The sequence below is a fragment of the Capricornis sumatraensis genome, chromosome 3 (genome assembly GCF_032405125.1).
Source record: "Capricornis sumatraensis isolate serow.1 chromosome 3, serow.2, whole genome shotgun sequence".
Lineage (NCBI taxonomy): Eukaryota > Metazoa > Chordata > Mammalia > Artiodactyla > Bovidae > Capricornis > Capricornis sumatraensis.
Genome location: NC_091071.1, coordinates 81,324,116 through 81,900,831, shown reverse-complemented (window position 1 = coordinate 81,900,831; position 576,716 = coordinate 81,324,116). Strand labels below are relative to the sequence as shown.

At 39.7% G+C, this 576,716-nt stretch overlaps 3 protein-coding genes and 1 non-coding gene across 11 annotated transcripts; 1 reads left to right on the top strand and 3 right to left on the bottom strand.

The window, feature by feature from the left end:
- Positions 1 to 114,747: 114,747 nt before the first annotated feature.
- On the top strand, positions 114,748 to 275,475 carry TANC1 (tetratricopeptide repeat, ankyrin repeat and coiled-coil containing 1). The gene is made up of 25 exons (XM_068969153.1): positions 114,748 to 114,816; positions 143,240 to 143,440; positions 184,100 to 184,204; positions 200,282 to 200,412; positions 201,437 to 201,623; positions 214,999 to 215,262; positions 221,014 to 221,115; positions 222,245 to 222,526; positions 223,267 to 223,421; positions 226,128 to 226,359; positions 227,687 to 227,853; positions 229,550 to 230,157; positions 234,010 to 234,118; positions 235,386 to 235,508; positions 244,437 to 244,673; positions 246,318 to 246,503; positions 248,905 to 248,983; positions 261,849 to 261,982; positions 263,580 to 263,703; positions 264,024 to 264,199; positions 267,028 to 267,160; positions 268,480 to 268,571; positions 270,253 to 270,399; positions 271,281 to 271,381; positions 272,000 to 275,475. The coding sequence occupies exons 1-25, from the start codon at positions 114,756 to 114,758 to the stop codon at positions 273,393 to 273,395; spliced, it is 5,532 nt and encodes a 1,843-aa protein (XP_068825254.1). The 5' UTR covers positions 114,748 to 114,755; the 3' UTR covers positions 273,396 to 275,475.
- A 986-nt stretch (positions 275,476 to 276,461) lies between these two features.
- WDSUB1 (WD repeat, sterile alpha motif and U-box domain containing 1) lies at positions 276,462 to 356,385 on the bottom strand. 5 transcript variants are annotated; one of them, XM_068967699.1, is made up of 13 exons: positions 356,354 to 356,385; positions 347,547 to 347,823; positions 347,016 to 347,185; positions 345,041 to 345,488; positions 343,301 to 343,485; positions 335,093 to 335,185; positions 330,774 to 330,867; positions 319,272 to 319,305; positions 317,935 to 317,975; positions 317,748 to 317,854; positions 316,630 to 316,806; positions 306,679 to 306,819; positions 276,462 to 277,489 (listed from the first exon to the last, which is right to left on the bottom strand). In XM_068967699.1, exons 4-13 carry the CDS (start codon positions 345,436 to 345,438, stop codon positions 277,329 to 277,331), a joined length of 1,431 nt encoding a protein of 476 aa, XP_068823800.1. In that variant the 5' UTR covers positions 345,439 to 345,488; positions 347,016 to 347,185; positions 347,547 to 347,823; positions 356,354 to 356,385; the 3' UTR covers positions 276,462 to 277,328. The 5 variants fall into 5 exon arrangements, with proteins under 5 accessions (XP_068823800.1, XP_068823801.1, XP_068823798.1 ...); XM_068967700.1 differs by lacking the exon at positions 347,016 to 347,185 and having other exon boundaries at positions 335,093 to 335,180; positions 343,299 to 343,485; XM_068967697.1 differs by lacking the exon at positions 347,016 to 347,185.
- A 6,602-nt stretch (positions 356,386 to 362,987) lies between these two features.
- On the bottom strand, positions 362,988 to 517,263 carry BAZ2B (bromodomain adjacent to zinc finger domain 2B). 4 transcript variants are annotated; one of them, XM_068967110.1, is made up of 35 exons: positions 517,119 to 517,263; positions 494,387 to 494,575; positions 489,960 to 490,127; positions 488,632 to 488,825; positions 476,195 to 476,395; positions 475,487 to 475,882; positions 469,529 to 470,132; positions 467,655 to 467,948; positions 466,389 to 466,449; positions 465,506 to 465,614; positions 465,137 to 465,238; positions 453,215 to 453,425; positions 447,171 to 447,263; positions 446,994 to 447,055; positions 443,219 to 443,284; positions 441,114 to 441,179; positions 438,029 to 438,073; positions 436,484 to 436,549; positions 413,317 to 413,457; positions 409,426 to 409,680; positions 408,254 to 408,468; positions 407,325 to 407,399; positions 406,283 to 406,526; positions 398,323 to 398,385; positions 397,166 to 397,310; positions 390,334 to 390,986; positions 389,656 to 389,929; positions 389,337 to 389,492; positions 388,680 to 388,840; positions 382,378 to 382,583; positions 381,749 to 381,884; positions 378,421 to 378,567; positions 369,429 to 369,691; positions 369,044 to 369,187; positions 362,988 to 365,851 (listed from the first exon to the last, which is right to left on the bottom strand). In XM_068967110.1, the coding sequence occupies exons 1-35, from the start codon at positions 517,261 to 517,263 to the stop codon at positions 365,698 to 365,700; spliced, it is 6,504 nt and encodes a 2,167-aa protein (XP_068823211.1). In that variant the 3' UTR covers positions 362,988 to 365,697. The 4 variants fall into 4 exon arrangements, with proteins under 4 accessions (XP_068823211.1, XP_068823215.1, XP_068823212.1 ...); XM_068967114.1 differs by lacking the exon at positions 465,137 to 465,238 and adding an exon at positions 437,783 to 437,809; XM_068967111.1 differs by lacking the exon at positions 494,387 to 494,575 and adding an exon at positions 437,783 to 437,809 and having other exon boundaries at positions 382,273 to 382,583.
- A 30,939-nt stretch (positions 517,264 to 548,202) lies between these two features.
- TRNAC-ACA (transfer RNA cysteine (anticodon ACA)) lies at positions 548,203 to 548,274 on the bottom strand. The gene has a single exon. It is a non-coding gene; the product is annotated as a tRNA-Cys (tRNA).
- Between the last annotated feature and the right edge of the window lie 28,442 nt (positions 548,275 to 576,716).

The following is a 576,716-nucleotide window of genomic DNA, read 5'->3' as shown; positions in this document are numbered from 1 at the left end:
TCTCCAATTTTCTTAAAGAAATCTCTAGTCTTTCCAATTCTATAGTTTTCTTCTATTTCTTGGCACTTTTCATTTAAGAAGAACTTCTCATCTCTCTTTGCTATTGTCTGAAACCCTGCATTCACTTGGGTATATCTTTCCCTTTCTCCCTTGCCTTTCACTTCTCTTCTTTTCTCTGTTATTTATAAAGACTCCTCAGACAACCACTTTGCCTTCTTGCACTTCTTTTCTTTGGGATGTTTTTGGTCCCTGCTTCCTGTACAATGTTACGAACCTCTGTCCATAGTTCTTCAGATACCAGATCTAACCTCTTGAATCTATTCGTCCATCACCTCCACTGTATAATCATAAGAGATTTGATTTAGGTCATACCTGAATGGCCTACTGGTTTTTCCTATTTCTTCAAGTTAAGCCTGAATTTTGTAATAAGGAGCTCATGATTTGAGCCACAGTCAGCTCCAGTTTTTGTTTTTACTGACTGTATAGAGTTTCTCCATCTTTGGTTGCAAAGAACATAATAATTTGATTTCGTTCTTGACCATCTGGTAAAGTTCATGTGTAAACTCATCTCTTGGGTTGTTGAAAAAGGGTGTTTGCTATGACCAGTGTGTTCTCTTGACAAAGCTCTGCCTCAACCACTGATTCCGAAAAAGCTGAAGTTGCCCAATTCTATGAGGTTGGATTAATACCTTAATTATCATATTTTCACATAAAAGTAATCTGATATATGCAAATGTTGGGGATTATTTTTTAAAGGATTGGCAACTTACCAAGTAAGTAACAGCTATGAGAACACTAAAAATCCTAGCACTTTGAAAAGTTTGGGAATCCGGAAGCCTACAGAGCCATTATGTCGGTCAGCTGTGCTCCGTTCTCTGCAGTCCTGTGTGATACAGTCGAGTGGATGGTTGACCAGCATCCTGAGAACACGCAGCAAATGGCTGAGGAAAGGAGCACCGTGGGAGATGCACACCAGGTTGCCTTGGTGACAGGAAATGGAAGAAGGCACGAAGTGCACCTCCCCACATTCGGGTAACACTTGGGTAATATGATATCACAGAACTTAGGATGAGTAAACCAACCACAGACATCCACAGGAGCTGGCTGGGGGTGGTGGGTTTTTGGTTTCTCTAAGAATCATGTCCATAGGGGAATTTGCAATAGCAAGATGCACTACCAGATTTGTAGCTTCAGGAAAAGAGTTCACCAAATAGCTGGACTAGTAATCAGATTATCCCAACTCTTGCCCAGGCTGAGGGACTGCAAGGAACAGAGGAGTACATGGCTTCTAAAGGAATGTTTGCTGTGACATAGATGAGTAGTATCAGACATGTGAGTGGTTGTTCTGATATAGAGTGATATAGGGAGATATAAAAGGAAGGAAGCCAAATACGGGAAAGAGAAACAGATTGTCTGCTGCCTGCCTTTCTCATCAAAGTCTTCTAATACTCACCAGTTCTGTTACGTCTAGGAAAACTGTTATGCACATCATCAACCAAGTGACAGGTCTTTATTTTTAGTTCATCACAGAAACCCTGCTACCCAAATGATGCCTGACAGAAAAATCTCCTGTTGGTAAGGACCTTTTCTCAAGCCAAGGGAAACCTCAGAATTCCTTAGTTATCCCCCGGCTTGTACAGCAGGTCAGTTTTCTTTAATTCCATAAACTCCTATGACTCCTGGTTATATACCAACCACTGTTGTTCAGACAGGAAACTAGTGTCTATACCAGTAAGAGCCTAGATTCTGGAGTTAGACTGGCTGTGTTCAGATCATGGCTTCCTCACTCAGTTGGCCTATATCATCTAGGACAAGTCATCCTTTGTGCCTCAGTTTCCTTGCCAGTAAAATGGGGTTAACAATATGATAGTAGTATCTCCTCATAGAGATGTGACAAGTACTAATTGAATACGTGCGTGTGTGCATAGAGAGAGTTTAGAACAGTGTCTAACACACAGTAACCCCTTTATAATTTTTTGATATTATTATTATATAGACAAAATCGCATTTCTCTGTATGAAACTTCCTCAAATCTTCATCACTATACACAGATCTCATTAGATACGTCTCATTAATGAGAACTATTTGTGGATCAAATGTTGTTAACTGGCTTAAGCCACTTTGGTGTACAACTGTCAGTGTTTTGGTGGGGCCTCTGCCAATTTGTCCCCTTAGAGTCTGGTGTCCATGAGCTCAAACCTCCTGACCAGAACCCCTTGGGAAAACTGAACCAGATGTCATGATGTCATAGAGCCAGATCCAGCCATGCTTCTCATCTGGTCAGGCAACAGAATCCTACACTAAGTAGCAAGCATGGGACTAAACAAACAGCCAGGCCTAGAGCACCATTCTGGGCTCACACAAAACTGATGCCCCATTCTTTTAAGGGTAAGATGCCCGTGCATCACACATCCCTCATTAATCATCCATGTCACCAGTAAATTGTTAAGCTATTTCTAGCACCTCTTATGCTGAAGAATAAGGGAAACCATTAAAGCACTTCAAAGTGTTCATTAACATCTTATACTTCCTAGGTGGTGCAGCGGTAAAGAATACACCTGCCAAGGCAGCAGACACAGAAAACAAGGTTTGGATCCCTGGTTCAGAAAGATCCCCTGGAGCAGGAAATGGTAACCCACTCCAGCACTGCTGCCTGGGAATCCCATGGACAGAAGAGCCTGGAGGGCTACAGTCCATGGGGTCGCAGAGATACGACTGAGCACGCTTGCACAGGGTGAATATTAAAGCTATTTTTTAAAGCACACTTATCTTGCTATGCTGAAGTATTTCAATTATGACAATAATCACCTAATGTCAGTAGAACTCTCAGACAAAAAAAACATGTTTTTTTTGGTTAGGTGACAGCCTACCTGATTTTTGAAGATGTTCATAGATTCCTCATTAAAAAGGAATAATTAAAATAACATCAGCTGATAAACGCTCTTTGCAAGGAAGCTTCATAGCTCCTGACTTGATAATCACCAAAAAATGTGTTTTCAGCTACGTGGGTGGGTTGGAAGTGATTCTTCATGTGACTCAGGCAGTAACTAGATCTCCTTAATTCCAGGATTATCAATGGGAAATGGTTTTCAAAGAAATAGATTTTTGATGAAGCAAATGGAATTTCAGAACTTAAATATCAATGTATTGACATAGAACATCTTTTTAACTCTTGCAATCTGTAGAAAACAACTTTGATTTACAGTACAAAAGTCATGCAGTCAATATGGTGGGACAGAATTCACTGACATGTTTATTTAGGGCACACCTCACCCCTTTGCTTTTGACACTGAACCAAAAGTAGGTCACGATAGGTAAAATATTAAAAGAAAATAAAGATATTTTTAGTGTCTTTGATGGTACATATATTTGTCTCTCACTAATTGCACAGAGGGCAGCAGGAGGGCGCAGATTTTCTGCAGAATAAGGGAGAGAAGGAAGAAGGAAGGAAGATTAAGAAGGCCAATTGCTGAAGACAAGCTTCGTCTAATTGGAAGTGTCTGGTATATCACTAAAACCCTGAACCAAAAATGTTTTGCTTTCTGTTGTTGTGTTAGGGGAAATGAGGGAAACTTATGATTATTCAGTCAGTTCAGTCGCTCAGTCATGTCTGACTCTTTGCGACTCCATGGACTGCAGCAAGCCAGGCTTCCCTGTCCTTCACGAACTCCTGGAGCTTGCTCAAACTCATGTCTATCTAGTCGGTGATGCCATCCAATCATTTCATCCTCTGTAGTCCCCTTCTCCTCCTGCCTTCAATCTTTCCCAGCATCAAGTTCTTTCAAATGAATCAGTTCTTTGCATCAGGTGGCCAAAGTATTGGAGCTTCAGCTTCAGCATCAGTCCTTCCAATGAATATTTAGGACTGATTTCCTTTAGGATTGACTGGTTTGATCTCCTTGCAGTTCAAGGGACTCTCAAGAGTCTTCTCCAACACCACAGTTCAAAAGCATCAATTTTTCCATGCTCAGCTTTCTTTTTATGGTCCAACCCTCACATCCATATATGACTACTGGAAAAACCATAGCTTTGACTAGACAGACCTTTGTCAACAAAATAATGTCTCTGTTTTTTAATATGCTGTCTAGCCATAGCCATAGTGAAGTCACTCAGTTGTGTCTCACTCTGCGACCCCATGGACTGTAGCCTACCAAGCTCCTCTGTCCATGGGATTTTCCAGGCAATAGTACTGGAGTGGATTGCCATTTCCTTCTCCAGGGGATCTTCCTGACCCAAGGATTGAACCCAGGTTTCCCGCATTGTAGACAGATGCTTTACCATCTGAGCCACCAGGGAAGTTCAGCCAATTCATGGGGCTGTAAAAACGAAACTGTTTAACTGTCCCCAGCCTCGTCTGGTATAATCCCTCTTTTCTCAGGTCAGTGAACCCTCTTATCTTTACGATGCCTCCATCTAATTCCATAACCTCCCAGTCTCATCTCTAATGCTCAGCCCTATTCATTTCCAAACTTCAATCTGAAAACCGAAACAATATAAAACTTCAATGTCCACGTAGTGGGAGTGGGGATGGGAGATGTGTCTACTGTCATACCCACATCTTCTCCTTCTTTCCCAGACAAGAGCACCCTAGGTCTGGAGAATGGAATGAGAATCTCCTTCCCTGGCTCCTTTGGATGGGGGTGGGGGTAGGGAGTGTGGAAGGTGGTGGTGGGGAAGGTGCTACCACTGAGGCTGCTGCTGCTTCTCCAACGCCAACAGATTTTCTTTCCCCTCTTGAGTTGCCAGTGTCGGCTTTTCCTGAGTCACATGTCCCAGCCCACAGCCTCCTGACAGAGAATCTGGCTCAAGCTCAGCCTCTTCTCTCCCTCAGCCCAAGTGGTCCTCTTGTTTCACATGCTCTTGAATGTGAAACTGACAAGATGGCTCAAGCTCAGCTACTTTGTCTGCTCCACTTACAGGAAATCCTATCCTTGCAGTACAAATTGTGGAAATGCAGTCTGGAGCCTCATTAAGAGTGAATTAGAAAAAAAAAAAAATGAAGAGTGAATTAGAGCACTTTGTAGAAGACCAGGGGAACAATAGAAAACAATCTGTCATTAACTTAAAGGCAAGGCAGTGTTCCTGGAAGTAATGCGATTCCAAGTTGAGTGGAGCCGATAGAGTAAGCCACCAATCCATCTCCTAGCTCCAAACATTACTTTAATGCCCAGAACACAAATAAAGAATACATCAGGTGCTTTAATTGGTAAGACAGATATGAAGTTTGATTTTAGATAATAGAGAAGAGATAACAGCTCTATTTAAGCCACACCCGTTTCCTCTCACACTTGTGGTGGAAGCTAATACCTTCAGAGCCCCTACCGGTCCCAGTACTCTAAATCTTACCCTAATAGTGCTTTCATCCTACCCATCCTAAGTCACTTTCAGTTCAGTTCAGTTCAGTTCAGTTGCTCAGTCATGTCTGACTCTTTGCAACCCCATGAATCGCAGCACGCCAGGCCTCCCTGTCCATCACCAGCTCCCAGAGTTCACTCAGACTCACGTCCATCGAGTCAGTGATGCCATCCAGCCACTTTAGTCGTGTCTAACTCTCTGGGACCCTATGGACTATAGCTCACCAGGCTCTTATGTCCACGGGATTCTCCAGGCAAGAACACTGGAGTGGGTTGCCATTTCCTTCTCCAGGAGATCTTCCCCACCCAGGGATTGAACCCAAGTCTCTTACGTAGCTCCTGCATTGACAGGTGGATTCTTTACCACTAGTGCCACCTGGGAAGTGCTTTCACCTGATATAATGTGGTCACTGAAAATCAGTTTTGATGTCTTCTTCCTGAAAGAAGTGAAAAAAGAAAGTGAAGTTGTTCAATCGTGTCCAGCTCTTTGCAACCCCATGGACTGCAGCCTGACAGGCTTCTCCATCCGTGAGATTTTCCAGGCAAGAATACTGGAGTGGGTTGCCATTTCCTTCTCCTGGGGATCTTCCCAACCCAGGGATTGAACCCTGGTCTCTGACACTGCAGGTAGACCCACTCCAAACACCTTCCTTATTTTCTTACTCACTAAACTTAATTGATGAGCTCTATCTTCTCAACACCCATATTTTCTATACTCTTTGGGGAGCCAAGGGACAATTCTGGGACTCAAATCCATAATTATTTTTTTAACTTTTTATTATGGAAATTTCTAAACATTAATTAAAGTAGAAATAATATGATAAACACATATACTCACCACCCAGTTCAATTATCAACTCATGACTAAGCTGTACCCCCACCTACCCTCTCTTCCTTCTGGACTGTGTGTCCCAAAGAAAAGAACTCTTTTCTTGTTTTAAACATAACTGTAGTATTATCAACACACCTAAAAAATAAACATAAAAAATAAAAATTTTAAAACATTAAAAAATAAATAATTCTTAATTATCATTAAGTATCTAGTCTATACTCAAATTTCTACAGTGGGGTCATAAACTGGAATCCTAACAAGTTTTATCTTTTAGGTTTATTTGATGGAAACATTTCTTGCATAAATCATATTACATTAAGGTTACGCTATGGTGGCAAACAACTCGAAAATCACAATGGCTTATGACAGGTTGGGTTTCTTTCCTGCTCACGTGAATTTCCGTTGTTAGTCAGCTCTGCATCCTCTTCACTCTTGGCCAGAAGCTGAAGAAACAGTCCCTATTTGGGATACACCCACTTCCTGGCAGATGGAAATGAGAAATGGTCGAAACACGATGACTTTTAAAACTTCTGCTCAGAAGTAGCAACCATCACATCTGCTCACATTTCATTTGTCAAAGAAAATCACATGGCCAAAGCTGATGTCAGAGGGGGAGAAGGGAAGAATAACTCTCTCACAGGAGAGGGCAGCAAATACTGGGAGTAATACAATCTATCAAAGCTTATAAGTCTCTCTTAATTTATAGACTCTCTCTCTCTCATGTTTTTACTTTCTATTTCTTTTTCAACTTACTAACTGAAGAAATGGGGTCATTTATGCTGTAGAATTTCCTGTTTTCTGGATTTTGCTAGTTGCATCCCTTTGCACGCTTATTCAGCATAGTGCTTTGCCACGTCTCCTTCTTCTAAACTTGTGTTTAAATACACAGGCATTATCAGATGCAGGTCTTCGGCCAAGGATACTTTCTAGATGGTCATGGGTGTTCTGCTAATTATCTCTTTTCTAACAAATCATCCCCAAATCTGGTGACTTAAAACAATAATCTTGTATTATCTCATGGTTTCTGTGGATCAGGGATTCAGACAGGGCACAGAGGAATGGTTTGTCTCTAGTTTATGATTTTTGGGGTCTAGCTGGAAAGTGGAAACATGGGAGGGCTAAATCATCTGAAGGCTTGACTGAGACAGAAGTTTGTTCAAGGTGGCTTATTTACTTGTTCAGCAAGTTGGCATTGGTAAATTGGTCTTTTCTCTGCTGAGGTGCTGGCCTGTCCACAGAGCTGCTTGAGCATCCTCACAACATGGTGACTGACTTCCCCCAAGAGTGATTGATCCAAAGGACCAATGCTGAAGCTGCAATATCTTTTTTGACCTAGCTTATTATTAAAAATTAGTTACTTCCATTAGTTACAAAATCAGCCCTCATTCATTGTAGAATGTCTACACAAAGGCATGAGTACCAAGAAAGAAGGTTCACTGGGGGCCATCATGGGGTCTGGCTACTATATGTATCAAGTGGTTTTCATGTTAAAACAATAAGTAGGGACAATCTATATCATGTTGTGTGAGACAATGGTCTCTAGCGTTTGTGATGTCATGGTCCAGTAGGATTTCAGAGGGAAAAATAGGGCCTAAGTGAAATTATTTAATCTTTATTTCACAATGTAAAGCTACTTAAAAGATGTATCCTGGTAAAGCTACCATTATCATTGTTATCATTTTTTTTTAAAGCCTTTATTACCAAAAAGTACACTATCTCAAAATAAAGAATAATCATTTTATTTTATTATTCATTTATTTATCTAATTTTGTTTGCACCATGTGGCTTGTGAGATCTTAGTTCCCCAACCAAAGACTGAACCTTGGGCCACAGCAGTGAAAGTGCTGATTTCTAAGCACTAGACCACCAGGGAATTCCCAAGAATGATCATTTTAGGTGTGGAGCATGGAGAACTCTCCTAAACTGTGGTGGGAATGGACATTGGAAATCCACTTGGAAAACACTCTGTAGTCTAGTTGAGAATCCACATACTCTATCCTAGGTACATTCCTAGGTACATGCCTTAAAGAAATGTTGTACACACACACCAGGAATCATGTACAAGAATGGTTATAGCAGCACATTAATAATAGCTGGAAACAAAATTAATAATAGCTGAAAACAAACAGCCCATCAACAGTATAGATAGATAAATTGATATATATTCATACTGTATTATTCTACTTATATCAATTTCCCAAAAAAGCAATATTGAAGTATAGTGCTTTGGGATGCATGCTTAGTTGAAAAAAAATTTTTTTAAAAAGGACCAAGAGTATGATTATTATAAAGGCCAAGTCATGGTTACCTTTTAGGGGAGAGAGGGTTTTCTGATTTTGAAGAGTCACAGTTGGAGACTGTTAGGGTGCTGGTAATGTTTTATTTATTGATCTGAGTGATAGTTACACAGATATTGCCTTGATAATAAGTGGCACATTCAATGTTTTTTCTTCTGTTTGTTTCCTATATTTTACCATAAAAGGGAGTTTTAAGAAGGAAAAATAATAGTCTTTTTAATTAAAAATTTTAGCTTTAGGAGAAACTTAAAAAAAAAAAAGACCATCTGTTCTTTCTCAGCTCCATCATCCCTTTCTCACCCCTTTTTCCATACAGGGTGTCAGCAGGATCTCTGCTGGTTTCAGTACTGGCAGCTTCATGAGAGACACTCTCACATGTCCCTGACTCAGTGGAGCAGGAATGGATGTGGTTACACACACACACATACACACACCCAGGAAACTTCCCTCCCTGTGCTTCAGAAAGAGGAAGCACCTCTGCTCCTCTTCCCAGGTTGGTGGGAAGAGAGAATAGCCTCCCCTCAAGAACTCTGAAGCCCCCACCCCTGGCCCAAAGTCCCCCATTTCTTGCTCCCAGGCCCTCTGGGCGGGCCTGACAGTTGACTTGTTGGCTCTTCTGCCATGCACTGTCAGCATGTCCTGCCAGCAGCCGCAGAGCCAGGCAGTGCCCTGGACTAAGGCTGAGTGGTGCTTCGTGCTGCGGTTCTAAGCAGTGGGCCTGAGCAGACCATTTTAGTATTGGGCACTTAACAGCATCCTGTTCCATCCCTGTTGATGGAGCATCTAGAATACGCTAGAGTGTTTGCTGGTTGTTCTACTTCATGCAGTGCTTTATAATTTACAATATTTTATTTCATTCTGATAACAGTCCTAGGTAACAGATGGAAGATATCTAATTATTTCTGCTTTTCAGATTGGTCATTGAGTCTCTCAGGTTTGAGCGTCTTAGCCAAAATCATTATAAAAGGCTAGTCATACCTTTGAATACTTGCCATACCCACAGCCTCATGGTAGAAAAGTAGGCCTGGGTGCTTTCTCAGACCACCCTGTTTAATGGCATCTCCTGACCCATTCCCACCCCTAGCCCACAGCCAGTTTTGCCAGAAGCGACTGCTTCATTCAAGGGCAGTCAAGCTATAGGGCCAAGTTATATAGGATGGCCTAGAGAAACAAATCTGCCCAAACAAGAATAATAATGATTAGACAGATAATTAGATAATCTCAGAAATTTAGTAAGAAAGACAAATTAGATATTAGAAAAGCTAAAAGATACCAGAGATGAGAAAGTTTTGCACAGATACCATAAGCAGTAGGAATCATCAATAAACAGAGAGTGTGAGTAATGTAACTGTGCACAGAAAAGATACTTTTGAAGGGCAGTTTGATAGTACCTATCATAATAGTAAAAGCAAAAATGTTTTGATACAACAATTTCATTTATAAGAAAGTAACTTACATAAATACTTAAATAAGCAGGCAAGGTTTTAGGTACCAGGATATTTACTGTAAATATTCATAGTAGCAAAAAAATGTAGGCAACCTAAGTGTATATCTTTGGGGAAATGATTAAATAAATTATGTTTTTAGTATCTAATGAAATGCTATGCAGCTATTAAAAAGAACAAACTATGTGTTACAGGAGAAGTGGTGTCCTTAACATATTATTTAATGACTAAGAGTTTGCAAAATAATGTTCATAGCATTTTCTAAGAATTTTGTAAACAACTATAAATATATGTAAAACATGTATATGGAATAGATATATATTCATATTACCTCATATGTATTTGTATTTGCATAGAAAAAGGTCCAGAAAGTTTTGAACCAATATATTAATAGTGATGATCCTTTAAAGAATAGGATCACTACGGTGGTTTTAAAGTATGCCTACAAGTATTTCAGTACTCTTCTCTCCAAAAAGTGAGGCCCAATTTCCCTCCCCTTGACTGTGGGCCTGCTTAATGTGTATCTGTGTGTGACTTTTGAGATTAGGACATATAAGATTTTCAGTTGCCTCCTTGCTCTGTCTTTCGGATCATTCACGCTGGGCATAACTAGCTTCCACCTTGTGAAAACACCTAGCAACCCTGTGGTGAGGTCTGTGTGGTAAAGAACTGAGACCTCTTGCCAACAACCAGTGCTAACTTGCCAGGCATGTGGGTGGATCCTACCTTGTTAGTAGATCTTTCAGCCCCAATCAAGCTTTCAGATGAGTGCAATCCCTGTTGGCACCATGACTGCAACTTGTGACCCACCCAGCTAAGCTACTTTAGATTACTGACCCACAGAAGCTGTGTGAGATAATAGATGTTAATTGTTTTGGGCCACGATATTTTGGGGATAATTTTTTATATGGCAACAGACAACTAAAATGAGTATGAAGAAGAGAAGGATAAAGTTTTTAGAACAATTTACTCTAAAAACTTAAAAAAATTTATACTCCATTGTTTACATTTTTATAATGATTTTTATTTTATCTTTTTTTTTGTGAAATTTGAACAAAATCTGTACTTTAGTTAATAAAACTGCCTCACTTGTTAATTTTCTGTTTGTTTGTTTTTCTTTTTACAACATGGTATTTCATTCTATTCTCAGAATTGGATTAGAATTTTCAAGTCTCATTCAAATGTTTTGAAATCACTAAGGGAAGAAGTTTTCTAGACTTTCAGCAATAATACTAGACATTTATGATTTATAAATTAAAAAATTTTATGTTGAAAAGGACAATCTTTAAGAAAAAGTAATAGCTCATTTGGAAGGTCTAGCTCATCACTAAACCTAGAAGAAATAATACATATTTCAAAAAACATGTGAGAAACTCAGTGACTAGTAGTGGTGACTATATACAGAGAAACAAGCCAGAAACATAAAGTTTCTGCTCCCAGTGATATAAAACATAAGACATTGCCGGTCATCGATCATTATGCTTTTCTGACTAAATATTACCCAGTCATCCCTCACTTGCAAAGGAGAAAACCACAGAAGGGCATTTCTCTCTGTTGAACAAATATTTATGTTTGTGTTAACAAAGAACAAAGAACCCCTTTCTGATTTTTTTTTCCTTTAAAGAACCAGTACTTAAATTTGCAGTTTTGATTAATGGTAATGTCACTAGTTAAGACACCAGTTAAAGAAGTTAAGTGTTTAACATGTTTCTTTCTCGTCAACTCCACAGCATTCATTGGGTTGTACCCATTAGAATTTCAGTTTTTGTCTTTTATTCACATTCTTTCTTCTCTTCTACCCAATTATTTTATCTCTGCGGTCCTTGGACAAAGCCAGAAAATCAGTCTAGCCAGGTTACAAAGTAAGAACTTCCTAAAAAAAATACCATTGACTTCACAGCTTCCCCTGTTCATAGTTACATTTAATCTTTTTGAGCTAATGGTACCAGAGGACTGATGTCTGCATCCTGAGTGAATATTCTTTTTTTTTTTTTCTGAGTGAATATTCTAATCATTTCTTCCTTTCCATCTAAAAACATTCCTTAGCTCTTTCAAAAGTTAAAGGCCTCTGAGTTTTTTATGGAAGTATTGTATGCGCTGTTATATGGATTTTATTCATGTTCCAGATTTTTTTTAAGTAAATATTAATCTTGCCTGTTATATAAATGAAACATCTGCAATTTTCCATATGTAATGATACCATCAAGGGAGGAAGGAATTGAAGAGAAGGGGAAAAGTCATTAAAAACAGAATGTTAGGCTAAGACAAAGGAATCTAGCTAGACCTGGACCACCAGTCTCTGAAAAGTTAAAGTAATTGTTTAACTTGAATTACATCATCAACCCAATGTTGAGGTGTTCAGGGCCATTCCAGTTATGGCCATTTTGGCTAACCACCCACATAGTATAAAATCTACCCTCAACCTGTTCTTATTCATTTTTAGTATCCAGGCTTAACTGGTGTTCAGACAGGAACTTGACACTTACTTGACTCATTTAAAATATATTAGTAAAATAACTGTCCAAACATCCTTTGCCAGTCACCATTGCTAATGCAACCAAAGCAGCCACTGAGGCATTCCCCAGAGAGTCCAGATCCATACTGTTTTGACTATGGATGGCAGGTCTTTTGGGTACCATTTTATGGTCTCATTTGGATTGTGGTGGGCAAATAAGAGTGAGATAAAGTCCAAATAAACTGGCTCTCAAATTCCCATGTTTGTGTGGATTTATTTGGTTCTTTGATGTCTTTTTTGTTTCTCTGTTGGAATGTTTCAAATATGCACTTAAGTCACCCATAGAAAAGGCTGCTAATGTAAATGGACGTGTGTTTAGAATGGGCTGTCATCTTAACCCTCCCAGAGATGCAAAACCCATAAAACACAAGGGGTCAATTGGAATTACCTCTTCTGTTTCTTCTTTTAAATATGAGAGGTTGCAGAGTTCAGTTTGCCCTTTCCTTCTTGTCTCTCTGTTTATTCAGGTGACTTAAATTTTGGCTGTTATAAGGAGGGGTTGACCTTCAACGCTAGGACATTCCTGTTAAAATTGAGTTTTGACTTCCATGCATTACTGATTATTTTAAGAGTACTGTTTGAGTCTTTGATATGCTATCTTCACAGTAATTTCCATTTTAAAAAATAGTAATACAGAATTGTGTTATCTTCAGTATTTGAACTCTTATTGTAAATGCTCTTTTCAAGTTTAAAATATATTTTGTCCTAAAAGTGTTATAAAAGTAATATTAAAGAAAACTGAGAAGCAGGAGGTGGGAAATAACCTCTGATCTATAACTGACACACATATTGCTAAAATAGACCTGATCAGAGGGGAGGTGGGCACTGACCCATGCATGCACCTCCAGGTTGGTATATTGAAGTTGGTGAGACTTGGCTGCCCAGCAGTCTAGAACCAGTGGTGCCATAAACGTGTAAGGACTGCCTTTTACATGTAACATTACATCACAAGCATTTTTAAAGTATAAGTCTTCACAAGAGAAGAAATTATATGGCTCCAAGTTTAGATTTTTTTTTTTAGTGTGTACTTAGAGAAATCAAAATCTAGCTATATTACATCCACATTTTTAACTTTAAAAACATTTTAAAAAATTTATCTATTTTTTGCTGCACTGGGTCTTTGTTGCTGCACAGCTTTCTCTAGTTGCAGAGAGCAAGGACTCCTCTTTGTTGCCGTGTGCAGGCTTCTCCTTGCACTGGCTTCTCTTGTTCCAGAGCACAGGCTCTAGAGCACAGGCTCAGTGGTTGTGGCGCTTGGGTTTAGTTGTCCTGAGACATGCGGAATCTTCCCAGACCAAGGATTGAACCTGTGTCCCCTGCATTGGCAGGCAGATTCACAACCACTGGGCCACCAGAGAAGTCCCACGTCTTCAACTTGGTTGACTACTGGTCTTGCCATTACGTAGTAGAAATGAGACCCAGTGAAGAAAACTATTCTAAAAGCTTAAAGTATCATTCTCTCTGTACTGAAAATTACATCCCTTTTTGAGGCAAGTCAATAGTATACAACTGTGCTCTGCTTGAGAATTCTAGATAGAAACCTTCTCGCTGGCATCCTTGAGTACACTCTTCAAGTCAAAATGTGAATCCCTGTCAGAACTTGTATATTCAGAGCAATAATATAAAATATATACATAATGCTTTTAATGAACTTCCCAAAATTGTAAATAATCTTATGGATTAAGGGTGAGAATAATGGAACAACCAAGAGAGCTCTTGAAAGCAATGGGGCTTCACCCTGGGTAATAGGCACTCTGAAGGGATCACTCGAAGACTTCTAAGAAACAGAAACAGCATAATGCTGCCTCTCAATTTGATAACACTGTCTGTCTGGCCCATTTGGCAGGCTCAGTATCTGCTTAGCATAGTCTCATTTCAGTCACTTTTTGTTTCTGTTCTGTAGGGTTAAGTTTTGGATTCTTGGTTAGGTTAGTTTGGTTGGTCCCCTCGTGATACTAATGAGGCCACAGAAATATGGACCCTTAGGTTTTGTAGAGAAAATCATTTCTTAATAAACCCTTCTTTCCATTCCCTACCCCGTCTTTCACTTGATCACCCCAAGATTGTGAGGCTGTGTGCAGCTGAATGTTGTACCTGGAGGCTTCAGGAAATAATGGGAACAGCACAGATTTTGGAATCAGATGAAAATGAAATGAGATCTACATATTAGCTGGAACTCTTGAACAAATTACTTGACGTAGGCCTCAGATCTCTCACTTGAAAATTAAAGTTGACATCAAAAATTGTTATGAGAATTAGATAACACAAGTGCTGTGACACAGAGCGGGTCTATAACAGGCACTCAGTGATGCTACTTCTCTAATAGTGCAATTTGCCAACTCTTTCTGGGGCTCCCCTTCCCAGTGCACAGTAGGATCACCTCTCATGGCCCATTTTTGGTTGCTGGAGTCAAGGGACTGGTTCTAGCTGTTGAGTTGTGAGCAAAAGTGATACGTATTTGAAACTGCCAGTCCAAGTTTCTTTCTTTTGACATGGTGGCTGGCAGCATTCAAGGTGGTGGCTTCTCTCAGCTTGGGCTCAACAACTGTAATGAGGAACATGTCCTGCTGACCCATGGAGGCTGGAGAGAAAAAACAAGGAACACATTTTGGTATCTTTAGCCACTGAGGTTTTAGTATTGTGACTATAGCATGACCCAACCTACTCTCTTGCTCTCCTCTACTTTTTATAACAAGAAAGTATAAAAATGGAGGAAATAGAACCGTGATTGAATTAGTGGATTGCGGAGACATCTGAGAGCTTCTGCAGGTTCACCCTGGTCAGTGTGGTGAAGTTACATTCCCAGATGGGAGCAATTAATAGAAATAGCTTTTCTGATGTTGAGGATGAATCCAAGTAGTTGCAGTCCAAGTAGAGGAGCAAGGGGAAACAGAGATATGAGGGCAAGCTATATATAGTGTCATTCTCACTAACCCTTGAGAAAGTCTTGACAAATCTCCTAGGGCTTTTAAGTAAATTTCAGACCAACTCTCGAATGAATCAACAACATTCTTCCTACCCCCACCACCAGTCTTACTTAGAAAGTGTTAAAATGTTCTTGAGTTCCAAAGAAGCTAATCTACTATATTCATAAATGAAAATAAAGAAAACGTCTCTTAGAAATGAACATTTCTTTCCACCAAACTAGATAAACATTCATCAACATATTTCAACGTCTCATTCTCTTCCCCCTCAGGTGTTTTCTAGACTTATCAGTAAATAATCTCCTTAGAGGACTCGTTGAATATAACCTAGCAGCATTTTTAAAGAATGACAATACAATGTCAAATTCTATTTAAACAAATATTATTACAACTAGTGTCTCTAATGAGAATGTTTACCAGCTGTAGTTGACAATGGATTACTTTATGCACTATTTACCGTAACTAAATTCCAGAACAATAATTGTGAATCTCCTATAGTGCTCATTGCAATGACAGCTGACTTATAATCATGATGCGTTATAGAAAAATAAAAAGTAACCTTTATTATTACTATTGGCTGGCAGTATGCTGAGTGCTTAGGTCAGGATTTCATTCAGCTGCATTTAACAGAAACCTGACCCCAGCAGCTTAGCCAAATGAAGTTCATTTTTCTCATCTAACAAGAAGTTAGAAGGTAGGTAGCCCAGTCCTGGTACAGCTGCTTGAGAAAGTCATCAAGGCAGGTTCCTTCTAACTATCTGATCTACCATTCTTAGCACAGAGCTTGTGTTGTCTTAGTTGCAAGATAGCTGCTTTTCTTCCAGGTAGCCCCATTCTATACAGAATGAAACAGAAAGGGCAAAGAGCAAAATACACATGCCAACTGGCTCTGTCCCCCTTTTTTAATCAGAAACCATTGCTTTCTTGGAAGCGCCTCCCTGTAGAACAGAATCAGATGGTCATCATAGCTATACAGGAGTCTGGGGATGGAGCACTTTAGCTGGGCACATTGCCACCTCAAACAAAATTGTGTTTCTGTAATAAAAAAGAAAGTAGGATGTGGATCTTGGGTAGATAACTAGCAATATCCTCCATTAGGCCTTGAGGGCATTATCCCTGATCTTTGCAACAAAACTATGAAGCAACTACTGCCATTTCCTGTTATTTCCCTGTATTATACATTAGGAAACCGAGGCATGGAGGCTGAAATAACTTATCTAGCGTCACATAGATGGTAGGTGGAGAAAATGGAACAAAGTTAGACACCCTTTGAAATGTAATTCTCAAGCAATCACAAAAGGCAAAAATGACAAGCTGATCAAGCTGGGAACTTGGTTCTCCTGGAAGGCCTCTGACTGCTTAATCAATCACACAGAAAGCCAACCCAGGGCACGGCCAAGGTCTCTTGGGCAATCTGCCAGCAGGTCCCTATGGGAGGCAGTTACGCTGTCATTCTTTCCCTGCTGTAACCACACACTCTCAGACTCCAAAGAGTCTTGAGGCAGCTGTGACAAGCATCTGCACGAGCCTGTTAATGAGGCAGAGTTCATGAGTGCAAAATACATGGAACATCAAGTTTCTGGGAAGCAACATGGGTTGGGGGAGGGGTGAATCCAAGGTGTGGCCTTTCAGCTCTCTGGGTTTAGGGAATTTTGTTTCAGGCAGGGTATAAGGCACTTCAGGCTCCAGGGGTATGGGGATGGAGGAAAGAGAACAGACCATTTTGAGTCATTAACATGCTAATAGCTAATGATTCTTTGGGGGAGGGGTATTTGTTTTTTACTCAACCTGTTATCTTTATTCATTGCTTTAGTTAACTTTAACAGCTTCTGGCCTGTAGCAAAATACATGAAATATTTTATAGCAACAAGAAGAAAGGCTCAGCTTGGGGCAGGAGAGCAGACGCACTCAGAGCCAGCCAGTGTTCTCAGGTTGTAAAATAAAATCTCTAGACCAATTGGACACTGGCCTCGGGCCATGGCAGTGATTAATGCCAGAGTTGTAAAAAGTGCTATGGTGGGAATGGTTAGCCAGGTTGTATTTTGTGTGTGTGCCTGTGTGTTGGTTTTTTTTCTTCAAAGCAGCTTAACATGAAACATACTTTTCAGTTAGTTTGGAATCTAAAAATACAATTAAAGGCATTTACATTTCTTTTTTAATTAAGACTTTAAGCAACTTTATAGAAGAAAGGAAGCCTAAGAAACATGAAGCTCTAGACTAGCTCCATTTCTTCAAGTTTCCCCTGACCTTTGTTAATCTACTTTTGTACATTTTTACACAATTATAATTGTTATAGTACACTTACAATTCTATTCTACTTTTTTCTTTAACTTTCTTTTCTGTGAACATTTTCCTACTTATTTGAAATACAGGGTGTGTTTTTTAACCTTTAAGAGTATTTTATTACATCCCTTTGCCATAATTTGCTCAATTGTCTCCCTACTGTTGAGGGTATGGGCTATTTCTCTGGTTTTGCCATTATAAACGAGGCTACTTTCAACAACTTGGTACACATTTTTTATTTCTCTTTTGCCTTTATTTCTTTCAATTATGTTCCTCTCAGTGGCACTGTTTAGTCAATGAGTATGAAGAGTTTCTTATCAGTAGCTGTGCTCTGACTCAGTGTTATCAGCAATGTAGAAGTACACCTGCTTCTCTAAGTCACTGGGTGTGTTGATTGTTTACCTGCTGTCTCTGAGCTCCACATCAACCCTTCTACAATCTGCTTTGAAATGTTGGGGCTAAGAGCCCGGAAACCGCATTTCCCAGGCTTCCTTCCTAGCTGGCTTCCTCTTAAGTTCTGCTAGTAGAAGGTGCCAGCAGAGAATTAGAAGGCATTAGAGGAACAGAGGGGAGAAGTCATAATTCTCTTGTGTGTGTGTGTGTGTGTGTGTGTGTGATTCTGGCAGTATCTTCAGAAGTGGCTGTGTCTCTGATGCCCTGTGGCCGGTGTTCCCAGCGTCCCGAGTAGCGCTCCCGGGGACACAGTAAGAGGCGCAGTCCTGAGCTAGCCTAGTGCTGTCTCCTCCTGTTTGTTTTCCCACCTAATTTCTTTCTGTCCTCCTGGAGAAAGGGATGCAACCAACTCGAGTATCCTTGCCTGGGTAATCCCATGTACAGAGGAGCCTGTCCATGGGAATTCTCCTTTGAGATTCAGGTGGTTGCAAAGAGCCAGACACGACTGAATGACCAACACTCTCTGTCCTACTAATCTCAGGGTTACCTACCTCTCCCTTGGTGACCTTTCAACTCTCCCAGCAATATAGTTTCCTGTATGAAAGGCTCGCTCTGAAATACCTAGTTTGCTTTCTATTTTCCTGATTAGACCCTGACTTATAAACTGAGTTTTATAATTTAAATATATATTTTATTAAGGTAATGTATGTATGATGGCTCCCCAAAGCTTTATTTTGCATTAAAAAATACTACTGGAAATGGATTTTACCCATTTGTCATCAACCTAAATGCTCTGTGGATTTTTAAGTATAATGATAGACATTTCTAGATGATAACATATATGTGCATTCATTTAACATAAAAATTATTTGTATTAAAAAGAAAAAATAAAAATAAACACTTCATTAGCAAATGTAATTGATTTGTAAATTTAAATCTAGTATTAGGTTCCTTATATAATTTAGTTAGCTTAGTTTTCTTTTTTAACAAATACTTAAGTAGGTTGAATGGCTGCCTGATGAAAAGATATGTCCATGTCCAAATAGGGCTTCCCAGGTGGCGCTAGTGGTGAGGGATCCGTCTGCCAATGCAGGACACATAAGAGGTACAGGTTCGATACCTGGTTTGGGAAGATCCCCTGGAATAGAAAATGGCACCCCACTCCAGTATTCTCGCTTGGAAAATACCATGGACAGGTGAGCCTGCTGGGGTACAGTCCATGGGGTTGCAAACAGTCAGACATGACTGAGCATCTGAGCACAGCACAGCATCCAAATGCCTAGAACCTGTGAATGTCACCTTATTGGGAAAAAAGGTCTCTGTGGATGTAATTAAATTAAGGATATTGAGATTAGCTCATCCTGGACTATCTAGGTAGAAGCCCTAAGTCCAATGCCAGGCATATTTATGAGAAAAACGCAGAGAAAGATTTGAGACAGAAGAGAAGAGGCAGACACAGAGAAGGCCATCAGAGGTGGAGGCAGACACTGGAGTTATACAGCCACGGCCAGCAAATGCTTGAGGCCCCTGGGGACTAGAAGTCAGTTAGGATTCTCCCCCAGAGCCTGCAGACGGAGCGGAGAGCATTTTCCTATTGCTGATACCTGGCCTCCAGAACTGGGAGAAAGTGAATTTCTGTTGTTTGAAGCCCCCAAGTTTGTGGGTAGTTTGTGGCTACAGCCACAGGAAACTAATATAAATATCATACAATTTCAATATTTGTTAACTTTTTTAAATTCCATTTGTAGTATTCAAAACATTTATACATTAAAAAGGGAACAGATCACATACATATTGTCATTAGATAATTGGGTTTCAGTGCTTCTTCACTTGCAGCCAGCCCTATTTAGTATTGTTCCCACCTTTTTTGGGTGAGATTTATTACAAGTTGTTCTGTTCTTTTCTGTTCCATTTTGCTGATGACTCTAATAAACCTTATAATTAGGCCTCTGTGTCATTTGTGTTAAAAAAAAATCCTATTAGCTTCTTCTTGAGCTAAAATTCTTACAATTAAGTTATCTTTGCCTAAAACCACTACAATACTATAATTAGCCTCCAATTAAAATAAATAAATTAATTTTAAATTTATCTTTGCTTATATTTTTTTCTGTCCAATCCTTCTGTTTTCATATTTAATCCATGTATTATCTTTTTCTCTTCTCTTTCCTGTTTTTTCTTGTTATATTTGTGCTTCCCAACTTGTTTTTCTTTTTAATTGTGTTAAAAAAATATAACTTTTTTTAAATCACCATAGTTTCCCTTATTTCCCCTCATAGTAGTGATACTTTCAAAGAAGGCAATGGCAACTCACCCCAGTACTCTTGCCTGGAAAATCGCATGGACAGAGGAGGCTGGTAGGCTGAAGTCCATGGGGTCGCTAAGAGTCGGACTCGACTGACTGATTTCACTTTCACTTTTCACTTTTCACTTTCATGCACTGGAGATGGAAATGGCAACCCACTCCAGTGTTCTTGCCTGAAGAATCCCAGGGACGGGGGCGGCTGGTGGGCTGCCGTCTATGGAGTCGCGCAGAGTCAGACACGACTGAAGTGGCTTAGCAGCAGCAGCAGCAGAGGTGATAATTTGAAGGATTTTTGTCTGTTACCCATGTTTGTTATCCAATGTCTGTTATCCAATTAGAGTGGGTGTTGTTGGTTTCCTTCTTCTTTATGTGATATTCTCTAGGGAATTTACCTTTTCCTGGTAGTGCCTACATGCTTCAAGGCAAACTAACAATCTCCTCTTCTAACACCAGAGAGATCACACCAGAGATAGACTGTGATTGACTCAGGCCAATCAGCACATTTCCACCTCTGTCCACTGACACTGATTTAGAAGTGGACATTGGACCTCAGATGATTCAATAAAGGTGGCTTTCCGTACTCTTGCTTATAACATTGGGACAAGAATATGCATTTTCTCCTACTGGACACAAACAGGGAAACATAGCCCATTTGCAGTTGGCACCCACATTCCATTGTCAAGGGGAATCGGTTTCAAGATGAAGGATGAAGCTCACATGGTACATAACTGAGCAGAGGGTGGAAAGAAAATCAATCTCTGATGACCTTGTTGAATTGCTCGATCATCCAGTTTTGAAGCTTACTCTACCTGTGACTTTGCCACTTAAGTGAGCCTGAAACACACTATTATTGGTTAAGCCCTTTAAAACTGAGTTTTCTCTGATGTCCTTAACTGGTATATCAAGAATAATTAGTCATTTTTATTAAGACATATAACAGTTGGATTTTTAAAAATAATTGTATTTATTTTTTAGCTCTGCTGGATCTTCAGTGCTGCTCTGATTTTTCTCCAGGTGTGGAGAGTGGGGGTTACTCTCTCTTTGAATTGTGAGGTCTTCTCAATATGGTGGCTTCTCTTGCGGTGGAACACTGGCTCTAGGGCTCGTGGGCGTCAGTAGCTGTACCTGTGGGCTTAGTAGTTGCAGCTCCCAAGCCCTAGAGCACAGGCTTAATAGCTGTGCATGGGCTTAGCTGCTCCACGGCATGTGAAATCCTCCCGGACCATGTCTCCTGCATTGGCAGGCAGGCTCTCTACCACTGAGTCCCAGTGGGGACCAAAATTTGAATTTTTGATCAATAACTACTACTATTTATTGAATATCTACTTGATGCCATTACATTGAAAACTGATTGTAATCATTGTCGTTAAAGTATAATTTGTGTGTCAGCTACGGAGGGAGAGAGAATGGCACAGAAGGACACACAGAAGCAATGTTACCATAAACAACTTTCTATTTAAAAATAGGCATTCTATCATTATTAAAATGTTCTTTAGCCACTCCATTGAAGGGACCTTCCCAGGGCAGTTGAGTCTGGGGGTGGCTACTCATACACATCGCTTTGTACCTTTGGCTATCTTACAGTTTCTTCTTACCTCCCCCCTCAGAAACAGACACAAACTCCTCTCCTTGTCACACTCAGAGCTGTCTGGCCCTTGTCTATGATGCCTTGCCACTCAACTTACACTCAGGTTCAAAGGTCTCACCTCTGACCCAACAAATATTTTCCTAATAAATACCTTCAAAAAGGTGAATTCTGATGCCAGTTATTAAGATAACAGTTTCACCTTGGGTTGCAGAGAAGGGGGAACTGGACTGTGAAATGCAAGTCTGCATGTCTCTGAAGCCCAAGACCTTTTTATTACACCACAGCCACTCCCAACAAGAGCAATAAAGGTTATTGTGTGACTGTTCTGTCTGGGTTAGAAAGGGCCACGCACCTTCCACAGTTGCTCTTGGGGACACAGCTGTGAACCCTCAGCTGCCCATGTGAGAGGCTGACTATGCTGGGCCACCAAGTGGAGACAGATAGAGATGCCTAAGGAATCTCAGCTCTTCTGTATCTTCTCAGTCCAGTACCAGACATAATTTGACTGCAAGCTGGGTGGGAATTGCCTAAATGAGCCCAGTGAAATCCTAAATCACTATCCTACAAAGACCGAGTTTAGGATGGGTTAGTACACAACAATAGATAACTGGGGAAAATCCACAATTTATATTAGTTCAATCATGAAACATATTCCTTGTCCTTATGGAGCTCACATTCTAGTTGGGAAAAGCTGTCAGATTCACTATGAGCAGGCTTTAAACTGCTTTGCCATTTGAACATCAGCGTTATTGATTGTGATGCAGTGGTGAAGAGTCCACCTACCAGTGCAGGAGACCCAGGAGACATGGGTTTGATCCCCGGGTCAGGAAGATCCCTTGAAGTAGGAAATGGCAAGCCAATCCAGTATCTTACCTGGAAAATTCAGAGGAGCCTGGCTGGTAGGCTACTGTCTGTGGTGTCACCAAGAGTTGGAAGCAAATGAGCATGTACACACATTACTTATTGTACGTATCACTGTTCTCAAGGGCCTCTGGATGTTATGTTTTAATCAACATGTGGAGACAGTCTTTGCTTTTGATATGTTTGTCATTCTCAGTGATGATACACAGGACCTTTTGTTTAATGATAATTTTTTTCTATTAATATTTTGGTTTTCATCTTCTTGAGTATTTTTTGCCATCTGACTTTTAAAAATTAAACTTTTTGTCTTGAGATGACTATTTATAACACATGGAGTTATAAGAACTAATGTAGAGCTCTCCTGTCCCCTTTATCAGTTTATCACAAACAGTGCAAAACTATAGAATGTCATCACAAGGATACTGACATCGACATAGTAAAGAAATAGAACATTTCTATCACTACAAAGATCTCTTCTGTTGTCCTTTTAAGCCCTCCTCTCCCTTGCACCAGAGCTTCCCTGATGGCTCAGATGGTAAAGAATCTGCATACAATGCAGGAGACGCAGGTTCAGTCCCTGGGTCAGGAAGATTCTTGGAGAGGGAATGGCTACCCATTCTAGTACTCTTGCCTGGAGAATTCCCTGGACGGAGGAGCCTGGCTGGCTACAGTCCATGCGGGTCACAAAGAGTCGGACACGACTGAGTGACTAACACTTTTACTTTTCTCCCTTGTACCTGTGTTGACTCCTGGCAACCAATCTCTTTCATTTCATAATTTTGTCATTTCAAGCATTTTTCTATAAATGGATCATGCAGTATGTAACCTTTTAGAATTAGCTTTTTTTTTTCATTCAGCATAATCCCCTGGAGATTCATCCAAGTTGTGTGCAACAATAGTTTATTCCTTTTAACTGCTGTGTAAGTATTCCAGGACATGGATAGACCAGTTTAATGATCTATCTGTTGCAGGATGTCTGGGTTGTTTCTACTTTTTGTTATTACAAATAAAACTGCTATGAACATTTGTATATAGGTTTTCATGTGAAATGCAAGTCTTCATTTCTCTGGGATAAATATCCAGGAGTGCAATTTCTGGGTCATGTGGCAGTTACATATTTAATTTTAATTTTTTTAATTAAAATAATTTTTATGTAGGTATGTATTTGTTTATTTATTTTTGGCTGCCCTGGGTCTTTGTTGCTGCATGCAGGCATTCTCTAGCTGTAGCGAGAGGGGCTATCTTCATTGCGGTGCGCAGGCTTCTCATTGTGGTGGCTTGTTGTGGAGCACAGGCCCAGGAGTTCACCAGCTTCGGTAGTTGTGGTGCACGGTCTTAATTACTCTGTGGCATGTGGGATCTTCCTCAACCAGGGATCAGACCCGTATCCCCTGCACTGGCAAGCCAATTCTTAACCACTGGAACACGAGGGAACGTTTCCCAGAGTGGCTGTATCATTTTATATTTCCACCAGTGATGTATGAGTGATCCAGTTTCTCCGCATGCCACCTGATTTTGGGACGCTAAATATAGCTTCCCAGATAAATATTAGGACAGTTTTTTTTTTTTTTAATTTTTAGTACTAATTCTTTGTCAACAAGATTTAGGCCTCTAGCATTCTGGTTGGCTCCTGGGGGTAGGGTGAGGGTATGGAGAATTAGAAAGAGGATGAAGAGCCTAAGAGGACATCATCTAATTTTAACCCCCAGTGATCGCTGTCTTATTTTGGGCTTCTGATGTTTTGTTTTAACCTGTTTCTATTGTAATTGTATCAGTAATCTCTTTCCCTTCAGGTGGTCTTTTCAAAGGCACAGAAAATCTTGAAGACTGAGAGGAATTAGATTAACTGTAAAAGCTAGAAGAGCTTTGAATTCACTGAAAGATAACAGGGCTTTAGCTACAACTCACTAGGTAGTCAAATCAGTCTTAACTAAGTAGCTGGTTTTTAAAGCAAATTCTCTAGGTAAGGAAAGTGAAAGTGAAGTCGCTCAGTCGTGTCCGACTCTTTGCAACCCGTGGACTATGGCCCACCAAGCTCCTCCATCCATGGGATTCTCCAGGCAAGAATACTGGAGTGGGTTGCCATTTCCTTCTCTAGGTAAGGAGTGACTCCTCTAATGAAGCCCAGAGATAATTACATCATGCCCTATTTTCTCTCAGGCAGATGTGATTCCTGTTAAAGCCGCTGAAACATTTAGACATGACATACACCAAGATCTAGAGTGTAAAAGTACAGATTGAAAGGTTTCTGCCCCAACTCTAAAGATTTTTAATAGACTGTTTTAGACAAAACTTCTAATTATTTTTAAAAATTATTTATTTATTTTTCAATCTATTTATTTATGGCTGTGCTGGGTCTTCATTGCTACACATAGATTTTCTCTAATCATCATGAGCTGGGATTACTCATTATGATGTGTGAGTTTCTCATTGTGGTGGCTTCCCTTGTTGTGGAGTGCAGGCTCTAGATTGCACAGGCTTCAGTTGTTGTGGTGCTCAGAGCTTTGCTGCCCCAAGGCATGTGGGATCTTCCGGGACCAGGGATCAAACCCATGGCTGCTGCACTGGCAGGCAGATTCTTAACCACTGGACCATCAGGGAAGTCCTAGAACTTCTAATTATTGTATTAAATCCCAAGACTGGTTTAAAAAAAAAAGTTTTTTAAATGGCGGAATTCTGCTATATGCACATTCTGGCTTGGAAGTTGCCTCTGTCTATTCTGCATTGCCCTTTAGTAGAGAAATCACTCTCTGTTCTAGGAAATCAATTATCATAATCATCAATGGTAACCATATTCCCCATCCTTCTGGATTAGATTGTTTGATCATCAAAGCGGAAACAGCAAACTGATTTTTAAACAAAACCAAACTTTCTGTTTGGGCTAGACTCCCCATATTTATGCCTCCTGCTCCCTGCCCTTTGAACCAAATGTTGTGGTAGGTGCTGGTCTATGATTTATATTTCTTCAAGTAAATATGCAAGTGCAAAGGAGTTTGACTAGTGCCTGGTGTTACAAAAAAATGTTTATATGGGTTCAAGCTCATAATCTCCTTAGTGCATCAGTACTGTTTCACAGGATTGACAGGATGATTATTAGTCATTAATAATGTAAATAAGATGGTAGTGGCACTGGCAAAGAATCTCAGCAAGAATTTTTTAAAAGGAAACATTTCGTTGTAATCAATATGTTGTGTAATCAAGGGTTTCCATGTTGATTTGCATAAAGTGAGGTCCACCTGTATTGTATGCATACTACATTTTTTCCTCCTTAACATTAACACACAAGAAAAACATAAATGGCTCCTGTAAAAATATAATGGTAAATGTCTCCTGACTGCTACTGTTTGAGACAAGAAGTGCCAATTTAGCCCCAGATGAGCCTCTGAGAGTTTGATTTGTGTTATTATCTACTACTAAACCATCGTTCAGGCTCTCTCCTTCTCACATTGGGCAAACGTGGGCCCTCTGGGCTGCTCTGATCAAGTTTCTAGGTTGTTACTCCAATCAAGTGGACCCAGGTAATAGGGAGGAAAAACATAGCTTATTGTATATTAAATAAAAATTAACAATTGTAAAGCATTTTCTAATTTATTAAATGCTTTTTACCTTATTTCATTTAATCTTCTCAACAAAACTGGGAAGCAGAAATTCCAGGCTATCTTCCTTATTTCAAAGATGAGGGATCGGAGGTTCAAAAAAACTAAGTGAATTGCCGGGAATCACAAACAATAACTGCCAAAGTCAGAACTCTAGAGTCTAAATATTATTCCTGTAATGTCCAGACTTTTTGTGCAACTTACTGAGAAGGAAGGCACCCCTCCCATGGTGGGGAACATTAAAATGCATCTGTTACACTGAAACTTCGCAACACATTTCTCCTTTCTTTTTAAGCCATCTTAACCAGACTCAACATTTATTGGAGGGATTATTACCTGATTTCATTACCTCATTCTTCCTGAACAAAGAAATTTCTATTTCCCCCGACAGACCATTTCACCATCACAAGATAGGGCTAAATCTATATTTAAAATATTTGTCAGATGGCATGCCATCTTAAAGCAGATTCTTCCAGGATTTTAGTTACTACTATATTGTCATTAAGGAAATGTGAATCCCTGAATCTACCTCCCTACTTTCTTCCCTCAGTGGATTCCTTATCAGTTTAAATAATTCACTGCATGGCCCCTATTGGATGAGTTTCTACAATATTGGCAGGTGCTTGATCTGCAGAGGGGTTCATATGTCACTTTAAATGACTCTTTTAATTTAACTGCCTAAATAACTGTGCACAGGTATGGCTTCTGATACCCCTGGATGGGTATCTGCCATTATCCCACATCTGACCATGTGTTGGTATATATACATGACCATGGATTATTACACATGCGGTAAGGGTACGTAATTTCTGTTTTTCCCAATTGATTTCTAACTACAACCCAATTTATTTCATCACTCCCCAGGTTTTATTTTTTTTCCCCCAGGTTTAAAAATTTTGTTTCCTCTCCCCGGAGTTAAAAGGGAAAGGAAGAATGAATGAATCAAAGGAGAATGAATTCTGTAAACATTGAAAAAATACTCCAAAGTAGGCAAAAAATGTTTGTGGGCTCAATTATTTTGAGTCTGGATTGCCTACCTTACCTTTTTTTTTTAAGTCCTGTCTCACTTTTTGCATTTAATTACTATACTGTTTTAAACATTTCACTTTTCACTATGTCTTCTATACTACACACATCATAATAAACACTGGCTATGATCCTAACTTAGGCTTGCTTTAAAATAGATGTACTTAAGAATCTGAGCAAGGGAAAAAACCCTGCTAACACTCACAAGGCACATTCTTTTCTCACGCCTTCCTCAGCATATTGCCCAGGGCAGTAAATTGCAGGGTAAAATAACTGGTTTATTATTTGCTGTTTTCTTTCACTCTGTTGAGAAAAGCTACATTGCTGGCAAACTGACAGAAACTTTAAAAATAGAATCCAGTATATTGTATGCATGCTTGATGCACGTGCTCAATGTATAATATTCATGTGAGCTATATTTAATTTTTTTTATACTGGAATCTACAAAAATGTAATGAGTGAGTTTTTTTAACTGGGTGGGATAAGCAGAAAGACCATAAGAAAAGCAGGCAATGATTTTTGCCTTCCCCTCCTCCTAAAAACACAAATAAGTCCTCACCTAACAACTAACCAAAAACATTTTTACTTTTTTGAGGGAAAAGCAGATTTTTAAAAAGCATTGATTTTTTTTGGAATCTGTGTTCCACTAATACCAGTGTTATTTAGCTGGTTAGAAAATGCTCAAAATTTTTCTTACAGTCTAGCTCTTAATGAATCTTCCTGTTTTCTCAACCATGAATTTTCAATACTCTCTGCTTTTGGCCTTGTCTTCTATAAAATGTACCATTTTCACTCACAGTTTAAGACAGGTTTTGATGTTCTTAGTATGACATACTGTATATAATATTAGCTGTTTAAAGCTGGAGATCAGATTGTGCATAATAACATATGTAGTTTGGATTATATAAACACTACAGGAAGAACAGGAGACAGGGCCCTTCTGTGTACAAATTTCAGATTGCTAGCTGTATGCCTGTTTAGAATGTTAAACACTCCTAACTAGGCAGTGATGAAGTTATTTCTTTAATGACTGTGACTTCTGAAGCTATAAAGACAAAAATTTTCAGCTAAAAATAAAGATGATGCTGGTAATTAATATATTTACGTTATGTGATCTTCTGCTTGCTACTTAGGGAGCTTTGAGGAGCGGGGAAAATGAATTTTGTTGTCTTCAAAGCTCAATCCAACTGAGCAATTTCTTAGAAAACTTGGAGAACATAGCTTAGAAGAGCCAGAGACAGAGAGCAATGGAAATTGTACATTTCACCCATTATAAAGAAGCTGGAGTCAGGGAACTCCACTAGTCTATTTCCCTAGCATTGTTTCTTTTGTATCTTAACATTTCAGGTTGGTTAGACTAACTAGCCTGTGTGTGGATATTTTTTTTTCTATTGTGTCATTCTTTCATTATTAACGTTGTTGTCCTGCTTTCTCATATGTTGTTGAAAGACTGGTAACTTTCATGCATTTAAACAAAATTAAAACATTACCATATTTTTCAGCAATGGGACATTTCAGAGTGAAGAAATAAGTCACAGTTCTTCTGGTTTAGTAAGTTTACATTTTATTTTAAATATTCATATCCTGCTTTATTTCAGGAAAACTTCAAGGTCGCTGGTATGTTTACTGCTCAAGTATCAACATAGTAATAATCAGGCCTTTGAAACTGTGGGTGAAAAATCCAGCAAATTTCAGTCATCTTGTATTTATGTAAGGAGATGTGTGGCATCTTACTTCCTGTCCCTTTTCACAGGAACTTTAAACATGGACGCTCCTCTCTCCGGGTATCTTTATATTGAGAAGCTCTGAGTGAGGTCGAAGTTTTTATGGGGGAACTTGTTTAAAAGACAGTTGTCTTTAAAGGCGTATTTGGCTCAGCAAGGTTAGGGGTTGCCAATAAATCCATTTATAGCAACTTCTGTATTCCCTGCTCTAAGACACATGATTGGGGTGACCCGTGTATGATTCCCGCAGGCCATGCAAGGCAGCGACGGTCCTATGTAGATCGCTCTTAGACCAAGGCTGGTCTAACAGGCTTCGGGTGTGGAGTGGGTTGCGCCCTGCGGGCTGAACTGCCTGCCTGGGAACCCAGGGTTCCCGAATCCATAGGCCCTACCCCAGCTTTCACTCTGCTGTGGAATAACAAAACATTTTGGGAACATGGGAACTTAATTTACTGCGCTGACGGAAACAATAATAGCATCTTTGTGTATCTCCTACCTCCATACCTCCCTCCTCCCAAGATACAAGCATGACGTTGGCACTCCGTGTGTGTGTGTGCAGACAACACGGGGCCACCCGTGTGTGTGTGTGTGTGTGTGTATGTGTGTGCGTGCGTGCAGACAACACAGGGTCAGCCTGGAGCGGAGGGAGGAGGCTGCAGGGACACGGCCCCGGGGACGTCCGAGGCAATCACCCGTCCCTGAACCTCCCTAATTCGAGTTCGGGAAAGAAAAAGACACAGCAGGCGAGATGCCCTTTACACCTCCCATCTGCTTTAGCTCATTCTTGCCCTAGAAAGTGAGTGTGTGTGGTTAAGTGAGGCAGAGAAAATTCAAGAAAGCCACACAAGTCACCCTAAAGCATCCACCAAAACTTCAGCTTGGTTAATTGCTCCCAGATGTCCTCCTCGGCTGTTTTCAACAAGCAGCAAGGAGGGAAGGCCAGGCCACTTCACTGAATTTTAGAGGTTGAAAAAAAAAAATACAATCACCCATTTTGATCCAATCCTGGAAGGGCCCAAACGCAGTCGCGGGGACTAGGCCCCCTGAGCGAAGCTGGGGTCCCTGCAGAAAGTTCGCGCGCCGCGTCCCACTGGTTCCGGGAGCCGCCGCAGCCCGGGGCGGGAAGGGACGCGGGAGGCGCGGCCCGGGCGGGCGCGCGAGAGGAAGGTGCCTTCGGGAACACGCGCAAGGGCGGGGATTCACGCTGCCAATGAGGTCCTGGTGTGGGCTGTGCGAGGCGGGGGGACGGGCCGGAGCGCAGCCTTAGCAGTGGCTGCTGCAGGAGCAGCGGCCGCCTTGGGAGCCGGAGGAGAGGCAGCCGCGGAGCGCTGAGCTGGCCGCGCCCCGAGGCCCGGCCCTGGGGGTGGGTAACCGCGCTAAGGAGCTGGAAACTTTCCCGCAGGTAACTCCCGCCGCCCTGGCGCCGCCGCCGGCCTCCGCGAGTCCCGAGCCGCGCCAGCTGCTGCGGTGCAGAGGGGAGCAGGGGTCTGGGGAGAGGAGAGGGTGATGGGGAGAGTGGAAAGGCATGTGGGAAAGTTTCTGGAGCTTCCCTGCCCCCCTTCGTTGGGCACACCCGGGAGCTTTCCGGAGATAGGCACGGACATGTTGTGCGCTCCGGGCCTTGGTCCTGGCGGCTCCGGAGGGTCGGTGCCTTCCCTTCGCCTACCCTCCGCGCCGGACCAATCTGGCCCCGGGCAGAGCTGAGGTTCGGGGGCACCGGGATCTTGCGGCCTCACGCTTGAGTTTCGGGACCACCCCGCCCGGCGCGCCTCCGCGCTCCCCTTTCCCCTCCTCTGTGGCATTCGGGCTTGGCAAGGGCCTGGGCTGCGCCTGGTACCTGGGGCGGGGGAGGCGGGAGAGAGACGCGCCTGGCACGGCGGGGTCCAGAGTGCCCCCGAAGTGTAGAAGAGCGCGGGTCGCGAAGTTGGCCGGTTGAACTTAAGCCTCGGGGGGAGTATAGTGCCCCACTCTGGGTCGAAAGTATTGTTCGCTTCCGAGAACACTGCGATGAGCATATCCACGTTCTTTTGGGGGTGGGGTGAGGGGGGTGAGCAAGGATTAGACATTGAGGGAGGGTTCGAGATCAGGATTGTGTTCTTGGAGAATGAAGGTGCTCACTTCTTTTGGGGGACTTATGTCAGGGCGCACGTTCTTTCTGGGGGACTTTGGGGGTGCGGGCACGCTGCTCTGGGGGTGTGAGGGGCTCCCGGCTTTGGCGCGGCAGCTTTCCGGAACGGCTGGCGAGGAAGGAAGCCCCAAGGCATTATGCGCCTTGTTTGCAGACAGAAACGTCTCTGAACCGGCGTTTTCAAAACTTAGTTCACTTATTGTGTAAGGCTCCAGGAGGAAATGCGGCGATGGTCAGGTAGAATCCCGGCGCCGCGGCCAGGGTTTCAGAGGACAACGGGCTCGGCGACAGTCTTCCCCTCCCAGCCCTCTCCGGCCCACTGCTGACAGCCCCAGATCCCCGTGCCTCGAAGGATGGGACTCGTCTAGGGAGCTCTGTTCCCTGCAGTGGAGTCGGCTCCTGGAGGTTAGGAGGGTACCTTCATCTTGAACTTGACCCCAGGAGCATCGCCGTCTGGGCGAGATACAAGGAAAAAGGAAGCTGAATTTTCCCGTGGGATGGACCTCGAACTCTGGCAAGGAAAGGAAGAGCTTGGTTTAGAATCTTTGAGGACTGGGCTTAGGACTGCTGAGGTCATTAACTCCAAATACCAGGCCATCAGACTGCAGAAGTTAATGTGTTTGGAGGGGGTGGGGATGGGAGAAGAAAGGAGACACCTGGTTAGTTGGTGCGGAGTTGGTATTTCTCTGTAGTGGAAATGAAGGGAGTCTGCCTCTCTGCTTACACCAGAGCCGCTACTCACTCACTTTTTTTTTTTCCTTTCCTGGGTCTTTTTTTCCCTTCCCTTATTCCTGCCAGCTTGGCACTCCTGGGGAGAGGCTGGGGGAGGGAGAGGAGAAGAAAGCAGTTGGGAACCTTCCCTGGCCAACTTGGAGGTATTTAAGATCTGCTACTAGGAAGATTCCAGGATTTTAACAGCTGCTTCTTGATTGCTGGGAATGAAAGAATTTATGAGCCCCCGAGAGCTGTTCATTATAGTGGTAGTCTGAATGTTTTACTCATCTAAGCTACTTAAAGACCTCACAAGGGACCTTCCCTAGGGATGCCAGTTTCTGCAAAATTTGTGTCAGCCAGAATGCTTGGTGGGTGTCAGTGAGAACTCATTGTAAGTATATCTTGGTGGTATGTGGGAGTAAAGGAAATATGGTATCTGACATCCTCAGGACTTCCTCCTAGGGTTGCTCCTGTTACCTGCCAAGTGAATTAGTTCCAGGCTTCCGGATTGTTGTGATTTGACAATAAGAGGTGGGAAATAGTGTCATCGATTTTAGTGGAGGCAGGAAGGTCCAGAAATAAATTTAAGGTCACTTTTCATGACCCTGTCTTTCAGCTGTGAGGCTGCAAACTTAAGTTTTGCTGGGATGTGGGAGCCATGGTTTTCCTGCTTTTTGGGTTTAGCCACCAGAATGTCTAAATTATCATAATTTATGTCCAGCGTGGAACTAAAACATAACTGACTCATAGTCAGCCTTTTTCTACTTCCCATAACAGCTTGTAGAAAAGAACATTTTGTCTCTTTAACCACACACAATTTATTTGGTGCCATAGTGGGTTTTTGATAGTGGGTGATTGAGGGCACAAATTTAAAGACAGTGGAATTTTCTCGATTAAATTGTTCATTTTTAGGCAACATCCCTTCTGAGTTGCTGATTAATTCTTTATCTCCCAGGAACATTAAAATCAGTATCCCTGGGCTGGTAGAATTGTAATCCATATTATAACGATGCCTGCCAGCATAGCTGGACGTTTGTGTTATGTCGATGTTTCCATTAGACGTTTCTAACCCAGTTGTAAAGGTTTCTGTCTGGGTTAGGTTGCAAGTAGGCTGAGAGTCTCATAGTCAGAGAGATGGCTTTGTTTTTTTACCTTTCTGATGAAAAGTTTAACTTGTGACAGGAGTAAAGTTTACACAAGCAAAATAAAGCAGAAGAAATATATGTATTGCTGGGGAAGGATTTGTATTAGTTCGCAGGATAGCTTTGTTTTGAGCCATCTTTTAAAATGCATATTTCAATAGTGGAAAAACTAGAACCTCTTCCTAACCCCCGACCAGTTTACAGATGTTGTCAGTATACTAGGTTCTTTAGCCTTTCTGGGCCTTAGTTTTCTCATCATTCCTAAAATGAGATTATCTTTCAACCGTAAAGTTCTGTGACTGTCCAATAGTTGGAGAAATGTAGGCATTCTGGAGCTAGTGCTGTAATATTAGAGTAGTACTTTGGCATTTATAAAGGGCTTTACTTAAATATTTTTTTCTTAAACCCTCAGTTAAGTAAACTGAGGCTGGGCATGTTAGATCAGTTTGCTTGATATCATTTGTAAACAGTGGAGGTGAGCTTGAACCTAGGTCTTTTGATTCTTTCTATTCCAACCCCCATATCTCTCCTTATTTATGAAGTCACAAGTGATTGGCTAAAACTTGGCAGACAGACTTAAGTTACAATGTGACATTTTCTCATAATATTTCATTTATGAGTTACTTGGGTTTCAGAATCCCAGGGTTAACATCTATGCTTTGATGTCAGAGATTAAAAACAGTTCAGTAATAATGGTAATAGAACATTCTCCCCAAGAGAGTTTCAGAAATTCATATACCTTAAACTAATCATTTGTTCATTTCCAACTTATTTTTTTATTAAGTAGACTTCAGGATCTGGTGTGATTTATAATCCCCACTAGTAACCCAGACAGCATTCTTAAGGAAATCATTTCTCAAATCTGTGCATCTTTTTAAAAATAAGTAATGAATATATCGTTTACTGTTCATCTTGGTATCTCTTAGCTGAATTACAAAGGCTGGATAAATGCCCCATTTTTGGTAAAATTGTTCTTGGGCTCTTTCTACTATTGTCTGGATAAGTCTGATTTTGCACCACTTGCTGTCCAAAAAAGAAAAGAAATTCTTCTGTTATGCTACTGGTTTAATGGTAAAGAAGTGGTAGGCTGCAGGTGACCCATTTTCACGGACTCTAAATGTTTATACTGTGCCCTGCTTGCCTATTTAAGAGTACTGAGTGCAACTTGACACTCATTTGGAAGCTGGTATGGATTTTCTTTAAAGGATTCTAAAATAAATTATGTGCTATTACAGACTCTTTTATGTCTGAGCAACTTGTCCTTCTTCAGCTTCTTAAACTTATTCTCAGAAGACCGTCTTTTCAAAATAACTAAGCAATTAATGAGTACCTGTTGTTGTTCAGTTGCTAAGTCATGCCCCAACCCGTGGACTGCAGCATGCCATGCTTCCCTGTCCTTCACTATCTTCTGAAGTTTGCTCAAACTCATGTCCCTTGAGTCAGTGATACTGTGTAACCATCTCATCCCCTTTCTCCTCCTGCCTTCAGTCTTTCCCAGAATCAGGGTCTTTTCTAATGAGTCAGATCTTCACATCAGGTAGCCAAAGTATTGGAGCTTCAGCATCAGTCCTTCCGATGAATATTCAGAGTTGATTTTCTTTAGGATTGACTGGTTTGATCTCCTTGAAGTCCAAGGGACTCTCAAGAGTCTTCTCTAGCATCACAACTCTAAAGCATCAATTCTTTGGTGCTCAGCCTTCCTTATGGTCCAGTGGCCATTCTGACTGGTGTGAGGTGATCGTAGTTTTGATTTGTGTTTCTCTAATAATGAGTGATGTTGAACATCTTTTCAGGTGTTTATTAGCTATCTGTATATGTTCTTTGGATAAGTGTTTGTTAGGTCTTCTGCCTACTTTTTGATTGGGTTGCTTGTTTTTATGGTATTGAGCTGCATGAGCTGCTTGAGTATTTTGGAGATTAATCTTTTGTTTCATTTGCTGTTATTTTCTCCCACTCTGAGGGACCTATTCCCTGGTGCCTCAGACAGTAAAGAATCTGCCTGCAATGCAGGTGATCAGGGTTTGATCCCTGGGTTGGGGATCCCTGCCATTGAGAAGAGAATGGCAACCCACTCCAGTATTTTTGCCTGGGAAATCCCATGGACAGAAGAGCCTGGTGGGCTATAGACCATGGGGTCGAAGGACACTACTGAGTGACTAACAACTTTCACATCCATATATGACTACTGGAAAAACCATAGCTTTGACTGTACTGGCCTTTGGCTGACTGTAAAAAGGCTGCCATTTCCAGGTGTGTGTGGAGAGAGAGAGTTATGAAGCAGTAATAAAGTTGGGAGAAGAGTTATCAGTGTGCTAGAAGGGGACAAGAGCAGCAAAGCAGAAGAATGGCTTCTGGTTTTTATTATAGGGGAATAGATTTCGAAGGATAGGAGAGGACTTTAGATAAAGAAGGCTCTCGGGAAACATCTTGTACAGCATAGAACGGGTTCTCATTTGGGTTGGCCATGTTACTGATGGAAGTAACCCTCCTAGGATAGATGTCCTCTTTAGGGGTTCCCAAAGGTGTGTGTGATCAAGGAGAAAATTCTGGAAAGAAGAGTCACATAGGTAGAAATGTCAAGGACAAGAAAGCATTGCAAAGGGATGGCATAGTCCCTGGATTTTAGTCCCCACAGATTTCGCCACTACCAGGAGGAAATTTATTAGTAGAAATCTTCCAGTCACAACTCTATGTAAATGTGAACCCAAGATGTTCAGCTGTATAGCCCAGAGCCACTGGTGACTCACCACCCTCCCTTCTATACCCAGAAGAGACTTAATACCTCTGTGAGTTGGGGTTGGATTTGGGGAAGTCTCTAAGCAGCACTTGGGTGTGATCTTTTCACGCATATGCTGCTGCTGCTGCTAAGTCGATTCAGTCGTGTCCGACTCTGTGCGACCCCATAGACGGCAGCCCACCAGGCTCCCCTGTCCCTGGGATTCTCCAGGCAAGAACACTGGAATGGGTTGCCATTGTCTTCTCCAATGCATGAAAGTGAAAAGTGAAAGGGAAGTCGTTCAGTCGTGTCCGACTCTTAGTGACCCCATGGACTGTGGCCCACCAGGCTCCTCCGTCCATGGGATTTTCCAGGCAAAAGTACTGGAGTGGGTGCCATTGCCTTCTCCTTTTCATGCATATATACTCATGCAAAAGTAGGATTGTATATTACATGGACTTTTAAAGAAATATGAAAAAGATTTGACATACAAAGGTGCATGTAATGTATTTGCACAGTTTAGAGTCCAGTGTATGCTTGTGTGATATGCTCCCCCTGCCCCACCCCTATTATATCAATACATTCTTTGGCACAGCTTTAATGGCTGTTTTGTAAATTTATTACATACATTACTATAATTTGTTTAACCAACCCATTTTGACATTTAGGTGTTTGGGAAAAAAATCTCTTAGGCTATTAGAGCCCTTTGTCTCAGGATGTGAATTACTCATCATTAAATCAAAGGACCTAATTAAAAAAAAAGTCAGAGAGCCCAGCACATAGGGATACCTGGACGCTGGTAGCTTCAGAACCTCACATCATCAAGAAACTGACTCTGAGGACTGGGGATGGGGAGTGGGGGGGGAAGTGGGGGAGCAGTGGGAAGGGATGGATATGTACACATTGCTATATTTAAAAGGGATAACCAGCAAGGACCTACTGTAGAGTACAGGGAACTCTGCTGAATGTTTTGTGGCACCCTGGATGGGAAGGGAGTTAGGGAGAGAGTGGATTCATACATATGTATGGCTGAGTCCCTTTGCTGTCTACCTGAAACTATCACAGCATTATTAATCAGCTATATTCCCAATGTAAAATAAAAATATAAAAACACCCCAAAAACAAAACTGAATCTTTGTTCTCAGTTCCAATTTGGGAAAACCCTGGAGAGAGCTCAGATTGGCTTGATGCCAGCCACCAGAGTTACAGTTGGCAAGTCTTGTTAGGTCCACAAGATGGGACTGTTGGGAGACAAAAGTATCCCACACAGAAGCAGGTTATTAATGGAAAAGGGAGTGAAAGTGGCTCAGTCCTGTCCAACTCTGTGACCCCATGGACTGTATAGTCCATGGGATTCTCTAGGCCAGAATACTGGAGTGGGTAGCCTTTTCTAAGTTTGGGAGATCTTCCCAAACTTGGGATTGAACCCAGGTCTCCCACATTGAGGGAGCTGGGTAAACAAAAAGGGCTCATTGCCTAATGCAGGATAGGTTTCCAGAAGTGGTATTGCTGGTCATAACTCCATACCAATATGCAGAAGAATATGAACCTTTTTAATGCTCCTGTGATATATACACTATAGTCTTGGGAGTAGTAGACTTTTCCACATTCTGTGGGGATCTGAATGGTTGCACGCTGAGGCACTTGGGTAACAGGGTATTGAATTACTGCAAAAAAAAAAAAAGAGAGAGTGTGTTGGTCATTATTCCCATGTAACCCATTATACTCCCTTCTGTCTGCCATGCTTTATTCTAAATTACTGGGGATTAGTAACATCAATTATTAATGTTTATTGAGTGCTTGTTGACTCTGAGCTAGATGACTGAATTTAAAAAATTACGTGGGAATGAAACAGTGGTGTTCTTTCTTCATCCATTGTCCTGCATACACAAAGCGCTGTGGCAGAGGTAGTCTCTTGCCCATACCGCAGCATTCCCCTTCCTGGTCCTGCCTTCCTTCTTGTGGCTTAAACCAGCAACCCTTTATTTGCTTGGAATTCAGAAACTGGAGCTGAGTTCTGCTGGGTGGTTTTTCTGCCTGGGTCTGGGCTCACTCAGGCTCTGGTGGTTGCATGATTCATTGCAGGGGCCACTGCTGTAATAATTTACCACATTGCTTGATAATATAACCCTGCTTTTGGTTAGTTTTCCATTGCCCATGTGTTTCAGGGTAAGTAGGGTATATTTTCTGCCCCAGGTGGTGAATCTTGATTAAGCCAAGTCAACTTTAGTAATACTATACCTGTTGCTAGTGACTGGTTAATGAGTAAGTGTGTGACCAACTATATTTCCTACCATACTGGGAGCCCAATATTGTCAGCAAAATAGGTTGAAACTCTGAAAATCACAAAAATGTAAGGGCCTAAGACCACAGTGACTTTTTTTTTTTTTTTAGCTGCAGAATTAACCAACCCTGAAACCACTGTGACTCAGAACTTCTTATGTGGGGAATTTTTTTTTATTATTGTTTGAAGCAGTGATTTCCCAAGTAGAGTGTGCCAGACCATCCAACATGGGAAGAAGTAAAATATTAGAAGTTTGTCTAGAAAAAAGCTTTACTAATATTTGATAGATGAGTTGACACTAGTTGGTATATCTGAGAGTCTGCTGTCACTTAGGCTGTATAAGGTCACCTGAGGGCAGAGGAGGCATTTTATAACCTGCTGGAATTGACAATGGCACCCTCAGTCTTATTCTTGCCTTTGGTGAACTCTATCCATGTAAATAGATTTATGGGTTATATCATCTAGTTTTAAGTAAATTGGCTCCTACAAAATAGGCAAGTGATTTAAAAAAGATTCTTACAAAGAAAGTTAAATGATACGATATAAATCTAAAATCCATAGGAATAATAAAATGTCTTATTTGAGATTAGGAAATGACTTTTAAATCAAATTTAATGAGTTGGCACCAACATTGTGTATAGAGGTATATTAACAAATACAAATAAACTTGGGAATGCTGTTTGAATCATTCTCATCCTTTAAAGAGTTTTTAATGGATGTTTTATCACGTACAGGCTTCCCTGGTAATTGATAACTCTGGGGCTTCCCTTGTGGCTCAGCTGGTAAAGAATTTACGTGCAATGCAGGAGACCTAGGTTCAGTCCCTGGGTTGGGAATGTTCCCTGGAGAAGGGAAAGGCTACCCACTCCAGTATTCTGGCCTGGAGAATTCCATGGACTGGATAGTGTATGGGGTCGCAAAGAGTCGGACATGACTGAGCGACTTGAAGAAGAAGTGTTGTAATTACATATAAATTATTGGGGGTACAGGTTTACTTTTTTATTTTTATTTTTTACTGTTAGGGCTACATGATCAAAAGGTTTTGAGACCACAGTTTAAGTCACTAATTGTCCCTTATTTTCATGTACTTTCGTTACTTAAAGCCAAAAACAGCACAGCTAATGTAAGGACAGGTAAGACCCCTGGCAGTTCCCATCTAGGTTTCAAGATTCTCTGTGATATGATTTGTGACTTTCTTTACCAGACCCAGTTGTCCTCTCTGTTTGTCTGCCACTGAGCCCTTGCTGGGTCCATTGCTAACCTACATCTTCTCAATTTGCCTTGGAGGACCTGTTCTCCCCTCCTCCTGCCACTGAAATTTTCATTGTCCTTAAAGGCTTAGCTCAAGTAAATAGTGCTTTCTCATTCACATTTTTCTGATTTCCCCCTTCTGCCTCTGAATGGTTCCTTCTCTTTCACCTCCCTAGCACATTGCTTGTACATTGATTATGTTTTTCTCTGTTTGCCTTTTTATTGAAAAGTCATTTGCTTGCTTGCTTTGCCTATGGGTCGTAGGCATCTTGGTGGTTGGGGTCCGGCTTGCCTTAGTCGTTTTATAAAATCCCTCTGAGAGAAAGGGAGGCAGGCAGAGAACTCACAGTTGTTAAATCCCCTTCTGTGCTGATTATGATGGGGAGGGCGTCTTTCCTCCAGCTCCCTGCAACCTTAGGAGGTAGAAAGTGCCATATACCTGTGAGGGATCTGAGAGCAGGAAGCACACACAGTCAAGACAGGAGGATCTGGGATCCAAACCACGGTCACTTTATTTCAGAACTGTCTTGTCTGCCCTCATACATGTTGCCTGCAGTTACATGTTGTCCTTCTTTCACGTGGGAACACTGGCATGAGTGAAAATGGAAAACTCCATGGGATGTTGCTACAGAAATATTCCTGGACCACCCTGGGCAGGTATAGTGAGTTCAAAGGAGAGTCTGCTCTCCTTGTGCAATAACAGGAAAGGCCTGGAGCATTTTATGTGTGAAGATGTAAATGCCTGTGGACAGTTAGCTGTCTGCAAGTACCCCCAAGCAAAATCATGGGCAATAAAATATGTCCCTACAATAGTCTGGCCTAAGAGTCCCCGTTGAGAGACAAGTGGTGAGGGTCTCTACTCTGCTTAGCTGAATCAAATTGTTTATGCCTATATTCTCTCTGGTGAGGATAATTGAGGGTTGACAGGTTGTCAGCTTTCAAGTTGAACCATGTTAGATATATGCTATCATGATGGAAAACAGGCGTCTCTCCAGGGTTTTGAGGGTCAGATGACGGAATGTATATGAAAGGGTTTTGAATGTTGTAAATTGCCTCCTACGTGCAAAGGAGACATCAAATTTGATTCTTTCCTTGTCGTAGTGACTTCTAGCTTAGATTTCTTTGTTAGTCATTTTTGTTCTCTTTTAAGTGAGTTACCAAAGGATGTTTTTTAAAGTGTTGGGGTTCTTAAATGGAATAGGATGCATTTTTTTTCTAAACAAACAAACACCTAAAAACAAACTACAGATATTAGTTCACAGGTTGCTATAAAACTTTTAGCTGTGGAGTAAGTAGAGTTTGTGGTAAAGTGAATTTATCTTGAGATTTAGTTGTTCAGATATCCATAGAATCCATTTATAAGAATGGAACCACTTCTGGTACATAAAGATGGGGGTCTTTGAGGTGAGTTCCTGGGAATCCTTAAGCACCATCAGCGGTTGAAGAGGTTTGACTTGGGGTTATATTTTGTTTTGTGTTTTGTTTCTGGGAAGCCAGTAACTTATTTTGAGGAGTCATTGCAGAGGATTTGGGGAGGAACCCTTCGAAATATCTCTAGGTAGTTTTGAAAGTGAAAACTCGGTACGGTTTGAAATTTAAGAATTTGAAATCTATTCCATTAAAGATTTCCAAGAAAGTGGATGTGAATAACTAAAATTTTGCAGTGGCTATTTTCATATTACAGAGTGTGACATAAATTAAAACATGTTAATTTAACAAGTAAGTTACCAGAGAAGGAAGTGGTGATCCACACCAGTATTCTTGCCTGAGAAATCCCATGGGCAGAGGAGCCTGGTGGGCTACAGTCCATAGGGTTGCAGAGAGTCGGACATGACTTAGTGACTAAACCGCCACCACCACCGTGATAATAACTTACAGACTCAAAAGACAGAAAAAGTGCTGGTTCCTACATTGCGAATAGATGCAGTTGTGAGTATTTGATATTTCAGGGTTCTTGAAGCACGCATGTGACTTAAGAGAACCTTACCTCAGAGTGGTGTATCTCCATAAGGCAGCACTTCCCAAGATGGGATCCAGAGAAACTGATTCTCAGAAAGTTAATGGATATTACGCAGGGAAACCAGGTTTATGGTTAAGTGGGAAAATCAGGGTTAATCAAAGTAAAACAGGTATTTAACTAAAGAATTTTTGACCATCCTTATTTCTAATATTCATTCTCAATCTCCTTGAAGGGAAACAGAGGATTTAGTATTTCCCAAATGCATTAAATTGTAGAAACATTTGCTAAGCATCTTTTAACCAACAGACAATGTTGGATTGCTTAATTTGCTTAAACTGTTTTAAAGCAAATCCCAGAAATTTTATAATTCACCTGACGAACTTTAGTATGCATTTCTAACTAAGGACTTAAGGACAAAAATCACCACCTCTTTATCACTTTAAAGAAAATGAGCTGATTTCTTACTGTTATCTGATTGTTCCCAAAATGTCATCGGTCACCATTTCTCATTTTGGGAATCAGGATTCGGTCGAGGTTTACGTACTGCACTGTGGGTTGTTGCTTTTGTCCCCGTCGCTTTTTTAAATGTGGAGAAAGACTATCTGGCCACCTCCTCCCTCCCTCTCCTGATCTTCAGAAGAGAGCTTGTAGGATGTGCATATCTGGATTTGTCTCCTTGTGGTGGTGTTTACCTTGTTCCGCTGTGCCCTATATTTCCTCTAAACTAGAAGTTTTCCTTTAATCTCAAGGCAAGTTTAGATTCAGGTGAAATATTTTTTGCAAGAATATGTCCTAGACTATGCTTATGATTTGAGACTAGGCAATTTAATTTATAATTCTTAAGTTACTTTTAAAAATATTAAGTATGACTTACATTTTGTTTGGAAATTTATGAGTATATCAGGGGAGGGATGCAAGTTTGATTTATTCCAGTTGTGGTTGAAAACACGGTGGTATTCTGAGTAGCTGGCCTGGTTAAATGGGTATACGTTTTTAGTGTATCTTAAGATTATAAACCATGTGACTCGGGTAAAATGGCTTGAGTGTGAAATGTTGCTGGTGGTGGAATTTTATTCAGATGACAAGTTATCTGAGTTATAATGGTAAAACATGGTTCTATAAAGATTTATTTCTAAACACATTAATTTAGAAATATACATTAATTCTACCTACAGTCAGTAAATTTTAACAGTATTTTTCTGATAAATGCTTATGCTAATTTGAAGTACAGCCGTAAATCTACATACACCCTCAGGGTGATAATTTTATATGTACATTGTCTTAGAAATTCAGACATGTAAATAAAAATTCATATTATAACTGACTTTGCTAACTTAATTTTATATTTAAGTTTTTTCCCTTGATAGCTTTCCAAGTGCTTGTTTTATGTCTGGGAAAAATTAAAGGAGCTTTGTGTGTATTAATGAGGACTAGTATGGTATATATAAAGTAGCTTTGATGGATGGATGAAAGCTATCATTGGCAAATTCCAGCATAGTCTTATGTTTAACCCCTTAGTGGGCAGCAATACTATTTCATATATTACAGTTTGCCTTTTGTGAATAATAAGGTGCCTTGGATAGAGCAGTGCTTTGTAACTAAACAACACAGCTTTTTTCTCCTCCTTAAAAAAAAAACAAAAACCAGTCTGTAGGAGGATGGGGCTTTCCTGGTGGCTCAGTGGTAAAGAATCTGCCTGCAATGCAGGAGACGTGGGTTTGATCCCTGGGTGGGGAAGATGCCCTGGAGTAGGAAATGACAATCCACTCCAGTATTCTTGCCTGGAAAATCCCATGGACAGAGAAGCCTGGCGAGCTACAGTCCATGAGGTTGCAGAAGAGTCAGACATGACTTAGCAACTGAAGAACAACAACAAATACATAGGAGGTCGTGAAAAAAGCATGATCTTTGAAGCTAGATGAACCTTAGGTGGTTTACTGGATTGCTGTCTCTTTGTAAAATGGGATAGTAATTCCTGTGTCGTAGGGTTCATGCCAAGACTAAAGGTGAGAACCTATACAAAATAATTAGCACTGTGCTTGCCTAATAGGTGCCCAAAACAGGTCCTCTTCTTCCTTCTTCTCTTAACCCTATTTTTAAATTCAACTTTCTGGAGCAGTAAATGAATGAAAATTTTCATTTGTTCTGAGTGTTTTAGAAATTGCTAATTTTAAAACATTTGTTACAGAAGTCCAGATAAGACTTTGATTTCTTTTTTTTAATTTTTATTTTTAATTGGAGGATAATTGCTTTACCCTATTGCCTTAGTTTCTGCCATACATCAACACGGACTAGCCATAGGTATACAAGAACTTGATTTCAAGATAACTTTTATGAGTGGTTTGTCAGTCACTTGTATTAAAACACCTAGACAGATGTCTGTATGAAATATTTTGAACAAACAAATGAGACATTTTTAGATGGTAATATATACAGGAGAAGGAACCAGAGAATCAAACGGATATTCTATTATTGCCATGAGGTTATTGCTAACAAACCGCCTGGTTTTAATGAAAGTCAGTATGTTAAAAAGTCCATTTATTTACTAAGTCTGTGAGACCATGAGCTACTTCGAAGACTTTCAGTTGAGTTTTGCTGGAGTGCGGTTTACAATAATAAACTTTATTTTATTCAGATGGTGTAAGTCTGCAGTGCCACTCTCCAGTCATAGGTGTTTGTTTATGAACAGGGTTGTTGCCAACCAAGAATGCAGGCTTCCTGCAGAGGAGAGGCATCAGTGCTACTCCAGTGGGCCCCGGATCCTCATCAGTGGGGAGGACTCTCTTTACTGGCTTGCACCCTATTAATGACTCACGGAAAGGGAGAATTAATATGTCCATGGTGCTAGTGATAAAGAGCCCGCCTGCCGATGCAGGAGACTTAAGAGAAGCAGGTTTGATTCCTGGGTTGGGAAGATCCCTTGGAAGAGGGCATGGCAACCCACTCCAGTTTTCTTGCCTGGAAAATCCCGTGGACAGAGAAGCCTGGTGGGCTACACAGTCCATGGGGTTGCAAAGAGTCACATACAAATGAGCGACTTAGCATGGACGCATGCATGTTTTGAACAGCAGAAGTCAAGGAACAGTTTGGAGGCTACTTAAGTTGGCATATATGGGTGAAGAAAGACATGTTTTCTTCTACCAGCTGTTTCTAAGTCTTGGGGCATTTGGCTTTGTTAATGATGGAGTCTTTAATACGGTACCTGTTTCCTGTGAATGACCTTGATTCCTTAAGGGTACTCAAGTCCAGCTGCTCTGGAGTATTTTTACACTTTTTTTTTTTTTTTCCTACCATGAAGTCACAGTTTGTTTATCCCTTCCTTTCTGAAATGTTCTGTTTAAGCAAGGACTCTTTAGACTGTCCTGCTTTACCTACCAAAGTCAAGCCAGGAGGACTCAAAAGAGCATGATTTCCTCCTCCCATCATGGAAAGCGTGAGGAGGCACCATTTCTAGAGGGCTAGTTCTAAGCTGACGGGATTTAAAGACATTTGACCCTGACATGGCTTCTTTTTTTGCTTTCTTCACAGCAGTCTTAGCTGGCTCAACTGAATATAATATCCTTAAGAGTTTTAGAAGTAAAAAGTTACCATGAAGGTGCTAACTGTTTGACAAATTAGAAACTGTTTCCACTTGTCAAAGGGTGGTGGAAGCCTTACATTAATTTCCCCAAGAGTATTTATTGAGGGCTGTCACTGTGCCCTTCTGAGTTTGAGGCCCAGCTCTGTGTCTCAGTCTGAGGAGATAAGTGCTTGCAGAGTACAAGTGTGTGCAGCAGGAGAGAAGAGGAGGAAGGAAGGAAGGAAGGAGGAGGGGGAGGCAGGAGAGGTGGGGCTGGTAGCTGGCGTGGGGGTGGGCTTCAGAGAGGAGATGGAAGATAACCTAGCACTTGGCCAGGTGGGAGAGAGGGTGAGGGGCTTTCTCTAACGAGAGCACGCTCAGCAGAGGCTGGGAGGCATGAAAATACAAGTCGTGTTTGGGGTGCTGTTACTAGAACAGATGGTGCCTGGCATTTGGGTGCAGTGGCAGGGAGGGGAAGAGCCAGATTGCAAAAGGTCTTGCTTGCCAGGCTAAGAAGTATAGACTTGATCCTGTAAAGCAAGTGATAGCTGTCAGAGCTTTTAAAGCAGATGATGTAATCAGAGCCCCACTTTGGAGGAAAGCTTTGGTGGCTGTGATGTGGAGGGGAGGCTGGCATGGGGACAGATGGATGGCAGTGTTCACTGCGATGAGGCTTTTGAAGTAGGTCAGGTGAGAGCTGATGTTTGAGGTCCGAGTAAGTGGGAGGAAGAGAATGAGAGTCAGTTGAACACCTTTTATCATGGATTTAGGGTGCATTAGCTCCTATCACGTTCACAGAAACTTTGCAGACTGCTGATGTTCTTATCCTCATTTTGCAGAGAAGGAAACGGTCTCAGCCAAGCTTTGAACGCAAGTTGCCAGTCCTGTGTCACCAGGCTTTTATTTTTATTTATTTATGTAATTGTTTGTTTATTTTTGGCTGTGCTGGGTCTTTGATGCTGCTCCGGCTTTTCTCTAGTTGTGACGGGAGAGGGTTACTCTCTAGTGCAGTGCATAGCCTTCTCATTGCAGTGGCTTCCCAGTGCAGAGCACATGTTCTAGGGTGTGTGGGTTCAGTTCAGTTCAGTCGCTCAGTCGTGTCCGACTCTTTGCGACCCCATGAATAGCAGCACGCCAGGCCTCCCTGTCCATCACCATCTCCCGGAGTTCACTCAGACTCACGTCCATCGAGTCCGTGATGCCATCCAGCCATCTCATCCTCTGTCGTCCCCTTCTCCTCCTGCCCCCAATCCCTCCCAGCATCAGAGTCTTTTCCAATGAGCCAACTCTTCGCATGAGGTGGCCAAAGTACTGGAGCTTCAGCTTTAGCATCATTCCTTCCAAAGAAATCCCAGGGCTGATCTCCTTCAGAATGGACTGGTTGGATCTCCTTGCAGTCCAAGGGCCTCTCAAGAGTCTTCTCCAACACCACAGTTCAAAGGCATCAGTTCTTCGGCACTCAGCCTTCTTCACAGTCCAACTCTCACATCCATACATGACCACAGGAAAAACCAGAGCCTTGACTAGACGGACCTTAGTCGGCAAAGTAATGTCTCTGCTTTTGAATATGCTATCTAGGTTGGTCATAACTTTTCTTCCAAGGAGTAAGCATCTTTTAATTTCATGGCTGCAATCACCATCTGCAGTGATTTTGGAGCCCCCCAAAATAAAGTCTGACACTGTTTCCACTGTTTCCCCATCTATTTGCCATGAAGTGATGGGACCAGATGCCATGATCTTTGTTTTCTGAATGTTGAGCTTTAAGCCCACTTTTTCACTCTCCTCTTTCACTTTCATTAAGAGGCTTTTTAGCTCCTCTTCACTTTCTGCCATAAGGGTGGTGTCATCTGCATATCTGAGGTGATTGATATTTCTCCTGGCAATCTTGATTCCAGCTTGTGTTTCTTCCAGTCCAGCGTTTCTCATGATGTACTCTGCATATAAGTTAAATAAGCAGGGTGACAATATACAGCCTTGACGTAGTTTGAGGCAAATAGGCTAAGGAGTTGCAGCTCCTGGGTTCCAGAGTGCAAGCTCAGTAGTTGTGGCGCAGGGGCTTAGTTGCTCCAGGGCATGTGGGATCTTCCTGGATCAGAGATTAAACTGGCATCTCCTGCGTTGGCAGTCAGATTCTTTACCACTGAGCCACCTGGGAAGCCCTCACCAGGCTTTCGGAACAGAGGGATGAAAATACCAGAAGGTGTGTATGAGAAGATGAGTTTTGCAGTGGAGTAGATGCTGCTTCCAGAAAGGAAAAGGGATACTTGGCAGCAGACTGAAGGCAGAGAGCAAGGCTGCTTCCAGGCTGGGCAGCAAGCGAGGGATGGTAAATGTTACCAGGAACCGAAAACTCTCAGGACAGGAAGGGCAGTTCGAGGCCCCCCTGGGATACCCAGCTGGGAATGCTCAGGGGGCAGGAGGAAATTGGGTTTCTCAAGCAGCATCCCCTCTTCCCTGTAGAAACTCCTTCACGTCCTCTGGATGGGCTTGGAATAGAACTTCCGTAGGAGGGGATGGATAGCAGCCCTTGCTCCTGTAGCCTCTAGTTCCAGAGCAGAATTGTGGTGCGTGCAGGAATCACCTGGACCCTTACTCTGCTTGCACATTTCCAGGCCTGCCTGAAGGTGGTGTTTCAGTTGGTCTGGAGTGGGGTTTGGCAGCTATGTTTGTATCAGGATCTTGGGGTGAGTGAGGAAGGGTGCAGCCAGATCCTGTTTTTGAGGATGTTTGACTCTGAATGGCCTAACTTGACCTTTCATTTTACTTCTGTCATGGAGCTTTTGAGAGCTCCTTGAACAACATGGCTTTGATCTCTGGTGAAAAGGAACACCTAGGAGAATAGCTTGTTTTTTTTTTTTTTTTTAGGAACTTACTATGTACATTCATATTTAGTTCTGCCAAGGATGCTTTTTAGTTATTTGGATTCATACACAAAAGTAGCAAGCCCTCAAAATTAGGTTTGGTTTTTTTGGCCTTTTAAACGGACCTTTGGCAAGAAGTTTCTAGTGAAATTAGATTCTGAGTATTTTTCTTGTCTATGAAAAAGAGGTTGGAGGAGGGAACCTGGGATGTGGAGAGTGAGGAATAATATCATAGGGTTCTTGGTTTGCCTGGGAGTTGCCTAGGTGGTCACAGGTGAAAAAGGCACCCAATGGGGATCTGATGTACAGCTTGGTGACTATCATTAATGATGCTGTATTATAGATTTGATTGTTAATGAAGCTGTATTATAGATCTCAAAGCTGTTGAGAAAGTTGGTCTTCAAATGTTATCACCACACAGAGACACAAGTGGTAATATTGTAAGGGATGGAGGTATGAACTAGCCTTAAAGTGGTAGTTGTTCTACACTATGTATCTGTGTCAAACCATCATGTCTTATGCCTTAAACTTAAACATATGTCAACAGTATCTCAGTAAATCCTGGGAAAAAAGATACCGAAAAGGATTCAACTCTTTGAAGTCTAGGTTTTAAACCCAGTCAGCCTACTGGTTATTACACCATTTGTTTGGTATTAGTCTTGAACCGAGCCTAGGTTCCTCTCCCCTTCCTCTCTGTCCGTTGGGTCTTTTTCTTTCTATTGAGATAGAATTGACATGTAACATTTTATTAGTTTCAGGCTTGCAATGTAATGATCCAGCATTTGTAGATACTGTGAAATGACCACCACAGTAAGTCTCATTAACATCCATCATCACACATGGCTACAATTTTTTTCCCTTGAAATGAGAACTTCTAAGCTCTGTTCTCTTGGCAACTTTCAAGTATACAATGCAGTATCATTGGGATTTCCCTGTTGATCCAGTGGTGAAGACTCTCTGCTTCTAATTTAGGGGATGTGGGTGTGATTCCTGGTTGGGGAACTAAGATCCCACAGGCCTCAAGGCATGACCAAACCAAAGCAAAACAAAAAATAAGCCCCCGCCCAGCTGGTAAAGAATGTGCCTGCAGGGTGGGAGACCTGGGTTTAATCCCTGGGTGGAAGATGCCCTGGAGAAGAGAAAGGCTAACCACTCCAGTATTTTGGCCTGGAGAAGTCCATGGACTGTATAGCAACTTTTACTTTTACCAAATAGTACAGTATCATTGACTAGTCACCATGATGTACCTGACATAGCCAGGAACTATTATTTCATAACTAGAAGTTTTACCTCTTGAGACCTTCACCCACTTCACCCTCCCCCCCGCCACCCCACCCCAGCCATGTCTTTTGTTGGTACAGGAGACTTTGAAGCCAGATGGACTCGATTCAGGTCACAGCTCAGCGCCTCCACATCACTGTGACCCTGGGAGGTTTACCCGGCCTTCTTGAGCTGGTTTTCTGTGACTCTGGAATGCTGGTACTTTTGAAGGCTGTTTTGGGAGCTGAGTGACATAACACCTGCAGCTAAACCCAGCCTCACTCCTCATCACGGCAGGAAGGGCGGCTCCTGGAGCTGTGCCTGATTCTGCACACCTCCAGTGCCTCCTCACTCCACTGGGCTAACTGCCCGGTGCCTTTCTTCACAGCCCTTATTCCACTTTTTTCCTCCGGAGTTTGGGAGGCTTTCTTGTCTCCGTGGCGGGTAATAGGGGAGAAAGGGTTTTTGGTTTTGTTCTCAGCCTGTGCATCTTTTCTCCTGGTATCTGGTTACTCTTGGGCCAAGCTTTGCTGCTTTGTCCCCTCTCCTGAACAGGTTTGGGCTCATTGGCTGCTGCTGATTGGTTCATATTTCTTCTGTGTGGGAGGGAGGAGCCGCCTCCTCTGGTTTTCCCACCTTTGCTAAATGCCATTTACTACTTCCTGTGTTAATTATGGGGCTTCCCAGCTGCCTTTCCTTGGTCTCCATCCTGGTGGAGAGAACAGGAGGGGTCCGCCTGCCCTCTGGTTGGTTAGCTCAGTCACTGGAGAGAGGCCAGTGAGCCCTCACTTGGTGCCAGCTCTGTGCTAAGTGCTACTTAAATTACCTGCTTGCATTCTCTTTAAGCCCCTAAAAGGAAGTAGGTATTCTTCCTAGGCCCAGTTTGTGGATGAGTTGCGGGGGCTGTCTGTGTCCAGCCCTGGGTCTCAGAGAAGGTCCACAGACCCGGGTACCAACTTATGCAATGCTGCCCTTCTGTCCCACCTCTCGCCTGTGATGGGCGTAGCTATCTGCCAGAGCAGAACCAGTGAAATTTAAAATCCTTTAGGAGGGCCGGTGCAAATGTCAGTTTCAGTGAGTGGCCTGGGTACTGCAGAAGGTGCAGAGTTGGGGGGCTGGGGAGGGAAACTTGGGACATAACTAGCTGTGCTCACAGGGGCAGCAAGGAGTTAGTCAGTGGGGTTGCAAAGATTCAGACACGACTGAGCGACTAACACACACACCCACCCACACCCACCCACACACACACCCACCCACACACACACCCCGCCTTCTTACCTCTGCTTGTTCTCATTTTGAATGGCTCCTGAAAGACTCTGCCTTCCAGTGTGCTAATTAAGTGCATATTTGTGGATGCTATAGACAAGATTTACTTCTCATAACCTTTTTGTTCTTTCCCATTTTAGTCCTACATTACAGATTGCTTTTGGCTGACTTTTTTTGGGGAGGAGGACTACAGTGCCCTTAGGTTATCCACAGTGTTAATGAACACATCTTAACCTTTCAGGACCCTTTGTTTCACCTCCTCACTTAACTCCCAGCATCCAGATATGTAGAAGAAAAGCATAATGGCGAGATCAAAGATTTTGGAGTAAAGTAGACTTGGTTTCAAATCTCAGCTCTTCTTTATGCCCTTGGACAGGTTTCTTAACATCAGGGCCCTCAGTTTCTTCATCTGTAAAATGGGAATCATTGTACCTGGGGAGAAATACTATTTGTCCAGCACCTCTTCCTAGGGCTTTGCACCTAAGAGGTGTTCAGAAGTTTCATTATTCATTTCAAGCTTGATTCAGTGGATATTAAATACAGTTAGTGTGCTAGACTTTGTGCTGAATTTCGGCAGTTACAAAGATTACTTAGAGATGGTTTCTGTCCTGGGGAGCTTAAATTCTGGTGGTCAGGGCTGACACATACACATTCATCATGAGGAGGTGAGGAGGTGCCAAGACCCAAGCTGTGGCAGGAACCACGAACAAAGCATTTCTTGTGCCCTCAGGGCTGGGAGATCTTTCCTTCCTGAAGGAGGTTATGCCCAAACCTCGTGTTAAAGCACTGAGTGAGAATTAACCAAGGAAAGGAAGGTAGGAGGGGTGGCTGCCCTATAAGCAGCACGAGCTATGGATGGACGGTCAGTCCGGGAGAAGTGTGTGCAGCCTGGCTTTGGCTGGAAGCTGAAACAGGGAAAGGAACCCCGAATCCTGGTATCTATGAAGGTGTTGGTAGGCCTGGAATGCTGGCCGAAGAGCTTAGAAGATGTAATATTTTTCTAGGATGGAGGATCAAAATGTAAGGGAAAAGACTTACGTAAGTAGTGCTTAATAGTTTTGTCAGGCATTTTCTTAGTGCAGAGTCTGATTAAATAAATTCTGGTGCGTCCATGCAAGAGAGTGATCTGCAGATGTTAAGAGAACGAGGTAGGTTTATTTGTGCTCTTCAGGAAAAACTTCCAAGAATATTTTTAAATGAAAAAAATATTCGTAGGGTATCTTTGGGAGTATGTATATACAAGAGACTACATAGCAATTGCCTTTGTAGGGGGGCTGGGATAGATGCTAGTCTTCCATTTTACTGCAAACCGTTTTGTGCTGTTTGGCCATTTTTCCATATGCACGCATTTCTTTTAAAACAAGAAAATACTGTAAAGAAATGACTAATGTTGTACATTATCAGGTGAGCCGGAAACCAAGTGACGGAATATAAAAATAACTTGTGTTAGCGCACTGTAACGCCATTATGCGGAATGCTAGATTATTTCATCCTCTGACAATAATACCATTCATGGGGGGTTTTAGAGTTTCCCACTTTCACATACATTATTTCAGTCAGAATTAATCACTTCCATCTGTGCTCTCATAGCAATTAAAATATTTTAAGAATTATAAATGTTAAATGATGCTCTGTAAAGTTTGGGAAAGGGGAGAAAAGAATGATATTACATGTTTAATGCAACATCCATGAATTTATCCCCTTGCTTTCTTTGCACATGGCTTTGTAAAAAATGTAATTGTGACTAAAATATACATTTACTTAGAGGCTTTTCTGTTCAGTGTGATTTCATCCGTCTTTCCAGGTGTTGCGTCTGTGTTCTTGTCTTTTTGGATGGCTGCTGTTTTGTGAAACCCAGCGACCCCTTCACCAGGGGCCCCTTGAATCACTCACACTCCTGTGTACTCTCTTAGCCATGCTGGTTGTCTGGATTGATGTTCACTCTTTCCTGGACCCTTGGAACTGGGATGGATGGCCTGTGTGTCACTGAAGCACAGGGCACAGAGAAAGGGCTATTGTTGAAGGAACAGAGGTTCCTTTGGGGCTTTGCAGCAACATTTTAAGATAGAAATGGTACATACCGGTAGCTTACAGCCAAGGAAAGAGACTAAGGGTAAGCAGTCACACAGTAGCTACCCGTAAGTGGCTGAATTCAACCCTGAATTCTGTTCTCCTAACCCCAGCCCAGCAGTCTTCCTAACTGTTAATGAAATCAGACTTTTCAGTAGGCTTTGCTGGGGAAAGAAATGGTTGGGTTCCACTGAGAGTGAGTGAACAGGTTTTTGACCTTCCTGAGAAATTTCCTACTGTGTGTTCTGGTGATGAGTGAAGTGGGTTCAAACCCCAGTAGCATCTTTGACACAACTGTGTGGCCTTAGGTAAGTTACTTAGCATACTCGAGCAGTAGTTTCCCATCAGTTAGAGTGGTGTGTGTGGGACCTGCCTCCACAAGGCTGTCCTAATACACGTAAGGCATATGGCACGTGGTGGGAACTCACTATATGCTAATGTAACTTTTTTCCCTGATGGTTTGATGAAAAAGAATGATACCAGTGTTGGTAAGGGTGATGGTAACTGAGTACTCACGCAGTGTTGAGAGAATGAATGGGCACAACCCTTCTAGGGGGGTAACCTGTCAGTGTGCTAATTTAAAGCATGACAGCTCTTAGACCCAGAAATTCCAGCTCTAGAAATTTATAGTAAGGAAATAATTGTACAAACACATAAAATTGTTTTTATTGCAGCATTGCTTAATAGCCAAAAAGTGGGAAAATCAAATGTTTACCTCAAAAGGAGCTTGGTGAAAAACTTGGTCACCCATACAATGGAGTAACGAGCCCTTTTGTTCTCGGTGGGGGAGAGCTAAGTGGAGTGGTGTGGAAAGACGTCTTCAGTCTACTGTTGAAAAGTAGGCTACAGAAGAGTATGATGTATGCTCTAATCACATTTGTGCTATTTTCCCCTTCAAAGTTTGTATTAGGTAGCTTGGAAACATTTAAGGGTCTACCATGTAGAAGTTCCAAGCTCAGGTTTGGCAGTGACACTCCAGACATCTACAGTGTGTATTTGACAGTATCACTCCAAAGCATCTAAAGAGCGGTTAAGAAATTAAATCAGTGTAATACAGAAAGCTTTTTAAGATGGTTTGGGCAAAGTAACTCTCGTATTCCTGATATACTTGGTTTTAACTTTCTAGGGGGATTTCTGTCTCAGGACCATGGAGATTCAACTATCAGTGGGTCCTAACCTTTATATTTCATGGTTTATAGGTCACAGAATAGAATTTTGGTTTTGCAGTTAATGGTAGAAAGAGAACTTCTCTTTGTGGGGAGGGGAGAGTGAGTGGAAGGGGAGAAGAAGAGATATAGAGAGGAAGAGGGTGGTGTATTTTAGAATACACACTTGATTAGTCTTCACTGAGAATGAAAAAGGTCAGTCTGGATGATCCTATCTCAGTTTGAGAAGTATTCATATTGCGAAAAAGTTGAGTTTTTAATATTTTAGACTTGCAATCATTTAAAAAAAACTGGTTATAATATTTGTTAAGTTTATAATGCTTTGCAAAATCATAAGTGTTTATTGCATTGGGGCTTGAAAATATGCTTTAGATTTTAAAATTGAATTCTTGGCATCATATATGAATTATAAAATAACTGTTTTGAGAAAAAACTGATTAGATACCTCTTTTTTTTTTTTTAAACCAGTGATACTAAAGATATGTTTAAGTCTGCTTTTGAAGTTTGTTGAAACACATGATATCACTCCAAGTGAAAGATAGCAGGCTTAAAACTGGATGGAGCTGAGTGTGAACTAAAGTTTTGCCATTTCCAAACTGAGTGGCCATTTACAAGACTAATCCTTGTCTTGCTGGTTGGGAAGACTAAGAGATAACTTGCGTAAAACATCTGCTGCCTTGTCTAGTTAAATGTTAACAAACACTTGTTCCTCCTGAGCTCTTAGTGTTGAGAAGTGGATTCTCTAGGGGTGTTGCCCCTGTGTTTGTAGACCGTTGTCCTGTAGCTGCCTTTGTATTTACACCTGTGTGTGATCTGGCCCTGGGGGTAGCTGGCTGGTGTGCTTGGATAAGTTGTGACAAGCTGAAAGTTGGGCATTGTTGCCACTGACCTTTTCAGTCTAATGGATGGTTACCAGGTGTTTGTTTGTGTTCTACCATAACAAGCACTTTTTATAGGGATGGGCTTCCCTGGTGGCTCAGATGACAAAGAATCTGTCTGCAAATGTGGGAGACCCAGGTTCAAGCACTGGGTTGCGAAGATCCCCTGGAGAAGGGAATGGCTACCCACTCCAGTGTTCTTGCCTGGACAATTACATGGACAGAGGAGCCTAGCGAGCTCAGTTCATGGGGTCACAAAGAGTCAAATGTGACTGAGCACCTCACAGTTTTATAGGGATACAGTATAAATTCCAATGCAAAAATGTTAATCTTTGAAAACCAGAGCTAGTCCAGTTATTGGCCAGTTGAGTTTATCCAGTCTGCTACAGGCTAACCAGATCCTATTAGGTAATCCTGCCCCAATCCCCACAAGCCCTTTGTCGAGAGGGCGGGACACTTTAAACTGAAGCTCTCCTTGTGGCTGTCATTGCTTAAAATCTTCCTTGGGTTTTTATGGAATGGGATGAAAAAACTTCCAGGTGGACTACTTACTGCCTGTCTCCATTCGTGCTGCCTCCTTCCTTTGAGATCTCTCCTGTCCTTCAAGGCTCTGTCCAAGCCCCGCATCTCTCAGATGCTTCCCAGACAGCTCTCCATTCTGCTCCTGTATTTCCCTCTGTAATGGATGTATTATCACAGGCACCACATCCTCACCTTTTTCATGTTAGTCTCGGATTATAGCCGACCTGAGGGCACTCCCCAGCCGTGCCTTTTGCTTGCTTTTCTTTGGTCCTTACCTAGATGTGGAGGTCCTTACCTAGATGTGGAGCTCCAGTACGTAACTTGTGATTCTGTTTCTTCCTCTTTCCCTGGTCCAACACCTTATGAGGTCTTGAAAGAAGACACAGAAAACAGTCTTCTGTCTTTTAGTTTTAATTAAAATAGAAGATGGGAGCTTTAAAAAATAATTTTTTGGTGTGTTTCCTTCCTTCAGTGTTTTCTTTCACAGGTGTACATATATATGATATATATGTTAAGTGATATGGTGTACTTTTTGTATAGTTTGCTTTTTTTACGTACACACATAAAGTGCATATTGTCTCATATTAATGTGTTTTACAAATAAGTTCTAATGACTCCATGTAATTCAAATTCCAGCCTATTGGTATAATTTTTAAGCTGTCTACTTATTATGAACATTTAAGTAACCCTGCAATGAACATTCTCCCTCAATAGTTTTATTGAAAGATCTCCAGCAATTAAACTGTTATAATCAACTTAACATAGTAGTTAAAAATTTAATTTGTATAATCTGTTCATTTTTTAGTATCTAGGTAATCACTCTGGTTCAGAACTATTCTAGGTGTTCTGAGTACTCAGAAATAAGTACTAAAGTACTAAGGATAAAATAAAACATGTATACCAATAGAAAGTGATGTCAAGTATTTAAATAGATTGTTAGATAACATAGGTACTAAATAACTTAGGCAAACCACTTATTTTCATCAGAGGATGATGGACTTAAAAAGTTGATTGTATATGTACAATAGAATAATATTCAGCCTTAAGAAAGAAGGAAATTTTCTTACTTGTGGGAACATAGTTGACCCTGGAAGGCATTATGCTAAGTGAAATAAGCCAGATACAGAAAGACAAACACTGCATGGTATCATTTATTTGTGGAATCATTAAAAAACAAAAAACCCTGAGTTGGTAGAAACAGAGTAGAAAAGCGGTTGCTGGGAGATGAGGGAAATAGAGTTTTGTAGAGGAGTACAAACTTTGAGTTATAAGATGAATAAAGTCTGAGGATCCAATATATAACATGGGGACTATAGTTGATAACACCGTATTGTATAATTGAAATCACTGAGAGAGTAGAACTTACACATATTCTCAAGGGGTGAGTGGGGGAGGCAAAGATGTGTTAATTTGGAGGGGGAAAATTCTTTCACCAAGTATGTGCCCATCAAAACATCACCTTGTGCACTTTAGCTTATAATTGTATTTGTCGATTATGCCCCAGTAAAACCGCAAAAGAAAAAGAACTTTATGTAAGAAATGTATACAAATTAAAACCAAAAAACTAGCGTGTATGTGGGTGTGTATTCCTGGGTGAATAAAGACCTTGACATGAGATTTTGTATCACAGTTATTTCGCATAACCTTACTGAAAGGGTTGAGGACACAAAGGCATGAGGCCAAGTAACTTTGGAAAATGGTAGACACTGTAAGGCTAAATACAAAAGGAACTGTACATTAACGATGTACTCTAGTTGGTAAGGTTGTTTCTCATGGGAGTACAGGTTAACAATTCTTAAACATGTATTCAGAGGTCCAACAAATACATGGGTGGTGGATGGTGGGAGACAGCTTTCCCACTGTTGGAGAGAGAATTTAAGGTTAAGCAAGGGCAGAAGACTGCAGCGAATCACATGGTACTGGATTAGAGTTGGAGACATCCTTGTTTAGCTTAATACAGATAGGTGAGTGTGCATATCTGGGTTGGTGTACATATATGAATTTTCTAGATCTGTCCATTGAGAGAGCTTGGAAGCAGTGACACCCTAGTAGCAACAGCATCCCTGGGTCTTGGTTTCTAAATATCGTTCTTCAATAAAAGTAATCTGGGCTTTTGGAGAAATGGATAATTACAGGTCTAGAGCATCTCATATTACCAGAAAATAAGGAAATGCTCAAAAAACAAAGGAAGGGGGCTTGCCAAAGGACATAGGGGCCAGCCTCAATGAGCTCCTAATAGCCAAAGCCAGAACACTTTGAGTGAAAAAAAAAAGAGTGGTACTGCTTTGTAGCCCAGATTAAAATAAATGTGTATGAGCTTAGTAGGCAAAAGAGATGTCCTTCTTGTAGAGGAATTCCAAATGGCTTATGTAGATACTTACCCCTTCAGGAATGGGAGGCTTAATTTCCCCCAGCTCTGAGTGTGGACTGAATTTGGTGACTTGCTTCTAAAAAAAGGGATTATAGAAAGTGTGACAAGGTACACTTACAGTAGAGAAGACCCATAAACACTGACCTTAACCAGATGATCAAGGTTGTCATCACCAGTGGTCATGCCGTGAGCTTGTCCTCTTAATATGATGTGATGAGGACACCTCACCTCCATGGTTCCCCTTCAGAACCAGTCATCCCAGATTAACTGTGAGAAAAATGTCAGACAGGTCCCACCTGAGGGCTGTAATACAGAGTACCTGCCCAGCAGTCTTCAGAATTGTCAAGGTCATGAGAGACAGAGATGGAGAAAGGGTGACAGACCGGAGGCGTCTAGGGAGATAAGACAGGTAATTTGCAAAGTGGGATCCTGGATATGGATCCTGAAGTGGGAAGAGAACACTAGTGGGAGCTGATGAAACCCAAATATAGTCTGGAATTTAGTAACGTTTTCTAAATGGTACTGAAAGCATTTCCCCTGTACGTTTAATTCAGAAAATACTCAAACACAAAGAGAAGCTGAAAGAAATGTATAGTGAATGTACCCACCATGTAGATTCTACAATTAGGAATTTGTGGTCTTTGCTCTATTACATACCTAACTGTTAGTCCTTTTTATTCTTTAAAATATTTCAAAGTAAATTGTAAAGATCAGTATGTGAAACCTCCTCTCCCTCAACAACAATGAAAAAAACAAAACAAAACCTGTTTAAAGTGTAATTTCTTTCAAGGTTATGGCCCAGTGCCTGCCGGGCACTCACAGTTGGTATTATGTCTGTGGTTGTGCCCTGTGGAGAATGAGACTGATGGAAAGTTGGGAGGTCGTAGGTTTCTAGTATTCACTTTAAGAGGTGATCACAGATGTGGGTGATTAGGGGACCATGCTTGACTGAAGTAGATCTGTGCTGGTGGGCACTGGGGTGTTGGGGGAGTGGTCTGTGAACATCCAGGAAATAGCAGTTGGTTTCCTGCCGTGAGTTTCCAGTACTTCAAATGGTATTGGCCAGTGTGGGCAGCTTTTGGGATGGATGGAGGGATGGCGGGTCTGGACTGGGACAGTGGAATGTGTGATGCCTGAGCATTCATTTCTGTGGGGGCAGCCCAAGGCTGCCCTCCCCATGCCATTCTCTCCTCCCTGATGGTCCCTGGGAAAATAAATAGAGTGGGGAAGAGCGAGGTTTCAGCTCTGGCTGGGGGTGGGAGGATTGATCAGCTCATCAATCAGGAGAGTGTGTAATTACGCGGAAAGGACAGAAATCACTCCCTGAAGACCACGGACTTGGGGATGTGCCCAGAAAAGGACCTTACAGCTGCTAACAGTAGCCCTATTCAGCTCGGGTGCATAATGATTTTAAAACTAATCAGGAACCGAGGCCAGAGCTGGGGACAAACACAAATATCTTGTTGACAGAGCAAACATCTAGATTTTGTTGGATAGGAAGTTGCAGAGGAAGGTCAGAGTGATGTAATGGTGTGCGCCAAGCTTTCCCCCTCAAACAGATGGGCCCCGGAGGAACCATCTGCAGCGTCCCCGGGGCCTTCAAAATCACTCCCTATAAATTAAATCGTCAGAAGTGTTGAGAAATTAGTATGGAAGCCCTACCTGAAGTGAAACTAGACGAAGGAAATTTCCACTGGAGTTCCTGCTTCCTTTTCCTCCCTTGCGCTGTAATAGAGCTGAGGCTTATTTCAGGCAACTCTCGCGTTTAGTACTTGAGTCTCATTGCCTCGCCCAAATAGCGGCCGAGAATAAACTTTCGAGAATAAACTTCCCTTGCTCTTCTTAAGCTTGGACAACTGCACTTATTCCTACCTAAGCCAGCATCAACTGGATACTTTTCATAAACTGCCTTGCTATTTTGGGTTTTCTGTTTTGGTTGAGAAGGAAGTAGTGTTTTGCTTCTGGTCTTTCATCAAAGGAATATTTGTTCTGGTCCGGCGGGGGGAGGGAGCGCTTCTCAGTTTAGATCAGAGACAGAAAATATATGGCATCATATGTAAGTGGCTGATTACAGATCTTAATTGGTGATGTTTCTAATAAAACATTCAATAAAGCACTTAAGAGCAAAAGCAGATTTGTTGCCCCTATCCTTTGGTTTCTTCAGCAGTTATTGCAACCCCTGTGTGCCAGCCACTGAGGGTTTGCAGTGGACCATGTAGCCTCTGTGTTGGGGAGAGACACAGAAGAAATGGCAAAGTGAGGTTTGTTGAGGTGTGTGTGTGTGGAATATTCAGCTGTTTCCTAGTGGCTCAGTGGTAAAGCACCCACCTGCCAGTACAGGAGATAGCAGGTTCCCTGGGTTGGGAAGATCCCCTGGAGAAGGAAATGACAACCCACTCCAGTACTCTTGCTTGGGAAATCCCAAGGACAGAGGAGCCTGGCAGGCTACAGTCCGTAGGGTTGAAAACAGTCAGATGTAACTTAGCGACTGAGCGTGCACCCAGGTCAAGGGAGCAGCCAGTTGAAGTAGGGTTGAGTGTAGGGGACAGGAGCTGACCTGTGGAAGGTAAACTGTGATGTAGAGGGGAGCAAAGGGGGTGAGTGTGAGGTAGGTGGCGTGCAGGAGTGCGTGTGTAGGAGAGGCCAGGGGAAATAGGAGTGAAGGGGAAAGGCTGGGGAGGTGCGTGTGGATACGTCGGTGAGTGGAGAACCGGGGCAGGAATTTGGAGTGTTAGCATAGCCAGCCTGCTGGCTTCGGGCTTCTGGGTGAAGTGGGAGGAAGGCTAGAGTGGGGTCAAGGAGAATGGTGATAAAAGTTTGAGATAGCCGTGAGGGGACTGGCAGGGGCTTTTCTTTGGGGACCGTCAGGCATGGGGCATAAGGATGGGCTTTTTTAGGACATTGGGGGCCTTTTGGGGTGGAGCTATTTAAGTGGAGCGGCACGTCTTCGTGGGGACTCTTAGCTCAGGGCATAGGTGTGGGGAAGCTGAGTGGTGGTGTGGATTCCCATGGGAGCAGCCAAAGAAGAGAGGTGCAGATCATCCAGGGCGCTGGTGAAGGGGGTGGGTCAAAGGATCGCCCTCAGTGAAGAAAGGGGCATGCCCAGGGGCATTGGAGAGCAAGTCCTGTGAGGGTGAGGGGGAGGCAGGTAAGAGCTGGAGGCACAGAAGTTGTGGTCACCAGCAAGAGCAAGGAATTGTGCCCTCTGACTCTAGGGTGTGGCCCTGGGAATGGCATGGACTAGAGTCCAGAGCCAAGGATCGGAGGCCCCAGTGCAGTGATCATGACAGGAAGTGCTGTCACTTCCTAATGCTGTGTGCTGGGCACTGCTCGAAGTGCCATGAGCTAATTCAACAATCTCATGATGAGGAGTATGTATAGACGAGCAACTAAAAGCCCATAGAGGTTAAGCAGTGACTCAAGGTCACACAGTTAATAAATAGCAAAATGAAGTTCGAGAAGTGTGTGGACTATCAGAGGAGTTGGAAGAAGAGGAGTGCAGGGGGACTTCCTGGAGGAGGTGATTTTTGAGCTACATGGCAAGGTAGTAGCTTGGCGAGGTGGGGACAGGGTTTATGTGGAAGGTAAGCTGTGTGGTGTTTGCGGGGGGTAACAAAGTGGGTAAATGTGAAGTAGGTGAATCCAATCCAGTTGTAAAAGCACCTCCTCCACCTCCAACACTTCTGCTCCCGTTCATTCCTTTGGGAACTGACTGCTGAAGAGAAAATTGTGAACTAAGCCCCTTCCCCTCTTTCCTGGTGAAGGAGGAGAAGTTACCAAAAATAGATAGGTGACAGCTGAGAATTGGAGTGGAGGGTGGTATAGCTGTGAGTGCCCAGAGTCTCAAAGGAGGATGGATATTTTACACGGGGTTGGAAGAGAAGGGCTCAGCCAATGCCTCCCTGTGGAGATAGCTTGTCCAAGGTGGGGAGGAGGGAATGGGGAGTGAGTGTCTAATGGATACAGAGTTTTAGTTTGGGAAGCAGAGATTCTAGAGATGGATGGTCGTGAAGGCTGCCCAGCAGCATGAATGTACTTAGTGTCATTGAAGTGTACACTTAAAAGTAGCTGAAATAGCAAATTTCATGTTGTGCATATTTTACCACCATAAAAAAAATTTAAAAGATGGTAGAGGGAGAAAATTGATCATCTCTACCATTTATGATTTTCCAGTTACAAAATGGGCTCTTATTTCATATTTGAAAGTATATGGGTATTTTGCTAAACGCTTTATGTGTAGTGAATTGTTTAATCCTCACTTTCAGAAATAGGTAAACCCTGCTGTACCGATGAGAAGTCTCGGGTTTGAATAGATTCCAGAAAATGGCAGAGGCTGGGCACTGCCAAATCTATAACCCTTGCCAGTAACCCCTGGGGAATTTACCAAGGGAAAGAAGGTTGTAGAGACTGGGTGAAGAGGGAGAAGGAAGGGGTTGTAGGAAACTCAATAGGGAAAAAGCTGGATGAGGAAAGGAGGCTGGTGGGGGATGGGAGAGAGGACCACAGGGATGAGAGGTCAGATGGAAGGATGCAAGGACTCGCGTGTCCATGTCTAGATCAGGCGTGAGCTGTGATGGAACTGACGGGAAGTCCAGGTAGAACTGACGTGGTCTCAGAAGGGGGTTGAGGACTACAGAGAGGCATAAGGGCCCAGTGTCGGGGGAGGAGCCTGCCATCTACGGTATTGTAGGCAGAAGATGCTTCCCAGATTGAGACCTGCTGTGGGAGGGGCTGGAGATACGGACGGTATAGATTGTGGCTCAGCCTGTACCTCTGTTCTTGTTTCCTCCCTCCCTCCCTCCCTACGGTGTTGTCTCTTGAGTCTAAGTTCTACAACCTGATGTTGAATTTTGGTGCATGAATTTGGGGAAGAGGGGGCGGCGGGGTGAGGAGGGTTGTCTGTGTTCTGATGCTGACAGAGCAGATACCAAGTGTGAGGTCAAATCATAGCCAACTACCTGACTCTGTAGCTAACCAGGAGACTGCAAACGTGCTGCAGACTTCTTCTTTTTAATAGAATGGGCTGGAACGTATATACTGATAGACTGTATGGGACTCCTCAGGAAGTCTTTTGAGGTTGTAACCTAACCCCCCTAAGGCATATCCTGCCTTCAGTGGTGGCCGATGACATTTGTGACACCAGATGGAGATGGGGGGCCTGCTTCAGATATTTGCATTTAGCAAGGTGTTTGTGAAGTGATCTAAGCTGTTTATAAGGGAAGTGCTCTCCGGAGAGTTCCTGTTATCATTTTACTTCACGTATTTACTTTGGATTGAGCAGAACTCTTTTATTCTCCTGCCGGTGGTTTTTGATTCTGTGCTGAAAGACAGGCTGCTTTCTGTGTATGGTGACTGTGGTGAGCATGGCCTGTGATTATATAATAATTCTGAACAAATAAAGAGATGTTCTCATGGCAGGCCTTGTAAGGGCAGCTTGGAAGCCGGCATCATTAGGGATTAAATTTCTCTGTAGTTAAAATTTGCAGCTTGTCAGAGGTGCAGCAGCACGTCAGCTGTAACCTCCAGGTGTAAATAGACCTTCATCAGCATCATTGCAAAGTCCTGGGAGGAGCCAAATCGCAGCGGGATGCTATCCATCAAAAGTTGTTTGCAGAATCTTTGTTCCTGGCAGCAGTCTGTTGTATCCCCAGCAGCCGGTGGTATCTGTAGCACTTTACAACAGTTCTTTCCCAGGAAATGTAGAGTTTATATGCTCGGTGGTGCCAGATTCTGATGAATCATTTTACTGTCCCCCTTTCCGCCCTTTTTCTCTCGCTAAGAAGCGTTTGGGCCTAGGTAAAATAAGGCAAATAGGATTTTATTTTAACATGAAAATAGGACTAAGATAATGATTACTAAGGTGACCCTTAATTTTGAGAGCTAATGATGGCTAACATGATGTACAGTTATCTTCTGGGCCAGGGGCCATCTAAGTATTACCTAATAAGCTCCTTGAGAACACAATCTTGTCTTTTGTTCGCAGATGTATCCCCCAGCCCAGAACAGTGTCTGGCACAGAGTAGGCGCTGCAGTGAATGAACTTAATGCAGAAAAAGGTTCTGCATCACAGAGTAATTGTTGCCTGCCCAAAGCCACACCACTAATAACTGGGGTTCCTTGACAGTACGTCAGTGAAGAGAGTGAAAGGCACAGGGAATAATGATTGGTCTTCAGAACTGTTTCACTGAAAATATTACTAACTAGAGGTGTCTTGAGTTTTCTAAAAGATGATTTCTCCATCTCTTATAGTAGTTTTTGTAATTTTATTAAAAATATATGTGACATAATTTTGTAATTCTAATAATGTTATTAGGGCTTCCCTTGTGGCTCAGCTGGTAAAGAATCTGCCTGTAGTGTGGGAGACCTGGGTTCAATCCCTGGGTTGAAAAGATCCCCTGGAGAAGGGAAAGGCTACCCACTCCAGTATTCTGGCTTGGAGAACTCTTGGACTGTATAGTCCATGGGGTTGCATAAGAGTAGGACACAACTGAGCGACTTTCACTCACTATGAGGATTAAATGAGAAAGAACTTAGAACAGTGCCTGTACTTTATAAAGCACCATCTGGGTGAAAATTTGCATTGAATGTTATTTATCTTTTAAAGGATGTTTGCTCATTTACTTGGTTTTAATTTTTTTAACTAATTTATTTTTAAATTGAAGGATAGTTGCTTTACAGAATCGTGTTTGTTTCTGCCAAATATCAACATGAATCAGCCATAGACAGACATGTGTCCCCTCCCTCTTGAGCCTCCGTCCCACTTCCCTCCCCATCCCACCCCTCTAGGTTGTTACAAAGCCCCAGTTTGAGTTCCCTGAATCATACAGCAAATTCCTCTTTGTTATCTATTTTACATGTGGTAATGTAAGTTTCCATGTTACTCTCTCCATAGGTCCCAGCCTGTCCTTCCTTCCCTGACTCTGTGTCCATAAGTCTGTCCTCTATGTCTGTGTCTCCATTGCTACCCTGCAAATAATTTCATCAATACCATCTTTCTAGATTTCACATATGTTAGTATACGATATTTGTTTTTCTCTTTCTGACTTACTTCGCTCTGTATAATAGGCTCTAGGTTCATCCACTTCATTAGAACTGACTCAAATGTGTTCCTTTTTATGGCTGAGTAATAGGGCATTGTCTCTATGTACCACAGCTTCTTTATCCATTCATCTCTTTATTTTATTTTTTTTATTTTTATTTTTACTTTATTTTACTTTACAATACTGTATTGGTTTTGCCATACATTGACATGAATCCACCACGGGTGTACATGCGTTCCCAAACACGAACCCCCCTCCCACCTCCCTCCCCATAACATCTCTCTGGGTCATCACCGTGCACCAGCCCCAAGCATGCTGTATCCTGCGTCAGACTTAGACTGGCGATTCGATTCTTACATGATAGTATACATGTTACAATGCCATTCTCCCAAATCATCCCACCCTCTCCCTCTCCCTCTGAGTCTAAAAGTCCGTTATACACATCTGTGTCTTTTTTGCTGTCTTGCATACAGGGTCATCATTGCCATCTTTCTAAATTCCATATATATGTGTTAGTATACTGTATTGGTGTTTTTCTTTCTGGCTTCCTTCACTCTGTATAATCGGCTCCAGTTTCATCCATCTCATCAGAACTGATTCAAATGTGTTCTTTTTAACGGCTGAGTAATACTCCATTGTGTATATGTACCACAGCTTTCTTATCCATTCATCTCCATTCATCTCTTGATGGACATCTAGGTTGCTTCCATGTTCTAGCTGCAGTGAACATTGGGGTACATGTGTCTTTTTCAATTTTGGTTTCCTCAGGATATATGCCTAATAATGGGCTTGCTGGGTCATATAGTGGTTTTATTAAGGAATTTTTAGTTAAAAATTTCTAGTTTTTTTAAAGGAATCTCCATACTGTTCTCCACAGTGAGAGAATGTATCAATTTACATCCCCATCAACAGTGCAAAAGGATGTATCAATTTACATTCCTACCAACAATGCAAGAGGGTTCCCTTTTCTCCACACTCTCTCCAGCATTTATTGTTTGTAGACTTTTTGTTGATGTCCATTCTGACTGGTATGAGGTGATATCTCATAATACTTTTGATTTGCCTTTCTCTGATAATGAGTGATGTTGAGCATCTTTTCATGTGTTTGTTAGCCATCTGAGTGTCTTCTTTGGAGAAATGTCTGTTTAGGTCTTTTTTCCACTTTTTAATTGCGTTGTTTGTTTTTCTGGTATTGACTTGTATGAGCTGCTTGTATATTTTTGAAATTAATCCTTTGTCAGTTGTTTCATTTGCTATTATTTTCTCCCATTCTGAGGGTTGTCTTTTCATATTGTTTATAGTTCCTCTGCTGTGCAAAAGGTTTTAAGTTTAATTAGGTCCCACTTGTTTATTTTTATGTTTATTTCCATTACTCTAGACACGACTGAGCGACTTCCCTTTCACTTTTCACTTTCATGCATTGGAGAAGGAAATGGCAACCCACTCCAGTGTTCTTGCCTTGAGAATCCCAGGGACGGGGGAGCCTGGTGGGCTGCTGTCTGTGGGGTCATGCAGTCGGGCATGACTGAAGCGCTTAGCAGCAGCAGCAGCAGGAAGTGGATCTTAGAGGATCTTGCTGTGATGAATATCATCAAGTGTTCTACCTGTGTTTTCCTCTAAGAGTTCTACAGTTTCTGGTCTTACATTTAGGTCATCAGTGCATTTTGAGTTTATCTTTGTGTATGGTGTTAGGAACTGTTCTAATTTCATTCTTTTACACATAGCTGTCCAGTTTTCCCAGCACCACTTATTGAAGAGCCTGTCTTTGCCCCATTGTATATTCTTGCCTCCTTTGTCAAAAATAAAGTACCTATAGGTGTATGGGTTTATCTCTGGGCCTTCTATCTGGTTCCATTTGTCTATATTTCTGTTTTTGTGCCAGTACCATACTGTCTTGATGACTGTAGCTCTGTAATATACTCTGAAGTCAGGAAGGTTGATTCCTCCGCCTCCATTATTTCTCAAGATTTCTTTGGCTATTTGGGGTCTTTCATGTTTCCATGTGAATTGTGAAATTTTTTGTTCTAGTTCTGTGCAAAATGCCATTGGTAATTTGAAAGGGATCTTAGAAAGAACTTAGAACAGTGCCTGTAGTTTTTAAAGCACCCTCTCTGTGAAAAGTTGCCTTGAGTATTGTTTGTCTTTTACAGGATGTTTGCTTATTTACTTAGTTTTAATTTTTAAGTAGAGATAAATATTTTCTTTAACTATGGATACTGTCTTTAAGAGTACGACTGAATGAGAAAATATGATTCAGAGATTTAATAGGAAAACCAAGAGTGAGGTCTGATTTTAGTAATGAGAATATTGTTACCATATGAATACTACATGAATACAAAATGTTTTATTAGATAACTAGAATAAAACATTTTTGGAGGAGTTGTTCTTAGAGCACCAAGACATGTATCATAAAAAAGTGTTATTCTTTAGCCCAGTAGTCAAAACATCTTTGACATAGCAGTTTTATCAATAAAATACTTCTCATACCTGCAACATTTGTATATTTCTGAATTAAAATCATGATTAAATCCACAAAAAAAGAAATAAAGGAATGAGATAAGTAAATGTGGTTAGATATTCTAGTATCTTTTTTCTATATCCAGGCAATCACCTTGCACCCTCTACTTTTGATCTGGTTGAGAAGGAGTGAAAGTCATCTAGAAAAGAGAAAGCACGTAGTGTGTTTTGAAGGAGGGGTTGCTAGATTTTTGGAGTGGTAGGTGGATGAGAAATTGACAGAGAGGTACACTGTCAGGCAGATTGCGTGTAGGATGTTTTGGGGAGTAAACCAGAAAGCTATCCTTGGCCATCTGCTTGAAAATGTTGGTGAGATGGTCACAAACCAAACTCCTAAGGATGACAGTGTTCCCATTAGGATGGTCACATCACTTCCTCATAATGGATTATGCTGGGCATGCTGGACCAGAGGTGAATAATACAGTTCATACACAAGAATTTGTGCATATGAGAGCCTTATACACAATATTTGCAGAATTGCTTGCAAATTTGAAAAGTATTTCATCTATTTGAGGGGAACAGACTTGAATGGGGTGGTAAAAAAGGCAGCTAATCATTTGGAAGTGAGAAAGTGGAAATAATGTTGCTGAACCACAAGTTCTTACACCCGAGGCACAGAGAGGCCCAACATACCACGAGTCAGAGTTTGGAGCAGAGGAAGGTGTTTTGGGGGCCGATCAAGGAGAATGGGTGGCTCATGGTCAAAGCCCCCAAACTCTCGGGGGGTTTCTGGGGAAGAGCTTTTATGGACAACGTTTGGGATGAGGAGACTGTTTCTTGGCTCCTCCTCCTCTGTTTCTGCATTTCCTCTCTTCCCTGATTAGCAGCTGTTTTGAATCTGCCTCTTGGAACTCAGGCAAGGTCAAGGAGGATGAATGAAGCCCATTTCCTATACACAAGAACTGGGGGGGCGGGCATGGAGAGGGTTTATTCTGGGGAGGGCCCCGCAGGATCCTGCTCCATTTCAGTCAGATGAAATCATTGGGTTTGATTTTGGCAGGAGGGCTGGGTGAGTAGAGAGGTAGTGAGGGGGTGCGGGGGTGACATGCTGGTCAGCCCCTAGGAGAGACGAGCCAGGAGGCTGCTGTCATTTCTGGAAGCGCAGGAGCGGAGCTAGAGTGGGACCCTTCTTGTCCTTGTTATGGAATATTTGTAGGTAAATTAGTCTTAGTTTACTTACAAATACTTCCTAAGATTGTCAAATCTTAGAAACCTATTTCTGAACTTAAAAGATGATGGGAAGGGAGACTGTCAAGTTCAAGACTACTGTTTGCTTACCTGAGCAGTGTGCTGTAGTATAGCTCCAAGGTAGAGCTCCTCAGCAACCAACAGGTGGTAATGGATATGAATTTGTTGGGATGATGGTTGGGGTAGACTGGTCATCTACGATTTTCTATTGATCTCTTGCACTGGCTTTAACTACTATGATAAGTTGGGAATTTCAGGCAGATTTAGAATTCAAACGATTATTTGTTGAAGAACTAAAAGCAGGCTGAAGAAATAACTGATAGATTGCCCAAAGCTTCGTTTCCATTCGAGGATGCACGAAACTGGGTACTTAGTACTGAATGGAAAGTTGAATTTAATATCGTTTCAACAGGGATGCAGTTTATTGATTACCCACAAATTAAATACTTGAGTGCTATTGGAGTATTTTTAGTGGAAGTGTTTCGCAAGAGAGAGAAAAAGGTCTCTTCTGGAAATAGATGGAGCAGATGTTAAAGAACCAGAAGAAAAAGGAAATATGGGCCATTGGTAGGTACTCCCCTTTCCTTCAAAACTTCCTTGAAAAATGGGATAGATAAAGGGACCCAGTCTTTGGCAGCATTCATATCTGAAGAAGTTTTCTTAAATGGTAGTCATAATATCATTCAGAAGACACTAGCAGTAAGTATTCCTGTCCTTAATTTTATATAAAAAAGCCTTAGTCACTCTCATAAATTATTGGTTGATGTGTTTGTGGCTTGATGGGAAATTTGAGAAACTGTGATAGTTGGCAAATGCTTAGAAATGACAGGAATAGACTGAGAAACTGATAAAATAAGGATTTTGGGTTCCTGAGAGCCCTTGAGAACAGTGACCTCACTCAAAGAATGAAGAGTTATGCTGATTCCAGAAACATGACTCATTAGGGGAATGCAGCCGTGCCCTTCCCTGCTCTTTCAATGAAAAGGCGTGGGAGCATCCGGTGAAGGGCCTGGCCTAAGGGCCAGCCTGCCCATAAACCCTGCAGTCTTCCTCTTGGCCCTCTTTGTACAGTAAAAAAAGATCCGATACTAACACGTGGCTCTAGTGTACAGATTCAGTTCAGTTCATTTCTGTCGCTCAGTCGTGTCCGACTCTTTGGAACCCCATGGACTGCAGCACACCAGGCTTCCCTGTCCATCATCAACTCCTGGAGCCTACTCAAACTCATGTCCATCGCGTCGGTGATGCCATCCAACCATGTCATCCTCTGTCGACCCCTTCTTCTCCTGCCTTCAATCTTTCCCAGCATCAGGATCTTTTCCAGCGAGTCGGTCCTTCACATCAGGTGGCCAGAGTATTGGAGTTTCAGCTTCAGCATCAGTCCTTCCAATGAATATTCAGGACTGATTTCCTTTAGGATTGACTGTTTGGATCTCCTTACTGTCCAAGGGACTCTCAAGAGTCCTCTCCAACACCACAGTTCAAGAGCATCAATTCTTCGGTGCTCAGCTTTCTTCACAGTCCAACTCTCACATCCATACATGACTACTGGAAAAACCATAGCTTTGACTATACGGACCTTTGCTGGTAAAGTAATGTCTCTGCTTTTTAATATGCTGTCTAGGTTGGTTTTCTTTTCTTCCAGGTTATAATCTGCCAAATCCTATTTCAAGAACGTGGGAAGTGGATAACATTGAGAAATAAGTGTTTAGAGAAGTGAATGAAGAGCTTTAGAAATTTTTCTCTGGTCTCAATTTCCTCATCTAAAAATAAAAGAAAGGTTTATTAGAATAATTTTATAAAGCCCTTTCTGGTTTTCAGTGAGTATGTCTATTTTGAAGAGATGAAGCAGGGAGGTGATATGTAATACTACCAACTTTGTTCTGGGTGCTTTATGTACAATAATTCTTTTTATCCTCATTATTTCATTCACTGTAGGCAGGGATATCACTATTCTCATTTTATAAACAAGTGTGAGTGACATGGATAAGTACGCTCAGCTACCACTACTCACTGGCTGAACTGGAATACAGAGAGATGGTCATAATAATAGTAACAGTGATTCATCGTCAGTTTTGAATGAAATGGAAAAGACTCAGTGTTTGGGGTGTGAGACTTGTTCTATTTTTTCACAGGTTACTAGAAGTAAAATAAACTTTAGAAAGAGAGTCAAATCTCAAATTTTATCCCTCAAACAGGGAAACTCATTCTTTAGATTGTTGGGATTTGAGAGAGGGGCGCTGAAAGGACACTCCACTTTTTCCTGTCAATCTGAGTTCGGAACCAGTTCTCAGGGAGACAGGAGAAAGACAGTATCAGGAATTCAAATGGTACTTTTTTTTTTTAACTGATGGAACTAATGTTGGAGAGTGTGATGTAAATGTTTGTCAACAGTGAGCTTCCTAATTGACTTGCACAGTCATTAGGCTTGTCTGGCTGCTCACGTGGTGCCGTCCTCATAGAGCCAAGATGTTTAAGAAGGCTTAATTTTTTATTTTTATTTTAAATTGTTTTAAATTTTTTGGCCACACCACATGGCGTGTGGGATCCTAGTTCCCTAACCAGGGATTGAACTTATGCCTCCTGCTTGGCAAGTGTCCAGTCTTAACCACTGGACTGCCAGGGAAGTCTAAGAAGACTTCAATATGTGCCTCCAGAGAGTAGCTTGGCATCTAGGAAGAAGAAGGTGGGGGGGGGGGCTTCTTCCCCTATCAACCCCCCACCCCAGTTTCTGTTCCCAACCTGCAAGGATGAGCTCTGTCACCAGGGCCTCTAGGAAGGGGTGAGTGTGGGGCCAGGATTGTAAGCTAGAGGCCTGCTCTCCACCTAAAAGGAGACAAGAGCCTCACGTATACCCTGCTTCCCAGTTCCACCCAGTAATAAATGCTATTCTGTTTCCCATGGCCAACAGCATTCTGGATATAAGTTTCATTCTACTCTAGATACTTTGTGAAAGTGAAGGTGAATTTAAAAACAAAACCAAACCATATCGGATGCTGAGGCCAATACTGCTGCTGTTTCCATTTTAGTAGATATCAAAGTAGAATCTTCTGGCTTATAATATTGCATTTGATGTTCTAAGAAAGTCACTCTTATTGTGCTAATAGTAATGTCTTTCAGAAACTGAATTCAAACATATGCCTTTGGAACTTTGAAGTACCTTGGTCTTCGCTTTTTTCCACCCACTTTGGTGAGGTGGGGTGTGAATAGCTGGAAAACTTCAGATAAACAAAACTACCCCTTTCCATATGGCTGTTAATGTCCATGCTGTGCTGGAGACTGAGTTTTAAAGTTGCTCTCTCCTGTCCCAGGCTATTTTTTCCTAAGAGTAATGGAAGATGTTCAAACTGAAAATTATTGTGGGCAACTGGCTTGTCATTTTCTAAAGTAACATTTTTATTCAACAAGTAAAACAAATTTGCTCAACTAAATTATTCATAGGAATTACAAAACTTGTCATTTAGACTGGATGTTGGGATATTCAGGTCATTTAGAAGACTGTGGTTAAAAATAAAATGACCTAAATATATAGCTCTACTTTTTTTTTTTTTTTTTAAGGAAAGTTGAAGCTTTTAATTTTTTTTGACATTGGTCCTGATTCTGCTTCTTTTGGGACTGTAAGCTAGCTGCTCATTCAGTGTTCTAAATAAAGACAATTCCTTCTTCTCTTCTTGTTGGTGGCTTTTCATAGCATGTATGGCTCTGTTTTTAGTCAGGTTGTAAAGGTTCTGTATCCTTTCTCATGCATGAGGGTATATATGTGAGTGGCAGAGAAAATGGAGAAGGTGGCAAGCAAACAACTCCTCCAAGAAAAATTGAAGAGACTTTGTTAATTGTTCTGATCACTCCTTTTGTCCTTGGAAGGAAGGAGCATTTGAAACGTGAACTTGTCCCAATCTGCTTTGGGGCAGTAACTGGAGCATAAAATGTTGAAAATCAATTATGTATTTAGGGAGATAAACCAGGCTGACATATTGAAGGCATATTGTATTCTGTTTGGTGGCCGAAAGCAGGCCAGTCACGTCATATTCCTGCAGTAAAATTGTGTCCCAAAGGGGTGAAACCCAGAGGATAATATCTTTATGTATCTAAACTTCACAGAATGTGAGAGTGTTTATGCAGTCTTTGCCATTTGTCCTGAGAAAAACAATCCTATCTTAAAAGGGACTCTGCTTTTTGGATTGTTGGCTGCTAAGTATAGAGTTTGATTTTTTTAAAAAATACATTCCTGGCCCTGATTTATAGTGGTGTGGTCAATTTGCAACGCATTGTACATTCCCTATGCCAATTAGGTGGTTAAGATCTTTGCAGGAGAGGGTAGAAAGAGTTTTAGATTTCTCCTGTAACCCACTGTGCCTTATAGTGCTGACTGCTATACAGCCGTTTGTAGATTTGCAGGATATTTGCATAGGTATTGTTTTATGTTCACCTGATAGGAAAGGTCCCCAAGGACTGGGTTGTGTTGTATCTGAGGTTGTTTGGTTGGTGAACAGCGGTGTTAGTCTGTTAAGGCTGCCAGAACGGTCCCACAGATGAGGTGGCTTAAACAACAGAGATGTATTGTCTCAGGGTTCTGGAGGCTGGAGGTCCAAGATCAAGGTGTTGGCAGGGCTGGTTCCATCTGAAACCTGAGAGGGAAAGATGTGTATTAGACTCTTTTCCTTGGGAGTTATTAGATAACTGTCTTCACATCATCCTCTCTCTATGCATGTCTGGCTCTGTGTTCAAATTTCCCCTTTTTATAAGGACACTCTGGTCATATTGGATGAGGGCCCCCAAATATAAAGACTGTCTCCAAATACTGTCACATTTTGAGGTCTGGGAGTTAGGTCTTCAACAAGAAGCTTTTTGAGTAAGGGTGGGGAGGGGGTGGACAGTTCAGGCCATAACAGCAGTGAAACTGAGGTCACATTCTCTTTTTGTCTCCTAATTCAGCAACTTTCCCAGCCCTGTTTAATAAAGATTTGTTACTTGGTTTATATGCAGCTTGGACAGAGAAGGCCACACTTTCTACTCACAAAAATACCAACTCCTCTGCTCACTGATTCCTGGCTGGTAAATTGAAGCCATTTCTTATATGGAGACAGTTTTGTTTGAGGCTGTTTTTTAGGGAGTTTTTAAAACATTTGTCTTCTCCCCTTTAATCCCTGGAGTATAAAAATACTCATCATTTGATGCACACATTGGTTTTGAAGAGATAGATAGTGTGCACTTTGCCTGTGATTTTTTTTTTCCCCTTTTTGTCTTTTTGGTCCTTGCAGGGGAAAATGATCATCAGTGTTAGAGGGTTTATATATAGGGCATACAGCCGCCCGGGTAGTTAGTCTCTTAACTCTCAGGCAGCTTTAGAAATCAGAACCAGCCGTAGAACCAGGTAGTTCTCCCAATCCAAGTTTAAAATGTAGTATTTAAAAGATGAAATATATTCTATCACTTTGATTTTTCAGTAATATATATAGAGATCTTTCCTGCCAAACAACTTGGTACCCAAAATGCAACCATTTATTTAAGAAATTTCCAAGTGCAGTACAGTTTCTTCTTAGAGCGAGGTGCAGTTTGTTTGGCTCAGGATTGTAAATTTGTAGGGGGTGGCCCTGTATATGTTAGGGAATAAATATTTGTAGTGGTTCTGATGGCTTAGACAATAAAGAATCTGCCAGCAATGCAGGAGACTTGAGTTCTATACCTGCGTCGGGAAGATCCCCTGGAGAAGGGAATGGCTAACCACTCTAGTGTTCTTGCCTGGTGAATCCCATGGACAGAGGAGCCTGGTGGGCTACATTTCATAGTGTCGCTAATAATCGGACACGTCTGAGCAACTAATACTGAGTTGGGAGACTGCAGATAATACTGGATATAACGTGTAATTCTCAGGCTAAATGCAGTTTTCAGGGTTTTACATTTGCTTATATTTTACATCCTTTCTTTCTTTCTTTCTTTTTTTTTTAATGAAGGACAGACACAACAACATATGGAAATTTAAAAGTCAGACCTTGGTTGAAGTGGTTTGGGACAGTGCCTTATATGTGTTGGTTCGTAGCCTGGCAGGACTCTTGTTATGTTGGATGCTGTTGTGAAACAGGAATGGAAATGAAAACCTCTTGTTGCTGTTGCCCAGCATCTCCCAGTTCAAAGGCAGCCAGTTACATAGTGCTTGGCAGGAAGCTGCCCATTTTGTCTCTTTTTGAGAGAAAAGAGAGAATGAGGTGTCTGTGTGGAGCATTTGATAATTAAGGAAGAACAGCCCAGCCTCTGTAGATGGATATTAAAAGGCAAGCCCCCTGGCCTCGTAACTGTATCTGCTGAAGTCTCATCCCCACAAGCCTCCAGATGGGGAGAAAGCCATGCTGCACGGCTGTTAGATAGTTAACACAGTTCTTCCTAAACTATTAGGGGAAATGCAGTAGTTGGCTTTTGAGAACATGAATGTGTACTGTATTTGGGGTCTTAGGGTTCATTAACCACTTAATTCTAGCAAACAGCAGCAGGCCAAATTATGTCAGCTCTAGTCATTCATTTTTCAAAAATGGTTTTAAAGTATCAGTTCAGTCTCTCAGTTGTGTTCGACTCTTTGCGACCCCATGGACTGCAGCACGCCAGGCTTCCCTGTCCTTCACCATCTCCCGGAGCTTGCTCAAACTCGTATCCATTCAGTCGCTGATGCCAACCAACCATCTCATCCTCTGTCATGCCCTTCTCCTCCTGCCCTCAATCTTTCCTGGCATCAGGGTCTTTTCCAGTGAGGCAGCTCTTCGCATGAGGTGGCCAGAGAATTGGAGCTTCTTCAACATCAGTCCTTCCTTTAAAGTATACATAAACAAAATTTACATTTTAACCATTTTTAAGTGTGTAGTTTAATGGCGCTAATTACATTCCAGTGGTTGTGCAGTCAGCGTACATCCATTCCCAGTACTTTTTCATCTTGACCCCAGGAGAAACTCTATACCCATTAGATACTAACTGCCCATTCTCCACTTCTCCCTGCCCCTCTAACCTCTATTCTACTTTCTGTCTCAGTGATTTTGCCTCTTCTAGGTAACTCATATTGGAGAAGGCAGTGGCACCCCACTCCAGTACTCTTGCCTGGAAAATCCCATGGACGGAGGAGCCTGGTGGGCTGCAGTCCATGGGGTCGCTAAGAGTTGGGCACTACTGAGCGATGTCACTTTCACTTTTCACTTTCATGCATTGGAGAAGGAAATGGCAACCCACTCCAGTGTTCTTGCCTGGAGCATCCCAGGGAAGGAGGAGCCTTGTGGGCTGCCGTCTATGGGGGTCACACAGAGTCGGATACGACTGAAGCGACTTAGCAGCAGCAGCAGGTACCTCATATATGTGAAATCATTTAATATTTGTCCTTTGTAAGTGGGGGGTGTCATAATTCTTTACTTTTATTTTTTGGCCACACTTTGTGGCTTGTGGGATTTTAGTTCCCCAGGCAGGGATCGAACCTGTGCCCCCTGCAGTGGAAGCATGGAATCTTTTCTGGACTGCCAGTAAAGTCCCTCATAATTCTGAAGTTGTGTCTGAACAGCTTTCACCATATGCCTTTTTCTTTTTGATCATAATTTAGTAAGTAACTTTAGAATATTTAAGCTCTAGGACAGAAGTTTGAAACTAACATGCCCTCAGGGGCCAGAGAATAGTAACATCTAATATTTATAGAGCAGTTGCTGTGCATGAGGCACTTTGCAGGTAACGACACATTTCCCCTCACACCAGCCCATGAGGTAAACACTATTAATATCCGAGTTTGCAGATGGGAAGCTAAGAGATGAATTACTTGCCTGAGATAATGACATGACTGGTATGTGGCAGAGTGGAGATGCCAGCTTGGGAGGTCTCTGCTCCAGAGCTTGAGCTCTGGCGAAGCTCCGTGCTTATGCACAGGTAGAGGGGGCAAAGGCAGATGGGACCAGGAGCCAGCGAGGGAGTGAGCCGCTGGCGAAGGCTGCGCCCCACTGCTGGGGTTAATTAGGGGGAGTAGTGGAGGCGGAGGGGCTGCACCGCTGTGGGGGTGGGGGTGTCACAGAGCGGGAACTCGGGCTCAGTGCTGCTGGCACTTGCGAACTTCCGAGAGGCCGGACTGTTATTTAGGGATGACCTTTTGATTTCTAATTGAGTTAGGTTGAGAGTTGGCAACGCAACTCAATTAGAAACTGCAACAAAGCATGTGGGCCAGACAGCATAGCTATGCCACACTGCTTTCAAGACATTTTTTCTGGAGGGTTCAGGATAGCCTTATTCTGATATATCCAAGACCCTTCGCCTCTTTGTACCCCTGGGATTCTGGTCACTTGCTGTTTTTTGGATCCGGAGGCAGGGTCTTGCCGATCTTCGCTTCCCCAGCTGCAATTTTGATACAGCGATTTTCAGTAAATGTCTGCTGAGCCAGTGATCTTGACAGCACTCATGATTTCCTCCCTCTCACTGCCAAGAGTTCACTGAAAGTCTAATTCAAAACAAAACAAAGCCAGTCGATTTTGAGAGGCTCATATCCTTTCATGTAGAGCTTCATAATTTATTGTTTAATTTGGGGCTCCTTTGATTTAACAACGCTGATTAAAATAGGACTTTAAAGTGTGTGTGTTTTTTCATTTAGAAAATCCCACCAAAGAAATTCAAATATATGCTATGTTCAACACATACAGACCTGAGCCGCCTTATTTTAATAACAGCCAACAGAAGTGTGTGGGCGTTCTAGCCACTGTGTTAAGGTTTTTACATGCCTTATTTCTTTTAATTTGGAGTTACTTAATCAAGCGTTTGTGGATTTAAACTGAATTGTAGTATGGGAAGGGTTTCCCTGATGTCTCAGATGGTGATGAATCCTCCGGCAATGCAGGAGACCCAGGTTTGATCCGTGGGTCGGGAAGATTCCCTGGAGAAGGAAATGGCTACATTCCAGTATTCTTGTCTGGAGAATTCCATGGACAGAGGAACCTGGTGGGCTGCAGTCCATGGAATTGGAAAGAGTCAGACACAACTGAGCGACTAACACTTTCACTAGTATCAGAAAGGCTTGAACACAACTAATTCAGCTTGCTGACTTTGCATATGAAGCTATTTAGGGCCAGCAAATTTAAGAGACTCATCCAGTGTCATACATCTGTTGTATGTATCTGTTGGCCAGAACCCTTTGGACAAACACATCTGTTGAGTGGTATAGATGTAACCTTCTCCGATATGTAACTGTTGTGTGGTGTAGCCAACACAGCTCCCCGTCCCTGCCCCCACCCCGCCCACACCCGCTTCCTGTCCAGCAGTCCTTTTCTAGACACCACAGTGCTTCTTTTTATCTTTTTACCAACTGTGGGAACACACTGGGCTTATTAGGTTAAATGGTAATAATTTGTTACTCCTATAGATAGCTTCTGAGCTATGGATCATTACCAGGGTATTTGGAATTGTTTGCTAGTACAGGTGTGGTTTTAGAGTATCTATTGTGCCTTTGTTGAACCAGCCTTAGTCTGGAGTTACAGGAAGCTAAGAAACCAAGTCCTTACTTCATTAGCCCGGGACTCCAAACTAAAAGATCTGATCATCTTACAGATAAATACTGTAAATGAGAATGTAAGGTTAATGGTTTACTTAAAACAGGTAATTTACCTATGAATGACATAGTAATCACTGTATTTCTCTAATATTTGACCCTTTGCCTACATTTTGGTAGATGCCAGTGGTTTTCAAATCCAATTTAAGACATAGGGCAGGGTTGGGGCCCTTTTCTCATTCAACTGAAACTAATCAAGGCTTTTTTTAAAAAAAAGTTATTTTCCCATTAACAGAAGTAATCTTGCTTTGGTAACGAATTCTTTAAAAGTACTGAGAAGTAATTTTACCATTCAGAAATTTACTACCATTTAAAATAAAATAGTAAGTTTTATTTAAATTGAACAGACTGTAACAGAAATTAAAACTGAAGGAATGGCTGAAATTAAGATTTTTCCCCCCTCAAAAGTTAATGTCTCCCCACACACACCTGAAGAAGATTGCTGTAAAATTCGAAAAAGATCTGAAAAATACTGACAAGCTAGCACAAGAATCCAGATTACTTTCAGATTTCCTATCTTTTCTACTTTACCATTTTGTCCACACACTTGAGAAGGAGGAACAATATAGAATGGCATATAATTAAGGGTTACAGTGTGAGATGTAGGCTAATACTGTAAGTTTAAGGGCTGGAGAGTCGATTTGGAAACTCCCATTTAAACAATTTAAAAACTAAAGGCAGCTGAGGACTTCCCCGGTAGTCCAGTGGTAAAGAATTTGCCTGCCACTGCAGGGGACATGGGTTCAATCCCTGGTTTGAGAAGATTCTGGACAACTAAGGGGGGACAGCTAAACCCATGCTCCACAGCTACTGAGCCCGGGGTGCCCTAGAACCTGTGCCCTGCAGCAAGAGAGTCACGGCAATGAGAAGTCTGTAAACCGCAGCTAGAGAAAGCCCACACACAGCAGTGAAGACCCAGTGCAGCCAAACATTACGACATCATAATAAATAAAAAACATTAAAAAAAAGACAGCTGAAAAATTTTCCTAGGGAAAGCACTAGAGAGATCTGTATCTTTTTCATCATTTTGAAATTGTACAAGAAAAGTTTTGCTTTTAAACATAGGTTTTAAAGCCCTGGATATACATTTGTTTTGCTTCCTCACATCAGCCTGTGGTGGGTGGTGTTCCTATTCTGATCATCGAAGTCTTGAAGGCTGATGGAGGAGAAGTGACTTGATTTCCGTGAGGTGATGCTGCTAGCCAGGGGGAGTGGCCAGGACGCCAGTCTTTCGCAGCTGGTGCTCCTTCCAGTGTGTTATTAGGCAGGAGATGGAGGTGTTACACAGGCACAGTTCTGTATCACCAGACAGTCTTACCTCGAACAGCTTTGGAATCAAGCAGGCAAGCCCGCTGGGCAGTCCAGAATAAATGGCACACGTGTGCGCTGTGTACCTTTCTTCAGAGCGTGTGCCTGGGGGGTCTCTATTTTCTTTCATCTGGAGGCCATTTGACCTGTGAACATTGGTGTATGTTCAGGGGTTCTGTCCATAAGAAATGACAGTTTGGAAGTTAGAAGTGGAGGCAGGCTGTAGAAGTGAGCTTGCTTGACTGTGCAAGGACGTCAGCTGGGGAAGAACACAGGCTGTGCAGCCTGACAGACCTTTCTGAGATTCTTTGCTGCAGGACAACAGCTGGGTTTTTGTGATGACTGCAGGTTAGGTCTTGTTAAATTCCTCCGTATTTATCAGTACTTACTGTTCCCATATCATCATATGATGATAAACAAACTTAGGTTCTTTTCCTAATTTCTAGGGGGGCTGATGGTTGCATATGTAAATACATGACAGTGTAAGGGGCGCGCTGCAGAGATGAATGGGATATAGTGGGAGCACGGGGGAATTGAAGACTGTAAATGTACTGTACTCTGTACTGAGTGAAAGGAAGAGGGTGGGGTCTGGGGAAGTGAATCGGAGGTGTCTACGTGAAATAAAAGGACATTCTGGATAGAGAACCTGTGTATGACAATGAGGTAGCTGGACTCTAGTAAATAAATGTTGGAATGTTACTCCAAATGGGTAATGTAGGGCTTTAAAAAGTCACCTTAGAAATTGTCAAAGACATGCAAGTAGTGAGGTAATATGTGCCACTGTATACCCATCAACAGTCTGCACAAATATCAAATCTGCCAGTCTTGTTTGATTAATCACGATTGTTTTTAAATGTGGTTAGAATATTTTGAAGCAATTTCCAGGCTTTATGTGTTGCTGATAAAGACAAGTGTACGTCTTCAATTGATTAAGATCCACCCCCCAGGCCATTTCACACAATAAAATACAGATAATTCCCTAATACTCATTCAGTACAAAGTCCATAGGCAGGTTTCCTCTATTAACCCAGGTTTGATACTTACAGGGAGCTATTTCATTGTCTAAAAGATTTATTGATATTTGCTCAGCCCACTTTTTTAGGAATGTTGTGTAATTGGGGCATTACTCTAAAGCCACGTTTTTATTCTTTTGTTTAGTAGTGTTGTATACCTTGTCTTATTTTTGATTGTTTTAACTCATACTGAACCTAGTGGAGGGCCGTGCCCTATAACTGTTTATAATACTTGTCAATGTTTTTCAGTCGCTAAGTTGTATCCGACTCTGACCCCATGAACTGCAACACACCAGGCTTCCCTGTTCTTCACTATTTTCCTGAGTTTGCTCAGACTCATGTTCATTCAGTCAGTGATGCCATCCAACCACCTTATCCTGTTGCTCGCTTCTCCTATAGCAAGGCCTTTTCCAGGATTTGGCAAGCACTCCAAACTGGGAAGGCTAGATTATAAATGGCATAAGGTCCTCTGACCAGTTCCTTTGGTTTTGCTTCAGTTTTTAGCTCTTTGTGTTTGTTCATGAGTTGGAAGTGTGAAGTTTGTTCTGTATATTGCTACCCTTGTAGCCATTGAAAGCAGTTTTCTCACATGCCTTCTTGCTCGGACCAGCCCAATGTCTGTACTCAGACGTCAGGCTGGTTGCAGTCCCCATGGGCTCAGCTTCACTTTCAGGGGTCGGCCTAGGTTGCCCTTTACTTTGAGGCTTTCCTCAGTGACTTCAGCCTTTTTTGCTTCCCTGTCCCCTCTCCTTTCCTGCTACCCTGCACTTTAGCCCATAATTATATGCTTATCTACATTGTTTATACTTTGCCTGCAAGTAGGCTGTATGAAGCAGTAGAAGGGATGGGAACTTTCAAGCCAGCATAATCTGAATTCCTGAGCCTGTTTCCTCACTGTTAAAAAATTGTGGTTTAAAAAAAAGACTTAAAAGTTAAATTTTAAGTGCGCAGTACACTATTGTTAGCTCTAAGCATAATGTATAGCAGATCCGTATAACTTTTTCGCCTTTAATCACTGAGACTTGAACCGCAGTGCTCCATTTCCCTTCTCCTCTCCCTGTCCCCTCACGATGCTTGCCCCAGCCCCTGGCAACCACCATATTCTCCTTTCTGCTTCTAGGACCCTGACTGCTTTAGCCACCTCATGTGAGTTAGAATCATGCAGTATTTGTTCTCCTGAGGTTGGCTTATTTCATCAAGCAAGCTTAATGTCCTCAAGTTTCATCTGTGTGGTAGCATATGACAGGATTTTCTTTTTCTAAGGCTGAATAATACTCTATTGTATGGATATGTCGCATTTTCTTTGTCTGTTCATCTGCTGATGGGCATTTAGGGTGCTTCCAGTCTTAGTTATTGTGAATCAGGCTATAGTGGACGTGGGAGTGCAGATAGCTCTCTGAGATCCTGATTTCAATTCTTTCAGATAAAAACTCAGAAGTGGGCTTGCTGGATCACATGCCTCTTTTTTTCTTTAAAGGTTTGTAATACTTTGAAGAACTTGTGTGGCAGGTAATGCCTGGCACACAGAGTGGGTTCTCTCCTGTCTGGAGTCCTTGAGAAACCTTTCTTTTTGTTCATGTATATTTTCTGTTCTTTATTACAGAACTTTATCATAGTACTTTTAGCTTTACGCTAATGCCATACTGTTTCTGACCACGTGCTTAATAACTCTGAGAATTATTTTGAGAGAAGTCATTATGCCCCCTCCCCGGCCCCCAGCTCCCCCCCTCCCCCCCTAGTAAAAGCAAACCAAGAAACCCAACAACAGAAAAACTCAGACTTTTATTCACTGGTCTCTCACAGCAGCTATGTCATTGAGGAAGTGTTGACACTGCTTTTGGTTTTTAAATGACTGTGTGTTTTTCCTTCCCAGGACTGAAAAAATTGCAAGGTTGGAATTTTCAGGATTGTTAACAAGATCAAAAAGCAAAGATACAAAGCCAAGAGGGAAAAGTCTTTCTGCAAAATAGTGGTAGAAAGCAGAAAATGGTAGAATTCTGTAGAAAATGATAGGTGTTGCAAAAATAAGCTTTGACCAGAAAATGAAGGTTGCTGTTTTTCAAGTTATTTTGAAGTGAAAGAGTTTAGCCAGCCAGTTTTTAATGTCTGATTTTTTTTTTAAGGCTATGGATAAAAATGTACTTATAAACTTAGCTTTGTTAATGAGATATTAGAAGATTTCTAATCTTCTAATTAGATATTTGATTTCTAGCAGAGAATAATTATCTAGTTATTCTCATATTTTATATTCAGTAGGTGGCTTTCTCCATGGCTCAGCTAGTAAAGAACCTGCCTGTCAATGCAGGAGACACAAGATACCTGGGTTTGATCCCTGGGTCAGGAAGATCCCCTTGAGAAGGAAATGGCACGCCCCTCCAGTATTCTTGCCTGGGAAATTCCATGGACAGAGCAGCCTGGTGGGCTACAATCCTTGGGGTTGCAAAGAGTTGGACACGACTGGGTGTGCACGCTTGCACATTCAGTAGCCATGGGTGTTAGCTTTGAAGTGGTTTATAAGAAGTCCTCTGACTTCAGCACCCACAGCGTGGGGGTGTTGAATGCTCAAGGAAAAGATTTATCCCACATTTTCTCTTGCTTTGTTGATGTTTTAGTTTCTGAGGTTTTCATTTCTGATATGTTGAGATTCAGATAGGTTAGGTAGCTGCAGCCCAGTGGGTTCAGCTTAGACCGCCAGTACCCTGGAAGATGATCAAGTACTATGCAGCATCTCAGAGCCCAGGGACCTACAGGTTATCTGGCTAGGGGCTCAGGCTGTTATCAGAACTGAACGAGAGGGTGACCCAGGCCTGTGGAATGCAGGAGAGAGAAGCCCTGTTGTTAGACACAGCAAGGTCAGGGTTGGTTAAGCAGCAAGAACAACTTGGCTCAAGCTGTTTGAATCTGTTCTAGAAATTCCTATTGGATGGAGCCAGGGAGGGGCGGGTGGGGGCATGGGTCAAGAGGCTTCAGCTGTGGGGAAGGAAGGACGGGCTGTGGAAGCTAGAAGCACAGGCCTGGCCTGGAAGGCCTGCACAGTTCAGACGTGATGAGATAAGGTTTCAGTACCTGGTGACTCATGGTAGCCTGCTTGTAAATGGACAGGTCTTGGAGTGTAAGTGGCATATTAAACCATGAACTTGAAACAATACTGAGAGTTACTTTTGTGAATGTGGAAAAAGAGTTTCTAACTCAGTTTATAGAAAAAAAATCCTTGAGCCAAGTGTAAATCATAACCTTATGATTATAGAACTACCAGTTAGATTCATTACTCTCTTTACTAAAGCAAATTGTTACTTGAATGCTGCTACTTATCAAGATATAAATATGAAATTATCCAACAATTAGTTCCAAATAGATGTACGATTGAAGCCACTGGAGGTTAGCTTTCCTTTAGGTCAAGGATAAACTCACCCTAACCTTTGCAGTTTCAGATGGTTGCATGCAGTTTGGCCCAGAATTTATGCCTGGGCTCTAAATGGCAACCCACTCCAGTATTCTTGCCTGAAGAATTCCATGGACAGAGGGCTTACATGGACAGCTGGCTACAGTCCATAGGGTCGCACAAAGTTGGACACAACTGAGGTGACTTAGCACTCTGTCCCGTACAGACTAGATTGGAAGATAAATTGAGGCTTGTCTCACTGATCACAGGACCCTAAGGTAAACCTGTGTTTTTAAAAATGCTATCAGAAAGCATGAAAATCAGTATCTTTAAAGACTATAGAAATCTTCAGGCTACTTTAAAACACTCATTTAAATACCTCCTTCCTTAAGATCAGCTGGCTACAGGGCTTCTGGATAGGGTTAGTAGATATCAGCTGTGAGATGCAGAGATGAGGGGGCATGGTGTTCATACAAAGGTGCAGTCCCTCTGCTCAAGGAAGTTTATGATCCAGAGAGCAGCTTTACTCATAAATAGCATAAGAAAAGATAGATGGAAAGCGATGAGCATATGGCAGGTGTGGGCGTAGCCAGAAGAAAGGTTCCCCATCAGAACGGCCACGCTGAGGGTTGTGTGCTTGCCTTTGAAAGTCTGTCTGGGTGGTCGCTGGTTTGGGACAGACATAGGGACATCACATTGCAGTAGGACACAGTGCCCATTGCTGTTTCTGATAACACTTGATTCTTAGCCCCTGAGGTCACTCACTATGGGCATCTTCTCTCCTGAAGGTAGTGACTGGGGACACCATCCCCCAGAAGGAAATAACCCTTACTTTGTGCCTGGGGTGATCTCTCAGAGCCGCTACTGGTGCTGTACTGAAACACTTTGTTTAGGTGTTCTTGGACTTTTTGAGGGACTGAGAGCCAATTTCATCTGTAACTGCCTGTAATCATTTCTCAGGACTGTTCGCTATGCCTTGATCTAGCAGTCACCCTCCAGTTTCTTAATTTATGGTGACCGGGGAAAACAAATATTTCCCTCCTGTTAGTATTTTATCTAAAAAAGGAGTAAACCTAACTCTCAGGGAGTGCCTGGGAAAAGAGGTGTTGCATAAAAATGAGGAGAAATTGGGAAGTTCTCTTCTAAATTGTACATGAATTTAGTTAGTGATTTTGGCAGCTTCAAAGACTAAATAGATCTTGGTTTCTAGCTGTTGGCTGGAGAGTTGAGGTTGCTGGCTTATTTCTTTTGCCCCTCCTCACTCTTTCCCCAGTAGCATGTTAATTTTTCTCCCACCCTTGCGTGAAACAATCGTTATGGAAAGGAGAGATCAAAAAGTTTTCTCAGGGAGAAAAGAAGAAGGTGAATGGAGGAAAACCTGAGGCTGAAGCAGGAGCTTGGTCTGTTAGTCAACCACTGCTCTGGAAACCCAGGATATACTCTGCCCTGTGGAAGACTGAGAGGGATGATGTGAACCCTCCCTTCAAGAAGCTTGAGGTTTAGTTGAGAGGAAGAGAGCTAACAGATCGGAACTCTACAGCTGAAAATGCTGGAGAGTTTTGCGTCTGATGTGAGTTCAGAGAGGCGTGACATGAGTCAGGAGCTTGGAGCCAGCAGTGCTGAGGGCCAAGAGGTATTTGAATGAAAGGCCATGTAGTGTACTTTGAGGAGACCAGATACCTTGAGAGACCAAGAGGGAGGGTGAGTTAATGAAAGCCCAGGTAGGAAGTAGCAGAGGTTATGGAGGGGTTTAGCAGCACATCTGATAAACCCATTTCCAAGGAGGAGTTGGTGAGTTTATGATGGGTCCACAGGCTGTTGTGTCTGTATGGTTGATTAAAAAGCAGACTCGTGGGCTGCACTCCAGGTATTTTGATTGCCTTCTTATGTTGTCTGGGGGTGTCTAGAAATGGCCCAGCGTATCTGGTACAGGTGGCCTGCACCATAATTTACTTTGGGCAGCACTGGTAAAGGATGGATAAAGTAAAACTGATTAATTCCTCCATGAGAGACTGAAATTGGGAAGGAGGCACCCAGCTGAACAGCCTGCTTTTCGTCCCTCTTTTACAGGACAGGTAGAGAGCAGGTAGCCCTGTGAACTAAGGAACATGGAAGTGAGGATGGAATTAGCTCTCAGCTGGACTGCTCTTGCAGTCCTCACCTTCCTAGGTACCAGCTTCTCTCTCTTATCCACATGCTGTCACATCTGAGAACATCATGATGGTAATTGAAATCAGGTTTGGAGTCAGCTCTCATATGAGCCTAGGAAAGCTTTGATCTTTGGACATTGTAACTCCAGACAGTTAGCCTATAATGAGTGTGTGCTTGTCAGATTTAGTGAGCAAGAAAATATGGGTTATCAGTTAAAAAAATCTGTTAGTACTATTACTAGAAGAACCAAGAGAAATCACAATGATAAATACAGTTCTTCACATCTGAAAACCATTGTTATAATAATCGCTTCTCACATAGCAAACACTTGACACCAGGATGTTCTTTACAGATGAGCTTTGAATTGTTCTTTTATCAACTCCATGACAAGGGCCATCCAGGCCTTACTTAGGGAATGACCTGGGTTTTCCCCACCCCTGTCCTTCCTCTGGGAGTGTGCACCCCCAGGCCCCACGTTGCACCCACCCTAGCGATCAGCCCCTGCGCAGTGTCACTCACTCCAGCTCCCTTCGGCTCTCTACCTGTTAATTTGTGTCTCTCCTCCCACTCCCTTTGTTTTGGGTGTGAATATTTGCTGCTCCCCAACTGCCAAGACAGAAAAAAAAGACCCTGAGGATAGGTTAGCGCAGAAGTTCCAAGTCCTGGCTTTGCATTAGAATCAGCTGGTCAGCTTTAAAAAGTAACCACATTTGGGTCCCTAGAGGTTCTGTTCTAAATCTTCTGGGCATTAGAATTTTTAAAGCTCCTCAGGAGATTCTGATGGGTGGTGAAGGATCTAAATCGCCTCAGTGGACAGTTTAACGGTACTAGTAGTAAACCTGTGTTAAGGAAAATGGAAACTGCAAGATTTGAAATGGAAGCAAGTAGTTTTATGTAATGCCTGTTGCAGCTCAGGTCCCAGATGCATGCTGAGTCTCCAGAGTTTTCCTTCTTCTTATTTTCTTGCCTTTGTTTAAGCCTGCTTTCTATTAAGCACCAGCATCCAAAATGAAGCAAAACAAAAACAAGAGCTTTCTTTCACTGGCTTCATGATTTCTGTGGTGGTGTTTTCCAGTGTGCTGCATGAGCTCTCAGATACAGTGGGGTGTGACCCGGTGAAGGTTGCGGGCTTCATCTCGCTGGTCGCCCTCTCTGGGCCTCACACTCTGAGGAGCAGTATTCAGTGCAGCGGGACCCAGTGTCACCGGAGGCCGTGGACTGCTACACGGGATCACTGGCCACACACTGTGGATGGCAAACATTCCCTCACCTTTGTTTTGTGGTCTGAGGATGCCCGGTGCTGGGTTTTGGGAAGGATGCTTAAGAGAAAAAAAGCTTATTTCTGTTGGATAAACTACTTTAAAGTCTCTCTGTTCATCTTTGAAACAGAATGAGGGCCAGGAGGTAAACCCTAATAATTCCTTTCAAAAGGCTTTTTAAAATTTTACTTTTAGGAGCCAATTGGAAATTAGATCCATGAAAATAAAAAGCTAGTGATTTGGCAGTTGAATGTCATCACCCACCTGGTCTCTAAACTGCTGTATTTTAGGTTGCATAAAAAGTTCCTTCAATAAGTTTACTTTGTCTCCTTTTGCAGTTTACATGAGAATATTATATAGCAAAATGCTTGTTTTTCAAAACTTGCTTGGGCCCAAATATTGGACTGCATGCTGAAAATGAATGGAGCCGTTGCAGTGGTCGTGCTAAGTTGCTTCAGTCGTGTCCGACTCTTTGTGACCCCATGGACTGTGACCTGCCAGGCTCCTCTGACCATAGGATTTTCCAGGCAAGAATACTGGAGTGGGTTGCCATTTCCTTCTCCAGGGGATCTTCCTGACCCGGGGACTGAACCCACATCTCTCATGTCTCCTGCATTGGCAGGCGGTTTCTTTAGCATTAGTGCCGCCTGGGAAGTTTTAGTGGAGGAATGCTAAAACAAGAAAATATAAAAAGTAAAAAGGTCCACTTTTTCCTTGACTAACATAGATTTTTAAAGGACAATTGAAAACTCGAGACATAGTTTCTCTTCTGAGTCTGGTGGATGAGTGATCTAACCGTACTTGTAAGTAACTCCTCAAACACCACTCAGAGTTCCTCTGGTCTCCACCTCCCTTTTTCCTTTCTGTAATTACTGAATGTGGCCCTTAAAACCCATGTAGGACCGAATGCAGAATCTAGACTCTGTGATCGCATCACCACAAATCAGGCTGTAGGGACAGTCCTTCCTGCAGAAGGTTGCCTCCCCTTTGGGACCTCTGTAATTTACAGTGCTCTGTTTGTCATCTTAAACTCAGAAAGGACTGCCCGCCCCCTGCCATCACAGAAGTAGTAAACGGGTTGCTGTGAGTGGCGAAGAGGCCAGAGAGAGAGCACGAGGTGTATCACCACCTGTTAGTGGTGAGAGTGCGCACTTGTCCGTGGTTGCTCTGGGCGGAGGGTCTGTGCGACAGTGGGCAGCTGCGGTGGGTATTCTTTTATGCTTGTCTGGCAGTTGTGGTTGGGACTGTTGAGATGCCTGCCTCTGCTGCTGAGGTGTTTTGTGCGAAGAGGTTGGCTGAAGTCCTCGCAGCGGGTGTGAGATGGACTCCTTCCCTGGTTGCCAGACTCTCGGCAAAGAGGCAGGTGATTCCCTTACGGGTGAACCCTAGGAGGATGCCTCGGACATTTGAGCTGTGGTTCACCAGCTGGTGCTCTGCTACAGTGAATGCGTCAGTGCTCCCAGTGAGGTCAGCAACCGAGGGAAGCAGAACCCGGGGGTCGCTCAGAAGTCTGGGCAGCTTTGGGGGCTGTTGCTGAATGTGAGGTGAGATTTGATGTCAAGGGACCACCTGGACCGGGTAGGTTTCTCCTCCATGTTCTGCTTGAATGAGATCTCAGCTCTCTGAGGTGGAGGTGGGGAGCATCGGGCTTGTCCCCTGCCTCCGTCCCTGGTTTCCTCCCAGAAAGAGCTCCCATGCTCCATTTTCATCTCTGAAGTTCAAGTGGGTTGTGATGGGGGGGTGTGGAGGCGTGGCATGTCTTATAGAGCTCCTCATCAAACAGACTTAACGGGGAAAAGAGGCCTCTGCCCCGCCTTTGCATGCACAAACCTATTACTCTCCAGGGCCCTGCCAAGGTGGTTTCGTCGGCCCCAGCGTGACTACGCATGATCCATCCTCTTTGGCAATGAAGCCCGGCAGCCTTGCTGCGAGGGGACTGACTTGGGCAAGAGCCCGGTTGTCGATGTGTTGGAGCTTGGATAGCACTCTTGAAAAAGAAATCTTCCGGGACCAGAGTAGCAGTAAGAAAAATATTTCCCAGGGAAATGGAGTCCGAGTCAGTCACAGAGAACCTCTTGTTGGAAATCCTTCAAGGAACAAACACGCCTTGGCATGTGCCTCTCCTTGTGAGAACAGGAGGGTGGTGGAGGGGCCAGCTGGGGAGGAGGGGTGGCGGTCAAGGCAGAGGCAAGCAAGCGCTAGGACGCAGGTGCCTGCAAGGGGCTTTGTGTGCAGAGGCGAGGGGCTGTGGGGGTAGGCCGGGCATGCAGCGGGTACTTGAGCTGTGTTTGGAGGATGACTAATCTCCGGAGTGGGGGCAGTGTCTCCGGATGAGGGAACACGGAGAGCAAAGGTGTGAGATTGGGTGGTGTGTTGGGAAACGGTGAGTCGTGTAGAGAGCCGGGACCTGTGAGGAGCGAGGCGGGAAGTATGGGAAGAAAATATTCTGGAGAACTTCAGCACCCTGAGTGCCTTGGCAAGGCTCTGGGCTCATTGTCTGAAACCTTTGACACGCTTGTGTTGGGCTACAGACTCATTAGTATCAGCCGAAGAGAAAACCCAAGCTAGAGAAGGTAGTTTGGATACTGCAGTACCTTGCTCAGGACAAGGCTTTCAGTGACAGTCCCTGGTCAGCCTGGGCAGAGGTTGTCAGGAGGAGGAACGCGTTTTCTTGGTTTGCCAGCCCGTCACCCTGGTTCTCCTGTTTAAAGTGTGTATATACTGATGGCTTTTCCCATCCATCATGGCTTTTTCTGAATTCCTGGTTGTAGCTGGTTTTATAAACTCTGTGCTTCTGGTGTCATAGGATGAGTGTACTGACTGGTTTTTCTTTTTTCAGTTCTCGTCCCATCTTGGTGTAGTCGCCTGATCCAGAGGAACTTTTGGGGTGCCCCCTGAGTGAGACAGCTGCTCTCTGTTGCCAGCAAGTGGAGTCTGGGGTGAGGCAAGGTGAGTGAGACCCAGGGAAAAGCTGTACTTCTACAGGCCAAGTTTTCCACAATATGTTATTTTCTGAAAAATTCTGTGACTTTTGAAGGTAAATTTGTTTTTTATTCAAAGAAATTTAAGAAGAATTGAAAAAAGAAATCCATGACTTAATTACTATGTCAAAGAACTCTTAGTAATAGGGATGTGTTGATAACATTCTTTAAAAATCTTTCTGACCTTTTTTAGTGCCCATTTCAGGGTCTGGTGGGGGGGGCACCAAAAATATTGTATCAGCAGAACTGATAAAAATCTTTAGATCTTTAATGGTGTCAGCCTGCTGTCTGTTTTTGATGTATTTTTTAAATTGAGATGTAGTTGACATGTAGCATTAGTTTCGGGTGTACGACAGAATGATTCGGTAGATGAATATATTGTGTTGTTTATTCTTTATCATGTTTCTTTTCCCCAATTCTTGTGAAAAGCTTTTGAAGTTTAATAATTAATATAAACTTCCCCATAGTTACCAGGAGACAAATAAAGGGACGTTTACACCTACCTTACCCAGACGTCTTCCCAGGCTGCCTTTTTAGGGCCATGCCAGTTACAATAGCTTGGGTTCCATCTCTCATCTGCTCTACATGCTGTCTTGTTAACCTGTTTGGAGTTACTCCCCTCCTGGGTTTCAGGGAGGCTTCTTGTGACCTTCAGAACTTTAAACACGTTGCTAAACATCTCCTGGACTGTGGTTTTCCTGTACTGCCATCTTACATGTAAATCGTGAAGCAAAAGTACCTAATGCAAGGTGTTTGGTGAGACTGGAGGTTCCTGATGGGTAAGATTTTTGTTCTGTACATCTTTTCATTTGTATTTGCTGTCTCCAGTGTGTAGCATGTAGTAGGACTCAAATATTCCCTCTTTCCTTTAAGGAGAGAGAATTGGCTGAGAACGGAGTCTCCAGTCCCATCGTGAGTGGGCACAGCTTGGAGGACTGTTGTCATTCATGCTCTGATGCTCTCAGTTGAGGCTGTGGAGCAGAAGTCCCCAGGAGGCCCAGGACAGAACTGTTGACTCGGGGAATGAAGGCTCTGCCCTGGATCTCTTCTCTGTGGGTGCTGGAAATGCTCTTCCCTAGGAGGCGAGGTCAAGGTTAAAGCTGCCTCCGGCCTCGGCGTGTTCTTGAGACGTCCGTGTGATGTGCAGGTGCACTCTGCCATCTGTCCAGCGTGGCTTGCTCGCAGGACTTCATATTCTGCAGTCACTTTCCAGCCATGTCTTGCTCGTCCATGAAGCAGTGGACGGTTGCCATCCCCCCTGCCCGCCCCCCTTGCTTTGGCGGATCCTGCCAAAACATAAAAGCTTCTCAACAGGAGCATGTCAGGGGAGGACACATTATAATTTCCCTTGAGGTTTTAGAAATTAAGATACTAGGACTCCCCCTAGGCCTACTGAACTGGAAATAGGGGGATGGAGAGAGTGTCCCTGCTGTGTGTATACCTACCTACGTACCTACTTCTCTAGACTTCCCTGGTGGCTCAGTTATAAAGAATCCACCTGTCAATGCAGGAGATGTCGCTTCGATTCCTGGGTTGGGATGATCCTCTGGAAGAGGAAATGGCAACCCACTCCAGTATTCTTGCCTGGAAAATCCCATGGACAGAGCAGTCTGGTGGGCTGTAGCCCATGGGGCCGCAAGAGTTGGACACAACTTAGATTTGTTGTTGTTCAATTGCTATCTGTGTGTGTGTGTGTGTGTGTGTGTGTGTGTGCGCACGCGTGCGCGTGTTTTAAGCTTCTCAAGAGGTGATGGTGTATAAATTCTTGTATGTGGAGTAGACTTAAAAAAAACAGAAACCTCTTTCTAGCCTGAGCAGATGTTTTGGGGGAATAATTTTTGAAGTCTGCTAACTAGTTTTACCAGTTTCTACTGCCAAGCCAAACAGTCCCTTGTAGTGCTATAATTTGCATCATAGAACCATTTTATAACTTTTATTTAAAATTGCCTAGGAAAGCGCTTTCTACAGTTATAAGTATACAAAGAACGAGGAAAATGATGTTGAGGAACAATCTACTACATTTAACAAGAGCTCAGGCTTATTTATTTATTTATTTTTTTTTTTTTTTTAATTTATTTATTTATTTATTTATTTTTCTTATTAAATTTTAAAGTCTTTAATTCTCAGGCTTATTTAGAAATCCAGGTGGGACTCTGCTTAAATGGCATTTTACCCAAGTATGCAGGGATTTGCATATTGAAACCGAAGTCTCTCCCGACTTGTGGCAACAGATTTCTCAAGGTGATGTTGAAACAGCAGTTTATATGCATTGCCCTTAGAGTTATTGGACAGGAAATTTATCTAGTAAGTTAGACCCTTTTTTCCCTCCTCCAGTTTTTGGGTGGTAGAGAATTAAGCTAATTTTTCTTTTCTCTCTCTGAGGACCAACTTCAAGGAAATAGATAGGAGCTTAATAGCAAAGATCATGTTAAATGGCTTTTGTGGTTTTTAACTGGGTCTCTTTTGCGAATTTCCTTCTCTGGTGGGAAAAAGAAAAAACACCTTGTAATCTGTTGTTTGAGGTTTTAATATTTTGGTGGGTTTGGAGAACAGTGAGTTTCTATTTTGAAATCAAAGAATTTCACCATTTAGGCAGAGATCTTACCGATGACCTGTCATCTGGTTTCCATCGCCTCACCGTCACAGAACCTGCTGCTAAGGTTACAGATGGCCTCTAAGAGGACTTGTGACATGACTTTTCTGTAGCTCTTGACCTACTGATCACTCCCATTCCTCGTTCGAAACTTTCTCCTTTGGATTCCTTTGCATTTTTCCTACTTTTCTCCTTTCGTTTCTTCCTAGGTCCTACTGTGCCTGCCGGTGAGTGTGCACATTCCCTGGGCTTGCATCCTTGGTGGTTTGCTTCCAGTCTGCTAAGCCTCTTTGGGTGACTTCTATATTTCCATGGCTTTAGCCACCACCCACATGCTAATGACCCCCAGGTCTTTCTCCAAGTTCACCCTTGTCTCGAACAATCTTTTGGACATATCTACTGGGATGACTCATATGTACTTTTGAGAGATCCAGACTGAACTCATTTCCCTCCTAATTGTTGCCTGCTCTCCACTCTCCACCTCCCCAGGTCCCCTCACCCCCAGGCTTCTGTCTGCTTTTCCCGCTGTGTCATTGGCACTATTCAAGGCAGAAATGTGTGACTCATCCTTCACCCTCCCTCAGTCAGCTGCGAATTGTTATTGGTGATAAAGCCCTATCATTTTAATATCCTAAACAGAGAAAAGGAAAGCCCATTCCACTGACATTTAATTGGGCTTTACAAGTTGTAGTTGGGCCGATATAAGCAGATGGAATAACATGAGAGCGTCACAGCCATCTATGTAATATGTATCTCTTAGTTCTAGTTCTAGGCACTTGGCACGTTGTGTTTAGTTCTTACAGTTACTTTGTGGTATGCTATCTCTGTTACAAATGAGGATTCTAAGATTTAGAGAGTTTAAGTTTCAGGCCCAGGATCACAGGGAAGGTGACGCATAGTAGAGTTAGGGTTTGGGGATTTTAAACCTATGGATTGGTCTCCGTGGCTCCAAAACCTTCATCATCGTGCTGCTCTGACTTGTTCTGTTCCCATGATGCCACACATTTAGATTTCTGTCTGGTGAGTAGGTTGGCTGTGTTCAGGGCAGGAACTGGGTTTTACTCAAAATTGTGTTGTTGTTGTTCAGTTGCTAAGTCATGTTTGAGTCTTTGTGACCCCGTGGGCGGCACCACGCCAGGCTCCCCCATCCTGCACTATAACCTGGAGTTTGCTCAAACTTATGTCCTTTGAGTCAGTGATGCCATCCAGCCATCAAATCCTGTTGCCCTCTTCTTCTGCCCTCAGTCTTTCCCAGCATCAGAGACTTTTCCAAATTTGTGTATCACCATATATGTATGTGTGTGTATTTTTTTTTAACATAGTAGGTGATAAAGACAAGACCCTTAAATGGAAAAACCATGGTCTGTGGCTTTATCTGGGTTCAACCCCTGATTTTTTTTATTAGCTGCATATTGGCTAGGTAGCCCGAGCTTAGAACGGTGGGGTCATGCTCCTTACCCTCAAAGGGTTTTTATGGGAAGGTGCTTTAAAATTCAGTGACATTTTTAAGAAACTCTGGAAGAATTGAAGAAGTTGTGGAAGTTGATAACTGGCTAGCTCAGAGGAGCCTTTCCTTTTTAGGTTATAAATAACAACATGTGAAAATATAAACTCTTCTGGACCTCTGATCATGTTGATTGGATCATTCATGTGCTTAAAGTAGTAAAGGCAGAAAAGACCCAAGTAAAAGCCTTGATAATGAGGATAGTATCTGTAGATCTGATTTTTGCTATTATTAATAGTTCTAAATGTAACTGTTTTGGAGTAGATGAAGATATCACCTATGAAACCTACATATTTAAGACTAGGCAGGTGAATTAAAGCAGAGTTCTAATGAGGTTTATTGTTCTGTTTAACTGATCTTGCGAGGATGGACTTGGACGCAGTCCTGGCACAGACAGTTCTGTATTTTGTTTCCCTATAGGTCTCTCCTTTTGCCCTGTTCCAAGAAGGAAATGTTCTTTCTTTTCCATCATAGTTCTCCTTTTTGGTAACAAGTTTCTCTAAGGGGAGGGTCTGCTTTAGTGAAAGTTGAATGGTTTCTAAATTCCACAGAAACAATTAGTTTTATATGTCCTATCTTTAGGCCCCATGCTGTGCAACAGAGGCTGGTTTCATGCATCGCTTAATCTTGGGATCCAAGGCTCAGGGTACCAAAAGTGAGGGTCTAGTGTTCTTTCCTCCAAGGAGTGCTGTGTTGAGAAGGAAAGTGTGGGATGAATTGAGAGAGTAGCATTGAAATATATACATTAATATATGTAAAATAGATAAGCGGAAATTGGCTGTATGACGCAGGGAGCTCAAATCCAGTGCTCTGTGACAACCTAGAGGGGCGGGATGGGCCTTGAGGTGGGAGGGAGGCTCACGAGGGAGGGGACATATGTAAACCTGTGGCCAATTCATGTTTATGTATGGCAGAAACCAAGACAATATTGTAAAGCAATTATCCTCCAATTAAAAATAAAATTTTTTTTAAAAAGAGGGAAAGTGTGGCTTGGGGCAGGCTGTGAAGTTTCTTTGACTCTTAGTTTCTTTATCTGTCAGAGAGCACAGTTACAGTTCCAACCTCCTCCTTGTCGTGAGGACTAAGCCAGATATCTTCATAGTGAAAGGCGTAAGCGTACTTACTATGGGGTGCATTTGTGTCCCCACCTTGGCTGTTATTTTTATGGTGGTCTGTTGGATTTGTGGAGTAAAGGCCTTTTGTTTGTTACAGATTTACAGTATTGATAAGAAGAGATAATTGCAAAAAAAGTCATAACCTAAGTCTGAGTTGGAGATGAATAGCTTTGAGGTTTTCAGTGAATTATCAGTACATTGAAATATGGGCTTTATTAGGTTTCTGAGGAGGCAGAAGGGAGTCAGCTTGGGAAGTTGGATTACATAAAGACAAGGGACAGATATTTATTATTTTATATCCAGCTCTGTTGCAGACTCATATTTTGCTGTGGCAGAAAGATGTTTTAGTAAGACCATGACAGCTTAAAACATCTGTGCAACATCTTTGTTTTATCTAAAACAGTTTCATATCCACTGTCTTTAATTCAGAGTCATTCAAGAAAATTGTTCCTGTTTTCCACCAGGTTCTAATGAGGATGTTTTTCCTTAAAGAAGGCATTGGGACCACACACTTATAGTCAGAAAGTAATTTGATAGCTGTGTTCATGTGCTGTGTCTAAGGAACCTTTTCAGTTTGGAAGCTGTAGTTTCTGCAACTCATTTCCCTGTGCCCGCCCCCCTGCCCCCCGACTTGAAAGGAGCATGATCTCTGTGCATATGTATGTGTGGTGTACACGCCACTTCACAATACTGATTTTGTTCCTTAGGTCTGAGATATGTTTCATACTGTCTGTGTGTGTTGAGAGGTGGTGACAGAACCTATGATCAAAGGCTTCCCTGCAGAGTTAAGGGCTTTAATTGAACCTTTCACTGTGTTTTAGAGAAAAAAAATCTGATGTTCATATATGGCATGTCACATAACTTCAAGTGTGCTTGAACTTTATAGGTTTGATTAAAGTTTTATCTGACTCCTAAAAATAATGTTTGTAATCTCCATGCATAGGAATTATCCTGTAATTCAGAACTTAGTTAATGTATCTTTTGCTGTTGGGTTCGGTTTGAATGCCTCCGGTTTAGCTCAGAGCTCCCATCCCAGATCTTCTGGAATCTCTACAGGGCTTGCATCTTTCTGGGAAGTTTGGCTGCTGCCACAGCTGAAACAGTGAGCCAGATTTAGGTAATTTTATTAGTCTAGAAAAAGTATTACACTTTTGCAGCTGTTGTTTGTAGGTCCTAACTATGAAAACAAAAACCGTCTCAGTTACCCAGGGTCCGTGAGAAACTGGCAGTGGCCCAATGTGAGTCCGTGTATTTTGGACTCTGGATGATATTTATCTTCCTAGGGCATCCCCCATGAAGGCATGCATCTGGTGAGTGGCCTGGTTGTGTGAGGCAGTGGGGGCGGAAGAGGCCAAGCCTTGGGTACCAGTCTCTCTTGGAAGCCTGGTCCAATTCATGGGAAGGCCATACATATTAGACCTTAAATACTTTCTAAAAGGATAAGAAGAGGGTCATCCCATGCACCAGCCCCAAGCATGGGGAGGGAGGTGGGAGGGGGGTTCATGTTTGGGAACGCATGTAAGAATTAAAGATTTTAAAATTTAAAATAAAATAAAATAAAATAAAAGGATAAGAAGAGAATTCAAGAAAATAAAACTAACATAAAACACACTTGTCCCTAGTATTCACCCTGACTTTCATGCTTTTGTATATTGTCTCATACTAAGTTTCCATAGGTGTCTCTCTTGTGATGCCAGGCTAGCTGTTGTTAGTAATTTGGTGGTGATGGACTTTCTTGTTAAACAGAACTTTTACAGACTACTGTGAAAATTAACCATGGAACTTGGCATATAATTGTTAGGGGTGATGTCTTTGTGGAGTTCCCAATCCTGCTAATGTGTGCCAGTCAGCAAATTGCCGTTTAATGTCCTGTATTTCAGTGGTTCCAGGAGTGGGATAAAAGTGAGCTACTGTTTCTCTAGCAACTCCTGGGCTATTTGCAGAGCTTTTGGCAAGTCAGAGTAATTGTTCTGTTGGGTCTGACCCTGGTTCTCTGGATAAGAGTCCCAAACTCTTAGGGTCATTGGATGCACTGCAGAGCATCTCTGAACTTTGATGGGTGGAGAAAAATGCAAATTTTGCTATACTGTAGCCAAAACATAGTTTTTCCTTCAATCATGAAAGGGAGAATAAACTGTGGAATAACAGTAGCACCTGTGGCTTTGGCACACAGAAATTATAGACTTTTGTATCATGTTGAGGGAGGTAGTTTAACCTATCAGTTATGCCTATCACCACTCAGGAAACTACAGTAGCTCTTAGACCTGCTGCTGTGTCGTGTTATTTATGCGTTAAGAAGCACACATTACTATTATCACAGATTTGCTTTTTAAATATTTTGATGTCTGCTTCAGTATAATTGATTTTCTCTGTAATTGCATTTTCTGTGTCAAAATCACTCAGAAACATTCTGATTAGAGGGTCTAGATTGCTGAGGCAGCCCATGGCACTTAAAAGGTCAGATAGTCCATAGGGTCATAAAGAACCTGACTGGAGCGGCTGAGCACACATTCCCACGTGACCTTTCTGATAGGCCCTGTGGCAGTCGCAGTTTGAGACTGTGTACTGCAACCAGTATTCATTGGAAGGACTGATGCTGAAGCTGAAACTCCAATACTTGGGCCACCTGATGCGAAGAACTGACTTATTGGAAATAACCCTGATGTTGGGAAAGACTGAAGGCAGGAGGAGAAGTTGACGACAGGATGAGACGGTTGGATGGCATCACCGACTCAATAAACGTGAGTCTGAGGACGCTCCAGGAGTTGGTGATGGACAGGGAAGCCTGGCATGCTGCAGTCCATGGTGTCGCAAAGAGTCGGACACGACTGAGTGACTGAACTGAACTGAATTGCATCCAAATGTTTATGGCCCAGAATGGTTTTCCTTACAAATTTCAGATAAGAGCCCCATGATCCATGTGTTGATATACTTGCCTTAGCTGTGGGAAGAGAGGATGCTCATATGATGCACGAGTGTGACACTTGTGAATTTGGTTTGGCTCTCCACTGCGTTATTACTGCTGCTGCTAAGTCACTTCAGTCGTGTCTGGCTGTGCATTATTACTGGCATCACCTAATTTATTTTAGAACTTTGATGTCCAAGGTTAAGACCATGTTACATTAACTGGACTGTGTAAAACTGTCCAGAGGAGAACTTGGGCAAAAGGCCATTCCTTGCCCCAGCCGATCGCTTTTTAACAAGCTTCATTCAATTCATTCTAGTGAGAATGGGGAAATGTTTTTTGAGTTCCTCTTGAATAGCATAGTTTCTTATTTCTGGGTAAGTGTTTGGAATGGGGGAAGCATTGCCTATGTGACACGGAGGTCTCTGCCCCAAAGTATCTTCTTCGTCAACAGTATGACCCATCTCCCAGTATTTTCCACCTGTGAGCTCATGACTTGAGTGTGCTCATCTTTTTGCATGTATCTTGTGTGATACCTCCAGATCATACATATTGACAACACGGTAGTTTGAAATAACTCTGATTGGGTGCCTAGCAGAACTTGAGGGAGTGGACAGTAGGTGTCTTTTTCAAGATAAGAGATATAGATAGGTTTTCTTTTCCAAGAAAGATTTGAGGCATGGGATGCTACAGTCGGGGTGGCAGGTGTGTGTGTGTCCAAAGATGATTTGTCCCCCCTGTTTGACAGTTTTGACTGTTTCACCACCTCACCAGGCCCCTGGGAGCTACTCTCTTGCTTTTATCCAAAAGGAGGCATGGGATAGGACTACATGGTCAGGCTCTAGAGCCCGGATGCCTGGATGGGACCTCGTGAGCTTCATGACTCTGGGCAAGTTCCAGCTTCTCTGTGCCCCAATAGAATGGAGATACTGATAGAACCTTCTGTAGAGGGCTGGTGTGAGGATTAAATGACTATATAAAGTGCTTAGAGCAGGGCCTGAAATATACTTAGTCCTAAATGTGTGTTGCTGGCTGTACATCAGAATCACCTGGGGGAGTCTTAAAAAAAAAAAAAAAAAAGCAAACTACATGGGTATTGAGAACGCCCAACCTAATGAAATTGGGTCCTGGGGAGGTTATAACCTTGTTCAGAGCATCATAGCAAGCACTGACAGAAGCAGAGGAGGGATTTTGACGTCTTATATTCTATTCTGAAGCTTTAAGTGAAAGATCCGTCTGTCAGCGCCGTAAGCAAGGGATCTTGGCGTAATGAATAGCCGCCTTTCACAGAGCATCTTTGAAGTTGTCTGACCTTTTTCACTTTGAGGCCAGATGCAGTGCAATTTAAAATTTTTAATTTCTTTAGATTTATAATACCAGGCTTCATTCAGCTGGCACTGATTGATTGAGTGCCTTTTAACACTTTTTGGAAAAAAATGGACTTTCTGACATGTCTTCAGGATCGCTTCTCCTTTCATACTAAAGACTTACCATCAGCCCATGCCATAGACTCCTTAGAGGAGTTCCTTTTTCATCTGTGGTGATGGTTTATCAGCTGCTCTGATTACAGTGGCCCTATGAACAAGAAATAAAGCTTCCCCTTTGCAATGATAGCACCTAGAGGTGGAAGAGACGATATTACCCTGTCAAACGGGAAGGGAAGCAGTGTTCCTGTTAGACGGATGAGCCAGTGAAAGGCGAAATAACTTGCCCAAGGTCATTTAGTTAATAACGTGATGCCTCCTACCTTTACTCAGGGAGCTGTCGTTGTCACACATCAAGAAGGTGGCCCATGTGAGTTGTGGCTCATCACTCTGTTGTATGATATAAGTAGAAAACTTCACAGGAAGGAGAAGGGAAGAGAGAAGGAGGTGTAATCAGGGGCGGCTGTTAAGGAGCTAATCGCCTTTGTGAGGATTGGGACTGGGGTCTCTAGTTGCTGTAAACCTTACACAGGACAGTGTTCTGTGGTCTGGTCACACCCGTGGAGCTGTGTGAGAAAGGGTGTGACCACATGCAGAGACTGAGCTTCATAGCCACACCCTAGGTGGTGCTGCACCGGCTTCGGCCTCATGGCTACTGTGGCCTGGCATTGGCTTTTTCCCCAGCTATCCTCAGCTGGATCCATAACAACTGTGCTTTGTCACCCTCATGCAAAAGCCACTTTGTCCTTGAGACTTGTATTCTGTGTTTTCATAGTCACCTTCCTAGCTCCCCTCTCCCTGGTTCATTGAGGACTTGGGAGGTAGCAATTCAGAGCCTGAGCTTTCAAGTCAGAGCTGGGTTCAAGTCCCAGCTTCACCTTTATGAATTGTGTAATCTTGGGCAAGTTGTTCATCTCTCTAAGCCTTTGCGTTCTTATTTATAAAAAGGAGTCATAGATGACTTTTTAAAGATTTTAAAAATGAGGCTGCTGAAGAATATAAAACTCTTCCACTTAACTGATGTACAGTAAAGAAAGGAAAGTGAAAGGCACTCAGTCGTGTCTGATTCTTTGCAACCCCATGGGCTGTAGCTTGCCAGGCTCCTCTGTCCATGGAGTTCTCCAGGCCAGAATACTGGAGTGGGTAGCCATTCCCTTCTCCAGGGGATCTTCCTAACTCAGAAATCGAACTGGGGTCTCCCGCATTACAGGAGGATTCTTTACCAGCTAAGCTACCAGGAAAACCTGATATATAGTAAAGACTTTGGTAAATACTGGCTGTTAGGGTGGTGGTTGATATCCTTAACCTTGCTTCCCTTACTGCAGGGAGCATCTGAATGGCCCTTTCCCAGGCCAAGAATCAAGTCCCTTCACTTCCTTGCTTCCGATCCTCACTTGAGGATGTTCCACTTCAGTGAACCGTGCTGCTGGCAGTCATGAGGGCTTTAACAGTGTCTGGAATTGTTCCATATCCAAGACTTTAAAATTAAGGGGATCAGACAGCCTCTGCTTAGCTTCTTCATTCACTTAGTCCCTCTGTATTTGCTCTTTGATCTCTCTGAAACACCATCCCTGTTCTCTCTGGCTGTCCTGCTCGGGGCTCCACTCGCTTCCTGTCCAGCCTCACCACTCTGGGCACTCTTGTATGAGCACCCCGACCACTCGGGGTGCTGCCAACACCCGATGGCCGATCAAGCCTCTTGTCCTCTGGATGGTTCTTCCTCGGGGCTGAGCATCAGAGGATGGAATTGCACACTTTTCTTGTGTCTTGCTCTTGGTTGGCCAATCAGAACTGTTGAGCTGTCCTTTCAGTCTTGTGCTTGCCTTCCTCTTCTCTACAGGGGCTATTCTGAACCATCTCTGCTCCTCTCAGACTTCAGTTTCACTTTACAGAGAAAAGGGAGGCCTGGACTTGTGGCTTCCTGCCCATGTTTGCTGACGATGTTGTCTTCCTCCTCCCACATATTATACTTTGCACCCCTCTTTGACTGGCACAGAGTGGAGACTCAGGAATGTGTGCAGAATGAAACATCTAGCCTAGTGCTTATTCTGTAATTGGAAAATCTAACCCTATCTTAGGAGAGTCAGGACAAGTTCCTCTGATGCCCAGGGTCTTGCATTTTAAACAAGGAGGTTACATTTACTTAAATTTATTAGGCTGGCAGTGTGTTTTGAGGTACAGTTTTTCCCTTTGAGAATTAGAGATGGATTAAGATTGTGTTCCTCTCTGATATATCCGTTGATATTGAAGTGAGAAAACTGTGCTGGTGAAGCTTGGCAGGGTCTGACCATTCAGAGGCCCACAGCCTGGTGGAGGAGGCAGGTGGGTAAGCAATTAAAGGAAGACCAGGAAGGCTTCTAAGAGGAAGCTTTTGAAATAGATTTTTGAAGTGGGCTTGTGAAATGCCTTTTCTTTCTCTAATAAATTAAATATCTATGGCCATCTGGATGGTGGTGGTGATGATAATAATGTCACAGTTATTTTGTTCTCTAGTTAGGTAGTGTCATGCTCTTAGGTTGGGAGGCAGGTGCCTGGTTGGGGAGCACCTGGGTGAAGCTTCTAGAGAAGCAGGGGCTTTCTGCAAGACTAGTGCTCCATCCTCCATGAGAACCATTGGCCTGGGAGGCATAATGATAATTGCCAGAAACTCTGCACTTGGTTCAGGGAAGGCAAGGGCAACCTACTCTGGTACTCTTCCCTGGAAAATCCCATGGATGGAGGAGCCTGGTAGGCTGCAGTCCATGGGATCATGAAGAGTTGGACACGACTGAGTGACTTCACTTTCACTTTTCACTTTCATGCATTGGAGAAGGAAATGGCAACCCACTGCAGAGTTCTTGCCTGGAGAATCCCGGGGATGGCAGAGCCTGGTGAGCTACCGTCTATGGGCTCACACAGAGTTGGACACAACTGAAGTGACTTAGCAGCAGCAGCAGCAGCTGCACTTGGTTATTTCCCTATCTGAACCGTTCCTGGTTTGAGGCAGAATGTATTGATTTCAGGCTTTGGCTTATCTGCTGTACTAATCCTTTCTGTGTGTATATTTAAAATCCCAAAATGAAACCTACCTGAGCTGGTACTTCTGAAAGCCTGATAACAGAGCAGATCCTGCCATGGGAATGTGCTGTAAGTCAAATAACTTTGTCCATAAACTTGGAAATTAGTACTTGGTAACAAAAGAATTCTCAAATTATTAGCCCAAATCTGTTGTGGGAGAAAATTGCTATTGATTTTGATTTTCCCTCCATAACAACCTCGCTATTCAGCAGTATTGCATAGGAACCTGCAATGTCAGGTCCATGAATCAAGGCAAATTGAAAGTGGTCAATCAGGAGATGGCAAGAGTGAACGTCAACATTCTAGGAATCAGCAAACTAAAATGGACTGGAATGGGTGAATTTAACTCAGATGACCATTATATCTACTACTGCGGGCAGGAATCCCTCAGAAGAAATGGAGTAGCCATCATGTCAACAAAAGAGTCTGAATTGCAGTACTTGGATGCAATCTCAAAAATGACAGAATGATCTCTGTTCGTCTCCAAGGCAAACCATTCAATATCACAGTTATCCAAGTCTATGCCCCAACCAGTAACACTGAAGTAGCTGAAGTTGAACGGTTCTATGAAGACCTACAAGACCTTTTAGAACTAACACCCAAAAAAGATGTCCTTTTAATTATAGGGGACTGGAATGCAAACATAGGAAGTCAAGAAACACCTGGAGTAACAGGCAAATTTAGCCTTGGAATGTGGAATGAAGCAGGGCAAAGACTAATAGAGTTTTGCCAAGAAAATGCACTGGTCATAGCAAACACCCTCTTCCAACAACACAAGAAAAGACTCTACACATGGACATCACCAGATGGTCAACACCAAAATCAGATTGATTATATTCTTTGCAGCCAAAGATGGAGAAGCTCTGTACAGTCAACAACAACAAGACCAGGAGCTGACTGTGGCTCAGATCATGAACTCCTTATTACCAAATTCAGACTTAAATTGAAGAAAGCAGGGAAAACACTAGACCATTCAGGTATGACCTAAATCAAATCCCTTAAGATTATACAGTGGAAGTGATAAATAGATTTAAGGGCCTAGATCTGATACACAGAGTGCCTGATGAACTATGGACGGAGGTTCGTGACACTGCACAGGAGACAGGGATCAAGACCATCCCCATAGAAAAGAAATGCAAAAAAGCAAAATGGCTGTCTAGGGAAGCCTTACAAATAGCTGTGAAAAGAAGAGAAGTGAAAAGCAAAGGAGAAAAGGAAAGATATAAGCGTCTGAATACAGAGTTCCAAAGAATAGCAAGGAGAGATAAGAAACCCTTCCTCAGTGATCAATGCAAAGAAATAGAGGAAAAGAACAGAATGGGAAAGACTAGAGATCTCTTCAAGAAAATTAGAGATACCAAGGGAACATTTCATGCAAAGATGGGCTCAATAAAAGGACAGAAATGGTATGGACCTAACAGAAGCAGAAGATATTAAGAAGAGATGGCAAGAATACACGGAAGAACTGTACAAAAAAGATCTTCACGACCCGGATAATCATGATGATGTGATCACTCATCTAGAGCCAGACATCCTGGAATGTGAAGTCAAGTGGGCCTTAGAAAGCATCACTACGAACAAAGCTAGTGGAGGTGATGGTATTCCAGTTGAGCTATTTCAAATCCTGAAAGATGATGCTGTGAAAGTGCTGCACTTAATATGCCAGCAAATTTGGAAAACTCAGCAGTGGCCACAGGACTGGAAAAGGTCAGTTTTCTTTCCAATCCCAAAGAAAAGCAATGCCAAAGAATGCTCAAACTACTGCACAATTGCACTCATCTCACACGCTAGCAAAGTAATGCTTAAAATTCTCCAAGCCAGGCTTCAGCAATACGTGAACCATGAACTTCCTGATGTTCAGGCTGGTTTTAGAGAAGGCAGAGGAACCAGAGATCAAATTGCCAACATCCGCTGGATCATTGAAAAAGGAAGAGAGTTCCAGAAAAACATCTATTTCTGCTTTCTTGACTATGCCAAAGACTTTGACTGTGTGGATCACAATAAACTGTGGAAAATTCTGAAAGAGATGGGAATACCAGACCACCTGACCTGCCTCCTGAGAAATCTGTATGCAGGCCAGGAAGCAACAATTAGAACTGGACGTGGAACAACAGATTGGTTCCAAATAGGAAAAGGAGTACGTCCAGGCTGTATATTGTCACCCTGCTTATTTAAATTCTATGCAGAGTACATCATGAGAAACGCTGGGCTGGAAGAAACACAAGCTGGAATCAAGATTGCTGGGAGAGATCTCAATAACCTAAGATATGCAGATGACACCACTCTTATGGCAGAAAGTGAAGAGGAACTAAAAAGCCTCTTGATGAAAGTGAAAGTGGAGAGTGAAAAAGTTGGCTTAAAGCTCAACATTCAGAAAATGAAGATCATGGCATCTGGTCCCATCAATTCATGGGAAATAGATGGGGAAACAGTGGAAACAATGCCAGACTTTACTTTTTTGGGCTCCAAAATCACTGCAGATGGTGACTGCAGCCATGAGATTAAAAGACACTTACTCCTTGGAAGAAAAGTTATGACCAACCTAGATAGCATATTCAAAAGCAGAGACATTACTTTGCCGACTAAGGTCTGTCTAGTCAAGGTTATGGTTTTTCCAGTAGTCATGTATGGATGTGAGAGTTGGACTGTGAAGAAAGCTGAGCACCGAAGAATTGATGCTTTTGAACTGTGGTGTTGGAGAAGACTCTTGAGAGGCCCTTGGACTGCAAGGAGATCCAACCAGTCCATTCTGAAGATCAACCCTGGGATTTCTTTGGAAGGACTGAGGTTAAAGCTAAAATTCCAGTACTTTGGCCACCTCATGTGAAGAGTTGACTCATTGGAAAAGACCCTGATGCTGGGAGGGATTGGGGGCAGGAGGAGAAGGGGACGACAGAGGATGAGATGGCTGCATGGCATCACTGACTCGATGGATGCAAGTCTGAGTGAACTCTAGGAGTTGGTGATGGACAGGGAGGCCTGGCGTGCTGTGACTCATGGGGTCTCAAAGAGTTGGACACGACTGAGCGACTGAACTGAACTGATTCTTTCATTTAAGGAGACTTGGTGTTTGTTACAAGTAAGGGACCTTTTTAGGTACTGTGGGAGATTGTAGAGTTCAATAGTTTTCACTGTGATTTTGATTGATAGTACAAAGTGAGGTGTGGAATTAAACGTACCTTTTGACTACCATGGCCTGGGAAGGTTTTATGAAGGGCATGGTATTCAAAGTTGAATGAAACAAATCTCTTCACATTATAGGAAAATGGATCTTGTAGCCAGAAGCAGGTAACTTCTTAATATTTTCTTCCAAAAGTAAAATTTCTCTTCTGCCATGTGTTATCAAAATGAAAACTTCTTTAAACAAACTTATATGTAGTAATTTTTTAGCAACATGAAATACTAGCTTTGGAGACTCAGATTTTTAAAGACATGTTTCTCGAAACAACTTGTATATCTTTCTACAGAGTATTTTAAATAGAGGTTGAAAATGACTTCGATCTAATAGGGAATTTGCACTGAATTTGGGGCATCAGAACTTAAGCATCTGATTTCAAACTTCATGCCCAGAACTCTGTTTTTTTCCCTCCAGAACTCTTTTAAATTCACATTACTTGTGACTGTAAATGTACTTTCCTGTTATTAACTCGTAGTCAAACTTGACATCTTTTTGCCTAAGACAAACCTAGCTTTAAAGAACAGCAGAATTAGACGTAGAGTTTGTAGAATGAGTTCAAATAAAGAGGACCAAATGGTTAGGTCTGTTGTGTCCTAGGGCATCATTCCCCTGTGCTTCATCTCCTTTTCCCCAGCTCTGCATGTTAAGCCATATGAAAGGCCACTATTTTAACTTATCATCACAATTGCTTTCTGATTTCTTGATCAATAACCCCTTCTCTTTTCCTGCTACTTTCCTGGACGAAGCATCTGCATCCCAGAGACGTTTAGTGGCCTGTTTCCTGTCACAATGCCAGGGTCAGGTCTCCTGATTCCTAGGTTTTCTCTACTAGCCAGGGTGGGGAAAAATGTGAGAGAGACCGCCTGGAATTTCAAGTATGCAACAAGGGTTGGTTTTTCTCCCCAGCCTCCTGGGAACTCTAAAAGAATGTCGTCAAGATATGGCTCTTGCTTTCAGGAAGCTTCTATCAACAATACAGTTTTCCATGAGTTTCCAGCAGCAGCCAGCGCCTCCCCAGCAGAGCTCTTTGTTTCCTTTTGTGGTCTCTATTCGACTTTGTTTTCTCTAGCTTGCTCTCTTCCGTATTATTTATCCTATAGGCTGCTTTAGACACCATCACCCCCATTACCACTGTCACCCGTTTCCTTTCTTTCGATAAATAGTAAAAGTTGCCAATGCAAAGGAAGGTTCTAAAGGCAGCCCTACAAATGTCATCACTGTTGTGTTAGGTGAGTCTTAAATCTTATTACTTTGAAAACATTTTGAGTCCCTAAAATTGAGGATATTTTTGATGTCTCTCTTCTCTGAAATTAAAAAAAAATTTTTTTTCTTAATGAGTATGTGTGTCTTACTTTCCAGTGTTTTTCACTTGTAAATATTGCTACTCTGGCTTTATTTATTTGTTTATTTTACAAATTAAGTAGGTTATTTTTATTTTTTTATTTTTGAAGTGTAATTGACATACAATACTATATTTGTTTTGCTGTAAGATACAATGATTTGACAAATTTATACACTGTGAAATGATCACATGAAATTCAGTTACCATTTTTCATCATACACAGTTGCTATCACCTTTCTTTTGATGAGAACTTTCAATATTAACTTAGCAACTTTCCAACTTACAATACAATGCTATTGATTATTATCCCGTGCTATACATTACATCCCCTTTTTAAAATTTTTATTTTATTTTTATTTATTTGTTAGAGGCTAATTACTTTACAATATTGTATTGGTTTTGCCATACATTGACATAAATCCGCCATGGATGTACATGTGTTCCCCATCCTGAACTCCCCTCCCACCTCCCTCCCCATCCCATCCCTCTGGGTCATCCCAGTGCACCAGCCCCAAGCACCCTCTCTCATGCATCGAACCTGGACTGGCGATCCATTTCACATATGATAATATACATGTTTCAACGACTAAAGAATGAAGTCATCTTCTGAGACTGCTTTGCTGTGAGGTCAGGTAGATGGTTTGATGCAAGAAGTCCCTTTCCATGGCATGAGCAAATAGCGTATGTTTAGGTGTCCAGGATAACTGGATAAGGTTTTATTATCTTGAGATTTTAAGGCTGACTCAGGTGTGGACATGAAAGGGTATTGTAAAATGCAGCATTTTCCTCCCAAGTATCTCATGGACTTAACTGAGTTTTTTTGCATTCTTTGCAAGTGAAAATATATAGGAATGTTCTTTATAATTTATAAACTGCTGTAAATGTTGTTTAATTGCTTGATTTGGAGGAGATAGCTCATCTGTGTTCACTGCAGCCTAGTTAAATCTGTCAACAAATACTGAAAACAGAGTGGGTGCGAAGACTGTGTTCCGGCTTCTGTTTGTATCTGTTCAAGAATAAACGAAGTCCCCGCCCTCAGCTCATGGATTCGACTTGAAATAATGTAAATCGGCAGTATGGCACTCCGGAAGAGGAAGGCTTGAAGGCTGGTATTACTTTATGATTTCACACAAAGTGGTCATGTTTATGATACTGCCATTGGGATTGCAGACTGAAATAGGTTTTTGTCTTGTTTTGAAGTCATCTCACTGTTTAATCTAGGATAACTTTTGTTATTTTTTATATACCATTGTAATCACTGTGTAGAATGCTTATTTAACATATAACATGGAGACATTATGCCTATCTCCAAAGAGTTTATGTGTTAAAGGAGAAATCTGAGCAGTAAAAGTAAACTAAATCGTTGATGTAACTTCCTGAGTTTTAAAAGGAAGATTCTGTGGCATTTGGGAAACTTAGATGTTGAATGATAGTAGAAAAACAAGAAAATCTGGGTGACTGCAGATCATTGAAGATAATGTCATATGCTCATTTTATTTTCTTTTAAATAAACATTATAGGAAATTTTCTCTCAGATAATTTCAGTTGTTGTGACCTAGAGGCTGGTCTTTTCTCTCTTCCTCAAAAATACATAAAGAAATGAGAACCAAAGTTCTCCACTTTTTCCAATATTTATTTTTAAATATTTATATCCAACCATATGTTTATACTACTTGTGTGGTAGAAGCTAAGGTTTTTATGGGGCAGAAATTGAGGGATTCTGTTTGGCCAGTATTTATTTTTGTTATACCTGTGAGTCTTGATCTGTAATACGGTAAAGTGAAAAAGGACAGTATTTCTCATTTTATCCTATCATGCTTGTTTTTAAGTACACCGTTACATGTATGATTTTTTAATTTATCAGGAACTTGATAACTTTTTTGTACAGTTCTTCTGTGTATTCTAGCCACCTCTTCTTAATATCTTCTGCTTCGGTTAGGTGCATACCATTTCTGTCCTTTATCGAGCCCATCTTTGCATGAAATGTTCCCTTGGTATCTCTAATTTTCTTGAAGAGATCTCTAGGCTTTCCCATTCTGTTGTTTTCCTCTGATTCTTTGCATTGATCACTGAGGAAGGGTTTCTTATCTCTCCTTGCTATTCTTTGGAACTCTGTATTCAGATGCTTATATCTTTCCTTTTCTCCTTTGCTTTTCACTTCTCTTCTTTTCAAAGCTATTTGTAAGGCCTCCCCAGACAACGATTTTGCTTTTTTGCATTTCTTTTCTATGGGGATGGTCTTGATCCCTGTCTCCTGTACAGTGTCACGAACCTCCGTCCATAGTTCATCAGGCACTCTGTGTATCAGATCTAGGCCCTTCAATCTATTTATCACTTCCACTGTATAATCTTAAGGGATTTGATTTAGGTCATACCTGAGTGGTCTAGTGTTTTCCCTGCTTTCTTCAATTTAAGTCTGAATTTGGTAATAAGGAGTTCATGATCTGAGCCACAGTCAGCTCCTGGTCTTGTTGTTGTTGACTGTACAGAGCTTCTCCATCTTTGGCTGCAAAGAATATAATCAATCTGATTTTGGTGTTGACCATCTGGTGATGTCCATGTGTAGAGTCTTCTCTTGTGTTGTTGGAAGAGGGTGTTTGCTATGACCAGTGCATTTTCTTGGCAAAACTCTATTAGTCTTTGCCCTGCTTCATTCCACATTCCAAGGCTAAATTTGCCTGTTACTCCAGGTGTTTCTTGACTTCCTACATTAGCATTCCAATCCCCTATAATGAAAAGGACGCCCTTTTTGGGTGTTAGTTCTAAAAGGTCTTGTAGGTCTTCATAGAACCATTCAACTTCAGCTTCTTCAGTGTTACTGGTTGGGGCATAGGCTTGGATTACCGTGATATTGAATGGTTTGCCTTGGAGACGAACAGAGATCATTCTGTTGTTTTTGAGATTGCATCCAAGTACTGCAATTCGGACTCTTTTGTTGACATGATGGCTACTCCATTTCTTCTGAGGGATTCCTGCCCGCAGTAGTAGATATAATGGTCATCTGAGTTAAATTCACCCATTCCAGTCCATTTTAGTTCATGACCCAGATAATTATGATGGTGTGATCACTCACCTAGAGCCAGACATCTTGGAATGTGAAGTCAAGTGGGCGTTAGAAAGCATCACTATGAACAAAGCTAGTGGAGGTGATGGAATTCCAGTTGAGCTATTTCAAATCCTGAAAGATGATGCTGTGAAATTACTGCACTCAATATGCCAGCAAATTTGGAAAACTCAGCAGTGGCCACAGGACTGAAAAGGTCAGTTTTCATTCCAATGCCAAAGAATGTTCAAACTACCACACAATTGCACTCATCTCACACTCTAGTAAAGTAATGCTCAAAATTCTCCAAGCCAGGCCTCAGCAGTATGTGAACTGTGAACTTCCAGATGTTCAAGCTGGTTTTAGAAAAGGCAGAGGAACCAGAGATCAAATTGCCAACATCTGCTGGATCATGGAAAAAGCAAGAGAGTTCCAGAAAAACATCTCTTTCTGCTTTATTGACTATGCCAAAGCCTTTGATTATGTGGATCACAATAAACTCTGGAAAATTCCGAAAGAGGTGGGAATACCAGACCACCTGATCTTGAGAAACCTATATGCAGGTCAGGTAGCAACAGAACTGGACATGGAACAACAGACTCGTTCTGAATAGGAAAAGGAGTACGTCAAGGCTGTATATTGTCACCCTGCTTATTTAAATTCTATGCAGAGTACATCATGAGAAACGCTGGACTGGAAGAAGCACAAGCTGGAATCAAGATTGCTGGGAGAAATATCAATAACCTCAGATACGCAGATGACACCACTCATATGGCAGAAAGTCAAGAGGAACTAAAAAGCCTCTTGATGAAAGTGAAAGAGGAGAGTGAAAACGTTGGCCTAAAGCTCAACATTCAGAAAACGAAGATCATGGCATCTGGTTCCATCACTTCATGGCAAATAGATGGGGAAACAGTGGAAACAGTGTCAGACTTTATTTTTCTGGGCTCCAAAATCACTGCAGATGGTGATTGTAGCCATGAGATTAAAAGACGCCTTCTCCTTGGAAGGAAAGTTATGATCAACCTAGATAGCATATTGAAAAGCAGAGACATTACTTTGCCGACTAAGGTCTGTCTAGTCAAGGCTATGGTTTTTCCAGTGGTCATGTATGGATGTGAGAGTTGGACTGTGAAGAAAGCTGAGTGCCGAAGAATTGATGCTTTTGAACTGTGGTGTTGGAGAAGACTCTTGAGAGTCCCTTAAACTGCAAGGAGATTCATCCAGTCCATTCTAAAGGAGATCAGTCCTGGGTGTTCATTGGAAGGACTGATGCTAAAGCTGAAACTCCAATACTTTGGCCACCTCATGTGAAGAGTTGACTCATTGGAAAAGACCCTGATGCTGGGAGGGCTTGGGGGCAGGAGGAGAAGGGGATGACAGAGGATGAGATGCCTGGATGGCATCAGCAACACGATGGACATCAGTTTGAGTGAACTCCGGGAGTTGGTGATAGACAGGGAGGCCTGGCTTGCTGCGATTCATGGGGTCACAAAGAGTCAGACATGACTGAGCAACTGAACTGAACTGATAACTTCTGGCAGTTTCTTTTTTTTTCTGGCAATTTCTTTTCTGGGTTTTGGGCTTATTATTTAATCACTTGGATCTGAATTACTGTGCCTGAAAGGCTCGTTTGCATAATTTCTATGTGATTCACTTCTGTAGCAGGCAGTGCTCACCCTTTTTAGATGAACAGTGACAGTAGTTGAAGTTGCTACAGGAAGGGAGGTGATGCAGAAGGTGTCATTCAGGAAGGGTCCTGCAGCTGCTCTCATAAGACTGCTTCACGGTGGCATTTGCATTCGAGAATGGAATTGGAAACAATATTCTTTATGTCTTACATAGATGGTACTTGGCAAAGTGACTCCCTTTGGCAGAACTCTTTCTCATGAGAGCTTTTGTTTCAAGCCAGAACACCGGTTTATTAATTTATTCCGAGTCATATCTGCCAACAAGCTAGGCAATTGTGTTGGGTTGACCAGAGCCAGCACACTCTCCTCCACCGTTGTTAGGTTAAAAAGTCAGATTATGAGACCCTGCTCAGTGAGAACAGAATCAGAAGAAGGGAAAGTAGTTACGATGCCAGTGTTAAATAGCACTGGGTACCGTAGCCTACAGGGTCTGTTTCTGGATGTGGGGGGTATGTACTTATGAATTCATAGGTAGTATCAGGTGTGCAGAGAATCTTCTCTGGATGATACTGCTAATGTGGGCCCCACCAGCCTATTACTGCTCTTGCCATTTCTGACCACCTTGCTTCAGATGGGCTCAGTGTTTAAATGGTCTGTTGATGTATGTCAAATTCCAGTTAGATCTTTTGAGCCATGACTAAGTGGGACTTTGCATAGCTCTACTCTGATCTGTGTTAATTTCAGAATTTAGCCCACAGGGAGCAGTCTTCCTTTTTTCCTTTCCAGCTTATGTGTGTATGGGGGCTGGGAGGGGTCCTTAATTTTTCACTCAGATACAATCATTTAAGGGGGGCCTCCCAGATGGCACAGTAGTCAAGAATCTGCTTGCCAATGCAGGAGACATGGTTTCGTTCCCTGGGTTGGGAAGATCTCCTGGAGTAGGAAATGTCAATCCATTCCAGTATTCTTGCTTGGAAATTTTTCTTGGACAGAAGAGTCTGGCGGGCTACAGTCCATGGGGTTGCAAAGAGTTGGACACAGCAGAGCGACTGAGCATGCACACACACATAATCTAAATTTCTCCATGTTGCAGTCTGAATATCATTTAGAATATAAATGTAGGCTCTTTCCATTGAGTTACTATTTGGGGTTGGCGGGGGGAAGCAAGAACTGGGAGAAAAACTTATAGCAGATATTTGATAGCCTCTTCATTGGAGACCACTGACATGGAAGATGTGACTTTCCTGAAAACAGCTGAGCTCCCTGAAATAGGTATCTAAGGTACCTGAGATGTAGATCTGTTGTGGATTGGTGGAGACCTGGGTGGTTAATCAGGGGCAGCTTCACCACCATGATGGGGCCTGAGCTGTTCAGTGATCCAGGAAAACACAGGGAAAAGTTTCATGAGGACCTTGGCCAAGCTCTGCTGACAAGGCTCCATCGATAATTGTCTTTATCTTATTTCTTTAGTATGTAGTCTTTGCTAAATGACAAACCTTGAAGTTTGGTTGATTGGTTTTTTAATTTGGAAAAGAAAATGTCTGTGCTTACCAGGCATGTATTTATTATCTAATTTTGCCTACCCCCCCCCCCCTTTTTGTAAATGCCACAACATTTTGCATTGTTTCCTTCAAGCATGACTGTCAAGAGAAATCTGTGCTTCCACAGTTCGCCTATGGAAGCACACTGTGGCCCACTTCCAAATTCAGAGCTTGCGTGTCATGAAACCCATGTCTTTTCACAAGGGTCCATTCAAGTAGCTTTTTAAAAAAGAATTAGGCTCTGAGCCATGCCCCTTTCGTGTGTAAAGACTTTTTTTCTGTAAGATGATTTAATGCTCAATAAGTTTCACTGTGGCTTTCTCCAAATTCTGCTTATTTTCTTCCTAGTATCTTTCAGGTTGGTTGGTTGGTTGTTAATTTTTTTTGGCTGGTTTGATTGCTGTTGTCCGAAGCTTTCATTGCATGGAGCAGAGAGGCCAGCACGTTGGAAGGAGGGGGACCCTTGCTGGGAGTCTGCTGTTTAGATTCTGGCCCTACTATTAATTAGCTGTGTGACCCCTGGGCGAGTTGGCCTCCCAGGGTCTCTGGTTCTTCATCAGGAAAACAAAAGGCTTGGAAAGATAAATACAGGCCCAGACCCAGTGATAAGAGAGGTCACCCTGTGTGCCTATGTTGTACATGGGACACTTCCTGCCTCTCAGTGGAAAACCTCGAATCAACTCTGGGTTGGTGTGTGCTTGTGTGGGGTGTTATCCCGAGGCCTTTGGAAGCATTGGTGCTCACGAGGCAGGTTTTTCTGCGGAAGAGTTGTCTGTCCCCTCTCTGCTTTCTTCTACCTGCCTCTCCTTAGCGTGTTAACAAGGGTGTGATCGTAACACAACCCATTCAGATTTGTTACTGTTTGGGGTTGTCTGGCCAGCTCATCTGAGTTAGTGGAGGGAAGAGAGCTAAAGAAGCCTAACTGGCAAAATAATGGTCCTTTTGTCTGTCTCTTGCTGGAGGGGTGGTTTTATGTTACATCTTAGGCCTGGACCATTGTGTTGTTTTTATGTGCTCAATATAACCCTGCTTAAAAAAATACAGCTCATTATTTAAGGGATTCAGCCACAGGCTTGTTCTCCTTACCTCCTCACCCGCACCTCCAGAGTCCTAAGTATATGTGGTAAAAACCCACTGCAGTGCGTGCTCTTTGATCAGATCCCCTGACATCAGGGTTGAAAAGTGTTCCCCCTGTATTTATTTTCCAAAAGTTTTTCAGTAATGTTTTGTTCTGATTAGCCTTCCAAAATGTTTTCCTTATGGTTGTATAATCAGTAGCACCTGTAAACCATGCCGTTAACCATGTAGCTTCCTTCTTAACCGTTATCTTTTTGATTCTGTCTTAATGTTTTCTTTTCATGAACCGGGGGAGACCCACATTCCTATGCCAGACATCTTACAGTAATGTGTCCACATTTAGCCTCATAACCTTAATTAGATGTGGAATGCTGAGAACGCACCATTGTGGGGTTTTTGTTTCTACTTTTATAAAAAGACAGTGACCTTCTGATGACTTCATTAAGGGTTATAAAACACCGTGTCTTTAGCCTTTAGTTCGCCATGTTAGTTTATTCACAGAAAATTAAACTAAAACTCAAGTTACCTTTATCTTATCCTAAGTGATCTGTTTGTTTGAAGACAAGTTGCCGTTTGTGTCAGTATGCAAGTTCAGTTCCAATTTATAATCCTTAATTCCTCTTCCTTCCCCTCCTCTTCTCCTTAGAAGCAAAGGAGTGTTGAAAATGTTAAAGGCTGTGCTGAAGAAGAGCCGAGAGGGAGGAAAGGGAAGCAAGAAGGAAACAGGTATGTGTCCAAGATGGAGTTGAGCTGAGCAAGCACGGTCGTTGTGAGTCCGAAAGGCCCTGCTTCATCCAGGCTGCTCTTGTCTTGGGAATGGATCAGAGAAGTGATACGGGTTGGAACAAACAGCATCCAGGAGACCATGAGAAGCTGAATGTGTTTCTGTGCTTTCTTCTGGGAGGGGACTTTGAAAATTGAGTTTGGGTTCTGATCCAAATCCTTCCCCTGAAGACTTGTAAGGGTCCTAATTTTACCATTTCATTCAGATCCAGAGGCAGAGTTATCGACACTGAGGGAGAGCAGGTGTGCCTAGGAATTTGTTTTCTAGAAAGCCCTTTCTCTTTTCCCACACACGCTTGCATTTTATATGTTTGACCAACTGTTGGCTGACTGTTCCTCATCTTTTGAGTATCAGATTTTCCCCCTAACAGGTGTAGCCCCACTGATTGCCAGGCTGCTAGTTTTCATTGTGATGAGAGCTATTTAATTTGGCTTGGATTTCTCTCCTGTTGGTAGAGTTCTGGTGCGTATGCGGTCATTGTATGATTCTACACTGCATTCTGTGTGGTAAAGTCCTCTAAGCTTATTTTGGCGACCACTCACCAGAAAAACTTCGTTATCTGCCTGTGTTGCACAGTAAAAATCTGTTAGCATGTATCGATTACCCTGAAATGTGCCATTTCACTCTGTAAACTCATGTTAATCTAGAGTCAGAGAATGGCTGGTTTTCTGAGTTACTGTATACTGAATAACAGTTCAGTTTTAATTTCTATTAAGATATAAATAAGTTGAATTATAGTTAACTCTAATTCGAAAGATCTTGTAATGCCTTCTGGTAATATTGTTATGTTGTTTCTGTAAAAGAATAAGTGAACTTATAAAATTTTGTTTATATGGAACCTAGATGGATTTTCTGTTATTAATTTCCCTTTAACCAAGTAGAGACTTTGTTGTGAAGTTGCTGAAAAATTCCATTAAAAGCTTCTCATTAATGCCTGGCTAAGCAGATGCAAAGAAGAGACCAGTCTTTGATAATGGAAACAGGAGACCATAGTTAGCTCTTAACTTTAGAAAATCAACTTCCAGCTTTGAATAATTAATTAGGATTGTTACTATGGAGAATTTTCAGTTCACATAATTTCTATGGGGCGGGGGGGTGGTTCTTCATCCTCTTCTGGGTCAAGACCAAACCACCTCCTCTCGAGTTTTCCAAAAGCTGTCTAAGACAAAAAAATTTTAAACCAGTTCCAGCTCAGCTGACACTCATCCTAGGAACTGTGTTATTTGCTTCTTTAGATGCCTTTGTAATTTCCAGGATAAAGTTAGATCCTAAAGCTGTCTGTTAGGCTAGAGCTGCCAACCAGTGGTTTATTTTTCTCAGAGCCAGGGTCTCCAAGCCAGAACTCCCTATGAAGTAATGGAGTCCTTCACAACAGGCCATACCATCCTCTGTGACCCATGCCAGGCTCATGTGAAATTACAGTATATTAATAATTTTCAGCACCCTGCCTTTCAGATGGGCCAGACAGTGAACATTGTTTGTGTCTGAAACTTTTCCAATTGTAGAGCATATGATTTGGGGTTTATTTTCCCCTTTGGTCTTTAAAGAACAACTACTGTGTTTTCTGAATCATTTCTTCATAATAATTCCCACATTTTGGTTTTTCACTAATGCAAACCAACTTGAAAAAGCAATGGGAACTTTTCTCATAAAACATCTGTATGGTGTATGCCTTTTTCCTCCTAACTAGAACCTGGTTGTATTCCATTGGGGAACAAAGCAGATGGAATTTTAAATCTTGATGGTTATGTCACAAGATGATTGGGGAAAATACTTGGAATTTGACCATTCCTATGTTGAACTCTGTGCCAACTCTCATTATAGAAGTAAATCACAGCTAAGTTTCCCTGTAAATTAAAGCTGGCTAATCTATTGAGACTGCTCTGAAATTTGGGAAATAATATCTGCTGCAATATGGAAAATTTTTGCTCTACTGTTTTCAATTAAACCAGTCTTTGTTGCACACACAAAATAAAATTCATTTTTGTGTGCTTGAACTCACAATCACAGAAATTTAGAAAATATTTGTCTAAAATACTGAGTTCAGCTTTTCATATCCTTTGTAGTTTTTTTTTTGTTAACAATCTTGAATCTTTTATGTTGAACCTGTTTTTAAAATTTGGAAAATCTCTTGGTTAAATTTAGTATTCTTCAAAAGAAAACAAATATGTTTTCAGAGGTATTGAAAAGTCCTTAAACTATTGGTAAAATTTTGGCAGGTGTTGAAATTTAGGTTATATGTATATAAGGATATTTCAGGTATTACGTATGGTGAGATATGAAGTTATTAAAAGTCATTGAGTCAGCTCTAAAAATAGCAAAATTCTTTTTAAAATGTTTTCTTTTAAACCTAGGAAAAGTTTATAGCTGAGCAAAAAGTATTTTCTGTAGGCTATAGAATTACTTTGGAGAATGCAGTATTAAAAAACTTTAAAATGCTTTTTGGGAAGGAACATTTACCTTGTCTCCACTAGGGCACCAGTGCAAAGGAACACCATGAGTTTCTCTTGACCTTGAGTCAGGCCTACGGGAGCAAAAATCAATATGCAACCATAATGTGGAGAGGGCCAGATGAAGACATCTGTTTTTTCTTTCCCTGCTCTTATGTTAGAACCTTGCTCTAAAACAAGCAAATAAGGTGTTATCTTTATTTTGAAGCTCTCTAGAGACAGGTCTGCAGCCTCTCACCTCACGCCTAAGTGACCTTTACTAAATCTATCATGTCACTGTCATTAATGTTTCTTAGTTTAAGAATAATTACTGAACTCTTAAGATTTAAGAGTGTTGGTATCAAGCCTGGACCTAATAGTTTAGAGAGGATATGAGAGCAGGATTCCCTAGTGGCTCAGAGGATAAAGAGTTTGCCCACAACACAGGAGGCCCAAGTTCAATCCCCCGGTCTGGAAGATCCCCTGGAGAAGGAAATGGTAACCCACTCCAGTGTTCTTGCCTGGAGAATTCCATGGACAGAGGAGCCTGGCGGGCTACAGTCCATGGGATCACAGGAGTCAGGAGATCATAAGAGACTGAGTGACTATACTTTCACTTTTTCTTTCCAGACCAGGATAGGAAATTAATATCTTTTATGTACAGCAGAACTGATAATGAATAGGAAAAGAGGCCCATTTTATAATAGAAACAAACTTATAATATCAACCTAAGAGCAAATGTACAGGTTTTATATTGAAGAAAATACTAAAGCTTTGTTGGCGGACTTAAAAGAAGATCTGAATAAATGGCAAGAAATACTGTATTCCCTAATGGGCAGATTTCTTACTATTACTGATATTGCTACCACTGCTATTATTTGGCTGCACTGCATGGCATGTGGGATCTTAGTTCCCTGACCAGGGACTGAACCCATGCCCCCTGCATTGGAAGGGCGGAGTCTTAACCACTGGACTACCAGGGAAGTCCCCAGATTTATTGTTTTAAACTGACTTGCTTGTACAAAATTATACCTATGATTTAATCCCTAATGAAATCCCATCTATTTTCTTTTTAAAGACGTACGTATTTTTTAGAGCCAGTTTTAGGTTCACAGCAAAATTGAGAGGAAGGCACAGAGATTTTCTGTATACCCACGCCTCCACTCATTCTTAGCTCCCCATTGTCCGTGTTCTCCCATTAGGGAGGTACATTTGTTACAACTGATGAATCTCCGACGATACATCATCATCACCCGAAGTCCATAGTTTACATTAGGGGTCACTCTTGGTGTTGGGCATCCTGTGGATTTGGCCAAGTACATAATAACATGTACCCACCATTATTTTGGTTTTGACACATTGATTTGAAAACTCATCTAGAAGTGAAAATGCTTGAGAATAGTCAAGGAGAAATTGCAAGTGTGGGGAAGATAGGGAGAATGGATATATATATTAATAAACGCATGGCTGAGTCCCTTCGCTGTTCACCTGAAGCTATCACAATGTTGTTAATCAGCTATTTCCCAATACAAAATAAAAAGTTAAAAAAATACAGTATGAAAACAGTGCAATAACAGACTCTCTCCAGACCTGTGTTTTTCAGTGAGCAAGAAAAAGATTGTCACTAAAAAGAGTCAGAGGCTGAACCTGGTTCCCATGCCTGTGTTCTAGCTGTAGGGGAGACTAAACAGGTGTATATTTGGACTTTTTAGCTTCTCTAGGGCAAGGTGGACTTCCTTCCACCAAGACGTACGTTGGGGAGGATTCTCGGTCATAGACATTTGCAGGCCCCCTCCACTTCAAAAGCTAACTAACATGGATATCTAGTGCAGCTCACTATAACATAAAAAAACATATGTTACTTGAGAAACATAGTCTCAAGTCTCAACAGAAACATAGGCTTCTGTTTCCACAGACTAAGTACATGGCATGGCTAGTTTTTTGGACTTTTTCCCACTGGTCTCCAAGTTAGGAAACCTAATTTTTAAAAAATGATTTGTCTATGTATTTGGGGCTGTGCTGGGTCTTCACTGCTGTGTAGGCTTTTCTCTAGTAGCAGTGAGCAGGGACTACTCTCTAGCTGTGGCGTGTGGCCTTCTCATCACGGAGGTTTCTTGGTGCAGAGCACGGCCTCTAGGGCCCATGGGCTTCCGTAGCTGTGGCACGTGGACTCAGGAGTTGTGGCTCCTGGGATTGAGAGCACCAGCTCAATAGTCGTGGAGCATGGGCTTAGTTTCTCCACGGCATGTGGGATCTTCCCGGATCAGGGATCGAATCTATGCCTCTTGCATTGGTAGGTGGATTCTTTACCACTGAGCCACCAGGGAAGCCCTCTGAAACTTAATTTTAATGAACATCTATAATGTAATCTAATCTCACTGTTGATAGTGGTTCCCTCCACCCCCCCCCCACTTTTTAATGCTGGAGATAATGGCATCAGTCTAGAAGCATTAGATGGGGAAGGCCTCCTGCCCTCTGAGAAACAGCTAATCCCTCTCCCTGTCTGTCCCTTCTGACCTCTGCCAGACTTGAAACCATAGTCTCTTGCCCTATCCAACTTCCTAACTTTCTCTGTATTGGTGTGGAAGTAGTTCCAAGTTGAGGCAGAAGAGCAGTGTGGTGAACTTTTAATTGTAGTGCTGCCTCTATTAAAATATAGACTGATGAAGGAAAAGTTGCTTAATATGCCAAAAGAATCATTTATTAGGCTTTTCCTTTCTGTTTGATTATTAGTGGGTTTTTTCAGCAGGGGGTCTTAGTTTGAAATAATTTATTTAAAAATTTTGACCTTCACCTCTTCATCATTAAAACCCCAGCTAAATACACTTGTAATTAATAGAGTTAGTTAAGGCATTGGATAGTCCCTAAGTTTGTATGTGTGCTCAATCTGTGAGCTTTGCCTCTAATCCTTCACTTTGAATTTGTAGTAAAAGAAAGCCGTTTGCCTCTAAAGTTTAAAAGTCATTGATGTGATTGTTAAATGTGGTATTTTAAGCCACTCCAGGCTGCAGTCTGGTTTTCAGTGGTACCTTCTAAAAATGCCTGAGTACAAACGATGCTTTGTTTTATCCGGAAAATATGAAGCTGCTTTTGATTATTCTCTGCTGCATTGCCCATTTTTTTGTGGTTGTGGACAATTATTTAGGAATTTAGTTCAGTGACTGTCTTGCTGAGCTATGGATATTTGGTATCTTGTTGTTAAGTGACTCTAAAAATGTTTCCCAAGCAAAAAAATAAGCAGAAATAATTCAGTTCTAAAGGTACTATATTTCTGTTTACCAGAGTGTTTAAATAAATTTGTTTTAAAATGTTTGGACAGGACTGAAACATAGACTGGAACAGGCTGGTTATTAGTAGGAGTGGGACTGCGGTTCCGTCTGGTTTGATGGGTTCCTTCATCAGGTTTTCTGTTTGTTGTCCTTCATCTGTCAACAGGGTCTAGAAAAAGCAGACTTTGGAACCCGAAGATGCAAATTCAAATCCTAGCTTGTTTACTTCCCTGTTAACTTGACCTTGGACAAATTTCTTTGTTAAGTTATTTCTAGTTAAGTTAACTTGCAGGCATGTTGTCCAGGTTAAATAAGATAACCTGTCTACAAAAGTGCCTTGCTTGACATCTGGTTTCTGCTAGATGTTCAGTACATCTTTTCTTTGTAGAGACACTGGGTAGTACTTTAAAGAACAAACAAAACCCTTCTAAAACATCATGTTCCTTCCTGCTTGATCTCAGGCAAGAAAATGATGTTCAAGAAGCTTCTCTCCATGATTTCCTCTCTGCAAATAAGGATTCTACCATTGACTTTGAATACTAAAGGCTCTTCTGCCATCTTTAGTTAGTTAGTTAGTTCAGTCACTCAGTCGTGTCCGACTCTTTGAGACCCCATGAATCGCAGCACGCCAGGCCTCCCTGTCCATCACCAACTCCCGGAGTTCACTCAGACTTGCGTCCATCGAGTCAGTGATGCCATCCAGCCATCTCATCCTCTGTTGTCCCCTTCTCCTTCTGCCCCCAATCCCTCCCAGCATCAAGGTCTTTTCCAATGAGTCAGCTTGCATGAGGTGGCCAAAGTACTGGAGTTTCAGCTTTAGCATCATTCCTTCCAATGAACACCAGGACTGATCTCCTTCAGAATGGACTGGTTGGATCTCCTTGCAGTCCAAGGGACTCTCAAGAGTCTTCTCCAACACCACAGTTCAAAAGCATCAATTCTTCAGCACTCAGCTTTCTTCACAGTCCAACTCTCACATCCATACATGACTACTGGAAAAACCATAACCTTGACTAGATGGACCTTTGTTGGCAAAGTAATGTCTCTGCTTTTGAATATGCTATCTAGGTTGATCATAACTTTCCTTCCAAGGACTAACCATCTTTTAATTTCATGGCTGCAGTCAACATCTGCAGTGATTTTGGAGCCCAGAAAAATAAAGTCTGACATTGTTTCCACTGTTTCCCCATCTATTTGCCATGAAGTGATGGAACCAGATGCCATGATCTTCGTTTTCTGAATGTTGAGCTTTAGGCCAACGTTTTCACTCTCCTCTTTCACTTTCATCAAGAGGCTCTTTAGTTCCTCTTCACTTTTTGCCATAAGGGTGGTGTCATCTGCATATCTGAGGTTATTGATATTTTTCCCAGCAATCATGATTCCAGCTTGTGCTTCTTCCAGTCCAGCGTTTCTCATGATGTACTCTGCATAGAAGTTGAATAAGCAGGGTGACAATATACAGCCTTGACGTACTCCTTTTCCTATTTGGAACCAGTCTGTTGTTCCATGTCCAGTTCTAACTGTTGCTTCCTGACCTGCATATAGGTTTCTCAAGAGGCAGGTCAGGTGGTCTGGTATTCCCATCTCTTTCAGAATTTTCCAGAGTTTATTGTGATCCACATAGTCAAAGGCTTTGGCATAGTCAATAAAGCAGAAATAGATGTTTTTCTGGAACTCTCTTGCTTTTTTGATGATCCAGGGAATGTTGGCAATTTGATCTCTGGTTCCTCTGCCTTTTCTAAAACCAGCTTGAACATCTGGAAGTTCATGGTTCATGTAATGGTAAAGCCTGGCTTGGAGAATTTTGAGCATTACTTTATTAGCGTGTGAGATGAGTGCAATTGTGCGGTAGTTTGAGCATTCTTTGACATTGCCTTTCTTTGGGATTGGGATTTTCATTCCAGTCCATCTAGTCAAGGCTATGGTTTTTCCATTGGTCATATATGGATGTGAGAGTTGGAGTATAAAGAAAGCTGAGCGCTGAAGAATCGATGCTGTTGAACTGTGGTGTTGGAGAAGACTCTTGAGAGTCCCTTGGACTGCAAGGAGATCCAGTCCATCCTAAAGGAGATCAGTCCTTGGTGTTCATTGGAAGGACCTTTTAGCCTTCCCCTTTTGATAAGGCTGGGGCTGCTCTGTGTCATTTGTCTATTGTATGGTGATTTATACTTTGGAAATAACTCATTTTACTTTTTAGCCTATATCATGTCACTTGCATTTTATGCTTTTTCTTTGTGAAGTTAAACTGAGAGGCTTTCCCTCTTGCTAAAGAAATTTCGTGAGTTAACAGGCAGCTTAAAGAATAGATTTATATATTTTTTCTTAAAGATATTTATTTAATTGGCTGTGCCAGGTCTTAGTTATGGCATGTGAACTCTTAGCTGTAGCTTGTGAGATCTGGTTCCCTGACCAGGGATGAACCCAACTTCTACATTGGAGCTCAGAGTCTTGGCCATTCGACCACTAGGCAAGTCCCAGGAATAGATTTCAAAGTACAGTTTTTGTCAGTTTGCTGAGATATTTCACTTCAGCATATCCTTAATTAGTGAAAGTCTTATATCTGGAAGGCTCTATATGTTTCCCTGTATGTAGCTTCCCTGTATGTTTTAGGGTTAGGGTTATCAATAACCTCAGATATGCAAGTGACACCACCCTTATGGCAGAAGAACCTCTTGATGAAAGTGAAAGAGGAGAGTGAAAAAGTTGGCTTAAAGCTCTGCCTTCGGAAAACAAAGATCAAGGCAGCCAGTCCTATCACTTCATGGCAAATAGATGAGGAAACAGTGGAAACAGTGGCTGACTTTATTTTGGGGCTCCAAAATCACTGCAGATGGTGACTGCAGCTGTGAAATTAAAAGATGTTTGCTCCTTGAAAGGAAAGTTATGACCAACCTAGACAGCATATTAAAAAAGAGAGACTTTACTTTGCCAACAAAGGTCCATCTAGTAAAGGCTATCGTTTTTCCAGTAGTCATATATGGATGTGAGAGTTGGAGTATAAAGAAAGCTGAACGCTGAAGAATTGACGCTTTTGAACTGTGGAGTTGGAGGAGATTGAGGGCAGGAGGAGAAGGGGACGACAAAGGATGAGATGGTTTGATGGCATCACTGACTCAATGGACATGAGTTTGGGTTAGCTCTGGGAGTTTGTGATGGACAGGGAGGCTTCTTGTGCTGTGGTCCATGGGGTTGCAAAGAGTCGGACAGGACGGAGTGACTGAACTGACTGACTGACTGACTGACACTAATTTTTTCTCTTAGGGAATTAGGCCTTGGACCTTACACTTGTCTTGCAGGTTTTGGATGGCAGTGAGGGTAAGCAGTTGGGTTGCCCTAGCGCAGGTATAGAGCATTAAACTGAGAAGCCCTTATTCATATCTGAAATCACTGAGTTGGAAAGTAGGATCTGGGTCTGTCTCTCACCTCCCCTTCGCCCTTTCGTGGCAGACTGGTTACAACACATCAGCCGTCTGTAGTGCCAGTGTAGAATCAGAGATTCCTGTCTGTGTTCTGATGACCACAGCACTGTCAAGCAGGTCAAGATGAAACAAGACTTTAGAGATGATTTTTATTTCTTCGCTTTCAAAAGTTTGTGTCAGAGAATTGCCCATTTTTTAAGGGAGTTAGGAGGGCTTTCCTTGTGGCTCAGATGGTAAAGAGTTCACCTGCAGTGCAGGAGACCTGGATTTGATCCCTGGGTAGGGAGATCCCCTGAAGGAGCCCATGGCAACCCACTCCAATATTCTTGCCTGGAGAATCCAATGGACAGAGGAGCCTGGTGGGCTACAGTTAGAGGGGTTGCAAAGAGTCGGACCTGCTTGAATGACTGAGAACAATGGAGTTTGGAAGCATCATTCTGCTACATTTGGTACATGATGACATTCTTTGTGCCCAGAGGCTCCCCCAGAGCACAGACTACTCAGTAATAATAATGGCTCTAGATACAGACATGCACATAGGTGCCTATAATGGTTTGGACAGTTGTGTGGAGTTTTTATAGACCATGGAACTGGCTGGTAGCAGAGGTTAAGAGGATGCACACTTCTGGCTGAGGATGGAGGAGAGCCACCTGTGTACTGCTGAGTTCCTGATGATCTTACTCTTATTCAGTTCTCAAAATCAGGCAGTTTTTATGTTAATGCTTCGTAGCTTTGTGAGGGCTTGTTTGTCCCCCACCTCACCGGCCCTCTCCAAGCAAGGTTTCTCGATAACTTTAAAGTTACGTATAAAACTTTTTTCCAAGTACCAGATTTTAAAAGTACTTTGACTTCTGATGTTAAATTTTTTTGTTGTCTTAGTTTGGGCAGCCATAGCATAATACCTTTTATACAGTTCATAAGGTCCTCATGCCAAGTATACTGGGGTGGTTTGCCATTCCCTCCTCCAGTGGGCCATGTTTTGTCAGAACTCTCTGCATTGACCCATCCGTCTTGGGTGCCCCTACATGGAATGGTTCATAGCTTCACTGAGTTACACAAGCTTCTTTGCCATGGCAAGGCAGTGATCCATGAAGGGATGACAGATTTCCTCTTCTTGGGCTCAAAAATCACTGCAGATGGTGACTGCAGCCATGAAGTCAGAAGATAGTGGGTTCTTGGCAAGAAAGTTATGACAAACCTAGACAATATGTTGAAAAGCAGAGACATCACCAACAAAGGTCCGTAAGTCAAGGCTATGGTCTTCCCAGTGATCATGTACAGTTGTGAGAGCTTAACTGTGAAGAAGGCAGAGTGGCAGTGAAATTGATGCCTTAGAACTCTGGCGCTGGAAAAGACTCCTGAGAGTCCCGGGGACAACAGGAGATCAAACCAGTCAATCTTAAGGGAGATCAACCCTGAATGCTCATTGGAAGGACTTACGCTGAAGCTGAAGCTTCAGTATTTTGGTTTTCTGATGTGAAGAGCCATCTCTTTGGAAAAGTCCCTATGCTGGGAAGGATTGAGGGCAGGAGGAGAAGAGGGCATCAGAGGATGAGATGGCTGGATGGCATCACCGATGCAATGGACATGAACTTGGGCATACTTCAGGAGACGGTGAGGGACAGGGAGCCCTGGTGCACTGCAGTCCATGGTGTCACAGAGTCAGACGCAACTGGGTGACTGAACAACCACAACATAACACCAAAGACTGTGTGGCTTAAACAACAATTTTTTTTTCCTCACAATTCTAGAGGCTAAAAATCTGAGCTCAAGGTACCAGCATCATCAGGTTCTGGTTGAAGGTCCTCTTTCTGGCTTGCAGATGCTGCCTTATATGTGCATCCTCATGCTGTTAAAGACAAAGCTCTCTAGTGTCCCCTCTTATAAGGATGTAACTTTCATTATAAGGGCCCCACATCATGACCTCATTTAAACCTAATTTATCTTGCTCAGGCCTTTTCTCTAAATGCCATCAATGCTGGGGGCTAGGGCTTCAACATGTGCATTTGGGATAACACTCTTCAGCCCATAACGCTTGTCTTTATCGTTCTGATTATCAGTGTAAACCCAGTACTTCATTTATTATAAAACACACTATTATTTTGGGTACTACTAAGGAAGAAAGAACTGCTATAAATTTAATTGACATACTTTATTACTTAAAATGTTATACTTGAGATTTCCTTTCCTTAGAAAGATACTTTACGTATATCAATCTTTTTTATACAATGAGAGGAGAATGAGATAAATTGGTTAAGGTATTTCAAATTTATATTCAGAACCTGATTCTTCTAAATCATTTTTTTCACCTAGTTGTCAGTATTCATTTTTCTCCATATGACATCATCATCTCCACAAGAGCATTGATGTTGCAGCATATTTTGAGTCTTTTTTACTGTTTTTTTTCCAAGATTTTCTTCCCAGTTGCAGACATTCATTCTACAAGTTTGATTTCATTCTTTCATGATCTCAAAAGGAGGTTTTAATGGAAGGCTTTCAGATAGAATCCAGGGTTCTTATTCCTTCCACAGTGGACTTTAAATAGTCTGTTGACTGAAACCTGGAGGAGGGTATAATTGTCCAGTCACTCTACCAGATGTAATGACGTAGGTTTGCACAGTCAGGGCCTACCATGTTATAGCCATTCTCTGGCTGATAGCAATTTTAAGATGCTATTACATCCATTTTGGTTTTGGAAAAGTTAAAGTGAGAATAAACTTGGGCCTTTAAATCAATGTCCAGTATCGCATATGCTCATTGTAGAAAATTTGGAAAATACTAATGAAAAATACCCTGTTTTTTCCCATTATTCTTGTGTTTTGCTCTATTCTTTTAAATGTCACCAGTCTTGGAAAATGTCTAATATTTTATTATACCAATATCCCATGGTTTTGTTTGGGTGCATTTTGTTTACATATTTCTTTCATTCATTAAAAACCCCTCTGGAATAATGCATATCTTGGTACAAATCTCTGATTATTTTAGTAGAATGTTTCTAAACAAGGATTAATAGTGAAAAGAAATGAACTTTTCAGAGGCTCATGGTTCAGTTCAGTTCAGTCGCTCAGTCGTGTCCAACTCTTTACTACCCAATGGACTACAGCACACCAGGCCTACCTGTCCATCAGCAACTCTCGGAGTTTACTCAAACTCATGTCCGTTGAGTCGGTGATGCCGTCCAACCATCTCGTCCTCTGTTGTCCCCTTCTCCTCTAGCCTTCAATCTTTCCCAGCATCAGGGTCTTTTCCAGTGAGTCAGCTCTTCACATCAGGTGGCCAAAGTTATTGGAGCTTCAGCTTCAACATCAGTCCTTCCAATGACCGTTCAGGACTGATCTCCTTTAGGATGGATTGGTTGGATCTCCTTGGAGTCCAAGGGACTCTCAAGAGTCTTCTCCAACACCACAGTTCAAAAGCATCAATTCTTCTCTGCTCAGCTTTCTTCACAGTCCAACTCTCCCATCCATACATGACTACTGGAAAAACCATACCCTTGACTAGATGGACCTTTGCTGGCAAAGTAATGTCTCTGCTTTTTAATATGCTGTCTAGGTTGGTCATAACTTTTCTTCCAAGGAGTAAGTGTCATGGGCTCATAGTATCTCTTGTAAATTGTTCTTCAAAAAGAAGCACTGTTTTGCTCACCACCTGTGTAAGCAGTGTGTGTGTGTGCCTGCTTGCATGGCTCTTTCTAGTACTGGGTATTTGCTTTTTATTTCCTAGTACATGTTTTCTGTTGGGAATGTGAGAGACTCTTGAGTTTGGTTCTCTCCTTTTCCAAATGTGGCCCATGATATGTAGTAGTGGGATTTCCTTATGAAGTTACTTGTAGGGGAAATTTCCTTGAAGTTGGTGAAAGTCGCATTGCTTGTCTTCGATGGATAAAAGTGTCTCCTCCATTATTAAAAATTTCTTGTTTGTGCTGAGGCTAGAGATCTGCTAGTCTGATTGACTTATATTTAAGAAATTTATAGAGAAACCAAAATAAAGACATAAAACCAACACAAATGAGTCATCAGGGTTTTCCATGGTACCTGATAACATTCTGCCTGTGTACACAGTCAGCATGTCTGAGTGCTTCCTGTTCCCTGGATGTGCCGGGAGCCCAAGTCCTGTGAGTTCCTGAAAGCAGGCAGAGATAGTTGCAGATAGGTGAGCATCTCCTTAATAAGACTTTGTCCATGGCTCATATTCTTGGCTTATTATGTACAAGGATTCTTATTTATTTGGTTGTGCTGGGTCTCAGTTGTGGCACACGGGATCTTTAGTTGTGGCATGCGAACTCTCAGTTGTGGCTTATGGGATCTGACCAGGAGTCGGGTCCAGTCCCCCTGCGCTGGGGACACTGAGTTTTAGCCGCTGGACCACCAGGGAAGTCCCCAGAGATTCTTTTTTAAACCAAGGTAATGAAGTGGAAGGTTTTAAATATAGGAGGATCTTAGAAATTGAATTCAGTGTCTTCAGTTTTTGAGAAATAAATTGGAAAACTTTGAGCAGCTGTCCAAGGTCACTTAGCTAGTTAAAGCAAAGATGGGCTCCAGGTATAGTTTTTGACTCCAGACTAGTTCAGTTTCTGCTATGTCTCTGGCTAGTTCCCTTATTTGTATCTCTGGTGCTGAGTAAATATAAAGAAAAACATATCCTCAAAATAGACGGTGGTAAATTATAATTTCTCTCTCCAGGGGTATTTCCCCCCTTCTTGAAGTGTTTCCCCTTCCTCCCCCAGGTTTATTTCAGATTCTTACATGGTCTTAATCTAGATTTAATAGCACTGTGATATCTTTCTTTTTCTATATCTGAAAGTCCATTTCTGCTTAATGTCCTTGAGATGGTTATAACTTCACCTTTTTTTGGTAAAGTCACTCAAACACCATGAATGTAATATTTAATATACAATCATTAAAAAAACTATGCAATGGTTTTAAAAGTAAAGATACCTGCCAGTTGTTTTCTGCTTCCCTTTTTGTTCCCAAAAAGGAATGTTAACAGTTTTTTAAATCTTTCTAGATATTTTCTATGCATGTATGTGTGTAGGCATGCATATACGTGCATATACGTCTTTAAGAAAACCTACACAGACTTCACAATGTGTTTTATTCTGTAAATTACGATGTTGACTGAATTTTTAGACACATTTTCATATTAGCACACACTAATATGTAGACTTTTAAAAAGTTGCTCAGTATTACATTGGACAAATATTCTGTAACTTGTTTTATTATTCTCCTATTGATGGTTTCATCTTTTTTTGTTGTCATTACAATCAGTGCTAGAATAAATCTCCTTGTGCCTCACTCCCTGTCCTCTCATAAAAATAGTTGTAAGAAAAATTGTTGATTGACAAGTTCATTCATTTATAATTTTTCTAAATTTTGTCAAATTGCCCTTCAAAAATGTGACATTAAATTTACAGTTCTGCCTTCAATATGTGAGAATGGTTATAACCTCTGCTGATAAGCATGTGACTAAACAAATGACTGACTTAATTTTTCCAGTAAGCTTTAATTTTGCAGTTCTTTAGAATGAATCCAAACACATTTAAATATGTTGTTAGCCATTTGAAACCATATTGCCTGGATTTGGTAGCCTGGCTCCATAGTTTACCAGCTATGTGAACTTGAGCAAATTAACTAAACTTTCTGTGCCTCATGGGTTACTTATGAGGATTACATGAGTTAATGTTTATAAACTACTTGAATCCACGCTTGGCAGATAGTATATAACTATTTGACAACAAAATTTGCATTTCTTTCTCTTTCCTGCCTGTTTATTTACCTGATTTTCTGTTGAGTTCAATAGGTGTTTTAATATTTTGGTAAGTGGTGTTAACCATTGACGGTTTAGTAGTCAGAGTTCTCAGCAAGTGAAACATGTCATGTTTAATTTTGAATTATAAAACTTAAAAAAAAAAGATTCATCTAACTCAGACTCCATTTTTGACAGGATTAAGGGAAGGATTTTGTTTTAATTCTGTAAGTTCAGTATTGAAAACTGACTGAGGTTATAAGTCATTATTTCAGGGAGATCGGCTTTCTTTCCCTGCTTCATGTGAGAGTTTTGATGCTGCTAATCTGATTAAATCTCTTAGAGCTATATCCTTAGCTCTAAGAGTCTGAAGATTAGAAATTCTGGTTTCCACCCCCACCCCCTGCCCCCACTATCCATTAAATGGTTACCATGGCTGTTGGGCTCCCAAACAGTACTTCAGATCTCTTCTGATTTATGGAAGCAGCATCTTAAAGATGGATAAGCGCAGGTTTGGCTTCAGGAAGCTTAGGTAAGCGTTCCAGTTTGAATGTATCTACTAGTTCTCTTTGAACAAATTGCTTCATTTTTCTGAACCTCAGTTTTCTTGCCTATAAAATGAAGGTAACAATCTCTATCGGTGTCATAGAATAATTATGAAAGTCAAATGAAATGAAGATTTTTCTTTTAAACAGGCATCATGATGATGAAGGACATTTGTTTAGCTTTCACATTTGTTTCTGGTTTTGGAAAATGCCTATTAAGGAAATAAAATACACAGATATGTAAATTTATATAATGAATTTTTTGATACTCAGATGTTGTGAGGGAGTAGTGAGATATTTTTCATCTTCAATATTGAAAAAAACTAGGAAGTGAAACCCCTGGGGCAAAATATGGCAGTACTAATAAAGGTTGCTTTTTGAATGTTTAACTGTGTATTAGACAGTGTGACAAACTTGTATAAACAGTAACTTATCAGTAGAGATAAAATAACTAGGTTAAGACTGCACAGTTGCTAAGTGAAGGAGCTAGAATTTGAATCCAGTTTGTCTTCAAAACTTTATGTTCAGTACAGTATAGGAACCGATTGCATAGGTTCAGCTCCCAGGTCAAGTTGCCTAACCTCACTGTTTACATTTTTGCATCTGTAAAATGGGCATGTTTACAGCATCTGCCTCAGAGGGTTGTTGATCATCCTGAGGATTCGGTGAGTTAAGTACTTAGAACAGTGTCTGGACCACTGTAAGCATTTTATAAATGGTAGTTCTTATTATAATTTATGGTAATTTCTATACACTTCTGGCTTCTTTGTTTCTGCCCCTTGACTCTCTCCTTTTGGCATTAGTAAACAGTGGCATCTCAGATTATTTTTGTCTTCTCCGTTCCCTTATCTGTGTGGCAGACGTGGCTCTGGCCATTCCATCTGGTGCAGGAGGAGAGAGCTGTGTAGCAGGCCTGGCCCTCGTGGAGTGCTCTGGGTCAGTTGCTGCAAACGTCTGGGATGGCATGTGTTTGCAAGGAGGGAGAAGGGGGAGGAATGTGAGATCTGAACAGCAAGGATCTGCCACCAGCATTCTGCGAAGATAATCTGTGTGCTTTCGAAGGGTTCTACCTACGAGATTGTGTGTTCTCCTCAGATTTGGCAGAGAAGGCCCTAGTGTGGGGATTTCTAAACCTGGCGAATTCATTGAGGGCACTTGTGATTCAAATTCCCACCAGACCTAGTCACTCACTCACCAGCAGTGGGACCCAAGCTCCTGTACTGGTTTTAAAATGGCTTTTGAATGGTCAGCCAGGCATGGGAGCCACTGGCATGCCATTTGTTCCTGTCTCTCTGCAGAGCCAGCCCCAGCCAGCCATGACAAGAAGTGTGTGTTTGTGACTTTGAAAATTCCTAGGAAAAGGAGTGCCTCCATTATCTAGTAAACCGGTCCTGGCAGCCCTATAAAAATGAATTTGAAATATAGATGTACAAACAGATGAGTGAAGGCATTCCATTACAGAAATAACAAGGGATGGGATTTGATCAAAGTAGTTTGTCAGTATGGTCCTTGTGTTTATGCCAGTTGCTCATCAACACTTGCTTATTCTCATACTTGCAGGTTAGATACACAAAACTGAATAGCATTGAATATAATTTTGATGTTGAATTATTTTTAATCGAAGTATGGTTGATTTATAATGTGTTAATTTCTGCTGTACATACAAATATATATATATGCATTCTTTTTTATATTCTTTTCCATTATGGTTTATCCCAGGATAGACAGACATTTATTTGAATTGATTGTTATAGTTGATCTACAATGTTGTGTTCATTTTTCATGCAGCTTTATCAAAATTGTTGGAAAACTGTCCCCCCACTCCCCGACTGATACTCAGAGAATGAATGAAGTGAATAATGCAAGTTTGATTTTATATTTGAGAAATCATGATTAGAGTGGAATGTTAATATGGTTAGTTCTGGTGAGACAATACTGACATTGTTGCTAAGATATTTTACCAGACATGTCATTGAAGCTGCTGCTTCAAAAACTGAGCAATGCTTTTTTCTGTTTCTTTCTTTCTTTCTTTTTTGTCGTGGTTTTGGTGATGGTGCTAATGATGCCGCAGGAAGACAGCAAATGAAATGACAGAGGCAGAGAGTGAAAAGTCATCTCATCCTTTCCCCCATTCCCTGTGGCCCAATACAGGCCTGAAAGGGATCTTGATAAATACCCACACGTACGCAATTGATTTATTTTTCTGCTTTCTAGAAGTTGTACTGAGTTGGTTGCATTGCATTTTTAATCTGTTTGTGGGGGAGAAAGTTTAAATGCTGCCTGGAAACTTTGAGGCATTTTCCCCCAAATGTTTATAGATCCCACTTTCCTTGTAAGGAGTTGAAGCAGGATGCATGGTACTGCGCTCTCTACTCGCCCTTGCTCTTGTAACGAGGGCTGTTGGCAGATAGCTCTGCTGCCAGGGGACTGCCAGGGTTTGGATTTGAGTAGTCAGTGAGGGGGTGGTGTACTGGTTATGGTATTGTTCTAAAAGTCTTTTCTCCTCCACTTATTTTTCCACCCCCAAAATGTCAGCATGTCCAATCTGACAGAATGTTCCTGATGATTATCATTCAGAGGAACATGACTTGCTAAACTGTCAGTGAATGATAGTCAGAATCTCTTAAGCGCCCAACAGCGCTCCACGCTTCATCTGCAGCTTGGTCAGGGTATCTGCAGGGGTTGGGGAGGCAGGCCAGGGCAGTGCTGTGCCTGAGGATTCTGTGTGTTCACATCTGGACCTGCCACTTATAGACAACCTGCTTAGCCTCCCTAAGCCTTAGTTTCCTCATCTGTAACTGGGGATAATGACAGCATTTACTTCCAATGGAATAGGTTGAATAAATTAGCTAATGGGTATAAAATGCTTAGCAGGGGGTCTGGTACATCAAGTAATGTCTTAATAATAGCTAGCTTAATCATCTTCATCATTAGAGCAGATACCAGTGAACACCGACACAGAATTAAAACAGAAAACTTACATATACTGATGTGTTACCTGGGTACTGAATACGGCGCTTTAGGGTAAGTGAGTTCCAGTAGTTACCGCAGTACAAGGTGTGTGACTGAGGTAGAGAATGGCTTTAGGAGCTGCTCCAGTGTGCCAGGGCAGTCCCCAGGGCTGCCTTCTGGCACAGTTCCGGGGTGCTGTCACACAGATGTGGGACGTGGAGGTGGTGGTCTTACCCTCATCATTCTTCGGTCACAGCCCCCCGACCCCCTCAAGAAAGTTCTGTGTATAAAGCAGAGTTCTCCCTGTCATTACAAATAAGAGGGTATATTCAGGTTGCAGTTTTATGTGAAGGGAAGGATTCATTGGTTGGAACTTGGGAGTTAAAAGCAGAGAAAGATATAAACAGAGCCAGCACCTTGAAGTTCCTTGTGACTACTTTATACAGTTGACCTCTGAACAGCCTGGAAAGGTGCTGTCATGACCCTCTTTGATGTTGAAATTCTGCATGTAGCTTATAGTTATCCCTCCGTCTACATGGTTCCTCTGAATATGCAATTTCTCATCCATGCATTCAAGCAACCACAGATTGCATAATACTGAGATTATCCTGCTGAAAAAAAAAATCTGTAAGTGGACCCGTTCAGTTCAACCAACCTTATTTAAGGGTCAACTGTATAGGGTCAGGAACTGGCTCTTGGACGACATGAGGTCTGTTATAGGAAGCCAGTCCAGAACTTCACTGTGGGAACAAGGAGGTCAACGAGGAGGACTATCCCCATCAGTAAGACCTGGGGGAATGCTGACTGTGGGTAGTTGGGACAGGTCAGCCTGGTGGGTTAAGTAAAACCAGTGGACATGGTTAGAAGAGGCTGGATAAAGGAAAAATGAGCCCTCCTTCTTGAAGAAGGGAACTCATGAGGACAGAGGCTTGACAGGTATCCAGTGGAGGGGCTTTTCGCTGGGAAACCTCTGTAAGTAAAAGAAGATAGATACAAATTTATGTTTCACATAAATGTTTACTGGAAAAGTGTGTTTTATCTTACAAAGCATTCTAATTATAAAAGTGTCAGAACATACATCAACCGTAAAATGTAAAGGGGGAAAAACATCGATACTTCTCACTCTCTTAGGAGTAACCACCATCAACATTTTATTAAATTTACTTCTCATTTTTGGTGGTGTGTATATTTTCCTATTGTCATCATATGACTTGTACAAAATTGTGTACACTAGTCTAAATGTTTATCCCAGGTGTTTGAAAAAATGATCACGTGGTAAACTTGTATTTTTCTTTTTTTGTAATCTCAGTTCCTTGGCAACGAAAGTGATCGTGGTGGTGTTCTGTGATACTCTTCTTGTTTGGGGTAGGGTGTTGGTGGGGAGCAGTAAAGAGAGCTTTCTCTGCCCAGTGTCACTATCATGTAAAAAATGCTGGCCATTTTTAGCCAGTTCTGGCACAAGGCACTATTGTTTTAAGAGGTCACCAGATAAAGTAAGAGATTCTTTCTGCACCATGGGATGAAGGATATGGTTCGAGAAACACATTTCCTGAATGAAAAGGGAATGGAAGCTGAAGAGGGATGGTTGAGTGAAGCGTCTGAAGGCTGGGCTTGAGTTATAGTTTATTGCTCTTTTCCTTCCAGTCATAGTGTCCCCACTGTTGAGTAGCTGATTTTGATTTTTAAGTTAACTTCTTCCTCAAAAAGGATAAATGGGCTATGCGTTTCCTGAGCCTTTGACAGGTATCTGAAAATTTGTTTGTTTGGTACTACACCCACTCCAGTATTCTTGCCTGGAGAATCCCATGGACAGAGGAGCCTGGCGGGCTGCAGTCCACGGGGTCGCAAAGAGTCGGACATGACTGAGTGACTTCACACACACACTCACACCCACTTAATAGAAAAGTTGGTTTGGCTTTATGAGGTTTGGTCATGCTCTTTGCTCCCTCAGGATTAAAAGATACTGCTTTTTTGGCTTATTGGGTCTTGGTATGGGAGAAGAGAATTGGAATTGTGTCCCTTTGAAAAGCAAGTGTTGAAGTCCTAGTACTTGATAGCTGTGAAAGTGGCCTTATTTGGAAGTAGGGTCTTGGTAGATGCAGTCAAATTAAACTGAGGTCACACTAGGTCAGGGCTTCCCCGGTGTCCCAGTTGTAGAAAATCTGCCTGTGGTGCTGGAGGCCCAGGTTTCATCCCTGGCTCTGGAAGATCCCTGGAGAAGGAATTCGTGCTTTTCCTGCCTGTGTTCCGCCTCCACCCAACTCCGCTATGGGCTGCCCCCTCTTCCTTTTACCTCTGGGCTCTTTGGTCCTGTCCTGCCTCATTCCTTTCCTTTTTTAGCCTCTGCTTATTCCCCTACCCTGCACCTAACAGACCCCCCAGCCTTCCTTCCTCTCATCCTGCCCTGTCCCTGGCAGACCTCCTGTTTCCCTGTTGTTATTTAGTCACTCAGTTGTTTCTGACTCTCTGCAACCCCGTGGACTGTAGCCCTCCAGGCTCCTCTGTTCATGGGATTCTCCAGGCAAGAATACTGGAGTGGGTTGCCATTTCCTTCTCCAGGGGATCGTCCCGGACCAGGGGTCAAACCTGCGGTTCTTGCATTTGCAGGCGGGTTCTTTACCACTGAGCCACCTGGGAAGACCAGTGTTTCCCTAGGGCTTTGGATTATCCTGTGAGCTGCATCCACAAGTGTGCCCACACTCCACCCCCAGCAGTGGAGATGACTAGGGCATGGAGTAGCCAGGGTGGAGCATGAGAGAGAGGAGACATGTGCTACACGATGGGAGCTGCCAAGAATCCGACTCCCTTCGGGGCAGGGCATAGGGCTCTCCTTACTCCCCTGTCCTGCATCCACCTGTGAAGCACATCCACTGTCACTTTGAGCAGTCTTTGTGGGATGAAACTTCATCTCTCCCACTTGCCAAGTTAAGCTGTGGTGCGTGGCCCTGTTAGACTTAAGATCTTCATATCCACCCCTGTCTCAATCCTAAGAATGCAAATTTAAAATATTTAGAGGAAGCATATGCACATAGGAAAAAAATATAAACCAGTTAAAAGTGTATTTACCTCCCATCCAGGCTCCCAGCTGGGCAGTTCCTGTTCCCAGAGCATCCACTGCACGTGGTTCCTGTGTGTCCTTCTTGGAGACCTTCCATGCAAGTACAAGTATGTATGTTTACATGATATACACATGTATATCATGTAAACATACACTGTGTGCATGCACATGTGTATATACACACGCATACACACACACTGAAGGATACACATTGTGAATAATGGGAACCTTTATTTAATCATCCGCATGATGGAGTATTCCCTCGAGTTTGTTTTCCTTTTCATTTCCCGCCAACACCCCACCATCTCGTAATAGGAGCACGAACTTTTCAGATCTTTCTGTCTCCTTTCTTGTGGTCTCTCCGTCTTCAGTGGTTCTCCCTCCTGCGTGCACCTGAGAATCACGTGGGGAGCTTTTGCTGGCCGGTGCGTTGCTGAGCCCCTGACTGCTCCCTGTGGCATCCTTCATGAGGGCCTGGGCTCCCTTCTGTGAGGCAGCGAGGAGAGCTGGGAACTGCTGCTCCGGGTGTGTGCAGTGGGCCTGGCAAATCTCAGAATGCAAGTGTGGAGTTTTAGACAGGACCCGTGGGGAATGCTGGAGATGTAGAATAATGAATCCATGCAGATTTAAGATGAACCTAGAAGCCAGGTTGCTTTTGGCTACAACTGCCCCACTGCCCCCCCCCTTCATCACCCAGCCTGGCAGAGTGGCAGGATTCTGTGTCCTGTGTGGTGGGAAAGGCAGTCAGTGCCTCCATCCTGGGCAGAGACTACAGGCCCAGAGGCTACAAGATTTAATGCATTTACAGTACAAAATGAAATGAGAAGAAACTATTTAGGGTGCCTGATGACTAAACATCTCTCTCGGATCCACTTTGCCTGTATGGTGACAGCATAAAGTGTGACAGAAAGGAAATTAATGATGCCTGGGCCTGGGTGCCTCCCAAATGGAGTGTTCCAGGAGTGCTGGAGCTAATTAAACAGCCAGCACGAAGAGTGAAAATAGATGAAGGGACGGATTTCTTCTCACCATGGCCCGGCACTGCGTGTAGACCTACATAGACTATTTTTGGCTTTTCCCGTTAAGTACACTAAACAACACATGGTGGAAGGGCTTATCTCAATAGCCTTTTCTTAGGGGAACAGGAAAAAGAGAATGGACTCTGGATTGGACTGCCTGGCTTCGGACCTGATTCTGCCGTTTGTTGGTGTCCTTGATCGAGATTCTTGATTCTTTCTGAGCCTCAGTTTCCTTGTTGCAGGATGGACGTAACACTAGCAACTCCTTTCTGCTGGAGATGGTTTAGTCGCCAAGTCGTGTCCAACTCTTTCGCAACCCCATGGACTGTAGCACGCCTGGCTCCTCTGTGTGATTTTCCAGGCAAACATAGTGGAGTGGGTTGCCATCCCCTCCTCTAGGGAATCTTTGTGACCCAGGGATTGAACCTGGGTCTCCTGCATTGCAGGCGGATTCTTTACCACTGAGCCACCAGGGCAGCCTGCACCTGCTTCCTGAGGTGGTTACAGTGATATAAAGTGCCTGAAACCTTGTCCTAGCATGTAGTATAACTAAAAAAGTACTTATTCTGTTACAGTGCACCCCTCTGGGGCTTGGGAGTGGAAGTGTTCCTGAGGTCATATACATATTCTTAGAAGTTCAGACTCCCTTGCAGGGTGACATGCCTGCCTTGAAGGAAAACTTTGACAATTCGAGAGGAAATACTAGTGTGTTACTCATCTGTCTCTGGATAAAGTACATTTGGTTCTGTAACCCTCGAGTATTAGAATAAAGCTGTGAGGATAGTCCTCACTAAGCTCTCTTCAGAACCCTCTGGAGTTTTGAAGACAAAAGGGTGAACTTGTCCTATTGACCAGATTTTTCTGTGTTCTGGGGTTAGCGGCTTTGTTGCCTTTTAGCGGTATTGTTTGAGAATTAGTCATGACTGTGTGAAGAATGTTTTGGAAAATTGCTTTCTTGAATACATTAATCTTTCTTTTTGAAAATGCACATTAACAGTCAGCTCTGGCTCGATGCTTGGGAGATCCTATAAGATGTAAAATGGTTTAAAGAGCTTTCAGAGAGAGACTTCTCAAGGTTCCAAAAATGATATTGGATCTTGTGGGAGGAAATCTTTTCCAATTTTCTAGGTTTCTGTAAATATACATGAGTTATATGAATACAAAGCTTTATGATGGAAGATACGGTTAAGAAACATGAGCGCACTCCTGGGCAGGCACTGCACAAAAGATGCCCTAACACATTTAATGCCCTAGTTAAGCGTATTGCACCAGTCCTGTGTTCTGGAACTGGATAAACAGAACATCTTTTCTGTTTTCTATTCTAAGCTTCCATTCCCCCCTCCTCCAGCTTGCCACTTCAATGGCACAATAAATGGAAATCTGATTTCCTGCATCTGCAGACCTATTTACCTGAATGTCGAAGCTCACTCTTGCCTCTCTCAGGTCTTCTCTTTTCAGAAATGCACTTTTACTTTCATCTCCCTGGCTTTGTTGCCCTCGTTTTTTAAAATCCTTCCCTAATCCTGCACTCCATGTACTTTAATCTCTAGTGCTGGACATGGCCATTCTGCACAGCTGTCTTAAAACATTCATCATCTCCCAGGTTTGCATTTTCTTCCATTATGAGTTTAAATCCTTTTTCACAGTCTGTAATAGTGGAAAAAAATTAAAGAACTATTATCAAAAGCTATTTCTGCCAATTAAGAAAGCCTTATTGGATGACTTTATCCCCTTTGCTAATTCTATTATCTTTGCAAACTATTACTTGGATTTAGTTTTCTTGTGTGAAAGAATATATGTATGTGTATTTGTTTTTATTTACTACATATATATATATGGATATTTGCTTATATGAATTACAAACAGGAAGAACCTTATACCCTTATGCCCTTTCTGGTCTTTTATTTTTGAAACTCAGAGTTGGTGATTTTAAAATAAGAAAAGGTGTGTGTGTGTGTGTGTGTGTGTGTGGTGTGTTGTTAGAGCATGAGACGGCCACTTGGGGGGCCTTTGAGAGTTCTAGGAGTCAAGATTGCTGGGAGAAATATCAATAACCTCAGATATGCAGATGACAGCACCCTTATGGCAGAAAGTGAAGAATTAAAGAGCCTCTTGATGAAAGTGAAAGAGGAGAGTAAAAAAGTTGGCTTAGAGCTCAGCATTCAGAAAACTAAGATCATGGCAAACGGTCCCATCACTTCATGGGAAATAGATGGGAAAACAGTGGAAACTGGCTGACTTATTTTTTGGGGCTTCAAAATCACTGCAGATGGTGACTGCAGCCATGAAATTAAAAGACGCTTACTCCTTGGAAGGAAAGTTATGACCAACCTAGATAGTATGTTGAAAAGCAGAGATATTACTTTGCCAACAAAGGTCCATCTAGTCAAGGCTATGGTTTTTCCAGTGGTCATGTATGGATGGGAGAGTTGGAGTATAAAGAAAGCTGAGCACCGAAGAATTGATGCGTTTGAACTGTGGTGTTGGAGAAGACTCTTAAGAGTCCCTTGGACTGCAAGGAGATCCAACCAGTCCATCCTAAAGGAGACCAGTCCTGGGTGTTCATTGGAAGGACTGATGCTGAAGCTGAAACTCCAGTCCTTTGGCCACTTGGTGCAAAGAGCTGACTCATTTGAAAAGACCCTGATGCTGGGAAAGATTGAGGGCAGGAGGAGAAGGGGACGACAGAGGATAAGATGGCTGGATGGCATCACTGACTCAGTGGACATGGGTTTGAGTGAACTCCGGAAGTTGGTGATAGACAGGGAGGCCTGGCGTGCTACGGTTCATGGAGTCACAAAGAGTCGGACACAGCTGAGCGACTGAACTGAACTGAGCCTTGACCTTGGTTTTTACGGTTAGCCCCCATGCCCTGGTGTCTTGTCTGTGAATTCATGTGATCGGATTAGATGGTCTCTGAGAGTGAAAGCATGTTGGGGTGGATGTGAGTGTCCATAGTGAATAAATGGGAAACACCTGCCAGGGGAACTGGAGGAGGGCTGGTAAGTCACGGGTGGTTGATAATGTGGTTTTCCTGCCCTGGAGAGGATGCATCAAACTACCTGGCCTGGGCATTCTTGTTTCAGCAACAGGAAGGGGGATTGAGGTGTGCTTCCTGTCACTTAATTGAGGTATGGAATAAAATAGGTCACAGGTAAAAGAAAAACATCTTTTCAAGGCTAAAAAGAAATGTGCCTGCCGTACTGGTTGTTGCAGTGAAATGTTTTTAATTCCTCTTAAACCTCTTTAAACATCTGCTGGGGAATGTTAAATCAACCGAAGAATTTCTGGTGTCATGTTGCCTAGAACCAGTATTGTATAGTCCTGTAGATGCCCCTAAGAGACTTTCTCTTTCTGGCACTGGCGTCGGCATCCTTCTGATGCTCTTGGACTGACTTTGACCTGAACCCCTTGTCTGATGCAGTTAAAGCACCAGACTCCCAAGTGCTGTCTCCAGCCTCTTAGCCAATGGATCTTTGTGCCTCCTGTTCATACATAAAGCTGCTTTCTCTGCTCTGTGCTTTTGTGATGAAAGGAAGCTGGAAGTTAGGGATCTTTAATTGTGTCTTAAAAACAAATCAACAGAACAGCATGTTTGGGACTGATGTTATGGTGAGATGTCAAAGTAAACTTGAAATAGAAACCTTCCCTCCCCCAGCCCTGTTTTATTGCAGACCACATAAAATCAAAGTACTGGAGCACAGCTGCTCTGAAGGCCGAAGGTCCTCATGGTTATGGCTTTCTTTGGAAACCCATCCCCACCAGACTTGCAGTTAATGAAAATATTTGCTTTGCTTGATATAAACAAAGTTTATGGGCAGAATTTGTAATTAGGAAACACTTTAATTCTCTTTTACCCCTCAATCTCCAATTTCTTCATGTATCACATTGAAAAATTCTAAGTATTAAAGAAAATAAATGCTTTCTTGGTAATCAGCTTGCAGTTTTATTTCTGGTGTTGTTGTAATAGATGCATTTCTCCCTCATTTGTGTCCTCATCCAGATGAGGTGACTTGAAATCTGGGGCTTGTTTGTTTTCAGTCAGAGATACTTGTGTGTGAGTAGGAAGGGACAGTGCCTGTTCCCATCAGGCCACCCCATAGCCATTTGAGTATCCAGGCTGGTGGCCTTGGCAGTGCAAGGGCAGTCCCAGGGCAGGGTAGCTCTCTTCAAACCTCATGGAAAACCAGTGTTGCCTCTTCAAGCCCTCCACATCCTATGTATGTAACTCCCTGGGCTCTGTGTGGCCTTGGTGCTTTCCATGTTCTTGTCTGTCTTCGGGGGTTTCTGGCCAAACCAGGAATCAGGTGACCAGGTATCATTCTTGAAGGCACAGCACCTGTTTGTATTCCTAAGATGAGACCAATGTGGTGAGGGGACTGATCATGCGAGCCTGATATTGAACCAGAGCAAACAGCTGTCCCTTCAAGTCTCAGCATGGTGAACCAGCCCCAGGGGGAGCTGGTGTTATGGTGTATCTCCTGTTCTGCCTTAAGACCTGTTTCATCACCAGACTGTTGAAGGGGAGACAACTGGGAAGCTTCATGCCCTGGCTTAAAACGTCAAGGAGGTGGTTTTTGAAAGATTTCTTGCAGGTCTGTGTTGGTGTGAGACTAGCTCCTGGGTCATGGGAACTGGTGCTGGTGGTATCTTACAGTGCAGACTCCGGAAGCAGGGTGGGCAGAGCTTGCAAGAAGGGGGGTTATTGGCCTTCACTGGGACTTAGGAGGTAAGGATCTCCATTAACTCCGGCCCGCATGCTTACCTTCCTCATGGACAAGAATGTTATTTGTCTTACATGTTTGCATAATGTTCTTATTTTTGAAAATTCTTGTGAGAGGGTCCTGGTCACTCTCATCATTTCTTCAAATATAGGTTGTTTGGATATTTAGTTCCCCAACTTTATTAAAACCCTTTCGAGCATAGCTAGTCCAGCTGAGACTGAAATTACTTTCTGATGGTGCCAACTTACGCCTTGTGGAACCTGTGGCTTTTCTGTTCTCAGCTCTGCTGGTTTTGAGTTGCCTTTGAAAGCAGTGCTTGAGCATGTTCGCCCTTTTTAAACTCTTCCCCTCCCTACTCCCTCCTGGTCTGTGGAGGGAGTGACTCTACTTCACCATGCCTCCTAATGTGAAAAACAAGTACAGTGAAGCCTTTGGGGACTTGACAGTTAGGATCGCATCCTTTTTGAGTGTTGTGTGTAAAGATCTGCAAAAATTGAGTTCCCACCTGGCTAAATAAATGGTGTAAGTTCAAATCCAGGCTTTGGTTTTTGGAGTCAGGAAGGCATGGTAAGGACCAGTTGGATAACTTCTGTCAGAGACACAAGGTAGCTTGTGGAAAACTTTCTGTACCTTTCTAGTTTTGCTGTATATAATTCAAAGCTTGAAGATGCTCTTTTAATCATCAGGAAAATAATTTATCTCTTCTTCTTGCACCGTCTCAGTTGCTTCTTTGTATATGCCTGGTGTCGAGGAGGAAAGCATAACAGCTGTGTACTTGAGGACTGGTTGTATTTTTTTCAGAGGTTCTGGTTCTAGCCAACATATTCCCTTCCCTGTGTTCTCTTTTTAATTGCATTCTCTGCATTTAAAAAAATATATGTGCCTTAAAATGTTTAATTTCTTAATAGTAAGCTTGTCTGTCCTTAAGTTCATTAAGGGGCTGAATATTGAGGAGAGCCTGCTTCATCAATGAGCCACGGTTCCAGTTTCATGACTAAGGGTTTGGGCTGGTTGAGTTTTAGGATGGTGGACTCCGCCCTGGGGAGTGTGAAGTGGATGGGATGAGAGGAGAATCCTTTTAAAAAAAATCATTAAAAAAAAAACCTCAACACACACATATGGCATATTGGAATTCTAAGAATGTAGTTCTTAGGAATTAACCTTGCATCTGTGGCTTAACCTAAGGTTTTCTCTCTCCACTCCAGGAGGCGACTTTGGTCCAGAGACTTCCCCTCCAGTCCTGCCGCCTGGCCATGGCGGTGAGTTTCCTGTGAGCAGCCTTCCAGTGGCAGAGGATGCCTACAGGGTGAGCTTGGCTAAAGGCGTCTCCATGTCTCTGCCTTCATCACCTCTGCTGCCCCGACAGTCTCACTCTGTGCCGTCAAGGTCAACCAAAAAGTCCCCAGGTAAACGAGTCCCCTAATGGCTTCTTGGTTATGTGAATAGTGAATATGTTGGAATTAGGCAAAGCTAGTGCCTACAAGAAATCTTCCAGCAGAACGTTTTTATTCTTTGTTATGGTAACTTCTGGAAGGAGATCTTAAAAAAAAAAAAAAAAAGATTATTTGGATAGATTGATTTCCTTAGTTCAACCTATCTGTAAACCATATTGATTGCCCAGACTAGACTTTTACAAATATTCATGTTATCAATATTAACATTAACCAACAGTTTTGTTTTCTTGTTCACAAATTAGAGAAACGCTATAATCTAAACTTGCTGTGCTATGTTTACAAGGTTATGGATTTTGGCAAGTGTAATCTGACAACAGTCTGTTTATTACTGCTTAGCATTATATACTGATGTATTTTCCTTGATTACATCATCCAGCATTTGAACAGCTATAAAATTTAATTGTTGGTGAAAATTCAGACTTTGAAGTGGTAGGACAAGGGACTTATAGATTATTTGAAGTATTTTGGCTTCACTTTTTATTAGTAACTTTTTGCATTTTACTTTACCAGTAAAAACCCAAATGTTACCTAACTTTAATCAGATGTGAGGAAAGCCTTGCCAAGATGCTGATACCTGGAGTTATAAAAGTTCTTTGATCTTCTTTTAGGTTTTCTGAGTATTAGTTTACTGAGGGCAAGATAAACTGGGGCCTTATTGACCACATGCCAGTGTAAGAATTGTTTACATTTACACAATAGACGTGTTTGGAGTTGATCTAAACTATGCCCTGGGACTGTGAAGTTGGCTTCTGTTTTTCTAATTTCAATATGTTATATGCGTTATTTCTAAATCATGTAGTGGATATTTGCAGTTTGAAGGAGGGTGTAAAATTAAGGTAAACTGTAAGCTCTGAATGTTAGCATTGGTGCTGTGAGTTGGTGATTGTCCAAAAATCTTTTGTTGTTATAGAACTTTCTTATTTTGGACAACATTGTTTACAATCCAGTCATTAGCTGGAACTTGGAAACCTTTTGGTATGAAGTGATTTCCTGTGCCAAGGAATTTGACCTGTTTATCAGTATTTGGGGAAATTCCTGGAATGTCCTTTCTTGCTTCTCTTTGCCCTCCCCCCACTGCTGTATCTCTTTGTCAGATTTCTTCGCTTGTTTCAAATCCCAGTTCCCACACTGTCCCTTTCATCAGTTACTCCATTGGAATTACTGCTTTTTACAAATTGTGCACAGGATTTTGCCTTTATTCTTATTAGCTTCATCATTTGTCCTTTTTCCTTGAATTAGTGTATGTACACTTCTTATGTCTGATAATTGAAAGCAGGCATGATGTCTTCTCCAAGTGTACCTCATTTATAGAAGCCGGGTTCTAGAGGTTTCCCTCCTGTAGTCTGTGCTGCTGCAAATGAATTGATGCCTCTTGAGCCCTAAGATTGGTGAACACCTGAGCAACTCTGGGGCATACTATATTTCAGAAATATTGTTATTGATTAAAAAATCAAGGTTAGTTTTAATGGGACTTTAAAATGTTTTTTTTCCCAGCTTTTTTGAAATATAATTGACCCATAACATTATAACTTTAAGGTATATAGTGTAGTGATTTGATATATATATTACAAAATTATTACCACAATAAGGTTAGCGAGCACATTCATCACTTCACAATTACTGTTTACTTACCTTGTGGCATTTTCGTGGGACATCAGGTAACAATGCATGGCATGACAAGCTTGGGCAAGTGTGGCAAGAACGGTCAGACCCAGAAGGGTCTCACTGAGGCTGCAGGCAAACTTGCAGAGAAATCCCTGACAAGACTTTGTCTCTTGTGTCCTCACCAAATTAGCTGTCTTTGGCTTTGAGAAAATATCTCAAAATTTGTTTTTTCTCTATAGGAATAAATTTATTTATGCTAATATGTTCTCTGCAAGGCCTTACAAATGGAAGGGAATACCTAATTCTGCAAAATTCAATCTTTTAATGGAATGAAGGAAATAGTCTCCATGTTAGATGCTTTTGGTTCAAATGATAATTACATACACTAAGCGCATCCTTCTCTGGTGGGGCGGTGTTTGATGATTGCCTAAATGTGAACAGCAAACTTATGTCTCACAGTGGTCATTTGGTTTCATTATCTTGGTCATTTTAATTCCAAAAGGAAAGTCAAGGGCAGAGATGCTTGCTTCAAAGTGGCAGTGACTCAGAATACATCAGACAGTAAACAACATTTTTTCCAGTGTTAAACACACACACAGACTTCTGTTTAAACCATATTGTTGGAAAATTATCCAGAGCCCTAATGTTCTACCTGCCTATAAAAATAGTTGACATATGGTCGTGAACGTGCACTGGATTTTAAAATAGCCATCTATTTGAGAAGTTAGCACTGTAGTTGCTAATGATAGAGCAGATGCAGTGTGTGAGCAGAGCCCATAGGTGGAGAACCACTGCCCTCCCCCCACCTACTCTATCCCCCGTTTCCCCTTCCCAGCTGCGCTTCAAGAGCACATAGTCTTTCAGACCCAGCTGTGAACTTACCTCCATGACTTCTCTTCTCATTTGTAAGATTAGCTGCCCTTCTCTTTCTTCTGTTTAAGGCAAAACCAAAACAAAAATACCCAACCAAAACCCAAACCTGTTTTACTTGTTTAGACAGAAAAGCTTCACTAATTGATGCTAATCAAGAAACTACTGGACTGGACTATTATTCCAGCAAAAGTCAAATGCTAGAAACTCCTGTCACAGGCACTCCACACAGCCTGTATCAATAATGAAGGTGTGTATACGAGTACATTTGGTGCTCACCTCCTAGGTCATGAGAACCCTGGAGCTGAGAAAATGTCGTTAACTTTGAAGTCATGGGACCCTGCACTTCATGTGGTCGAGTCTATGTCCCAATTCTCTTGCCAGTTATATTTACTCTTGTTTCATGTTGCTCTACAGTATTTATATTTTTTCACTGCTAGTTGGAAGATTCAGTTTCCCGAGTACTGTTTAAAAGTTTTTGTTTTTGCTAAATGAGAAGTAAATTTTCTGGTGATGAAAACAAGGATCAGTATCCATTAAAGTAGTTCGGTGGTGTTGCAAGCCTTTTTGGATTAAGAATTCATTAATATTTGTAACGCATCCTTTTGTCTCTCAGAGAAGAGCAAAGCCCGTTTCCTGTGGATTGTTTATTAGTAATATCTTTTGTGACTTTATATTTGGATTACATTTTCCCAGATCACTTTGGGCCCATTATGAATAAATAGTCAGAAGGAGGCAGGAAGGGACCTTTAAAGCTGCTGTGAATGGGGTGAAACAGCAGATCGTGAAAAGTGGGTGATATTGCTTTTCTAATCCTCACATATATGAGGAGACTGGGTAGTGCTGATTATAGTCATTGCCCCTTATTTGTGGCTTCTTTTTCTGTGGTTTCAGTTATTTCGTGGTCATTTGGCGTCCAAAGATATTAAACGGAAAATTCCAAAAGTAAACAATTCATAATTTTTAAATTGTGCACCATCACATCATGAAATCTTGCTCTGTCCTGTCGGGGACGTGAATTGACGCTCTGTTCTGTGTGTCCCGCCCATTAGTCGCTGCATAGTCCCCTTGGTCATCAGATCTACTGTTTTGATATTGCAGTACTTGGGTTCAAGCAGTTCTTATTTTACTTAAGAATGGACCTGAAGCTCAAGAGTAGTGATGCTGACTGTTCAGACACGCTGCAGAGAAGCTGTGCAGGGTTTCCTTTAAGTGCAAAGGTTCTCAGCTTAATAAGAGAAGAAAAAAAATCATTTGCCGAAGTAGCTAAGATCTACAGTAAGAATGAATTTTCTGTATGTGAAATTGTGAGGAAGGAAAAAAAACTTGTGCTGGTGTTGCTCTCACACATCAAACTACACAAGTTACAACCACAGCATGTGATGAGTGCTTTAGGTAAGAGGGGAAATACATTAAATTTTTGCAATAAAATACTGAGAGAGACCTCATTCTATTTGTTATTGTCATTGATCTTGTATTTTACCTCATTTGTAAATTAAACTTTATCACAGATATATGTGCATGGGAGAAAACACAGTGTATATATAGGGTTCGGTACTCTGTGATTTCAGGCATCCACTGGGGGTCCTGGAACATATGGGGGTATGGCTGCACTTGCGCCTCTGCTGTCTCCAGTCCCAGTTCTGTCTCAGTTGGCAGAGCTGATGTAGCAGTTCTGAAAACCCCTCAGGCTGTCTGTTTCTTTAAGGGAAAACCTCAAAGCTGACGGGCTGTAAAGTGGAAGTCATTCTGCCCTTTGATTCTTGGACCATGAGTTAATGTCTACCAAGGCCCTCCTTCTCTCACCCTGCTGGAGTGTTTATTGTAGAAAATTTGGAAATTCCAGTGGAGAGACAGGATCATTCTTAGGGTTTTGATTTTCTAGGTTTTTTTTTTAAAATTAATTCTTTCTAAACCCAGTACCACATGTTCTCTGTCATTTTCCTGAATATTATATCATGAGCATGTTCCAGTGTGCCTGAAAAACTTGATATTTGATGTTCATTGTTTCAATATTCTATAATTGATTTTTAACTAATTTCTTACTGTTAGATATTTATATCATTTTCCAGTTTTTTTTTAAATTGAGTCAAAATGTTTTATTTTGTTTTTGTTATTAAATGCCTATAGATCTTTAATTGTGATAAAATACACATTACAAGTTCCCATCTTAACCGTTTTTAAGTGCACAAGTTGGTCATACACTGACAGTGTTGTGCATCCAGTCTCCAGAACTTCCAATGTGAATATTTCTGTTAAGTGATTTTTATATACATTTGATTTCTCAAGAGCGACAGGTTCCCAGAAGTGAAAGTATTAAACTAAATGGACTGCATTTTTAAAAATTCTTGGTCCATACTGCCCAGTCACTTTACAAAACGCTATATTGACTTCACATTGCCTCTAGCATTCTTTGAGAGGCTTCCTTCTGAAGTCAGCATCTTCTGAAAACAGTCTTGAGTGGATGGTGCGAGTCATTGCTTTGTCAGGCCCACTGTGGACCACTAATTAGCAAGAGGAGGCTGAGAGAAGCCATTCCATAACCCTCCTCTTTTCAGCTTCCCTTGTGTCTGCACTTCTCAGTTTCCATTTTCTTTCCTTCTATGGTACTGTGACAGAGGAATTATCACAGCTGAGTCAGATCAAGGTCACAGGCAGAGCTAACACTCTACTGGCTTACAGGTTCGTCGACAGCCGTGGTCTGTGTTGTGTGCGTGGACCATGGGGGATGGCAGGGAGGTGAGGGCTGGCAAGGGCTCTTTGCAGATGCAGCCGCAGAGGCTCTTCAGCAGGGAACTTACCCCAGTGTGCGAGTTGCTGGTAGGGGTTGGGCCCAGTCCAGCTCCCACCCCAGCATATTCTCCCATGCTGGTGCCAGTCTGCATTGTTCTGTCTGTGCCTTGTTGACACATGAGCTGCCGATGACGTGGCTCTGTGCTCTGGTGGCAGGCACGGGGGAAGCGGCAGGCTGGAGGTTGTGCACACGTGCGTCTGAGAGGCCCCTTCCCAGGGAGGTGGAGGGTGGCACAGGGATAACACAGTCTGCGCGCAGAACCAGCTAGTGGAAGCCCTGCCAGCACCTCTGAGTGGTCGGGCCACAGTCAGGGCTCTGACCCACAGCGCGATGTTCCCTCCCGCAGGCTTGTTCTATGATCACCTCCTCCAGGGAGCAGGCGGCCTGCCTGTGTCTTACTGCCGCACGTAGCCATGACTAGAACACACACAAACTTTGTTCTGTGCTCACACACACACCTGTGTGTGTTTGGTTTGTTCTGCTGTGAACTTAAGGACCTTTGAGTGTTGTTTATTCTCCTGCCCGTGAGTCCTGGTCCACCCATACACAGTCGGACTGTACCACTCAATCATACCCAGGGATTTTAAAGAAGACCGCTGACTGAGTCCTGCTTTCAGAAATTCTGATTTAATGTCTATGAGGTATTGGGATTTTAAAATACCTCCCCAGGTGGTTTTAATATGTAGCAAAGTTAGAGAACCACTGGTAAAGAATACGTGATCATCTTATAAAATTCCTTTTCAAAGAAGGTAAATACAGAAGTAACTTGTTTATTTTCTGAATTTTGGAAAGAATAGTTGTGGACGAAAATTCATTACAAAAGTATACAATATAAATATTGTATATTTATACAATAGACAATAAATTTTGGTACTCCCACCCCACCCCTAGAAAGACAACCACTTCTGAAAATTGGTCGAATGTCTTTCCTGCCCTGTTTTCTATAGTAAATAAACGATAGTGATGTATTTGCCCACTCCCCCAGCTTTGTATGTGTAAGACAATCCCAGTTTCCTAATAAACAACAGTGGAAGAACATTCTTGTTTATTAATATTTAAAGGTATCTCTGATATTTTCATTGGATAGACTATAAAAGTGTGACTACTTGGTGAAAAGTTTTTTATTAATGTTATGAATGGATTATTATATATTATTGGTCATTTGCACTTTTTTCTTTGAGAATTCTTGTGGTATCTGTCTTCTGTTCAACTAGGGCAATACAGTTCTTACTGAATTATCACAACTTTTTGTTGTTAAAGACCATCAGTCATGTACGTAATTCAAAAATGTTCCCAGTTCATGGTTTTCCATTTAATTAGGTTTACAGTGCTTTATGATTCACAAAATTTTGTTTTCTCAATTCAGATTTACATATTTTTACATTATAATCTATCCCATTGCATTTTTTTAGAAAATAACTTTATTGGGATGCTTTGCATATTGTATAATTCATCCATCTAAAGTTCAGTGTTTTTTAGCATTTTCACAGGGTTGTGCAACCGTTGCCACAATCTAATTTTAGAACATTTTAATCTCCCTTAAAAAAAATCCATTTGCATTAGCAGTTACTCCACATCCTTCCCTCTCCAAGTCCCCTCCAGCCCCACACCCTACAGCCCTAAGCAAACACCACTCTGCTTTTTTTCCTCAATGGATCTGCCTGTTTGGGGGATTTTGTCTAAATGGAATTATACAATATGGGTTCTTTTGTGCCTGGCTTTTTTATATACATGCATATGCTGCATGTTTTAGTCCATTTTTAAGTTGATGGACGTCTGAGTTATTTCCACTTTTTGGCTATTACGAATAATGCTGCTCTGAACATGTGTATCCTCTTTTGTGGGGATGTGTCTTTTGCTTTTTTGAGGGGTACATACCAGGGAGTGAAATTGCTGAAATTATATGATTTAAATTTAAATAATCTGTTTAACCTTTTGAAGTACTGCCAAATTGTTTTCCAACATGACTGCACCATTTTGGATTCCTAGTTTCAGAGTATAAGGTTTCCAGTTTCTCCAAATCCTTGGTAACTCTTGTTATTATCTATCTATTACCTGTTATCTTGGCTATAATCAAAAAGATAGATAACTTTGTAGTACATGTGAATTAGTATCTTATTATAGTTTTATTAAGTTTTAAGAATTCTTTGTACATTCTAAATACAAATTATGCAATATGAAAATATTTTCTTCCATTTTGTGCTCTTGATACTTTTGTTTTAAGCACAGAAGTTTCAAATTTTAATGTAGACCAGTTAAATTATTATTTTGCCACTACTCTTTTGATGTCGTATCCAGGAAACTATTGCCTACTCAAAGGTCACAAAGATTAATGCCCATGTTTCCTCTTATATTTAAGTTTTAACTCTTATATTGAAGTCTAGGCTCCTTTTTGAGTCCAGTTTTTGTGAATGGTGTGAGGTAGGGGTCGTCTTCATTTTTTCACATGATAAAGGATATCCAGTTGCCCCAGCACCGTTTATTGATAAGTGAATCCGTTTCCCACTGAATGAATTTTGAGTCCAAGCCACTGTTGTGCCCAAACCAGCCCTTCTGTTCCACTTCCCCTTTGCTTGCTCTTTTCCCTGAGTCCTAGGTCACAACTTTCTCTTTTCCAGTTGATCCCAGCTGTGGCTCACCTCTGTTGCTTCATCCAGTCTTCCTTTATGTCCTCCTCTTCCCTATGTAAGAAGAAGCTTCTTTCCAAAAACCTGGTAGCAATGTGCTTCCTCCTTTCTCTGCACCACCTTTGATGGCATTTCTCCGCCCTGACGTCTTTTGAACTCCTGGTCTTTGTTTCCCCTTGGAAGCCTTGGAAACAGGATCTAATCACTTCCTTCAGTCACCCGGCTGATGGGTGCTGGTATGTACCTATTAAAATGAATTAAATTGAAGTAGTCTACTTTCATAAGCTCCATGTGATTGACTGAAAATACTAATGGACATATAAGCAATTTAAATGTCATAGTACCTTACATTTGTAAAGCCGGGAACATACCTTTCCCCATATCTGAGAGAACTACTACTTAATTGAGGTCCTGCCTCGCTCAGGATTTTGCTATCAGGAGCATGCTTTAAGCTGGGTTGTCCGCAGCCTCCTCTTCCCTCCTTTCCTGTGCTCCTGTCACGCTCCTATTTTTCAGACTTCCGGCGTTTTTGTTTTTGTTTTCCTTCGCTGTGTGTTTTCTACCACCTTCAGTTAATGATGACTGGAGGTTTTATCCAGTCACACTGTACGGCAACGTCAGAGGGCAGCTAGAACAAACCCGGCGCCATACTCTGAAATGAGGGTTTTTACCTCAAGAAAATAGAGTTGGGGCGGTGGTGGTGGGAATCTCTTCTTTTTGGTCATTTTTGATTCACAGAGAAACTCAGATGTCACAGAAGCTATTACACCCATATCTAACATTAATGAATGTTAGTGTGAGGTTGAAACCGACAGGAAGGAAGCTCTGACGTTCCAGCCTGAGTCCTCAGATTTGTAGTGAAGCAAGCCTGTGGTTGGGTCAGCAGGAGTGGCTGCTGGGGTTCCAGGCAGAGGCATAAAGGTGCACAGATCCTGGAGTTCAGAAGAGAAAGTGGACACAGGATAGTAATCTCTAGAAGAGCAGTCAGCAAGAGCTGGAGTGTCCTACAAAAGGAAAACCGGGACCATTGGGAAAATTTTTACTATTTGGGCCTGGAGCGTTGAAACCAATAAGTTTTGTCTCTGTGGGGTTATCTAGAGTCACTAGCTAACAGTTACAAATGGACCCCTTCTTTGAGCACAGGTTCTGAGAAATCAAATTTAGGAAACTCTTCCAGGGAGATGTGATTTTCTGGTCACTTCTGTCACCAACCAAAAGCTCCTTTATTGGCCAGAGGTCCTAAGCAGCAGTTAAGGAGCCCACCTTTTTTTAAAAAATGAATTTAATAAGAGGAGTTTTAGATTCACTTCCAAACTGAATGGAAGGCACAGAGAATCCCCGTTTACCCCTGTCCCCAAATGTTCATAGCCTCCCTGGCGTCGGCATCACCTACTAGAGGGTGCATCTGTTAAGGTTGATGCTTCTGCATTGACTCATCTTTATCACGCAGAGTCCAAAGTTTACGTTACAGTGTTAGATGCTCTCTTAGTTTGGACAAATGTATAATGACATGTATCCATCATTGTAGTATCATACAGAGTATTTTCACTGCCTTAAAAACCCTCTGTGGTTTTTACCTAGTTGTCCCTCCCTCCCCCATCCCATCTCAAATCCCTGATCTTTTTACTGTTTCTATAGGTTTGCTTTTCCCAGAATGTCATGTAGTTGAAATTATACAGTGTATAGCCTTTTCAGATTCAGTTCAGTTACTCAGTTGTGTCTGACTCTTTGCAACCCCATGGACTGCAGCACACCAGGGTTCCCTGTCCATCACCAACTCCTGGAGCTTACTCAAAGCTATGTCCATTGAGTTGGTGATGCCATCCAACCATCTCATCCTCTGTCGTCCCCTTCTCCTCCTGCCTTCAGTCTTTGCCAGCAGCAGGGTCTTTTCCAATGAGTCAGTTCATCGCATCACGTGGCCAACGTATTGGAGATTCAGCTTCAGCATCAGTCCTTCCAATGAATATTCATGATTGACTTCCTTTAGGATGGACTGGCTGGATCTTCTTGCAATTCAAGGGACTCTCAAGAGTCTTCTCCAACACCACGGTTCAAAAGCATCAATTCTTCGGTGCTCAGCTTTCTTTATAGTCCAACTCTCACATCCATACATGACTACTGGAAAAACCATAGCTTTAACTAGATGGACCTTTGTTGGCAAAGGAATATCTCTGCTTTTTAATATGCTGTCTAGGTCGGTCATAGCTTTTCATCCATATTTTCCAGATTGGCTTTTTCATTTAGTAATAGGGATTTTAGTTTCCTTCACATCTTTTCATGTTTTGATAGCTTTTTAAAGCTGAATAATTCTCCATTGTCTGGACTGTACCATGGTTATTTATTCATTCATCTATTGAAGTACATCTTAGTTGCTTTGAGGTTTTGGCAGTTATGAATAAAGCTGCTGTAAACATCTGTGTGCAGGGTTTTGTGTGGACATGTTTTCAAGTCCTTTAAGTAATACCAAGAAGCACGATTGCTGAATTGTATGGTAAGAATGTTTGTTTCATAAGAAACCCGCTATCTTCTGAAGCTGCTGTACCCATTTTGTATTCCCACAAGCAATGGATGAGAGTTCTTGTGGCTCCACAACTTGCTAGCATTTGGTGTTGTGTTTTGGATTTTGACCTTTCTAGTAGCTGTTGGGTGATGCCTTATTTTAATTGGCATTTCCTTGATGACATATGTTGTGGAGCATCTTTTTGTATGTTTATTTGCCATCCATATATCTTTTCTGGTGAGTTATCTGTTAAGATTTGGTCCATTTTAAAAATCGAGTTTTCTTATTGTCAAGTTTTAAGAGTTCTTTGAGTTTTGAGAGTTCTTCTGGGTAACAGTCCTTTATCAGATATATCTTTTGCAAATATTTTCTCACTGTCTGTGGCTAATCCTCTCATTCTTTTGACATTGTCTTTCTCAGAGCAGAAGTTTTTAGTTTTAACGAAGTCTAGCCTGTCAGTAATTTCTCCCATGAATTGTGCCTTTGGTATCATATCTGAAATGTCCTTGCTATACTCAAGATCAAATAGATTTTCTTTTATTTTGTCTTCTGGAAGTTTTATAGTTTTGTTTTAGGTCTGTGATCCATTTTTGGTTAAATTTGGTGAAAGGCATAGGTTTGTGTCTAGACTCATTTTTTTGCATGTGAATGTCCAGTCATTCCAATACCATTTGTTGAAAAGAGACTGCTCCATTGTATTGCCTTTGTTCCTTTGTTAAAGATCAGTTGATTGTATTTACATGGATCTATTTCTGGAGTGTCTGTTATGTTCCATTGATCTATTTGTCTATTCTTTGCCAATACCACACTGTCTTGATTACTTTAGCTTTATAATAAGTGTTGAAGTCCAGTAGAATAACTTTGTTCTACTCTTTCAATTTTATATTGAGTAGTCCGGGTATTTTTTGCCTTTCCATATAGACTTTAGAATCAGTTTGTCAGTAATCACAGAATAACTTGCTAGGACATTGATTGAGATTATACTGAATTTATGGATCAAGTTGGGAAGAGCTGACATCTTGACAATATTCACTCTTCCCATCCATGAACATGGAACATCTCTGCATTTTGTTAGTTCTTTGACTTCTTTCTTCTGCCTTTTGTAGCTTTCTTCACATAGATCCTGTATGTATTTTGTTATTTATACCGAAATATTTCATTTTGAAAGGAATGCTAATGTAAATGGTATCCTATTTTAAATTTCAAATTCCACTTGTTTATTGCTGGCGTATAGAAAATTGATTGACTTATGTATGTTAATCTTGTATCTTAGAACTTTGCTATAATCCCTTGTGTTCATGAGTTTTTGATCAGTTCTTTCAGAATTCCTCCATAGATAGTCATGTCATTTGCAAAAAGAGACGGTTTTATTTCTTCCTTCCCAATCTGTAGACCTGTTTTCTTTTTCTGCCTAATTGCATTAGCTTGGACTTCTAGTACAATATTGAAAAGGAGTAGAGATATTCTTATCTTGTTCCTGATCTTGATGGGAAAGGTTTTTGTTTCCACCATTAAGTGTTGATATTAGCTTTAAAGTTTCTACAGACATTCTTTGGCAAGTTGAGGAAGTTCCCCACTATTCCTAGTTTTCTGAGTTTTTATCAAGAATAGGTGTTAGACATTGTCATATATGTATTCTGTATCTTTTGATATGACCATGTGATTTTTCTTTTTAGCCAATTAATGTGATAGATTACATTAATTGATTTCCTAATATTAAACCAGCCTTGCAGACCTGGGGTAAGTCCCACTTGCTCATGATGCATAATTTGTTTTATACGTTCTTAGATTCAGTTTGCTAGTATTTTGTCAAGAATTTTTCCATCTATGCTCATGAGAGATACTGTTCTGTAGACTTCTTGTAATGTTTTTGTTTGGTTTTGGTATTAGAGTTATGTTGGCTTCACAGAATATGTTAGGAAGTATTCTTTCTGCTTCTGTCTTCTGAAAGAGAATTAGTCTAATTTCTTCCTTGCATGTCTAGTAGAATCTACCAGTGAACCTGTGTGGTCTTGGTGCTTTCAGTTTTGGAAAGTTATCGATGTTAATTATTTATTCAGTTTCTTTAATAGATACAGGCCTACTCAGATTGAGTTCACTTTCGGAAAAGCCTGGGAGAATAAGTTATCCACCGTAAGTTAGGGACTTGGAAGTCTCTGGTTTTACCTGAGTTGTTAATGATCCTAATAGGTGCAAGTCTCCATCCACCCCAGTCTTGGGCAGGCTGAGACTGTGTTCATCTCCCACTCGCTGTGTTTGGTTAAATTATAGGTGTTTCTTCATAGGCGATGGGCGTAATAATGGTGTTTCTCTTACAGAGTAAATGTAATTGCGAGGTAGACTGTAAAGTGTAGGGCCTGATACACAATCTCTCCTTTGGTGCTTGCTATTTCACTGTGACTGTCTGCCTTAAAGCCCATCTTCAGCTTCCTTCGTCTAACTCAGTGGCCTATTCTCACACAGCCATGTGCTTTCCACTGGAATTTCACCCTCAGGTCTCTATGCTTTCTGGCAAGCATATGTCTTCCTGATGTGCAGCAGGCTTTGTTCCCTGTGAGTAGGCCATGAGAACAGCATAACACAGTGACTGACTGACGGTCTGGATTCCAGTTCCAGCTTTGCCATCGTCTCCTTGTGTTATTCATCATCTTTTGATTTGCACATGATTCGTGTGAAGTAATTAAGATTATGTCTGTAAAATTACACTATAAAGGAAGCCAGCTCTTAGAACTAGTGATAAAAGTGCAAAGGTTTAAGAAAGCATTAGTTCTTAACAGAAAAGACAGATAAAGAAAAAAGATCAGATTCTTGGTGGTGCCCTGCCTCTGTGAAGTTCCTATGAACTCTTCATGAAAGTGAGGAGTAGTGATTAGTGAAGCTGATAGAGAGTAAGTGCTCCAGATGGTTCAGTGTGTTCACCAGACAGTGAGATCAAAACTCCAATGAAAGTTGAGCAGAAAATGAGTTATTGTCTGAAGCTGAGTGTGGAAACAGGTTACAAAGTTGCTCTTTACACAGGTAAATGAAAAAGTCAGAATGTAAGGCAGAAACCTTTGCATCAGGTTGCCTTTAAGCATCCCTTAAATTGCTCATAAATTCCACGTGCAGACACAACATCTTTGGATGGTACCACCATTTTTCTTCTGTCATTGGCAGATTGTTACAGCGTTTTTTGGGGGATAAGCACCAGGTGAAGTAGAAAGTTTGAACTTGGGACTGCATTATACCAGAAATACCTACACCAGAATCCCACTATGTGAGAAGCCCATATGGGCTGAGGGAGCAGCAGATGTGTGTCTTTTCCTCCAGAACCACATCCCTCATCTTGCAGAGCACATGTAGTTGAAGGCAAGTGAGGTGACTGTGCCCAGGTCACGACTCTGCTGTAACTCGGAGGAGAGTGGCATCTGAGAATGAAGGGAGTGCATGGACACTTCTGTCTTGTGCGTTTTGTTGGTTTACAAGGTCTCTGGATGTTGGCAGTCTTCAGTAATCAAAAGAAAATATATGCCTGTTGTACACATCCTAGAGTCTAGTGTTAATATTTTATATGGAAGTTAGAGGTCTTGAGGTGAGGCGTACAGGCTAGGAATCTCCTGCTGTGTCAGCCAAAGAATGATTGTCAACTTTGAGCTCTTTAGTAAAAACTCAATAGAGGTTTCCTATATTAAAGATAATTTATTTTTCTAAAATAATTTACTACCTCCCCCACCATTTCTATAGTTCCTATTAGAGCCAGATGTGTGTGCTCCTAAGATTTGAATGAATGTGTGTGTATTTATGCATGTACACATATATACACACATTAAAATATGAGTGTATGCATGTGAAAGATTTGCAGAGTCCATGATTTGTTTGTTTGGTTTTTTGCTTGTTTTAGAAGTTGTGTGGTTTAAGCAGGTCTTATCTGCATTAGATAAGTTGGAGCCTTTGTGCACACCCCCATTTCCCTCACTGCCTTCTAGATGGAGGAATTCTACCCAGGCCATGCAGTATTGTGCGAAATCTCTGGCCCTGAGACAGACAGCTGTGAGTTCCAGTCCTGAGTCCCTGTTCTCAGTAGCTCTGTGTCCTTGGAAATTACTTCACAACTTCTCTCTTCTGGGAATGAGAGTAAATTACCTACTGTATTGATCTTTGAGAGGATAGAGGGAATGTTTGGCAAGTACCTGGCTCCTGAAATGCCCACAGGAAAGGCTGCTGCCGCTCCTGACCTCCAGGAGCAGGTGGTCTGCCCCCCTCTCCCACTTCCTCTTCGGTGACTTTAGTCTGGGTCTCTGGCATGGGCCACCAGGGAAGGGCCTGCTGCTTCCGCACAGGGAGCTCTGAGGTCTGGTTGTCGGTATCCAGATTTGGGCTCACTAGCTCTGGGTGTGGCTTTCTGGAGGAGCTGGACACATTCATGGCCTCCACGGAAGAGTCTCCTCAGATGTTTCACTGGTCTTCGTCTCCTGACACCTGTGTTGCTCCTGACCAGGGGCCTTGTTTGTTTATTCTTGGTCTTGTTGTAGCTCTTATCGAAAGTGATAAAGATCAACCTGTAAGAATGCAAGCGACTGTGCTTTGGAGGAGTGTGGAAGAAACCATTGCTAAAGATGTTGGGGGTGAGAGTATGGAAACCACCCAGCATCCGTACGTTGTCTTGGGTTGCGGTTTCCCTCTGAACATCATGACTCAGAATGGCCACCTGAGTTCTACAAGACTCCTTGTCAGGAAGAAACGATGTCTTAGGCCAGGCCAAGGCAGCACACGTTAAACAGTCTCCGAGGACTTGATTTTTACTCAGCATTAGGTTTTACTGCATATTTTTCTTAAGTTTGTGGTGTTTTAATCAGCAGTTAAGGAATAACAAGTCCTTTTACGGCAGGAATAATTCAACCATAGCTTGATACCTGCCAGTCACTGTGACTGGGTCATACTCTTGCTTGTAGATTTCTCCATGATACCCAGAAAGGAGCAAAGAAAGATGGGGTAAGTCCCACGTGTGTTCCCTAAAATAAGAAGGGAACATGCTAGCAGACTGCTTAAAATAATCATGTTTTAATTTGCATAATTTGCACCTTTTCGTAATTTTTTTTGTGGTTACCATTCCACGTTTCTTTCTTTCACACTGAAAAATCTTAGCCTGTTTGCCCTTTAGCCTTTAGAAACAGCCCCCTTTTACATACTGGAGCTCTTCTGAGCTCCCTCTCCCCAGGTCTCCAGGACTTAGCAGCAGCCAAGCTGGCAAGAGATTTTTCCAGGCTTCCTTCTAAAGAAGACTCTGTGGTGTGGATGGCACTTCTTCTGGTGTTAACCTTAATTTTTCCTAATGGCCTCAGAGGCACTCTAAGTTACTTCCATCTTTCCTTTATTCAGTGATTTCATGAGGTTCCATGAACGTCGGGTTTGTACAGATTTACTGAGTGTGAGCTATGTGTTGGGCTCTGTGCTAGAGACTAGGTAGATAGAAATGTAAGTACATACTTTGGGGGCCTTCCAATTGAGTGAGAGGGACGATGAAGACACTGTGGTATTTACAAAGTGCTGTGACCACACGGAGGAGCCTAAGAATCTCTTTGGAGGAGCTGGCAAGGTTCCGAGTACGGATGACACTGTAGGGTGCTCTTCAAACATGAGTTAGGGGTTATGTGGCAGTCAGGGGTTGGGTTTGTGGGAAGGCTACCCCCTAGGGAAAGAAGAGCCTTGCCTGAAGTCTGGATTGACAGTGGCTGGTCTCACACGGCCTTAGAGGGGCAGGTTGCATTCCAGACAAGGATGGAGATAACGGGGCGGGGGGTGGGGGAGCTGCGCAGGGAGGATTTGATTCTTCTGGCTGGAGATAATATACAATATTGCGTTGGTTTCTGCCATATATCAGCGTGACTCAGCCATAGGTATATATATGTACCCCCCCTCCTGAACCTCACTTCCATTTCTCTTCCCATCCCACCCCCTCTATGTTGTCACAGAGCCCTGGGTTGAGCTCCGTGTGTCACACAGCAAATTCCCACTGGCTATCTATTTTACATATAGTAATGTATAGGTTTCCACGCTACTCTCTCAGCTCATCTCTCTCTCTCCTTCCCTCCCCACCGTGTCCACAAGTCTGTTCTCTATGTCTGCGTCTCCATTGCTGCCCTGCAAATAGGTCCATCAGTATCATCTTTCCAGATTCCATACGCATGCATTAATATGCACTGTTTGACCGTTTTTAAAGTAGAAGGATTGAGACTTCCCAGGTGGTCCAGTGGTAAAGAATCTGCCTTCCAGTGCAGGGGATGCTGATTTGATCCTTAGTTGGGGAACTAAAATCCCACATGCCGTGAGGCAACTAAACCCTCATGCTGCAGCTCGAGAAAGCCCATACGCCACAGCCAAGAGCCCCCACACTGCAGTGAATTCGCAGTGCACCCAGTAAGTAAATAAATATAAAGTAGAGGGATTAAATAATAGATCTTAGTTGGGATAGTGAGTGATTATTTTGTTCAGGCCATCTTGGTGTAGAGGAGACTGGTTGGGAGACTAGTGACTCAAAGGATGTGTAGTGCCTGAAACCTTGGGAGTGACCGAGGAGGAGGATATAGGGAGGTGGAGGTCCATTTGAGAAAATTTTAGGAAAAGGAGTTCATAGAGAAGGAAAAAAAGTACAAAGTGGTCCAGGGCCAGCGCTTGTGAGCCCTTTTCATATCATGGCACATACAGGAAATATTTGTCCAGGCATGAGGTAAATGGACTGTCCCTTGGAGTACTGCCCCAAACTGCACTGTAGTCAGAGAGCCAGGGGATCCATGTTTCAGCACATTCTGTAACGAATTCTTTTCACCACAATTGGGGAGCTTGTTTGGGTTGCTAAGATAGATCTAGAGGCAAAAAATTCTTGTTGCACTCATGGCTTTATTTACATTTTCTCCATATTTAATTGTTATGGGTTCTCCAAGGGAGTTGTTATTCTCATATTGTAGGTAAGGCTCTGACAGGTGGAATTTCAACCCCAGTCCTGGGATTCCAAGTCATGTGATTTCTGTTGAGGCCACAGGCATAGGTGCTGGTGTAATTAACTGCAGTGTGGAATGCAGAAGCAGGCTGGCCAGTGGGGTGTGACTTTGAATATCTCAAAGCTTGTGTGTTTCGGGAAGAGTCTTGCTTGTAAGGGGAGAAGGCAATGGCACCCCACTCCAGTACTCTTGCCTGGAAAATCCCATGGATGGAGGAGCCTGGTAGGCTGCAGTCCATGGGGTCGCTAAGAGTCGGACACAACTGAGCGACTTCCCTTTCACTTTTCACTTTCATGCATTGGAGAAGGAAATGGCAACCCACTCCAGTGTTCTTGCCTGGAGAATCCCAGGGATGGGGGAGCCTGGTGAGCTGCCGTCTATGGGATTGCACAGAGTGGGACACGACTGAAGTGATTTAGCACCAGCAGCGGCAGCTTACTTGTGAGGAGTACCAGGGAGTTGGAAGTGCAGAGCCTGAGCTCAGACTGCTGGCCTCCAGGGAGGAAGAAGGATCTCAAGACACGGCATCTGTGGCAGATGCTGGGAAGTTCAGGTATGTTAAGGAATGACAAGTGTCTGTCAGCTTTTGGAAATAGGGTAATTGACGACAGAGCGGAATCAGCAAGCTCCGCTGAAGGCCAGATAGCAAGTATTTCAGGCTTTGGGGGCCATACGGTCTGTATTGTAACCACTCACCTCTCGCTGTAGCACAGCTCAGCCATAGACAGTCCTTTCATGAATATTCATGGCCATGTTCCAACATTTTATTTATGAAAGCATGCAACGGGTCAGATTTACTCCCAGACCATAGTTTGCCAAGCAGACTTCTGCCTTAGAGGAAAGGAAGGGCAGAATGGAAACTTAGTATTTATTCAGTACTCACCATGTACTCGACCCTTGGTAAACATTTTTAACCCTGAAGTGTAGGCACCAGTCCCACTTACAGTTGATAGAAACACCCCAGGGGTTAGACAACTTGCCAGAAGGTTGCATAGCTCCTTAATGACTAGCTGGAGCTTGCACTTCAGTCAGCCTGAGTCCAAAGCCCAGGTCATCTTCACTTCACTTAGTTGCTGCCCAGAACCAGCAGCCTATGTTAGATGCCTCTCAAAAGGTACCCTTGGCACAGAAGCCACTAAGCTCTGTATGCTCACTTACGTCCTTCACTTGACCTTCGGGGAAGCAGTGCTTTTCTGCTTCACCTTTGTATTAGGTGGCTAGGGCTGCCATGAAAAGTACCACAGAGTGGGTGGCTTAAACAACAGAAATTAGTTTTCTCATAGGTCTGGAGGCTGTAAGCCGAGATCAAAGTGCTGGCAGGTTAGGTTTCTCCTGCAGCTTCTGTCCTTGGCTCCCAGATGGCCAGCTTCTGCCTGTGTCCTTGCGTGGCCTTTCCTGTGTGTCCACCCCTGGTGTCTCTTCCTCCACATTTTCTCTTGCAACAACAGCACTCAGATTGAATTAGTGTCTACCTCAGTGGCCTCATTTTACCTTAATCACCTCTCTAAAGGTTCAGTCTCCAAATACAGTCACATGCTGGAGTACATTGGGATTCACCATATGAAATTTGGGGGAACACCCTTCAGGCTATAACTACTCTCCTCCTCTTTGGTGGATGTCAAGGGATTGTTGAGAACACAGCTTAAGTTGCTTAATACAGAAGCTGAAGGCATTCTCCTGTGTGTGAAGGCTTCTCTTGGTTACCATTTGAGCCTTAGGAAAAAAAGTTTATAAAAATTATTTTGGAATCGTTTTTGCTTTATAGAAAAGTTGTAAAGCTAATTCAGAGTTCCTGTATACCACCACATGCCCACTTTCTTTTATCATTAGCATAGTATATTATAATAGTATGATACATTGTCACAGCTAATGATCTCGTGAAAGTGTCAGTCACTCAGTCGTGTCTGACTCTTAGAGACCCCATGGACTGTAGCCCTCCAGGCTCCTCCGTCCATGGAATTCTCCAGGCAAGAATACTAGTGTGGGTTGCCGTTTCCTTCTGCAGGGGATCTTCCTGACCCAGGGATCAAACCCAGGTCCTCCTGCATTGCAGGCAGATTTTTTGCCATTTGATCCACCTCTCATACTTATGTATTTAGTATTAATAGGCTCTTTTGGGCTGTGCTGGTCTTCTTACTGCACTTGGACTTTCTCCAGTTGTGGGAGTGGGGGCTGCTCTGATTGTCATGTGCTTCTTGCGGCTCTGGCTTCTCTTGTTGCAGACATGGGCTCCAGGTGCCCGGGCTTCAGTAGCCGTGGCACATGGGCTCAGTACTGCAGCATGCGGGCTTAGTTGCCCTGCAGCATGTGGGATCTTCCCAGACCAAGGACTGAACCCGTGTCCCCTGCTTGGCAGGTTGGATTCTTAACCACCAGGGAAGTCCCTGACACATTATTATCAACTGAAGTCTATACTTCATATTTCCTTAGTTTATAACTGATATCCAGGATCTTCTTCAAGGATACCATATGACACTTAGCATGTCTTCTTCGGCTCCATTGGCTCTGACAGTTTCCCAGACGTTCCTTGGTTTTGAGACCGTGGCAGTTCTGAGCCTACTCTTCCTGTTTCGTAGAATGCCCTTCTTTGGGGATTTATCTGATACTTCTCATGATTAGCGGAGAAGGCAATGGCTTAGACTGAAGTTACGGGGTTTAAGGGAGGAGGCCCACGGAGGTAAAGTGCCCTTCTTACCATGTTGTGTTGACATTTCAACATGACTTAGCAGGGTTTTCGTTAACTTTGGCCACCTGGCCAAGGCAGTGGTGGCCAGGTTTCTCCATGGTCAAATTACTTTTCTAACATCCTTCCCCATCCTCTACCCTCTGGAAGGAAGTTGCTGTGTGAGCCTTCCCCGAAGGGTGGGGAGTTAGGCTGCCCTCTTTGTGAGTGGAATACGAACATAAATTATTTGGAGTTTTTCTGCCTGGGCGGCTCTTGTCCTCTTCCTCACTCTCTTATTTATGTCCGTGTAGATTCATGGGTAGATGACATTCAGTGTGGCGCTGTGAGGCACCTTACTCAGGCACTCAGACCTTCCGCCACACGTCTTGCCTTGTTGGCTGTTAGACTGATCAGCCTTTGCCAAGCGAAAGTGTCAGAATGCTGTTAGGTCCAGCCTAACATGGGGGCAGAGTTGCTGCCTGAGCGGTTTTAATTTCTCCATATAGACTGTTAACCATATGTATGTTGCCTGAAACCTCAAAGACTCTTTTTCAGACTTCAAGCTCCTAACTCCTAAGGGGTGCAAGCATTATTTTCTTGCTGGTGAAGAAGCACCCTTCTGGATTTTGTCTGAAATGAGCATTGAAGTAGCGCCACCTTGTGGTAGATGCAGAAGGATTCCTGTGTTCTAGAAACAAGTGGGGAATTCTGTGTTTCTTTCATGATACCTAGTAGCTAAAGTACTTCAGGGGTTTCCCAGGTTGCCCTAGTGGTAAAGAATTTGCCTGCCAGTGCAGGAGTCAGGAAGCGCAGGTTTGATCCCTGGCTTGGGAGGATCCCCTGGAGTAGGAATTGGCAACCCACTCCAGTATTCTTGCTTGGGAAATCCCATGGACAGAGGAGCCTAGAGGGCTGCAGTCCCCAGGGTCACAAAGAGTCGGACATGACTTGAGTATGTGCATGTACACACATACACAAAGGACTTTAAGAATAAAATATTTTAAGTCCTTTTAAAAAGATGCTGCTTTCTGACTGCCTTTGTACATGATTGGGTTTACATAAAAAGTGAACACTTAAAAGTTAAAATAATTTCTAGTAGCTATTATTATTTTTGGGCATACTGTTAACTTTTCATTTGTATCTTAAAGTAAACTTCCCCCCCGATTATTCAAAATTAATAAAAATTAATTTATATTAATTAATTAATGTGCACATTGCATGTTGAGGTATAAATGTGCAACAGGTTGAAACTGAACTTCTGGAGCTTTTATCTTTGACTTGAGGCAGATTAGGGACTTGTTGCATTCTTCTTTGGCCAAATGTTTTAAGGATTTTGAGGCTATGTGGAAGGTGGCCCGGGGACTCTGAGAGTGCACCCCGTGTTGAGTGGGAATGTGGGCAGGACTAGCAGCTCTCTGCCTCCTGGAATGTTCACATCCACAGGAGTTGTCTTTGGAATAGGGGCGGGGAGGGTTAGTGGGATAATTTAGTATGGCCTGTGGTTGACTTGGGTAATGGTTAGCAAGTGCTAAGCTGGAGATTAGTGGGACAGCCTGTTAGAGTTAGTGCTAAAGAAAATCAAACAGTCACTCTTTTCATTGTATTAAATCAGTGTGTCATAAGAATTCCAAATTTAATGTTAAACAGGTTTTGAGAGTGAGGTGAAATTGTCGTTGCTGATGAACAAGGGAAATGCATAAACAATCGGATGTTTTCTCTCTGCCGTGTCCTGAACCTAAGACAGTAACTAGTAGGAAGATGAATGTTGGAGCTGAGAGAGCTGTGACTGTCTCCTCCATTACCGGGGGTGGCAGCTGTTTCGGGAGAGAAGGAACTCTGCGTTTGGCTCTTCATCTGGCTCCTCGGCAGTGATATCACGGGTTACCTATGTCATCTGTGAGTGTGACTTGTCCTGGGCAAACTCGAAAGAGATAATAGCTGAGCCTCCAAATATCACTTAGCTGTTGCCCTCTTAGGTTCCTGATGTTTTCAAGAGGTATTTCAGATAATGGGATCCACGTGCATTCACGTGTGAGCTCCTCAGCACGGAGGTCAGAGAAGGACATTTGCCTCAAGCTCAGAAACCTTGCCTGTCCTGGCTCTCTGGGACTGTTAGAGGCCACTCGTGTGTGGCCTGACATACAGGCCTCTGACCATGCACAGCAAGATGGCAGGCTGCTCCTGACCTCAGATATGGGGTCTCAGAGCAGAGTGTCTCCTGTGTACAGATGTCAGGAATGTGGAAGAGTTCCCTGCAGATCCTGACAGGTACAACAACAATGACAGTGAGGACTGTGGTGGCACATGGAAGGTTCTAGAACTCAGCTGGGGAATCAGAAATGAATGATAGCTAGCTTTCTTGGCCAGCTGGGAGCTGTGGGTGGCTTGTGGTGGACTTGGAGTTAAGGGAATTCTTTTTTCTCTTTCTCTCTGTCTCCCTCTTTCCTTTCTTCCATCTTGAATTCCTTCCAGTGAACATTTTGAAAGTGAGAGACTGACTTTATACACTGGAGAGTCCATTGTTAAAAGGAACCTTTTGATCTCTGAGAACAGCACTTTCTGTACAGATGATGAAAGTTTCAAATTACTGTTCAATATACTGTGGTTAATAATTTTAAACATGGCTTTTCATAGCCTTTAAATTCAACTTATAAATCTTACGTTTATAGTCTAATTTAAAACCATACATATAAAACAGCTTATATAACTCAATATCAAAAAAATCAACCCAGTAAAAAATGGGCAGAAGACCTGAAAAGATATTTTTCCAAAGAAGATATACAGATGGCCAACAGGCACATGAAAAGATGCTCAACATCACTAATTATTAGAGAAATGCAAATCGAAACCACAATGTGGTATGGTCACCTGTCAGAATGGCTATCATCAAAAGCTCTGCAAATAATAAATGCTAGAGAGGGTGTGGAGAAAAGGGAGCCTTCATACATTGTTGGTGGGAATGTAAATTGGTGCAGACACTATGGAAAGCAGTATGAAAGTTCCTCACAAAACTAAAAGTAGAACTACCATATGATCCAGTAACTCCACTCCTGGGCATGTATACCTGGAAGAAGCAAAACCTTCCGTTTTAAAAGGTGCATGCGCCCTGATGTTCACAGCAGCACTATTTACAATAGCCAAGCATGGAAACAACCCAGTTACCTACCAAGAGATGGCTGGCTTAAGATCACACACACACACACCGACACACACACACACACACACGAATATTACTCAGAATGAAATACGACCATTTGCAGAGATGTGGATGGATCTAGAGAATATTATGCTTAGTGAAATGTCAGAGGAAGATAAATACTGTGTGATATCTCTTACATGTGGAGTCTAAATGACACAAATGAATCTATATACAAGACAGGAACAGACTCACAGGCATAGAAAACAAACTTATGGTTGCTGCGTGGGAAGGGAGTGAGGAAGAGGGATAAAGTAGGGATAAATTAAATTATGGAACACAAACTACATAAAAATAGATCAGCAACAAAGATTTAATGTATACACAGGAACTATATTCTATCCCTGGTTCAGTTCAGTTCAGTCGCTCAGTCGTGTCCGACTCTTTGCGACTCCATGAATCGCAGCACACCAGGCCTCCCTGTCCATCACCATCTCCCGGAGTTCACTCAGACTCACGTCCATCGAGTCAGTGATGCCATCCAGCCATCTCATCCTCTGTCGTCCCCTTCTCCTCCTGCCCCCAATCCGTCCCAGCATCAGAGTCTTTTCCAATGAGTCAAGTCTTCGCATGAGGTGGCCAGAGTACTGGAGTTTCAGCTTTATCCCTGGTGGCTCAAACAATAAAGACTGCCTGTGCTGCAGAAGACATGGGTTCGATCCCTGGGTTGGGAAGCTCCTCTGGAGGAGGAAATGGCAACCCACGGCAATATTTTTGCCTGAAAAATCCCATGGATGGCCCATGGGGTCACAAAAGAGATGGACATAATTCCTAAAATGGAATATAGTTGACAAAAAAAACTGAATTACTATGTTATGCACCTGAAACAAGCATGGTGTTATAAATCAGTTGTACTCCAATTTAAAAAGTAATAAACATAAAAACTATATTAAAAAAGTAAACTTGACTTACAACTGAAAACTACCTATTTCAAATAGGAATCACAAAGTTAGTCAGATACTCTGATAAAAAATTTTCAACTAGACATATTCCCTGATTATGCCCAGTGGTGCAAACTTAATCTTAACAGTAACACAGTTGTACTGATACTCAAGCGCCATTGAGTTTGGCATTTTTCAAGTCTTTATTTAATTCTCAACCTTACTCAGATTGTAGGACAACCAGTATAATGGATCAACTGGGGCAAGATGAGGCTGGGGCCATGAAATCATGATCCCAGTATGTCGCCATATATTACGATTAAGTTTGACTTCAAGAAAAAAAAAATCAGATATCTAATAGCTTAAACAGATAAATAAATAGATAAAAGTGTATTTTAAATAGATAAAAGTGCATTTCTCTTAGTTAACAGTCCAGAAGTACGTGGCACGGGCCTTGGTGAGTTCAAGTTGTCTTCAGGGTACCAGTCTCCCAGCTTGGTGTGGCTGCTGTAACAAGTTACCACCAGCCTGGTGGCTTAGGACAACAGCAACTGATTATCCCATACTTCTGGAAGCTGAAAGTCAGAAATCAAGGTATCAGCAGAACTGCAACCCCTGTGGAGGCTCTGAGGAGAATCTTGTCCTTGCCTCTTTTAGCTTCGGATAATCTCAGTGTTCCTGGATTGTGGCTGTATCATTCCATTCTGTCCCCATCTCCGTCTCATGTGGCCTTCTCTGTGTGATGGTCTGATCCCCCTTCACCTTTCTTTTGTAAAGATACTTGTGAATGCACTCGGGGCCTGCCCCACATGGGATAATACAAAACAATGCCTTCGTCTCAGAATCATTAACCACAGCCACACGGACCATTTTTCCAAATGAAGTAATGTGTACAGGTTGTAGCAGTTGGGGCTTGGACCCAGCTTTGGGGGCTGTTAGCGCCCTTTTATCACAGAGTGAGTGAAGTCGCTTAGTCGTGTTCGACTGTTTGTGACCCCATGGACTGTAGCCTACCAGGCTTCTCAGTCCATGGGATTTTCTAGGCAAGGGTACTGGAGTGGGTTGCCATTTCCTTCTCCAGGGGATCTTCCCGACCCAGGAATCGAACCCAGGTCTCCTGCATTGCAAGCAGACGCTTTACCCTCTGAACCACCAGGGAAGCCTCTTATCACAAGGTCACCTCAAAGTCCAGTAGGGTTGCTGAGTACTAGCAGACGTGTCAGCCTTTCTGCCAAGAGGAGGAAAGAGAAGAGCGAAAAGGGGGCTTCTCCCAGCTGGGTCAGCTCCCATTAAACAGTCTTCTTGAAACCCCACCCAACACTCGCTTTCCTCTAGTGGCTGCCAAGGAGGCTAGAAAATGCAGCCTTTTATTCATTTAATATGCTGTGCTGCTGCTGCTGCTAAGTCGCTCCAGTCGTGTCCGACTGTGCAACCCCATAGACAGCAGCCCACCAGCCGTCCCTGGGATTCTACAGGCAAGAACACTGGAGTGGGTTGCCATTTCTTTCTCCAATGTATGAAAGTGAAAAGTGAAAGTGAAGTCACTCAGTTGTGTCCGACTCTTCGCGACCCCATGGACTGTAGCCTACCAGGCGGAGGAGCAGGCAAGAGTACTGGAGTGGGGTGCCATTGCCTTCTCCGAATATGCTGTGCTGCTCAAGTATAATTTTCAAAAACGCAAAAATACGACATGCAAGTATCAAAAGGTTCTATGTCAACAGTTTTATTTAGCTCCTTTATTAAGGCAGGAACAAGCAAGACATTAAGACCAGTTTAAATGAGAATCTGGATTAAAGAGATTTATAATCTCTGCAAGACAAAATTCATTTGCATTGCTCTCAGTTTTTTTGCAATTTGCAGAGCTGGAAAATAGTCCAGATGAGAGGAAGTCAATCACGAGTACACACCTATGCAGTCAGATAGTCTGGAGAGTCTAAACAGCCCCCAGCACTCTGCTGAAGCAATCCCCCGTGATCTCTTCTGTTTTTTTTTTTACAGGTATTGGGTACTTTTTAGAACAGTGACCAGTTAAAAATCAGGTCTCTCTTACCAAGGTGGGAGGGGGTGACAGATGCTAGGGTTGGGCTCTGGCTAATTCTCTCTCAGTGAGTCAGAACTGTTCACTCAGAGTGGAGATTTCAAGCAGTTTTAGTCATTCCCCTACACAGAATGATACCCTCAGTCAGGCCCCCTCTATTTTAATTATTATTATTTTTTTGCTTATTTTTTTATTTACATAGAATAAAATTATTTTTGCTCTATGAGCTTTGACAGATACATAGAGTTGTGAAATCATCACCAGTATCAAGCACAGAACAGTTCCCTCATCCCCAAATACTCCCTCATTCTGCCCCTTTGTAGTAACCCCTTCTGCCTGGGAACCACTGATGGTCTCCAAACCTATAGTTTGTCTTTTCCAGAATGTCGTATCAATAGAAGCATGCATTTATGCAGCCTTTGAATCTGACTTCTTTCACTAAGCGTAATACTTTTGAAATTCATCCATATTGTAGTGTGGGTATCAAAACCTCTTTTTTCAGTTTATTTTTATTGAAGTATAGTTGATTTACAATTTTGTGTCTTACCTCTTTACTTTTTATTGGTATGAATAATACTTAGTTATCCAATCAATTAATAATTGCTGAGTATTAATTTACTGCATGGATATACCATAGTTTATCCACTTATCAACTGAAGGACATTTGAATAGCTTTCAGGGATTTTTTTTGTTGTTTATGAGTAAAATTGCTATAAATATGTGCATACAGGTTTTTGAGTAAAGATATGTTTTCATTTATCTTGAGTCAATACCTAGTTGTGGAATTGCTTCATGACTTGTTAAGTGTATTACGTTTAATTTTATATGAAAATACCAGCTGTTTTCCAAAGTGGTTGTACCATTTTGCATTCCGCCAGCAGTGTAGGAGGGTTCCCGTTGATCTGCATCCTCATGAGCAGGTCTTAATCATCAAATTAAAAAAAATTTTTTAGCCATTCTACCAAGTGTGTCCCTGGTTGCTTAGTGGTAAAGAACCCGCCTGCCAATACAGGAGATGGAGGTTCAATCTCTGGGCCGGGAATATCCCCGAGAGAAGGAAATGGCAACCCACTCTAGTATTCTTGCCTGGGAAATCCCATGGACAGAAGGAACCCGGCAGGCTACAGTCCATGGGATCATAAACAATTTGGACATGACTTAGCAACTAAACAACACCAGCAACTAGGTGTGTGCTGGTAGCTCACTGATTTCTTAATGGTTTCAGTATAAGCTAGTGAGGTTGTAACTAACATCCAAGGATAATCTTTTAACCTAGTCTAACTAAACTCATAATGTTTCTTATCCAGGGCAGCTCTTTCTGCCTAATCTTCTTATTTGAATGGAAGCTGCCTCAAGGCAAGGATAAGTTCTTGTATATTTAACCCAAATTCTTGTATAATTTGGTTTTCAAACAAAAGCATCAGAATCAGATCACCTGAGGTAGGGCTAAGAGTTTGAATTTCTAACAAGATCCTAGGTGATGCTATCGCTGCTGGTCCAGGGACCACACTTTGAACACAACTGCTTCCGAGTGGGAAGCAGTGAGGAACCCTCAGGGAAAGAAAGTTCATGGGGACCCTGCCTCCCTGTTTCTGGAGTCTTAATACTATCATGCAGCCCAGGGCTCGTCTCCTGCTAACGTGAATATGAGGAGAACCTCTTCCCCTTATGGGCTCCTCTCCTAGTTCCTTCAGTTCAGTTCGGTCGCTCAGTCGTGTCCCACTCTTTGCAATCCCACGGACTGCAGCACGAAAGGCCTCCCCGTCCATCACCAACTCCCGGAGTTTACGCAGACTTGTGTCCATTGAGTCAGTGATGCCATCCAGCCATCTCATCCTCTGTCGTCCCCTTCTCCTGCCTTCAATCTTTCCTAGCATCAGGGTCTTTTCAAATGTGTCAGTTTTTTGCATCAACTGAAGTTTCAACTTCAGCATCAGTCCTTCCAATGAACATTCAGGGCTGATCTCCTTTAGGATGGACTGGTTGGATCTCCTTGGAGTCCAAGGGACTCTCAAGAGTCTTCTCCAACACCATAGTTAAAAGCATCAATTCTTCGGCACTCAGCTTTCTTTATAGTCCAGCTCTCACATCCATACATGACTACTGGAAAAACCATAGCTTTGACTAGGCAGATCTTTGTCGGCAAAGTAATGTCTCTGCTTTTTGATATGCTGTCTATGTTGGTCATAACTTTTCTTCCAAGGAGTAAGCGTCTTTTAATTTCATGGCTGCAGTCACTATCTGCAGTGATTTTGGAGCCCCCAAAAATAAAGTCTCTCACTGTTTCCCCATCTGTTTGCCATGAAGTGATGGGATCAGATGCCATGATCTTAGTTTTCTGAACATTGAGTTTTAAGTCAGCTTTTTCACTCTCCTCTTTCACTTTCATCAAAAGGTTCTTTAGTTCTTTGCTTTCATAAGTGTGGTGTCATCTGCATATCTGAGGTTATTTATATTTCTCCTGGTAATCTTGATTCCAGCCTGTGCTTCCTCCAGTCCAGCATTTCTCATGATGTACTCTGCATACAAGTTAAATAAGCAGGGTGACAATATACAGCCTTGGCATAACTCCTTTCCTGATTTGGAACTAGTCTGTTGTTCCATGTCCAGTTCTAACTGTTGCTTCTTGACCCACATACAGATTTTCTCAGGAGACAGGTAAGGTGGTCTGGTATTCCCGTCTCTTTAAGAATTTTCCACAGTTTGTGATGATCCACACAGTCTAAGGCTTTGGCATACTCAATAAAGCAGAAGTAGATATTTTTCTGGAACTCTCTTGCTTTTTTGATGATCCAGTGGATGTTGGCAATTTGTTCTCTGGTTCCTTTGCCTTTTCTAAATCCAACTTGAACATCTGGAAGTTCACGGTTCACATACTGTTGAAGCCTGGCTTGGAGAATTTTGAGCATCACATTGCTAGCATGTGAGATGAATGCAATTGTGTGGCAGTTTGAACATTCTTTGGCATTGCCTTTCTTTGGGATCAAAATGAAAACTGACCTTTTCCTGTTCTGTGGCCACTGCTAAATTTTCCAAATTTGTTGGCATATTGAGTGCAGCACTTTCACAGCATCATCTTTTAGCATTTGAAATAGCTCAACCAGAATTCCATCACCTCCACTAGCTTTGTTGATAGTGATGCTTGCTAAGGCCCACTTGACTTCGCATTCCAGGATGTCTGGCTCTAGGTGAGTGATCACACCGTCATGATTATTTGGATTGTAAAGATCATTTTTGTGTAGTTCTTCTGTGTATTCTTGCCACCTCTTCTTAATATCTTCTGCTTCTGTCAGGTCCATACCGTTTCTGTCCTTTATTGAGCCCATCTTTGCATGAAATGTTCCCTTGGTATCTCTCATTTTCTTGCAGAGATCTCTAGTCTTTACCATCCTATTGTTTTCCTCTATTTCTTTGCACTGATCACTGAGGAAGGCTTTCTTATCTCTCCTTGCTCTTCTTTGGAACTCTGCGTTCAAACGGGTATATCTTCCCTTTTCTCCTTTCCCTTTCACTTCTGTTCTTTTCATAGCTATTTGTAAGGCATCCTCAGACAACCATTTTGCCTTTTTGCATTTCTTTTTCTTGGGAATGATCTTGATCACTGCCTTCTATACAATGTCATGAGATTTCCTAGTTCCTTAGAGAAGTTGAAATTGTCACTCCAGGAAAGACTCAGATATTTCTCCAGGGACACCTTAAAACCAAGATTTGTGGTTAATCATTTATTTGGGACGGTTTGGTTAGTGATTCTTATCAGCATTCAGGTTTAGATTCTTAATGGTAAGTTTTAATTGCAACCGGCAGTTATAGGAGGATGTTCAGTCGCTAAGTCGTGTCAGACTCTTTGTGACCCCATGGACTGCAGCCTGCCAGGCTTCCCTGTTCTGCACTATATCCTGGAGTTTGCTCAAACTCATGTCTCTTGAGTTGATGATGCCACCCAACCATCTAATTCCTCTGTCACCCCCTTCTCTTCCTGCCTTCAATCTTTCTCAGCATCGGGGTCTTTTCCAATGAGTCGGGTCTTTGTATCAGGTGGCCAAAGTAAAGGTGAGGGCGACAGATTTCCTCATTATAAACTCACTCGGGTATGAATGAAAAGAAGGCCCAGGTGGCGTTCTGCCCATTTATGGGTTTATTAGCAGGCTGGCACAGTGCAGTCATACAGTCTGTTTCATATGCCTAGTAAAGTTCCAGCTCTGTCCTTTTGGGGGAGGGGTAGTGTTCCGGTGGCACTTCTCATTCAGCAAGCATGGCAGCATTTTATGGATAATATGTTAGTTTTCTACTGTTGCCTTTAGAAATTACTACAAACGCAGCAGCTTAAAACAAATTGTCTCACAGTTCTGTAGGTTAGAAGTCCAGGCACCACCTGGCGCGGTTGTATCTCTGGTCTGGGTTTCACAAGGTGCAGTGGAAGATGCTGGTGGGCCTGCGTTCCTTTCTGGGCCTCAGAAGATGGAAGTATTCCCGAACTCATTCAGGTTGGCTGAGTTCAGTGCCATGTGGCTGTAACACTGAGGTCCTCCTTTGCTTGCTGGCTCTTTGCTGGGGGTCCATCTAAATATCTCGAGGCTGGCTGCATCCCTTTGTTCATGGCCCCTCCCTGCATCTTCAAAACCAGCCTCATGCCCTGTCCAGAAGGGTGGAATCCTTCTCATGCTCTGAGTCTCTCTGACCATCTCCACCGCTTCGGCCCTATCTCCCCTCATCCTCTAACTCAGATTGTGCTGACTTGCTACCCTTCTCTCTTCCCTTCTCAAGCCCTTGTAAAAAGTTTCTGACGTCCCCCCCCCAGCCCTCCCGCCAGGAAACACCACATGTGTTCTTGAGATGAAGACTGAGTTCAGTCTTCCTTTTCTACTTTTCAGGGTTCATGTGATTGCATGGGGCCCATCCAGCAATCCAGAATGATCTCTCTAGTTTAAGGTCAGCTGGTTAGTAACTTTAATTCTTTATTTAAAAACAAAAAACAATATTTTATTTTGTATTGGAATATAAGGAGCCTGGCAGGCTATAGTCCATGGGGCTGCAAAGAGTCAGCCACGACTGAGCAAGTGAGCAAAGCATAGCTGATTAACAATGTTGTGACAGTTTCAGGCGGATAGCAAAGAGACTCAGCCTAACAATGTTGTGACAGTTTTAGGCTGATAGCAAAGGGATTCAGCCATACATACACATGTATCCATTCTCCCCCAAACTCACCTCCTAACCAGGCTGCCACACAACACTGAACAGAGTTCCCTCTGCTAGTTCCCTCCCTGTCCTTGATAGTAACCTTAATTCTTAATGCCACCTGCAGAACCCCTTCACAGCAATACCTGAATTGTGTTTGATTCAATCATTAAGGCCCAGGAATCGTTGGAGTTCTGCCTCCCACAGACAGAATTTCTTATCATGGCATTTTGACTCAGGGGCCAAATAATTTCCTAGAATCAGCAGCTGGACCTCCACTTACCAGTCAAGCCAGCGCACATCTGTATACCTACCTGGGTCACACATGGGCCAGAGTGTTTCTGTGATAGTTCTTATAAGTCCTCATACTTCAGATACCGTGAATTCAGCACTGAAGAGTGATTTCCAACAACCATAGTACCAGTTAATGAAGTCAGTGATTTAAGCTGTGTGAAAGTCCATTTCTGACCTTCAGTGTGCTAATTACCATGGTGCTGGTTGCTGATGAGGACAGCTAGCTGACCGACTGGGACGTGTGGTGGCCTTAGCTGTTGTGTGTGTGGCCTTTGATTAGAAGCTAGTTAACTACTCCAGGAGTCTGTATTATAGATTAAGACAACTAATTGCCCTCAGGCAGGAGATTAAAGCCAACAGACACACATTTATATTGCACTGTTCTATGTTGAAGTGTTTTGAAATAAAATTCCAGTGATGTGATAAAGACTCTTGTCCCCTCAACTGAGGGCTTCGGGGGAGTCCTGTCACATCTTACTGCCACCCTGTGCCTGGCACAGTGGTTGTGCAACAGATACTTGTTGAGTAAATAGGTGAATCAATGCGTTTCCATGCTGTAATACACCAGGGCTTCCCTAGTGGCTCAGATGGCAAAGAATCTGCCTGCAGTGCAGGAGACCTGAGTTTGAACCCTGGGCTGGGAAGATCCCCTGGAGAAGAGAATGGCAATCCACTGCAGTATTCTTGCCTGGAGAGTTCCATGGACTGAGGAGCCTGGTGGAGTACAGTCCACTGGGTCTCCAAGAGTCTGACATGACTGAGCAATTAAGACTTTCACTTTTCACTTTCATGCTGTAATACATGAAAAGTCAGATAAATTACAGGAACAGTGAATTGGGAGAAAGTGGGAACATGGCTCAGGGTGCTTTGTTGAACTGGGAATGTATTGTATTCATGATGCTATAAACATGCGCACTGCAAGCTGAGACTTGCAAATCTTTGCCAACATTTATTTCAAGAATCCTTTATTGAAAGGGGGATGGCTCTGTTTTGATAGATCATTTTCCTACTAGATTTAAGTGCCCCAGTGGCAGTGCACATTTACATTGTGTAGCCCCTGTGCATTGCATGAATGAATAAAGGCTGTCTACCCATCTCAACATTGTTATTGTCGTTCAGTCCCTAGGTCGTGTCATTCTTACAAAAAATAAGTTATTCGAAGGAGAATGGAGGCTTACTGAGAGAGTGTCAGGTAACTGCTGTATTTCATTCACCATCAGCGGATTACCCATTTTTTCCCCTCTTGCCTTCTGTGTTTTCTTCCTTAGAATGAACAGTCTGAATTTCCACAGACCTCACCTGTCTTTGGGTATGATGAGGTTACAGCAGTAATAATTCGTCTCACTGACTTGTTGCCCACCTCTCCTTACACAAGGCCCTAGACCCTTGTTAAAGTGTCTCTGGAAGTTTTAGGACATTCCCCAGGGGCACAGCCTGTGCTCCTAGCCAGGAAAGTTCCGGATGCCGGGCTAGCTGGCTCTTCTCTCCTGGAGCCCTGCCCCATATTAGCCCCTGGTACCCAGGTGGCATTCCCTGGAGTTGAGTCCTCTTAGGTAGCAGTTCAGGGTTTTATTTATAGCCTCTACCCTGCTTCTCATAGGAGAAATCCGATGATAGAATGACACACTGCTTGAAATTGCTCTCCCCTTGGGCTGAGGCTTTCTGACCCAGTCATTTCATCAGGCGGCTTCTTCCTTAAAGGAAATCCTCCCAAGAGACTCTCAGCCTGTATAGGCAGTCCTGCCAGTTGACCTGCCCAGCCTCAACACTGTGTAAAGCAGATGGAGGTAAAGCCAGGTTCCCTCCATCCTGTTGACTTGGGCCAGGTCCTCCCCTTTCTCAGTCTCAAAGTGCATTTCTCTTCCTCCTTGCATAATGCTTTCTTTCTTTCTTTCTTTTTTTTTTTTTCCGCATGATGCTTTCTTGTGGGGGTACAGGAGAGAAAGGGGCCAGACTTTGGAAGCTCCGTATAGGTATTGTGCTCTTTAAAAATCCAAGACTAATTTCAGAGTTTACCATTCCTTACTGACTTACGACATTTGCTTTGGTGATAAAAGCCCCCCTCACCTCCACCCTCTTTGCCTTGCCAAAGAAACCCTCTTCCTCATCCTTTTTATTTTTCTCTTCTTGTTGTGAACATTTCCCAATGTGAGATGAAAACCCAGATCAGGTAAAATTGACAGAAACCTTTACTGTGAAAGTTCAGGATGCTAAAAAACAAAACAAAAGAAAACCAAAATGATAGATCACGCAGGAGAGTCACTTTTCATAGTGTCCAGATGTCGTGAAAAAAGGTAAGATCTACCTTAAATGCAGTAAGTACCCTCAGGTGTTCTGTGTCCCAAATATTACTTTCAAATATATATATAATTATTTTCAATGGAACCACTCAGAAATGAAAAGTAACCCCTGCCCTTCTCTCTTTCGCTGCCTGGAGATAAAGCCCAGTTTGGTTTATTTCTGCCGTTCCTTTTTAAAAAATATTCCTTATATGGTCGTTTCTAAGCAGCAAAAGAGCTGTGTGATTAAAATGTCAAAAGGAGTAGGCAAACTGGCCGCTGGGAAGAGTGCACTTGGAGATTCACATAGAGGCAGGAGAGGTGGGGAGGAGGCTGCGCTCCAGGTTATGGACAGAGGTGACTGAGGGAGATGCCCCCCCAACCCCTGTCCGCCTCTGATGCAAGCCCCTGGACAGTGTAAGGAGCTGGCAGGAGCTCTCCTGTGCAGGCCGCCTCCTGGGTGCCTGTGTAACCACTTTGGGGCACATTTCTTGTTTTTCTCCGTCCTAAGAGCCCTTTGTCTCCATGTTAGAAAGCCCCCTTTCCCCTGTATCACAGAGCAGAGGATGGGGGGCAGAGGAAGGCGGGGAAGTCAAGATGAGAAGAGATCCAGAGCTCTTATGAACTGGGTGTAGTTCATGATCGAGAACAATCCCCGGTTCATCGTAAACTTTGTAAACTGGGCAGACTGGTGCCCCACTCACGGCTGTAGACCCTGCTCAGACCCTGACAGAAAGGTGGTCTTCCTTAGAGGTGCCGCCCACGGTGGGCTGTGCTCTGCATACTTGATACCAAAGTATGGCCCGCAACTCCCACCATACCTGGTAACCTCGTCAGAAGCTGCATCTTAAGGAGCCCCCCATGGTATCCTTATGCCCAGTTAAGCTTGACAAGTGCTTTACACCAGTGTCTTGGGTGCCCAGGAGTGATAGGGAGGGAAGGCCGCTGCAGCAGGGAAGCACACTAGGCTTCTGGATGAGCCCATTTTTAAGCTAATACCTGACAGTCTTGTTTTTCAGAGACTCTTGTCTTAAACAGGAGGCAGCAAACTATGGTTTGTGGGTAATTGTTACTATAGTATTTGATTCTGGTTAATTTTGGGGGATTAACTTGATAGTGCTTGTTTTACATGAAGGGGTGAAGTTATTTTACTTTTTTAGGTAGTTTATACTTGTGTGTATGTAGGGTGGGGGTCCACTTAGTCATGTCTGACTCTTTGCAACCCTTTAGACTGTAGCCCGCTAGGCTCCTTTGTCCATGGGTTTCTCCAGGAAAGAATACTGGAGTGGGTTGCCATTCCTTTCTCCAAGGGATCTTCCCAACCCATGGATTGTACCCGCATCTTCTGTGTTTCCTGCATTGCAGGCGGACTTGGGAATGTTGAATATGTCATTGTAAACAAAAAGCTGTGGGTAGAAAGGTGCTGGGCAGTCGTTTCCCCTGAGTAAGGGTCAGGTGTTAGGGAAATGTGTTTTTTGGTTTTGATCTCTGTTGATGATGAATTTGGCCACTTCATTTAGAACTTTTCCATTTCAGTGGCATAGAACTCAGTGTCACTGTGGCTTAATAGATGGCAGGTTAGTGTGAGAGCCAGTGATCACAATGGCTCCTAACTGGTGTGGCCCCTGGTCGTCCCGTCCTGTGGTCAGTCTGGTCAGCCGCCCACATCACAGACCCTGAATGCCCCTTGTCATGGAACACTGTGTGTAATGGAAACAGTAGCTCTTATCTTTCTGGAGGGCATGTACCTCCCATTAACTCTGATTCCTCAGGGTTCCTTCTTCAACCTGTTATTGGTGTTTTCTGTTAGAGTAGGATCTTTCCTTGAGTGTCTGATGATATTAGTTTGTAAGTACAAAGTACTAAAAAGCTGACTAAACGGTAGAGTTGTGTGTGTGTGAGTGTGTGTGTGAGTGTGTGTCCGTAGGGAAGTGTGTGTCTTTGTGGTAGAGTGATGGATCAGGGACCCACCATTTCTTTGGAGACTTGGCTTCAACTGTGATTATGTATAGGCCTTTTCTCCTTCCAGGGAGGAATCTCTAATCTAGGGATCCCTAACCTGTAGGATATAATGCCAGATGGTCTGAGGTGGAGCTGATGTAATAATAATAAAAATAAGGTGCACAGTAAATGTAATGGCGCTTGAATCATCCCCAGACCATCTCTCCCAACCCCACTCCACCCCACCCCCAACCTTGGTCCATGGAAAATTTTTTGTCTTCCACGAAACCTGTCCCTGGTACCAAAAAAGGGTCCTCCTTGGTGTGCAAGCTTGCTGTCAGCATTTTCATAGCAGACAGCTGGGGCAGAGGGTGTGGAGAGGTGCGTCTGGGTGGGGCCCACCAATCCACATGGAGAATTTTTCTCCATCCCTGATTTAGTGTAGCACTGAAGAATTGAGCTCTTGAATCTCCATGGTCTTGGAATTCAGCCTATCCAGGGAAGACTTCTGCATCCAGGATGAAGGAGGGAATGCTTCCTGGTTTGGGAAGGGGTTCTGGAGGGGTCTTACTTTCCTTTCAGTAGATTTCCAACCCACACTTCGGCATTCAACCCTGCCATGCCCCTGCCTTCAGAGGGGTCTGCTGTCTGCTGAGCACTCCCTCCCCCGCACGCCCTCTCCCCTCCCCAGTCCTAACCTTTCCGGCTGTGCTGCGTCCATGCTCCTTGGCAGCCTGTTTCCACTTTCAGAAGTTTGGTTTCTTGCCTGTGGTTGTCTTCCTTCCCCACTGGTCTCTCTTAAATCCCTTTACTGCAGCTTTAATGGTGTTTTGAAAGGGAGTGAGGGCAAACGAGCGTTCATCTGCTGTGTTTAATGGAAAGTGCCCAAAGAGTCTCTAACGAGCGATTGAGGGGGGATAGAAGAAAACCTCTGAGTTATAAATTTATCTGGTTTTATAGCATTTGAGGTTCAGCTGTTTGTGAAAAGCAATTTAAATAAAAGGATCGTGTTGGAGAGCCATGGTTTATATTCACTTCATAATATTTCAACTCCTTGTAAAAGAGGAGATCAGAAACAAGGGAGTATGAATAAAAATTGGCTGAATGTATAACCAAGACCTAGGGTTGGGTGGTGGAAGGCCCTACTGCCCTGGCCTATTTAATCTAGATTCCCTAGTTTTTATAAGGGCTGAATGGTGATTTAGTACGTGGGCTTCAAACCTGCATGCACCTCAAAACTGTTTGAGTTCCTTCTTTACTGTGTGTTGGCCTTGAGCAAATCGTTTCACTGATTTGAGCCTCAGCTTCCTGACCTAAAAATGGGGAAAATAGTGTTTTTCCTCCAAAGTTATTAGGACTGGATGAATTAATGTATGTAAGTCCTTATGCTTGTGTGGCTACTGACTGCAGTTTTATTGACTTTGTTACATTCTAGGTCTCGTCCCTTTCCAGCCTCACTGTTCACTGTGGCAGGCACTGTGCCATGCCTGGAAGCCAGAGACACTTGACCTCTGCTCTCAGGATATTCCCCTAAGAGCTGAAGCCTCCCTCATTCTTCTTTTAGCTCTGGGATGTACTAAAGTTTGAGCTGGAGAGGGACGGAGACCATATTTAAACCTAGGTCTGCCCAGCTCTAAAGGCTCTGCTCTTTTTAAAAAAATAAAAACTAATTGATTTACAATGTTATGTTAGTTTCTTCTGGACAGCACAGTGAATCAATTCAGAGGCTTTGCACCATTCAGAGGCTCTGCTCTTAACACCATCTCCTTAGTGTTGAATATCTCTTACAGTGAGGGATCGACCTCGGAATAGAACACAGTTACAGGCAAACGGATGGGCACAGAGGCTTTCCAAAGGCTCTGGGTGATGTTGAGGTTCATATTCCAACCATTCCTAACAGTCGTTGTTCATCCACGTGCAGGAGAACATTTTGGAAGGATGTGTGGGATAGGTGGATTACTGGGAAGTAGGTCTCTATAAGTTATTACCATTCCCGGAGGAGTTAAGGTGAACAGAAACTCACAGGTACTCCATGAGTAGAGCCTGGTTGCTGTTCTGGGTAACTTGGATCACTGGACAATAATAATAAAAGGCTTTAGCTCCCTTGAGTTCTATAAATGGAGAAGAGTGGATGAAGAGAGGAAGGTGCTCTTGACCTCTTTCACTATGAGGAGTGGTTTGGGAACCCAGAGTGTAGAAGATCTCTTGCATTTGCCCTGGGTCTGCTTCTGCCTGCCCCGTTCAGGTTCTTCCTAGTTGCTGTCCCCTTCACTGCAAATATCTTTGTTTCCCCTCTGCTCTTCAGTCTTTCCCTTCATGCATATTTATATATGGATAAATGTGTATTCTTAATAAAATCTGATTGTATTTTGTATACCGTTGTATAGCTGACATTTTCCACTTACTTTCCTTCTGCCCATCCCCAGTAACCATGCCATTTCAACCCTTAAAAACAGTCCTTTTCTGGGACTTCCCTGCCGGTCTAGTGGTTAAGAATCTGCCTTCCAATGCAGGGGAATGCAGGTTCCATCCCTGGTCAGGGAACTAAGATCCCGCATGCCCCAGGGCAGCTAAGCCGGCATGCCACAAGAAAAGGTCCCGCAGGCCTCCACTGAGACTCACTGCAGCCAAATAAATTAGTTAATTAAACAAACTCCCTTTCTAACAGGGTTAAATCAATTAAGACAACCATATAGTTAACTCGGAGAAGGCAATGGTACCCCACTCCAGTACTCTCGCCTGGAAAATCCCATGGACGGAGGAGCCTGGAAGGCTGCAGTCCACGGTGTCGCTGAGTGAGACACGACTGAGTGACTTCACTTTCACTTTTCACTTTCATGCTTTGGAGAAGGCAATGGCAACCCACTCCAGTGTTCTTGCCTGGAGAATCCCAGGGACGGGGGAGCCTGGAGGTCTGCTCTCTGTGGGGTCACACAAAGTCGGACATGACTGAAGCGACTTAGCAGCAGCAGCATGGTTAACTACTACATTAGTCATTTTAGAATCATGATTTCTAAAGTCTGAAATAATATCCTATTTGTCAAGCTCTATAAGCTTCTTTGATCTTGTAGCCTATTTTTGGTTCTGGTACATTATAACTGGCTGGGAATTAGATTATTTTTATAGTAGTGTAGACACTTTTGCAGTAAACCTTTAGGTGGCAGCATGTCTCACCATAAACCGCATTCTGAATAGAATTTCTCAGATGCATGAGACGTTTGACACAGGAGGATTTCAGAATCTGCCTGACTCCCCCTGTCAGTGTGCAGTGCCGAGGCTGAGGTCCTGGGAGGGGCCAGGCTGTGTCTGAGGGCTGAACAGGAGAGAGAACTGTAGACCCCTGGCTGTAACTCATCCTCCACCTTCTCTTAGTGATGTGAAATGTTTCCTATCTCTGCAGCCTTATTAAAAGCACACTTTAAGTATAAGGCAACCAAGGAAAACAAGAGTCAAGTGGATGATTCTGGACCAAAGTGTAATGGGATGTTTGAAAGGACTGGACAGAGTAGGCAGTGTGTTCTGTTTTTTTAAAGCAGCTTCATTTAGATATAATTCACATACCATACAATCCACTCATTTGAAGTGTACACTGCAGCAGTTTTTAGTATATTCACAAGGTTTTGTACCATCACCACAACCTAATTTTAGATTATTTTTATCACCCCGGACTCCCTAGCCATCACCCCTCAAGCCTGCACATCCCCCAGGCCCTGGTAACCATTCATACTCTGTTTCTGTAAATGTGCCTGTTCTGGACATTCCATTTGAATGGAATCATATATTATGTGGTCTTTGGGGACTGGCTTCTTTTACTGAGCAAAATATTTTCAGGCTTTGCCCATGTTTAGCATGAATCAGTACTTCCTTTTTATTGCCCAGTGATAAGTATATCACATTTTGTTGTCATCAGTTGATGGACATTTGGCTGTTAAAGAGTAATGTTACTAAGAGCATCCATGTACAGATTTTTGTCTGAATGTATATTTACACAGAAGTGGATTTATTGGACCATATGTGTAACCTTCTTGGGAACTGCCAAGCTGTTTTGCAAAGTGACCGTGCGTGTACATTACCACCAGCAATGTGTGATGGTTTCATGTAGCCTAATTCAGAATTTTAGATTATCTGAGGATAAGTTGGGGTTGAAGAGGTGGTGAGAGAGATGATTAACAGGCTCTCTGTGTCCCCAAATTGCATGCTGGGCTGACTGCTCTGCCTTCCCTCTTCTATGTCAGCTGCCAAGAAAGCAGCCGTCTTTTCTGCCCGGCACAATTGCCATGTGTCACCAGGCTGATCAAACGCCTGCGTTCCATGGTTGCGCAGAGCATGTTAGTTACAGCCTGGCGGTTTGTGATCCTTGCCTCCTGACTTTGGGGAGATACCAGGCAACCTGATCGTCTTAGTCCCAGTTAGAGACAAATTCCAAGTTAAAAAATTCCTTCACCACGAGCCGCCCAGGTCCGAACATGTCAAAATCACTTCCGTGACATATACCAAAGACAGCTGTAGAGGCTGCATAGCAGAAGAGCTGCTTTTGTTTTTGTCAGAGTTTACATTCTGCGAGCTGAGCTTCCACCCATCTCTTTGGCAGCCCGGTCTGGACGTTGCCGCGTCTGTACTGAAATGACCGTGTGTGTGTTCACGGGAGGGGAAGGGGCTGGCTCTTTAGGCATCTCTGGGTTCTGGTAAGGACACACATTGTACATTCTGAAGCTTTGTTTGCAGCTGGAAAAAATTAGACACACTCAGATCTTTCCCTGCTACAGGTCCTGTCAGGAAGCCCAAGTATGTGGAAAGCCCCAGAGTGCCTGGAGATGCAGTCATAATCCCGTTCCGAGACGTGCCCAAGCCAGCAGAGCCCAGTGAGAATGGTAAGGATATGTTTGCAATGATTTCCACCCTAAAGATTTTACACTGTGACACTCCACTTTTGAGGGAAACTTGAGTGCCTCTTGTAGGAATCCTTCGCTAAACTGAATATATCTGGGAAGTGGTTTTCCTTGGGCAGTTAGAAAGATCTGTTAAGCTAATGTGAATTCTTTAGATTGTATACAGTGTAGGAATAGTGGTGCATAGGCATTGTTTAAGGATTGAGACATTTCCCGTCAATTTTGACCTCCCCAGTATGGGGGGATATAAAAAGCCAGCCAGAAGAATGCTTCCAAGATTTTTTTTTTTTAAGTTCTCCATCGTTTTAGAATATTTTAACGACAGGCTTTGGCTGAAAAGCTGAACCTGTAGCTGGACAAAGCTTATAATACCTAGCTTTTGTAAAAGCACTTGGTAGCTTTTGAAAGCTGCTTATTTTTTTTAACATCAAAAGTTTTTCTTTAGAGAATGTTGAAGTAGAGACCAAAAAACCTTCCAAATTGATTGATACCTTTTCATGAAGGCACTTTATATTTTGCTTTTTTCCTTCTATCTGAAAATACATGTAACAGACAAAAGCTCTAGCATTTCATAGATATATTAATAGCACTTTATTTTTTTCATTGATTCAAGAATGGACCTGTTCGTTCCTGTCAGTGGGGGTGTTTCCCCAACTCACAACTCTAAAGTCTTTGTGTGTTTTGAATTTATATCCTATTTTGCTGCAGAAACACATGGTTAAGAATTCTGAGGAAAATATGGAGAAGCCTATTGTACCTCCAATATGGACACAAGTTTATGTAGTAATGATGAAAGAGAAAAGTCCCCCGTATTTCCTCCTTAGGAGAAATGGCATCCTTGTCTCTCTAATTGTGGGTGGGAAAGAGTACGGCTGTCCTTTGGTTTTCTGCCGCTGTGTGTGCATATCAGGTGCTGGCCAAGGCGTAGTGAGGAGTGGGTGGGAAGTGTAAACTGTGATAGGAACGTGGAGTGGGGTGGTGGGGGTGGCAGTAAGGTTAAAAATCAGCTGAGTGAGGGGTTGGCAGAAAGTGAAAACCAGAAAGAGGTGTTCGGGGCGGGTGGGGGCCGAGGTGGGACCAGCAGCCCCACCGTTTTTCCTTCTGTCCAGGCACGCAGTCATTTGGCGTCTGTGAGAGATTCACACTAGGATCTGTGCTGGGGAGGGGCAGGGCGCCAGGTGTGTGGTCTTGCAGAGGGGAGGATCCGCGGTGCTGTCTGGTTAGAACAGCCAGAGAACCTGCAGACACGAGGACCCTCCTGGTTGTGAGTTTTCGTGTGCCGGGTGTCTGTGGGCTCATCTGTTCTCTCGTTTCTATTCTGGGTATCAAAAAGAAAATGGAAACCTGTTCCTCTGAAGTGAGTATCAATCATCGGAGTTTACTGAGCTGTCTGCCCATTTCAGACTAAGCCTGCCAACCCTTGCCCCTGTCCCCATTTGCCTGTGGAGTCCTAGTTGGTTACGCCCGTGGCATTTGACTGGTGTAGACTCCATGATATGACCCCTTGTTCCATGGGCGGGAGTCCTGCTGAGGTCCTGTATAGTGTTTAGGACTCCCTCTGGGGTAAGAATGAGGACAAATTTAGGGTTTTTGTTGGGCAAAGAAATGAGGTTATAAATAGTTCCCACTGTCAACTCTTCTCCCCTTGTTCAAGGCAGAATTGACTTTCTTAGGGGAGAAGGTGTTCTTGTGCTTGGCTGCCAGCTGAGCTAAATTTAAGCACAGTGATTGATGTTGCTGGTGTAGCCAGCAGTCTTCAGACACGCTTACTCCTGAGACCCTTGCTCTTGGATTTAGGCTCATCCTTCTCAGTGGGGACTGACATTGTGACATACCTGGGCTGCGAATACATGTCAGGGATTTCCAGAAGTTTGCCTAGAATTAAGAGGCAGGGTACATTTCCTCTTTTTTAGGTGTCTGGGAAAGGGGTATAGTTCATGCTTGCCGGCATGTAGTTTTTCAAGGGTTGCCATGATGCTGGTGGGATCCCCATCAGACTTATCTGCTGGTTGATGAAGAGGTGGTTGCCTAACAAAATTTAGCTTGATAATTGCCAAAGGTTGGCATGTTTTGTAATTCCCTATAGAATCCTTTACATTTCTGTGGGGTTAATGAAGTTTGCCATATTCAAGTATAAATTTTATGTCCAGGTCATTGAATCTAAAGGCAAAGCTGGAGCAAACGGAAACTAATTGAGTCTGAGTATTCATCCAAACATGTACAGCTGCATGATGAGCTAAATTCTAATTTCTAGGCTTTCATAGCAGTAGTATCACTTAAGTTTTAATTTAAACCTTGGGCTTATACTTTACATACTTCCTTTGGGCATTTTTTAAAAAAAGTCTCTAAGACACTCTTCTGGATGCTGTCAATAATAGCATTTTGGTATTCACCAGACGCACGAACTATTGAAAACAGCCCCTTGTGAAATGCTTTTGAAATTTTTCATGGATTTGTGAAATATCAGGTTATTCCTAGATGTTTGAAATTCCCTTCCCAGACTAAACTGCCTTGCTTTATGGTTGTGTGGCTCCATAAATCCTTGACTCTTAGCTTTCTGAAATTTAAAGTAAAACAAAATGAGTGAGCATTGGAATTTATGCATTAATTTATAAACAGTTGTATTTGTAATCTGCATATTTTAGCCATCTGGGAAGTGGGATATATGATATGGCAGGTGAACATTTTTGTTACAAGCAAAGAACCTGTTTATTAAAGTTTACACTAACCTGTAAACCTTTTCATGGAAAGATTCTACTTTATTCAGTATTTTTAAATGTGTTGGAAAAACAGCATTTTTTTCTTAGTCCTCAAACAAAATATAGTCCCCCTTTTCCTGTCAAATGATCCTAAGAAGCTTATATGTAGAGTAAGTTCTTCACAAATAAGCTTCCTGTTACTAGGCCAACATATTGTTAATGGGGAAAATGCTACCCACAGAACAATACCTCTGCCTTAAGGGAAAATTAAAAAAACAAACAAACAGATAAATTAGGGAGGATTATTTAACTGTAATAGTATTCACAGCTATGCTTTTCTTGAATTCGGGGCAGCCATAATCTGTTTAGGTTTGCTTTGATCTATCCTTGCTACTTGAGCAAGCTTTGATGGGAAAGGGTGAGAAAGTTTTAGTCTTATGAGTCATTGTTTGATGAAGATCAATCCAAAATATGATGAAACTTTTTTTCTAGCCATCTGGTTAACAAGTAGAGCTAACATATGAAACAGAAGAATAATCAAATGCAGAACTATCTTACTGGGAGGAGTGAATCCTTTTTTAGATATGTTTCAGTAAATATTGGTACCTTATGTTTTTGATGACTATATTAGACATTCAAAAAGATGTAAAGAATGAAAAAGGTATAAAGAATATGATACCTGTCTACCCACTACACAGTTTAAGAAGGAAAACATGACCTTTTTTCCTCCTGATTACATTCCTCTTGCTTTCCCAAGAGGTAACTTGGCTCCTGCTAATTTAAATTCCAGCTTCTTAGAATGGTGTTGCACCACTTGACCAATGGTTGAATAAGGTTTTAGCTCGATAGAAGTATAGAAAGGGAAACATCCCGGGTATGTGTGCAGTGGAACAGAGACTAGAGTAGAATAGCCATTCGTTCTGCATTTCCTTGAATAAAAAATTCTTGTGCTGTGAAAAGAATTGTGTTGGATGCTATTTGAGATAGCCTTTCAAGCATAGATCCTTTTCTCTTGGAGCCTCAGAGTCTGGGCAGGGATTAAAGACTTATATATACAGAGTAACTATAGTGTGGGGGCGGGGGAGTAGTGTTGACTAATCTAAGCTGTGTGACAAATCCTGTGCAGATGGAGGTGCTGTGCCAGGAAAAACTTGCTTGGAGTCCTGTGCATTAAGATTCACCTGTCAGCAGAGTTTAGGATGGAGTGGGGGCAGGAAGGGGACTGCAGTCATGGAGAATGGTTAGAAAATGATTTCAGTAGTTACATGAGAGACTAAGATCTCAAATTATCCATAGAACACAATCAGGAAAGAAGCGAGGGGTGGGAAGATTCCCAAGAGATCACAAGGATGTGGAAGCTGTGAGAGACGAAGATGATGACTTCAGAGTTTTGGGACTGCATTAAATGGACACTCAGTTTCAGGAGTGTTGAGTTTGAGGTTTGGAAACATCCAGGCAAAGATGTCCTCTGAATAGCTGGAAAAATCAAACTGGGGCTTCAGAGTTCAGGAGGAAACCTAGGTAGCCTTTTGCCTAGAGTGGATGTGATGAGACAGGGTGTACTACACTAGGGGAGTCAGTCCTGAGTGATCACTGGAAGGACTGAGGCTGAAGCTGAAACTCCAGTCCTTTGGCCACCTAATGCGAAGAGCTGACTCATTAGAAAAGACCCTGATGCTGGGGAAGATTGAAGGTGGGAGGAGACAGGGATGACGACAGAGGATGAGATGGTTGGATGGCATCACTGACTCGATGGATATGAGTTTCAGTAAGCTCTGGGAGTTAGTGATGGACAGGGAAACCTGGAATGCTACAATCCATGGAGTCGCAAAGAGTCGGACACACAGCTGAGCAACTGAACTGAACACTAGGAAAAAGGTCATTGAAAGAAGAGACCTAAAAACCTTTGATATTTTATTCTTGAGCTGTGAATAACATGAAAGAAGCACAGCTAAAGGGTAGGAAAACCAACAAGACCACTCAGTATCCATGAGTTTCCCTTCTATCTGATGTGAAAGTTGTTACTTCCTTCCTTGGAGGACAGAATATGTGCCAAGGTCAAACATATACAAGAGGCTTCCAGTTCAAGATGGTGGAGCAGAAGGACAGGCATTCATATCCTCCTGCTAGAGCACCAAAGTCGCAACTAGTTGTCGAACAGCCATTGACGGGAGGACACTGGAACCCACCAAAAAAAGATACCCTACGTCCAAAGACAAAGAAGCTGCAGCAAGATGGTAGGAAGGGCGTAATCGTGATAAAATCAAATCCTATATCCGCCGGGTGGGTGACACACAGACTGGAGAACAATAATACCAAAGAAGTTCTCACACTATTGTGAAGGTTCTGAACCCAACATCAGGCTTCCCAGCCTGGGGATCCTAAAAAGGGACTGTCAATCCCCAGGAAATATGACCTTAAGGACCAGCAGGATCTGGTAGTAAGCCTTCCAGAGGACTGAGGGAAACAGAGATGCCAGTCTTGGAGAGCACAAACAAAATTTTCCATGCACTAAGACCCAGAGGAGGGAAGCAGTGACCCCGCCAGGAGACTGAACCAACCCTGCTCATGTTGGAGGGCCTCCTGTGGAGGTGTGGGTCGGCAGGGGCACTGGAAGGTCCCCCTTGGTGTATACCCAGCTGGAGTTAGCCATTAACCCTACCATAAAGCCTGTAGAGCCCAGGGCTGGGATCAAACTCAGTCCAAACAACTACCAGGGAGGGAGCCCAACCCCACCCATTAGCAGATAATTGGATTAAAGCTTTACTGAGCAAGGCCCTGCCCACCAGAGCAAGACCATCTTCAGTGCCTCCCATCTCCAATGCCTCCCATCTCCAGTGCCTCCCATCAAGAAGCTTACACAAGCCTCTTAGTCCCCTTCATCAGAGGGCAGACAGAAGCAGCAAGAAGCACAGTGTCACAGCAGCTAAAACAAAAACCATATTACAGAAAGTTAGTCATGATGAAAAAGAAGAAAGTTATGTCCCAGATGGAGAGACAAGATAAAATCCCAGAGAAGCAACTAAATGAAGTAAAGATAGGCAACTCTCTAGAAAAAGAATTCAGAATAATGATAGTGAAGATGATCCAGGATCTTGGGAAAAGAATGCAGGCAAAGATTGAGAAGATGCAAGAAATGTTTACCAAAGGCCTAGAGGAACTAAGGAACAAACAAGCAGAGATGGATAATAAACTAGAAGGCATCAACAGAAGAATAACTGAGGCAGAAGAACAGATAAATGACCTGGAGAATAGAATGGTGGAAATCACTGCCAAAGAGCAGAATATAGAAAAAAGAATGAGAAGAAATGAAGACAGCTTAAGAGACCTCTGGGACAGCATTAAATGCACCAACATTCACATTATAGGAGTCCTAGAAGGAGAATAGAGAGAGAAAGGACCTGAGGAATATTTGAAAATAGCTGAAAAAATTTTGAACATGGGAAAGGAAATATTCAACCAAGTTCAGGAAGCACAGAGAGTCCCAGGAAGGATAAACCCAAGGGGGAACACACAGAGACACATAGTAATCAAACTGACAAAAATTAAAGACAGATAGAATCTTAAAACAATAAGGGAAAACGACAAATAACATACAAGAGAACTCCCTTAAGGCTATCAGCTGACTTCTCAACAGAAACTCTGTGAGCCAGAGGAAGTGGCATGATATATGTAAGGTAATGAAAGGAAAGAACCTACAACCAAGAATACTCTACCCAGCAAAACTCTCCTTCAGATTTGATGGAGAAATCAAAAGCTTTCCAGACAAGCATAAGTTAAGAGAATTCAGCACCACCAAATCAGCTTTAGAACAAATGCTAAAGGACCTTCTCTAGGCAGAAAGCACAAGGAAAAGACCTACAGAAAGTAAGCCCAAAATAATTAAGAAAACGGTAATAGGATCATACATATTGATAATTACCTTAAATGTAAATGGATTAAATGCACCAACCAAAAGACATAGACTGAGTGGGTGGATGAAAACTTGTGCATATATGCACTTCCACTTACATCACTCTGCTCGACACCCCCCAAGTTGTATGTAATTATTTTATATTGTTAAGTTAGTCCTATTCCCATTATGGCTTACAGTTGTAATTATCTTTTATTTTTTGTCTGGCTATTGATTGTGAAAGCTGATAAACATTTTTTTACTTTTGTGATGATGTAACTATTACTCACTTAATACCATTGTATCGTGATTGGTCAACAGGAAAATAATAGACCTCTATCTCACCAAAGCTAGGATCTAATAGAAAAACCCATAATCACTTTTAAAAATCCAGATGTGTATCACAATTATCTTGAAACTTTTTGAAAAATACAAATGCTCAGGTATTGCTTTTTTCTCCAGAGCTCCAGATATGTTTCTAGTGAGCAGTCATGTTTAAAAACATCTGGGCTATGTGATTATCTTTTACTTTTATCTAGTTTGTTCCACTTTTCTATTTCATATTCAGTGCTACCATTTCATTAGTTTATGTTCTCAATTTCTCCATCTCTTTTTTTTAAATGTTCTTTCTCAAGCCTTTATCAAGTGTAGTAGAAAAACTTTTGTATATGTATATTTATAAATATGTATAATATATATATCTTAGAAAACTTATGAATTTTTGCCTAAACTAAAAAATTATGACATTTTGATTCTACTTGTTTGACTTAGTATGAGTAGAATGCTAGATTTCTAGTTAAAAAATAGATATGCAACAAAGGTTTACTGTATAGCAGCATAGGGAACTATAGTCAATATCTTGTAATAAGCTATAATGGAAAATAATTTCAAAAATAATATATATGTATATGTATAACTGAATCACCTTGTTGCACACCTGAAACATTGTAAATAACCTATACTTCAATTAAAAATACATACACACACACACACACACACACACAGGGAAGTCAAAAAAGGAGACAGACCATTAAAAAAAGTTACTGTGCCTAATATGGCTGTCTCAGGAGCCTTGGGCAAGTGAATGAGTTTAAGTTGTGGGTATGTGATAAAGAAATAGAATTGATGAGGGTAAACTACATCTCTTTTACCCCCAAAGAGTTGAGAAAGTAATGGAAAATGAGAGATCAGTTAGTAGGATGAAAGTGAAAGTGAAAGTGAAGTTGCTCAGTCATGTCTGACTCTTTGCGACCCCATGGATGGTAGCCTACCAGGCTCTGCCATCCATGGGATTTTCCAGGCAAGAATACTGGAGTGGCTGCCATTTCTTTCTCCAGGGATCCTACCCTCTAGTAGGATGAGGGTATGTGCAATTATGATTTTATTTGTTATTTTAAAGAAGGAGAATTTAGTACAGTTCAACATTTAAAGACTCTGCAAGTGTGGTACATGGACTTCTAGGCATCTGCAAGACCCTTGCAGGGGTCTGTGAAGTCACCACTCTTTTCATAATAACACTTGATATTTCCATTTCTTTTACATTGAGATTTGTGATGGTGCAAGAGCAATTGTTGGTAAAACTTCCAGTGCCTTAGCATATGTCAGGGTAGGGGCACCTGCTATTATTCTAGGGCTGCATGTGGGTTTTTTTTTTTTAAAAAAACACCACCCACTTGCATCAGAAATAATAGTTCACTGAAAAATGTCCTTGATGAAGCCCCCAAAACAATGAATTTTAAGCCCTGACCCTTGAATACCCACCTTTTAAATATCTGGTGAGATGAAATTGGAAGTCTGCAGAAAGTGTGTCTGCTGTGTGCTGAAGTATGATGGCTGTCTGAAGGGAAAGCACATGTGTGACTGAATTGCAAGCTGAACTAGCCATTCAAAAAAAAAGGGGGAAACATCATTTTTACTTGAAAGTACTCCTGACAAATCTTAGTTATTCCAAATTGGGTAGTTTGTATATATTTTCTCAAAAAAGAACAAAATGAGCATGTCGCTTCTATGAAAAAACAAAAACACACCTGGCAGGGTTTAGTTGCCAGTGATAAAAATTGACCTTTTGAGTGAAAATTAGGTTTGGGGGAATTTGCACCTGTCACAGTGAGTGTGATGGTTTCTCAGGATTTTTCTATTGAGATCTGTGGTGATGTTAATGAATGTGATATTTTGGTGTTGTATAATAAAATGTGTCAACACTTGCAAGAGCTGCAAAACCAGTATATTCCAAATGACCCAATACATGGTGTTACAAAATCTTGCATGGGTAAAATCCATTTGAAGCATAAAACACACCATTGGATTTTCTTTTAACAGAGTACAGAAAGTTCATTGATTCAGATTCAGAGTCAACACTGGAACTGACCTTTAAGAAATTGCTACTTGTCAAGTTTTGGGGTGGTATCAAAGAAGAATATCTGTAATTAACTGGAGAGGTTCCTCCCTTTCCCAAAGACAAAGCCCTCTGAAGCCACAGTTCTTCACATGCTTCAACCCAAAGAATCTATCGCAACAGAGTGAATGCAGAAGTAGACATTAGAATCCAACTGTCTTCTACTAAATCAGATGTTAAAAAGAATTTGCAAAAATTTAAACTATGCCATTCTTAAGTAACTTTTTAAATTGAAAATATGGTTGTTATTCTAAAAGTGTTATTTGTTAAAATGTAATTTTTAACTTAAAATGGATTAACATAGATTTTTAAATTCCTAATTTTAATTTCTAACATGATGAATATCATGGACATAATCCACATATGCCTAAACTCTTTGGAGTCCTTAATTTTTAAAGGTGAGCTCTGACACCAGAAATTTGAGAACCACCAGCTTGGAGAAGGAGAAAATAAAAATAGATGAGAAAATTGATTCAGAGTCTAATTGTTATCTAGACTGAAGAGGATGAGGACGAGAGAGAGAAAGGCTAATTCAGGAAACACTTTGAAAGAGGAAATGGTAAGATTTGGTGGCAGTTTCAGTGTGGGATGCATGAGATGAAAAACTTAAAGATAACTTATATGATAATGTCTCTTCAGGAAAATTAGAGATACCAAGGGAACATTTCATGCAAAAGATGGACACAATAAAAGACAGAAATGGTATGGATCTAGAAGCAGAAGATACTAAGAAGAGGTGGCAAAAATATACAGAAAAACTGTACAAAAAAGATCTTAATGATCTTAATGATCTGAATATTAACAGAAGCAGAAGTTATTAAGAAAAGGTGGCAAAAAAAAAAAAAAAACAGAAGAACTGTACAAAAAAAGATCTTAATGATCTGGATAACCACAATGGCATGATCACTCACCGAGAGCCAGACATCCTGGAGTGCAAAGTCAAGTGGGCCTTAGGATGCATCACTACAAACAAAGCTAGTGGAAGTGATAGAATTCTCACTGATCTATTTCAAGTCCTAAAAGATGATTCTGTTCAAGTGCTCTACTCAATATGCCAGCAGATTTGGAAAACTCAGCAGTGGCCACAGGACTGGAAAAAGTCAGCTTTCATTCCAATCCCAAAGAAGGGCAATGCCAAAGAATGGTTAAACTATCACACAGTTGCACTCATTTCACATGCTAACAAGGTCATGCTCAAAAAAAAGCTAGGGTTCAACAGTTCATGAGCTGAGAACTTCCAGATGTTCAAGCTGGATTTAGAAAAGGCAAAGGAACCAGAGATCAAATCACCAGCATTCGTTGGATCATAGAAAAAGCAAGGGAATTCCAGAAAAACATCTGCTTCTGCTTCATTGACTACGCTAAAGCCTTTGACTGTGTGGATCACAACAAACTGTGGAAAACTCTTAAAGAGATGGGAATACCAGACCACCATACCTGCCTCCTGAGAAATCTATATGCAGGTCAAGAAGCAACAGTTAGGACTGGACCTGGAATAACAGACTGGTTCCAAATAGGAAAAGGAGTACGTCAAGGCTGTATATTGTCACCCTGCTTATTCAACTTATATGCAGAGTATATCATGTGAAATGCTGGGCTGGATGAAGCACAAGCTGGAATCAAGATTGCCGGGAGAAATATCAATAACCTCAGATATGCAAATGATACCACTCTTATGGCAGAAAGTGAAGAGGAAGTAAAGGGACTCTTGATGAAGGCAAAAGAGGAGAGTGAAAGAATGAGCACTGATTCAAAACTCAGCATTCAGAAGACTAAGATCATGGCATCCAGTTCCATCACTTCATGGCAAATAGATGGGGAAACAGTGGAAACAGTGACCAACTTTATTTTCTTGGGCTCCAAAATCACTGTGGATGGTGACTGCAGCCATAAAATTAAAAGATACTTGTTCCTTTGAAGAAAATCTATGACAAATCTAGACAGTGTATTAAAAAGCAGAGATATTACTTTGCCAGCAAAGGTCTGTCTAGTCAAAGCTATGGTTTTTCCAGTAGTCGTGTATGGGTGTGAGAGTTGAATCATGAAGGCTGAGTGCTGAAGAACTGATGCTTTTGAACAGTGGTGCTTGAGAAGACTCTTAAGAGCCCCTTGGACTGCAAGGAGATCAAACCAGTCCATCCTAAAGGAAATCAGTCCTGAATATTCATTGAAAGGCCTGATGCTGAAGCTGAAACTCCAGTACTGTGGCCACCTAATGTGAAGAACCGACTCGTTAGAAAAGATCTTGATGCTGGGAAAGATTGAGGGCAGGAGGAGAAGGGGATGACAGAGAGTGAAATGGTTGAATGGCATCACTAACTCAATGGACATGAGTTTGAGCAAGTACCAGGAGCTGGTGAAGGACAGGGAAGCCTGGTGTGCTGCAGTCCATGAGGTCGAAAAGAGTCGGACACAACTGAGCAACTGAACAACAATATGATAGCTGTGTTTTCGTATTGCAGACTAGAAACCCATTATTAACAGAACTAGATCAGGTGCCTAGATAGATGCTCCTCTATAAATAATATTTTTGGAAATTCAGGGAGGAGGGAATGGTGATGGCTTAGGAGAGGGAGCAACCAGAAAGAAACTGGAAAAGGTTTGTGGAGAAGGCAAGGACAGCAACAGGTTTAGCACAAAGCAAGTCCTGGACAGGTAGAGGCAGAGAGGGAGGGATTTAACATCAGTCAAGGCTGTGTGGCACTTAACAGACTTGATCAGAAGTACTGTCTTGGAAGCTTGATGTTAAGTCAGTGGTTCAAGGCTACGTGCTTGTGAATGGCCAGACATCATCAACAACACTCAGTGCTCTGTTGAGTTTGAGGAGGAGGAGAGGGGAGAAATGGTGGCATGAGAAGACTCTCAAGAGTCCCTTGGACTGCAAGGAGATCCAACCAGTCCATGCTAAAGGAGATCAGTCCTGAATAGTCACTGGGGGGCCTGATGCTGAAGCTGAGGCTTCTCTTGGCGGCGTGATCACTGGTAATCCTGAAGGACCTCTGCAGGCCTAGTAGAGTCTGGCTTTAAGAAGAGGGAACTACTAGATGGGAAGTGAGCAGTAGATGTGGGCCAAGTTGGAACAGTTTGATACTCAGCCGAAGGAGAGAATTTGTTGTTTTGAAGGGATAGTGTGTTCAGAAGCAGTTAAGTTAAGGCAGGAAAATTGTAGATAGAAACGCATTTTTACGTAAGAGAAACATGTGCACGTTAAATATGAATAGGGAGGCACGGGCTTCCCTGGAGGCTCCTCCGGTAAAGTCCTCACCAGCAATGCAGGAGACCTGGGTTCAGTCCCTGGGTAGGGAGATCCCCTGTAGGAGGGCATGGCAACCCACTCCAGTATTCTTGCCTGGAGAATCCCTTAGACAGAGGAGCCTGAAAGGCTGCAGTCCACGGGGTTGCAAAGAGTCGGACACGAGTGAGCAGTCGACTAAGCACAGCACGTGAAAACAGAAAGTGAAGTAACAATAGTGAGAAAGTGGGCTCCTAGTGTTAAATTTGGTAGGAATAATGATCACCTTTGATACAGTGTCTTATTTCAAAGATAATTGGTTTATTAGGTGTTTCTCGTATTTGTTTTGAACTTCATAATCAAAAAGAAATGGATGATGGCTGCTTCCAAGATGTGGAAATTGAGGTTTGGAGAGGCTCACCCAGAAAGGAGTCCAGAATAGCTTTAGTGTGGAGTCCTTTCCTCTGAGCCTGTGGGGGGAACGTAGAGGGGATGGTTATAAGGGGCACACACAGGTTTGAAGTTAGGATGGCAGTAACTGGGGAGACAGTCACTTTGTGGACCGTACCTGGATGTTGGTACCCTAAATGTGATCCAATAAGTGTGAATAGTTAGAAGGAGCCAGGCAGGGAGTGATTGAAGAAATCCCCTTTGCTTTTTTCCACATGATTATTCCACAATGGTTTGAAAGCAAGGATTGCCTGAGAACATTATTGGGAGAACAATCACTGTCAGCTTACCTATGGGATCCTAGGGAGTATGAGGCTGATTACTCGCTCAGCTTCAGATACAGCCATCATAAATGTGTTGGATATTTATTGGGTCGACCAAAAAGTTTGTTTGGATTTTCCATAAGATGTTACAGAAAATCCTGAACAAACTTTTTGGCCGACCCAATAAATGTATGAGATAGCAGAGCATTGCTAAGAGATGAGGTCTTTCTCTCCAATCCTCAGCCCATTTGTATTGGGTAAGATAACCCATAATTGATGAGTAATTTCGTATTAACCACATGAATGGAAATAGACCCTCTAGAATATCCCATTTGGATTTTGGTGTGGAAGTCATTTTGGAATCGTTAGCTCAAAGAAAATTCTTTCTGACTGTTCAGATCTCAGTATTTGGTGACTGACTATGAAAGGAGAAATGCATTTCCATTTCATAGTCACGGGTATCAGTGTGTGCTCCCAGGCAGCTCGTCTTCCCCAAAATGGCACTGTCATACTTCACCCAGAAGTCCTTCTGCCAGAATGAAAAGTTCAGCAAGAGAGGGCCCGGTGCATTAGGGAAGGAAAGATGAAGACAGCTTGATGTGGATTAAGAAACTCAGACTGAAGGGGACTTCTGAGGAGAAGGTCGCTAGGATGACATTTTAGTAGAAAGAGTAAGATGAAAGGACAGTTGGAAAGCTTTTGGAATTGCATGGCTTAATGGACGCCGAAACTTCTGTACAGAACGTCTGTTCATTCATCCCAAACCCGGGTAGAGTTTTGGAGCTTTGGTAACAGCAAAGTTCAGGTTGAACAGTTAAGAGAACAAGCTGATGATGAGTTTGGATGTCCTTTGTGTATCTGGGCAACTGCGATGTCTATTGCTCCCCAGCTTGCCTGAAGGGGGATAGTTTGGATGACTAGTTGTCTTTGAATTTGTGTGTACACACGCACACACACAGACACACACACTTAAACTGAAAACCTTGACAGCCTGGTGTGAATCTGCTATCCTAACCCACCCCGCTGCAGGCCCTACATGGGATGCTGGTCTCACAGTTGACAGTTGTGGTCCTCTTTTGTCAACAGAGTGGATTTTGTGGCAGCAGCTGCCAACTGGGAGTCATTTCTGGCTCTTTCCTCAGAGTGTTTCAAGTTAAACCAGAAGGTAGACATTCTGGGGCAAGTCACAATTGGGTCACAGTGCAGAGATTGTTTTGAACAGAAAGGGGGGTGTGGAGTAGGGAAATGGCTGAGTTCTGGCCTCTCCCCCACTTATTCCCCTTTCCAGCTGCATCCTGTTCTCCCTGCAGTCCAGCTGCCACCTAAGATAAAGTGGCTGCCCTGCTAGAGCCTAAGGGCAAGGAGGGCGGCACCGGTCCTGTTCTGAAGTGGTCCAGCCCTTGGGTGTGCCTGGACTATGCTGCTTTGGTTGGGTTCCTGCTTTCCTTTCACCAGTGCCCATGTATCTTAAGAGTCAAAATGTGGTTGGAGATCGGTGGTGGGAAGGAATCTTCTGTAGGGTGGCTTTCAGGGTGTGGCTGGGCCGCCCCCGGGTGGCTCCCTTACCCCTGTCATTGGCTTGGGGCCACTGCTCTTTCATGTTAAGAGTTTATCGCAAATGATCCAGAAACATCAGGGCTCTTTCAACCCACAACAATCAAGTCTTGGTTAATTTTACCCCTGCAGTATGCTACAGCAAATGAAAAACATCCAGGCTGGGAAACAGCTGTTCTCACCCTAAACATTTGGAGCTTTTGAGAGCAGGCAAGGGCGGGGGGTACTTTTCCTTCCTTGAGGATACAACTAATTTAACTTCCCTTGTAGCTACCATCCTGCAAGCATCACTTAGCAAAACTGATAATGTGGGTGAGAATAATAAAGTTGGTCTTTCTCAGCTCTGCTTATATTGTCTTTTGTATTTTCTTACAAAAGGCAAAGTTAGCATTGAACTTTGGTGATGATACTGTGTCATAGGTAATAGTTCAGATTTTATTTTTCCTCATTTTATGTTTCTGTAACCTATTACCCATTATCTGCAGATTTCCACATCCAGGGAATGTTGGTTCATGAATGTATGGATCTAGGTACCTAGACAATTAACAAAAAGCAGCAAAACATGAAGATGAATGACTGTTACAGGTTGCTTGTTGTTCTTACGTTCTAACTGTGTGAGCACAGTTGCTTTATACGTTATTTTGTTCCCTGGTGGAAGCTGGGCTGGCTTAAAACTGTAAGAGAGGTGTTGGAATGAAGTGAATATCATCTTGTCGACCATCATTAAGTCCCCTTAGAGTTTGGATACAAGATTAACCTACAGCTCAACACTTAAATCCAACAGTGAAATTCTCTTGAGTGCACAAAGCACGATGACCAACCTTAAGGAGACCAGAGGAAGGCATGGCTTCCACACATGCCCTGTGACTGTCAGGTGGAACATGCTTCCAGTGTGACTATGGAGTGCGCTGAAAGCACATCCAGGTTTTCTACGTCTCCTCATGGACAGCAGGGTGTACTCCTGGGTCCTGTCTCTTGGGACACAGTTTACTGGGACTTAAGATCTTTGTTTCAGCATGGATCCCTGATGACTGACCCTTGGGTTTAAATCCTGGTTTTGACTTGCACTCCTAAGAAGTGTGCACAGATTGACGTGGTTGTGCCCCTGCCTTGCTTAATGAGAGCTTGCATTTCAGTTTCCCCCCAGCGTCCAAGTGACTCTGCCAGCATGCCACTTGGGTTTTCCTTTATTTCAGCTTTCTGTGGGCATTGGACACACAGTGCCCTTCAAGAATAAGTTGAAGAGTAGGCCTTTTCTGCCTTTGGTGTCTCAGGTACCCATTTCTCATGACATGGAAATATGACTTGCTATCAGATAATGATACTGTACCTTTGGATTCGGGTCAACAGTTTCACCCTGTGCATTTGGTTTTTCCCTTTCACTATTTTCTTAACCTGTCACAGTCTCTTAATTAGAATGTATTGCTAGGGGACAGGCAGCCCACTGTCAAACTTTGTGCCTTTTATAAAAATACACAAAAGCACCAGACAAGCAGCTGTAATGCCAAGTCCTCCAGATGCGATACTGAAATTCCTGAGAGGGGTGTCTTCATTGTTTTCTTTCTTTGTTCCAGAAGCAAAGGCCGATAATGAACCGAGCTGTTCGCCGGCAGCTCAAGAACTGTTGACAAGGCTGGGATTTTTACTGGGAGAAGGGATCCCAAGTGCCACACATATAACCATTGAAGAAAAAAATGAAACCATGGTAATGCCCGAGGAAGATACTGCATGTCATATCTGCTTGGAGGATGAATGACGGCCTAATTGTCTTGCCTCCTCCCCGAGTGGGGAAGTTGTTGTTCAGACCAGATGAGTCTGGGCCACTGTGTATTGAAATTCATTTCAACAGTTTGTTTGTGAACCTTTGTAGTAGGGAATGGGGAGAAACGGAGGGTGCAGACCTTACAAAAATGTCCACATTAACCTTTTGGTCACCACCCAGAGAAGAGTAACTGAACTGAAGTGGCTGAGAGAATTCCTTAGGAATGATACTACTCTTATCTTTATAGCACCATTCTTTTCATCCAGCTGCTTTGCAATGCACTTTCCTGTGCTTTATTTTTTTTATTGGTTGAGACTTTGGAGGGTCAGTGGGGTGAGGAAAAGATTTATAGGAGATGAATGGAAACAGCATAAAATAAGATCAAAAGGTTCATCTTCGGAAGAGCACTCCCCTTGCTAGGGAATGGTAGCCTGCCACATCCGAGATGAGAAGTGTAGTTCTGAATAGCAACGAGGGGCCGGAGCCTCTGCCCCTTCGAGGGTCTCCGCGAGGGTGTCAGGCGTTGATTGAGATCACAGTGGCCACCAGTCTCCTTCCCTGGATCGCAGAGCCCATAAATCTTCCAAAAATTGAATCAGGTTGTGGTGCTCGTGATACATTACAAAACCAGAGTTCCCAGATTTTCCACACAGAGGTCAAAGAACCCATTTGTCTTCTGCAGAGTTTAAATGAAAGGAGGTCTGCCTGTTTGCTGTTTCTGCTTTACAAATGTTCGTTCCCACTAAATTATTTCCAAGACTGCCCTCTTAAGAAAAAAGATCACAGGGAGGCAAACAGAACTAGGGAGATTTCTCTTTTAAATTTTGGAAGACCGTATATACTAAGATCCCTGGATTGTAAAAAAGAAAACCTGTTTTCCATTTTCCTGTTTGTTTTCAATGCTAAAACCGTGAGGCTACAAAGGGGTGTGTGGACGCGCTAACCCCTGCTTCCGCTCATCTTGCAGTGCACAGCCCTGAGCCAAGGCATCAGCCCTTGCTCCACTCTTACAAGCAGCACCGCCTCTCCCAGCACCGACAGCCCCTGCTCAACCTTGAACAGCTGTGTCAGCAAGACGGCAGCCAACAAAAGTCCCTGTGAGACCGTTAGCAGCCCTAGTTCCACCCTGGAAAGCAAGGACAGTGGAATTATAGGTAAGACGCTCTCTGCTCGGTCATGTGACGGCTCCATGCATTTCAGCCAGAGCATTCACCAGGCTCTTCTTAAGAGGGTTTTAGCGTGTGCGGTCTGTGAAGGTCAGCCTGCCCGGACTACCCCTGTCCTTTGCAGATAGCACTTCCACGGCCAGCTGAGCAGTTGAAACATTGGCTTTTATGTTCCCTCGTGTTTATTTGATAACCCTGGACTCATGTGGTAAAAAATTTTCCACATCAGGTCTGGCCTATGACATTAAAAATATCTTCCCTTGTCACTAATCCACTTGATGGGTATTGGGTCTGTATAGGACACACCACAGGACAATGGAGTCCCTGCATATTGAGAAGTCTTCCCAGCCGGATCTCAGGGTCACTGATCTTCCCACTTATGCCCATGTATTTGTTCTTTCGTTTCTTCTAATGGCATCTGACCACTGTCTGGAGGCCTGGAGTTTCTAAGTACCCAGCCCCCCCAACACCCACATCCACACCCATGTCTGCGAAGTACATGTGGACGTGCTGAGCTGATTGTCTGGAGTTGCAGAGTACAGTCGTGACTCTTAGGCTGGTTGGCTAGGTGACGTGAATGTTTAATTGAGTTCTTTGCATACTTCTTTTAAGGAAATCGCAAGTAAGGCTTCTGATGAGTTCAGTCATTTCTTAGTCCCAGGTGCACAATAGAATCAACCGGGGAATTTAGGGCCCCTGTTTTTACCCCCCATCCCAGAAGGAATGCGTTTGCATTTCTGCAGGTGGGCTGGGGCGGCTGTGTGTCCTGGTCTACAGCCTGGTGCCTTGGGGGTGGGCTGTTCGGGCTTCCCCTGCTCTCAGGCCATGCTGCTGTCTGACACTGGTGCCCTCTGGCAGCTCAGCTCTTTCCCTGATGCTGAGTGATGCCCATGTTTTTGAGGGATATTTTCTGTTTTATTATTGGAAGGAACCCCACTTCCTTCCACGTTAATATGTAACCAAATGCAGTGACACTTGAGCTCTTTGTTTTCTTCAGTCACCTGCAATTTCTTTCATGTGTAATTTGAAAAACCAAACTGCAGGTCCATCCAGTTTGTATTTTGGAGATTGCCTCAGAAGATACGTGAGATACCTGGACTGGGTTATGAAGTTCTTGGTGTCGCCCCCTTAACAGCTCTTGTGAGGGATTCCGCAGCAAGAGGAAGGCAAGCCTGTTGCCTCAGTTTTCTCTTGGATCAGGATTTTCACTGGGTTTTTGTTTCATTTTTAATTGTGTCATTGAGATATAATTTCCATGCCACAGTATTCATCTGTTTAAACCTTTGAGTGGCTTGTGTTTATTCAGAATTGTGCAACCATCACCACAATCTGATTTTGGAATATTTTTACCACTTCAAAAAGGAACTCTGTACTCTTCGAAGTCACACCTCATTTCCCTGCATACACCAGACCTACTCACTGGGTCATCTACTTTCTGTCTCTGCAGACTAGCTTGTTCTGGAAGTTTCATGTGACTGGTTTTTGAAGCAGGTGTGAATTCTCTTCACTCTACTTCAAGCCCTTCCAGTGAGCTTATTCTTCCAATTTCCTTTTCTCTTTAGCTCTGCTTCCCCACCTGCTATTTTGTCTAACGAATTTTTCCCAGGGTTACTACTGTTGTCAGGTCCCGTCTGTCTCTGAAGTGTCCCCCACTGATGGATCTCTGCTGTTGACTCTGTGATAGCCAGATGACTTTCTTTACAGTGTCCGTAGCTCTTCTGCAGTACCCTTTCCTCCTTAGTTTGTCTTCTTTCAGGAAACTGGCCAGTGCTGCTGCTGCTGCTAAGTCGCTTCAGTCTACAGGTCTTTTAAAAAGTTATTTCTGTTTGACTGCGCTGGGTCTTCCTTGCTTCACATAGGCCTTCTCTCGGCGCGACAGTTGGGGGCTGCTCTTCACTATGGTGTGCAGGCTTCTCACTGCAGTGGTCTCTCTTGTTGCTCTGGGCGCACAGGCTCGCACAGTTGCAGCACAGGCAGCTGCGACTCGCAGGCTCTGAGGCACCGGTTCAGTAGTTGTGCTGCGTGGGTTTAGTTGCTTCACAGCGTGTGGAATCTTCCCAGACCAGAGATTGAACCTGTTTTCTCTGCATTGGCAGGCAGATTCTTATCCAGTGCACCGCCAGAGAAGTCCTAGTTTTTTATTTTTATTTTTTTAATAGCTTTTTTCTCTTCATTCTGTATTGTGGCATTGACATCGCAGCCTCTGGTTACGACCAAGCCAGTTTCTTGTTTTGACAGAAGACTTTTCAATGACAGAAAATGACCCACGTTTATTCCCTGCCTCTTTCTCTTTCTCATTAAGAGATATTGCTGCAGTTTTAAAGGTGTCCTAAAGAGGAAAAGTTGCTGGTTTGTTTTTTGTATTATCATTGAATGATTGAATTGCAGGACTATGAAGGCTCTCAATTAGTACTTGATTTAATATAGTCCCTGCTGAACCCAGAATGGTTAGTGCCTTTATAATGTGCTGTCCGTACGCCTCAATATTTTCAGTTTACTTATTCTTGTTTCATTATTTACTGTTACCTCCAGTATTTTGGCCTAGAGAGTTCCATGGACCATAAAATCCATGGGGTCACAAAGAGTTGGATACAACTGAGCGACTTTCACTTTCTACATGGTTAGGGGGTCTCATCTATCTTATTCCCACTATCTCCTGGGCTCCTAGCATGGTGTTGGGAATGAGAAATTAAGGAAAGAGAATTATGGCTACTCTCAAGTTTCACTGAAGGAGGGAATGGTTCGTTGGTTTCTAAAGAAGCTGTGTGGGATTCCCATTCCCAGTCGGCGTCGTCAAGCCTTTTCATGCCTTCTGTACTGTAAGTTGTGTCTTGTCGTTAAGCAACTCATTTCGTATCATTGAGAATGTCTTTAATTCCTTGACTCAAGTCAACATGTTCTCTTAACTCAGCTGAACATGAAAAATGGTGACGATTGAGATGAAAGTAGGAGGAAGTGGGAGGTGGTGCCTAAGTCCTTCTTTCAGCGAAGACGCCCTGCTCCGGGAGTTTGTGCTTCCTGCCTGGTTCCCTGAGCTCCTTTAGGGAGCCGGGGCTGTAGGTGGCTGAGAGGGAGAGACGCTGTGCTGGCGACAAGGTTCCTCTGTTCTCTGTCCTTCTGACCTGCAGAATTAGAGCCTGTTGCCAGGGACACATTGGAGGTGTAACAGGGAGAAGGGGAAAAAACTTTTCCTCTCCAGCAGACCTAGCCGCAGCTCTTTGAAAAGGTGGGCGTGGCTGGGCCAGAGGAGGAAAGCGCTTCCTCCTGAATTGATAACAGGGTGTGCAGGTTCTGTCACCTCTCTGGGAGCAGGCATCTGTGACTCAGTTGTGGTTTGGTGATTGCTGGGGGTGGAGCGTGAAGAGCTTGTCTGTCTTTATAAGGTGTAGCCTGGGAATGACAACCTTTTGGGTACCTTAACTGTTCAACACAGTGAGATATTCAAGAACACAGCAATCCCAGTGGGCAGAGACGAAGGCGAGATATCTTGGCTTCCTGCTTTGGGAGGCCCGGCAGCTGCTTGTCAAACAGGCTGGTTGAGATTCATGTTCCAAGTTACACAGGGCCCGGAGAAGGGCGGAAGGGGTTTTCCACTGAATCTTCCATTTGAAGTCGTTTAAGACTCAGCCTGTGGAGCTCAGGCTAGAACAGCAGAGGCTTGGAGGTGGGCTGGCGTGGCGTGTGCAGCTGTCATGGCATTCCAAGCTTTGCGGAGGTTGCAGGCCCCCATCCAGGGCTCACACCTGAGTTCCCTGTATAGTATTAGCACAGTTTATTTAGAGGAAACTTCTGACAGTGCTAAGCCATCCTTAAAAATTCCCAAACCTCCCCCTTATTTAAGCCAACTTCAGTCATGCTGATACTATTCAGTGTAAATATTTTTGACCAACAGATGCTGTGAAGGGAAACTTGTGTTCCCACATGCCCAGACAGCCACAGGGTGCCCGGCCTGCGTTCTGTTTCTACTGGTTTTGATACATTGCAGATGAAGAGAATTTCTTTTTGGACCTGCTTAGTAGGAGAAAGGGCAAGCTAATGACCAGTAGAGGAATTTATTGGACCGCTTCCCGTCTCTTGGAAAAGACCCTGATACTGGGAAAGATTGAGGGCAGGGGGAGAAGGGGACGACAGAGGATGAGATGGTTGGTTGGCATCACCAACTCAATGGACATGAGTTTGAGTCAACTCCAGGAGATTGTTGGTGAAGAACAGGGAAGCCTGGCATGTTGCAGTCCATGGGGTCGCAAAGAGTCAGACAACTTAGTGGCTTAACAGCAACAACATCTCCGGTCTCTTAGATCCCCGGGAGAAGGGGATGGCAACCCCCTCCAGTATTCTTGCCTGGGAAATCTCATGGACAGAGGAGCCTGGCGGGCTGTAGTCCATGTTTGCAAAAGAGTCGGACATGACTTAGCAACTAAACAGCAGCAAACTGGAGGCCAAGGCTCAGCAGAACCCTCCCCACCTCCCATTCCACCTTCATTGTGTTGTGCAGTTTCACTTTATCCTATTTCAGGACCTCCAGGTTCTCCCAACGTAAACTGCTTCAGGAGCTTAATAATTCTGTCATGTAGAAATACTGTCTAAGCTAGATGAGATTAACTGAATTCCCTACAATATCTTTTTATTGTCCCTAAGGAAAAATTCCTTATTCTTAACATATTAAAATTATTGACATTACCTAGAAGTTAGTGTCTGATTTTCAAATCTGCAATGTGAGAACCTCTAAATGTGTCACCACCTGTACTCATTCACTTGAAGCAGCTTTTCAATTATTTGCTTTGAAAAGGAAGACTTTATAAAAAAGTTGCTTTTAAAGGTATTTCCTCCATGACTGTAAGAACATTTTTTTCTTAGTGATGCTCTCTTGAATATAACTGGCTTCCAACTGTTACAAATGGAAAGTCATAGACTATGAACCCCAGCTTAGAAAAAAGTGAGGTACGGGCTGACCTTGGGAATATTGCAGGCTTGATTCCAATCTGCCATGGTAGAGTGAGTGTCACAATAAGACAAGTCACAGAACTCTTTTTGGTTTCGTAATGAGTGTAAAAGTTGTTTACGCCGTACTACAGCATTTTACTTAAGAAAAGGTACATACCTTTATTAAAAGATACCTTATTCTTAAAAAATGCTGACCATTACCTTTGCCTTCAGTGAGTTATTATCTTTTTTGCTGGTAGAGGGTTTGAAATATTTTGAGTTACCAAAATGTGATCCAGAGATATGAAGTGAGCACATGCTGTTGGAAAAATGGCATGCTTGGATTTACTCAATGCAGGGTTACCACACGGCTTCAATTTGAAAAACACCAGTTTCTGCAAAATCCAGTAAAGCATAATATGCCTGTACGTGTATTCATTTGAATCTGTGTAAAAACCTGTCTGATTTTAAAAAGTCACTGAAAATAATGACTTAAAGCACTATTTGCTTTAAAAATATTCTTTGATTTTTATGTATGTTCATATGATCAGTATCTTATGTTTGTATTTATTTCATAGAAATGGGCTATTTCAAAAGAAAGAGGATGGATATTGGATGAAGAGAAAGACACAAAACTCAGTTTTCCTAACAAGATTTAAAATGTTAATAAATCCTTCCTATTGATTAATGATAGAGGAGAAGGATTTCCAGGTAGCAGTTTAAAGCATTCTGGCAGAGAGAGAGGCCTTTAGAAGTTAACCATTCCTTCCATTTGCTTTCCCTGCCATCTGCTTCTACCTGCTGACACTTATAATCTCCAGATGACTTTGGTGGCGTGTTGGATTTGTTGAGAGCCGGTGTTAGAACAGCCCCGTGAAGGCAGGGGAGAGGAGGGCATCCCACGTGGAAGATGGCCTGACCTCGTATCTTACCTCTCACCCCACCATCTCCCCACCTCCTCCTGCCCTGCTCCCCGACAACTGAGCCGCCACATTCCACCAGGCCAGATAGCTTTCAGGATGATTAAGTGCTCAGGGTGAAGCAAGAACTCAGACTCTGCCTTTCCCTTTCTTTAGGGGGTGAGTGAGGAAGCTTACATTTGTCCCCCCGCCTGCTCACTTTGAAGTGGGGAGGCAGGTATACATTTAGGCAGGGGAATATCTTCACAGAAACATTGCTCCTACACAAGTGGCTTGTGGTGAAATACCAACACTTGATTACGATCCTGCTGATCCTTGCTAGAGTTTGATAATATTTGTTTTTCTGGCCAGTTGCTTAGGACATAAAGAAAAGTGACTGTGGGCTGACTTTTATCTTCCTGCATCTCTCTTTGCTCTCCTAGGCTTGTAAAATGAAAGTAGTGCCAGAGGAAGCGTTAGACCTTTCATTTCCTGAACTTTGGGCCCCAGGGGAGGTGATCAGATGCAGAAGGAGGCACACAAAGAGGAATTAATTGTACTTTATTTTCATTTTTAACTTGTAAATCCTGCCCTTTTGATTTTATGCTAATACTGCTTTGTTGACACCTGTATTGCCCTGCTTGCTACTAAATTGAAATGCTTTGAAATTGATTTGGTAATAACTATTTAGAGTGTTTCAGATCTGTGTTAATATTCATTTTGCTATACTGCCTGCAATTTAAAAAATCATCCTTAATTATAGAAGCTCTTTAATCTCTTGGGTGAAGGAGGAGAATTTGCCTTTACATATATTATTCAGTAAGGCACTTAATGGGAAAGAAGTCCTTAGTGGTGATGTGAATCAACAAAGCGCCCACTGTACTTGTATTCAGACCATGGTTGGAGTTTCCAGGCTGTTTTGTCTGAAGCATTTATGGGCACCAACTGCATACCAGGAGCACATTTGTTGAGTGCTGGGACGATAGAGATAGTTACAGTATCTGCTTTAAAACTTGTCTCGCTGTGGAAGGAGAGAATGGTCTCCTACCCTTGAAGACTTGGGCAAGTTGTCAACTGCTGGAAAGGGTGTAAGACATGGCAGTGCCCTGCAAGGGAAGGTGTTTCCCGTGGATAATACCAACCACTAATAGTGAGTGCCTTATGCTCTTTCCTGGAAGAGTCTAGAACTCTGTGGAGTCAGTGGACTAAATCAGAAGTCCCGTTGTCTAGGCCTTCGGTGCTGAGGGTCTGTGTAGCTGTACTAGTACACAGTGATGTGTGTGATTGCAGAAAAACTTCATGTTGCTCGAGTCTGCAGGCTTCTTTCTGGAGGCTGCTACCCGCCCTTTCAGACAGAGTCTGGAGCCAGTGGGCGAGGCTGAGGCTGGCCGGTGTGGCCTGCCCGCCCTCCCCTGCGCCCTGCCCCAGCTGCCCCTTCAGGTGTCTCTGCCTCAGAGGCCGGCTGAGCACTGCTGGGACCACATGGCTGTGACTCGAGTCCCGGCCTAGCCGCCTGGCACAGCAGAGCGCCTTGCGCAACGCGGTGGGCGCTGAGCCGGAGATTTGGAGCAGGGACCTGCCTGTCACAGGACCCTCGGCGGTTCCACAGGGCTGTCCAGAGGAGCCTCGTGCTGCTGTCCAGGCAGAGTGGCGGGAGGAGAAGCCAGAAAGCCCCGTGGAGCTAGAGGTAACTCAGGGCCCCCTCCCTGCATCCTGCCAGGTGAGCACGCATCAGCCTGAGTGCCTTCGCTGGAAGCTGTGCCTGCCAGGCTGCGGGGGTTGAAAACGTCACCCAGGCGGACGATCCTCAGACTTTGTTCCTGTGGTTTGTTAGTGTGTGGGCGGGGCGGAGGGAGAAGCACTGGCTGGCATTTCTGGGAGGTTTTTCCTGCAGGCTGGGTTCATCCTTGCAGTCTTCCCCAGTGTCTCCTGGGGAGATCCAGTGTGTGGCCTGGCAGCCTGAGCGTGAGAGGTGTGAGTGCACAGCAGAGGAGGGCAAGCTGCTGTTGGGTCCACAGCACCAGGGAGTGGGCATGTGGCTTCTTGGACCTGTCACCTTGATCTTTCCCTGTCTTGATCTCAGTTAGACAGTGTTCCGCTCCCAGAGTTGCTAGTGATCTTCATCCGGTTGGATCTAAGAAGGCGGTGTCTGCACTAGTTGGATTTTCCATTTTTATTCACTTATTCTCTTCTCTGACTTTCATAAGCAACCAATCACTTTCTTTTTTGTTTGATCTTTAATTCACTGGTCCCTTATTTTAACTGTTAAACTTTTCCTCTCAACCATTAAACTGGATATAGAAGTAGAAAGATGTTTGTCTGGGTTTTGTTAGTGGTAATTTATTTTTCTTCAGTTGAATGGGGGAGGACAGCATTCTCATGATATAGGAGGCACCTGACCTATGCCCTTGTATCTGATTTTTCTCCACCACCTACGGAGAGACAAAGGGCTCTCTTCCTAGACTCCTGGCTTTGAAAATGGAGAATGCAGGACAATCTATGAGATGCTTAAACATTTTTTTTCAATTTGGGGGTGTTTAAAAATCTTTTCAAAATGTAAGGTTTTGTATATGTTTCATATTATAATAAATTAGTATAGTCTGTGAACGTAATTTATAAATACGTGTATGTGGGATGTGTACACAAGTTTTTTTAATCCTGTGATTGGAACAGTGCAGAGCATCATTCTGGAGCCCAGCGAGGGTTCAGGTGTTCCAGGGCTTTCTTGCCCATGGGACTGTTAGAAGTACTGAGTGAGATATGACTGAGGTTTAGAATAGGGCCTGTGTACCGTAAGCACTATTATAATATTCACGTTAGCCACTATTGTTGTTCTTATTTCCTAGGGATGTTCATTTATTTATATTCCATTCCTCCCTAGTGGATTTGAAATGCTCACAGGCATTTACTAAATCAAGATTTTTCTTTTTCGAAGAAGGTATGGGTGGAGGAGGGCTTCCCTGGTGACTCAGCAGTAAACAATTATCCTGCCAAGGCAAGAGATGCAGGTTTCAATCCCTGTGTCTGGAAGATCCCCTGGAGGAGGAGATGGCAACCCGCTCCAGTATTCTTGCCTGGAAAATCCCATAGACAGAGGAGCCTGGCGGGCTACAGTCCATGGGGTTCCAAAGAATGGGACACAATTTAACGATTAAATAACAACTGCAACATGAGTTGGGGAAAAAGTGAGAGAAAAGATGAGGTCAGGAGTCAGGTTGATAAGATTTTATTAATTTGGCTTTAAAGTGTGCAGAAAGTTTTACTCAGGACTTGCAGCCAGTGTAATGAGAGAAACACAAACATACAAGATTATGTCTGGAAGGTAAAGACAAAAATGTGCCCATTCCTAGTAGTGGACCCAGAGAGAGCCTCTTGTGGGTCCTTAAAAAGTTGAGAAGGCAGAGTTTGAACCCATGCCCCTTGCATGTTTCACCTCTTGTCTTTTCCAGAGCTCAGAGAGAGAATTCAACTCTGCCTATGTATACGTTTGATACCAGTGGCCCTTAGTTCCTAAACAATTCTGGACTGATGCCATAGTCAGATTATTTCCTGGTGTTCTTTTAAACCTACAACTTGATTTAGATCCCACCAGACTGCTTTTTGGACCCTGAACTTTACCGTTTATTTTTTAAAATTCTATTTTAAGGGAACATTAACATAGAACCTTCAATAGGCAGAGGGGATGAGGGGAAGGTTGGGAAGGAGGAGAGAACTGCTTTATTGCAGTGCCATATAGAGCACAATGTTTAATGACCAAGTAGGTCCCTGTCTCTGCTTCCCCCACCTTCCAGGCAGCCTCCCAGCCTCCCTGACTCTCCCTCCTGGCTCCCTCATGACTGGCCTTTTTCCACTAGCCGCTGCCTGGGGGCTATTTTTAACAAGGCAGGTTTCATGAACTGCAAAATACTTTTTAGCCACAAATACTTCTTTTTTAAAATTAATTAATTTATTTTAATTGGAGGCTAATTACTTTACAATGTAGCCACTGATAACTTTTACAGAACTCCTTTTACATGATGAGAACTGTGCAAGGCAAAGGGAGTTTTAATACACACAGCATGTGCAGTCAGAAGGTAATGGAAATACCACTAATTTGTGTATGTGTGAATTTGGTTAGTTTTTCCCCAGTGTGTCTCCATATCTATAAAGTAGTGTTGATGGTTCTCAGCCTTTCCACATCTTCCCACATGTTGTGGTGATCATGTATGTGTCTTAACATGATTTGAAAGTGCTTTGGAGGTGGTACAGCCGAGTGCATGAGTGAAAAGTGAAAGTGAAGTCACTCAGTCGTGTTTGACTCTTTGTGACCCCACGGACACAGGAGCCTGCACCAGGAAGATCCCCTGGAGAAGGAAATGGCAACCCACTCCAGTATTCTTGCCTAGAAAATCCCATGGACGGAGGAACTTGCCGACCATGGGGTTGCAAAGAGTTGGACCCAACTGAGTGACTAACACTTCCATTTTCTTGGCATCTGTACTAGTTGAAGGAACAAGATGATAGAAATTTTCAGTTGTTAAGGGGCTTTTCAAGATTATCCAGGCTCTGGAAAAATGTCAAATAGCCCTTATTTTTCAGTCTTTTATTTTAATCATCATATTTAGGGTGGTGCCCTGTGTGGTCAGCTTGAGAGTGACTGTTTTAATTTAATCAGGAGTATATTCCTGTTAGCCTGGAAGAATGGGTATTTTTGAGTAGCAGGTCACTTAAGAACTGCTTTCCCTTTCTTGGAGGCTGTGGAGTTGTCCTATTTGTTGTGCTCCTTAGGTTGGATGGGGAAACTGGGGCCTTTGTCTGCCCGCCCTGGATCTTCTTCATCATATCTGAACCGAGATGAAAGTTCACTGCCTGGGCTTTCAGCTGGCAGCCTGACCTGGGATCCCAGGGAAGAAGGCTGTGAAGTGGGGCAGTCTTGGTGGAGCATCTTTGCGGGAGGGGCCTGGCTTCAGAGTGTCTCACCTGCCTGCCTTTCACCAGGGGTGAAGGTGGATGCTGGACTGCATCTCTCAGGTGAACTTCATAAGGGCGGTGGGAGAGTCTCCTACTTACAAACATAAAGTTAGATAATATTCTCCTTTTGAAATTGCGGCCCCATCTATGACCTCTCTTCCCAGCTGCTATTCCTGCAGCTGGGAGCCTTCCTCCTCCTCACCCGCCCCCCCCACCCCACCCCCCCTCTCTTCCCTCCCTCTCCCTGACCTGAATGATGCCACTTGTCAGGGCCTGGGCACTTGTGGCCGAGCTGACAGGACTGGGTCTTCAGCCTGTCCCTGCAGTCCACGAGCCCTGGCCAGACTGTCGCTGCCTGGCTGCTGCTGGGGCCGCTGAAGTCCTGCTTCTGCTGCTGTCATTTGTAACATGAAGTAAGGAGTCCCTGTTCCCACTGCTTAAGGTCTGGGGGATAGAGGTTTGATTCAGAAGTGCGTGGCACTCAGGAAGAGCAAATGAAGAAGAACATCACTTGGACCTTGTTTTTTCATCTTAAGACTATGATCCCTCAAATAAGACAACCACAACCTCAAAACCAGATCAGTCACCCCCACCCTGGAACTGTAACTTAGATGTTGGGGTTGTCTTGGAACCCAGCTAATTACAACGTGCCTGCAGGAAAAGCATTTTGAGTCCTGAGCATTGGACTTCTAAATGAAAGTTTGTGACACAATCATAGCTTATTAAGAGATTATCATTAGTAACTAATGATGATTGAGGCAATAATCTCATTAATAAATTAAGGTAATCTTATGAAACCCTTAGCACAATCCCTGGTATACAGTAAGCTTCAGTAGATACTAGCTTCTGTTATTACTAGCACCACCTGCTTTTTTAGGATGGAAAGAGTCACACTTAATAAACGGATGTTCATAAATGTCCTGTCTCTGTAATTTGAGCTCATCCATTGAATAAGCAAACATTTACTGAGCACTGAGTATTTTGGACTGGAAGGAGATCCAACCAGTCCATTCTGAAGGAGATCAGCCCTGGGATTTATTTGGAAGGAATGATGCTAAAGCTGAAACTCCAGTCCTTTGGCCACCTCATGCGAAGAGTTGACTCATTGGAAAAGACTCTGATGCTGGGAGGGATTGGGGGCAGGAGGAGAAGGGGACAGCAGAGGATGAGATGGCTGGATGGCATCACTGATTCGATGGATGTCTGAGTGACCTCCGGGAGTTGGTGATGGACAGGGAGGCCTGGCTTGCTGCGATTCATGGGGTTGCAAAGAGTTGGACACTACTGAGCAACTGAACTGAACTGAGTATGGGCCAGGCCCTGTTCTGTTCAGAAAAGGAAGGGATCAGCTAATGGTAAATCCTCTAACGAGGCTTCAGCACATAGGAGGGATTTTTCAAGAAGGAGCGAGCAGTAGATGATAAGTCCAGGAGCAAAGGGAGTTTTAAAATTGTGATAGGATACCCTGCAGTCAGATCACAGGAGGAAATTGTTTTGTCTTTACTTCTAAACCATAAAGAGCATTGTAAAAATGAAACTGCTTCAGACCCTTTGATCCCAGATAACAGACTCTGTTGGAGCTAATTCACCAACCTGCTGATAAAGCCTGTATGTTGATGAAGCAGCTTAATCCAGGCGTCTGGGTCCTGAATACACTCTCACCCAGTGTGCTCCCATTGAAGTCTTGCAGTTAAGGGCCTGGGCCGCTGGGATCCCAGTAGAGATCAGGGGACCTGGCCTCTGTTCTTAAGGACACAAGCCAGTGTTGGACCCGTGGCGGGACCTGTGTTTGCAAGTGGATTGCATATGGCTCAGTATCTTTAAGTCGGAAGTGGCTCTTTGTAGATTCATAGAGTGAACGTTGCCCTGTTTCTCCTTTTTTGCCAAGATGCTTTTCCATCCTGGTTTTCTTGGAAGAGGTTAAATATTAATTCTGCCATCAAGTATCCCTTCCCATGCTTATGTATTCCTGTCCCTGGTTTCCTCAAGGTTTCCATCCTAGGCTGCTAAAGGATTAAAGTCAAGTCGGCCTCCCTGGATGTCTTAAACAGATGTTATAATGTTTTAAGTCTAAGGATTGAATTTCTGTCTGACTTTATCATTGGATTTTGTTTTATAGATTTTCCTCCTACATCTTTCCTGCATTAACCACTGTACTGCCCTGCCCCTTCTCTCTGAGCACAAATGTTATTAATTTGGGAAAAATACTTAAAGGTTCAAAGGAATTTAATGAGATTTGAATTCTTTTATGAGCAATTCATCTTTGTTAAAAGGCAGGATATATCATTTCCAAACTACATAGATTTACTGTTAGCTCTCAGATACTTTTAGACAGTTTTTTCATTATCTTCTTATCAGAGTTTTCTTTTCCCTCCCCTGTAGAATGATTTAGCAGTTTATTTCCCCTGATAAGCAACATTCTTCTAACTTACCAAAATACACTGTATGAAACATAGGTTGATAACAATCTGCACAGATGAGAAAACCATTGATCATGGGGATGGTGTGTGTGTGTGTGTGTGTGTGTGTGAGCTCTCAAGAGCCCCAGCTATTCCTGGCTTCCTTCAAAGTATTTTGGTCTCTCATTTCAGCCACAATTACAAGTTCATCGGAAAATGATGACCGGAGTGGCTCCAGTTTGGAATGGAATAAGGACGGAAGCCTAAGGTTAGGGGTACAGAAGGGAGTGCTCCATGACCGCAGGGCAGATAATTGCTCCCCAGTGGCAGAAGAGGAGCCCCCTGGGCCAGCGGAGAGCGTGCTGCCCAAAGCCGAAGCCTCAGTTGGAGATGGTCCGGTCCCTTATTCTCAGAGCTCCAGCTCGCTAATAATGCCACGGCCCAACTCAGTTGCAGGTAAGGCCACGCCTCTCCCTGGAAGGGTGACCTCGCTGGGTCTGAGGTGCCCACTGCTCACTTTCTTCACGTGGGAATCTAATCCAGACACAAGCCACCCTTGTGATAATGGGTCAGGCACTTAACTTTTGCAGGCCTTACTGTATCCATCTGTAAGCACGAGGGTAAACCCATATGTAAACATAAAGCTGCATTTAGTGGTCATAAGTGACCTTTCCCCTCTAGAATTCTTTAAATCTAATACTTAGACTATATGGCTCTTTGTATATGAGGGAAGAAAGGACCAAAAATTCTGTCCTTGTTTTTTTTTTTAAATTGAAGGATAATGCTTTACATAATTTTGTTATTTTCTGTCAGATTATTTTAAGCCTGAGTTAATGCAGGATTTACAGCTTAATCAAGGGAAATCATTGTTTAGAATGAGTTTGTTAATATCAGCTCAAAGAATTTCTTTTTTTGTGCCATTCCCCTGAATTTTCATTACAATTTACTTTTAATTTTTAATTGGAGGATAATTGCTTTGCAATGTTGTGTTGGTTTCTGCCGTACAATGTGAATCAGCCAAATGTACGTGTATATCCCCTTCCTCTTGAACCTCCCTTCCACCTACCCTTCAAAAGAGTTTCTAATCCAGCTTTCAAACTAATTTTCTATAGTTGAGGCTCATCGTATAGATGGGAGATCCAGTTTTGTATAATTCAGTTATAAGGGAGCTCAAGGTTTAAAACATGAGCAGCAGAAAAGCAAGTTCTCTCTCAAGGAAATGGAAACAGGCCAGACAGTCATGTCTCAGCAAGATGGGGCAGCTGGAGCTGAGAAGAGAATGTGAAAGGGGTGACTGGTGCTGGGTGACTGGTCAGTGGGTGCTAGTTCACAGTGGGCGGGGAAGGGAACCCTACATCTGAGCTGCTGTGCCTGCTTCAAGGTCCCAAATTTCTAAACTCGATGCTCTTCTGTTGAATTTAGAAGAGGAACTTGTTTTGATCATTGTTTGTTACCAATGAGATGCTTACGATTTCTCCTCTGCCAAGGCCTGGACCCAGGACCTCTCTTCCCACATCAAAGGGTTTCTCTGTGACTCTGTACTGCTCCTTTGGGCTGGGCCAGGCTACTCTGGTTGTCGTTGGATGTGTTTTACAGTGGAACTCTCAAGTGGCTGATAAATATATGGTCCTAATGGAAGAATTCTGAGACACAACTCTTAATTCACTTTCAAAGCAAGTAAAATGGCCTTATTCCAGAAGAGGGATTTGGTGTGCCTGCCAGAAGGAAGTACTGAGAGCTTTATGTGTATTAAATGTGTTGAACGATGGTTCTTCCAGAAGGCAGTGTGTCCTCTCACCACCGTTTCACCATCTATGGCATAATATGTTGCACCCATGGCATTTTAGACCCTTTTAACCTGGATATGATGAAAGGTTCATTTGTGTTATCCCAGGACTTCATAGCTATATTGACTTCAACAAAATGGCAGACTTGTATTCAATTTAATGCAGCTATTTTAAAATTAGGAAACACATTAATAAATTAATTTAACAGTGTTAAAAGGACCCCTTTCGGGTTATGTTTTCTGCTTGATGTTCTTTTATGTGGTTTCCTGCCACGTGAAGTGACAGTGGGTGTGAGCTGAGCATTTCCAGGAGACTGCAGTGATTATAGAACAGGGCTTTCTGATTTCTGCTGTGCTCATTCATTAGCTTCTATGGATGCACTTGAGCTGGACCTCCTGTGGAATTGGGAGGGTTTTACCTCTGGGCTTGAGCAGTGACTGCTTAGCCTAATGGGTTTGCTCATTTCTCCCATGTTGCATATTTTATAAACTAAAAGCATGTTTTGGAAGGAGATAGGAAAGTGCCTTACATTATAGTATCTGCTAACAAGCTAGATGTCTGGTAGATTCTTCATTGCCTATCCTTTTACCCCGAAAGCTGAACTTCAGTTAGGTGGGGCTGGTGGACTTCCCCTGGTGGTCTAGTGGCTAAGACTCTTCACTTCCAGTGCAGAGGGGCTGGGTTCCATTCCTGGTCAGGAAACTAGATCTCTCAAACTACAACGAAGAGTTCTCATGCCAAAAAGATCCCTTATGCTGCAACTTAAGATTTGGTGCAGCCAAATAAGTAAATTTTTTTTAAAGAGGGAATGGCAAGATTTTTCAAGTATCATTGAAAAGAATAAAAGACTCATGTTATAGACTATGTGCAGTGCTGTTTAACTAGGGATTAGAAGGCAGGTTGCTACAAACAGGCTGTAGGCAACACTCGGTGGTGGACTGAAGTAAGGTGGGAAGGACCGTAGACTGAAATCTCTTGAAAGTGTTTGCATGTCAAGATCCATGTAAACACAGAGAAACTGCCGTTTGATAGGAAAGGTGTTTTGGTATGTGAAATAGAATAAGGACTAAGCAAGGGAAAGAAAGGTGATGCCAGCTTTCCCAAGGGACATAGTTTCCCTAGGGGGTGAGGATATGGAAACAAGTTCCAAAGGCTGCCTGCCTTTACTGTCACTAAGCCTGTTACAGAGAACTGGAGCTGTTGCTTCATTCTTAACTGTCTCATACAGTGGAATTTTTTGGTCAAAGGTTATAAAAGTAAGTTGGCTAGGTTTGGTGATTGTTTTGCTATACAGAGATTTTCTTTGGCAAAGCATTTGTTGAAGTGGAATTGATTTAGAAAGCTGCAGTCTGGTTGTTATTGTATATGCCACATCAAAATACATAACACAGACAGTTTATTCCTTCATTAAAAAGCAGAATGAGAAGCCTTTAAAACGGTATCTTGGATAATCCGGAAGCTGGATAATTGAGCTCTACCTTTTTGGACTACTGTTCTTTTTTTTTTTCCTTTTGTCTTTTGAAATACTTTCTAAGTGAAACACAGAACACTGTTTAGTTTAGGAAACCAGCAAGCAGAATTACCAGCCACTTTTCTTGAGTCCCTAACTGGTAATTGTCTTGGACTTAACGGCACTTACCTTGGATAGGTTGATCCATGGTGTTTTAATAGATGCTCCCTTTGCTCAGCTTAGACAAGTCTCCCTCTGCTTCTCCGTCTGCCCATTCCACTCCCACCTCCTTTCCCCACCACAAAGCCCCCTTTGCTGCAGCATCTTAAAATGTGCTTCTCACCCAGATGTTAGACACAATGTATGTATGCCATGAGTATATAATTAATTTAATTGTACAGGTATTAGCAGTAGATTTATTGCAGCATGAAATTATTGCTTTCCCTCTGATTTTTCTGGGCCCTGAATAGTTCAGGCTTTTGAAAGGATTCATTATTTAAATACCAGAAGTGAGCTAATTTTTGTAGCATCTGAGAATTCCTAGGAGTGTGTGAAAGGACAGCGTGCTGTCGTCCTAGGGTGTCGCCTAGGCGTGTGCGTGAACACCTGCAGTGGCACGGCTGCTCCTTTCCCGTCACTCTCAGTGGCTGTGATGACACTTTATAAAGTGGAGGTAGCCAGCAGCTGGTGGCTTGCAGCCCTGATGAGCAGCGGTCCATTTCGAAGCAATGTGTTCATGTTCAGCATAGACCTCTGGAGTTGCTGGGCTGCTCTGTTCCCTACTTTGGAACTGAAACTGTAGTCACTGAAAATCTGCAAAGAGATACTTGAAACCTCCTATCTCCTGCCTGTGTGTTATACTTGGGCTTTTTTGCAATCCTTTCGTTGAAGCGCTCTTTATAGTCTCTTCTTAAACCTTCGGTTGTCAAAAAGTTCTGAACTGAATGTCATGTTTTAAGGGGTGGGGATAAGAAGGTAAACGGGAAGCCTTTGGAGGTTATAGGCGTCTCTGTGCCCTCTGGGGTTGAGGCAGCAGGTCAGACAGTCTGGGCTCTCCCAGCTCTGAACCGAACCAGCTTGTGGCCAGAATATAGCTGGGGTTCCTTGTTCTGTCTCAGCCTTCGACATGTAGGTGTGTTCACAAGGAGGTGTGCCGAAGAGTGGTCATTTGCAGAGCCCCGAGTCAGAGTCCCAGGTCCCAAGTGGGAGCCTGGAAATGCATTCTAAGCAGTGTGACTGTAGGGAGTCAGGGCGATGGGTGTGGTCCTGCTGGCCATCTGGGGAGTTTGCTGTGCCCTGGTTGTGAAGGATCTGGAGAGAAGCTGGATGTTGCCTTGGAGTCCCAAACCTTAGGCTCACTTGGAAGTCCTGCATAGGGAATTAGCTGTATCTTTCTAAGAGGAAAGATTTGTGTGGAGTATTGACGTACTGTGTGCAGCACGTGTGAACAGGCTGTGGATATGCACTGAAGAAGCGTCAGTGGGTGCTGCCCTAGAGTCGAGCTGTCTGAGGTTTCCCCGCGGCCTGGGACATTGAGCAGGGCGCGTGGTCAGCTGGCCTCTGGAGGCTGCAGCAGAGTGGATGCACTGTCACAGAGCCAGGCCATGAGCCGCCCACGTGCCTGCTGAGTGGAGGAGTGAGAGGAGCTAGTGCCAAAAGTGTGGAAGAAAAGGACCGAGGCTTTAGGAGGGGCAGTAGGAAGGGCCCAGATCAGGCAGGTGGTGCTGGCCGGTGGTCGGCTGCTACATCCGAGCCCATGGGGTAGCCAGAGGGTCTTCAGCAAGCAGATGTCCCAGCTTGACTTCTGTCCTTCGAAATTCTTTCACACTGACGATCTCACCACTCTTAGAAGCTTTAGCCCTGGAAATAGGAACTCCCTCTCCCTCATCCTGGAGAAGGAAATGGCAACCCACTCCAGTACTCTTGTCTGGAAAATTCCGTGGATGGAGGAGCCTGGTAGGTTTCGTCCATGGGGTTGCAAAGAGTCAGACACGACTGAGCGACTTTACTTTTCTTACTTTCTCTCCCTCATCGTTCCCCCTCAAGTGATGTCTGTATCTTTGTAAGATAATCATATGTATAGAATTGTCATTATTTTTATAATGGACTCCTTAACCCCCAAACCAGATTGGGTTTGATTTTATGTAGGTTTTTCTCATTGTGACCTAGAATATATATATATAAATAGGAGAAGGTTCCTTTTTTAAGATGGAAACATGAACTGTGTATTTGCTTTAAAAATTTGCTAAGACGTAACAAAATTATTTTGTACCGATTATTTTTTACAATTCACCTTATGTGTGCCTGATAGATCCGTAAAACTTTTTAACAGGTAACTGTGTGCCATGACTCTTATTTGATCAGAGGAAAATGTGATTACTTATGTTTAGAATTGAAAAATTACATAAACATAGTATAGTATAGTATATAATCTATAATGGATACATAAAAATTTGAAGCTTTCCGATAAAGTCCACTTGGTTCCTTTTACTGCCAAGAGCTGACTTTTAGGGTTCTGAGCCCTGAGGAATTGTCCATGCAGAATGTGCTCACCTAGTTAGCAAAGCTGGAATTCTAGTGACAGTGTAAGACTCTCGAGCTGCAGAGATGAAAAGTCACTGTGCTGTGTGTTTGCAGTCAGTACTGAAGCTTTACTGAGTTTCACTTGATTCAGGTTTCTTCATAAAAATTTTTGGTGAGGTCTGTCTCTTTCCTGGAGTAACGGACATTCTGGCAACCGTATCACCATGACTTTGGCTCAAGAATGAGGAGCTCTGGGTTTTGTCCACTTCTCAATTAGCGACACTGACAGGAAAATTAATGGGGGCAGGCAAACAAAACCAGAGTCAGTCTGAAGTAAATTTTGTTGAAAGCCTGAAATGAATGGATTTGTAATTTATAATTTTTCGTAGTTTGGGTATGATATTAAACTCAACTTTGAAGAGACTAAACTTCGGTTTAATATTACAGCAACGAGCTCAACCAAATTGGAAGACCTGAGTTATTTGGACGGACAGAGAAATGCTCCCCTCCGGACATCCATTAGGTTACCGTGGCACAGTACGGCTGGAGGTAGGGCTCAGGAAGGTAAAGGCATTTATTTATCTTTGCATCTGCTGGGATTACGGCTGTGATGAGCTCATTCGCTAAACATGGAAAGTCTGTGGTAACCAGCATTCCAGCCAGCTGTTTTTAAAACATGATATGAAGTGTATGTGTGCAAGAAGTTTATATCTCTAAGGTGTGCTAGGAAACCATCCCTAAGAGTTTTGGAGCCTCTTCCTTACGTTATGTAATTAACTTGCTTCTGGAGTTGAAAAATTATTCTGTAATATGTTATTTTGACGCAAAGGGTCATTTAACACTCAGGGATTGTTTAACACTCACTGGAGTTTTTGGTCACCAACAAAGAATCAGCTTTGTTACAGTTTCTTAGGCTCTGGGGGCCACCTCCTGCTTCTGGCTGAAGTGCACAGTTGAGTGGCCAAAAATCTCACAATAAGGGTCAAAGTACCACCACACCGCGATAAGAGCTGGGACACTGTCTTCAAGGAAAATGCATTTCTGTTTTTTCCTATACAAGTGGAAGAAACAGGTCTTAAGTACTATTTCAGATAAACTGATGAGACATCATCTGGCCCCTTCATCACTTTCTCTAATCCTCTGTGTATCTATCTTGAGTCATGTGAATAACTTAGAAGTATGAAAGGGCTAGAGTCGTTTTAATAGGACCCTTTGTAAGACCAATAAGATATGATAAATGAGGTATTAGGAAGTATTATCAGAGAAGGCGATGGCACCCCACTCCAGTACTCTTGCCTGGAAAATCCCATGGAGGGAGGGGCCTGGTGGGCTGCAGTCCATGGGGTCGTGAAGAGTCAGACACGACTGAGCAACTTCACTTTCACTTTTCACTTTCATGTATTGGAGAAGCAGATGACAACCCATTCCAGTGTTCTTGCCTGGAGAATCCCAGGGACGGGGGAGCCTGGTGGGCTGCCGTCTGTGGGGTTGCAGAGAGTCGGACACAACTGAAGTGACTTAGCAGCAGCAGCAGGAAGTATTATAAGAACCATGCTGGAAATACTTGCAGATAGATCCCCTGTATTGTAAAACCATACAAGCAACGATAAACTGAGTTTTTAGTGCATAAAATTATGACATTCTTCTAAAATAATGATCTTTTTTTTTTTTTCCAAAGCACGATTTGCTCCCTACAAGCCACAAGACATTTTGTTGAAACCATTGTTGTTTGAAGTACCAAGCATAACCACAGACTCTGTGTTTGTGGGAAGGGATTGGCTCTTTCACCAGATAGAAGAAAACTTGAGGAACACAGAACTGACAGAAAACAGAGGCGCGGTGGTTGTTGGAAACGTGGGCTTTGGGAAGACGGCTATCATTTCTAAGTTGGTGGCGCTGAGCTGCCATGGAAGCCGCATGAGGCAGATTGCTTCCAACAGCCCCAGCTCATCAACGAAAAGTATGTCCGTGTTTAACTGCTGGTCCAGTTTATTGCATGAATGTAAGAAAGGTGGAGGGAATTGCTGTCTGGACAGACGTAAATTCCCCGTTTTCCTCGTGTTCCAGCTGCTGTGTCAGGTTTGTGACCACGTGCTGGAGAATTCTCTGTCTTTCACAGTCTTCTGTAGGTGTGACCTGGGGTGAGGCCAGCCCTCCCTCGCGTTCTCCCAGCTGTCAGGCCCGTCACCCTCCTGATGTGGGCAGTGAGGCCTGATCAGGTGCTCTGAGGAATTCAGGGTCCTAAAGTTTGGGATTAGTCTTCTGGGAGAAGCAGCCAGAAGGAGTCTGTGCAGAATTCTTCTGGATTCTGTTTTTCACAGCCTTTGTCTTCTCTGCTGGACTTACGAAAATTATAAAAACTAACTTCAGCTGGGAAGGAGTGGCAAATTTGACAACCCACAGCTTATTTTATGTGTAATAAAACAAAGTGTTTCTAACAGGGTGAACAGGAACAGGGAGCCAGGAAAGGTTTTTTTTTAACCAAAAATAATAAAGGAAGCCAGGAACAGCGGTTCTCCTGGGAGGGCACTGGGTAGTGAGAGACAGGGCTGAGAGGGACCCTGAATTCCTGTTTGGGCCTTTGCATTTGGTACCATGTTCACTCACTAGCTGTTAAAATACTCTCTGGGTCCAACCAAGAAGTGTGTTCAGCATCCCACACTGTCCTTGTAAATAATGAAACCGGTCTATTCACTGCAGCTTCAGATTCCTCCCAGGATGTTCCTTTCACTCCACTGCTTTCACCAAGTTCTACAAGTGGTCCTGGTGCGGCCAAATCCCCCCCAGTGTCTGGGTCTGATGCTTCTGAGAACCGGAGACCACGAGAGGATGCAGTGAAATACCTGGCTTCTAAGGTAACCTGCTTCTGCTCTATGGGAGCCTCCCAGAGAGAGAGATTTGCTACTGTGGCTTTTGAGAAATGAATTTAAAAAGGGATCTTAACATGGAGAGAAGAGTTGCTTAATTCAAAAACATAGCTTTTGATAAAATTGTGATAGAGTACTTCAAATAAAAGGTACTCATGAAAATTAATATCTTAGGACATTGGCAGTGGACTTTTCTTCATCTTAAATGATGAATTGAAAGAGTTCCTCAAAGCCATCATAAATATCATTTCACTCACCACAAATCCACCCTTGTAAACACATGCCCTCCTTCATTTTTCATTTGGTAGAAAAGCAGGAGATTGGGAGCCTTTACCATGCCCCAGGCCTCCTCCTCCCCAACCTGCACTCTGTTGCTAGGGCCCTTGGTTACAAGTGTCTTTCAGTCAGAGGTTTCTTGTGATGTTGTAAAGAGACGTGGCTGACTTTCCCTTCCTAGGACCTGATCATCAAGGTCCTTCTGAAATTTTCAATCTGCTCAACAGCCAGCACAGGTTCATAAGCTGCCATCCTGCATGGCAGCAGTTACCACTCCCATTCCATGTGAGCCACTTGGGTCCCCCAGGGCAGAAGGGGCGTGAGCTGGTGATGCTGGAGAACCACCGCAAGCGGACAGTGGTGAGAAGCATCTGTGAGGGGCCCCCTCGGGTGAGGTTGGTGCAGAGGAACTGAAACGAATGTGCCCCAGCTCCCTGCTCCTTGCTTCTGCTTTCCCGATGAAGGCTATTCTTCACCCAGCCTGGACAGTCCCAACGCCCTGACCACTGATTTGGGGCAGTCCTCTGGCCATGAACGGGTGATCTGAGATGAGGGATATGGTGCAGACTTCACAGCCACCCTGTGACAGTGGTTAGGGACCCACAATAAGAAATACACGTGATACTAAACACCTGGTCTTCACACACATCATCACATACACAACTGAAGCAAAAACATTATATACTTATTCTTACATCTATAAAGTTCACTGCATTCAATTTAAAAAAAAAGGCTTTATGGGTTCAAATTGATTTCATGCCCCACTCTTGGATTGCCAGACTTCCTATTATCAAGCACCATGCTAGGTGGACTGTGGTGCTGGCTCACTGGTAGTTTGCACAAGCTCACAGGTCACCTTGCGTTGCTGCTAAGCTCTGTCCAGTTGAGAAGGGAAGGGCAGGTCTGTTCCCTCTGAGTGTCCATGATGCATGTTCAGTCGCTTCAATCGTGTCCGACTCTGCGACCCCATGGACTGTAGCCCGCCAGGCTCCTCTGTGGATTCTCTGAGCGAGAATACTAGAGTGGGTTGCCATTTCCTTCTCCAGTGTCCATGATAGATATAATCAAAACCAGAAGTCATGTGGGTTCCAAATTGGCCACACCTGTCTTGCCACCCGCTTTGTGAGAGTCTGTAGACCTGGAATCGGACCCCAGATCTTCCACTGACTGACTGTCCCCCTGGCAGGGCATTAACCTGTGTCTGCTGCCCTTGGCTCCGGTCCATAGCCAGTGGTTCTTGTCCTGCCTCTGCAGGGCCTGTAGGGCTGAGTGGGACAGCAGTGACACAGACCCCTCTGAAAAACATAAAGCACTTTACATGAAAGTGTTTTGACCTTTTTCACCTTCCTTACCTTGCGCTTAGGGCTTCCCTGGTGGCTCAGTGATAAGAACCCTCCTGCCAATGCAGGAGACACAGGTTTGATCCCTGGGTCAGAAACATCCCCTGGAGAGAGGAAATGGCAACCCACTTCAGTATTCTTGCTTGGGAAGTCTCATAGACAGAGGAGCCTGGTGGGCTACCATCCATGGGGTTGCAAGAGAGTCAGACACGACTTAGCAACTAAACCACCACCACCATCAGCAGCTTGTGCTTACATTCCTCCATTCATCCTCATTGGGAAAGTTGCATATTTTTCATTTGTCTGCAGTAATCCGCACCCCCCCCCCCCACTCTCAAGACAGAGCCACATCTGGCACTGTCCTTGGTGGTCTCTTCAAATCCATCCCAACAAAAAGGATCCTCTCAGCACTTGGGCAGGAGCCTCCCTTCTCCTATGTGTCCCTTCACATGATAGGCAGGATTTTGGTAGTGTCTGCTGTTGATCCTTCAAATAGTGCTGCTGTTGAACTTCTCCATGGTGTTGCTGGAAGTGTGGGGAGGAGGCTGAGGGCCTGAGCCGGGCTGCCTTGCCCTCTTGCCCGCAAGAGGAAGCAGCAGTGACTTGACAGCCTGGCTTTCATTGCCACCAATTTTATCTGCTTTTTGGATGCTGGAAATGAGTTTCCCAAGGAGATGCTGCTCTTTTTGAAAACAGACATGTAGTGACTATGGTACTAGTGGATATCAAGACTATCCAGATGGCTCAAAATTGTCTTAAGCCAGGGTAGACTTTACATTTCCTGGATAACTTTTATTTGTTTATATTCAACACAGAGGGAGTAACTTGTGGCGATCTTAGGGGCAGTCAAGACAGATTTGTGGCTACAACTTAAAGTCTGCCTAGAACTCAGCAAACTTTAGCATCCCTTCCAAAGTGGAGGAATGACTGAATCCATTAAGCTAAATGATGACTTAGTCCTGCGGAATAGAAGGAACGTGTCTTGTTAGAGAATGGGGGGCACTGCATCCCGTTGGAGAGCGTGGAAGGAGCCGTGCGGAGAGGACGGGGCGATGCTGACGGCTCTGCTTCCCCGCAGGTCGTGGCCTACCACTACTGCCAGGCCGACAACACCTACACGTGCCTGGTGCCCGAGTTCGTCCACAGCATCGCGGCCCTGCTCTGCCGGTCCCACCAGCTGGCCGCCTACCGGGACCTGCTGATAAGGGAGCCCCAGCTCCAGAGCATGCTGAGCCTCAGGTCCTGTGTGCAGGACCCGGTGGCCGCCTTCAAGCGGGGCGTGCTGGAGCCGCTCACAAGCCTGAGAAACGGTACCTCCCAGCGGCCAGCCATGTCCTCCCTTCTCCCCGGGATGGTCCTCAGAATGGGGGTGGGCGTCTGCTTGGCCCTGGGGGAGGGAGCGAAGTGGGCACAGGGAGGATGCGGGGTTGCATGTCTCCTCCCCTTCCTCAGAATCCTCTGTCCAGGGCCCCACCTTGTCCTCCTCCAAATAGTGTCCTTAAAAATGGAATACCTCCAGTAAGAATTAGCTCCCCAGTTGAACATTGCCAAAGTAGCTAATTTGTAACCAGAGGTTATTTAGATGACTTGCTCCCTAGAAACTGCTGCCTGCATATTTTGCACTCCTCAGTAGCAAAGGAGTACATTGATTATTTGGGGAACTTGCCAGCATGTTTTTCCAGGGGCCTCTGTTACCTGGTGGCTCAGACACTAAATCTGCTTGCAGTGCAGAAGACCTGGGTTGGGAAGATCTCCTGGAGAAGGGAATGGCAACCCACTCAAGTACTCTTGCTTGGAGAATCCCATGGACAGAGGAGCCTGGCGGGCTGCAGTCCATAGGGTCACAAAGAGTCGGATGTAACTGAACAGACACACTTTCACTGTTCAGTTGAAGCTAAAGTCATTTCTTGAAGCGGCCATTTGGGTTTTCTTGCCCTTGACCGTCTCAGTAGGGGCATTAGTGATATTCTGAGCCTTTGTCTATTCATCCTTCCTGCCCCTTGCTCCTTACCTTTTGAGCTAGTCTACCTGTCTCCATAGCACTTCTGCCATTTGGTGCCAGGGAGAGGGGAGTGAAACAGATACTCCATCACTGCTCCTCATCACCAGGCAGGAAGCTGGCACCAGTGAGTAGAAAGCTAGGTGCAGGCTTGGAGGTTTCTCTGTAGCAGAGTTCTCGCCTCCACTGGCTGTGTGCCTTCGGTGGGATGCTCTGACCTTCCAGGGTCAGCTTGCCCTCCCAGAATCCATCAAGGGAGCTCTGTGGGGTAGGGAGGGGGGCAGGACCTAGAATCTTTTGCAGGTTTGATCTCAGTGTGTGCTGGCTGTCTTCGCTGTCACTCACCCCAGTGACAGGAGTTCTTGAAGAGCTAACTGTGGGTGAGATCCTGCTAATGCATGTGATGCCGTATGTTTCTGAAAACTGTTTGGTGGGAATTGATCTTTGTTTGGCTCTGCACTCTGGTTTTCATTACAAATTTAATAGAAAATATGCTTCTGTGAAACCACTTATTCTGCCATATGTAAACCTTTTTAGTTTTCCATAACACTTTAAATTGTGCATTAAAATACACTGGGTGGTGCTATCTTATAGAAATGTATAATTTCTCAATTAAAAAAAATCATTTTATCTTTTAGAGCAGAAAATTCCTGAAGAAGAATACATTATTTTGATAGATGGCTTAAATGAAGCTGAATTTCATAAACCTGATTATGGAGATACGCTTTCTTCGTTTATTACCAAGATTATTTCTAAATTCCCTGCTTGGTTGAAGTTGATTGTGACTGTAAGAGCCAATTTCCAGGTAAAAAAAGAATTCTCAAATCTCTTTCCAAGACCCTATGCCCCAATTTTGCAATTTTTCTAATTATAATTTTAGGTTAACATTAACAACTTAAACTGTTGTAAATCATTTTGCTGCTGAATTGAAAGGTGTATTAGATCTTTGAAATATTACTGTACAGACCCCTAAACAGGCAAAGCTCTAACTTTTTTACCCCCAAGGCACATTTATCAAGGTGTCAGGTAAGTTCCCTAATTTTGTTAAGCTATACTGGTGCTTCCAAAATGCAAGTGTCTCGCCCCAGTTCAGCGCAACTCAGTTTGGGGGGCTGTTGTAGGTACCTGGCCAATAAGTCTACTAGGATTTCAGGTTATTCTTGCCGGCAGTTATTTGTATGGGTTTGCAGTGAAATTTTTTTTTTTTTTTCAATGAAGAGAGAAGGGAGAGATAAAGGAAGAAGATTTTGAAAGCCAATTCTGAAAAAAGATCCAGTTTTTCCTAAAACTTAAACATGAGATAACACTGGCAGCAAAATGAAGAGTGTATGTGTTTTTCCATTCCTCATCTGTCCCCTCATTTGAACTCTGTAATTATATCTTAACAGCCATTGACTCCTTGCATCTGCCCCTATCCATTTTTAGTAATGATGCAAGACATGGATTTTTATTTTTTATCCCTTTTTGGATGATATTTATTTTAAAATAGCATGTGGGTTCTTCTTTCCCTCTTTAAAAGCAGAACTGGACCTCATTTGCACTTGGTGTTTGTTTTTGTAGACCTTTGATTGATACACTTTTCCGTCACTTTTCACACAGTGAGCAGAGTGTGGCAGTCAGCAGCACGGGAGCAGGAATCCTGTGTTCTGCATTCGAGCTGTGTTGAGTTTTCAGAGGCTCAGTTAGCATCCATGTACAGTGGGGTGATAGTCCTCAGCCTGCCTCCTACAGTTGTCACATTCAGTGAGGACATGTTACAGAAATGATGGTGGGATGTTTAAACCAAAAAAAAGAAAATTCACCTCTACTGTTAAGTGTCACCTGTGGGATGGCAAAGGGATGGGGTGTCTGGAGCTGGTAATGTCCTGCTGGTCCCACAGGTATATTTGGCTTTGAGAAAGTGAATGACACCATGCAGTTAGGATTTGTGCACCTCTGTATGTCACACTTCAATTTAAAAGTTTACAGAAAAAAAAACTAACATCAACAAAATTGTGGGCCATGTGCAAGTCTGACAGCTTCATGACAGCAGTCCCTGGGGCCCAGCCTGGGGGCAGTTTCTATGACCTGGCTGGGACCTCTGATCTCAGTGTCTGGCCGTGGCCTTAGAGGCGCAGTGGCGGTTGGTGTCTGTCCTTGTATCACCAGTTGCACAGTGTAAAGATTGTGGGTATCAGGTCACCTGAGGATCTCAGTGCCCCATTGCTGGTGCAGCCAGGTTGTCACTGTCAGCTCAAGGCTCTTCCATCTCACTTGGCTCCACATCCTCGGATAAGGGCCTCAGGAAAGCCTTTTCTGATTTAATCTCACGTCAGGCATTTCTTTCACATAAGCTTTTTATCTTCAATTTATCCTATTACATATTTTAAGATAAAACAATGAGTCCCTGTAATCCATGAAAATCCTCCTTGAAAGAAAACTCGGGGATCTGTTTTGAAGCGCAGCTGACATGAAAAGGAAATCTCCGTGGAGTGACACTGCGGGGCCCTGTTCCTTTGCAGGAAATCGTCAGCGAGCTGCCATTTGTCAGGCTGTCCTTGGATGACTTTCCAGACAATAAGGACATCCACAGCGACCTGCACGCCTACGTCCAGCACAGGGTCCACAGCAGCCAGGACATCCTCAGCAACATCTCACTGAACGGCAAAGCCGATGCTGCACTCATCGGCAAAGTCAGCAGCCACCTGGTTCTGCGGAGCCTCGGCTCCTACCTGTACCTCAAGCTCACCTTGGACCTCTTCCAAAGGGGACACCTGGTCATCAAGAGCGCCAGCTACAAGGTGGTGCCTGTGTCTCTGTCCGAGCTCTACCTGCTGCAGTGCAACATGAAGTTCATGACCCAGTCTGCTTTCGAGAGAGCACTTCCCATTTTAAACGTGGCCCTGGCGTCCCTCCACCCCATGACGGATGAGCAGATCTTCCAGGCGATCAACGCCGGCCACGTCCAAGGGGAGCAGGGCTGGGAGGACTTCCAGCAGAGGATGGATGCCCTCTCCTGCTTCCTCATCAAGCGGCGAGACAAAACCCGCATGTTCTGCCACCCATCCTTCAGGGAGTGGCTCGTGTGGAGAGCAGATGGCGAGAACACAGCCTTCCTGTGTGAGCCCAGGTATGACGGGCTGCTTACCCAGCAGCTCTGTGCAGGAAGCCTTATGCCTGGCTGGCGAAGGGATCACAAACACAATTCATGTTCTTTCGCAGAAAGACAACACAGCATGAATGATACAGTGAAAGTCGCTCAGTCCTGTCCAGCTCTTTGTGACCATATAGACTGTAGCCCACCAGGCTTCTCTGTCCATGGGACTCTCCAGGCAAGAATACTGGAGTGGGTTGCCAATCCCTTCTCCAGGGGATCTTCCTGACCCAGGGATTGAACCTGAGTCTCCTGAGTTGCAGGCAGATTCTTTACTGCCTGAACCACCAGGGAAGCCCTCAAACAAAAACTTCCTTTTTTTTTTTTTTTTTTTTAAACTTTTTATTTTGTATTGGGGTATAGTCAGTTAACCAGCTTCTCAGGTGGTGCTATTGGTAAAGAATCTGCCTGCCAATGCAGGAGACATGGGTTCAATCCCTGGGTTGGGAAGGTCCCCTGGAGAAGGGAATTAACTCACTGCAGTATTCTTACCTGGAGAATTCCATGGTCGGAGGAGCCTGGTGGGCTACAGTCTATGGGGTCATAAAGAGTCAAACACGACTGAGCACATAACTGATTAATAGTGTTGTGGTCATTTCAGGTGAACAGTGGAGGGACCCAGCCTTATATATACATGTATCCATTCGCCCCAAACCTCCCTCCCCTTCAGGCTGCCACATCAGGTTGAGTAGAGTTCCATGTGAAAGCTTCCTTCCTTTAATTGCTAGTGTTGTAGGACTCCTCAGTATATCTGGATGAAGGAGAAGCTGATGGTGCCCGGGCGGTGTTTCTTTGTGATTCTCGTCTAGGTCCCTGTCCCCTCTCTCAGGGACACATGCAGGAGAGTGTGGGACCAGCTGCAGGGAACAGCTGGCTTCCCTCAAGCCTGTTCACGGCTCCGTTCCTTTGCGGGCGTGGGAATCTGCAGACTGTTTCTCAGTGCCGTTCTGCCACCTCTTAAGCTTGTGGCGTCTCATCCCGGGGATCTGAGGCATCTGTGGCCCCAGAGGGGAGCGCAACCATCACTTCCGGCCACCTCATTTTGTACTTGTGTCCTGCAGGAATAGCAGATTGGGATTTGGGGTTGGGAGGAGTCGGGTTCAGGGTTCAGGTGCCTCATTTGCGGTGGGGCCGCTGCGTCCGAGGAGTCAGAGGTCCGCTGAGCTCATGGGGTTGGTGGTGGGGTTCCAAGGCAGGTGGGGTCTAAAAGTTGGAAGAGAGGTTGGAGTTGAAGATCTGGCATCGTTGATGGAGAGGCAGTGGTGGGACATGGTGAGGAAGTGCAGTTGGGGGGGAGGGAGTGTTGGACTTCTGGGACAAGGAGAAGGATTTCTGGGAAGGAGGGGAAGAAAGTAGGGGCTGGTGAGAAGTGAAGGAAGCTGAGGGCTCAGAGGAAGCCACTGGCATTTCGTTGCGGGAGGAGGGTCCTAGATCTCCAGGAGAGTCTTTCCACTGGGTTGTGAGGACTGAAAGGGGAGAGCCAGCATCCTGGCCTGGAAAGTAAAAGGGTGGAGAGGTTTGGGGTTTAGGGTGGGGAAGAGTTTTGGTTTATGTTTTAAACAACACAAGGGATTGCGATGCTGTTGGAAGCATCCTTGAGACAAGCAGGTTCCTGGAAACACAATCCGTGAAGGGGGAAAAATTGGAAACTCGAGGGAATGGGGTCAGCGAGTCTCTTCTTTGCCTCCACAGCGTCCATTCAGGCCACTATTCTAGCTTGATTTTTGTCTTGTTTACGTGTCTCCAGTCCAGTTGCTGAGAGCTCCTCGGGGCAAGGACCTCACATTGTTCCCCAGGAGATCCCCAGTATCAAACAAGGTGCTGGTTCTAGGGGGATGTTTAATGCACAAATGATTGGATAAGTCAGATTATGCTGAGGAAGAGCACGGGGGCTCATATTACATAGACAGTGGTCACACTCTACTCGGTCATCACCTATTTGGGCCCATCATTTTTACCTGTACAGGCCTGTTTCCCCCAAGCACACCAATTTGGAATCACGATACCTCATGATTCACAGGGTCAAACAGGTTCAGAAACTAACTTAGTTACTCTTTTTGCATCGGGCATGTGGTAAAAAGCTGGATATGTGTAAGCTTTGGAAAAAGGACAGTAAGTGTGGGTAGACTTGGAAGGAGGCATGTGATCTTAGGACCAGGAAGGAAGGATGTAAAGGTGTATTCAGTGTAGATGAGCTCGGGTACCCAGTGACTGCGTGGTGAATTGTTTCCTCAGAGGTGGGAAGCCATGCGCTTAGCTGAGCGCACCGGACACTTTGGGCCAACCACAGAAGGGTGGGTGGTCATCACCCACCAGGGCCAGCCAACCGCAGCACCTAGCAGGTTTTGTGGTGGTCGCAGCTCGCATCGCCACAGAGCTGGCAGACTGGGAGACTGAGGGTGGCTGAGCCCGTTGTGGGGAGACTGGCCCTGATCAGAGTCAGATGGGACTAGCCCATTGATGTGGGCCAGGGAGGGCATGGCGCACTGGGAGACGGCAGAGAGTGGTTTCCGTGGGGGCAGGGGAGGTTCTCCTGTGAGAAGGGGAGCCGAAGCGTGAGGTCTGGGAGGTAGTGTGTGCAAGGGAGCACAGGGCATGTGCTCCAGACTCTTACAAGACGGCAAGTAGGAGACTCAGCGGCAGTGGGGGCTTACATGTCACACCTTCTCCTGTAGGACGAAAAACAGTCTTGTGGTTTCCACCTGCCCTGGTTTCCTCATCTGTAACATGATGTATAATTGAGAAACAGGCAAGCATCTGGATAGAATAATGTGATTTAAATGATGCATGCTTTTAATCCTCTAGATCAGCAACGACTAGAAAACACATTTAGAAGAATGCTTCTCTTTTTCACAGTGTTTATCTTTTTCTCTACAACTAGCTGCTTTTTCTCAGCAGAACAAAATTTCACAGGTGTCAGGTTAATAGAAATGAAAATGATTCACCTCACACAGCAGTCACTACTGCTGGAGTAAGCAGCCCTTAGCATGTTTTCCAAACAAACTGGCCTAGATGAAGGCATGGAGTCCATGGGAGACAGAATAAGTTCTACAGACATGAAGGGGAAAGTGGGTATGCTGGCTCCTTCATGAGAGGGCTAGTAGGGGAATTAATTGGTGGCATCAGTTGAATGTCCACCCTGTGCCCAGACATGGCAAACACACTCATACAGCTTAGCGTTCTTACCCCTACAAGGAGCTGTGTTCCTTTTGAGCCTAAAATGCTAGTTGTTTTCTGGTCATGAGCTATTTCTGCGTGCAGCCTGGGTTTGCTTTCCCTCCCATGGTAAGGTCTTGTCCTTTGGCCCAGGGCTACCCTCAGTGGTGATTGTACTGACAGGAGGCCTAGGGTCAGGTCCGGTATGGTTCTGCTCCATCTGTCTGTTCGCACATATCTGTCCTTCATCTGTCCATCCATCCAAGAAATGCATATGTGGGTTCTTACTGAGTCTTGGGTATTTGCTAGGTATTGTGACCAAGCTGTGACTTAGACAAGACCCTTAGTCTCATGGAGTTTGTGTTTTTGTGAAAGACTTAAATTACAAGAGAGCGATGGCCAGTGGACACAGAGTGGGTAGTTCCACAAAGGCTTGCCCTGTCCTGGGGATTCTCTCTGAGTCACTCCACAGAGATAGGGAGTCCTGAGAAAATGACTTAAGGAGTCAACAGTGCTGGCATCCTCTGAAGAAGCAGCTTTCCACCCATCTCATACGGTGATGCTGAGACACCACGAGGAGAATTCAGGGTTGCTTGGTGATGTTCACCCCAAGGGCCTGCAGGGAGGTGCCCTGGGGTCTTTGGTTACCAGCCTTTGTGTTTCTCATCCTAGGAATGGGCACGCTCTGCTGGCGTTCATGTTTTCGCGACAGGAGGGCAAGCTGAACCGCCAGCAGACCATGGAGCTTGGCCATCACATCCTGAAGGCACACATTTTCAAGGTGAGCCCCACACCGCTGGAGGGAGGGTTTCATTGGTGCCGCATTGAGGTTTTGGTTCTGGAGACAACTTTGTGAGCCCCATTCCAAACACAGCCCCTGCCTAAAAGTAACCATTGTTCTCACTTTTCCACCCTCTAAATCTCTTAAAGTTTCCACTTCGTTCATTCCCCTTTGTTTCCTTGTTAAATAGTTGTAGAAGAGGCTAAGTTATGTGACCTCTGCAGTTTTCTACCACCTGGATTTTCTGATTGTGTCCTTGTTTCTTGCGGCCTGGTTTAACTTGTTCCTTTTTCCTCTGGATTTTTTATTCTTTGGTAGTTATTTTGAGCAGTTTAATCAGGTTCAGGTTTGATTCCTCCCTTAGCACCCCCCCTGCATATCATAATTACTTTACACAGGTTAACCTTGTTCTACTGCGCTTTTGCTTTATTGTGCTTTGCAAATAATTGCATTTTTTCTTACAAATTGAAGGTTTGTGCCACTCCTGCATTGAACTAGACTTTTGGCACCATTTTTCCAATAGCATTTGCTTACTTCATGTCTCTGTGTCATATTTTGGAAAGTTCTTGCAATATTTCAGACTTCTTCATTGTTACCTCTTATGGTTTTCTGTGATCATCAATCTTTGATGTTACTAGTACAACTTATTGAAGTCTCAGATGATGGTTGGCATTTTTTAGCAATAAAATATTTTTAAATTAAGGTATGTATTAATACATTTTTAAAGACAATGCTATTGCACACTGAATAGACTACAGTATAGTGTAAACAGAAAGCTTTCAAGTGCACCAGGAAACCAGAAAAACTGCATGACTCATGTTGTTGCTGTGGTCTGGAACCAAAACTGCAATGTCTTTGAGGTCTGCTCGTTAGAGTTAAAATGCTCTGTAAGTCTGTATGAGGTTTCTGGGGTCAGGACACCTCGTGTGCTTGGTGGGAGGCCATCAGCCATGACTGGTCTCTTCCTTCGTTAGGGACTATAAATGGTGATATTCTAACATTTATGCTTCCTTTAATTGATTAGAGAACTTCTATAAAGAGAAACTTCCCTCTCAACTGCCATCCTTTCCGCCAGGCGGACAGTTAATGTAGCAAAGGCAGGCTGGTTCCTTGACCCTTGGTTTTAGGATGGGAATGCTTATAGGTCCGAGCCTTTTCTGTGCACACAGCCTTTGCCTCGTGTTCAGCGGGGACGTTCACCCGCTTCAGACCCACGCTGCGTGTAGAGAGGAGATGTTGAAGCTGATTTGCTGCTGTTTTTTCCCAGGGCCTCAGCAAGAAGACGGGAATCTCTTCAAGCCACCTCCAGGCCCTGTGGATCGGGTACAGCACCGAGGGGCTGTCCGCGGCCCTGGCCTCTCTCAGGAATCTCTACACTCCCAATGTGAAGGTGAGCCGCCCCCTGCCTGACCACTGTTGCATCAACGGTCCTGCTCTCCCCTGCCCTGGGTTGTGGGCAAAGGAGGCTGGGACGCTTCTAAAGAGGTGGTTTCCTGGTGTGAAGCACACTGACAGGACTGCTCTTTTGCCGGTTCTCTTCCACAAGTCTGGCTTTTGCTGAGGCAGCAAGACGTGGGTGGTCAGGGGCTGCTATGTGAGCTCATGGTGACTATTTCAGAGTAGATGAGATAAGGGAAACAGTTCACAAAGGAAAGCAAAGGTCAGAGGGGAATTTCCAGGGAAAATGGCCTTTTAAAGCATCCTAGCTTCAATCCGGACTATCTCTTTATGGTTCATTGAAAATTAAGCCCTGATGAGTGACAAAAGGATGGTCACTTTAAAGAGGAGAACTTTATTAAAGATTTTGTACACATGTATTTATGACCATGGAAAGTGTATCAGGGTCTGCCTGCTGCTGAACCAAGGGCTTCCTCACTCCCCATCAGTGGCTATCATTTCACAGTATTTTGCTGAGCTTTTCAGAGTAGATTTTCCCTCCTCCGTTAATGCAGTCTAAGAATCTAAAGCACACAGAGGCCAAGTATCTGCTTAAGGCAGCAAAGAGGGCTTAACTCCCATGGAGTGTGGGAACTACTGACTTAACATTATAGCTGTTTATAGCCATCTTCCCCAGTGCAAAGTAAGATGAGATTGTAACTGTCTTCACACTTAGATTTCTTACCTGCTTGATGTAGCTGCTAGACTCCAGGCCTTTCAGCCCCAGGCCCTGATGTTTTGGCTGCCTTCAAAAGCTCTGACATCGTTTCCCAAATAGCCAGGTTCTCCCCTTCAGTCACCTCTAGGAAAAGTCATACCTGTTCTCTTGTTAGTAGCCCAAGGATGGCCTGACACTCTCACCAGGTGGTCAAGTGAAGCCCTAGAATTTTCCAGGAATCTTTTTCTTCTCCTCACTTTGGTTCATCAAACCCACATGCGCCAGAGGTGGTGCCATGGAAGAGCCTTGTCCCCACACCTCTCCAGCCCCGGGGGAACCTCTGTGTCTCTTCTCCCCTACTGTCAACATGCCCCACCCTCAGCACCCCACCTTGGACGTGTGTCTGGGGATCGAGGCCTTGCAGAGCACTGCCCCCTCTTCTCCCTTCCTGCTTTCCTGGTGTATAATGGTCCCTTGGATTCGTTCCAGGTCCTTCCGCAGACACCTAAATCCAAGGATGCTCAAGTTCCATAAATAAGGGCAAGGTATTTGAATATAATCTATGCATATCTTCCCATATACTTTAGATCATCTCTGAGTGAGTGAGTGAAGTCGCTCAGTCGTGTCCGACTCTTTGCGACCCCGTGAACTGTAGCTTATCAGGCTCCTCTGTCCATGGAATTTTCCAGGCAAGAGTGCTGGAGTGGATTGCCATTTCCTTCTCCAGGGGATCTTCCCGACCCAGGAATCGAACCCGGGTCTCCTGCGTTGCGGGCAGAGGCTTTACCGTCTGAGCCACCAGGGAAGCCCTAGAGTGCTTCTAATATCTAATCTAATACAAAGACTATGTAAAGAGTTGCACATAGCAAATTCAAGTTTTGCTTTTTGGAACGTTATGGAAAGTTTTATTTTCAAATAGTTTTAGTCTGTGGTTGGTTGAATTCATAGATACAGAACCTACTAATACAGAGAGCAGGCTGTATTTCCTTATTTTTTTCCTCTCTTTTTTCAATGGAAGTATAGTTGATGTAGATTTTAGGTGAACAACCTAATGATGTGATACTTGTTTTTATAGCACAAAAGGTCTCGTTAACAAATATCACCACATGTGGTTATAAATTTTTTCTTAAAGTGAAAACTTAAAATCTACTGTCCTAGAAACTTTGAAATAAACTGAATTATTATTGGCTTTGGTCCCGTGGGGTACATTACATCCCCCCTTGCTGATTTTGGTCCCGTGGGGTACATTACATCCCCCCTTGCTGGTTTTTAGAAGTGGAGAGTGTAACAGTGCTGACTAAGGAGCCTGGGTGTCAGGAGGGGCCCAGCAGGGCTCTGAGCCTGGGGCGGCTCGCCCACAGACCTACCGCCCAGTACAGAGCTTGGGTGTTGGTTAGAGAAAGGCCACCACCCGCCTGGTGGATTCAGACAAGGTTTTTGCAAATGCAAAAGCAGGTGGACTCAGTGCTGTTAGGGTTCCAGTCTTGAGAGGCAAAGGGCTCATTGGATTTCGGCTGGGCTCACCCCTGGACAGGGCACCTGGAAGCAGAGCAGCCCTGGAGAACTGCTCCCAGGAACCCCTGTGTCCAGCCTGCGCTCTGCAGAGGGGTGGGCTTGAGGGTTGTGTCCTGACTGAAGCTATGTGCAAGTTTCATGGAGTGAAGACAGGGAAGCCGCTTTTGTAATTAAGGAGCACTAGCTCTAAGCTGCTGCTTCTGGTCAAAAGGAGCACTTCCTTTCTAGATAGAGTTACTCGGAACATGCCAAGGACATATTTCACGTGATGAAGAAATTGTATTTTGAGTTTTTGTTTTACTTGTTATAGAAACTGGAACTGAGTTTACTGTAATTGTTTCATCTCTTATTTCAGCTGAAAGTATATCTTTTGGCTTCTCCATAATTAATAAAATTCTGTAATGATGGTAAGGAACAAAGAAAGAAAAATTAAAATGGAAGTATCTGTTTTCACTGTTTTAATGAATTATGGGCACAAAAGTTATTTTAATGTGGAGAAAAGTAAATGGGAAACGTCATACTCTGTTGAATATGAGTTTTTAAGACAATAAATTAAAAGGCACCGTGTAATAGTGTAATGAGCTTGACCCGCCTGGGATTATAAACTTTCCTCTTGAACATATTTGCAATTTTAAAAGTTATTCATCTTTACTTTGTTCTATAGAATTCAGTGTCGCCTACATCTAACATTATCCCCCCACATTGTATAACTTAGTCACAGAATTTTAAGAGTTTCTGTTATCCTTCTGTTTCTTTTGTCTTTTTAAAAAAGGTGGGGGGGAGTGATTTTTCACAGAATCTTGAACAAATTACAGTAATTTAAAATTATGCATGCAATTAAGGAATTTTTTTTCAGAGAGTATTAAATGTTGTCATACAGGAAAGGATGTCATTTTGAGCAATAATTGCAGTTTGCCACTTTGGTAAATTAAAGCTACTTGCTCCGGAGTAATTACTTGGTAGTTGAATTTTAATTCTGGTGGCATGCCCGTGATTTCTAACAATGTGATCTACCATAGCCAGGCCAGGCCTGAGCTCTGGCTGGCCCTCTGGGGTCCTTGCCACCAGGGCCCCCAGGCTTTAGACCAGTTGGTTGTTTTGCTCACATAGTCCCATTGGACTGGCTGCCAGCCACAGGCTTCCTAAGGCTGTGGGCTCAAGGGAATTAAGATTGTGATTCTTCTCACAGCTGGAGGCAGGGAGGGGAGGAGACAGGAGTTAGGTGTGGACCTTGGCCTAACTTCCCTGGCTGACAGGATACAGTTGTATTCTGCATAATTATTAGGAAACACGCATTTACACCAGTTGTGCTGATGAAAACCTCCAGTGAGAAAACTGAGCCGTCCGCTTTACTACATGCTGGACAGGACCTCTTCTGTTCTTCATGATCACATCATTTTACCTGCCACCCTACCCCCTTTTTTTTCTTGCATTCATCCAATCCAGAGATGTGTATAGGTAATATTGCCGTTCCCAGTTGTTAAAGAGAGAGCTTCATGGTAGTACTGACCAGAAGACTTCCATGTAGTTGGGAAAAAATATGCAGAAAGAACCGTTTTTCCCCTTCCCCGAATGCCAAGTAATCTCAGCCAGAGCTGCTGCTTCAGCAGCTGGACTGTGATGTGATAGTAGTTAGTGTCGTGCCCAGGGCTCATCTCTGCCTTACCTGCTCTGAGCCTCAGTTTGCTCACCTGTGAAGTGAAGGTCACTAAAGAACCTGCATCGTAGAGTGAGGGGACACCTCACTGAGATGTTGAAGCTCTTGGGAGAAGACTTGGCATTTATTACATGGTCAAGTGAGTTATTTTTAGTTGCTTTTCACCTTCTTTCTGGACACTGAGATTCTCCGGAAAGCACTTGAGAGCTTGTGAATGTGCCTGGTGGTGGTGGTGAAGGGGAGCTGCCCACAGGCTGTGATGGGCCCACACCTGCCCTCAGATAAGCGTGAGGTCTCCCTGCTGCCTGTGCAGATAAGCAGCCCTGGCATGGTGGGGGCAGGGGGCAAGCCCCCTGGGTCAGCCGGTTTCTGGGGCGGAGCTTCCTCCTGTGCCTTCTGAGGGTCAGAGACTGGGGCCCTTGTCTGTTTTAAAGATCCATTCATCTTCCCTGTTGCTCAGATGGTAAAGAATCTGCCTACAATACAGAATACCTGGTTTCGATCCCTGGGTTGGGAACATCCCCTGGAGCAGGAAATGGCAACCCACTCCAGTATTCTTGCCTGGAGATTCCCAGGAGCAGAGGAACCTGGCGGGCTATAGTCCACAGGGTCTCAGAGTTGGACACGACTAAGAGACAAACACTTTCACTTTTTTTCCCCCCAAAGGTGATTATAACAATAACAAGTAATATTTATTCAGCACTTACAGGATGCTCAGGGCTGGGCTAAGTGCTTTGTGTGTGTGGCGTGTTCATTTTTAATCTTCACAACAACCCAAGGAAGTGAAACTGTTTTTATTTCCACCTGTTGGGTGAGGGTAGTGATAGGTGCCCAGATCCCACAGCGGGAAGAGTGCCTGGCACAGAACAAGCCCACGCTCCCTCCACAGGTGCGCTCCTCACCTGGTGCGTTTACAGCCGTGGCTGCCAGCTGCAACCACCTGGGAGCCCCGGGCCCCAGCCTAGTCAGAATCTCCAAGGGTGGGGCTGGTGCTTTGGAAACTTACAAGCTCCCTGGTGGTTTCATGGAGCAGCAGGGTTAAGAAGCGTGGGTTTGGAGAAGATCACAGATTGCTTAGGGGGTAAGTGGTAAAAATACCCACAGCATCGCACCAACAAAGGAAATGTTTTTCCCAAGAAGCAAATAGAGAATTGATGACAAATGCCTTCAGGAAAGTTCTGCCTCTGTGCACAGACCTTCCATAAGACTTTTCTTAAATAGTATTATGCAAGACATTACTGAAGCAACACCTTCCAATGTTCTTACAAGAGAGTTTCTGTCCAGTAGAATGGGGTGGTGTACTGTCATTTCGTTAGAGAGCACCTGAATCACAGAGAGGTTGAGTAATTTTCTAAAAATCACACAGCAAGTTAGTTAAGAGGCTGATTGAGAACTCAGAGTGTTTAATTCATCATCTTTTTCTTTCAGGCTCATGAATCTCAAGAGGGGATGGGATTGATGTGAGAGGGGAGAGAGAGGGTAACTGGCGATCAAAGTCACCCTGTGAATTTACAAGCAGTTTCTGCCTGTCCTTTGGTGTCCAGAGTCCAGTGTGCCCAGTGGTGATGTTATGTGTGTGTGTGTTTTAAGTCTTTTTTATTTCTGTGATGTTGGTAAATGATGCCCCTGCTTTAATCTTTTCTAATATTTACTCGTCTGTCTGTTTTGGCTGCGTCGGATCTCGGTTGCGGCGGCGTGTGGCTCTTTGTTGTGGCGTGCAGGCTTCCCTCTAGTTGGGATGCATGGGCTTAGTAGTTGCAGCTGGGCTTAGTTCCCCCCGGGCTTGCAGGATCTTAGTTCTCCGACCAGAGATCGAACTCAGTCCCCTGCATTGGAAGATGGATTCTTAACCGTTAGGCCAGCAGGGAAGTCCCTGATGTGTGCGTTTTGAAAATTTTGAAAAGCTGTTCGAGTTCTGCTCTGTATTGCTCTCGCCTGAGAACTCATTTCTTGGGCCTCAATAAAACCCCTACTGTGCCAGCAGCATTGTCGTATTCCTGCCACACTGTTGGCGGTTACTCAGAGGGAAGTCATTTTCTCAAAAACCCTGACTTTTGTTGGGCACTTACCCTTTTAAAATGCTTTAAAGTCCTGCTTGAGTCTGGTGCTGTTTTTAGGAGCAAACCGATTTAGGGCTCTAGAGCAAGCTCAGTGGGGATGGGTTTGCCCGAGGTTGTGTCCCGTGTCACTGTGGGGACAGGGACACCTCTCCTGATTCTCCTCTCTGTATTTTCTGCCCTTCTGTCCACATGTGCTGGTTGGCAGCTGGGGGCTGGGTTGGTGTTGACCTGGTGAGGTTGGAGGATGGTTCCCTTGTGACTCTGAATGATGAGGTGGGTCTAGTTGCTTGGGCACAAGTGTGCTTGCTATTTTTGGGGGGAAGTATTGTTGATTCACACAGTTGTGTTAGTTTCAGATGCACAGCAAAGTGGTTCAGTCTACATACACACACACACACACACACACATATACTGTTGTGTTAGTTTCAGATGCACAGCAAAGTGGTTCAGTCTACACACACACTCTCTCTCTTCTTTAGATTCTTCTCCCTTACAGGTTGTTACAAAGTATCGAGTATAGGTCCCTGTGCTGTGCAGTAAAGGTCCTGTTGCTCTCTTTTATGTATAGCAATGTATATCTGCTATCCCCAGATTCCTAATTTATCTCCCCCTCCCCCCACTTTAAGAGGTCCTTCCTTAATTATAAGTGTTGGTCCTGATAGTGGTAAGGAACTGACTTGTGGGCCATCCTCACCCATAGAGGGGCTTTGTTCCCTGCTCTTATCTGTGAACTTCTGTGTCTTAGAACCAGTGTCTTGTGCCGTAGGCCAAATGGGAAATGGAGCGTGCCAAGTAGATGATGGTGTTCAGGGCTGGTGTGTGTGGATGATGTGGGGGTGTGTGCATAGGGGAGGGCGGGGAGCATTCTCTGTAGACTGGGGGGACTGCTCCCGGGGGTCCTGGCGTTGAAGCAGGCACTCAGTGGAAGTGATCCTTTGTCATGTGTATCTATGGAGAGGGAATTTATTCCTGGCAGAGGGAACTGTATGGAAGAGAGGGGAAGACCCGGAGGTGGGGACCTGCCTGCCCTTGTTACGGGACAAGCATTAGACCCACTGCGGTCACCTTTGCGGGGCGGTGGGGTGGTGGGTAAGTGAGGGGAAGAGTGCTGCTAGAGGAGGTCAGAGAAGCAGCTGAAGGGCTGGGTCACCCAGGGCTCAAGCTTCAGCGGCAGCCAGTGAGTCTGCAGGTTTTACTGTCTGGGTTCTAACCAGTCTGTATGGTATCACTATTCTGAGGTGTGGTATCACCACCAGAATAATAATTTATCACTTTGTAAATATTCTGTTAGCTACTCTTGTGGGCACCGTATCATCGAAATGCCTCAGATTTTATATTCCTTGTCATCTTTCTCTATCCTCTAATGATCCCACGTGTCTCTGGTTAGATAAGATGCAGTCTCTGTGGTTTTCATACCTAATGGGCAGCCGGAGGCGGCCAGAGTCTGTCAGGGGGTGATTGATGCGATCGAGACCATTGAAGGGGACTGTTTGAAGAAACGCAGTGGGCATCTTAATAGGTGTTAATGGAATGTCATTTTTCCAATGATCTGGAGATTTGAAGAAAATATTAGTATAGCTATAATTCACATAAAGTATTCAATAATTTTATTTTAAAACCTATAGATAACGAATTTCCTTTTATATCTGGATCCAAGGCGTTCAGTGGGTGGTGGATATGTAGCAATTAGTCAGACAAGCAGATGCTTTTCTAGGAGTTTTGTGCTGCTGACCATCCCAAGCATATGAGCATTTTTATGTGTTCTGCTCTTTCTTGCAGGTACAATTCCTTGTAAAGAAAAAACTGTATGCTCTTAATTTTGGCTTTATTATCTCACTGTTAATTATTTAATCCCATGATGATTATTTCATTGTTCCCCAAAATGAACTTTCTGTTTTTATTTGGATCAAACAGTGGTTTTCAAAATGTGATCCCCAGACCAACAGCATCTGTATCACCTGGGGGGAAGTCAGTGAACAGGCGCTTTCTTAGACCTCACTCCCACCCCCGCCAGACCTACTGAATCCAGAGGTCTGAGTCCAGACAACAGACATTTCTAAATTTTTGTTTTTCAATTGTAGTAAACAAACACATCATAAAATATATCATCTTAACTATTTTTAAAGGTAGAAATCAGTAGTGGTAAATATATTCATATTATTGTGCAGTAATACAACTCCACAATAAAACTAAATCTCCCCACCTAATTAAACAGGTCTTGTCTCCCCCGCCTTCTCCCAGGCCCTGGAAGCCACCATTCTACTTTCTGTCTTTGTGAATTTGACTGCTCTATGTCCCTTATACTAGTGAAGTCATACAGCATTTGTCTCTTTTTGGTTGGCTTCCCTCATGGCTCAGTGGTAAAGAATCCGCCTGCCAATGCAGGAGATGCAGGTTTGATCTCTGGGTCTGGAAGAGCCCCTGGGGCAGGAGATGGCAACCCACTCCAATATTCTTGCCTGGAAAATTCCATGGACAGAGGAGCCTGGTGGGCTGTAGTCCGTGGAGTCACAAAGAGTCAGATGTGATTGAGTGAGCAGTGTTCTCAGGGTCCATCGTGTTGTTACGTGGGGCAGGATTTCCTTCCTTCTGAAAGCTGAGTGATATGCCACTGTATGTACACACCGCTTCTGTTCGTCCATTCATCCTTTGACCTTTTAGTTTGCCTGCAACTCTTAGCTATTGTGAACAGTGCTTCCATAACACAGCAGTGCGGGTGTCTCACCGAGATTCTGATCTCATTTCCTCTGGATGTGAACCCAGAGTGGGACTGCTGGGTCCTGAGAAACCTCCATACTGGTTCCCGAGGCAGCTGTGCCATTTTGCATTCTCACCAGTGAGAATGCACATCTTCAGTGCATGTGTAGGTCACACCAGTGCACACTCACGTTTGAGAACCACTGGACTAAGGATACCACCCTTCTCCACAAACATTGTTATGATCGCCAACTTCATGAGAAATTAATCTTGTTGGGGGACATTCTCCAACAGGTGAGCCGTCTCCTGATTTTAGGAGGGGCCAACGTGAACTACAGGACCGAAGTGTTAAATAACGCACCGATCCTGTGCGTCCAGTCTCACCTTGGCCACGAGGAAGTGGTCACTCTGCTTCTGGAATTCGGCGCCTGCTTGGATGGCATGTCAGAGAGCGGCATGACTGCCCTCTGCTACGCGGCCGCTGCAGGCCACATGAAGCTGGTGTGTCTGCTGGCCAAGAAGGGGGCAAGGGTAAGTGACAGCCTTCCCTGCAGAGGGCTGAAGGGGGCCACAGAGGTGGGAAGTGTCTTCCATTGCTGGTAGAATTCTCACTGGCTGGGCCAGGCTCCCTTCTGCCTCTACTTTGTCAAGTTGCAATGAACAGAAACAGAAAGGGTGGAGCTACAGACAGTGTGTGATGTGGCCTGATGTGGGTATGTGTGATAGAAGTATATTGCCTGCGAGAGGGAGAGGGGGCCGTGTGTTTTGTTCAAAGCTCTTATTCTGCTTAATCCTGCCTGAGGGGAGGCTCCTTCCTGGTCATTAGAGGCCCAAGTAAGGCCATCCTTTAAAAAGCCTGCAAGTATTGCCTTGGAACTTGTCACAGAATTTAACTCTGCACTGGATGAGTTGAAAAGTTAAATGTGTTTTTTTTTTTCTCCTTTCTTTTTATTTCATGTTATGTCTTCTTTTAAAAAAAAATAATAAAATGAGTTCTGTGGGTCTTGGAAGTCATGTGCCTAAAACAATGCGAAGTAACTATATTATTAACAAGTTGCTCAAGGACTGTCAGTGTTAATAGGTTGAATGAGAACAGTGCCAAGTTTACAGTAAACTCTCTTTATTTTAAGCACTTTGTTGGGGAAGGGAGAATGTACTTCTGAACAGCAGTAGAAATAAATTGCTGATATTTGTTTTTCTTCTTCATAGTTAGGCTTTTTGAAGTTCAACAAAAGATGTTAGACTTATAGTAACTATGGGAGTCTTTTTGCTTTTTTCTCTCGAAAATAGAGCATTTGGGATGGGTCATCCCTAGTTCATGGAAGAAGGGAAATGCTTCTGTTAAATCTTCCCAGTGGATTCATTACTGCTCACACTGCCCTCCGTTTCCACCTCCAGACCATGGCTTGGCTTTATTTGGAGGCTAACTGAGAGCTCTGTAGGAGGGGATGGAATCATATAGGTGGCTTATGTAGGCAGAGCCTCTGGGTTGAGGTCCAGAGCATCTTCAGAATTTGCAAGTGAGGCTGGACCCTAAGTCCTCTCCCAGCCTAAGATTCCCAGGCTTAGACAGGGAATGAAGTATTATCTGCTGCCTCTTGGACCATTACGGGTACGCAGCCCTTGGTTACTGCCCCTTTGTGGCTGAGCAGCCTTCCTGGCTTCGTGGCCACACTTGGCATGCTGGCACGACCTGGGTCACCTGCCTTCCCCAGTAAAATGCCCTTCCTTGTTCAGAGCTGGGTGTTCCAGATCCCTCCCTTTTGCTGGCTTTCCTGTTTCAGTGACTAAAGAACTGTTCTGCCCCCCCCCCCCCAAATCATAGCTTGCCACAGAAGATTAAGGATATTCCACCCAAGTGGCCAGGGTTGGGATCAGGTTTTGTCTGCTCTCATACCTGCTCCCCAGAGAACTGGAAGCTCCAGTTCACTTCTTAGAGAGACAAAGGGCATGAAGAGGATGCCTTGTGATCACTAGTTCTACAGAGGGAACTCGAGGCCTGGAACAGTGCATCAGTTGCAGTAATTCAGACACAGACTCCAGAGAGACACACTGGGACATGAGCCCCATACATCTGCGGTGGGATGGGGTTTGTTCACAGCACATGTGGGTCACTGTGACAAAGTGGTGCTCAGCTGTGACCTTCCCCTGCTCCTGCCCCGCCTCCCCACCCAGGTGGACCACCTGGATAAGAAAGGCCAGTGCGCGCTGGTCCACAGTGCACTGAGGGGCCACGGCGACGTTCTCCGCTACCTGCTGACCTGCGAGTGGTCGCTGGGCCCGCCCCAGCCCGGCGCGCTGAGGAAGAGCCAAGCCTTGCAGCAGGCACTGACGGCGGCCGCCAGCATGGGCCACAGCTCGGTGAGTGGGCCCCTTCCCAGGGCACTTCTGGGAGAACGGGAGCCCGGTGGGCTGGGCACTTCGCACTCACCTTCTTCCAAGTTGCCCGCTTGTGATGCACTGAAGGAATGAAAGGGAATGAGGGTTTCCAAAAAGAGCAGTTGGTCTCACCACGTGTAAAGATGTTCTGTTGTTACCGCAGCCTTCCCGGGAGTGGAAGGAGCCCCTCCAGGGTGCTCTCTCTGCCCCGCCTGGCTTCTTCCTGTCTTCCTTCCTTGTTCTGTTTTTACCTTCTAGTCCTGCTCGCCTCTCCTCTTCCCGCTTCGATTCATCCTTTTGTCCTTGTGGTCTTTGAACAATAATCACATGGAATCCTAATCCTAAACTTCTTCTTGAGTATTCGAAGGATTTTTAAAAATAGAGTCGTTTAAAATAGAACCCGCTCTGGTAGCATGTAAGAATGCTTGTCATTTACGGTTCCTACACTGAAGGAGAACTTGATGCAATAGTTACATCAAGCACTTATTTCTGGCAGGTGTCAGTATTCCTCGACTTGAAGATTTAGTTGTCATCTCCTGACCCATGTGTCTGTGAAGTTAATATTTTACCCTTTTTCTTCTGTGTATTTCTCACTCTGTATCGTCTTCAGGCAACTAGAGTTGCCAGTGTTTCTAAGATTCTTCCCCACAATGACTTTGTACCAAGGTAAACGTGCCAAATGTAAAATGTACCAAATGTAAAATGTAAATGTACCAAAGTAAGTTTGGGTACCAAGCTGGCTGGCTGGTTTTTACCATTTAAATCACTGGAGCAGATACACATATATACGCAGCTAGCTGGCTTATTGTTGGGATTTAAAATGTCAAAAATGCACATATACACTACTTCAACCAAGACAATATATTGCAGCAAGTTGAATACAGAAGCATATAAGAAAAAGAAGCTGTCTTCTCTTAGGACAGACATAAAAGAAATTTATAGAAATGTAAAACAATGCTAGTCAAGTTAACTATGTTTTAGTTTTGGAGAAAAACACTCTTTTTCATAAAAAATGAAAACAGCGCGCATTTCATAAAAATGTATTAAACATTACCATATAGTGGGTTTATTATTTTTTAGATTAAAAATACAAATAAATATTTTTAAAGACCTGTTTACATAGATGGAGAGAGAACATGTTAAATCGATACATTTGAATGTGGATGCTTTTCCTTCTTAAACTGTTCCCTAAATCTGCATGGGTCCAGAAGGTGAAACATCATCTTAGGAGGGACAGTGTAGCCACGTTGGTCTCAGGCTGTTGTGAAAATGGCTGTGAGGAGCCGTGGATAAGCAGCCGCATAGCCAGCCACTGCTGCATGGCGAAGGACAGGGCTCATTCACCACAAGACTTGAGGGGTGTGTTAGTTGCCGCCTGCTGTTGTCATAAGTGACCACAGACTTCAGTGGCTTGAAGCAGCCTGTTCTGGAGGTCAGAAGCCTGAAATTAAGTTGGGTCAGGAAGCCAGTGTTTCTTTTGGAGGCTTCAGAGAAGAGTTTCTCTTTTTTTTTCCCTGGCTTCTAGAAGCCACCTTACTCCTTAGCTTGTAGCCCTGCCTCTGTCTTCAGACTGTGTTTCTTGTCATCTCACCTCATCCTTCCCTTGACCCTGGTTCCCCCGTCCCTCTTATAAACAGCTGTGATCGTATCAAGTATCTATACAATATACACCGTGATAATTCAGGATAATCATCCCATTTCAAGATTCGCAGTCACATCTGCAAATCCCCTCTTCCCACATAAGGTAACATTCACGGGTTTTCTGATTAGGATGTGGGGCCCTTGTTGTGAGTGGATTGGGAAGCTGGAAGATGGCTGGTGTCCTGCTCTCCTGTGGCTGCCGGTGAGCAGGGTGGATCTGACTCTGGTTAAGGGCTCAGATACTTCTGGCTCCTTGCCCTCACCCCTGTGACGCACCCTGCTGTTTGACAGAGGGAAAAGAATAATGTGAGTGGAAAAAGCATTTGCAGCAGCATTATTTTACTGAAAGGTATATACATCACCTTGTTTTCCTTCCTTGTGAATAAAGGGATTCACCGTCTTCTGGCGATTTATGCAGAAGCTGCACTCTGTATGATCTCCCCTGTCCTTTGTTGATGAGGCTGGCATATTTGGGTCATGTTGGAATTCATTAGAATTCTGAGTACCTAGTAATCCTGAACAGTGTTGCTGAAATTTACTTTTTTTTCCTTCTTCTTCTCAAAGTGAAAATGTGAATAGCATACAAACTATGCTGGAAAACCATTTTCATTGTATTTTCTCTCCTTGTGCAGCATGAGATAATCATGGTTAAAAAACAACACGTTCTCTCCTTTGATACACAGGATATAATAAGCACATATGGCTTTGAAAACTCATTAAATCACCTTGCCACTTCTGACAGGTGCTCCAGTGCTTGCTGGAACTGGAAAAGGAACATGAAATAGACGTCAATGGCACCGACACGCTGTGGGGAGAAACAGGTAATTATGGTTCCCCTGCTAGTAGTTGGGGCCAAGTAGCTCCTTGACGTCCTAGCCGCCATTTTGGCCTAGTTGTCTTAAGAATGACATGGGATGCATCTGGGCCTATTGTTATCACAAAGCATTTGAAGTTAAGAGCTTTTGAAACTTCCCAAATGATGAGTAAAACTTTTCTAGAAAGCAAGTACAATTTGAATCATTTTGAATTAGACCAGCAGTTCCTGTGCCGCTGATGAATGTCAGCTAGAAATACCCAAATAAGGCGGTGCTTTCCACCTTGCTGAGTGTTTCCATGTCCTAAGCAACCTGGTCGTCCTGTGGCTGTGCACCGTGAGCCCGGCAGAACTTCCAGCCCCGTGTTCAGGTGAATCCAAGGTGCTCAGCGAGGAAGGTCTGGCCTGCCTTCTCCAGAGTGGGACTCAGTCCTCATGGAGCCTGTCTAGCAGACTGAATGCCAGCTACAGAGTCCATTTCCTTGGGTGTGGGGGGTGTGTGTTGAACTGTAGTGTAGGTGAGTAAATCTTCAGGAAGATCTGAGTTGGCCACTTGTCAGGTTAATATTAATATAGATAACACTGCTTTGAAATTTTCCATTTGACTGAATTGGTTTTTAGAAGTGTGAGACTTTGTCAGTTGCTGTTTACCAAATGTAACCAAAGGTGTTTAACATGCATTTCCCGGCTGTGTCCTGTGTATGACTTCAATGTCTCCTGTACAGATTTATTTCCAACTGCTGCTCAGTTATTTCCTAACAAACCAAACGGTGGTGTGTAGAGTCCCTCAGGTAACTCATACTTAGGAAAAGCCTCAGAGTTTCTTGATGGGTAGCACAGGTGCTCAGCCCCCCAGTGCCCTCCCCACTGCCCCTCCTCCCCTGTCAACCCTGCCCACCCAACTCCCCTGTAGGTGCTGCCGGGCGCGTGCATGGGCCTTACAGTGCTAGCTGTGTTGCTGTGGGTGGTGGGCTGGCGGCAGGGTTGGTGTTAAAGGGCGAGAGTGGTGGCATGTCCGCTAGGTTCAGGGAGAGTGCAGGACTCACAGGCGGGTTTAGGTTCTGCTTGGGGTCCATGTGTGCAGATACAAATACTGGCCTGAACCCCTTACGGAGTCTTTTCCTCAGTCACTTCAATGGTATGGGCTACTCCATGCTTGGTGAAGTTTCCCCCACTTCCTCTTGTGCTGTGGGCCTCAAGGTAGCCCACAGGCCAGCGCATGGCTTTCTTTGTGCTTCTCCGGAAGACCAGATCCCTGTCCTCTGGGGCCTGGAGGCAGGGTCTTTGCCTCTTTGTCAAATGAGGTAAATAATCCTGCTTTCTAGGATCTGGTGAAGACTGAATGAGATGTGACAGTCTTGGCCAGGTGTTCCCGATGGTCAGAACCCCTGGGGCAGTTGGGCCTAGAAATTGATTTATTAGGTGTGTGTGACTTGACACACACTGTGTGTGCTCAGCCTCAGTCCAGTAATTATGTCTGACTCTCTGCCACCCCATGGACTGTAGGCTGCCAGGCTCCTCTGTCCAACGGATTCTCCAGGCAAGAATACTGGAGTGGGTTGCCATGCCCTTCTCCAGGGGATCTTCCTGATCCAGGGATCAAACCCGAGTCTCTTGCGTCTCCTGCACTGGCAGGCAGATCCTTTACCACTGCGCCACCTGGGAAGGATAGGACACTCCTTTCCTAAAAGTCCACCCAGGTGATTTCAGGGGCTCTGTGGCCTCAGCACAAATAGAGAATCACTGTAAGCAGCTGTCTAAGTGCCGGCCTCACAGGGACACTAGTGAGAGGAGCCGTGATGACGATGGGGGTCAGTGCCAGTACCTGTAACACCCCTCACTTAGTTCAATAAGAATCTCTGATCTTTAATATTAGAGGGGTGTTTTCTTTCTGGGCAAAAAAAAAAAAAAAAAAAAAAAATCTAGAGAAGCAGAGGAGGCTTTCATTTGAGAGCTCTGTTTGTGTGGTCTGTTTTTTCTCAAGATGACCAGTTCTGAGTTTCAATAAGCACCTTCCTTCCTTCCCCCTTGAGAATCTGCTAGGTTGTAGGCTAAAGAAGCACGGAAGAGAAACTACAGGCTCCCATCAACCTCAGTGAAAGGATGAATAATGGTTCAGCTTCTCCCTTGCAAAGCCTTGTGTATAACCTTCAGACCACTCTGCAGCCTGAGAAGCAGGTCATAGCTTTCCTCTGCAGGCAGAAAACCTGAATTTCCTCGGCCGAGAGTGTGAGAGACTTGAGAAAAAATTTAAACCAAGAGAAAGCTAAGCACTATTTCTCAGGCTTAGAAGCCTCAGCTGTACTCTGTGGCTGCATGTCAGTAAAACCAGTCTTGCCTGCTCTGCATTTTTCTGTCTGATATTTTTCTCCTGTGTTCTTTCAGAAATGTCCACCCATGTCTGCCGCTACAGACCGTCCTGATTTCCCGAGGAAATCAGGTTGTCAGTGGTTGTCAGAGGAACACTGAAATCTTGCAGAGGAAGTTTTAGATGAGGGAACATCTGCATATATGGGGCTTTGCATAGAAGTGTACTGCATTGCCCAGATTGTGAGGTCTGTGTTTGGGACTCAGCCACACAGGGTCCACATTACCTGACCACAAATGCCTTCTGGAAGAGACGGCCCCAGTGGTGACAGCCTGAGTCAGTGGGGCAGCTCGTAGTCCTTGTTCTCGTCTGTGTGCTGTTTCTAATTGCTAAAGACTCTCAGAATGAAAGCAGTTGCTCTCCTTCCTGGTTTGATCCTCATTCCTGGGTGTAGTCAATGGTGCTTTGTGCCTAAAACACTCTAGAATGGAACTTGTCTGTCTCCGGCTGCAGCTTGAGGGTAGGATCCCAAGAGTTCACTCAAGTCTATGCAGTGTAGATTAGCTGTGAGCAACTTGGATTTAAAATACCAGCTGATGGGGTTCCTGCAGGGTCTCCATGGTCTGTTCTTGCCTCACCTGCCCAGCTTTGATGGTGTCCATGCAGCGCTATGCCGTTCTGTTTGGAGCTCAGCTACCTGTATCTCTCCTGGTTTTGGAGAGCAGAGAGCCTAGTTTATGTAAGGTTCTCTTTCCACCAGCCTCTGGAGCCATTTGCTTTTTATGTCTGTTTGGTTTGTTCGGTTTTTAGATCCAGCCCTTCAAAATCAGTCCTGTGGCTCTTCAGCACTTTCCCTTGTTCTCACGCAAATAAAGAGTGTGACACTCACTCCAGTGGAAGAAGAGTGAGGGAAAAGCTGGGAGCTCCCAAGGAGTGGGCTTGGGGTATGTCTCCACCCAGCAGCTCTGTCTGTGCGGCTGCCAAGGCCCGCTGCCCGTGACATTCACACAAACAGCCTTGTTCAAACAGCCTTGATCCTGTAGTTTCTGGGCAGCCTGACGCATCAGATGCTCAAGCTATCTGCTTCAGGCATTCCACAGTCATGACAAACAAGTGCTGGCTCCCACGAAGTCTTGACCTAACTGAGTTACTGTCTCCTTGTCAGTGTTCGATGGGAATCAGCCGGATAAAATGATCAGAAATGCTTAACTGGTGACCTCATGCTGCTGTGAATTGTCAGAGGAACTGTGCTTCCGAACTCCAGGCCTCTCTCAAGTCTGTGAGCTTGCTGTCTGTCTCTAGTCCGAACCTCTTGCTCTTTAGGGGAATAGAAACGCTTCTATTTCAGTGAATATGCCTGTTCTGTAATCAAAGCGTTCCCAGCCCTGACTCCTTGGGGTCACGTTACAGTTCCCTGCTTAGTACTTACTGCTTATAAATTTGATTGTTGATGTTGCTTATCTGATGAAAGCTTATTGTGCCTACATTATGGGTTTCGGGAGGGCAGAACTCTCCAAGTCTCTTGTGCTCTTCTTTCTGTAATCACTGCGTCTCCTCTCATGTTGTCCTGTAGAACTTTCTGTGATGATGGAAATGCTTGCCATCTGTACGTCCAGCCTGGTAGCCACTAGCCACTGGTCTTGTCTGGTGCTTGGTACATAGCTGTTGACTGAGTGGCAGGTGGGTTTAAAGAAAACAAAGTTATGTTAACTTTTAGGGTAGGTAACACTTGCCTTAAAGAATAATTTGGGAGAAACTGTGTTGTTGGAGGGAAGAGGTCAGGAGCCCGTTGCTCACTGGGACCTTGCTCATTGTGTCTTCTTGTCTGTCATAGTGCAGGTCATGTGCTGCTGGGCTCCAGGCTAGCTTAGATGCCCTTGACCCAGTCATCTATGCGGCTGGGTGCTGTACCGCATCTTTGGAAACACCTAGCTGTTAGCAGCTACCCACGGCATGGACATGACTGACAGGCCAAGATGGCCAGTTCCAGCCCCATCTTTGTGTACATAACATCTCCTCCCGGCACCGCCAGCCCGACTGCCAGCCCCCGATATGCTGCACCCTGTGATCCCTTGGAAATCCTCCTCACTGCTCCTAGTTGGCTGTAGCAGGCTTGGAGCCCTGGCTTCACACATGGGCAGGACGCCATCCCGCCCGCTAGCCAGCCGCTCCCAAGGACTGCCCTTCCCTAAGTTCTGAACTGAGATGCCCTGTCAGAGGTAGTTAGATGTCTCACCGAAATGTTTCATGTCAAGTATTCTTTTATGAGGTTCATGCTTCTTTAGTTGGTAAATCCTTTCCAAAGAAATTTAATCATTGTAAATATTGTTTTTATTGCTAAAGCTGTTAAGAACACTGTATTTTCCTCAGTTTCTAAGATGGGTTGAATTTTCTCCCCAGTAAATCAGATGGGGTTTTTAGCTGCATGACCTTCGTCCTCATCGTTTGTGGAGGCAGTCTAGTCCAGCATGTACGCCAGTCATGGGTCACTCTTCTCTAATTCTGCGTGGAATTCTAGATGGGACTTGAGTCTCAGCCCAGCCCCTCAGCTGGGTGTGGGACGTTTCCAGACCAGTTTGGGGCAAGGATCTTCACACCTGTTTCCTTATAGGACCAGGAAGCCAGAATATGAGTTATATTTCACCTTTGCCATTTTAAAAGTTTCTCTCTTCTCTCTTGTCTCTATTCCACTGCTTCAGTTTCCACTCTGGGACTCTGCCTGTCCTTCTGTGGGGGTGCGGGGAGTGAGGTGTCCTTCAGCTCTCACTGCAGGGACCATGGACGGCTGAGCTCATCACACCCAAAACCACCCCAGAACTCTGTACGTGCACATCAGGCAACAGGATGCCTTGTGGTTGATGTAAAAGAACCCTCTCTTCTTTCAGATTTTACCTTAGGTTATTTTTGGAGAGAGTAGGGCTCTTATTTGTTAAGAATTTAAAGGAAATTTGAGACTTCTGGATTGAGGTTGGCCTTCACACTGGTTAGGTACATCTCAAGGCAGAATTCAGGTGAGAGACTCGAAAGAAAAGAACTGCTCTCTTCTTGTTGGGACATGTGGAGAATTTACGTGAAGGAATTTGCTTTGTAGAGACAAGCAAGTTACTTCTGTTGTACAGTTTTTGGAGGTCCCGGGGAGGTCTCATCCATACTGCGGGGAAGTCCTCAGGCATTCCTTCCTCTGCTAGGGTTTGCTTTAGAAAAGAACAGTAAGATGGGTGGAAATCCAGATTCCTGTCCACTCTGAACAAGGTAGAAGTTTTGGCTGTCCTAAGCATAAAAGCATGAAAGAGGGGGTGACCCAGGACCTTAGAGAGTGTGAAGGAGGGGATAACCTAGAAGGGGGCTGATCTAGCATTCTGGATGGAGGGGGCAACCCAGGCCCTAGGAAGGGAGGGGAAAGTGGTGGGTAACCCAGAACCCTGGAAAGGATGGGAGGGGGTAAATCAGGACCCTAAAGGGAGGGAAATGGGAGGGGGGTAACCCAGGACTGTGAGAGGGGAGGGACAGAGTAGAGGAATGTAGGCACTGGAGGAGGGGTTAACTCAGGCTCTGGAAGGAGCTGAGGATAGGCACAGATTCACTCTTAATAGAGGAGATTGGAATGAGCAGGGGAGGGACTGGGTGTGGCCACACCCTGTCCCCTTTCTGCCCTAGAAGACACCCGGGGGTTGCCCCTGACATGGAGATCTGTCCTTTGCTGAGAGGACAGCAGGAATCAACTGACAGTGTCTCAGTCCTGCAGGGCAGGTGAGGGGCAAGGAGGGAGCCCGCGGCAGCCCGCAGAGGCATCTCAGGTGCCTGTGGACTGGTGGCTTGACTGCTTACCAGGACCCTGTGCCCCACCTGCATTGTGCTGCCTTTGCTGTACGCAGAGGCCTTTGTTCTAGTGAGTTCCTTCCTTTTGATTAAAAAACAAAACCTGGGCTTCCAACATAAAAGCATGCACTCGTATGCATTTTGGTAGCTTAGAGCATCTTTACCCACAAACATGGCTGCTTGTTCTTTCGGACATTCCCTCCTAGCTCAGGAGGTTCACCTGCTCTCCTGTCAAAAAGTCACCTTGATTGTTTAAAATTCCTGTTGAAATATATTTGGATTCTTTCTGTTTTTGAGGCTGGGCACTAGCAGTAAAGAATCTGCCTGCCAGTGCAGGAGATGCAAGAGACACAGTTTTGATCCCTGGGTCTGAAAGAGGAGAAGGAAATGGCCACGCACTCCAGTATGTATGCCTGGGAAATCCCATGGACAGAGGAGCCTAGTGGGCTACAGACCATGGGGTCTCAAAGAGTCGGATGCGACTGAGCATGCGCACACTTGTGTAGTACGGTTTTGTCAGAAGGTCCCCGTTTTGCATTGATCCCTCATGTGGGATCCTGCATTAAACTCTGCTCTGCTCGGCTCACATGTATCCCTTCAAGGAGAGGAGGGGGCAGCATAATGTACATGCTTTAAATAATGTGGTGTGTAAGAGGATCTACCCAAAACGTGAGCATTCTCAGCACACTTTAGAAGTGACAGCTGGTCTGAGCTGCAGTCTTCTGATAGATTTTTGGCACAAAGTCTGTATGGAACGTGATTTATGTCATCCCATATTTTAGGAAATTGTTTTTAAATTGAATTTATGTTATTTATAGCACACATTATCCCTCAAAGGACTTGAAGAGGCTTCTTTGAAATAAAATATATAAGAAAAGGAAAAAAAGGTCAGAAACAGGACACGAGGAACAGCGTGGATATTCCTGCCGTAATGTCCTGCATGTTTGCCAGGTTGAGCTACTGCCTTGGCCTTAGGATGCCGTGTGACCAGAGAGAGAAGGGAACACACTCATTATGGATTATTCTTACTGTCTGCCGGAGAAAGCTTAACAATTCTTCAGGAGAATAAAAGTATTTTCTGGTACCCTTGTTCTAGAACAACATTCTTAGTCTGATTGATTGAATATTTTTTAAAAGGAGATTCTTTAGGGGCCAAAGTGTGAGAGTTAAGAACTCAGACTCCAACTGGACTCCCTGGCATCACATGTTTTCGTGCCTCCCACTAGCTGTGTGGCCTTAGATGAGTTGTTTTAACTTCTCTGGGCCATATTTTCCTCATCAGTAAAACCAGGATGAGTGGTACTTGCGTCATAGAAGTTAGTTGTGTATTAAGTAAATTTGTGAATTTGAAGGACCATCAAGTGTCCTGTAGCAAGCACTTCACAAATATCAGAGTATATTATGAAAATGTCAGAATCTTCTTATTTTCCTCCTGAGAGGAGATGAGCTCAAGGTCCTTCTAACTCTGCCATCTAGTCTGGTAATCTCACATTGCACTGTTTTCTTATCCTTCTTTAAAAGTTCTAAAAACCTAAGTTCCTTAGAATCACAAAGCGCATCATCAAAAGAGACTATAAGGGACAAAGAAGTTTGGTCACACGTGAAGTCCCGTGGCAGTTGCATGTTTTATTTCTTTAAAACAATTCCTTGGCAACTTGAGGTTCGTGTTTAACCTGTGTACAGAGACTGATGGCATGTTTTCACTCCAGAACTGGTCGCACATCAGGAGTGCCTTGCGCATCTGGCTCCTGTCTTGCTTTATAAATAGTTCACTGGGAAATGGGCTGATACAGTGAGGGGGGCAACATTTTCATGTGCCGCTTGGTTGCTGCCTGTTGCCTTGTAACAGAGGTTCCCTCTCCTTGACCCCACTGAGGCCTGCAGCTTCAGGCCCTCCTGGGAGACTTGTGCCAAATGCTGACCGATAAGGAAGGGTCAGAACAATGAGGAAGGTGTTCCAAACAGCCACTCACGTGCTTCAGGGAGTGTCTGGGCAGTCCTGGCTTCCCATTCATAAGGTCACCCTCCAGCACGGGCGTCCTCCAAGGCCAGGGGTGCCGGAGGCTCCTGGGAGTTGGTCTCCAGAGCAAAGGCATTTTCCAGTCAGAGCAGTCTTTATTGTGTGTCTGTATCCTTTGCATTGTTGAGGGTTCAGGTCTTTGTGGAGATGAAGAATTTATAGCTGCTGGGAAGTTTATTCTTTTCATGGAAGCCTCCCCCTCCCTCAGCCAGGAAGGAAATGCCTCCCAAAACAAGGCTGTGAGCTTGGGATTTTTATAAATGCAGTCCGTAGAAAGTGGAGGAGGGGGTGTCCCCTGGCCTTCCGGGAGGGGTCAGAGCACTACTTCCATTCAGTCAGAGGCCTGTGGGACCAGCCTGTCTGAGTGGCAGTCCTGCCCGGACCCACAGGGACAGCAAAGCGAAACATAGGCTGAGTAACCTCTAGGGTAGCAACTTCTCCTGCTGCTAAGTCACTTCAGTCGTGTCTGACTCTGTGCGACCCCATAGATGGCGGCCCACCAGGCTCCCCTGTCCCTGGGATTCTCCAGGCAAGAACACTGGAGTGGGTTGCCATTGCCTTCTCCAGTGTATGAAAGGGAAAAGTGAAAGTGAAGTCGCTAAGTCGTTTCCGACTCTTCACGACCCCATGGACTGCAGCCTACCAGGCTCTTCCGTCCATGGGATTTTCCAGGCAGGAGTGCTGGAGTGGGGTGCTATTGCCTTCTCCAAGCAACTTCTCCAGAGGCCAGTTATTAGAAAGTGCACGGGGAGGGGCTGCCACTCCCAAAGAAGTTTAAGAAACTGAAATCCCAGATTATCTTCCTGAGCGTCATAGTCTAGAAACTGAGGTCCCCAGCATTCCGTGACGCCTTCCGCCTTTGCTCTCCTCCAGCCGAGGCTCCGTCTCCACTTGATCACATCTAACGGTCTCCATCTTGGTCGCAGCTCATTGACATTTGTGTGAACCCTGCTGCTTACTGCAGTTCTTTTTCCATCCATTTTTCTGAGAGATGGGGAAAAACCAGTATGTTAGGAAATAAAGTGCACCAGTAAGCACAAGCGCAGAAGCCAAGCTGAGCCCCTTGGCCCCCATGCGTCCCTCTCACGGCCATCTCAGCCAGCAGGAAGTGCTTCTGCGGCTGCAGCTGGCTCCTGTGCTCAGCTCGGGCCTGGGAGGGTGGCCTGGGGCATCAGTGTATGAGGTGAGAGAAGGTCACTGTCCAGAAGCAGGGAACTGCCTGTGTGTGCTCCGACCTGTCACCCTTCTAAAGACAGAAGCATGTCAGGGCTGGGGGCGACAGTCGTCATTGAAACCCCTGGGCCTGTTAAGCCACATATCCCTGTGTGTGTGAGAGAGAGACAGACCTGGCATAAAATGTCATAAACAGCCCTGCTTATGGAATGACTATGTTCCAGGTGAGCTGACACTTGAGTTTTTGTAAATCACATCTTTGCCCAGAGAACTTTAGTTCGTATAAGATTCCTGCAAATGATCCATTTAAGCAAGAATCGTCTCTCCCTGATGTTCTCAGTGAAGGATTGCTGAGTGTGAATCGGATTTTCTTAAAATGAGCATCTGCCACGGCAAATCTCTCTGCTGCAGACAGAAGACTGTATTGCTGCGGAAAAATTTTAGTCAGAAAATGATATATGACTTCATGGGAATTTAGCTCCAAAAATGCCATCTTGTTGAGGATTTTGCTAGTTGGAGAAATTATGTTCAGTGTGGGTCTTGAGAAGTGCCATGAGCTCACACTGATATTTGAGAGCCTGCCACCTTTTCATACCAAGTCCTTTTTCTTCCTCCTTCCTCTTCAAATTCCCTCAGCCAGAAGCCAAGGCTTTGCCACACCATCAGGCTTTCTCCTCCTGTCCTGCTCCTTCCCCCTTCTTCTCTGACCCTTGTCAGAGGCTGGTGGTCAGCCTGCAGCGGAATAGCTGGAATTCCTGGGCAGAATTCTGCTGTGGTTTGTTTAAGCGTGTGGTTCACTGTCTTCAGTGTCCCTTGTTTCTGAATATGGTATCCTTAAATCCTTGTGGCTGGTGGAACTTGAGATGCCCGCCCCCTCCACCGGCCTCAGGGGTCCTGATGACACCAAAGATTCAATCTGAGTTGAAAAGGGGAAACACAGGTCCCGCTGTTTGGGGCATCATTTGAAAGTGAGAGCCTGGTTAAGAACTTGTGATCCCTGTTAGGCCAGCTGTGTGGGACTCCAGCCTGTGCTGAGAGGCATTTTACCATCTCAAAGGCAAGGCTGATCACTGGAAGTGCAGCCGGTCAGGCTGGAACGGAAGACAAGGGAATCCAGCCCGTCTCCAGCGGCACTCTCCTCCGACTTCAGCTGCTCTAACTTCTGGCTCTTCTGGCGCCGTCCTCAAACACAGGGTCCTATTTTTAGTGCTGGGCTGTCATTTTTGATGTGCTGTTGTTGAAAAAAAAAAAAAAATCAGTGGCAGCTGCAAAAGAAATCTTGATTTAAAGGCCCCGTTTATAATGCACATGGAACTTGTTTACCAAATAAGAGAGACTGGAATGTCTCGGTGCATCAGCCGCTCATCAAATGGAAGAGCCTTGAGCTTGTTTCTTCCATGCTGTCCTGCCCACATCTAGCCATGTGCAGCGCGTGTGCCTTCTTTGTGCCACAGTCAGCTCCCTGCGGAGGAGGGGCTCCCTAACTGCAGGAAGGTCTCTGAGGAGTCGCAGGCCCCAGGTAGTAGCTCGCATCCTTCATGTCCCAAACCAGCCCCGGGTGTTCAGATCCGTCTGAACCTAAACCAGTATATATATACCTGCTGCTGCTGCTACTAAGTCGCTTCAGTCGTGTCCGACTCTATGCGACCCCAGAGACGGCAGCCCACCAGGCTCCCCCGTCCCTGGGATTCTCCAGGCAAGAACACTGGAGTGGGTTGCCATTGCCTTCTCCAATGCATGAAAGTGAAAAGTGAAAGTGAAGTCGCTAAGTTGTGTCCGACTCCTAGTGACCCCATGGACTGCAGCCCACCAGGCTCCTCCGTCCATGGGATTTTCCAGGCAAGAGTACTGGAATGGGTTGCCATTGCCTTCTCTAATATATATACCTAAACCAGTATAAATACTAGTCTGTTTACAGTATTTATATATAATTTATTTGCAAACTTAGACATGTGATGGGTGGTGATGAGCCCGTTGGTATAACACAGGTAGGAATGGCACCTGGGGCTGAGACCCTTGGTAACTTCCACTTCATCCATCTGCGGTTTGTTCTGGTTTGCCCCATCTTCAGAAAGCTGGTAAGGCAGACAGGATTTCTTTGTCCCTCCAAGGGAGATGGGGCCCCTATGCCGCATTTATGTCCTTTGCTGTGTGTGTTCCTGGGAGTTAAGCCATGGCCAGGCCAAGACAGTTGGAGTAGGGATGCTGTCTGTCCTGAGGGGTGTCTGGAGAGGACGCAAGGACCCTGCCCTGCTCAGCCCCCAGTTCCCCACTTCAGCTGTCTGGGTGCTGGGGGACCCCTGGCTTCACAGGGGGGCTGGACCCCGCCCTCTTGGAAAGGGGGCGGCTGGGGCCTGTCCTGCAACCACCCAGGAGTGCTGAGTTCCAAACTGTTACCCTGTTTGTTTTGTTTTGTTCCTTGGAATCAGTGTTAAATTTGGGAGACTGATTTAGCTGTGTAGCGTTCATTGTGGTTGCTGTATAGTGTTCGCACCATGATCTGTTGATGGGGTTGGTGGTCCACGCCAGCTGGGATGCTCCAGCTCAGGGCTGTGACGAGTACACATCTCTCTGTGCACCTCCGCTCCAGGGGCACCTCCAGGCTAAACTTCCTGTGCTCCAGGGGCACCTCCGGGCGCACGTCTATACCTGGGTTGCTGGCTGGAAGGATGTGAACGTCTTCAACCAGCAGTGGGTCTCATTTTTGCAGTTACTTGGACTACTAGTGAGGTTGGGCACTTTTCATGAGTTGTTGGCCTTTGGTCTTCACCTTTTGTGAACGGCCTATTTCTGTGTTTTCCCAGTTTTTATACTGAGGCATCTAACTGATTTGTAGGAATGCCAGGAGTTTGTAGGGGTGAGGCTGTATTTAAAGAAGAATTGCCCCAGGACTAGAGCTGCAGCGTCAGGCCCAAGCTTCTCCTTCCTTCTCTGCATTGTAGACAGCTGTCCTGGCCAGGGTTTTCCCCCACAACCTGCCACTGTCCTTCCCTCTAGACAGTGGTTCACATGCCACAGCCGAAGCCTCCTCTTTAACTGAACCCCAGGAGAGAGGCTGGACTGTAATACTGATCTCTGTGTTTGTGAAAAAGACGACAATATAACACACGCTTTGTGGCTCCTGAACCTGCATTTGGGCTGGGCTTGTAGAGAAGGCTTTCCTAGATGGAGCTGCCGTGATACAGTGGCTGGTGGAGTCTGGGGCTCCATTTCCAGGATGGCACACACACATGGTGGCCGGGGTTGCTGGCTCTCTGCTGGGATGTCAGCCACACACAGCTTCTCCCCGTGGCCTCATCTCAAGGCTGCTTGGGCTTCCTCCCAGCATGGTGTCTGGTTCCAAGGCGTGTTCCAAGGAATCAGAAGCTGCCACACTGGTGTGGCATCATTTCTGCTGTAGTCTGTTGGTCCGAGGTGTCACAGAGCCCACCCAGATTCAGTGGGGCAGACTGCGTGGTCCCCTTCTTCTCAGTGGGAGGGGTGTCGGAATCTGTGGCCTCCTTCGGCTACCACCACGTAGCCATCATGCTAACAGTCTCCTCCTCCCTGTAGCCCTGACGGCCGCGGCTGGACGAGGCAAGCTGGAGGTCTGTGAGCTGCTGCTGGAGCGTGGAGCTGCTGTGTCTCGGACTAACAGGAGAGGGGTCCCTCCACTGTTCTGCGCGGCACGCCAGGGGCATTGGCAGGTACCCAGGGGACCCCGGAGGCTTCAGAAACAGTGGTTGGAAAAAGTGCCCATCGCCCCTGCTGGACCCTGTCTTTCTCACTTTCTTGGCTTCTGCTTGTACTGGGAGTCCTGCAACGTCAGGGCAGACGTCTGACCGGTTAGCATTGTCAGCCATGTGGGCTGGTAACCGGGTCAGAGACCTGGCCAGGGTTGTCCCCCACCACCTGCCACCGTCCTTCCCTCTAGACAGTGGTTCACATGCCATAGCCGAAGCCTCCTCTTCTAACTGAACCCCTCTTCTACTCATACCACCCCCCACCCCGTTATGTGTCATGACCTGGGAGTGGAGCTGGTGAGGCCCATCGTGTCGTCAGGAGATTTGCTGTAACAGAGCTGCTGGGTCATACCAGGATGACCCCTTTGTCCAGCGCACTTGGGAGAGGAGTCGTCCTGCTGTGCTCTTTGGGGAAGGAAGCGTCTCCCTCTGGTCCTGCACTGGGACTCAGGCTGCTTTCTTTTCCTGGGAGTGATGTGCTGTTGCTCGTAATGAAGGGATCCCTGAGAGCAGCGGTTTAGCCTTGCATTCCTTCATTTTGTAAACACTGACCATGTATCTGCCCCATGCCTGGCACCAGGTTACACACAGCTGCATAAAAACAAACGGCTCTCACCGCATCCTTTATAGGAAGAATTTTCTAGACCCAAGTGTACATCATGGAGTCACGACCCTTCTGATTCCTGCCAGCTCTGTCAGTAGGAACCGTGAGGGCTCCCCACCAAGCTTCTGGCTTTTCTCCTTTCTGGTTCTAAAAGCTTGGTTTGTTCTATCCATTCCCTGTCACTCTCACAGCTCCGTGTGATGTCCTAGCTAATCCTCTCTCCTGGTCTTAGTGTCCCCTAAGTGGTGAGGAAGTTTGGAAGCATTTGTTAGCGTCTCCAGAATGAGAAAGCAGTGGGAATACGCCCCCTTCTGTGTGGTCACATTAAAACGAATGTGGTCCTGGAGGGAGAGAAGCTGGACCACTGCCCCCTAGGCAGAGCAGCTCCCACTGGAAGGTCATTGTAGGAGATGCCTATCTGGGTTTTTTGATCCCCCTTTCACCATGTACTGTTTAAAGGTATAACGTTGAGGCAGAGACTCTTGTCCAGGAAGCTTTGGTAAAAATCCCCCTGGTGTGAAGGTCCAGCTGTCCCTGGAAGCAGACGGCTGAGGGGAGAGGGTAGGTGTTTCCCCACCAGGAACATGGCATCAGTACCCTGTGGGCCCCTGGCTCACTGTCTTTAGTTCTGCTTAGCTGCTCCATAGGGGCTGTCCTGTCATTGCCTGACTGTGCTCAGGATCCCCCTCTCCTTCAAATCGCTGCCTTGTGTGTGCCTGTTTTATAGAGAGAGTAATGAACTGGGCATGTTAAAAAGAGCATATATTTGAAAGAAGAGGCTGTTCACAGAAATAAAATACACAGATTTTACAAGCCCCATGGATCACATAACTTAGAGGGGTTTTTGAAAAGAAGAGAGTCCTTTCACTCCTCTTAGAGGTGGAACAACCAGCCCAAGCAGAGAGCGTGTGATTTCAGATGCAGCGGCAAGTGTGTGATCCCCAGTGTTTCTTTCAGATTGTTAGGTTGCTGTTGGACCACGGCTGTGACGTGAACCTAAGTGACAAGCAGGGCCGGACGCCCCTCATGGTGGCTGCTTGCGAAGGGCACCTGAGCACCGTGGAATTTCTCCTTTCAAAAGGTAGCGGCACTGTCCCCCCGTGAGGGCTTCTCTTGGGTGGACAAAGAAAAGAGCTTTGGCAGACCCAGTTAGTACTTGCTGATTCAGTTTTTTAAAAAAATCTCTTTATTCAGTCTATTAGTTATGGACATTCTCTGCCTTGCACACAAGTAGAGGGTTTAGGGGTGCGCCCCTTGTACCCATTGCTCAGCTACAGCAGGGACGACCGTTTCTCCCATCAACTACAGAGTTCACCAGCCTGGTGGCCATATTCTGCAAGCCAGGCCCCTATGGATACGAAAGGGTTTGCTCAGGTCTTATTGAATGAGCTTCTCTTTCAGGTGCCACCCTTTCTTCTCTGGACAAGGAGGGTCTGTCGGCATTAAGCTGGGCATGTCTGAAAGGTCACAGGGCTGTTGTCCAGTTCCTAGTGGAGGAGGGAGCCGAGATCGACCAGACGGACAAGAACGGCCGCAGCCCCTTGGACCTGGCCGCCTTCTACGGCGACGCAGAGACCGTAGGTACCGCGGTGGACGTGCTCCCCACCCGCGCCAGGCGGGCCAGGCTGCCTACTGATCTGGGATCTGAGCCATCCCCAAGTGTGTGTGATGCTGCCCCAGTGTGCCCGGGGTGTACGCGTGTGCCATGGGGTGACTTTCATTTTTTGCTAGTTCTGTGGCATGCGGTCTGTTTCAGAACTGGAGTAAAGATTTCGATAGATTCTTGAAAGCGTAAAATTCCATGATGACAAACTGCACACACATACATGTGTGTACACACATGCATATGTAGTTTTATTTTCTTATAATTTTCATAGAGAATTCCTATGTAGTTCCTTTAAAAACCACTTTTATATATGTGAGAAATTACTGCTCAAATAATTAGTTGGTTTGCTTTAAAATCAATGCAGCTTTGTCTTGAAATAATATAAAATGCTTTAGGCACTGTCTTTATCTCTTTGTCAAATGCCTGAGTCCCTAACTGAGGAATGAAGGGATAAAACCTTAATAAATGAAAAACCACAAAATGTCTTTCAGGGAAAAAACCACATCTTTGTCAGTCTCTACGTCCCATGCACCAAGCAGGTGTTGGAGGAATGTTCAGCTCCTTGAGAATGATCACTTACGAATAGTTATGTGTGTCTAACATGAGAATTAGTCAGACAGGTACTGTGTTGCTGGGAGCTGTAGACCTTGGGGTGGAAAGCATCCTGCACATCTGTGCCTGATGCTTTTAAAAGGCAGTGATATTAGAATTAAATGGTCTCAGTTTCCTGGACATTATAAATTGTACATAAGTGTCGATTTTCAAAAACAGCTACTTAACTAGACCTCACATTTCCACACTTTTCTTTCTCTGTTTGTGTTACCTTACCAGATCCTCTAGTTTATCAACATTAGGGAAGAGTAAAGGAGCTTAGTATTCTGTCATTAAAAAAAAAAAATTGGGTATAAACACAAAACATAAAATTTACCATCGTACCCATTCCTAAGTGAAGACTTCAGTAGTGTTACATACACTCTACACTGTTGTGCAGCGAGAGCCCAGGCTCTTTTTATGTCGTGTAAAACTGAAACTGCACCCACTAACCAGTAAGTCCTTGTTACCACCCCTCACCCCCAGCTTCTGGCAGCCATCTTTCTATCAATACTTCCTGTTTCTCTGAATGACAACTTTTGGCCCTTCATACAAGTGGAAGCTTACAGTATTTGTCTTTTGTGACTGAGTTCACTCAGCATTATGCCTTCTAGGCTTGTCATGTCATAGCGTGTGTCAGGATGTCCTTAAGGCTGAGTGATATTCCGTTTGTGTATTTGCCTCATTTTGTTAATCCATTTATCCACTCAGCCGGCACGTGCATTGCTTCCGCCTCTTGGCTATTATGAATAGTGCTGTTATGAACTATTTCATAACAAATATTTCATTGAGATCTTGCAAATTCTTGGAGATCTGTCCATTCCGTTGAGTAGATACCCAGAAGTAAGAGTGCTGAGTCAAGCGGTAATACTGTTCTTAATTTCTTGAGGAACCTTCATATTGTGTCCATAGTGGTTACATCCTATCAGCAATGCGCATGGGTACCTGTTTCTCCATATCCTCTCTAACACTTTCTGTTTCATTCTGTTTTTTTTTTTAACAGTTCAGTCCAGTCGCTCAGTCATGTCCGACTCTTTGAGACCCCATGAGTCGCAGCACGCCAGGCCTCCCTGCCCATCTAACAGTAGCCATCCTGATAGTTAATAACGAGTTTTGTGTCTTTGATTTGCAGTTCCCTAGCGATGAACATTTTCTCACATGTTTACTGGCCATCTGTACGTCATCTTTGGAAAAATGTCTGTTTAGATCCTTTGCCTATTTTTTCAGTTTTATTGAGGTATAGTTGATTTACAGCGTGCTAACTTCTGTGCAGAATGACTCCGTTATGCATACATATATATATATACTTTTTAATATTCTGTCCATTATGCCTTATCACAGCTTTGCCTATTTTTAAATTGGGTTATTTGAGGCTTTTGTTGTTGAGTTGTAGGAGTTCTTTACATATCCTGGATATGAATCCCTCTATAGTGTTATTTTGTGAACAGCTGGTGTACTGATAAGATGTATCAGATCCGCATGAAACTCTAAGCAATCCACAGATTTTCCCAGTGAGTGGAGCTGTTTTCCTGGCATTTCCTGTCTCTATCAAACCACAGTGTGGTTTTCCCTGCTGTCCTCTGTTTAGCCCAAGTGACAGCTGTTTCGTCGCACCAAGTCAGTCTTGGTCGCATGGCCTTAAGCTTTCCATCTTTACAGTCCCTGTATTCAAATCTCTTTCCTATGCCTTAACAGTGAATTACAATTGGGGCTGGCGGATCCCAACCTTTTCAGGTTCTATATCCAGGCTGTGTGGATCTCAGTATTTCTGGAGTGCCCGTTGCCGTGACCTGGTAGCTCGTTGGAGCTGTGGCAGAAGCCTGCCTCCTAATAAGTAATTGGAGATGAAAAAGTGACTGTGTCTCATCCCTGTGGCCTGGGAAGTAGGGCGGGGAAGACAGGTGAGGGCACACATGTGCCTGTCTGTGGTCCGGGTGCACGGACACGCTCCCCACCCACTCCCGGAGCATCTGCCTGCCTTCCTCATTGCCAACATCACAATCACTTTAGCAGAGCAGGTTTGAGCTGTGGATTGCAATTTCTCTGCTTTGTTCTGTGTCAGCTTTATTTCCATTCTAGGATCCCATTAGTCCAGAGGCATCCGAGATGAGTAAAACTAAGATTTCCAGTTTATACACCAGCTGCGGCCTCGGGGGAGGCGAGGGCTCCTCGGCCTGTGCCCTCAGGGCCTGTGCGCTCTCTCTGCAGGTGCTGTATCTGGTGGACAAGGGGGCTGTGATTGAGCACGTGGACCACAGCGGTATGCGGCCCTTGGACAGAGCCATCGGTTGTCGGAACACATCCGTAGTGGTTACGCTGCTGAGAAAAGGAGCCAAGTTAGGTCAGTGAACACCTCAGTGCAGCAACAAGAAGGGTAGCTTCAGATTTCAGAGTTCGTGAGGGACTGCATTCACCTGCTCCCAGGTTAAGGAGTAAGAGGTCGGGTGTATGGAGGGTTTTTTTTTTTTTTTCAGTCCCTCTCTAAGACTCAGTTACTCACAGTCATTCAGAGTGTTTAAAAGAGGAAAAAGCAGAGGCCAGTGTTGAGGGACAGCCCAGCACTGGGGGTGTCAGGGGTGCGTGGGAGTCACAGGGGGTGCAGTTCTGGGGGGCTCCGTGGGGAGGGGCGAAGGGTGGGTGGGCAAGAGCTGGCGGGCGGCTGTCATGAGCAGGCGAGTGTGGGGACCACTGTCTGGGAGGCGGCGTCTAGTCTGCCAGGAAGGGCAGTGGCAACCCCAGCACACGTTCTGGGAGGGAAAGTTCTCAGGACTTCCGGAGACAAGATGGGTGACTTACGGATATCGAGGGTAAGAGCTCTGAGAGGTGGGACCGTGGCACGCAGTTCAGAGAGTGGGGAAGGGCATCCAGACCGCACCCATTTTTTCTGGTTTCATGTCAGACCTTTGGCTGCCAGCAGTTCTGGGAGGGGACTGCGATGAAGGTGATAATATCATTAAGCAGCTCACGGTATCAGGAACTGTTGTGAGAGTTTCATGTTTTGCCTTATTTCATCGTCACCCACCCTGTGAGAGGGGAATGAGCATAGCATCACGTCACAGAGGAGGAACCCAGCTGAAGGTGGTGAATAGCTCCCCTGAGGTCACGGTGAGCGGCAGGCCGCTGTGCACCTGAGTCTGCCCTTAAGCGCTGCTCCCTGTGCGTTGGGAAGAGGCTTAGCAGAGCTTGTGGCCGCGCTGGCCGCTGGGGGAGAGAAGGGGACACGGGTGGAGGCAGGCAGGCCGGGGGCAGCAGGGCCAGAGCTTGCGTCTCGGCGCGGACTTGGTTGTGACTCTGAGGCGAGTATGAGAGATTCTGTGAACGCTGGCCTGCCTTCTCCTGTCTGTGGTCCTGACAGGACTGCAGGGAGCTGAGATGATTTGGAAGCAGCTTTCCACAGGAGGGAGGGTGGCTCGTGGCCCCACTGATGCCTTCGTGTCCCAGTACTTTTTTCCACCTCAGTGACGGTGTGTGCAGGGTGCAGCTCCCCTCAGCACTCTCTTCTCTTCGTTGTATTGTTGTCCGGGGCCTGCAGGACATGCTGCAGGGTGCTGTGAGGCTGGGTGCTCTGCTGTGTGCAGGCTTCGCTGTGCTGTATTCAAGTATGGAGCTCCTTGCCTCCAAGCCCGCCCGAGTGCCTCTGAACACATGTTTATTTTGCAGGAAATGCTGCCTGGGCGATGGCTACTTCCAAACCTGATATTTTGATTATACTTTTACAGAAATTGATGGAGGAAGGAAACGTGATGTACAAAGTAAGTGGTATCGCCCTTTCTGGGATGCCGTGACAGCCTGCAAGCAGCCTCTTAGTTGGGGGTGTAATGGATATAGCTGTGCCGCTACACAGGATGCACGTAGCTCAGCGAGGAGACGTTCCGGGAGGTGCCATCCTGGCCTCAAGCCCGGGCTTTGATATCTTAACAGCAGTATCTTCCAGGTGGAACGCACTCCTCTTTGTGTCTGAGAACCATTATTTCTGAACAAACCCTTGTGGCTGTTACTGTGATTTACGGCCTGAAGCCTTGCTATGGAGGCAGAGTAGCTTCTAGTTGAACGGGCACGTCCTACAGGAAATTCTTTGGTGCCTGGAATCAAGAGACATGGGAAAGGAACACTCAGGAGACATTTTCATAAGAAAAGAATCATGCAATCTCCCAAGCCTTTATTATCTTCATTTTAGTATCTATAATCCTCTGGAATTTGAAACTGTTTCTGAGAGATTTTTACTTAAAATAGTCAATAATATATAATACTTACTCAGGAGGCAAATTAATTTTTTTCTCATTTTCCCTTAGAAATGTAAAGACAATTTAAAGAGTAGTGATTTTGACTTGAACAAATTTCACACTAAGACATCCAGTTTAGATCAGAGGTCAGTACACTTTGCCTGGAGAGAGGAGGGGAGTAACTATGTTAGGCTTCGCTCTGTGGTTCTTGTCACACACACCACACACCTTGCACCCCACCCCCGCCCCAAACTGTGCTCTTGTGGCACAGACTCAGCCGAGATGACACACAGAGGAGCCAGGTCAGGTTCAAAACGGTGTTTGTAGAAATAGGTAGCAGGCCAGATTTGGCCCAGAAACTGTAGTTTGCCAACCCCGAGTTTAGAGAAATAGGCCATTTCCATAGATCATCATTCTTTCCAGGTCTCTGGTTAGACAGAATTAAAAGATTATGAAAACAAAAAAACTATCAATACATCATGACCATTTTAATCCTTTTTGCCATGAAGCAGCTGCACTTGCTGTGTTTTCCTTTTCTTTCTTTTTTCTTTTTTTAAATAATAACAAACAAATAGGCGTATAGCATGACCCAGCAGGGTTTCTGGCTTGGAATCAGTTTGAAATTGAGTTCAGAGTGTGTATTGTTGTGGCTTTGAAGTGGTTTTAATATGAATTTTGGTAGGCAATTATGTTAGAAATACCAAGCCATTTTCAACAGACTTCATACCTGCTGTGAGACAGTCCCGACAGAGCAAATGGATTTCTTTAGCCTTGAAAATGATGTGCGGTGCTGCATGGGGTTTTAAAGCCCATGTTTTAGTTTTTCTTAAAAGAAAAATTATTATTCTCCAGGAAGCGCTAGGTTTATCCACAAGACTCTACTTGCCTTGAGAACGCCATCATTTTTCCATCTGATTTCTGTTACGCTTTGCATGAAAGTGTCCTTACATGAGAGATCATTCATGAAATGTTTGTCAAAAATATATAACGGGGACAATAGTCCAGTGTTTTAAGACTGATAGCTATGGGTTTGGCGATATACGGATCCCTCCCTATAACCTGGTTCTGGTCACAGACACCTATGTGGGCAGTGAGGCCATGTGGCCTTGCCGGTTTGTGGCTGGTTCTGGCCACAGCCTGTCCTCATCAGGGTCCTTATTCATCTTGCAGCATCCGAAAAAGATAAATTTCTCTGGTTTTTTATTCCTAGAAAGGGAAGATGAAAGAGGCAGCCCAAAGGTACCAGTACGCCTTAAGGAAGTTTCCTCGAGAAGGATTCGGAGAGGACATGAGACCATTCAATGAGCTAAGAGTTTCCCTCTATCTCAATCTGTCTCGCTGCCGAAGGAAAACAAACGTAAGCCTCTTATTCCAGTCTTTCAGCCATAGACTGTTCTCATGGTGGAGGAGGGCTGCCCTTCCAGGCCCCGGTCATGAGACTGCCTGTCTTGAGTTTGCACTTTTCTGTGAGCTTGGTACATGGGGAACTGCTTGTCTGGGGTGACGGTCATTAGGTCACGGCACCCACCCACCCCCCACGGTGTTGAGAGGAGTGCACGTGGGTATGGTTTCTGTGTTTCAGTGATGATGAGCACATGCAAACCGCTCCTCCACCTCTGCCCAGCTGCATGTGGCCAGAGCTGTCATGAGTGGTCCGTCCCCAGGTTCAGAAGGAAAGGGCATCGTTGTAAAATTCAACACAAATGCGTTACATACAGTCTGCCTAGTGTTTATTATGTTTGCTTAAAAGGTTAGCCAGGAACTGGTTAGTTCATAATTAACCGTAGTTAACTCACAGTTAACTCGTAACTAGGTTTGTTTCAGTACCACTTTCTTTCTTTTTAACTGCATCCTGCCTCCAGCAAGCCTGTGACCTTCCTGCTTCTGCGTATACCCTTCCCGCCTTCCTGAGGCATCTGTGCCCGCAAGGCTCCCCCCGCCCCAACCCCTGGTGCCGGCTCTCATTGACTTTCACTTTGTTCCACTGCTTCCAACATTGTTCTCGCTCCAGAGTTTAACGATTTTTGCTTCTCTGTTGGATTCTTCCCATAAGACCATTAATACGCTTTAACTGTCACCCAACTCTACAACAAAAAGCCTGACTTGCCTTCCCCTTCACCTTGCTCTGACTGTGTCCCGATTCTCTGTCAACCTCTAGAGCAAAACTCCTACGAAAAAGTTGGCTATCGTCATGTTTAAGTGCTGCTTCTGACTTGTGTATTTAAATATTGATACCAGGACTTCGGCATGGCGGAAGAATTTGCTTCCAAGGCCCTTGAGTTGAAACCCAAGTCCTACGAAGCCTTTTATGCCAGGGCCAGAGCCAAGAGAAGTAGCAGGTACCGTCTGGGGTTAGATGGGAGGCTAGTGAAGCCTTCTTGTCTTGCTCTGGCCGCAAAGCTTTGGGGGCTTCTGATCCATGAGCACCACTGAGTGCCTCTCCTCCTCTTTGATTCTGAGTAGGTAGCCTCCAGAAGGCACAGCAGTGGAAATCATTAGCAATGGCTAAACTTTTACTTTCTCGAGACATCTTAACTGTTCCTCCCCTCCACCTGTACTGCAACATCAAGTTCCCAGCTTAGTCTGTGTTACCAGTCAGACAGCCAACCAGAGGCACGTGGGGAAGGGGGGCGGAGTCAATAGTACTTGAGTTGCTTGGGGTGGGGCGGAGGAGGTGATGTGAAGAGGATTCTAACCCCCTTGCTTTATGCTGAGCTCACCCCCACCATCGAGTCTTTGTAGAGACGCTGGGGCCCTGGAACTGCATGAGTCTGGGTTAGAATTTGGTGCTCCCACTTAACTGAGTGAGTCTAAGCTAGTTCCATGGGTTCCATCCACACAAAACCCACACAGAACTCGCTCAGCTACCTTTTTCTTTTAAAGCAGAGCTGCTTTATGAACAGTTGCATTCAGAGTTCTTTCTTACGTGACTTGTAATTGTATCTTTTAAAATAAAGGCAGTTCGTGGCTGCCCTGGCTGACTTGCGGGAAGCAGTGAAGCTCTGTCCCACCAACCAGGAGATCAGGCGGCTCCAGGCCCGCGTGGAGGAGGAGTGCAAGCAGCTCCAGAGGAGCCAGCAGCAGAAGCAGCAGGCCCCCCCGCCTGCCCCACCCGCCGACTCGGACAACGAGGAGTATGCCCCGACGCCCGGCCTGAACGACCACTTTCACCTTGAGGAGGCTGAAGAGGAGGAGACGTCGCCACCAGAAGAAGCCATTTCCCTCGCTCCCAGGCCCCCGCCATCCTCGTCCGCACCCTCCCCATACATCCGAAACCTTCAGGAAGGGCTCCAGCCCAAGATAAGGCCCGTGTCGCCACTGCAGAGTCGGCCGGGGGCCGGCAAGGCCCTGAGGGAGGCGGTGGCTCAGCCGGGGCTGACGGTGCAGCCCACCAAGCAGGCGCAGATCGTGAAGACCAGCCAGCACCTGGGCTCCGGACCTGCGGGTGTGAGAAACGGCAGCTCGAAGACGCAGGTCTCTCCGCTGAATCCTCCCCCGAGCCCCATGCCCGGAAGACTGCCCACTGCCCCCGCCGGTAGCAGAAGCCTGCATCTGGAGGGAGCAGCCTCGGGTCCCTTCGGCGACCGGCTGGGGCCCAGCCCCGCAATCCACCTGCAGCACAGTGAGGGCGACGCTGCGTATCCTTTACCAAGCAAGATAAAAAGTGCAGAGAGGCTTCTGTCTCATGCTGCCGTGGCTGTGGACGTGGTCCCTTTAAACCCAGGGGGCCCAGTGAGCTGCAGCGACACCCGACACCCGACTTCCCTCAGTAGTTCAGGCTCTTCCGGTTCTCCATCAAGCAGCATCAAGATGTCAAGCTCCACCAGTAGTTTGGCTTCAAGCAGCAGTTTCTCGGATGGCTTCAAAGTTCAAGGACCAGATGCTCGAATTAAAGACAAGGTTGGTAGCCAGGTTCCGAGTGGCACAGCTGAGCACAGACCTCGCAATACTCCATTCATGGGCATCATGGATAAGACCGCGAGGTTCCAGCAGCAGAACCATCCGCCTGGCCGCACCTGGCACTGTGCGGTGCCAGAGGGGCTGCTGACGAGCGCGCCTTCTGCAGCTGGCCTGCAGGCCTCGAACTCTGAGAAGCCCTCTCTCAAGCAAGCCAAAGCCTGCCCTGGGTCTACCCTGGGTGGAGGTGTCCACAACGGGGCCCAGGTGAAGGAGCTAGAAGAAAAGAAGTGCCAAATGCCAGCCCACTGTCAGGACAGCAGGGTAACTAAGACCATTTCACATCTGTATCAGGAAAGTATGTCTAAACAGCAGTCTCATATCAGCAGTGAAGCCCACAGGAGTCACCTCCCTTCAGCAAAACCAAAGCGATCATTCATAGAATCAAATGTGTGAGCCTTAAGAGAGAGACCCATTTGTAGTATTTGGAAGACAGTGTGTTGGTGCCTGGTAATAATTAAATGGTTGTACATGAGAAAAATTACTTTTTAGCCATATATTTTTTCCCCTCTGGAGTGAATCAGATGCCATTGATATACTAAAAGTGTCGGATTAAATTTCTTTAGTAAATTAGAAGTCACCAGAAATAAGAATGCTAACCAGAATTGGAAAACTGCAACTAGCTATGCCTATTAAGTTAAAATTTTAAGACAGCCAGGAAGACATTAACTCATGCCTCTTACGAAATTGTTTGGTTTTTATCACTTTTCTCTTAGCATTTGCTATGTAGTTACGATTACATTATTTCTTAGATAATGTAAATGTCTAGTAATAGTTTAACTCATGACATAATATCCAGGTGATATGTCCTGGAAAAGAGGAAATTTTCAAGTAACAGTTCCAATAAGTCAAATCTTTATATATATATGTATGTATACATACGGTTGACCCTTAAACAATGTAGGGGTTCGGGGCACCAACCTCTATAGTCAAATATCCATGTATAACTTTACATGGATTGGTCCTCTAGAGAGTTCCACATCCTTGTGTTCAACCATCTGTGGATTATGTAGTACTATACTGACTGAAAAAAAGTGGACCTGCACAGTTCAAACCCCTGTTGTTCAAGGGTCAGAGTGTGTGTATATATGTATATAAAAGACCTGAGTAATTTCTATCTGAATATAAATGTGACTTTACATATTATACAGCTGGTTTTTTTTTTAAGCAAAATACAAGAACATCCAGGTAATGTTCTCTTCATAGCAGTTCCCTTAAAAAGATCTTTTATTTGTGTGTTACGGTTCTCATTAAAATATTTTTATAGCACCTTTTTTTGGAACTACATTCCTGCTTCAATGTATTTTTAATATTTGAAAAAGATATAAAATTTGGAATCATGATTGGTAGTTAAGTTGAATTTGGGCTAAAACACTAAGTTTTAGTAGTAGTAGTCTGTATTTTTATACAGCATTCTCGGTGACGTGTAAATTAGCTCTCAACTGATTCCCAAACTGCTTTTATCAATGACAGCACTCCTGGAACAAGCCTTCCAAGGTCCTCTAAGGACAGTATTTAATTTGGATACTTAAGGTATGGTTGGGTATTGCTTTTATTATACAGTCATTACTTTAGAGCTATATGTTGTATATATGAAATAGCTAAAGTTGTATTCAGACTTGTAAATATAACTATTTCAAGTAGTTAATCTGGAAGTCATATATTTGCATGTGCTTTTTAAGCTTCATCCATGCTGTTTACTGCACTGAGCGATATATAGGGCATGTTAACATTATCCAAGTAACGGCACTTTATCTCATTTATATGAACACCTCTGAGGTGCTACTTAAGTCCAAACTGATGTATTATTCATTTGTAAAGATAAGGTACAGGAATGATCCTTGAGTTAAAGGTATTTTTATATGAAAATGATATGCTATTGGAGGATGTTAAAATGCTAGTTTTGAGAGAAGTGGGAGTGTTTGTTTTATACGTTGGGATGTGAAATTATTTTCTAGACTTGGAGAGAAGGAAGTTCTATATTTACAGAATGTTTTAAATATGAAGAGTCGTAATGAAGTTCCTGTAAGCATCATTAGTCTTGTACAAATAGGAATCTTCTGGTGTCATTCTTCAACATTAGTTCCTGTGTACAGTGTACTCTGTATAGTTTTATTGTGTGTGTTTTTTTAAGAGGCTTTTCATGAGGTTCTGCTATAACTACTATGGCTTATTTATTGTTTTCTTTAATGTTGTGGAAGTCTTACTCTTTCATTATGTAGTTTTGTTTCTGCACAACTACTGTACTTGTCTGTCTGGAATAAAGACAATAGTTTGTTTTGCATTAAATGAAACAGTGGCTGAGTAGAGAAGATCCTGATGTCAGCTGTCTGCCTCACTTTAATCCTGGGCGATCGTGTCCCTAAAAAAGGGTAAAAGCCTGATTTTCAGTAATACTATAAATGCATGTTTACTTTTATTTCATTTTAGAACAAGGATAATGGCGTCTAGAAATCCCAAAATATTTCAAGGTGAAAATTAGTCTTTTTGCCTGAAATGAGCATGCATGAGGAGCCTTCTAAACGTCTGTTCCAGAAATCCTGGCGTCTGTTTTTACTGGCAACATGGTGTCCAGTTTTTAGCTCTCACTTTGGTGATACATTGAACACTGTGCTGATGTGAAATTCTGTTCTTCACATGTGTATTAATCTCTGAGTTAAACGTGTTTATACCCACATATTTCAGTTTCAAAGTCATATGAATGAGTGTGAACATTAAACTGTTGTGTTAAAATACCTGACTTGGAATCTTAAGCCTAAACAACTTCAGGTTATTGTATGGTTACTGCTGTTATTAGCAAGGCTTAAGGTAAAGTATTTTCAGTCCTTATTTAAAAGTCATATATTTAAATTCAAGGTCAAAAAACAAAACTGGGTAGGAGGGGAAAATCTAGTAACAGATAAATGCTTATTGGATGACTTTTCCTGTGATGCTGCCAGTGTGACTATCAGAATTTACTATGATGGATGCTGAGTAAATGTATTTGGTCCAATAGTTCCAGGAAGTGCTATCTCCTTGGGAAGCTGTTGGTGAGGGCTGAGGCCCAAGCAGCAGGTATGGGTGGGGCTGCTCCTGCCAAGTCCTGCAGGGACAGTGGCCCCTAGTACAGAGGGGCCAGGTGGTGTACTTTCCTATGGATGGTTTTAGATTTGATTTTTTGTTTGCCTGTGCTTTGTGGGTAGGAGTAGTTAGCTTTGGTTGGTTTGTAGAGAAAAACAGAACGCTTCACTTTGGTAAACTGGCATCTTAGTTTTCAGCCACTCAACTAGAAACTATCCTAGTGAAATGTAGGAAAAGAAAATCACTTTCTTTAAAACATTTAAAAGATAACAGATCTTTTATTGTGTTTTCTGTTAGTGACTTCAATGATTTCTAGTAATTTTTATGTGAAAACCAGCTAGCCCTTTTGAAAAATAAGTATTATTTTATCAAAACATAAGATATCTGGTCCAATGGTGAGAGCACTACCAATTTTAGCAAGTCTTTTGATGGAAATATATACTTACATTGCTTTTTTATTTGTGTTTTCAAATTTCAGAACAATTACAATGAGGGCTTGGGGGTAAGTACAGAGTCCTGGTCCCTCCCTGCCCTTAGACCTTAGAGTTTATTTAGTTTTAGCAGGCTTTGCACTAATGGCTTCCATTCTGGTGAACAACTTGCGAGAGGGAGGGAGAGGCAGTATAACCTCCACTTACGGAACCTGAAGTCTTCTGAGTAAATGTTCATCAGGGTGCTTGTATTAGCTATCAGCCTACTGTGTACAAATGTATAGTCACCTTAGCTTAAACTATGATGTGAGAACTTTTTAAGAAGAACTCTATATTCTAAAAGGAGGCTAGTTTGCCACTTTATATGTTTCAGCAAAGTCAACTTAATGTATCTGTGATAATTTATGCTATCTAACTTGTACCTAGGTTTGGACAATGGGGGAAAAAATCATTACTACCTTGCAAACTTAGAAGCTAAAAAAAGTGCTCAGTATATATATCAAAGTGATTTTCTCAATGTATTCATAAACAAATCTATACTTATTTCGCTAAAAATCTCTAGAAGGATTCCAGAGAGTTATCAAATGAAATGTTATTAACTAGGATTTAATTATGTTCTAGTCTAGATTATTCTGATCTTTGGTTATAATGGAATATGATCTATAACAAGAATAAACTTGAGCACTGCAATCTGAAGTCAGAGTAAAACTCTCTATAGGTTAAGACTTTATTCACTATTATATGAAAAGGCTTTTTAATAGGTAACTAAGTTTACAAAGTTTACCTTTAAATCACTCAACTGAGATCACAGAAAATATAAACAACACAATATAGAGTTTTATTTTTGATGGGTCTCGCTTAGCCATCGATTGATGGCCATTTTCAGAGTCCTGTTTGGTGTAAGTATCACTGAAGAAAGAACAAGATTTGTCATGGGACTGGTACGTTTCTTTTTGCTGATCCAATTTTCCATTGCTTCCTTTTCATATGAGTAGCCATCTAAAAAAAAGAAAAAAGCCACATACCAAATTATTTGCAATGTAGGAAAAGGGAAGTTAGGATCTCTAAAATGGTTATAAAAATTCCACTGCCAAGGCCTTTACTATGATTTAAGTGGTATTCTTGTCTTGTACCACTGCTCCCAAAATATTTCTGCAATGACATCCTAAATTCTACCATGTAAACTACATTAAGATTGCACAAATTACCTTGAACAGTGTCCCAAAAAACACTAGAAAAGGGGACTTCTGTTAAAAATTCAGATGCAGCACCAAGGAAGAAAGGAAATGAATCAGGTAGGAGAGAGGCGAGTGGTGGTAAAGCTACAAGGTCCGGCTGTTGCTGCCAGCTCTGTGGATCAGTTAGTGTGGCTACTGATGGGAGCAAAGAGTTCTAGGGAAGACTCAGCTTAACTTTCCAACACACTGAAAAGTCAGGGAAACAAGATGCCAAGAGATTATAGAGCGCACCCAACTATGGACTTGATAGTAAAGGCATTTACACTGCCAAAAGAAAAAAAAAGACCCACTGGCTAAGGATTTTAATACCATGTTCTTACAAACTTATTTGTACATGTAAAGGTTGGAGGTTTTGCTTCACTATTTTTATACTTGTAGCTCTTTCAAACTGAAAATCTTAGGTTACAGTGTAAATGTAATTAGGAACTATTTGTTTTAATCTGCAATGCATACAGCTGTTGCAAACTAACAATGCCAATGTGTTACTAACAAGACTGTTCAAGATTTTAAAGACTTCTGTCACCATGATAGATTGTTTAGTCACTAAGTGGTGTCCGACTCTTTTTGTGACCCCATGGACTGTACCCGCCCCAGACTCCTCAGTCCATGGGATTCTCCAGGCAAGAATACTAGAGTGGGTAGCCTCTCCCTTCTCCAGGGGATCTTCCTGGATCAGGAATCGAACCCGTGTCTCCTGCACTGGCAGGTCAATTATTTACCGCTGAGCCACAAGGGAAGCCCCAATTGATCCACAAGGGCTGTCTAACTGAAATTGTGTTTCAGAATCACTTGAAAAATTTTTCTGATAATGTTACTGGACATATAATGTGGTCCATTTACTTCCCTTTTTATCCTCCCAATTATTAGAGACTGGTTTGCTTTTCATGATGTATTTTTAAGTGTCTTCAAAGTAAAACTAAGAATAAGTCACATCAAGAAGAGTCTGTTATATGTCCAACCCATGTAAGCTCTCTTCCTTCCCATGCAGGTAACCAGTAAGTTATTGTTTACCTTTTCCTTTTGAAAATATAAGCAAATGTATGTGTGCACACACATACATATATCCTTAAACATATCCTCATTTGTATTCCTCTATACTCCTATGTCAAAGTTAGCATGCTCCATACTATTCTATACCCGATTGGCCTTTTTATTCCCCCACATCCCTGTATGGATGTATTAATGAACATCTGGGTTATTTCCAGTACCGTTTACAAATAGTGCTGCAATGAACAGTCTTATCATTTGGGAGGGAATTCTAGCAGTAGGATTCGCTGCATTGAAGAATACATTCATATAATTTTGCTAGAAATGCTCGTACTTTCATAGGAATTCTACCATTCTTCCCCACTAGCAGCACTGGTTAGAGTGCCTGAATTTTCCCCAGAGCTCAGCCAAAAGACTATGTTGTCAAACTGAGTTTTTACCGGTCTCTCATGAGCATTTTAAGGGAGCTAGAACATTTTTTCATCTGTTGAAGAACCATTTGCTTTTCTTTTTCCTGTGAATGGACCATATTTTTTACTAATTTTTCTATTAGGTTGCTCTTTCTTAATTTTAGATTTATTTTTGAGATATAACTGACAAGCTTCAGGTATGCAACATAATAATTGTGTTGTTTCTCAAGATTGCTTTGGTTATTTGGAGTCGTTTGTTGTTTAATACACATTTTTAAATTGTTATTTCTGTGAAAAATGCCATTGCAATTTTGTTGAGAGATTGCACCGAAATCTGTAGATTGCTTAGGTAGTATGGACAGTTTAATGATACTATCCATGAGCACAGAATATCTTTCCATTTATTTGTGTCTTCAATTACCTTAATGTCTTGTATTTTCAGTGTATAGATCTCTCAGTTAAATTCTTAGGTATTTCATTCTTTTTGATGCAATTGCAAATAGCATTGTTCTCTTAACTTCTCTAATTGCTTGTTACTAGTATACGGAAACACAACTGATTTTTACATAGTGACTGTGTAAACTAACTTTATTGAATTGGTTGATTAGTTATAGTTTTTTATGAACTCTTCAGGGTTTTCTATGTATGTCATCTTCAAGTTTTACTTCTTTTCCAATTTGGATGCCTTTTCTTTTTCTTGACTAAATGCACTGGCAAGGACTTCCAATACTGTGCTGAATAAAAATGGAAAGAGTCTGCATCCTTGTCCCACATCTTTAAAGGAAGCCATTTCAGCTTTTTACCATCGAGTATGAGGTGAGCTATGGGCTTGGCATATATAATCTTTATGATTTTAAGGTAATGGCTCTCTGCCTACTTTAGTGAAAGTTTTTATCATAAATGGATATTAATTAAATTTGGGAGATAATTTTCTGCATCTGTTGAGATGTTCATATGATTTTTATCCTTCTTTTTCTTAATGTGATGCATCACACTGATTTACAGATGCTGAATAATTCTTGCATCCCTAGAATAAATCCACTTGATCATGGTGTATGAGTCTTTTAATGTATTGTTGAATTCGGCTTGCTGATATTTTGTTGAGGATTTTTGCATCTACGGTTTTCAAGGATATTGACCTGAAATTTCCTTTTCCTGTGTGTTCTCATCTGATTTTGTTATCAGGGTAATGCTGGCTCATAAAATGAGTTTGTAAGTCCTCTCTTCTGTTGTTTGGACAAGTTTGACAGGGATTGATATTTTTCTTGAAGTGTTCATATTCTGTGGATGAAATAAAGATTTAAATTTTTATACTTCTTTTGGCTTTTGAATCCAGGTTAGGAAGTATTCCTATTCCCAGGTTATCAAGTTTACCTTCATTTTCTTCTGTAAATTCATTTTTTATATACATCTGATTCATTTGGAATTAATGTGTAATATGACAGATTGAGCTAGTTTTATCCTTTCCCTATGACTAGCTGTCAGAATACCACTTGTTTATTTTTCCCACTGATTTAAAACTTCATTTTTATCATTCACTAAACTTCTGGATTTTAAAAAATTCTTTCCATAGTCTGTCTATTCATGTGCTGATACCACACTGTGTTCTTTACAGAGACTTTATAACATGTTCTAATATCTGGTAGGGTGCGTTGTTATGTATTCTTTGCATTGGAACCTACTAGTCACCTGCTATATATTTTTTGGAAAAAGCCTAATAGTGGCATCCTGCTGACGACGAAATCTTCCTACATTGGTATGCTAATAAGCTTTCCATGTTTTCCAATGTAGCTTTCCTTCACAGGGATGTTTTATGGTTTCCTTCATGCTGGTTTGCCTATTTCTAAAATCCAATGTTTTGGTTTTGTTTTTGTAAATTAAGCCTTCCATCATACCTTTTAACTGCTTTTTGTTTACACACACAGGCACACATACCACATGAAGGCTGTATTATTGAGTCCTTGCTGATTTAACTTACTAAATGTTGATTACCCCCATTGGCTCCTTGTTAAATTCTATAATAAGATTCCTCTAGAAGACAAAAAAAGGGTGAAGGCTCCTATCAGTGTTGTGCCCAGCTGTGGACCTTTATCTGGTAAGGGTATACTCTCCAAATTTTTTTCTTTGCTTCAGTGTACGTACGCTCAAATTTGTCTTGCCTTCTTCCCTTTAGAGAGAAGAGCAGCAGATGGGTAGTTCCTCCTCCTTAGAAGCCAGAGTTCTGAGAGACAGTATGAGGTTTTAATAACCTCAACTTATTCCCTCTTTTCTGAGTCCAAGAGGACATAGATGCTTCTGCAGATACTGTTACCACCTTTTGTTTTTGAGATATAATCCACATACCATAAAATCTATCCTTTTAAGTATATACAATTCAGGGGTTCTTAGTATAATTCCCAGTTACGCAACCATCACCACTATCTAATTTCACATTTTCATCATTCCAGAAAGAAAGCTTACCTCTTTATGGAGTCATGGACCTCTGAACCATATCAGCAGTCACTCCTCTCCCCTAGTGACTACTAATTATTTTCTGCCTCTATGGATTTGCCTATTCTGGACATTTCTTATAAAAAGAATCATAACATGGTATTTGTTATCTGGCACATCCTTGCCATCTTCCTTTAATCATCCTAGTGGATATGAAGGTGATATCTAGTTGTGGTTTTGGTGTTCACTTCCCTAATGATGCTGGGCACCTTTTCCAGTGGCTGTTGGCCATTTGTATATCTTCTATGGGAAAAGGTCTATTCAAATCCTTTGCCTGTTTTTATCAGTTGGGATGTCTTACTATTGAGTCGTAAAAACTGTTTGCATAGGAAAATATACTCAATTTTTATTTATCAAAAGCTGATATACAAACTTATATATCATACTGGTCTACCACTGATAAATGATGTGTGTGTTAGCATTACTCTGAAATACTGTGACTTGAGCTACAGCCAATTCATTTGCCACCAGGCTAGATACATATGATAACAGCATGTTTTTAACCTTTCAGGTGAAAGGGGCCCACTTTTGTTATTAATTTCTTACATTCCATTGTGGTGACACAATGCTGTTTTTGTTATTTCTGGTGATATATTCAAACAGAAAGTACACTTCCTATTTTGAACCGAGAGGTATGATCAAGTCTCTTACCATGCTATGTTCCTCCTTACCTTGTTGGTAGTTTCTGCTCTGTGAAAACTTGCTGTGTTTGGGGTCTGCATAGCTAATGGTGGTTAGGCTCATGGAGAATCATGGTCTCCAGTGTTCTATATCATCCTGTGTCATTTTAACTTTTGGGGGTCTGAACTCTTTCACTGGCAACTATATAACCCCTTTATTTTTAGTTGCAACTATCTCATTTCTATCCTTTTATTTCTAACCTCTCTGAATCCTTGTTTTAGGTTGAATTGTACTTTGTGAACTAACCTCAAATCTTGAATCTCTTTAGGGATGACTTAAGCAAAAATGTTATTATCAGTATGTTTGGTAATAGTTCTATCATTTTTTTTTATTTTCATACATCACGTATATAAATTCTTTCACTATAGGAGCTGTTTTCTTCCATTTTGATGCTTAGGGATGTGTGTACTTTTCAATACTAGTTTACTTTTACACTAGTATCTCTTAAAAAGATGAGACTAAGAGTATTATCAGTATCTATTAATTCCTTACTGTAATATTCAAATTAGATAGTGGGCTTTTTCTCCCCCTCATTGTCTAAATTTCAAATACTCAATGAGCTTCTTCAACTTTTCATATTCTCTACTCTCCATGTTTCATAGTTGTATGATATCTCCATTTTTTAGAGCATATTATCATAATAGTACTTTATTACCTTTAATTCAGCTCTGGTTTTAAATGAATACTTTTTCCTTGCCTGCTTGTGAATTTTCAGTTTCTTGGGTGGTAGCAGTGAATAAAATGTCAACCCATTCACTCTATGGAGATACACACTTCCTGCTATAGGGAAGTCAGTTACACTGGTCACTTGTTTACCCTAACTTTACCCTAAAGTTTAATTGTAAACTTTCTGTGGTATTATAAATAGTGATTCTTTGGAATAATCAACAGTTCCCTACTGGTAACAAATATATTCCCTGAAACATCTGTTTAACAGAGGAAGCAGGAATTCTGAGTGGATCTGCAGCATCGCTAATTATGTTAGCTTTCAAACTGTCCCACCAAAGTTCATCTCAAAGCAGTAAAAAGGATTATCAGAGCTACAAAGCAAGGACCACTTCCTCACCCCCACAGACATAGCCTGTCATGTATAATTTTAAAGGCAACCCAAGTTCCTCACTAGAGGAAAAAACTGACAGTTTTAACAAGGAATACACAGTGCACATTTACATTCAGTATTAACTAACTTTGCTTGTTTTCATTATATTTTAAAATTGACCTATGGATTTTAAAGTTTTTGATAATTTATCATCTGACTCTCACTATAAACCCAGATACAAGCTGACAAAAGCTATACCAGATAGTCCTAGGAAGTAAATAATAAATATGCTCTATTCACAAAGTTTTACTTCATATTATTTAATATACTCAGATGGTTAAGTTCTGATCAGATCAAGTAATGATACTTTGTTGCTAGAAGTGTATAAAATGAATAAACTAAGATTAAGTGAACCCCTAAATTTCTTCCATTTAGAAACAGTGATTAAAAGCAGCATATTTTAATATGGGTTCAAATAACTTTTTGCTCTATTGAATACTAGCTCACAGGCCTGGGCTCTGAAATTTTAATACATCTGCTGTCCAACTTAGCCCACTGCCACCCACCTTCGTTCTGAGAAACTGACAATGCAAGCTCAACACTGCTTTGGAGCTATATGCCCTATTCCTGTACTCCTACAGGTAATACTTGACTGAAGATGAGCATGCAGAAACAAAAGAAGTATTAGGACTGCACAAACCTCAGGAACAAAACAGATACAACCAGTGAGAGGACTGTGAAGAAGGCTTAGCGCTGAAGAATTGATGCTTTTGAACTGTGGTGTTGGAGAAGACTCTTGGGAGTTCCTTGCACTGCAAGGAGATCCAACCAGTCCATTCTGAAGGAGATCAACCCTGGGATTTCTTTGGAAGGATTGATGCTAAAGCTGAAGTTTCAGTACTTTGGCCACCTGATGCAAAGAGTTGACTCATTGGAAAAGACTGATGCTGGGAGGGATTGGGGGCAGGAGGAGAAGGGGACGACAGAGGATGAGATGGCTGGATGGCATCACTGATTCGATGGGCGTGAGTCTGAGTGAACTCTGGGAGTTGGTGATGGACAGGGAGGCCTGGCGTGCTGCAATTCATGGGGTTGCAAAGAGTCGGACACGACTGAGCGACTGAACTGAACTGATTCCTAAAATGGGGATGAATTGAAGAAACAATGTACTATGAAAACGATTAATACTCATACAGCTGTGTATCATTAGAGTGTTCCAAGAGGAGAGCCTGGCAGGGTATGTCCATAGGGTCACAAAGAGTTGGACATGACTGAAGTTGATTTCCATGCACACACGCACGCAGACTGTTCCAGGGCACTGTTGCCTATATTATTTAATATGTACAATTTTAAGAAGTAACTCAACCCAAGGCCTGAATAACTTTCTAAGGTCACAAAAATACAGAAAGACAGAGGTAGGATTTAAACTCAAGCAGTTTGGGTCAAGAATCTATGCCTCTTAATCTACATGCTAAATCAAATTTCCAGAATGACAAATATAACTTGGAATTTTGAAGGAAAAAAAAAACCTCTTATGAAAAGGTTACAGCATTAAGACAATGCAGAATGGAAGACTGCTAAGCAGGGAGGAGAAGCTATATACAATGAGAATAACAAAGTTTTCCAGAAATGATAAAAGGCACAGAATTCATTCAAGAAGTAGTGGACCCTGAACAAGAGAAATAAAAATACACACCTGTCTAAAACAAAAAAAACTCAGAAACTGACATTATGTTTATATTTAACAGATGCCAAAGAATGTACTCTCAATAGATAACAGAGAAAATGCTGATTTTTCTCTAAATATGTCACAAAGTACTTAACATTTATTAGGTTTTTACTAAAAATTAACATATTTAAATATTCAGAGTAGACAAAAACCCTGACTAGTGCAAAGCTGTTATTCCTACTCATTCCATCCCCAAATTAAGTTTTTAAAGTTTCTGTAATTACAATAAAAATGTCAATAAGATTGTCTTTTGAGGCACAACAAAGTAATTCTAAAATTTATCTGGAGGTCAAAATGGACAAAAATTGGACAATATTTAAAAAATAAAGGTAAGCATAATTAAACTATGGCAGTGCCTATAAGGGGAGAAGGCAATGGCATCCCACTCCAGTACTCTTGCCTGGGGAATCCCATGGATGGAAAAGCCTGGTAGGCTGCAGTCCATGGGGTCGCTAAGAGTTGGACACGACTGAGCGACTTCACTTTCACTTTCATGCATTGGAGAAGGAAATGGCAACCCACTCCAGTGTGCTTGCCTGGAGAATCCCAGGGACGGGGCAGCCTGATGGGCTGCCGTCTATGGGGTTGCACAGAGTCAGACACGACTGAAGTGACTTAGCAGCAGCAACAGCAGCAGTGCCTGTAAGTATGAAGAATGAATCCAACAGAAATATTTAAATAAACGTATATAACAATATGCCTGTGGATGTTTCTCTATAGAATGAATGGAGAACTGTCTTAACAGAGTAGGTTAATTTATGCAACATTCATACCATAAGATACCGTCCTGCAGTTGAGAAGGAAGTAGTTCTGAATATACTAACAAGGGAATACTATCTGACATATATTAAGTAAATTTAAAAATTTAAATATATCATCCCATATAACAAGAAAAATATTTGGAAGGATATACTGGCGTATGGAAGAGCCCCCACATTTTAAAAACATTTATGCTGCTTAAGTGTTTTTCATCACTGCACACACAATGACAGATTTAAAAGGACAGATGAAAAAATACTGTAAGAACGCTGAAATATAGGCAGAAATGGGTCTTAAATTTTTTTTCTGAGACAGTTAACTCCACAGATATAAGGTACAGGTCGTCCAAAATACCATGGTCGGGGGGAGGACACATGATCAATCCAGGAAAGAAGAGTGAAAGGTGAACTAGGAGAAGAAAAACTGTTTGATTCTATTAAAGATATTCTTGGGCTTCCCTTGTGGCTCAGCTCGTGAAGAATCTGCCTGCAGTACGGGAAACTGGGGTTCAAGATCCCCTGAAGAAGGGAAAGGCTACCCACTTCAGTATTCTTGCCTGGAGAATTCCATGGGTTGTATAGTCCATGGGGTCACAAAGAGTCGGACACGACTGAGTGACTTTTTACTTCACTTTCATTAAAGATAGTTAATTAAAAAAATTCAGTCCTAATCTTTTCCACAAGGAACACTTCTAAAACAAAGTAACACAGGAAAGCTAAAAATAAACTGATGGTGACTTGCTGGGGATTATGTTATTCAGGTTATTAAATAACCCAAAGGTTATTTACTGTGTAAGTCCATCCATATAAGAATATGAGATGACAAAATGTTAGAAACAGGACAGACTGGGGTGGAGGTGAGAAGAGAGCAAGTCAGGTGATGTATGTAGTTATAAAAAGGTATTAAGAAGGGTCCTTGTGGGTTTGGAACTGTTTTGTCTTGACTTGGTGGTTAATACTCAAAACCTCCAATAGGGGCAAAACTGTATACAACTTAATGCACTTCTGGGGAAAACTAAGAATTGTGAATTGCATCAGTGTTAATAGCCTCGTTGTAATATCATAGTGTCATCTGCAAAATGCTGCCAGTGAAGGAACTGGGAAAAGTGCAAGATACCTCTTATTTCTTAAGAAAAGGAATGTGAATCTACAATTGTGTCAATAGTAAAGTTTAAAAATAAATGGTACCACAATGGTTAAAATGAAAGACAATACTAAATGTACGGAAAGCTGCAGAGCAACTGGAATCCTCTCGCTGCTAGTAGAAGTATAAACTGATTCAACCACTCTTGATAACTATATATCCATTCCTAGGAATATACCCAATAGAAATGCATATGTATATTCACTCAAAAGATGATGAAAGGTTCCTGGCAGCACTTGTATAACAGCCAACAATGACTACCAACAGTAGAATGAATAAATAAACTGTATATTCACACATGAGAATGAACAGATTACTGCCTTGTGCAACAACAAGATCATACAAACATGATACTTAAAGCAGCTAGACCCCAAAGAGACGTACTTCTCAGCAAAGAAAACTATAGACAAAATGAAAATATTTATAGACTGGGAGAAAATATTTGCAAATGATGTGACCGACAAGGGCTTAACTAAGATACACAAACAGCTCATACATCTCAATCAATAACTTAAAATCCAGTCAAAAAATGGGCAGAAGACATACAGATAGCCAGCAGGCATCTGAAAAGATGATCAACATCACTAATTATTAGAGAAATGCAAATAAAAATTACAGTGAGGTATTTCATACCAGTCAGAATGGCCATCATCAAAAAGTCTACAAATAATGCTGGATGGAGTGTAGAGAAAAAGGAACCCTTCTACACTGTTGGTGGCAATGTGAACTGGTGCAGATACTATAGAAAGCAATACGGGGTTCCTCAAACTAAAAATGGAACTACTATATAAGCCAGCAATCCTACTCCTGGGCATATATCCAGATAAAACTATAACTCAAAAAGATACACACACCATGTTAATAGCAACATATTTACAATATTCAAGACATGGAAACAACCTAAATGTCCACTGACAGATGAATGGACAAAGAAGATAAGGTACATATATACAAGGGACTGTTACCCCCCAAATGCAATGTTGTTTATAGCAACATGTATGGATCTAAAGATCATACTAAGTCAAAAAGAAAATATAGTATCACTTACATGTGGAATCTAGAATAAATATGTCTACAAACAAAAATAGACTCACATGTGGCTGTCAAGAGGGAGGGAAGGATGGGGAGTTTCAGATTAGCAGATGCAAACTGTTATATATGGGATGGATAAACAACAAAATCCTACTATGTAGGACAAGGAACTATCTATATTCAATCACCTGTGATAAGCCATAATGGAAAAGAATATGAAAAAGTTTATGTAGTTATAAGAATCACTTTTCTGTACATTAGAAATTAACACTGTAAATCAACTATACTTCATAGACTACCCTTCTTGACTTTTTATTATGTGAAAGTTCAAGATGTACACTTATGTTTATTTTAAATACATAAAATGAAAGAAGTATATCATGGAGCTATTAAGAAAGAAAAGAAGAAAGCCAAGACTAAAATGAATGAGACAAAATTTGAGACAAAATACATTAAGTGATTCCAGTAAGAATATTTTAAGATGATAAAAAATTCAAATCTAGCAATATGTGAAGAGGGTAATTCAGATTCCCAGCCATCACCCCCATACACACACACACACAACAAATTTAACAAAGTTGCAGGATATAAACTCAAGATATAAAAGTTGTGTATAGAGGGCACATCTCAACATAACAAAGTCCATTTATGAAAAACTCACAGCTAACATCATACACATTGGATAAAAGCTGAAAGCCTTTCCTCTAAAATCAGAGACAAGGATGTCCACACTCTTGCCACATCTATTTAACACAGTATTAAAAGTCCAAGCCACAGCAATCTGACAAGAAAAGAAAAGGCAACCAAGCTGCCAGGGAAGAAGGAAAACCCACATCTGCAGATGACAGGATACTATATATAGAATAACCCTAAAGTCTCCACCAAAAAAGTAGAATAAAATAAGTAAGCCTACAGGATACAGAAATATCTGTTGCCTTTCTATATGTTAATAACAAGCTATCAGAAAAAGCACAAAAACAATCCTATTTAAAATTTCAACAAGAAGGATCACATACCGTGATCAAGTGGGTTATATCCTGAGCATGAATACACACAAATCAATCAATGTGAGACACAAAATAAGAAACTGAAAGATAAAAACTATATGGTAATCTCAATAGATGCAGGAAAAGCTTTCATCAAAATTCAACAACTATATATGATAAAAACTCACCAGAAATTAGGCATAGAAGGAACCTAACTCAATAAAGGCCACTCAGTGGTGAAAACTGAAAGCATTTCCTCTAAGATCAGGAACAAGAAAGGGTGCTCACTCTTGCCACTATTATTAAACCCAGTGTTGGAAATCCTAGTCAGGCAAGCAGAGAAGAAACATAACAGGAATCCAGACTGGAAAATAAATAAAACTCTTGACTGTTTGCAGATGACAGTATACTAGGCCTGCCCATTCTTTCTGTCGTACTGGAGTGGGTAGCCATTCCCTTCTCCAGGGGATCTTCCCAACACAGGCGTCAAACTCAGGTCACCTGCGTTGCAGGCAGTTGTGTTTTTTTTTTTAACTGGGTCACCAGGGAAGCCCAATACTGTACACAGAAAATTAAGTAAAGTTGCAAGATACAAAATTAATATACAGAAATCCCTTGCATTCTGATACACAAACAAAAAATCAGAAAGAGAAACTAAGGAAACAATCCCACTCACCACTGCAACAAAAAGAATAAAATATCTGGGAATAAACCTACCCATGGAGACAAAAGACATGTATGCAGAAAACAAGACACTGATGAGAGAAATCAAAGATGACACAAACGGAGAGTATACTATGTTCTTGGGTTGAAAGAATCAATACTATGAAAATGACTAAATGGCACCCCACTCCAGTACTTTTGCCTGGAGAATCCCATGGAGGGAGGAGCCTGGTAGGCTACAGTCCATGGGGTCGCAAAGAGTCAGACACGACTGAGCGACTTCACTTCACTTCAGGCAATCTGCAGATTGAATGCAATACCTATTGAATTACCAATTTTTCACAAAACTAGAACAAAAATTTTTACAATTTGTATGGAAAAAAAAAAAGACCCTGAATACCTAAAGCAACCTTGAGAAGGAAAAATGGAGCTGGAAAATCAACCATCCTGACTTGAGACTATACTACAAAATAACAGTTATCAAGACAGTATGGTACTGGCACAAAAATAGAAACATGGATCAATGGAACAAAACGGAAAGCCCAGAGATAAACTCATGCACCTATGGGCATCTTAAATTTGACAAAGGAGAAAAGAACATACAATGGACAAAAGAAATCCTCTTCAGTAAGTGGTGTTGGGAAACCTGAACAGCCATATGTAAAAGATTGAAATTAGAACACTTCCTTACACCATACACAAACATAAACACAAAATGGATTAAAGACCTAAATATAAGACCAGGAAATATAAAATTCCTAGAGGAAAACATAGGCAGAACCCTCTGAAATAAACTGCAGCAAGATCTTTGCTCCGCTTCCTAGAGTAATGGAAATAAATACAGAAATAAACAAATGGGACCTAATTAAACTTAAAAGCTTTTGCACCCCAAAAAGTAATCATTAGCAAGATAAAAAGACAACCCTCAAAATGGGAGAAAATATTTGCAAATGAAGCAACTGACAAAGGATTAATCTCCAAAATATGCAGGGAGCTTATACAGCTCAATACCAGATAAACAGGCAACCCAATAAAAAAATGGGCTGAAGACTTAAACAGACATTTCTCCAAAGAAAATATACAGAAGACCACCAAACACATGAAAAGATGCTCAACATTGCTCATTATTAGAAAAATGCATATCAAAACTACATTGAACTATCACCTCACGCTGATAGCAATGGCCATCGTCAAATCTACAAAAAATAAATAATGGAGAGGATGTGGAGAAAGGGGAAACCTCTTGCACTGTTGGTGGGAATATAAACTGATACAGCCACTAAGGAGAACAGTATGGACTTTCCTTAAAAAACAAAAACAAAAAAGACACTATTATATGGACCGAGCAATCCCACTGTATGTACCCAATGTTCACTGTAGCACTATTTACAATAGCCAGGACACAGAAGCAAACTAGATGTCCACTGACAGATGAATAGATAAAGAAGTTGTGGTACATATATACCATAGAATATCACTCTATGGCCATAAAAAGGAAAGAAACTGGGTCATCTGTAGTGATGTGCGTGAATCTAGAATCAGTCATAGAGTAAAGTCAAGCCAGAAAAACTAATAGTGCATATTAACACTTATGTGTGTATTCTAGAAAAATGGTACTAATGTACCTATTTTCAGGGCAAAAGAATAGCGATGCAGACATGGAGAATGGACTTGTGGACACAGCAGGGGACGGAGAGGGTGGGATGAACTGACAGAGCAGCACTGACATATATACAATACCATTTATAAAATAAATAGCTAGTGGGAAGCTGCTGTATTACACCAGGAGCTCAGCTGGATGCTCTGTGATGATCTAGTAGAGTGGGATGGTGGGGGTAAAAGAGAGGCTCAAGAGGGAGCAGATACAGGTACATTTACAGCTGAGTTATGAAGATCATGGCATCCAGTCCCATCACTTCATGGGTGATAGATGGGGAGACAGCATAAACAGTGTCAGACTTTATTTTGGGGGGCTCCAAAATCACTGCAGATGGTGATTGCAGCCATGAAATTAAAAGACACTTACTCCTTGGAAGAAAAGTTATGACCAACCTATATAGCATATTCAAAAGCAGAGACATTACTTTGCCAAACAAGATCTGCCTAGTCAAGGCTATGGTTTTTCCTGTGGTCAGGTATGGATGTGAGAGTTGGACTGTGAAGAAGGCTGAGTGCCGAAGAATTGATGCTTTTGAACTGTGGTGTTGGAGAAGACTCTTGAGAGTCCCTTGGACTGCAAGGAGATCCAACCAATCCATTCTGAAGGAGATCAGCCCTGGGATTTCTTTGGAAGGAATGATGCTAAAGCTGAAGCTCCAGTACTTTGGCCACCTCATGCAAAGAGTTGACTCATTGGAAAAGACTGTGATTCTGGGAGGGATTGGGGGCAGGAGGAGAAGGGGATGACAGAGGATGAGATGGCTGGATGGCATCATGGACTCGATGGATGTGAGTCTGAGTGAATTCCGGGAGATGGTGATGGACAGGGAGGCCTGGCATGCTGCGATTCATGGGGTTGCAAAGAGTCGGACATGACTGAGCGACTAAACTGAACTGAACTGAATATTAAAAAATATCTAGGAATAAGCCTACCAAAGGAGTGAAAAGACCTGTATACAGAAAACCCTTAAGACACAGATGAGAGAAATCAATGACACAAACAGATGGAGAGATATACTATAATCTTCAATTGGAAGAATCAATATTGTGTAAATGACTATACTACCCAAAGCAATGTACAGATGCAACATAATTCCTATCAAATTACCAAGTGTATTTTTCACAAAAATAAAACAAGAAAATTTATAATCTGTATGAAAACATGAAAGACCCAAAATAGCCACAGCAATCTTGAGAAAGAAAAATGGTGTTGGAGGAATCAGGCTTCCTGACCTCAGACTATACTACAAAGCTACAGTAATCAAGACAGTATGCTCCTGTCACAAAAATAGTACTACAGATCAATGGAACTGGACAGAAGCCCAGAGATGAACCCACACACTTGTGGTCCCCTAATCTATGATAAAGGAGTCAAATATACAATGGAGAAAAGACAGCCTCGTCAATAAATAATGTCAGGAAAACTAGGCAGCTACACGTAAAAGAATGAAATTAGACGACTCTCTAACAATACACACAAAAATAAATTCAAAATGGATTAAAGATCTGAATGCAAGGCCAGACACTCAAACTCTCAGAGGAAAACACAGGAAGAACACTCTGACATAAATCAAAGCATGATCCTCTTTGAGCCACCTCCTAGTGTAATGGAAATAAAAACAAAAATAAACAATTGGACCTAATTAAATGTAGCAATGGAAACCATAAAGATGACAAAAAGAAAATCCTCTGAATGGGAGAAAATAATAGCAAATGAAGCAACTGTCAAAGGATTACTCTCCACAAGATACATAAGCAGCTCATGCAACTCAATTATCAAATCAATAAACAACCCAATCAAAAAATGGGCATAAGACACCAAAACAAACATTTCTCCAAAGAAAACATACACAAGACCACCAACCACATGCAAAGATGTTCAACACCACTCATTATTAGAGAAATGCAAATTAAAACTACTATGAGGTATCACCTCACACCAGTCAGAGCAGCCAGCATCAAAAATAAATCTACAGGGCTTCCCTGATGTGTCAGTGGTAATGAATCTGCCTGACAATGCAGGAGGCAAGGGTTCGGTCCCCATCCTAGAAATCCCACATGCCACTGGGCAGTTAAGTCCATGTGCCAGTTATTGATTGAACCTGTGCTCTAGAGCCCAGGAGCCACAACTACTGAGCCCACTTGCTGCAACTATAGAGACCTGCGCTCTGCAACAAGAGAAGCCCCCATAATGAGAAGCCCATGCTCCAAAACTAGAGCAGCCCCTGCCCCCTACTCATTGTAATTAGAGAGAAGCCTGAATAGCAACAAAGACCCAGGATGGACCAAACTGGATAAATAAATAAATCATTGTTTAAAAAAAAAATCACACAATAAACACTGGACAGAGTATGAAGAAAAGGGAACCCTCATGCACTGCTTGTGGGAGTATAAACTGATACAGCCACTGTGGAAAACAGTTCAAAGTTTTCTTAAAAACTCAAAAAAGAACTCCCGTATGACCCAGGCATCTCACTACTGGGCATATACTCACAGAAAATCATAATTCAAAGATACATGCACCCCAGTGTTCACATCAGCACTGTTTACAACAGCCAGAACATGGGAGTAACCTAAATGTCCATGAACAGAGAAATGTATAAATAAGATGTGGTATATATATACAATGGAATATTACTCAGCCATAAAAAGTAACAAAATTGAGTCATTTGTAGAGATATGGAGGGACCTAAAGAATACCACACAGAGTGAAGTCAGAAAGAGAAAAACAAATATCATAAATTAACACATATATGGAGTCTAGAAAAATGGTACAATCTTACTTGCAAGGTAGAAATAGACACAGATGTTGAGAACAAAAATAGGGATACCAAGGGGCAAAGGGGTGGTGGGAAGAATTGGAGATTGGGCTTGACACATATACACTATTGATACTATAATAACAAAGAAACTCAGCCATAGTAATGAGAACATACTGTATAGCAGAGGGAACTCATAGTTAAGGCTCTGTGATGACCTGAATCAGAAGAAAGCCCAAAAGGGAGTGGATATCTGTATATGTATAGCTGATTGACTTCACTCTACAGTAGAAAAAGCTACTATTATCTCAATAAAATTTTTTTAAAATCTTCAAAAATAAATAACTAGGAATATTTATTATTTGGTTTGTACCCCTTTTTTGGAAACTGTCCCTCCACCACTATCCTCCATATGATGTGCCCCCATTGATATAAAATTTTACTCTCCATAGTTAGATAAATCTCAGTACCACACCTCATTCCTGAAAAGACTAGCACTGGGATAGGCTCCTAGCTCAGATTTGAAGCCTCAGGGATTTTTGGAGTTGATTGCTGCTGCTGCTGCTAAGTCGCTTCAGTCGTGTCCAACTCTGTGAGACCGCATAGACAGAAGCCCACCAGGCTCCCCCGTCCCCGGGATTCTCCAGGAAAGAACACTGGAGTGGGTTGCCATTTCCTTCTCCAATGCATGAAAGTGAAAAGTGAAAGGGAAGTCGCTCAGTTGTGTCCAACTCTTAGCGACCCCATGGACTGCAGCCTACCAGGCTCCTCCGTCCATGGGATTTTCCAGGCAAGAGTACTGGAGTGGGGTGCCACTGCCTTCTCCGTTGGAGTTGACACTAGAAAGAAATGTCAGAACGGACTCTCTCCAGTTGCTGAAATTATATAAACATAAAATTTGGGACCTACCGGTGTTCTTGTTTTTCCACCACATAGAAAAGGCATACTGCATATCACAGAAGGTGAATATTCCCAAGCCTCTGAATAGATAAGAAACAGTACCATGATGACATTCACGTCTCTGGTGCAAGTGTTTCATGAGACACACTTACAATAACTTTTTAATAAATTAATTACCATTTCTGCTTAACCTAATTCAAATTGAGTTTCTTTCAACTGCAAATAAAGGTGCTGATATACTATAGCCAAAAAAAATACAACCATTACTATGCTCATAGAGAATTTCATTCTTGTTGTCATTCAGTCGCTCATTAGTGTCTGACTCTTTGCGACCCCATGGACTGCAGCAAGTCAGACTTCCCGTCCTTCACCATTGCCCAGAGTTTTTCTCAAACTTACTGATGTTGATTGAGTACTGGTCTTGTAAAGTACTTAATATGCATTAATTCATTTGATGCTTAAAAGAATTCATGAGATTAAGTGCTAGCATCTTATTTTGTACATAAGGAAAAATATATAGTCCTCCATGAGGTAACTCAGCAAGTAAAGTAATGAAATAATTTCAGATCCAGGCAGTCTGGATCTTCAGTTCATGTGCTCAACTATTAAATCATCCTACCTCCCATAAGAATATTTCTTATTAAATAATAAAAACTAAAAATAATGGAACTAAATTTGAATTAAATGCTCATGAAAGAGAGTCACTTAAGAAATTATAAATGACTAAAAACATTTAAAATGTTCAAACTCAATATAATACAAAGAAATAAAAACAGATTACTTTTCAGTTATTAGAATGAGAAAGTTTAAAAGATTGCAAAGTATAAGCAAAGATATGGGAAATAGGGACCCCATATGATGTTGAGAGGATAATTCGTCAGTATCCTTCTTCAGTAATTGAAGTTTTAGGTAATTTATTTCAACAGAAACATTTACATTAAGACTAAGAGGACAAGATAAATTTAAACAATGTTGTTCCCTAACACAGTTTATAGTAATAAAAAAATCAACTGGGAATGAAATAGAAGACACTAATACACCTGAATACTAGTCAGTCTTTAAAAAGAGTAAAGTGTCAACAGATAACATTATGCCTTACTCTTTCCGTGGGAACTAAATTAAGAAAAATTAAAACAGCATTTAGAGATGACTACATACTGAGAAGTAGGCAAACATTAACGAACATTTCAGCAACAAGAGGAAAAAGATGTGATAGAGAACAGTATAAAGTGTATAAGTCCAGTTGTTTAAAAATATATTGATTGTACTGGTATTTAAAATTAAATTTAAGAATACACAGAAAAAATATCTAGAATTATATGCTGAACTGGTATTAGTTCTTATCTTTAGTACCTGGGACATCAGACCAGATGGATGAGATGACTCACTTTATATACCGGTATTTAAAAAGTTTTAATCCAATGAGGATATTTTACAATTAAAAGAGAATATCTGCAGAAAATAGAAAGATATGCTCTGGTTCAATCATATCTCAGAGCAAACATAAAATCCCAAATGCATGAGAACTAAGCATTTTTGAAAACTAGAAGAAAATGTTTACACTTGTATAAATAAAATGCTTCTGCCTACAAAAGTTCAGAGCAAGTAGAAGCCATCAAATATATTAAAACGATACTAACAAGATTCCATGTGATTAGTTTCACTAATAATGCACACAAAAAACATAAGGGCAATATTTAAGTCCCTAAGGTAATTTATGTTGTTTACCAAGTCATATTTAAATGGTAACCTATCATGTAGAAAAAAGCATTGCTTCCTTAGCAATAAAGAGTAGGTTTCAAACAACTATTAAATTTACAAAAATAAATGAGTTCTAAAACTCAGTGATCACAAAGCCAGAAAAACGGGTACCCTTAAGTACATTTCTGGTAGTACTCTAAAATTTGTTTCCTAGGAAACAATCTAATAACAAATCTGACAAGAACTATTAAAACTGTTCTTTTTAATGATTATAAGATAGTCTCTGACGGGTTAACTCTGCTTTGAGGCATACATGCCATGAAAACACCACTAAATAACTGGTTACACGATGAAAGGACTACCAAGACAGCTGTGCTGTACTTAGTTGTTTAGTCGCGTCAGACGCTTTGTGACCCCACGGACTGTAGCGCGCCAGGCTCCTCTGTCCATGCACATTCAGGTTGCCATCCCCTTCTCCAGAGGTTCTTCCCAACCCAGGGATCGAACCCAGGTCTCCCACACTGCAGGAGGATTCTTTATCATCTGAGCCAACCGGGAAGCCCAAGCAGTGCATGGCTATTCACAATATAAAGCTTCTTAAACATACACATACACCAAATAGCAGAAGAGTCAAATTGTAGCACTAAGTCATAATGGAATAAAGTTATTGAAAATGAAAATTATGTAGACTAAGTCAATATTCAGAATAGTCAAACAAAAATGAAAGCACAACTTAATACAGATCTGCTGATTATAATTACATAAAGTATGTATGTCTATGTTTATTGACAAAGACTAGGAAACCATGCAGAAAGATGTAACTTCATGATCTCTAAATTCTTATTTCTGTAAAGGTTTTAAAATTCATGATAGGCAAATAACAGATCTCAAGAATCTCTCTTAGAAAACAATATTTTGATGTTACATTCCAGTGACAAAATACATATTTCACAAGTTGCAGTTAAGTTTGTAAAATGTATTCCTTTTTCTCTAATCTTATCCAAACCCACCTTATCCAATTTTATTCATTAAGAAATATATAATGTTTGCAAGGAGCCCTGGGATGAGAGACACCCAGGTGTCCCAGTGCAAAGGTTTCTCCCTTCAGACTCATCTGTAAGGACTTGGCTCACAACGCCTATAACGCAATCTCTAATGCTCTAGGGACTCATTAATCCCCTCTAGTCAGGGTCACAGAGTAATGGCACCTCACCCCAAAGGTTTAAACAGGCACTTCCTTCAAGATGCCCGAGTAGGAGGATGCAGAGTTTGCATCTCATCACAACTAGGGCACCTACAAGGTGCTGGTGGGGGACTTCGAACACCTAAGGAGATGGGCAGAATCCCTGAGTAACCAGGGTCTTCGCTCTCAGGCCAGGGTTGAGCCTGAGCTCCTGTGGCAGGAGCACCAAATTCAAACCACTGTACTAACAGAGAACTTCAGACCCCAGAGAATATTAATCAGCAAGAGATCCCCCAGAGGCCCTCATCTTGGTACCAAGACCTGGTTCCACCTAACTGCCTGCGAACTCCAGTGCTGGATGCCTTAGGCCAAACAATGAGCAAGACAGAAATACAGACCACACCCCCATCAAAAAAAAACAGAGACATCCAAAAATACGGTACAGATGAAGGAGCAAGGTAATAACCAAAGACCGAATTAATGAAGAGGAAATAGACAACCTACCTGAAAAGGAATTCAGAGTACTGATAGTAAAGATGATCCCAAATCTCAGAAATAGAAAGGGGGCATGGATCAAGAAAACAGAAATGTTTAACAAGGACCTAGAAGAACTAAAGGACAGACAGATAGTGCTGAACAACACAATAACTGAAATGGAAAATATGCCAGAACCAATAGAATAACCAAAGCAGAACAAATGAGTGAGCCTGAAGATAGAATGATGGTAATAACTACTGAGGAGCAGAATAAAGAAAAAGAATGAAATGAGGACAGTCTCAGAGGCCTCTGGGACAACATTAAAATGCACTAACATTTGTTTCATAGGGGTCTCAGAAGAAAAAGAGAAAGATAAAAGGTCTGAGAAAATATTTGAAGGATTATAGTCAAAAACTTAGCTAACATGGGAAAGGAAATAGTCACTCAAGTGCAGGAAGCACACTTTCCCACACAGGAAAAACCCAAGGAGAAACACACAGAGACATAGTAATCAAACTAACAAAAATTACATTCAAAGAAAAAATATTAAAAGCAGCAAGGAAAAAGCAATCAACAACATACAAGGGAATCCCCATAAGGTTATCAGCTGATTTTTCACCAGAAACTCTAGGTCAGAATACTCTGCAAGAAGTCATGAAAGGGAAGAGCAACAATCAAGAATACTCTACCCAGAATGGAACAGAGAAATCACAAGTTTTACAGACAGACAAAAGCTAGGAGAATCCAGCACCATCAACCAGCTTTAAAACAAATGCCAAATGAACTTCTCTATTTGCAAAACAAGACCTACAAAAATAAACCCAAAACAATTAAGAAAATGGTAATAGGAACATACATATCAATCATTATCTTAAATGGATCTGGATTACATGCTCCAACCAAAAGATCAAAATGGTTGAATGGATACAAAAACAAGACCCTTATATATGCTGTCTACAAGAGGCCCACTTCAGATCTAGGGACACATATAGATTGGAAGTGAGGTAATGGAAACAGATATTACATGCAAATAGAAATCAAAATAAAGCTAGAGTAGCAATACTCATATCAGAAAAAACAGACTTTAAAGACTACTAAAAGAAGGAAGGATACTACATAAATGATCAAGAGATCAATCCAAGAAGAAAACATAACCATTTTAAATATTATGCACCCAACACAGGAGCAGCTCAAAACAAAAGGCAAATGTTAACAGCCATAAAAGGGGAAATTAACAGTAACTCAGTAATAGTGGTGTACTTTAACACTCCACTTTCACCAATGGACAGATCATCCAGACAGAAAATTAATGTGGAAAAACAAGCCTTAAATGAAACATTAGATCAGATAGACATAATTGATATTTATAGGACATTACATCCAAAACCAGCAGAATACACTTTCTTCTCAAGTGCCCATGAAACATTCTCCAGGATAGATCACACCTTGGGTTACAAATGAAGCCTCAGTAAACTTAAGAAAATTGGAATTACATCAAGCATCTTCTTTTACCACAACACTATGAGATTGGAAATCAATTTCAGGAAAAATTTAAAAAACACTACAAAATACACAAGCACGTTTGTTTAGTACTAAATATTCAAAAAGTCGGAGAAGAAATCAAAGAGGAAATTTTAAAAAATAGCAACAAATGACAACATAAACACAACTATCTAAAACCTATGGGACATAGCACGAGCATTTCAAAGAGGGAAGTTTATAGCAATTCACTATCACCTCAGTTCAGTTGCTCAGTCGTGTCCAACTCTTTGCGACCCCATGAACTGCAGGACGCCAGGCCTCCCTGTCCAACACAAACTCCCAGAGTTCACCCAAACTCATGTCCATTGAGTCAGTGATGCCATCCAACCATCTCATCTTCTGTCGTCCCTGTCTCCTCCTGCCCTCAATCCCTCCCAGCATCAGGGTCTTTTCAAATGAGTCAGCTCTTCGCATCAGGTGGCCAAAGGATTGGAGTTTCAACTTCAACATCAGTCCTTCCAATGAATATTCAGGACTGATCTCCTTTAGGATGGACTGGTTGGATCTCCTTGCAGTCCAAGGGACTCTCAAGAGTCTTCTCCAACACCACAGTTCAAACGCATCAATTCTTCGGCACTCAGCTTTCTTCCCAGTCCAACTCTCACATCTATACATGACCACAGGAAAAACCATAGCCTTGACTAGACAGACCTTTGTTGGCAAAGTAATGTCTCTGCTTTTTAATATGCTGTCTAGGTTGGTCATAACTTTCCTTCCAAGGAGTAAGCACCTTTCAATTTCATGGCTGCGATCACCATCTGCAGTGATTTTGGAGCCCCCCAAAATAAAGTCTCTCACTGTTTCCCCATCTATTTGCCATGAAGTGATGGAACCAGATGCCATGATCTTCGTTTTCTGAATGTTGAGCTTTAAGCCAACTTTTTCACTCTCCTCTTTCACTTTCATCAAGAGGCTCTAGTTCTTCTTCACTTTCTGCCATAAGGGTGGTGTCATCTGCATATCTGAGGTTATTGATATTTCTCCCAGCAATCTTGATTCCAGCTTGCACTTCATCCAGTCCAGCGTTTCTCATGATGTACTCTGCATACAAGTTAAATAAGCAGGGTGACAATATACAGCCTTGATGTACTCCTTTCCCAATTTGGAACTAGTCTGTTGTTCCATGTCCAGATCTGACTGTTGCTTCCTGACTTGCATATAGGTTTCTCAAGAGGCAAGTCAGGTGGTCTGGTATTCCCATCTCTTTCAGACTTTTCCACAGTTTATTGTGATCCACAGAGTCAAAGGCTTTGGCATAGTCAATAAAGCAGAAATAGATGTTTTTCTGGAACTCTCTTGCTTTTTTGATGATCCAGGGAATGTTGGCGATTTGATCTCTGGTTCCTCTGCCTTTTCTAAAACCATCTTGAACATCAAGTTTTTGAACAACTTCTTCTCAAGCGCACATGTAACATTCTCCAGGATAGATCACATCTTGGGTCACAAATGAAGCCTCATTAAACTTAAGAAAATTGGAATTATATCAAGCATCTTTTTTTTACCACAACACTATGAGATTGGAAATCAATTACAGGAAAAATTTTAAAAAACTACAAAAAACACAAACACGTTTGTTTAGTACTACTCAAAAAGTCAGAGAAGAAATCAAAGAGGAAATTTATGAAATAGATAGCAACAAATGACAACATAAACACAACCAACTATCACCTCAAGATACAAGAGAAATCTACTATAAACAATCTAATCTTACATGTAGAACAACTAGAGAAAGAAGACTCCACAACTAGAGAAGAACTCCACAACTAGATCAGAGAAGAAAAAATGAAACAGAAACGAAGACAACAGCAGCAAAGATCAAAAAAACTAAAGCTGATTTTTGGAGAAGATTAAATTGATAAACCTTTAGCCAAACTCATCAAGAAAAAAAGGAAGAAGATTTAAATCAATAATATTAAATATGAAAAAGGAGAAGTTGCAACTGATGCTACAGAAATACAAAGGATCATTGAGAGACTACTACAAGCAACTGCAAGCAAATAATATGGACAACCCAGAAGAAATGGACAAATTCTTAGAAAGGTATAACCCACCAAGACTGAACCATGAAGAAACAGAAAATATCAATGGACTAACCACAAGTAATAACATTGAAGCCATAATTAAAAATCCTCCAACAAACAAAAGTCCAGGACCAGATGGCGTCATAGGTGAATTCTATCCAATTTTTAAGAGACCAGTTAGCACCTATTCTTCTCAAAAACTTCCAAAAAATTGCAGAGGGAGGAATACTCCCAAACTTGTTCTTTGAGGCCACCATCCCCTGATACCAAAATTAAACAAAGATATCAAAAAGAAAATCACAGACCAGTAACACTGATGAACACAGACACAAAAATCCTCAAAAAATACTAGCAAACAGAATCCAGTAACACGTAAAAAGGATCATACACTATGATCAAGTTTAAGTTTATCCCAAGGATGCAAGGATTCATCAATATACACAAATCAATGTGATACACACCACATTACCAACTGAAAGATAAAAATCATATGATAATCCCAAAAAATGCAGAAGAAGCTTTTGACAGATTTCATCACCCATTTATGAACAAAACTCTTCAGAAAATTTGGTATGGAAGGAACCTACCTCAACACAATAAAGGCCGTATAAAACAAACCCACAACAAATATTATTCTCAATGGTGAAAAACTGAAAGTACTTCCTCTAAGGTCTAATAAGACAAGGGTGTGCATTCTCACCACTATTATTCAACGCAGTTTGGAAGTCCTAGCCATAGTAATCAAAGAAGAAAAAGAAATGAAAGGAATCCAGATTGAAAAAGAAGTAAAACTGTCACTCTGCAGACAACAGGATACTATACATAGAAAACCCTGAAGATAACATCTGAAAATTACTAGAGCTATTCAGTGAATTTAGTAAAGTCACAGGATACAAAATCAATACACAAATATCCCTTGAATTCCTATAAACTAACAACAAAAAAATAAGAAAGAGAAATTAAGGAAACAATCCCACTTACCACTGCAACAAAAAGAATAAAATACCTAGGAATAAACCTACCTATGGAGACAAAAGCCTGTATGCAGAAAACTGTAAGACACTGATGAAAGAAATCAAAGATGACACAGAGAGATATAATATGTTCTTGGATCGAAAGAATCAATATTGTAAAAATGACTAGACTCCCCTATACAATCTGCAGATTTAATGCAATCCTCATCATATTACTAAGGGCAGTTTTCACAGAACCAGTACAAAAATTTTTAATATTTGTATGGAAATAAACAGACGCTGATAAGCCAAAGCAATCTTGAGAAAGAAAAATGGAGCTGGAGGAATCAACCTTTCTGGCTTCAGACTATACACAATTAAATGAAGTAGGGATAGGTAACCTTCCAGAAAAAGAATTTTGAATAATGATAGTGAAGATACTCCAGGATCTCGGGAAAACAATGGAGAAGATACAAGAAATGTTTATCAAAATCTAGAAAAACTAAAGAACAAACAAACAGAGATGAATAATACACTAGAAGGAATCAGTAACAGAGTAACTGAGGCAGAAGGAGGAGAAAGAGAGACAGGACCTGAGATAATATTTGATGACATAGCTGAAAAATTCCTGAACACTGGAAAGGAAATAGTCAACCAAGTCCAGGAGCACAGAGAATCCCAGGCAGAAAAAAACCCAAGGAAGAACACACCGAGACACACAGTAATCAAACTGACAAAAATTAAAGACAAAGATAAAGTATTACAAACAATAAGGAGGGAAAATGACAAATAACATACAAGGGAACTCCCAACGGGCTATCAGCTGATTTCTCCACAAACTCTCTACAAGCCAGAAGGGAATGGCATGATATATTTAAAGTGATGAAAGGGAAGAACCTACAACCAAGAATATTCTATCCAGCAATACTCGCATTCAGATTTGATGGAGAAATCAAAGACAGATGGCCAACAAACCCAGCAAAAGACACTCAGCATCACTAGTTATTAGAGAAATGCAGATCAAAACTACAATGATTAATCACTGGTCAGAATGGCCATCATCATAAAATCTACAAACAATAAATGCTGAAGAAGATGTGGATAAAAAGGAACCCTCTTGCACTGCTGGTGGAAGTGTAAATTGATACAGCCACTATGGAAAACAGTTTGGAGGTTTCTTAAAAAACTGAAAATATAACTACCATATGACTCAATAATCCCACTACTGCACATATACCCTGAGAAAATAATAATTCAAAAAGACTTATGTACCCCAATGTTCACTGTAGGACTATTTATGATAACCAGGAGACGGAAGCAATCTAAATGTTCACTGACACATGAATTGATAAATATGTGATATACATACACACACACAATATTACTCAGCTATAAAAATGAATGAAATTGGGTCATTTGTAGAGATACAGATGGACCTAGAGTATGCCATACAGAGTGAAGTAGGTCAGAAAGGAAAATATCATATATTAATGCATATATATGAAATCTAGGAAAAGTGTACATAGATGAACAGAGACCTAAATGGAGACAACGGCTATGTCGACATGGGGGGAAGCGGAGGGCGAGACAAATTGGGAAAGCAGTGTGGACATATATACACTACCATGTGTAAAACAGATAGCTAGTGAGAAGTTACAGGGAGCATAGGGAAAGGTGACCTAGAGAGACGGGAGGGTCTGGGTGGGAGGTTCGGGAGGGAGCTGATATATGTAAACATATAGCTGACTCACTTTGCTGTACAGCAGAAACTAACACAACAGTGTAAAGCAATTATACTCCAATAAAATAAAGTGAACAAAAAAGGACAACCTATGAAACAAGTAAACTTCTATAAATCATATACCTGATAAGGGATTAATATCGAGAATATGCAAAGAACTGCTACAAGTCAACAATAAAAAAATCAAATAACCCATTTAAAAAATGTCCAAAGGAACTGAAAATACATTTCTCCAAAAATGATATACCAGTGCCATTAAACATGTGACAAGATACTTAACATCTTTTAAATTTTAAGAAATTCAAATAAAAACCACAAGGAGACACCGTGAATATAAATATTCACAATCAAAACAACAGAAAATAACAAGTGTTGATAAGGATATGGAGAAATCTGAACTCTTGTAGAAAGTTTGGTGAGATTGTAAAATTGTAAAATGGTGTAACTGGTATGGAAAACATTATGGAGGTTCCTCAAAAAAAAATCACAAACAGAACTATTGTATGAGATAGCCATCACACTTCTTGGTATATATCCAAAAGAACTGAATGCAGGGTCTCAAAGAGACATCTGCACACTCATTTAAAACAGCACTATTCACATAGCCAGGAAGTGAAAGCAACCCTAATCTCCATCAGTGGATAAATGAATAAACAAAATGTGGTATACACACACCATGAATATTATTTAGTCTTCAAAAAGGAAATACCACAACATGGATAAATTTTGAAGTTATTATGTTAAGCCAGTCACAAAAAGATAAATGTATGATTCAACTTTATCTGCGTTCTCTAAAGTAGTCAAATTCATAGAATCAGAACGTAGAACAGTAGTTACCAGAGGCTGGTTGCTGCTGCTGCTAAGTGACTTCAGTCATGTCCGACTGTGTGTGACCCCAGAGACAGCAGCCCACCAGGCTCCCCCGTCCCTGGGATTCTCCAGGCAAGAACACTGGAGTGGGTTGCCATTTCCTTCTCCAATACATGAAAGTGAAAAGTGAAAGTGAAGTCACTCAGTTGTGTCAGACTCCTAGCAACCCCATGGACTGCAGCCTACCAGGCTCCTCCATCCATGGGATTTGCCAGGCAAGAGTACTGGAGTGAGATGCCATTGCCTTCTCCGACCAAAGGCTGAGAGAGAGGGAAAAGGAGAGTTGTTTACATGGGCACAGAGTTTCAGTTTTATAAGATGACAAGTATTGGCGATCTATTTCTGTTTCACAATAATGTGAATACACTTTACACTACTGAACTGTATCCTTAAATATGATTAAGATGCACCACTATTTACAACATCCAGGATGTGGAAGCAGTCTGAATCTCCAATGACACATGAATGGATAAAGAAGTTATTGTATGTGTGTGTATACACACACACAGGAATATTATTCAGCCAGAAAAATGAATGACACTGGGTTATTTGGAGAGAAGCAGATGTCAGCACTCTGTTGTACAGAGTGAAGTAAGTCAAAAAGAGAAAAACAAGTATCGTATATTAATGCATATATGTGGAATCCAGGAAAAAATGCTACAGATGAACTATTTGCAGGGCAGGAAAAGAGACACAGATGAAGAGAATGGGCATGCGGACACAGTGGGGAGAAGGGGACAGCGGGATGGACTGAGAGATCAGGACTGACACACACACACACACACACACGCACGCACGCACACTATCGAGAAATGGCTGTGTAGCATAGGGAGCTCAGCTTGGTGCCTGTGATGACTTAGAAGGGTAGGATTGGAGAGTGGTGAAGGGAGATTCAAGAGGGAGGGGATGTATGTAATTGCATACATATAGCTGATTCACTTTGTTGTACAGCAGAAACTAACACAACATTGTAAAGCAATTACACTCCAATTAAAAAAAAAGAAATACACAGTGTTCAACAGTTCACCTCAGATCTAAGGAATTTTTTAAAAGAATAAAACAGCTACTTGTTTTATTAAATAAAACAGCTACTTGTCTCACTACTTGTGACAAATGTAACGATAATTTTAAAAATTTTCCACATTTAAACAAACTTCTGTGGTCCACCCTATTTACTCATTTAGGGCGTAATATACCCTGAAACTCAGAATAGCATCATACATACCTGATGCGATGACAGGATCTTTCATAAGCTCCCTAGTTATTGGACATATAAATTCATCAGGAATTTCAGAAGAAAGGGTTTTCACCTTTGTCCTCAGTTCTTCAATTTTCCTTAGAACTTTACTACGCAGCCCTAGTGATTCTGAAAAGAAATTATTCTGTTAGGGCTGGAGATCTATCTATAAGTTTTATGCAAGTCTTCAGGAGAGTAAAATTTAATCTACTATAACCAAAAATCTTCAGAAATACTGTTTTACTACATGGAAACTTTTCTTTACAAATTCTTTAATGAATCTTTGTAGTGCAGAATAAAGTGTGATTAAAACAACTCATCAATAGAAAGATTATTCTAAGTAACTTTAGATTCTGAAAGCTCAAGAATTTCAGATTACCCAAACACTAATATACTACATAAAATTAGAAAAGCCTATTATATGTTAATTTAGAGAACAGTCTCCTAAAAATCATTTATAAAGATGTTCAGTTTAATATAAAAATACCATCTTATATTTTTAAACCTTATGAAACTTGGTTTATTATCTGCTAATTCGTATACAATGGGAATACCAGACCACCTGACCTGCCTCTTGAGAAATCTGTATGCAGGTCAGGAAGCAACAGTTAGAACTGGACATGGAATAACAGACTGGTTCCAAATAAGAAAAGGAGTATGTCAAGGCTGTATACTGTCACCCTGCTTATTTAACTTATATGCAGAGTACATCATGAGAAACACTGGACTGGATGAAGCACAAGCTGGAATCAAGATTGCCAGGAGAAATATCAATAACCTCAGATATATAGATGATACCATCCTTACGACAGAAAGTGAAGAAGAACTAAAGAGCCTCTAGATGAAAGTGAAAGAGGAGAGTGAAAAAGTTGGCCGAAAGCTCACAATTCAGAAAACTAAGATCACGGCATCTGGTCCCATCACTTCATGGCAAATAGATGGGGAAACGAGACTGACTGATTATGTTTTTGGGCTCCAAAGTCACTGCAGATGTTGATTGCAGCCATGAAATTAAAAGATGCTTATTCCTTGGAAGAAAAGTTATGACCAACCTAAACAGCATATTAAAAAGCAGAGACACTACTTTGCCAGCAAAGGTCCATCTAGTCAAAGCTATGGTTTTTCCAGTAGTCATGTATGAATGTGAGAGCTGGACTATAAAGAAAGCTAAGCGCTGAAGAATTGGTGCTTTTGAACTGTGGTGTTGGAGAAGACTCTTGAGAGTCCCTTGGACAGCAAGGTGATCCAACCAGTCCATCCTAAAGGAAATCAGTCCTGAATATTCATTGGAAGGACTGATGCTAAAGCTGAAACTCCATAACTCTGGCCACCTGATGTGAAGAACTGACTCATCTGAAATCAAGACCCTGATGCTGGGAAAGATTGAAGGCAGGAGGAGAAGGGGACGACAGAAGATGAGATGGTTGGATGGCATCACTGACTTGATGGACATAAGTCTGAGAAAACTCTAGGAGTTGGCAATGGACAGGAAGGCCTGGCATGCTGCAGTCCATGGGGTTGCAAATAGTCGGACACAACTGAGCGACTGAAGTGAACTGATACAAAGCACAGTATCAAATAAAACTCATCTGTTTGTCCAAAACTGTACATGTAAGCTTCATTCATCTGTAGTTTAACTTTTATCTCATTTCAAAAATTAATTTTTAGTTTCAGGAAGATAAATATAATTAAGTTTAGGCAGAGTAGTGTTATTTTGCTGTTTGTATTTTTATCAGCTGACAGTTCTATTTTAGGCAGAGGTTTTTTCTGGGAGGGGGCAGTGGGTAAATGGGTAGAAAAAAAGAACTACATTTCAGAATGCCTCATAGTTTTCATAAAAAGCCTATCAACTTTCTGATTGGAAGGTAATTCTCCATATAGTGTTTAAACACACTTTTACAGTATCTTTTATCTGGCAATCTTTTCAAGGATGTCTGCAAACTTCCTTGGAAGCTAATGTCTCCCTCCTAGTCAAAGGGCAGGTTTGTGTTGTAAGACCTATAGAGATAACGTCTTCTTCTTGGACTGCTTTGCTGCTACTCCTGCTAAGTTGCTTCAGTCGTGTCCGACTCTGCGACCCTAGAGACGGCAGCCCACCAGGCTCCCCCGTCCCTGGGATTCTCCAGGCAAGAACACTGGAGTGGGTTGCCATTTCCTTCTCCAATGCATGAAAGTGAAAAGCGAAAGTGAAGTCGCTCAGTCGTGTCCAACTCTTAGCGATCCCAAGGACTGCAGCCTACCAGGCTCCTCCGCCCATGGGATTTTCCAGGCAAGAGTACTGGAGTGGGGTGCCACTGCCTTCTCCAGACTACTTTGCTAGCAGTCCCCTTATCATATTGGGGGGGATCATAAATTCAGGGTTCCTCAGCTATGACACTATCACAAATTGCCTGCACAAGACTTAGTGGCAGAGGGGAACCAATCTGAGCATGAAGCTCATGCTGCTTGCTGTCCCATGAGTAACAAACTGTTTACATCTATTTGGATTCACTGACCGTTATCTATGAAAGTGTGGGAAGTCGACCCCACAACTGCCTGCATCTTAAGGGACGTCCTTCCTATGGAATTCACTGAAACCAAATTGAAGAATTTTTCAAATAATTTTTTAAAAATCACAGCACATTTATAATTAGATAGTGATCATCTCATTTAAAGGGATATTACATGTAATAAGAATATAGAGGTATTTAATATTCTAAAAAACATACGTATTTTTTCCTGTCAAAAATAATACACATGTATGCTAATATGTAAAATGCTTATTAGTAGAGGGTGTGAAGTGAAGTGAAAGTTGCTCAGTCGTGTCTGACTCTTTGTGATCCCATGGACTATATAGTCCAGAATCCTCCAGAATACTGGTGTGGGTAGCTCTCCTCCAGGGGATCTTCCCAACCCAGGGATCAAACCCAGGTCTCCTGGATTGCAAGTAGATTCTTCACCAGCAGAGCCAGAAGGGAAGCCCAAGAATACTGGAGCAGGTAGCCTATCCCTTTCTCCAGCAAATCTTCCCCAACCAGGAATCGACCCGGGGTCTCCTGCATTGCAGGCAGATTCTTTACCAACTGAGCTATCAGGGAATCCTAACAGAGTGTGTAGAACCCTATTTCAAAATGTACTATAAAATAAAAGGTTAAATTGTGTGTTATTCTGCCCAATTTTAATGTTGTTTAAAAATGCCCTCATTTACCAGCAGTTACCAAATCATATCCACAGAACTTAGCCAGAGGAAAAGACATCCTTTTGTGATTGGGGGTTGGAAGTCAGTGTTATTAAACTTAATTGCTCAGAAAGAAAAGACCCTTACCAAGTGAGGGCTAGAAAACCCTCAGTGTGAGTTAATGGGCGATATTTCGCTATATTTGCTATAACTCTGAAAAGGCATCTGGTTCTTAGCAGACGACAAATTAAACAGGCCATCAACTCTGTCCCCCTTCTCCACCCGTTCCCAATGCTGGCAATGCTGCACTGAATTGATGGTGCCAAGACACAAATTATCATTAAAGATACAAAATTCTAAAAACCCTCAAGAAAACAGAAGTAACTGAGTTCCAGAGTAAAGGATGGGACATAGTTTAAAGCAGAGATTTGTATACACAAATGGAAGAAATATCTTTCTACTTGTAGCCATCTTTCCCCCCAACTTTGTCCTGTAAATATCATCACCAAAGCAGCAACACCAGCACTAGCTGGAGGCAGAGTAACAGGAAAGTGCTACTGCCTGGAGCTAACCAACCATCACAGCCCATGAGGATGATCACAGTCACGTCTGTACTGTCCTGAGATAGACGAGGATCAACAGCTGGTCTCTTGGAGTAAAAAACATTGAATTCTTCATTATTTAAAAATAAATTTTATTAAACAAATTCTGACTAGAATGATCAAGAGAAAACAAGACATAAAAAGGGACACAAGGGTTTTTTAAAGGATTTGGAAAAGATGATGATAGAAGCGATGTAATTTTTACATTTCTCTGAATCCCTTCATGAAAAGAAACGTGACTAGATAGCAAAATCAAATTTCACGGGCATTTACAACAAAACAAGGTAGCAAACTATCTTCATGAGCCCCCTAACATATTAATAAGTGGGAGAAGATAAACCACCAACATCCGTAAGATCTGTAATTGGTATCAGTGGGGAAGCAACAGGACATCTGATAGGCCTGAAAAAAGGAGACTTCAAAATGCCCCACGAGTACTCAGTGCAAAGTGGGGGGGTCAATTTAAGAGCAGTTGCTGACCTGGAAGGGTATGTCCACTCCAAAAGCCTTGTGAGTACACAGGCCCACACATTTAAAAGGTCAATTTCATATAAGTTGTATCTACAGAAAAAATGGTAAGTTTTATTACTTAATAGTATATGCAGTTAGGCAACGAGAGAAAATCTACATAAGGAAGTATTACCAGGAATTGAAACATGAAACTCCTAAAATCTGAGGGTGTTAAGACAGCTGGTACATAAGATTTTAAAAACCATTTGACATAATTTGATGATATAATTTTTAAATAAAAAAATGATAAAAATGTCTCACGTGCTTTCATGGTTTCTTGGAAAAACAAGAGCAAAAGGAAGGGGGACCTCTTGGAAAAACCTTTTTCCCAATTAAGAATCTATGATTGATAATTAGTTTAATATAAGGGTAAGAACTGACACAATATACAACAGTTCCTTGTCATCTGTCATTCCATGCTTTTACCATTATATCATCTACAGCAATTCCATACTCCAAGACTGGTAGCAATTTACAATATCCTGGAGGCCTAGGTATCAACAGAGGCCACACTGCAGTGAAAGTCACGTGGCTAGTCAATGGACTGACTGCTTGCCTAGTATCAGATCTCAGACTCTCTTGCTCTTCATCTTTTATACTTTATGCTTTTTGGTTGCAATATTAAAGGCTTTAGTAGAGTTCAAATTCATGGATTCACAAATGTCTTAAGACATATCTCTTTTAGCATCAAGGATCTCTTATACCAGTAATCCCTTTCCAGACATTCTTGATGCAAATGTAGTAATACATATAGGGAATTATTTTCTACCTCAAACTATATCTATTTTCATTAACACAATCCCAGAAAAGAACTATTACTCTAGGATAAAAGCAACAGATTACAACAGATACTCAAATCTACAGAAAGTTCCTTTACTGTACATTTACAAAAGGTTCACTGAAAAAAGATGTGACAGACTGCTTGACTCCTTAAAAATAATTTTTAAGTGTCAGACATAATAGATAATATCACTTTGTTTCCTAACACCCCAATCAATACACTTTATTGCAAAATTAACTTTCTTTGTATGATGCTGCTGCTGCTAAGTCACTTTAGTCGTGTCCGATTCTGTGTGACCCCATAGACAGCAGCCCACCGGGCTCTTCTGTCCCTGGGAGTCTCCAGGCAAGAATACTGGAGTGGGTTGCCATTTCCTTCTCCAATGCATGCATGCATGCCAAGTTGCTTCAGTTGTGTCCGACTCTGTGTGACCCTATGGACAGCAGCCCAACAGGCTCCTCTGTTCACAGGATTCTCTAGGCAAGAATACTGGAGTTGGTTGCCATTTCCTTTCTTTCCTTCTCTTTGTATGATGAATGTTGAACAAATTGATATTTATTCACATTCAAGTAGGAACCGCTTTACAGCTGTACCACAAAAGTAAATGCAAGTAAAATAGTTATGCATCACAAGAATAAAATTCATTATCACATACTCAATTGGCCTCTTAAATCACTTTTTTCTAGACTCAATTTCAATTCTCTATTACTCCAATTAACTGTTTTGAAGAAGAGACTGCTTTTTTCTTAAAGCTCAAGACTAACAGAAATTCACTGTAGCTTAAAGTAGTACTTGTAGAAGATTAATGTTAGCCTCTTGATCCTTTCTAATTTTGCAAAAACTAAAATACTTTAGAATGATGCAGAAAAAACTTAATCTATTTACTTACTAATTTACTCTGTAATTTGTTTAATTCACTAACTTTCCAAATCTTAAACACAAATGCAAAGCCAATTCCTTACTTACTAGAGAGTATACAACATTTGTTTCCATTTACAATAACTGCCTTCCTAAATCAGCTTTTAGACCACAGAAATTAAATTACATTTCAATTTTAGCTTGAGCTTGATAGTTACAAAACTTATTTAATTGAAATTCAAAATTATCATAACTACTAAGTCCAAGACTCATCTTTTCAAAAATTATTTCAGGCCATTGACTGAATCCTGTAAGAATTTCTTATAGTTTATTTATCTGGCTATCACAGAACAGCATTCTATTCCTATTAATTGTTTCTACTATGCTCTTATTTTTTGCAACATTCTTTGCTGAAATCTAAAATTATTATTTTATATTGTCATGTGCTTCTCTGTGATAACATATTATTAAACTTTACTGTGAAAAAGGAATGATAAGATTCAAAATTCACCAGAACTTTCAAGAAGAAAGAGTATATTACAAATTATAAAGGAAATAAGTTACTAGAGATACAAAAACAACTTTCACAGTATGGTCTGAGTACAAAACCATGTGATTCCAAGTATCTTCACAAAGTTATCATTCTCTTAACTTTTTAAAAAACTTCTAAGACATTTAACTAGGTACACATACTGTAATTACTGTGTAATGAACGTATACACTCATATTTTAAAATGGTTTTCTGTAAGAACACTTTTGTTATTAGACTCTTCATTAACAATAAATTCCCTATGGACATTCCATTTCCTATGCTTATTAATTTTAAGATTTTACTACTGCATACTGATAATAATGTTGGGGGACACTATTAGAGCACAACACTAAGACTTCAAACTGTTTTTGACAAGGATGTAGTATTCAAAACACATGAACAACTCTTACAATTCAACAACAAACAGACAAACCAATTTTAAAGGGGGGAAAGAAGATATATAGCCAATAAGCACTTGAAACTATCCTACACGCTGCTGCTGCTGCTGCTAAGTCGCTTCAGTCGTGTCGACTCTGTGCGACCCCACAGACGGCAGCCTATCAGGCTCCACCGTCCCTGGGATTCTCCAGGCAAGAACACTGGAGTGGGTTGCCACTGCCTTCTCCAATGCATGAAAGTGAAGTTGCTCAGTCATGTCCGACTCTTACCGACCTCATGGACTGCAGCCTACCAGGCTCCTCCATCCATGGGATTTTCCAGGCAAGAGTACTGGAGTGGGGTGCCATTGCCTTCTCCGACTATGCTCCATATCATTAGGTAAATGCACATCAAAACCACAATGAAATACCACTTCACATCTATTGAACACCTATAATCAAGAAGAGAGCTAGAAAACACTGTTGACAAAGAGGTGAAGAAATTGGAAACCTCACACATTGCTTGTAGGAATATAAAATAGCACAGCTGCTCTGGAAAACAGTCTGGCAGTTCCTCAAAATAGTAAATAGTAAAAAAAATTCTTTTAATCATATACCCAAGGCAAATAAAAAGATACTCACACAAAAACTCATACATACATATTCATAGCAACATTATTGATAGCAGCCAAAAAATAGAAACAACCCAAATGTCCATCAACTGATGCATGAGTAAACAAAATGTGTTTCAGCCACACAATGGAATATTATTCAGCCATAAAAAGGCATGAAGTACTTGTACATACAAAAACCTGGAGGTTAAATAAAAGAAACCAGATACACAAGGCCACATGTTATTTAGTTTCACTTACAAAAAAATGTCCAAAATAGATAAATCTTATTTCTACAAGAGAAAGATTAGCCGTTGCCAAAAGGATAGAATGAGAAATGAACAGGGTTCTTTGGGGAAGACAAAAATGTTCTGAAATTATATAGTGGTTATACAATTTATACAATTCTATGAGTATATGAAAAAGCACTGAATTACACAGTTAAAAAAAAATGACTTGCACACTGAAAATTACAATGCACTTTTGAAACAAGAAGATCTGAATAAACAGAAAAATATCCTATGCTTATGGATTAGAAGAATTCATACTGTTTAACATGACAATAGTCTCCAATTTGATATATAAATGGGTAACAAGCACATGGAAAACTGTTCAACATCACTAAGTCTCTTCAGTCGTGTCCGACTCTGTGCGACCCCATAAACGGCAGCCCACCAGGCTCCCCCATCCCTGGGATTCTCCAGGCAAGAACGCTGCAGTGGGTTGCCATTGCCTTCTCCAATGTATGAAAGTGAAAAGCAAAAGCGAAGTCGCTCTGTCGTGTCTGACCCTCAGCAACCCCATGGACTGCAGCCTTCCAGGCTCCTCCATCCATGGGATTTTCCAGGCAAGAGTACTGGAGTGGGGTGCCATTGCCTTCTCCATCAACATCACTAGACAGCAGAAAAATGCATATCAAAACCACAATGAGGGGCTTCCTTGGTGGTCGGGTAGTTAAGAACCTGTCTACCAATGCAGGGGACGTGGTTTGATTGCTGGTCTAGAAGATCCCACATGCCACAAGGCAACTAAGCCCATGTGCCACAACTACTAAAGCCTGAGTACCCTAGAACCCATCCTCTGCAACAGGAGAAGCCACTGCGATAAGAAGCCCGTGCGCTGCAACTGAAGAGCAGTCCCTGCTCAATGCAACTAGGAAAGCCTGTGTGCAGCCAACGAAGACCTAGTACAGCCAAAAATAAATAATTTTTTTTAAAGAAAGAGATTACTTTAAAAAAAAAAGCACAGTTGCTTTAGAAAACAATCTTGGCAGTTCTTCAAATGCAAGCATAGAGCTACCATGCTGCTGCTGCTGCTGCTAAGTCACTTCAGTCGTGTCCGACTCTGTGCGACCCCACAGACGGCAGCCCACCAGGCTCCTCCATTCATGGGATTTTCCAGGCAAGAACATTGGAGTGGGTTGCGACTGCCTTCTCCGAGAGCTACCATAAGACCCACCAATTCCACTTGAACAAGTTTTATATTTTTGATGTATTTGTATCTAGACTACATCAATTATCAAATACACAACATTTCCAGAACTAGAGGAGGGATAGGGAAGAGAGTATGGGAGCTGATGGCCTATTTGATTCGTCATCTTAAGAGTCAGAAGCTTTTTCAGAGTTAAAGCATATATAGTCAAATATTGCCTGTTACACACACCAAGGGTTTAGCTGGTAAGGGTCTTTTCTTTCTAAGCAAAGAAATTTAATAACACTCACTCCTAGCCTCCAATTACAAAAGACTATGTCTTTTTCTGGTTAAGTTCTGTGGATATAAATCAGTAACATCCAAGAAAACTGAAAATAGATGCCCACATAAAACTTGTACATGAATGTTCAAAGTAGCATAATTTAAAAAACCTTAAAAACGAGAACAATCTAAATTCAATCAACTGATGAATGGATGAGTAAAAGTTGATAACATATAATGAAATATTATTCAGCTATAAAAATGAAGCACTAATATATACTACAACATTTATGAATCTTTGAGAACACGCTAAGCAAAGAGGCCAGGCTCAGAAGGCCTTGACATTATATGGAATGTTAAGAACAGGCAAATCCTTAGAGACAAAAAGTAGATTAGTGGTTGCCGGGAGCTAGAGAGAAAGGAAATAGGAATGACTGCTAATGGGCATGGGGTTTCTTTCTGAAGTGGTAAAATTGTTCTGGAATTAGACAGTTGTGACGGCTGTACAAATCTGTGAATAGTATACTAAGAGTCACTTATTACACTACTATACACTTGTAAAAGGGTGAATTATATTGCAACTTAAAAAACACGTTTTAAAAATTAGTTACATGGTGGCTTTAATTACCTAAAAAATAGTATGTAACATTTCTTTTCTATAATCTACTAAAAACATACTCTCCTTTATACAAAAGCATATTCCAGAATAACTAATGTGCTAGAATAAGAATACTAAGAGGAAACCATTAATGCAATTAAAAACAATCTCATAGTAAATTATTAAAAGTTGTTTTTAAGACTTTTTTTCACTAGTCTTACCTATTTTCAAATCATCAGCTAGACTTTCTTTTGTAAGATTCAATAATTCTCTTCCATCAATGTTATTCATTTTGAAAATATCAACGAGGTCTTCTAAACCTTCAGCACAAAGCCAGTGTGAGACATCATCCTCTGACCAATTTTCAGTAAATTGCTTTGGTTGATCTGGGATCTTTGCTTAAAAAACAAAAGAACACTCATAAACAAAAAGGTAAGTGAAATAATAAGCAAAAGTACATCCTTTATAAAGATTCTCCTGCGTGTGTGCTAAATGGCTTCAGTCATGTCCAACTCTTTGTGACCCTATGGACTGTAGCCCTCCAGGCTCCTCTGTCCGAGGGACTCTCTGGGCAAGAATACTGGAGTGGATTGCCATGCCCTCCTCCAGGGGACCTTCCAGACCCAGGGATTGAACCCACATCTCTTTAAGTCTCCTGCACTGGCAGGTGGGTTCTTTACCCCAGCACCACCTGGGAAGCCCAATATAAAGATTCTCACTTTGTACTAAAAAGTAAACAAAATGTTCTTAAATCTGTGTTTTCTACTTTAACATCTTAAAAAAATTTTTTTAATCAAACACTACATATAATTAAAGCATTATTTAATTAAATGCTACTCTTTTGGAGCTTTTTTCACTCCAGAAAAAGTTTTTCATTATATAAAACTGGCATCAGCAGACAGAAGTATTATATTTAATCTGTCATCTGTATATCAGCACCACTAGTTAGCTAATTTTGACAGTGACAAAAATAAAACTTCTAAATTGTGTCAATGCTGCTTAATGAAACTAAAAATGAAACCACTGGGATAAAACAATCATTTCTACTTTGTCCTAGGCTATATATATATAATATCTGAAAAATCAGTACAGAGTATAAATAAAGAGGTTACAAAACTATGGGAGGTATGATGTAACTGAGTGTGCACTCAAAAGCATTTACCAACAGTTTTAACATAGACGACTGGGTTAACTTAAACTTAAATACTTTTAAGTTATATTAACTTTGGATATATGCTTTATATTGAAAAAAGCAACATGAATAATTTGTCAAAAAATTACTGAATTTCTGATTTTAATGGTGAATGGTGGTGTTGTTAAACATGATATCCTTACTAACCTTGGCAAAGTGTTTCCTTCTCAAATTGCCAGATCTTCACTGTTTTGTCCATTGAACCAGTAGCAAGTAAAAGGATATTGGGTGCAAAGGCACAAGTTGTGACATACCTAGTTAATAAAAACAACTATTATATATCCTTAGACCAGTTTTTAAATTACATTAATCCAAAGCAAGGTTAAGTTCAGACCTGGTGTGCTGAGTCAGGGTGTGAAGTATATTCTCAGTATTCTGAAAAAATAACAGAACAAACAGCTTTATATTTACTCAGGCAAGATTAAAGTTACTAACAAAGACTTGCTTGACCTGAATGGTTTATATATTCTATGTATTCCAATATTATTGAGTCATTAATATAAGCTGAAACTTATCCAATTAATAGATAATAGCATTTATAACTAATAATATCAAGTACTTATTTTATTCTTTCTCAATTATTACTACTGCTGTCTGCTGAAAATTTTAGATTAATATAGTCCTGGCTGATTTGTCTTAACAGTAACTATGAAATAATTTGTATTTTTGTTATGGCATTTGACTTGTACCCACTGCAGACCAGTGAGTACAAATTAATCACTTCAATTCTGAGTGCACTTAGCTGGCCATCCAGTATCTAGATGTATTTAACTGAGACTCATATACATATTTCATGGAGGAAATTTAATGTTTTAGCTGTTTCTGTGAAAGTTTTTATGAAAACTTTCTGAGAAATAGTGAGGATCTATTTCACCTCATTTGAGTACTCTTTCCCGTTTCCTGCCAGAACTCTCAGTGATTGGAACTTCCATGAGCAGGACTAGCTTATTAGCTTCCTTACTTGCCACACACTCACTTTGATGATTCACATCTCTATTTCATTTGCTGACATAGCTACAACCTAAATTCAACCACTGTAAGGGTCCACTCAACAGTGATTTCTCACAGAGAATATTTTCACAGTATATTAAACACTCATTTTCTTCCACCCAGTCTTTAGTCACATGCATCTAACAAAAACTCCCATTTCTCCAAATCCATTATAACCTACTTCTCTTTATACTAGTCTCTAAACCCAGCTGCAACTCTAAAGCAGTGGGTCACTTTCAGCTTTCAGCTATGCCCTACCAAAACCCTCCAATATATAGTAACAAAATATTAGAAATGATACCTAGAAGTCTAGTCTTACCCTCCAGTAAATAAATCCTTTGTTGTTATGAAATCCTGGTGTAAGAGTTTAAGAATAACTGATTTAAAGTGATTTTTTGGATACTGGTGCTCTTTAAATTGGTATTTTTTTAATCAGATTAAATATCTGTCTATCTTAAAACCATTATTGAAATATTTCAGGGCTTGACCCACAACCAATACCTTACTTACATAATACTATTTTAGCATTTCTGAAATGTACATATTATCTTTTTAGGCACCCTAAACAAAAAAAATATATATAAACATTTTCCTTATCCTGCCTAACTCAACTTGAAATTCAGCAGCCTAACAAGCAAACATAATAATTTACAAAGATCACACAAGATGTGAAGTACTTACAGTATCATACACTATAACTGACTTATCCACTGATCTTTAAGAGAAAAAAAAAAAGGATCATGAGTGAAAAGTTCTACAAAAATGAAGTACAGTATTTGTATATTTAAATCATTTTAATAACTTTTAAGGCTGGAATTTTGATATGTACACATTCAGAACAGAGTCTATTTTTCGTTGTATAAACTTATTTTAAAAAACTATATGCCACATACCAAATTTATCAGAAAGTTATATAAACTTTATTAAACACCAGCACATGTTATTTATACTATATAGCCCTAAACAGAGTAAGCATTTATAATGAATAAATAAGACAATTTCATATGACGTTAATAACTCAAAGGGAAAAACCATTACAAGGGAAACCTATCAGTTGCTACTTGATTTTTATTCTGGATAGCATTATTCTTTATTATTGATATGGCTGTGCCTTAATTACTAGTCAATATGTATGTGACTCATTTTTTAAAACTGTAATTCTTAACTTTATTTAGACCCTACATGATTTCTTTCAATGAATAAAAATTAAAACAACTATCTGGGATTATTCTAGTGGTGAAAAAAAATTATCATACAAAGAAAAATGCAATACTATAACAAATTACATAATCAAAAACAACAGATAAATGTGCTTGTATGTGGTATTTTCCCCTCTTCGGATACAGTTGTTATGCCACCATATGTTGCAAAGTGAGAAAACATAACAAGTGTTACTGCTATCTGTACAATCTTAACATTTTTATTATTATTAAAAGTAGCTGATTACAGTCTGACCACAGGAGTCACACCTATTATAAGGCTTAATATTTCTTTGAAAAGTCCTTATTTAGTAGTCTCTATAGCATTGGTAATGGATTTTGACAACAGAATCTTTGTCATAAGTTCAAAACAGAAATTAAGACTTTGTTCAAACATAAAATGAAACACAAGTGAGAAGCGTATAGATGCATTCTGGATGGTAAAAAACAGAATTAGAGCATTAAATGCTAAATCAAAAAACAGCCTAAAAACACTGAAAATATTAGCAGCTAATACACATAGCCAGACATGATTTATAGACACTCTTGTGTGCGTGTGAGCTAAGACACTTTAGTTGCATCCAGCTCTTTGAGACGTGATGGACCGTAGCTTGCCAGTCTCCTCTGTTCATGGGCTTCTCCAGCAAGAATACTGTAGTGGGTTGCCATTTCCTTCTCCACGGGATCTTCCTGAGCCAGGGATCAAACCTGTGTTTCTTACATTTCCTGCACTGGCAGGTAGGTTCTTTACCACTAGCATCACCTGGGAAGCCCCAAAGACACTATGTATCCTAAATTCTTCACGGTATAAGGTATTATCACTGGAATACCTAAAATTCTTAGGGAAAACTTTATTACTTCTTACCATCCTTAAACAGAAAGGAAATTCTATCTTCTGAGATTACCACTAGTGCAATTAAAACTAACTCATCCCAATGATGTATATCACTTGAGAAGCTAGATCATCAGTAAATGATCCTGTAGGCAACAGACAGACACACACAATAAAAATGAAACAGGTTCACTTGCTAATGAGGAACAAAAAAAATAGAGATTAGGGGCAGAGACCTGCAGACCCTTGGAGACTAAAAGGATTTTAAACTCACCTCCTATTCGGAAGAGGTATAATGAAATTTGATAACTGATTAGATTTGGAGAGAAGGAGATTACTATTATGGAAAAGTAGTTTTCAGTTTTTGAGATTTGGGTTTCAGAGGCAAACAAAATAATTATAACCACTATAAACAGACATAAAATACCTTGAAATTACTAAATATAAAACCTCAAAGTATTCCCTGAATAGAACCTGCACCAATATCAAATAAATGCTCTAAATATTTGGTGCCCCAGTTTATACATGTCCTGCCTTTGCTACATAGAACTCTTTCAGTACTCACATTCCACCACAATCTGCCCTGTCATGTTGACCCCACTTTCTCCCTTATAAAGGATGTATTAGTTGCCAAGTCTTTTGTTACTCCTTTCCCACCATTTTATGGCACTCTAAAACTTCACCTCTGCTTACAGAAGAGTACAAGAGAAACTAAAGAACAAACAAACATATGAATCACTAAAAGGAATCAACAGCAGAATAGCTGAGACAGAAGAAAGGATAAATAATCTAGAGGACATAATGGTGGAAATCACTGTCACAGAACACAGAAAAAAGAATGAAAAGAAATGAAGACAGCCTAAGAGACCACTGGGACAACACTAAAATGCACCAACATTTGAATTATAGGGGTCCCAGAAGGAGAAGAGAGAAAGAAAGGACATGAGGAATTATTTGAAGAGGTAATAGCTGAAAACTTCCTGAACATGGGAAAGGAAGTAGTCAACCAAGTCCAGGAAGGACAGAGAGCCCCAAGAAGGATAAACCCAAGGAGGAACACACCGAGATACACAGTAATAAAAGTGACAAAAATTAAAGAAAGAAAATATTAAAAGCAACAAGGGAAAAAATGACAAGATACAAGGGAGCTCCCATCAAGCTATCAGCTGATTTCTCAACAGAAACTCTACAAACCAGGAAGGAATGGCATGATGTGTTTAAAGTGAAGAGAGGGAAGAACCTACAACCAAGAATACTCTACCCAGCAAGACTCTCCTTCAGCTCTGATAGAGAAATCAAAAGCTTCCAGACAAGCGAAAGTTGAGAGAATTCAGCACCACCAAATCAGCTTTACAACAAATGATAAGGACTGTTTCTAGACAGGAAACACAAGAGAAGGAAAAGACCTACAGAAAGTAAACCCAAAACAATTAAGAAAATGGTATCAGGATCATACATATCAATAATTATCTAAAATGTAACTGGATTAAATGCACCAAAAAAACACAGACTGGCTGGGTGGATGAAAACATGTGCATATACGTACACTTACCACTGACCCCCTGAATTGTATGTAATTATTTTATATAGTTAGGTTAATCATGTTCCCATTATGGCTTGCAACTGTACTTTTAACTTTTACCTGGCTATTGATTTGTGAAAACTGATAAACATCTTTTACTATTGTGATTATGTAACTATTACTTAATACCGTTGTATCATGACTGGTCAACAGAAAAATAACAGACCTCTATCTCACCAAAGCTAGGATCTAATAGAAAAACCTGTAATCACTTTTTAAAATCCAGATGCATACTAGAATTATCTTGAAATTTTTTTAAAAATACAAATGCTCAGGTATTGCTTTTCTCCAAAGCTTCAGATGTTTCTAATGAGCAGTCATGTTTAAAAGCAACTGGACTATATGATAATCTTTTATCTAGTCTGTTTCACTTTTTCTATTTCACATTCAGTGCTGGGCTGCAGTCCATGGGGTCACTAAGAGTTGGACACGACTGAGCGACTTCACTTTCACTTTTCCCTTTCATGCACTGGAGAAGGAAATGGCAACCCACTCCAGTGTTCTTGCCTGGAGAATCCCAGGGACGGGGGAGCCTGGTGGGCTGCCGTCTATGGGGTCTCACAGAGTCGGACACAACTGAAGCGACTAAGCAGCAGCAGCAGCTCTCATTTCGTTTAGCTGATGTTCTCAATTTCTCCATCTCTTTTTTTTTATGTTCTTTCTCAAGCCTTCAGCAAGTGTAGCAGAAAAGCTTTTGTATACATATATATAAATATGTATAATATATTTTAGAAAACTTATGAATTTTTGCCTAACTAAAAATATTATGACATTCTGATTCCATTTGTCTGACTTAGTGTGAATAAAATGGTAGATTTCTAATTAAAAATAGATATGCAACAAAAATTTACTGTATAGTATAGGGAATTATAGTCAATATCTTGTAGTAACCTATGATGGAAAAAAATTTCAAAATATGTGTTTTGTATAACTGAATCACCTTGCTGTGAACCTGAAACACTGTAAGTCAACTATACTTCAATAAAATATATATATTTAAAAAAAGATTAGTACTCAAGATAAGAGTACACTTTGCTATTAAAGGGCTGCAAATCTGTTTCTGAGCTTCTTCAATAGCAATTCAAAAAAGGAAACACCATCTGTTATACAGTTTAAGATAGAAACACAAACCAAATGCTCGGGAGAGGGACGTCAGTTGTTTAGACTGACATCTACAGGAATTATTTCCCCCAAGGTCTTTATAGAGATGATTCCATGAAACATAATCCCCAACAACTCATCCTGAATGAACATGTTTCAAAGAGCTGTTTCATAATGTTCCTCAATATAGATCAACAGCTAAAACTTAACCCAGAAAAAGCGGAAGTCAGAAAATCAGGGGATAAACTAATGTTACGTGTTATACACATGCCCAATGCTCTGGATTACAAAAAATAATACATAAAAACAATTGGGAAAAGAGTATATCAAGGATGTATATTGTCACCCTGCTTATTTAACTTATATGCAAAGTGCATCATGCAAAATGCCGGCCTGGGTGAATCACATGCTGGAATCAAGATTGCAGGGAGAAATATCAACAACCTCAGATATGCAAATGATACCCCTCTAATGGCAAAAAGCAAAAAGAAACTAAACAGCCTCTGGATGAAAGTGAAAGAGTGAAAAAGTTGGCTTAAAACTCAACATTCAAACAACTAAGGTCATGGCATCCAGTCCCATCATTACATGGAAAATGGATGGGGAAACAAATGGAAACAGTGACTGATTTCATTTTCTTAGGCTCCAATGTCACTGCAAGTGGTGACTGCAGCCATGAAATTAAAAAAATGCTTGTTCCTTGGAAGTAAAGTTATGACAAACTGAACAGTATATTAAAAAAAACAGACACATTACTTTGCCAACAAAGTTCCACACAGTCAAAGCTATGGTTTTTCCAGTAGTCATGTATAGATTTAACAGTTGGACAATAAAAGAAGGCTGAGCACCAAAGAATTGATGCTTTCAAACTGTGGTGCTGGAGAAGACTCTTGAGAGTCCCTTGGACAGCAAGGAGATCAAACCAGTCTACCCAAAAGGAAATCAACCTTGAATATTCATTGGAAGGACTGATATCGAAGCTGAAGCTCCAACACTGTGGACACCTGATGTGAAGAGCCAACTCGCTGGATAAGTCCCTGATGCTGGGAAAAATTAAGGGCAGGAGGAAAAGGGGGCAACAGAGGATGAGATGGTTGGATGGCATCATTGACACAATGGACATGAATTTGAGCAAGCTCCAGGAGGCAGTGAAGGACAGGGAAGCCTAGCGAGCTGCATTCCCTGGGGTCACGAAGAGTCAGACATGACTTAGAGACTGAACAACAATATCATTGGAATATATATTTAATATACCTAGACTGAGCAATTATTGTGCCCCACATATAAGTAATAAACGCTTTGCCTGCATTTTCTTAGTTAAGCTTCATAACAATCTTATGAGGAAAGTATTCTGATTTTCCCGATTTTATAATTTAGAAAAATGAAGCTGAGAGAAGATATGGGACTAGACTTGTTCAAGGTTGCACTGCTAGTACATGGCAGGGCTGGGATTAAAACTTAGTACCCATATTTCTGGATTTTATACTTCCTAGACCATCTCCTATGAATGTATTAAAATTAAAACTGATCCATATTGAGTACACATCTTGACAGTTTTAGCCTAAAAACGTATAAAAAATAGATGGCATAGTTATTCAGATTTCACTACAGTTTTCGTAAGACATCTCTTTTTCAAGTCATGTAATATCTGATAACCCTCATGATAAACTAACATTGGCTCTGTCCAGCTAACTAACTTGTTCAACAGTTTTGTTAACAATATTGTAGAGAGTACAGAGAAATAACTGACAATTTGAGTTTTGGAAAGGTGACCTTAAGCCTTCTCACGATAGTCACTGCTGAGTGAGAGAGAGTGGTTGTTAAGTTACTACTAATTTATGACAATAAAACTCTGTTCTCTACGTTTATAAAAGAAAAAAACATAAATAAGCATCTTGTTGAGAAGAGGGGAACATTTACTTCCCACTCTTTCAGGAATAAGATTTCTGGTCTGTATTCTCCCTTCTTTGCTTAGCAGAAAAGGAATGACATGTGACTGTAAAGTCTGGGGAAGACACTGGGCCATGTGGCTCAGCCTCTCCTGGATTTTCTTTTTTTCTAATCTGCCCTTGCAGGGAAAGGATGAAGTGGTACATTCCACTCAAGAGCAGGTAAGCAAGTTGACTGCAGTTCTACAGTCCTATTATCTAGTGTGTCTACCCAGTATTTCTCTCTTTATTAGTTTTCCACTCAAGAAGAAAAAAGGGTGTTCTTTTTGAACTCAACTTTTAATAATGATGGCCATTCTCAAACTGATTTCCAAAGAATTCTAACTACTAGAACAGAGAATTTTTGGAAAGAGGCAGCCTCCATTTGGATTACAAAGACAGACTCTTCCTGCTGGAATAGAAGCTAATTCATAAAATATTAATTTTATCTGGCTGGATCAAGAGAAGTAAGCAGGAAACAAAATACAAATTCTGCTAAGGGGCTAGAGGAAAATGAACAGAGGAGAGATGTGGAGGAAGATGGAGAGAAAAAGTTCCTACACATTTTACTCAATGACATATGATTCCATCATAGCCCTGAGAGCTAATGAAATGTATGAAACAGATATGAGAATCTATGGACTTTCCACTAATCCGATATTGAAGAGATATTCGTAAATGTAAAAGAATGCTACTTTCCTATGTTTGATTTTATTTCTCCTAAGGAAAATGATCTGTTAATATGCAAGGAGTTTATTATTGTTGTTTTTAAATAAATTAAAAATGTTTTAGAATCTCCTTAGCTTTATTTTCTGAATAGCAATATATGTAACCCTTATATGTTGAGCAAAAGCTCTTTGTAGGAGTCCTCAATAACTTAAGAGTGTCAAGGAATCCTAGGGCCAAAAAGCAATGAGAACTACTGTCCTGAACGATGAACTACTGCCCTAAACGATGTCTTTACTTCACCCATTTTCCAAAGCCAAGAAGTTTCAATAGTTCTCCTAAATCTATTACATGAAATTATAATGATATCCTCTATCACCTCTTCGCTGGTGACGGAGCTAGTAAAGAACCTGCCTGCAATGTGGGAGACCTGAGTTCAATCCCTGGATTGGGAAGATCCCCTGGAGAAGGGAAAGGCTACCCACATCAGTATTCTGGCCTAGAGAAGTCCATGGGGTTGCAAAGAGTCAGACACGACTGAGAGACTTTCACTATCATCTCTACAACCTATTTTTCCTGCTTCATTTTCCCTTATTCCTCTTTATCATACATTTTAATCTACTCAAAAATTTCCTGTTTCTTGCAATGTCTTTTCTGTTCCCCAAGTCTCTAATATCTGTATATACAAATTCTAAACTGCTTTTTACATAGTCATCCCAAATCTATACCCTATACAACTTCCTTAGTACACTTTGTCCTACAATCCTATTCTGTTCATTTATTTTTTTCTTGTCTAGTCACTTATATTCACATGTATTTTTATCCTAATCGCTTTTTCCCACTGACTCTCTCTTTATCATATGTATGTATTCTATTTTACCAATGACTTTTAGTCACAAATGGAATCTATCATTGACCAGCCAACTGGTTATCTATCCATTAATCAAGTATGATTCAAGCATCTCTCAATTCACCTAAAAATTAAATGTTTAAACTTCACTAATTTACATTTCTAACCCATTTGTCTGCTTATATATTTATCCAAATAAACTAAAAATAAAAACATCCAGAAGAATATTTGAATGTGGCCTAGAACAGCACCACATTCCAAAAGCAGTTAATAATGTAAAACTCCACTTACGCAGAATGACTTGGCAAAGGTACATTATTCTAGTTGATATAATGGGTTAATTAAAATTCACATATATAGGGCTTTGCCAGTGGTCCAGTGGTTAAGAATCCACCTTGCAAAGCAGGGGACACTGGTTCGATCCCTGGAGTGGAAAGATCCCACATGTGGTGGAGCAACTAAGCCTGTGTGCTGCAACTACTGAAGCCCTCACTTCCTAGGGCCTGTGATTTGAAACAAAAGAAGCCACTGCTATGAGAAGCCCTGAGCACCATAACCAGACAGTAGCCCCCACTTGCCAAAATTAGACAAAGCCTACACGCAGCAATGAAGCACAGCCAAAAACTAAAAACAACTCTTTTAAAGATTCATATATGTACACAAGTTAATAAGAAATAGGAATGCCAGAAAATGAACTTAACACAGAAACATTATTGAGCATCACTTGACACTTCTGTAATTCAGAGGGTAAGGGCACATTAAAATCTTGCAGTGTTATCACTATGAACATCAAAAATCAGAATAGAGAAGTAAAACAACTTCAAGGGCACAAACACTGTCTTATACTTCCTTTTATATGCTCTATTGCAACTGGCAGAGAACTGGGCATATAAGAAAGCCATAAACACATGAATTTCATACATAACCAATTTGTTATTAACTTCTTAAGAGAGAATGCATAATGTATCTTCCAAAACAGTAAGAGGAAATTCAACTTTGCAGTAATTTCAATCCTAGTCTAAAGGAGAATTTTTAAAAATACTTTTTGATGATGAACTATCAATATTTTCATGAGGTTTTCCACATGTAAAATAATGGCAATGTATCTAATTAGGTGGCTGATTATTTGTGAAGGATTGGAACATATGGAGGAAAGAACTATCAGGCTTGGTCCAGAACACTTCAAGTACAGGTTAGAAGCTTAAATATCTTGGCTGGAGCCAAAACAGCTGCGAAGAGACATGAATGAGGGTTTGAATGCTATGGCCTGTGTGATCAAACTGGAAAGATCGGAATAATGCTACTGTGTACTAAACCAACAGCATCACAAATTAAAGCTTTGAAAAATAAAAGCCAAGATAGAATTTTCAACAGAAACCTAGAAATCATAACTGACATGGGATACCTGAAAAATAACCAAATAAAAATTCTAGAATCAAAAAATAACCAAAAATCAACAATTCTCCAATGGACCACTTTAATAGCACATTAGATAAAACTAAGGAGTGAATCACTAAAGATGAAACCATTCAGAACAAAGCTCAAGAAAAAGAATAAAAAATAGAGGAGAGAACAAGAGACAACTTTACAGTGAGAAGGTATTTTGTGCATTTAGAGTCCCAGAATTAGAAAGAAAAGGGCAGGGGCAATATTGGAAGAGATAATGAATAAGAATTTCTCCCTAACGTGATTAAATAGTCAACAAGTTTAAGAAGTTCATTAAATTCTAAGCAAACTAAGTAAAAAGAAACCCAAATCTAGATACAAAGTAAATGTGCAGAAAACTACAAGATAAAATGTGTGAGCATCCAGTGAAAAAAATATGAATTACTTCCAAAAAGCTACAGTTAGAATAAAACTGACTTCTCTATAGCAATACAAAAAAATAGTATGTCCTAAGTTGTATTTATTCCAACAAAGCAAGAATGGTTTAACATGTATAAACCAGATTTATAAAAATCAGCATAATTTATGACACTAACAGGATAAAGAAGAAAAATCATGATTTCAAATGATGCATGAAACATCATTTGCTGAACTGTATGGAAGGAATGATGCTAAGGCTGAAACTCCAGTACTTTGGCCACCTCACGCGAAGAGTTGACTCACTGGTAAAGGTTCTGATGCTGGCACGGATTGGGGGCAGGAGGAAAAGGGGACGACAGAGGATGAGATGGCTGGATGGCATCACTGACTCGATGGACACAGGTCTGGGTGAACTCTGGGAGTTGGTGATAGACAGGGAGGCCTGGCGTGCTGCAATTCATGGGGTCGCAAAGAGTCAGACACGACTGAGCGACTGAACTGAACTGAATACCTATTAATGAAAAAAAAAATCTTACAAACTGAAAGAAACAGAAGAGCTAATAAAGCTTATCTCCTAAAACCTACAGTGATCACACTTAATGAAAGCTTTCCCTCTGCAAAATAGGTCAGACAAGGTTTGCTATATCACTGTTTTCATTATCCTGGCAGTGTTAGCCAGCTCAGCAAAGTGAAGTCAAAGTTGTTCAGTTGTGTCCAATTCTTTGCAATCCAATGGACTATACAGTCCATGGAATTCTCTAGGCCAGAAAACTGGAGTGGGTAGCCTTTCCCTTCTCTACGGGATCTTCCCAACCCAAGGATCAAACCCAGGTCTCCCACATTACAAGTGGATTCTTTACCAGCTGAGCCACAAGGGAAAGCAAGAATCAAAAAGGAAGAGACAAAAACATCATTAACACAGGATATGATTTTAGATATAAAAAATTCAAAATTAGAATCTTCACAGAAAACTCAATTGTCTTTCCATATATATTTCCCTATATTAGCCACATCTTTTACAATATCAACAAAAAAGAGCCTGGAATAAATCTAACAAAAGATGGGGAAGATCTCTATCAGTTCAGTTGCTCAGTCGTGTCCAACTATTTGCAACCCCATGAATCGCACCACACCAGACCTCCCTGTCTATCACCAACTCCCGGAGTTCACCCAAACTCATGTGCATCCAGTCAGTCATGCCATCCAGCCATCTCATCCTCTGTCATCCCCTTTTCCTCCTGCCCCCCAATCCCTCCCAGCATCAGGGTCTCTATAGAGGGCGACAAATAAATTATCTTCTACTGAGAGATATTATTGAGAGAAGTCAAAAGACAAGTGAAAAAATATGCCACATTCATGGGTTGGAGACTCAATACCATAAAAGACATCAATTCTCCCCAAATTTATCAGACTCAATACAATCCCAGTCAAACTCCAAACAGGTTTTTTTTTGTGTAGTGGGAGGAACTGGAGAGACAGTATGACAAGCTAACTCTAAAACTCACATGAAAGTGTCAAATGTCAGGAAAAATCAAGTTATAAAGCCTCAGAAATACAGAATGATATTAGAGCAAGGATCAACAGAACAGAATAATAGGTTGTGAAAAAGACCCACCCATATATGATCACTGATTTCTGCCAAGGTGGCATATTAAAATGGTGAAGAAAAGATTATCTTTTCACTCTATATGGGGACAACTGGATACCCATATGGAAAGAAATGAAATTGGATTCCTATCACATACCACTGGAGAAGGAACTGCTAACCCACTCCTGTATTCTTACCTGGAGAATCCCATGGACAGAGGAGCCTGGCAGGCTGCTGTCCATAGGATCACAAAGAGTTAGACATGACTGAAGCAACTGAGCACAACCACTTCACATACCATACACATCAGAGTCACTCATCCACTTGGAAAACAAACGTGATAGTGAGTAAAGGAAGCCAGACACAAAATAATTCGTATTGTGTGATTGGTTTTAGATCAATTTAAAAGGAAAAGGCAATGCTGCACATGACCTAAGGCACTGTCATCAGAAAGCAGACTTGGAAGAAGAGGAATTCGAGGGAAACCAGCAATGTTCTATTTCTTGACCTGAGTAAGCAGATGCAAGTTTGCAGTACAGTGATTTATCAAGCTATTCTCAAGTTTTAGTTACTTCTCTGTAAGTCTATTGTATTTCATACCTAAATGGTTTAAGGGAATTAAACAGCTTACCCTGAAACTAGCATCTGGCCATCATGAGAAAAAGCACAAGCCAGAACAGGAGCACAGTGTCCAGTCAGTGTACTTTTATATTTTAATTCAAAACCTGCAAATAAAAAGGTGAGAAAAATTAGCAAGCTGATTGTGCTTAGAATTTCTTTTTAAGTAAAAACTATCTTATTTGTTCAATAAAATCTTGGAATGCTTAAAGGATACAAAGATGGAAAAAAGAAATTCTTATGCAACTCAAGTATTGGAATGCACTGTGATTAAGTGGTTTCAATAGTTCAGTAATGGGTAATGAAAATGGTGGGGTCAGCAAACACTAGACAAAGGGGATTAAAATCAAATTATTTTTAAATTTAAAAATTCTAAACTCTATAAAATATATAAAATTTTAAACGAATCAAAATTTTAAACTATACTTCAATCTTGGTATCTTAAACACACACACCCCACACACCAATTGCCCAAATGCCTAAAAAGAATCAAATGCCTGTAGTTTTAAATATCTGGATTAAGATATCTTTTCACTTCATAAGTTAAAAATAGTAATTTATATATCTTAAAACTCCAATATATCCTACAAAGTCCCAACAAAGTATGGTAGCAATAAAAATGCTTTTTATGCTTTCTATAATTACTGAAAAGGAATATCACAACTCTTTCAAAGATAAGCCAAGGGAATTCAATGTATTTTAGTGATGATATAAAAAAATAATCACTAAGAAGTTGATTTGGGGATACAAGGAATTAAGTGAAATCTGTAATTTTCTCAGACCTAATAAGAACTTTGAAGTGTTAATGGCTCTTGGATAGACAGCATTTAACTAAACAAAAATGTCGTGGTACAGGTAAAAGCTTCAATAAAAAATATGTTTATCTCACTTTATTATTAAATATATATTTTATTTCTATTCAAAACAGAGTATGTTTTTACACAGAACAGATGTAGGCATTCAAGGCACTGATCAATAATTAGGCACATACAGATTAGTGAATAGACACAATTAATCAAAAAAATTAACAAATTGCAAAACAACTGAAGATTTAATAAAATAAACTTGCAATAAGATCCTACGAATTGGTCACATTCTCAACTATAAGACCCATTTGTCTTATCTACTCCTCCCTACAAACAAGCAATTAAGATTAGGTGCAAATAATGCTAAATGTTTTATTAAAAGGCTCTAACTGCACATTTATAAACTGTTTTTCATGGAGTCAGTGTAAAAACATTTTCCAGACCACATAGAAAAAGCTTTATTTCTGAACAATTACTGAAGATATGTTGTACTGAGAACATCCACATACATGACTATATTTATGGTTCTTTACAGAGAATTTTTACTTTGATATTAAAAGAGGTAGGATAAACCAGAGAAATAACAGAACTCTTCTTAGCAGCTGACACTGAAAACATTAAAACAATCACTGCCTGTACTCTAACAGGCAATAAAGTAACTAATTTCCACAAAAAGAAATGTATTTCCTGGTAACAGACCCTTCTCTATACACGGGCAAAATGACAAAGATTCTCTCGACCAAACTACCCAGGCTCTTCTGAGTGAACTCCTGGATCAGGCCCTGACCTGGGTCAACAAAGACTTAAATTAACATGGTCTCTAACAGTTTAAGGTTGCATTCCCAGCGTGATCCTAGCCCCCTTAAAGTTGGGGACTAGGAAAATTCAAGGCCGCCAAAAGAATTTACTGTTTATTCCAGCCAATCCCTGAAGATAAAGCTTCTGTTTCCCTGCTTCTGTAACAGAGGAGGAGCCTAACTTTCCTAAGCGCCCATTAGCAAATCCAGACAAGTTTCATTTGGACCAATTCCCAGATTCCTGCTTTTTATAATTTTGTCATTTGCTAGATGCTACACAGGTCCCATTTACCTGCTCTTTATTCCCCCTTTAAAATACACAGTCACCTCTGTATAAACTGAAGTTGAGTTCAGGTCATGCTGGACTTTTTTCTCTACTGCAATAGTACATTACTGATTAAAATCTGTCCCACCACTAATGTTCAACTTGATTTCTCCACAGTGACTTTATAAACAATGAAACACAATGCATGATTTAGTTGTCACTTCAGTTCAGTTGCTCAGTCGTGTCTGACTCTTTGCGACCCCATGAATCGCAGCACGCCAGGCCTCCCTGTCCATCACCAACTCCCGGAGTTCACTCAGACTCACGTCCATCGAGTCTGTGATGCCATCCAGCCATCGCATCCTCTGTCGTCCCCTTCTCCTCCTGCCCCCAATCCCTCCCAGCATCAGTCTTTTCCAATGAGTCAACTCTTCGCATGAGGTGGCCAAAGTATTGGAGTTTCAGCTTTAGCATCATTCCTTCCAAAGAAATCCAAGGGCTGATCTCCTTCAGAATGGACTGGTTGGATCTCCTTGCAGTCCAAGGGACTCTCAAGAGTCTTCTCCAACACCACAGTTCAAAAGCATCAAATTCTTCAGCACTCAGCCTTCTTCACAGTCCAACTCTCACATCCATACATGATCACTGGAAAAACCATAGACTTGACTAGAAGGACCTTTGTTGGCAAAGTAATGTCTCTGCTTTTGAATATGCTATCTAGGTTGGTCATAACTTTCCTTCCAAGGAGTAAGCGTCTTAATTTCATGGCTGCAGTCACCATCTGCAGTGATTTTGGAGCCCGAAAAAGTAAAGTCTGATACTGTTTCCACTGTTTCCCCATCTAGTTCCCATGAAGTGATATGTAGATATGCAGATGACACCACCCTTATGGCAAAAAGTGAAGAGGAACTAAAAAGCCTCTTGATGAAAGTTAAAGTGGAGAGTGAAAGAGTTGGCTAAAGTTCAACATTCAGAAAACTAAGATCATGGCATCTGGTCCCATCACTTCATGGGAAATAGGGGGGGAAACAGTGGAAACAGCTTTCTCTAGAAAACCCCAAAAGACTTACAATTATTTACAGAAAACCCCAGAAGACTTAGGACTTATTAACAGTCAAGGAAAAGGAAAGTCAGAATGATACAGACATGAAAACATAAAAAATGTACTGAAGGTCTGTTTATGAAACATTAACTATCTGCCATCCCTCTCTGACCACTCCACCCAGAGTATGCTGCATGAAAGCCAGATGCTTCTCCCCAGGAAGAAGTAAAACAATGACTGGGGAGCTTCCTGGTACCTCCAGGGCAACAGACACCCAAATCCTCCAATCCCCCAACCCTTTCCCGATAAGGGCCAACAGTCCACCTCTTTATCTGAAAGGGAAAGCAGCAACCACAAAACCTCACCCTGTGCACAGAGGCTCTAAAGTTCTTACTGTTTAATTCTTGAAAGTAAATGGGATACTAAGGATCATCAAGCAGTTAAAGAAGGTAACCACATGAAAGAGATCAGGATAAACAAAAAAGGGCCCAAGAGCAAAGCTGATCAGGAAACAAAAGAGAAATTAAAACCAGAACAAAAAGCCTCTAATTGGTATCCTGAGAATTTGGAGAGGATCCTGCATTCATAAAGTTAAATGGAGGACACTAAGAAAAGGAAACAAAAAAGATAAGTTTTTTGAAACTGAAAGTATTATTGATGGGATTAAAATTTTCAAAAAAGGTTAAAAGACAGAGCTAAGGACTTTTCTCCTATGATAGGAAAAAGACAGAGATAAATGTGGGGGCCAGGGGGGAAAGACATAGGAAATCAAGTCAGGAGCCTACCGCTCAACTAACGGGAATATAAAAAGAGAAGTGGAGAAGAAAGTAAAGAATTAGCATAAATGAATACCAAATTAGCATAAAGAAATAGCAAAAATGAAAGACAGAAGCTTTCTGATGGGAGGATCACCTGAAATAAAATTACAGTGCAATTCATGTTGATATTTGACAGAAAACAACAAAAGTCTGTAAAGTAATTATCCTTCAATTAAAAAAAGAAAAAAAGGTACAGTGCATAGTGGAAACACCCAGACAAGTTCCAAAAACTAACTACACTAAGTAAATTTAAAATGTAGTATAAAAAATATTTATGGACATGGAAAACCACCAAAAAAAAAAAAGAGAACTGAAAACAGAACAAGTACAAAGTGGAATTTCTTCTGGTTAAGCAGGAATGTGTGTAGTGGTAATGACAATTATCGGTAATAATTGATAGTAATAGTGATAATGGCACATTATCGGTAGTGTGCCTACAATTTCTAAATCGTGTGTATGCATTACTTTAATTAAAAGTTCTTAAAATATATTTTTATGATCCCATTTAAATATCTAGGGTACCTTAAGTTAAAAAATTAATTAAAACAGAAACTTTACCTGCATCACAAAATTCAGTTTAGAGAACTACTAGGTGAATACTTACCTAAGATATGGATGAAAGAAATAACCCAAATTTTGATCTGGCAATCTTGACCACACGATGCCAACTGAAAGAACTGAAGACCTTCTTCTCCACCTAAAAATGTAAATTTGTTAAAATAAATGTACAAGAATTGATAAAACATTCAAACCAAAACTTTTTCACTTTACACTGAGATTTGTTAATATATTCATTAAATCATATTCACAAGCAATATTAAATGTATTAATTATACCATAAACTGAAATGTTAAAGAATTTCTTTAAACAAGATTCTTCAAAAGATTATGACTGTAGCTCCTGAAGTTGTGACAACAAAACACCTTTTTATTTACCTTCCACTAAAGATATAACAAAGCTAGTGGAAGTGATGGAATTCCAGTTGAGCTATTTCAAATCCTAAAAAATGATGCTGTGAAAGTGCTGCACTCAATATTGTCAGCAAATTTGGAAAACTCAGCAGTGGCCACAAGACTGGAAAAGGTCAGTTTTCATTCCAATCCCAAAGAAAGGCAATGCCAAAGAATGCTAGAACTACTGCACAACTGCACTCATCTCATATGCTAGTAAACTAATGCTCAAAATTCTCCAAGCCAGGCTTCAGCAATATGTGAACCATGAAATTCCACATATTCAAGTTGGTTTTAGAAAAGGCAGAGGAACCAGAGATCAAATTGCAAACATCCACTGGATCATCGAAAATGCAAGGGAGTTCCAGAAAAACACCTATTTCTGCTTTATTGACTATGCCAAAGCCTTTGACTGTGTGGAACACAATAAATGGTGGAAAATTCTTCAAGAGATGGGAATACCAGACCACCTGACCTGCCTCTTGAGAAATCTGTATGCAGGTCAAGAAGCAACAGTTAGAACTGGACATGGAACAACAGACTAGTTCCAAATTGGGAAAGAAGTACGTCAAGGCTGTATATTGTCACCCTGTTTATTTAACTTCTATGCAGAGTACATCATGAGAAATGCTGGACTGGATGAAGCACAAGCTGAAATCAAGATTACTGGGAGAAATATCAATAACTTCAGATATGCAGATGACACCACCCTTATGGCAGAAAGTGAAGAGGAACTAAAAAGCCTCTTGATGAAAGTGAAAGAGGAGAGTGAAAAAGTTGGCTTAAAGCTCAACATTCAGAAAACTAAGATCATGGCATCCAGTCCCATCACTTCATGGGAAATAGATGGGGAAACAGTAGAAGCAGAATCAGACTTCATTTTTGGGGGCTCCAAAATCACTGCCGATGGTGACTGCAGCCATGAAATTAAAATAATGCTTACTCCTTGGAAGGAAAATAATGACCAACCTAGATAGCATATTAAAAAGCAGAGACATTACTTTGCCAACAAAGGTCCATAAAGTCAAGGCTACAGTTTTTCCAGTAGTCATGGTATGGATGTAAGAGCTGGACTATAAAGAAAGCTGAGTGCTGAAGAATTAATGCTTTTGAACTGTGGTGTTGGAGAAGGCTCTTGTGAGTCCCTTGGACTGCAAGGAGATCCAACCAGTCCATTCTAAAGGGGATCAGTCCTCAGTGTTCACTGGAAGGACTGATGTTGAAGCTGAAACTCCAATACTTGGGCCACGGGATGCGAAGAGCTGACTCATTTGAAAAGACCCTGATGCTGGGAAGGGCTGAGTGCAGGAGAAGGGGACGACAGAAGATGAGATGGTTGGATGGCATCACTGACTCAATGGACATGAATTTGGGTAAATTCTAGGAGTTGGTGATGGACAGGGAGGCCTGGTTTGCTGCAGTCCATGGAGTCGCAAAGAGTCAGACACAACTGAACATTTGAACTGAAAAATATAACTCAATGCTGAAAAGGCCAATATTGAGCCACTAAACCTAGTGCATCCTCCAACCCAACTTTAAATACTGAGGTTAGCATTGATGTGAAAAATTTAAGATGTATGGTATGTGTTAAATGCTTAATTACTCCCAAGTTAACTTTTTCTAGGATATATTCACTTGTTTAAAGCTTAGTCTATAATTTATATAGAATATTGAGCGACTGTTTTCCCATCAAGACAAAGGCTAGAATTACACATGTGGTGCTAGTAGTAAAGAGCCCACCTGCCAATCCAAGAGACTTAGAGAGATGTGGGTTCAATCCTACATGGGGAAAAGCCCCTGCAGGAGAGATGGCAACCCACTCCAGTATTCTTGCCTGGAGAATCCCATGGACAGAGTAGCCTGGCCAGCTACTGTCCATGGGGTTGCAGAGTTGGACATGACTGAAGCAACTTAGCACCATGCATGCACACAAAACATCATCAATTCAGTCCAAAAGATTTGGTGAAACATATTTCACAAGTCAAGTGGGCCTTAGGAAGCATCACTTCAACAAAGCTAGTGGAGGTGATGGAATTTCAGGTGAGCTATTTCAAGTCCTAAAAGATGATGCTGTGAAAGTGCTGCACTTAAAACACCAGCAAATTTGGAAAACTCAGCAGTGGCTACAGGACTGGAAAGTCATTTTTCATTTCAATCCCAAAGAAAGGCAATGCTAAAGAATGTTCAAACTACTGCACAACGGCACTCATCTCACACGCTAGTGAAGTAATGCTCAAAATTCTCCAAGCTAGGCTTCCACAGTATGTGACCAGAGAACTTCCAGACGTTCAAGCTGGATTTAGAAAAGGCAGAGGACCAGAGATCAAATTGCCAACATCCGCTGGATCACAGAAAAAGCAAGAGAATTCGAGAAAAACATCTGCTTCTGCTTTATCGACTATGCCAAAGCCTTTGTGTGGATCACAATAAACTGGAAAATTCTGGAAGAAATTGGAATAGCAGAGCACCTTACCTGCCTTCTAAGAAACCTGTATGCAAGTCAAGAAGCAACAGCTAGAACCAGACATGGAACAACAGACTGGTTTGAAACTAGGAAAGAAGTAGGTCAAGGCTGCATATTGTCACCCTGCTTATTTAACTTGTATGCTGAGTTCAGTTCAGTTGCTCAGTCGTGTCTGACTCTTTGTGACCCCATGGACTGCAGCACATCAGGCTCCCCTGTCCATCACCAACTCCCAGAGTTTAACTCAAACTTATGTACATCATGCAAAACGCCGGGATGGATGTAGCACAAGCTAGAATCAAGACTGCCATTATCAATAACCTCAGATATGCAGCTGACTCCACACTTATGGCAGAAAGGTCAGAGGAACTAAAGAGCATTTTGATGAAGGTGAAAGAGGAGAGTGAAAAAGTTGGCTTAAAACTTAACATTCAAAGAACTGAGATCACGGCATCCGGTCCCATCACTTCACGGCAAATAGATGGGGAAACAATGGAAACAGTGACAGATTTTATTTTGGGGGGCTCCAGAATCACTGCAGATGGTGACTGCACCCATGAAATTAAAAGCTGCTTGCTCCTTGGAAGAAAAGCTATGACCAACCTAGACAATGTATTAAAAAGCAGAGACATTACTTTGCTGACAAAGGTCCATCTAGTCAAAGCTATGGTTTTTCCAGTAGTCATGTATGGATGTGAGAGCTGGACCATGAAGAAGGCTGAGCACCAAAGAACTGATGCTTTTGAACTGTGGTGTTGGAGAAGACTTTGGAGAATTCCTTGGACTGCAAGGAGATCAAACCAGTCAATCCAAAGAGAAATCAACCCTGAATATTCACTCGAAGGACTGATGTTGAAGCTGAAGCTCCAGTACTTTAGCCACCTGATGCATAAGACCCGACTCACTGGAAAAGACTCTGATCCTGGAAAGACTGAAGGCAGGAGGAGACGACAGAAGATGAGATGGTGGATGGGATCATTGACTCAAAGGACGTGAGTTTGAGCAAATTCTAGGAGTTGGTGATGGACAGGGAAGCCTGGCCTGCTGCAGTCCATGGGGTCACAGAGTTGGGTATGACTTAGCAACTGAACTGAACTGATTTCACAAGTAGGTCCTTCCAATGGAAAAGAATCAGGCTCAGTGGTAAAGAATCTGCCTATAATGCAGGAGAGGTGGCTTCAACCCCTGTGTTGGGAAGAACCCCTGGAGAAGGAAATGGCAACCCACTCCAGTATTCTTGCCTGGGAAATCCCATGGACAGAGAAGCCTGGTATGGCACAGTTCAGGATGTCACAAGAGCTGGACACAATTTAGGGAGTAAACAAAAACAACAATTATACAACTTAGGCAAAGTAATCAGTTAAATATAGTGTTACCAAAAACAAAAAAACAAAAACAAAAACCACCCACTAGTTGTTATCCTATTTAGACAGAGTATCACTATCTACCCACTAGGTAAGTTCCCAAATACTTGTGGGTAATGTAAATATTGATATCACCTACTTAATTTTTTAAGAATACTATCAAGTGTTTATTAAGCACTTGTTTGCATATTTCTGTTAAGCATTTGACAGATACGACCTCTAACTCTTTACAGTTAGTCCTACAAGGCAGCAAACATGACCATCCCAAGTTCACAGTTGAGAGCTAAGGCCCAGAGAGGAAAAGCCAGGTACCTGAGGTCACACAGCAGGAAAAGGGTGAAACTGACAATCTTATCTATGTGGCATATGGTACCCCACGCCCTTCACAGATACATTAAACATATATGTTGAGGGCCACTGTGTTCCAGGCACTGGTCTAATTGGTAGCTGGTGATTGTGACCTGAGACAAGGTTGAATAGTTGAATCTGGCTTCTTCTGCAGTGAGTGCCTTGCCCTAGTTAGTTCCCTGGAGAACAGACACTTGCTGAAGAAGGGCCCAAAGACCATGCCTCTAGCAGAGGAAATATGAGTTTATAATCAGTCAGGGAAGATAAGGGGCTCCAAGGGCAGGAACTGGGGAAAGGCAAAAAGATGAGATTTGGGACTTCCCTGGCCATCCAGTTCACCAACTCAATTTTATATGAATTACACCTAATATCATAAGTCAAAGGATATTTTACCACTCATATACAGTAAAACTCAATTAAGAAACCTGAATACCTATCTTAAGATTGCACTCTGGTTTTGCAAATATTTAGTATTTGGTATTTAGTTCATATACGTAGGTATGTAAACTAAACTTTTCCTATGGACTCCCTGTTCTTGCCTGTTACAAGCTGATCTTCTTAGAATAAAACATCATAAAACAATATATTAAAAAATAAATCATCACAATTAAATTAGGTAGAGAGTTCAGTATAAGAATGGATTCATGAAAAGAAAACTGTTTATCTGCCCTATGATATTAAAAGTTAAGGAAACAGAAACTAATTTCAACAAATCAATAAACTGAATCTTAGTCTGCATTTCAATCACCTAAATTTATGACAAAGAAGGCAAGAATATACAAAGGAGAAAAAGCCTCTTCAGTAAGTAGTGCTGGAAAAACTGGACAGCTACATGTAAAGAATAAATTAAACATTTCCTAGCACCATACACAAAAATAAACTCAAAATGGATTAAAGACCTAAAGGCCAGACACTGTAAAATATAAAACTCTTGGAGGAAACAGGATCTTTTTTGATCCACCTCTTAGAGTTATGAAAATAAAGACAAAAATCAACAAATGGGACCTAATTAAACTTTAAGTCTTTTGCACAACAGAGGAAACCATAAATAAGATGAAAAAGCCCTCAAAATGGGAGAAAATATTTGCAAATAAAGCAACTGATAAAGGATTAATCTGAAAAAATATACAAATGGGACTTTCTTGGTGGTTCACTGGCTAAGACTCCACACTCTCAATGCAGGGGGCACAGGCTTAATCCCTGGCCAGGGAATTAGACTCCACATGGTGCAAGTAAAAGGTCCTGCATGGCACAACTGAAAGATCTAAGCTCCTGTGTGCCGCAACTAAGACCCTGCTCAGCCAAATAAATATTAAAAAAAAACAACAACATACAAACAGCTCATGTAGCTCAATTTAAAAAAAACAAAAGCACAACCCAATCAAAAAATGGGCAGAAGACAGACGTTATCCAAAGAAAACATACAGATAGCCAATAAACACATGGAAATATGCTCAACATCACTATCAGAGATATGCAAATCAAAACTACAATGAGGGACTACTTCACTCCAGTCAGAATGGCCATCATTAAAAAAATCTACTAACAATAAATGCTGAAGAGGATGTGCAGAAAAGGGAACACCCCTATATTGTTGGTGGGAATGTAACTATGGAAAACAGTATGGAGATTCCTTAAAAAACTAGAAATAGAACTACCATATGACTCGACCATCCCACTACTGGGCATATATCTTGAGAAAACTATAATTCAAAAAGACACATGCACCCTAGTGTTCACTGCAGCGCTAGTAACAGCCAGGACACAGAAGCAACCTAAATGCCCATCAACAAAGGAATGGATAAAAAAGATGCAGCATGTGCACACACGCGCACACATGCACACACACACACACACACACACACACACACACACACAGAGGAATATTACACAGTCACAAAAAAGGAATAAAGCTGGATGATTTGTAGAGACGTGGATGGACTTAGAGACTATCATACAGAGTGAAGTCAGAAAAACAAGTATATGAATGCATATATGTGGAATCTAGAAAAATGATATAGATAATCTTATTTGCAAAGAGAAAGACACACACAGAAATGAAACATATGGACACCAAGGGGGGAACGGGGTTAAGAGGAGGGTAAGATGAATTGGGAGATTGGGATTGACATATATACACTACTGATGCCATGGATAAGACAGATAACTAATACTGTATGGCTCAGAGAACCCTACTCATTGCTCAGTTGTGACCTAAATGAGAAGGAATTCCAAAAAAAAAGAGGGGTATATAGCTGATTCACTTTGCTGTATAGTAGAAAGCAACTATACAGCAAAATTGTAAAGCAACTATATTCTAATTTTAAAAAGTCTGCTTTTCAAAGCCTATTACATTCCAGGCACTGTAAATAAAATACATCCAGGCCTACCCTATGGAGCGTACAATCTCACAGGAAAAACACCATTAAACGTAATTCATATAGATAACTTCACTAAGTCCTATAAAAGAAAAATAAAGCATGTAACTAAAGGACTATATCAAAATACTTCAGACTGAGTACAGGAGGTTAAGAGCAGAGGAAGCTCTTCTGAAGTGATTTTTTTTTTTTAACCTGAATTCTAAAGGATGAATAAGAGTGAACCAAGTAAAGGTCCACATGTAAAACCCTCAGACACATCTTACAGACATTCAAGAAATGAAAGGAGGCCAGTGAGGCAAGTGAATGCATGAGACCAAGTGTGACTTGTAATGAGGCAGGGAAACAGAAGAGGTAAGGTAATTAAAGGCTGTGTGTTTGAAACTTGGTATTTTATCTTACCTTAATCATATTTTAACATGCCACTGATGGTTTTGAAATAGGGGAGTACCAAAGCCCGAGCTGTCACAAGACAGTATTAATAACTTGCTACATAAGACTACTGAACAGCTGAAGTGCGACCAGCACCAACTGCAATGTGACATAACATGCACACTGGACTTCAAAGACTTCATACCCGCACACAGTAAAATATCTTATTAATAATTTTAGGACTTTGAAATATTTTAGGTATATTGGGTAAAGTAAAATACATTACTAAAATTAATTTTATCTACTACTAGAAATTTTAAAATTTACACATGTAGCTCACATTATATCACTATAGGACAGCACTTGTCTGGAAGTAAGATTGAAGTAGCCAGAAGTAGAACGTCCATCCTAACACAGAAGATGAAAATAAAAGAAGGCAAATTCCCAATTCACTGTTTTTATTTAACACTAAGAGTCTACAGTCAAGAGTTGTTCTCTTCTTTTTCTAAAATCTAATCTACTAACAAATGCTTTTATAAGGTTATCTTTTAAAAGGTTACATAGTAAGTGAAAAAAGAAACTTGTTTTCAATTTTTATATTTCACATTTCTATTTGAATAAAAACATACAATGTTTCAAAAATCACAGTGAAACCAATAGGTCTAAGGCCTCTGCATTAGCAAACTCGAGGGATCCAGATCCACTGCATCAAGTTGTGTCAGCCCCCATGTGTTTTCCCAAAGAATCGGGTTTTCCCCCAAAATATCTGTGATTTCATTTTGATCAAAAACATAAAGCAGAAGGATGATTCCTTGAAGGGAATAAATTAAAAGATCTTGTTTTATTAATATGAAGTGAAAATGAGTAAATGAATGAAAAGTCACATACAAACTGCAAATAGGACTTACTAGTGCTTACAAGAGTAAAATAACTAACCAGGAACTGGTTGTGAAGAAAAGTCACAGCAGGTAATTCCAAGATCATGTGCTTTTTCATTGTGCAGACACCTCATTTTATCATCCCACACTGTTAAATCACCACATGAAGAGCCAGTGACAAAGAGGTTTCCAGGAGGAGAAAATGCACAGGCCACTAAGGAGCCATCCTTAACACTAGCACATCTGAAATAAAAGCAAAAGAAAGGGGAGTTTTCATTTCAGAGCATCTTTTACTTTCTATTACAGTCTCTAATAGCAGCTTGATATAGTAAAAGAAAAGGATAAAAGGCTAGAACTAGAGAGAAAGGGCAGTAGATGCCTATAGAAATAAAATATCCTTTATATGCTATAAACTGAGATAGGCTTGCCAAAAATAAGACAATTTAAACATTATCCTAACCAAATCAAAGTCTATGTATCTTCATATTCTTTTCATTAAAATATACAAAGTTTAACAAAAATAGCAACAACAACCAACAATATCAATTACAGTCACAATTTTTTAAAAGATACAACTGTTTTTTATTGAAAAGCATGTTATTGGGGGTGAAAAGCACTTTCAACATTTGTATTAAAATCACCTAGAAACAACAGTAAGGACTTTCTTCTCACCTTCAGTTATAAATTCTTTATGTAAATGAAATGCTGTGAACAACTTAAAATAATCCAGGGAAGATTAGGAAGCACTGGGCTAACAATAATTCATTATTTTATCAATTAGGAAAAATAACCTGTTAAAAATCCAACAACCCATGCAGTGTCCTATCCAGCGCTTAAATCAATTGCAGTGCATCATTTTCACATAATTACATATAGTAGAGAAATAACGTTAGGGAGACAATTTACCAATTGGTTAACTGAAAAAGATTCCCTGGCCGACAGCTAAATTTCATTCACAGAAAACAACTTAAAGGCATTCCATTCTCTGTGTCTTCACTTTAAACTGTTTATTAACGCCACTTAAAACATACTTTCAACACAAAGACCAAAAATCTAAATGAGCAACAGTTGTTTACCAGCTGCCATCTGTGCTCTGAGTGTTGGTGAGAGGGAGGGAGAGGGGAAGGCACATTAAGCTATTTTAATTGGTGACATTTAAAAGTTTACAGTTTTTAATGTGATTAATGTCGCTGAACTGTACACTTTAAATTTGTTAAAATATTATATATATTTTAGCATACGATAAGTTTACAAATACATGGTTTTAACACTAGGGAGTTGCAACACATTACCAGTGTAAATTAATTGATGTATTTTTATCCAAAAGCAGTTTTTCAGGTGACGTTTTTAAAGAAGTGGTAACACATAACACCATACCAATCACAAGGTTCCCTCTTCTGGGCTTGGTCAGTAATCCCAGTCAGCAAAGAGCTGTGCAGGTGAGACTCACCTACAATTACTTCATTACTGAGAACACCTGAGCCATGTGTGACCAAAAAGCCAAAAATTACTAAGTTTTATCCAAAAGACTGTTTTTTTTTTTTGCCTAACTATTAAAAATCCATAAAGCTTTACAAGATGAATACTTATTTCACAAAAGAAAAAGTAGAAATTTAAAACACTCAGAGCCAAGCAAATCTACTTCAAGAATCATATTAAATATCTGTTTTATGACCTTCAGGAGACAGATCAAAGTATTTTTCCTTGAGACGTCTGAATTGTCTACTTCAAGTCATCAAGAAAATTTCTGTAAACCTGGTAACAGGATTAAAAATGGAAAGGGTTTAAACATTCTTACCTATGTAACTTGTATGACTGCGTATTCCACAAAACAACAGTTCCATCAGATGCCCCTGATACCAAACAAGTGGAGTCTGGGGAAAATCGGCAAACTCTCACAGGGCTACCACTGGGCTGTTCCATCACTGCCAAAATCTGTCCGTTTTGAGCATCCCATAGGACAGTGGTACCATCTGTTGAACATGAAGCCAAAATATGTCCTGAAGGGGAGAAACAGCAGCAGTGGACAGCATAGGTGTGAAACTTCAATGGAGAGTATGGTACTTCAGTAAAGTCACTCAGGGAATATAGGCGAATTGTTTTGTCCAAGGAGCAAGTAGCCAAGAGGGAAGAGGAGAAGGCACAGCAGTTGACATCATCATCATGATCTGCTAATGTGTGAATTAGTTTCACCATGTTCTTTACTGGAAAATATCCTGCAGTTTTTAGATACAGGTTACTTCATCCTAGGAATCGAATAAATACAACGCAAATCAATATAGAAGAGCCAAAATCAACTAAACTTGCTCAACAAAAGCTTCCACATTCACATTTTTTAAAGACAATAAATTATACCTGGGCTAAGAATATTTGGAGAGAAATAAAACATGTTAAGACTATAATCGCTGATGATAAACAAAATCACCAGTGCCATACCAATAAAGGTCCGTAACTCCCGAGAAAGAACCTGGTCAAGTAACTTCAAACTGATTTGACACTGTATATTCAAAACTCTGGGTATTTATTACCTTTGAAGACTTTCCCTTTATGAACTGCTACTCAACACTGCCTCATTCCAGATTTGCTAATTTCAAAAAGATTTTTCACTACTTTAACAAACTCTCGCTGCTCCTTCCATAGGATGGAGCCAAAAGTATTGCTCACCTTTAAGATGTAGAACTATTACAGTTAACTCATAAAACAAACAAAAGGTTTCCTTGTCAATTTAAGTGGCAGTGTTGAAAGCTATCATGTCATGGTATGTCATCTTGTATGACAAAGAATAAAAAGATGTAAAGACTTGAGGTGAAGAATTAATTTAATAAATCAAGGAAACCCAAAGAAAGAGTGCCCCCCCAAAAGTGGACTTAGCCAGTCTGCACCTAAGACCAAATTTATAAATTTAGAATAAAATCCAAACTCCTCACCAAGACTTACCAAACCCTGTATGATGTGGCTCTTGCCTATCTACTTCTTAGACCCCAACTACTTCCCCTTTTCTTCTCCCTCCCTTCTTTCCAGCCTCCCTAGTCAAAATGGTAACATCTAAGAGCTTCACAAAGTGGCTTTCTGATGCTTAAATTCTCATGCCTCTGTTTCTGGGACATAATTTCTCATGTAAATTTCAATTTCAGTGTCCTTTTTCAGTGACTTTCCTAAAGTAGCCCCTCTATAGGCTAGCCATCACCCTATTTTAATCATCAGTGTAGCAACTGCCATCAGCTGACACTATTCATGTGTCTCCCCCTACTAAAACCTAAGCACCAAAGCTGTTTCTCTCATTTCTGTATTCACAGCACATAAAAGTGTTTGCACTTAATATGGTTAAATATTTGTTGAATTAACATTTTTCCCCAAATCTAGTTGAGTTCTAGCTGCCTTTAAACATTATTTATGAATACGAAATAACCAGAGAACTGTTAATAAAAATAAAGGTATTAACACTAAAAATGGAAAAATGACGTAAAACGAGGCAATAATCAGCCCTGAGGAACAGGTGTAAACTTGAATTGTAAAATTAATCTATTATTCTAATATTATTTACAGAAATCTTTACAAATAAATGAAACAAGCCTTTTCCAACATTTCTGATGTCAAAAGTTCGGCCTCTTTTTCAAACAAGCTCCAACTAAGTCTAAAAAACAAACAGACCATCAAAACCCCTGATATTTGCAATGAGAACAAACCCAATCAGGTGGTCTTTTGGAGAAGTCCCAAATCTCAACTGTGCAAGTGCACAAAGATAATTTCCAAACAAACTTTTGCTTCCTCACCCTTCTGCCACTCAGCTCTCTCTGAAGTTCAAGGTCCTAGAATCTGACGCGCAGGAACGCTATCAGCTGAAGTTTGTTCCGCTTGGGCTGTGGGCGTCCACTTCGACCTCTGCCGACGCGCCAATCTCCCGGCAAACTGAACTCGCCAGTGGGAACACTCGCATCCCTGTCTATCGCAAAGCCAACCCGAAATGTGTCAAGAATCCTACATAAAGCCAGCGACCTACTCCCCCACACCTATTTGGGGACGGAGGATTTGCTCAACTCCGAGAGCCAGTTGGGCCTCACTGGACCGAGCGACCCGCGGCAGGAACGCGGCCGGCAGGGAGCGCGGCCTTCTGGGGCGCGGGCACCGGCGCAAGGGATTGGAGGGAACTGGGACTTCCACTTCACGCCGTGAGGCGCCCCCGGCTCCCGGGCGGAGGCCGCACAACAGAATCTCGCCGGTCCCGGTCGCGCGCTTAGAAGCAGACGCCGGGAAAGCAAGGGTTTAGACACCCCGGCGGGCTGACCCGAGCCGCACTCCTGTACCTGCCACCGCTGCTGCTAAACTGGCCCGTGTGCACTGGTCCTTTCACGTCGAAGACGTCAGGGATCCGCCCTCAGGTGCGCTAAGAGCGCCGGGGGACACGCGATGCGCAGGTGAGGCGGGCGTGGTTGGCGCCGGCGGCAGCCCAGAGGCGAAAGAACAGACCCCGCCCACCGGGGGCGGTCCGCGCCACGGCGCATGCGCGTCCTTCCGCTTTGTGATGAGGCGGTCCCTGAATTCTGGCTCTAGGATTAAGATGAGTCCACACTGGGGAAGAACCTTTGAAAAAGAAAGTGGAGTTACTTAGTCCTCTCCTACTCTTTGCGACCCCGTGGACGGTAGCCTACCAGGCTCTTCCGTCCACAGGATTTTCCAGGCAAGAATACTGGAGTGGGTTGTCATTTCCTTCTCCAGGGGATCTTCCCAACCCAGGGATCGAACCCAGGTCTCCCGCATTATAGGCAGACGCTACAGTCGGACACGACTGAAGCGACTTAGCAGCAGCAAGCAGCAGTTATCGTCTGAGCCATTCGTTGAAAAATCTTTCTAGTTGTGGAAGCTGAGGTCCCAAGGTCTAGCGAGTCCAGAAATGTGATTGTAAAAGGGACAGTTACTACAGCTGTTTTTCAGCGTCCTTGGAAGTGAAAGTGTTAGTCACTCAGTCGTGTCCGACCTTTTGTGACCCCATGGACGGATGGAATTCTCCAGGAAAGAGTACTGAAGCGGATTGCCATTTCCTTCTCCAAGGGATCATCTTCCTGACCAAGGGATTGAACCCAGGTCTCCCGCATGGCAGGCAGACTCTTTACTGACTTGAGTCACCCTCCTTACTTTGCTGTATTTATCTTGCTTCTGTCCTCTGATCTCCCTGACTGGTCTTTTCTGTTTAAGCCAGCTCTGACCTCAGCAGTCCATGACTCCTGCAATCGCCTTTGTGGTCAAATGTTTCTCCAAGGCAGAATGCTGAAAAGGATATCCAGGGTATTCTGGTATCACGGGAACCCAATATGCATTGTTTTCTAGCGTTTCCGAGCGTCTCCTAATGGCTTCCATGTGTAATTGATTACAAAGTGGTCTTGCCAACCCCGTTTGAGATTAAAAAATTGACCAGAAAAAAGCTCCGAAGTGTACTAAGTACATGTCACAATATAGGACCATGTTCAGATTAAAATAAAAAGTGTAGTATTTTCTTCAGCAAGGAAACTAGTTGTATTTGACAAGTAATAAAGGGCTTCAAAAGCAGAGATATTACTTTGCCGACTAAGGTCCGTCTAGTCAAGGCTATGGTTTTTCCAGTAGTCATGTATGGATGTGAGAGTTGGACTGTGAAGAAGGCTGAGCGCCGAAGAATTGATGCTTTTGAACTGTGGTGTTGGAGAAGACTCTTGAGAGTCCCTTGGACTGCAAGGAGATCCAACCAGTCCATTCTGAAGGAGATCAGCCCTGAGATTTCTTTGGAAGGAATGATGCTAAAGCTGAAACTCCAGTACTTTGGCCATCTCATGTGAAGAGTTGACTCTGGAAAAGACTGATGCTGGGAGGGATTGGGGGCAGGAGGAGAAGGGGACGACAGAGGATGAGATGGCTGGATGGCATCACTGACTCGATGGACCTGAGTCTGAGTGAGCTCCAGGAGTTGGTGATGGACAGGGAGGCCTGGCGTGCTGTGATTCTTGGGGTCACAAAGAGTCGGACGCAACTGAACTGAACTGAACTGAAAGGGCTTCCCAAGTGGCTCAGTGGTGGGAAAAAAAAAAATTCGCCTGTCAATGCAGGAGACGCAGGAGGTAGAGGTTTTATCCCTGGGTCAGGAAGATCCCCTGGAGTGGGAAATGGCAACCCATTCCTGTATTCTTAGCTGGAAGATTCCATGGACAGAGGAGCTGGTGGGCTGCAGTCCATGCGATTGCACAGAGTGGAGGTGACTAAGCATACACAAACTAAAACATTCAAATTTAAACAAAACTGAGATTGCTGGAAAAGATTTGTAATAAAATAGAAAAAAGGAGAAATAAAAATTCATGATTTGAGACACTTGTGATTTTTAACGAATGCATTATGATTGAGACTTTAAAACCTGATTATATGCCAAAGTATTGCCAAAACAGTATTTTTCTGAAAATAACTCTTCTATTGTATAAATAATAGAGCTCTCTGTAGGAAACATAAAAACTATAAATAATGAAAATAACTAATAATCGCACCACTCAAAAATCAGCCACTCAGTCTTTCATGAATAATACCAATAATTTTACAAAAAGATCCGTAAACTACCTTTTTCAACTTAGACTTGTATCCTGAGCATTTTCCATGTCTAAAATATCTTAGTAGTGTAATCATTTTTTCTGCCTAATGGTCCACAGCCCCAGAAACATAAATTTATTTAACATTTTCCCAGTTGTTTCAATATTTTTGTGCTTCTTGTAAATAATACTGGATTCAATTACTTTGTACATAATTACTTCAGTGACGTTTGCTGAGTAAATTAATAGAAATGGAATTACTCGGCATCAGGGTGTAAATAGTTGCCATCTCGCTTTTCAGAGAGGTTTTATGGTTTTAACTCTTGGAAGCATATGGTGGTCCCTGTCTCTCCACATTACTGAGAGACTAATTTTTTTAGGTTTTCACTAATTTGATAGGCAAGATTGATTATAACATTCTTCAAGTAAAATATGTAAAAGAAACCTCTGATACACAGGCCAGTAACTTAGCATGGAGACCTCAAGCCCAATATGGTCTGAAAGAAAAAGGAATTCCAAAGAGGGAAGCTTTATTGTGGCTGGTCTCTAATCCACAAGTTTACAATTTGGGAGATGTTAACTAACATATCTGGCAATATACTAGAAAAACGTGGTTAAGAATTTACAGAGATCTTTGATCACATGAGTGAATTGGTTATCTTACCTTGTAGGACTAATAGTTGAAACTTTGACTTGGAATATTAAAGATTTGAATAGTTTATATATTTTTTGCTCTAATTCTTAATATGTAACTGTGGTCAATAATTAATCCTATTTTATTATTAATTTCTAGTTTGTTCCTTGTAATAATAATGCTATTTGGGGAATACAGTAAACAATTTTAAATGATACATTTAAAGGAAAGTTAACTTTCCAATTAAATAGTAAGCAATACATGCTCTCAAAATACGACCCAGTGGGAAAAGAACAGGTGTGAATCAGTGAGTCAGGATTACTCAAATGTTTGAGAGTAACCAATAACTCAAAGGAGAGAGAGAGAGATGATAGGAAGTGAAGTAATTAGAAAAGGTGGTTGGAGGAATGGGTCTTAAACAGGCTTGAAATGTTGGCCAGCTGAGGGATGAGCTTGGGAAATACCCATTTCACAGTAAATATTCAGGAATATATTTGTTGTTTTGCTTTGCATGCAAACTGAGACCAGTTCAGTTCAGTCACTCAGTCGTGTCTGACTCTGCGACCCCATGAACTGCAGCACGCCAGGCCTCCCTGTCCATCACCAGCTACTGGAGTCTACCCGAACCCATGTCCATTGAGTTGGTGATGCCACCCAACTATCTCATCCTCTGTCGTCCCCTAATTTTCCTGCCCTCAATCTTTCCCAGCATCAGAGTCTTTTCAAATGAGTCAGCTCTTCACATCAGGTGGCCAAAGTATTGGAGTTTCAGCTTCAACATCAGTCAGAGTTTCCAGAAAAGTCAGGCAAGGGAATGTACAAGTTGTAAAAAACACCCTGGAAGTGTTCAGTTTGCAAAAAATGTATCAAGCTCAATATATGATACAAGCATTTATGTATAGTGTATATTAAACTTTAAAAAAATTGTTTAAAATACCTTTGAGAACAGGCCAGGGAGTCTCTCATACAAATACAATTATTCACTTCCCACACCTGGTATTACCCACAGTAGAGAACTCTGAGAATCTGAGAAGCTATAACTGGGAGCAAGCTATGTTATCTTCTGCATTATGGAATAGTCTCTGAATTCCCCTTATCCTTTGCCATTATATAAACTTTACACCCTCTAGCTGGCAATGTTTTCATTAATCCACCCATAGTCCTGGGTGCCAACCAAGTAATTAAAGTTAAATAGAGTTCTTTGAATTGCTGTTCTATACAGATAAAAGAAAGACCCAGGGGCTGCCAAATGAAGAGGATGAGGAAAGCTCATATTGGGCTTTCCTGATGTTAGAAAATGTCCGTGGAGCTGGAAATAAGACCAGAAAGAAATGTGATGACCCTTCACATCTGTACATACGAAAGAAATTTTGTAGTTCCATCTATTCCCTTTTCTTCCTCTTTCGTATGAGAAACATTTTTATTGTTTATGGATTTTTAAATTGCAACTTCCTATAATTAAAAATATTTATTGTCTCATCTTGTCAAATTCTTTATTTTTTACTATCTTATTACTAATGCTCCAGAAGAGAACTCAAGATTTAAAATGTGTTTTTGAAAAATAAACCCACATTTTTAGTTTGATTCATGGCTTTTTTAGACATATGACACTGTACAATCAAATTCACTTAACAGTAGGCCAACTTACAGAATTATTATTCAATCTGTCATAGGTCTATTTAGACATTCTGTTTCTTCTTGATACAGTTGCAGTAGTTTGTATCTTATAGGAATTTGTCCATTATCACCTAAATTATCTATTTGGTTAGCATTAACTTGTTCACAATATTCATTTTAAATCCCTTTTTATTTCTGTAAAGTCAGTAGCAATGTCCCTTCTTTCATTCCTGACTGTAATAATTTCAGTTTTCTTTTTTCTCAGTTGATTCAGCAAAAGTTTTGTCAATTTTGATCTTTTCAAAGAACCAATTATTTTCTCTATTCTCTTTTTCATTAATTTCCACTCTGTAATCATTAGTTCCTTCCTCCTGCTTGCTTAAGGTCTAGTTTGTTCTTTTTCTATTGAAAGTTTAGGTTATTGATTTATGATTTTTTCTACATATAGTATTTACAGCTATAAATATCCCTCTAATCACTGCTTTGGTTAAAGGCCTGTAATTCTTCATATTAATAAAATCTACCAGTCTTCTTTAGGTAGATCATATTTTGGATCTCCATAACAGCATAAAGCATGGTCTACATAAATCCATAGCAATTCAAAATTTCTTTGGGTTAAAATGTACTCCAGCCCCTCCATTTTCTTATTCTTGTGTTTTTCATCATGAGTTTTCTCAAAAGCAGTGTCTCCCCTCTGAACTTAAGGTAAAATACATGAACAGTCTTTCCCGACCATGACAGATTACTACAGCTCAGTCTTCTTACTTTCCCAAGACCCTCTTACTCTTTTATCACACTTTCAACTGTGCATTTTTGTTCTTTTCCAGGACCCCTTCATAAGTGATGGGATATAGAGAGGTAAGATATTAAGCCCTACTGGGCCTATTTTTTTCCCTTCTAATCCAATGGTTAAGTAGCCAGGTCTGTGAGTATCAGGATAGCCCAGGTTACGGGGCAACTACAATGAACCCCAATATTTCAGTGACTTAAAACAAGCAAGGATTATTTCTTGCTTATGTTGTGTTCACTGTGAATTGGTAGGGAATTATGTTCAACGAAGTTAGTCAGGGGCCTGGGCTAACAGAACATGAACCATTTTGAATATTAATAGTAGCTATGCCAGAGTGAAAAGAGAGACATTAAATCCTTAGCCAACAAGATGTACATGATCCTTACATTCAGCTCTCCTTGGCCAGAACTAGCTTGTCAAATGGTCTCACTTAACCACAAGGGGTATAGGAAATACAATTCTATCGTGTGCCTAGGAAGATGGAAAGCTAGAAGTCTTTGATTTTATGGTTTTAATGACTATACCAGATGGTATATGCTGTCCCCTTAGAAAGGAAATGAGATCAAAGTCAGAGTCCCCTTGAAAGGGAATGAGATCAAAGCTAGATACCACAGGAAAGCAATCTGGAGAATTACAAAGAATTTCACTTTGTGTCAGATAATCCATTCTTTTTGACCTCTTTAGTTCACCTGGGACCTCTAAGGCTTTTTATTATAGGCATGAGCCTCTTTAAAATATCCCAGGAAGCAGCTGTACTCTATCCGCAGGCTTCAAGATAGAATTATAAAGTAATATAACTATATATCTCAGGAAATATAATCCAACATATACAGGCATTAAGAGCTATCCTTTTCAAAGGAATCATTGTGGAAATTCAATCATTTTTTTCCAGCATAGCTGCTACCTAAAAGATACTTAGAACGGGATTTTGGCATTGTTTTCAGACAGTGTGGCTCATTCCTTTGAATATATTCCTTAATGGTAAGGCTTTACTAACCAAAGTCTTATTGGTTACTTTAATATGTCAGGCATTACAGTAGATACTGGGTGTTTAAAAATGTGTAAGATACAATCTCTTGAGGAACTGTTTCAGGTGAGAGTGGGAGATACCCAGTCCATAACAGCAATACCCTTAGTAACTGAAGATTTGAATTCTAGCTGCTAAAGGAATTTTAAGTGAAGGAGTAAGAAAACCAATTAAGGGATTTCCCTGGTGGTCCATGGCTAAGACTCCATGCTTCTTCTAATGCAGGAGACCTGGGTTCAATCTCTGCTTGGGGAACTAGATCCCATATGCCACAGCTGAAGATCCCACATGCTGTAAGACCCAGCACAGCCAGGTAATTAAATAGTGAAAAAGAGAGCCAGTTAAGTCCATACAGAATGGGCAATTATCTGTTCATCTAATAAGAGCATGTTAGTAAACACATGACTCGTGAAATGCACAGACTTCTTATCAGATGGCTAGAAGTAATTTGAAATAGGCAGAACTAGAAAAAGTAATAATTAAAAAAGCTGAGATATTTCAGCTTCTCCAGAACAAAAAACGGAGACAAGCATGATGGAACAGGGTAAAAGGGGAGTTTGAGGGGTAAAATATGCAGTTTAGTATGTATTGTCTGGGAACGAACCCAGAAGTTGTCAGAGGGAGATTCCATTGTGGTTTGCTGTGTTGTGAAGAAAGGCTGATTTGTCTGCCCTTGCCAAGCCTGGATAAAACACTCCTAACTAAACATCTCATTCTCATTGGGTTGACCCTATATGCTCACCTAGTATACGTCAGATAATTCAGTCTTTTTCTTAGGTATCATGACACTAGAAACCTGGATGTGGTACTTTGGTTAGTACTGATAGAAAGGAATTTCTCCCATTATAATTTAGTTGATATTCTCGTTTATGCTTTACTTAGTGAGATATTCTGGTTTAGGCTTTACCTACATGGGGAACCCTGTGTCTGATCAACTTTGGAGGTTGTGATAAAATCATGTTCAGGCCTAAAAGAAAGTAGGTTAATCAGCATACCCTATTATATTTCACTAACCACCCATCTTTCTTTAGTGTCTTCATAGCTTAGTGATCACAGCATGGCTCATGGCCAGATGACTATGAGTTTGAATTCTAGTTCTGACAACTAATTACCTGCGTAGCCAAACATTTCTAAGCCTTGGTTTCGTCATATATCACATGTCTCATAGGACTGTTCTGAAGATTAATGAGATGCACAGGCAATATCTAGCCTTATGTTGTATACATGTTAACACCACTTTCTCTGTGCAGTTGCAATAGGGGTGATATCTCTGGGCAAGGCGAGCACAAAGAAATTTTTCTTTGAAAGGCCATCAAGCTCAGCTTTTACTGGGTAGGAGCAGGTATGCATATATATTTGTTATATGACGTGATAATGACTCTGATAGTAACAAAGTTCTATAGGAGTAAAAAGTAACTGCCATGTGTGGGTGGAGGGTGGGAAAGAGAATAAAGGAAGGCGCAGATAGAATTTAGCAGATGTGTAGGTATATATTATGTTCTGGAGTAATTCTGTAGGATGAGTAGACAATGTAGGGAAGAGAGAATGGGGTTATGATAGGGAGAAAGACTAAGAATAGGTTGAGTCTAGCTCTGCAGAGCCTTTAATGCTACATAAGTACATTTTTAGCAAGGGATTAACAGAATTAGATTTCAGTTCAAGATAGCAGAGTGGTGGACAAAAGGGGGATGACTAGACCGATTTCAAAACTTGCTATAGCAATGGAAAAGAAGAGAGTGCCCCGAAACAAACCCTGCTGTATATAGTCAAATGATTCTCAACAAGGTTGTCAAGACTATTAAATGGGGAAAGAAGTTTTTTCAACAAATGCTAAAGTAAAAACTGAATGTCCACATTCAAGATAATGAAGGTGGACATATACCAAATGCCATATACAAAAATCAGGTAAAAATAGATCAAAGACCTAAATATAAGAGCTAAAACTATTAGAAGAAAACATAGAATGATTCTGACATTGTATTTGCAATGATTTCTCACACAGGACAACAAAAACACAGACAAAAGAAAAAATAGATAAATTGGACTGTTACAAAATTGTAAATCTCTGTGCCTCAAAGAACATAATTAACAGTGAAAAGGCACTCCATGGAATGGAAGAAACTGTTTGTAAATCAGTTTGTATCTTATAAGGTGATGGATAAGAATATACAAAAAACTATTATAACTCAACAACAAAACAATTTGACTTTAAAATGGTCAAAAGACTTGATATTTCTCCAAAGAAGATGTGCAGAAGGCCAACAAGCACATGAAAAGATACCTAACATCACTAATCATCAGGGAAATGCAAATCAAAACTGCAATCAGATACAGCATCACACTTGTTATGATGCTGTTATCAAAAAACAAAAACAAAACAAGTGCTGGCAAAGACGTAGAGGAATTGCAAATTTGTATACTACTGGAGGGAATGTAAAGTGGTATAGGTACTATAAAAATATCATTGTGGTTCCTTAAAAAATTAAAAACAGAATTACCATATGATTCAGAAATTCCACTTCTAGGTATACATCCAAAATAATTGAAAGCAGGGTCTCAAAGAGATATCTGTACGTCCACATCCATGGCAGTATCATGCACAATAGCAACCCGAATGTCCATCAGTAGAAAAATAGATAAATAAAATGTGGTCTATACATATACAATATTATCCAGACTTTAAAAGGCAGGAAATTCTGATGCATGGTACCACATGGATGAATCTTGAAAGACATGTTAGGTAAAATAAGCCAGGCACAGAAAGACAAACACTGTAAGAAACCACTTACATGAGGTACATAAAGTAGTCAAATTTATAAAGATGGAAAGAATTAATAGACTGATGGTTGCCAGGGGCTGGGAGAAGGAGGGAATGAGGAGGTATTGTTCAATGGATATAGAGTTTCAAGATGGGATATTGTGTAATGGATATAGAGTTTTGCAAGATGAAGAGTTCTGGAGTGGACAGTGGTGATGGATGTGCGACAACATGGATGTAGTGAATACCACTGAACTGTACACTTGAAAATAATTAAGATGGTGCATGCTGCTGCTGCTGCTGCTAAGTCGCTTCAGTCGTGGCTGACTCTGTGCAACCTCAGAGACGGCAGCCCACCAGGCTCCCCCGTCCCTGGGACTCTCCAGGCAAGAACACTGGAGTGGGTTGCCATTTCCTTCTCCAATGCATGAAAGTGAAAAGTGAAAGTGAAGTCACTCAGTCGTGTTTGACTCTTAGCGACCCCATGGACCGCAGCCCACCAGGCTCTGTGGTCCCTGGGATTCTCCAGGCAAGAGTACTGGAGTGGGGTGCCATTGCCTTCTCCAAAGATCGTGTATAGTTAACCACAGTTTTTTTTTTTTTTTTCCCCCAAGGAGAATGGCTAGGAAAAATGAGAAACTGATGCTTAGCAAATGATGAGGCCTAAACCAATCTAGACAGTGGGGATGAAAGATTGGAAATAAATGTACATCATAGGAATTTTAGAGGAAGATTCTTCAGGATGTCACAGAGGGATGGGTAAAGTGAGAAGTCCAAAGGAATTCTGAAGTTTCCTACATTGGGCTGCTAGATGTATGTTGTTTCTGTTAACCACAGTATGGAATACAGGAGAAAGAGCAAGTGTGAAAAGCAGGATGACAATGAGATCAAATATAGATGAGTTGATTTTGTGTTATCTGTGTCATGTCCGAAAATAAGAGTTTGAGGTCAAAAGAAAGATATAGCGTATATTTACTGATACTGGACTCACTGATGATAAGTAAGCCTGAGGTTTTCCAACTTCTAAAAGACTTATAACTAAGGGTTTTTTTTTTAATGCTATTTTAATGATCCAGATAGTCTCAAGTGAATAGTATGTATGCCTGTAATTATGATGCATAAGGTAGTATTTTTAAAAATGCCATTGCTTTGTAAATAAATCTCTTCAAGCATGGCAACATGGAAATTACAACAACGATAGATATACTTAATAGTGAAAAGATTGGGAACCACTACAGAGGTAATCCTGGAGTCTATATGAAGGTAAGTAAGGAATACAACTTTTATTCCCAGTTCACATAAGGCATTGATCTCTTATAACCAAAGCTGGGTTATTCCACATTGTAAAAAAAAATTATTTTCCACTTATCTGTCATATAATAGGACTCTTAACTTACCTTAAGGATTTAGACATATTTTATGCCTTCATAGCACCAGTTCCATATTGAAAAACATCAACACCAAAAGAAAGAACTGCAATGAAAATCTTCTACCTGTGGAGGATACCTCATCACATGCTATAAAGTCCTGAATAAATAAAAATAATGGATAAGATAAAATTAAGAAAGATGGCAATGACGACCCTGTATGCAAGACAGGAAAAAAGACACAGATGTGTGTAACGGACTTTTGGACTCAGAGGGAGAGGGAGAGGGTGGGATGATTTGGGAGAATGGCATTCTAACATGTATACTATCATGTAAGAATTGAATCGCCAGTCTATGTCTGATGCAGGATACAGCATGCTTGGGGCTGGTGCATGGGGATGACCCAAAGAGATGTTATGGGGAGGGAGATGGGAGGGGGGTTCATGTTTGGGAACGCATGTAAGAATTAAAGATTTTAAAATTAAAAAAAAAAAAAGCAGTAAGGGAATAAGATTAAAAAAAAAGTCAGTACAAAGTAAACTTAAGTAGCAAATTTTTTCAAAACAAAACAAAAATTAAGACTGCATATCTAGACACTAATCTTTAGCCAGGGTAATTGTTTGTTTTTTTATTTTATTTTTTTATTCTTACATGTGTTCCCAAACATGAATAGCCAGGGTAATTGTAAGGCCAGTTTCCTTCCTAACTCCTATTTCAGGAATTAGAATCTTGTTATAGTCTAGTGTTTAAAAATATTTGTTTCATATATTTTGTTGTCTGATTGCTTACTGCAGGAAGCTAAAGACAATTCCAGTTCTTTCCTCATGCACAGAAGTGAAGTTAGTGTTTAATATTCTTTTTAATTTTGATTCCAAAGCAGTGAATCTGTTTCTAATAAACTAGAATGCATTCATCTCTCATCTGGATATTATTCCATAGTGCTGCCAATGTTCTAATTAGTTTTAGAATATTTTGGTGGGAAAAATGTACTTGAATAATGTTCAAAGTAGTCAAGAAAATCAGTCTTATCGAGTTCTGAGGAATTCTGTTTGAAGGCCAGAGAAGTGAGTTCCAACTGAAGTCTAAGTTTAGTGCCAATGAGTAAATCACTCGACTTACTTGGTACTGCTTTTCTCATCTGTAAAATGTGTTTGTGTGTGTGTTAGTCACTCAGTCGTGTCTGACTGTTTGCAACCCCATGGACTGTAGCCTGCCAGGCTCCTTTGTCCATGGAATTCTCCAGGCAAGAATACTAGAGTGGGTTGTCATTCTCGTCTCCAGAGGATCTTCCCGACCCAGGAATTGAACCTGGAACTCCTGCATTGCAGGCAGATTCTTTACCATCTGAGCTACCAGGGAAGCCCCAAATGGGCTATATCCTGGTCTATATGAATGGAATCAAGTACGTTAGATATATTTTTAACAGAATTACTATACATTCTATACTATAGTCAGCCTTTTCACTTAATTTACCAATATTAACATAGATTTCCAGGATAATTTTTACTGGCTGAATAGAATCTTTTTTTTTAAGTCATTTCTATACTCAAAACAATTGAGACTTACTATAATGAAATTACTCAGAAAAGCAATATTGAAAAAGGAGTTGTAAACATGTTTGGAGAACTGTGAGAATCACTAGAATGAGTACAAACCTTTCAAAGCCTTCCAGTCTCCTTTGTGATCCTGCCATGTAAATGTCTCATTAGCCTTTGGTCACCTAATGACCTTGCTGAGTTTTTCTTTCATCTCAGCACAAGCCTTAGGTCTCTCATTCACCACTGATTTCTACCACATTCTTTGATATCCATTACCATGACTATTAGGGCTATTTTAAAATTAAAGGAGAAGTATGGAGTTTGCTCAGGGAGAATAGGGCACTCTTAGAAGTCCACTTAACAGGTAAAAAAAACTTTTTTTTTTTTTAATTTCAAGAATGGACTACGTACACCTGATAGTATATCCCACAATGCTTTTATTTGGCCATCCAAATGAGAACAAGCCAAATGATCTTCATGTCTATGGTCAGGGTAGAGAAAGTACAAATAGATCTCAGATATTAATTTTGCTACTACCGCTCTGCAGATATAATGTTAAGGTGCAAAATTCTCTTCTAGTGAATGTTCAAAGGATCCAAATCACCTTTTCTTTTAATCCTGCATTTAGCCAATTCATTACCCATTATACTACCAAGGACTGTTTTTGCTACAGTAACTCAAGTCTATATAAGCCCCCCAAATACCTGAGAACTCTTGATATTTTCTACTTACCTCCATTTAGGTGAGCTTTTGCCTGCTCATCTCCTGAATGTTCGGTCTCCTGAATATCACTGGCTGAAAATAAAATGTAGGGCAGTTTTATAGTCCCTTAAAAGCTGACAGAGTTAGATATGGCATCTACATAAGACAAAAACTACAAAAAGTCAAGTAAAAGTTGAAGCTGCTAATCAGATTAGAGAAACTGCTCCATACTCAAAATACGGTATTCAGATTAAAAATCTATATTAAACTTTTAGTGAAAAATGAGTGCTGAAGAATTGATGCTTTTGAACTGTGGTGTTGGAGAAGACTCTGAGAGTCCCTTGGACTACAAGGAGATCCAACCAGTCCATTCTAAAGGAGATCAGCCCTGGGATTTCTTTGGAAGGAATAATGCGAAAGCTGAAGCTCCAGTACTTTGGCCACCTCATGTGAAGAGTTGACTCATTGGAAAAGACTCTGATGCTGGGAGGGATTGGGGGCAGGAGGAGAAGGGGATGACAGAGGTGAGATGGCTGGATGGCATCACTGACTCGATGGACGTGAGTCTGAGTGAACTCCGGGAGTTGGTGATGGACAGGGAGGCCTGGCGTGGTGCAATTCATGGAGTCGCAAAGAGTCAGACACGACTGAGCGACTGAACTGAACTGAATCCAAACAAATACTGAATACTGGGTGAGAAGTGTGGGAAGAATTTTTTTCTACTGCTAGGGAAGTAAACTGGCACAGTCATCTGGAGGGTGGTATGCCAATAGCATGGAAAGTAAGTGTGCACCTACCTAACAACTCGGGCATTCTCCCCTACGTACAGATCCTAGAGAAACTCTCAGTCTGTTAACTATTTTTGTTGTTGTTATCTATTGCTGTGTAACAAATTACTTTAAACTGTGTGGCTTAAAACAATAATAAACATTTATTATTCCACAGTTGCTATGGGTCAGGAATTCAGGAGGGTATCAGGGTCTCTTGTGAAGCTGCAGTCCAAAAGCTGGCTGGGGCTCCTGTCATTTGTTTAACTGGAGCTGAAGGATCCTTCTAAGAAACTGTTGTCAAATGGGTCTCACGTTGGCATTAGTTGTTCGCTGTCCCAAAGGGCTGCTACGGTGTCCTCACAATACAGTAGATGGCTTTACCAGAAGTAAGTGATCCGAGAGAACAAGGTGGAAACAGCAGGGTATTTATGACCTAGTCTGGGAATTCACACATCACTCTGCCATATTATGTTGGTCACACAGGTGAAACCTGATACAGCGTGGGGAGGGATTACACAAGCGCATGAATCATTTAGGACTGTCTAGTTAACAGGCTTGCACACATGGGTCCACAAAAGGCATGTATCACAACATTCACTGTAGTATTATTTGCAATGACAAGAATTGCAGGCAACTTGTGTTTTCATTCTAAGAGAAATCTTAAAGTGAAATGTGGTATATGCCTTGTGATGGAATACCGCATAGCAATCAAATGAAATGAACTAGATTTATGTCTTTTTACAACTCAAAAGAAACAAAATTAGAGAAAAAAGAATGAGATGTATAGCATAATACAACTGATACAAGTTTAAAAAACACTGTATATATTTATTTTTTTCCACATTATATATTTTTTATAGACGTGTGTGTTGCTAAATACATATAAAAAAGGCTGACTGGAAAGACATGTGGTTGCATATAGGAGAGAAGGAAATTGAAGAGGAGCTGAAGGAATAAGTAAAATCAAACAAAAGAGGGGGCTTTGCAAGAAAAATGTGAACAGTGTCTCATGAATCGAGGAGAGGAATTATCTCATTCTATGTAGTTGAGGTTTTAAAAAAATTTTTGTTAAGGTAGAGTTGTAACGTGGTTCAAGTGGGCCTAAGAGACCTAATTGAGGCAAAATCCCTAATGGGTAAGGTTCTACTAGTTTCCTTGTGTTGTATTTTTTATGTCATATTCCTGTGGAAGAAAAATTTCAATTCTCTTAAAATACCTCTCTTATCTCCTTGTTGGAATGAAATTCTCCCTGCCCCCCCGCCCCCCCCCCGCCCTTTTCTTTTGTTGGCCTTGCTGTGCAGCATTTAGGATATTAGTTTCTAGACCAGGGATCAAAGTCTTAACCACTTGGACTACCAGAGCAGTTCCTGGAATGAAATTCTCTTAACAGAACACAAACTTCTTTCATTTCTCAAATGCAAATAACCTTGAGAGATAGCCTATCAATTCAATTTATACAAAAGAGTAAGTCATTGACATCAGATTTCTTTGTTAAGGATGTGTTTCATGGGAGACTAAATGAACAGGATTTAAAATTTCTTGCAAAGGTATCGAAGTGGAGAGATGGAAAAGAGAAGGAGCACTGCTGCTGCTGCCAAGTCACTTCAGTCGTGTCGACTCTGTGTGACCCCATAGAGGGCAGCCCACCAGGCTCCCCCGTCCCTGGGATTCTCCAGGCAAGAACACTGGAGTGGGTTGCCATTTCCTCCTCCAATGCAGGAAAGTGAAAAGTGAAAGTGAAGTCGCTCAGTCGTGTCCAACTCTTAGCAACCCCATGGACTGCAGCCTACCAGGCTTCTCTGTCCATGGGATTTTCCAGGCAAGAGTACCTGAGTGGGTTGCCATTGCCTTCTATGAGAAGGAGCACAGAGGGTGCATTTAAGTATCGATGACAGATCAAATCCCTCATAATTTTGATTAAAACTAGTGCTTTTAACAAAGTTCCTTTTAGGATTGAAGTAAGAAAAAGAGATCACCTTCCATTTATGGTAATCTAGTTTATTCTTAGTTCAAGGTACACCGATAAATACATTTTCAATTTTGTTTAATTTTCACCATGGTTAACAACTAAATAAATATATTAATTTACTCTCTAGGTGTTGTTTCAAACTGATGACTACTTTTGGGGTTTAGCAGTAGTGGATTGATTGGTTTATCCTTAGGATAAATCAAAATCTAAACTTGAGGGCAGGTCAGTTTTTTATCATTTATAGAGCAATCAGGACTAAAATGGAGAAGGTTCAGGTTAAAGCCTAATTTATCTTAGTGAAAGACGTGTGTACTGTAACAATTTTTCCAGAGATCAATTGTGGCCCTTTGGGGACCACAGCCACTACTTCTGGTGTTACAAAACAGCTGTTTCTTCTGAGTAACAACAGAAGCTACCAGTCCAAAGTAGAGAATATTCACCAAGCTTTCTTTTTTATAGGGATATCTTATTTTTAAAAGAATATTACCACTCTTGAAAAATTCTTCTTTGTGTGAGTGTATTTTATTTTTCATTTGTCCCTCGGACATCAGACACATTAATATCAAGCCCTTATATGCCATCTAATATAAAGTAATATAAGCACATATGATCTTTAAGCATGTATGATCCCTTAGGCAAAACACTCCCATGAAGACAACTCCCCATGGAGCATCTTGGCAGCCAATTCTATATACACAAAAACCACACACTTAATTCAAAGCCCCACCTTGTTCTGTTCCACATGGTATTTTTGATTGAGCACCAGCTCCTTAAGGCATCATTGTAATATTTGGTTAACAGTAACTGACATATTTACATAATAACAGCTGATTTTCATATAAGCCTTCACAAACAATCTAGGAATTTTAGAAAATACTCTGTGGCTATGAAGCACTTTAAAGTTTAATATTTCTTCAAAACTCTTCTATTCTCCCTGCACTATTTATTTAAGGCCCTGTACTGAGGACATTATCTAAGGATCACTTCTCCGCTAGACTGTAAGCTCCATGAAAGCAGGGCCTATGCCTATCTTGTTCATTGATGATTCCTAACACCCCAGTAAGGCATTAAATCATATTTCATAAACACTTGAACTTGTACCTCATGACTTATTAGATGAATTTATATGATCAATTTTTCTTGACAACTGGGTTGTATGTTTACAATAGAGACATTTCACCAATCAGAACAAGACCTTAAAAAATATTCTAACCTTTTCATATGGCAAGTGTGAAATAAACAATAAAATGTGGTCCAGAGAGGTTCAGAGACTAATGAAAGTCACATTACGTAAGACCACTTTCCTCCACCCCACCCAATGTTCTGCTGCTCCTCCTTTATGATTCCATAAAAAACAAATTAAATTAACTAGTTTTTTTCAAATATTTCCAAGTTCATTAAGAAAAACTAAAAAAAACTAGTTTGTAAAAGTTTTTATTGTATCCGTGCCACACATAGTAGTGAAAAATAACACTCCTAAAAAAAAGAATGCTACCTTTTCCACAACATTTTATTTTAAATAAAACTTCAAGTACTCTTACATAGGTACAAAAAAATTCTGATCTATTTGCCTCCAACAGGCCACCACAACACACAGTAGATAAAACACAGTGGTTACAAATGTCTTGTAAATTTATTTCTGAGGCAAGGCAAATGGGAGGGAAATGTTTCTATGAAAAAATACTGTGTGTATAGGAAATTGTCACAATTTTATTCCACATGGATACAAATGATTATACTTTAATTTAGGCCCTGGTGGCTTAAAATTATATAACAAAATAGAAAAAATGGAAAACTAATATCCCCTACACCCTGTTTCAAAGGCAGGCACTACCAAGATCCAGGAGACGCCACAGTGTTGGTAGAGGATAATTACTGTACAAGCTGTATAGCTATAATTACCTTCAGACTAAAATAAAATGCTACAATCCTTCTAAGGCATAAACAATAATGTCTGCAAACAATATATACACATAATACATATTTAAAACAAGACTTAATATAAACAATAATGAACAGTATATACATGGCAATTTTTCTTCACTGTTTTGAAATACAATTTAACTACACAAGAGATGCAGCAACATATATATATATACGTATATATATATATAAATGTACTTGTAACTCTACAGCAAAGTTTATTTTTGGTGCTTTTATAGCACATCAGTGTAAACAGTTTAACTTGGCTTTGTTTTATATTTTAAAACATTCCTTGTTGTATTTTCAAGATTTAAAGCAATTTTTCTAGTTCTTCCTTTTCACAGAAAACGAAGATTCTGGATGTGGTTTAATCATAAATAATTCATAAAATTAAATACATTCACTAAAAAATAAACTACAAAGTAAAAAAATGAAAAATAGATATTTATTGAGAGGGAAAGAACCATTTCCCATGTTAGAGCTCTGGTGTTGAATATTCAGTGCGATTTGATATATTTTAATTGCTATTGCACTATAACACCCTTTCCTTTGAAAATTCTTTGGGTGTGCTTCCCTGTTCTACCTAAATTAGCTGATAAATCACACAAACCCATAACCAAGGGCCTTGGTTGTTGTAGGAGTGAAGCCTTTAAAAATGGTATCATTCTTCTGATACTTTTTTTTTTGTGATACTTATTTTAAGGGAAAAAAAGTCATTATGTATGTGCCTTGCACATGTGTGTAAATACAGTTCACATTGCTGGTCTCATTCATCCTTATTTAGAAGGGAAAAAAAAGAAAAGATTATTATAACTTCAGCTCACTTTGAAAGTATCTGTCCACTTTTTTTCAAAATACTTTCTCATACTGTGGCCAGCTCTGCCTATATCAGAATCATCTTCATTAAATGTTTCACAGTTGTCAAAAACAAGCCTGACATCTAGAGCAAAAGTTTCAAGGTTTGGATACCTGGAAGAAAACACACGATTAGAAATTGCTTTTGTAGGCTGGCTTCACTCTGCAGACAAAGAAAGAGGTAATAAAAGATAAAATGTAAAACTGAAAGCAAAAAGAAAAAAGTAGGGTAACTGCTTTTAAACTGTTATAAAACAAATTATACCATCTTATAAATGGGACATTTAAAAAACTGCATGTATTCTGAATGTACAGAATTTAAGCCAGGTTAAATGCAGAACAGACTTCTCTTGAAGATCACGATATATTTCAACAAACTAACATTTTTCTTACATCCAAATTCCTGTTCAACCTGTATCACAATTCTGTTACTGGATTCATTCCAATTGATGTATTAACTCTGACCAACTGTATCACTTGCAGTGCCCTACTATTCACGTTCAAAAACATTTAGCTGCAGTAAAAATAACAAATGCTTCCGATGCACTACGAACATGACACCTGCCCGGTAGCTTTTACATGCATCTCAGGGTTGGTCCCTCTGTTTAAACCTTGCTCCTTTCCCATTTTTCTTCTCTCTTCAGATACACTCTTGGCTCAAACACTAGAGTATGATGATCCAAAACAAGCAAAAATAGCACGTGCTATCTCTTCACTGGAGATAACATTAGGAACTGCCTTTCAATGAAAAGCACTCAGTGCTTTCTTTGGTAGGATAACTCCAGTTCTCTTTCCCTGTAAGAACCCAGAGAAGAGAACTGAAAGGTGCATGAATATGCCTAAACTTATTAGTAAAGAAGGAGTAGTGCCTTTCAAGCCAACCCAAGCCAAAGCAACAGTATACTAATTGGATACTAAAATAATTTACCCATTAGAAATACATATGGAGCACACACTGAAGCTCTGAGACCTGGTAAAAGTGGAATTATTTATTTGATGAAATACCTTGTACAGTCTTTTCACTTCTACCTTCTAATTAGTGCAACAATGAAAGAGAAAAATTTCTTTATCTGTAATGAGTTCACAGAGCTGTCAGCCCTATGTAACCTCATCTATTTTCCAGTTCTTCTAGGAATTATTATTTTTTAAATTGAGGTGAAATTCACATAACATCAAATTAACCATTTAAAGTAGATACTTAAGGTATTTAGCACACTCAAAACATTGTACTACCTAGGTTCCAGAACACTGTCATCACCCCAAAAGGAACCTCTTAATTTGTTAAGCATATACTCTATTCCTTCCTATCCCTAGACCCTGGCAACCATCAACCCTTCCTTTTGTCTCTATACATTTACCTATTCTGGACATTTTACATAAATGTAATCAGATAACATGTGTGGGAATAATTTTTATAAAATATTTTAAAGTTACCTTGAGAAATATTTCTCTCTTTACACTGTTCCTTACTACAAGAAAAGGTTAATGATTAATACTAGGGAGACATATCCAGGAGAAAATTCTAGGTGAGATTCAAGAGAAGTAAGTGCAATTCCCACATCTGGGCCCTTCTTTTCTGAAAGGAAGGGGCAGCCTATGGAACCCAGAAAGATTCATTACAGTAAGGCACTTACTTCCTCCCCTCTGTTCTCTAAGTTTTTTTAGTTTAAAAATTGAAATATATATTATATGAGTTTGAGTCCCCACTCATTAATCTGGGTTTAATAAAACAACTCAAAGTTGGAAGAGCCTGCATTCTCTGAATTTTCCCTCCCTATGGCTGACATCACAAACAAGATTATAAAGAACGGCTTCTCTCTGCTTGCTTCAGCTTTGACCTCCTGCATTCACCAGGACCCATTCTCAAAAAGGAGCTTTGATTTTGCAGATCTTCTGGTAATTCTGTGTTAATATATAAGCCTGTTTATTTTGAGGTTTAGGTTCATCCTCTATCCAGGAACTGGAGAATTATGGAAGGTAAAGTCAGGAATTAAACACTGGGAAGGTTTTCCTGCATAAGTTTCTGTCCTGGTCATGATGACTATAAAGTCCATGCTACCCTTCTTAAAGTCTGAGTATTTTGATAGAGAAAGCAAAAGAACTAGTTCATATATAGATAGAAGTTTCTGTTATTTGGATTGTCTTAGAATCAATAGTTTTAATGTTTTCTGAGTCAGAGCAGGTCCTTTTGGAAATTAAAAAAAAAAAACAAAGTGAAATGGATATAATTCTTTAAAAAATGGAAAGTTCAGCCTCCAGAGAAATAAACTAGTCATTTGGTCAATCTTGTAAATAATTTGATACGTATAAGACAGTCACTGATCTTTATGAGTTAAGTTCTATGCAACTCTTCTAAATTGAGTGTAGATTATAGGCTACAGAGATTTTAACCAAAAGCATATCTAGGAAGAATATGATAATGCAACTGAATATATTTTATAGTTTTTTAAAATATAAATTTCCTTCTTTCTCCATATTTTTTAATGACTTTGCTTGAAGTGATGGGCATAGCCTATATACTAAGCTAAATTGGTATGGAGGATTAAAGGGAGCAGGCAGCATGGAGAATGTAGACACAGCTCCTGGCCATTGATACGAAGAGTGCTTTTGTGTGGGCTTGTTTTGCAAGCGAACAGCCTTACTCTTATGGCTCCAAAATGTCTAGAACTAGTGTCCAATGTCCAGCCCAACTAAATGCCACTATCTAACAGCTGCTACTCTGGCAGAAGTCTGAGGCAATCTAGCAAAGATCATTAACTGTGGCCAGAAGTCATTTTGCTCTTTGGATAGGATCACAAAGATAACAGGGTAGAGAAGGGCAGATGATAATATTCTTCCACATTTAATAAACACATTTTCAGTATTCTCCAACAACCCACAATAAGGCTTTTAATATTTAACATTTCCAGTGATCTTCTATCTCTCCACTGTAATAATCTAAAAATTATTACAGGGTAAATTTTCATTAAAGCCACACAAGATAGTGTCAATGTTCCACTGATATACAATACAAGCTCTAGGTAACATGTTATTTACTTTGGAGGTTTTCTTGATACTTTTCCTTACCTTCCAGGCTGGGCTTAGTGCCCTTCCAATGTCAGAAAGCTTTATCACACAGCTTTTAAAATATTTTAATAATTTTAATTGATTTGTCTTACATACTCTGCTACCCTGACCAAACATACATACCCCTCCAAAGGCAGAGCCTATGTTTTTGTTGTTAATTAATGTATTTTTGGCTCACTAGAAAAGTACCCAGCATATACCAAGCATTCAATGGATATTGAACTGAAATGATTTACTTACTGTCCACTACTTAATTTCTCTCTAATTGTGGAAAAATCCATAGGCTTCTTAATAACTTTCTTATAACCAGGAACAAGCTTCAAGTTTACAGGAAGTAGAAAAGGCCATGCATCCTCATGAGTTTCCATTTCAGTAAGGATCATACTAAAGAAAATAATGTCTGAAATCAGTATCTATGCTTTAGAAACATCTGTTTTTATTAAAAATTTAGCTTTCCAATCTTTCATGTAAAAAATGCAAATTAATTTTTTAAAAAATATACACTATAGACTTTGATTTCCTATTTATACAAACTGTCAAAAAGTTGTCTTACTATAGTAGGTGATTTCTAAGCAAATAAAATGGGAAGCTGCAAATATATGGTACATGAGAACTGAAATAATACCTGCAAAGAGCTAGGTCCTTGGAGTCCTCTCTTTTGGGTTTCTTAACAGAAGTAAAACTTTCTTGCTGTGATACGTTAATAGAGCTGTTTTCCTCCATTTTTCTTTTTTTCAGGTCTTTGACTCCTCTTTTCAGTGAACTGCTTGTTGATGCAGAGTCTTCATCTTCAGTATCCCCTGTTAAAGTCACTTTCTTGCCTTTCTTTGACTCACTTTTTTTTCCTTTGACATGCAGTTTTTTGATTTTTAGGGTCTGACCACTTGCCTTTAATTTTAAAAAAAAGGAAATGAGGTGTAAGAAAAATAACTGTTGAGAGGCCTTTTATTATTTTATGTTATGAAAGTCTGACAGGGCAAACAAAAAGAATATTATCTGATCTAGAAGGTTGATAATTTCAAGAGGATCTATGAATTTTTTTTCTAGGAGGCAAAAAATCTAATAAAGCATGAACAATTTATTTTAGGAGTTCTTAAAATCTGATGATGTTGATCCCATGGTAATCAATCTTTGGTACTACAGAACTTAGCACTGTTTCTTAGTCTAGGTCACTAACAGCATGACTTTAAAGATACAAAGTACTACTTTTTTGAGTACAATATAATTAACAACAAAGATGATTATAAACAAAAATACAGATCTTATTTATTAATAAGCAAGTTAAAGAGATAATTTAAAAGCTAGACCAAAACAAGGAAAATAGCTCATGAAGTGTTAAAACAGAGAAGTCCTTTGTAAGTAATCAAATACACTGGAAATTGATACTTCTTTCTACTAATAGATAAAGAAAAAAGGCATTTTCTACAAGGATAGAGTTCCACAAAGTTGTGGTTACCAGGTGTGAACAAAGCAGAGGCAAAGGAGGAGAAAAAAATGTCGATATTTGAGGAAAACAATACAGAATTAGTATAAAAGATTATATTAGGAATCAAACAACATGAATTGTAGCTATGGCTCTGTCAGTTACTAGCTATGGAACTTTGCACAAAAATATCTTTGAGTCCCCATTATCTCACTTGTAAAATAAAAAAGACATGCCACACAATTGGTAAAGTCATTCTAGCTCTAAAATTGTATGAAAACAAAACAAAACAAAAAGCTCAACATGACCTTATGCAGCCTAACCACAATTTGCAAGCAGCACACTGATATAATGATTAAGTTCCTTCCTACCCCTCAATTTAGAAATAGGGAAATAAATCTGTATTTTCAGACTTAACTGTTACAATAAATGTAATAGATCATTGACGAATATTAGTGCAAAGATACTGGTAATGTATGGCTTTAGTTTTAATTTTCCAGGATAGTTTGTCCTCTTTTAGAAAACGATCTCCTCTCTTAACCAGATAATCAAGAAATCATAGACTTAAAACTTAAGAGTCAGATATCAATCTAGCAATAGTTTAAAGCTAGATGTATTCTTGGAATGAATTTGGCTGAAAAACATTTTTGTGGAGTATTTCATATCAATTTCTTTGAGAATTTCAGGACCTCTGCTACCAGTATTTTGAAAAATAGCTTTTAATCAAGCAATTAAAGGTATCTGGTTCTCTATTGGTAAGATAAAAGTATAATTAAAGAGATATTTTAATTGGCTAAAATAATAAGACAAACCATAAATCTAACAACTTTCCCATACCATATCAAAGAATCACTACCTCTTGAAACTGGAATAAAATTAAAATGTTTTACTAAGTCTCTTCTGCATTTAGTTTATTAATTTTTATTCACTAAAATCTGATTATTTTGAGTTTTAATATTACGCCCTGAAAGTTTTCAGCACTAGAAAAACAGAACAAGAAAGCTTTAATTCATGAGGAAAAGGTCTGTTTAATGAAGATTAAGTTAGATTGAGTAACTGTGTTACTTAAAAAGAGAAAAAGGTCAGGAATAATTTCTAGTTCCTATGTGAACTAAAATATTACCTGGGATCATATTCTAACAAATTAATACTCATAGTAAGAAAACATGAAATTTAAATCCACAGAAATAAAAGACTCTTGTGATGTTTTAAAAAGATAATGGAGCCTCTCTATTTCTTTGATAAATGATGTTTATCACGCTTACCTCACTGGATTATGCACACACATATACTTTTACAGGCAGCTTTTATACAGAGCCTCTATTTACCAGATGTCTGTGTTCTTGCACAGACTCCCTACCTTCCCCACCCTTTCTATCTTATTGGAGTCCAAATCTAAAGAGAAACTTTAGTAAGTCTTAATTAATCAGAATCTATCAGATTACATACATACAAGGGCTCATTTCTGTTATGTTTGTGTAATTATATATCAGAAGTTGTGAACTTGTGGTTCACAGACTATAAACAACCCACAGAATGTGTTGTGGTTTGGCTCATAATGCTTATATAAATTCTGAATTTATTGCCAATATTTAATATTTGCGAGAATATGCATAAAATCCATAATCTTAAAATACTAGTCGATCCTGGAACACTGGGCCCACATGTCTACATGATAACAATTTGCCAGAGCTGAGTGATGACTGTTACATAAAAATAGGGGCACGACTTGACTTTCCTATTTGCTATAGTCCTACCTGACGCTTTTGTGTTATTTGGCTTTTTAGGCACTGGAATTTAGAATTTCATATTTGTGTATATGATTGTGTATAAATACGTATATATACACACACAAGTCTTTAATTTTGTGACAGACAGAATATATATATATATATATCTTTAATATAGTGTATGTATGCTTGTGTGTATATAAATATATATACACATTGGTATGAAAACACACATATACACAAAGTAAAAACAGTTAGTCACAATGATATATGCAGAAATAGCTATTTGAGAGCAAATTGTATAGTATAAATATTTTAAAATAACTGAATTACTGGAAAGATCTTTAAAACCTTAACTCAAAAAATCTATCTATCTATCTATATATCAAAATTAAATGGTTATAGTACTTCTATTGCTATAAGAAGCATGGGCTTCCTGGTGGATCAGATGGTAAAGAATTTTTCTGGAATGCAGGAGACCTGGGTTCAATCCCTGGGTCAGGAAGATCCCATGGAGAACGGAATGGCTACTCACTCCAGTACTCTTGCCTGGAGAGTTCCATGGACAGAGGAGCCTGGCGGGGTTGCAAAGAGTTGGACATGACTGGGTGACTAACATCTAATACATCATTTTTAGAAAACAATAGAAAGGGAATTCCCTGGTGGTCCAATGGTTAAGACTGTGCTTTCTCTGCTGTGGGCCTGGGTGCAATCTTTGGCTGGGGAACTAAGATTCCACAAGCCTCACAGCATGGCCAAGAAACAAAGAAAAAACCCCAAAGCAAAACAGGGTAGAGACTTAGAAAGCTGCATTTACATAGAAGTACTTGGATAGGATTACAGACCTCTAGTCTGGTACTGAAATGACAGACACCAGAATGCTAATTTAAGCAAACTGACAGAAAACAAAACATCCTATAGTCTACCAGATGGTACCCCCAGGCCTGAAAACACTGATTTGTTAGTAAGTCACAAAGTAGTGGAGAAACTTTCTTTAACTTGACAGTTTGAAACTAAAAGATAATTTATGTACAATCATTGAAGATTATTATTAAACTATATTTAACTCTACATGACAAAAATGATAAAGCAACGAGAAATAAAAAGCAATTATTAGTGAATACCATGCCATGTGAGACTTCTGCTATTTTGTAAATATAAAATATAATATATAAATATAAAATATAAAAAAGTATGAATATAAATATATCACAGAATTTTTTGAAGTTATAAAAACCTTCAAACACACAAGCATATCTGATCCTCACAAATCCCCACAAAGCAGATACTATTCCATTTTATAGACATAACTTTAAAGTAAAGAAAAGTAATATTTACAGATCTGGGAGGTGAGAAAACCCAGCAAAGGAGACTGAAAAGGAGCAAAGTCAGGAAGAACACCAGATGAGTATGGTATCCTAGAAGACAAGTGAAGACAGGATATCAAGGAGGAGGGAAAGTTCCGCTTTATCAAATGTAAATATTAAGTTAGATGATCTGAGCAGTAGTCACTGGACTGAGCAATGTGGAAATCATTTGTGGGCACCATAGAGCAATTTTGGAGACGTGGTAGAGGTAAAAATATGACTGGAATGAGTTTAAGAGTAAATCGGAAGAGAGAAATGGGAGAGAACCATAACAAAACTTTTCAGCAAAGGGAAGGGGAGAAATTGGGGAAGTGGATCAAGAGAGAGGTGAGGCTAAAAGAGAGTTTTTGTTTAGCTTTTGTAAGATGGGCGAAATCGTATCATGTTAGTAGTCTGATGAGAAAGAACCCAGTGCAGAAGTAGAAACTGATGACGCAGTTTCCTCATTCTCCTAAGGAGGTGAGATGGGGATGGGATCTAAAGCACAAGTTGGGCACTTGGCTTAGTTAGCGGCACAAGCAGTTCATGGCAACAGGACGGAAGGTAGAGGATGCTAGCCCAGATACAGAAAGTATGGTAGGTGTGATGGATTCTTGTGATATTTTCTCCTGATGGCTTCTATTTGCATAGTGAAATGAGAGTAACATCATCAGCTGAGACTGAGACTAGAGGAGACAGTAAGTTATCAGGCACCATTAAAGGTCCTCTTAGCCTTAAATTTAAAAGGCTGGGTGTTTTCTCCAGTCACTTCAAGACACCTTTGTATCTGAATATTCAGTTACTAGAGAAGTCAGAGAATTGGGTTAACCAGAATGATGGTTTTACCAAGTGAGAGAGAGGAACAGAAGCTAAGGGTGGATACTGTGATTATAGGAGCAAAAAGAAGACATGAAGTGGAGAGGGACAGTGAGAAGGTCTTAAGAGAAATAAACTGAAGGTCCTGATGAGATCAAAGAATTATTGGAGTAGGAGTGCTACAGAGAGTGAATGGGAAAGAAAGGAGGCAGTGGATAGATGGACATTTGAAACTGAGTTTATGAAGAGGTGGCAGTTACTGGTAATAATTAAGTCAAGAGATTAAACATGGAAGAGAGTGAGACAAAGAAAACCTAACAGTGAGTCTGGGCCTCAATACATTCTAACCCTTTCACACTTACATTGTAACTCTAAAACTCATCTCTTTCTACTTTATCATATTGCTTCTCCTTAATCAATTAGGATGACAGTTCATAGATTTCCAATTTATATGTGACTGGAAAGTGACTTCCCAGGTGGTGCTAGTGGTAAAGAATGCCTGCCAATGCAGGAGACATAAGAGACATGGGTTCAATTCCTGGGTTGGAAAGATCCCCTGGAGGAGGGCATGGCAACCCACTCTGGTATTCTTGCCTGGAGAATCCCATGGACAGAGGAGATTGGTGGACTGCAGTCCACAGGGTCGCACAGAGTTGGACATGATTGAAGCAACTTAGCACGCACACGGAAAGTGACTTAAAATATATATGCTTAATACCATATGACCAAGCAATTCTACTGTTAGGTATATAACCAAAAAAAGTGGAAACATATTCATACAAACACTTGTATATGACTATTTCTAGCAGCATTACTGATAAAAGTCAAAATGTAGAAACAATGCAAAAATCTACCAACTGAACAGATAAACAAAATGTAGTCTATCCATATAATGAAATATCATCTGACTTTAAAATGAAGTGCTGAAACATATATGAACCTTGAAGATATTATGCTAAGTGAAAGAAAAAGGCCACATATTATATGATTTAATATATCTGTAATGACCAGAATTGGCAAATTCATAGAGACAGGAAATATATTGGTTGCCAAAGGCTGATAAGGGGAATTGGAAGTGAATGCTAATGGCTATTAGGATTCTTTAAGCGGCTCATGAAGATGTTCTGGAATTTGATAGTGGTGATGATTGTACAACTTTCTGAACATATTATACATCACTGAGTTGCACACTTTAAAGTGAATTTTATCGTATATGAATTGTATCTCAAAAATCCATATAAAATGCTTCATTTTGACTGGCAGTTTAAAACTTATTAATACTATTAAAAAATACTAAAATGTATATGGAATCACAAAAGACCCAGAGTTACCAAAGCAACCCTGCGGAAAAAAGAAGAAAGCTGGAGGTATAACCTTTCCAGCCTTCAGAAAATATTATTAGATTGGTGCAAAGGTAATTGTGGTTTTGGCATTGTTGAAACTTGCTGTTTGATATTGCAGTACATCCTTAATTAATGTGGTTATGTTATATATCATTTTAATGTGCATTTCTTGCCTTTTTTTTGCTAATGACTTATTACTGTTTATATTTATTTTGGACTATGGAAATTATGCTACACAAAAAGCAAATTTTAGCTATTTTCTTATTCAAGTTCAAAATGGGTTATAAAGCAATGGAGACAACTTGCAACATCCGCAACACATTCAGCTCAGGAACTGCTAATGAACATACAGTGCACTGGCAGTGCAGGAAGTTTTGCAAAAAGACAAAAGCCTCGAAGATGAGGGGTGTAATGGCCAGCTACTGGACGTTGACAATGACCAATTGAGAACAAACATCAGAGCCGATCTCCCTACAACTACATGAGAAGTTTGCCAAAGAACTCAACATCTACCATTCTATGGTCATTCCGCATTTGAAGCAAATTGGAAAGGTGGAAAAAGCTTGATAAGTAGGTGCCTCATGAGCTGACTGAAAATCAAAAAAAATTTAAAGTGTCGTCTTCTCTTATTCTACGCAACAACAACAAACCATTTCCCCATCAGATTGTGACATGTGACAGAAAGTGCATTTTACAGGACAACCAGTGATGACAAGTTCACCAAAGAAGTCCGAAGCAAGCCCCAAAGCCAAACTTGCAACAAAAAAAGGTCGTGGTCACTGTTTGGTGGTGTCTGATTCAGTACAGCTTTCTGAATCCCGGCTAAACCATTACATCTGAGAAGTATGCTCAGCAAATCAATGAGATGCACCGAAACTGTAACACTCGCAGCTGGCATCAGTCAACAGAAAGGGTCCATTCTTCTCCAACACAACGCCCAACCACACATCACACAACCAACACTTTAAAAGTTGAATGAATTGGGCTACAAAGTTTTGCCTCATCTTCCATTTTCACTTGATCTCTTATCAATCAACTACTACTTCTTCAAGCATCTCTTGACAACTTTTTGCAGGGTAAATGCTTCTACAACCAGCAGGAGGCAGAAAATGCTTTCCAAGAGTTTGTTGAATCCCGAAGCACAGATTTTTACACTACAGGTATAAACCAACTTATTTCTTGTTGGCAAAATGTGTTGATTGTAATGATTCCTATTTTGATGAATAAAGATGTGTTTGAACCTAGTTATAATGATTTAAAATTCACAGTCAAAATGGTAATTACTTTTGCACCAACCTAATACAAAGCTACAGTAATCAAAACTGTGGTATTAGCACAAAGACATATAGATCAATGGAACAGAACAGACAGCCTAGAAATAAACCCATATACCTACAGTCAATTAATCTCCAACAAAGGAGGCAAGAATATACAATGGAGAAAGAACAGTTTCTTCAGTAGTTTGTGTTGGAAAAGCTGGACAGCTACAAGTAATCAGAATACTCCCTCACACCACATATAAAAATTATAAGATATGACGCATTACACTGGAAGAGAACATACACAAAACATTCTTGGACATAAATCGTAGCAACATTTTCTTAGCCCAGTTTTCCAAGGCAAAAGAAAAAAAGCAAAAATCAGTCGGTGTCACTGTCAGTTGCTCAGTCGTGTCTGACTCCTTGTGACCCCGTGGACTGTAGCCCGCCAGGCTCCTCTGTCCATGGCATTCTCCAACCAAGAACACTGGAGTGGGTTGCCATTTCCTTCTCCAGGGGATCTTCCCAACCCAAGGATCAAGCCCCACTCTCCCTTATTGCTGGCAGACTTTTTACCATCTGAGCCACCAGGGAAGCCTTAAAAGTAAAAATAAATGCAACTTAATCAAACTTAAAAGCTTTTCCACAGCAAAGGAAAACAATAACAAAACAAAAAGACCTACCAGACTGGGAGAAAATATTTGCAAGCAATATTAACTGACAAGGGGTTAATAACCAAAGTACACAAACAGCTCAACTCACACATACAACTTAATATCAAAAACACAACCCAGTCAAAAAATGGGCAGAAAGACCTAAATAGATATTTTCCAAATAAGACATACATAGATGGCTAACAGGCATGTGAAAAGATGGTCAGTTTAACTAATTATTAGAAAAATGTACATCAAAACCACAATGAGGTATTACCTCATACCAGTTAGAATGGGTATCATCAAAAAGTCTACCCATAATAAGTGCTGGAGAGGGTGTGGAGAAAAGGGAACCCTCTTACTCTGTTGATGAGACTGTAAATTGGTATAGCTACTATGGAAAAGAGTACGAAGGTTCCTTAAATAAAATAAAAATACAGCTGCCATATGATCCAGCTATCCCACTCCTGGGCATAAACCTGGAAAAGATGAAAACTCTTAGCTCAACAAGATACATGTACTCTAATGTTCATAGCAGCACTATTTACAATAGTCAAGATACAGGAACAATTCAAGTGCACATCAAACAGACAACTGGTTTGAGAGGATGTGGTATGCATACATATCAGACTGTTACTCAGCCATAAGAGAGAATGAAATAGTGCCATTTGCAGCAAGATGGATGGACCTAGAAATTATTATACTAAGTGAAGTCAGACAAATATTTTATCACTTATATATGGAATCAAAAAAATAGTACAAGTGAATCCTTACATAAACAAGAAACAGACTTACAGGCATAGAAAACAAACTTATGGTTACCAAAGGGGAAAGATAGAGGGGGAAGGATCAATTAGGGGTACAGGATTAACAGATACAAACTACTATACATAAAATAGATAAGCAACAAGGATTTACCGTTTAGCAAGGGAAGTATATTCAAAATCTCCTAATAACCTATAATGGAAAGTAACTTGAAAAATATATATATGTAACTGAATCACTTTGCTGTATAATAAAAAAAAATAAGTTTTAGATCAGTCTTACCTTAGCAATGCAAGCTGGACAAAACCAATCCCCATCTGGTATAGTTGTAATCTTGGGTCTATGGCAATATGTATGACAGCCTTTGTCACAGCCATCACAAAGGAGGAGTAGTTCTTCATTATCTCCCTTTCGACATATCTGGCAGTACTATAATACATGAAAAATCATTTAAAATTAAGACTCTGCTATGAATGATAGTTATTGGGATATTAAACACACCATAATTCCTAATTCATATTAGTAATGAACATTCCGCTTGCTAACAAATAAACAGTAGCCATACACATCTATGTATCTCTCGTTACACAGATATGGACCACATGACGGGGTGAGCAGTTCAGTTGGGGTAAATGCACATTTCAAGTACACTGCAAAGAACAAAGCTAGAGGTTGAATGCCTGCACACACTTCAGAAGCATGTACACATTAACATATGAAATAATTAACATGACATTAGAGCACATAAAGCAATGAATAGCCTTAATACATGGCACTTTAATTTTTTAATATATTTCATCGTTTGCTTATCTTAGCATCCTCATGATATCCTGAGAAAGAAATAAGTAAGAGTTAGAGTAATTTTTAAGATCAAAATTAGGAAACGTATTAGTATCAGAATCATAAATAATAATAATAAGATATCCCTATAGTTTGACTATGTCTAAACCAGGAAACTTCAAAAATCAACCCAAATCAAACATGTGTCACAAATGTAGAAAATGGATCCTACAAAATGATTTCTAAGGGAAAAAAAACTGTTACAATAAATTAAAGAATTTAGAGGTCATTATTTACTTTCTAGGAGTAAAAATAATTTCTTCTCTGTGGAAAAACTTCTAATACTATTAAGAATTTTTAAATCTATAGAGAGATTTTTTTTCTCATGCACACATATTCTGTACAACAAGTTTCACAAAGGAAAGAAGGATGATTAGACAAGTAAAAACTTCAAAGATGGCTTTAAAAAACAGTAAGTACTAACATTATATTTTGACATTTAATGTTTATTTCCAGTAGCAGTAAAAAATGTCCTGTAATCAATATTCCAAATCTGAAAACATTACTATTTTTCAATTTAAAATAATTAAAACATTTAAATTATAAATCATTTATACTTATTTTAAGTTATGTATTTAAATACTCTTAAAACCAAAAAAGCTTAATTATTCAAATTTAATTTGTTTAATTTCAAGAAAACATTAAATCTTAATCTGGGAAGGTCTAAAATAGTCTTTCATAACTCAACATGTACACCAATGATAGCTTAAGAATCTTACAAAAACAGCAGATACGTGTTATTCACCTTAATAAATAGCTATCAAGTATATGTAATATACAGATAATACTAAAATTGGCACAGGTACTAGAAGAGAAAGCAGTAGAGTTTAATATTCTGACAGTGAGTATTTTATGACCTTTCCTAATAACCACATCACTAAATACTTTAGTATGGTGCTATTTCTCCAAATCTGAGTTATTTCTTTAAAACTTCTATTATAAGAATATTCATATAATATTTTGAAATATTATTTTGAAATAACATTTTGAAGGCTATATTTAATTCCCTATAATGACAAAATTTAAAAATCAGGTTCATGAACATTAAGTAAATTCTCATGATCTTCTACAATAGAGAGGTAAAAATACTAAAAAATCCATCTTACATCTCACATTTATGATTTAAAAATTATTTTCTGACACTTTCTAAGAAAGGGTAACATGTATTGAACTTATAACATTTTTGGAAGATCACAGTAATAGCTCACAATGTGTTAGAGCATTTTGGTTTTAACTACTTTGCTACCACAATAAAAACAAACCAGTGAATGCCACAGTGGATCTTGCTGCCTGCTTAACATTAATAACAGCAGAAAGTAGAGAGTGGACTGAGAAGCACCTAAAGGCAAATTACGGCAGCGCCTTCTTTCTTAGTAAGCTTGGTTTCTGGCAAAGAGGGTGTTTCTAAAGATATTGAGCATGTTAACTTTCTGATACAGCTTATTATGAGGATTCTTATAGGTCCTGTTATATTTCTAATTAAAGGTTACAAAGAGCACATTAATCTTTGAATAAAAAACTCTGCCTTTTTTATAAAAAAGTGTTTTTTTTAAGCAAAAATCACATTATTAAACATTAAAAAAGAAATGAAAATTATGAGATTAAATAATGATGGATGCATATTAATTTATTAATAACAATGGACAAGGAATTTGCAAAAATCTGAAATAAAACTTAAGATGGCAGAAAGTAACTATATTAATATAAAGGCAGATTTTGGTACAAGTTTTGGGTTTCTGTGTATAGGTTATATATAAATTGTAGATTCATTATTCTATGGACATTTTAGAAAGAAGTGAAAAACCATAGAAGAAATCAAATTTATTTGCATACAATGAATAAAGTCTTGAGTAGTCTAGGCATAGAGGTAAAAAGGAAGGAAAGAATGCTAATTATTTAAGGATCACTTCTTTTATTTGGGAAACAACTATTTAAATAAAGGAATTTTACCCTTATTCATGAAATTCAAACTCAAGTGTTTGAATTTTAAAGCTAATCAGCAATTCAAAAGCAACTGTTAAAATAATTCATAAAAGTCAACATATAAAATATATTTCTATAATAAATAAAAGGAAAAGGGACACATATATGATTTAAAATAAATATATCTCTGGGAAATATAAGAAATACAGCTTTTATTTTGAATATATAGCATTTGTTGCCTAGGACAAAGTAGAGGCCACTATGTGATAACTAACTGGGCTTGAACAAAGAAGGTAAAGAAATAGTTTTAACTGTTAGAGGAAAGACTAAAATATCTATCCTTAATGTCAGCAATATCAAACACTTTATCAAAAGTGCATAAAGGAAGAGGTCTCTGTTTATTTCATTTACTTATCTAAGTATTTTTAGCATTACAAAAAGAAAACTGATACAAATATAAAGACATTTCAGGAATGCAGTGAATGTATATAGCAGGTAATGTTAGCAACTGGAATGTTTACAAGATTGAAAGAGCCTTCAAAACATTTAGCTTAACAACTATTATGTTGACAAAATGCAGAAGACAACTTCAGTTGGAGCTACAAACAATATTCAAAGGAGAGAAAAAGAAGATCTTAAAAACAAAAGATAACATTTGATAGATTCCTTCAAAAAGCTCAAAATAAGGAGGAAAGTATCAAATTATACAGTATTTAAAAATTAAGCAAATTCTCAAGTACAGCATACATTATTTTGACAATAAAGTATAACTAAGAAATATCTGAAGATTGGAAAAAAACAGGACAAAGTAAATTAGTTATAGTATTTCTTAAATAAAAACACTTACAACTTTCATAATTGATTTTTCCCATGCTATTGATTTCTGTAACTGCTGAATGCACAGAGCTACCTGTGCAGCACTGCGAGCTTCTGATAATGCCCTTCTCCATACCCTGAGCCCTGGAGCAATATCCTCTTCAATTCTGCATTGAAATATAGAAAAATTAAGTAGGTCATGTCCACATTTATGGTTACTGAATGTGAAACAATCATCACACTGAAAGCCAAGCAATGACAAAAACATGTAACAGCCAATAAGTATAAGGTTTAAGCAACTAAATTTGATGTAGTGCACAGACTGTGGCTACGTGCCTCAAAGCTTAGTCACAACCAGGTAAATGTAAGATCACTTTGCAGGATTATCAACGCACATAACAAAAAAAAAAAATGTTTTTACAAAGCACCATGCAAGTAGCATGATCCATATGGATCACAGACATACAAGAAGATACATAGATAACAGGCAATAGAAAATAGGCTCCAATTAGCAAAGAAGCACAATAATTTTTCAAGTTAATCTCAATAACCTACCCGTCACCATCACCACTAATGGATGGTGCAGGAGCAGGGACAGTAACTGTGCCCACATTATCCAGTTTGATCTGAATGGTGGTACTTAAGGGGCTCTTCAGATACCTTCTTTCAATGTTCCGCTCCAAATCAGCCAGCCTGGTTACAGCTATATCTAGGGGGTTGTCACTCTTCCGTTCCAGTGCATGTGCACTGCTTTCTTCTTCGCCAGTAAATTCTCCATCATGCTCCTTGCACAATTTAGAAAATGACTTATGTTCAAAATATACCAAGTCCTCCCTTTCTGATGCAGGTTCTGGACACATCCAACCCTATATATCAAAAGAATAATGTTACTATGGTTTCCTCTTGAAATGCCTGATGGGTGAATTACCTTTACTTAAAATATAGCAGCAGACACCAGCAGATCTCAAGGATCTTTACCAAAAGTTTTTACCTTGTGTTTCCTAATGCTAGGTAGAAATAAGAACAACAAAAAAATTAAAAGAAACAATTGTGAGAGAAGTTTGAAGAGGAAAATTTAAGAACTTTTGATGTTATGAAAGGTAAAATGAAAATCAGCAAAGTATTCTGAGTAACTTTAGACTAAATGCTTATTCATTTCCTGGAACCACTTCAATGGAAATCTCTCAGTGGTCTCTGAATTTAGTTCTTCCTTTCCATTTCCTGTCCTTCTACTACTCTTCCATATAGGTCTTTGTACTCACCATTTTTCTTTTAGCAGCAGGAGTGCACATGAGGTCTTAATATTTGTCTGTGTATAGCCTTTATCTGTTGTTCTTAACATAGGTAACTCCACTCATCCTGCAGCTCTCATATTAAACATCCTCAGGGAATCCTTTCCTGACCTACTTTAAGAGGTTAAGTCTCCATATTACAAGCTCACAAAGGATCCCTTCAAGAAAATTAGAGATACTAAGGGAACATTTTATGCAAAAATGGGTACAATAAAGGACAAAAATGGTATAGACCTAATAGAAGCAGAAGATATTAAGAAGATGTGGCAAGAATACACAGAAGAACTATACAAAAGCGTCTGCCTGCAATGCGGGAGACCTGGGCTTGATCCCTGGGTTGGGAAGATCCCCTGGAGAAGGAAATGGCAACCCATTCCAATATTCTTCCCTGGAGAATCCCATGGACGGAGAAGCCTGGTGGGCTACAGTCCATGGGGTCGCAAAGAGTCAGACATGACTGAGCAACTTCACTTTCATTTTCTTTCACTTTAATGACTTTGAAAACTGTGATAGTGTGATCACTCACCTAGAGCCAGACATCCTGGAATGCGAAGTCAAGTGGGCCTTAGGAAGCATGACTAGGAACAAAGTTAGTGGAGGAGTTGGAATTCCAGTTGAGCTATTTCAAATCCTAAAAAACGATGCTGTGAAAGTGCTGCACTCAATATGCCAGCAAATTTGGAAAACTCAGCAGTGGCTACAGGACTGGAAAAACGTCAGTTTTCATTCCAATCCCAAAGAAAGGTAGTGCCAAAGAATGTTCAAACTACTGCACAATTGCACTCATTTCACATGCTAGGAAAGTAATGCTCAAAATTCTCCAAGCTAGGCTTCAACAGTACATGAACTGAGAACTTCCAGATGTTCCAGCTGGATTTATAAAAGGCAGAGGAACCAGAGATCAAATTGCCAACATCTGCTGGATCATCAAAAAAGCAAGAGAGCTCCAGAAAAACATCTATTTCTGCTTCATTGACTACACTAAAGTCTTTGTGTGGATCACAATAAACTGTGGAAAATTCTTCAAGAGATGGGAATACCAGAGCATCTCACTTGCCTCCTGAGAAACCTGTATGCGGGTCAAGAAGCAACAGTTAGAACCAGACATGGAACAATGGACTGGTTCCAAATTGGAAAAGGAATATGTCAAGGCTGTATATTGTCACCCTGCTTATTTAACTTATATGCAGAGTACATCATGTGGAATGCCGGGCTGGATGAAGCACAAGCTGGAATCAAGATTTCAGGGAGAAATATGAATAGCCCTAGATATGCAGATAACACCACTCTTATGGCAGAAAGCAAAGAAGAACTAAAGAGCCTCTTGATGAAGGTGAAAGAGGAGAGTGAAAAAGATGTCTTAAAACTCAACATTCAAAAAATGAAGATCATTGCACCTGGTCTCAACACTTCATGGCAAATAGATGGGGAAACAATGGAAACAGTGACAGATTTTATTTTCTTGGGACTCCAAAATCATATTGATTGCAGCCACAAAATTTAAAAATGCTTGCTCCTTGGAGGAAAAGCTATGACAAACCTAGACAGCATATTAAAAAGTAGAGACATTACTTTGCCAACAAAGGTCTGTCTAGTCAAAACTACTCTTTTTCCATTAGTCATGTATGGATGTATGAATTGTACCACAAAGAAGGCTGAGCACCGAAGAATTGATGCATTTGAACTGCGGTGTTGGAGAAGACTTTTGAGAGTCCCTTGGACTGCAAGGAGATCCAACCAGTCCATCCTAAAGGAGATCAGTCCTGGGTGTTCATTGGAAGGACTGATGCTAAAGCTGAAACTCCAGTACTTTGTCCACCTCATGCAAAGAGTTGACTCATTGCAAAAGACTCTGATGCTGGGAGGGATTGGGGGCAAGAGGAGAAGGAGATAACAGAAGACGAGATGGTTGGATGACATCACCAACTCAATGGATATGAGACTGAGTAATCTCTGGGAGATGATTAAGGACAGGGAAGCCTGGCATGCTGCAGACCATAGTGTCACAGAGTCAGACTTGACTGAGAGACTGAACAACAGCAAGACTTGTGGTACTTGCAATTTTATACTACTGTGATTATTAATGTTTCTACCTCTAAATTCCATGAGGACAGGGACCATATCTACTTTCATATTATCTCTAGCACAGTGAAGGTAAATAGTAGGCACTCAATATTTATATGTTGGCTGAATAAATGGATGATCTTATAACTCAGCTTGCTTATACTGATCTACTTCAGAATTTCCCTACTGTTTAGCCAAGTCCACATTTTTACTAGGACATTCACGTACCTCAGTCTACCTCTTCCAGTACTGTTTTCATCACAAACCCTACACTGTAGTCAAATTCTACAATTTACAACTCCACAAGCCATGTCCCAGTCTTCTGGATCTTCGTGCTCTGCTCAGGCTGTTTACTCTTTCTAGTATGGCATTCCTTGTCAAAAGCTGACTCACTTTCTCAAGCTCTATCTCAACTTCTACATGAATGTTCCCTCATCTCTTCCATGTCTCTACCAGAAGTTGTGTATTCTTTTTCTAAATTCATGCATGACTCTGTACTTCTCTATGATCAGTTTAACAGATTCTGCAGAGATGTATACATGTCTTATCTCTCTATTAGATGACAAGTTTTCTGAGGGCAGAAACCATATTTTACCCAAAATTGCGGTGCCTATTGTCTGATGTGGACTAGGCACTTAGTAAATGTATATCAAATGCAAAACAGAATAAGCATTATCCTTTTTATTACACCTTTTCAGAACTAATTATTTTATCTTATACATTATAATCAAGTCCTCTTCTTTACTCAGTAGAAGTAAGGATAGAATTTTTACTATCCTTTACTTTGTGAAGTAAGGATAGAATTATGAATAGTGTAAGTGCATTAAGTAGAAGTCATGTCAAATAAACCTCATTCCCAGATTTTGAAAGGGGTACTAAATTTGCCAAATCAAGGGAATCCTGTAAACATAGTATATCTGGATCTCTGCAAAGCAGTTGACAAGACAAAAAATGAAGACCAGATTAAAGAAGTCTAGAGGGTTGAAAACTGTTTCCAAAGAATGGTCATTGTCAGAACTTGGATCATCTCAGAAAAGGTCCCCAGTGCTAATGGTCAAAGGCTCTGCACTTGGTTTGTCTTGTTAATACACTAGGAGTAACTTTGTTGATTGCTATTAAATCTGCAGATGATTTAAAATTAGGAAGAAAGTTTAATATTCTGTATGATAGAAAACAAGATAAAAATAGTTCCAAATGCTGAAAAATAACCCAAACGAAATTTATTTTAAAAAATGATAAATGTAAATTCTAGATATGAAGTTTAAGCAACTAATAACAGAAATACTACATGTGCTAGAACTCCCTTAAAAGCTCTTTGGAAAGAGGTCTAGGGCTTTTTTGTTTGTTTGTTTTTTGCTTTGTTGTTTCATTGTGCATACTTGGCAAAGCAAGAATATGATGTGGATGCTAAAAAGTTAGTACAAATTCAAACAGCATTAATGAAGAATAGTCCCAGATTAAGGAAAGTAACAGCCCCATGCACACATTCAGACAGCGCTATGTACAGCTATGGATACAACATTTTAAGAAGGATATTGACACTGGTGTTTTTGTACATGGAATCTATTTCTGGTTGAAGGAATTAATTAACTTGTATAAGAGAAAACTAAGAAAGAGACATAGGAGCTATCTTACAAGGAACTGGAAGAGTAGTTGTTTTATAAACTCTCAACAGAGCTAGGACTAGAGGTCTGAAGATTCTTCTACAAAATAATAAATAATTTCCAAATTATAAGTAATATTAAAAATATATATGAATGCACCTAAGTAGTCCCACAGGCCACCTGTTTAATGTGTCTTCACAGTGGCTAGCTCCCCATGTTAAACATATAACTGTTTTCTTAAAAAAATCATTGAATCTTGTATAGATATTAAAATAATATTTTGCAGTTATTTTCATCATTTGTTTTTAGACTCTTCAAGAATATAATTCATTTTATCAGAATAATACAGAATATTTCAGCAATACTTATTTTAATGTTAAAACATTCCACTTGAAAAAACAAATTCTACTTTTCTTATATATTTAGAACACAGCCAAAAATGTCTAAGCAGCTAGTAATGTAATAAGGTTAATGCACAAAAATATGAGTATGTCTCCAGGAAAATGTTTCAGGCCCATACCCTGACTTTAATATTAAAAACCATGAAGATGTCCTTTCCCAGCCAACAGTCAATTAGAACTGGCAAATTAGATGAATGAAGTTCGAGGAAATTTGGGCAAGTAGAACCAATCAAATTTAAACCAGCAAGTAGTAGCAAGTGATCATGAGAGAGGACAAAAACAGACTATGAAAAGCAGTCAAGATCGTACAAAAAGCAAAGCACACTAGGATCATTTAATGTAGAGGCCATCTTCACATTTCCCTAGGGAATCATTATCTAATAATTGGTCTTCACACTCATGATCCTGTGTCACCAAGATAATTTAAATCAAACTCTTTATTCTCAATTTAAGAAGGCAGTATAATGCATAACATAAGTGATACAACAAATATGTTTAAAAAATTATGGCACTAAATGGAATAATTTTCATTTCTCTAGAAAATTAACTTGGTAGAAGAGCTCATTTGTTAAAGATGCCAAGTAAATGAGGCATTTTTATATTTTAGTACTAGGAGGAAGATATAGTTTTTGCTACCAAAATAGATTCAACAAATGATAAATTTTTGCCTCTCAAAGTTGGTAATTAATTAGTTGTGGCAAGAAGGGATATTAGAACTGGAAAGTGACATTTTTTGGAGAGCTTCAAAAATTTCCAAATATCACAGGATAATGTTATAGCATAAATTTCTCATCTGAATAAAACACAAAATATCAAATCAAATTACACAGAGCCTACATTAAACTTTTCCAGGTATTTCACACTTATTCATCATCCATCCATTTATTCTCAGAGACATCACTTTATTATCAATTGAGAAAACCTTTACACCCCTCTTTCCAAAACTGAAAATTCTTGCACAAAGATAAAGCCTTCCTTCTGCCTGTCCATCAGAAGCCAGTTCTGTTCATGGTAAATACTTGTGACATGGTAATGCCCAGAAGATAAATAAATTAATTTAAAATTTACACATATATGTAGGGTGTACACATGAATATGTGTATCATAGTATAATGTATATTTGGATATATATTCTCTAATTTTAAATTATATATAATGAAAATCTGACATATGACATGGCTTAGATGTAAGGAAGTTCATCTATATGAAAAAGTATAGCAGGAATCTGACAGAGCGTTATATGTATCATGGGTAAAAAGGTGAAATCATGCTTGTGGTAAAAAATTGCACACTAGAAATGACAGTTTTGAATATCATTAAGGAGCAGCAAGATTTAGTAAAAAAGAACACAGGCTCTGGAGTCAGACAGACTTGATTTGAATTCACATTTGGCCATTTATTATATGACCACTGACAGGTTACTTACTTTGAGTCTTGTTCCTTACCTGTAAGATGGGGAAAATTAATTCAGGATCATTTTGAGAATTAAATGAGATAAAGTGAAAACATTTAGCAGAGTAACTGACACATATCAGGCATGTAACAAATAATAGTTACCTTCCATCATCCTAAAAACAGATTTCATTTCAAGTCAGTTTTACCTTCACTTGCAAACTTGCTGATGCAACTCTCCTTTCTAGATCTTCTACCTGTTGAAGAATATTCAAATCCATTTCCATTGCTTGTTCTTCTATTGACCAGTTCTCCACAATATCTCGAGTTACCTGGTTTTCTTCATTTTCATTTAATTCAATAATGGCAACTATAGTTGAAAATAAATTAATTTTAATATCTACTTTATTCTGTAATAATTTCTTCTAGAAAGTGAATAAGATTCCAGGGATAACATATACATATAACTTAAAACACAAAAATGTACTTGTGTATACATAGGCAGATTATTCTTTTTATTTTTTTCAAGCTGTGCCATGTGGCTTGTGGGAATTTTTAGTTCTCCAAGGGATTGATCAAACCTGGGCCCTGGCAGTGAGAGCACAGAGTCCTAACCACTGGACTGCCAGGAAATTTCCAGCAGATTACTCTTAAAAGTAGGAACATCCTTTTCTAAGAAACAAAACAATAAGTCTACAGGTTGTAACAAACTATAAGAAAGTAATAGCTATTTAAGGAGGTACTGTTTGTTGAGCAAATGCTTACTAGTAATAAATTAAGCATTATGATATACTAAAATGTTTTAAGACTAAAGGATTAATTATCATAACTAAGCAAGAGAACAGAAATCTCTCCTAAGTACATACCATCCTTATTCTTAATGCAAGCTTGAGTAATATAATCCAAGTGTTTCTGAATTTGCTTTTGTAATGCCTTTTCTCTTATTCCTCTGAGATGGAGCACTTTGAGCAAAGCTTTTAGGTCCTCTGGGTCAATAATTCTCCACCAACCAAACTGCATTTCTAAGTTAAAATAAATATGTAGATCTTTTTATAAATATCTTGAATATGAATTAATGGCACAATGCAAATTGAAAGATTTATAACTAAATATATAATCCTCAAAAATTCAGTTATCATGTGGAATCTATAACAATAAAATTAAGTAAGTGACTATAAACCATACCTTCTGGAATGGGTTTTGGACTAGGAAAATCTACTGGTTTTGCTACTTCAACAGCTGCAGGTTGAGTTGAAGAGACTTTTTCATTCTGTGGTACTGGAGATTCACTTTTACTTGGTGCAACATTAGGAGTCACGTATGTATTACTATTTCCTTCTGACAATCCCAACCCTGATCCCAGATTAGGTAAAGGTGATGTGAATGGAATATTGGAAGTAAGCATGCCAGCAGGCCACCCACAAAACTGGAGTCCCATCATAGACACTCCGCTTTTCACCTGCAAGAAACAACACATTTTAGAAGTAGGGACAATCTAAGGAGTTAGGAAAAGTGTTTAGAACCAGAAATTGTTTTTAAAAAATTCTGAAAAAATATTCTTTCACATATCACAATTAGAGACAAACTAAATACAATAGTAACAATGTTAAATTTCATGTTTTGCTTGCTCCTCAAATTAATTTCTTTTTAGATAATATAATAAGCTAAAAAGTAGTTAGATAAGTCTTTAACTTAGACATAAGTAGTTCTGATGAAGTTTGGTGATAACAATTTTGGCTCTTCAGTTTTCAAGCCATGGCAGGGATAATATTATAAACATTCAACTGATATCCCTTAAAACATTTATAGGATGAAAGATTAGACAAAGCAACAAAAACATGAGTTACAGTTAACAGCACTAACCTGAAGAGGCGATAAAGCAAAAGGATTTAGGCCAACAGGATTCTGAGCAGATGATCCAAGAAGCGGAGCTGGGGCGGGTGAAGGTGACTTAGACAGTGGCTGAGACTGAGGGGTCACTAAAGCAGCAGCTGACATACCGGCATGGGTAAGAGAGGTATCATCACAAGGTGTCCTTGGCAAAAGGCTAAACCACTGTCTATTCTTTTCAGTCAATGTCTTTAACAACTGGTCATTGGGGAGAGGACTATAGAACTTCCCTGGACCACTTGAACTGGTATTGAACAGATTATTAGAGTCTGTCTTTTCCATGCTGCTTTGTGTTGCTGTTGATTGAATGCTGCCCAATGAATGTTTTCCACTGTTTTGACATGACAATGTGCACCCATTTGCACTACTATTTGGTTTGGGGGTCATTACCTCTGACTCAGGAGGCATCTTAGCTACTTCTAAAAGCTTGCTTAATTTTGAAAAAGAGCCAGGTTTCTGAAGAAACAGATTTGGGCTATCTTTTTCTTTAGTATCTTCCTTTTGCTCACAGTGGTCTGGATTTGAACAATTTAAAGTGTCCTCGGAAGTCTCAAATATTTCTTCTTTGATTTGGATACTTTTTGCCTTTTTCAGTTTTTCTCTTTCTTTTGCAATTTCTTCTAGTCCTAAAAAATTAAAAAAACATTATAAAACTTTACTACTCCAGATCAAACCAATACTATATAATTATATTCTTTTACTATTTATCAAGTTATATGCATAAATATTTTTAGGAAACCTTTATAGATTACATAATACTCTCCATTTTCCCCTTTTTTATAGATTAGATTTTTTGCTCATTGGAAAATTAATATAATTTTGTAACTAATAATTAGAAAAAACTAAAATATAAAAAATTTTAAAAGCCCTAATATACAGCAAAAATTACTATTAATATTTTTGAGTAACACTTGCAGGCATTCTATATGCACATACATATACACTTAAACCTATAAATTAAAAAAAGTAAATCTTATTATATACATAATATTCTAACCTACATGTTTTGCTCTATAAACATCCTGATATGTCAACAAATGCATGAACAAATAAATATAAAATACATACATACATAAATAATACTTAAATACATACTTAAATACATACATACATAACTACATAAATTTTAATGGCTATAGAATACTCAGTGGAATACATCATCAATTTAAATAATCCATCTTCTACTAATGGCTATTAATTAATAGGGCCCAGTTATTTGCTATTATAAATAATGCTATAAATGATGTGTATCTGTACCTTTGGTCTTACATTTTTTTTTTAATTTACTTCCTTAGGATACTTACTGAGTACTAAGATATATACTTTTCAGAGTTTTTGAAGTACGTTGTCAAACCAAAAGTTTAGATCAATACATATTCATGCCAGAAGTAAGAGCATCTGTTTGCCTACACCCTCAAGGAAACTAAATACTATCAATGTTTTTTGTTTTTGCCAATATCTGGGAGATAAAAAATGAAACCCGCCTTTTTTTCCCCTGATCTCCAATAAGGCTGAATATCTTTTCATGAGTTTATTGACATTTCTTCTTTGTGAACTTCTGACTCATATTTTTTAACTGTTTCAAAAATAATTTATAAGAATTATTTTAAATATATAAATTTAGTACTTTATTCAATTTGAAAAGTAACGTATGTCCAAGGTAAAATATTCAGTAATGACAGCTATAAATTAAACTGCTTATGCCCTACTCCCTCAGTCCCTATTTCTATTCTTCAGATGTAACTGTGGTTAATCAATCATATCTTTGTATCCTTCTAGAAATCTTACATGCATATATATCAATATGACTATCGTTTTGTACTATTACAGAAATGAGACACTACTATTCACTCTTCTGCAACCTGGAATAAAATCTAAACTTCTAAGCAAGGCCTATATGGTCTGGTTCCTGAAAATTTCTACAACCTCTGACCATTCTTGTACTTGCTAAAGCTTGCTCTTTTCTCCCCTTTCTTCAGCTTCTCAAACATGCCCAGTTCTTTGCTTTCTGGGGCACTTTGCACTTGGCTGCTTCCTCTGCCTGGGATACTATTTTGTTGATCAGGCTCCTTATCCTTCATGTCTCAGATCAAGTCATTTCCTCACAGACGTTTTCTCTGATCAAGAAATGTTTCTCTGATCTGATAAAGGTTTTTACTTTATCTAGGGTAGAATCCCTAACCCATTCACTTTATTTATTTTATTAACATAGAGCTGATGTACAATATTACATGTCACAGGTATATAATGTAGTGATTCACAATTTTTAAAGGTTATATTCCCTTTATAGTTATTTAAAAATACTGGCTATATTTCCTGGGTTGTGTATTATAACCATTGTATCTTATTTTACCCATTCACTTTAGGTTATCATTCTATATATTTCCTTCACAGAATTTATCATTATAAACAATAACCTATTTGTTTATTTTCTCCATCTCCACCCACACACCAGAATTTAAATTAACAAGCTTTATTTAAAAGCAGAGCGATGTCTATCTTGCTTGTTATTGGATCCCAAATGCCTAATATGGTGGCTGCTATAAAATAGAAACTCAATAAATATTTCTTGAATGATAAAATGAGGGATATTTAATTGGCCTGGGGCAGCGTTCATTTTTGTTTTTAGCTTCTCAGATGATTCTTATTACAGTTAAGGGAAAGCCACTCTGGGATATTTCTTTATTTGTTTTTTAGCTTCAACAAGGCTCTGTACCTTCAAGTGACTCAGAATTTTGTCATTTTAGATTTCTATTGATTATATGGTAGTTCTAGTTTCAACTTTTTGAGGAACCTCCATGTTGTTTTTCTTAAATCTGTTTTTAAATTATGCTTATTTTTAATTGATTGATTATTGCTTTATAATATTGGTTTCATTTCTGCCATACATCAACATGAATTAGCCATAGGTATACATTTGTCCCCTCCTTCTTGAAACTCCCTCCACCTCCCACCCTTTCCAACCCCTCTATTGTTACAGAGCCCTGGTTTTAGTTCCCTTAGTCACTGAGCAGATTTCCATGGGCTATTTTACACATGTTAGTGTACATGTTTCCATGCTACTCTCTCCATTCATCTTAACCTCTCCTCTCCCTTCCCTGCCATAAGTTTGTTTTCTATGTCTGCATCTCCATTGCTGCCTTGTAAATAGGTTCATCAGTACCGTCTTTCTAGATTCCACATATATGCATTAATATACAGTATTTGTTTTTCTCTTTCTGACTTAATTCACTGTTTAATACGCTCTAGGTTCATCTACCTTATTAGAATTGACTCAATGTGTTCCTTTTTCTGGCTGAGTAGTATTCCATTGTATGTACCGCAGCTGCTTTATCCAATCATCCTGCTGATGGACATCTAGGTTGCTTCCATGTCCTAGCTATAATATATAGTGCTGCAATGAACATTGGAATACATGTGTCTTTTTCAGTTTTGGTTTTCCCAGGGTACATGCCTAGTAGTATTGCTGGGTTGTATGGTGGTTTATTTCTAGTTTTTTAAGGAATCTCCATACTCTCTTCCATAATGGCTGTATCAATTTATGTATTGTTTTCCATTGTGCCTGCACCAATTTACTTTCCCACCAACAGTGTACAGAGGTTCCTTTTTTCTCTGCATTCTCCCTCACCAGCACTTGTTATTTCTTGTCTTTTAGATAACAGCCATTCTGACAGGTGAGAGGTGTTATTTCATGATGACTTTGATTTGACTGATTTTTGATTAATGATGTTGAGCATCTTATCATGTACAATCTATGTGTCCTCTTTGGAAGAATATCTATTTAGAAACTCTGCCCATTTTGAAATCAGGTTGTTTTTCTGCTGTTGAATTGTATAAGTTCTTTATACATTTTGGATGTTATAGTCCCTTATGAGATATACAATTTGCAGATATTTATCCTCATTCAGTAGGTTGCCTTTCATTGAAGATTTCCTTTGTTATACAGAAGTCTTTTAATATGATTAGTCCCACTTATTTATTTTTGTTGGTTATATTAACTTACTATTTTAATTAATTTTCCATGCCTATTTTTAAATATTTTAAGCAAACAGTTAAAAAATAGAACCACCACACTATTAAATTAACACTGACATCAAGTTTGAAAAAGAAAGAGTACAATTAAAGCCATCTTATACCCCTCCCTGATTCCATTTGGTAGCTACTTCTGCCCTGAGAGAAGCAGAGCATGACTTATACACATCATTCCAACACATGATTTTATATTCTTAATTCATACAATTTACATTCATAAGAAATATATTATTATGCAAACCAATAACAACACTGTTTACTATATGCCAACAATGCTTACATGCCAGCCACTATTCTAAGCACACTAAATGCATATTTCATGAACCTCCTTGTCTCCATAAGATTTTTTGGTTTTGTTTCTCCTTGTGAAATTTTTATTGTTTTTAAAATTTATTTATTTTTAATTGGGGGATAATTGCTGTACAATATTGTGTTGGGTTTCTGCCATATATCAACATGAATCAGTCATACAGTATATGTATGCCCCCTACATCGTGAATCTCCCTCCTACCTCTTACCCCACTCACTCCTTTAGGTGTTACAGAGCATTGGATTTGAGCTCCCTGTGTTATACAGCAAATTTCCACTGGCAATCTAATTTGACATATCAGTTCAGTTCAGTTCAGTCACTCAGTCATGTCTGACTCTTTGTGACCCCATGGACTGCAGCACACCAGGCCTCCCTGTCCAACACCAACTGCTGGAGTTTACTCAAACTCATGTCCATTGAGTTGGTGATGCCATCCAACCAGCTCATCCTCTGTCGTCCCCTTTCCCTCCCACCTTCAAGCTTTCCTAGCGTCAGGGTTTTTTCAAATGAGTCAGCTCTTCACATCAGGTGGCCAAAGTATTGGAGTTTCAGCTTCAACATCAGTCCTTCCAATGAATATTCAGGACTGATCTCCTTTAGGATGGACTGGTTGGATCTCCTTGCAGTCCAAGGGACTCTCAAGAGTCTTCTCCAACACCACAGTTCAAAAGCATCAATTCTCGAGCACTCAGCTTTCTTTATACTCCAACTCTCACATCCATACATGACTACTGGAAAAACCATAGCTTTGACTAGATAGACCTTTGCTGGCAAAGTAATGTCTCTGCTTTTTAATATGCTGTCTAGGTTGGTCATAACTTTTCTTCCAAGGAGCAAGCACCTTTTAATTTCATGGCTGCAGTCACCATCTGCAGTGATTTTGGAGCCCCAAAATTTTGACATATAGTAACATATATATATATATATATATTTTAGTAATATATATGTTTTAATGCTACTGTCTCCATTTGTCCCCCACTCCTCCCCCCACCCCCCATGTCCTTCTCTATGAGTCTGTTCTCTATGATTCTTTACCAGCTGAGCTACCAGGGAAGCTCCACGTCTCTATCGCTGCCCTGCAGTAGGTTCATAATTACCATCTTTCTAGATTCCATATATATGCATTAATATATGGTATTTGTCTTGCTCTTTCTGACTTACTTCACCCTCTGTAATAAGCTCTAGGTTCATCCACCCCCTCACTAGAACTGAGTCAAATGTGTTCCTTTCCATGGTTAATATTCTATTGTGTATATGTACCATGACTTCCTTATCCATTCATCTGTTAATGGACATCTAGATTGCTTTTGTGTCCTAACTATCTGTGATGAATGTTTGGGTACATGTGTGTTTTTCAATTTTGGTTTCCTTGGATATATTTCCAGGAGTGCAACTCTTGGCTCATACGTTAGTTTTATTCCTAGTTTTTAAAGGAATCTCCAAACCTCCATACTGTTCTCCACAGTGGCTATGTCAACTTGCATTCCCACCCTTTTTAAAAAAGTGTAGTTCCATTGCTAGACACAAAAAGTTAAAAACAACTGCTTTATATGATTTGTGTTCTAGATTTAGATGTCTATGTGATTAATCAATCCCCTCTCTTCAAAGGATTGTTAAATTTCAATGTGGTATGGATTACGCTTTATATGTCTTTCAACCTCCTACAGTACCTAGAAATGCCTGGCATATACTAGGAATTTTTAAAAAACTGTGTTGAAAGAAGTTTTTTGCCTCCATGTGCCACCACAGGGCAATAGCTATATCCCAGAACCTATAAACACTGACAACACTTTTGGGCCCATCAGAATTTAAATATTTGGAACCATCCAGATACAAAGTTCTGAAAAGTTCAATTCAGATGGTTTATTGAGAAGATATATACATTCTATTATATGCTAGTTAATGAAACAGGAATGGAGCCAGCAAAAAATATAGTCCAAAGGTAGACTGTAGGATTGAGTGGTAATATGAAACTCAAGTAAGGAAACTTCATGGAGGAGGAGATGACCACAGGTTTCAAATATGAACAAGATTTTAAGATGAGTGACAATGGAAAAGGGTCTTAGATTGAAGGAAGTTACCTCCAGGGATACTGTCAGGATGGATACTTGCTGCAAAAGTTAACGAATAAACCACATGTTGGAAAACTTGACAATGGAAAGGAAGAAAAGTGAAGCAGCAGTTATAAAGGATAATATAGCGGAAGATCTTTGTTCACTAAATAAGAAAAAGAATAGTTTATGTTTGCTGTCAGAGAGTGGCAGAAAAAAATTATGGAGAGAGAAGGAATATGTATCAGAGCAAGGGGCATTACAAATTCAAAAGGAATGGGAATCAAGGTTTTACAAGGTTTACCCATAATGGAAATTTGATTCTGGAAGCACAAAACATATTGGAGGAGTAACAGGGTTTTAAAAAAATATGGTTCTTTATATTACTTTATAACAGAATAATAGTTCCTACCTTCACCACTCTCCATGCCTTCTACAAAAATCCCCCCACACTGGGGAAGAATCCAGTACCGGCGTCTGTAACGATCCTGGCCAAACATCATCGAACGTAAAGAGTGAGAAGCGTCAAAGAGCTTCCTTCTGTATTGACTCTGTTGCTGTTAAAAAATGATGCATAAAATTAAGCTCTGAGTGTTAAGTGCTGTAAAAATTAATATGTAAGTGACTTTATACTCTTATGCCTTCAATAAAGGCAGATAAATTAAATAAAAGGAGATAAATTTCACTAGTGAGTAAAGAGAGCAAAAAGAGTTAAATATTACATTCCTGACTTCAATTTCAGTAACACTTATAATGACAGAAATCAATTTGAGGGTAAGAGGAATATTTTTGTTGTCATGGATTAAAAAGATAAGTTTTATTTTATCAAGTGTCATATAGTAAAGCATATCTTACACTTGACAGTGAACAATGAAATATGATCAATTATTTCACTGAACTTTGGCTTAATTTTACTTATTACAATATATAATAAATAATATTCATATACATAATTGACCATACCTGTATTTGCCTATTTTTATATTCATGCTATAAACCTAGGTAACATATGACTAAATTTGGGGATAAATTTGTAATATATATCCCCATGGATATAATATACAGGTATATCATAATTTCAGTCTCATAATATTTTTAAAACCTCATTTTTTTTAACAGAAAGTTCATCTAAAACTTTACTGATGCTACTGAAATTCAATTTTTAGTGAGAAATTCATAAATATGTATAGTGTATAAATCTAATGAAAATAAAATCTACAAACATACTATATAAAATAAAACCATAAGATGCAGAAACTATTACTATAAAGTTCGACTGAATTTTAGAAGTAATTAATTCCAAGATATAAAACCATGTAATTGTTGGTATTTTGTATTTAAAAGAAGAGCTAAAGAATATAGGCCCTGGTTAAGTTTAGTACCATGTCTTAAGAGGCAGGTTTTTAACCTTGGTGTTAACTTTTTAAGGTATAACTGTAAGAATGCTTCTAAATCTTAGTTTAATTAGTTACAAAAAGCTTGTTTTTATTTAGCAGCCAGAAAAACTAATTCCATACAAGGTGGATTTTTGAAGTGCTGCTAAAAGAGAAAAATCTGAAAAATGCTTACTTTACTCAGTTTTTCAATCTGTTTTTCTAGCTCTTCCACACTTGCTGCTTGGTCACCTTCATCCTATACATAACAAAATACAGTATCATTTACATTTTTAAGATTTATTTAGTCAATCAGCAAATATTTAGTGAAAGCCTCCTATACGCAAAGTACAAGGACAGACTCAGTTCTTGCTCTTGATAAAGCATTAACCTGGTAGGGAGACACATAAAACATTACGCTAATAAATAAAAACTGCCAAACAGCAGAAAGCTCTATGAACCTCAAGAGAGGAAGAGATTAAGAGTCATGGAGCTCAGGGAAGGGTGAGATTACTTCTAGTGGGAACCTATACCAAGGAAGGCTATATGGAAGAAGTTGTTTTAGCTTTGTTAGGCACTGATTTATCAGAGAAAAAAGGACATGGAGAGTTTGACATGAAGAGATAAGGAGGAAGATGAGACAAAGATGACTTTGGAGCTACACTGTCTAGAGCTGTAAATGCTTGGCAATGGACAATAATATGATCCTTTGAGGGAGACTAAATATCAGAACTACGCTTTACAAAGATTAGTATGGTAATAGTTGTAAGATGGCCTGGATCAGGAAAAGGACTACAACTGGCAATCTAGTTAGTAGATAGCTGCAGTAATTCAAGAGGAAAAGAGGATGTGGGTCTTACTAGGATAAAAGGAATAGGAAAGGAGAAAAGGAAATGGATGTAAGAGATATTATATAGTTAGAACTGTTAAATTCTGGCAACTCATGCGTGTGAGGCAGAAAGGGGTGAAGGAGATGAAGGAAGGAGTAAACTATGATATTAAGGTTTTAAATCTGGGAAACTACAAAAATACTGGTACTATTAACTGAAAGAATCATTTTACAGCAAAAGAAGAGTAAGTTGTATTCTGAACACATTGAACTTTTAGAAGAATAATCTCTTCTATAAATGGTACTGATTTCATAAATAGAAATTTTGCAATTATATAAAATTTTTCATTCTAAAAAATGAATATGGGAAAGCACCACCCAAAGTATATGTTTTAGAGGGAAAGCATGAATTAACATAAGGTATATGTACTTCAAGTGAAAGTGAAGTCGCTCAGTCATTTCCAACTCTTTGCAAGTTGGAACTCGCAACTCTCAGGCTCCTCTGTCCATGGGATTTTCCAGGCAAGAATACTGGAGTGAGTTCCCAGTTTCCTTCTCCAGGCTGTCTTCCCAACCCAGGGATTGAACCCGGGTCTCCCGCATTGTAGGCAGACACTTTACCGTCTGAGCCACCAGGAAGTCCTTATGTACTACATTGGACCTCAACTGCAGCATAGGCTACATATATAGGCAAATCATTTAACTCTCCCAAAACTTTCCTAATCTGTAAATTGGTAACATTATCTGTAACATGGGACTTTTGTGAGGACTAAGAACAGTTCTGGGGCTTCCCAGGCGGCTCATCGGTAAAGAATCTGCCTGCCAAGCAGGAGACGCGGGTTTGATCCCTGGGTTGGGAAGACAGCCTGGAGAAGGAAACTGGGAACTCACTCCAGTATTCTTGCTGGGAAAAAATCTCATGGACAGAGGAGCCTGGCAGGCTACAGCCCAGGGGGTCATGAAAGAGTTGGACATGACTTAGCAACTAAACAACAACAAAGAACAGATCTGAAAACAACTAGCAAATTTTCTGGTACATAACATATAAATAAGGTTATATTCTTTCTTTCTGAAAGATGTACTTTAATGAGAAACTGCAGGTAAATCTCAGGTTTAAAAAATATAAGCACTTGTTTTTGGTGTTCACTTTTAATAAGGCTTTTTTAAAAGTCATAATGACACCAACCATTCTCACAAACAGATATTTCTAAACCAGTATAGTTATCTCCCCAATAAAAGGAAGGGAAAGGTAAACTTCAATAGTTTTACCATTAGCTATCTATGCTTTACCCAAATTTATGAGACCCAATTTCCAAAGGCATTTAGGCATATTATTTATGGTAATAATAACATAATTTCTATTTATAAGAGAATAGGCCTACTGATCCTTAAATCTTGACTCTTTAATTAAATAGATACTTAATAGTTGTATGACTATGTAGTGATCTTTGCCAGCAGGATAAATGTTTGACAATTTGCTTATATAGAAAACAATTCAGTCAACAAATATTTGAAATAAGACACCAAAGTAACTATGTATTAGATTAACTACCATTTCTAAGACTTTTCTTACCAAAAAAAGAAGTAAAATATCTACTAAAGTTTTATTTAAAGGCGTTTTGGTTAATAGTCCTCATAATTTTAAGAGATATGAAGAATCTGAAAAGCCAGTGAGAAAGGCAATAACAACAAAATTAAGAATACAGAATCTATGCCTGCCATGCTTTCCCAATCAAAAGAGAAGGCTGTTATATGTCCCTATATGTCAAAGTTTAATTGTCCATATAACCTCCTACACACCACCTTGTGAGGTTAAAGTTCACAAAGATCTCAACAAAAACCTAAGGATTAGGGAGAGTTGATATGTTGAAGGAATAAAAAGTGAAGAAGGAGGGAATCACCCTTAAGACAAAGGGCTGTGACTTAAAGGGCAGTATCTTCTACTTCAGTGGTCCCCAACCTTTTTGGCACCAGGGACCGGCTACGTGGAAGACAATTTTCCACAGACTTGGAGGGGGGATGATTTTGGGATGATTCAAGCTTATTACATTTATTGTGTACTTTATTTCTATTATTATTAAATCAGCTCCACCTCAGATCATCAGGCATTAGATCCCAGACCCCTGTTCTAATTGAAAGGGATCACATGGGTCTCACTGGAAAGGCTCCTGCAATTAGTCCTTTATGTAGTATAACAACTGACACCACCTATACTTAATCAAGAAGCCAAACCTATTTTTGGAGGAAAATCAATCAATCAGGTTCTTTAAAAAGTTAACCTTTAATTTTACTAGGAAATTGGTAAGTGGCTACAAATTCTTCATTATAAAGAAAAACTCTCAAATCATGTAAAAGAAATGTTTCTTTGCTCTCTTAGATCCTAAAATATTCCTTATTTTCAAACACTTTTAAGCTGTTTTCTCACATTAATAACAAGATACACATTTGCCAGGATTTTGATCAATCTAATTAACTCTATAATTCAACATTCATAAAAGTGAAATACTACTTTAAAATGACACATCCAGTCTTAAAATGTCAATAATGATTTTTAAATCATTAATATTGATTTTTAAGTTGTTTTATCTCCCTTAAAGAAAACAATTTAGAGTCTGTTAATTCTCCATGTGAAAAATGCCAAGTGAAACACAATTTCTGTAAATAAATTCTAGTTTAATGAGGTGACTACCCACTAGAATACACTGATATGCGAACACAAAGTTGTCACATTTATGAGAGCTGATACTTAAAAAAAATTAGAGAAGTGCTGAAAAGGTATGCTAATTCTGTCTTTTAAAAAGGTGATTAATATTGATCAAAAAAGTTTAATTTCTGCTAAACTGCTCCACTTGCCAAAGGAAGCAGACTGGTTATAAATAGTACCTTTGGGTAATTACAGTTCTGATACCCAAGTTATATACCCTTTTGTCACAGCATGAGAGTATTTGATCAAGTGATTTCAGAAGTACAACATTATGAAGTAATTCCTGCAAGGAATCTCACAGTAGTCTCCTTTTCAGCCTGCTACTCTTAAAATAAGTAAAGCTCACTCTAGCAAATAATTCTGGTTTAAAATATGTAATTTATAAAAACATTTTGCATTTATGCTATTTTTTACTTAGAATTGTATAGCACATGATTTTATAAATTACACTGTTATCCAGATTAAGTAAAAATTTGATTTAGTAATATCATTGGTCTTGATCAGATATTATTTTTACATAATATATCAATAATCCATCTTTCTAAGCTTTATTTCTCCAGCAATATGGAGTTGATATAAGAAAGGAAAAGTCTTCTCTAGACTTCCTTCACTAAATAATCCTGGCATTGAAGGCAGAATGGTTGGCTGTATATTGTTTTATGAATGCCATTTCTTCAACCCTATTAATATTTCTAGCATTTTTTTTTTGTAAAAGGTAAACATCAACCTTTATCTCCTTTTTATACATGTCCATTTCCGTGGCTTATGGTAGCTTTCCTTAAAAACACTCCTCCATTACCTTGCCTTCTTCCCTTTAGCCTACTCTTCAAAGCTAGCCCCTCTCCCCCATCTTTACCTTAACTGAATCTCTCCAATATCTCAGGGACCTTATACTATTAATTATTCTTTTATCTCTTTAATCTTCCACATTTATCTCTCATTTTACTGACTCTCCTGTCAACCAAAAATAGTCTCAAATCTTCTGCATCTGAAAAATCCCTGGTCTTTGTCTTCCTCTAGGAACTACCCTTTCTTTTGAGGTATAATGCTTAAGACAATCATGTTCACTTTCTCACTTTTCATTGTTTTCAAACAATTCTAGCCTTGCTTTGGCTCTCATCCCTCTAAAGAAATGGTGCTGGCATTGGTTACCAAACACCTCTGTGACGGCGAATAAAACAAACACATTCAGTCCTCCTCACGTTACACTCCTGCTCCTTTAACTTTTTTTTAAAAAGATAATTGGATTTATTTATTTATTTTTGGCTGTCCTGGGTCTTTGTTGCCACGTGGGCTCTTCTATAGCTGTGGTGAGCAGGGCTTATTCCCTAGTTGTAGTGTGCGGACTTCTCATTGTGGTGGCTTCTCTTGTTGCAGAGCATGAGCTCAAGAGCATATGGGCTCAGGAGTTGTGGCTCGTGGGCTCTAGAGCACAGGCTCAGTAGTTGCGGCGCACAGGCTTAGTTGCTCTGCAGCATGTGGAATCTTCCCAAATTAGGGATTGAACCCGTGTCTCTGGCACTGGCACACAGATTCTTTACCACTGAGCCATCAGGAAAGCCCTCCCTTAACACTGTTTATCACTCCCTCTTTTTAAAACCGTTTAATTTTCTTGATTCTTATTATTATTACATGGGTGGAAAAGAGTTAACATTGTAGAAAAACCTACAATGAAAGGTTGTCTTACAAAGCTAACCCTTGGCTAGCATCTGGGAACCTGAATTTTGGAGGGTTCCCCAACCCAGAGTGACAAGAATAGCTTGCTGGACCTAAACTGTGCTAACAATGTGGTTTATACCAAACACCTACTTTTTTTGGAGTGGGGGAGGCTGGAGTTTTGGCACCTTCTATGCAGAGGGTGCCTATGTGGCCATCCTTGTATAAAACTCTGGGCACAGTCTGTACTGAACTTTCTTAGAACACAACATTTCAGTTGCGACACAATTTAAATGTCACAACACACTGCTAGGAAAATTAAGTCCATCCTTTGTGACTCTGCTGGGAAAAGACTCTTGAAAGCTGGGACTGATTTCCTCTGGACATTGACCCATATGCCATTTCTCTTTAATGGTTTTGCTTTGGTTTTCCTTTTGCTGCAATAACTTGTAGCCATAGCATGACCAGAAGCTGAGTTCTGTGAGTCATCCTAGTGAGTCACTGACTTTGGAGGCGGTCTTGGTCTTGGCAACCCCTGACCCACTACAGAAATTTTCTACCTTTGTTCATTCGTCAACAAGAAGTCCTGAAGGTTCTTCGTAAACACTGACATTCCCTGAGGTTCCAATCTCAGTTTACTACTCCCACTAATAAACCAAACTAATCCAACTCATTATTTAAACTATTTTCTCTGTACTAATATCCTCCAGGTCTACATTTTCAAGACTGAACTCTTCTCCAGGCTTTGGGTTTTTAAACCCAGCTGACTGCTAAACTGCTCAGGCACGTCAAATTCAACATGTTCAAAAAACCTAGTATCATTTCCTAACTTCAGATATTTGTTCTATATTCCCCTACTACTCTGCTCCTTCTTGATTCTTCTTTTTTTTTAATGGCCAATGCAATCTTTTGTTTTGTTTTTCTTAAAGCATTATTTATTTACTTATTTTTGGCTGCACTGGGTCTTCATTGTTTTGTGTGGGCTTCCTCTAGTTGCAGGGAGGGGGGGGGTTACTTTTCATTGTGGTGCACAGGCTTCTCATCGTAGTGGTTTCTCTTGTTGCACAGCACAAGGTCTAGGCACACGGGCTTCAGGAATTGCAGCACGTGGGCTCAGTAGTTGTGGCACATGCTCTGCAACATGTGGAATCTTCCTGGATCAGGGATGGAACCCGTGTCCCCTGCATTTGCACATGGATTCTCATCCATTGTGCCACCAGGGAAGTCCCCCCTGAATTCTTTAGATCAGGTAGTGGCAACAAAAGCAGGTAGTCCCCTACCAGAAAACTGGAATCAATCCTATCTCTCCCTCCATCAACCTACACAATCCATCTTCAAAGACTGTTCATTTTTCCTCCTCAATATTTATTGAGTCTTTTCCTTCCATTGGTCTATTTTCAGACCCATCACAATTCACCTAAACCAAAGCAGTCTCTCCTAACTGATCTTCCCACTTCTGATCTTGCTCTAGCCAAATCTATTTCTATTTTGTACTGAGTTGACATAGTGAGGCACTGAAAAATCAAGTCTGACCAGGTCCTTTCATCACTTATAACCCTTCAATGGCTTCCTATTACCATAAAACTATAAAATCCTAGTTCACAGCTGTTGTGTATGAGGCTATCTAGTATTACTGAAGCACTTACAGGGCCTGTAAAGCACATTATGGTTTCCAGGCTTCTGAGTCCTTACTCATGCTATTCTCTCTGCTTGGAAGATTTTTCCATGGATTCCTGGATTCTCTCTAGGTTAACATTTAGCCCAGCTTGTAGCCTCAGCTAATGAGTTCAGAAAGCCTTTGTGATAATTTATTCCTCAGAAAGATTCAATGTCCTTCTTTGTATCCGCCTGCTGCTGCTGCTAAGTCACTTCAGTCGTGTCTGACCCTGTGCGACCCCAGAGACGGCAGCCTACCAGGCTCCCCTGTCCCTGGGATTCTCCAGGCAAGAACACTGGAGTGGGTTGCCATTTCCTTCTCCAATGCATGAAAGCAAAGAGTGAAAGGGAAGTCGCTCAGTCATGTCCAACTCTTCGTGACCCATAGACTGCAGCCCACCAGGCTCCTCCATCCGTGGGATTTTCCAGGCAAGAGTAATGCAGTGGGGTGCTGTCACCTTCTCCCGCCTAATACATTGTAAATACTACTAGCAAAGCAGTTAACATTTAACACATTATTCTTTCCTATTGTAAGTCTTTCTCTGTGAAACTGTAAATTGAAAGGAGTTTCAGTGCTTTGTTCATCTTTGACTATGGTCTACACAGAGAAAAGAATCTTCAAAAAAAATAAGTAGAGTTGATGCAGAAAACAAATGTATGGTTACTAGGGGATAAGGGGAAGAAGGAGAGATAAAGTGGGAGACTGGGATTGACATATACACACTACTATGTGTAAAACAGATGACTAATAAGAACCTGCTGAATAGCATAGGGAACTCTACTCAATACTCTGTAACGGCCTATATAGAAAAAGAATCTTAAAGATGTGTGAATATATGTATATGTATAACTGATTCAACTATACTGCAATAAAAGTAAAAGTTAAAAAAAGTGTCTAGAGCCATGTACTCAATAAACTAGGATCTGAGAAATATATCAGTTTCACTACACCTGATAACATTTTGAAGGCATTAAGTATTGTACAAAATAAACATAAGATAGCACATTAATAGAATTTTAAAAATACCTAAAATTAAGAATATGAATAGTTCTTTGGAGAACTCTCAAGTTATTATACAAATAGAAAAATTTAACTTCTTTTATTCAACATAAGTACCTTCTATGTGCAGAGGTTCTATTTAATATTTACCTAAGCATCACAAAAAACCTTGAGGTGAATATTATATTTAATTTTCAGATGAATAAACTGTTGAGTGTCACAATGGAATTCAAACCCAAATCCATTTGACTTCAAATTCTGTATTATTTTCAATATTTCATACAGTATTAGTCAAGTCTAAATTTGATTACCTCATCTTCACAGATCTCAGTTTTCTTTCCTTTTTTGTCTTCTTTATCTTCTTCATCTTCATCATCTTCATCAGCTTGGTCATCACTATCATCGTCATCATCATCATCATAGTCACTGTCTCCTCCCTTCCTTCTCCTTTTGCGTCCTGGAGTGGGTGTGCCCAATGGATGCTGCTCTTCTCCAAGATCAATGCCACCTGAAGTGTCTCTTTTGCCTGTTTTCTTAGCATGAATGATTCTGAGCCTTTAAATATGAAAAAAATGATGATATGGAAGAAAAGGCTTCCCTCTGTACTTTTTAGATATCATACTATGAGTTTTAAGCATGTGGTATTTGTCTCAAAGTAACCAATATATCAATGACAATAAAAATTAGAAGAAATATGTTCACAGAAATTATAAAATAAGTTAACTTTTAAGAATTATACTGTCTATCTCTTTGGAATTAGAATACATTTTTTTAAAAAACACAGAAAACTGAGATTAACTCAGGAACAGCCAAGTGATAGTTCTTGATCCTATACTATCCAACTGAGTATATTTCAATTCAAGTCACTGCAAAGAAACCATCCTCTTAACACAGAAGTTGAATAATTTCAGCATTATATTTCCTGGCAGGAAGCTAAATGAGTTTTAATGCTGAATATATTTGGATATGTTAGACTCTGTAAAAGCAAACTGTAATTAGAAAGCAATTAAGGAAAAATGTGGTAGAATCCAAACAGATTTTATTTATGACAAAAGTAACCTGATAGAAACAACAATCTTTGAATATATGATTGCTTGACTTCTTTGAAAGAAAGATAAATTGACTTTCTTTTAACTTTGAAGCATGTGAGTTCAATGAATCTCATTATAGCTTTTGTCCACTGAAAACTCTGCCTGAGTTTTATTAATTTTATATCTCAGCTTAATTAAACTTTGCCTTTTCTAATTTTTAGACAAAATAAAGTTTAAATTCCATCTTTTCACCTAGTATGCTTTATTCAGAAATTTGTGAAGAAGGAAAACAGTATATTAGTTTTAATAAAATAGGACTTACTTGCGGAGTTTACCTTCTACCACCCATTTATCTCTCCTTAAGTTTGACATATAATCAATGTTCTTGTCGATTTCACTGCCAATGCAAAAGTTTATTAGAAGACATAAATTAATACATAATGCAATACATTAATTTGGTAAATAAAATGATGCAGATTTTTGCTAAGTACAAATGATGATTGCCAATGAATAGCAAAAACAAATGAAAAATTATACTAATACAAAGCTAAGAGATGTACAGAAAACTTAAAATGTCCAGCAATGGTAGAAACATATGGCTCTGAAATATTTGGATTGATTCTTTCCCTAGAAAGGTAAAGGAATAAAAGTAACATAATTAAAATCTGTAAAATAATGAATAGCAAGAACAAGATGAATGAGGAATTTGTTCAGCAAATCTTCCAATATTATACTGGAGAACTTACTTTGACTCTTAAATGAGATTAAGTACTTTTTTTAAAAAGTGCAAACTAACATGCAATAAATAAATAATATTAAGATTGTATCAGCACGTGATAAAAAGTAGATGTATAATTCTACAAATGGCTTCTAGGAAAAAATGAGGTAGTCATCTGCTACCAAAGATAAAAGAAAAATTCTGAGTTCTTTCAACAGTACTGGATTTAGAGTCATAGCAACAAAAAACTGTTCACATTTTAGTATACAAATAAATAACAAAATTACCAAATAAACAAGAAGTGTCACAAGGCCTATACACAGTATGATTCAAAATTTCTTTGTAACAGGCTGAAAAGAAATACATTAAAATACCATTTGTCATCTCTGAATGGTGAGATTAGTGTAATTTTCATTTTTTTCTTTCTGGTAGTCTGTTACTTTCAAATTTTCTATAAGCAATTTGTATTACTTTGTGACTAGACAAATTTAAAACAGAAAATAATCACCAGAAAAGTCTAGACATGTGCTTACCTCACCACACTCTTGCTGCATGCCAGTTCATTGATCAGGAAAGCCAGAACTGAGGCTTTCTGTGCTGGAGTGTGAGCCTGAAAAGCTTTAGTCTTCAGGCTTTCAGTAAGTTCAGTCTGTCCACAGTGTGCTTCCATAAAAATCTGCAAAATCTCTGAAACATTGTCTCGATTCACACCAACATTCAGCAAATGTTCTCCAAGAGCTGTTTTGGCCTATAAAATTTTGGCATTTTTATCAGTATAAGGACTGATATTGACTCATAAAATATAAACAGTAAGACTTTTAAATATTGGTATCACATGATTTCGATATTACTGACAAAGGCTTTATTCACATTTTTGATGAAATGGAGATTAAAAACAGTCAGAGGATGATCGGACAAGCTTTCAAGTACTTGTAATTTTTCCATTCCTTCTTCAAACTTGGCTAAAAGTTAGGTGTGGAGAAGAGTATGTAAATTTGTGGTTAAAAAATCATACCTTCTTTGACTATAGAAACTATCTGAAGGTTTTATAGGATATATCTTTCACTAGTGGTGGGGGAGGGGTTGAAGAGTATTATTATTGTGTTTTCTGGTTCTAGTGTCGTGGAATTTATCGCCTGGTATGCTGAATGAATAGGGAGATGGAGGAAAAAGTAACAGGTGTATCTGGAAACTTCTCTCTCTACAATATTATCTAGAGTAAAACTGACTGAAATGTGTACCTTAATTGGAATTAAGATAAATTTGAACTTATTGAGTATCCACGTAGCAATATACAGTCTTAACATGCTGTTCTACAGGGGCCTTGATTAGCCTCAGTTATTCACAGTTTCAAAGAGAACACAGTATACTTTCAGAGGACACAAATAAGTTCTAACTTCTTTACAAATTTAGAATTTTCTGTTTTGCTAAATATTACTTGGGAATTTCTTAAATAAGTTTGGTTTTTGCCAAAAGCTAAAGGAAAATAAAAGTAATTTGATAATGATTTACATTCCTTAGGCTTTATGAACCAGGTTTTTCTAAGTTTGTACCAACTCTAACTGAAGCAAATCTACCTTTAACTTTGTGAGAAGCTATGTAGAAAAAATTGAGTAAGTCTATACAATCTTCTGCTAACATGCTAAAGCCAGCTATTAATGCACTGACAGTACAAATTAAAAAGATGTATTTTGGTTTTTTTTACCTTGTATCCTGTAATTAGACCTGGATCACATACAGCAGCTGAGAGGAGCCTCACAAGCAAGTCTTGTACTTCACCCATGCTGTCCCCTATATTTAGCAATCCCTCTTGAAGAACACTCAGGTTTGGAACATCAATATTCACATCAAAGCCCAAAACTTTACCAAAGTTTCGTAAGAACTGCACCACCATGAGACAGTCTGAAAATGTACTTCCAGAGAGAACAAGTCCTGGAATACGAGGCAACTCTGGCAAAGGCTGAAAATAAAAGAAAAGAAAGAAAAAATAATTCTAAAAGCCATGATTTTATACCTTCTGAAGTAAGGTAAGTTGTTATTTTTCTCTTGCCTTGTACCAATGGTTTTTCCCTCTAGATTGTAAATTCCATGAGGGCATTTCTATAACTCCCTGGTGAAAGTGAAAGTCACTTAGTCGTGTCCGACTCTTTGCTACCTTGTGGACTATACAGTCCACGGAATTCTCCAGGTCAGAATGCTGGAGTGGGTAGCCTTTCCCTTCTCCAGGGGATCTTCCCAACTCAGGGACTGAATCCAGGTCTCCCGCACTGCAGGTAGATTCTTTACGTAATCATAAAATCCTGAACACGAGTAACCATTAATAAATTTTGGTTGAAATCAACATGACCTTAGATTCTACAAAAGAGAACACTCATTTTAACTTACATATTGACAAAACACAGGTTACATAACTGGAGGAAAAATTAGATAACATAAGAAATAAGTATCTCACGATTACTTTACCATGGACCAACTTAGCAGGGGACATGCAACACTTTCTTCTAACAGTGTAGACTGACTTATAACTCACACTTATGGGGAACTCAGAAACTAACCGTGTACACATCTGTGGCTTGTATGGTTGGAGAGAGAGATACCATCTTTGGCTAATGAATGTAGATAAATTACTGGGTCCACATGACAAGAACCTACGACCCTGTCAAGAAGCCAGTCAGAGTGTAACTGTCAGTCTTGAGGTTTCCTGTATATAGTGAAACACTGATTCACTATCAAAATGAGAGAGCTGTTTCTTCCATTTCTGAAATATGCTCACATATTAACATTTTAATGACTAAATTATATTTTCAGCTTTCATGGACATTTTAAAAATTAAATAAGTAAGTAATCTAAAAACATTTTCATCCATGAATATGATTCAATAAATATACTTTCAGTTATGATTGGGAAAAATGTGGCTTATAAACATTTCTATTTATCTGAATTGGACCCTGAACACAAAAATGTGTCCTCTACTCTGCACCTGGTGTAATAATGAACTAAAGACTTCTTCCACTAATAGTGTGTGGAAACACAAACTATGGATAACTGCTGACATAACACAAATCTTTTGTTACATATGAAAACCATTTAATTCTGTCTTCTTTTTTCCTGAATCATATCAGACATACATAGTTCCACATGATTCTAAAAATTTATAAAGCAAAAGCAACAAAAGTAAGTCTTAAAGTGCAAAGTGAATTGAAAGTGCAAGTCTTAAAGTGCAAAGTGAATTGAAAGTGCAAGTAAATTGAAAGTCATGTCCGACTCTTTGCGACCCCATGGGACTATACAGTCCATCGAATTCTCCAGGCCAGGATACTGGAGTGGGTAGCCTTTCCTTTTCCAGGGGATCTTCAAAACCCAGGGATCGAACCCAGGTCTCCTGCAATGCAGGCGGATTCTTTACCAGCTGAGCCACAAGGAAAGCTCAAGAATACTGGAATGGGTAGCCTATTCTTTCTCCAGCAGATCTTCCCGACCCAGGAATCAAACTGGGGTGTCCTGCACTGCAGGCGGATTCTTTACTAACTGAGCTATCAGGGAAGCCCAAGTCTTAAAATGGACTTACAAATATTTTATACCCTGTATATGGACTTAAATGAAAATAAAAAGTTATATATGATAATTTAGGACGACTAAAGCGACTTAGCAGCAGCAGCAGGATTTAAAAAGATCATTAAGGATTAGCAAGAAAATAGTTTGTTAGGATTCAAAAAAATTACTCAGTATGAGCTTATTAAAACATGTTAACTAACCACTATACCTATTCTGTGCTTAGGAAATTTTAAACATCCAGTTGACTAAAACTAGATTATATACAGGCTTCCCTGATGACTCAGACTGTAAAGAATCTCCCTGCAATGCAGGAGACCCAGATTCAATCCGTGGGTCAGGAAGATCCCCTTAAGGAGGGCATGGCAACTCACTCCAGTATTCTTGCCTGGAGAATCCCATGGACAGAGGAGCCTGGCGGGCTATAGTGTCTAGGGTTGCAAAGAGTCTGAAGTGACTTACCAACATGTGCATTATTTCATCTTTATTTAAAAGCATTTATGCTAGGTAAGAAAATAGAATATTAATAAATTTAATTTTCCATTTGGGTACTAGAAGTTTGGGCTTCCCTGTTGCCTCAGCAGTAAATAATCTGCCTGCCAATGCAGAAAACATGGGTTTGATACCTGGGTCAGAAAGATCCTCTGCAGAAGGAAATGGCAACCCATTCTAGTATTCTTGCCTAGGAAATACCATGAACAGAGGGACCTGGCTGGCTACAGTCCATGGGGTCACAAAAGAGTCGGACATAGCAACTAAACAGCAACACTAGAACTTTGCTTTAAGCACTTTGTAAAAGAGCTTGCAAAAATAAGAGATAATCATTATCTGTATGGCATATGGCATATGAGTAAATATAGATGCTACTGACCAAGTATAACTATTGCATCATTGAGACACTATTTAGACATGATATGCATTGACACAATTTTCCAGGAATACTATCTTAACTATAGCCAAACATAATTGACTTCTACTCATTAGTATGTGAAATTATACCAGCTGTTACTACGCTTCTGCTCTTTCCAAGTTGCTACTTTTCTGTATTTTAGCAATATTACAAATCTGTGAAGCATGATGGAAGAGAAAATACGCCTGAGGTACTTTGACAGGACACACTTCTTGGCTTTCAGGGTCATAAAGAGTATGGGCTCTGGAGTTTAACAAAATGAAGCCTGAATCCAAGTTGCTACTTATAAGTTGTATAATCTCAGGAGAGTTCCTTAACCTCTCTGTGTTTCAAGTTTTCCCATCTGTAAACGGGCAAAAATACCAGTTCCACAGGATTGCGGTGAGGACCAAATGAGAAAATTCATTTCAAGCACTTAGCACTGTGCCTGGCATGAACTAAACATACTCAATAGTTAGCCACCACCACTAAAGCACTGAAAGAGGTTTTACTGAAAATCTTAATTTATTTAAATATCTATGGAAGCCGGAGGGAAGAGAGAGATTTTTCTGTTCCTAAATGCCTCAAAAAGACCAAATGAAACATAGAAATCCTATTTCTATAATTAATTTTTATAGATTTCTGTAGCATATTACTTACATTAAAAAGGTTTGTGGTGCTCCATTTATATATTAAGAACTGCCATTATCAGCACAGAGCTCTAGAGAGGTTTACCTGTAGCCATCCAGGAGAGACAGATGACCTAGACTTGGAAATTCACTGCTCTAGCACCCCAGTACTAGAGTACTCTTGCCTGGAAAATCCCATGGGCGGAGGAGCCTGGTGCGCTGCAGTCCATGGGGTCGCTAAGAGTCGGACATGACTGAGCTACTTCACTTTCACTTTTCACTTTCATGCACTGGAGAAGGAAATGGCAACCCACTCCAGTGTTCTTGCCTGGAGAATCCCAGGGATGGGGGAGCCTGGTGGGCTGCCGTCTCTGGGGTCGCACAGAGTCGGCCTCGACTGAAGCGACTTAGCAACAGCAGCAGCTAAAAACACAATGCTTTCGTAATAGCAGCTCTGGCAAAGGAATCAGATGAAAACACAGAAAAATTCAAATTTATTAATGAAATGGTTTACATGATAAATTACCTTTTGGTCTGCTAAGCACATGTCTTCATTAGGCTTCTTTAGTTCCTTTGCCATTTCTAATTCTAATCTTCGTTGCTCTAGTTTACGTTCTTTATTTAATCTTTTCTCATCACGTTTTTCTTGCTTCAATCGTTCTTTTTCCTTAAAAAGAAAACCATGTCCAAATATTCTCTTTAATCACTGTGTATGTTTAAAAAACCTCCAGTTAAAATTTAAAAGGTAATCAAAGTGTTATTTCCATGAACAAAATTTCTCGTGAAATGATTAGGAATAGACTTGAAATTACAAAGAAACATTGACATTTTGCTTTTCCATATTTCCACCCTTTGAGTTTGAAAATAACCTTATGACTGTATGTATATATATATGTATATATATATACATACTAATACAAAATTTCAGTATTAGTTTTAACCCTGATTATTTCATTATTCAAAATTTACTCAATCTTTTTCCAGATTATGAGAATAAAATATTAATACAAGCAGGTATATAAAATGAACATGGGCAAGTAAATATTTATTTTAAAAAGTTAACTAGTATTAGCGAAAATTTTTGTATAGCTCCAGGAAATAAGATTTACAGCCTTAAAATAGAAACACATTTTTGAATTTGCATAAAAAAGTAATTCAAAAGTATATTAGCTAGTCTGAACATGTTCATCTATGATGAAATAAAAATATTATTTACCACTCTAAACAACACTTAAAAGAATATCAAATAGGTTCTGAATGCAATTCCAAAAGCATTAAAAAATTTTGGGTAATGGCAACAATATGGAAATAATCTTGTTTCCCTTCTTGTAGAGGATGACAATCTTTTGAAAGAAGTAATTTTCCATAATACTGGTTTCATTATTTTATTGTCATATCTCAAATACAATTCTCTTTTTAAATTGAAGTATAACTGACTTACAATACAATGTTCGTTTTAGGTGTACAATACAGTGACCTAATATTTTTACACATATGAAATAATCACCATAAACAAATCTGGTTACTATGTCTCCAAAGTTATTACATTATTGACTGCTCCTTATGCTGTACATTGTATCCCCATGACTTAACTTATTTTATAACTGGACTTATTTCAACCATTTCCCACAACCTCCCCTCCCCTCTCTGAAATGCTAGCCTGTTTTCTGTATCTATGAGTTTGTTTCTGTTTCATGTTTGCTTGTTTTGCTTTTTAGGTTCTACATACAAGTGAAATCATATGGTGTTTGTCTTTGCAGACTTATTTCACTTAACACAATACACTCTAGGTCCACTCACACTGTAACAAATGGTAATACTTCATTCCTTTTATGGCCGAATAATATTCCATTCACATATATACCACATATTTTTCATCCATTCATTTACTGATGAACTCTTGTGCTGCTGCCATGTCTTGGCTATCATAAATAATTCTGTAGTGAGCACAGGGGTGCATGTATCTCTCTGAATTCGTGTTTTCATTTTCTTTGGATAAACACCCAGAAGTGGATTTGCTGAATCATATGGTAGTTTTATTTTTAATTTTTTGAGAAACCTCCATATTGTTATCTACAGTGGCTGCATGAGTTTATATTCCCACCAAAAGTGCACAAGGATTTCCTTTTCTCCACATCCTTGCCAAGAGCCATTACTTATCTTTTTGATAAATTGCATTTTGACAGGCGTAAGGCTGTATCTTATTGTCCTCAGCCCAATCAATATTCTTACTTATTAGAGGAGAATAATAATAATGACTATTCTAACTTGTTATGCATCTTTCAGTTTTATTTTTACCAAAATAAAGTCTACTTACTTTTGAATCTGGACTCTCTTCTTTTCCAAACTTATCTCCTACTTTTATATTCTATGTAAATTTAGTCAAACTACTTGCTATTCCTGATAAACATATATTGTTTCCTCACCTCCTTATATTTGTGACTCCAACCAGAGAGGTCATTGATCTCATCTTGCATGTCAAATTCCAATTAAGAAAACACCACCTTCTTCCTATTACCAATTTCTCATACCTAATTATAGCTCTTACCTATAATTTTAACCTAGCATTATTGCTTCCTGTAGTATTCTAGCATTTTTGCCCATAACTTAACCATCTGCATTTCAATTACCACTGGTAAGACAGCACCCTGACTGCTGTAGCAGGGCATGCCAAGGGGGAACAGAGGAATGGAGAAGTATACTCCCAGCCAAGAGTTGAGAGAGCATGACTGGACTGTAGGTTGCATGGTGAATAGTTGCTGGGAACTGTGACACATGGAGATCAGGTCATGAAGACTTTTTTTTATAAGATATACTCAGATTACTGCTCATTTTTATACTACTTCTAACTTACTGGATTGCTGATTCATGCAGACATCTGGGAAATAAATGATAAAAAAGCTTTAAAATATACACAATTAATGTGTAACAATCCCACAACACAATACAGATTTTCAAATCAAATTATCATCAGTAGAACAATTTTGTTTTCCAGAATTAGATTTCCAAGTTTTAAATGCATGAGATGTTGCTCTAAGTGCTTTTCTGAAGAAGAGATGACAACTTTGTGGTCACTTACCAGAATAATGAATTATAATCACTAATAGGGAAAATATATTAAATGTCTCATAAATTTCAAAGTAGCTGCTGTAAATTTTTCTATTATGTAGGACTCACCCAGAATTCTTAATGATGTTTTAATAATAATCATAAAAAATTGAGACTTCTCCACTATTCACTAAGAACTGTTGAAAATGGTTGTAATTTCTTTCCAAAAAGAAAGAAAGGAACTGTGTGACACTAATGCTCTTTTTACTACACCAACTTCACAGCAGTGGTAATCTGAGGGTATGAACACCCTTCAGTGATATGTAGACAATGAGTTAGAATAAAGGTATTCCTGAATATCATTTTTACCTAGTGATATGTAGTATTTTTCAAATTAAAAAAGCAATGCATAATGTGGCATGTAAAAATGACATCTACATTTTAGGATAAAAATGGAGATTTGCAAGAAATCTTAGAAATTTACAGGACCTTCATTACTTATAGACAAGCGGCCACTCCCTCAATGGAATACTTTAAGGAAACATGGAATCTCTCAATTGAATTAATTTGTTTACCAATTTATTTAGTGACTTTTATTAGATTGTATAGGACTGACACAAATCCTGCAGTTCTGCTACAAAATGACTCTCAAGGAACCAGAGCTTCTAGGATCCCCTCAACGATCAACTAATATTTAAAATCCAGCCTCACAGAAATTCTGGTCTCCCATCTTATGATTCTCAGTGTATTTCCCACACTCTAGGCTCACTGTGTGATAGACCTGTGTTGAAGAGATGTGTGACCAGTTTGAGGCACTGCTTGGATGACAATGATATCATCATGAGGAGGAGGAATAAGAAGGTGAAGAAGGAAGAGGAGAGGTGAAGGAGAAAGGGAAGAAGAGGAAGAGAAGCAACAAAGTCAAGAGAGGTATACGGTGGTGGTGGTGGTTCAGTCACTAAGTCGTGTCTGACTGTTGTGACCCCATGGACTGTAGCCTGCCAGGCTCCTCTGTCCATGGGATTCTACAGGCAAGAGTACTGGGGTGGGTTGCCATTTCCTTCTCCAGACAGAGGTATATACACAAAGTTAAAATCCACTAACCCTCTCTTCTCACCTTTCTCCCCTTAGAACCCAGAGGTCTGTTTTACTTAATACATTGTACCTAGGTACCTGTCAGCTCCTCTGTCTGTGATGCGTAGCCCTTCTTCCTTTACACACAACTAAAGCCCGTGTTTTTATTTTTCCCACATCTAGTTTAGGAGTTTTAATATTTCCCTTTTTTGAGCTTCCACATAACTTACTATAGCATTCATTGCACTGAGTGACAACTATTTGCTTAAAGTTGATCTCTTCCTGTAGTGTGAGCTTCTAGAGGTCAGAAGAAGAAACTTATTCATCTCTTTATGGACCTACTGATTCTAAGCAGTATAATTTTCCAAAAACATTCAGGAGAGTTTTTAATGATATTATTTGTCTTTGACACTCAAGCCTGTATCAGTTCAATTTTCCTTTCCCTCTGGTCTAAATATTATTTTTATTTCCAACTATAATAGTTATCATATGTCTCTAATGACATATACAATGTGCTTTAGCATATAAAAATTATTTAAACATTGATTAACTTGCTGAATGAATAAATCTACAAATGCCACCTTATTTAAATTTCAAGGCAATAATTTAATTGTCTACAAATGACTATGATATATAGCTCCTGATTCTATTTTAGATTGACTATAAATAATTACAAGCAAATTAGAGTATCTCCTTCCAATTTTTTCGACTTTCATTCTCAGCTATTCCTGTCCTTGCCCAGTTTTCTAGATGTGGAGATTTATGAAATAAATATAGATCCTTGGAATATGTCTAATTTAAAATAAAACATCTTATCGTCTTAATTATAGTAAAGAAATTTTCTGTATTAAAATATTACTAATATCTTAGTTAAGAAGTCAGTTAAACTTCATCTCAAAATTGAAACACCTTTTGATGGCAAATACATTAAATTTAGATTATACTAAAGAGCCTAAGATACATAAGGTGACAATTTAAAAAGCAGTTTTTTACCCAGATAAAAAGATTATTTTAGGGACTCTAAAAGCATAAATGAAAGTACTTCCAGAAATCCAAAGCAAAATAACAAAGGTATGAAATAAATGTATTCTATTTTAAAATAACAGAAGTTTAAAAACTAAACAATGAGTGTGGTAGGAGGATCTGCTATTATAAAGTTTTACAACTTAGTAGATTGCAAAACAGGCCATTTTTAAGAGGCCATGCTGCAAAGATGCCTATGTTTTTTGTATTTTATGATTCTACTGGGTCTCTTAGGTATTTGCTCTGGGCATAATTAGAAGAATACATTTCTTTTGACAACAACTTGTATTTAAATTTCAAAGATATAAATATTATTTAAGAGACACAGATTTACCTCAGGGTACAAGAGGAATAAAAGTGTAAATAAGATTAATAACACAAGCCATTTATAGAAGACAGATATAAAGAATAAAACTGGTGCTATTTTATATCATATATTGAGTATGAGTAGAAAAATCAGGATAATTTTTAAGGGCCTATTTTTACCTTTAAAATATAAAAAATTTAAGTTTTAACAAATGAAAAATTATGAATCCATGATAAAAGAAATCCTTATATTTCAAATTTTAATAAAATTATACTTTATTTGTATTACATATCATTGTATTTTACAGTTATAAAATGTTATTTAAAAAGAAAATTTCCAGTTATCACATTTTCATAAAATCCACCAAAGTATTATACAAAAAGTCTGCACTTTAGATTGTTATTGTTTAGTTGATAAGTCATGTCTGACTGCTCTGTGACCCCATCCATTGTAGCCCACCAGGCTCCTCTGTCCATGGGGTTTTCCAGGCAAGAATACTGGAGAGGGTTGCCATTTCCTTCTCCAGGGATCTAACTGACCAAGGGATCAACCCCATCTCTCCTGCATTACAGGTAGAGTCTTTCACCACTGAGCTACCAGGGAACCCCTTATTTTAGATTAAGTATTAAATATTTTTAGAGTGAAAAGTGAAAGTGCAAGTGGCATTCAACTCTTTGTGACCCCAAGGATTGTATAGTCCATGGAATTCTCCAGGCCAGAATACTGGCGTGGGTAGCTTTTCTCTTCTCCAGGGGATCTCCCCAATCCAGGGATCGAACCCAGGTCCCCCACATTGTAGGCGGATTCTTTCCCAGCTGAGCCACAAGGGAAGCCCAAGAATACTGGAATAAGTAGCCTATCTCTTCTCCAGAGGCTCTTCCAGACCCAGGAATAGAACCTGGGTCTCCTGCATTACAGGCAGATTCTTTACCAAAGGAGCTATGAGGAAAGCCAGCTATTATTAAACAAATGTCTTCTAAATTAAAGTAAAAATTGCTAATAATTCTTGTCAGAGATTTTAATACATCTAAATTACATTGAAAATAATTCTTTCCAAAATTGTGCATGTATCTTTTAAATGTGTATGATATATAAAATTTTTCTGAGTAGTTAAAATGAAATCATTTTACATGTTTTTAAAGGTTAACTGAGGGGGGCGGTCCTAAGATGGCAGAGGAATAGGACAGGGAGACCACTTTCTCCCCCACAAATTCATTGAAAGATCATTTGAACGCTGAGCAAATACCACAAAACTTCTGGATGCTGGTAGAGGACACCAGGCACCGAGAAAGGCAGCCCATTGTCTTCAAAAGGAGGTAGGACAAGATATAAAAGATAAGAGAGACAAAAGAGTTAGGGATGGAGACCTGTCCTGGGGAGGGAGTCTTAAAAAAGAAGATTCCAAACACCAGGAGACCCTCTCACCAGCGGGTCTGTGGGGAGTTTTGGAATCTCAGAGGGCAACATAACTGGGAGGAAAAAATAAATACATAAAACCCACAGATTACAGGTGTAACTACAGCTCCCAGCAGAGAAGTAGCCCAGATGCTTGCATCCACCACCAGCAAGGGGGGCTGAACAGGGAGGCACAGGATGCATTGCTTAGGGTCAGGTCTGGGTCTGAATGCCCTGAGGACAATCTGAGGGAGCTAACGTGAGATAGCAACCCAAACCATGAGATAGCCGGGGGGCGGGGGCGTGGGGGGGCGTGGGGGGGGGGCTGGGGGGGGCAGGGGGGGGCTGGGAAACACAAAGAGGAAAGAGAGAGAAAGAACTTTCCCACTAAAAGCTCTAACCTAAGGCACTGCCCATCTGCTCACAGAACAAAGGACTGAGAGAATACCAGAGGAGAGCTAGCCAGCTGTGGACTGGCCCACCCCCGCCAGAGGTAGGCAGGGGCCAGCCAGAGCTGGAAAGAAAGGGGCAAACTTGGCCTCAGAGAGGGCATCCCCTACCAAACTGCGAGCAGGCTCTCAGTCGCTAACCAAGTCTTCTTGGTATCCTGAACGGTTGATATCCGTCAGGAGGGTCGCAGCCACAGACCAGCTCCCCAGAAGAGACACACAGTACACCTGAGACGCTGCTGCCCACCCAGGAAACCAAGCCACTGGGACCGGGGAGGTGCTAAGATGCACCGTACCTGGGGAGTGTGCGCTCGCCAAGCCCTGGTCGCCTGAGGTGCTTGGACCTGGGAAGTGCACAAAACACTCACACAAAACACAGGCCTAACTGAGTCTGTACCCAAGAACCTGAACCTGAGTGGCATAGATATGGGAAGTGCACACAACCCATGGCTCACCTTAGACAGTTACCCAGCAGAGCAACATGGAGCCTAAGCAGTGTAGACCGGGAAAGCACACACTCCATGAGCAGGGGCAAACCCAGTGTGACCCAGACACTGCGAGCACTCCCCACACATGCCAGTGATATTTGTTTGCAGTGTTCCTCCCTCCCCTCAGCACAACTGAACAAGTGAGCCTAAATAAATGGCCACCTTCGCCCTCTGTGTCAGGGCAGAAGTTAGATACTGAAGAGACTTGCAAACAGAGAAGCCAAAATAAATAAAGAAGAGGGAACCGCTCTGCAAGTGACAGGTGCAACAGATTAAAACCTTGTAGTTAGCACTGGCTCAAACACAAAGAACAAATAATAAAAGCAGCAAGGGAAAAACAACAATTAACCCACAAGGTATCCATAAGGATAACAGCTGATCTTTCAATAGAACCTCTTCAAGCCAGAAGGGAACAGCGGGACATACGTAAAGTGATAAAAGAGAAAAACCTACAACCCAGATTACTGTACAGCAAGGATCTCATTCAAATATGAAGGAGAAATCAAAAGCTTTACAGACAAGCAAAGGCTTAGAGATTTCAGCACCACCAAACCAGCTCTCCAACAAATGCTAAAGGATCTTCTCTAGACAGGAAACACAGAAAAGGTTTATAAACTCAAACCCAAAACAACAAAGTAAATGGCAACGGGGTCATACTTATCAATAATTACCTTAAATGTAAATGGGTTGAATGCCCCAGCCAAAAGATAAAGACTGGCTGAATGGATATAAAAACAAGACCCATATGCTGTCTACAAGAGAGCCACCACAAAGCTAGGGACACATTCAGGACTGAAAGTGAAGGAGTGGAAAAAGATATTTCACACAAAAGGAGACCAAAAGAAAACAGGAGTAGCAATACTCATATCAGATAAAATAGACTTTGAAATAAAGGCCATGAAAAGAGACAAAGAAGGACACTACATAATGATCAAAGGATCAATCCAAGAAGAAAACATAACAATTATAAATAATATGCACCCAACATAGGAGCACCACAATATGTAAGACAAATGCTAACAAGTATGAAAGGGGAAATTAACAATAACACAATAATAGTGGGAGACTTTAATACCCCACTCACACCTATGGATAGATCAACTAAACAGAAAATTAACAACACAAACTTTAAATGATAAAATGGAACAGTTAGACCTAATTGATATCTATAGGACATTTCACCCTAAAACAATAAATTTCTCCTTTTTTTTAAGTGCACATGGAACCTTCTCCAGGAGAGATCACATCCTGGGCCATAAATCTAGCCTTGGTAAATTAAAAAAAATTGAAATCATCTCAAGCATCTTTTCTGATGACAATGTGGTAAGATTAGATGTCAACTACAGGAAAAAAAAACTATGAAAAATATGAACATATGGAGGCTAAACAACACACTTCTGAATAACCAACAAGTCATAGAAGAAATAAAAATATGCATAGAAATGAATGAAAATGAAAACACAACAACCCAAAACCTATGGGATTCAGTAAAAGCAGTGCTAAGGGGAAGGTTCATAGTAATACAAGCCTACCTCAAGAAACAGTAGAGAAATCAAATAAATAACCTAAGTCTATACCTAAAGCAACTAGAAAAGGAATAAATGAAGAACCCTAGGGTTAGTAGAAGGAAAGAAATCACAAAAATTAGGGCAGAAATAAATGCAAAAGAAACAAAAGAGACCATAGCAAAAATCAACAAAGCTAAAAGCTGGTTCTTCAAGAAGATAAATAAAATAGACAAACCATTAGCCAGACTCATCAAGAAACAAAGGGAGAAGAGTCAAATCAACAGAATTAGAATTGAAAATGGATAAATCACAACAGACAACACAGAAATACAAAGGATCATAAGAGACTACTATCAACAACTATATGCCAATAAAATGGGCAACTTGGAAGAAATGCACAAATTCTTAGGAAAGTATAACTTTCCAAAACTGAACCAAGAAGAAATAGAAAAACTTAACAGACCCGTCACAAGCACAGAAATTGAAGTCATAATCAGAAATCTTCCAACAAACAAAAGCCCAGGACCAGATGGCTTCACAGCTAAATTCTACCAAAAATTTAGAGAATGGCTAACACTTACCCTACTCAAACTCTTCCAGAAAATTTCAGAGGAAGGTAAACTTTGAAAATCATTCTATGAGGTCACCATTACCCTAACACCAAAACTGAACAAAGATGCCACACACACAAAGAAAAACCAAAACTACAGGCTAATATTACTGAAGAACATAGATGCAAACATCCTTATCAAAATTCTAGCAAACAGAATCCAACAACATATTAAAAAGATCATACATCTTGACCAAGTGGCTTTATCCCAGGGATCCAAGGATTCTTCAATATTTGCAAATCAATCAATGTGATATACCATATTAACAAATTAAAAGATAAAAACCATATGATTATCTCAATAGATGCAGAGAAAGCCTTGGACAAAATTCAACATCCATTTATGACAAAAAACCTTTCAGAAAGCAAGAATAGAAGGAATATATCTGAACATAATAAAAGCTATATATATGACAAACCCACAGCAAACATTATCCTCAATGGTGAAAAATTGAAAGCATTTCCCCTAAAGTCAGGAACAAGACAAGGGTGCCCACTCTCACAACTACTATTCAACATAGTTTTGGAAGTTTTGACCACAGCAATGAGAGCAGAAAAAGAGATAAAAGGAATCCAGACTGGAAAGGAAGAAGTAAAACTTCACTGTTTGCAGATGACATGATCCTCTACACAGAAAACCCTAAAGACTCCACCAGAAAATTACTAGAGCTAATCAATGAATATAGTAAAGTTGCAGGATATAAAATCAACACACAGAAATCCCTTGCATTCCTACACACTGATAAAACAGAAAGAGAAATTAAGGAAACAATTCCATTCACCATTGCAACGAAAAGAATAAAATATTTAGGAATATATCTACCTAAAGAAACAAAAGACCTATATATAGAAAACTATAAAATACTAGTGAAAGAAATCAAAGAGGATACAAATAGATGGACAAATATACCATGTTCATGGATGAGAAGAATCAATATAGTGAAAATGAGTATACTACCCAAAGCAATCTATAGATTCAATACAATCCCTATCAACGGTATTTTTCAGAGAATTAGAACAAACAATTTCACAATTTGTTTGGAATTACAAAAAAAACTCAAATAGCCAAAGCAATCTTGAGAAAGAAGAATGGAACTGGAGGAATCAACCTGCCTGACTTCAGGTTATACTACAAAGCTTCAGTCATCAAGACAGTATGGTACTGGCACAAACACAGAAACAAATCAATGGAACAAAACATAAAGCCCAGAGATAAGTCCACGCATCTATGGACACCTTATTTTTGACAAAGGAGGCAAGAATATACAATGGAGAAAAGACAATCTCTCTAACAAGCGGTGCTGGGAAAACTGGTCAACCACTTGTAAACGAATGAAACTGGAACACTTTCTAATACCATACACAAAAATAAACTCAAAATGGATGAAAGATCTAAATGTAAGACCAGAAACCAGAAAACTCCTAGAGGAAAACATAGCCAAAACACTCTCTCACATAAATCATGGCAGGATCCTCTATGACCCACCTCCCAGAGTAATGGAAATAAAAGCAAAAATAAACAAATGGGACCTAATTAAACTTAAAAGCTTTTGTGAAGGAAACTATAAGCAAGGTGAAAAGACAGCCTTCAGAATGGGAGAAAATAATAGCAAATGAAACAACTGACAAAGAATTAATGTCAAAAATATACAAGTAGCTCCTGCAGCTCAATTCCAGAAAAATAAGTGATCCAATTAAAAAAAATGGGCCAAAGAACTAAACAGACATTTCTCCAAAGAAGACATAGAGATGGCTAACAAACATATGAAAAGATGCTCAACATCACTCATTATCAGAGAAATGCAAATCAAAACCACAATGAGGTACCATCTCATGCCGGTCAGAATGGCTGCTATCAAAAAGTCTACAAACAATAAATGTTGGAGAGGGTGTAGAGAAAAAGGACCCCTCTTACACTGTTGGTGGGAATGCAAACTAGTACAACCACTATGGAGAACAGTGTGGGAGATTCCTTAAAAAGCTGGAAATAGAACTGCCATACGATCTAGCAATCCCACTGCTGGGCATACACACCGAGGAAACCAGAATTGAAAGAGACACGTGTACCCCAGTGTTTATCGCAGCACTGTTTATAATACCCAGGACATGGAAGCAACCTAGATGTCCATCAGCAGATGAATGGATAAGAAAGCTGTGGTACATATACACAATGGAGTGTTACTCAGCCATTAAAAAGAATACATTTGAATCAGTTCTAATGAGGTGGATGAAACTGGAGCCTATTATACAGAGTGAAGTCAGTCAGAAAGAAAAACACCAATACAGTATACTAACACATACATATGGAATTTAGAAAGATGGTAATGATGACACTATATGCAAGACAGCAAAAGAGACACAGATGTAAAGAACAGACTGTTGGACTCCATGGGAGAAGGCGAGGGTGGGATGATGTGAGAGAACAGCATTGAAACATGTGTATTATCATATGTGAAACAGATCACCATTCCAGGTTTGATGCATGAAGCAGGGTACTCAGGGCTGGTGCACTGGGATGACCCTGAGAGATGGGATGGAGAGGGAGGTGGGAGGGCGGGTCAGGATGGGGAACGCATGTACACCATGGCAGATTCATTTAAAGTAATTAGCCTCCAATTAAAAAAAAATAAATCACAGACTTTTAAGCAAACTTAAGAAATGGGTACATTGAAAGAAACTTTGTTTTTTGACTTCTAGGTAATATTCCAAAGTAACCATGAGGCTATTGTACTATGATCTCCTACAAGAAATGTTATCACAGTTTATAGTTCTTTTCTTGGTATTCCCAAGGAGCAAGATGAATCAGTTCAGTTCAGTTCAGTTCAGTCACTCAGTCGTGTCCGACTCTTTGGGACCCTATGAACTGCAGCATGCCAGGCCTCTCTGTCCCTTACCAACTGCCTTCGTCTACCCAAACTCATGTCTATTGAGTCGGTGATGCCATCCAACCATCTCATCCTTTGTCGTCCCCTTTTCCTCCTGCCCTCAATCTTGCACAGCATCAGGGTCTTTTCTAATGAGTCGGCTCTTCTCATCAGGTGGCCAAAGTATAGGAGTTTCAGCTTCAACATCGTCCTTCCAATGAACACCCAGGACTGATCTCCTTTAGGATGGACTGGTTGGATCTTCTTGCAGTCCAAGGGACTCTCAAGAGCCTTCTCCAACACCACAGTTCAAAAGCATCAATTCTTCGGTGTTCAGTTTCTTTATAGTCCACTCTAACATCCTTACATGACCACTGGAAAAACCATAGCCTTGACTAGATGGACCTCTGTTGACAAAGTAACGTCTCTGCTTTTTATGTGCTGTCTAGGTTGGTCATAACTTTCCTTCCAAGGACTAGGCATCTTTTAATTTCATGGCTGCAATCACCATCTGCAGTAATTTTGGAGCCCCCCAAAATAAAGTCAGCCACTGTTTCCACTGTTTCCCCATCTATTTGCCATGAAGTGATGGGACCAGATGCCATGATCTTCGTTTTCTGAATGTTGAGCTTTAAGCCAACTTTTTCACTCTCCTCTTTCACTTTCATCAAGAGGCTCTTTAGTTCTTCACTTTCTGCTATAAGGGTGGTGTCATCTGCATATCGGAGGTTATTGATATTTGTCCCAGCAATCCTGATTCCAGCTTGTGCTTCCTCCAGGCCAGCGTTTCTCATGATGCACTCCGTATATAAGTTAAATAAGCAGGTTGACAATATACAGCCTCGACATACTCCTTTTCCTATTTGGATCCAGTCTGTTGTTCCATGTCCAGTTCTAACTGTTGCTTCCTGACCTACATACAGGTTTCTCAAGAGGCAGTTCAGGTGGTCTAGTACTCCCATCTTTCAGAATTTTCCACAGTTTATTGTGATCCACACAGTCCAATGCTTCCAATCCCAAAGAAAGGCAATGCCAAAGAATGCTCAAACTACCGCACAATTACACTTATCTCACACGCTAGTAAAGTAATGCTCAAAATTCTCCAAGCCAGGCTTCAGCAATATGTGAACCATGAACTTCCATACGTTCAAGCTGGTGTTAGAAAAGGCAGAGGAACCAGAGATCAAATTGCCAACATCCGCTGGATGTTTGAAAAAGCAAGAGAGTTTCAGAAAAACATCTATTTCTGCTTTATTGATGGTGCCAAAGCCTTCAACTGTGTGGAAAGAGACAAAAATCAATGCTGAAGGATAATAGTCTCTAAATTTTTGAAATTTAAGATGTACCTGAGGGGACTTCCCTTGTGGTCCAGTGGTAAAGAATCTGCCTTGCAATGCAGAGGATGTGGGTTCGATCCCTGGTCCAGGAACTAAAATTCCACATGCCAGGGAGCAAATAAGCCCGTGTGCCACAGCTACTGAGCCTATGCAACACAACTAGAGAGACGGAGTGCCACAAGGAAAGATTCCACATGACACAAGGAAGATCCCACATGTCTCAACTAACACCTGATACAGCAAAATTAAAAAAAAAAAAGATGGACCTGAAAAAAGAAAAAGTACAATCAAATCTAACAGGACAGATCCTATTGCCTATGACAGAGTGATATGGTCTTGAGAGCCTATTCTTTTGTCTCTGGTGATCTAAAGATTCAGACTGAGGAAGACCTTCCTAAATCATGATCTGTATGAACTGTTTTACGTGGTTATATAAGAATTTGGTTAAAAGAGAAGTAAATCTTGTTCTGCTGAAAAAAAAATTAAGGTAACTGAATTTTAAAATTAAAATTAAAGTGAGTGAAGTCACTCAGTCTTGTCCGACTCTTTGCGACCACGTGGACTGTAGCCCACCAGGCTCCTCCATGCATGGGATTCTCCAGGCAAGAATAATGGAGTAGGTTGCCATTTCCTTCTCCAGGGGATCTTCCCGAGCCAGGGATTGAACCCAGGTCTCCGGCATTCATTGCAGGCATACGCTTTAACCTCTGAGCCACCAGATAAAGTACGATACAGAAGTATGTCATATAAGTACACACATCTTCAATAGAAAAATGGGTTTGCTTAAACAAAAGTAGTATATGGGCTATTCTACTTTATTTTTCACTAAGTAATGATTAGTATAAATATAGGATTATAAAAATATTCTCATGACTTGAGGGGTTATACACTTTTTCTGCATACAAATTATTAGATGACGTCTGAAACTTGAACTACTCTCTTCTGTTTTATGGCTTTGTTGCCTAAAGTGCTGACATAGTTATTCTGTAAGAGATGCATGTTTAACAACCTTTTGTGTTTATTGATTCTTGGGGAGATATACAAAAGACTCTTAAGATTGCTCTCATGATTATTCAGATAATATGACTAAAGTGTTCATGAATTTGTGATTGACATAGTTTGAAGTTTTTGTAAATGAAAACAGTAGATTTGGAGCTACTTTGTCACACTGCTGAAACCAACTTGAGTTTCCAATGATTAGTAATAATTAAAGCACATATATTTCATAAGACAAATTATATTAGCATATAAACCTTCACAAGGCTAAAAATATTAAATATAAAAATATTTATTAACTATGATAATATATTAAAATTAATATAAGAAAAACATAAGGTAATTTATATGTCTGTATATCCTTATTAATTATAGGTTAAAGAAAAAATATAGAAATTACATATCTAAGCTAGAGGGCTAATATAAATTTGGGGTATTTTTAGTGAAAAATATATTAATAGTAAATCAAAAAGTAGGATCAGTGTCGTGTACACAAAGAAACATGAAAATGGTACCTGTGTTACCTTTTCACTTTGATGACTATGAGGAGTTTCTTGGAATAAATTCAGATTTTACAAGAGATTTCTGATTAACAAGGTGGAAGCAATTAGTTTTTTAACATCAATTTGTTAAAGATTACCTATAATATCTTATTTTTTCTTTACAACTTACTAATTACATTCTAAAAGTATTAAAGTTTAGAATTAAAGGTTACACTAGGTCATTTCAGAATTTTGAGTTAGCTCTGCCTAAGTACTATATGGCTTTAACCTACAGTAAAATTTGTTCTTTTAACAGTTAGTAAAAGAAAAAAATGCAACTGAGTTATTAGGAGGTAATAAGATGCAGAATATGAAGCCAAGATATGCCCATTATTGGCATGATACCAGTCACACCTTGGGAATGTTAAGTAACAATGAAGAAATGAACAAGTACATTTAGTAGTAACTTGTTAATATTCACCAAGGGGTAACTTTATATAAAAGATATGGTGAAAGTTTGGATTATCAGTACAAATATACACCTAGTTACCACTTATATTGTAAAGTTTTATCTCTATGATATGATAAAAAGTATCCTTAACGTTTTTTGCTTTTCCTGCAGCATCTAATTTAATGCTGTGTACATAATAGTTGCAATGTATCGCGCAGAAGCACGGAGGAGCTACCCCACACCCAAGGTCAGGGGTGGCAGCCGAGAGGAGCTACCCCAGGTCCAAGGTCAGGGGCGGCGGCCAAGAGAAGCCACCCCATGTCCAAGGAGCGGCAGCTGTGCAGGCGCAGGAGGGCCTAGAGAGCTACCCCACATTCAAGGTCAGGAGGGGCGGCCCTGAGGAGATACCCCTCCTCCAAGCTAAGGAGCAGCGACTGCAATATGCTGGAGCAGCCGTGAAGAGATACCCCACATCCAAGGTAAGAGAAACCCAAGTAAGATGGTGGGTGTTGCGAGAGGGCATCAGAGGGCAAACACACTGAAACCATAATCACAGAAAACTACTCAATCTGATCACACGGACAACAGCCTTGTCTAACTCAACGAAACTAAGTCATGCTGTGTGGAGCCACCCAAGACGTGCAAGTCACGGTGGAGAGGTCTGACAGAATGTGGTCTACTGGAGAAGGGAATGGCAAACCACTTCAGTATTCTTGCTTTGAGAACCCCATGAACAGCATGAAAAGGCAAAATGATAGGATACTGAAAGAGGAACTCCCCAGGTTAGTAGGTGCCCAATATGCTACTGGAGATCAGTGGAGAAATAACCCCAGAAAGAATGAAGGGATGGAGCCAAAGCAAAAATACCCAGTTGTGGATGTGACTGGTGATAGAAGCAAGGTCCGATGCTATAAAGAGCAATATTACATAGGAACCTGGAATGTTAGGTCCATGAATCAAGGCAAATTGGAAGTGGTCAAACAGGAGATGGCAAGAGTGAAAGTCAACATTCTAGACATCAGCAAACTAAAATGGACTGGAATGGGTGAATTTAACTCAGATGACCATTATATCTACTACTGTGGGCAGGAATCCCTCAGAAGAAATGGAGTAGCCATCATGGTCAACAAAAGAGTCTGAAATGCAGTACTTGGATGCAATCTCAAAAACGACAGAATGATCTCTGTTCATTTCCAAGGCAAACCATTCACTACCACAGTAATCCAAGCCTATGCCCCAACCAGTAATGCTGAAGGAGCTGAAGTTGAACGGTTCTATGAAGACCTACAAGACCTTTTAGAACTAACACCCAAAAAAGATGTCCTTTTCATTATAAGGGACTAGAATGCAAAAAGTAGGAAGTCAAGAAACACCTGGGGTAAGAGGCAAATTTGGTCTTGGAATACAGAATGAAGCAGGGCAAAGGCTAATAGAGTTTTGCCAAGAGAACGCACTGGTCATAGCAAACACCCTCTTCCAATAACACAAGAGAAGACTCTACACATGGACATCACCAGATGGTCAACACGAAAATCAGATTGATTATATTTTTTGCAGCCAAAGATGGAGAAGCTCTATACAGTCAGCAAAAACAAGACTGGGAGTGGACTGTGGCTCAGATCATGAACTCCTTATTGCCAAATTCAGACTTAAATTGAAGACAGTAGGGGAAACCACTAGACCATTCAGGTATGACCTAAATCAGATCCCTTATAATTATACAGTGGAAGTGAGAAATACATTTAAGGGACTAGATCTGATAGACAGAGTGCCTGATGAACTATGGTCAGAGGTTTGTGACATTGTACAGGAGACAGGGATCAAGACCATCCCCATGGAAAGGAAATGCAAAAAAGCAAAATGGCTCCTGGGGATCCTTACAAATAGCTGTGAAAAAAAGAGAATCAAAAAGCAAAGGAGAAAAGGAAAGATATACCCATTTGAATGCAGAGTTCCAAAGAATAGCAAGGAGAGATAAGAAAGCCTTCCTCAGCGATCAATGCAAAGAAATAGAGGAAAAGAACAGAATGGGAAACACTACAGATCTCTTCAAGAAAATTAGAGATACCAAGGGAACACTTCATGCAAAGATGGGCTCAAAAAAGAACAGAAATAGTATGTACCTAATGAAGCATAAGATATGAAGAAGGGGTGGCAAGAATACACAGAAGAACTGTACAAAAAAGAGCTTCACGACCCGGATAATCATGATGGAGTGATCACTCACCTAGAGCCAGACATCCTGGCATGTGAAGTCAAGTGGGCCTTAGAAAGCATCACTACAAACAAAGCTAGTGGAGGTGATGGAATTTCAGTTGAGCTATTTCAAACCTTGAAAGATGATGCTGTGAAAGTGCTGCACTCAATATGCCAGCAAATTTGGAAAACTCAGCAGTGGCCACAGGACTGGAAAAGGTTAGTTTTCATTCCAATCCCAAAGAAAGGTAATGCCAAAGAATGCTCAAACTACTGCACAATTGCACTCATCTCACACGCTAGTAAAGTAATGCTCAAAATTCTCCACACCAGGCTTCAGCAATATGTGAACTGTGAACTTCCAGATGTTCAAGCTGGTTTTAGAAAAGGCAGAGGAACCAGAGATCAAATTGCCAACATCCGCTGGATCATGGAAAAAGCAAGAGAGTTCCAGAAAAAACATGTGCTTTATTGACTATGCCAAAGCCTTTGAATGTGTGGATCAGAATAAACTGTGGAAAATTCTGAAAGAGATGGGAATAGATGACCACCTGACCTGCCTCTTGAGAAACCTGTATGCAGGTCAGGAAGCAACAGTTAGAACTGGACATGGAACAACAGACTGCTTCCAAATAGGAAAAGGATTACGTCAAGGCTGTATATTGTCACCTTGCTTATTTAACTTCTATGCAGAGTATATCATGAGAAACGCTGGGCTGGATGAAGCACAAGCTGGAATCAAGATTGCCGGGAGAAATATCAATAACCTCAGATAAGCAGATGACACCACCCTTATGGCAGAAAATGAAGAGGAACTAAAAAGCTTCTTGATGAAAGTGAAAGAGGAGAGTGAAAAAGTTGGCTTAAAGCTCAACATTCAGAAAACGAAGATCATGGTATCTGGTCCCATCACTTCATGGCAAATAGATGGGGAAACAGTGGAAACAGTGTCAGACTTTATTTTCTTAGGCTCCAAAATCACTACAGATGGTAACTGCAGCCATGAAATTAAAAGATGCTTAGTCCTTGGAAGGAAAGTTATGACCAACCTAGACAGCATAGTCAAAAGCAGAGACATTACTTTGCCAACAAAGGTCCATCTAGTCAAGGCTATGGTTTTTCCAGTGGTCATGTATGGATGTGAGAGTTGGACTGTGAAGAAAGCTGAGCACCGAAGAATTGATGCTTTTGAACTGTGGTGTTGGAGAAGACTCTTGAGAGTCCCTTGGACTGCAAGGAGATCCAACCAGTCCATCCTAAAGGAGATCAGTCCTGGGTGTTCATTGGAAGGACTGATGCTAAAGCTGAAACGCCAATACGTTGGCCACCTCATGTGAAGAGTTGACTTATTGGTAAAGACTCTGATGCCGGGAGGGATTGGGGGCAGGAGGAGAAGGGGATGACAGAGGATGAGATGGCTGGATGGCATCACCGACTCGATGGACATGGGTTTGGGTGAACTCCGGGAGTTGGTGATGGATAGGAAAGCCTGGCGTGCTGCAATTCATGGCTTCGTAAAGAGTTGGACATGATTCAGCAACCGAACTGAACTGTATAATATAGTATTTTAAGAAATTAAAAAAAGTACTTAGTTGATTACTAAAATCTGTAGGTATAATTCAGTAGAGGAATGTAATTTAAAATCTGAATAACTAAGAACGTCCACGGTAGTCCCGTGGTTCCATCTCTGTGCTCCCAGTGCAGGAGGTGTGGATTCAATTCCCAGTCCGGGATCCTGAATGTCACACGGTGTGGCCAAAAAAGTCTAAATAACTGCTAAAATGGTAAAATTACCTCATCCTGTTCACACGTTCATAGTTATCAGAGAATAGTAACATCTTGAGAACTTTACTCATGGGATTCTCTCAAACATTCTGATACAGGATTATTTATGACATATGTTATTGTATTATTTTAAATAATAATTCCTTAAGTGTAAAATTCACCATGAATAAAGTAATTTTTATTACATAAAGAACATTATATAGACAGAAACATATAATAAACTTTCTTTAATGATTTTGTTTTATTCTCAACTTGTTTTCTTAGTACTTTAACTGTCACTTTCATTTCAACTCATTCATTTATTCAACAACAATTTTCTAAGCACCACTATATAGCTGGCTCTAATCACAACACTTACGATACAATGGTATGCAAGATTCCTGTCCGCATAGATCTTACAATCTGGGAGAAGATAAACTATAAACAAGTAAAAAATAAGATAATGGGATAGAGTTCTAGAGGTTAGGTGTAAGAAAAGGCAAAATTAAGTGTTCTGGGAAGGCCTCTCTTATAAGTTAAAATTTGATCTATGACTGAAGAATAAATAAGATACACTTGAATATTTGGTGGAAGAACATCAAATAGGAAAAATCCTTTGTTTAGGAATAATAAAAAGCCAAAATGGCTGGAATATACTATATCAGGTACAAATTGTACGGTGGACTTCATTACAATTATAATAAGAAGCCACTGGATTGTGTTTTCTGAAAAGATCACTTAGGCTGCTCTGTGGAGAATGCGTAGAGAGAACTCAGAAAAGCAAGAATGAAAGCAGAGAAAGCCAAGTTCCTTTAGGTTACTATGCTTTAAGCTATTACTTTATGTATATATGTACATGTGCACACACACACATAGTTTTTGGTTTAATATTTTGGCATGGTTTTCTTGACATTTCTTTTCCAGTTATTCATGTTTGATATGGGCAGCCCTATCAAGAACGTGTATTTCTCCAATACAGGTGGTTTAATCTTCCTTTAGTTTCTTCTCACTTTATGTGATAATTGTTTTTATATTCGTAAGTACTTTAAATTGAAGAGTGAGTCATTTATTTTGGGGGGGGTGTTATTTTTATTTTTATTATTTTTACTTTATTTTGCTTTACAATACTGTATTGGTTTTTGTATGCTATGAATATTTGTTTTTTCTGAGAATGAAGGTAGCTAGAAGAGGGAGAGCTGCACCTGGTTCTTCATATCCCTTTCCAAGTTTTATTGGAAGCACTGTACCTGATTTCACTCTAATCAAGGGAATATTCTTTTCTCACGAAAAATGCTCTTGGTTCTTGAGGGATTCTTAGAAGATTTCATCTTAACTATCTTCATTGATCCTGTGGCTGCTACTTTCTACTCAATGCAGATTTTACTCACCTCTCTTCAGCAACTTTCTTTACTCTCTTCCCAGGCACAGAAGCAAATATGGAAAACCAACGGAAGAGGTCACGACTTTTGGGTCTTCTGGGTGTCTCTTAACCTGAGCATCATTTCCCTTGGATGATTTCTTTTTCCCCTTAGATGGCCTTATCTTTACTATTCTCTTGGATGTCCTCTTGTACTAAAGCCCATATATCTGGAGATAATGCTCTGCCTTTCTTTAACCTTTCTTCTCCAACAGGAAAAATCAGATGACAAGCCCTAATTTTTCTTAGTCATTCTGGTAAAAAGAACACTTACTAGGGAAGAACTTGTCTCTTGAGGAATATTCCAGGCCTTTTCCCTGAGTTACTCCCTCAGTTCCCATCTCTTCAGATAGGCGAAAATTAGGTTGAGCTCTCAGGATTTTAATTAATCCCCTTCCCTACTCTTCACACCAATGCGTTCAGAAGGCAACAGAGTTCACAGCCATGTCCATTCCTGGAATCCATTACCTCTCTCTTTCACTGCCTGTCATTTTTCAGAGATTATAGTTATAAATCCATGTTATGATGTTAGATGTAGAGGGTGTCAGTGGTCCTGGATAATTAACATGTAAGGAAAACACCACCTATATAGTAATAAGTGACTTATCTTAATAAGTAGGCACTATGTGTTTGGGGAGGCCTGGCATGCTGCGATTCATGGGGTCGCAAAGAGTCGGACACAACTGAGCGACTGAACTGAACTGATGTGGTACCAGGCACTGTTCCAAGAACTTTACATTTACACTCATCTAGACACACACCCATTTAATCATAACTACAAACCTGATGAAATAGGAAGTAGTGTCAACTCCATTTTATAGACCAAAAAAAAAAAAAAAAAAAGAATCACAGAGAGGTTAAATAACTTGCCCAAAGTCATAGAGCTGGAATGTACTGAAACAAGAATTCAAATCCCAATCATTGGTTACAATGTCCAAGTTCCCAAACAATACATATACTGTGTCTTTCTATCAGAAATATATAGTTTAACCTGAGCTGAGATCCAAAATCTGAAATATAGGGCTCTCAACTTCTAGGCCAAACTGTCTGATTTTCATTAATTATTAGTTATTAAATGTTTATCCCAGTTGATAATCTTATAATCACAGGAGATACAAGAATCATTATATCTATTTTAAAAAAGAAAGAATGTGAAGAGCTAAATCAAGTTGGTTTAGAGTTAGCATGTGTATCTGAGTCTCTGTTACTTCAAAGCACTGGTTATAACATTGTCATTTAGTTGCTAAGTTGTGTCTAACTCTTTTGTGACCTCATGGACTGTAGCCCACTAGGCTCCTCTGCAATGGGATTTTCCAGGCAAGAACACTGGACTGGGTTGCCATTTCCTTCTCCAGGGGATCTTCCTGATCCAGGGATCGAACCTGCCTTTCCTGCAGGTGGATTCTTTACCGGTGACCCAACTGGGAAGCCTGATTATTATGGCTCTACCTCTATTAAACTGTTATAATGCATTCCTTTGTAACATTTTTTAATCTTTAACTGATTTCTATTAAAATCCATATAAGCTCATTTTGACATTTCAATAATTTTCTTGTTCTGAATTATATGGTAAAAGTCTTATTTCAAGGATAGTACCCAGGCCTAATTTTACACATAGAATGTTAAAGAATAATTTTGAGGGCAAAAGTCCATGACTGAGTGATGTTTGAATGAGGACATACAGAACTTGTCTACACATGCTGTAATATAAATTTTGTGAAACTCTGGTCACAGTAAGAAATAGCTGCTGCCAAGTCACTTCAGTCATGTCCGACTCTGTGTGACCCCACAGATGGGAGCCCACCAGGCTTCTCTGTCCCTGGGATTCTCCAGGCAAGAATACTGGAGTAGGTTGCCATTTCCTTCTCCAATGAATGCATGCATGCATGCTAAGTCGGTTCAGTCATGTCCAACTCTGTGCGACCCTATGGACAGCAGCCCACCAGGCTCCTCTGTCCCTGGGATTTTCCAGGCAAGAATACTGGAATGGGTAGCCATTTTCTTCTCTGAGAAATAGCTACTTTGATCCAAATGAATGCCATTCATTGTATCTAAAAAAGGTAATTAAAATCTCAGCCAAGAAAATTAAATCATACATTGGAATCCTTCCTACATTCTTTTATGTTCTAACACTTAGTTAGTATCTCTAACCTTTGGTTTGTTTATGAAAATCAGTAAACCATGACAAACCCATATTCCAAAACAATTATATTTAGAAGAGTCAATATTTAAGAGAAATACTAATTTATGGCAAGATAATATTTTTCAAGAAATATACACTTACTTCTGCCTTTTTACGAGCTTCCATAGCTTTCATAAGCATCATATGTTGTCGTCTTCTCTCTCGTTCCTATTAAGCCAGATAAAATTAGGAATATAACTCAATCATAGTTAACAGTTTGATCTTCAAATGGAAAAACAAAACAAAACAAAAAACTCTGTATAGCATGTTTAGCATTTATAGACAAGTCACAGTAAATACTAAATATAAGACAAGAATGGCCAGTCTGTGCATGTTTTAGTTCAGGTTTAGAAAGCAAATACAAGAACAATCAAAAGCAAAAAGGTAAAGCAATGAACATGGAGACAGTGTAAACAGAAGCATACAAGATTTACTTATGGTCAGTTGTGATGCTCCTTCAAAAGCTGGCAGAACAAAAAGCATAATGGTTGGCTGGAACAGGTCAGTTACCTTACATCTGCTATTAGAAAAACCACAAATATGTACTATAGCCAATTAAACTAAAGGTTGTGTTCTTAAGTTTTTATTTAGATCAGGCAGAAATTGCTTTAAAATCACTTTTACGTCACGGTTTTAGAATTACTTTTATTTCAAATACACTATCATTTTGTAAATCCAATAATCCACCGACAAATTAGAAAGTTTTTTTTAAAGCTTTAACATCAATTTAAACTAGTCATGGTTCATATAACACCATCAATGAAATGAGATATTCCTGTTTACTGATGTCTGTCCCTTGATGCAGTATTGAAAGCCACTAAAGCTGCACCATGGGCTCACAAGTTAAATCTAAAAGGCACAGTATGAAAATAAAGTAAGCACTAGCTTACTTTTATAGTCTCCTTTTATTTAAAAAAAAATCACAGGTATAATGTTGAAACCGTTCTTTTTGTCTAAATATATGTGGTTCACCCAAAGGGATATTTCTAAAAATTTCTAAAATTTATATAAAACCAGAATATATTTCGTATTCTCTCATCAAACTAACCCAAAATTCCCATTGTATTCAATGGCAGTTTTGCATCTAGAATGATGGGAGAATATGGGTCATAATTGTATCTAATTGTATAGTGATCCAACTTTCACTGTGACATCAGTAATGTAAACTTTTAGACAGCAGCCTATTTAAGGCTTGTGTGATTCAATTACAAATCTTGGATATATACCGTATTTCTTTTATAGATAGACAAGCAGATGTATGCAATGCACTGTGCTGTAAAGCCATGCAGCAGTATGTAATATGACAGCAGCCAGTGCTACACTTTATGCATTGCTATGACAACCATATCACAACCAAATCACAATGCGGTGTTAGATGTACAAAAATAAACATACCCATACCATATCTAGTCTATGCCTCTCCAACTCCTGGTAGAAAGAGTTGGCACAACATTATGAAACAGAAATCACAGAGTCATGAAACCAATTTTTAACCCCCCAAAAGAAACCAATACCAAAGCAAGGAATTTAAGCAGGAATTACATTGGAAATTTTTAAGAAAATATTTTGAAGATTTTTCAAAAATTAGATTTAAGAAAAATTATAAAATTTACATTTCAAAATTTGTATAACTGTATGGATACAGACCTGATGCTTTAGAAGAACAGCTTGCTGTCTCCTCATTTCTTTTTCCTTAAAAATAAAAAACTTTTAATATATGATTTTTAGGAAAAATTTTAAACATGCTACAAATATTAAAAGTCCTTTTCTGAGATTCAATAGTTTTCTATTAGGTTGAACCACATGAAATTTCAAATATCTAATTTTTTTTTACTTATAAAGTGGCAACTTCATATGGTTACCTAATACATACAAACTGTATAATAAGAGCAAGCATCTGACTTAACAGAACACTTCAGTGGTATGTTTACAGAACTGACTAGCTAGATGGACAGAGTATATCACATACAAATGGCACTTTAAAAAAAAAACATAAAAAGCAACCCACATGTCTAGCTGATTAAAACTCTCTCCACTCTGAATATAAATTCCTAAAAACTCTATGATTAACAGGATCTATGTCATTTCTACACACTGTACAGGAATGAGAGTGACAAGAGACAAAGGGATAAATTTGAGATTTTTATGTCCACCTACAATTGAGGGCATTATTTCAAAAGGGTGGGGCTTAATGCATGTAATTCTGTGAATCTCACCACATGAGTATTTCATAAAGCTAAAATATGAATGAAGTGAATATAAAGGGCAGTCATGAAAAGGAGTAGAAATCTAAAGAACAAAGTAAGAGAGTCTATGTAAAAAAGGTGACAAATGGTTCCCTAGCTTTATAAGATGTAATCAGTTCAGTTCAGTTCAGTTTAGTAACTCAGTCGTGTCCGAGTCTTTGTGACCCGTGAACTGCAGCACGCCAGGCCTCTCTGTCTTTCACCAGCTCCCGGAGTTTACCCAAACTCATGTCCATTCAGTCAGTGATGTATTACAACCATCTCATCCTCTGTCACCCCCTTCTTCTCCTGCTTTCAATCTTGCCCAGCATCAGGGCCTTTTCAAATGAGTCAGCTCTTCGCATCAGGTAGCCAAAGTATTGGAGTTTCAACTTCAACATCAGTCCTTCCAATGAACACTCAGGACTCATCTCCTTTAGGGTGGACTGATTGGGATCTCCTTGCAGTCCAAGGGACTCTCAAGAGTCTTCTCCAACACCACAGTTCAAAAGCATAAATCCTTTGGCACTCAGCTTTCTTTATAATTCAGCTCTCACATCCATACATGACCACTGGAAAAACCATAGCTTTGACTAGAAGGACCTTTGTTGGCAAAGTAATGTCTCTGCTTTTGAATATGCTATCTAGGTTTGTCATAACTTTCCTTCCAAGGACTAAGCATCTTTTAATTTCATGGCTGCATTCACCATCTGCAGTGATTTTGGAGCCCAAGAAAATAAAGTCTGACACTGTTTCCACTGTTTCCCCATCTATTTGTCATGAAGTGATGGGACTGGATGCCATGATCTTCGTTTTCTGAATGTTGAGCTTTAAGCCAACTTTTTCACTCTCCTCTTTCACTTTCATCAAGAGGCTTTCAAGTTTTTTTTCGCTTTTGGCATAAGGGTGGTGTCATCTGCATATCTGAGGTTATTGATATTTCTCCCAGCAATCTTGATTCCAGCTTGTGCTTCATCCATCCTAGCATTTCTCATGATATACTCTGCATATAAGTTAAATAAGCAGGGTGACAATACACAGACTTGACATACTCCTTTTCCTATTTGGAACCAGTCTGTTGTTTCATGTCCAGTTCTAACTGTACCTTCCTGACCTACATACAGATTTCTCAAGAGGCAGGTCAAGTGGTCTGGTATTCCCATCTCCTTCAGAATTTTCCACAGTTTATTGTGATCCACACAGTCAAAGGTTTTGGCATTGTCAATAAACGTCAATAGACGTTTTTCTGAAACTGTTGCTTTTTCTATGATCCAGCGGATATTGGCAATTTGATCTCTGGTTCCTCTGCCTTTTCTAAAACCGGCTTGAACATCTGGAAGTTCACAGTTCACATACTGTTGAAGCCTGGCTTGGAGAATTTTGAGCATTACTTTACTAGCGTGTGAGATGAGTGCAACTGTGTGGTAGTTTGCGCATTCTTTGGCATTGCCTTTCTTAGGGATTGGAATGAAAAATGACTTTTTCCATTCCTGTGGCCACTGCTTAGTTTTCCAAATTTGCTAGCATAATGAATGCAGCACTTTCACAGAATCAACTTTTAGGATTTGAAATAGCTCAACTGGAATTCCATCACCTCCACTAGCTTTGTTTGTAGTGATGCTTCCTAAGGCCCACTTGACTTCTCATTCCAGGATGTTTGGCTCTAGGTGAGTGATCACACCATCATGTAACTGAATGTAATAGTAGCAGCTATCTCTGGAATTGTTAGGCCCACTTGGCTGCTTATTTTCAGTAAAGAAGTATCAGAAAAATTGGAAGATAAGAGATGGAATGTGTGTGTGTAGGGGCAGGGGGCAGTGGTTAGAAGGGGCATGAGGGTCCAACTCTCTCATGCTTCATGCCAGAAAATCAAAACCAAAACAGCTCCAAACAACATACGAAGTTACAGTAAATAGCAATGGCTATTTTTAGTATTGGTAAGTGATAGCTGCTAAAGCTAGGTTTTGTTTTTGGAAGGCTTTTCACTTTTTAATACTTACAAACAGTTGCTAGACATTGACAAAGAGAAAATTATAATCTAAGGAGAGAACTGGATTTGGAACATAAATAGCTCTGAGGAGATCTTATCCATTAAAACTATATTCAGGTATTATGTGATAGTTTATATTTCTGATTTGATGTCTGCTATTTAAAGAGCTCAAAGTATCACACAGAACCTGTATAATAAAATATAAAAATATATATACAATACATAAACACTAAAAACACACATTACACACATTTTATCTATGATCAACATTTTTTTCAACGAGTCATTTTGAGGAGGGCTATTTTTAATATAATCGATACTAGTATTAGTTCAGTTGAGTCGCTCAGTCATGTCTGACTCTTTGTGACCCCACGAACTGCAGCACACCAGGCCTCCCTGTCCATCACCAACTCCCAGAGTTTACCCAAATCCATGTCCATTGAGTTAGTGATAATTGATACTAGGATAATACCATATAATTTTTATTCTTAAAAAACAGATTCTCATCTAAACTAACCTTTATTCGTTTCTCGGCCTCCAATAATTTGGCATTTGCTGCTTCTTCCTTCTTTTTCTTTTTTGCCTGTGTATGGAAAACAGGTCTCAAAGTCATACAACAGTACCACTGCAACCTGAAAATAATCTATGACTTGAACACGGAGCTACGTGACTCATAAGACAGGAAACAACACGTGACATATATGTAGACAATTACAGATTTTCTCACAGTTAATATTATATTTACAAACTAATTTTCATTTCTAATGTAAAGATTAGCATTAAAATGTAAAAAATTCTTAAAATTTCTTAGAATATGTCAGCTTTTCTTGATTTTTTTCAGTTCTATTAAAAAAGCCTGAAATAATTATTTTACATTAAAACAATCACAGAAAAAGTTTTTTATATAATATTTGCTTTTTTCTGATTTTTAAAAGTAAAACATGATCACTGTATAAAATTAAGAAGATGGGGTAGATTTTAAACTGTAAATATAAGCTATTTTTCTCTAGCTGTTAATTGTGATTTTTAAATTCGAGGTTTCCAAGAAAGACAGAATGGAAACTTAAAATCTTTCTTGAAGTACATTTTGAATATCAAGATCATGATGCCAAATCTGAGCTTCATAATCTTAAAGGCATTAACTATCTAGTAGTTTCATAATTATTCAGTAGTTATTAATTTACTTTAAGATATTAGTACTTTTGATTTGGATTTTTAAAATTTATTTAAAATGGGTTAGGAAATATGTGTATATTTCTAGAAGGAAAAATCATACAAAAGAAAGCTTCAGCTATTTGACACCCTCAGGGAATAAATCATCTCTATAGCAATAGTTTCCTGAATAGCTGGGAGGCTGTGGTGTGCTCAGTCGCTCAGTTGTGTCTGACTCTTTGCGACCCCATGAACTGTAGCCCACCAGGCTCCTCTGTCCACAAGGATTTTCCAGGCAAGAACACTGGAGTGGGTTGCCATGCACTCCTCCAGGGGATCTTCCCAACTAGGGATACAACCCATGTCTCCTGCACTACATGCGGATAAGCCAAAAGGGAACCCTAGCTGGGAGGGTACACCAATGTTAAACACTGAATATTTATTTTCACAATTTTGGATGGAAATTTTGAGATATATACTATTTATTTATTTTATTTTATATTTTTGAGATATATACTATTTAGACACAGTAGGAGAAGGTGATGGCACCCTACTCCAGTACTCTTGCCTGGAAAATCCCATGGACGGAGGAGCCTGGTGTGCTGCAGTCCATGGGGTAGCTAAGAGTCGGACATGACTGAGCGACTTCACTTTCACTTTCATGCATTGGAGAAGGAAATGGCAACCCATTCCAGTGTTCTTGCCTGGAGAATCCCAGGTACGGAAGAGCCTGGTGGGCTGCCACCTATGGGGTCACACAGAGTCGGACACGACTGAAGTGACTTAGCAGCAGCAGCAGCAGCATACTAAGTATAATTTGGCTTTTTCTTGATGATTTGGGGCAATTATTCTGAATATCAGTTATTATACTGTACAGTTCAATAGAGTAATGCCTTTCAGTTATCAACAATAAGTTGTTAAAACTGCTAGTCAACTAAAGGATTACAGACAACCTTGTTAGGCTGTTGAATTCCTATAAATGCTGGCTGGAGTTTTCCTGTATTTTTCCCTGCTATCTTGTGGCTATTACCTTACTGATTCCAATATATGTCCTCTAGTCCTATTCCATCAGCTTCCAGGGAAGCAAGGCATATTAGAAGCCAGAAGAAACAGCGGGTTAAACTGTTCCTACATTTAAAATTTACTTTTGCAATGTTTTATTTCTAAATTAAAAGTAAATATCTATTAGTCCTAATGATTTTTCTAGAAGTAAATAACACGACTTTGAGCCATGAACTGTATGACACCTACACTGGTTGTTCAGAAGTTTTTCCTTTTGTCTTATTTCCCGGGTTATTAGGATAAGATGAGTTTGCTAAATAAGGTCTTACTCTATGCATTATGCTTGAAAAGAATTTCTGATGGACATACTGTAAGAGTGAGAGACTACACAGGTAAGATTTTCAATTTTGCAGACTTTAAAATATGTGACTATATTTACTTTAATCATATCACATTTAAGAATTCTACCTCTAGAATTTGCTGGGCTCGAAGCTCTTTTTCCATTCTGATTTGTTGTATTCTCTTAATTTTTTCCTGTAGAAAAAAATTATAACAATTTAAGATAATAAACTAAATATCCAGGTGGAAAGTATTTAAGTAGAATCAAATAATTTAAGATATTAGTACAGAATTACTAAAGTTTCCCACAGAGGATGTAAAATTTAACTGTTTAGTTTAATATCATATATGTATGTTCATGTCAAATTAATGTGATTTTATCAAGTTTCTTAAAACCATTTGTAAAATACAAATGTTACATAAGTATACAGAAACCAGGTAAACCAATATGATTAAACTCATTTCGCCTGTGGATTTTTATAAGTATTTGCAATTATAACTATTTTGAAGGAAATATAGGACAGAATAAGAGAGAAACAGTAATGAGAAACATAAGGCTAATCTGGAGTCACTGTCATTCCCTGGATAACCTCGAGCACAGAATAACTACTCTTCATAAACCAGGGAGAGGTACTTGTCCTTTCTCACTATGACATGAATAAATCGAAAATGCTTAAAAGAGTGTGCGGTGCCACGCAACTGTAATAGATTATTATTAACAATTTCCATACTATAATTTCTTACTTTAGGTGGTGAATAACATAATATTATTGATACACTGATTTTAACTACTACAGTAAGACAGATTCAGAAATAATCTGTAATATAATTTCAAAAGGATTAATTACAATGCAACATTGTAGAAAATTATTCACATGACAAAATTGTTGTTCACATTGTCTTAATTTAATGTATTAGTTATTATTTTCAAATTTAGGACCACCTAAAGTTTGATAAAACTTTACATTTTGATTTAAACATTATCTCATATGCTATAAGCACAGTGTTAACAATTTCATGTTCATAACCCCCTCTGAAAGTCCCAAATTCGCACTCATGATAATAATACACAGTTTCCCCCAAACACTCAAATTTTCCTACTGGCAAACTGCATTTGTTGTACTATTTCCACAGCCAACACATCTTATACTAATGAAAAATTATATTGCCTGCTTCAATTTCCAGGTGCTAGTTGTATCTTTTCAAGCTACATGTCAATGTATTTTTAAACATTTTTTTTTTCTGCACACTGATGTTACCAATCCCCTACAGGAGTCTATTGCAGGGTAATGAGATTTCTGGAATTAGTGTTCTGATCTTAGAAGACTGATCACATTCTATAAGTTTGCTATTGGTGACCCTATCCTTCATTGGAAGGACTGATGCTAAAGCTGAAACTCCAATACTTTGGCCACTTCATGCGAAGAGTTGACTCATTGGAAAAGACTCTGATGCTGCGAGGGATTAGGGGCAGGAGGAGAAGGGGATGACAGAGGATGAGATGGCTGGATGGCATCACCAACTTGATGGACATGAGTTTGAGTGAACTCCAGGAGTTGATGTTGGACAGGGAGGCTTGGTGTGCTGCGATTCATGGGGTCGCAAAGAGTTGGACACAACTGAGTGACTGAACTGAACTGAACTGACCCTATGTTAGTTTTGAATACTAAATGTAGCTTGCAAAAAATAAAAGCCCTAATATATCTTTTGTTTCATTTCCAAGAGAAAGCTGTACTTGATCCATATCTGAAGTATTTATTTAGACTGGAAAATGAGACCTAAATAAAGCATGCTCTTTATTTAATTTTTCCACTTTTGTCAACCCTATAATGTGGTATGTTCCCAAGTCAGCAAAACTCATTCACTGTTCTCTTATGTACATAGATAGGTATGAAATCTTCATCTTTTTTAAATTCTTATCTTATGTACAGTCTAAAGCTTTACCCTGAAATTGAGATATATATATATATATATATATATATCATGCACATATATGACATATTTATGTAATATATATATATGTGTGTGTGTGTATATTTGGTAGTGGTGTCATTAGCATTAGCAGAGATAAACATTTTTTATAAATTTCTTTAATATAGGTTTACCTTATAATATTGGGTATCCAATACCTGAACTGAGCTCTTTACATAAAATATCTTTTTTTATCATAAAAAGAGTTGAACTTTTCTTCTTTTTATCTAATAGAAAACTAGGGACTTCCCTGGCAGTCCAGTAGTTAAAGAGTCTGTGCTCCCAGTGCCAGGTGCATGAGTTTGATCCCTAGTTGGGGGACTAAGGTCCTGCATGCCACATGGTGTGGCTAAAAAAAAAAATTTCTAATAAATAAAATTTTACTAAAAGAAAACTAAAGTTCATAGAAAGTAAATAGTTAAATCAAAAGGAAACTACAGAGCTCGGTATTTTATATTCCAATGCCTTTGTTCCTTCTATTTCATAATAATACTCTTGCAAGCTTCCAGAATATTTCCTTGAAAACTATCTGGTGATATTGGCTTACTAGGTAGAATAAATGATCCAGAAGCACATGCTACTATTTTATTCTAGAACTAATGCTGACTTTAAAATAGACATTATGTAATCGACTATGTTAGTAGACCTAAGCGCTACTTTGATTAACTTTGCTGGCAATGAGGAATAAGTTAGATGGCATTCTGAAACTACCCTCAGGTAAATATCGTGATGAAAACTCATTGGTATTAACATTCCTGGGACATTGGAACTATGATGCTTCTTTGATGAGAAGTTAAAAACTACGTATATTTAGGTCATAGCCACCTTGAGAGTTTAGGATCGCAAAGCTGAATTTAAAGTGCTGATAAGATTTGAAGGATCTCTAGCCATCAGGAAATAGGATAAGCTGTAAAATAGTAAAGAACAATACTACATAGGAACCTGGAATACTAGATCCATCAATCAGGGTAAAGGAAGTGGTTAAACAGGAGATGGCAAGAGTGAACATCGACATTTTAGGAATCAACGAACTAAAATGGACTAGAATGGGCAAATTTAATTGAGATGACCATTATATCTACTACTGGAGCAAGAATCCCTTAGAAGAAATGTAGCAGTCCTCATACCAACAAAAAAGTCTGAAATGCAGTACTTGGGTGCAAGCTAAAAACTGACAGAATGATCTGTTCGTTTCTAAGGCAAACCATTTAACATCACAGTAATCCAAGTCTATGCACCAACCACTAATGCTGAAGCTGAAACTCCAATACTTTGGCCACCTCATGTGAAGAGCTGACTCATTGGTAAAGACCCTGATGCTGGGAGGGATTGGGGGCAGGAGGAGAAGGGGACGACAGAGGATGAGATGGCTGGATGGCATCACTAACTAGATGGACGTCAGTCTGAGTGAACTCCGGGAGTTGGTGATGGACAGGGAGGCCTGGCGTGCTGCGATTCATGGGGTCGCAAAGAGTCGGATACGACCGAGTGACTGAACTGAACTGAACTGAATCAGTGTAGAAGACTTAGTTTTAAAATGAAGTGAATTTTAATTCATGAAAGAGAACTTTCTAATACAGATATATAGTATTACTGTGAAATATAGTTATTTCAGAAATCAAAATGAAACTAATGTACATATTTGTTGTTGTTTAGTTGTTAAATTATGTGTGACTTATTTGTGACCCCATAGACTGTAGCCCACCAGGCTTCTCTGTCCATGGGATTTTCCAAGCAAAAATAATGGAAATAATGCCGTTTCCTTCTCCAGGGGATCTTCCCAACTCAGGGATCAAACTTGTGTCTCCTGCATTGGCAGGTGAATTCTTTACCAGTGATCCACCTGGAAAGTCCAATACACATACAGAAATATACATATAGAATGCAAGACAATGCCTGTGTTTTAAAAATCAGTTCCAATCAATAAACATACCTGTTGTTTCATAATCTTTATCTGTTCTTTTTGCTTTCGCTTCTCCTCAGCAGCAATTATTGCTATGATGAAAAATCAAAGCACAGATATCATCAGAAAAGGAACAAAGAAGAGATGCCTCTTGTGAGTTACCCAATACTCACTCTTCAAGTTGATGCTACCATTTAAATCACGAACCTTGTTGTTTTTTAGCTTCTTTGGCAACCCGAGCCTGTTCCTGCTTTTGCAGTTTTCTCAAAAGCTTTATTTGTGCTGCTTGCCTTGCTATTTCTGAAAAACACAAAATTTTAAGCAATGTTATTAACAACTTAATAACAACATAACTGCTCTCCTAAAAACAATAATTGTGAAACTGGTATAATCATGAAGGACATGATTTTTAGGAAAACTGCCAAACGTAACATTAGATACTCAGTAGGAAAATGGCAGGAAATGTCATCTTCATTTTCCCTAGAAAGTGCTAATTTTTCATCAAATATGAGCCTATATATAGATTAAGAATGATGCTTCTCTTAATTATCATCACAGAGGCTAATATAGAAATATTTTTTTTCACATTTCATGTAATCATCACTGAGTAGGAAAGTAGCTGCTAACATGTAAAAAAGTGATTTAGCGTCAATCTTAAAAATAATATATAGAAAAAGAAAAAGAATCCAATATAGACTAAAGTCTCCCAAACTAAGCATTTCAATTAACTATATAAATGGCAAAGCTTCTGAATCTATTGATACTTTCACTTGTGAAGGAAAAAGACCCTCGCTTCTAAAAATAAAAAAAGAGAATGTTGATTTCTCAGGACAACCTAGTTCTCATACTTTTTAAGGACAAATGTATGAAACTGGGATAGAGTTACATAATTAATGGTCCCAATTCTTCATCTCTCCCTCTGTCTGTGCCATTTGCAATGTGGCTTTGGGTTCCACTCATCAAGACGTGTGAGGAACATATTTTCTTGGCCCTTGATTTTGAGTTCAGCCCTGTGATCTGCTTGGGCCAATAAAATGTTAGAATGTGATACAAGCATAAGTCTGAAAGTATACTTTAACTCTTTATATCATTACTCCTATGCCTTGCCCTTTATTGTGAGGTCATATTTAGACTAGGCTGCTGGAGATTGGGAGCTAGTTCATTCCACAAATTTTAAAAAGTCTAGTCAGGATCAGCAGAGATGCCCAACTGCCTAATGTAACACCAGCTGATTCCATCTGCACAAACAATTAACACTTAGTGTTGTATGCCACTGAGGTTTTGTCAATGGTTCTTTCCCAGCATTACTGTTGCAAGAGGTAACTGATACAGATGGTATGTAACGTCATGCTTTATTCTGCTGGCAATCTTGATCAGAATATTTCTAATTATAAAAGTGGTACATCATAATATCTTTCATAAAATCATTTTAGAAAATACCACTTTACATTAGACATTGTTTTCAACCATGTAGCAGATGATTAATTTTAAGAAACTTATATATTATATTATATATTATATATATTAATTTTAAGAAACTTATATATTATATTTACCAATAATGAATATGATCAGGTTACATCTGAATTACTTGAGCTCTACTAATAACTTCTACCATTTATTGAACTATTGTATTAAATTTACATGATTTTGTTTAATCTTCAAAACAACCCTATGAGACAGTCAACATTATGCCCAGTTTATAAAATAAAACTAAGGGTCACAGAAGTTACAGAGCAGAGTTAAGATACATACCCTGGCCTTTCTGACTTCATAGTCCATGTTACTACTTCTAAAACTTAGAAGTATGTTACTACTTCTAAAGCCTTTAAAGAAATTTGAGTATCTTGAGATTTTTGAAAGAAACATAACTCTATGTCTTTGTAACAGCTAAAATGAAGTTGCTTACTATGGCTGATTATCTATCATTAACACTTAAAAAAGGAGGCAAGATGTAAGAGGGTTTGATTTTATCCAGGAGACTTGAAGGATAGAAGCTGATGCTAGCATATACCTCCAACCTTTGAATAAGTTTTAATATTAAATAGTTTTGAGCATCATCAAGAATTTCTGAGTCACATAAAAAGGAGTCTCCTGTTCATGAAATACTCTTGGAAATCGGTATGTATAAACTGTGCTACAGAATTAGCAAACTCTGATAATAATACACATGAAGGACACTGCTTTCATCTAGGATAGATCCAGATAAACATTTTTTTTAACATTTAAGAATTAAAAGTTTTCACTAAACTCCGCTATAAAGACCAAAATCTGCCATAAAATGTAAAGGCGTGTTGCAAAGCATATTAGTTGCTCAGTTGTGTCCTACTCTATGCCCATGGACTGTAGCCTGCCAGACTTCTCCATCCATGGGATTTTCCAGGCAAGAATATGGAGTGGGTTGCCATTTCCTTCTCCAGGGGATCTTCCCAATCCAGGGATTGAACTTGGGTCTCCTGTATTGCAGGTGGACTCTTTACCATCTAAGCCTCCAGGGAAGCCAAGTGGTTAAAAAAATGTATTTTCTAGAAAATGTGGCATAATATGATGCTTTGTTCTCAGCTAAACTGATGCTCTCTAATAGCAGTTTGGCTTATAATAAGGAAAATTTTATCACATATACAGGTGTATTTTTGTATATGAACGTATCATTCAATTTCAAACTCCACACATGTTCACAGTAATTTTTAAAAACTAGAAAGCTCAACTGATATTTTTTTCATTTTAGCAAGGAAGATACAATTTGGATGAATCATTTAAAATTTATGCAGCTTAACTTTTATATTACAAACAGTTAGAGAAAATATGAAAAGAAGAATACCAAAAAAAAAAAAAAAGCAGTTAATTAGGGACACTATGGGGGAAGGAAAATGAAGTTAGAGACCTAGAAAATTCACTCAGGTTCTGTGGAATAAACAGCTTCCAATATCTTCTTATTTATTTGGTTTATGGTTGTTGAATATATTATCTATTGTAATTAACACTTGAAATATTAATTTGAAAAATATCTTTCATGGATGAAGAATTTGTAAATTTCAAATAAAGAGTTTATTTTGAAATAAAGTTTATTTTCACTTTGAATTAGGGATATTCTACATATACCACATGTCTTTGATTCTAAGATACATTTTTAAACATGTCTAAAATCACAATGTGTCTAAAAATTGGCAGCATTTTGCTTTCTTAGTGGAACATCTGAAATAACAGGATTTTGTATAGATTAGGGCATCTTGGATTCCATAATGTATGAAATGGACAGATGTTACTAGATATCTTAGAAAATTTGAGATATGAATGGTATTGACCAATTAAGAAGCAGGTTTATTTAGACAGGTTGAAAGTTTTTTTTTTTATATTCAGATTTTGTCAGATTCCCATATGTATTCTCTGAGAAATTAGAAGACCTCTCATTTCACAATGCTTAAAAGTACAAAGTTTGTATTTTTTTTTACTGTTTTGAATCTTTCTTCAAATTAAGTCCAGTTGTTTAGCCTAGTTGAATCCTTGTATGAAACAGAATCTTATAGAATCCCTTCAGGTAACCCCTTCAAATTGTTGATGTAGAAACCTTTTAGAAATAAAAGGGGGATAGAGATTCTTTGCTATTTTCCTTTCTTCCCAAGGAAAAAGCATGCATATTATACCACATTTACTTGTATATATTAATAATTATTTACTTACTGCTAAATATTTAACATTTATATGCATGCAAGAAAGAACATATGTACACAATAAGGTCAAATATAAAAGAATTTGCAAAATGCAACATAATACAACAAGGGAAAAACTGTAATAGAATACAGACCAATTTGAAATACTGAGGGAGAAAAAACATCTGAGTAAAAGCTGAATAATTAACTTCCAATTTGAAAAAATTTAGTTAATTTTACAAATATAAAGTTGCCATTTTGGATACTAAGTATTAATGCTACTTGTATAAGATATGCAAAACAGGCATGAAGAGCCCATACTTTGGATATCATTTAATTTCAAGCTTTCTTATTTTACACACAAAAAACAATACACATTCCCAAGTGTTACACATTCTTCAGAAAAGACAGTGGTTTACTGACAACACTAATTTTAAAAACCCATCACGTATGGCTCTATCAATTAGCATATTAACTTCCTTTTTAACCTTCACTAGCAATTTTTCAGGGGAGATAAGTCTTAAAAGGAACCAAGCAGAGTAATATGAAAAATATTTAACGAACATACTATGGCAGATAAAAACTTATACAACATTAAGTTAAATACCAGGCAGTTAACCTACATGCCATTGGCAGAAGCATGAATTAGTGCAATCTTTTGGAGATAATATTTGTCTATTTACCCAAAGTGAAAATGAATATATGTTTTGATTCAGAGATTTTATCTCTAGAATTTTACACTATACACAGGCACATCTTTAGAAGGATATGAAGATACGTGTAATATGTTCTTACTACAGCATTGTTTGTGATAGCAAAGATGAGGAAAGAGATACAACAGTCATCAGAAGAAGACTACTTAAATGAAGTATGGTAGAATCATACATAGTATCACTTACTATTCAGCCGTTAAAAGAATATGGTTGATTTTTAAGTGCTGATACAGAAAAATGTTCAAGATAAATTAACTGGAAAAAAGACAAGATGAATAGTATATACACTATAAGCCATTTATCTTAGACATCAAAAAGGATATATATGTAATTGTTGTTGTTTAGTCAACAAATCATGTCTGACTCTTGGTAACCCCGTGGACTGTAGCCCACCAGGCTCCTCTGTCCACGTGATTTCTGAGGCAATAATACTGGAGTGGGTTGCCATTTCCTTCTCCAGGGGATCTTCCCTGGGATTGAACCTGCACCTCCTGCAGTACAGGTGGGTTCTTTACTGCCACACCACCGGGGAAGACCAATATATGTAAAACAACATATTTTATGTGCATATGTACATATATGAGTATTTGAAGACATGTGTGTGTAGGAGTGTATGTAAATATTACTGGATAGACTAGCAAAATAATTGTTAATGATTCCACTCATTAATATTTTTTACAGAAGCCATTCTGTTTTATGAGTTTTTGTCACAGACATTTATTTTGTAATAAAAACAAAAGAGCTACAAAGAAGTCAATATTATTGTGCTGTTTACAATAAACAAATGCATGCTTTTCCCATGGAGAAAACCCATAAGAAATAAAATCCTGCATGTCTTTTAAGTCAGTTCTTATTACTGAACCTTTATTTTACATTGATGTGTGTATATATATGCTTGTGAATATAAGACACCAACATGTATGCTGATGTACATTCAGATAATCTTCACAAGAAGAGGCTTCCCAGTTGTAACTAGTAACTTAAACTCACAGTAGGACAATTTTCTTTTAATCAGCTTTTTCTGTGTCAGACATAGCCTGGGAACTTAATGTTAATAATTTATGTACAATTTTGACTCATAAGTACATCTGAGGTTATTATGAGTACTTTGTGCTTGATAGTGATACTTTCTGGTGGTCCTAAAATAAATATTTTTGAAGTAAAACTGCTACTTGGGCATTTTGAAAACGTATGTAATATGTGCACACTACAGAAGAACCCAAAGACTGGGGTTACATAACAGTAATTGGAGTCCTCTGACTGAAACTTTACTCCACAGATCCACATATCTTGGAGTTATTCCCTTGTACCACCTCAAGGAATTGGGGCTGATAAAATGAGAATTTCCAGAAGGTTGGCACAACCTTAAGGCATGTGCCAACTGCTGGTAGATTCCTTTTCAGTGCAAGACTTAAAAGCTTGGGCTTCCCTGGTAGCTCAGCTGGGAAAGAATCCTCCAGCAATGCAGGAGATCTGAGTGGGATCCCTGGGTCAGGAAGATCACCTGGAGAAGGGTAGGCTACCCACTCCAGTATTCTTGCCTGGAGAATCCCCATGGACAGAGGAGCCTACAGTCCATGGGATCGCAGAGTCGGACATGACTAGGTGACTAAACACACAGGACTTAAAAGCTTATCACCCACCTTTGTAATTCTAAACACACAGGGTACATTGATTGTGTTTATGAGTATGGCTCTTCAAAGGAGCTTACCTAATCAAAGAACTCCAGTTACCAGTGGGACTTCTTATTTTCTCAGTTTTATTCTAACACAAATATCTTCTTTTCAGAAACTGAGAGCAGTGTCAATCATCCATAAGTTAAAAATATAAGAAATATTTATACTTTTTAATGTGATTATTACAATGTCAAATACATTATGTTTCTTACCCTGAGCTTGCAGTTTTCTTAGCAATTTGGCATCTGTGTTATCTAGAAATTCAGTGCTGCCAACATTTGGAGGCCGACCTTTCCGACGTCTCATCCTGGATTCCTCTCTTGCTCGCTGTCTATCTGGATTTGGTGGTCTTCCTCTACGACCTTCCATTGCCCTGATACGGGGAATGACATCCTCTTCTTTCAAAAGACACCACTGCATCCCCTTTTAATTAACATTTTATAGAAATAATATATTATAAGCAAAATAAACACAAGTGGCTAACATGTCAGAAATAATTCTAGGAAAATTTGCAGATATTTTGAAATTTATAGAGCTATTACAACCTTTAGGTATTTTACTTTTTAAAATAAATTTATGTTTAGAATTATTCATGGACTTGGCACATTTTTTATATTTGTAATAAATTCAACTTTAAATACAGGGATTTCTATATATATGTATAAACATATAAATAGATATATATTTAAAATCACCATTTCTTAACTATAATGACCATGAAGTTGGCAGATATTTAAAAATATTAGTTGTGTGATGATACCTCTATGGATTTTTCTCATGGACTATCAGCTAAACGAAACATTAAGCTATCCAAATAACAGATGAAAGCTCTCTTTATAGAAACAATACAGTTAATACATCCAAGAAGGAATCTAAGAGTTAATATATCAGAATTTTTCAAAACTTGATGAATAAATCAAAGTATTGAACTTGAATGGTTGCCAACAACCAAAAAGAGATAGCTAGACAGACAAGTCTCCTGATGGAGATTCAATTCATCATCTATAAATTAGTCTTGCCCTCTCAGAAAGGGAAATCAAATATATACTAGACTTAATTACTATGACTTCACAGGAAAAACAGGGTGAGAAGTATATGTTTAACTACACAGGAAATCCAGTCTAGGAAATTCTACAAACTTCGGCAATTTCTTCAACAAATAAATTTCAAGAAGTAAAAAAAAAAAAAAGGATGTACCAAAAAATCCCAATGTGTAGACCTTATCTAGATATTGATTTAAATAGATAAACTGTTCAGAAAATCATAGCAATTAAAGGACAATTTAATATTTGAACAGTGACTATTATTTGAAATCAAGGAACTATTGTTTCAAAGTGTGATAATGGTACATTTGAGATTTCCCACTGTAAGCCTGCTGATGGAAACACATTTACCAGCATAATGCTAATGTATTATAGGAATAATCCTGTGCAGTGTGTAGATACCATCAGAGTCTGGTTTTCATTATCCTTTGTATGTCAATCAAAACAAATATATTTTCTTTTGTGATGAGCTGCTTTTCTCTTAAAAAACAACACTATTTTACCTTATTTACAGTCCAAATCAATATGGTCAGACATTAGAAAGGCACCCTTTTAAAATAATCCTAAAAAATTCACTTATTTCTTTTCAAAGAAATAATTCTTTTAGTGTAAAGTTTGAGAAAATGTTTTAAATGTGCCTTTTTTCTTAAAAAGAATCTCAAATCAGGAATTTAGCTTGAACCACTGTGGGCAATTCTGCAACCAAAAGTAATAAAAAGTTCTTGAGTTATATTTTATGCCATGATATCTAAACTCGGAGCAAGGATTCTAAGAATATCTCACTCGAGAGGTACTAAAAAATATAAATATTATCCTGCTACCATAATGGGTGACGATTACATCCCACATTCCAAGCACTGTGCTTAGTTCCAGGCATTTCAATTATATTATGTTCCTTAATCTTCACAACAGTATTATCTAATACAGTGGATTTTATTGTATTTACTTTACAACTGAGAGAATTCAAGCCCACCTGAATAATTTCTTTTAAGGTATACAGGCAACAAGGAACTGAACTATGATTTGAACCCAATTTTCTCACTCTCAAATATGTGTTCTTAACCGCCACATGTACTTTTTTAGCTGATGTTACAAAGATGTTCTTAAACATGATAAAGGACTGAACCCAATATTCAGTCATGAAAGTATAGCCAAGATTATGGCAAAGCAGAACTGTGTCAGAAAAAAAATTAATGAATATAATCTATGTATAAAATAATATCTATACTAACCCTTTTCAGTAATTTCCTGGTAAAAATAATTTCACAAATTAATTCTGAGGAAAATAAAGATTTATTTTTGCTGAGATTTCAATGAAGTCAACAGAAACAAGAGTTGTACTAGCTCCATTTTCATACCATAAACCACTAAGAAGGAAGCCATGAAACCATTTTTATGTTCACCACAATGGGAAGCTTTTGATTAGTTCAGGTTTTCATTTTTCTGTTATGCTCTTAGGCACCAAGGCAGTGAGCATCACATAAATTCAAAAATATAAAAGTGACATTTGTGACACATGAAGCAGAAGAGAAAGATTAACAAAAGACGCTGCAAAGGAATCTGCATTCAGTTTTTAAGGTACCTTATTAATAATAAAATCAACTTTTAGCCAAGATTTAAAGGGTTTGATCTGTTTTTCTGTTTTTATCCAGGTACAATTTTACACTTATGTTTTATTTGCTTAGTGTCAAAAAAGAAACAGAATATGCTGGCTCCCAAGCTTACCAGACAATATAGTGACATTGTCATTTACATTTTTGCCCTTGACATTTCTAAAGTAAATGCTTTCTAAGGGAGTTGCATATATTGGATTATGTATAATGTCTTTTGATTCCTGGATTTAAGAAAATAAGAAATTTGTTATTGTTAGGATTGTTAGATTGTTAGGAATCTGAAGCTTACAGTTTAATTCACTGAGTAGCCAAAAACTTACTCAAAAAAAGAAAGTTATTACTTTTTTTCTTAGCTTAAGAATAACATAAAAGTTATTTTCATGAGAAAAATAAGAATTTTGTTGGATTTCCTTACAACTAGTTCACAGTTTAGCATTATGTCTATTTGTAGCTACTTATGATGTCAGAGCATTATATACCAGCAGGTTTACAGTATAGGGATTCTTAATCTTAATAACAAAGTTTATTAATATCATATACTGAATAGCACTTGAAATATGTTTAAGAGCAAGAACAGTTATCTATGCGTGGAGATGAGTCACCAATTAAAACCAGTTGAGAAAGACATGGTTTGATATAATTGTTTCCACAATGCTGACGATGCTTTCAAGTTACTTATAGTATGTTACCCTCAAAGACTTAGGACTGTCAAATATCTCCTTTCTACACTTGGATTCATACAGTTGGCTTTCTAGTATAGGCCCTTGCCTAGGCATCAAAAATCCTACCTGGTAGATTAGTGACATAAATTTCCAGACTTTTAGTTTTTTGGTACTGATCTCTCATGTTCTCAGTGTCCATATATGCCCACAGCTATGTTGCACTAGGTGTGACAGTTAACAGCAGAATTGAATTAGAATCCTGGTTGTTGACTAGCAATCTTTTGTTCTTATTTGAAAAATAAGGGGGTCGGAGGTGGCCTGCTGCAGGGTTGGGGCAACTGAGTGAGCAGTGGATGCATGGGACCTTTTGAAGGAGGTCACCACTATCTTCATTACCTCTGCCATGGTCTGGCCCAAGGTAAATAACAGAGGGAATACAGCCCTGCTCATCAACAGAAAACTGGATTAAAGATTTACTGAGCATGGCCTTGCCCATCAGAACAAGACCCAGTTTCCCCCTCAGTCAGTCTCTCCCAACAGGAAGCTTCCATAAGCCTCTTATCCTTCTTCCATCAGAGGGCAGACAGACTGAAAACTGCAGTCTCAGAAAACTAACCAATCTGATCACGTGGACCACAGCCTTGTCTAACTCAATCAAACTATGAGCTGTTCCGAGTAGGGACACCCAAGAGAGACAGGTCATGGTGGAGAGTTCTGACAACGTGGTCCATTGGAGAAGGGAATGGCAAACCACTTCAGTATTCTTGCCTTGAGAACCCCATGAACAGCGTGAAAAGGCAAAAAAATAGGACACTGAAAGATCAACTCCCCAGGTCGGTAGGTGCCCAATATGCTACCAGAGATCAGTGGATAACTAACTTCAGAAAGAATGAAGGGATGGAGCCACAGCAAAAACAACACCCAGCTGTGGATGTGACTGGTGATGGAAGTAAAATCTGATGCTGTAAAGAGCAATATTGCACAGGAACCTGGAGTGTCAGGTCTATGAATCAAGGTAAATTGGAAGTGGTCAAACAGGAGATGGCAAGAGTGAACGTCGACATTCTAGGAATCAGTGAGCTAAAATGGACTGGAATGGGTGAATTTAACTCAGATGAACATTATATCTACTACTGTAGATATCTACTTAGTTAAAGCTATCCCTTAGAAGAAATGGAGTAGCCCTCATAGTCAACAAGAGTCCAAAATGCAGTACGTGGATGCAATCTCAAAAACGACAGGATCTCTGTTCGTTTCCAAGGCAAATCATTCAATATCACGGTAATCCAAGTCTATGTCCTGATCAGTAATGCTAAAGAAGCTGAAGGTGAAATGTTCTTGAAGATCAATAAGACCTTCTAGAATTAACACCCCAAAAAGATGTCCTTTTCATTATAGGGGACTGGAATGACAAAGTAGGTAGCCAAGAAACACCTGGAGTAACAGGCAAATTTGGCCTTGGAGTACAGAATGAAGTAGGGCAAAGGCTAATAGAGTTCTCCCAAGAAAACGCACTGGTCATAGCAAACACCCTCTTCCAACTACACCATAGAAGACTCTACACATGGACATCTCCAGATTGTAGGGAACAAGGTATAAGGAAGGTTGAGAAGTGCTTGCAAACGAGACTCTCAACCAGGGCTGAACATTCTTGCAAACGAGATGTTCTGCCCAGTGTAGGGAACTAGGTTTAAGGAACGTTGAGAAGTGCTTGCAAACGAGACTCTCAACCAGGGCTCAACATTCTTGCAAACGAGATGTTCAGCTAAGAATCCTGTTTGTTCCCGTGGGAAAAGAACATTTCTTGCACACAAGGATGTTTCTCTGATTCCTCAAAAGGAACAGACCCTGGGACAAAACGGATTCTAAGTTGATAAGGAAGTTCCCCAAAACAAAGTCTTAGCTGCAGTAAATAAGTCAAGGTAAAGGTTATTTTGCCCTGCGCCTGCGCACTGTATAGTCTCTGAATCATAGTGCTTGGCAGCTTGCCCTGTAGGTTGTTGTGCAAGGGATATAAAATAAAGCAGCTGTAAGAAGCAAGTGTTAAAATATAAAGATTTAAACCACTCTGCAGTGTTGGTGTTTCATTCCGTCGCCGGCACAGATGGTCAATACCGAATTCAGACTGATTACATTCTTTGCAGCCAAAGATGGAGATCTATACAGTTAGCAAAAACAAGACTGGGGGCTGACTGTGGCTCACACCATAAACTCCTTATTGCCAAATTCAGACTTAAACTGAAGAAAACAGACCATTCAGGTATGACTTAAATCAAACCCCTTATGATATTCACTGGAAATGACAAATAGATTCAAAAGATTAGATCTGATAGACAGAGTGCCTGAAGAACTATGGACAGAGGTCCGTGACACTGTACAGGAGGCAGGGATCAAAATGATCCCTGAGAAAAAGAAATGCAAAAAGGCAAAATGGATGTCTGAGGAGGCCTTACAAATAGCTGAGAAAAGAAGAGAAGCTAAAGATGAAGAAGAAAAGGAAAGATATACCAATTTGAATGTAGAGTTCCAAAGAATATCAAGGAGAGATAAGAAAGCCTTTATCAGTGATCAGTACAAAGAAATAGATGAAAACAATAGAATGGGAAAGACTAGAGATCTCTTCAAGAAAGTTAGAGATACCAAGGGGACATTTCATGCAAAGATGGGCACAATAAAGGACAGAAATGGTATGGATCTAACAGAAGCAGAATATATTAAGAAGAGGTTGCAAGAATACACAGAAGAACTATGCAAAAAAGATCTTCATGACCCAGATAATCACAATGGTGTGATCACTCACCTAGAGCCAGACATCCTGAAATGTGAAGTCAAGTGGGCCTTAAGAAGCATCACTAAGAACAAAGCTAGTGGAGGTGATGGAATTCCAGCTGAGCTATTTCAAATCCTAAAAGATGATGCTGTGAAAGTGCTACACTCAATATGCTAGCAAATTTGGAAAACTCAGCTGTGGCCACCGGACTGGAAAGGGTCAGTTTTCATTCCAAGCTCTAAGAAAGGCAACGCCAAAAAATGCTCAAACTACTGCACAATTGCACTGATCTCACATGCTAGCAAAATAATGCTCACAATTCTCCAAGCCAGGTTTCAACAGTATGTGAACTGTGAACTTCCAGATGTTCCAGGTGGATTTAGAAAAGGCAGAGGAACCAGAGATCAAATTGCCAACGTCCATTTGATCACTGAAAGAGCAAGACAGTTCCAGAAAAACATCTATTTCTGCTTCATTGACAAGCCAAAGCCTTTGACTGTGTGGATCACAACAAACTGTGGAAAATTCTTTAAGAGATGGGAATACCAGAGCACCTGACCTGCTCTTGAGAAACTGTATGCAGGTCAGGAAGGAACAGTTAGAACTGGACATGGAACAACAGACTGGTTCCACATTGGGAAAGGAGTACGTCAAGGATGTATATTGTCACCCTGTTCATTTAACTTATATGCAGAGTACATCATGAGAAACGCTAGGGTGCTTGAAGCACAAGCTGGAATCAAGATTGCTGGGAGATATATCAATAACCTCAGACATGCAGATGACTCCACCCATATGGGAGAAAGTTAAGAACTTAAGAGCCTTTCTTAAAAGTCAAACAGGAGAGTGAAAAAGTTGGCTTAAAACTTAACATTTGGAAAACTAACATCATGGCATCTGGTCCCAACACTTCATGGCAAATAGATGGGGAAACAAAGGAAGACTTTATTTTTGGGGCTCCAAAATCAATGCTGATGGTGATTGCAGCCATGAAATTAAAAGATGCTTACTCCTTGGAAGGAAAGTTATGACCAATCTAGATAGCATATTAAAAAAGCAGAGACATTACTTTGCCAACAAAGGTCAGTCTAGTCAAGACTATGGTTTTTCCAGTAGTCATGTATGGATGTGAGAGCTGGAGTATAAAGAAAGCTGAGCACCAAAGAACTGATGCTTTTGAAGTGTAGTGTTGGAGGAGACTCTTGAGAGTCCCTTGAACTGCAAGGAGATCCAACCAGTGCATTTTAAAGGAAATCAGTCCCGAATATTCACTGGAAGGACTGATGTTGAAGCTGAAACTCCAATACTTTGGCCACCTGATGCTAAGAACTGACTCATATAAAAAGACCCTGATGCTGGGAAAGATTGAAGGCAGGAAGAGAAGGGGATGACAGAAGATGAGATGGTTGTATGGCATCACCCACTCAATAGACATGAGTTTGGGTAAACTTTAGGAGTTGATGATGGACAGGGAGGCCTGGCGTGCTGCAGTCCACAGGGTTGCAAAGAGTCAGACACGGCTGAGCAACTGAACTGAACTACTGGAAAAAATTAATAGCATTGCAGTCTTGCCAGTGGCTCTATGTTGCCCACTTTACTGTGAAGTCTCACCTTATTCCTTATTAACAAAACCCTGACTATAGCTGAAGAGCATTTTGCTTAGTGTTTTATCTTTCTCAGACAATAAGCTTCTTTAAACCAGTGATCATAATTTCTATTTCTTTTATATTCTTCAGTTTCTCTATGAACATTAGTTTTTCCTGAAAGGGAAGCCTTCAAGTTTATTTCTGTACTGATATGTGTTCATACTTTCTTTATGGAAAATCCATTTAGGGAAAATATCTGCCAAAATATTAATTTATAAGAAAAAGGCTCTTTTCAATATGAATGATATTTTTCTTTTCTCAAGGAAGTAAGACATTAAAAAAAATCTTAAAAAAGTACATCTCAAAGATAGAAAGCAACATTTTTTTCCTAAGTCACTTTTAACTTGATCCTTCTTTGCATATTTTCTTTTCTTTGCTTTTTTGGCTTGAATACAGTAGACATTCATTGACCTTTGCTAGTGAACTTCCTGGTTGAAAAAAATGAACTTAATTGTTATATTTATGCTTAAATGTTTTGTTTTCTACAATTCACAAATATACTCTGCAATGTAGATTATCATATTTTTCAAAATAATCTTTGCCATTAACATTTTGAAACCATCATATATTTCTAATAAAAATGAATATTTTTTACCTTCTTACCTAACAATTGTATTAAGGTAAATAAAAGAAACCCAATTTTATATTATCCAAATCTGCCTAGCTCAACCTTACTTTCTTTTATTCTGACACTCAAAAACAAAAAATAAAATGAAAACAATCATAGACATTAGGTTCAACCAGTCCTTATAATATGATGGAGAAGTCTCTAAGAAATATATTTACCGTTATTGCCTTTTCGAAGGAGTTTCACTGGCTAAAATAGTTAAAACAATTTCATAAAGAAGGTAGCCAGGCTAGTGTATCATGTGACTATAAAGACTGTATGGTTCATTTTATTTCATGAAATCTATCATCTTTAAAATCACGACTTTTATAGAAGCTGGTAGGAAGTGTTTGGTATCTAAGATCAGTAGATACTAACAAGCAGCCGGTTTTACAAATCTCTCACCACATCTGTAGACTGAAATAAACAAAACTGGTAATGGATAGATTAAAGCCCCCCCCTACTCAAATTTCTTGTGTCAACCCTTTCTTATTTAATTAACAGCTTCTCTTTTTAATTTTAAAAAGGTAATCATTAGATTGTTGTCATTAAGGATGAATTTACTAAATTTCAATAAATATGAACTCTCATGGTGTTGTTTAGTCGCTAAGTCATATCCAACCCTTCTGCAACCCCATGAAATGTATCCTGCCAGGGTCCTCTGTCCATGGGATTCTCAGGCAAGAATATTGGAGTGGGTTGCCATTTCCTTCTCCGGGGGATCTTCCTGAGCCAGGGATTGGACCTGTGTCTCCTGCATTGGCAGGCGGATTCTTAAGCCACCAGGGAAGCCCCATGAACTCTGATCTCTCGTTTTACTGTACTAGACACAATGAATCAATACATTCAAAAAAGCTTGCTGTTGATAAATATATGTATAATCACTGTCTCAAACTCAGAAATACTTTCTCAAAATAATTAAAATAACTCTGCTTCTCTATTGCAGATATTATCTTCTAACAAAAATTATCATTTTCTAAATTTCATCTGTAAAATATAGAGTACCACTGCTGCAAGTTTTTGAAATATCTTGAACAAAATTAGAACTTACAGAACTGCTGTTGCAGTTGCTTTTTGGTTTTGGTAACAGAAAAATATGATGGAAGAAATATATTTTCCAATGCAAACATTTTATTAGGAGAGTGATTAAGAATACTAATGAATCTATAAATATAGCATTACATTTGTAATCAAACACCCAGAATAAATATATGTAGCTTGGAAAACTGTAGCAGTAACATTAAAAATCATTATGTAAAATTTCCATGTATTTGGAAAACAATGTTTAGCTTTTTTGGATTATATTGGTAGATGTAATTATTTTCAAATAGGAAATTGTTTTTTACATTATAGTTGCAATATAAGCAAATTTTAGGAATTGTGAAACATGTAAGAACATAGGTAAAAATAAGATCCACTGTACCACCAACCATTACAACCATTATTAAATCTTTGACACATTTCCTTTCAGTCTTTCAATATGCATAGTTTTATTTTTCAATTTACGTACACCATCAGACCATTTATACAATTCATATAAAGGCTGACCTATTATAAACATATACAGATCATTACTACTTGGAAACAGTGTCTTTGTCCCAAATTATATTTCATATATTCTACAAAATTTAGGCCAATCAAAATTATTACACATTAAGATACTTTAACAAAGATATGCAATCTTTGTTCATTTTCACAGAAAATTACTATATAATTATATACATTTCTAATTAACCATATGCTTATACATACTGATCATACACTAAAAAAGTACGTTTCTTTAACTACATGCATCTCTAATGAAGTAAACTATTTTGATTACTTACCTTTAATTGTTGTTCTCTAAAAGTATCCTGAAATAAAATCAACTCATATTTTTTAAATTGAGAGAAGTGTTCTCAAAATTGCTAATATTTTCCCTTAGCAGGCTGCTGAAATGTTGGCAGCTTATAGTCTTGAACTAATAATTCATCATATTTCCTTGATTGGAACTGATCTCTCAATAAGACAATATGCTTTGGAAAACACTGATTACATTTAATAAAAAGTGAATGGATGTCAAAGAACACTCTGCTCTGCCTAATGAGGCTTCATAGATTGAGTCTAATTACCACTGATACAAAACTAAAGTCCTTTATGTACTGGATAGCAATTAGCTTTCCTCTCTAGAATAAAATTCTATTTAACTTAAAAACATAAAGATATCATTGGCATATTTAAATGAGATAAGGTTAGATTAACATGAATGAAAAGATTTAAAAATGGGAATTTTTAAATAAAATCATTATGCCTTCTAATGTTTGTGACTTAAAAAGTGATCTGCTATATATGAAGTGTATAAAATAATGCTGTAGTTCACTAAAATTCTAAGAATCTGGTAAGTTACACAGATTTTTAAGTTGAAAAAAGAAAAATCCTAGAATGTATTTCCATAAACCAGTTAAATCTCAGATGAATTTGTTTTGGCATTTTAGATTTACTAGTAAAGAAACAAGTGGATGTGGACATAACTTGTTTCATAAAAACTCATGGATGACAATGGAAAATAGGTTACAGAATGAATGTAAAAGATCACTTGTCAGAAATCTTGAGTTCAGCTAGGTTTCTACCTGGTTGAGATTGTGTAATCTCGGAAAACTCCCTTAATCTTTGAGCTCTCAAAATGAATGACTCTCTTGAAGAATTAGGAAGTAATTTTTTACTTCTATAACTATAAAATTAAAGGGTAAGATAGTATGGAAAAACTTGCCCATTCACAATAGAAAATATTAATCACTAGAAGAATATCTTTCTGGGCATTATAATGGGAAAAAAGAAAAGTTCAATCAAGAAAGGAAAATACCAACTTCAGTTGGCTGAGCATTTTAACCCTTTAAAACATTTTCATCTGTATGATTTCATTTTAACCTCATCATCATCCTATGAGGCAGAAGGATAATTATGATTGTCTCTATTCTGCAGATAATGAAACTGAAGTAAAAGAGGGCATGATTTTGTTTGAAATCATAAAACTATTTCATGGATTAACAAGAATCTAGATCTCCTCACTTCATAATTAGGACTTCTTTCAATGGAGCTAATAAAGGAAATAATAAGCACATGTAGCTGAATCTAAGTATGGAATAAAGGCAAACCATTAAAGGAAACATAGGAAATGAGGTTTTATTGGTAAGTTCTTTGTGGTGATTGGTGAGGTTATGTACTTAATCCTTAAACTCAAAGGCAGCTGTGGTGATATTTTCATAAATGTGTGTAATTATTTAAAAATTCAATTTCTACAAAAAGGAGAAATTTCATTCATCCACTATTATGGAATTCCCCCTAACTCCATCAAAAAATTATCACACAGGTGACAGTGGATCATGTAGTATGGCATAATAAAATGGATGAGATCCTCCCCAAAACTAAGGCATATCTATCCTTTCTTAGACTGACTCATAACAATTGTTTTTCCTTTTCAAATTTTTTTTAATGTTTACCTTTCAGGGAACTAATGTTTTCCTATATTTCTCATGAACATGCAGATACTTTTATACCTGTATAAACTATCAAAATTAATGACAGAATTAACAAACAGGGAAAAGTTTACTTAAATTTGAAAAAAAATGACAAAGCTCCTTGTTACTAAAACACAGTATATTGAGGCCTTGTGAGTGTCTACCACAAAGTTATATGTATAGCTATAAGAATTAACTAACAAAAGGCAATGCTCCAGAGTGTAGTGAAATTTACTTCATTTAGGTTATGTTACTACTTTTTGGTTCAAAGACTGTACTTTTTAAAAAGTGGATACCTGCGGTCCATCTCTGGCTTCATAGAAGTCACCCACTCTTATTTTTGCACTGAAGCTGAAATTGTCCCTTGAGATATCCATTATTCCATTTCTGCTGAGATACTGAAAAAATCACATATTTTTCCACTTCAGGTTTTAATAATTACAACCCAGCTTTTATGTATAGCTATCTTCAGGACACTATGGTTTTGTATAATCTAATAAAGGGCTATGGATTTAACAGGAGATCAATTTAGGTTAAACACATTCATTAGTCTCACATGAGAGAATATTTTGTGTTAAAGAACTTTGAGAAAAGAGTGTATTTTTTTTTCCCATAAGCAAGCTTTATAGGCACCAAATGTGTCTTATTTGGTGAAAAGTATGTACCTTTATTACTTCAGGGTACTGCCTAAGTTTCTTTCCACATGGAGCATAATATGCTACTTCTCCTTGAAGGCGCCCTCCAAAGTTTCTTATTCTTGTCTCTCTCTGCCAGCTACACATAATAGAAATGAGGGTTATAACACACTAAGTTTTAAGAAAACTTTTAAAAATAATAATTAAAACAATTTAAGAACACATGCTCTTTAGACAACACAAAAAATACAAAGAAAAATATAGCCAGTCATTCAATTCAGGTACATTAAAATAATTGAGATTTTTTACTAAGTAATTTAACTAGAGTTAATCAAACTCAATTTACAAATATTAAACAAATATCAAAATTTTAAGAAATCACACTGGCATGACTTTGGGTATTTGGGCATGTTCAGTAATGTGTCAAGGTGTATTGAATTTATATTTGAAAAGCTTTAAATGAGAAGAATAAGGCAAACTTGGCTCTCTGCTCTTTGGGGATCGCGAACTTGCAGTGTGAAAATTCTCAGTTCCTATTCAACCATTTTAGCCAAATTCTGCCCAAGTCTTTCAGTTTCACCCACAGTAGCTTTCACCATCCTTTAAATCTATCTTCACAACAACTTCTGACACTCTTAACTGTGTCCCTGCTCTCTGCCAGATGATTTGCTCTTGCAGCTTTTTCAATCATATTCCCACCTGGCTGCATATGATCCCATCTCAGCTCTGCCATACCTAAACCCAGCAGTTAGGCTTAATTTTAGTTTTCTGATATATCAACATCAGATATATCAGCTTTGCTCTTCTGCTTTAATAAATACTGTGCAGTATATTCACTTCTGTTAACAACAGTAGAAAATGAGAAATCAAAACATGCATAAATATGTGGGGCAAAAGCATAAAGATTGCATACCCATATTCCAAAGGAATATGCAGTTCACGTTCATCTGTTACTCTTCTCCTTTTGGAAGTGCCTTCAAGAAAATTCAACCAGTTAACATAAAAGATTAGTTTATATACATGAAAAATTTTTGATAGTTTTGAAACTTTTCTTTGAATAATGTGTCTTAATGACTTGAATTATTTAGTGTTTTTCTGCAGTTTGTACATTATTTTTAGATTATTTTCAACAAAACACATTGTATAAAGTAGAGGGTTTTTTTTTCCCCTTTTGGTCTGCATGACATAATAGCTAGTATTTATTTCTCTCTAATGAAAAGACAATGAAAGTAAAAAGGTAAAGCTTTCCTCTCATCTTGTTATTAAGGAAATGGCTAAAGAAGTAGGAGGAAAATAGCAGACAGAGGTTTTGAGAAACTATGTACAGTTGTTTTCTTTGAAAATATGAGTTTTAAGATGTTGAAAAATTTCAACAGTTGGATCATACATTTAACAATAATATAACTTCTATAGCCATATAAATGGCTATAGTCATTGTGTACAATGGCTATAGTCAAAAGCACTTTAATTAAACTACAAAGAATAGGATTATAATTATATGGAAAATTTTTCATGACAAAGATCAAGCTTCACCAGTACAAATGGATACATCTTAAATAAGCTGGATATCATATTGGTTCATGGCAAATGAAAACAAAACTAGAAATTTTCAAGAAAAGAGTGACATGTGTAAAACAATATATTATTTTACAATACACGCCTATAATTTTAGTTATTCAATTGAGAATAGAAATTTGAGAGTAATAATGCAAAACCTTTTAAAGAAGACCTCTAATAGTTTATAAAAGATCAAATAGGAAAAAAGATATGGCATGTTAATAAAATACTACTACTACTCACTAATACAAATGACATTGGTTATGTGTTGGGCAGACATGCAATTGTATCTTAAGAAAAAAACTGAGCTCATTTTTGTAAATTACCAAAAAAAAAAAAAAGTCCAACTGTCAGTCAAATTCTAAATTCTAGAAGTATAAACTGAACATAAAAACAGGAAAGTATTTAAACTCAAGAGCTGCCATCAATCAGGTTCTTAAATTGGAAGCACAGAGAATAAAAATGGTAGTGAGTCATATCCTTTGAAAATACACGCTGACCTTCCTTAGCCTAAAATCTAGCCCTTGATTCCAATGAGATCATCCCCAGAACACTGTATAAATAAGAATTCTTGTTATGGTTTGATTTCTACTTCACAATAATAAAAATAAAGTGTAGGTACCAGAGTGTGGACTTGAAGTAAGTGTGGAAGAAGGTGTGCCAAGAAAAGCAGGTGACTGGGATTCAGAACATAAGGCAGCAGGAGCAGAGCCTGGGGCTTTTGCTATGTGGAGGTTACGAGGTGTTGAGTGAGCTGTGAGACTGATGGAAGGGCTTTTGACAGAGGAAGCTGTTTTATTCAGTTTCATTGAAGTTTTCTCTCCTTCAGTATCACTATCTGATTCATCTTGGTCTTTATCATCATCATCATCTTCTTCTGATCCTTCTGTATCTGATTCTGAATTACTATCTGATTCTGGGAAGTAAAAGAAGCATTTGTATATTATAACTAGATAATCACCAACAGTTTGCAGTTTGTATCTAAATGGAATAGTTCAGGAATCAGCATTTGTGACTGAGAACTCAAATGAGCAACTTTCCTGAAGAGTAAATGTAAAAATTACTATCTTAAAAGCTATTTGAGCACAAGGTATGTAGGCCATAAATGCTTAAAATTCTTCGTTAAAGTAACTGTTTCACTCAAATCATAAAACTTGAATCACAAAATTGTTCTTCTCACATGACACTATTCACATGATGAGTTTTCAAAATTATTTTCAATTTAATGAAGAAACTAAAGTATAGAGGAAACAGAATTTTATTATTTAAATCAATAGATTTCAATAATCTGAGAAGTACACAAGGTTCAGTATGAGGAAGAGAACTCTGGAACTATCATCATTAGTTCTTCTGGGTTTTGACGCAAAAGAGAACAATTTTGGTGGAGAGATACTTGGCTTTGGGGCTGCAGTTAATTCTACTCGTCAAGCTTCTCAGGCTTCACAAAAGATAGTATTACAGAAAAAACTGTGGGGAATAATTTAATGATTTAATAATTTAAGTTTGTGCTAGCAATGTAGTCCTATAAATTTGCATCTATTCCTATAGATATGTAAAACCTAATCACACAAATGATACTAGGCCTGTATTTTAATGGTTCCCAGAACAACAGCTTCTATGGAATTGTCCTTTTTGTGTAGTACTAGCTACCCATATCAAAGTTCATTATAAAAGTTACCTTTGAAAGCTATTAATACTATGTATCATGCAAAGTTGTGTTTATGGGAACCCTAGGAAAATATATTATTAGGAAAAGTTGTTCTTACCCTGAGCAAGTAGGTTGTTTTTACCTTATACTCATTTTTAAAACTGTATAATTGATTATATTTTCCTACTTATATTGGTAGATAGACAATTTAAAATTGGATTCGTGGCTGACCAGGAACAAATTCAAAAACTTTTATAATATGTATCTCATCTTTGTATTTAAATTTTAAACTATCTTATATTTTATATTTTCAATCTTCTGTGGAACAAGAAAGAGAGTTAAAGGGAAATAAAACAAGAAATTAAAAAGAAAATAAATAAAATCAGGGTATTCTATATGTTATTAAATAAATTCTGTGTTGCTAAGAATTATTCATAGAGATTTAGGCTTTGGGGTATTTTCTGAATGACTGAGTAAAATTTTGCCTTTCCTCAAAATATCCAGTGACCCAATTTAACAAGTAGCAGAAGAGATGAAAAAGAAAGGACAAATGAGTGGTCATGAATTAAATGAAAATTAAGCAAATTCCTCATGTTCTTAATTCATGAATTATTTACTATCATTTTAAAGTTATTTGTTTAGTATTAAATGAACAAGCTGAGAACTTAATTTAGGATTGTCAATCTCAATTATTCCTTTCCTTTACCACTCACTATAGAAAGGCACAGAGCTGCATGAAACAGTGAACGACAGTGATTTCAAGTCTGTGGATCTGAAGAACCTCTTTAAAATGTTTTGGTTCACATGGCATTTGGAGAAACACTTTAAACTTAAGAATAGAAAACAACCTGATTGGCTGTCATCAGAGTCATCATCTTCATCATCTTCCTCATCTTCGTCCTCATCTTCCTCTTCATCCTCATTCGAATCTTCAGAATCTTTGCTACTAAGAATGTCTGAATCTGTTCCTCTAAACTGTTCCACTAGAGATTTTGCAGGATGAGAGTGAGGCTGTGTTTTCACTGTGTTTACATTGTTGCTAACTGCTTTTTCCTTCCCTTGACTATGCAGTATGGGAGAGGGAGAGGGTATGACAGTTGTCTGATTGCCAGGGGTTCTTCTTCCACTTGTACTCAGATTTATAGGTGAGGGAAAAGGGGTGCTACTTGCAGTAGCAATGTTTTCATTAATCTTACTCTGCATTTTAGTTTTGGTAGTAAGTGCCAGAGGAGCTTCTTGAATGACACTTTGAATAACTCCATTTGGTTGGTGATTACCTAAAAGTGCATTTGTCAAGAATGGATTAGGGTTGTTGTTTTCTAATGTTTGTTTTGGATGTGCTGGTGAACTAGAGGTTGGTTTTGGATTTGACAAAGCTGCAATAACCTTCTTCAGGCTCTTAGATGACTCCTGTTTCTTTAACTGAGCTGGGAATGTCTGTTTATATTGTTCCTGTTGAAACATAAAGTAGAACACAAAATACTAATGTATCATAAGAATAAAGACTACTTTTATTTGCTTTCTGTATCTGACAACAACTAATCATATACAAATTTAAATCATGATATTTAAGTGCTATAAATGTAGTAGAAGTGATGACTAGTTGATTGCTGAGCCTTGGCTAGACATATTTAAAAATTTTAGTATGTCTTTCCTCTTCAAAATATGTGTTTCCTTACTGCTCTCCCCTCTTATTACTGCAGTTCCCATTTTTCTCAATGACCCAAACTTGAAACTTTAAAAAATCTTTACTTTCATTTTTTTCAAGTCAGCCACATTAATACTATGTGTTTTGAATTCTTTCATTGAAATACTGCTCAAATTTAAGACATACTATCACTTCTTCCTACCCAACTCCCAATATATGCATATGCCAAGGGCAATTTTATCATAAAATAAGCTACATTTTATATTAGCTTTTTAGTCAAAACCTTCAGTGCCTCTTCCTCCACTGCCAACTTTATAACCTTAAACACTTATATCTGATATTCAAATTACTTTTCAAGTAGACACTAACAAACCTCTGTAGTTCAACTGGAGTTTTGGCCATGCCCACTGCATGTCATACAGTACTTTTACCGCCTCTACAGTTTGTTATAACCATTTTCTTTGCCTAAAATATCTTCCTCTAAATACATTTCAAGCTGATGAAATCCTGTTCATTATTCAAAATCTGACTCAAGATGCTTCCTATATTTGTCCCAGCCTAAAGCACTCATCTCTCCTATCCTTGAGCTCTTTTATGTCCCCGCTTATAGCCTATCCTGTAGTTTTCTACAGTAACCATGATTTGAAGTTAGTAGAAAGGCTGGCTTAATGTTCTGTGGAATCCATTTTGTAGTGTCTTTACCACATTAGCATTGGAAAGAACGTAGAAAACAGTTTAGAAAAAACTACACTTTTTCAGGAAAAATTCATTTGTAAACCATTAAACCATGAAATTTACATCTGTAAATAGCAACAAAAATTTGACTATCAGGATCTTCATGAAAAGAATAACATCATATGAATTTCATTAAACTTGCATAATTATAACTAAAATATAAAAAAGAAAACTGAAGTAGAATGATTAAAATGTCCAAAGTTGACAGAAATAGAAGTTAAATTTTGAAAGGTAAAATTCTGCAATGAAAACGGCTGCCTTGAAATTAAAATCAACAGTATTGTCAGCACTGGACCTGGACTCTTAATAAGCAAGTCAGCAAAGATTTGTGGTGGGTTATTTCTTAAATATAAATGGAGATGGAATGCCACACAGAATGACTTATTAAATATTTTAAAGTACCAGTACTAATAAGCAGTAAGCAATTCCCATATAAACTTTTTTATCTTATTTAACTTATCTTAATGGTATTTGTTTAGAAAATTAAGTTAACTTTTTGTAAACAAACACTGAAATATAGTATTTGTACATAAGGCAATGCTTCACAAAGAGAAAGGGTTTAATTGGTATTTATTCAGTGAATAAAATATGGAATATTATACTACATAATTGTTTATCTTTTTAAAAAGAATTTTATAGCAAACTTTTACATAAAATATTTTAATATACTTAATTTTACTTAATATTTATATGAAACATAAATATTGTGTAGTATATGAGTGTATATATATATAATGTACTCAATACTTCATATTTTACATACATACTGATTTAAATTTTCAGCAAAAAAATTCAGTGTATTTTCATTCCTTGGAACAAAATTTTGTCACAGTCATTTTGTATTCAATAGACAGTATTTTTAATAGGCAGATAATATTCCTTCCAAATATATAGGATCAAGAGTCATAAAATCAAAACCTTTCCCTTTACTTTTATGTTTCATATTTTAATTTTCTGAAGTTGCTTCTCATTCTATAACTCTGAAGAATTACTTCTCAAATATTGACATCTGAAAGTGTTCTAAAATAACCCAAAATGACTGTATTTTATCCCAAGACTAGGTTCAGTTACGCTTTTACAGCAAATGTGCTATCCTTTTTGATATTAGGGGTGTGACATTAAGAGGGTAGAAAAATGAGACCTGTATGGTAGCAAAAGTCTTGCTACTTCAATATACCCTTGAGCGACCGGAGTATGAGAAGAGAGAGGTGCAAAGCTTTGTCCTACCTCGAAGCTCTTGCTCCCCTAGTCTTTACCTGACTCTCTTCTAGGCAAAACTCCTGGTCTTTATTACAATTAATGTATACTGACTTAAATTAAATGTCTACAGTATAAAGTTTGAAAGGATCCAATAATTAAATAACACTGAAGAAAATCATCAACTAGTGCAGAAAGCAGATACATAGACGGAAGAGTGAAATAATGGAAACTGTCATAAGAAATCAAGCAAAATTCTAAATATATTAGACTGTCACATAAAGAATGAAAGCTGATGTAAGAGAAGTATTTATAAAAATACCCTTTAACTCAATGCCTGCCTGCTGCCTGCTAAGTCGCTTCAGTCATGTCCGACTCTTTGTGACCCTATGGACTATAGCTTGCCAGACTCCTCTGTCCATGGAATTCTATAGGCAAGAATACTGGAGCGGCTTGCCATGCCCTTCTCCAGGGGATCTTCCAGACCCAGAGATTGAACCCGTGTTTCTTATGTCTCCTGGATTGCCAGGCAGGTTCTTTACCACTAGTGCCACCTGGTAAGCCCTTAACTCAATTCTAGATACCAATAAATAGATAAAGTCATTCACAGTTGAATCTAGTGTGAATGTGTAGTCACATAAAATATTTCCCACTAACTACCATATTATTTCAGAAACATCAAGTTATTTCACCTTTATCATGGGCTTTGAAATCAGAATGATCTTGGTTTAAAAATCTGTCTTCTCGTAACTTGTTATATGATGTTGAAAAGTGACTTAACCTCTCTGAGCCTTAGTTTCTTTACCTCACAAAATTTTGTAAGGATTAGATAAGATCACATGGGTAGAAAGCCTAGCTTGGCTACATTTATAAAGCAAATGTTTAATAAATGACTTTATAATAGATGTCACATAAAAATCTTTAAATACGAATTTAAGAAACTCTTAAAAAATTAAGAAAACTTTCAAAATGCAAGTAACTATTGATGTGGCTCTGTAAATTTATTTATCTTAAAGTGGAATATACATTCATGAAAAAATTAAAGTAACCAGTGCAAAGTAATTTTTAACTTGCTTAGCTTTTCAAAGAGAGTCAATAATATGATGCCAATAACTCCTAACAATTGACTGGTCCATTACAAGTTGTCCTGTGTGTGGTATTATGATATCACTCGTCATTCCATTCAGATTAGTGGTTCTCAAATTTGGTTGCACATCTGAATCACATGGGATGCTTTTTAGACATGCAATATCTTAATCTCAACACAAAAGATTCTGATTTTAAATTGTTCTGAAATGGTTAGTTCTTTTTAAAAGTTTTCCAGGTGATTTTAATGGACACTTAGGCTTTAGAACTACTCATATAGATTCTCAAAAGAGTTCTGATTTCCTCACTTTTCTTTGACCTTGTTCTTAAATTCTTCCCTGATAGCTTAGTTGGGTAAAGAATCCGCCTGCAATGCAGGAGACCCTGGTTTGATTCCTGGGTTGGGAAGATCCGCTGGAGAAGGGATACGTTACCCACTCCAGTATTCCTGGGGTTCCCTTGTGGCTCAGCTGATAAACCTACTCCAGTATTCTGGCCTGGAGAATTCTATGGACTGTATAGTCCATGGGGTCGCAAAGAGTCAGACAGGACTGAGCGACTTTCACGTCAAATTTTTCACTGTAAAAAACATACGGATACCATGGGGGGAGGGCAGGTGGGATGAACTGGGAGATTGGGATGGACACATATACATTACTATGTATAAAATAGATAACTAATGCTGCTGTTGCTGCTGCTGCTAAGTCGCTTCAGTCGTGTCCAACTCTGTGTGACCCCAGAGATGGCAGCCTACCAGGCTCCCCCATCCCTGGGATTCTCCAGCCAAGAACACTGGAGTGGGTTGCCATTTTCTTCTCCCATGAGTGAAAGTGAAAACGAAGTCGCTCAGTCATGTTCAACTCCCAGTGACCCCATGGACTGCAGCCAACCAGGCCCCTCCATCCACGGGATTCTCCAGGCAAGGGTACTGGAGTGGGTTGCCATTGCCTTCTCCGGATAACTAATGAGAACCTACTATATAGCACAGGGAACTTTATGAACCCTGTGGTAACCTAAATGGGAAGGAAATCCAAAAAGAGGAGATATATGTATATGTGTAGCTGATTTACTTTGCTGTACAGCAGAAATTAACACAGCATTATAAATCAACTATATACTCCAATAAAAACTAGTTTAAAAAATAAAGAGTCAATTGTCAAGGACATTGTGATTATTTTTTTTTGAGAAAGAAAGGCAGCATATCATAGTGATTATGAACAAGGACTCTAGTGTTATAGAGTCTAAGTTTAAATTCCAGCTCCATCACCAACTAGCATGTGATCTTAGGTGAGTTAAGTCATACGAATCTCAATTTGATCACATGAATATGTACATGTACATGATATTATTAGCGGCATTTACAGATGTCGTTATCCAATAACTAAATACATATGCAGCACTTAAAATAATGAATGGTTGGCAAAACAATAAGTCTTTCCCAATGATTATGATGCCTAATGATGGTTTTTATAAATAAAAGTCAGGCGACTGTGTTCAAACAGAATATTTTTTCTCCAGTCTTGTGAGTTCAAGATTAAAAAACACTGGTCATTTAATTACTAGAATTCTTCTGAACATATGATTGTAGACTACACAATAATATAAAATTAACAGCAAGAAAATAAATACGAATTAAGTTTTCTGATGAGTGGTTCTGGTGTTTGTATAAGAAAATTTACTCAAAATATTTTGTGTTTTGTATAATACATTAAGAATGGTAAAGGAAAGCAATTCTTAGAAAGGATTTTTTTGCTTAAAATTGATAAATTACAGGACTACAGGGGTAAATTATTTAAGAGTTCATTTCTTTAAAAAAGAATATACTAATATTAGGAAAAAAAGAAATTGATTCTAAACAAAAGTAACTGTGAAGTGTCCAATGCAAATATATTTATCCTCTTACTGCTAAATTACTAAGCCTAGGAAAAGATAAGATTGTGTTTATAAAAGTATATTAAACAGGTGTGTAGGTAAATATAAAATCACAGAAATTTAGTTTTCTGGTGTGAATATTCTATTCGTGGTGACTAAGAAAGTATAAATTTAAGAGTAGAATTCAGTTTAAACTTAAACATTATAAGACTATATAAGAGCTCTTTGTCTAATAAAAAAATTCTTCTATAAATTATTTTTAACTCACCCGTTTGGAACGCAATTCACTGGTCAAAGAACTAGATTCTTCAGAGGTATTTTTATTCCCTGCTTTAAGTACATCAGGAGAAGGAACTATGAGTTTCATGTAAGTTTCCTTTTTGGCTTGATTTACCAAAGATAAAGGTTTCACATTGGACACCAATCCCGTAGACTGTATTACACTTGTGTGTTTGTTCACAGATTCCTCCTTTGCCTGAGAGCTTTGGAAAATAAATGGAAGCTGCTGTGACAAAACCTGAGGCTGCTTCTGCTGGGATTGGAATGATGAGTGAGTCTGGGATTCAGACAGAAGAGGTAATGGCTGGTGAATTCTTTTTTCCTGGGCTTTTTCAGTTGCTTTCTGTCCTTCTGCTTTTGGGTCTGAAACACCATGTAATAGCACCTGGAAATACAAATTAAAAGGCAACTTATTTAACATCTTTTAAAACAAAGAACATCAAGCAGTAAACCATGGAGGCGAAAAGGGGTATCTTAAAAAAGTGTTTCTAATGATTGATAAATATATAAAGCTCACTAAAAAATTCACAAAACGTCCCTTTAAAAATGTTTCTCTATCTCCTTTTTATTCTTGTGCAAAACGAAGAACTAAAGGCAATGATAAACTTTAAACTATATAGACTTTGAGAGTTAAGCCAGTTAATTCCTAAATATGAATAATGTGCAGATACCACCCAATGAAAGGATTTATACCTACCTGGTTGTTACTTTTCTGCTGTGCTTCAGTCTCTGAATCAGAATCATCATCTTCACTTTCTTCAATACTTTGATCTTCTTCTTCATCTTCCTCCAGGTCATCCGAATCACTGCTACTAATGCCTTCACTTGACGTGTCTGATGATGTGCCTGAATCACTATCACTGTTGCTAGAACTTTCCATAGCTTTCTTCCTTGGCTTCTGGATAAAGACAAGATTTTTTAACAAGATTTTTCTTTTTGGAAAAAATTCAAGTTTCAGTAAGAGGTATGCTCTTTTAATTCTTAAATGATATTTTCAATCTCAAAGTGTCATTCTAGAAAAAAGTAAAAAGCCACATGTTTTAAAGGTAATTATTCAAAAAACTGATCACATTAACTTATCTGACAGGAATCTCCAGTAAAAAAGTATAACATCTGTCATGTATAGAATATTGAAAACAGTATACAATGTAGTATGTATATGTGTAATATATATATATACACTCTCATATGACTGCCACGCTTCAAAATGTATGACAGATTAAAAAAAGCAATTTACAAAAAGATAATTCCAGTTACGATAAAGAAAACAACAGTTCCAGATATGTACACTGAGTTCTATATTTAGCTTTAATCTTTCTTTGTGTAGACAGTGAATCAGTAGCCAAACACACCTTTCTAGGTGCTTGACTACAATAAAGTCTATGATAGAGTCTCTGCCTTCAGAAAACTTACATTCCAGTGGTGGTGGTGGTGATAGACTAGACAGATAATTATTTTAAAAGCAAATAATTCCATACAGTAAAAGGTACTGTAGAAAAGATAAAATAGGCAGAAAAAGGCTTAAAGAATGGCTTTAGTTAAGTGCCAAGGAATTTAAGTTTTGTATATTTCCACATCAGAAAAGACAGGAAAATATGATAAAGAGAGAGATTAATTTCTGGAACATATAAGACTCTACAGGACAAAGAAAATTCAAAGCTGAAAAGGGACCTGAGGTCATATAAAAGGAAAGTTTTCTTTTTAAAGGACAGATAATGGTAGTGGATAAAAAGAGGAAAAATAATGATTTAAACTATAACTAAATAACTATACAATAGTGAAAAAGTTAAAATTCTGCCAATAGGAAGACTAAAAGGGAGAAATGTCGAAACAACAAAGCAACAAGACTCACTACAAAGTTGCTTCAGAACATTTCTATAGTGTTCGCTGGTAGATAAAATAGAGAAAAGTCAGCAATGAATTACAAAAGCAACAAATTACACAAGTTACGGCTTTAGAAGAAATGAAGCCTTTCATAACTACGGGGTTTGGGAATAAAAGATAATAATACACCTCTATAAGAGGAGGCCAGGTTTTGAAGCCATAGTTTCAGATGGCAAACATATATTTTCCTTTGTGTCTTCTGAAATTTTATTTAAATCATATAAATACATGTGTGAAGAGAGTCACTCCTGTTATATTCTGCTTGCCATGATACTGTGTTAATTGCGCCAAAGTAGCACAGGAGAAGGCAATGGCACCCCACACCAGTACTCTTGCCTGGAAAATCCCATGGGCGGAGGAGCCTGGTAGGCTGCAGTCCATGGGGTCACGAAGAGTCGGACACAACTGAGCGACTTCACTTTCACTTTTCACTTTCATGCATTGGAGAAGGAAATGGCAACCCACTCCAGTGTTCTTGCCTGGAGAATCCCAGGGACAGGGGAGCCTGGTGGGCTGCCGTCTATGGGGTCGCACAGAGTCAGACACGACTGAAGTGACTTAGCAGCAGCAGCAGCAGCAGCAGCACAGGTATACTCTTCAATAAGCTAATAGTCTCATCATTCCCTAAGCTCTTTCCCTTACAGTAAAGCAGAAAGGGATTTGAAATAAGGGAAATCACAGGATGAGAAAGACCAAAGCAGAGATTAAAGGGAAATAATACTAATAGAGTAATGTTAGGGGCAGAGAAACAGCTCCTTCTTTGCGACCAAAATCTGTTTTGAATCTCTAAGTATGTCTGGGCTTCGTAGGTGATGCAGTGCTAAAGAATCCTTCTAACAATGCAGGAGACTTGGGTTTGATCCCTGGATTAGGAAGATCCTCTGGAGTAGGAAATTCTATGGACAGAAGAGCTTGGTAGGCTACAGTCCACAGGACTGCAAAGAGTCAGACACGACTGAGTATATAGGCACACACGTGTAGTAAGACTATGATAATCGTTAAGGAACCTAAACTGAAGTAACCACTTTCAGTTTTAGAGGAAACCAAGGAAGGAAGGGAATAAGGGAAAAACTCTGATTCAGCGGAAAAAAACCCAACAACTCCCCTTTCATTATCCAAGCAATCTGTGTAGTTTTCATTTACAGTTGTTATGATAGATGGTCCTACACTCCTTAAGAGCAGGTCGAGAGGTGAGGGTTCTAAAGCTTCAGGGACATAAAATATTCACTTGTAGAACTTTCTATAGCCAGCAGATTCCTGGACCCCAATTCTAAACAAGGCACAGGGATCTGCATTAACAAGCACTTATTATGATTCTAATGCAGTTGGTCTTTGCAGATCATACTCTGACAGCATGCAAAGAGTCTGTTTTATAACAAATTTAGTCCTTGCGTTAAAAAGAAAAAAGTAGACGTGATAAGATAAGTCCAGGTATTAGGGAAAGATAGAAAAGTGAGTTTCAATATCACCAATTTCATCTCCTTAGTCCCTATTAATGTATATGTGTGGGGGAGTGGTTTTTTTGAATTTTTACAATTAGGTAGTATGTATTTTTTCTGTCATTTAAACATTTTAAAAATGAGTCTTCTTAGATTCATAAAAAATAATCAAAGGAGATTTTACTAATTACCCCCTTTCCCCCCTACAGCGACTTAGCACCAGCAGCAGCAGCCCCCTACCCATTCTAGGAAAGCTTTTCAGAAGTCTCTCCTTGAACTTTCATTTCCCTGGGTATTTATTTCTTTCAATAGCAAAACAAATACATATTCAAGGCCATTATGTAACCAGGCAGAGTTGTTCTAGTCTCTGGAGATACAAGGGTGTGACATACAGATAGCAACTCTACTCTCATGGGAACAGGGAGCAGAGAATTAACAAACAATGTAAGAAAGGGTTTTTAGTGATAAATACCATGACTAAAACAAGATAATTGGATAGACAGTATGTGCTGGGGGTGGGATGAAGATGTAGATGTAATTGTCAGGTAAGATTCTTTTCAGTTGAGACCTAAATGGAGAGCCAGAGCCCATCCTAGAAAGATAAAAGAGCCTTTCAAGATGAGAAACAGCAAAGGAAAAAGCCATGAGCTGGAAACAAGTTTGACATGTTCAAAGAATGGAAAAGTTAGCCAGACTTGCTAGATCACAGAAACTTGGGAGAGAGCCATACGAAATAAGGCTTGATGGACTGGCAGGGGCAGACCATGCTGGGTCTTATAGGCCATGGCAAGGATTTTATTCTGAGTAAGATAGAAAACTATTATAAAGAGTGATAACATGATATTTTAAAGTGATAAAAAAAATCACTTGCATTTTTATAAGACTGTTATGGTTGCTGTGGTAACAATAACTTGTATGGCAATAAGAGTAGAACTTAACCCTGAATTGTCTTATTTTTTCCTCAACAGGCTTTATGTTTGTATATTTTAGTCTCTGTTGACTTACTTTTTTAAATTTAAAATACCTATATTTATTCTGAATATACATGTAGGCTATGTGACGGAATTGGACTTAATGATTTCAAGTGAGCATCACTGATATAAGTAACCCCGCCTTCTAGGAGGAATTGTCAAAATTAGCTCAAGAACACTTTTCAAACTTCACATGAAAAAAGCTGATGAAGTAGTTCTTTTTTTAAGTTTTTAAAACTGAAAATACAGGGTAAAAAAGTATAGAATTTTCTTTTTTAGTTTCAGTTCCCTTCATCTTCATTATACTTGAACAATACACTAACACAGATTCATTCCAGACCATGTATTATTAATACCTAAAAGTACTCTTCTGAAATCTTAAGTTCTAGTATCCCTCACATTGACAGTCAGTCTCTCTCTAGTGATACTTCTATGTAGATATAAATAGACATCCCTGTGCTCAGTTGCTCTTTGCAACCCTATGAGACTGTAGCCCACAAATCTTTTCTGTCCATAGAATTTTCCAGGCAAGAATACTGGAGTGGGTTGTCATTTCCTACTCCAAGATATCCCTATGGTACCCAGAATTTCTTTCCTTATATCATTAAAGAGGTACCTCTGTAAGGTTTTAATAGCTGCTCCTGGAAATATTTTCTACTTTACCTTCACTTATTTTGTTTAGAAATGTCAGTGTGCTGTGCTTAGTTGCTCAGTCATGTCCGACTCTTAGAGATCCCATGGATTGTAGCCTGCCAGGCTCCTCTGTCCATAGGGATTCCCAGGCAAGAATACTAGAGTGGGTTGCCATGCCCTCCTCCAGGGGATCTTCCTGACTCAGGGAACGAACCCAGGTTCCCCACATTGCAGGCAGATTCTTTACCGTCAGAGCCATCAGGGAAGCCCCAGGAATGTCAAAACAGATTCCTTACTAGAACGAAGGACAGAATCTCATACCCATTCCTCCAAAGTCTTGCCTTGCACATTGTGCAGGCACTAGATATATTAGATTTTACTAGATTTAGCACTTCTTCTAAGAGGTCTGTTGTTTTTGTTTAGTAGCTAAGTCATGTCTAACTCTTTGCAGCTCCATAGACTATAGCCTGTCTTGGTACAGTCTCTGTCCTATACCAAGGACTATCCTCTGTCCTTGGTATTTTGTGGGCAAGAATACCAGAGTGGGCTGCCATTTCCTTCTCTAGGGGTCTTCCCAACCTAGGGATCAAACCCACATCTTTTGCAATGACAGGTGGGCTCTTTATCATTGAGCCACCAAAGAAGCCTTCTAAGAGGTAAGGCATTATAAGGTTTAAAAGCTTGGGTATTTAACTTTCAGAAATACATATAGATATAGAAATCCCATGATATGAGGTCTAGGACATGCTTCAAAATACCATGGGAGCAAGGAGTGTGGTTTTTCCAGTAGTCATGCATAGAGTTGGACTATAAAGAAATCTGAGTGCTGAAGAATTGATGTTTTTAAACCGTGGTGTTGGAGAAGATGCTTGAAAGTCCCTTGGACTGCAAGGAGATCCAACCAGTCATATCCGACCAATCAGATCCAACTGATTTCCTGAAATTAGTCCTGAATATTCATTGGAAGGACTGATGCTGAAGCTGAAACTCCAATACTTTGGCCACCTGTTGCAAAGAACCGACTCACTGGAAAAAACTGGGAAAGATTGAAGGCAGGAGAGGAAGAGGACGACTGAGGATGAGATGGCTGGATGGCATCATTGACTCGATGGACATGAGTTTAAGCAAGCTCCGGGAGTTGGTGAAGGACAGGGAGGCTTGACATGCTGCAGTCCTTGGGGTTGCAAAGAGCTGGACATGACTGAGCGACTGAACTGAACTGAAGGAGTAGGTGGCGTTTCAGTCAGTAAGTATCTGGTGTGCAGAGAGGCTGACAGCAGTGCAGAGATAAGCCTTTGGAGCTCATACTAATGGGAATGCCCTCAAAACATACCATAAAGGAGAAGGGCAAAGAGTAGTTGAAGAGGAACAGGTGGAAAATATGACCCCAAAATATGTTTGTCTTGGGGCCCAAGAAGAGTCCCATTGAGTTTCTGTGATGGGTATCATCATTCTTAGTGGCTTCAGCAGATGACCTTCCCTCAGACTCTCATATGTCTTGTTATGTTCTGGAAAACAATTATCTTCTGTTGAGATGGAACTGAAAGGTCTTGAGGAAATATTTCTATAAAATATGATCAGCAAGAGGAAAGCAAACTTTGTTTAGTTGATCCTGGAAAATATATGGAACTTGATGCTGTCTTGAGAAAGGAAAAATGGAAATATAATAAAATTGTTCCTCGGAATTAAAAGTCAGAGCCTGAGAGACATATTGTTTAAAGTTCAGATCAGTGCTCTCTGCAATCAGTCGGTACACATATCCTGCACTTAATGTGGTGTGTCAGAAGCTTCTCAATCCCCTCATATTATAGCTGAGATAATAGAGAAAGTGATGTTACAGGATCACAAACTTTTTTTTAAAAATCAACTTATTTTTTATTGAAGGATAACTGCTTTACAGAATTTTGCTGTTTTCTGTCAAACCTCAACGTGAATCAGCCATAGGTATACATATATCCCCTCCCGTTTGAAACTCCCTCCCAATCCCACCCTTCTAGGTTAATACAGAGCCCCTGTTTGAGTTTCCTGAGCCATACAGAAAATTCCAGTTAGCTATCTATTTTACATATGGTAATGAAAGTTTCCATGTTACTCTTCTATACATCTCACCCTCCCCTCCCCGCTCCCCATGTCCATAAGTCTATTCTCTAAGTCTGTTTCTCCACTGTTGCCCTGTAAATAAATTCTTCAGTACCATTTTTCTAGATTCCATATATATGTGTTAGAATACAGTATTTATCTTTCTCTTTCTGACTCACTTCACTCTGTATAATAGGATCACAAACTTTTGACTCTCTGCCCTCAGAAATGTCAGGCCCTGAGAGTGGTTTTTATAAAATGTAGACAAAAAGGCAATGTTCTAGCTATTATCTGTCTTTCCAAAATGTTTGTAGTTGATGCTAGGGCTTGAACTCAGAATAAACCAGGACTTCTCACTCAAGAAGAAATTACAAACGGAAGCAGTCCAAATTCACTGATATGGTGGTACTTACTAGAAATTCTGGATATAATGTGTTGGTTCATGTAGCTGGAGGTCTCTCAGCTTACTTAGTAGGATGAATGATATTTGGACACAGTGGTGGACTATATTTAGTATAGCTGAAGTGTCACAACTTCCCTAGGATGATGTGGAAGAGGAATAGTGTCCAGAATGCTGGAGTGAATTTACCATGTGCAGTCTGCACAAATCACCCTACTCTTGTTACTGCTTCTATAGCAGACAAGTTTAGTCAGGAGGTCCAAGCAGGAGAATTTGTTGAAAAGGATGTGACTATTGCCCACGGCAGAGAAACTCATGAAGCATCACAGATAAACATTGGCACACAGGAAATACCACCTGCTGGAGTGCCAGAAAAACTTGCTAGGGATCTACTAGTAGCAGAGACAGAAAAATTAGCTAGAAAACTAACCACTGGCATGCTAGCAAAACTCAGTAATAAGCTGCCTGCTGGGATGTCAGTGAAACTCACTAAATGGTGTGCACTACTGGATCTACTAAACACAAGTGGCAGGACATCTGCCAGCTGGTGAGGAAGCTATTCACTGGAGGCACAGCATAAGACCAAGAGGAGAAACCTGAACCAAGAAGAAAAGCCCTTTCCTCTTCCAGTGTTTCTCCAGGACCCTCTATTTGCAAGGTCTAATATTGTCCCAACTGACAAAGGAGAATTCAGACCTGAGAAGCATTAAATTGCTAACCTGCACAGTTGGGGTTATGATGAAATAAAATTGACTATGAGATTGTAACTGCTGAAATTGAATAATGGGTACATAGGATAATTATTCTATTTTGTCTATTGTGCATTCTGAAAATTTCCACAATAAATGGTTTCTTGTTTTGGTTTTCCTAAAGCATGGGCTGTGAAGTCAATCTGCCTGATTTCATATGCTAACCACTTAATGGCCAACTGCTTGGGGATTCTTTTTCTCGATTTCTAATAATAGTACCTACCTCATTAGGGATATAGGGAGAGCTGAAATCGATATTAACTGCAAAACAATTACAGCAGAACCGGTATGTGTTAACTTCCCAATAAACGTTATCTATGAGGTCACCATTAACCCCACCACAAAGCCATGAGAACTTACACAGGGCTGGGGAATCAGACTCTTGAGGGCACAGACTCTTGCGTGGACCAGGACCCAGGAGAAAGGAGTAGTGACCCCACAAGAGACTGACCCAGACTTGCCCATGAGCCTCCTGGTGTCTCCAGCAGAGGTGTGAGTCAGCGGTGGCCTGCTGCAGGGCTGGGGGCACTAGTGGGTGCATGGGACCTTTTTGAAGGAGGTCACCATTATCTTCAATACCTCCACTGAAGTTTGGCCCCAGGTAAATAACAGGGAGGGAACACAGCCCCACCCATCAACAGAAAATTAATTAAAGATTTACTGAGCATGGCCCTGGCCATCAGAACAAGACTCAGTTTCCCCCTCAGTCAGTCTCTCCCGTCAGGAAGCTTCCATAAGCCTCTTATCCTTCTCCATCAGAGGGCAGACAGACTGAAAACAACAGTCACAGAAAACTAACCAATCTGATCACATGGACCACAGCCTTGTGTAACTCAATCAAACTATGAGCCATGTCGAGTAGGGCCACCCAAGATAGACAAGTCGTGGCAGAGAGTTCCGACAAAATGTGGTCCACTGGAGAAGGGAATGGCAAACCACTTCAGCATTCTTGCCTTGAGAACCCCATGAACAGCATGAAAAGGAAAAAAGATAGGACACTGAAAGATGAACTCCCCAAGTCAGTAGGTGCCCAATATGCTACTGGACATTAGTGGAGAAGTGTAGATGACACCACCCTTATGGCAGAAAGTGAAGAGGAACTAAAAAGCCTCTTGATGAAAGTAAAAGTGGAGAGTGAAAAAGTTGGCCTAAAGCTCAACATTCAGAAATGGAAGATCATGGCATCCGGTCCCATCACTTCATGGGAAATAGATGGGGAAACAGTGGAAACAGTGGCTGACTTTGTTTTTGAGCTCCAAAATCACTGTAGATGGTGACTGCAGCCATGAAATTAAAAGACGCTTACTCCTTGGAAGAAAAGTTATGACCAACCTAGATAGTATATTCAAAAGCAGAGACATTACTTTGCTGACTAAGGTCCGTCTAGTCAAGGCTATGGTTTTTCCTGTGGTCATGTATGGATGTGAGAGTTGGACTGTGAAGAAAGCTGAGCACCGAAGAATTGATGCTTTTGAACTGTGATGTTGGAGAAGACTCTTGAGAGTCCCTGGGACTGCAAGGAGATCCAACCAGTCCATTCTGAAGGAGATCAGCCCTGGGATTTCTTTGGAAGGAATGATGCTAAAGCTGAAACTCCAGTACACTGGGCACCTGATGTGAAGAGTTGACTCATTGGAAAAGATTCTGATACTGGGAGGGATTGGGGGCAGGAGGAGAAGGGGATGACAGAGGATGAGATGGCTGGATGGCATCACTGACTCGATGGACATGAGTCTGAGTGAACTCCAGGAGTTGGTGATGGACAAGGCGGCCTGGCATGCTGCGATTCATGGGGTCGCAAAGAGTCAAACACGACTGAGCAACTGAACTGAACTGAACTGAACTACAGAAAGAATGAAGAGACGGAGCCAAAGCAAAAACAACACCCACTTGTGGATGTGACTGGTGATGGAAGTAAAGTCTGATGCTGTAAAGAGCAATGTTGCAATAGGAACCTGGGTTGTTAGGTCCATGAATCAAGGTAAATTGGAAGTGGTCAAACAGGAGACAGTAAGAGTGAAAATCAACATTTTAGGAATCAGTGAACAATGGACTGGAATGGGTGAATTTAACTTACATGACCATAATATCTACTACGGTGGGCAAAAATCCCTTAGGAGAAATGGAATAGCCCTCATAGTCAACAAGAGAGTCTGAAATGCAGTACTTGAATGCAATATCAAAAACAACAGAATTATCTCTGTTCGTTTCCAAGGCAAATCAATCAATATCATGGTAATCCAAGTCTATGCCCCGACCAGTAATGCTAAAGAAGCTGAAGGTGAACGGTTCTATGAGGACCTACAAGACCTTCTAGAACTAACACCCCAAAAAGATGTCCTTCTCATTATAGGGGACTGGAATGACAAAGTAGGTAGTCAAGAAACACCTGGGGTAAGAGGCAAATTTGGCCTTGGAGTACAGAATGAAGTAGGGCAAAGGCTAATAGAGTTTTGCCAATAGAACTCACTGGTCATAGCAAACACCCTCTTCCAACTACACAAGAGAAGACTCTACACATGGACATCACCAGATGGTCAATACCGAAATCAGATTGATTACATTCTTTGCAGCCAAAGATGGAGAAGATCTATACAGTCAGCAAAAACAAGACTGGGGGCTGACTGTGGCTCAGACCATGAACTGCTTATTGCTAAATTCAGACTTAAATTGAAGAAAGTAGGGAAAACTGCTAGACCATTCAGGTATGACCTAAATCAAATCCCTTATGATTATCCAGTGGAAGTGACAAAGAGATTCAAGGGATTAGATCTGATAGACAGAATACCTGAAGAACTATGGACAGAGGTTCATGACATTGTACAGGAGGCAGGGATCAAAACCATCCTCACGGAAAAGAAATGCAAAAAAGCAAAATGGCTGTCTGGGGAGGCCTTACAAATAGCTGAGAAAAGAAGAGAAGCTAAAGGCAAAGAAGAAAAGGAACGATATACCCATTTGAATGCAGAGTTCCAAAGAATAGCAAGAAGAGACACGAAAGCGTTCCTCAGTGGTCAATGCAAAGAAATAGAGGAAAACGACAGAATGGGAAAGATTAGAGATCTCTTGAAGAAAATCAGAGATAACAAGGGAACATTTCATGCAAAGATGGGCACAATAAAGCACAGAAATGGTATGGACCTAACAGAAGTAGAACATGTTAAGAAGAGGTGTCAAGAATACACGGAAGAACTATACAAAAAAGATCTTCGTGACCCAGATAATCACGATGGTGTGATCACTCACTTAGAGCCAGACATCCTGGAATGCGAATGCAAAGTCAAGCGGGCCTGTAGAAGCATGACTAAGAACAAAGCTAGTGGAGGTGATGGAATTCCAGTTGACCTATTTCAAATCCTGAAAGATGATGCTGTGAAAGTGCTGCACTCAATATGCCAGCAAATTTGGAAAACTCAGCAATGATCACAGGACTGGAAAAGGTCAGTTTTCATTTCAATCCCAAAGAAAGGCAATGCCAAAGAATGCTCAAACTACCACATAATTGTACTCACTTCACATGCTAGCAAAGTAATGCTCAAAATTCTCCAAGCCAGGCCTCAGCAGTATGTAAACTGTGAACTTCCAGATGTTTAAGCTGGATTTAGAAAAGGCAGAGAACCAGAGATCAAATTGCCAACATCCGCTGAATCATTGAAAAAGCAAGAGAGTTCCAGAAAAGCATCTACTTTTGCTTTATTGACAACGCCAATACCTTTGACTATGTGGATAACAACAAACTGTGGAAAATTCTGAAAGAGATGGGAATACCAGACCACCTGACCTGCCTCTTGAGAAAATTTATGCAGGTCAGGAAAGAACAGTTAGAACTGGACATGGAACAACAGACTGGTTCCAAACAGGAAAAGGAGTACGTCAAGGCTGTATATTGTCACCCTGCTTATTTAACTTACATGCAGAATACATTATGAGAAACGCTGGGCTGGATAAAGCATAAGCTGGAATCAAGATTGCCAGGGGAAATATCAATAACCTCAGACATGCCAATGACACCACCCTTGTGGCAGAAAGTGAAGAGGAACTTAAGGGCCTTTGATGAAAGTGAAAGAGAAGAGTGAAAAAGTTGGCTTAAAACTCAACAGTCAGAAAACTAAGATCATGGCATCTGGTCCCATCACATTATGGCTAATAGATGGGGAAACAATGGAAACAGTGTCAGACTTTATTTTGGGGGGCTCCAAAATCACTGCAGATGGTGACTGCAGCCATGAAATGAAAAGACATTTGCTCTTTGGATGAAAAGTTATGACCAACATAGACAGCACTTTAAAAACAAAGACATCACTTTGCCAACAAAGGTCCATCTATACAAAGCTATGGTTTTTCCAGTGGTCATGTATGGATGTGAGAGCTGGACTATAAACAAAGCTGAGCGCTGAAGAATTGATGCTTTTGAACTGTGGTGTTGGAGAAGACTTTCGAGAGTCCCTTGGACTACAAGGAGATCCAACCAGTTCATCCTAAAGGAAATCAGTCATGAATGTTCACTGGAAGGACTGATGCTGAAGCTGAAACTCCAATACTTTGGCTACCTGATGCGAAGAACTTACTCATTTTGAAAAGACCCTGATGCTGGGAAAGACTGAAGGCAGGAGGAGAAGCAGATGACAGAGGATGAGATGGTTTGATGGTATCACTGACTCAATGGACATGAGTTTGAGTAAACTCCAGGAGTTGGTGATGGATGGGGAGTCCTGGCGTGCTGCAGTCGATGGGGTTCCAAAGAGTCAGACACGAGTGAGCAACTGAACGGAGCTGAGTGATGACTATTTGTGTTATTGATACTGGTGCTAACATTTTTAATTTTTTAAATGTTTAATAATAAAACTACTCGATAAAAATAAATATCTGTAAAAATAGGAGTTCATAAATCATAAAAAATTATTTCATAGATTCAGTCAGTTTGACCTTTAAAATACTTGTATAGATCTGTTATATTTAACCCCTGAAGGTTAACTTACCTTATCTTTGATTTTGTCAGCTCTAGCATCCAAAGGCTGGGTTTTGTTTTGTTCCTGATTACACTTTCTGTTTCCTCCACCTGAGCTTATACTTTTCGTCTGTCCCACAGAACTTGAAGCAGTAGTGGACAGTACAGATGTGTTGATACCAGATACAGATGATGTACTGTTTCCATTTATTGATCCATTTACACCTTGAAAGTTAAAATAAATATGTTTATACAAGAGAATGTTACTCAGAATAAAAACGAATGAAATAATGACATACACCACAATTGGGATGACTTAAAAACAGTATGCTAAGTGAAATAAGCCAGACACAAACTGTATGATTCCATCTCTATGAGATATTCACAACAGGTACATATATAGAGAAAGAGGGCAAGCTAGTGGTTGCCAGAGACTGAAAGAGGAAATAACAGGGAGAAACTGGTATGAAGTTTCCTTTTGGGGTAATGAAAATGTGTTGAAACTAGATAGAGTTGGTTGTTGTACAACACTATTAGTGCCTTTAATGTCACTGAATTGTTCTGTTTAAAATGGTAAATTTTACATTTATGTGAACTTTACTTCAATTAAAAAAGCTTTAGAAAAGTAATTAAATACAACTATTCCCTCTTTCAGGGCAAACTCCCCAACATCTACTTAAGTGGAAAGAAAGACAGTAACAAACCATCTAAAATGGTATTATAATTTGCAAATGTATTCTAACAACAGTTATCAACTATGAAATATTAATGAAAATGTAAAAGAAAAAAGGTGTGCTAACATATAAATTTAATGCTTAATTAGAGCAGAAGTAATATATTTTATTGAGCAACATAAGGGAAGTAATGAGATACAGAGGAAAAGCAGTGGGGTTGGGAGTTAAAACCTGGGTTAAATTCTGCTATACAGCGGCTTCCCTTATAGCTCAGTTGGGAAAGAATCTGTCTGCAATGCAGGAGACCCAGGTTTGATTCCTGGGTCGGGAAGATCCTCTGGAGAAGGAAATGGCAACCCACTCCAGTATTCTTGCCTGGAGAATCTCATGGACAGAGAAGCCTGGCGGGCTACAGTACATGGGGTCCAAAGAGTTGGACACGACTTAGTGACTAAACCAAACCAACCATGCAATGTCAACACGTAAACAGTACTTTCTTGAATAATTTATTTAATCTTGGCTGCAAAACACGAACACTTTCAACCTCACAGAGTTATTATAAAGATTAAGCAGGACAATGTGAAAGTGTCTAGCACAATGCTTTATAACTGTTTCTAAATCTGAACTCTACTGAAAATGGATACTGAAATGAAGGATAATACTTCACTCAAGTTAACATGGATACCTTTTTCAGGACCATTTCTATTACTTTTTCCAGAAGTCCTTGAATGGAATGAAGAAGAATCATGATTCTGGGCTGGAGGAGCAAACAGTGGTGGAATTCCCAGTAATGGTGGAAAGAAGGCTGCCCCTGTACGTGTATGAACATCTGTTGTTCGCCACCATTCTGCACCTCAAAGCCAAACACCAAACAAGCAAAAATATTTGGATTAACTTCCTAGTTAATTTAACGGTGCTTTTTATATTTTATTACTGAAGAAAAATTTCAGGTTTCATCTTGGAACAGAATTGCTGAATTACACATAGTTCTGACCATCTTTCTAATTATAAGATAACTGACTAGAGGTTATACATTCATCATTCTGTTCGTTAAGACAGTATCCAAGGTTCTTCACTTAGCAGCTTCTATGAATTCCAAGTTTATGAAGAACAAAGGTAGTCTATAGTTTTTAAAATAAAATGGGAAAATTGAAATTAACATTAAAGAACTGTTTAACTCTTTGATGACTTATATCATAATTTTTCTAAATTAGCCAAGAAAGAGTGTTTAAGATTATTTTAATCTATTTTAAAACCTTAGAATGTAAAGCAACCATCTACAATCTATGTTAAGAATTTCCTTAAATTACATACAAAAAAACCCTGGCTTTGATAAATCAAATGCTTTAAATAATAATACAAACACCACTGTAATTCAGCATATCTTGAATACCTTTATGGAAGAAAATGTCTATACTCAAACAAAACAACAGAGACAGCAAAATCAATGTTTATTTTTTGTTTGTTTTTGGTCCAAAAAATGAAAAGTGCTTCAAAGATTTCCAAAAACAAGTTGCCATATTAAACTATAAAAGACTTATATAATTTTTTTTCCTTAAAGTTAATTTAAAAAGCCTGAATGTTATTTATACTTCCTCTTACAAATTACAGATAATAATGTCTTATCATTGAATGCAATTTAGCTATTCAAACAGTGGCTTTTAGTTAAAACTGTTAGAAAATGAGAGAAACCAAATTTTATAGAATACATTATTTAGGGAAAGTTTAAGATTAAGAAGAAATCTAAAATAAATCAAAGGACAGTCTTATATTGCCCCATCTAAAATCTTGGAAAGAATACTTTCCAAATGGCTAACCAGCTAGATTACCAACTCAGTTACTACCTTTTAGGCTAATCTTCCAAGAGATATGGTACATTTTTCATAGACTTGATAATCACAAAAAATTAGAGGAAAAATCCCAATAATAGAGTATGGGAAAATTCAACATAGTCAATGTATTGTATTATATGATCTTGAAAGCTTTTCTAAGAACATCTCTTCATTAAAACAAGATGTAAAGTTATGTGAACCTTCATTATCTAAAGACAAAAGTCTAGATTAAAAGAAAGTGAAATGTTCTTGGTAACTGACATTCTAATGTCTAAAAATCAGTATAAGCAGAAAACTGCAAAAGCTATTCTACTGCACTGCAGGAAGTCGCTGCTAGTGAAATGACACCAATGTATATTCAGCAGTGCCTGAATGATGGGAACTGAACCAAGAATAACTATATAAAACTATCAATCATTTATCTACTGTTAAGATGAAAGAACTGTATTTAGATAGAAAGAAAAACTATGTTTTTGGAGCTTGTATCAGCATAGCCAGAATCTATTGCTATTTATAGGTTTGAAAACTTGGTTCTATTTAGCTGATAAAAAAGGAAATACCAGTTTCCTGAAATATTCATATTATTTAACATAGAGTCTATAATTAAAGCAATATAGTTGAAGGTTCAGACTTTGTAAACAACCAACAAATTGGTAAGGTAATCAAAGTATAATAAGACTCAAATGTTTTAAACATAATCAAACTGAGAAAAAAAACATAAAAATGTACTTTAGAAAATCAATGGTCAATAAGCAAACAACAGAGATTAGGAAAAAAACACAACTGGAAAATGTACATGTTATAAATTCAAGTAAATAAGATCAAATAAAAAGATGAAAATGGTAGCACTTCTGAAAACAAGCTTCACAAATGTCTAATATTTCATGGGAAATAACAGAATTTTTGTTAAGTATGAATTATTTCTTTTTCAAATTAAGAAAAAAACAACATAGTCACAAACAACCTTGTTGATAAATGAAATTTACAAAATAAGGATTATATAAACCAGAACATGAGGAATTTCTAAATGTATTCAAAGGCAGTAACTGCATGGTAACAACATTAATCATATTCCATTGAAAAAGTCTATTATTTCAGAGGATATACTGAAACACAATTTGAACCTATAAGATAGCAGAATTTAAAAATCTCCCTGAGTTGATAGAGCCAAATACTTCACAAAAATTCATAGTAATATAAAAATATAATGACTAAAATTATACATATTTTAAAAGCACTTCCCATGAAATACTATTTCAATATAAAATGGAAATAATTTTATTATATAATATACATTAAGTAATTTTCACATTGATTTAATCACCTGAAATGCAGACTAGTTTAGAAGTGCATAATATTTAAAAGTAAACTATTCCCGATTTAAAATTCCTAGTGATTTCTTCTCTTTGTGTTTTTATTTAGTAGGTGATTTAAAAATTTTGGCATTTTGGTTACCCTTTTAAATAAAACCAATTATAGACAATCTAAGTTATATAAGATGTACAGCTTAAACAAATGAGTCCTCTGTAACAAAGCATATTCTCTTGGCAAAAAAGTATGCTTATACAGCCATACTGTTATTTGCCACTAAAGACTCTGTCTTATAATTTTCTATTTATCCATCTTCTAAAAACTATAAGAAACATAACATAGACAATGTTAGTGTACTCCTAAGTGCTTAGCCTAGTGCACAGAACATAGTTAGATGCTCAAAGAAGTTTGTACAATAAATGGATGAATGAATAGCTTATATGAATAGCTTATACAGATTAGGGAAGTTATCAGATTTTTTCCATACAGTGGAAATACCAACATTATTGAAGATGAGATGAGTAATTCTTACAACTGTTAACCATGTTTTCAGTACAGAAGATAATTGATTTTAATAATTCAATAATTACATTGTGGTTTAAAATGCTCAAAAGCAATTAATACTACATATATATCAAACTATATCAAATATAAGAAATTGTGTTAAAACAATTTTTAAAATTTAAGATACTAGCAACTATATTACTATTACATATTTTAATTTTTTATTCAGCAGTCTATATTTCAGCAAGTATCTACTGATTACTCATCTTGCTAAGCAACCGTGCTCAGAACTGCCTAAAATAAATTCCTATTAGTATTTTTTAAAGCAAATGTCAAGACTTTGTTTGACTTTTAACTTTCTAGACACATTGTTCCTTCTCATCATCCCTTTTCTGAATTAAAGAAATAATATGACTCAAAAAATGAGTCATATTAAATATATATTTAACCATCTTTTCATCAAACAAGATACTTGATTCCTTTTAAAGAAACTCTTAACAACAGGAAGAATCATGATGGCTACCAATCATGTACTAATTATGTATGCTGAACACTGCATTCAGTACTGGACATGGATTATCTCTTTTAATCTTCACAAGAACCCTAAGAGGTAGATACTGTTATTATTATTATCATCCTCATTATTCACATGAAAAAACTGAGGCTAAGAGGTCGGATTACTTGTTCAGTCAAGGTCACACAGCTGAAAGGTAACAGGCCTGATTTAAATTCAGATCCACTTGTCTCTGAATTATGCTCTATTAGTAACACTAAATCATGTATCCTTAACTAAAATTTATTAAGATAAAATTAATCACTGGAAACACATTAAAGCTTAGACTTTCAAAATAATATAACAAGAAATTATAGCATGTTTGTCTAAGTTAAGCTTTAACTGGTGTCTTACTGAACTCCTGAATCCTCATAATCTGGGATAATTCTGGTCTCCCTCCCATGTAAGTGGTGCAAATCTATGGTTGTTTAAGTAAAATATGAAAAAATAGAAATTTAAGAGCCAAGCTCATCTTACTTACAAACACAGAGAAATGAGAACTCAAAATAAAAGTGTATTTATTCATTATAGGAACTGGACTTTAGTTTTTCACTGAAAGTTAAATAATTTTTTTTAAGAACCAAGTAAAACTGAGAAAAATTAATCAAATTTTATACTTCTAATACATATACTTTTCTACTTCAATAAAAAGCATGATAAAAACTTGGCTTAATTATTCACTTTTGCAACAGATAGCTTAGCATTTGAATAACTAGTTAATTACACTGCCACACAGCACACACAGTGTGTTTACTATTTTGCACATGATAAAAAGGATTGCACTAATTCTTGCACGTGAGCTTTAATATACCAGGCATAAGACTATTCTTGTTCGGTTTAATAAACAATTACTGCTTGCACATTTTCAAGCTTGCTTTCTTTCTTTGAACACTGTTTGTAATAGATGTTTACCTGGAAAAGACGCTAGTTGGGGATGGGCGGCTAAGGCTGTGGGTGTACCAAGTGTCCCCAAACCACCAAATTCTGAATGCCCTGAGCTGGCTGAATGTAGACCAAAGACTGGGTGGCTGACCATTGGGAAGGCACTCGACACTGTGGACAGGTTAAACGGTTGATCCCCAGCTGCTCTGAATAAATGTCCTGGGAGGGAAAAAAACACACTTAAAGTTGTATTATAAAAACATGAGATTTATCTGATTTCAGCATTCATAGTGTATTAAAATTTATAGTTTATCTATTAAATTTCTATTATACCTTTTTTCTTTTGCATTTCTGTTCTTCAAACCCTACAGAATAAGATGATTCTAGAAACAAGAATATACTCTAAAAATAAGTCAAATGAATGACATAACTTTATTTATAATTTTGAGATTTAGAATGATGCTTTAAGTAAGTAATTTTCATGAATTATACAGTTTGAGCTGCAAAAGTGAGGCAAACTTTCTGCTAATACATGTACATTAACATTTTATCAGGAATTTTTATTCATAAGAAGGAAGATAAAAAAACATCCTATTAATACAAAGTTGAAAATTAATAAAATAAATCCAGAATCCATCACAAAGTCATTACTCAAATTGTCATATACTCTAGGCAAAGAGTTCCTAATTTCCATGTGCTAGAATTTGAAGCTATAGTCTCTATCCAACATCTTTAGGTGAGGAGAGTTGATGCCAAAAAGGATTATATTTCTAGCCTGATAAAGCAATACATCCAAGAGCATAAGTATTTAGTAAATAAAACTACTAATTTATTTCTAAATGCATTCGAAGGTAGTGATCAATATAAAAATCATTTTTAAACATTGTGACAGTAAGTTCATATTCAATTCAAACATGATTTTTTTCAATCTCTACATTTACTCTAAAGAGAATCTAGTACTAAATGTCATAACCCAAAGTTGCAGTGTTAAATAATCCAAAAAACAATGTATTTTTCATTCTTTGTAGGGATTTGGCAGAAGATTTGTTAATACTTGGAAATCTTCTTTTTACTTCCAGGAAATAATTAAGTTTCCTGATTTGATAGTATGAAAGCAGAATATCAAAACTCACACTCTAGGCTACCATAATTTACTGTGTGAAAACTATTGTGCTCTGTGTTAAAAAAAAATATAAGGCTTCCTTATGATCCTGTTTATAGCAGACCTGGCTATGCATTGCAATATAGTTTGAATAAAGTATGTTTGAAGTAAATTAAAAAAATGCAACTTAAAAATAAGTATAGTTTTCGCTATCATTTAGTTATCAACAAAATCTCTCCTCTTTGCTTTTTTATTCTCTGAAAACTAAGAGGAAGTCATCAAAGAGATCAGAGTGTACTCTCATTGACTGATATAAGCCCTAAATTCCTCATTGAAATAACACTGTATTTTCATTGAAGTAGTAAGATTTAAATAGATGATTACATCAAGTATATCTTACATCAATCAGCCTTCAAGGTAAAAAGTTCTGATTGAAGGTTGAGGTCCCATTATTACAAAGCAGTTAGTAGATCTTATAGGGAAGATACTCAAGAGTCTATACAAGTAAGGCCCACAAATAAAACTGTGAGGGAGGAGGGCAGGGAAGGACACAAAATTGGATATATTTTCTTAGTCAGCCAACCTTAGTTTCTGTTTATTAAAGCCTAAACAGAAAAATCTGTGAGTTTGGTACTTTTTATGTAATCAGAATTCTAGACTGCAATTAGCACTAAAATTAAGTCAAAACAAAACAGAATCTGCTACTAGAAAAAAGGGAAATTACTCAAGTATTACTATTTTTAAGAGTATTGCTATGGTATCACAAAGATTATGTAAATTTTGAGTGGGGTGGGGTTGGTGGGCAATAGAATTCTCAAAGACCCAGCTAATTTCTCTAAAAAATGAGCCTATATATATCAGTAAGAACCATTATTTATTTTCACATGTGATTACCTATAAAATCTCCAATTCTCACTAATCAATTCAACTTCTGACATCACATGTCCTTAATCAACTGCTTATTTATAAGCATACTGTGGTCAGTTACATTTTCCTCTATATTAGTTTTCTTGATAAACAAGATGAATTGAACATTCAGTTTGTAGATTTTAGAATCATTTTTAACTTATATTTTACAAAATAATAATTCTTAAATTATATTTGTCAATTGTATATATGTATTAATAGCAGTGATTTAATACAAAAAATTCTGTGAGATAAACTCAAAACTATACAATATATTATAAAAACTCAGAACAGATTGAAATTATAAAGGATCAGAAACTGATAGAAATATTTCTACAACAGAAGTTAACTGTTAGCCAGAACATTTTCTTATTGTGAAGAAATAAATGAGCAAGGTTTACCTTGGAGTCTCATGAACCAAAAACATGAGTAATATCTAAATGCAGTTGTCACTCTTGCAGCAATAAGTAAGAATCAATTTTAATTAAAAATCAATTTTACACAATTTGATAATAAAAAGGTTCTTTTAAAAAAATGCATTTAGTTTTTAATTGAAGGTTAACTGCTTTACAGAATTGTGCTGGTTTCTGTCAAACATCAACATGAATCATTCTTTTTCTAACTCTAAAAAGTGTGATAGCTAGAAAGAGCTGAATATAAGATTTCAACAAAATATGAGCTTTACTCACTGTAGATTCAAATAGGAAAAAAAGTAGTTTGTACACAGAGTTATATCTATGCTTGACAAAATTACGAAGAGGCTACCTTACTCTGTTTTCTTATTCCTTTTTAGAAAACTCCTGTTGAACATAATTGAAGCATAGAAAGTACTCATGTGACAATGGAATCTATACGACCTATTTATTCCTTGTTGATAAGAAAATGTTCACTTTTGTATATAGTGGAGATCAGGCCCACATTATACTGATTATAGTGATACTATGCATTATTAAGAGCACATATCAGAGATTTTCTTTGCTATACATGGATAAAGTTATACAACTGAAGGAAAATAATTTCACACTACATTTAATAATCTCTACTAAATTTTGCCTATATAACAATATAGAAGTCAGTGATAAAAAGTATATCTTTCTGATTAAATGGCTTTGTAATTCTATATATATTAATAATTTAAATATTATTATTCCACACTTTTTATAAAAACAGCTACTAATTCCATGTAAAAACCTTCCAGAATTATTCTGTTCTTTATTCAAGTGTCTAGTAATTCAGACATTTCATGAACATATTAAGTTCATATTAAGTACAGGTGCTATGCTTAGTAGTTAGCATACAGAATAAGTAAGACATAATCCTGAGCCTTAAGGAACTCAATGATTTGAACATAATTTAGGTAGTGTAAGACTTTGGGCTCCAAAATCACTGCAGATGGTGATTGCAGCCATGAAATTAAAAGACACTTACTCCTTGGAAGGCAAGTTATGACCAACCTAGATAGAATATTCAAAAGCAGAGACATTACTTTGCCACCAAAGGTTCGTCTTGTCAACGCTATGGTTTTTCCTGTGGTCATGTATGGATGTGAGAGTTGGACTGTGAAGAAGGCAGAGCACCGAAGAATTGATGCTTTTGAACTGTGGTGTTGGAGAAGACTCTTAAGAGTCCCTTGGACTGCAAGGAGATCCAACCAGTCCATTCTAAAGGAGATCAGTCCTGTTCATTGGAAGGACTGATGCTAAAGCTGAAACTCCAATACTTTGGCCACCTCATGCGAAGAGTTGACTCATTGAAAAAGACCCTGATGCTGGGAGGGATTAGGGGCAGGAGGAGAAGGGGACGACAGAAGATGAGATGGCTGGATGGCATCACCGACTCAATGGACATGGGTTTGGGTGAACTCCGGGAGTTGGTGATGGACAGGGAGGCCTGATGTACTGCGATTCATGGGGTCGCAAAGAGTCGGATATGACTGAGCGACTGAACTAAACTGAACTGAAGACTTTTTCACACCACAATGTATTAAACAAGTTAGTTAACATTATAATATTATGAACTGGTATTGTCACACACACGAATCAGTAACAGATCCCAAATACCTAAAACAATGTCTTGTACAGAGTAGATATATAATAGGTATCTGCTGAATGAATCGATTTATTACTCATTAATAACAGAAGGTGCACATGCATGGGACTAATTCCAAAGACTAGGAAGTTGTCTTGAATTTTCATTTAAACTTGCAAGAATTCTTCTTACTAGTGTCCTTTTGTCTTCCACTTAGGCAACCTCAAGTCCTAATTTTTAAAAATTACCACTTGGCCTTTTATTTCTCCTTGATTTCATTTAGGCCACATGCTGGATTCTATCACACAAAACTCTACCACTCCAAGATCTTAAACTTAAATTTTTCTAACCACGGTTTCCACATTTCCATTTCCACATTTCTCAGCATGCCTTTTGGTCTCTCTGTCTTCTACCTCTTGACCCCATCTATCTCTTTCCCTCTCAATTCCATCTCACCATCACTCATTAACCTTGAAAGAAAATTCTTATACTTGTATGTCTACTTCCTCCTCAGTTCTCAGAATCTCTAATACCTTGCAAAGTCTAAGTCTCCCTTCCATTTTGTCTGTAAAGGACCTTAAGTTTTCCTAACCACTAGATTTCAATAATCTCTGCTCTTCTCATTCTTAACCTGACTCTATAAATCTGGCATATGATTGCCTCTTCCTTATTAAAACCCATTTTCACCCTTAAGATCCAGGTCATGGAGCTATTTTGATTTTCTTATTAACTATATTTTTCAATACTACTACTGTGTGCCTTATTGGATTTTTTTCTGTAAATATAAGTAAGATTCCTTAAGATTTTGTCCAACCATCTCCTTCTTCCACTTTTATGCTTTCTTCCTCAGTCATTTCATGTACTTCCACTGTTTTAACTATCACTTCTACGCACATGAATTCTAAACCAGGATTTTAGATCCTTGAGAACTGGATCTCGATCATCTCAATCATCTGCAAAACTTGGCATAATATGAAACACAAGTACTTAATAAATGTTTTCCATTATTATATTTTTGGTCACGTTATTTCTATACACCCTCCATGCTTATGTAACATGCTCTTTGACTTCTTTTGCCTTTTATAATCTTAACTATACTTTCATAATAATTTCAAGAAAATATACTCCAAGAAGTATCCCTGAATCTCCCAGATAGATACGTTTTGGACCCTCTTTGAACATTCAATTATTCACAATGTTTTATCAGACCATCGCTAGGGTATAAGGTTGTAAAGGAATGAGCCATTTCTTAATCATTTTTACTCTCTACAAAACACTGCAGAAAACAAACTGTTAACAGTTGCAAGGACAACACTTTATAATACCTGCTGTGGATAACTCCAAAAATGGTAGTTTTCAATTCTCTGTTTCTCTCTTCCTTTAAAAAGTGAGAGTAACCAGGAGTCATTCTTTAAGTGATAAAAATATACCTCACTTTCCCCCTCTGTTTCAATTATAAAAAGCATTCACAATGTTATTAAAAGCTCTTTGGGTACTTAGAAGCTGATTTAATAACATCTATGCTGTGGCTTTAATCTTCTTATACAGCAGAGGGTGCTGTTTAGATTACACCCTTGGTTTCATTGTCAGGTTTCATAGCTCAGTTGGTAAAGTAGCTGGCTGCAATGCAGGAGACCCCTGTTCAATTCCTGGGTGGGGAAGATCCTCCGGAGAAGGGATAGGCTACCCACTCCAGTATTCTTGGGCTTCCTTTGTGGTTCAGCTGGTAAAGAATGCGCTGGCAATGCGGGAGACCTGGGTTTGATCCCTGGGTTGGGAAGATCCCCTGGAGAAGGGAAAGCCTACCCACTCCAGTATTCTGGCCTGGAGAATTCCATGGACTGTATAGTCTAAGGGGTCGCAAAGAGTCAGATGATTTTCACTTTCACTTTTTCATTGTCAGGACAATGTCCTTAACCTTCTCCAACTGTCTTGAAACATCATGCGACTGTTCATAAGATTTCTAATCATAGACTGGAGAAGGCTAAGTGAACTCTGCAACTACATTTTTAAAAGTATATTCTGTATTAATAAATTAAAAAAAAAACAGAGCATCTTCCTATAGGAAAGAAAATTCAACACAAGTCAAACTGACTCTTAAATTTATGAGTGCAAAATAAAATTATTTGAATATTAGAATGCTTTACTTTTGGAGAAGTGATTTTTCTACATTAATAAACCTATAATCAGAAGATCCTCTGAAATAAAAACCTGGCATGATTAACTCTCAAATTTTGCTCAGAGAACACAACTGAAAACTGCTAAATTACATCATAAAATGAAAATAGTTTTAGAAGACCATAATTATTCTTTTTTACAGATATTAACATTCAAGCATACTTTCAATATTATGAATGCAACTTTTTTTTGGTTTCCATTTTAACTGATAAGTAAAAATGTGAACTTACTGCATAATGAGAATACATCTCTAATGCCTAAATTGTTTACATTATAATAAGCTGACTACTTTTTAGCACAGCTTTACAGATTTTACTAGCCAATCCATCTATAAGTGATTAAAGCAGTTACAGAAATGCCAGTGTCTCAGGAACAGTGCATGTTAACTGTGAGTACCTTTATTAATATCAAATGAACCTCACATAACAATAAAATAAGGCCTTTTCCCCCCACAGGAACAAAATTACATGAATACCATACTAATGTCTTGAACCTATACTATGAGTGGACAAAATCTCCTACCAATCAGGAAAAGTCTAGATAACAAATTGAAACAAAATGATTATAAGGAATAAGTATGCTTAAAGCATCTAATCTTTTTTAAAAAAATTAAGGAGACCATTTATTATGATAAAATTCCACATATGCTGCTTTTTGTATGCTACAAATGTCTTTGTTATTGCTACACAAACTTGTTGCAACATGTATTCTCTTATCTCTAGTTTTTTAAACTGTTAGCACATTTTACAGCATTGCAAAATCAGCGTCTAGTATGCAACCCTCAAAATGTGTTTAATCGTCAAAAATGGTAGCACAAATAAAGGTTACAAGAGTACTTAAACACTGGTAATAACTGAACTCAATACAGTGAAATCACTGTAAGTTAAAGAAATGCTCAAATTATTTGCCCATATATTAAAATTACTAAACATATTAACGCTTAAATATTCTGAAACTCACAATGTACAAATTCTGCTAACTTGAACTTTGACTAAAGAACAAACAAAGAATTTCATAGTTAATGGTGACAAGACAATCAGCCACCAATAATTTTCATTTTATTTCTTTATTCTTACAACTTTTTCAGTAGTTAACCTTTATATTTTAACATTTAAAAAGCATGGTATGGAAATAAAGTCATTCTTTTTATTTTTAAGTATTTGTTTTGAGATTGTTTTAGACTCACAAGAGTTGTAGAAAATAGTACAGGGTTCCAACCTTCCCTTATGTTAACATTTTATATGATAAAAACTAATTTTCAAAGCCAAGAAATTGACCCTGATTAATTAATTAATTTATTCAGATCTCAGTTTTTCCAGTAGTGTCCTTTTTCTGTGCTAAAATCCAATCCAGGATCTCACATTGCATTTAGTTACTGTGTCTTCTTAATTTTCTCTAATTTGTGACAGTTTCTCAGTCTTGTCTTTCATGACCTTGATACATTAGAGTACTAGTCAGGTACTTTGTGGATAGATCTCAGTGTGGGTTTGTCTGATGTTTTCTCATGACTAGAAGAGGTTAAACATGATAGGGAAGAGTACCCAATGTTTCCTTGTCATTGGGTCCATGATGTTTCTATGTGGGACTGCTGACATTAACTTTGGCCACTTGGTTAAGTTGGTAACTGCCAGGATTCAATATAAAGTTACTAATTTCCTTTCAAACAGTCTTTTTACTAGAAAAAAAAATCATTAAAAGTCTAGGTAGCCTTGGGAACAAAAGCTAATACTTTATAACACTGAACCTGGTGAATAAGCTTTTGATTCAGTTCACTCAGTGATGTATCAATCCCCAGGCAAATAACTATTCTTAAAAGACGGGAGTAGCTGCTCCTCTGGAAAAAAAGTATTTTTTGTTAGATCTAATGAAAGAATTTAAAGTTCACAGATTAAAACACTAAAATTATACTATATTTATATATTCCTATATTCAAATATAGATGTACTTTATTTTTATAATGAATTATAAAAAATCTGAAAACAAGCTTAATTCTAAAATTTTATTTTACTTATGCTTCAATAAATAAGTCAGTTTTCCCATAATAAACAAAAATGACTAAAAGCAGCTTTGAAAAACACATTTCTTTCATTGCTACATTAATGAAATGTAGCAATTTCATTGCTACATGTCTTTAAACTCCTGTCTCTACTCCTTTAAACTAGAAGCATATTTTACAGCATTGCAAAATCAGCTTCTAATATACAACCAGCAAAGTACAGCTAATCATCAAAAACAGTAGTGCATTCATATATTACCTTGCTACAGCTGCCATAACAAAGTACCCACAAACTGAGTGGCTTAGAACAACAGATATTTATTGTCTCAGTTCTGGAGGCAACAAAATTCAAAAAACAAGGTGGGGGCAAGGCCATGTCCCTGAAGATGCTAAGGAAGAATATGTTTCATTATTCTCTAACTTTGGAAACTTCAGGCATATTTCCTATGTCTCCAGATGGGCTTCTTTCTGTATCCATCTATGTCTAACCTTCCCCTTTAATAAAGATACCAGTAATTTTGGTTTAGGGCATTGATGCACTTGAAACTAAGGTGGAGTTACTATCTTGAAAACAAGGTGATTTGTTCTGCTGGCTTAATGAACACTTTACTGTTACTCTTTTGCACTGAATTTTGCATATTTCTGGGAAGAGGTGAATTTGTCCCAAAATATTCCATCAGTTCAGTTCAGTTCAGTCGCTCAGTCGTGTCCAACTCTTTGCAACCCCATGAATTGCAGCACGCCAGGTCTCCCTGTCCATCACCAACTCCCGGAGTTCACTCAGACTCACGTCCATCAAGTCAGTGATGCCATCCAGCCATCTCATCCTCGGTCGTCCCCTTCTCCTCCTGCCCCCAATCCCTCCCAGCATTAGAATCTTTTCCAATGAGTCAACTCTTCGCATGAGGTGGCCAAAGTACTGGAGTTTCAGCTTTAGCATCATTCCTTCCAAAGAAATCCCAGAGCTGATCTCCTTCAGAATGGACTGGTTGGATCTCCTTGCAGTCCAAGGGACTCTCAAGAGTCTTCTCCAACACCACAGTTCAAAAGCATCACTTCTTCGGCCCTCAGCCTTCTTCACAGTCCAACTCTCACATCCATACATGACCACTGGAAAAACCATAGCCTTGACTAGAAGGACCTTAGTTGGCAAAGTAATGTCTCTGTTTTTGAATATACTATCTAGGTTGGTGATAACTTTTCTTCCAAGGAGTAACTGTCTTTTAATTTCATGGCTGCAACCACCATCTGCAGTGATTTTAGAGCCCCCCAAAATAAAGTCAGCCACTGTTTCCACTGTTTCCCCATCTATTTCCCATGAAGTGATGGGACCGGATGCCATGATCTTCGTTTTTTGAATGTTGAGCTTTAAGCCAACTTTTTCACTCTCTTCTTTCACGTTCATCAAAAGGCTTTTTAGTTCTTCTTCACTTTCTGTCATAAGGGTGGTATCATCTGCATATCTGAGGTTATTGATATTTCTCCCGGCAATCTTGATTCCAGCTTGTGTTTCTTTCAGTCCAGCGTTTCTCATGATGTACTCTGCATAGAAGTTAAATAAACAGGGTGACAATATACAGCCTTGACGTACTCCTTTTCCTATTTGGAACCAGTCTGTTGTTCCATGTCCAGTTCTAACTGTTGCTTCCTGACCTGCATACAGATTTCTCAAGAGGCAGGTCAGGTGGTCTGGTATTTCCATCTCTTTCAGAATTTTCCACAGTTTATTGTGATCCACACAGTCAAAGGCTTTGGCATAGTCAGTAAAGCAGAAATAGATGTTTTTCTGGAACTCTCTTGCTTTTTCCATGATCCAGTGGATATTGGCAATTTGATAGTTCATGGGAAACACAGTTGTCTGTAGTATTGATGTAATAGCACTTTCTTATATGATCATGGTTTAAAGGAATATCTTGGTTAAATACATATTGGTTAGATGTGTAAATGCTCATATCATCAGCACACATTAAATGATTTTATACATAATTTCCAGGGGTGGGTTAAGAGTAGCTTGTGAAGCAACTGGAAGTGAATGGTGACAGAGAGACTATCCAGGGAAGACTTGGTGATAAGGGTCTCTCATACAGAGAGCAAGGGAGAGAGACTGTGTAACAATTATTGTTATAGATTCATGGCATGGGGAAATATTTTCCAGAATTATGAATTAATTAACAGCCTAGAATTCGTTTTTTTTATACTTATGAACTATATAATGAAGGACTGCAATGCATTTTGCATAGCTTTCACTTCTTTGAAATTGCTGCTTTCTAAAATTCTCTTATTTTCACATTTTGTTGGGGAACCCAACTACTGATCAGTAGCATTTCACTCAAGAAATGGCAATAGTTGGACATTTCTGAATTTTTCCATATTGCTCTTTTTCTTGTTATATTTATACTTGATTTTGAAGGACTGATTATGCTTGTGTCACTGCAAGCAATCAGGACCCAGTCACTGTGTAACACATAATGATACTAACTGTACAACAAAGCCCGAGTTTTTACCAGCTGTAAACCCCTAGAGTTAGGTGTCTCCTCCTAATCCATTCATCTATACCATGGCGTTTTCTCTTCACACTCAGAGGATTCATAAGGTTATTTGCCTTTAGGGATTTCACTTTCTTACAGCATGAAATGATGAAGGCTGATAAAAGGAGAGATTACATTTTAAAAAAATAATAAAGAACAGGAAAGCAAAGCTAAAAGAAACAGCAGCTCTAATTTATTTCTCTGTGAGAGCCTCAGGTCTCCTTAAGTGTTTTCCTATTTTGGCTCTTCAAATCCAGTCTAAGCTAAAATGAAGAGGTATGGTAGATGCTGTTACACATAGGCACAGTTCCCAAAGACCCCAGTAGGGTAAAGACCAAAAGGAAGCAAAACTGAAAGAAGATAAAACAGGAGAGCTGAGTTCAATCTCTGGTTTGGGAAGATCTCCTGGAGAAGGGAATAGCAACCCACTCCAGTATTCTTGCCTAGAGAATACCATGGACAGAGAGCCTGCTGGGCTACAGTCCATGGGATCGCAAAGAGTTGGACACAACTGAGCGACTTTCACTCACTCACTTAAGGACCCAATTTACAAAGACATCACATGCTAAAGAACAGGAGATTAGGATTCCAATATATCTTTTTCTGAGAAGAAAGAAAAAATTATATCCATAACCTCGGGTTCATTTTAAAATTACTTAATTGTTTGGAAAGTATGGCTTTTCTTTACTAATTTACTGCTAAAATTCTAATGAAAACTCCAAAGTCCTAACCATAAAAGTTATGCAAAATATATTTCAAGAATACCTGGTGCCTTGTGATCAAACCATTCATTAAATAAATCTACGGAAAGGGGGAAAAAAGCTAGATAGTGAACATTCCATGGTCTTTATTTGTGACTTACAGAGGTCTAGAATATAGACAACTGAAAAAGAAAATTGTTATAATAGTTCATATAAGTACTCAAAGACTGAAATGAAAATCCAGCTTAATCCCCAAACCCTCAAGAACAGGCCTATCTCATTCTCTTCATGGTTCTCTACTGACAGTAAACATAAGTTCCATCTTTTAAATAAGAATTTTTAATTAACAATTTTATTTATTCAATGCCTCTTCAGTAAAGTCAACTCATCTTTTAAGATTCTTTACCTTGAGGCTTATAATGCCCGTCTCCAACTAAAATCTGCAGTTATTTGGTATCATCAGAGTAGGGCAAGCTGCTGCTGCTGCTGAGTCACTCAACTGGGTCTGACTGTTTGCAACCCCATGGACCGTAGCCCACCAGGCTCCGCTGTCCATGGGGATTCTCCAAGCAAGAATACTGGAGTGAATTGCCATTTCTTTCTCCAGGGGATCTTCCTGACCCGAGTAGAGCATAATATAGCCTAGAAAACATTAGAGTAAATTTATCATCTAACTTACAAATCCTATTTCTGCAATTTCATCTCTCCTTCCCTCTCTTTCTTCAACAATTGTTTCTTAAGCACATATTTTGTGCCTGGCACTGACTGGATACACACTGACCAAAGAACTCTGTATGGTCCCAGCCTTTTAAATGTAAACGGGACAAACAAGTAAAACACCACCAAATCTATGATTATAAATTGCGAAGGGTACTATGGAGGAAATTACTAGGTGTAAAAACAGATAATAGAAATTACCCAGACACTATGAACTAATTAATGTTTCAGGATATTTAACCTGAGACAAAGCATGAGAATCAGCTTATGTAATTCCTCTAAGACAAAGAGAGAACAGGATTGAGATCTTGTACAGTTCCTCTAAGACAAAGAGAGAACATGTTTGAGACCTTAAGTGGGAATTAGATGGTGGAGGATGTATCAGTTTTTATTAAATTGAAATGTACAAAACAATCAACTCAAAATGCCTAAGTGAAAAGGTAAATGTATTAATTCATGTAACATAAAAGCTTTTAGAACTAACACCCAAAAAAGATGTCCTGTTCATTATAGGGGACTGGAATGCAAATGTAGGAAGTCAAGAAACACCTGGAGTAACAGGCAAATTTGGCCTTGGAGTACAGAATGAAGCAGGGCAAAGACTAATAGAGTTTTGCCAAGATAATGCACTGGTAATAGCAAACACCCTCTTCCAACAACACAAACTCTACACATGGACATCACCAGGTGGTCAACACCGAAATCAGACTGATTATATTCTTTGCAGCAAAAGATGGAGAAGCTCTAAACAGGAAACAAAAACAAGACCAGGAGCTGACTGGCTCAGATCATGAACTCCTTATTACCAAATTCAGACTTAAATTGAAGAAAGCAGGGAAAACCGCTAGACCATTCAGGTATGACCTAAATCAAATCCCTTATGATTATACAGTGGAAGTGAGAAATAGATTTAAGGGCCTAGATCTGATAGATAGAGTGCCTGATGAACTATGGAATGAGGTTTGTGACACTGTACAGGAGACAGGAATCAAGATCATCCCTATGGAAAAGAAATGCAAAACAGCAAAATGGCTGTCTAGGGAAGCCCTATAAATAGCTGTGAAAAGAAGAGAAGCGAAAAGCCAAGGAGAAAAGGAAAGATATAAGCATCTGAATGCAGAGTTCCAAAGAATAGCAAGGAGAGATAAGAAAGCCTTCTTCAGTGATCAATGCAAAGAAATAGAGGAAAACAACAGAATGGGAAAGACTAGAGATCTCTTCAAGAAAATTAGAGATACCAAGGGAACATTTCATGCAAAGATGGGCTTGATAAAGGACAGAAATGGTATGGACCTAACAGAAGCAGAAGATATTAAGAAGAGGTGGCAAGAATACACAGAAGAACTGTACAAAAAGGATCTTCATGACCCAGATAATCACGATGGTGTGATCACTCATCTAGAGCCAGACATCTTGGAATGTGAAGTCAAGTGGGCCTTAGAAAGCATCACTATGAACAGAGCTAGTGGAGGTGATGGAATTCCATAAGCGCTATTTCAAATCCTGAAAGATGATGCTGTGAAAGTGCTGCACTCAATATGCCAGCAAATTTGGAAAACTCAGCAGTGGCCACAGGACTGGAAAAGGTCAGTTTTCATTCCAATTTCAAAGAAAGGCAATGCCAAAGAATGCGCAAACTACCACACAGTTGCACTCATCTCACACGCTAGTAAAGTAATGCTCAAAATTCTCCAAGCTAGGCTTCAGCAACATGTGAACCGTGAACTTCCTGATGTTCAAGCTGGTTTTAGAAAAGGCAGAGAAACCAGAGATCAAATTGCCAACATCTGCTGGATCATGGAAAAAGCAAGAGAGTTCCAGAAAAACATCTATTTCTGCTTTATTGACTATGCCAAAGCCTTTGACTGTGTGGATCACAATAAACTGTGGAAAATTCTGAAAGAGATGGGAATACCAGACCATCTGACCTGCCTCTTGAGAAATCTGTATGCAGGTCAGGAAGCAACAGTTAGAACTGGACATGGAACAACAGACTGGTTCCAAATAGGAAAAGGAGTACGTCAAGGCTGTATATTGTCACCCTGTTTATTTAACTTCTATGCAGAGTACATCATGAGAAACGCTGGACTGGAAGAAACACAAGCTGGAATCAAGATTGCCAGGAGAAATATCAATAACCTCAGATATGCAGATGACACCACCCTTATGGCAGAAAGTCAAGAGGAACTAAAAAGCCTCTTGATGAACGTGAAAGAGGAGGGTGAAAAAGTTGGCTTAAAGCTCAACATTCAGAAAACGAAGATCATGGCATCCATTCCTACCAATCCATGGGAAACAGATGGAGAAACATTGGAAACAGTGTCAGACTTTATTTTGGGGGGCTCCAAAATCACTGCAGATGGTGATTGCAGCCATGAAATTAAAAGACGCTTAACCCTTGGAAGAAAACTTATGACCAGCCTAGACAGCATATTGAAAAGCAGAGACATTACTTTGCTGACTAAGGTCCATCTAGTCAAGGCTATGATTTTTCCTGTGGTTGTGTATGGATGTGAGAGTTGGACGTGAAGAAGGCTGAGGGCCGAAGAATTAATGCTTTTAAACTGTGGTGTTGGAGAAGACTCTTGAGACTCCCTTGGACTGCAAGGAGATCCAACCAGTCCATTCTGAAGGAGATCAGCCCTGGGATTTCTTTGGAAGGAATGATGCTAAAGCTGAAACTCCAGTACTTTGGCCACCTCATGAGAAGAGTTGACTCTTTGGAAAAGACTCTGATGCTGGGAGGGATTGGGGGCAGGAGGAGAAGGGGACAACAGAGGATGAGATGGCTGGATGGCATCACTGACTTGATGGACATGAATCTGAGTGAACTCCAGGAGTTGGTGATGGACAGGGTGGCCTGGCGTGCTGGGATTCATGGGGTCGCAAAGAGTCGGACACGACTGAGCGACTGAACTGAACTGAACTGGGAGATGCTTTAGATAAAGAAGACTGGTTGAAAGTTTACTAGGATTTAATTTCTCTTTCCTCTCTTGGCTCTATTTACTCAGATAGGCCCTTCCTTTTAGGTTTATGGGACAAAAAGGTTATACTTCCTCACAAGTACCAATAAAAATCCTACAGTGGAATCTCTTTGCCTTTGACTAAGCTCACGTGCCTTCCTTAACCAATCACTTAACCATCATTATATGGGAAATATGATGTTTGGATTAGTTAGATTGTGTCACATATGCCATCCCAGGAGTCTAAGGTAAAACGGTTTTTTAAAAAGAAAGTGACTCATTTTGGGGGGTGATAACTTCAGGTAATGAGGGAGTAATAGTGAAGTGGTCACAGAAATCATCCACAGAAAATTATTACAAAAATTCGATTGAAAACAACAATAATAAGATACTGATAAGCAGAGAAAAGCTAGGAGAAATTTTAGTCTGGAAAAAAAGGTAAAAAGAAGGAGTAAGAAGTATGACTTTGTTGCTTTCTGGTCCCATAATGCTGTCCTAACTACACAGCTTTAACTACAGAAAACAGTGGAAGATGAAACAACAGGCTTATCAACTAAAGGTGCCAGAGGTCAGACTCCAGGCTAAGAAAACATCAGGAAATCAGGAAATTTAAAGGGGAAATCTTGGCAATGTTCAAACCATAGAAAGAATGATACTCAAATTCAGAGCTTAAACTTTCCAAATGTCTAACTACAAGTACTGTGTACCGGGCACCACAAAATAGCAAGCAGAGAACGTAGAGAAAGACAGAGCTCCATACAGCAGATATGCTCAGTTTGATGTATCTCTTAATTGAGTGCATACCTTCACCATGATTAGCTTAGACAGCAGAAAGCCTGAGGTGTCAGAGAGCAGAGTCCAAAGCTGGCAGAGCAGCTGGAAATCACGGGCTAATCTTACAAGCAAGGAAACCACAAAGAGAAAGAGATGTATCTCTGCCAAGTACATGGCTGACCCAACAATTCTCACAGGCACAGAGAAGACCCACCAGGGCCAGTCTGAAAAAGTGGCAGTGGGAAGCCAAAACATAGCACAGATCATCATTAGTACGTTTTTTAACCACAATAAAACTAAAATGGACATCACTTTAAAATTATAAATGTCAAATTACTAACTTTTAAACAACAGTGAAAGAAGAAGTCACAAAGGAAAATAGAAAATAATTTCACTAGAATGATAATGAAATGAAAATATATCAAAATTTGAGGGATGCAGCTATAGTTGGAAAGGGAAAGTTTTAGCATTAAGTGCATATATGAGAAAATGAGAAAAGTCTACCATAAATAATCTAAGTTTTCCCTTTAAGAAATTAGAAGAGAAAAGGAGGAAATCACACACATTTGAAAAACAAGGAAATAATAAAGGTAAAAAAATCAATGAAACATAAAAAATAATATTGAAAAAAAGTCAATGAAACCAAAATTTAGTGTCAAAAAGGTTGATAAAGTTGATAAAGCTCTAAAGGAAAAAAGGCACAAATCATTAGTATCAATAATAAAAGAGAAGATATCATTACAAATCCTATAGAGTCAAGGATAAGGTACTATTTGGAACAACTCTGCACTTATAATACAACTTAGATGATATGGGCAAAATGTGAAAGACATCAACTACCAAAGGTCATCCACAAAGAAAATTATAAATCTGAATAGTTTTATACTTCTATTTTTAAAGGTGAACTCCTAGGAATTCTCTGGTGGTCCAGGAGGCAGGGCTCTATGCTCTCACTGCTGAGGGTCAGGGTTTAACTCTTGATTGAACCAAAAAAAAAAAAAAAAATCCCACAAGTTGTACAGTTTGGCCAAAAAAAAAGTTGAACTCCTGATTTAATATCTTCTGATAACAACACTGGGCTTTCCAGGTGGCTCAGTGGTAAAGAATACACCTGTCAATGCAGAAGATGCAGGAGACAGGTTCAATCCTCAGGTCGGGAAGATCCCCTAGAAGAGAACATGGCAACCCATTCTAATATTCTTGCCTGGAAAAATCACATGGACAGAGTGGTCTGGCGGGCTACAGTCCATGGAGTTGCAAAGAGTCCTACATGACTGACCAACCGAGCACACACACACTCAACATCAAACCAAACAAAAAATATCCAACTTCCAAGCCTAGATGACTTCAGAGTGGATTCTACCAAACTTTTAGAGAAGAAATGCTATCAATTTGATATCAATTCTTCCCTAAAAAAGGTTTTCAAGAAGCAAAGACTGGTCAATTGTGTCAATTCTTCCCAAGGGTTTAGTGAGATGAGGACAGAAAAATGGCATTGCCGTGGATTGACATACACATAAAGATGAGAAAAAGGGGAAAGCACATACAGCTATATATTTTGAGAAGTTTGGTTATAAATGGAGGCAGAAAACAGAGTCACAGCCAGAAGAGTGTTTGGGTGAAAGAAGGAAGAGTTTTTGGTATGTATTACTTTTTAAGATGGGAGATACTAAGTGCAGACTTTTATACTAATGGATATGGTAATAAATAGAGATAAATTAATGACACTGTATAGGAGGATTCGGAGAAGGCAATGGCAACCCACCCCAGTACTATTGCCTGGGAAATCCCATGGACAGAGCAGCCTGGTAGGCTGCAGTCCGTGGGGTCGCTAGGAGTCGGACATGACTCAGCAACTTCACTTTCACTTTTCACTTTCATGCATTGGAGAAGGCAATGGCAACCCACTCCAGTGTTCTTATCTGGAGAATCCCAGGGACAGCGGAGCCTGGTGGGCTGCCATCCCTGGGGTTGCACAGAGTCGGACACGACTGAAGTGACTTAGCAGCAGCAGCATAGGAGGATTGGCATCCTTGTAAAGTCTTTCTGCAATTTTTATAAAGGAATTGATAAGTATTTATTATTGTGATAGTTAAGAGCCAACATACAGATACCAAGTGGGGAAGGGGGGTGGGATGAATTGGGAGATTGAGATTGACATATATACACAACTATGTATAAAACAGATAACTAATGAGAACATACTGTATGGCACACAGACTTGCACCCTTCTCCCAGTTATCCAAGTCACGCCAGGGCTTCTCTCTCCCCTGCTGAAACACTACTTTGACCAAATCCATTCATTATACCCCATGACAATCTGCTTACAGTTTATCTCTGGAATCTTGTTTCTTTCTCCAGCTCCAATAATTCCTAATTTTGGGCTTTATTATTTCTCACTCATATAAATTAAGCACTTTCTAATGATCTTTGCTTCAGACCATACTGATGCTCTATATGCTGCTAGAGCTATCATTTTCAAAGCATTAATTCTTCTACTTAATCAACTATGAATAAAAATAAAGGTTATACTTTACTAGGCCCCTCCTCTATGATCTCATCTATCCTTATAAAATGGATAGCATATTTATTTTTTATTTGAGGTAACTGAAGTTTAGGAATGGGTGAGTAATTTATCCAAATTCACATAGCTAATAAGTAGATAAGCCAAGATTCAATTTCAGGGCCTTTCAATTGCAAAGTCTTTGCTTTTAATCAATATATCCTTCTGTCTAAACTCTTAAGCATGGTGTGTGAAGTTCTAAATGATCTGACCTGAACCTACTCCCCAGCTTGACCTCCTGTCCCTCTGTTCCACTTAACCATAGCAGATATTGGCTATCCGTTCTCTCCCTATTCCTTACTAATAACGTCTGTTTTCTTCAGGATGGCAATATGCTCAGCTAAAAACTAATTTTCCTACTCTTCCTGGAAGCTGAGATTACCATTCACATAATTCTGACAAAAGAGATGTTAAGTGGAAATCTCTAGATGGGTTTCTGGGAAAGCTCTTTAAAAGGAGTTGAAGTAATCAGACATACAACTTTTTCCCTCTTCTACTCCATCCTCTTCCTTCCTGGAAAACAGTACTGTAGGTGGATCAGCCTTCTAACAGCCATGAGACAGATATTGAGCATGAAACTCCCATAGGTCAGAAGATAGGATATATTTAATAAAATTAGGAGCAGGTCTGTGATGGTACTGCCCACCTCAGAACTGTTACCTAAAGACTAGTACATTTATTTGACCTGTGTTCCTACTTATAGTTAATTGTTGTTAACTATGTTAATCATTGTTAACATTACTATTCACTGACACATACCCTACACTGAGGCCTTACTGATCAATTTGGAATCTCCTCAATATACCATGATTTGGCACACTTCTACAGAGGTAGGCCTGCAATTAACTTTTCAGTCACTAACTTTAAAAGTAGGCATACTCCAGCTTTAACACGCGAAGTTTAAACAGCTTCTCTGTTTTATATATTCAACATTTTACAAGTCTTTGTTTGAAGGGTTCTAACTCAAAAAATGGATTGAAATCCAGTGATCTATATAGCATAGTTTAATCACTGAAATATCTCAAAGTTCTATGCTTTTTTTTCATTAGGCCAAATGACCATCAATATCAAACAAATCCACTCTGTAAAGTTTAATTTTGCAACTCTGATTAAATACTATTCTTTCAGCTTTTGTTCAGAGATAATATGGGAAATAATGTTTGAATACCTATAAAACTGGCATATAGGATACTGTGTATCCCGTGGTCTTTTATACAAAGGTTCTGGTGGTATATACCCCAAACCACTCAGGTGAAGTAAAGGTCTGTTTTTCTCTGAGGAACTGATACATTCACCAGCACTAGTATGTGAGCTATGTAGCCCACTATTTTTTTTTAAATTCTTAGCAGCTAGTTTTTTGTCCAATGTCTGTGGCTTCCTTCAGCTAACATTTTTATACTTTTTAAAGTCTATCTTTTGATATTTTAGTTAATTGTTTTGTTTATGGTACCAGTGTATTTATTGAAAGCTATCCCAAATTATTGTTTAAAAGTAGGCAAGTTATTTTTTTAAAATCATACTTTAAAAGGAAAAGAAATATAACTTCTGATATGACCAACAAGGCCCCTATATGCAGATAGCCTTAGATTCATCAATCTTTGTTGCAGTGTAATTTTCTATCCAAGTTACTGCAAGAAAATTAAAGGTGTGTTGTGAGAGACAGTCCTTCATGGTCCCTGCATGTTGTTGCTGGGCATGCCAAGAATGCAAGGTCTTGACCACTCTTTAAAACTGGGCACTTTCTCAGGACTGCAGTGAGTAATCTTGATGGATGAGGTGACATCTCCTTCCAGAGTGGGTGTGCTTTTATTTACTACAAAAGCAGCAGGTTGCTAAACTAAGCATTCCTTAGCTGTGACACAAACCCACTAAATGTGTAAAATTCAACTAAGTCTCTCAGTGTTGCCCTATGGGATTTGGGATACCTGGGGAATCAATGCCAACATGACTATTTGCTATGCCATAGTCATAAGATCTCTGACCAAGGAGTCTCAAGTCTTCTGCCAGCGTCATAACAGTAACAGGCTAACTTGTAGGTGTGTATAACCCCAGACCCTGACAAGATGTTGATTTAAAAGAAATTAGTTGATTATTCAAACTTTGAAAGCAGGTTTAAATTATTTGTAACTAACAGGAATTCCTATAGATATATCATTAATGAAGATAACAGAGAAAGGCCAATTAAAATAACCATTTAAAACAATAATGTCCTCAAAGGGACCATTAAAGAACTGGTGAGGTACTGATATTTTAAAGATGAAAATTCTGTTTTGTTGTCTCTATACATCAAGAACATAGAGGAAATTCAAATTGTTTAAGATAAATAAGGCAGGCCCATTATCACTTTATAATTTTACTTTTAAAAGGAGAGAATTATCAGACACTGAATAGGCCAAAAATAACAAACAGGTAAGAGAAGACAGGAAAATTTGACAAACTGAATTATGTAGGACAACTGAGCATTTTCCATACATTATAAGGCTCTACTTTAAACATAAACCACAACACTGTGAAAGTTAAAAATAGAAAAAATTTTTTTCTTAGAAAGTGAAAAAAACTCCTGTCGTAGGTACTAAAATTATATTCTGTTGATTAATAAGTGATATATCCCAGAATAAATATAGAAATAAATTATAGCTTCATTCAGTAAGAGTATCTGCACATAAAAACTCTACAAGATATTCTAGTGGAAAATAAATGATAAAAATTAAGTCCTTTATAGATGAGGAAATCTCTAATGTTATTCAATAACTAAGCATACTCTGTCTGTCTGCAACTCCCACTACCAGTACCAAAAAATTGCATTCAATGTGTGACTAGTCAGAATTGTAAACAATTCAAATGCCACTAATTCAGAAAGCTACATGAGAAATAGCTAATAGCAAAGTGTCTAGAAAACTCAAGGCTCTGTACTCAAGGACTGAAAATTTCAACACTGAAAAAAGGACATTTCCCTAGAGACATTATATATTTTAAATATTAATTCACAAGTAAATACAAAGTAAGACAGCAAATTCGAAGAACACAATGAAAGGAGTTGACAACAAAGGAAAGGAGAAGAGTTATAAAAAAGCATGAAAGAATAATTACGAAAATACAGCTGTGTGTTATCATTTAGACAAGGAAAGTTAAGGTAAAATGCCAATTGTGGTATCACTATTCTTGAACACAGCATATCAAAGGCATTCATTATGTTACATATAGCTATCATTTTATACACAAGGGAAATGGGGAAGTTGCTAAATAACCTAGATTGTACAGGGTGCAGGAGAACAGGAATTTTATTCATTTACGTTTTCAATGTAATGGTATATTCTTTTAGTTACTTTACAATTACTAAGATGTTAGAAAATTGTTCTGATAAAATGACAAAACAAAATCCTTGTCATACCACAGACTGGAAAAAATCAGATAATTCAACAAATATATATTTGACAATTTGCGAAGGTATTCTGTCAGCAAACATTCCATATTGATGTATTTTATTCACCTAAAATTATAAACTAATTTTGAAAAAGTGAAACATTATTTAGTTCTAATGCTTATACACATGAAATAAGATAATTATATATATAAGATTAAAAATCTTCCTAAGGATAAAGGAAAGAGTTGATCAACTTTAGGTTAAAAAAGAAAAAAGAGAATGTATTCTACTAAATATCCAAACGTGTTTGGGCAAAAAGTGATTTTGAAAGGTAAAAAATACCTTTTACATAGAACTAAAATTGAGGTCGTTTTCATTTCTGAAATAAAGTTCCTTTAACAATATAACCTTTACTCATGTTTAAGAAAAACTTGTCAAATATCTTTAAATATTTTTCAAAATATTTAAAATTTAAAAAATAGTTTTCATCAAATAAATGATACGTTTTAGTATGTATCTTATGAATGAGGGTAACTGAGGTTTGGTGAAGGTCATTTAAAACACTGGAAGCAAATTTAGGGCAAAGAGGTCCACTGAGGCCTAATCTTACCATCCAGGTTTCTTTTGTATTTCTTTACTCTCTCATGAGCCTATTGTTTTAAAAGATTTTTCATGTATTAATTTATTGATTAAAATGGTCCAAGTAAGATATTATAATGAAACTGTTAAAAAGAGCTTCTAAAAATTATGAAAACATGGAATAAGCAGTGCTACTCCAGTGTGCTGATAAAATCCAGAAAAAGCAGAGACTAGAAGTTTAACCTAGCAATTGTTCAACAGGCCTGAGGAGGTAAAGAAAACATTTTATTCAAAGTTCAATAAAACACTCTGAATGCAAACTAGTAAAAGGATGGCATGCTAGAGTTAATAAAGAGTATTCACCACATGGGTTGATTGTAGAGCTAAGTGAAGCAGCTCCAGTGGAAAGGCCGCCTTTTGAAACTGATGAAGCCACAGAAGGCATAGAGGATGAAGGTGGTGTAGTAGAGGAGGCTGTTGAGGATGGTAACCGTTCTCCAGACTCCATATCTATGGGAAGGAGGCAAACGTTAATTTTTGGTATTAAATAGTAGAATTATGCAAAATAATTAAATATATTTAAAATAAGTCAAACTTTTAGGAATACTTGTTTTAAATATGAAAATAAGTTTAGAAATACATGTTTTCAGAAAGATAAAATATAGAGTAAACAAAAACAATGTAAATTAAAATTCCAGTTAATAAGGTAAGCTTAATACTAAGCATAACGAATCTAAAAAACTTGTATTCTTATATAAAAAAATAAGTCATTTGAATACAGTAACTTCATACAACTATGTGTTGCCATAATCTTAGGAAAATAAGCATATTAACTTTTCATTCTTCTTAAATCACCTCATCATTTATTCACTTACAGCATAATACTATTATCTTAATGAATCAAGAAAATACGACCAAATTATAGTGAAATGTAACCCTGTCTTCGAAATCCAAATAGCAACATACTTCTAGGTCTTAAGCATCCATGAATCTGATCGGGTAATCCCCAATACAGTGAGTCCTCCCAAAAACACAAATATATTTTACAGTTTATCCTAGAGTCTAGTTTGAACTATGGTCTCAAAATGGCTTTAATATGATCCATTTATAAGGACTTGACTTCTAAGCATTTTTGTTAACTTGCTTAGCGATTTTGGGTACTATTTACATAGATCTTATTATAATAGTTTATGTTGATATTAAAATCTAGAATGGAAATGAATGAAGGAGTCAAAAGTTAAGAACTTACAATTATAAAACAAATATGTGATAGGATGTAATGGACTGCATGGTGACTATTCTTAATAATATTTCATTGTACATTTGAAAGTTGCCAAGAAAACAGAGGAGAAACAACCTCAGCTATGTAGATGATACCACTCTAATGGCACAAAGCAAAGAGGAATTAAAGAGCCTCTTGATGAGAGTGAAGGAGAGGGAAAGAGCTGGCTTAAAACTCAATTTTAAAAAAACTTAGATCATAGCATCTGATCCCATTATTTGATGGCAAACAGAAAGGGAAAAGGTGAACGCAACGACAGATTTCTTCTTCTTGGGCTCTAAAATCACTGTGGATGGCGTCGGCAGCCATGAAATCAGAAGGCGACTGCTTCACAGCAAGAAAGCTATGACAAACCTAGACAGTGTGTTGAAAAGCAGAAACATCACTCCACCAACAAAGGTCCGTATAGTCAAGTTTATGGTCTTCCCAGTGGTCACGTATGGTTGAGAGAGCTGGACGGTAAAGAGGGCAGAATACCAAAGAATTAATGCTTTTGAACTGTGGTGTTGGGGAAGATATCTGAAAGTCCCCTGGACAGCAAGGAGGTCAAACCAGTCAATCTTAGGAAAATAAACTCTGAATACTCATTGGAAGGACTGATGCTGAAGCTAAAGCTCCAGTATTTTGGTCAACAGATGCAAACAGCTGACTCATTGAAAAGTCCCTGATGCTGGGAAAAATTGAGGGCAGAAGAGAAGAGGGCATCAGTGGATGACATGGCTGGATGGCATCATCGATGCAATGGACATGAACTTGGGCAAACTCCAGGAGATGGTCAGGGACAGGGAGGGGGAGTGCTACAATCCACGGGGTCGCAAAGCATTGGCCACAACTTGGGCGACTGAACAACAGCAAGAAGAAAACAGATCTTAAAAGTCCTCATCACATGGAAAAATATTTATAACTGTGTGACAAGGATATTAACTGAACTTACCATGGTGTGCATTTCACACTAATACAAATGTTGAATCATTATATGTACACCTGAAACTAATATAACGTTATATGTCAGTTATATCTTATAATCTTTTAAAATCTAGAATAGGTTATGATCATTTTAATACTCTGCATACACTAATATCACAATTAAGCAAGGAAACTGTGAAGTTCACAGTTGCTTAAATGAGTACACATATCTAGGAAGAGACAAAAAGAATACTATTCACATATCAACCATGAGTAAACTTTTATTATTTAAATAATTTAACCATAGAAAGATTTTTGTATGGAATTCTATAGGCGATTCACATAATTACTACCTGTTTTCTAAGAAAAACAATTTGATTTCATTTAACACTATTTCATTAAAACTATTTAAAACTATTGATATGCTCATATCAACATATGAAAAGATGCTCATCATTGCTAATTATTAGAGAGATGCATATCAAAATTATAATTAAGTACTACCTCACACCAGTCAGAATGACCATCATTAAAAGTCTGCAAATAACAAATGCTGGAGAGTATGTGGATAAAAGGGAACTTTCCAATATTACAGGTGGAAATGTAAATTAGTGCAGCCTCTATGGAAAACAGTATAGAGGTTATTCATTCAACTGAAAATAGAGTTGCCATATGATTCCAGCAATCCCACTCCTGGATGTATATCCAGACAAAACTATAATTAGAAAAGATACAAGCACCACTATGTTCTTGTTCTTACTAGCACAAAACCAACAGCCAAGACATGGAAACTACCTAAATGTCTATCAACAGGTGATTAAAGTCTTCCACACAATGGAATAAAACCCAGCCATAAAAAGAATGAAATATCCCATTTGCAGAAACATGGATGGACCTAGAGATTATCATACTAAGTGAAGTAAATCAGAGAAAGACAAATATCAGGTGATATCACCAATATGTAGACTCTAAAACATGACATACATGAACATATCTACAAAACACAAACAGACCCACAGACATAAAGAACATTCTTGTGTTTGCCACGGGTTGGGGGTGAGTGGGAAGGATGAGTTGGGAGTTTGTGATTGGAGATACAACTATTATATAAATGCACATACACATACATAATGCAAACTATTACATATATACATATGTATTATACATGTATATATACACATGTAATGGAAAAACAAGGTCCTACTGCAAAGCATAAAGAACTATATTCAATATCCTATAATAAACCACAAAGGAAAAGAACATGAAAAAGTAATATACATGTATAACTAAATCACTTTGCTGTATAGCAGAAATTAACACAACACTGCAAATCAAGCATACTTAAATTTAGAAAGGTAAAATAAAACACTGGCCAATTAAAATAATGCAAGATTAATCTTTAAATTATTGAATCCATATGGTATGTATATGATTTTTTTAAGATAGATACATAGGGTAAAAGAAATCTCAGGTTGACACAACAGCATCATTAATAGAGCAATTTCAGTAAATTTTCCAGTCATACACAATTCAAAAACTTCTCTTCATATTCTGACATTGCTGTCAATCACCTCCATAGAAAATGGTACTGCTATAACTAGCAAGTGTCACTATGAACAAGGCTAGTGGAGTGAGCACCTAAAAGATGATGCTGTGAAAGTGCTGCATTCAATATGCCAGCAAATTTGGAAAACTCAGCAGTGATCATAGGACTGGATAAGGTCAGCTTTCATTTCAGTCCCAAAGAAAAGCAACGCCAAAGAATGCTCAAACTACTGCACAATTGCACTCATCTCACACACTAGCAAAGTAATGCTCAAAATTCTCCAAGTCAGGTTTCAACAGTACATGAACTGTGAACTTCCACATGTTCAAGCTACATTTAGAAAAGGCAGAAGAACCAGAGATCAAATTGCCAACATCTGTTTGATCACTGAAAAAGGAATAGAGTTCCAGAAAAACATCTACTTCTGCTTCACTGACTATGCAGAAGCCTTTGACTATGTAGATCATAACAAACTGTGGAAAATTCTTCAAGAGATGGGAATACCAGACCACTTGACCTGTCTCTTGAGAAATCTGTATGCAGGTCAGGAAGCAACACTTAGAAATGGACATGAAACAACAGTCTAGTTCCAAATCGGGAAAGGAGTATGTCAAGGCTGTTTACTGTCACCCTGTTTATTTAACTTATATGCAAAGTACATCATGAGAAATGCTGGACTGGATGAAGCACAAGCTGGAATCAAGATTGCCGGGAGAAATATCAATAACCTCAGATATGCAGGTGACACCACCCTTATGGCAGAAAGCAAAGAACTTACAAGCCTTTGATGAAAGTGAAAGAGGAGAGTGAAAAAGTTGGCTTAAAGCTCAACATTCAGAAAACGAAGATCACGGCATCTGGTCCTATCACTTCATGGCAAATAGATGTGGAAACAGTGGAAACAGTGTCAGACTTTATTTTGGGGGGTTCCAAAATCACTGCAGATGGTGACTGCAGCCATGAAATTAAAAGACATTTATTCCTTGGATGAAAAGCTATGACTAACCTAGACAGCTTATTAAAAAGCAGAGACATTACTTTGCCAGCAAAGGTCCATCTAGTCAAAGCTATGGTTTTTCCAGTAGGCATGTATGGATGTGAGAGTTGAACTATAAAGAAAGCTTAGTCCCAAAGAACTGATGCTTTTGAATTGTGGTGTTGGAGAAGACTTGAGAGTCCCTTGGATTGCAAGGAGATCCAACCAGTCCATCCTAAAGGAAATCAGTCCTGAATATTATTGGAAGGACTGATACTGAAGCTGAAACTCCAATACTTTGGCCACCTGATATGAAGAACTGATTCATTGAAAAGACCCTGATGCTGGGAAAGATTGAATGCAGGAGGAGAAGGGGACGACAGAGGATGAGATGGTTGCATGGTATCACTGACTCCATGGACATGAGTTTGAGTAAACTCCAGGAGTTGGTGATGGACAGGGAGCCCTTTCGTGCTGCAGTTCATAGGGTTGCAAAGAGCTGGAAATGACTGAGGAACTGGACTGAACTGACTGATAACTAGTAGGCTCATAAAGAATTTTTTTTCTCTTTATCAGCATTCAATATGGAAAGGCATAGTTGGTTCTGATGGCTACATGGAACTAATGCTTAAAAGGCAAGTTTTAGGGCATCAGTTACTAATAAGCTTTGAGACATATGGCTGTTTGACAGCAAGGTACATGGCTGATAACTTCCTCTACAAACTATCTTCACCAACAAGTTTCATTTCACTAAGTATATAAAAAAAGACATTTATTTTAAAAATATGAAAATGTAGAGTTTACTGGAAAAGGCTATTTTAAAAAGTTATAGCTGGTAATCTATTGTTTCAGATAATTCTAAAATGTTCTGTTTAAATGTATTACGGAGGCTTCTCAATGATGTCTTGAAATTTTTAATTGGTGTATAATTGACCTACAACACTATGTGAATTCTAGGTATGTGACATAGTGATTCAATATTTCTATATATTACCAAATGATCACACCACAGTAAGTCTAGTTACCACCTGTCATCATATAAAGATATTACAGTATTACTGTCTATATTCCCCATGCTGTACATTTCATTCTTGTGACTCATTCATTTTGTAACTAAGTTTGTAAATGTATTATTTTAAAAAAAATAATGAAAGGATTTGTTTTTAAAATTGCCTTTGTACTCCACAGCAAAAGTAATTTGGGACATAAAATAGATAAGCATTTTAGCTGAGTACCTGGCATATAAGAGCTCAGTGAATAAAAGTCATTACTTGTCATAGGATAATAGCTTATGAACTCTGGGCATATATCGTTCTGTTGATGTAACTTCACTCAAGACGAAAATAAGGAACACCCAGAAGGCATAATCAGCAAACTCTTACATTGCTCATTTAGATCACTCTTCCTGAAAATATTTAATAAAATAAAAAATATACATATATTAATATTTGAATCTACCAATCCACCTTTGTGACTCTATTCTATAGAATTAAAGCACAAATAGTTTATTTCTCATAACATTGTCCAAAAATAAAACAAAATTGAAATCTGGTTGTACAAAAGAGTAGAACTAGAGCTAGTAGTATCAGGCTGGGGGCTCTTTTTCAGTTTCAGTAAAAGTGCAAGTTTCTCTTTTATTCCTGTTCATTCAAGTGGGAAAAGTTTTTGTGCTCAGTTGCTCAGTTGTGCCTGACTCCTTGCAACCCTATGGACCATAGCTTTGCCAAGGTCCTCTGTCCATGGGATCCTCCAGGCAAGAATACTGGAGTGGGTTGCCATTTCCTCCTCCAGGGGATCTTACTGACCCATGGATCAAACTTGAGTCTCCTACATTGACACACAAATTCTTTTACCATTGAGTCACCAGGAAAACCTGGGAAAAATTTATCTCTTTTTTAAAAAAACATGCTTATGCAGCCATTTGCCTTAGAAGTTCTATTATATACATTATTCATGTATTATTTTATTTCAAGTGTTTTAATTTTAGATATATACTTCTAGCCAGTATGATCTCCTAGGTGGCTGAGTGTTCTTCTCATATGTAAAGTACTCTTCTCTTATACTGGCTTAGGGTAAAAGTTTTTTTTCTCATGTTTTAATAGGTATTTCTTAGTTTCAGTAACCCAAAATTTGGTCAACTAGTCCACGTTTATCTCATAGATACCTTTCTTTTCATTTTAAAGAAATTTAACAAATCCACTCTAGCCTTTGTTACTCTAGAGAGGATTTTAAGTTATATGCTTGAATTAACAAGGACTGGCTTTTCAAATTTTCCTTTTTAAGTTAAATATTATTGAATTCAGAGTTTATTTACTATTGTCCTCTGCTGAGCACAAGCAAAACTGGAAAGAATCCTAGCCATCAACTTGGAAGTTAAAGAGGAGGAAGGTAATATCTCTGTAATACTGAATAATCCAAAAAACAATCATTGGCCTGCCAAATTGTTAGAACAGCTCAAAGAAGAAAGTTTAAAATACATGTGCACCAAAGGATGCTAAAAGCAGTAGGTAAGTCTGAAGAGAAACAAGATATTTGCATAAACTCAAAAGTATCTCCTTGAGATAGTTACTAATTAAGAAAGGGCAAAATAGTAACTTCACAGTAAAGAAACTAAATCACCAAAAATAAAATGTATCAATATCATGTATCCTCTGATGCCCTTAGAAGAGCATATCACCTCTGTGGTATTCTTGCCCAAAACATAACCTCTGTTGAATCATGAGAAAACATCAGACAAACTCAAACTGCGAGACCATATACATAATTGACCAGTATTCATCAGGTATCAGGGTGAAGGCAATGGCACCCCACTCCAGTACTCTTGCCTGGAAAATCCATGGACGGAGGAACCTGGTAGGCTGTAGTCTAGGGGGTTACTAAGAGTCGGACACGACTGAGCGACTTCACTTTCTCTTTTCACTTTCATGCATTGGAGGAGGAAATGGCAACCCACTCCAGTATTCTTGCCTGGAGAATCCCAGGAACAGGGGAGCCTGGTGGGCTGCTGTCTATGGGGTCGCACAGAGTCCGACAAGGCTGAAGCGACTTAGCAGCAGCAGCATCAAGTATCAAGGTCATGATAGTCAAGGAAAGACTGAGGAAATGCCATAGGTTGAAGACTAAGGAGATAAAACAATTAAATGTACTGTGGGATTAGACTGTTTTTTTTTTTTTTTTTAGAGTGAATTTTAAAACAGAAAAGGACATTAACAGAAAAACTGGTAGAATTCATATAAGACATGTAGTTTATGATTAATAGTATTGTACCAATATAAATTTTCTGATTTTATAATTTTAATAATTGTACTCTAGTTATCTAAATTAATAAAATTAGGGAAAGCTGGGTAAGAAATACAGATGAACACTGTTTTTTAAGTCAAATAATTTCAAAACAAAAAGTAAAGAAAACAAAGCAAAGTCTGGCATATAGCAAGTATTTAAATATATATATATTATGTATAAATTATGTAACTTCAATGAATTTTTCTATTCCCTCATGAGCAGCATGAAGGTGTAGTTGCGAGGATTAAATGAGATAATGCATGGAAAGTTCTGAATACTTAGCTTTCGATAATTGTAAACAACTGTTTTTAATAAGTGAATGTGCATATGATTATCTATGAGTATGTGTGGCAGTAAAAGGTATTTTTAGAGTATTCATTTCTAGTAAATATTTCTGAGTCACATGTATTTATATTATTATAAATAGATGGCATGTTTTACATTTAGCCAGATATATTATGATAAAAATTTTAAATAAATGTCTCACAATTGTATAACTGTATAGACAAATAGTAAGGTGTTTTAAACTTTCAAAATAAGATGAAGTACATACAGTTGAAAATTAACATTACTTTTCAGTTGAAAGAATTCACCCTTTGATCACGAGTTATTATTCATTATTAAAGCTACTACATAAAACTTGGTAGAAATCCATTTATTCAAACCATCTTAAAAAATATGTTCATTAAAATAAAAGTAGTATCCAAGAACCATCCGTTTCCAGATTTCAGCTGTGGCCAGAGCATCCGAATCTGATACTTACACTCCTATAATGGCCTCTCATTCTGACTCTCTGTGTTAAGAAAACTACCTTCATCTCAAGTTCTAAACTAACACTATCCAAACAATTCTTTGTGGCCAAAAACAGCCCAGATATAATAACAGAGTGTACTAACATGACCCCCACCACAATACGCTCACCTATGGGAGAATATCAATCAGCAGGTATGTCTTTCAGCTTAAGGCCATTTATCAGAGGATATCTTCCAATGTATAACAAAGTTAACCAGGTAGGGGAAAGATTACTACCACTGAAAATCAACACATACACTATAGTAAAAAAAAAAAAAATGTTGAAGTGAACAGAGAAGAAAAAAATGCCCAGAAGATGATGAAACGATTCTAAATGATTAGATCCATCAGAGCTCTTTTCCATAGTCTAAAACAGTAGTTCCCAGGCAGAGGTGACACTGTGATACCCCTCATCTATTAGGAAACATTTGACAATGCTTAAGAGACACTTTTGGTTGTCATAATCAAGAGTGCTACTGATATCACATAGATAAGAGTCTAGGCAGGGATGCTGTTCAGTCAGTTACTCAGTTCAGTAGCTCAGTTGTGTCCAACTTTTTGCGGTCCCAGGGTCTGCAGCATGCCGGCCTCCCTGTCCATCACCAACTCCCAGAGTTTACTCAAACTCATGTCCATTGAGTTGGTGATGCCATCCAACCATCTCATCCTCTGTCATCCCCTTCTCCTCTGCCTTCAATTTTTCCCAGAATCAAGGCCTTTTCAAATGAGTCAGTTCTTCACATCAGGTGGCCAAAGTATTGGAGTTTCAGCTTCAACATCAGTCCTTCCAATAAATATTCAGGACTGACTTCCTTTAGGGTTGACTGGTTGGATCTCCTTGCTGTTCAAGGGACTCTCAAAGGTCTTTTCCAACACCACAGTTCAAAAGCATCAATTCTTTGGTGCTCAGCTTTCTTTATTGTCCAACTCTCACATCCATACATGACTACTGGAAAAACCATAGCCTTGACTATATGGACCTTTGTTGGCAAAGTAATGTCTCTGCTTTTTTATGTGCTGTCTAGGTTGGTCTTAGCTTTTCTTCCAAGGATTAAGCATCTTTTAACTTCATGGCTGCAGTCACCATCTGCAGTGGTTTTGGAGCCCCAAAAAATAAAGTCTGCCATTGTTTCCACTGTTTCTGCTAAACATGGGATAATTCACAGGACATTCCCACACAGAGGTAATTACCTGGCCCAAAATGTTAGTAGTGCTAAGGTTGAGAAATTCTGATCTAAAGTATCAAAAACTGTATTACTTGGAATTCAATCAACCAAACTTTTTGTTAAGCAGTAATTTTTTATAATTATTATAAGATACTTCAAGCTGATGTATCATCACTACAATAAATGATAAAATTATATTCAGCCCATCTTTATCAGCATACTTCCAGTAAAGTATCCACCTGCAATGCGGGAGACCTGGGTTCAATCCTGGGGTTGGGGAAGATCACCTGGAGAAAGGAACAGCTACTACCCCAGTACTCTGGCCTGGAGAATTCCATGGCCAGAGAATAGTCCATTGGGTTGCAAAGAGTCAGAAACAACTGAGCAACTTTCATTTCACTCACCAGAGTTTATTATTTTACATTTTGTCCTAACTGTTTAAAACTGAGGATGAATAATACACAATTAATATATATCATAATGTTCACTTACACTAGACAACTGAATTTACTATATTTTACTGAGATGATATTTACTGTAACAATCCTGAGAACAGAAAAGAATCAGAATTTCCACAATTTCTTCCCTGTACTATTTTATGCATGCCAAAAGAATTCACTGATCAGTAATAATACTGATCAAATGTTCTTTTTTTGCATAATCATAGAACTTATGAACATTGACAGCTGCTAGGTGTAAACCTGAACAGGTGCAAATAGGGAAGAGCAAGACAAGTTGGCTACCAAATGTAAACACGATCAGCTGCCCTGTGCTTCACCTGCGTGAAGCCTTTAACAGTATGGCTGTAGAAGAGACTGAAGACTCAGAAAGCAGACATATAAACAAACATTTCTCCTGCAAGGCATTTTCCTAGAGTGTCTTTATCTTTACCAGCAATACCAAAAGTTCTCTATGGGAGTTCAAAGCACAAAAGTAGATTTGGTGAATCCTCCCTTTTCTTTACAATATAACCACACACGAAAAACAACAGTTAAGAAGGTATCAGGAGACAGTCACTGTGCTACTGCCTTTGCTTCAGCAGGATCACTAACAGCAGTGCTGCTATCTATCAATTCTTTTCTCAAAGTTCTGACAAAGGCTTTTGTATAACTGTGTAAAAAATAACTTCCAGGAAACTGAACATTTGGATAAACAATATTTCAAAATATTAAGTAGAAAAAAAGAGCAACAAACAAAAATTTTTTCTGTAAAAAGCTATAAAGAAATAGATGACACAGAAATACCTTATTTGACAACAAATACAATTATTTTCTGAATATATCTGAAAGAAAATGATTCTATTTACCTACATTTTCAGAAAGTTATTTCAAGTCATTGAGTATAATATATTGTGCTTTAAAATATGAATATATAAAAGGGATCAATTCCCTTTGCTGGAAAGAGGACAAATATCTGGTATTAACACATATATATGGAATCCAGAAAAATGGTACTCATGAACCTAGTAGAGAATGAACTTATGAACACAGTGGGGGAAGGTGAAGGTGGGATAAATTGAGAAAGTGGCACTAACATATATACACTATCATGTGTAAAACAGATACGTAGTAGGAAATTGCTATATGACACTGAGAGCCCAGCCTGGTGCTTTGTGATGACCTAGAAGGAAGGAGGGGGTGCTGGGAAGAAGACTCAAGAGGGAGGGAATACATATATAACTATGACTGATACGTATTGCTGTATGGCAGAAAATACAACATGGTAAAGCAATTTTCCACCAATCAAAATTTTTTAAAGGCTATGGCATTAAAAACTGAAAAAATTTCCTTTGTTGTCTGACACATTTTAACTACTATTGTAAACAGTCAAGCAATTACACCCCCAAACAAAAGTAGGGGGGCAATCAGGTACTCTGGGTGCAGCCTGTGAGTTGGAGCAAGTCTCTGACAATACCTCTAAATATTTTCCTTATCAGAAAAACAATGGCTTTGAATTAGGCTAGACCTCAAGTCTTATCAGAGTTTCATCAACTTCACATTGCATTAAAATATTTAACAATTTAGTTTCTCATTTCCCTAAGCCTCCCTACCACTTGCCTTACTTCTATCTTTGAATATCTGCCATTCTAAATTACAGATTACTATTAAACCTTTAGAGATTAACTCTTACCTTACTTATACCTCAAGAGAATTGATGATGAGAAAATCATCCAAGAGTAAAGCACTGATTTTCACACTGCTCAGTAAATATCTATTCAGAGAGTACTCTTTTACTCCCAAAGGATTAAGTAGCCCTTTGCAATGAGATATCCTAGAGAAAGAGGCTAAGCTACTAGATACAAAAGAATATTAAAGGAATATTTGAGTCACATTTAACATATACAGATCAACTAAACTTTAGGTAGAGTCTGTGAATTTAAATATTGATGAGATTGGAGATTTCTAAAAAGGATAAAAATGTTAGCAGAATAAAAACAAAAAGAGGCAATGTCTGATTAATTGATCCTTTCACCTACAAATGCAAGGGACCCCAAAGAACAAGCAAAGTGGCCTAAATCTTAGCTTAAGAAACACAATTACAATTGCCTGAAATTCCTAAGACATTTCTGTATAGTAACTGAGACAGATGAATAACAGATGGAGACAATAAAGAAGGGTAAAAAAGGGGAATGCAAAATATCTACAAAAACTCAGAGGCCAAGGAAAGAAAGATCCCAAGTACTACATGACTGATAAACTACAGTAAAAATTCCCTTTCAATGGGGAAGAAATATAGTTAATCTAACAGGGAAAACAACCCTGATTAAAGAGCAAAAGGGAAATAGTTTATGAAAATCAAGTAAAAGTATTTTTGTCTTGGTCACCCTAATTCTGTTTATTAACTATTATCACTCTCCTGTTCAAAAGTCTTAAATTTAACCATATCACATATGTAGGTAAAGATACATGTAAAGAATATTAAACATACTTACTGCAAAGACTTTTAAAAACAAAAAATTCTATTGGTAAAAAACTGATACATTATGGTACATCCCTCTAACAGGATACCATGCAACTGTTACAAAAAAATGAAGTAGATTTACACTAGCTAATTTGCTAAATGAAAAAAGTAATGTGGGGAAGACTAGAAATAGCAAGATTTTGTGTGACAAAGAAATAAGGACTAAGCTGATTCATGTTTCTATACAGCAGAAACTAATACAACATTGTAAATCAATTATCCTCCAAATAAAAATAAAGACAAAAAGAACCAAAAAATACAGGTAAATGAAACTTTCTGAAGGAAGGAAGGTCAATCAATGACACACAAACAAATGGAAATAAAATTCTGGCCCACAAAATACCCTGGGGATCAACTGCTTGGGGATTTAGAGACGATTTGGAACATCAAGTGCAGTCATAATTTCCTCAACTATCTAATTTAAATTTTAACAAGTAAACTTCCATCACTTAAAAAAAAGGAGGGGGAGGTATATTTTTATGAATGCGTGCTCAGAATATTTCTGAAAAAACAAGAAACTGGTAACTGTGTTTCCTTCTAAGTAAAGGGACTAACAGGCAAGTTTGGCTTTGGAGTACAAAATGAAGCAGGGCAAAGGCTAACAGATTTTCACCAAGAGAATGCACTGGTCATAGCAAACACTCTCTTCCAGCAACACAACAGATGACTCTACACATAGACATCACCAGATGGTCAATACCGAAATCAGACTGATTATATTCCTTGCAGCCAAAGATGGAGAAGTTCTATACAGGCAGCAAAAACAAGACCGGACTCAGACCATGAAGCCCTTACTGCAAAATACAGACTTAAATTGAAGAAAGTAGGGAAAACCACTAGAATATTCAGGTATGACCTAAATCAAAACCCTTATGATTAAACAGTGGAAGTGACAAATAGATTCAAAGGATTAGATCTGATATAGAGTGCCTGAAGAACTGTGGATGGATATTTGTGACATTGCGCAGGAGGCAGGCATCAAGACCACCCCAAAGAAGAAGAAATGCAAAAAGGCAAAATGGTTGTTGATAAAGGGCTTACAAAGAGCTGCAGAAAGAAGAGAAGCAAAAGGTACAGGAGAAAAGGAAAGATATATCCCTCTAAATGCAGAGTTACAAAGCCTAGCAAGAAGATATAAGAAGGCCTTCTTCAGTGATCAATGCAAAGAAATAGAGAAAAACAATAGAATGGGAAAGACTAGAGATCTCTTCAAGAAAGTTAGAGATACCAAGGGGACATTTCATGCAAAGATAGGTACAATAGAGGACAGAAACGGTATGGACCTAACAGAAGCCGAAGATATATTAAGAAGAGATATCAAGAATACACAGAAGAACTATATAAAAAAGGATCTTAATGAAACAGATAACTCACCTAGAACCAGACATTCTGGGTGCGAAGTCCAGTGGGTCTTAGGAAGCATCACTACAAACATAGATAGTGGAAGTGATGGAATTTCAGCAAAGTTATTTCACATTCTAAAAGATGATGTTGTTAAAAGCACTACACTCAATAAGCCAGCAAATTTGGAAAACTCAGCAGTGGCCACAGGACTAGAAAAGTCCAATCTCAAAGAAAGGCAATGCCAAAGAATGTTCAAACTACTGCACAATTGCATTTATCTCACACACTAGTAAAGTAATGGTCAAATTCTCCAAGCTAGGCTTTAACAGTACATGAACAGAGAACTTCCAGATATTCAAACTGAATTGAGAAAAGGCAAAGGAACAGGAGATCAAATTGCCAACATCTGTTAGATCATCAAAACAAGAGAATTCCAAAAAAACATCTACTTCTGCTTCATTGACTATGTTAAAGCCTTTGACTGTGGATCACAACAAACTGTGGAAAATTCTTAAAGAGAGGAGAATACCTTACTTCCCTTGCTTACCATCTTACTTCCCTCCTGAGAAATCTGTATGCAGGTCAAGAAACAACAGTTAGAACCGGACATGGAACGACAGACTGGTTCCAAATGGGAAAGAAGTACATCAAGGATGTATATTCTTCAGTTCAGTTTAGTTCAGTCGCTCAGTCGTGTCCAACTCTTTGCGACCCCATGAATTGCAGCACGCCAGGCCTCCCTGTCCATCACCAACTCCCAGAGTGCACCCAGACTCGCGTCCATCGAGTCAGTGATGCCATCCAGCCATGTCATCCTCGGTCATCCCCTTCTCCTTCTGCCCCCAATCCCTCCCAGCATCAGAGTCTTTTCCAATGAGTCAACTCTTCACATGAGGCGGCCAAAGTACTGGAGTTTCAGCTTTAGCATCAGTCTTCCAAGGAAATCCCAGGCTGATCTCCTTCAGAATGGACTGGTTGGATCTCCTTGCAGTCCAAGGGACTTTCAAGAGTCTTCTCCAACACCACAGTTGAAAAGCATCAATTCTTCAGCGCTCAGCCTTCTTCATAGTCCAACTCTCACATCCACAGGAAAAACCATAGCCTTGATTAGACAGACCTTAGTCAGCAAAGTAATGTCTCTGCTTTTGAATATGCTGTCTAGGTTGGTCATAACTTTTCTTCCAAGGAGTAAACATCTTTTAATTTGATGGCTGCAATCTTACCTTGCTTATTTAACTTATACGCAGAGTACATTGTGCGAAATGCCAGGCTGCACGAAGCACATGCAGGAATCAAGATTTCAGGGAGAAATATCAATAACCTCAGATGCACATATCACACCATCCTTATGGCAGAAAGCAAAGAGGAATTGAAAAGCCTCCTGATGAAAGTCAAAGAGGAGACTGAAAAAGCTGGCTTAGAACTCAACATTCATAAAACAGATCATGGCATCCAGTCTCATCACTCCATGCACACAGATGGGGAAACAACGCAAACAGTGACAGACTTTATTTTCTTGGGCTCCTAAATCACTGCAGATGGTGACTGCAGCCATGAAATTAAAAGACGCTTGCTCCTTGGATGAAAAGCTATAACAAATCTAGACAGCATATTAAAAAGCAGAGACATTACTTTACCAACAAATGTCCATCTAGTCAAAGCGATGGTTTTTCCAGTAGTCATGCATAGATGTGAGAGTTTAACCATAAAGAAAGCTGAGCACCAAAGAACTGATGCTTTTGAATCAATCTTCTTTTGGAGAAGACTCTTGAGAGTCCCTTTGAGAGCAGGGAGATCAAAAGAGTCCATCCTAAAGGAAATCAGTCTGGAATATTCATTGGAAGGATTGATGCCAAAGCTGAAGCTCCAATATTTTGGCCACCTGATGTGAAGAACTGACTCATTTGAAAAGACCCTGATGCTGGAAAAGATTGAGCGCAGGAGGAGAAGAGGATGACAGAGGAAGAGATGGTTGTATGCATCATGGACTCGATGTACATGAATTTGAGCAAGCTCCGGGAGTTGGTGAAGGATGGGAAGTCTGATGTGCTGCAGTCCATGGGGTTGCAAAGAGTCTGAAACAACTGAGTGACTGACCTGAACTGAAAGGGACTAGGGAATTGTAATCTAGGATGGAGAATTCATTTTCTCCTACATTTTTTTTTACCACGTGAATGATTTACAATGTGCTAGTATTAATGATAGTTAAATTTTTTAAAAAGATTTTTACAGGCTTGTTATTGCAAGGGATTATAAATCTTTTCAAAATGTTAAACAGAAGTCTTAGTTCAAAATGGTGACATAAGAAAATCCAAAACTCACCTCCTCCCTCAGACACAGTAAGTCTACAGCTTCATATGCAAGAATTTCCTGTCAAATAAGCCCCATGGCCCGGGTGAATGATGACTACACAATGGGCAAACACGAAAACCATATCAAAGTGGGTGCAAGGGGCTGGGATGCAATCCCACCATAAACCCTACTAGTGGTGCAGCAACCCATAATGGAGAAGGAACTCAAAACCTGGAGTTTCTTCTTGAGGAGCTGAGGTTTTGAAGCCCACAGTGGGCATCCCACACACTTGAGAGATTAATCCCTAAAAAAAAAAAAAAAAAAAGAATCAAACTTTGAAAACCATTGGTGTTCCTATCTTGAGATCCACAAGACTGTAGAGATCTGGGAAAGCCCTCTCAAAGAGGTCATGTGCTTGAACCCCAGGGCCCAGCTAAGAGACAGTCTATGGTTTCCAGACTTAAAAAATGAAGGAGGCTATATTAAAAGCTCAGAACTTCCCTAGTGGTACAGTAGTTGAGAATCCCCTGCCAATGCAGGGGACACGGTCCAGGAGGATTCCACATGACATGGAGCAACTGAGCCTGTGTTCCACTACTTCTGAGCCCACATGCTTCAGGGGCTTCTGAGCCATGACTACTGAGCTTGAATGCCACAGCTACTGAAGCCCCTGAGCCCGAGAGCCTGCACGCTGCAGCTAATGGAGCCCATGCAGCAGGAGCCTGTGCCCTGCATAGGAGAAGCCGCTGCAATGGGAAGCCCACGCCCTGCAACAGCGAGCGGCCCTCGCTCGCCACGCGTAGAGAGAGCCTGTGCGCAACAATGAAGATGCCGCGCAACCGAAAATAAAGAGCTAAATAAGCCATTAAAGAATAGGTAAATAGAAACAGAAACTCAGCCTGCAGGGCAGGCATCCAATTTAACACACACATTCAGGAGAGTGCTGGAACACTAACCAAGGATGTGGTCTCCATCTTTGGACTTTCCCTTTGCTAGGGTCCAGAGCACCAGTATCTTCAGGAAGGTGTCCCAGTCTAGTAAGGGACTTTCATATCATTTACATCATTGGATAGATCACTGACACAGAAAAGTCATAAGGAAACACAGCCCTTAAATGACACATTAAACCAGGTGGGTTAACAAATATTTATAGAACAGTCATCCAAAAGCAACAGTATACATATGCTTAATAAATGCACATGCAACATTCTCTAAGATAGATCATATATTAGAGCACAAAATAAGTCTTAATAAATTTAAGAAGACTGAAATCATATTGTACAACTTTTCCAGCCATGATGGTATGAAACCAGAAAACACCAGGAAAATTTGAAAATTCACAAATATGAGATTAAAAACTACACTACTGACCAACCAGTGCATCAAAAGAGAAATAAAAAAATATCCTGAGACAAAGGAAAATGCAAATATAACATACCAAAATTTATGGAATGCAGCAAAACTGGTTCTAAAAGGGAAATTCACAGTAATAAATGCCTGCTTCAATAAACAAGTCTCAGATAAACAACTGAATTTTACACCTGATGGAACCAGAATAAGAACAAACAAAGCCCAAAGTTAGTAGAAGGAAGGAGAAAAGATTAGAGTAGAAATAAATGAAATAGAGAGTAAATAGATAAGAGGAAAGATGAACCAAAAAGTTGTTTCTTTAAAGAAGATACACAGAATGGGAATTCCTCGGTAGCCCAGTGCTTCAGTTCAGTTCAGTTCAGTCACTCAATTGTGTCTGACTCTTTGCAACCCCATGAATCGCAGCACGCCACCAGTGCTTAGGACTCTGTATTTCCACTGCAGGGTGCCAGGGTTCAATCCCGGTCAAAGAACTAAGACCTCACAAGCTGTGCATGTGGCCAAAAAACAAGATAAACAAAACAGTCAACCCTTTAGCTAGACTGATGAAGAAAAAAAAAAGGAGAAGATTCAAACAAATACGATAGAAATGAAAGAGACACTACAACTAACACCATAGAAATACAAGGGACTAAAAGAGATTACTACAAGAATGAAACAACAAATTGAACAACCAGTCTAGAAGAAATGAATAAGTTCCTATAAACATCCAACCTTCCCAGACTGAATTATGATAAAACAGAAAATCCATACAGATCAATTACTAGCAAGGAGACTGAATGAGTAATCAATCAAAACCCTTCCAAAAAGCAAAAGTCCAGTACCAGACAGCTTTACTGGTGAATTCTACAAAACATTCAAAGAAGAATTAACATCAACCTTCTCAAACTCTTCTAAACCACAGAAGAAGGAACTCCTGTAAACTCATTTTCCAAGGCCAGCATTATCTTGAAACCAAAAGTAGACAAGGATCACCACAAGAAAAACAAATTATAAACCAGTAACTCTAATGAACACAGACATGAAAATCCTGAACAAAATATCAGCAAAATGAATTAAAATACATTGGAAGAATCATACACCATGAGCAAATGGCATTTATTCCAGGAATGCAAGGTTGGCTGAGTATCAGCAAATCAGTCAATGTGATACAGCACAGTAACAGAATGAAAGATGAAAGTCATATGATCATATCAATTAATGCAGAAAAAGCATCTGACAAAATTCAGCATCCATTTATGATAAAAAATTCATCAAAATGGGTATGGAAAGAACCTAACAAAGACCATATTAACAAGCCCACAGCTGATATCATACTCAATAGTGGAAAGCTGAAAGCATTTCCTCTAAGATCAAGAACATAATGATGCCCAGTCTTACCACTTTTATTTACCATAGTGTATTGTCAGTCCTTGCCACACCAATGAGATAAGGAAAAAAGTAAAAGGAATCTAAATTGGAAAGGAAGATATAAAACTGTTAGTATTTGCAGATGATTCAATACTACATGAGAAAAACCTAAAGATTCCATTAAAAACAAACAAGGGCTTCCCAGGTGGTCCAGTGGTTAAGAATCTGCCTTGCAATGCAAGAGACACCAGTTCCATCCCTGGTCCAGGAAGATCCCACATGCCAAGTGGCAACTGAGTCCACGTTCTGGAGCCCACAAGCCTCAACAACTGAAGCCAGAGCACCAAGAGCCCATGCTCGACAACAAGAAAAGCCACCACAATAAGAAACCCTCACACCTCAACTAGAGAAAGCCCTTACACAGCAATGAAGACCCAGCAGAGTCAAAAATCAGTCAATCAATAAATATTTTTTAAAAAACTGTTAGAACTAATAAATCAATTCAGTGAAGTTGCAGAATATGATTAATACACAAAAATCTGTTGTGTTTCTATAAACTAATAACAAACTATTGAAAAAAGAAATTTAAGGAAGCATTCTATATACAAGTGCATCGAAAAGCATAAAATACCTATGAATAAATTTAACCAAGGAAATGAAAGACGTGTACACTAAAACTATAAGACATTACAGAAAGAAATTTAAAAACACACACAAAAAATGAGAAAATATTCTGTGCTCATGGATTGGAAGAATTAATATTGTTAAAATGTCCATACTAACCAAAGCAAGCTACAGATTAAATATAACCTCTACCAAAATTTCAACAGCATTTTTCACAGAAATAGAAGAAACAACTGTAAAATGGAACACAAAAGACTCTGAATAGCCATTAGCAATCTTGAGAAAGAATAAAAACGTTGGAGGCATCATGCTACTTGATTTCAAACTTTATTACAAAGCTACAGTAAATAAAACAACATGGTATTGCAAAAAAAAAAAAAATAGACACACTGACCAATGGAACAGAACTGACCTAGTAATAAACCCATATACCCTGCGGTTGATGAAATTATGACAATGGAGCCAAGAATATAAAATGGGGAAAAGACACTCTCTTTAAAGTATGGTGTTGGGAAAACTAGACAGCCACAGGCAATGGACTACCATATTATACCATGCACAAAAATTTACCCAAAATGGATTACAGATTTGAATGTAAAATCTGAAACCATAAATCTCTAGAAGAAAACAGAGGCAGTAACCTCCTTGACACTGGCCTTGATGAATTTTAAATCTGATACCAAAAGCAAAAGGAACAAAAGCCAAAACAGGTCGGATTACCTCAAACTAACTGTCCTTCTGTACAACAATGGAAGCCTTCAACAAAATAAAATAGCAATATACTAAATGGGAGGAAATATTTGCAAATCATATATCTGATGAGGAGCTAAAACTCACATTATATAAAGAACTCAGAATTCAATAGAAAAAAGAAAAAGTCCAATTAAACAGTGGGCATAAGATCTAAAACATTTTTCCAAAGACACAGATGGCCAACAGTTAGATGAAAAGATGCTCAACATCATTAATCATCAGGGAAATGCAAATTAAAACTACAATGTGATATTAAATTATCTGTTTAAATGGCTATTATCAAAAAGGCAAGAAATAATAAGTGTTGGCAAGGATATGGACTGCTGGTTGTAATGTAAATTGGAACAATCACTATGGAAAACACTATGGAAGTTCCTCAAAAACTTAAAAATAGAAGTACCATATGATCTAGCAATCCTATTTTGGGTGCTTATCCTAAGAAAATGGAAACACTAACTTGAAAAGAAATATGAACTCCCATGTTCATTGTAGCACTATTTAAAATAACCAAGATATGGGAAAATCCTAAGTGTCCATTGACAGATGAATGTATAAAGAAATATTGTAATATATAAATATATAATGGAATGCTATTTGGCCATAAGAAAAATGAAATCTGGACATTTGTAACACCATGCATAAACCTTGAGGGTATTAGGCTAAGTGAAATTAGTCAAAGAAAGACAAATACTATATTGTCTCTGTTACATGTGAAATCTCAAAAACAAAACAAAATCAAGTTCATAGATACATAGACTGGTGGTTTCCAGAGGTAATGGGTGTGGTGGGGTGAAAGAAATGGGTAAAGAGGGTCAAAAGATTAAAAAAAAAAATAAGGGATCAGACATTATAAGAGACCAAGAATATGTACATAACTGTGGGGAGGGAAAATGGAAGAGTGTAAGCCTCAACAAAGGTTTCAGTTCCTGTGGGTATATGAAGTTAAGTTACAGGACTGGAAGATAGAAAAAAAATGTTTTAACTGTATTTCATTCTTTTACAACAAAGAATACTTTGTTAATACTTTCAATTTAAACTTAGGACTATAAGATTTTATTGTACCTTAACAATTTTTACATTGGCATTCCATGCTTTTCATGTACTTAAAATCTTTGGTTCTTGTACCCAAAATCTCAGTCCTTGACACTTTCAGCATGCAACACAGAATTACTCATTTGACTTATGACATATAAGCAATAGCCTCAGAATAGCAGTATCAAAACCACAGTAATTTTGGTCTACTAGGGATATGCAGTCAAATTATAATATCTAAAATCACCTTAAATAGTTCTTCTGTATGTGGTTATATCTTTAACTCGATTTAAAAAAATCAAGTCTTTATATTTCATTCCAATTTTTATGGACATCATTTAACTAGACAAGCAGTTTTGATAAACCAAAGACCAATGTCTCAAAGCAATGTCTAAATCTGCACGGTCCAATATGGTAGCCATTAGCTAACCACTGTGGCTACTATATTACCACAGTCCAATATAGTAGCCATTAGTCAATCACAACAACCATACTTGAATTATCTGGTGCTCCTTCACAGAAATGAAAACTTTGAAAGAACATAGGTATTTAGAATCACTAAAAACTATTCTAAATTGTGGATTAATTCTGACTCAATTTAAGGGATTTTTATAGGTGTAAGATAAATTTTCACAGGCTAAGTCTGTTTCAAGGGAAATGGAAAATTCTTTTTTAAATGTCCCCCCCATCTTTTCTGGGTTTTAAATATCTAAGGCAAAATGTAGAAAACAGGGTGTTCTACAATAGTTTGGAAGTCAATAGCTATGTAGACCAGAGCTACAAGCTCTTCTAGCTTGTGTAGTTAAGGAAAAGCCTATTTGAGAAGTCTGGCTTCAAGTTTCTATTGTATCCTATTCAAGGCAAAAGTACCTGTTCCTTCCAGGCTTTATAAACTGTTTTCAAAAATGACTAAAAATGTATAGAAAACAATTTATCCCTTCCTTACTCAGAATAACTGGTTGGCAGATGAAGATTCAAATATATTGAAATTGAAATTTATTAATTTGAGCACTGGTAATGGCCAGATCCTTCTGAGTCTTCAAAGCAAAATAATTAGGTACATCTCAGATATATAAAAATTTTAGTGCCTTTGTGATTGGGATGGCTCTTAAGATTGTGTATCTAATTATGGAAAAGTTATGACCAACCTAGATAGCATATTCAAAAGCAGAGACATTACTTTGCCAACTAAGGTCCATCTAGTCAAGGCTATGGTTTTTCCAGTGGTCATGTATGGATGTGAGAGTTGGACTGTGAAGAAGGCTGAGCGCCGAAGAATTGATGCTTTTCAACTGTGGTGTTGGAGAAGACTCTTGAAAGTCCCTTGGACTGCAAGGAGATCCAACCAGTCCATTCTGAAGGAGATCAGCCCTCGGATTTCTTTGGAAGGAATGATGCTAAAGCTGAAACTCCAGTACTTCGGCCACCTCATGCAAAGAGTTGACTCATTGGAAAAGACTCTGATGCTGGGAGGGATTGGGGGCAGGAGGAGAAGGGGACGATAGAGGATGAGATGGTTGGATGGCATCACTGACTCGATGGACGTGAGTCTGGGTGCACTCTTGGAGTTGGTGATGGACAGGGAGGCCTGGCGTGCTGCAATTCATGGGGTCGCAAAGAGTTGGACACGACTGAGCGACTGAACTGAACTGAACTGAACTGAATTATGGCACAGAATTGTCTATAAGGTCTTGAACCTGATTACAATACAGTGTATGTGTGTGTGTGTGTGTCATAAACTGAGGGCTTCCCTGGTGGCTCAGATGGTAAAGAATCTGCCTACAATGCAGGAGACCCAGGTTTGATACCTGGGTCGGGAAGGTCCCCTAGAGAAGGAAATAGCAACTCACTCCTGTATTCTTGCCTGAAGAATTCCATGGCCAGAATATCCTGGTGGGCTACAGTCCATGGGGTCACAAAGAGTTGGACACAACTGAGCAATTTTCACTCACTCACTCACTCAGCCAACCACATGCAGATAACTAATATTACATTAATTAAAACTAAATAAAATTTAAGTCACACTAGTTATTTCAAATGGTCAGCATATAGTACATTTTCATTATAGAAACTTCTGTTGTACAGCACTTGTCTAAATGATACTCTTCCCTCAGACACTGAAATCTAGGTTAGTAAGGTAGCCTACTTCATATTGAGTAACTACAGATGTTAAAACTTTTAAAGCATGAGTTAGCAGCTTTAGGACAGATTATTACCTCATTAGAGTTTTCTATAGGAAGGTTGGTGGGCAAGGAGTTATCTGGGTCAGCAGTTACCTCCATGAAGAAATTAAAACTATTATTATGCTATCATGGTTTCTTTAGAGAGCATATTACCAAGATATTGGAAATATCATTAAAATCACTGAGATTACTTAAAATGGAGCTGAGCTATTCATAAACTATTTGCTTAAAAGCTTGAACTATTCACTTAGAAGGTAAACTCAAATAACTCTCTTGTTACATCTTATTATTACTTCTTAAATGTCTCCATTAAAATATCCCTAACACAATTCACAAGAGTATTGTACTGTCTGCAACATTTGTAGGTTCAGTTATTATTAGCAGAAGAAGACATACACATATACCTGCTAAAAGTTCTCAATGTGTTTAGTTGGACAGACAGTATTTAACAGAAAAAAAAAAAAAGTGGCTTCACAGAATAGGAGTAGATACAGGGTTTCTTTGCATGGGTTTGCCTTTGCCCCTCCACTGACAATGATGACACTGTATAGGTAGGGTCTTTCAAGAGTTGGAAAAGATGCTAAAGACTTGGTGAATCACTACTCTTTATAATAGACCTTATATCAGAATTTCAGAAGAACCCACTACCCCAGTGGGAGAAGAAAAGATAAATAATGCATAGGAAACACTGGCTACCAATCCTAAAATTCAAGTCATTTCTATTTATTGAATTCTTTAGTCCCAGCTGCAGCCATATTTTCAAAACTGTGGGTCATAACCCATCTAGAGGGTCATGAAATCCACACACAGGGTTGTAAAAATGAAATACTCCGGGTCATTGTCAAAGAAGCTTGAAAAACATTGATCTATTTGGTTTTCCAGTTAAGTAGGGCTTTTATAGGCAAGCACAGAAGGATTTTATAATCCCTAGTCATACTAGCTGCTATATGGGGATGATTATCACTATATATACACTACAGTGTATGCTTGTGTGTGTACTACTACACTAGCAGAATCCCTGCTTTTGGTAAACAGCCCATTAAAGTGAGAATAGTTATACAAAATTCTTAGAATTCCTTTAGGACCTAGGAATGTATATTCTTACTTTACCAGTTGATGACAAAGAAATACGGGACATTGTATTACCAGGCCCTTGGGATGTCACCTAAATACCAGTCTTCTACTCTGCATACTCAGCTAATTAAAAATAGATCAAAGTTCTTTTACCCAGATGCTATGTGACATGACATCAATTATATAAAGTTTAATCGTTTATGAAAACATCCTATGTTCAACCTTTACAGACAGTACGTATTAAACCACGAAGGACGCTAGGTGTTTGGTATGTAACAAAGCAGTTAATTAGGTTAAGTAGTCTATCTCAAGGTTTTATAGTCTAATAGGTTGAAGCAAATGCAGAAATCTAATCAAAGCTAAGTTAAACAGATTCTTACTTACAAGAAATTGAGCTATGTGATGGTCACAGTGATATCAAGTATTCAAAGATGGTATAAACTCAGGAAATGAAGTGGTCTTTTGAGGGGCCACATATTAGATGAGCAAACAGTCATATAGGAAAATAAGGTATGCAGTGGAAAGATACCACATGTATTCTTTCTTTTGTTAATGATTAGGTAAAGCTACATTAAAAGCTACACATTTTCTCATATTCATAGAAATATAAAAACATTTAGTATGAAAAAGTAAAATGCTTCTGAAAATAAACTACCAGCCTAGAGTCCAATTCTAAGTACAGATTTATAATTGTTTTATTATATACAGGATGTTTCATGTGCTCAGTCATGTCCGACTCCTTGTGACCCCATGAACTGTAGCCTACCGGGCTCTTCTGTTCATGGGATTTCCCAGGCAAGAATACAGGAGAGGGTTGCCATTTCCTTCTCCAGTGGATCGTCCCAACCCAGGGATAGAACCCAATTCTCCTATGTCTCCTGCATTGCAGGAGGATTATTTACCCACTGAGCCATCAGGGAAGCCCATATATTTGTATATGTTTAATTATTCTCCAGGGATTATATTTATGTTTCATCTATACTTATAAATTTTAATATCTACAGAGACTCATATTGCAGTAAAGAAGGGGAAAGAGATGAGTATCCAAAACTACATATAAATTGTAATCAAAGAAGAAATACATTAAAAATTAATACTACTGAAGTTAAAGACAATGAGAAATTTGAGAATCCTAGTAAAATTTCAAGGAAAAATTATTTTACATCAAGGATTCATCATTTGGTGCCTCTTATAAACTCGTCTACTGCTAATTCATTTAACAACTACTATTGATCATCTACTTCAAAATTGTATAATAGTGTAGTTGCTGCTGCTGCTGCTGCTGCTAAGTCGCTTCAGTCGTGTCTGACTCTGTGCGACCCCAAGACGGCAGCCCACCAGGCTCCCCCGTCCCTGGGATTCTCCAGGCAAGAACACTGGAGTGGGTTGCCATTTCCTTCTCCAATGCGTGAAAGTGAAATCACTCAGTCGTGTCCGACTCCTAGTGACCCCATGGACTGCAGCCTACCAGGCTCCTCTGTCATGGCATTTTCCAGGCAAGAGTACTGGAGTGGGTTGCCAATGCCTTCTCCGAATGGTATAGTTGCTAGAGTATAAAAGTGAGTAAGTCATAATCTTTCCCTTGTAAGAGTTCACCATCTAATAATTTTCATTTTAAGATTTTCATTTCACACTATTCTCACCATAATTTAATCCAAATCTAAATGACTGCAAATTTTACTCTAGTAAATAAGAATATAAGTGCTCCCAATCCTGAACCGGATTCATGTTGATGCATGGCAAAACCAATACAATATTGTAAAGTAATCAGCCTCCAATTAAAATAAATAAATTTAAATTAAAAAATTTAAAAAAGAATATAAGTGCTAACTTTACTAACTTCAGAAAATATTTTAAAAATATGGAGGAAAAAAATTTAAATCTACATTCTCACATACCACATAAAATGCCTAAGTCTTCAACCTGTGTTAGACAATAGAACATGCATTGTTTTCTGTTAACCTCAAGACAGCGGAAGACTTTTGTCCAATTCCTCCTCACCTTTATGATCAGATTAATGAAGAAGTAGTGGGAAAGAAGAGCTAGGGTTATGAGAGTGGTGGGCAGGGAGAGAGTGGGGAAGCTTAAGATTTGGGAGAGATATAACATCACTGATAGACTAACTAATCAGGAAGAAAAAAAGATCTTTGCCTTTAAGTAATTTTTATATGATGACAGTTTTCCACTCTTCATCCCCACCCAGGAAGTAGGAGGTCCATGCCCCACTCAGATTTCCCTGTGTTTCCCTCATGCTTCCTCTACACAGACCATCTAATTACCAGACAGGATTTCTTGCAATTGAGGTCATCCTGATGCTCAATAGTCTATGACCCCACGCCTGTGGTCAAGGCTGTTTGAACCAGACATGAACCAAGGAGATAATGGCTGACTGGAAATCCATGTGTTAGATGTCTCCGAAAGATGCCATGATCTAATCAGACTCTCCCTGACATATGTATTAACTAAAAGAAGGAAGGGAACTTGTTGTTGAGTGGTAGGTCATAAAGGATGTGGCCCTAAAGATATACAAGCTAAAGAAACATGGGTTGGAAACAATGTTGAAAGAATAGATGTACAGATTGCTGAGTGGTCCTGAGAGAGGGGAGATAAGAGTGTGGCCAATCTCACTTTTCCTTAGACTGTCTTTTTGATTGTGCTATATTCCCTGAGATTTCTCTGTAGCCTTCCAAATAGGTATCCTTTTAATTGCGTTTGTGTGGGTTACTGTTACTTGCAACTGAGATGGGCAGAAAACTTTGTAACAAGTGTTGTGTTGTCTTCTTTGCTCATCTTTACTTTTATTATTTACATATTGTTTCCTCTTCCAACAATCTAAAAACTGCTGCTACTAAGTCGCTTCAGCCGTGTACAACTCTGTGCGACCCCATAGAACGCAGCCCACCAGGCTCTGCCGTCCCTGGGATTCTCCAGGCAAGAACACTGGAGTGGGTTACAGGCCCAAGAATCACTTTATCTGTAAAGTTGTATAAAGCTTTATCTGACTAATCCTAGGCTACAACTTCCCATCTTTGAACTACAGAGCACTTTAGCTTCTACCCAGGAAGCTGTTAATTACACAGACTTTTTACTGCTCTCTATTTGCTTTATGAATTCACTATATTAATCAACACATAGCCAGTACATCTGTTGAGTCTTAGTTTCTGAATCAGCAAAATGGATTAATTACACTTACTTCAAAGAGCTATTGTAAAGAGAATGCTTAGCACACTTCCTGCTAGGTATTTTGTTCTTAAGTGTTTAGCTAAAATTCAGAGGCAAAAATCTTTATTTTCTTCAGACTAAATATATAAGAGTGAGAGAACAGCTCATTAAAAGTCAATACTCTTTCATAAATTCATTGTGAGTAAAAATAAGTTTAAAATGTCAAGAGCATTTTCATTTTCAAGCAGATTTCTTTCACATGTAAACCTGAATAGATGGCAAAGAAGTATATTAGAGTATCCCCTGTCAATTTGCCTCTCAAAAGAATGTTCTCATTGCTGTAGTTTTAAATAATACTAAAAAGTTTTTTTAGAAAACAGTGACATTTTCAGGTTAGTTTTTAGATAAGCAAAATAGTAAACTGCTTTCTCCTGAGAAGATAAGGCATAACTTTTAAATTTTCATTATTTAAAAGATTAATTTTCTTTAGACTATAACTCTTTTAATTAGGTAAAGATTAAGTTTTCTCCTCTATGACTGATGATCTGTAAAAGTTCACAAATCATTACAATAATTCCCTACACCATCTCTTAGCTACAAAACTTAGTCAAATTAGGCACGAACATCCTTCCAAATATAATTCTTCTATTTTCCTCTTAATTTTTTATTATTCTGAACTGTATACAATTTGTCCATTTCTTAATATACTGACAGGCCAATATATTAACATAATAATACTCTTAATTTTTCATCTAGAAGATTCAAGACCCTTTATAATATTGCTCAGAGAGAATTTAACTAGTTATTCATAATACAAGGCTCTGAGTCCATCCTGGGCTTCCCAGATGGCTCAGTGGTAAAGAATCCACCTGCCAACCAGGAGATGTGGGGTGGATCCTTGGGTTGGGAAGATCCTCTGGAGAAGGAAATGGCAACTTACTGCAGTATTCCTGCCTGGTAAGTCCTATAGACAGATGGGCATGGCAGGTTACAGTCCATGAGGTCACAAAAGAATCAGACACAACTTAGCAACTAAACAACACCAAATATATATCCCAAACATGACCAGTAAAAAAAAATATGAAAACATCATTTAACTGTTAAATATAATGATAAAATAAATACAAGTATAAGCCAATTTCTTGAGTGTTTCTACAAAGTAAAACAAATTACCAATTCAATTAATAAGATCATTCTAAAAATGAACATTAAAGTCATAAAAAATTTTTTATGTATCTGCTTTATAAATAGCTTGGGCTTCCCCCATGGCTCACTGGGTAAAGAATCTGACGACAATGCAGGAGACAGAGGAGATACAGCTTCAATTCCTGGGTCAGAAAGATCCCCTGGAGAGGGCAATGCAACCCATTACAGTATTCTTACTTGGAGAATTCCATGGACAAGGTAGCTTGGTGGGCTACCATCCATCAGGTTGAAAAGAGTTGGACATGACTGAGTGACTAACACACACACACACATGCACACACACACACATGCACCCACACACACAAATAACTCACTGATTACTAAAATAACTGTAGTACAACGATAGAACCATATATACCTATTTAAACTACAAAACTGTCCGCACTTTAAATGCTCATCTGAGTATTCCACTTCAAATGTTCAAAAGTTTAGAATATTTAGGAGTTACCAGATGACCCAGCAATTTTTTTCCTAATTTTACACACCAGAGAAATTAAAATATTATGTCCACACAAAACCTTGTACAATAAACTGGTAAATAAAATGTGGTATATGTATGCAACGAAACATTCAGTTCAGTTGCTCAGTCATGTCCGACTCTTTGCAACCCCATGGACTGCAGCACACCAGGCTCCCCTGTACATCACCAACACCTGGAGGTTGCTCAAATTCATGTCCATTGAGTTGATGACGCCATCCAACCATCTCATCCTCTGTAGTCCCCTTCTTCTCCTGCTCTCAATTTTTCCCAGCATCAGGGTCCTTCTAAGGAGTCAGCTTTTCGCATCAGGTGGGCAAAGTACTGGAGTTTCAGCTTCAGCATCAGTCCTTCCAATGAATATTCAGGACTGATTTCCTTTAGGATCAACTGGTTGGATCTCCTTACAGTCCAAGGGACTCTCAAGAGTCTTCTCCAACACCACAGGTCAAAAGCATCAATTCTTCAGTGCTCAGTCTTCTTTATGGTTCAACTCTCACATTCATATATGACTACTGGAAAAACCATAGCTTTGAATAGATAGACCTTTGTTGGCAAAGTAATGTCTCTGCTTTTTAATATGTTGTCTAGGTTGGTCATAGCTGTTCTTCCAAGGAGCCAGTGTCTTTTAATTTTATGGCTGTAGTCACCATCTGCAGTGATTTTGAAATTCAAGAAGATAAAGTCTATCACTGTTTGCATTTTTTCCCCATCTATTTGCCATGAAGTGATGGGACCGGAGAATGAAGTATTGATATGTGCTACAACATGGAAGAAGCTTGAAGATGTTATACTAAGTGAAAGAAACCAGTCATAAAGGACCACATACTGTATCATTCCACTTATATGAAATGCCCTGGAAAGGTAAATCCATAAAGACAGAAAGTAGATTCATAGTTGCCTTGGGTTCGGAATGCTGAGGAACAATGGGAGGTGACTGTTAATGGGTACTGGGTTTCTTTTGGGGGATGATGAAAATGTTTTAGTTGACTCTGATAATGGTGGCACAACCCTGTGAATACACTTAAAACAGAATTACATATTTTAAATGGGTGAATTGTATGATATACGAACTATATATCCATAAAGATGATATATTAAAAAAGCATTTAGATATCATGTTCATAAAATGCTTTTATGACTTAATATATTCTTTATTGAAATTTTAAAATCAGTGTTCTCATTGTAGTCTCTGTATTCAAGACTAAATATAGAAATGTCCCTAGTATGACCTTTCATGTTTCACAATCAAACTCATGTATGCAACCATTTAGTTAACTTTGCATCTCTCCCTCTCTCCCCTCTATCTCACTTCTCCTCCTCACTGTCCCCGCTCTCCCCTTCTATAGATGTACAGATATAGATACAGAAGGATTGTTTTTTTAACTAAAATTCCTAAAGTTACATTCATTCAGTTGGGGAACCAATAGGTTTATCCAACATATAAATTCATAAGTTACCAGACTTGCTCCACAACTTAATTCCAATAGTCACGTGACTAGCTAGATTTTTATAATGAAAAGCAAGTTATAGAATGAAAGTGAAGTCGCTCAGTCATGTCTGACTCTTTGCAGCCCCATGGACTGTAGCTGACCATGCTCCTACGTCCATGGGATTTTCTAGGCAAGAGTACTGGAGTGGGTTGCCATTTCCTTCTTCAGGGGATCTTCCCAACCCAGGGATTGAACCTGGGTCTTCTGCATTGTAGGCAGATGCTTTACCATCTGAGCCACGAGGGAATTCCCAGATTTTTATAATAGAGGGATTTTATAGAGATAACTAAGCCTGAGATTCTAAACTACAAATTATATTTATTATTTTCTGCTTATTAATTCCTAAATATTTTCTCTTTATTCCCACCATCATCTTAGTATAATAATACTAAATCAGTTCTTATTGGAAATACTGCAAGAGCCTTCTAAGAGCTTCCTCTGTTTCTCCAATCCTATTTATTTTAATGGTAATCTTTTAATATAAAAATCTGATCCTGCCATACTCCCACTTAAAAATCTTTCATTATCTCCATATGAAATATATGATAAAATCCCAGGTCCTCTGTTTGGCATAAAAAAAGCTTTTCTTAATGAGGCCTGGGACTTTATTTTTAATCTTACTCTCTTCTCATACACCAAGTATTAATTACTAAACTTCTCACCATTTCCCCAATACTCTATGGTTTCCCAAGCATCCGTGGCACATGGTATTTGGTACTTGGTGTTCACTTCCCTCAAATGTTCTTCCTTTATTCCCTGTTAAACTCCTATACATATTCTAGGTCTCACCTCATATATTACCTACTATGGGGAACCATTCTAATTCAGTGAGTAAGTCTTAGGTACTTCTTTCTAGTTGCTCTCATACAGCCCCTAATTAAAGCACTGTACTATACAGCAATTTTCTGTTTTGATATACCACTTCTCACCACACTGAAATCATTGAGAAGCAGGGACTACTGTTTATCATCTTTACAGCCTTAAAACCTAGAATGTACGACTTTACCAAAATGCTTTGAATGAAAGTGTATAATAATCATTAAAACATATATAGAACTTGATAACTGACCCAAAAAAGTATGCACATATATTTTCATTTTTACCCTAAGGACAAATCTTGAAGTAGGGAGATCTGGCATTATTATTTCAGTTTTACAGATGAGAAATTCTGCATTAATATCTATCACCAATTAGCAATCAGTTTAAAATAATGAGAAACTGAAGATTCAAAAAGTCTCTCCTTACTACTTATCAATTTTTTATGTAGGAATAACTTTTGTTAATCGGAGAAGGCAATGGCACCCCACTCCAGTACTCTTGCCTGGAAAATCCCATGGCTGGGGGAGCCTGGTGGGCTACAGTCCATGGGGTTGCTAAGAGTCGGACACGACTGAATGACTTCACTTTCACGCATTGGAGAAGGAAATGGCAACCCACTCCAGTGTTCTTGCCTGAAGAATCCCAGCGACGGGGAGCCTGGTGGGGTCGCCATCTGTGGGGTCGCACAGAGTCGGACACGACTGAAGCAACTTAGCAGCAGCAGTAACTTTTCTTAGTAAGTACCTAAACTGTTTATTTCAGTTTCTAAAGAAGAAAAAGGTTGACCAATAAGGGCTACACTTCCTTTAATCTATCACTCCAAAGTCAACAACAATTATTAAGGACCCATAAGAGGGACAGACATGTAATTATGTTAGTCATGATCCGGATTTTGAACCCACTTGATTCTACTCTAAGTGCTGTCACTAACAATCAACTTTTCAATTGTCCTCATTTCTCTGATTTGATGGTTATATCTTCTAATAGTCCTCCTTAAATTTTCAATTTCACATAGTTTTTGATCCCTTTAAATTCTTTACTTTCTTAGTAGCTCAATAATGTCACACTAAGAAAAATTTAAAATACTTTACCTAATGAATTTTCAGTATGTTATTCAAAGTTTTAAGTCTACTACAATTCTGTACCAACAGACTATTATTGTATTTTGAGTTTTAACTAAGTGGAAAATTATTTCCTAAAGGTTTCTCCCTAAGTGTAGCTTTGGTTGATAATTTAGAGATTCTACAACCTTGTTCTTGCTTCCTACTTAGGTGTGTAAAGACTCACTAAGCTCAAATCAATATTAAGGAATTTGCCTCAGAGGTTTGAACAAAGGAAATAAAATTATTCCATGAGCTATCTTGTGTCAATATTCTTAAAATTATTTCAAACTCCCTATGCATCAAATATTTACATGTATACCCTCTGATGAGAAACTACCTTTCTTATAACCTAAACAATATTCTTATCAGGATGACCAAGTACATCTGGTATTACTATTTCCATGTTGAGTCCACAACTGTAGTGCACAATTGTATGTCCCCTTGTGGCTGTTACATATCATTCCTAGGGACATTTGTAATTAGGTCAAAAAGCTTCCCTATCTCAGCACTGCTTCCCATTTCCTGGGTCATGTGATCTCATCAAGTCTGTGACATAATCTTTTGGCTTAGTGGCCGCTCATTGAACTATGAAAAGATACGTAAATGTTACCTTAGTAACTCTAACTGAATTTCATAAACTACACTTTTAAGAGTCATTTTTCTAAAATGTCAACTGAAATAAATCTAGTCTTTTGTCTAAGACATAAAATATGAAACGATAGCCTATATGAGGTAAGCAAATAAAAATGACTAAATACCATCAGTCAGTCAGTCAGTTCAGTCACTCTGCTGTGTCCAACTCTTTGCAGTCCCATGAACTGCACGACACCAGGCAACCCTGTCCATCACCAACTCCCGGAGCTTACTCAAACTCATGATCACTGAGTCAGTGATGTCATCCAAACATCTCATCCTCTGCAGTTCCCTTCTCCTCTTGCCTTCAATCTTTTCCACCGAGTCAGTTCTTTGCATCAGGTGGCCAAAGTATTGGAGTTTTAGCTTCAGCATCAGTCCTTCCAATAAATATTCAGGACTGATTTCCTTCAGGATTGACTGGTTTGATTTCCTTGTAGACCAAGGGACTCAAGAGTCTTCTCCAATGCTACAGCTCAAAAGCATCAATCTTCAGCACTCAGCTTTCTTCATAGTCCAATTCTCATATCCATACATAACTACTGGAAAAACCATAGCTTTGACTAGATGGACCTTTGTCGGCAAAGTAATGTCTCTGCTTTTTAACATGCTATCTAGGTTGGTATTAGCTTTACTTCCAAGGAGCAAGCGTCTTTAAACTTCCTGGCTGCAGTCACCATCTGAAGTGATTTTGGAGCCCCCAAAAATAGAGTCTCTCACGGTTTCCCCATCTATTTGCCATGAAGTGATGGGGACTGGATGCCATGACTGTAGTTTTCTCAATGTTGAATTTTAAGCCATTCACTCTCCTCTTTCACTTTCATCAAGAGACTCTTTATTTCTTCTTTGCTTTCTGCCATAAGGGTGGTGTCATATGTGTATCTGAGGTTATTGATATTTCTCCTGGCAATCTTGATTCCAGCTTGTGCTTCATCCAGCCCATCATTTCGCATGATGTACTATGCATATAGGTTAAATAAGCAGGGTGACAATATACAGCCTTGACGTACGCCTTTCCCGATTTGGAACCAGTCTGTTGTTCCATGTCCAGTTCTAACTGTTGCTTCTTGATCTGCATCTCAGGAGGCAGGTCAGGTGGTCTGGTATTCCCATATCTTTCAGAATTTTCCACATTTTGTTGTGATCGACACAAAGGCTTTGCACAGTCAATGAAGCAGTCTCTTGCTTTTTCGATGATCCAGCAGATGTTAGCAATTTGTTCTCTAGTTCCTCTGCCTTTTCTAAATCCAGCTTGAACATGTGGAAGTTCACAGTTTACATAGTGTTGAGGCCTGGCTTTGAGAATCTTGAGCACTACTCTGCTAGCATGTGAGATGAGTGCAATTGTTTGGTAGTCTGAACATTCTTTGGCATTGCCTTTCTTTGGGACTGAAATGAAAACTGAACTTATTCAGTCCTGTGATCACTGCTGAGTTTTCCAAATTTGCTGGCACATCGAGTGCAGCACTTTCAAAGCATCATCTTTTAGGATTTAACATAGCTCAACTGGAATTCCATCACCTCCACTAGCTTTATTTGTAGTGATACTTTCTAAAGCCCACTTGACTTCACATTCTAGGATGTCTGGCTCAAGGTGAGTGATCACACCATCATGGTTATCTGGGTAATGAAGATCTTTTTTGTATAGTTCTTCTGTGTATTCTTGCCACCTCTTCTTAATATCTTCTGCTTCTGTTAGGTCCATATCATTGCTATCCTTTATTGTGCCCATCTTTACATGAAATGTTCCCTTGGTATCTCTAATTTTCTTGAAGAGATCTCTAGTCTTTCCCATTCTGTTGTTTTCCTCTATTTCTTTGCATTGATCACCGAGGAAGGCTTCCTTATCTCTCCTTGCTATTCTTTAGAACTCTGCATTCAAATGAGTATATTTTTCCTATTTCCTTTGCCTTGCACGTCTCGTCTTTTCTCAGCTATGTATAAGGCCTCGTTGGACAACCATTTTTCCTTTTTGCATTTCTTTTTCTTGGGGATGGTTTTGATCCCTGTCTCCTGTACAGTGTCACAAACCTCCATCCATAGTTCATCAGGCACTCTATCAGACTGAATCTGATAGATTAATCCATTGAATCTATTTGTCACTTTCACTGTATATTCGTAAGGGATTTGATTTAGATCATACCTGAATGGTCTAGTAGTTCTCCCTACTTTCTTCAATTTAATTCTGCATTTGGCAATAAGGAGTCCATGATCTGAGCCACAGTTAGCTCCCAGTCTTGTTTTTGCTGACTGTACAGAGCTTCTCCATCTTTGGCTGCAAAGAGTGTAATCAATCTGATTTCGGTATTGACCATCTGGTGATGTCCACGTGTAGAGTCTTCTCTTGTGTAGTTGGAAGAGGGTGTTTGCTATGAGTGCGTTCTCTTGGCAAAACTCTAAGTAGCATACATTTGGAATACCTTCCAGTTAGATATAATTAAGGGTGATTTTACTTTATAATGCAAAAAAAAAAAGGCAACTAAAAAATAAGTATCTTAAAATTAGGCAGAAATAAATTGCACTAATTACTCACAGGAATAGCTGTACCTATCTACTTATAGCAGATGTCTTGGGACTGAGAAATAGAAATATGGTGACCATGTTTTTAAAATATTATAACAATGCTGGGATAACATGCAACTGGAAGGTTTAATTATTTTATTAAATTCACTTTACGGGTTAGCTCTTTATATAAAACATACACATTTTCTCATGCATAACACATGGCTTTCTTTCTGTCCTTCTTCCTTTTAAAAAAAGTATATGGTATTTGCTGAAAACAATATTCATTCAGCCTAACTTTTTACATAGTGCATATCTACAGTATAATAAAAGAAAAACTAATGCTTGATAAGGCAATTGCTATGGAAAACAGTTTGCCAATTGTTCAAAAAGCTAAACATAAAATTTCCCACATGAACTAGCAATTCTTCTCCAAGGCACATATATACCAAAAAAGAAAAAATTCAAAGAAGAGACTTAAAAATCAAAAGATGAATGTACAACATATATATAATATGTATATATATAATATAATATATATATAATATTAAATAGTTATTTACATAAATAATGAGACTGATATTAAAGAGCAATGGAGTCCTGACACATGCTATAACATGTACGGACCTTGAAAACATTATAGTGAGTGAAAAAACTATGACACAACAGGAAAAATATGTGATTTCACCTACATAAAATAACTATAATAGGCAAATCATCAAGAGAGAAAGTAGATTCAACTTTACCAGAGGGAGTGAGTAGGGGGAAGTGGAGAGTTAGTGTTCAACAGTTATATAGCTTCTGTTTAGAGCTATGAAAAAGATAGACAGTGGTGATGTCTACACAACATTTTGAATGTAATTAATGACAACAAATAACAGACATAAAAGGGATTAAAACTGCAACTTTATGGTATATTTTTTTACCACCACTTAAAAAAGTAATAATGTAATTTACTCAAAACTATTGGATTGGACATATTACATGGGTGAACTGCACAGTGTATAAACTATATCACAATAAAAATGTTTTCATACTTAATGTTTGAAGTCCTTCTTCAATGTCTGAAGAGGGCCCTTTTCCTTAAAGGTGCCTTCTCTGGTCATTCCATAATCTTCTCTACTTACCAACTCATAGTATATTTTATTTGTTTATATCATTCATTTAGCAGTTAATTTCATCCTGCTTTTTAAAACAATCTCTGGTGTTTTAAAATTACTATTACACATTTAATATTTGATTATGCTTTGTTTACAAAACAGGAGTAGTTGCTCAGATTATCAAGACTCATATTTAATGCCTGTACTTTATTTTCCCCAATGAGATTAGGAGTAGCTGAAATTGTCAAATCAGAACCCAAAATCCCCCTGTTATCTTCAAATCATCAAAAAATATCTGAGTTTTACACTTGCACATATACATTATGCAAGAATTTCAGTAACAATTGTTAAGAGGAAAGCATTCCAGGGAAAATATAATCCAACTATTCATTCTCTGAGCATTACAATTAATCAAGGATGTAATAGTCTTAGTATTATAACTACTAAAAATAGGTAGCAGGAGACTTTTAATTCCTTTATTTTAATTGGAGGCTAATTACTTTAATATTGTGGTGGTTTTTGACATACATTCACCTGAATCAACCATGGGTGTACATGTGTTCCCCATCCTGAACTCCCCTCCCACCTCCCTCCCCATCCCATCCCTCAGGGTCATCCCAGTGCACCAACCCTGAGTACCCTGCCTCATGCATCAAACCTGGACTGGGGATCTATTTCACATATGATAATATACATGTTTCAATGCTATTCTCTCAAATCATCCCGCCCTTGCCTTCTCCCACAGAGTACAAAAGTCTGTTCTTTACATCTGTGTCTCTTTTGCTGTCTCGCATTTAGGGTTATCATTACCGTCTTTCTAAATTCCATATATATGTGTTAATACACTGTATCAGTGTTTTTCTTTCTGACTTACTTTGCTCTGTATAATAGGCTGCAGTTTCACACACCTCATTAGAACTGATTCAAATGCATTGTTTTTAATAGCTGAGTAATATTCTTTTCTGTATATGTACCACAGCTTTCTTATCCATTCATCTGCTGATGGGCATCTACGTCGCTTCCATGTCCTGGCTATTGTAAACAGTGCTGCGATGAACATTGGGGTACACGTGTCTCTTTCAATTCTGGTTTCCTTGGTGTGTAGCCCAGTAGTGGGATTGCTGGGTCATATGGTAGTTCTATTTCCAGTTTTTTTAAGGAATCTCCATGCAGGTCTCCATAGTGGCTGTACTAGTTTACATTCCCACCAACAGTGTAAGAAGGTTGCGTTTTCTCTGCACCCTCTCCAGCATTTATTGTTTGTTGACTTTTTGATAGCCATTCTGACTGGCGTGTGATGGTACCTCATTGTGGTTTTGATTTGCATTTCTCTGATAATGAGTGATGCTGAGCATATTTTCATGTTTGTTAGCCACCTGTATGTCTTTCGAGAAATGTCTGTTTAGTTCTTTGGCCTATTTTTTGATTGGGTCATTTCTTTTTCTGGAATTGAGCTGCAGGAGCTGCTTGTTTATTTTTGAGATTAATTCTTTGTCAGTTGCTTCATTTGCTATTATTTTCTCCCATTCTGAAGACTGTCTTTTCACCTTGCTTATAGTTTCCTTTGTTGTGCAAAAGCTTTTAAGTTTAATTAGGCCCCATTTGTTTATTTTTGCTTTTATTACCATTATACTGGGAGGCGGGTAATAGAGGATTAGCAGGATCCTTTTAACAGAATATTCTATTTCTATTTGACCAATCATTTTTCTTTTTCCCCAAATAAATTAAAGATACTATCCAAAACAAAAAATAAGATTAAAAAGGTGAGGAATATACATCTAACATCTATACAAACACATTTATGTCTAAGTAGAAATGTACAGGATATATACATTTAATCCTGAACAGAAGTAAATAAAATATGAAATTATACAGATAGCTTAGTAATAACAAAAAAGGTGTTTGGGGGCCAACCAAAATTTTGTTTACCTAAAAGATCTCATTTAATGAATACAGTGATCTTCAGTTCAGTTCAGTCACTCAGTCGTGTCCAACTCTTTACAACCCCATGAACTGCAGCACACCAGGCCTCCCTGTCCATCACCAACTCCCGGAGTCCACCCAAACCCGTGTCCACTGAGTCAGTGATGCCAGAATTTGAGGTATAATGATGAAAGAGAAGGAAGACTTTAGAGAAAGGAATAGGAAGAATGAATATATATGGTACTCCTTTGGAAAGCAGCATAAAACCTGGAGAAATACATAGCACACTTAGAATAAAATTACATATTTACAGAACATAAATACAAAGGCTAGGTGAATTTTCTACCTATGTCCTTAGTATATGTTTAAAGTGACCTTTGAGACTTACAGGCTATTTTAATCCACAGAAGGGTTTTCTTTTCTTAATTGGTACTTAAAAAAAATATGTACGTGTTTGCTAAAATGTTTCTTTCCTGTGGAATATCTGAATGATTTGCTCTTAAGTATGTCTTTAAAAATGTATTGTAAACGTAAACAGTGTTAGCTCACATAAAATTTAAGAAATAGCCTATATTTTGATCTAAAGGCAAAAGGTTTACATTTTTAAATTGTGGTATCATTACCTTAAGTGAATCTGTTTCAATGAACAATTATGTTTCTATTCACTATCAAAGTAGAACAACTGATGTTCACTTTTACAGTGAAAATACTCATTGGCATGTCAGAGAATATTGCTTTTCCAGTCAGAAATAACAGCTATTTATCAAATTCAACTCCCCAGAAAAGTCAATAAAGAGAAGGAAACAAAGATGGTTTCCATCAGACAAAATACATAAGTTAAAACTCATTCTTCATTAATCATAGTCCTCATATCCTTACTCCAATACCCAATAGCTCCAATACTTTGGCCACCTGATGTGAAAAGCCGACTCATTAGAAAAGACCCTAAAACTGGGAAAGATTGAAGGCAGGAGGAGGAGGGGATGACAGAGGATAAGATAGTTGCATGGCATCATCGACTCAATGGATGTGAGGTTGAGCAAACTCTGGGAGATAGTGAAGGACAGTGAAGCCTGGCATGCTGCAGTCCATCACGTTGCAAAGAGTCGGACACAACTGAGCAACCACAACAACCCGTACCCTTAATCTCTGAGGTTTTATAATTTACAAATGATCATACAGGCTTGGTTTGAGATTCCCAAGGTCACAGCGTACTAGGAAGAGGGATAAAGATGATGATGATGAGAGCAGCTGTAAATTTCTAAGCACATATTAAGCACTGCACATGGGAATATGGGTTAGGAATGGAGACAGTATCTGTAATAGTGTACTGAAAGCTGTATAAGAATTCAAAAAAGACCAACAACTGATTTGACTCCATGATCAAGAATCTACAAACCCTATGTCTCAAGGGTATCATGATGCTACAATACAGAATAGATCATGCTTTCAAGACAACTCCTTGAGACCTTAATCAAATGTTTAAAAATTTGCAAAGTAAAGATACCTGTTTTTAACTTAAAAATAAGAAGGATGGGAAATATAAAGACCTACATTTGAATCCAGATGCATCACCTAATATTAATGTGTCAATCTCCTTCAGACTCAGTTTCTCCAAATGTAAAATGGAAATACAATTTACCTTGCAGCACAATGGTGAGAATCAATATATATAAAAGCACCCAGTACAACTCCTGAATATAGCAGCTACTGAAATATTCTGAAAACTTAACTATTTAGAATAATTTTGCTAAGATAAACAATTTTGTTACTTTTAAATGTTACTACTCTTTAGATGTTTAGATGTTACTCCAGTTTGTAAATATGTAAAGCAGAAAAAGCCAGAATTCATTTAAGTGTATAACGGATGCTCTCATGTTTGTCATAAATCACCATCAATTCATTCTTTAGCCTCAATTTAGATGATAACTCCTCAGGAAAATCTTTCCACAATCTCCACTGGCATGTATCTATTAAACACATAATATCTACCATGTCTAAAACCAAACTCCTGATCTTCCACTATATCACAAACTTGCTCCCTATGAAAACCATCCCCATCTCACAATTGATGGCAACACCATCCTTCTAGCAGTTCAGCAAAAAACCTTGGAGTCATCTTGCCTTCTCTTTTCCTCATATCCCACAAACAATCCATCAAAAAACCTTTTCAGTGTTCCTTAAAAACATCCAGAATTTAACTACTACCAGCCTTATCTAAGCCACTACTTTCAATCAGATTACTCTAAGAGCCTTCTAGCTGGTGGTCAGTGCCTCCCGATAGTCCATTCTCAACATAGTAACTGGAGTGATCCTTTAAAAATATAAGCCAGATTTACTGAAAGCCCTGCAATGGCTCTTTAAAGTCCCTATGGTGCTCTGTAAAGCCCCAATTATCTCTGTCATATCTGCCTACTCTGGTTTCTAGCTCACTCTACTTCAGTCACACTGGGCTTTGTTCATTACTCTGAACACACCAGGCATGCTTTTGCCTTGAGCCCTCTACTTGGAAGGCTCTTATCTGCATAATTAACTTCCTTGATCTTTGCTCAAACATCACCCTACCCATCACCACCACAGCATTTTTACCCTTTTTCTTTCCTCCATAACACTTGTCACCTTCAAACATGCTATATACTTACTATGCTTACTGTTGATTCCACCTCCAGTACACATTCCCCAAGAGCACAGACCTTTGCAAGTTTTATTTATGTTTATACCCCTAGAAAAGCACCCTGAAATATGTATTAAATATATAAATAAAAGGAAACATTAGATATTTCTTTATGTCACCTTTGGTATCTTGAATTTATCCCTATTATATCAGTTTGTTATACTTTTGCCCCTTCAACTCAACTAAACTGTAAGTTTCCTGGAACAAGGGATTTATTTTGCTTTCCATTACTATCAGAGAATTTCCTTATAGTGCTTGACAGTAAGGATTCTAACATTTGATAAACTGATGAAAAAAACTTGTCTAAATCAAAGTCTTTAGCACCTTTATTATGTGCAAAATATAAACCCAATGCTTAAAGGCATGACACTGAAGACTGAGTTCTTTATGGATTCTGTTAGATTTTCTGGCCTTGCTCTGGCACTTGTTAGCTAAAAGACATTGATGAAATCATTTAAATTCTCTAAAACTGTTTCTTTATCAGTAAAAATGGGGATAATGACGGTACCTATACCTCATGCAATTTTCTTGACTGTAAAATAATTCTATTCTGAATAGAATTCAGAATACGCTTCTCCAGAATACACTGCTCTGGCATTTTGACTGTTTTGAGTTAAGGCACTTGAAAAACTAGGAAATACAGAGAAACACTCTGACCTTCCTGCTTTTTCTTAAAGGCAGGAAATGAAAGTACTATATGAAAGAGGTCCTTCCTATACCAGAAGGAAAGTAACACTCTCACCATCAAGGATGAAAAGTTGAGACTGAGAGAATTCTCAACAAACAGACCTTGTTAAAATAATTCTTATCTTCCTTTAGTCTCCCCACATAGTTTAGTTACTGTCCCACAACTGTCTCTCTTTGTTCAGCTTAACATGAAACCAGAATATTTCACCATTTCCTTGGTCTTCATTCCTTTTGCCGACTCTCATTTCACATAAAATTTGTATTATAAGTATGTATGCTTTTTTCTCCTGTTGATCTATCTTACACCAATTTAATTCTCAGGCCCAGCAAAATGGAACTCTAGAAAAATAGAACTCTAAGAGGGTAAAGGTAAAAGTTTGCCTTTCCTACCATAAATTAGTCCAGTAGTTTGCACATATTAGGCATTCAATAAGTGACATCTATTAGTTGTTATTACAAATTAAACAGACGCACTCCTATAAGTCCTACTTCAATAACTTGACTAAGCTAGAATAGTCATTAAATATAATCTTCAGAATTTCCTTAGAATGCACCAATAACATAAATCACCAAGTTACTTAAAATATCTATGATATGCATTTTGCAAAAGAAGGTAGCTTAATTCTCTCAACAAAAGTTCATTACATTATCTCAGAATATTTTAAAACTAGTTCTGAATATTAGGTTCTATGACCATTTTCAACAGTTGCCTTCAATGTTTAACAATTTCATAGTATTTTTTATATAATCAGGATACTTAATAATAAAGTTTAAAAATAAAACATCTTACTATTTAGATGAACTATGTACTTATAGGCCTATAAAATATACACACTTTCTTCCCTCTACTCTGAATAATCTCATTTCCAGAAATAAGACTTGAGAGAAAAAGATAAATAATTAAGTGTATTTGTGACTCTTCACTAAATCACCTCCAGGCTTTCCATTTCTCATTTCAGCCATGTATCCAACAATATGTAGAATCCTCTGGTAGTGTTATATTATGGATTTAACAAAAATAACAATTTTGTTGAAATTAAAAAGATAATTACATGGTATTTATTTTAAAGTTTACTTTCCACTATTTTACAATAGAAATAATTTTTCTATATTTCCTTGTGTACTATTTTCCTACTATATACTCAGTCAGTTGTCTGTTTTATAAAATCTTATGGATAATCATTTGCTTTACAGTTTGTACTACCATAAAGAAAAAAAAACACATTTTACTTAGCACACATATGAACAGTAGACAAGAAAACTGAGGTAAGCAGTTTAAATAATTGTCCCAAGAACACAGATGGAGTGACTGCCAGCTTTAGGATTAAAACTAAGCAGCTCATTATTCCCCGTCTTATATTCTGAGTACTTAATATTGTTTTTACATCACAAGAATCTCATAATAAACTTTAAAATAATTTAACTTAATAATTAAAACAATTATCAATAATTCTGACAATATATTTAAATAATTTATGAAATATTCCCTAAAAAAATGAATCTGTTTACTACATAAGTTGTTTTTTAAATTTTGCTTAGAGTGCCAAGAAAGTGACAGCTTAATATAATTTATCACTTCAATATCTTTTTTAAAAGCTAAATTCTTTATCCAAAATCTACAATAAGTATATGAGAAGGTTGGATTTAATACCTAACAAAAACACTTTTTCATTAAAAAAAAAAATCCAAACTTAAAACAGTACTTTCTACTCTAATTATAAACTTCAACTTCAGGATATATTTACAACAGATATATCTACTGAAAGACAATGATAAAAAGTAAAGAAAGCACCAAACACTATTGCTTTTACAGGAGAAAAAGACATACAGCATAACATTAACAGCTTACTGTGGAGAGTGGATTTAATCAGGAAGTAGCCATTATCCTTTCGATTCAGAGCAGTGACAGCACTCCAAAACAACAAGCCGTGATATTTTTCAGTTAAAAGGCATGAAAGAATACCTACTATTGTGTCCTAGCTTTGCTGACCCCAAAGGTCACCATATGTCTTTTATCAAAGGCTATCATGAAAACATAATCCAAGCAAGCATTTACAATGCTTTATTTGTTGAAACACCTAAAATCTACCTAACACAACCTCTCTCTCTCAGTTACTCACAAAACATGGCTGTCTTATTCAGAGATTAGCAATTATTGTAATGAGATACTGTCGGAGAGGGTCAAATAGTACTTCCTGCAGTTTACACATCTTGATTTCCTGGTAAACAAACTGAAAGGCAGGTGGAGCACTTAGATCACCAGTAAACGTGAAAGCTCACGTGACAAAACTAAGCCAGGTGAGGTTGATGTCTCAAATAATTTTTCTTTCCTTAATTTTAATTAGTGTCAAGACATAAAGAGTTCTATCTTTCTTCCTTTTTTAAAGGAGGGTTTATTCCTGACACGCGAAGGCACAGAGTTATAAGGAATGCTTGAGAAACAAACCTGTTTAAGCAGGTTTTAAAAATTACTGCTTGGCAGGTAAATTTAAAAACAAGGCAATGCTAGCTAATAAGGTTTTCTCTTTAAAAAAACAAACAAACAAACAAAAAAAAAAGCTAGGATTAAGTGTTTTAAAACCTGCTAAATAAGTTTTTAAATTTCAACTCTTTCAACAAAAAAGATAAAGTTTCTGAGTTATAATTAAAGACAAGCTCTGGCAAAGTAAAACTATAATTCTTGTCACAGTCCTAGGAAAAAATCTCAAGATATGAATCAAAACTTTACATAACTTGAAGCTATTTCCTACATCACTTAAAATTCATATTTTAAAAAGAAAACAAAATCTAAAATATTTACCTGTAAGTATTTTAAAATATATGTAGTGAGCTTGAAATTTGTTTCTCTGTCCTTAGTTTTTTCCCTCAAATTACTTTTTCACTCTCTGAAATTTCTAGTGTAGTTAAATGAAGACTGACTTAAATTAACTAAGGGTATAAAACAAACACACAATGCATCAAAATGATGAGCCAATTCACTAATTTAAGAATATGGAGAGTTTTTTTTTTTTAATCTACAACATTTATGTTTAAAAATACTTTGTTCTAACGCCCTCCATCTGTGTCCTAACTATTAACACAGTATTGTTTAATTTTAATGCAGAGAGCCCTTAACAACTGTTTCACAGTAATATAATCAAGGTATTAAATTATATAACTTAAATCAGGGGTATATTTATTATATTTGCAAAATAAAACTTTAATGTATTGATAGATAGAAAACAAAACAAAGTGATAACGAAATCAATGACAACAATAAGAACACACAAGAAGATAAAACTAATAATACAAAATATGAGAACAGGTCACATTACAAACATTAAATATATATCATTTGAAAGGAGTACACATTTAATACTGAACAACATTAATGCTAAACAGTGCTAAACTAATACTAAACAACAAGTTTCTAACCACCATCTTTACTATGATGAAGCATGAAATAAATACCAAATTTTCAGAAAATTACAACTAAGAAGTTAAAAGTTTCAGCTGAATTTCCTGGGCCAATTAAATAATTCAAATATCCTGTTAACTACCTGGAATGCAAAACATAGCCCTATTTCCTTCATAGATAATTTGAGATATATTAATAATTCTTACTAAATAGGAGCTTTGACTATGTAATTCATATATGGAAACAAAAAAAATTTCAAATTAGAAACTTATTATTTCAACTATTTTAAAGACCCATGACTATTTTAGTTTCCCATAATGGTTTTTCCAGTGGTCATGTATGGATGTGAGAGTTGGACTATAAAGAAAACTGAGCGCTGAAGAATTGATGCTTTTTAACTGTGGTATTGGATAAGACTCTTGAGAGTCCCTTGGACTGCAAGAAGATCCAACCTGTCCATCCTAAAGGAGATCAGTCCTGGGTGTTCATTGGAGAGACTGATGTTGAAGCTGAAACTCCAATACTTTGGCCACCTGATACGAAAACCTGACTCATTTGAAAAGACCCTGATGCTGGGAAAGATTGAGGGCAGGAGGAGAAGGGGACAACAGAGGATGAGATGGCTGGATGGCATCACCGACTCGATGGACATGGGTTTGGGTGAACTCCGGGAGCTGGTGATGGACAGGGAGGCCTGGCGTGCCGTGGTTCACGGGGTCACAAAGAGTCAGACACGACTGAGCGACTGAACTGAATTGAATGGGTCAAATTTAAAAGATAAGGACAGGCGCCAGTCCAGGTTCGATGCAGGATACAGGATGCTTGGGGCTGGTGCACTGGGGTGACCCAGAGGGATGGTATGGGGAGGGAGGTGGGAGGGGGGTTCAGGATGGGGAACATGTGTACACCCGTGGCGGATTCATGTTGATGTATGGCAAAACCAATACAATATTGTAAAGTAAAAAAAATTTAAAAATGATAAAAATAAAAGGAAATTAAAATACGGAAGTAAAGAAAATAAATTTGAAATTTTGTTCCATTCAAAGCAGCTTTTATCAAATGTCAGGAAATTTTGGTGTTAACAGTTTATAATTCAGTTGAAAGGACAAGGACAAAAACCAGGGCAAACATGATACCCTTTGTGTTAGAAAAAGACCCCCTCAGAGCTACTGTGAGAAAAGGAAACCTTTTCCTCCTCTAGATATATTTTAACCCTACTTGTTCTTTCAGTCAGGCACTGTTTGTAGAGCACACTTGACACAAAGAGCTACACCTGGTAGCTCTGCACAGAGAAACATCTTCAGAAAGGATTCCCTTGCCCCTGGAAGGTCTAAGAAACCACAGAGGAGATTAGTCTTCCATGACTTAAAAAATCCACACAAAATGAAAATGAAAGACAGGGAAGGGGACAAGAGCTCCTATTTTTACTCGCTTACATTCTACTGGCAATAAAGAAGCTTTCCATAATTATTTATATCTTATCTATTCTAAAAGAGGATGACTTACAGACATATGATGAATAAAACAGAATGCTTTCAAAAAACAAATTAATATGAAAAAAGGGAAGCAAGAAGGATGAAACACAAAGTAAAGCTGGAACACACAAATGCCTGTCATAAGGTCTTGCACAACCTTCAGATGTGGGTAGCTCAGCTCTGAGCTTCCTAGCAATCAAAGTAAAGCAGGAAACAAGATCAAATTATAAAACTCTCACTGTGTAAAAACTTCACTTTACAAATAAGCACCAAGGCTTTTCCTAGTACTTAGAATCAAGAGAAACGTCTTCATACTTTTCAGTGATGCAACACGGGACAAAACAATAATTTTCTCAAGAGCATCTTTACAGAAATTGAACAAATTTCATGACACTCCTTTCAATCTTTCTTCAGGGCAAGCTGAAATCATAACACGATGAAAAGTTACCCAGAAAATGTGCCATCTTACTAGGAAGGTTTCTGCTATTTATTTAGGTAGAATCTTGAAAAAAAAAACCAACAATCCCCAAGATCTTTTGTTAGATTCACAGTCTGTTTTCATATTTCAAATTCATATTTTATTTTCTAAATTCAGATTTATCTGCTGGATGAGTACATAAAATGGACATGCTTGATGATGGTGGTTCTCCATCAAAGAGAAGACCCTAGTAGAAAGGTCTAGACACTTAGGGATCTCTTTTTAATTTAAAGCAGTTCCTTGCTTCCTCTTTAGTGACCTTCTATGATCCTGCTCAATTCAACAGCCTGGGCCCCAGTCTCTGACGATTTTTATTCCTCCTCAGTTTAGTATTTATAACTGTGGTACAGAACTCTGACTTAGAGCTTCTAGATTCCTATTTTCTCAGTTAATCTGCATCAATCTCAATTTATTATAGAGCATGAATCTTTGTATAAATTTATAGCATTTACTTTTTCTATTATTGGTGGGGGAAGACTAAAATTAATATAAAAGCAATTTCATATTTCTCATTTATTATACAAAATTAAACAAGTTCTACAATGGTAGCACCTCAATATACAGTATATCTGGACTGAATACTATTAAAATTTAACAAGGATACAAAAAGCCCTGGGGTAAATGGAGCAAATATATTCCATTACTTTGGGGTTGGTCTCTTCTCTGTCTTCCAAAGATGCCAAGGGTATGTGCTCTTACCTACCAGTTTGTTTATGCTGTTCCCATTGCTTCCTTACCACACTATCAGCTTAGATCGCATTCCTTTCAGGACACCCTCTCACAGACCTTAACTATCTGAGTCCAGAAAACCTTCTTTCTCCACAAGATTTAGCTATATATTACTCTCCAATTATTTTAGGAATCGCCCTTACTAAATTTTAAAATTTCTTGTTTTTTATTACCCATTGTGAACAATAAAATGCAAATATTCTAAGTAAAAACTAACTTACGTTGATACATTGAAAACTCCTGTACATATCTGTAACAGCTCATGCTTGTCCAACATAAAGAAGATTTATCAGAACTGCATCAAGTGAGCCAGTCAATTTTTACTATATCAGCAATTTCTAAATGATATACAATCAACTCATATTACATCAAAACTTTGGCTTTTCTATTTTCAAGCTTCACAATGGATTCTTAGTTGTAACAACTTTTGAGAACACTGCTAAAAACCAAATAGATTTTGTAAATCATTGTCAAACCTCAAAATGACTAAAATTAAATGACAGTTGTGTCCAGTACAGTTTGATCCATATTTGAACTCATATACATAACTGCATAAGAGTCATGCAGTCTCTTCCCTGATTACATAAACTCTATGTGGAGTCACTGAAATCTGTTATTTCTGAATTTCCTATTTTATGAAAATTTAAATCTAACTATAGAAATCTAAACATATACTTTTTGATATTGGAAAAGGTAGCAGTATGTACATTTGGGAAAATAGGTACAACTTGCTTAGTATTTTTTTTTTTTGCAATAAGAAAACCCATCCTAACATTAAAGATATGTTAGAAAGCATATGGTTAACATCATAATTAATTATCAGCTTAAGTCAATCAAGATATATTCATTTAAAAAGTTATAGGATAATTTAAATGGTTACATTATTAACTGCCTCACAATTGTTTATTTCAGGGAACAAAAGTAGGAAATATATCTATATTATAAACTGAAAGGCTTTGAATAAATTTGACAACAAAAGGAAGAATATAATTCAATTTTCTTTCTTTTCCTAAAGGACAAACTGAGAAGAGTAAACTGGAAAGGGTAAAAAAAAATAGGCATATATATAGTTTTTTCATTTATTGTAACATAATAGGTACACACAGAGCCTGTAAAAATACAATATTCATTTTGCTGCAGAAGAACAGACATTGCATAACAATGAGATTTGCTAATGAAATCAACCATCAACCTGGAATACATATGTATTAAACCAAGACCTCAGTGTCATTTTCTTTTTGCATCGTTTGTTCTTGCTTTCATTTTTCTTGACCTTGTCAGTATTTCTGTCCTTTAGATTTTGGAACTTTGGTAAAGCAAAATGAAGACTATAGTGTTATACCATATTGCTTTTTATTCATCACATTCAATTTTAATGTAAATTCCAATTGTTCTGCTTCCATCAGCACTGTTAACATATCTTCAGAGGGAAGCGAAAATCAATGGATGCTACCAGAAAAAACAAAGGAGGTTTATTTCTGTACAAAATTATTGAAGCAGGTCTGAAGAAAACTTTTATCATTTACATACATTCCATATAAAAACTTTTATAGCAATATTAGTGCTTACTTAATAAGAAATAAGAAAATAATAACATTTTAAAGTCACTTTGGTAATAATGTAGCTTTTCCAATAGTTCCTACTACTGACAATTCTTAAGTGAAATAATAGAAGATTAATATAATAACCATGTGTTTAGACAAAAATTGTAACCTTCCCCCAAAAAGCGTTCTGCTGTTCTAGTCTACAAAGTTAATTAACAATCTCCATTCATCAAAAATATGTAATTCTGGAATTTTCTTTAAAATTTAGAATTTAAATTTATGATTTAGTTACTAACATTTTCTATAAAAGCCCCAAAACTATGGAAATATTTTGATAGTATATGTCTTAAGAAAAGCATTAATGTCCTATTCATAGCTTTTGGAGCACAAGCTATTCAACTAAATGACTATCTCTCCTATTGTTTGTTCATTTATAGAAATTAGGTTTTCAATTCATATTTACTACAGATAAAATTAGCAGCCTAACCTGCTGTGGTATATAACTGCTACTAATTCATGACAATAATGGTTTTTAATTTAAAGCAGGACTTATACCAGCTAAAACATACTTTAGCCAAACAAAATTATTTCCGTTTTAATTTTTATAATAACAATATCCTGCAAAATAACAAAAGTTAGTAAGTATAACAGTTCTACTAAAAAAGTAAACCAAACACATATTCCCTATTAAATTGCTGAAAGTTGCCATTGATAGTCCAATAATTCTCAAGGCTAACCATTTTAAAATACTGAAGGATAATTTTAAACAAAGAACTACATAATCACAGATCAATCATTAAACCACACACAAAGTATTTCCCTAAAAAAAAACACACACAAATTTCTATTAAAAATGGTGAAGTATAAATCAGGATGTAGAGAAACAGTTAAATAAATGTCTATGGCAATACTGAAAATCTACTTTCACTAAGGCAAATGATGTAATCCTAATAAAATGTGATGATAGGCTTTGGAAAGTTATCAAGCTCATAGCTACTCCAACTATGGTCCATAGACCAGCAACACAGAAACCACTTGTTAGAAATAATCTCAAGCACTAGTCCAGTCCTACTGAATCAGAATCTTATGCACATTAAAATTTAAGAAGCCATGATCTAGAAAATTCTTTAGCCTACCTAGCAATTTGTACATCAATTTTAATAACTTCTGATATTCTAATAATAAAAAATCATATTAAAATTTAAAATATTTAGAAAATATACTATTTGTCATGTACAAAGCCCATTTTCCTAATATTTGCTTAATTATTTGAAGTTTCATATTGACATGGACTACAGATTTTTAATTTGTAGCAATACAAAATAATAAGTGGGCAGGAATCATATATTTTGCAAGATCTTGGAAAACATTAAATAAATAGATAAAAACTGAAGTATTATACAGCCTTAGCAATTATTTTAAAATATTTATGGAAAAAATTCCTTTCTTAAATAAGATCTTGAAGAAGCCCTGTATAGTAAAAAAATAAATAAAAGAGCTGCTTCTTGGGATTCCCTGATGGCTCAGTTGGTAAAGAATCCGCCTGCAATGCAGGAGACCCCGGTTCAATCCCTGGGTTGGGAAGATCCGCTGGATAAGGGATAGGCTACCCACTCCAGTATTCTTTGGCTTCCCTTGTGGCTCAGCTGAAAAGAATCCACTCACAATATGGAAGACTTGGGTTCAATCCCTGGGTTGGGAAGATCCCCTGGAGAAGGGAAAGGCTACCCATTCCAGTATTTTGGCCTGGAGAATTCCATGGACTGTAGAGTCCATGGGGTCTCAAAGAGTCAGACATGACTGAGCGAATTTCACTTCCTTGGGGCAGAGGAAGCACCCAGCAGTAGGCAGGACATCTCAACAGAACCAACTTACACATTACTCAGAGTACAGTTTGAAAAACTGATTTAAGAGAATTACTTAAGGGTCTAAAAGTGAGCTGAACAACTATTATGTTAATTACAAATAAACTTTACTATTCATCAAGGCAAGCTGTAAAGATCACTATTTAGAAACCCACTGTTTATTCTATACTGTTTTTAAGTAAGAATACTAGATAAAATTACATAATTCAGCATTTTTTAATGATGAAAACTGATCTTTTCCCGATTAGGTCTAAATGGTGAATTTGGATTTAACTAATATGTTATTTTCAATTCAATTATTTCACTTAATTGTTTGCCTACATTATACAGGACATTATGTTAAGTGCTATAAGGATAATACAGATGAATGGACAAAGTACTTATTCACAATGGAAACCTAAGACAAATACATGAAATACAGTATGTGCCATAAAAGCAATATAGGAGTAAAATTAACTGAGGATACTAGAAAAACTTCATAAAAATCTAACATCTTAAGTAGGCCTTGAAAAGCACATAGGATTTTTGAAAGGAAAAGATGGCTAGGTGGAGGAATTACAGGAAAAAAGCATCCTAAGTGTAGGGAAGGGCTTCCCTGGCAGCTCAGTGGTAAAGAATCTGCCTGCCAATGCAGAAGACACACGTTCAATTCCCGATCCAGGGAGACACCAAGGAGAAAGACATGGCAACCCACTCCAGTATTCTTGCTTGGGAAATCCCATGGACAGAGGACCCTGATGGGCTATAGTCCCTGGGGCTGAAAAGGAGTCTAGAACGACTTAGCAACTAAACAACAACAACATAGCATTACAAAAGCTTTTAATATCTATGGTTTGATGAATTAATCAATAATAAGTGAATAATCTAGTCTGGCTAGTATATAAGGCATATATAGAAAATAGCAGGAGATGTGGCTGAAAAGTTACTCTATGACCTTATTAGAAACAATTATGAATGTCATTTTAAGTGTTAAATTTCTTCAACACTGCCAAAGTAGCAAACTACTTGCATTAGAAATACTGACCTAGCAGTTTTAAGTAGGATGAGCTGCAACAGAAAGATATTTCCAAGATGGATATTAGAATATTCAGTCTGTTGAAATAGTTTAGGCAAGAATAAGGGTCTGAACTAATATTGTGGCAGTAGAGTCAGAAATATGGAGATGTGGAAAATGGAACATGAATATGAAAGATAAGATCAATCAGTTCTTTTCTTACTCCTTGACTGATCAAACAGCAAGAAACAAAAAGAGATGTAAATCTATTGGACTTCAAAGTAGATTCTACATAGATGAAATGTACATAGATGGAGTGGGAAGGCAAAACTTAAGGAAAATCCAAAGGCTGGGAAAAATGTAGACAAGGAAATCTCTTATCCACTTATGATGCACTTACAGTGTTTACTCATATAACCACTGTAGGAAAATATTAAGCAATACTTCATAAAATCAAAGCTGTAGGTAGTCCATGCCACAGCAATTCCACTTCCAGATATATATAACCCAGAAAAATTCTCATACATAGGCATAGCAAGTCATATACAAAAGTATAAACTACACTATCATTTGTGTAGTGAAACTCTAGAATACAGAAGATCATCGTGTGTTTTTATAATGAAATGCATGGTGAAGAGCCAACTCATTGGAAAAGACCCTGATGCTGGGAAAGACTGAGCGCAGGAGGAGAAGGGGGCGACAGAGGATGAGATGGCTGGACGGCATCATCAACTCAAAGGACATGAGTTTGAGCAAACTCTGGGAGACAGCGAAGGACAGGGAAGCCTGGCACGCTGCAGCCCATGGGGTCACAAAGAGTCAGACGTGACTGAGCGACTGAACAACAAAATAGCAGTTAAAATAAATAAACTAGAGCTACACATGTTAACACAGATATGTATCTTTAATATACAGCCGCTTGAATGACGTAAAGATTTTCTTGGTTTGTTTAGTTCTATTTATCATTTTGGGCTTCCCTGGTGGCTCAGACAGTAAAGCGTCTGCCTGCAATGTGGGAGACCGGGGTTCGATTCCTGGGTCGGAAAGATCCCCTGGAGAAGGAAATGGCAATCCACTCCAGCGCTCTTGCCTGGAAAATCCCATGGACGGAGGAGCCTGATAGGCTACAGTCCATGGGGTTGCAAAGAGTCGGACACGACTAAGCGACTTCACTTTCAAGAGAGGAGAAGATGGATATGTCTTATGAACGGTCAGTGAAACAAGTCTCTGGATGACACAGAAGAGGATAAAAATAAAAAAGCATGAATAAAGTCTTAGGCATAGTAAGGAAGCAAACATTTTTTTCTGTGTTTATTTTTTACTAGGATTGACTTTTTTTACAACCCTCAACAATTTTACCCACCTCCCACCTCTGGCAACCACTAATCTGTTCTTTGTACTGTATCTATGAGTCTGGACTTCTCTTTTTGTTTTTTTAGATCCCATATGTAAGTGAGATCATAGAATATTTGTCTTTCTCTGTCCTATTTCATTTAGCATAATACCCTTAAACCATCCACAATGCTGCAAAGGACAAGATTTCCTTCTTTTATGGCTGAAAAATACTCCATTTTATAAATATATAACACATTTTCTTTATTCGTTCATTCATCAGTGGGCATTAGGCTGCTTCTATGTCTTGGCTGTTGTAAGTAATGCTGCAGTGAGCATGGGGGTGCAAGGCAAACAATTTCTTTCTCAGAGATGGGTGGAAGAGTAGAAGAAAAAAGGATGATTTGTTAACTATTAATTTGAAATAACTATATATTTACAGAAAGTTGCCAAAATAGCACAGTGAGATCCCATATACTCATCCCATATACTCATCACACTAATAGTTACAACTTAAATAATTAAATTGTCAATATTGAAACCAAGAAACTAACTACAGTGTATGTATAGGTCTAACTCATCTTATCCCAGGTGTAAATTCATGAAACCAGCACTGCAATCAAGATATGAACCTACTCCATCACCACAAAGATCTTCCTCATGCTACTCCTTCACAGTCACACCCACCATCCACAACCCCGTGTCACCACAAACACCACAGATTTGTTCTCAGTCTCTAGAACTTCGTCTTACATAAATGGAGTTATTGAGTGGCCTTTTGAGATTGACTTTTTTCACTAAGCTTAATATACTTTAGGATTTGTGTATCACAGTTGATTTTTTTTTATTGCTGAGTAGTATCCATGGTATGGACACACCAACCTGTATAGGACATTTTGATAGTTTCCAACTTGGGCTATTATAAATAAAGCTTCTATGAACAACCAGGTACAGTCATTTTGCTGGGATAAATGCTCTGGAGTGCAGTTGCTGGGTCATGTATTAAGTACATATTTAGGTTTTCATTTTTGTTTCAAAGAAACTGCCAAATATCTTTCCAGAGTGGTTGTACCACTTTACACTTTCCCTGACAATGAATAAGAAGCTCAATTTCTCCATTTTCTTGCCGGTGGTTGACACTGTCACTAATCTTTATTTTAGCTGATCCGATAAGTGACTAATGATAGTTCATTTTTGCATTTCTCTGATGGATAACGTTGTTGAATATCTTTTCATATTCTCATTTGACATCTAGTTAACCTCTTTGGTGAAATGTTCCTTCAGGTCTTTGGCCCAGTTTTCTAATTAGACTGTTGACATTTTTATTGTTGAGTTTTGAGAGTTTTTATATAACCTAGATGAGAGTCCTTTGTCAGATTTGTGATTTTTCAGTATTTTCTCTTAGTATATGTATTATTTTTTCATTGTCATAACAGGTGTTTTGCAAACTAAACAGTTTTAATTTTTGTAAAGTCCAATTAACTAATTTTTAGGGGTTGTCCTTTTTGTGTCATGTGTAAGAATTCTTCACCAAGGTACAACTTATAGATTTTTCCTTATGTTTTCTTCTGAAAGTTTTACATTTATATCTATAATTATTCCAAACAGACTTTGAACTGGAAAAGAAGGAAACCAATATATCTGTTTATCAGAAAGTTTTCAACTACTTAGTAGAGTTACCCATTTAAATTATGAAACACTTAAGATATAGATAAAGGTACAGGATATAGAGAGTGGAGTTTTACTTAATTGCTTTAAGTGCTTTGACAGAATTGTACATCAGTGTACCTCACTTAGCCAAGAAAAGCTTGAACGTATTCTTGGAGAATAGTATGTCTGTTCTAAACTTTTAAGGATGACTACTCACAGAGGGAAGGCTGTGCCAGGAAGAAATGATAGCACTGAACAAAAGCAAAACAGCTATACACACACTACCTGCTTTAAGAAAGTATAAATGGTTTCAAAGTTGGCAAATACTAAGTATGTGAAATTTATGCAAAATTTAGACAGGAGACAGACTGTGGAAGATTTCACATGCCCTATAAATGAGATTAAATTTTATTCTGTACTAATGGGAAGCTGTAAAGAACAGTACTGAATAGGAACCTGGAACACTAGATCCATGAATCAATGTAAATTGGACACGGCCAAGCAGGAGATGGCAAGAGTGAACATTGACATTTTAGGAATCAGTGAACTAAAATGAAGGAGAATGGATGAATTTAATTCAGATGACTATCATATGTGCTACTGTGGGCAAGAATGCCTTAGAAGAAATGGAATACCCCTCATAGTCAACAAAAAAGTCTGAAATGCAATACTTGGAAACAATGTCAAAAACCAAAGAATGATCTCAGTTCGTTTCGAAGGCAAACCACTCAACATCACAGTAATTCAAGTCTATGCTTCAACTACTAATGCCAAAGAGGCTGAAGTTGACCAGTTCTATGAAGACCTGCAATACCTTCTAGAACTAATACCAAAAAAGATGTCCTTTTCATCACAGGGGATGGGAATGCAAAAGGAAGAAGTCAAAAGATGCCCAGAATAATAGTCAAGTTTGGCCTTGGAGTACAAAATGAAGCAGGGCAAAGGCTAAGATAGTTTTGTCAAGAGAACACTCTGGTATAGCAAACACCCTTTTTCAACAACCCAAGAGACGACTCTACACATGAACATCACCAGATGGTCAATATCAAAATTAGATTGATTATGTTCTTTGCAGCCAAAGATAGAGAAACTCTATACAGTCAGTAAAAATAAGACCTGGAACTGACTGGCTTCCTTGGCAGCTCAGACAGTAAAGAATTCATCTGCTATGCAGAAAACCAGGGTTCAATTCCTTGGTCAGGAAGATCTCTTGGACAAGGAAACGGCTACTTACTCCAGTATTCTTGACTGGAGAATTCCAAGGATAGAGGAGCCTGGAGGGCTGCAGTCCGTGGGGTCACAAAGAGTCAGACACGACTAAGTGACTAACACACATACATTCAGTAAAAATAAGACCTGGAGCTGACTGTGGCTCAGATCATGAACTTCTGATTGCAAACTTCAGGCTTAAACTGAAGAAAGCTGGGAAAGGCACTAGGCTATTCAGGTATGACTTGAATAAAATCCTTTATGCAGTTGAGGTGATGAATAGATTCAAGGGATTAGATCTGATAGAGTGCCTCAGATATGCAGATGATACCACTTTAATGGAAGAAAGTGAAGAGCAACTAAAAAGCCTCTAGATAGATGAAGGGAAGGAGAAGAGTGAAAAAGCTGGCTTGAAGCTCAGCATTCAAAAAACTAAGATCATGGCATCTGGTCCCATCACTTCACGGCAAATAGAAGGGGAAAAAGAGGAAAAAGTGACAGATTTTCCTTTCTTGGGCTCCAAAATCACTAAGACAGTGACTGTAGCCATGAACTTAAAAGACGCTTGCTCCTGGGAAGGAAAGCTATGATAAACCTAGGCAGCATATTAAGAAGCAGAAACATCATTTTGCCAACAAAATGACTATGGGTCCGTATAGTCAAAGATACTGTTTTTCCAGTGGTCACGTATGGATGTTAGAGCTGGATAATAAAGAAGGCGGAGTGCCGAAGAACTGAACTTTTTGAACTGTGGTGCTGGAGAAGACTCTTGACAGTCCCTTGGACAGCAGGATCAAATCCATCAATCCTAAAGGAAATCAGTCCTGAATATTCATTGGAAGGACTGGTGCTGAAGCTGAAGTTCCAACAATTTGGTCCCCTGATGCCAAGAGCTGACTCATTAGGAAAGACTCAGATGCTGGGAAAGACTGGAAGCAAAAGGAAAAGGAGGCAGCAGAGGATGAGATGGTTACATAGCATCACTGACTTAATGGACATGAAACTGAGCGAACTACAGGAAATAGTGGAGGACAGAGGAGCCTGGTGTGCTGCAGTTCATGGGATCGTAAAGAGTTGGACATGACTGAGTGACTGAAGCACTGCCTGTGGCCCGGAACTGTGCTCCGGGCCGGAGAGCTTCAGCCAGCCCTCCCTGACAGCCTGCCCTTCCCATGTCAGGCTTGTCTGGCCAGCCTCCACAATGGCATTAAACAACTTCTTGCAATAAATCCCTGCCTACTTTCTATCTACCATACTGGTCCTCTTTCTCTGGTTGGACTCTGCCTGATACAAATCTGCATCATGTTTCACTATCTCCAAGAGTAGAATATAGTTTTTAACAACAACAACAAAATTTATTTATTTATTTTTGGCTCTGCAGTACTCTTGCTTGGAAACTCCCATGGAGGGAGGAGCCTGGAAGGCTGCAGTCCATGGGGTTGCGAAGTCAGGCACGACTGAATGACTTCACTTTCACTTTTCACTCTCCTGCACTGGAGAAGGAAATGGCAACCCACTCCAGTGTTCTTGCCTGGAAAATCCCAGGGGCGGGGGAGCCTGGTGGGCTGCCGTCTATGGGGTCCCACAGAGTCGGACACGACTGAAGCGACTTAGCAGCAGCAGCAGAGTGACTGAACAACAAACGACAATGGGATGCTAGAAAGGGATTCTACTGTGACAGCCCAGGTGAGGCATGATGCAAACCTATCTAAGGATTCAGGCATCATGAACAGAGAAAAAAGGATGGATTTAAGAAATATTTAAGAAAACAAAAAAGAAGTGTTTTTACTGAAAAAGCAGACAAAGAAAAATGCTGGCTTAAAGAGCATAGAGGCTATGAAACAGCAATTGTGGACAATCTTTTTAGTAACCAACAGTTAATCAGCTGTACTGTGCTTAGTCGCTCAGTCATGTCCAACTCTTCGCAACGCCATGGATGTAGCCTGCCAGGCTCCTCTTTCCCTGGGGATTCTCTAGGCAAGAATACTGGAGTGGGTAGCCTAGCCCTTCTCCAGGGAATCTTCTGAACCCAGGACTCGAACCAGGGTCTCCTGCATTGCAGGCAGATTTTTTTACCAGCAGAGCTACCAGGGAAGCCAGATAATCAGTAGGATTGTATAATACAGCATTTACCAAAGCACTGAAAAACACTAGCCCCTTAAGAGATTCTTTAAAGGAAGGGACAGAAAGGCTGGAGATTCTCAAAACAACTTAGCACATTAAAAGATGTGCCTAAACAGTTGGTAAGCACAAACAAAACCTTTAACCTTTAACATTAACCCTAGGTTTTACGTTACTTTACCATGGGATCTTTTTATCAGGCAATATTCACTCTACCAAAACTACTCTGGGGATTGCTGGTTTAGCAATTTAAGCTTTCGTTAAACTTACAGCATAATTTTTCTCAACACTTTCTTTTTAAAGACAATTCTTAAAAGTAGATCTATGTGAAATCTCTCTAGCTTCATTTATTACTCCCTTTCATCCCTCACACCATTCCAACCACACTGGTTTCCTTATTGTTACTGGAATATGCCAAGTACAATCTGCCTCAATGTCTTGGCATTTGCTGTT

Excerpts from the sequence above, each read along its gene's own strand:
- WDSUB1 (XM_068967699.1), bottom strand. The coding sequence starts at position 345,438 with ATGGTGAAACTAATTCACACATTAGCAGATCATGATGATGATGTCAAC. Across the intron at positions 317,976-319,271 it reads CAGTTATAGTGTATGATACT|AATACTGAGAATATACTTCA; the intron begins GTAAGTACTTCA and ends TTATTTTTTCAG. Across the intron at positions 277,490-306,678 it reads AGATCCTGTCATCGCATCAG|ATGGCTACTCATATGAAAAG; the intron begins GTATGTATGATG and ends TCTTTTTTTTAG.
- TANC1 (XM_068969153.1), top strand. The coding sequence starts at position 114,756 with ATGTTAAAGGCTGTGCTGAAGAAGAGCCGAGAGGGAGGAAAGGGAAGC. Across the intron at positions 222,527-223,266 it reads CCCCAGCTCATCAACGAAAA|CTTCAGATTCCTCCCAGGAT; the intron begins GTATGTCCGTGT and ends TATTCACTGCAG. Across the intron at positions 268,572-270,252 it reads AAGGAAACGTGATGTACAAA|AAAGGGAAGATGAAAGAGGC; the intron begins GTAAGTGGTATC and ends TTTTATTCCTAG.
- BAZ2B (XM_068967110.1), bottom strand. The coding sequence starts at position 517,263 with ATGGAGTCTGGAGAACGGTTACCATCCTCAACAGCCTCCTCTACTACA. Across the intron at positions 453,426-465,136 it reads AAGCCAGAGATGGACCGCAG|GGGATGCAGTGGTGTCTTTT; the intron begins GTATCCACTTTT and ends GTTAATTAAAAG. Across the intron at positions 397,311-398,322 it reads AGATTGAAAAACTGAGTAAA|CAACAGAGTCAATACAGAAG; the intron begins GTAAGCATTTTT and ends ATTTTTTAACAG.